The 576,716-nt window shown below is 44.4% G+C and overlaps 1 protein-coding gene across 1 annotated transcript; it reads left to right on the forward strand.

The window, feature by feature from the left end:
* The first annotated feature begins 4,715 nt into the window (after window positions 1-4,715).
* On the forward strand, window positions 4,716-429,910 carry QPCT (glutaminyl-peptide cyclotransferase). Its single transcript, XM_073627561.1, has 7 exons — window positions 4,716-4,946; window positions 86,387-86,533; window positions 145,274-145,555; window positions 193,422-193,601; window positions 306,021-306,120; window positions 309,214-309,330; window positions 429,541-429,910. The coding sequence occupies exons 1-7, from the start codon at window positions 4,854-4,856 to the stop codon at window positions 429,684-429,686; spliced, it is 1,065 nt and encodes a 354-aa protein (XP_073483662.1). The 5' UTR covers window positions 4,716-4,853; the 3' UTR covers window positions 429,687-429,910.
* The last annotated feature ends 146,806 nt before the right edge of the window (window positions 429,911-576,716 follow it).

Below are 576,716 nucleotides of genomic sequence, written 5' to 3' on the forward strand. Positions count from 1 at the left end.
TTGATGCAGTACCTGGTTAGGTGACAGGTCCTCCAGTAGCGAGGGGGTCAGTGTGCTGGCTTCCTCCCTAGCAGTCCATCTCCCTTCCCTGGGAGCAGACTAGTATTAGAAAGATTCAAGGCCTGATCATGAGGTACAGAAAGGAAAGAGTTAATGAGCAACGATGGAACCCACAATGTGCTCAGTTGGACTCCATTCTGTTACTGGGAGGTAAGAGAGGGCGCTGGACAGGTGGAGTGGTCGCAGGCTCTGCACTTCCCTCCTTATGCAAAACATACAGGTGCATTGGGGGTTATTTACTAAAGGAAAATACACTTTGCACTGAAAGTGCACTTAGAAGTAAAGTCGCTGTAGATCCGAGGGGGACATGCAAGGAAAATAAAAAACAGCATTTTAGCTTGCACATGATTGGATGGTAAAATCAGCAGAGCTTCCACTCATTTCAGATCTACCCCTTAGATTTAGAGCGACTGCACTTCCAAGTTCACTTTCAGTGCAAAGTGGATTTGCCTTTTGTAAATAACCCCCAGTGTGTAGCAATATCGGACAAAACACTTGTCAGGGGAATTGACAGAGGAACTAAAATGGGCAGACTAGGTGGACTACTCTATCTTTTTCTGTCGTCACTTTTCTATGTTTCTATGAACTCTGCACTGCAACACTACAAACAGTAACGCTCATATCTAAGTTGGGGAACTGCCTTAACCACTTCAATACAGGGCACTTATATACCTTCCTGCCCAGACCAATTTTCAGCTTTCAGTGCTGTCGCAGTTTGAATGACAATTGCGCGGTCAAACAACACTGTACCCAAACTAGTGGTTAATATGCGATTTTTCACATGGTCATAGTCCCTGCCTGGTTCCGGGCATTGATGAGCACGCTTTTACGCAAAGTATACTCCATGTGCACAGGCGTAGTAGACCCTGCCCACAACTTGGCGTAGTCGGCAGGATACTCCCACCACATGCAGATGAAGATTATCACTAAAGAGGCCATGGCTGTAGTTAGTTTGTTTTCTAGAACTTGTCCAGGTTTGACCAGCAATAGGTCATGTGACCCAAGCATGTGTGCTAACTGATTGGCTCGTGCATGGGGTACCCTCACAAGATTGGCAGGGATGTTGATAAGGGGTGTATATAGCCACTGATCCCTGAATGACGCTCGGGTCCTGCACGTGCATGCTACAAGCCATTATACCCAGATAGTAACTACCATGGAAGAAGGTGCCGGTCACTATTGATACCGGAGCTCATTACATGTCTGATGTAGGGTTCACCCTGTTTCGCATGGGTACCCGTGAAGAACTCCGGGTCATTTGTCCGTCCTGTCGGAGACGCCAAGCTCGCTGTCCCCATTGTGAGGTCTCTTCCAGAAGATGCTCGAGGTTGAGGCACCCATAGACCTGCCTGTGTCTCCCAAGGGCACTGGAGTCACCAACTTGCAAGAACCCCCAGCCAATATCCTTCGGCTGACTCTGCGCGACCCTCCTGGGATGGCCTCCCCCACTGGACCAGGAGTCGAGTTGCCGCCCCGCCTTCCCTCATCAGGATCTCCACCTGCTCAGCCTTTGGATATCATCCTGGACAAGGCGCTGTCACCTCCAGCTCTGAACTTGTCCACTGTGGTCCTCTATCCTAGACTCCCTGGTGCCTCTTACAACGGTATTCTTCAGGGTGGATATAAATCAATTCTTTAAAAAAAAAATGGGATCTTGTTAATTTAAATACATTTTTTAAAAACTTTCAAATGTATTTTAATAAGATGCTTTTGGAGTAAAAATTTATTGAAAGATAGTTTTTTATTTAAGATACATTAATAATTTTGTTTATTCAGCATGAAATGGAGCTTAGTTATGTAGCATAAGGCTGTATATTCTGCAATATTTACATTTTTGGTAACCTCATTTAATGAATCCAAGCTCTGCAAGCTGAGATAACATGCACTGCATTGCACAGTAACCATGAGATAAACCAAAGTTCAGGAATATTCTTTCATCCCGTTGTTTTGCAAATCTATGTACACTACAAACTGTATGATTGAATCGGTTCTGATAGCGCTGTTTTACTAACCTGACAGCTTATTATTCAAAATAGGAAACCTTCATTTTGTTTGCAAATATTAAAGATTCTAGCTACCAGCAAGAATAAGTCCTTACAAAGCCCATTAAAGTGAATGGGACTGTCTGTGAGTCAACAGCAGGTCAAAAGAGGAGCCGCTGTGGGACAAAGATGACAGTTGCTCTTTAAAAAATTATGATTTAGATCAAGTTGATTTAAATCAAGACTTTTTACTAGTGATTTAAATCATGATTTAAATCGTGATTTCAATCGACTAGATTTAAATCAAATCCACCCTGGTCCTCTTACAACAGTCCTTTCTGTTCATCCTCCTGTTTTTTGTGCATCCCCATTCAGGCAATCCCATTCATGTCTATTGGGACACAGCAGCTGTGTGTGTCCCATTATGATGGTGCAAGTGTATGAGGGGCGAGTGTGTGTGGGCACGGGTCCCCAAACACAGTGTGAGTTCGGGGACCTGCATGCACTCGCACCCACACGGATGTCATATTGGGACACAGCGGCTGTGTCTACACATCCGCTGTATCCCAATAAACATGAATGGTGCTGCCTGCATAGGAATGCACAAAGTATTGTATGCATACCTCCCCAGCTTTTTGAGATGGGAAGGAGGGACACCTATTATCAAAAGTATGTAGGCATAGGACACACCCGTCACACCCCCTTAACCACTTAAGGACCGCTCACCGCATATATACTACGGCAGGGTGGCCCTATTGCGCAAAACGACATACTCTTACGTCATTTCGTGCACGAGTCACTATGGGTGCACACCCGCTGCACAGCAGGGCAAGCCCATGCGCGGGTCTGGCGGCCACGATGTCTGCCGGCCACCCACGATCACTCCTCAGAGAGGCAGAACGGGGATCTGCCAGTGTAAACAAAGCAGATCCTTGTTCTGACAGGAGAGTTCAGTGAGATTGCCTGTTCCTAGTGATCAGGAACAGCGATCTTTCTGTACTCCCAGTCAGTCCACTCCCCACAGTTAGAAACACCTCCCTAGGACACACTTAACCCCTTTATCGCCCTCTAGTGTTAACCCCTTCCCTGCCAGTGTCATTTATACAGTGATCAGTGGCTATTTTTAGCTCTGATCACTGTAATAATGTCACTGGTCCTAAAAAAGTGTCAAAAGTGTCCGATCTGTCTGCTGCAATGCCACAGTCCCACTAAAAATCGCTGATCACCGCCATTACTAGTAATAAAAATAATATTAAGAAGAATGCCATAAATCTATCCCCTATTTTGTAGGCGCTATAACTTTTGCACAAACCAGTTAATATAAACGTATTGCAATTAGCAAAAATGTGTAAAATAATACATATTGGCCTAAACTGATGAAGAAATGTGTTTTTTTACATTTGTTGGGGGGATATTTATTATAGCAAAAAAGTAAAAAATAGTGTTTTCATTTTTTTTTTTGGTTATAGCGCAAATAAAAACCGCAGAGGTCATCAAATACCACCAAAAGAAAGCTCTATTTGTGGGAAAAAAACATCAATGGGACATCAATTTTGTTTGGGTACAACGTCGCACGACCGCGCAATTATCAGTTAAACTGACGCAGTGCCGTATCGCAAACAATAGCCTGGTCATTAAGTGGGTAAATCCTTCCAGTACCTTAAAGGAGAAGTCCAGCCTGAGCTCGTTTGGCTGGGCTTCTCCTATGGGTCACAGGAGTGCAATTCGTTTTGCACTCCTGTGACCTGTTTTCAGCAGAGATCTCTCTGCTGACGTCACAGGAATCAGCCCAGGCACTGTGTCACCACAACAATAAAGTCTGGATCCGAGGTGCCTGCCCTGGACTAATAAACGTCTCAGCCTCTCAGCGAGCTGATGAGAGCATGAGACGGCCGCTCCTCCTCGCTCCAGTGAGCACGGGGGAGCAGAGTGGAGAGCTGCTCATTGACATTCAGCAGCATTCTGCTCGGGGAGCTGTGAGAATCGAGCCCTCGGCGATGTTCGATCACTCGGTTCTCAGTGCAGAGGCGCCGTGGGGACAGACGTGTTATATGCAGCGTCCACCTAGATAAGTATGAATCTGGAAAAAAAACCCAAAAAACATAATTCTCTTTTAAGTGGTTAAGGGAGAACTATACAAAAAAATGATGAGTAAACCCACAAGTGTTTTTTGTTTACCACTAATATTCTGTTATATTGGCTTTTGAAATTTACAAATGCAGCGATTTACAAATTGGATGAAAGGTTTAGCACTGGGAAACGCTTTTTGAAAGATAAAATTGCATTTTATATACAACTATATAGATCAGACCAAAATGAGGGACAAATGAGGAGGACAGAGGGACTTTGTTCCAAATCAGGCCATAGAAGTATTTATCTTACCTGTGTGTGATTGTGAATAATGTACTACTGTGCCTGCAGCTCTACTCCTAGGATTTCTAATAAGTAAACACCAGAGCAGGTTAGTAACACATGATCAGCATTCACTCCTAAGTGGATTCAAAATTGATACTAAAGCATCTTTTTAATAAAACTCCGATTTTTGTTTTGTAAACAAGGAAGCCTGTAATGTGCCAATAACAAACCAGATAACAATAAATCCTGAAACTTCCTGGTCTCAGCTCCCACCCGAACTGCACAGGATGACGTAGCAGATGTTTTATATGTGTTATATACCTCCCCCCCTATGTTGTCTCTCCGCCTACCTGTGACTTCTCCTCTGCTCTGCAGTGTGACCGTTAGAACCAGCAGGGGTTGCTGGATAAAGAAGCTGGCTCTCATCTGATAGGAGACTTTGATAAAGAAGGAACCATGGCTGTCTGCCTGCTGGCGATGATCTACCTGTGTCTTCACATCTGTGTGATCACCGGCCATATCGGGAACACTCTATGGACAGCGGAGAAAGTGAGTGGGCACAGTGTACAGTGTAAGCTGCAACATGTGACTTTTCCAGATTTTTCTTTTCCACACAATCCACATCCTGGTGGGTTTCTTTCTCCTTTTCTCCATGAAGGGAGGTCTCTTCCAGTGTACTTATAATACCTGGCAGAACTTGGCAACATTGTATACATTTACATGTATGGATAAGCAGTTTAAATTGGGTTTTGTGGTTCACCATAAGTGCCAGCTGTTTTGTTTTTTCCAGGCTCTCTTTGGATAGGATGTTCCATTATTATTATATTTAGGCATAACATCCTCCAAGTCTGCTTCAGTGGAAATTCACTTCCTGTAGGACGCCTTACTGGCGGAACAAGTTATTGCATCCAATAATGTTTGCCTGTTTTCATGTCAAATAATGATCAAGTTTATTGTAGAAATGGCTGTTTTCTTAATCCATGGACCCTGATTGGATGTTCCATGGTATTAAATCCAAAAGCAAACATTTATTATATTGCAGTTTACCAATTCTTAGATGTGGTGGCTGTATTCGTTTTCCTTTTTAGGATACTTGCACACTTTACTGATGTATAGCACGCATGTATTTTTGCATATTGGTGTGTACACAAGCGTAGAAATTGTTCTAGATTTATTTTAACAACTTTAATACTGGGCACTTTCCCCCCTTCCTGCACAGCCCAATTTTCAGCTTTCAGCACTGTCACCCTTTGAATGACAATTGCGCAGTCATGCAACACTATACCTAAACAATATTATTCTACTTTTCTTCCCACAAATAGAGCTTTCTTTTGGTGGTATTTGATGACCACTGGGTTTTTAATTTTTTGCTAAACAAACTAAAAAAGACCAACATTTTTGAAAAAAAAAAGTTTTGCTTGGTTTCTGTTATAACATTTTGTTTTCTCCTTCACTGATGGCCACTGATAAGGCTGCACTGATGGGCACTGATGAAGCTGCAATAACGGGCACTGATGAGGTGGCACTGATGAGCACTGATGAGTCGGCACTAACGGGCACTGATGAGGTGACACTGATAAGGTGGCACTGATGGGCACTGATGAGGAGGCACTTATATGCAGCACTGATAAGCGGCACTGATATGCAGCACTGATAGGCGGCACTGATCGGCACCGATAGGCAGCACTGATATGTGGCACTGATAGGCACTGCTAGGTGGCACTGATGGGCACTAATAGGCATTGATAGGTGGCACTGATGGGGACTAATAGATGGCACTGATAGGCAGCACTGATGGGGAGACACTGACAGTCATTACTGATGGGCACTGATTGACATCTTTGAAGGTCACTGACATGCGTTACTGATGGGCACATATTGGCACTTTGATGGGCACTGATTGCCATTTTGGTGGGCACTGATAGCCATTTTGGTGGGCACCTCTGATAGGGGCTGCACTGATAATCAATGTGCTGATTATAAGCACAGACTGCCCCCCCCCCCCGTCAGGAGAGCCGCCGATCAGCTCTCCCTGTCAGCGCAAACGAGCAGCTTATCCTGCTGGACGTTATATGATGCCCAGTCAGGATAATGGAGCCATATTGCAGACGTTGATCTGCAATAGGGAGGGCGGCAATTGGTTAATAAAGGAAGTGTAGCATATGCACATATTTCTGCACATTTGCGCCTACACAAACAAAAATACTGACCGGCAATGTAGATTTTTTTTTTCTGATTTAAATGAAGCGCATGTAAACACACCTGTGTGTACAGACACAATGAAAACAATAATCTGCATTTATAACAGTAAAAAATGCCAGTATACTTAAGGCCTCTTGTACACAGGAGTAAAGCCGGCCATACATGGAATTTGGCCTGTTCAGCAGGGACCAGTCGAGTTTCATACCATGTATGGGATAGCTGGTTGTACACAATTCGATCTATTGGACTGCTGTCCAAAGGTGTCTCTCCTGCTCCTTTATCCAGGCTGTAGGCACCCTAAGGCTAGCTGATTTAGCTGCACCCTACCTGATGGTTATGCGTCCCCTAATGATTTGTTCTTTGTAACGCCTGTGATATTTCTCCTTTTGCGAGTATAATGGTTTTATTTTTTATTTATTAAAAGAGTTATATAGTAATGCACTAGGCTGGTGCACCTTCTTCTTATGTTTGTTTCTTACCCTAAGGCTAGGTTCACAGCTATATATTCCCTGCATGCCATATTTTCGCCTGCACAGCAGCCCATTCATTTAACCACATGCTGACCGTGCTATAGCCAAATGGCGGCTGCACCGTGGGACGCCGTCATATGAAGGGTTCCCATGATCGCGCCCGTTGCTGATTGTGGGTGGCGCACTCTGTGAACATAGTGTCCTCCAGACACGGCTGATCACAAATTGAGATAAAGAGCCAATCAGTGCGGCCTACCAGTGCCCATTAGTGCCGCATATCAGTGCCACCTATCAGTGCCCATCATTGCAGCCTGTCAGTGCACATCAATGTCCATCTGTGCCTCCTCATGAGTGCTCATCAGTGCAGCCCCATCAGCGCACATCAGTGAAAGAGAAAATTATCTGTTTGCAAAATGTTATAACAAACTATGAAAATGGTTTGTTTGTTTTTTCAAAATTTTCTGTCTTTTTTTGTTTATTTAGAAAAAAATAAAAAAACCCATGGTGATTAAATACCACTAAAAGAAAGCTCTATTTGTGTGAAAATAAATTATAAAAATGTTGTTTGGGTACAGTGTTGCATGACCGCGCAATTGTCATTAAAAGTGCAACAGCGCTGAAAACTGAAAATTGGCCTGGGCAGGAAGGGAGTAAGAGTGCCCAGTATTAGGGTTATTACTAGTATCGGTATCGGCACCGATAACGAGCATTTGCCCAAGTACTTGTACTCGGGCAAATGCTCCCGATGCTTCGCCCGATGCCTGGACAGTCAGCAGTGATCGGCGCGTGGGGGAGTTACAAGCTTCTCCCCCAGCGGCTTTCAGCTGCTTTAGTGACATACAGAGGTGATCGGTGCTTGTAACTCCCCCACACGCGATCACTGCTGACTGTCACCGTATACTCCATGCCCCCTCCGTTCCCCTGTCCCCCTCCGTTCCGCTGTCCCCCTCTGCTGTCCCTCTCCGTTCCTCTGTCCCTCTCCGTTCTGCTGTCCCCCTCTGTTCCGCCGTTCCGCTGTCCCCCTCTCCTTCTCTGTCCCCCTCTGTTCCGCCGTTGCGCTGTCCCTCTCTCTTCCTCTGTTCCCCTCCGTTCTGCCACTTTCTCCGCTGTCCCCCTCCGTTGTGCTGTCCCTCTCCGCTGTCCCCCTCCTTCCTTTGTGAATGGACAGAGTCAGCTGACTCTGTCCATTCACATAACTGAAACATTGTAATCTCCTGTGATTACGATGTCTCAGTTTATGAATGGAGAGGAGCCGCTGTCTTCTCTCCATTCATTCTCAGTGCAGCTGAGGCTGCAGAGAAAGTGACTGGGGAATCTCTATCCTCTGTCTCTTTCTCTGTCTCAAGGGGGAGATATCAGGGGTCTGTTAAGAACCCTGATATCTCACCAAAGCCCCCAAACAGGGCTGATTTAAAAAAAAAAAAAAAAAAAACATATTGCAATAAATAATAAAAAAAAATATTATTGTAAAAAATAATAAAAATGTAAATTAAAAAAAAACACACAGACACCGTTCACCCACCCCCCTAAAAAAAAGAAAAAAAAGAAAGCCTTGTTAAAAAATAAATAAATAAATAAAAACACTGTCACGTGACATTAAAAAAAAAGTATCGGTAATCGGTATCTGCGAGTACTTGAAAAAAAGTATCGGTACTTGTACTCAGTCCTAAAAAAGTGGTATTGGGACAACCCTACCCAGTATGCAAATGGTTAAATTGGCTGCTGAAAGATCCCTGCACCTTTTCAAAACCTCAGCCACAGGGAAACCGCATGGTGCTTTTGCACTGCATTTTTAGATGAGTGGGGGTGCCATTAGGAATTAAAGTGATTGTAAAGTCTCTTTTTTTGTTTTGTTAAAATAACAAACATGTTATACTTACCTGCCCTGTGCAGTGGATTTGCACAGAGCAACCTGAATCCTCCTCTTCTTGGGTCCCTAGCTGGAGCTCCTGGCCCCTCCCTCTGGTTGAGTGCCCCACAGCAAGCAGCTTGCTGTGGGGGCACATGAGCCGAGCTGCAGCTCCATGTGTTCATTTGGACACAGAGCTGTGGCCCAGCCCCACCCCCTTCTCTCCTCATTGGCTGACCGATTTTGATTGACAGCAGCGGGAGCCAATAGAGCCACGCTGCTGTCTCAGCTAATGAGGAGGGGAGTTCCGGGCAGCCGAGACAATCCTACAACATCGCTGGATCTAGATGGGCTCAGGTAAGTATTAGGGGGGCTGCTGCACACAGAAGGCTTTTTATCTTAATGCATAGAATACATTAAGATAAAAAACTTTCTGCCTTTACAATCACTTTAACCACTTGCCTACAGGGCACTTACACCCCCTTTCTGCCCAGGCCATTTTTCAGCTTTCAGGGCTGTTGCATTTTGAATGACAATTGTGCGGTCATGCTACACTATACCCAGATGAAATTTTTATCATTTTCTTCACACAAATAGAGCTTTCTTTTGGTGGTATTTAATCACTGCTGGGATTTTTATTTTTTACTAAAAAAAAAAAAAAAAAAAAAAAGACCCAAAATTTTGAAAAAAAAGTTTTTTACTTAGTTTCTGTCAGTAAATTTTGTAACGAAGTAATTTTTCTCCTTCACTGATGTGCGCTGATGAGGCGGTACTGATGGGCACTGATAGGCTGAACTGGTGGGCATTAATGAGGTGGCATTTATGAGCACTGATGAGGCGGCACTTATGGCACTGATGAGGAGGCACTATTATGCCACACTTATGGGCACTGATAGGTGGCACTGATATGTGGCACTGATGAGCACTGATAGGTGGCACTGATGGGCAGTGTTAGGTGGCACTGGTGGGCACTGATAGGCGGCACTGATAGGTGGTACTAATGGGCACTGATGGGCATTGATGGGTGGCACTGATGGGTGACACTGATGGGCATTAATGGACAGCAGTGATGGGCATTGATGGGCAACACTGATAGGCGGCACTGATATCCAGCACTGACTGGCATCGCTAATGGGCACTGATTGGTGGCACTTGTGGCCAGTGGTGGGCACTGATTGCTGGCACTGGTAGGCACTGATTTCTGGCACTGGTGAGCAATGGTGGGCCCTGATTGGTGACACTATTGATGCTATATTGTAATCAGGGCACTGATGATCACATTACATGTGTAGATGTCCCCCTGCGTGGAGATGCCGCTGATTGGCTCTCCTCGCCACACACTCTGTCAATGTGAGGCGAGGAGCGCCGATTACTGGCATCTCCGGGTTTACATGTGACCAGCTGTGATTGGACACAGCCGATTAAAACTTGGACGCGGCTCTTTACAAGAGATTGGGGTCACGCTGTGTCCTAGCAATGCAGTGTCCTAGTGTGATATGATGGCATCCCAGAATGAGAGCCGCACCACCCTGCCGTCATTTGACGGTGGGCATGCGGCAACTGGTTAATGGCACCCCTGCATGTCTGCTAAAGAGAAGCATGTTTTGCCTGCAGGTGCTTGTGGGTGCAGGAATGTGTGTGATTTACACACATTCTCACACCCACATACAGTAAGTGTGAACCTAGTGTGCAGTTAGTAAGCTGCAATGTATTATATTTTTGGTTTTGGGCTCTATCAAGAAGGACCCTCTGATCCCTCCTCTATTAAATTGTATTGTAACTCTACTGTCTGCCCTCATGTCGTAAAGCGATGCACAAACTGTTGGCGCTGTATAAATCCTGTATAATAATAATAAATAAAAATTAATGCATCTAGGGAAAAAGAATCCCTTGAGATAGAGTACATCATTAGGGTACAGTGTTAGCCAGCACTACAGAAGAAAAATATTTGGGGGTTCTTACTTAAGATGATTGCAAAATGAGTAAACATTGTGACCAGGCAGTGGGAAAAGTTCTAGGATGCATCACTAGAGGGATCACCAGCAGGAGGAAGGAGGTTCTTATTCCCCTCTATCAGTGATGGCGAACCTTGGCACCTCAGATGTTTTGGAACTACATTTCCCATGATGCTCATGCGCTCTGCAGTGTAGTGGAGCATCATGGGAAACAAAGTTCTAAAACATCTGGGGTGCCAAGGTTCACCATTACTGCCCTATACAGATCTTTAATGAGACCTCATTTAGAATACTGTGACCAGTCCTATAGACCTCACTTACAAAAATATATTAATAAGATAGAACAAGTCCAGAGACGAGTATCAAAAATGGTGAAATGTCTGGGGGATAACACATATTGAGAGCGACTTCAGGAACTTAAAGCGAAGTTCCACCCAAAAGTGGAACTTCCGCTTATCTGCTCCCTTCCCCCCTCCGATCCCACATTTGGCACCGTTTGGGGGGAAGGGGGGAAGGGGTACCTGTTTTTTACAAGTACCCTTTCCCACTTCCAGGAGACAGCGTCGCAGCGCCGTCTCTTGGAAGTTCGGCCCCCCTCCTCCTTCCTCCACCACCTGGCCAATTAAAAAAGCGCAGCGAGCTTTGCGCATGAACAGTAGCAAAAAGCTTCACTGCCAGTTTCCCTTACGAAGAATGGCGGCAGCAGCGCCATCAGCCGATCTTAAAATCAGCTGGGGTGCTGACAACGCAGGCTCCCTGGACAGGTAAGTGTCCACATATTAAAATTCAGCAGCTACAGTATTTGTAGCTGCTGAATTTTATTTTTTTTTCCCCAGGCGGAACACTGCTTTAATATGTACAGTCTGGAGGAAAGAAGGGAAAAGGGAGATATGATTGAAACCTTTAAATACATCAAGGAGGCGAATAAGTTTAAGAAGAGCAGTTTTTTTCAATATGGAACCAAAATCAAGAGACCTCAAACTATCTGAAGGAAAGTTCAAAACTAATTTTAGCAAGTATTATTTTACTGAAAGGGTAGTTGATTCTTGGAATAAACTTCCAGCAGAGAGTAGTGCGACAGTCAACAGTAAGTGACTTCAAACATGCTTAGGAAAATCATAGATCTATACTCCAACAAAAAAGTTAACAAAAAAAACCCAAAAACAAACAAAAGCAAAAAAAATATATATAGAATAAAAATGGGCAGACTCAATGGGCTACTCGGTCTTTTTCTGCCATCACTTTTCTATGTTTATATAATATTAATAATGCTTTCAGTAGTTTATATATTTAGATATGCTTCCTAATCTGTGTCCAGGATGTCTTGAGCAGTGTAAAATATAAACAAACTATTGCCCACACACACACACACACTTGGTGGTGATTCCCAGCTCTTGAAATGAAGCTGGGAGTTGCTGTGTACATACAGCAGCTCTGGCAGCTGCTGCTGTCACTGCTCCTGCTGTGATTAGACACAGTGGGATTTTTTCAACAGGTCCTGGCCAATGATTTATGCCCAGGATCTGCTGATCGGCTGTGTCCAATCACAGCTCAGAGCCCTGTGTTGAAAACAGAAGACTCTGTATAGAGGGAATGATCTCTTTGTTTATTCTCCCTGCAAAGCAAGGAGAAGGAACAAACAGATCTTTAGTAAAAAGCAGCACATTATACACACAATAACACTTATGAGACACACACTTAACCCCTTGACTACTCTGAGATGTACCCCTTCCCAACCAGTGTCATTAGTAGGGATGCACCGAAATTTCGGTCGCCGAAACATATCGTCCGAAAATGGCCCTTTCGGCAAAAAGCCGAAAGAGAATTTTTGCCAATACCTAATGGGGCTGGGCCTGGGTGGGGGCGGGGCCCCTGGTGCCGACTATCAGGGGGGCTTCCTATATCATAGAAGAGAGGAGAGCCGCTGCCTGTTTGGGACGGGTGATCTGTCTATCAAAGTACCCGGACAAGGGGGAGGGGCTGTATGTGACCACGCACAGCGGGGAACACACAGCTATTGAAATGAAAGCTGTGATGTTCCCAGAGCTGTAATCAAACAGGCAGCGGCTCTCCTCTCTTCTACGATATAGGAAGCCCCCCTGATAGTCGGCCCCCGCCCAGGCCCCTCCCCATTGGGTATCGGCAAAAATTCTCTTTCGGCTTTTTGATATGTTTCAGCGGCCGAAATTTCGGTGCATCCCTACTATCATTAAAGGAGTAGTTTTTGCCTGTTTCATGTCAAATACAACTAAATCAAGTTTATCAGAAATATCTGTTTTCTAAATTCCTGACTCCTGATTTGGGTATCTGAGCAGAGGCTGCAATGGGGACACTGGCTGCAATGGGGACACTGGCTGCACTACTGGGGACATTGGCTGAAATGGGGACACAGGCTGCAATGGGGACACAGGCTGCACTACTGGGGACACAGTCTGCACTACTGGGGACACAGTCTGCACTACTGGGGAGACAGGCTGCACTACTGGGGACACAGGCTGCAATGGGGACACAGGCTGCACTACTGGGGACATTGGCTGCAATGGGGACACAGGCTGCACTACTGGGGACACAGGCTGCACTACTGGGGACACAGGCTGCAATACTGGGGACACAGGCTGCACTACTGGGGACACAGGCTGCAATGGGGACGCAGGCTGCAATGGGGACACAGGCTGCACCACTGGGGACACAGGTTGCACTACTGGGGACATTGGCTGCAATTGGGACACTGGCTGCACTACTGGGGACACTGGCTGCAGCACTGGGGACACTGGCTGCACCACTGAGGACACAGGCTGCACTACTGGGGACACAGGCTGCACTACTGGGGACATTGGCTGCAATGGGGACACTGGCTGCACTACCGGGGACACTGACTGCACTACCGGGGACACTGGCTGCACTACCGGGGACACTGGCTGCACTACCGGGGACACTGGCTGCACTACCAAGGACACTGGCTGGCTGCATCTGACGGGCACTGGTGAGGCTGCATCAATCTCTTGTATCATGTCCACAGTCTCTGACTCTCTGACCATGTCCCCAGTCTCTTACCATCTCCTGTACCATGTCCCCAGTCTCTGACCATCTCCTGTACCATGTCCTCAGTCTCTGACCATATCCTGTACCATGTCTGCAGTCTGACCATCTCCTGTACCATGTCCCCAGTCTCTTACCATCTCCTGTGCCATGTCTGCACTCTCTGACCATCTCCTGTACCATGTCTGCAGTCTCTGACCATCTCCTGTACCATGTCTGCAGTCTCTGACCATCTCCTGTACCATGTCTGCAGTCTCTGACCATCTCCTGTACCATGTCCCCAGTCTCTGAACATCTCCTGTACCATGTCCCCAGTCTCTGACCATCTCCTGTACCATGTCTGCAGTCTCTGACCATCTCCTGTACCATGTCTGCAGTCTCTGACCATCTCCTGTACCATGTCTGCAGTCTCTGACCATCTCCTGTACCATGTCTGCAGTATCTGACCATCTCCTGTACCATGTCTGCAGTCTTTGACCATCTCTTGTACCATGTCCTCAGTCTCTGACCATCTCCTGTACCATCTCTGCAGTCTCTGATCATCTTCTGTACCATCTCTGCAGTCTCTGATCATCTCCTGTATCATCTCTGCAGTCTCTGATCATCTCCTGTACCATCTCTGCAGTCTCTGACCATCTCCTGTACCATGTCCCCAGTCTCTGACTATCTCCTGTATAAAAATATTTTTAAAAACAGTCACTTTCGGTATCGTGTTGTTTCGGTATCGGTTTTGGTTTTCAGGATCAAGGAAGATTTATTTTCGGTATCAGTTTTGGCACCAAAAAACCCATTCGGTGCATCCCTAGTCATTAGTACAGTGACAGTGTAAAGCGGTGGTCGGTAGCCAGTCGATCGCAAGCTACCGTCAACCGCTGGCAGGTGACAGGTAGCTCCTGAACACATCCCTGCCTTGCCGACCCTTTCTACAGAGCGGCGCAGGCATACGTCCAGCCAATCCTAGCCTGCAAAGACAGCCCCCGCCCCTTGCACTCTGTACACTGCCCTACCTACTACTAACCTCTGTACACTGCCCTACACACTAGTGACCTCCGTACACTGCCCTACTAACTAGTGACCTCTGTAGTACCTACTACCAACCTCTGTACACTGCCCTACCTACTACTGACCTCTGTACACTGCCCTACATACCTGCTGACCTCTGTGCACTGCCCTACCTACTGCTGACATCTGTACACTGCCCTACTTACTAGTGACCTCTGTACACTGCCCTACTTACTAGTGACCTCTGTACACTGCCCTACCTACTACCAACCTCTGTATATTACCTTACCTACTATTGACCTCTGTACACTGCCCTACATATCTGCTGACCTCTTTACACTGCCCTACATACTACTGACCTCTGTACACTGCCCTACATACTACTAACACCTGGACACTGCCCTACATGCTGCTTACACTGACCAGAAATCAGAGAAGATAGCTAGGCCTTGAAACTAGTTAAGCAAATCAGCCTGCAGTACCAGTTGTTCTGCTTATATGATGAACTCCAGCATTAACCTTGTGGGGGTGACCAATTACTCTTCAGATATGAAAAAAATTATGAATTAAAGTGAATGCAGAGTTTCTCATTGAAGCAAAATTTTAAGGTAGGATAAGTTTATATTTTTACAGTGACATTAGTTTTATTGGATTTTCCTACGTTTTCTTCATGCAGTCTTTACTTTTTATAGGGATCTTGCTAGTTAATTTCTTTTAGAAAAAAGAAATTCCTCCATGTTGTCCAGGTAGATCTCTACCTCTCAAAGATTGCCTAATCCTAATGTATAGTATTATCACTGATCACTGTATTAGTGTTACTGGTGATGTCAGTGTTAGTCGATCCCACTAATGCCCTGTACACACGATAGGATTTTCCGACGGATGTTGGCTCAAATTTGTCTTGCATACACACGGTCACACAAACTTGGTCAGAAATTCCGAACGTCAAGAACGCGGTGATGTACAACATGTACGATGAGCCGAGAAATATGAAGTTCAATAGCCAGTGCTGCTCTTCTGCTTGATTCCGAGCATGCGTGAAACTTTGTGCGTTGGAATTGTGTACACACGATCAGAATTTCCGACAATGGATTTTGTTGTCAGAAAATTTGAGAACCAGCTCTCAAATTTTGTGTGACGGAAATTCCGATGGAAAATGTCCGATGAAGCCTACACACAGTCGGAAGTTCCGACTACCAAACATTTTCCGTCGGAAAATCCTATCGTGTGTACGGGGCATTAGTGTCAGTTAGCGTCAGATTGTTTGCTACACTATCACAGCCCCACTATAACTTGCTGGTCACCGCTATTACTAGTATAAAAAAAATTACAGTATATGTACCACAGTTTTTTAGACACTATAGCTTTCACACAAACCAATTAATATACACCTATTGGTATTTTTTTTGCCAAAGACATGTAGCAGAATACATTTTATTTATGAAGAAATTAGATTTTTTTGACATTTTATTGGATATGTTTTATAGCAGAAAGTAAAAATATTGGGGTTTCTTTTAAAATTTTTCGTTTATATAATAAAAAATAAAAAAAAAAAACAGTGTTGATCAAATGCCAGCAAATGAAAGTTCTATTTGTGCGAAAATTACCGTATATAAATTTTGTTTGGTTACAGCATTGCATGAACACGCAATTACCAGTTGAAATAGTACAGTGCTAAATAGCATGAAGGTCGTGAAGGGGGTAAAAACTTCTGCAGCTGGTGGTTAAAACAACCTGACAAGTGAAAAAAAAAAGTATCTATTTGAACCCTCATTAACCCTTAGTTTACCCTAATCAGCCCTAATTACCTCCATCCTCCCCTTTTCCCTACAACTATAATTTTCCTGCTGATTTTTTTTATTTTTTATTTCTATGTTATTAATTATTTAAATGTTTTATTTGTTTTGTTCATTCATTTTTTTAGTGTCATGTTAAAAACGTGTGAAATTAAAAAGAAATCCTTTATTTCATTCTCAAATAACTTTGCAGTGCTTTTGTATAGAATCATAATTCCAGTGTCATTTTAAACAGAATAAATTAGAGAATATCTACCATAACACATTTTTTTAAAACCAACTAGTCAATAAAAAGTTTTAGTTGTTTAGTTTTGTTTATCATGATTTTACATACATTTGTGCTTGTGGCAGGGGACATCTAATAGACCCCTCATTTTCCAAAAAGAGGACCTGTGACTAATATGTGACTAATATCACAAGGAGCTTATAAGCCTCTTTGTGATAGTAGTACAAAGTACAAAAAATACATGAAAGTCCAAAAATCCATTGAGTTGGGTTTTGTGGTTTACCATAGGTGGTAGCACATTTGCTTTTATTTTTTGCAGGGTTCTTTTTGGATAGAATATTCAGTTTTTAAGTAGTTTGAAGGGACAACAAAGTGCACATCATTTTTGCATAGAAATATATATATATATATATATATATATATATATATATATATATATATATATATATATATATATATATATATATATATATATATATTTTTTTTTTTTTTTGACCTACATAGTCTTATATTTTTTATTTAACCCAGACACAGTGGCACTGTGGTAGATTAACTTCCCCCAGGGCAGTCAATGAATTAGAGTTGTTGTACTGGAAAATGCCTAATACCTAGAAATCTAAACATACAGTATATACACTTGTTTATCAGCCATACAGCACTTGTACAGCGTATACATATATAGTGTTCCTGTGATTTGAAGAAATAGGAAAAAATAATTAGGATAAAATATTTGGAATAGTATTATTTATACAAAAATTGACTGGGGGTAGTCAGTAGTCAAGACATTTCTGGGTGTTCTGGTAGATTATAAACCTAAGGCCCCTTTCACACGGGGTGGATCCCCGCCAGCTCAACGGGAGATGGCAGGTCCGTCTCTGCTCACTGAGCAGGGAGGGACCTGGTGGTGACTTGAAAAGTGAAGAGGTGAATCCAGTACAGTGCTCCAGAATTATCCACCGCACCCCTGTGAAATGGACACTCACTGGAAAAGCACGCACTCAGTGTAGATCTGTTGTGGGGAAGGCTGTTCAGCAACTCGCACGATCCAGATGTAGCTGTAGTAAATAAAGCTCACCGGGAGCCAGATGAAGTCTCCATAGTGTAGTATTTATTGGAATTGTATGTTAAAAGCCAAAATAAAATGAATCATAAAAACATATGACAATGGGTGCCACTGCCGACCCGGTATCGACTAGTGTCTGCTCCCCTGCTAGCAGTGCTGACCTGCCCTCCCCTGCTACCACTAGTGTTGACGTCAGGCCACTGTCCAATACTGGGTCGGCAATGGCACCCATTGTCATATGCTTTTCCGGTGAGTGTCCATTTCACAGGGGTGCGGTGGATGATTCTGGAGCACTGTACTGGATTCAACCTTTTCAATTTTCAAGTCACCACCAAATTTTTGTGCACATCTTTGAACTGAACTATTGTGTTTTCACCAATAAGTTTATATTGCTGATCCTATCATGGGACTGTGCATTTAAATCTATATTTTTCACCAAATTGTTTTTTTTATTGTTGATTTCCATCCAAAAGATTGGACTTATATATATATTTTTTTTTCACTTTAGCATCTTTTTGCTTTAACACTTTTTTTGGACTTTATTTCAATGCGCTGTCCATTTATAACACAGTATTCTCATCTCATCACTGTTCATTTACTTTTGGCACTACACACTTTTTCTTAAGATTATTTATAAGTTTGGTATATTACTTATCTGTGTCAGCTGCCGCCCCACCACAGTGCAGAGATACATCTTTTTTATTTCTCAAATATCTATCAGCTGTAGAACCCGATGATAGGTGATTATAAACTGACTGATAGGTGACTATAAACAATCACTTATAGAAAGATAAAAAAAGCGGGGAGGGGGACAGAAGAGGAGAACACAAGGTGAAGAAAAACAAGCTAATAAAAAAAGGGGGGTGGGTGAGAGGAAGGAAAACATGCAGCTGGGGCCCCAGTAGCCAGGTTTCCACAAAGCTGCCCATGTTGTTTTTTCAGACCCACAAGAGGCCCACAAAATATTATTGAAAATGAGTATTGAAAATTGTACTAGTGGTACCAAGTTTTGGATAATCTCTCCATTTTAATGCTGTGTAGGCTTGATTTCACCAAATTTTACCCAGCACCTGTGTTTGCTTCTCTGGAACATTCATGCCATGAGAGGAAGTTCACCACGGGCATGGTATCAGGATCTCAGACCTGGGCGTCCCTGCTGCAGAAAAAAAAAACAATGAAGGGGGGGGTGGGGAGTGTGGAGAGGAAAGAAAAAAGGAATGAGAAGAATGAAAACGTATGAAAAAAGTATATAAAACTCCCTGGTAGGGTGCAGCCCCAACAGAGAGTAGTAGAACGGGACACGTAGACTCCCTAGTGAGCTGAGAGCAACTGTAGTTAAACAATAGTAACCCTCCCACGGAGTCATCTCAGGGCATCCCTATTTGAACTCAGCATCAGACTATTAGAGCAGAAAGCCGTCACTTACCTAAGCCAATCCTAATAGGGATGCGTACATGTCAAATCCTAAGTCAATGCTGTTCACCAGACCATGCCCCCTGATGCGTTACGTCCTGCCCATCGGGGCTTAATTGTAGAGATCAGGTTTTCACACTGGTAGGTGGAGCAAAATGCATCAGTGGGCATAATCTGAGGTGCGGCAATGACTGAGGCCTTCACATGTACACATCCCTATTAGGATCGGCTTAGGTGAGCGGCAGCTTCCTGCTCTAATTCTCACTTCTCATTTGATAAGTTACTCTTCATGCTAGCATCCTTACAATCCTGGAGTACCAACAGGACTTTACACCTAAGCTTGAAGCGGCACCACTAAGTACAAACGGACCAACATCAGACTATGGGCGATCACACATAGTAAAAGAAAAAAAATCTAACTAAAATCCAAACCAGATTGAAGCGGCTACAGGCTCCTGTGCTGCTTCCCAACAGAATATACAAAACTGCAATGGAACAGAGTAATTTAAGGGAGCACCCATAGTTCAACCCCTCCCGGCACCATAAGTATCCGAGAGCGATGCTAAGTTTACTTTAGGGAACTGTACGAAATTGTCAGGTACGGTCTTAAGCAGGATAACAGAGGTGCCCCATCCCACTGCACTCAACCGGAAAATCAGAGTGCCAGTTTCTATATATGAAGCGTCAGAGGGTTACCTTGTAAGGGCCTACCATTTACAAACTACCCAGTAAATTATGTGTCCCATTCCTGAGACTCCGTAAACAAACTATCCCATTGGGTGATAGGTAGAGGCCTACTTGGTAGCATCTGTCGTCTCTGTGGCCCTAGTGACATGGTCCCTTGGAATGTGGCATTTCTGGCATAGGCCCATGGGTGGACCAGGAGCATCAATTTAAGGTGCTGTTCAGTGAAACCCATTTGTAAAGGAGAGAGGTCGCAACACAACAAGGACCCATCCTGGGGTGAACAGAAAATAGGAACACATCTTCACTGGGGATTTATCTTCTGATGTAACACCCAGAGGTCTCCCCAACAAGTAGAGATCCAGCAGAGGAACTGAAATGTTTCAAGCCTGTACTATTTACAACTCATGGTCTGATGGTCTGGAACAAGAGGCTGATACAGTTAAGCTCCTAGAGCAGGATCGTCTTCTCCTTTGTGGCAGCGGGAGAGTCGAGGAGGGCCCATTCTGTTCCAAAGTCACCTCTAATCAGTTTGAGACCTCCATGGGCTTGGTCCCCAAAAAGGTAAAAAGTGCCAGGGCCTGATCCGGAGAGAACAAGGTAAATTGCTGATTCTCCTTCTATATGAGAATTTGCAATGGGAAGCCCTGTTAGTATGTGGCTTTTGCATCTCAAATTGTGGCAACAACAAACTCTGTGGGGCCCATGTGCCAGGCATTTTGTACGATAGGTTCCTTCTCTCTGTAATAATGCACTCTGCAAAGCATGTCTCTGAGCGGGAGCATGGAAATGAAGCACTGTGTGAACTCTTTTAAGCTGTACAGCTGTGGTAGGGACCCGGTCCAGATATTTTTGGAAGATTGCCAGGACAGCAGCATGTAGATCTGGAGCAGTGGTGGCCTCAGGGATGCCCCAAATTCTACTACTGTTTGCAATGTCCTCAGCCCAGAGATGCAAATGAATAAGCTGGGATCGATTGTGAGCCACTGTAGACTCCACCGTTGTGATCCTGGAGTCCAAGGCCGTCTGTCCAGAGTCAAGGAAGGTGACCCGGGTGTCAGTAGTGGTAATTTGTGCCCTCCACCTCCCTTTTTAGAAAGGATTCTATCCTCTGTGCACCAGTGCTCCAGTGATCACAGAGGGAGGATCCCATGGCGTAAAACCATATATACTTTATTTTAAAATAAATTACAAATTGTCACTCACATAGTACAGTGCTGCTCTCTCTAGGCACTATGATACTTGCTATATTACTCTAAGAACGCCACCGCTCTTTTCAGATGGTCCCCAGAGCTGACATGTGTTCCACAACACTGGAAGTGAAATGCATTAACCATGTCCCTACACATTTAATCCAATCCTAGACATCCTCAGGCGCCTCCTGAGAGCCCAGAGAGAGTGCCACCATACTTTTCCATGTGGAACACTAAATGACACGTGAAAATATATTAAAAGATAAGTTCACCTTTGTACAAAAATAATAAATGCACATCTTTTTGCAGTTAAAAAAATTAGCATTTATTATTTTTTGGATTAGGAGCCTGTTAAGCATTGCACCAGCACCAGCATTACAGTTAATCTACCACCTAGGGAGGGGGGTGCAGTGAGCGGCGGCTGCAGCACTGGGAACATGTTACATGGGTGCAGATCAGCAAGGGAGTAAAGCTGGCCAAAAAGTTAGAGGGGTTTTTAAACTAGGCGAGGTAGAGATTGTCAGCGCAGAACATATTCCAGAGGGTAGTATTGGGGGCATTAGTGGTAGGTTGACTAAAGCACATAAACCCAAGGTAATTATAGTAACAAGTCCTAGTTGCAATCTCAGAACACCCAATAAGAGAATAGTATGCGACCGGTCTAAACTACGGGGCATGTTCACCAATGCCAGGTGCCTGGCGGACAAGATGGGTGAACTAGAGATACTGTTGTATAAGGAGGATTTGGATTTTGTGAGTATTTCAGAGACCTGGTTCAACAGCTCTCATGATTGGCTGGCAACCATTCAAGGGTATACCCTTTATCATAGGGATAGAGAGGGTAAAAAAAGGGGAGGGGTATGCCTATATATCAAGAATAATGTACAAGTGAATATGAGAGATGACATCACTAAGGGAGCTAGGGAGTAGGTGGAATCATAATAGGTAGAGCTCCAAAGGGATGAAGCTAAGGGGAAAATATTACTGGGAGTATGCTATAGGCCCCCTAACCTTAAGGGAGGAGGGGGAGGTGGATCTCCTATTACAAGTTGGATTAGCAGCAAGGATGGGAAGTATTATGATAGTGGGGGATTTTAATTATCCAGACATAGACTGGGCGGAGGGAACCACACATTCGTCTAAGGCTCGCCAGTTCCTAAATGTCTTGCAGGACAATTTCATGGCTCAGAGGGTAGACGCACCAACTAGAAATAAAGCGTTACTTGATCTACTGATTACCAACAATACAGACCTGATCGCGGATGTGGAAATACGTTGCAATTTAGGAAACCGCGTCCATAGGTCAATTGGCTTCAGTATAAATCACACAAATAGGAAACATACAGTAAGGGGAATACAAAGACACTGAATTTCAAAAGAGCCAACTACCCTAAACTACAAACGTTAGAAGGCATAAGTTGGGATAAAATCTTAGGAACAAAGAACATGTAGGAGAGATGGGTTTGCTTTAAGAGCATATTAAATAAGGGCATTAACCAATGCATCCCATTGGGTAATAAATTTAAAAGAGCTAACAAAAGTCCTGGATGGCTTAAATCCAATGTAAAAATGCATATAAAAGCAAAGGAGAAGGCCTTCAAAAAATACAAGGTTGAGGGATCATCATCAGCATTCAGACTTTATAAAGAATGCAACAAGAAATGTAAGGGTGCAATTAGGGCGGCTAAGCTAGAACACGAAACACACATAGCGGAGGAGAGAAAACAAAATCCCAAGAAATTCTTTAAGTATGTAAACAGTAAAAAAGGAAGAACAGACCATATTGGCCCCATAAAGAATGAGGACGGTCATCTGGTTATAAAGGATGGGGATATGGCGAAGGTATTGAATTTATTTTTCTCCTCAGTCTTCACAAGGGGATCGGGGTCTTCGGTAACCAAAACTGCAGTGTTTATCCTTATGAAAAAAAAATGAGACTTTAGTATCACTTCAAGTTTTGTTCTTTTATTTGTTGCTCATTGGAATGCACTAATAGTTACATAGTTACATAGTAGGTGAGGTTGAAAAAAGACACAAGTCCATCAAGTCCAACCTACGTGTTTAATTATACAGTATGTCAGTGTTACATTGTATATACCTGTATGTTGTATATCCCTGTATCCCTATTGTTTGGTCACCACTACGGTATTTATTAATTGAAATCATATCCCCTCTCAAGCATCTCTTCTCCAGAGAGAATAAGTTCAGCGCTGGCAACCTTTCCTCATAACTAATGTCCTCCAGACCCTTTATTAGCTTAGTTGCCCTTCTTTGTACTTGCTCCATTTGCAGTACATCCTTCCTGAGGACTGGTGCCCAGAACTGGACAGCATGCTCTAGGTGCGGCTGGACCAGAGTCTTGTAGAGCGGGAGAATTATCGTTTTATCTCTGGAGTTGATCCCCTTTTTAATGCATGCCAATATTTTGTTTGCTTTGTTAGCAGCAGCTTGGCATTGCTGAGCCTATCATCTACTAGGACCCCCAGGTCCTTTTCCATTTATGAGGAACTGTGTCAAATGCTTTTGCAAAATCCAGATACACCACGTCTATGGGCCTTCCTTTATCTAGATGGCAACTCACCTCCTCATAGAAGGTTAACAGATTGGTTTGACAAGAACGATTCTTCATGAATACTGCTAATGATGCCGTTCTCGTTACTAAAATCTTGTATATAGTCCCTAATCATCCCCTTCAAGAGCTTGCATACTATTGATGTTAGGCTAACTGGTCTGTAATTCCCAGGCATGTATTTTGGGCCTATTTTAAATATTGGTGCTACATTGGCTTTTTTCCAATCACCTGGTACCATTCCAGTCATTAGACAGTCAGTAAAAATTAGGAACAATGGTCTGGCAATTACTTGACTAAGTTCCATAAGTACCCTCGGATGCAAGCCACCTGGTCCCGGTGATTTATTAATGTTAAGTTTCCCAAGTCTAATTTTAATTCTGTCCTCTGTTAACCATGGAGGCGCTTCCTGTGTTGTGTCATAAGGATAAACACTTTTGGTTACCGAAGACCCCGATCCCCTTGTGAAGACTGAGGAGAAAAATAAATTCAATACCTTCACCATATCCCCATCCCTTGTAACCAGATGACCATCCTCATTCTTTATGGGGCCAATATGGTCTGTTCTCCCTTTTTTACTGTTTACATACTTAAAGAATTTCTTGGGATTCTGTTTGCTCTCCTCCACTATGTATGTTTCGTGTTCTATCTTAGCCGCCCTAATTGCACCCTTACATTTCTTGTTGCATTCTTTATAAAGTCTGAATACTGATCCCTCAACCTTGTATTTTTGTTTTTATATGCATTTTTACATTGGATTTAAGCCATCCAGCTCTTTTAAATTTATTACCCAATGGGATGCATTGGTTAATGCCCTTATTTAATATGCTCTTTTTTTTTTAAATCAGAAAGGTTTTTATTTTGCATAAGAAACAAAATTATACAGCATACAGGTTAGAATACTGAATGTATACACATCTTGGAGTTCTAACATATCCTGTTATGGATACAGTTATCAACATTTTAAGATTGCCAGAAGGAGGCTCTATTTGCATTCTATCAAGTGTAAAGACTAGTGCACTATTATCCTTTAACAATAAATCCAGCGTGTAATATGACTCCTAAAGAGTACGTATCTAGATGTCAAATAATATAATCAGATTCCAACTGCAATAGTGTCACCGTTATACAGTAAGAACTCCAATGTTTTACTATAACCTTAAACTATAAAAAGGGGAGACATAGTGATCTCCTAGCAGGATCAGTGGGATCAAACCCAGTGCACTATAACTCTATTATCCTTGCTTAGATTCATTATATTTAGTTCAATATAATATTCTCTGGTAAAGGAGAAGAAAAGAAAACATTAATAGAGAAAGAGAAGAAGGAAGAAAGAAGAGAGAAAAAGAGAAAAACAGTAGCAAAACAAAGCAAAATCATGCCATACATTGCAACATAACACACTCTGCCTTATACCTCACAGGGAACGTATTGCCCTGTATATCCCTTTCCTTTACATATGTTCAATTTCCATATAATGGTCATGTCTACATCAACCCAGAAGTAACCTATCTTTAATTAATTGGTGTGGGGCTAGACCAGGAACCTCCAACCACGCCTGCCATATCGATAGGAACTTTTGTGGGACCTTTCTATGTTGGTAAGCAATCTTTTCTCTTATTAGAAGCCTATTAACACTGTCTATCCATTGCTTCTTGGTGAGTACTCGCGGAGTAATCCACCACTGAGCAATTAGTTTCCTTGCCATGTATAATAGACGAATGAGCGCTATACGAGTGGGTGGGGGTATCGACTCATCATCTATTCCTCCCAGTATACATGTTACTGGGGTTCTCTCAAGAGGTATCATATATATTTCCGATATCGTGTCTAGTACATCCTTCCAGTACCTGAATAATTTGGGGCATTACCAGATCATATGGAGCAAGTCCCCATGATCGCATTCACATTTTGGGCACAGGGGAGAGTCTCTAATTCCCCATTTATAAAGTTGAAGGGGAGTTCTGTATGCCCTATGTAGTAAATAAAGGTGTGAGATTTTCTGGGATGCAGATAATGAAACCAGGGGGGCATTCACCAGGCATATATCCCAACTATCTCCATCTATTGCCCCTATGTCCTCCTCCCAACGCTATCTACATGGTAGTCTAGAGGAATCTTGTATTCGCGTAAGGAGATTGCTATAGCAGCGAGATATCATCCCCTTTTTAGCTTCCTCCATAAAAACTTCCTGAATAATCGGATGTTCTGTATGGTGGATCCTGGCAGTTCTACTTTGGGTTTGTATGGCATGTCGCAATTGAAGATACTTATAGAAATTATTGTGCGGGATCTCAAACTCTATTTGAATCTGCTGGAATGATTTAAGGCTATTATCTTGGTATAGTTGTGAAATATATTTGATGCCTGCGTCCTCCCAGTTCTTAAAACCTTTTAATTTTTGTATTTCTTTAAGTTGTCTGTTTTGCCAAAGAGGTGTGCAGGACAAAAAACCTGTAACGCCCAGTAATTTCTTAACGAAGGACCAGAGCATAATCAACAATTTAATCGTAGGGGCTTCCGGGTCCAAGTGTAAGAACCCCGCCTCCAAGCTTGCCAGGGCTGAATAATTATTTTCATCTAATGTTATAAGCATACGAATCGGGTCTTTGGGATCCAATAAGCCCCATCCTCTTAGCTGTTGTAATTGGGATGCTAAATAGTACATTCTGGGATGAGGGACAGCAAGTCCCCCCTCCTCCTTGCCATATTGTAATGTCGATAATTTTATCCTTGTTATTTTTTTCCCTCCAAATAAGCTCCCTAAATTGGGTTTCTATCCCATCGAACCATCTTTTAGGTATCCATACTGGGGAGTTATTAAAAATATATAACAGTTGCGGCGCCCAAACCATTTTAATAAGGTTAACTCTACCAGCTACAGACAAGGGTAGTTTACACCAAGCTCTACACTTTTCTCGGAATTTAGTTAAGAGGGGTGCCAGATTCTGATCAATATAAGTGGCCGTGTTCGATGTCACCTGAATCCCCAGGTAGCGAAACGAGCTCACCTGTTGTATCATTTCTGCACCCAGGGGCAGTGGAGTATTCAGGGGGTCAAGTGGCATCAACACCGACTTGTCCCAATTGATGGAAAAGCCTGATAATTCTCCAAAATCCTTAATGAGGGACATAACCGTTTGTAATGTATCTTTTGTGTCTCCTAAATACAGCAAGGTATCATCTGCATACATGGATACCACATCTTTATTCCTGCCTCTCTGAAAACCTACTATTCTTGTGTCCCCTCTAATTTTTGCCCCCAGGGGCTCTAAGGCCAGGGCAAACAGCAGGGGCGACAGTGGGCACCCCTGTCTGGTGCCCCCAAACAAAGGAAAAGGTTCCAAAAGTTCCCCATTAATCCGTATCCTGGCAGTGGGTGCAGCATACAGGAGCTTTATCCAGCGGATAAAGGTGTCCCCTAGTCCCATGTTCTGTAGTGTCTTCCACAGATAAGGCCATTCGACACTGTCGAAGGCCCTAGCCGCATCCAGCGAGAAAATTGCCCTGTTGCCTGTATTGTCCACTGGGAGTTGTAGGTTCGGGAATAATCGTCTTATATTTTGGGCCGTGGATCTCGTGGGGATGAACCCGGATTGGTCTCTATGTACTATTTTATGAATTACTTTGGCTAACCTGTTTGCTAGCATCCGAGCCAGGAACTTAACATCAGATGTGAGCAATGATATGGGCCTATAAGAGCCAGGGGAGTTCGCATCTTTACCCGGTTTTAATAGGACAACAATGATCGCCTCGTTCATCGAGTTTGGTAGGGAGCCCTCTTCTAGTGCCTCATTGTAAACTTTCAGTAGCGTGGGGAGCATAGAGTCAGCGTAGCGTTTATATATCTCTGACGGGAGACCATCTAAGCCTGGTGATTTGTTATTTTTAGTTTGGGATAAGGCAATGTCTAGTTCCTCTGCTGTTAAAGGGGCATTAAGCATGGTCCTATCTTCTATTGGGAGATTGGGGAGCTCGCAACTTCCTAAAAAGTCTTCTATTGCACTGTCAGTGGGTGCCACTTTGGAGGTATAAAGATCAGCATAAAAATCGCTAAAGACTTTTAGGATATCAGAAGTAGAGCATTTCAGAGTCCCCTGCTCATCGCATATGGTGGGGATAAGAGAGGATGATTGCTGAGACCTTGCCATTACTGCGAGCATATGTCCAGTTGTCTCCCCCTCCTCAAAGTGTGATTGCCACAAAAAAAAGCGTCTACTTTCCGCCAACTGCAATGCTAGTTGGCCAGACATTGTCTGCGCGCTTAACCATGCTCTTCTAGTATCTTCTGTGGGGTCATTAGTATAAGTGTTTTCAGTCTTGGTGAACATATTCCGCACCAATAATTCCTAGGCCTTAGTGTCAGTCTTAATCTGTGAGATTGTTTTAATAAGCTGTCCTCTCAAAAAGGCCTTCGCTGCATCCCAGACCACTCTTAATTTAGCAGTGCCAGCCTAAGTGCTGTTCGTATAGGGTCTGGTTCAGTAAACAGCAAAAGCCAGAAGGGATTAAGCTTCCAGACTGGGTGCCTGATTCTATTTGGCAATGAAATGGTCACCCAGAAGGCAGAGTGATCAGATACATTCCTATCTGCATATCCTGATCCCAAAACTAGCTGTAGCATCTTATCATTCCCCAAGCCCATATCTATTCTAGATAATCCGGCATGAGAGGCCGAGTAACAGGAGTATTTTTTGTCACCAGGATGTTTACACCTCCACACATCTATCAGTCCTATTTCTTCAAGCATTTTAGCGAAAGAAGTGTTACCCCGTATCTGACATGTACTAGCAACGGGTACAGGTAACTTATCCTTAAGGGTGTTTAAAAAGTTGTTATAGTCTCCCACTGCCAGCAAGGGTACTTCTGGGTATTGGGCCATGAAACTTGCCAGGTGCCTGACAATCTCAGAGGTGTACGGTGGGGGAATGTAAATACTAGCAAGAATACATCTTAGGTTTGAGATTATGCATAAAAGAAATACATATCTGCCATCCGAGTCTATGCGTTTTTGGATACAGTTGAATTGAACATCCCTCCTGATCAATATACTTGCTCCCCAAGAATAGGTAGAGTGGGTTGCATGAAACTGGGTCACATATAATCGTGGGCTAAAGCTGGGAGCAGGATCCGCAGAGAAATGGGTCTCCTGCAGGCAGACTACCCCCGCATTCAACGACTTGAGATGCCTGAGGACCGCCATCCGTTTTACTGGACTACCCAGTCCTCTGACATTCCAAGTCACAATGGTCAATTTAGCCATCCCCATCTTATTTTAGAAACATTAGTCAGTCTAGCATATCCCTTATTAGCCCCCCCAAGTTGTATATCAGCATGACACCAATAAAATAAAAGAAAAACCATATTATTCTTAATTTCCTCTTTCTGGAAACATTTAGGTATCTGTAGACATGGAATCAGAATGCAAAGCAAAGAAAGATACTCTAGCAAGTTAGGGTACAAGCACAGAAGAGAACAAATTTTAAGCTTAATGTATATTGCTCTGTATGGCATAACTCTAAAAGTCGGTAGTTCACACAACCGCAGCAGCTGCAGTGTTAACTTTTCCCCACACAACAGGTGTGGGGGGGTAAGAGCCTTGAAAACTCCCGGTTAACCAACAGGTTAGTTCTTGCAGGGGTTTTACAACAACGGCAGGCACGTAATCCTTCTTTACTTATAGTCAAAAAGGAAAAAAAAGGGGGGAAAAAAGAAAAAGAAGGGGGGGGGTTGAAATAAACAGAACTCCTCATCCGCCTAAGCAACGGATATGGGTGCGGGAACTGTCCACATCAATCAGCAAACTCAGGTCTTGAGGCCTACGCCCGACTCAGGTGCCTGCCCCAAAAAGAAGAAGCCGGATCCCATCAGGCCAACGCCAATGTAAGACACATCACTTAAGCGGGGACATCTCTTTGCGGTCTGGCAGCTTTAAGGGCTCTGTCTTCTCGATCTAGCCACTGAGCCGCCATGTCCGGCCGATCAAAAAAACGTGTTTCCCCGAGTGCGACCACCCGTAGGCGGGCAGGATACAACATTGCATAGGGTAAATTAAGATCTCTCAATCTTCGTTTAACATCCATGAACTTTGCTCGCTGTTTCTGGAATTCAGCCGAGAAATCAGGGAATAGGGATATCTTGGAGTTATCCACAACTAGTTTACCTCCCATGGTTCTGGCCTTGGCAAGGATGGCATCTCTATCTTTGTAGTTGAGGAGTTTAAAGAGAAAGGCGCGAGGATGATTGCCAGGAGGTAGTGGGCGGGATGGCACTCTGTGCGCTCTTTCAACCGCAAATAGCGGAGAGAAAGCTTCCTTTCCAAATGTGTTGAGAAGCCATTGCTCAATGAAGGTGACCGGGTCTTTACCCTCTATCCTTTCCGGGAATCCCAGAGCGCGTACATTGTTGCGACGCATGCGATTTTCTAAATCATCCAAGCAAGCTGCGTGCTGGTCTGTGAGATGACAGTTATACTTTAAGTCTCTCTGCATGGGTACAAGATCATCTTCAATCACACTAACCCTGCTCTCTATTGCTGCTGTGCGCTCTCTCAGCTTTTGCATGTCTTGTCTCACATAGGATATCTCAGCTTTAACTCCTTTAACTTCATCTGTCAAATTTGATATGGATCTGTTACATATAGTCACTGCTGAGAGTATGTCTCTGAGAGTGGGTTCAGTATTATCCAAGGGCAGGATTGGTGTCTGGGTGCCCTGATATGAGTGTGATGCTGTACTTACTGCGGCCCAGTCAGCAGGAGATCCAGTGCCATCCTCCAGCGGAATAGTGTTATCCATCTCCAGCTGGCCTCCTTCCTCTTCACTAAGGTCGGATGTGGGTGAGGGTGGCTCCTTGGAGGTTTTATTACCAAACAGGAGTCTCTGAGCAGCCTCCTTGTATTTCTCCTTCTGTGATCTCTGTGGCAAAGCGCCATCTTGGGCCTGAGTCACGGGCAGGCCGGCGCCTTCCTTGCCCCGTTTTGGCATGTTAATCAGCCGCAGATCGAACGGCGAGATAGACCGGGCGAGTCATCCACAGTGTGCGGTTCCGATCGGGGGTGTTATCGGGTCGGATGGGTAATCCGCAGGATTAGTTACAGGATTCTCGGCAGAGCAGAGGAGAAGTGCGTCCTGCTACATGCGCTGCCTGGCCACGCCCACCCCATTTAATATGCTCTTAAAGCACACCCATCTCTCCTCCGTGTTCTTTGTTCCTAAGATTTTATTCCAACTTATGCCTTCTAACAAGGTTCGTAGTTTAGGGAAGTTGGCTCTTTTGAAATTCAGTGTCTTTGTATTCCCCTTTACAGTGGGGCAAAAAAGTATTTAGTCAGCCACCAATTGTGCAAGTTCTCCCACTTAAAAAGATGAGAGGGACCTGTAATTGTCATCATAGGTATACCTCAACTATGAGAGACAAAATGTGGAAACAAATCCAGACAATCACATTGTCTGATTTTTGAAAGAATTTATTTGCAATTTATGGTGGAAAATAAGTATTTGTTCAATATCAAAAGTTCACCTCAATACTTTGTTATATATCCTTTGTTGGCAATGACAGAGGTCAAACGTTTTCTGTAAGTCCTCACAAGGTTGTCACACACTGTTGCTGGTATGTTGGCCCATTCCTCCGTGCAGATCTCCTCTAGAGCAGTGATGTTTTGGGGCTGTCGCTGAGCAACACAGACTTTCAACTCCCTCCAAAGGTTTTCTATGGGGTTGAGATCTGGAGACTGGCTAGGCCACTCCAGGACCTTGAAATGCTTCTTACGAAGCCACTCCTTCATTGCCCGGGCAGTGTGTTTGGGATCATTGTCATGCTGAAAGACCCAGCCACGTTTCATCTACAATGCCCTTGCTGATGGGAGGAGGTTTGCACTCAAATTCTCACGATACATGGCCCCATTCATTCTTTCATGTACACAGATCAGTCGTCCTGTTCCCTTTACAGAGAAACAGCCCCAAAGCATGATGTTGCCACCCCCATGCTTCACAGTAGGTATGGTGTTCTTTGGTTGCAACTCACCATTCTCTCTCCTCCAAACATGACGAGTTGTGTTTCTACCAAACAGTTCTACTTTGGTTTCATCTGACAATATGACATTCTCCCAATCCTCTTCTGGATCATCAAATGCTCTCTGGCAAACCTCAGAGGGGCCCGGACATGTACTGGCTTAAGCAGGGGGACACGTCTGGCACTGCAGGATCTGAGTCCCTGGCGGCGTAGTGTGTTACTGATGGTAGTCTTTGTTACATTGGTCCCAGCTCTCTGCAGGTCATTCACTAGGTCCCCCTGTGTGGTTCTGAGATTTTTACTCACCGTTTTTGTGATCATTTTGACCCCACGGGGTGAGATCTTGCGTGGAGCCCCAGATCGAGGGAGATTATCAGTGGTCTTGTATGTCTTCCATTTTCTAATTATTGCTCCCACAGTTAATTTCTTCACACCAAGCTGCTTGCCTATTGCAGATTCAGTCTTCCCAGCCTGGTGCAGGTCTACATTTTTGTTTCTGGTGTCCTTCGACAGCTCTTTGGTCTTCACCATAGTGGAGTTTGGAGTGTGACTGAGGTTGTGGACAGATGTCTTTTATACTGATAACAAGTTCAAACAGGTGCCATTAATACAGGCAATGAGTGGAGGACAGAGGAGCCTCTTAAAGAAGAAGATACAGGTCTGTGAGAGCCAAAAATCTTGCTTGTTTGTAGATGACCAAATACTTATTTTCCACCATAATTTGCAAATAAATTATTTCAAAAATCAGACAATGTGATTGTCTGGATTTGTTTCCACATTTTGTCTCTCATAGTTGAGGTATACCTATGATGACAATTGCAGGCCTCTCTCATCTTTTTAAGTGGGAGAACTTGCACAATTGGCTGACTAAATACTTTTTTGCCCCACCGTACATAAGTATTCACAGCCTTTGCTTAAAGTGTTTGCTAACCTAAAAAAATAGAGATCCTGTTCCCTTAAAGCAGATTAAACAGCACAGCACAGTAATATGTAAAAAAACCTGGCCGATCCTGACACTTTCCGTATCCCCCTCTCTGTGCTGACCACGATGACTACCATGGTCAGCGTACGTCCCTCCGTCATCTGCAGCTCTCTGTGCTCTTCTCCCTCACCCCCTCCATGCTGCCTTTCAGCTCAGTGTTCTGTGTCTCTGTCTCCACCCCCCTGCTGCTATTATTAGAAATCTCATTTTCCAAATGGTCACCGCCAGTCCCTCTATTGTAGTTAGGCATACCACACTGCATAAGTATATTAATAAAACGAGGCATGTAAATACCTTTTTAAAGCGATCTTCAGGTTGGTCACATGACTCTCGGCCAGTCTCCAGGACTACTGCGGGAGGGGCTGAGCGGCCATGTGACCTCTCCGGCTGACATCAGAGGGAGATCTCGGCCCCTCCTAAAGTAGCCATTTATTGGAGGTGTAAAGTGGCCGTTAGACCCGTGACCGGCCTGAAGATAGCTCTAAAAGGGTATTTGCATGCCTCCTTTGATAAAAGACTTATACAGTGTGGTATACCTAACTATAATAGAGGGGCTGACAGTGATTTATACTTTTGGGCTCACAAACACTTTATTACTTTGTTGAAGCACCTTTGGCACCAATTACAGCCTCAAGTTTTTTGAGTATGATGCTACAAGCTTGGCACACCTATTTTTGGGGAGTTTCTCCCATTCTGCTTTGCAGGATCTCTCAAGCTCCATCAGGTTGGATGGGGATTATCGGTGCACAGCCATTTTCAGATCTCTCCAGAGATGTTCAATCAGGTTCAAGTCTGGGGTTTGGCTAGGCCACTCAAGGACATTCACAGAGTTGTCCCATAGCCACACCTTTCTCATCTTGGCTGTGTGCTTAGGGTCATTGTCCGGTTGGAAGATGAACCTTCCTCCCAGTCTGAGGTCCAGAGCACTCTGGAACAGGTTTTCATCAAGGATGTCTCTGTGCGTTGCTGCATTCATCTTTTCCTCGATCCTGACTAGTCTCCCAATTTCTGCCACTGAAAAACATCCCCACAGCACCATGCTTCACTGTAGGGATAAAATTGGCAAGGTGATGAGCGGTGCCTGGTTTCCTCCAGACATGACACTTGCCATTCAGGCCAAAGAGTTTAATCTTTGTTTTATCAGACCAGAGAATTTTGTTTCTCATGGTCTAAGAGTCCTTCATGTGCTTTTTGGCAAACTCCAGGCAGGCTGTCATGTGCCTTTTACTGAGGAGTGGCTTCCATCTGGCCACTCTACCATGATTGGGGAAGTGCTGCATAGATGGTTTTTCGTCTTGAAGGTTCTCTTCTCTTCACGGAGAAAATCTGGAGTTCTGTCAGAGTGACCATTGGGTTCTTCTAGGTCACCTCCCCGATCGATCAGTTTGGCTGGTGGTTCCAAACTTCTTCCATTTATGGATAATGGAGGCCACTGTGCTCATTCGGACCCTCAATGCTGCAGAATTTTTTCTGTACCCTTCCCCAGATCTGTGCCTCGATACAATCCTGTTTCGTAGGTCTACAGACAATTCTCTGGAGTTCACGGCATGGTTTGTACTCTGACATGCACTGTTAACTGTGGGACTTTATATAGACAGGTGTGTTCCTTTCCAAATCATGTCCAATCAACTGAATTTACCACAGGTGGACTCCAGTCAAGTTGTAGAAACATCTCAAACATAATCAGTGGAAAAAGGATGAACCTGAGCTCAATTTTGAGTGTCATGGCAATGTAATTTTTTCATTTTTTATTTTTAATAAATATGCAAAGATTTAAAACAAACTTCTTTCACGTTGTCATTATGGGGTATTATTTGTTAAATTGTGAGGAAAATAATTAATTTAATCCTTTTTGGAATAGGGCTGTAACATAACAAAATGTAGAAAGTGAATACAGTACTTTCCGGATGCACTGTACCTGCTCTGTGCAGTGGTTTTGCACAGAGCAGCCCAGATCCTCCTCTTCTCAGGTCCCTCTTCTGCACTCCTGGCCCCTCCCTCCTGTTGAGTTGCCCCACAGCAAGCAGCTTGCTATAGGGACACCGAGCTGCAGCTCTGTGTGCCCATTCAGACACGGAGCCACAGTTCGGCCCCACCCCCTCTCACTCCTGATTTGCTAACTGACTTTAATTGACCGCAGTTGGAGCCAATGGCGCTGCTGCTGTGTCTCAGCCAATCAGGAGGGAGAGTCCCGGGCGGCCGAGGCACTAGTACACATCCATGACAGAGATGGGGCTAAGGTATAAAACCTTATAACTTTACAACCACTTTAAACCTGGGTGGCTAAATGTTAAGGTATTGAGAAAAGACTGTCCTCATGCAAGAGCGTGATTAGGGCAGCTAAAATAGATAACCATAGACACACTGCTGAGGAGAGTAAAATAAAAAAATATATATATTTTTCAAATATATTAATAGTAAGAAGGCTAGGTTAGAACATATTAGCCCCATAAAGATGATCATCCATCCATCCTCAGCAATACTCATACATCCATCCATGCTCAGCGATACTCAGCCATTCATACTCAGCAATACTCATCCATCCATCCATGCTCAGCCACCCATACACATCCATACTCAGCAATACTTATCCATCCATCCATGCTCAGCAATACTCATCTATCCATCCATGCTCAGCAATACTCATCCATCCATAAATGCTTAGCAATACTGATCCATACGCCTGATGGTGCTCCCTGCATGTTGGACCTCTGTATGTGGCCAGGCTGTGTAAAAGTCTCACACTTGTGGTATCGCCATACTCAGGAGGAGTAGCAGACAATGTTTTGGGGTGTAATTTTTGCCATGTACATGCTATGTGTTAGAAATATTGTATAAATGGACAACTTTGTGTAAAAAAAAATGCGTTTTAATTTTCTTTCCACATTTTCCAAAAACTTGTAGAAAAAAGTGACATGTTCAAAAAACTCATTATGCCTCATAGTATATACGTTGGGGTGTTTTCTTTCCAAAATGGGGTCATTTTTTGGGCGTTTTTATTGTCCTGGTGCTCCAGGGCCTTCAAAAGTGTAAGAGGTAGTCAAGAAATTGGATGTGTAATTTACGTATGGTTCTAGAACACCTGATGGTGCTCTCTGCATGTTGGGCCTCTGCATGTGGCCACGGTGTGTAAAAGTCTCACACATGTGGTATCACCATACTGAGGAGGAGTAGTAGAATGTATTTTGGGGTGTATTTTGTGGTATGCATATGCCGTGTGTGAGAAATAACCTGCTAATATAACAATTTTGTTAAAAAAAAGAAAAAAAAATTTAGATTTTTTGATTTTCCAAAGAATTGTGGGAAAAAATGACAACTTAAAAAAACTCGCCATGCCTCTTTCTAAACACCTTTGAATGTCTACTTTCCAAAAAAGGGGTAATTTGCGGGGTATTTGTACTGTCCTGGCTTGTTAGGGTCTCAAGAAATGAGCTGGGCGTCAGTACTTTAGGTGTGATCGATTTTCAGTGATTGGCACCAAAGCTTGTAGACTCTATAACTTTCACACAGACCAAATAATATACACCGATTTGGATAATTTTTTTACCAAAGATATGTAGCAGTATAAAATTTGGCCAAAATTTATGAAGAAAAATTACTACGGTAATTTGCAAAATTTTATAACAGAAACAAAGAAAAATGTATTTTTTTTACAGAGTTTATGGTCTTTTTTCATTTATAGCGCAAAAAATAAAAAACCCAGCGTTGATTAAATACCACCAAAAGAAGGCTCTATTTGTGTGAAAAAAAGGACAAAAATCTCATATGGATACAGTGTTGCATGACTGCGTAATTGTCATTCAAAGTGTGAGAGCACCGAAAGCTGAAAATTGGTCTGGTTAGGAAGGGGGTTTAAGTGCCCAGTGGTCAAGTGGTTAAAAGATATATATATATCTATCTTGGGCACAAGTCTCCTGGACTTGTGCCCAAGTGGAACAAAGACCACGGAGATGCTCCTCTAATGCAGGAATACTCTGCGGAACAAATGAGTCAGGCAACATGGAAGGTTGGAAACCATAGTTCGCCATAAATGGGGACAATCGGGAAGCAAAATTCAAGGCACTATTGTGAGCAAACTCCGCCCATGGTAAGAGGTCTGACAAATTGTTATGATGCTCAGAAATATAGCAACATAGGAATTGCTCCAAGGATTGATTGGCTCGTTCTGCGGCCCCATTAGACTGCGGGTGATACGCAGAGGAGAAAGCAAGCTGAATTCCCAACTATGCACAAAAGAACCGGGACACAAACTGACTACCCCTGTCCGAGACAATCTGTCCCAGACAATCACCTTGGGTAGCCCATGTAAGCAAAAGATCTACCGAGCAAAAATGGAAGCCAGTTCCTTAGAAGTGGGCAACTTCTTAAGTGAAATACAATGACACATTTTTGAGAACTGGTCAACCACCATAAGGATAACTGTGTTGCCTTGGGAGTTGGTTAACTCCACAATGAAATCCATAGACAGGTGGGTCCAGGGCCTCTCTCTATTAGGTATGGGTTGTAGGAAGCCCACTGGAAGGTGTCGTGGAGTCTTACTCTGAGCATACACGGAGCAGGCAGCTATGAAGGTGGTTACATCAGCACATAGACTAGGCCACCAGAATTGTTGGGAAATGGCCCAAAAGAGTTAATTCTTCCCAGGGTGGCCAGCAGCCTTGGGAGAATGGTAAGTCTGGAGCATGGCAGTACGGAGACTCTCTAGGACAAAGCAGCAGTCACAAGGTTTTTCAGGAGGAGCATAGACCTTAGCAGCAAGAATTTTGTCACCCAAAGGAGAACTGGTGCACACTGTAGCCAGAATACGATCAGGAGGGATCACAGGAACCGGAACCGACTCCGTCTTGGAAGTGGAGGAAAATAGTCGTGACAAAGCATCAGCCCTTACATTCTTAGTACCGGGTAAGAATGAGACAATGTAATTGAAACTTGACAAAAAAAAGAGCCCATCGCGCCCTTCTGGGAGAGAGGCGTTTAGCCTCAGACAAGAATGTGAGATTCTTATGGTCAGTAAAAATGAGAACCGGCACAGTGGTACCTTCGAGGAGACGTCTCCATTCTTTCAGGGCTAAAATTATCGCTAACAGCTCTCTGTCACCAATCTCGTAATTGCACTCCGCAGGTGACAATTTCTTGGAAAAGTAGCCACAAGGATGCAAGGCACTCTCAGAGGTAGGACGTTGAGACAGAAGGGCGCCAACTCCAGTCTCGGAAGCATCAACCTCAAGGATAAAAAGTAACGTAGGATCAGCATGTGCTAACACAGGAGCAGAAACAAAGGCAGCCTTGAGACTCTCAAAGGCCTTAATGGACTCTAGAGACCAACTCTGTAGGTTACTGTCCTTTCTGGTCATATCAGTCAGGGGCTTAACCAGAGACGAGAAGTTACGAATAAACTTCCGATAATAGTTGGCAAAGCCAAGAAAACGCTGCAGAGGGCGTAAACCCACAAGTTGGGGCCACTGTAGGACTGCTGAAAGTTTCTCTGGGTTCATCGAAAAACCAGCAGTGGAAATGACATAACCCAGGAATTTAACCTGTTCACGACGCAATTTGCACTTCTCCAATTTACACTAGAGATTGTTCTCTCTTAGTTTCTGAAGGACACGACAGACATCTGTGTGGTGGCTCTCCAGGGACTTGGAAAATATGAGGATATCGTCGAGATAAACCACCACACATAACTGCAACAAATCTCAGAGGTCATCCTTAACAAATTCCTGGAAAACTGCCAAAAGGCATTACGAGGTACTCATAATAGCCTGTTCTGGTATTAAACACAGTTTTCCACTCGTCGCCCTCCTTAATCCTCACAAGATTGTATGCCCCTCTCAAATCAAGCTTCGTGAAAACCGTTGCTCCCTTGAGGCGGTCAAATAACTCCGTAATTAATGGAATTGGATAGACATCCTTAATCGTGAAATGATTGAGACCCCTACAGTCAATACAAGGTCTCAATTCACCACTTTTCTTCTTCACAAAAAAGAAACCAGCGCCAACAGGAGACGAGGATTTGCAGATAAAACCTTGAGAAAGTGCATCTGCAACATACTCCTCTATGGCCTTATCTTCCAAGACCAACAAAGGGTAAACCCGGCCACGAGGGGGTATGGAACCAGGTTGAAGTTCAATTGCACAATCATATGACCAGTGTGGAGGCAAACTACCATCTTGACCTTTGTCAAAGACATCACTAAAATCGCGGTACTCCTCCAGCAGGGAGGAGAGTGAAGAGGTGCACAGGACCTTGGGTACCTTCTGGAAGCATATCTTACTGCATTGTGGTGACCAGGAGAGAACCTCAGCATGGAGCCAATCAAAAGAGGAGTTGTGCCTCTGTAACCAAGGATAACCAATAACCAGCGAAAACTTAGGTGAAGAAATAACTTTGGATTATCTCATGGTGAAGACCCCCTAGGCCCATGGACAACGGAACAGTCTCATGAGTCACATGGGCAGGCTGTAGAGGTCTCCTGTCAAGAGCCTCAATGGCAAGTGTCACACAGCTGCAGCGGAATCGAGTGCTTCGATACAAAGGCAGCATCAATGAACAGGCCTGCAGCCCCAGAGTCTATTAGAGCCTGTATCTCGACGGACAACTCAGCCCAAGAAAGGGTAACCGAAACCAGGGACTTATCCTTCTGGATAACTGGGGACAAAACAATGCCACCTAAGGTCTGTCCATGACAGGACCTCAGGGTTTGGGCGTTCCCTGAACGGGTAGGACAAGACTTCAAGAAGTGATCTGCCTGGCCCCAATAAAGGCACAATCTCTCCCTCCTCCTAAAGGCTTTCTCATCTGCAAGCGCTCCTTCAAAAGGAAGTCTTTCTCTGAGTCTGGAGTCCAAGAGGATGGCAAACGTGATCAACTTCTCCAGCTCAGTGGGTATATCTCAGGCTGCTATCTCATCCTTGATGGTATCCGAGAGACCATGAGAAAAAGCAGCGACGAGGGCCTCATTGTTCCACACAACCTCTGCTGCCAGAGTATAGAATTCAATGGTGTAGTCGGCAACAGTTCCCGTACTCTGTTCGACGGTGATGAGGCACATGGCAGCAGAAGCGGAGCGTGCGGGACCATCAAATATCCTTTTAAACAAAGCCACAAATTCAGGGTAGCTCAAGACAACGGGTTTTTGAGTCTCCCATAGAGGGTTTGCCCAGGCCATGGCTCTCTCAGAAAGCAAAGATACCTACTTTGCTTCTGTCCACGGGAAACGCCTGGGGCAGCATCTCAAAGTATATCTCAACCTGGTTGAGAAACCCTCTGCATTAGATTGGATCGCCCCCATATCACTGGGGAAGCGGAGCGGAACCAGACATACCTCTTATAGAGGTAATACTCGAGGCAGGTGCCTGCACAGAGACTGAAGCAGCAGCAGGGATGGCCTGCAACACAGGTTGTACCGGAGCAGCCACAGTGGGAGATTCAAGGAGAGCAGTGCGACTAAGAAGCACTTGTAATGCCATGGCAAACTGATCCATGCAGTGATTCTGCTCATCCAATCTGGAATTTTTTTTTTTCCAACAAGTGGATTGATTGCATCTTCTGAATTCATGGCCTTCTCCTACCGTCAGAAACCATTAATCAGACCGAGACAGAAGTACAGTTAAATCACACTTGTTTAATAATAAAAGTAAATAGAACAAACGTAGTCAAAACATAGCCAAAGTTCAGTAACCGGAATGGATAGTCAGACAAGCCAGAAAGTCAGGAAGCCAGGGATCAGCGTAGTGGAACAACAAGCAGGATCTGGAGCCAGAAGGAATGTCTGCAAAGCAAGTCTTTTTCACAGCTAAACAGGAAGGGATGCAGCATGTGCATAAATCACCTGGTACTTTCCACCTCTCTTCCACCTTATCAGGTAGGAATTTGATGCACAGTTAGGGAGTAGACATGGGCTAAACAGCTGAACATTTTCTAACCCGAACAATGAACCCCATTAAAGTCTATAAGAGCCGAACAGGAAAAAAAAGTGCCCATTTTAAAGGCTTATATGCAAGTAATTTGCAATAAAAGAGGTGTGAAGGTCTGGGTACTGCCCTGGGGGACAATGCAATAAAAAAACAAAAAAAAAAACAATAGTTTTTCTAGGAGCAGTGATTTTAATTATGCTTAAAGTGAAACAATTAAAATGAAAAATGAATGTACATATAGTGCCTGAGGGGTCCCTTAATGTGTCTGTAAAGTGACGCATCTGTAGCATGCATAAAACATGCTGCAGCAAAAATGACATTTCTAAAGAAATTTTCTACAATTGCCGACACCCGGCTATTGAGAAAATAAAGAAAAAAACGGCGTAGGGTCCCCCCCAGTCAATAGTAGGCCCTTCAGGTCTGGTATGGATTTGGAGGGGAACCCCACGCCAAAATAAAAGAAAAGGCATGGGATCCCCCCAAAATCAGGCAGGTAAGGAAAGAAAGACGAGCGAGCGCCCCCTCCTCAACCATACCAGGCCACATGCCCTCAACATGGGGGATAGGTGCTTTGTCCTCATGTTAATGGGGACAAGGGCCTCATCCCCAAAACTGTGGCCGTTGGCTTTTGGGGTCTGTGGACGGGGGACTTTTCGAAAGCTGAAAGCCCCCTTCAACAATGGGGCCCCGCCTATGTAAATGAGTATTGTGTACATAGTACCCCTACCCATTCACCAAAAAAGTGTACAAAAAGTAATTAAAAAAATAGACAAGTTTTTGAAAAATTCTTTATTAAAAAATAAAAAAATAGTGTCCCTCGATGTAAATCCATCGTCAATCATGCTGCCCACCGACCCTAAAAATGAAAAAAACAAAAACTTTTCGCCTCCTTGGATGACTCGCCGAATGCCTCCTCTGCGCTTTAACATGTCTTATATAAGTAAGACGCAGGGCCACCTGGCTACCTCAACCGGTGGCCCTACCTCCTTCCGATGTCACGGACTGGTGCATGTAGGGCATGTGATGTCACAAGGGGCGGGGCCACCAGGTGACCAGGTGACATTGCCAGGTGGCTTGTCCCTTACCTATAGAAGAAATGTCAAAGCTCAGAGGAGGCATTTAGCGGGAGGCGGGTATTTTAAGTCAGTGGGTCAACGGGCACCGTGATTGATGATGGATTTACATCGAAGGACACTATTTTTTCATTTTTTAATAAAGGATCTGTCAAAAACTTGTCTCTTGTTTTTATTACTTTTGTTCACTTTTTTGGTGACTGGGTAGGGGTACAATGTACCCAATACTCATTCACATGGGGGCGGTGGGATCTGGGGCCCCCCCTGGTAAATCTGGCTTCCAGATTCTTATAAGCCCGTAGATCCCCACAACCACCTTTGTGGGGATGAGGCCCTTGCCCCCATTAACATGGGGACAAGGTGCTTTGGGGTGAGAGCGGCAGAGCCCCCCACCCCATAGCACTAACCCCGCTTGTTGAAGGCATGTGGCCTGTTATGGTTCAGGAGGAGGGGGCGCTTGCTCGTTCCCTCCCCTTTCTGGACCTGCTGGGCTGCATGCCCTGGTAAGCATCTGGTATGGATTTTGGGGGGGGGGCTTGATGTTTTTTTTGTGTGGGGTTCCCCTCCAAATCCATACCAGACCCAAAGGGCCTGGTTTGGATGGGGGGGCACTTTTCTTATTATTATTCAGCTGTCAGTGGGGAAACCCATTGACAGCTGACGACTCATCAGTTGTTAAGAACGCTGCAGCCAGCTTCCCAGTCCTGCTCCTTAACTACCAGCTTACACTGCACCCTGATTGGGCGAAGCTTTGCCCAATCAGGGTGCAGAATGCACTGTGCAGCGCTCAGTGCATTGCAGGGTGTTCGTTGGGGTGGACAACCGGTGAACACCCTGCAAATTTGGGCCGAACTCATGCTTGGGCCAAACTGTTTTCCCGTCCCTATTAGGGAGTTTAAAACAAAAATAGAACCAGCAGAGCGTATATCTGATTTATTTAAAACAAAGCAAAAACTATTACAAATGAAAGATCTAGCATGCCTGACATGTTTCGTCTACTGACTTCATCCACCCAATACATCTGATGAAGTCAGTGCACAAAACTCTTCAGGCATGTAAAAGCTAGAATTTGTAATAGCATTTTCTTTGTTTTAGGCTACCTTTCAAGTAGAATGGGGTGATTTTGGACCTGATTGAATTCAATAAGAGCATTGGGAGCATTCAAAAAAAAATTGCAAAAACAAGTTATTTGGATTTTTCAAGTGCTCACATAATAAAAGTCTATGGGGCCAAAAACACATGATCCTGTTCCCAAAGAAACTCTTGTTTGGCACTTCTCACTTAAGAACAAGGAAAAACAAGTTTCAAAATCACTAAATCAATCACTATCATTTAGCGATGCACCGAATGGGTTTTTTGGTGCCGAAACCGATACCGAAAATAAATCTTCTTTGATCCCGAAAACCGATATTGAAACAACACCGATACCGAAAGTGACTGTTTTTAAAAATATTTTTATACAGGAGATGGTCAGAGACTGGGGACATGGTACAGGAGATGGTCAGAGACTGCAGAGATGGTACAGGAGATGATCAGAGACTGCAGAGATGATACAGGAGATGATCAGAGACTGCAGAGATGGTACAGGAGATGATCAGAGACTGCAGAGATGTACAGGAGATGATCAGAGACTGCAGAGGTGGTACAGGAGATGGTCAGAGACTGAGGACATGGTACAAGAGATGGTCAGAGACTGCAGACATGGTACAGGAGATGGTCAGAGACTGCAGACATGGTACAGGAGATGGTCAGAGACTGCAGACATGGTACAGGAGATGGTCAGAGAGTGCAGACATGGTACAGGAGATGGCCAGAGACTGGGGACATGGTACAGGAGATGGTCAGAGACTGCAGACATGGTACAGGAGATGGTCAGAGACTGCAGACATGGTACAGGAGATGGTCAGAGAGTGCAGACATGGTACAGGAGATGGCCAGAGACTGGGGACATGGTACAGGAGATGGTCAGAGACTGAGGACATGGTACAGGAGATGTTCAGAGTTTGGGGACATGGTACAGGATATGGTCAGAGACTGCAGACATGGTACAAGAGATGGTCAGAGACTGCAGACATGGTACAGGAGATGGTCAGAGACTGCAGACATGGTACAGGAGATGGTCAAAGAGTGCAGACATAGTACAGGAGATGGTCAGAGACTGGGGACATGGTACAGGAGATGGTCAGACTGCAGACATGGTACAGGTTATGGTCAGAGACTGAGGACATGGTACAGGAGATGGTCAGAGACTGGGGACATGGTACAGGAGATGGTCAGAGACTGGGGACATGGTCAGAGAGTCAGAGACTGTGGACATGATACAAGAGATCAATGCAGCCTCACCAGTGCCCGTCAGATGCAGCCAGCCAGTGTCCCCGGTAGTGCAGCCAGTGTCCCTGGTAGTGCAGCCAGTGTCCCTGGTAGTGCAGCCCGTGTCCCCATTGCAGCCCGTGTCCCCATTGCAGCCTGTGTCCCCAGTAGTGCAGCCAGTGTCCCCATTGCAGCCTGTGTCCCCATTGCAGCCTGTGTCCCCAGTAGTGCAGCCAGTGTCCCCATTGCAGCCTGTGTCCCCATTGCAGCCAATGTCCCCAGTAGTGCAGCCTGTGTCCCCAGAAGTGCAGCCTGTGTCCCCAGTAGTACAGCCAGTGTCCCCATTGTAGCCAGTGTCCCCACTGCAGCCAGTGTCCCCAGTAGTGCAGCCAGTGAAGGGAGAGGATAGCCGCCGCCTGTTTGATTACAGCGCCAGGAACATCGCAGCTTTCATTTCCATTGGACGGGTGATCTGTCTATCAAAGTACCCGGACAAGGGGGAGGGGCTGTATGTGACAGCACGCAGCGGGGAACACATAGCTATTGAAATGAAAGCTGTGATGTTCCCGGCGCTGTAATCAAACAGGCAGCGGCTCTCCTCTCTTCTACGATATAGGAAGCCCCCCTGATAGTCGGCCCCCGCCCAGGCCCCTTCCCATTCGGTATCGGCAAAAATTCTCTTTCGGCTTTTTGATATGTTTCAGCGGCCGAAATTTCGGTGCATCCCTACTATCATTAAAGGAGTCGTTTTTGCCTGTTTCATGTCAAATACAACTAAATCAAGTTTATCATAAATATCTGTTTTCTAAATTCCTAACTCCTGATTTGGGTATCTGAGCAGAGGCTGGGATAAAAATCAGTTTTGGCAAATCATCTCTGTATTTTTGAAGTTTTAAAAATCTGGTAATGCGAACATGATGAATACTGTTGAAATTGTATATGTACATGTAGAACAGGGGTATTGAATTAAAATTCACGGAGGTCTGGTCAGCAAAAGTTTCTTCCACTAGAGGTCCAAATCTCATGTTTGTGTTATTACACAGTCCTGCTTCCCATCACAGTCCCCCTTCAAATCATAGTCCACCAATTTACATCACAATATTTATATCACACTGCAATCTTTTACATCACAGTCCCCTCATTTACCTCACAGCGCAATTTTTTTTTTTTCAAATATACATTTTTATTAAAGCTCAAGAGGGCAAAGCCCAGAAATAACACCGATACCATACAGTCATGGACAATTCCAGATCTACAATCAGTAAGACATCTAACAATCAAAGCTACATACAAAGGTGTTGTAAATTCACACAGTTGAAAATGAATGGTATGTCTAATATGATCATCTTTCTGCCAACACATTAAACTTTTAACAATACATAATATCCGACTGATACAGTAGGCAGCCCAATCCCGCGGCTATTTTTTCATAACTAAAAATAGAAGAAGAGAAGAAAAATAGATGGAAAAGGGGAGATAAAAAAAAAGAAAAGGGGGGTGGGAGAAAAGAGAAAGAAAAGGGTGGAGGGGATGGGGAAGAGGGGGAGGGGATGGGGTGGTCTTGGCAGGTGGGACTCCACTCGGAAGGATGGGCGAACACAGCGGACAGTATAAAAAGTTTCGATTAAGGTCAACCCCTCGTCGGATACTCTAAACATATTCCAGAGTCTCCACTGCTTGGAGTGTTTTTCCTGTCTATTCTGCGCTGTAGAGGTCAGGTCTTCCATCTTGTTTAATCTTCCACTTTGCGCAAACCAGCTCGCGACAGTTGGCGGCATTTGTTGCTTCCATGGTGGAGGGATGCAGGATTTAGCAGCATTCAGTATTTGATGCATAATCGATTTTTGGTAGTGTTTCGCAGAAATGGTAGACACATGGAGTAAGAAAAAGAAAAAAGCTGGATCGTCGGGGATCTTATGTTCCGTGAATTTTTGCGTGACTACTGTCCAGAAGTTAGTAAACTTGGGGCAAGACCAAAATATGTGGAGAAGTGTTCCTCTGTCCGTCTGGCATCTCCAACAGCGATCTGTAGTGTTTCGATAGAACTTATGCAAAAGATCTGGCGTATAATACCACCTCGTTAGAATTTTATAGTTGGTTTCCTGGATTTTTGTACAAATAGACAACTTCAATGAAAATCTAAGAATAAGTTGTTTTTGGGTGTCTGAGAACGATCGGTGTAAGTCTGTCTCCCATTTCTGCAAAAACGGTAGACTCGGTTGCTCCTGAGGGCTAACTAGTAGAGAGTAAGTCTTAGACAGTACTTGCGGTAGTGTCCCTTCGTCTAAACAGTAGTTTTCAAAAGTCGTTAAGCTGTGGTTGAATCTCTGAGGGTGTGGAAGTGAGTGTAAGAAGTGGTGCAACTGTAGCGCATTCCAGAAGGGAAGTTGAAACTGTCCTGAGCTACTCGTCAATGCTGTGATAGTGGGCCAGCAGTCTGTGTTCGCAAAATGTGAGGCTTGGAGGAGGGTCTGAAAGTTGCACATTCCCAGGCCTGGGCCAAATTCCGGGTTTCCAAGGATTGAAAACAATGGGGAGTCTCGGGTTGAGAGGGAAGTTGAGAAGAGGGCCCTAGAACATATACAAAGCATGTTACCAATCAGCGGATGGGCTTTGAGAATCAGAGGGAGTTAGTCAAAGCACCACAGGGCACCTTTCAGAGGGATGTCTGTTTGCGACTGTTCCAGTTGCGCCCAAAGTTGAACTTTTTAGTGCCGTCTCCAGTCAATAAACCTACTAAGGTGTGTCGCTTGAAAGTATTTCCTAACATGTGGGAGAGCCAGGCCCCCAAGTTTGGATAAAGTGAAATGGCAGGGGTTGCACAGGCAGGGATTGCATTGGCAACGATCATTTTGGATAAAGTATTCATATGGCGGCACAGTGGTGTAGTGGTAGCACTCTCACCTAGCAGTAAGAAAGGTCACTGGTTCGAATCCCAACCACGACACTACCTGCTTGGAGTTTGCATGTTCTCCCTGTGCCTGCGTGGGTTTCCTCCGGGTACTCCGGTTTCCTCCCACACTCCAAAGACATGCTGGTAGGTTAATTGGATCCTGTCTAAATTGTCCCTAGTATGTATGAATGTGAGTTAGGGACCTTAGATTGTAAGCTCCTTGAGGGTAGGGACTGATGTGAATGTACAATGTATATGTAAAGCGCTGCATAAATTGACGGCACTATATAAGTACCTGAAATAAATAAATATGGGATTAAGTATTACACTTCGGCTCAGCACTATCTAAAAAACTCTTCTCTTTCCCTTCACTGGTAATTTATGCTGTCTTCAAATTCCACCTTTATCTGCAACTGCTTCGTTGTTTTAAATATGCTTTAATTGTAATCCATGCTGCCTTCAAATTCCACCTTTAACTGCAACTGCTTCATTGTTTTAAACATGCTTAAATGGTAATCTATGCAGCCTTCAAATTCCACCTTTAACTGCAACTGCTTCGTTGTTTTAAACATGCTTAAATGGTAATCTGTGCTGCCTTCAAATTCCACCTTTAACTGCAACTGCTTCATTGTTTTAAACATGCTTAAATGGTAATCTATGCAGCCTTCAAATCCCACCTTTAACTGCATCTGCTTCATTGTTTTAAACATGCTTAAATGGTAATCTATGTTGCCTTCAAATTCTTTACCTCTGTCCATATAACTGTGATGGTTGTTTTTGTTTTGTTTATTCATATTGGATTAGGTATTACACTTCGGCTCAACACTTCAGCGAATGCACAAAACGAAAATCTACAACATACTATTGCAACACACTAAACAGACTACAGGTGCCCTGATTCCCCATAGAGCATCCCTCATCCAGTCTGCTTCTCAATCTCACCACTCTGTATCATGCACTCCCTACTTTTCCTTCTCACAGTTGCATCTTCTCTCCTTAAACTTCTCATCCTCTGCATCCTCTCTCCTTAAACTTTCTCTCCTTCACCCCTCTTCTCCACCCCACAGCTTATATATATCATCCTCACTCCTGTCTTCACCGTATTACTGCTTTCATCAGCTCCTGCTAATTTTGAACCCACATACCAATAAAACCTCCAGGACACTGAGAAGTGTCCCCTCACATAAGTCACACTCCCATATCACCTCTCTCACCCTTCTGCTTCTCCTAATGTCTGCAGACATTTCCCCAAATCCTGGACCGCCATCATTTACCTTTGGCCAACATACCCAGCACCCCCTATCCTCTGCCAGAAGCTGCAATCTACACAATCTAGTTTCTATTCCTCTTCTGCCTAGAACCAGCCTTCTCTTTTCCTGTGCCCTTTGGAATGCCCGCTCGGTTTGTAACAAACTTACCACCGTCTGTGACCTACGTATTTCTCACAAACTTCTTCAACCTACTTGCAATTACGGAGACATGGCTTCAAGAATCTGACTTTCCTTCTCCTTCTGCCCTCTCCCATGGTGGCCTCCTGTGGACTCACTCTCCCAGGCCTAGTGGGGATGGAAAGGAGGTGGTGTTGGAATCCTCCTATCCCCTCAAAGCACTTTTCAGGTTCTTCATCCACCCCCCCCCCCCTTTGTCCCTCTCCTCATTTGAAGCTCACTGTATTTGTCTATTTTCTTTAGTTTCGTTGAGAATTGCTGTGATCTATCGGCCTCCTGGACCAGTATCTAACTTCTTTGACGACTTCTCTGCCAGATTACCATACTTTCTCTCTTCTGAAATCCCAACAATCATTCTTGGTGACTTCAACATCCCTGTTAATCTTAGCGCTCCCGCTATTTCTAAATTTCTGAACCTAACCTCCTCTTTTGACCTTAAACAATGGGCAAACGCTTCTACTCACTCCATTGGCAACTGCCTTGACCTCATATTCTCCTACCTATGCACTCCACACAACCTCTCCAACATTCCTTTTCCTCTCTCTGATCATCACCTTATTAGTTTCACTCTCTCCTTGTCTTCCTCCTCTTTGCCTTCCAACTACCAAACAATTACCTGTAGAAACCTTCGCCATCTTAACCCTTTTCTTCTTTTTTCTGCTACAGATTGTCTCTATGCCGAAATCTCATTCTTGTCCTGCCCCAACCTGGGCACTTCTGTCTACAACAGTTCACTGTCATCCACCCTGGATACCTTGGCCCCCCTCACTATGCACAGAATCAGGCCCCGACCACTACAACCCTGGCAGACAGACATTACCAAAAGCCCCAAAAAACAGAGCCGTGCTCTTGAGCATCTGTGGCATAAGACAAAGTCACAGCAAAATTTCAGCCAATATAAATCTGCCCTCCAAAAATACCATTCCTGTCTCCACGCTGCCAAACAGACTTACTTTATCACTATCATTAACACCCTCTCACGCAGTCCCCATCAACTCTTTTCTACCTTTAATGCTGTACTTCGTCCGCCATTACCTCCACCCAATAACTCACTCAATGCCCATGATATTGCTAATCACTTCAAAAATAAGATTGAGACAATTCGTCTCGAGATCTCCTCCACTTTACAGAGATCTCCCTCACTTTACACTCTTTGTCTTCCTGTACAATCAAAACTCTTGTTTAACCCAACTACTACAGAGAAAGTCAATAAACTTTTTTCTAACGCCCACCTAACCTCCTGCCCGCTGGACCCCGTTCCTACTCAAATACTACGGTCACCCTCTGACTCTATCCTACACTCATTAACTCATATTTTCAACCTCTCCCCCTCTACTGGCATCTTGCCCAACCGTCTGAAACATGCACTAGTTACTCCCATACCAAAAAAGGCCTCACTGGACCCCACCAATCTTAACAACCTAAGACCCATCTCCTTACTCCCTTTTGCCTCCAATCTCCTTGAACTTTTAGTCTACAACCGATTGAGCGACTATCTCATTGAGAGTAACCTCCTTGATCCCCTCAGTCTGGATTTCGACCACAGCACTCCACAGAACCTGCTCTCCTAAAACTCACAAATGACTTACTAACAGCTAAAACCAACGATCATTATTCCATACTGTGGACCTCTCCGCTGCCTTTGATACAGTTGATCACCCCCTCCTCCTCAAAAAACTCAATTTGCTTGGTATCCATGGCTGTGCTCTCCAGTTGGTTCGAATCTTACCTATCTCACCGCACCTTCAGTGTCACAACTCTACTTCCTCCTCTCCAGCACCTCTTACCGTTGGGGTCCTTGGACCTCTACTATTCTCGATATACACATCCTCCCTGGGTCAGGGATTTATATTTATATATATATTTATATGCCGATGACACCAAAATCTATCTCTCTACCCCTCAGCTCACCCCATCAGTCACCTCACACATCACTGATTTACTAACAGACATATCAGCCTGGATGTCACACCATTTCCTCAAACTGAATCTACCTAAAACCAAGCTCATAATATTTCCTCCCCCACGTGCCCCTTCCCCTGACTTCTCTGTCAAGATCAATGGCACAACTATCAGTTCGTCCCCACATGCCAGGGTGTTAGGGGTAACCCTAGACTCTGAACTGTCCTTTCAGGCTCACATCCAATCCCTGTCCAAATCATGCCGCCTTACCCTCTGCAACATCTCTAGAATACACCCCTTTTTAACCAATGACACCACCAAGCTTCTAATTCACTCCCTGGTCATCTCTCACCTCGACTACTGCAACTCACTCCTCATTGGACTAACTTTACATACACTATCCCCCCTTCAGTCCATAATGAATGCTGCTGCAAGACTCATCTACCTTACCAATCGCTCAGTGTCCTCCACCCCTCTTTGCCAATTCCTGCACTGGCTTCCACTCACCCAACAAATAAAATTCAAATTACTAACAATAATTTACAAAGCCGTCCACAACTCTGCCCCCAGTTACATCACTAACCTAGTCTCAAAATACCAACCAAGCCACTATCTTCGGTCCTTCCAGGACCTCCTGCTCTCTAGCTCCCTTGTCACCTCCTCCTATGCTCGTCAACAGGATTTCTCCAGAGCTTCTCCCATCCTTTGGAACTCCCTACCCCAATCTGTCCGACTATCCCCTAATCTGTCCATCTTTAGACGATCCCTGAAAACCCTTCTCTTTAAAGAAGCTTATCCTGCTTCTAACTAATACACTGTTTTACTTTCTCCATCAGCTCATCCCCCACAACTATTACCTTTTGTATCAGTTGACCCTCTCTCCTAGATTGTAAGCTCTAGCGAGCAGGGCCCTCTTGTACCAAATTGTAATGTAACTGTAATGTCTGCCTTTGTTTTGTTAAGCACTGCGCAAACTGTTGGCGCTATATAAATCCTGTATAATATAATAATAGTGTCAGGGAAGCTGAGGTTTTTTATGTGCTCATATGAATTTAATGAAAAGTGACATTTTCTTCTGGTTATTGGTTATCCTTGGTTACAGAGGCACAACCCCTCTTTTGATTGGCTCCGTGCTGAGGTTCTCTCCTGGTCGCCACAATGCGGTAAGACATGCTTCCAGAAGGTAGCCAAGGTCCTGTGCACTTCTTCTCTCTCCTCCCTGCCGGAGGAGTACTGCAATTTTAGCAATGTCTTTGACAAAGGTCAAGCCGGTAGTTTGCCTCCACACCAGTCATATGATTGCGCAATTGACCTTCAACCTGGTGCCATACCCCCTCGTGGCCGGGTTTACCCTTTGGCGGTCTTGAAGGATAAGGCCATGGAGGAGTATGTTGCAGACGCACTTTCTCAAGGTTTCATCTGCAAATCCTCGTCTCCTGCTGGTGCTGGTTTCTTCTTTGTGAAGAAGAAAAGTGGTGAATTGAGAGCTTGTATTGATTATAGGGGTCTCAATCGTTTCATGATTAAGAATGCCTATCCGATTCCGTTGATTACGGAGTTATTTGACAGCCTCAAGGGAGTAACGGTTTTCAAACTTGATTTGAGAGGGGCATACAATCTTGTGAGGATTAAGGAGGGTGACGAGTGGAAAACTGCGTTTAATACCAGAACTGGCCATTATGAGTACCTCGTAATACCTTTTGGCCTTTGTAACGCCCCGGCTGTTTTCCAGGAATTTATTAACGATGTCCACCGAGATTTGTTGCAGTTATGTGTGGTGGTTTATCGCGACGATATCCTCATATTTTCCAAGTGCCTGGAGAGCCACACACAGATGTCTGTTGTGTGCTTCAGAAACTAAGATCTCCATTGTAAATTGGAGAGGTGCGAATTCCATCATGAACAGGTTAAGTTCCTGGGTCATGTCATTTCCACTGCTGGTTTTTCGATGGACCCAGAGAAACTTTCAGCAGTCCTAGAGTGGCCCCGACCCGTGGGTTTACGTCCTCTGCAGTGTTTTCTTGGCTTTGCCAACTATTATTGGAAGTTTATTCATAACGTCTCGTCTCTGGTCAAGCCCCTGACTGATATGACCAGAGAGGACGGTAACCCACAGTGTTGGTCTCCGGAGTCCATTAAGGCCTTTGAGAGTCTAAAGGCTCCTGTGTTGGCACATCCTGATCCTATGTTACCTTTTATCCTTGAGGTTGATGCTTCTGAGACTGGAGTTGGCGCTCTTCTGTCTCAACGTCCTACCTCTGGGAGCGCTATGCATCCTTGTAGCTACTTTTCCAAATCATTGTCCCCTGCGGAGTGCAATTTTGAGATTGGTGACAGAGAGCTGTTAGCGATTATTTTAGCCTTAAAAGAATGGAGACATCTCCTCGAAGGTACCACTGTTTCAGTTCTCATTCTTATTGATCATAAGAATCTCACATTCTTGTCTGATGCTAAACACCTCTTTTCCAGAAGGGCGTGATGGGCTCTTTTCCTGTTTAGTTTCAATTACATTGTCTCATTCTTATCTGGTACTAAGAATGTAAGGGTTGGCGCTTTGTCACGACAATTTTCCTCCACTTCCAAGTTGGAGTCGGTTCCGGTTCCTGTGATTCCTCCTGATCGTATTCTGGCTACGGCTCGCACCAGTCTCACATCTCCTTTGGGTGACAAAATTCTTGCTGCTCAGGTTCATGTTCCTCCTAAGTAACTTTGTGACTGCTGCTTTGTCCCAGAGAGTCTCCGTACTGCTGTGCTCCAGACTTACCATTCTCCCAAGGCTGCTGGCCACCCTGGGAAGAGTCAACTCTTTTGGGCCATTTCCAACAATTCTGGTGGCCTAGTCTACGTGCTGATGTAACTGCCTTCGTAGCTACCTGTTCCGTGTGTGCTCAGAGTAAGACTCTACGACACCTTCCAGTGGGTCTCCTACAACCCATACCCAATGGAGAGAGGCCCTGGACCCACCTGTCTATGGATTTCATTGTGGAGTTACACAACTCCCAAGGCAACACAGTTATCCTTATGGTGGTTGACGCGGTTCTGGAAAATGTCTCATTGAATTCCACTTAAGAAGTTGCCCACTTCTAAGTAACTGGTTTCCATTTTTGCTCTGGAGATCTTTCGCTTAGATGGGCTACCCAAGGTGATTGTCTCGGACAGGGGTGGTCAATTTGTGTCCCGATTCTGGTGAGCCTTTTGTGCACAGTTGGGAATTCAGATTGCTTTCTCCTCTGCGTATCACCTGCAGTCTAATGGCGCAGCAGAACAAGCCAATCAGTCTTTGGAGCAATTCCTACATTGCTATATTTCTGACCATCATAACAACTGGTCAGACCCATCAACATTGGCGGGGTTTGCTCACAATAATGCCTTGAATTCTGCTTCCCGATTGTCACCATTTATGGCGAACTATGGTTTCCAACCTTCCATGTTGTCTGACTCATTTGTTCCGCAGAATATTCCTGCGTTAGAGGAGCATCTCTGTGGTCTTCGTTCCACTTGGGCACAAGTTCCACTGGTCTTCGTTCCACTTGACCATGCTGACCGCAGATGTCTGCTTGCGCCTTCCTACCAGGTTGGGGACAGGGTCTGGCTGTCATCTCGCAACCTCCGACTTCGTGTTCCCTGTCTGATGTTCGCACCTCAGTGTATTGGGCCTTTCCATATTCTTCTCAGGATTAACCCAGTGGCTTATGCATTAGACCTTCCTTCTAACATGCGTATCTCAAATGTATTTCATGTCTCCTTATTAAAAACTTTGGTCTGCAACCGCTTTACGACCTCGGTGCCTCATCCTCACCCTGTACAGGTTGAGGACCATGAGGAGTATGAAATACAGTCCATTGTTGACTCCCATAGGTTCCGTGGGTGCATACAGTACCTGGTGCATTGGAAAGGGTATGGTCCAGAGGAATGCTCTTGGGTCTTATCCTCGGCCTTTCAATCCCCCTGTCCTCTTCCATGATTTCCATAGAGGTTTTCCCCTCAAGCCTGGTTGTCCTCCGAGGGGGAGGGGTCATTGAGGAGGGAGTACTGTCAGGGCTGGGCTCAGCCCTTCCTTCTCTGAGCTGGCCGTTCAGCTGTCGGCTAATTGCTAGCTCCTATCTCTCCACAGTGACTCACTGTGATATTGATGATATCCTGCTCGTCAGTCCTGCCTACTTAAGCCGTCAAGCCCAGATGATCTCTGTCTTGGTCACATCTCTAGAGACACTCTCCTGTGTTCCAGTTAGAGACTTGCTTGGCTGACATTCCTTCTGGCTTCAGATCCTGCTTGCTGTTCTACTACACTCAGCTCTGGCTCCCTGACGTTTTGGCTTGTCTGACTATTCGTTCCGGTTCCTGAACTCTGGTTATGGTTTGACTATGGTTACTCTGTTTACCTTTTTTTATTACTATTAAACAAGTGAGATTTAACTTTACTTCTGTCTCGGTCTGATTCATGGTTCCTGACACCTTTCTGAAACAAATGGAGGACAGGGCTGGGTTTCAGGAGCTTAAAGATGATACCTTGCAGATAGGCACCTATGTTGAGACCCTTGATACACACCAGAAACCATGAGGGCACTTCTTTCTCTGCAATGTAGAATGGAACAACAGGATCAAGGGCCTGCTTTCTCAGCTTGATGACTATGAGAACAGAAGCCGCAGGAAAAATGTGCAGATCCGTGGGTTACCCAAATCTGTAAAAACTGGCTCCTTGATTCCGTTACTCTCTGATTTTACATAGATCCTGGGTAAACTGCCCCCGCTTCCTATTGAAATAGAATGCGCACATAGAGCCCTGGGGCCAATGAGTACTGAAGTCAATAAGCCATGAGATGTAATATGTAAACTGTTGCGCTACCAGGACAAAGAAGCCATCAAGCGGGGAATGCGCAGGAGGCCTTATTTGGAATTTGAAGTAGCAAAGCTATACTTTTTTCCTCACCTGTATCGTCACACACTTAAGCTCCATAAAGCCCTACGGCCCTTGCTGGATGCCCTCCAGAACGCAGGAACTACCTCCCACTGGGGTTTGCAATTCTGACTAAAAGCTACTAAGGATGGAGTTTCCGCCACCCTTCGTGACAAAGATGACCTACCAAAGTTTCTAGAGACGCTCACTCTGTCTGATGTGGACATTTCCGACTGGAGAAGTATTGGCTGGTGGTACTTGGGCTGCTGGGTACGCAAACTGTTTTTATGATGTGTTCGATATAACTGTTCTTTATTTTGTCATTTGTTTTAGTTCCACTTGCGATGGGCGGCTCCAGATGGAGTTGCCTGCTTGGGTATGACTTATATGCTTAGTGTTACCCAGTCTTGTTTTTTCCAGGGTACCTACCCTATGGGGCCGTGGATTTGGTGAGGCCGATCTTCTTTGCTGTTCATTTACTCTGATGTTTTTTCTTGGTTAGCTATTTTTTTTTGCCTCTAGTAAGATTTACTTTTCCCTTGAATGTCTGATTTTAAAGTGCTTTCATACAATTTTAGAGGTCTTAGTCCCCCATTTAAGTGGAGTAGAGTTTGGTGTGAGGTCCGTGCTCTCAAGCCACAGGTACTGATGCTGCAAGAAACTCATTTTAGGTCTGGATCAGTCCCTAAGCTTCCACTATACATTTTTGACCGCTGGTTTCAGAACATGTCTCCCATCAAACGGGCCAAGGGCATAGCTATAGCCTTCCACAAAAGCCGTTCCTTTTTCCCTGAGTCGACCCGGCAGACCCAAAGGGCAGATATGTTATCTTCAAAGGTACCATATATGGTAACATGGTAACCCTCTTACACTGGTAAATCTCTATGCTCCGAATTCTGGTCAGGTTGCTTTTCTGAAAAAGTCCTTAATATCCTGCACGATTTCTCTTCCGGCTTGGTGATAATGGGATGTGATTTTAATGTTTGTCTTGACCCCTGGTTAGACTCCTCCTCGGGCAAGTCAGCTCTCTCCTCGTCTGCTAGGAGGCAGTATTCTCCAGTTAATGGATGTTATGTAGGGATAAAAGGAATCTCCATTTTGTAGTATTTAAAATAAATTTCATTTATTAAAAGTAGTAACTTACACTTTAAAAAACGCAGATCAGCAGTGTGTAAAACAAAGTGACTTCCAGTCTCGGCCGTGACCAGAAGTGACGTCAACCGGCTCCTCCCGACGTGTTGCATCACTATCACATGACTTTTTCAAGGGACTCTGGGGTCACGCCCCCTTATGACGCCAGAGTCCCGTGACGTCACAAGGGGGCGGGGTCACCGCCTATATAAATGGCTCCGCAGCGCGCACACAGCATTCCAGCCAGAGAGAGAGTCGTGTCAACATCGGAAGAAGAGAAGAAGCGCAGAGACAGCGGCGAGACAGCGACTAGACAGCGGCGGCAAGACACCGGCAGCAGACCGGGCCCCCTGCTGGCAAAAGAGCTGGAAGAAGATAGCTGAGGGGCCCGGGAGAAGAGGCCGAACACCGGGAGAAGAGGCCGAACACCTGGAGAAGTCGGAAGGAGATCCCCCGAAGTCGGAAGAAGACCCCGGAGCTGCCTAATAAATTACTCTTAATACATGTATACTGTGTTTTTTTTTTTTATTGACACTTTTCCCTAGGTGAATGGGTAGGGGTACCATGTACCCCATACTCATTCACATAGTTTGGGGGGCAGGGATCTGGGGGCCCCCTTATTAAAGGGGGCTCCCAGGTTCCGATAAGCCCCCCGCCCGCAGACCCTGACAACCAACGGCCAGGGTTGTCGGGAAGAGGCCCTTGTCCTCATCAACATGGGACAAGGTGCTTTGGGATGGGGGGCCGCAGGGCGCCCCCTCCCCCAAGGCACCCCCCCATGTTGAGGGCATGCGGCCTGGTACGGCTCAGGAGGGGGGGCACTCGCTCGTCCCCACCCCCTTTCCTGGCCAGCTGGGCTGCGTGCCCGGATAAGGGTCTGGTATGGATTTTGGGGGGACCCCCACGCCGATTTTTCGGCGTAGGGGGTTCCCCTTACAATCCATACCAGACCTAAGGGCCTGGTATGCCCCTGGGGGGGAACCCATGCCGGTTTTTTATTTAAAATTTGGCGCGGTGTTCCCCCTCAGGATTCATACCAGACAGCTGTCAGCACTGCCTGTCGCTCATCGCGAAAGGAAAAAAAAGTTTTCCTTTCCCGATGAGTGAGCCATCTCGGCGCTGGCTCCCGCGACGGGGCTCGCAGGTGTCAAATCTCGCCGAGAAATGTGGCGAGATTGACGCAATATCGCGGTCACCTACTGTAGCTCTTAAAGCAACATTTTGTTTAATTGCATTTTAGTGTAAATATGAGATCTGATGTCTTTTTGACCCCAGATCTCATATTTAAGAGGTTCTGTCATGCTTTTTTATATCACAAGGGATGTTTACATTCCTTGTAACAGGAAAAAAATTGACACAATTATTTTTTTGAAAAGAACAGTGTAAAAATAGAAAATAAAAGGTAAAATAAATAAGAAAATTTTTTTTTTAAACGTACCCCATGCCACTGAGCTCGCGTGCAGAAGCGAACGCATACGTGAGCAACGCCCACATATGAAAACGGTGTTCAAACCACACGTGAGGTATCACCGCGATCGTTAGAGCGAGAGCAATAATTCTAGCCCTAGACCTCCTCTGTAACTCAAAACATGCAACCTGTAGAATGTCGCCTGTGGAGATTTTTAAGGGTAAAAGTTTGTCGCTATTCCACGAGTGGGCGCAATTTTGAAGCGTGACATGTTGGGTATCAATTTACTCGATGTGACATTATCGTTCACAATATAAAAAAAATTGAGCTAACTTTACTGTTGTTTTTTTTTAATCAACCACTTCAATACAGGAAATTTATACACCCTTCCTGCCCAGACCAATGTTTAGCTTTCAGTTTTCTCACACTTGGAATGACAATTACTCAGTCATGCAACACTGTACCCAAACAAAATTTTTTATCTTTTTTTTTCACACAAATGCAACGACCTATTACATTTGTGAAGGCCCTGGAGCACCAGGACAGTAGAATTATCCACAAAATGGCCCCATTTTGGAAAGCAGACATCCCAGCGTCTATTGTATGAGGCATATTGAGTCTTTTGAACGGTTTATTTTCTTCCACAAGTCTTTGGAAAACGTGGAAAGAACATTAAAACATTTTTTTTTACACAAAGTGGTCAGTTTATAAGATATTTCTTACACATAGCATGTATATAGCAAAAATTACAACCCAAAACACATTCTGCTACTCATCCCGAGTATGGCGATACCACATGTGTGAGGCTTTTACACAGCCTGGCCACATACAGAGGCCCAACATTGAAGTAGTACCTTCAGGCGTGCTAGGAGCATAAATTACACATCTCATTTTATTCTCACCTATCACACTTTTGAAGGTCCTTGATCACCAGGACAGTGGAATTACCCACAAAATGACCCAATTTTGGAAAGCAAACACCCCAACGTATATTCTATGAGGCATGGGCTGCAGTTAGGTACTCGGGTACTCTGTTGGGCTGGAGACAGGTACTCAGTTACTCTGATGGCCTGGTGACAGGTACTCAGGTACTCTGATAGCCTGGTGACAGGTACTCAGGCACTCTGATGGGCTACAGATAGGTACTCGGGTACTCTGATGGGCTGGTGACTGGTACTCTGGTACTCTGATGGGTGCTGACATATACTTAGATGGGCTGTGACAGGTACTCAGGTACTCAGATGGGCTCTGACAGGTACTCAGGTACTTGTGTACTCAGATGAACTGTGACAGGTACTCAGGTACTCGGACTGTGACAGGTACTCAGATGGACTGTGACAGGTACTCAGTTACTCGGGTACTCAGATGAACTGTGACAGGTACTCGGGTACTCAGATGGGCTGTGACAGGTACTCGGGTACTCAGTTGGACTGGGACAGGTACTCGGGTACTCAGATGAACTGTGAAAGGTACTTGGGTACTCAGATTTACTGTGACAGGTACTCAGGTACTCAGATGGGCTGTGACAGGTACTCGGGTACTCAGATTAACTGTGACAGGTACTCGGGTACTCAGATATACTGTGACAGATACTCAGATGGACTTGACAGGTACTCGGGTACTCAGATGGGCTGTGACAGGTACTTGGGTACTCAGATGGACTGTGACAGGTACTGTGACAGGTACTCAGGTACTCAGATATACTGTGACAGGTACTCAGATGGACTGTGACAGGTACTCAGGTACTTGTGTACTCAGATGAACAGTGAAAAGTACTTAGGTACTTGGGTACTCAGATATACTGTGACAGGTACTCAGGTACTCAGATGGGCTATGACAGGTACTCGTGTACTCAGATGAACTGTGACAGGTACTCAGGTACTCAGATGGACTGTGACAGGTACTTGGGTATTCAGATGAACTGTGACAGGTACTCAGATGGACTGTGACAGGTACTCGGGTACTCAGATGAACTGTGACAGGTACTCAGGTACTCGGGTACTCAGATGGGCTGTGACAGGTACTCGGGTACTCAGATGGACTGTAACAGGTACTCGGGTACTCAGATGGACTGTGACAGGTACTCGGGTACTCAGATGAACTGTGACAGGTACTCAGGTACTCAGGTATACAGATGAACTGTGACAGGTACTCAGGTACTCAGATACACTGTGACAGATACTCGGGTACTCAGATGCGCTGTGACAAGTACTCGGGTACTAAGATGGGCTGTGACAGGTACTCGGGTACTCAGATAGACTGTGACAGATACTAAGATGGACTGTGACAGGTACTCGGGTACTCAGATGAACTTTGACAGGTGCTCAGGTACTCGGGTACTCAGATATACTGTGACAGGTACTCAGATGGACTGTGACAGGTACTCAGGTACTCGGTTACTCAGATAAACTGTGACAGGTACTCAGATACTAGGGCACTCAGATATACTGTGACAGGTACTCAGGTACTCAGATGGACTGTGACAGGTACTCAGATGGACTGTGACAGGTACTCAGGTACTCAGATGGGCTGTGACAGGTACTCAGGTACTTGTGTACTCAGATGAACTGTGACAGGTACTCAGGTACTCGGACTGTGACAGGTACTCAGATGGACTGTGACAGGTACTCAGGTACTAGGGCACTCAGATATACTGTGACAGGTACTCAGGTACTCAGATGGACAGTGACAGGTACTCAGATGGACTGTGACAGGTACTCGGGTACTCAGATGGGCTGTGACAGGTACTCGGGTACTCAGATGGACTGTGACAGGTACTTGGGTACTCAGATGAACTGTGACAGGTACTCAGGTACTCAGATATACTGTGACAGGTACTCAGATGGACTGTGACAGGTACTCGGGTACTCAGATGAACTGTGACAGGTACTCGGTTACTCAGATATACTGTGACAGGTACTCAGATGGACTGTGACGGGTACTCAGGTACTTATGTACTCAGATGAACTGTGACAGGTACTCGGGTACTCAGATGGGCTGTGACAGGTACTCGGGTACTCAGATGGACTATGACAGGTACTCAGATGGACTGTGACAGGTACTCGGGTACTCAAATGAGCTGTGACAGGTACTGTGACAGGTACTCGGGTACTCAGATGGGCTGTGACAGGTACTCGGGTACTCAGATGGACTGTGACAGGTACTTGGGTACTCAGATGAACTGTGACAGGTACTCAGGTACTCAGATATACTGTGACAGGTACTCAGATGGACTGTGACAGGTACTCGGGTACTCAGATGAACTGTGACAGGTACTCGGTTACTCAGATATACTGTGACAGGTACTCAGATGGACTGTGACGGGTACTCAGGTACTTATGTACTCAGATGAACTGTGACAGGTACTCGGGTACTCAGATGGGCTGTGACAGGTACTCGGGTACTCAGATGGACTGTGACAGGTACTCAGATGGACTGTGACAGGTACTCGGGTACTCAGATGAGCTGTGACAGGTACGGTGACAGGTACTCAGGTACTCAGATATATGGACTGTGACAAGTACTCGGGTACTCAAATAAACTGTGACAGGTACTCGGGTACTCAGATGGGCTGTGACAGGTACTCGGGTACTCAGATGGACTGTGACAGGTACTCAGGTACTGGGGTACTCAGATGAGCTGTGACAGTTATGGTGACAGGTACTCAGGTACTCAGATATACTGTGACAAGTACTCAGATGGACTGTGACATGTACTCAGGTACTTGGGTATTCAGATGAACTGTGACAGGTACTCAGATGGACTGTGACAGGTACTCGGGTACTCAAATGGACTGTGATAGGTACTCAGTTACTCGGTACTCAGATAAACTGTGACAGGTACTCAGGTACTCAGATGAACTGTGACAGATACTCAGATATACTGTGACACGTACTCAGGTACTCAGATGGGCTGTGACAGGTACTCATGTACTCAGATGAACTGTGACAGGTACTCAGATGGACTGTGACAAGTACTCGGGTACTCAGATGAACTGTGACAGGTACTCGGGTACTCAGATGAGCTGTGACAGGTACTCAGGTATGTATCCTTAGATGCAGACAAGCAAAGAAAATATTTCCACCGCTCAGGCTGACACTGACCCAGGTGTAAGTAGAAGTTTCAGAGCAGAAGAGCTCCAGGTGCTGGCTGAATGCTAGGCAAAGCAGACTTGAATGGAGGAGAAGATTCGGATGCCGCACACCGGATGTAGTCAAAAAATTTTCACTTTATTGAAAAAACGGGATCATCAAAATAACAAGACTGTCATGCAGAAAGTACAGATAAGCTGACGTGTTTCGCACTCAGGACTGAGTGCTTACTCAGTCCTGAGTGCGAAACGCGTCAGCTTATCTGTACTTTCTGCATGACAGTCTTGTTATTTTGATGATCCCATTTTTTCAATAAAGTGAAAATTTTTTGACTACATCCGGTGTGCGGCATCCAAATCTTCTCCTCCATTCAAGTCTGCCAGGTACTCAGGTACTCAGATGGACTGTGACAGGTACTCGGGTACTCAGATGAACTGTGACAGGTACTTAGGTACTTGGGTACTCAGATATACTGTGACAGGTACTCAGGTGCTCAGATGGACTGTGACGGGTTCTCAGATGAACTGTAACAGGTATTTAAATGGACTGTGATAGGTACTCAGTTACTCGGGTACTCAGATGAACTGTGACAGGTACTCAGGTACTCGGGTACTCAGATGGGCTGTGACAGGTACTCGGGTACTCAAATATACTGTGACAGGTACTCAGATGGACTGTGACAGGTACTCAGATGAACTGTGACAGGTACTCGGGTACTCAGATATACTGTGACAGGTACTCAGATGGACTGTGACAGGTACTCAGGTACTTGGGTACTCAGATGAACTGTAACAGGTACTCAGATGGACTGTGACAGGTACTCGGGTACTCAGATGAACTGTGACAGGTACTCAGGTATTAGGGTACTCAGATGGGCTGTGACAGGTACTCAGATGAACTGTGACAGGTACTCAGGTACTCGGGTACTCAGATCGAATGTAACAGGTACTGAGGTACTCATGTACTCAGACATACTGTGACAGGTACTCAGGTACTCAGATATACTCTGACAGGTACTCGGGTACTCAGATAGGCTGTGACAGGTACTCGGGTACTCAGATATACTGTGACAGGTACTCAGATGGGCTGTGACAGGTACTCAGGTACTCGGTTACTCAGATATACTGTGACAGACACTCGGGTACTCAGATAGGCTGTGACAGGTACTCGGGTACTCAGATATACTGTGACAGGTACTCAGATGGGCTGTGACAGGTACTCAGGTACTCGGTTACTCAGATATACTGTGACAGATACTCGGGTACTCAGTTGGACTGTGACAGGTACTCAGGTACTCAGATGGGCTTTGACAGGTACTCAGGTACTTGGGTACTCAGATATACTGTCACAGGTACTCAGGTACTTAGATATACTGTGACAGGTACTCAGGTACTCAGATGGGCTGTGACAGGTACTCAGGTACTCAGTTGGGCTGTGACATGTACTCAGGTACTCAAATATACTGTGACAGGTACTCAGATATACTGTGACAGGTACTCAGTTGGCTACTCAGATGGACTGTGACAGGTACTCAGGTACTCAGATGGGCTGTGACAGGTACTCAGGTACTTGGGTACTCAGATATACTGTGACAGATATTCAGGTACTCGGGTACTCAGATGGACTGTAACAGGTACTCGGGTACTCAGATGGGCTGTGACAGGTACTCGGGTACTCAGATGGGCTGTGACAGGTGCTTTGATGGGTGATGACAGGTACTCTGATAGCTGGTGACAGGTCCTCTTTATTAGGGGGGGGCAAACCAGTGTGTGTTGGTATGTACTGTAAGCGGTAACGAGACGATCAGTGTGTGTGAGGAGGAGAACCCGGGAACATCTCGTTACCGCGGTTTGTTGACATTCTGTGACAGGCTGTGATTGGACACAGCCGGTCACATGGTAAAGAACCAATATCATTGGCTCTTTACTGCGATCGGGGTTGGGCTGTGTCAGGGTGACAAGCCTCGTCCCCGATCGCCGCTCTGTGCGCGCCCCCTAGGGACGTGCACGAGCGCCGTACACGTGGGCAATACATGTGACCGGCTGTGATTGGACACAGCCGGTCACGTGGTAAAGAGCCATTTTTTGTTGGCTCTTTACATGGATCTGGGATAAGCTGTGTCCGAGGGACACTCCTCATCCCCGATCGCTTGGGGGCCCGCAGGAGCGGTGAGAAACTGAGGACGTCATATGACGCCCACCCAGGACGGGAGATCCCATCTGTGGACGTCATATGACTATAGCCCGGTATTGAAGTGGTTAAAAAAAAGTGTATTCTTTCCAAAAAAAGTGTGCTTGTAAGACTGCTGCGCAAATACGGTGTGACAGAAAATATTGCAACGACCGCCATTTTATTCTCTAGGATGTTAGAAAAAATATATATAATGTTTGGGGGTTCAAAGTAATTTTCTAGCAAAAAAAACCTGTTTTTAATTTGTAAACAACAAATCTCAGAAAGAAACTCGGTCCTTAAGTGGTTAAAAAAATGTATGGTTGTACCAAAAATAATTGTGGCTTAGACTGTATTCTAAACATTCCAAAAGGAACCTTCTTTGTTTGCACTTCAAACCTCTAAATTTTCTAAGAACCCATCTTGTAGCTTGTAGAGCATCCTGATGACTGATGTTAGTGTAGAGAGATGCTATGTCTGCTGTTGCCAAATATATAGATTCTGTGTCTACGTTGACGTTCAATAATTGGATAAGATGTTTCGTATCTTTCAAATACGACTCTGTTTTTTGTACCACTGGTTGTAAAAAAAAGTCTATGTATTCCCCCAGCCTGGCTGCCACTGAATTTATGCCATTAACAATCGGTCTTCCTGGAGGATTTTCTTTATCTTTATGAATTTTCTGAAGAGCTGTGTATCAGGATTTTCTGAAGTAAATAAATTATAGGAATACGACATGTTTTAGGTATAAGGTATTTTGCTTCTTTTTCAGTCAAGAAACCTTTATCTTTTCCCTTCTGTATAGGTTTATTTAGATCTTTCTTGAAATGAAAGGTTGGATTACTTAGTAATTTCTGATATGTAAGGATATCTTCTAATTGTTTCTTCATTTCTTTTTCATATGATAATAGCTCACTTCTGTCAGCGAGTCTTACAACTATATTCTTTTTCTCTTCTAGTTGCTTTATTCCTTTTCTTATTTCCATCGGTTCCCACACTTTTTTAACTTTTTGTTTAAGCATTTTGTTTAAATCCCGTGTCACCATTCTTTTAAAGACATCAATATGTCCTTAATTTTCCTGAGGGGGATTAAACAAAGATCTATTTCTCAGAGAGCTATGTAAATAGCCATCAGTGTTGACGGATCTCTTTGCTCCTTCTTTTGGTTTAGATAACATATAGTTTTTATTATTTAGTTTTCGTTGTGAATTTCTGTATGTCCACATAAGCATCAACTTATTAAAATTATTTTTTGGAACAAACTGCAGACCTTTATCTAAAGTTTTCAATTCTCGTTGTGTTAGGTCAATTGCACTGAGATGTATGATGCCATTTCCTATTATTCTCATTTTCTTTTGTTTTTTGAACCCTGCTCTGCATCCTCTCGTCTTTCTGGATTTCCTCTTCTTGTTGTCTCAGGTCTTGGAGAGTTCTTGTCTCCGTTTCCTCCATCTGCTCTTCTTGGGGGTCCCTGATGTCTCTCCTCTAAAAAACAGTATGATGTATGTTCAGAATTTTCATGATGTCTTCCATCTTAATGATGATAGGGAGCAAAAGAGAAAAAAGAGAGGAAAAGGGAAAGAGGAAAGGAAGAACACCAGATCACAAATATAATTGGGAAAGAAGAAGTCCAGCACCTTATGGACCAGACCAATGTCAATATTCCCAACATGGAGATGGGAAGAATGCCCATAAGGGCCAGTCCTACCATTATGATGACAGAGGGGGCCGTTTCAACATCTAACAGATATGATGTATTAAGGAGAGATGAGGAACACTCTAGAACTCCCTATCATCATAAAAAATGAATCAATTATTGATGTCTTTAAAAGAATGGTGACACAGGATTTAAACAAAATGCAAATTAAAAAAGTGTGGGACCCGATGCAAATAAGAAAAGGAATAAAGCAACTAGAAGAGAAAAAGAATATAGTTGTAAGACCTGCTGACAAGGGGGGAGCTATTATCATATTGTCAAAGGAAACATATGAAAAAGAAATGGAGAAACAATTAGAAGATATCCTTACATATAAGAAATTACTAAATAATCCAACCATTCATTTCAAGAAAGATCTAAGTAAACTTATACAAAATACCTTATACCTAACACATGTCGGATTCCTATAATTTATTTACTTCAGAAAATTCATAAAGATAAAGAAAATCCTCCAGGAAGACCGATCGTTAATGGCATAAATTCAGTGGGAGCCAGGCTGTCAAAGTAGATGCAGAATCTATATATTTGGCAACAGCAGAAGTAGCATCTCTTTACACTAACATGAATCATCAGGATGCTCTACACGCTACAAGATGGGCACTTAGAAAATTTAGTGGTTTGAAGTGTAAACAAAGAAGGTTCCTTTTGGAATGTTTAGAATACAGTCTAAGCCATAATTATTTTTGGTACAACCATACATTTTTTAAACAAACAAAAGTAGTGGCGATGGGGGCCAAATATGCCCCAAGTGTTGCTAATCTCCAAATGGCACAATGGGAAGAAGAATCAATATATTTGAACAGACTGGATCAGCTAATTATGTATAAAAGATATATTGATGATATTTTTATCATTTGGAAGGGAGACCAAGATAGTCTTTTAAAATTTGGCCAGGATCTTAATCCTAGTGAGAAAAACATCAAGTTATCATGGAAAATTGATAAACATAGAATCAATTTCTTAGATTTAGAAATCTGGCATGAAGAAGAGAAGATAAAAACTAAAACACATTTCAAAATAGTAGAAAGAAATTGTTACCCATGTATGGATAGCTGTCATCATTCATCATGGCTGATGAATATCCCAAAAGGCCAACTGATCAGGCTTAGAAGAAATTGTACCGAAAAAGCTCACTTCAAAGAACAAGCCAAACTAATAGACCGCTTTATTATGGAAGACTACAAAAGATCCTTCTTACCAGAGAAAATAGAAGAAGTTGCAAATATGGAAAGAGGAATCCTACTAAGAAACAAAGAAAAAAGAGAACCCAATTATTCTGAAATAGCACTGATTCTTGACTAATATTCAATTTAAAAAACTAGAAACTATTATTTGAAAACATTGGGACATCTTGACAGCGGATTGCTATCTAGTCCAGGTGTTACCCACACTTCCCAGATTTGTGTATAGAAGAGCTCCCACACTCAGGTAGCAAAGAATGTACTAGACCAACCCTCAAAATTTGTTTTCACCTGCTCACATTTGGCGAGTACAAAGTGATTGTGAGTAGCAGCAGCCAGGATCCTTCTGGAGAGGAGAAGAGGCGCCCAATCAAGTGGAACTACTGGCTTTCCCTGTTGTCTCAAGTTCCGCCTGTCAAAACAATTGGTTGCTAGAATCCTAACAACCTTGTTGGGTGCTTTGAGGACCTGGCATTCAGAGGAGGAAGATGTAACTTCCTCCTTCCACCTGTGCTGTACTTCCAGGCTTCATGCTGAAAATGGAAGAGGACAGGAGAGGACTTGCTGTCTGCACTACTGAAATGACTGGCCAGGACTATGAGGGGACCTGTGTGCTGTCTGAATCTGGACACTGCTCATGATGTGAGTGAGGGTCCTGGGGAGAAAGTGAGCAGAGGAGTCCGGCACTCAGAGCAGGGGGAGGGGACAAGGATCACACTGAACAAATGTAGAAGGAGGACATGCTCTCCCAGGTCCTAGAGCTGTGTACACTAATCTGCAACATCTCCCCCTCTACAGAGATGTCGAGGGAGGGGGGAGCCATCCATCACCACACCATCCACAGTACATGTACCATGTCTGCAGTCTCTCTGGTCCTCTCCTTACCATGTCTGCAGTCTCTTTGGTCCTCTCCTTACCATGTCTGCATTCTCTCTGACCCTCTCCTTACCATGTCTGCAGTCTCTCTGATGCTCTCCTTAACATGTCTGCAGTCTCTCTGATCCTCTCCTTACCACGTGTGCAGTCTCTCTGACCCTCTCCTTACCATGTCTGCAGTCTCTCTGGTCCTCTCCTTACCATATCTGCAGTCTCTCTGCCCCTCACCTTACCATGTCTGCAGTCTCTCTTACCCTCTCCTTACCATGTCTGCAGTCTCTCTTACCCTCTCCTTTCCATGTCTGCAGTCTCTCTGACCCTCTCCTTACCATTTCTGCAGTCTCTCTTACCCTCTCCTTACCATGTCTGCAGTCTCTCTTGTCCTCTCCTTACCATGTCTGCAGTTTCTCAGGTCCTCTCCTTACCTTGTCTTCAGTCTCTCTGGTCCTCTCCTTACCTTGTCTGCAGTCTCTCTAGTCCTCTCCTGTAGTAGGTCTGCAGTATTTGATCATCTCCTGTAGTGTTTCTGCAGGGGGCACGAAAATGTTTGCCCAGGGTCCAATTAACATTAAAGACGACCCTGCATACCATGTATGATCTGAATAAAATATGATCATTTACAAGGGGCTTGTTTAGGGGCGGGTTGGGTGGGGCAAATGGTGGTGTGTAACTCTTTAGGCCTGGCTAGTAGCTCAGGACTTGACATTTTGAGCCCTGTACTAGACCCTCCTTCCAAGAAAACCTTTACTTTTTTTAAAGGTAAAGGTTTTTATCCTTGTTATGCCGTGTACACACGGGCGGACTTTTCGACCGGACTGGTCCGACGGAACGAATCCGTCAGACAATGCAACCGTGTGTGGGCTCCATCGGACTTACAGCGGACTTTTTCTGTTGAAAATCTGAAGGACTTTAGATTTGGAACATGCTTCAAATCTTTCCGACGCAGACGGAGTCCGGGCGAAAAATCCGCTCGTCTGTATGCTAGTCCGACGGACAAAAAACGCCGCTAGGGCAGCTATTGGCTACTGGCTATCAACTTCCTTATTTTAGTCCGTTTGTACGTCATCACGTACGAATCCGTCGGACTTTGATGTGATCGTGTGTAGGCAAGTCCATTCGTTAGAAAGTCCGTCGGAAAGACCGTCGGACCTTTGTTGCCGAAAAGTCCGCCCGTGTGTACACGGCATAAGAATTGTTATGCTTGCCGACATACAAAATTTAGAAAAAAGAAGAATTCAGTGCAACTACTACAGGAAATATAGTATTAGAGAGTTCATTTCATGCAAAACAGAAAGAGCAGTTTATGTCTTGGAATGTCCATGTCACCTTCAATATATAGGGAGAACAAAAAGACCACTTTGGAAACTTTGAGAGAACATGTTCGAAATATAAAAATAGGTTACCCCAAGCACAGCGTTTCCAAACATGATGCTGAATGTCATGGAAAAGATCCTTCCTCTCAATGTGTTTGGGGTATAGAGAAATACAAACCCCACTGGAGAGGAAGCAACAAAGTTATCACACTCAGCAAATCAGAATCTTGCTGGATTTATGAGATGCAGACTTTTGATCCTTTAGGCCATAATATAGAATTCGGTCTGAACCGTTTCATTTCTAATTATTAACATTGTTTGGGCCCTCACACATCTACAAGCTCCCCTTGAGAGGAATATTTCCCCTTTTTTATTTATTAGAATTTTAGATTTCTGAAGAAACTATCACTACCCACATCTATACTCATCTTGCAACATCTTTATATTTTCAATATGTATTTTTTTCTTTTTCTTTTTTCTTTTATTTATTTTTCTTTTTGTTTATTTATATTTATTTTTATTTCCATTTTTATTATTTTTATTTTTATTTTATTTTTATTTTTATTTCTATTTTTATATTATTTTTATTATTTTAATGTTCATCTTTATTTTATTTAAATGTATTATTGTTTATTTATTTATTTTATATTTTATTTATTTTTATTTATTTTCATTTAAATTTTATTTGTATTTATTTTTGTGTCATTATTGATATAATTGATGTGTCAACATATAATAGGGATTATATCCACTTAGCCATATATACAGTGGGGCAAAAAAGTATTTAGTCAGCCACCAATTGTGCAAGTTCTCCCACTTAAAAAAATGAGAGAGGCCTGTAATTGTCATCATAGGTATACCTCAACTATGAGAGACAAAATGTGGAAACAAATCCAGACAATCACATTGTCTGATTTTTGAAAGAATTTATTTGCAAATTATGGTGGAAAATAAGTATTTGGTCATCTACAAACAAGCAAGATTTCTGTCTCTCACAGACCTGTATCTTCTTCTTTAAGAGGTTCCTCTGTCCTCCACTCATTTCCTGTATTAATGGCACCTGTTTGAACTTGTTATCAGTATAAAAGACACCTGTCCACAACCTCAAACAGTCACACTCCAAACTCCACTATGGTGAAGACCAAAGAGCTGTCGAAGGACACCAGAAACAAAATTGTAGACCTGCACCAGGCTGGGAAGACTGAATCTGCAATAGGCAAGCAGCTTGGTGTGAAGAAATCAACTGTGGGAGCAATAATTAGAAAATGGAAGACATACAAGACCACTGATAATCTCCCTCGATCTGGGGCTCCACGCAAGATCTCACCCCGTGGGGTCAAAATGATCACAAAAACGGTGAGTAAAAATCTCAGAACCACACAGGGGGACCTAGTGAATGACCTGCAGAGAGCTGGGACCAATGTAACAAAGACTACCATCAGTAACACACTACGCCACCAGGGACTCAGATCCTGCAGTGCCGGACGTGTCCCCCTGCTTAAGCCAGTACATGTCCGGGCCCCTCTGAGGTTTGCCAGAGAGCATTTGAATGATCCAGAAGAGGATTGGGAGAATGTCATATGGTCAGATGAAACCAAAGTAGAACTGTTTGGTAGAAACACAACTCCTCGTGTTTGGAGGAGAGAGAATGCTGAGTTGCTACCAAAGAACACCATACCTACTGTGAAGCATGGGGGTGGCAACATCATGCTTTGGGGCTGTTTCTCTGCAAAGGGAACAGGACGATTGATCCGTGTACATGAAAGAATGAATGGGGCCATGTATCGTGAGATTTTGAGTGCAAACCTCCTCTCATCAGCAAGGGCATTGAAGATGAAACGTGGCTGGGTCTTTCAGCATGACAATGATCCCAAACACACTGCCCGGGCAACGAAGAAGTGGCTTCGTAAGAAGCATTACAAGGTCCTGGAGTGGCCTGGCCAGTCTCCAGATCTCAACCCCATAGAAAACCTTTGGAGGGAGTTGAAAGTCTGTGTTGCCCAGCGACAGCCCCAAAACATCACTGCTCTAGAGGAAATCTGCATGGAGGAATGGGCCAACATACCAGCAATAGTGTGTGACAACCTTGTGAAGACTTAAAGAAAACGTTTGACCTCTGTCATTGCCAACAAAGGATATAACAAAGTATTGAGATGAACTTTTGATATTGACCAAATACTTATTTTCCACCATAATTTGCAAATAAATTCTTTCAAAAATCAGACAATGTGGTTGTCTGGATTTGTTTCCACATTTTGTCTCTCATAATTGAGGTATACCTATGATGACAATTACAGGCCTCTCTCATCTTTTTAAGTGGGAGAACTTGCACAATTGGTGGCTGACTAAATACTTTTTTGCCCCACTGTATGATCAGCCATTGAACCTTACTCAGTTCATTCATTTATTATCAAGTATTTTAGTATGACGTTCATAATGAGTCTGTGCGGTTTCCATAGTCACTGTTTGTTTACATATGTCTGCTCGTCATCAATTATTATAATGTTCTGAAGGTTTTTAGCAATTGTGTGTGGTTCCTATAGTTACCGCTGTTGTATATAGTCAGCCAGTCTCCAAACCCTTGAAAAAGTCACGTGATAGTGACACAACGCGTTGAGAGGAGCTGGGTGATGTCACTTTCGGTCACAGCCGAGACCGGAAGTCCCTTTGTTTTACACGCTGCTGATCTGAATTTTTTAAAGTTTAAGTTACTACTTTTAATAAAATTTGTTTTAAATACTACACAATGGAGTTTACTTTTATCCCTACATAACATCCATTAACTGGAGGATACTTGGAGAGTGGTCTGTAAAGACGTAGAATATACAGGATAAGAGCCTTCTCCATCTGCAGATACTGCTATTTCCCTGTTCCATCGTGATATCCCCAAGCAGGAAGGAGAGGAGCAGAGATTGTTTTCAAAGAGTACTCAGATGTGTGACAAGACCCACTGGGGTCGATATTGGAGGTGAGAGGCTAGAACATTGCTAAATGGGTCTGCAAGTTTTTTGGTCACGTTTAAATTTACCTGCACTTGGACACTTTTTTCCTCTTTCCTTTTCCTCTATTTGCATCCTTTTGCACATCTTGAAGAGACTTATTTTTCAATTTATATATTTTTTTTTCAGTTTGTTTTGGATTTTTACATTTTTCTTGCACTGACTGGACTTTTGTCATTTATGAATTTTGCGCCTTTTTATGAAGTTTGATTATGAATTTTGAATATTATTACAATTTGCAATTCATTGAATATTTTGCACTTTAAGGAATTATCTTTTCTGATATTGTGTCACTTAAGTGTTTCGATATAGCACTGCTCCATTTGATTGTATGAATATTTCTATTAGGTGCTGGTGACACTTTAGGATTTCAGCAGCTGTATATCCACACATTGCACTTTATTCCTTTTTTTACACTTTGAGTAGCGCACAAGTACTTTTTTCCTATTTTCATACACATACAAAATACACTTTAGGATGGGCTCCCCAGGACAACCAATGATTTAAAAGGATCACAGACCCCAGAATTAGCAATCACATGCCATGCTGCAGGTAACAAGGTTAGCAAAATACTCTCATGCATTAAAAATCAGTGATGGAAAAAGATCTAGGGTTTCTTGTAGACCACAAACTTAGCCAATAGCATGCAATGCCAAGCAGCAGCTTACAAATTTAGCAAAATACTCTCAATAAAAGGGAAATATTTGAAAGTTACATCAATTATTTTACTTTTTTATAAAACATTGTTTTAGTCTCATCTTGAAAATGCAGTTCAGTTTTGGTCACCGATCCTCAGGAAACAAAATTAGAAAGAAAAGTTTAGCGAAGGGCAACAGTACAAGGATCGATTACATAGATTAGAGTTAGAATTGGAGGTTAGAAGAAAGAGCTTTAATGCTATATTGCGAAGAAGGTTCTTACCGTTAGAACCATAAAAATGTGGTACTCCCTCCCCCAGGAAGCTGAGAGTCAACAAGTTAAAAAAAACTTTTAGATGTCTTCCTTAGGAAGTAGAATACTTCCTCTGGGATTTTTTTAGAAAATATAAATCACACACATATACAGTGGGGAAAATAATTCTTTGATCCACTGCAGATTTTGTAAATTTGCCCACTTACAAAGAAATGAAGGGTCTATAATTTTTATCATAGGCATTTTTAAATGATAGAGACAGAATAACAACCAAAAATCCAGAAAAAAATACACAATACAAATGTTATAAATTGATTTGCAGATCAGTGAGTAAAATAAGTATTTGATCCCCAAGCAAAACATGACTTGGTACTTGGTGGAGAAACCCTTGTTGGCAAGCACATTTCTTGTAGTTGGTGACCAGGTTTGCACACATCTCAGGAGGGATTTTGGTCCACTCTTCTTTACAGAACTTCTCTAAATCCTTAAGGTTTCTTGGCTTTCTTTTGGCAACTCAAAGTTTCAGTTCCCTCCATTCATTTTCTATAATATTAAGGTCTGGAGACTGACTAGGCCACTCCATGACCTTAATGTGCTTCTCCTTGAGCCATTCCCTAGATGCCTTGGCAGTATGTTTTGGGTCATTGTCATGCTGGAAGACCCATCCACGACCCATCTTCAGTGTTTTGGCTGTGGGAAGAAGGTTGTCATGCAAGATTTTACAATGCATATGCCGTCCATTGGCCCCTCGATGTGGCAAAGTCAGTCTGTACATTTAGCAGAGAAACAGTCCTAAAGCATCATGTTTCCACCTCCATGCTTGACTGTATGGATGGTGTTGTTAGGGTCATAGACAGATTTTTCTTCCTCCAAACACAGAGAGTCGGGTTAATGCTAAAGAGCCTAATTTTGGTCTCATCCTACCACAGCACTTTCTCCTAATCCTTCTCTGAATCATTTAGATGTTCATTGGCATGACTGTACCTGTGCCTTCTTGAGGAGGGGGACTTGTCATGTTTAGAGGAAGAAAAATGCTAAGCCTAAGAACACCATCCCTACAGTCAAGCACGTAGGTGGAAATATTATGCTTTGGGGCTGTTTCTCTGCTAAAGGTACAGACTGACTTTGCCGCAATGAGGGGCCCATAGATGGGGCCATGTATTGTAAAATCTTGGATGAGAACCTTTTTCCCTCAACCAGAACACTGAAGATGGGTCATGGATGGGTCTTTCAGCATGACAATGACTCAAAACATACGACCAAGGCAACAAAGGATTGGCTCAAGAAGAAGCACATTAAAGTGGAGTTCCACCCAAAAGTGGAACTTCTGCTTATCTGATTCCTCCCTCCCTCCAGTGCCACATTTGGCACCTTTCGGGTTGAGTGGGTACCTGTTTTTTACAGGTACTCTGTCCCCACTTCCGGGAGACCGGGCCCCGGTGAAGTACATCAGCAGCTTGGCCCTCCTCCTCCTCCCTCCCCTTCTGCTATGCCAGTGAGTGAGCGCAGCGTGCTTCATCCATGCGCAGTAGGGACCCGGCTGTAAATCCTAAAGGCTACGCTGCTGGATTTCCTTACAAGCAATGGCAGTGGCAGCACCTGACCAACCTATGTAAATATTGGCTGCAGTGCCGACATCGCTGGACACCAGGAGAGGTGAGCGTCCTAATGTTAAAAGTGACAGTTAGCAGCTATAGTATGTGTAGCTGCTGACTGTTAATTTATAAAGGGGCGGGCAGAACTCCTCTTTAACCACTTCACGCAAACCGACGTACCCGTACATCGGTACTTTGATGGTAAATACTGGGGTTATGGCAGCAGCTAGCTGTCATAACTCCAGTATTTTTGAGAGCGATGTGCATTTTTTTCAAGATAAAAGTGGTCTCCGCGGCGGATTTTCTGCAAGATCACTTTTATCCGTGGCAGGAGAGGTAACCATCCCCTCCGCGCTCCGGTTGTCTCCGCCGCTTACCGGAGCCACCGGTAGCAGCGGAGACGATTGCGTCCTCTCCCATGGATGCCTGACTGTTGCCTTATTTTTTAATTCAAAAAAGCTTAATTATTCCCAAAAAAGTGCACTTGTAAGACCGTTGCGCAAATACGTTGTGGCAGAAAGTATTGCAACGACCACAATTTTGTTCTCTAGGGTGTTAGAACCCCCAAACATTACATATAATATTTTTTCTAAGTATTTCTCTAGCAAAAAAAAAATATTTTAACATGTAAACAAGTGGTTAAGGTCATGGAGTGGCCTAGCCAGTCTCCAGACCTTAATCCTATAGAAAATTTATGGAGGTAGCCGAAACCTTAAGTTGCCAAGCGACAGCCAAGAAGCCTTAAGGAGTTAGGCTATGTTTCCACTAGTGCGTCCCCAAAGTCGCGCGATTTTGCCGCGATTTTTTACCGCGATTTTACCGCGACTTTTTACCGCGATTTGAAGCAATGCCTGTATCTATGGACCTCAAGTCGCATCAAAGTGGGACCAAAGTAGTGCAGGGACTACTTTGAAGTCGCTGCGACTTGAAGTCGCACAGATATGAACGGTACTCATTGGAAATCATGGAATACAATTTGTCATGCGACTTTTCAGTCCCAAGTCGCATGAAAAGTCGCACTAGTGGAAACAGAGCCTTAGGCTCTGTTTCCACTAGTGCGTCCCCAAAGTCGCGTGATTTTGCCGCGATTTTTTACCGCGATTTTACCGCGATTTTACCGCGACTTTTTACCGCGATTTGAAGCAATGCCTGTATCTATGGACCTCAAGTCGCATCAAAGTGGGACCAAAGTAGTGCAGGGACTACTTTGAAGTCGCTGCGACTTGAAGTCGCACAGATATGAACGGTACTCATTGGAAATCATGGAATACAATTTGTCATGCGACTTTTCAGTCCCAAGTCGCATGAAAAGTCGCACTAGTGGAAACAGAGCCTTAGAGAAGATCTGTAAAAAAGAGTGGACCAAAATCCCTCCTGAGATGTGTGCAAACCTGGTCACTAACTACAGGAAACATTAGAGGTAAGATGCCTGACAACAAGGGTTTCTCCACCAAGTACTAAGTCATGTTTTACTTGGGGATTAAATGCTTATTTTACTCACTGATCTGCAACTCAATTTATAACATTTGTGTTATGTATTTTTTTTCTGGATTTGTGGTTGATATTCTGTCTCTATCATTTAAAATGCACCTATGATAAGAATTATAGACCCTTCTTTTCTATGTAAGTGGGCAAACTTACAAAATCTGCAGGGGATCAAATAACAGAAAAATGTATCCTACCTACTGTCATTTTCTTTTCCTGGTGCCTATCCATGGCAGCATACGTATGATAGTAGCCCCACCTACTTCCACCCACGAGACCAGTGCATAGCTATAAAAAGTTAACACCCACACAACAGCCCATTCCCTGTACATCGCTAGGAACAAACTGGGTGGGTTCGGTATGCTGCTATGGATAGGCACCAGGAAAAGAAAATTACAGTAAGTAGGATACAATTTTCTGTTTTCCTGGTGCCTCCATGGCATTATACGTATGATAGATCAATAACTAGCAAATCAGGGTGGGAAGCTTCAGCGAATTAGATCATAAGAAAGTGACTAAGCTACTGGCTGCCTGCCAAAGACAGGTGTAGTGAGGACTACTAAGCCCATCAGTAGTGCTGAACGATTGCACCATAATTGAACCGAATTGGCTCCCTTGCCTGCCATGTTGGCTGACATCTCACTATGGGATAGGCAAGTAAATGCCCACAGGCTCTTGATGCCATGACAACAGCAAGGCTGTGAACTTCCTCAAGCTCAAAGAGCTTCCCCAATAATTCTTATACAAGAAGCTGGCTTCAGATAAGGGTGAAGGTCTGCCTGGTAGAAAACAAATTGAGCACCATCTGTGATACCCTCCCCATCTGCACCAACATGCAAATCCCCAGGACAGTCCCCCGGAGCGCACTTCCTTCTTAAGGGGACATGCCCCCAAAGCCTTGCCAATCTGTTAAACCGTAGTCTGAGTCGACTTGACATGATGAAGCTAGAAATCAAAGCATCAGTACAGGCTCCATCTTGAAATACAAAAGAGGAAAGTAAAGGCTGAGAGATAAAACTTTCCAATCCCACCCACATCCAACCAAGAGATGGAAAGGTCCTTTGGGTGAACTGGATGCAGATCAAGGAACTGAATAAGGATATCAGACAGATAAAAACTTAAAGGCCTCATGTACACTGCTGCTGCTAAATGGACATTTAGGAGCAGTTGGGCATTTTTTTCAACTGCTCCTGAACTATCCTCTATGTTATCTTATCAGTACATGTACAGGGTCATTTACAGTTGTTTCTAGGCAGTTGAGTTTAGAGGCTTTTTTTTGGAATGCAAAAAAAATGGGTTCTGAAGCTGAGTTTAGAGGCATTTCAAGCGCCAAACGCTTCTAAACGCGTTTAGACGCATTTCATTTACAGGCGTTTTTTATTTTTGGCTATTTTGAAAAAAAAAAAAAAATAAAATATATATATATTTCTTTAAATGCTTCTAAACGCAAATGCAGCAAAATGGACGTTTTCAAGTTACATCGTTCAGGAGAGGTTGTAAAAACGTCTTCATGTGTACATGAAGCCTAACCGTAGCAAAATGGAAAACTGATTTCTAATAACCTTGTCTTATGTTAAACCTGTGAAAGGTTCCATGCCAGACAAGGTCACCAACCTTAAAACAGTCACCTCCCCAAGTGAAGGCTATGAGTTAACTACTTAAGATCCCACAAAGTCACATGGGCAGCAATATTAAGAGCCACATGCTAACCTAGGCCCAGCTGCAGGAGAGGACTTGTTCAGCAAATAAACTTTTTGGGACAAAGTCCTGAGGCTTACACCAAGATAAGCAATCACCACGTGTCTAGCAATAGATTTAACATGAAGTAGTAGACCCCCTTGCTTAGAATTAAGCAATTCCTAGACTCCATGATGCCCGGGCTCAGAATTTGAGCTTCAATTGTCAAGCTGTCAAAGGCAGTTTAAAGCTGGATGGCAAAACACATTCCTTGGAAACAGATGATCATCATCCAGTAGATGCCTCAGAGCAACTGTCCACTGCCCCTTTTAGTTTGGAGTACCACATCTGCCTGGAACACTTTCCATTCCGAACATGCAAGGCAAACAGGGGAAGGTACTGAAAATCACAGGAGCATCCTACCAGAGGACCACTGCATCTGAGCCAAAACTGACTAGCCTCTAGTTTGACCTCAGGGGTCCCATAGTCAACCTCTGAAGTTGCCTACCTGGGACACTTCAGGGGTAGAATTCAATCTCACAGGTTTAGGCACTGCCGTCAGATGCAGTCTACCTGCCAAGATGTATACCCATGCCTGACAAGGCTGGAGCCTGACTTTTTGCCAAGGATGCCAATCTAGCCTTTTGCTACTGTAAAACTCTGAATCCACCTGAAAATTGTACGCCACCTTTAAGGTCATTGTCTGCTTGGATCAAGATTATATAAAACAGCCCAGAACTTCTGGATGTTACCTTGGAAAACAAGACGCCAAAGACAACCAAGCCCCTTAATATCAAGGATGTCTAGGTCTCTTCCCCAGAATATTCCACGGTCTGAGGTGTCTTTCCATTGTGATTCCTTAAAACAGAAATAATAAAATGCAGCGCTAGGTTAAATATAACAGGTTTTTTGTGTCTGAGGGGGTGAGTGACCACCCTACATATATTTGTAATATGTGTATTCATCAAACATGTGTATGGTGGTATTTAAAAATCACAATAAATCACATGAAACATAAATTCCAGTTGTTATAAACAGTGTCCATAGTGTGATGCAAACTCATTGCCAGCAGCACTGTGATGTACATAACGAGAGGAAACCATATGTGAATTCTTAGATCAAGTGGGTAATCCTCATACATTCGGACTCCATACGGAAATGAAGGGGCAAATGCGCTTACCAGAAGGGATGGACACTCTCACTGTACGGCGGGGTGTCATACAGTCTTACGGATCTATAGATCCTAGGGATGTTTACTAGAAGCTTGCTGGAGGGTGCTGGTAATGGATACCAGTAAACACATCCGAGGCGGCCTTGGAAGCAGGATGGTCTGTAAATGCTTAGGTGGATGGATGGATGGGTTCCCCTCCTGCAGTACACAGGTGGCTGAAAGATGCAGATAGACACTAGTCCGAAACATGTCGGGTTGATGAAGCCGTTACCCTGTTACCATGCAAACTATTTCTCTACTTGATTTGTGATCACTATTTTATCCATTTTATCTGAAGTTTGTGAAACATCCGTTTTGTTTCTGATAGTTTCGAATAAACCTTTTTTTACTGGTTCATGCACCATGTGGAGATTCCCTTTCTTTCCTTACATGGATTCCATCTGACGTGGTGAGAGCTGCATCTTTCAGTCACCTGTGTACTGCAAGAGGTGAACCCATCCATCCATCCACCTAAGGATTTACAGACCATCCTGCTTCCAAGGCCGCCTCGGATGTGTTTACTGGTATCCATTACCAGCACCCTCCAGCAAGCTTCCATTAAACATCCCTAGGATCTATAGATCCGTAAGCCTGTATGACAACCCGCCGTACGATGAGAGTGTCCATCCCTTCTGGTAAGCGCATTTACCCCTTCATTTCCGTATGGAGTCCGAATGCATGAGGATTACCCACTTGATTTAAGAATTCACATATGGTTTCCTCTCGTTATGTACATCACAGTGCTGCTGGCAATGAGTTTGCATCACACTATGGACACTGTTTATAACAACTGGAATTTATGTTTTATGTGATTTATTGCGATTTTTAAATACCACCATACACATGATGAATACACATATTACAAATACATGTAAGGTGGTCACTCACCCCTTCAGACACAAAAAACCTGTTATATTTCACCTAGCGCTGCATTTTATTATTTTTGTTTATATTTCTACACTGTTACTACACTGGTGATGCTGGCTGCTATTACACCTTAAAAATTTTTTTTAGTAGCGCAACAATATTCCCCTTTTTTGTTTTTTTATTCCTTAAAACAGGAAGAGAATACTTCCTTGCTCAAGAGCCAGACCCCTGAGTCTCAGTAATAGGGAAATCACCTGACCAAAGACTGAGTCAACTTGTCCCTTGAAGAACAGAGGCCTGTAAAAACCTGGGGTGAAACCAGGCCAAAGGAATTGCCTCACATGAGGCTACTCTCAGTTCTAGGCTTCTCCTACAAAAGTGGAGATCCAGATCGCTCCTTGTACAGACAGTTTGAATCTGAGACTAGTTATCAATGAGAAAAAGCACTCTGTCCTAAGCAGTGAGTAGGGCCATCCAAACATTCCCAAGGTGAGTCGGTTCCAGATTTTCGAACCTATCCAAATTACTGTAATATCTGGAGGACCATGTCAGGTTGCTTATTAGAGCCTACACCAATAATTCTCCATCTAAAGATCTCTCTATGAAAATATTTCAAGAAGGCATTGAGGCTAGCACTAGGTCCAGCATCCTAATACATGAGGTGCTAACCAATAGACAAGGAGCAGGATCCCAGAATGGTAGTGCATAGGTCCAAAAGCAAGGCACAGAAATTACTTAAGGGATGGCAACATTAATTATCTTTGATGCCTGCTAAGCCAGAAAGTGTCCAGGCGAAGGTAGGCAATGCAAAGTATATAATTTTCTGTGGAAAACTTGCATCTGAACCCTGCCCATTAAGGTAACGTTTCCACTATTGCGACCCCAAATGTCTTTCAATTCAGAGTGCAGCCCCGATCCAACTTTACAGTCTCTGGATCAAAGTTGCATCAAAGTAGCGCAGGGACCTTTTCAAAGTCGCTGCAACCCTAAATCACATAGATTGGAACAGGTGGCATTGAAATCAATGGGCTGTGACTTGTCATGAGGCTTTGTGTCCAAAGGCGCATGACAAGTCCCACTAGTGGAAATGAAGCCTAAAGCTTTAAGATGCATACCAGATATTGCCACCATGGGCTTTTGGATAGTAAACTGTTTGCCACCACAATTAGGGCAGAAACACCTTGACCCAGAAAACCTTCAAAGGATATGCAGAGACCACAAGTGGAGAAAAGACGCTCATTAACAATTAGAAGGAGAAAAAGACCTTGCAATCTGTACAATCTGCTCAACTTCAGCCACATCTCTAATGCTGTAGACCTGGACTGTCTCAAAGAGTACCTGTTCCTGGAAGGCCATGCAGGCTACTTCTTCCGACTGAGAAAATGCTTGAGCCTGCTCTAGTTTCTTACCTTGAGCCTGCTCTGGTTTCTTACCTTGAGCCTGCTCTGGTTTCCTACCTTGAGCCTGCTCTGGTTCTTCTCCACTCATGGTAAACTTACCTACCTTAAAGAAAATGGCCAATAGAGGCAACGCATAAAGTACCAGCTTATCCTCTCTGTTCTTTCTTGCCAGCAGTTGGCCTACTCTCTGCTAAGGGAGGCTTTATGCAGTTGGTAGCACTAGTATTGGACTGCAGCTTGAGGCAATCTCAATAACTTGGATATGGTAACTTAACCCAGGCCCACAGATATCCTATGCAGCTATGATCAGTGGGCATGAGAGCTTCTGTCTTCCCCTTTAGGGCAATCTTGACACACTATCTTGAAAAGGCAACTTCGTCCAAGCCCACAGCAATCCTTTGCGGCTACTAATAGTGGGATGGAAGAGCTTCTGTCATCCTCTTTAAAGCAAGTTTGACACATTATTTATGCTGTAAATGCAGCTTCACCCAGAATTCACAGCAATTCCTTGCAGCTAAGCATAATGGGCTGGAGAGCTTCTGTCTGCCTTTTTAAGGCGGTCCTGACATACTCTTCAGGCCATAGAGTTGGCATTTGCAGTATGGAAGAGAATATTCTCTACCTTGGGCTGGATGTCTGGTGCTTCTTTCACGCATATTCCTGTCAGTGGGACAGGCTGGGCTCCTTAGCCAAGGGAGAGGTCAGTTAGCACCTGAATGCACTCTTTTAGCAGCAAATACCTACCTGGTCTGATGACCCTTACCTATAGGAACCATGTGGATCTTTGTTATGCAGAGAACCTATGCAGGGCAGCTTGAACACTGATATGTAGTCATGTATAATAATAATGCCACACTGAGACATGAGTAAGGACATATCTATTCTCTAGGCAGCAGGAAATGGCCCTTGATGCAGGGTTTGCGGCTATGGGTATGCTGGCATGCAGTCCTAGCGTGTAAACTCCCTATCTGTAAGCTGTTGGGTCTTTAACCCTATGTTCCCCAACTCTTCTACCTGCCTCCCACTCCTGGCAAACTTCTCACCTTGCCAACTTCCAAGATGGCTTTCAGGTAGTCTTGCCCCACTCCAAGATGGCCACTGGGAGAGTTTTTGCCCAAACCAAAGATGGCCTCCATGTGAGCTCTATCCACTTCACCTGTTCAGCATAATGCATTATTCTGTTGAATGTTGACATTTAGCTTTCTCGTCCACAATTGCCACTAGAATGCATACTGGAACACAGTGCAGCTGCAGCCCATCCGAGAGGAGATGTAACACACAACTTATGAGGCCATTTACAGATAAATTCCAAAAAATGAAAAACCATACTCATCCTGAAAATGCAGTGTCACAGTTTAATGGATTCACTCACTTCTGGGAGGCAGGCTCCAGACACGGACAGCTCTTCTGAGGAACAAATCCCTGGATGCACTGCTATATGCGGTGCTAGTTAGCACCCAATTTTTTACCCCACAAGATCCACAGAAGGGGCTCCCTACCTTAGAGCATTTAGTGTCCCAAGGTCAGGGACTGCGCTTACAGGAGAGGTCGAACCTGAGTGGAAAACCACGAAAGGTGGCAAGTAAGGGTTTCTTCTCTTTACACTGGCTGTGAGTTCCATGAGGACAAAAAAAGGGAATAGGCTGTTGTGTGGATGTTAAATTTTTATAGCTATGCACTGGTCCTGTGGGCGGGAGTAGGCGGGGCTACTATCATACGTATGCTGCTATGGAGGCACCAGTAAAATTTTTTTCCCCACTGTACACACACACATGGGTTGAACTGGATAGACCTGTCTTTTTTTTTTTTTCCAAGTATGTAATCCCCCACGCACTGCTGTCTTACTCAAACTTCACCAAACCACACACAAACACACATACCCTCTGCCTTTTTGTCCCTCTGCCTGTCAACATACCCTTTGTCCTCCTCTCTCACATATACTGCCCACTGTCATATCCTCCAACACTCATATAGTTACATAGTTGTTAAAGTTGAATAAAGACAATAGTCCACCCAGTTCAACCTGTGTTGGTGTATGTGTGTGTGCGTGCGTGTATAAAATCATTTCACATATCCCGTGTATTGTTTTCGCTAAGATGCACATCCAAGAGTCTTTTAAAACTATCCATACTTCCTGCTGACACCACCGATTGTGAAAGAGTTCCACATCCTTACCGCCCTGACAGTGAAAAACCCCATAAGCAGCTTAGGGTTAAACCGCTTCTCTTCCAATCTCATCGTGTGATCCTGTGTCCTCTTACAATCCCTGGAACTGAAAAGTTTCATACTTACGATGGGATCACCGTTGAGATGTTTGTATATTGCTATCATATCTACTCTCAAATGTCCTAGTGAGAATACATTTAACGCTTGTTGTCATTCTTCATAATTGAGGTCCTCCAGTCTGCTTAAAGTCTGTTCCAAGAATCAACTACTGTTTCAGTAAAAATACTTTCTAAGGTTAGTTTTGAACCTCTGCTAATTTGAAATTTGCCACTGTTCTTGAACTTAGGCTTACAGTGCCTTGCAAAAGTATTCACCCCCCTTGGCTTTTTACCTATTTTGTTACATTACAGCCTTTAGTTCAATGTTTTTTTTTAATCTGAATTATATGTGATGGATCAGAACACAATAGTCTAAGTTGGTGAAGTAAAATGAGAAAAATATATACATAAAACTATTTTCAGAAATAAAAAACTGATAATTGGCATGTGCGTATGTATTCACCCCCTTTGTTATGAAGCCCACAAAAAGCTCTGTTGCAACCAATTACCTTCAGAAGTCACACAATTAGTGAAATGATGCCCACCTGTGTGCAATCTAAGTGTTACATGATCTGTCATATACACATCTTTTTGAAAGGCCCCACAGGCTGCAACATCTAAGCAAGAGGCACCACTAACCAAACACTGCCATGAAGACCAAGGAACTCTCCAAACAACTAAGGGACAATGTTGTTGAGAAGTACAAGTCAGGGTTAGATTATAAAAAAAAATATTAAAATCTTTGATGATCCCTAGGAGCACCATCAAATTTATCATAACCAAATGGAAAGAACATGGCACAACAGCAAACCTGCCAAGAGACGGCTGCACAACAAAACTCACGGACCGGGCAAGAAGGGCATTAATCAGAGAGGCAGCACAGAGACCTAAGGTAACCCTGAAGGAGCTGCAAATTTCCACAGCAGAGACTGGAGTATCTGTACATAGGACGACAATAAGTCGTACGCTCCATAGAGTTGAGCTTTATGGCAGAGTGGCCAGAAGAAATCCATTACTTTCAGCAAAAAACAAAATGGCACGTTTTGAGTTTGCGAAAAGGCATGTGGGAGACTCCCAAAATGTATGGAGGAAGGTGCTCTGGTCTGATGAGACTAAAATTTAACTTTTTGTCCATCAAAGAAAACGCTATGTCTGTTGTAAACCCAACACATCACATCACCCAAAGAACACCATCCCCACAGTGAAACATGGTTTTGGCCGCATCATGCTGTGGGGATGTTTTTCAGTAGTTGGGACTGGCAAACTGGTCAGAATTGAGGGAAAGATGGATGGTGCTAAATACAGGGATATTCTTGAGCAAAACCGGTACCACTCTGTGTGTGATTTGAGGCTAGGACGGAGGTTCCAGCAGGACAATGACCCCAAACACACTGCTAAAGCAACACTTGAGTGGTTTAAGGAAAAACATGTAAATGTGTTGGAATGGCCTAGTCAAAGCCCAGACCTCAATCCAATAGAAAATCTGTGGTGAGACTTAAAGATTGCTGTTCACAAGCGCAAACCATCCAACTTGAAGGAGCTGGAGCAGTTTTACAAGGAGGAATGGGCAAAAATCCCAGTGGTAAGTTGTGGCAAGCTCATAGAGACTTATCCAAAGCGACTTGGAGCTGTGATAGCTGCAAAAGGTGGCTCTACAAAGTATTGACTTTAGGGGGGTGAATAGTATACACACTTTTTTCTGTTATTTTGTCCTATTTGTTGTTTGCTTCACAATAAAAAAAAAAAATCTTCAAAGTTGTGGGCTTGTTCTGTAAATTAAATGATGCAAATCCTCAATTAATCCATGTAAATTCCAGGTTGTGAGGCAACAAAGCACAAAAAATGCCAAGGGGGATGAATACTTTTTCAAGCCGCTGCATATTAAAAAAATGCTGCCTTCCTGAACCATATTTACATCCTAATGTATTTAAAGTTTTCACTGAGGTCCACCTTTCCCTTCTTTCCTTAAGACTGTACATATTAGGTTTCTGCAGTCTCTCCTGACATGGTTTATCCCTCAGACCTTATGGAACTGTATAAAAGTGAAGAGACTGCTTGCATAGTAGAGTTGTCTCCTTGTGAGGTACAAGGACTGCTCAAAATCTGTGCTGCAGAATCTGCATGTAAAGACCAGCAAAAGGTATAACCTGATCAGAAGTTCTCTATTTTTCTCTGGGAGACTGGGTGAATACAGCATGTGAACAGACGCTCTGACTAACTACAGCCTTTGCAAAATTGCGAGGATTGTAGGTGTTTAATTTTCAGCATGGTCCTATGCAAAAAAATGTAGCGCCAACTTCGAAAGCAGGAAGAGTAGTGTGCCTGAAAGTCTAATTGGTAGAACCTGAAGTCGGAATGTTGCTGGTGCAGGCAGATGACAGCAAGATTACACAGACTGAGACAGAGCACAGAGAAATGGCAAGATTTACACCTGGTACAGATAATCACAGAAATGATAATGGACTTATGCCAATAGAGGAGAATTCATATACACTTGAAAGTTTAGACTATGGGAGTTATTTACTAAAGGAAAAGCCACTTTGTACTGCAACTGCACTTGAAAGTGCACTTGGAAGTAAAGTCTCTGTAGATCCGAGGGGGACATGCAAAGAAAATAAAAAACAGCATTTTAGCTTGCAAATGATTGGATGATAAAATCAGTAGAGCTTCCACTCATTTCAGATCTACCTTTCGTAAATTTCGTAAAGACCTTTGCCTTTCGTAAATAACCACCTATGTGTCATTTATATTTTGTGTTATACACATAGGTAACATTTCTTTTATTATTTTATGTGCAGAATTCTCATCGCCCTCTGGTTTTGCGTACAGCTGATGTTCGGCGTGTTCTGACTCAGACAGACATATTGGAAATGTGGAAGATGGATCTGAAACCCATTCTAATTGAAAGGTTTGCTGGATCTCCAGGGAATTATGCAGTGCGGCAGGTGAGTTGTATTTTTTAAATCTCGTAACTGTATTTTTTCTTATGGGATCTTTGTAATAATTTTTTTATTTACTATAAGAGTATCTTAATGGTACAGTAAAGGACACAGGCTTGATATTCATAGACGCTGGGTTATAGGCTGGTGATTGGATACTAGCAAAGCTTTTGTTAACATGCCCATGGGCATCCTCCTATAGCCCTAACTCACTCTGTGAGTCCTCACTTTTTTTGCTAGTGTCCGAAGGTAGAGGACCTCTTCTACCTTATGAAGAAATCACTCTCGGTTTAACTAATTTATTATTTTACTGTGAAATCTTCAATCAACTCATCACTGCCTTTGAATACAACAATAGAATCAATACATCTGGGTTGGTAAAACCTTGGGGGCTGTAACACAAACCCCATGCTGTGGGGATGGCCTGTAATGTTGCTTTGGGCACTAGATCCTGCTTGGGCACTTACTGTGGCACTTTGTGCAATGTGTCGTGGAAATTCCACTATACACTATGGGTAATCCATGCCTCCTGCGCTAATAAGCGCCTTTTCAGCCTTTTGGTATAATGCATCTTAGTAAACCCGTTTCCCGTATAAGTAAACAGACATGACCACCATGCTTACGTCCTTTTAGCTCCGCAGCTCGACTAACTGACCCTGGAGCTCTGTGCTCTGTTTATTTAGAGTACTTAACAATAGAGCTTGATGGTTTCACAATTGACCAATCAAGCACAGGCATTCCTTCAAACAGGAGGAGTTATACAAATCTCAACCAATGAACAATGACTAGGGGAGTTTATGCGCGTGTCTGGGCAGAGGCAGTGTGTACGATTTCCCGCCCCCCTCTACCTAGAAGCCATGCTGTCCAGTAAGCCGCATGGCTGGCTGAAATCATGAACACTGCCCCCGACCATAACAGTTCAAAGACTCACGTTTTTACCGTTGGCGTGAAACCTTATTCTGCGTTGTTCAGAGAACAAGGCATACCCAGATTATACTATTATTTCTATGGATGGGAGATTATCTGCAGGGGCACGCCACAGCCCCCCAAATGTGTTGATCCGACACACAGGGGTGACACATCCGCTCATAACCGATAATGTCTTTGCAGAGTGAACACATCCCCCTCAGACGATCGTCTGTGCATTGCACAGGGGCCCTTCGCTGGCGGACATATCCCCACTCTGCAAACACTTCTCTGCATCCTCAAGAAGCTTTTCACTACCAGACGGATCTCAACCAGTCTGCCCCAGTCCGCTCTTTAGAGCGGGCTGCGGGAGAACTAACACTAGGAGACTCTATGACAATACATATTAAATACATCTTCATAAAATTTCCACAACAGACCCTCCTCTTTTGTCATATGCTCCCATGTGTCCCCTCGATGAATCTTGATCTTCTTCTTACACCTGGAAATAAATCAGTCCTTACAGTCCATATGAGTTCATAACACGGCTTGACTTGTAGACTCTGTTCTTCAGGAGAGATGACTTAGAGGAGGACATGAAAGCTGGTCGGTCTGGGATCCTCTGTGTCTTGTACGTGGGTTGGGCTTTGGGGTGTCTCATCTCAGAGAGGAATATGTGGTCATCTGCTCGGGCTCCGTTCACTTGTCCAATCAGGCAACAGTAGCACCTCATCATGGCATATAGAAGGAATAGAAATAAGCACAACATGAGTATATATAACCCTACTTCCTTCAACCATGATCCGCTGAAAAATAAAAAAATCCCTAAAGATTCCCAGACCCTTAAAAGGATTCCAACTTTCACTAGCTATAGCTCTGGCTTTGCCTTGAAGGGATCTAACCTTATCCATATGGGTGTGAACTTTTTCTCTAGTATCCCCGATCCAGGTACAACAATCTTTACCTATGAATTCACAGAAACCCCCCTTGGATGGCAAGAGATAATCATGGGCCATCTTTTAATAGAAGGGTCTTGATCTGCTGTTGTTCCTGTGGGATCTTCCTTGCAGCTTCAACAGTTACATTGAACATTCCATTCACACTGGATGAGAAATTGTTCAATCGTTTCATAAGCTCAAGCCCCCACCCTGTACAAGCAGGAAACCATGCCCAGACCTGGTTGGGGTTGGTGAACAATTCCCTCCTAGCTGTCCCTGCCATTCTTACTTTCTCTTGCGCATCAGATCCTCACTATCAGCCGCGGCATAAGATGCTGGGATGAGTTTCACCAGCAAGCACGAACCTCTTGCATTAGGGGGTTACCTTATAAGCCGTAGACCCACATAAGTACCAAACTAAAGTTGAAGCACACGTGTAAGCTACCTAATTGTCCCGATACCCATATTGGCAAGAACCAAAGATATTGTTAAAACTATAATTCATTTTACCCTCTAGAAATGTATCGTTACGTTCTATTGGGAAGCTTCTGTTTGGAGTTTTTACTAGTTTGTCAAAACTTCTAATACCAATATGAACATCATATATAGCATGTACCGCTGTTATCACTGGTGTACTAAAGCTCAGTGGAGATTCAGAGTAGACCCAGCAATTGGTCCTGTTCACTTTCTTAGCTAGTTGGAGAATGCACTTTAAACAATAAGTTGGGATGCTTTTCATCGTTACCCTTGCTAAAATATACTAAACTAAAAAATATAAATAAACAAAGATACTCCTCATTTTTTGGTGTGGTTGAGCAGCTTCTTGCAGTGGCTGGTGTGGATCCAGTTGTCTCGTCCATCAAGCTTCTTTACAACGACCCAGTCACCTGGGTGGAAAGAATGTAAACTGGTTATTGTTTCAGAGTCCAGGAGGTACTCATGAACCCTGTGGTGGACCTTTTGAAGTTCATGTTACAGTGACTGCACCTACCCCATCAGCTGAGAATGTCAACAGCTGCTGAGGAGAGTACAACCCTGTTTTTGGTTGACCTCCAAACAAACCTAACTCAATGACTGTGGTCACTGCATAACCTGTGCGTGGCTTACCATCTGGGGTGTAATACCTGGAACCATGGACAAAAAGGTTCTTAGCATCTGGGATGGGAGCCACCTTCACCAGACTGCTGCTTGCTGATTCAAATTCCATCAAAGAAAGACAGTCGTGGAACGTGTCATCCTGCTAGGTCACAAACTTGGCTAGAATTAGAGCGGTTAGTATTATTGGTTTGAAAATTGTCATTCTTACCTTATCCCACCATTTTCTTCCTCATTTCAAACTGGAGGAAGAGACGCAGGTTTTAGAATGGTGCAGAAAAAAACAATGAAACAGCTCATGGTACTTTTACCTTCTTTTAGGCATGTGTAGCCAGGAAGCTAGTTGTTAGGTAATTTGGACAGGGTAAAATCCCCAAATCCTCACTAAATTTAATAGGTACGATGCCCGGCGGGTGTGGAGAGGCGACTCTTTGTACATCTTGCCGCATGTATGCGTTCCTTGATCATCCGATCGAGGGCGAATACTGCTGTGCAAAATGTAAGCACATTGTTTCCCTGGAAGCCCAGGTTCTGAATCTGGGGAAGCAACTGTCAGCACTGAGAAGTCCCTCCATACTAAAGGTGAGCCAGGAACGTACACGGCAGGTGCCGGCAAGGGCCAGCACAGAGGCGGGTGGAGACAAAGAGGTGCAGGCACTAGCAAAGAGTAGATGGGTTACAGTCAGGAGGGGTAGAGGGGGAAGTGCCAGGGAGGCCGATCCAGGACTGGAGCATCCCAATAAGTACGCTCCATTGAGTGACATTGGTGTAACCAGTCAGGGACCAGCACTGCTGGAGATGAGGGACTCTCCTAGCTGCCAGGGGAAGAACTCCTCCAGTGAGAGTGGGGGGGCAGCAAAGGGAAAGGAAAGACAGATTCTGGTGGTAGGGGACTCAATTCTTAGAAGGACAGAGAGGGCAATCTGTAACCAAGACCTGAAGCGCCGAACAGTATGTTGTCTACCGGGCGCTCGGGTTCGGCACATCACGGATCTTGTGGACAGATTACTGGGAGGGGCTAGGGAAGACCCGGCTGTCATGGTGCACGTTGGCACCAATGACAAAGTCAGAGGCAGATGGAATGTCCTAAAGAACGATTTTAGGGACTTAGGAGCTAAATTGAGGAAAAGGACCTCCAAGGTAGTGTTCTCAGGAATACTACCGGTACATCGAGCCACACCAGAGAGGCAGAGGGAGATTAGGGAAGTAAACAAGTGGCTGAAGAGCTGGTGTAGTAAGGAGGGGTTTGGGTTCCTGGAGGACTGGGCCGACTTCTCAGTTGGTAACCGGTACTATAGAAGGGACAGACTGCACCTAAATGAGGAGGGTGCAGATCTGCTGGGAATGAAGATGGCCAAAAAGTTAGAGGAGTTTTTAAACTAGGCGATGGGGGGGAGGGTCCAGAGACAGTGATAGCCAGCGCGGAAGATATTCCAGAGGGTAGTATTGGGGGCATTAGTGGTAGGTTAACCAAAGCACAAAAACACAAGGTGAGTATAGTAGCAAGTCCAAGTTGCAATCTTGAAACACCCAATACGAGGACAATATGCGACCGGTCTAAACTATGTGGCATGTTCACCAATGCCAGGAGCCTGGCGGACAAGATGGGTGAACTAGAGATACTGTTGTACAAGGAGGATTTGGATTTTGTGGGAATTTCAGAGACCTGGTTCAACAGCTCTCATGATTGGCTGGCAAACATTCAAGGGTATACCCTATACCGCAAGGATAGAGAGGGTAAGAAAGGGGGAGGGGTATGCCTATATATCAAGAATAATGTACAAGTGAATGTGAGAGATGACATCACTGAGGGGGCTAGGGAGGAGGTGGAATCTTTATGGGTAGAGCTCCAAAGGGATGAAGCTAAGGGGAAAATAATACTGGGAGTATGCTATAGGCCCCCTAACCTAAGGGAGGAAGTGGAGACGGATCTCCTATCACAAATTGGATTAGCAGCAAGGATGGGAAGTGTTATCATAATGGGGGATTTTAATTATCCAGACATAGACTGGGCGGAGGGAACCGCGCATTCATTTAAGGCTCGCCAGTTCCTTAGTGTCTTGCAGGACAATTTTATGGGTCAGATGGTAGACGCACCAACTAGAAATAAAACATTACTAGATCTACTGATTACCAACAATACAGACCTGATAACAGATGTGGAAATACGGGGCAATTTAGGTAACAGCGATCACAGGTCAATTAGTTTCAGTATAAATCACACAAATAGGAGACATGAAGGGAACACAAAGACACTGAATTTTAAAAGAGCCAACTTCCCTAAACTACAAACCTTGCTAAAAGGCATAAATTGGGATAAAATATTAGGAACAAAGAATACGGAGGAGAGATGGGTTTGCTTTAAGAGCATATTAAATAAGGGCATTAGCCAATGTATCCCATTGGGTAATAAATTTAAAAGAGCGAACAAACATCCTGGATGGCTTAACTCCAATGTAAAAATGCATATAAAAGCAAAGGAGAAGGGGGCGTGGCCTGCTACAGCATGGAGTAGGACGTGGAAGACCCGAGCTCCGTCCAATACTCCTGCATCCCCATTAATCCTGCCCGTCAGCAATCTCCGGAAGCAACCTGGCATACCTCCTGAGGTCTCTAGCCATATACAGACCTGTTTCAGCGGTCCTCCGGCCGTACGGGAGTCCCGAGCGGCACGGCGCTCCTCCGCGGCCGCAGCCACAACTACAGGCCGCGGCTTCGGCCTAGTCGATGCCGGCGGCCGTCTTGCTCCACTCGGCCGCCTCTTCTATACTCCTCCCCGGCCTCCCTGGTGTCTGGAGCCCCTGCCGAACGCGGTCCCTGCTCAGCGGGCCTCCGATTGGGGCATCGGGTGGAACGGTGCCCTTTTGTGCGGGGGCGCTCTTAAATTTAGGCCGCGGCTTCGGCCTGGTCCGGAGCTCCGGCGGCCATCTTGCTCCTCCCTGCCTCTTTGGAGGTGCTGTGTCCTGGCCCCTCTGATGCCTGGCTCCTCCACCAGAGGCTGACCCAACTGCATCTGATCCTGACTGGGAGCCTGAACTGAACAGGGCCCCCCCACACAGTGACAACCCCAAATCCGGGCCGTGGTCTGGGCCTAGTCTCGGCGGCCATCTTGGTGCTCCCTGCCTCTTTACCAGCAATCCTCCCTTCCTGGACTCTGCATCTAACACAGTGGATCATCTAACCCACCTACTGCCCCCTGCAACTCCTCCAGGGACATCACAGTACTCAGACCTACAGAGGACCTCCGCATCCTCCAGGTGAGCGGCATCCACTTTACTACTCTATATTGGACACTCCTGACCTTCCCATCTTTCCTCTACCTGATCTGAGCCCCAGCTGATAATCCCAGCGCCCTTGCCCGCCAAAGCATTGTCCCTACCCAAACCTGCTGGGGGTACTCGGGCTCATTGGGGGTGAACGGGGATTCAAGACCTATCCTAGACGAATTGTGTGAGGACTATCCTGTTGATCTTGACCTCCAAACTCCCACAGCTTACCCTCAATACCAACTCCGCAACCGCTCAGTCAGCTGCGTCTGCCCCCTCTAATTAACAGTCATGGCTCCGACGAAACCCAAGACCGACGCAGCTGCCAAACTTGATAAGTACCGCCGACAGGATAAAGACAGCCTGGGAGAAGATGGCGGCACCGCATCGGGGGGGAGGGAGGTGGCGGGCGCAGACACAGATAGAGTGCTGGAAGCCATTTCTGCGCTCCAGGCCGCCCTCACGACCAAAATTGAGGAGGTGAAGGTAGATGTCTCCCTGGTCCGACAAGACCTGCATAAGCTTAAGGAGAGAGTTAAGACATCTGAGACCAGACTAGGAGAGGTGGAGGATGCGATCCCGCCATTACAGACTACCTCTGAACGCATGCAATACCAGATTAATCAACTCCTGGCAAAGCAGGATGACATGGAGAACAGGCTTCGTAGGTGCAACCTCCGCTTCATTGGCCTACCAGAGGGGACGGAGGGGAAAGACCCCACCACATTCCTGGAACAATTACTAATTACAGTGTATGGCAGGGAGGCCTTTTCGCCCACGTTTGCTGTCGAAAGAGCACATCGCATGCCCACTAGGCCGCCACCACAGGGTGCCCCACCCCGAACATTTATCGCTAAATTGCTAAATTACAAAGACCGCAACGCTGCGCATGGCAAGGTTGAAAGGTAATATACCCATTGACAATGTCAAGGTAGCCATCTTCCCTGATTTTTCCACTGAAGTACAGAAGCGCAGACAAAACTTCACCGAAGCCAAGAGGCGCTTACGCATTAAAAATCTTAAATACTCAATGTTATTTCCCGCACGTCTTCGTGTGGAGGATGATGGCCGAGCCGTTTTTTTTGAAACCCCTGAAGATACCATCGCCTGGCTGGAGCGCCGAGATAACAGGAAAGAGAATGAATAACCCAATACACACAGCACATGGCCGTGGATTGCGGCAGGGGACCGCAGCCCTCTTTTCTTACAACATGAAAGACTTTGCTCTTAATACCTCAGGAGAAACTATATACTATCATTTATTATTTTGATGACCGGAGCCTCGGGTCAGCAATAGTCCTACAGAACATATGTATGGTGCAGCGTGACTTTGCCCCACGCACCTTTAGGGAAATCAGTCACCAAACCTGGAATGAAGCAGTTCAACTACAATTACACGCATTTAACTATCCCAGAGAACACATGGCACCATTTTCTTTACATATGATTTTGTGGGATATGTTTACCCCGGGTTCTAAAACCCAACGGCTACCCTGGTTTTTTCTTTTTTTTCTGATGAAGCTGACTGTTCTTTCCCGGATTTCAATCTCAGTTTTGTTTGGGAAGTATGCCCGCACAGGTTGGGGTCAGTGCAGGGCTGGGAGGGAGAGGGGAGGGAAAATGTTTAAGTTACTTCTTAAAATGCAAGAAGTACTATGTTTACACTTTTCGAGTCAATATAGTTTTTTGAATAATATTGAAAATTTGCCTCTGTTGTTATATTTTGTAGTACTGTACATATACATACATAATTCTTGTATAAAGGCACCGGTGAGACTCAGGATACACATCTTAATACTGAAAATGATCTGTGAGAACTCCATATGGCGTCTATAAAATTCCTTACTTGGAATGTGAGGGGCTTGCGTGAACCGCTTAAGAGGTCGGCAACCTTCACATTCCTTAAGAAACAGAGGGCCGATGTAATAGCATTGGTGGAGACCCATATAGATGGCAAGCTACAGATGGCCCTACGTCGCCCCTGGGTAGGATGGGCATATCATTCCACGTTTACATCCCATTCAAGAGGTGTATCTATTTTAATTGCAAAATCCATACACTTTGAGCCAGGAGAGATATGCACAGATCCTCAGGGCAGATATGTTTTTATATCTGCTAAACTATACGGAGAACCCTTCCTAATCTTAGCTTTCTATGTCCCCCCTCCGTTTGCTATTACTATAATACTAGAGGGTGTCTCCTTCATGGCAAGATACCCCACAGTGCAAGCAGTATGGATGGGGGATTTTAATTCCACAATGAATGATGCCCTAGACAGACTTCGCCCACCGACAGTAGCTGCAATGAGGACAAATGACACTAAACTACATAAAATAACCTCATCCATTCATCTAATTGATACATGGAGACATAAATTTCCACATACCAAGGCCTATTCATGTTTCTCCTCCACACATAACTCGATGTCCCGAATAGATTTCATTCTGACATCTAAACAACTTTTACCTAGATTATTGACAGTGTCCTTTGGACCTAGGCTGTTGTCTGATCATAGCCTTTACTCAGTTACTCTCAGCGTGCCCCTAGCCAAGCAGAAGCGGACCTGGCGCTTGAACCCATTTTGGTTGTCCCTGCTGCCAGAAGATGATATGCTTGAGGTGGAATGGACTTGTTTTTTTACGGACAATGAACATTCTGCTCCCGCGCCAGTAGTGTGGGATACGTTTAAGCTGCATGTCCGAGCTGTCCTGACCTCATGCATCAATCAGATTAAAACAAACTCCGCGGAAGCCTTAGATAAAGCAATCACAGAACTATCCTCTTCAGAACAAGCATATATAGCTGACCCATCCACAACAAATGCCAATACTCTTAAACTACAGACAAGAGTGGTGTCTCAGATGCAATATGTAAAAGCCAAGCAGAAATTATTCTTCAATAGACAGCGGTGGTTTGAACATGGAGAAAAAGCAGGTAAATTGCTTGCATATCTTGTTCATAGTGAAGACAAACCCCCAATTGTAATCACGCTTAATGATAAGGATAGACAGCCAATCACGGATCCTCTTGTCGTGTCCTCCAAGTTTAGAGACTTTTTTACAGAACTTTACACATCAACGGTCTCGGAGGATACGGCAATAATGGATCAGTTTTTGAGCAACATCATACTTCCACAACTCTCAGAGAGTCAAGTCGAACTTCTTGAGGCACCCCTCACGGTGGAGGAAATAAAGATTGCTATTGCAGATTTTACTAGGTCCAAATCCCCGGGGTCTGATGGTTTGCCCATTGAATTTTATGCACACTTTTCTGAGATACTTACACCCAAACTGCTGACTCTGTACAACACCATGTTCGAAACTTTAACACTACCTGCATCCATGAGAGAGGCCATGATAGTACTTATACCCAAACCAGGGAAAGATTTAGGATACCCTGAGTCATACCGCCCCATATCTTTACTCCAAGTAGATGTCAAAATACTAGCCAAAGTACTCTCCAAACGTCTAAACCAAGTAATACTATCCCTTATACATGTAGATCAGTCAGGGTTTATGCCTGGCCGTAACACTTCCTTTAATTTAAGGAAGTTATTTATCAATCTCCAGGCCAAGCATGATAATGTGGGCACAAGAGTGATAGTAACATTAGATACAGCCAAGGCATTTGATACGGTTGAATGGAGATATCTCTGGAGATGCATGGAGAGATACGGATTTGGGCCCAAGTTTATTAGATGGGTGCAACTGTTATATCAGCAACCAACTGCCCGAGTGGTGGCTAACGGATGCCCCTCTCGGGAATTTGGCCTAAGCAGAGGTACGAGACAGGGATGCCCGCTCTCGCCTTTGCTGTATGCTCTGGCATCGGAACCCCTCGCCGTGTCCATCCGTACTAACCAGGAGATAATAGGTTTGACATTCGGATCCCTTACCGAGAAAATTAGCCTATATGCAGATGACACCCTCCTCTACCTGGCAGACCCTGGCCTCTCTCTACACACAGCCCTTAACGTAATTGAGCAATTTGGGACATTTTCGGGCTTGAGGATTAATTGGGGTAAATCACAGATATTACCAATTGATAGTTTTCCACCTACAGAATCACAGGCTAATTTACCCCTTCAACGGGTGGATATAATAAAATACCTTGGCGTTAAAATATCCAAGAATCCAGTAGACTATATTTCCTTGAACGTCGAACCATTATTCTCCCTAATTAAATCTAAGATCCAGGTCTGGTCCCGCCTCCCTTTAGGAGTATGGGGCCGAGTCAATTTAATAAAGATGGTACTACTGCCTAAGGTACTGTACGTCCTATGGCACACTCCAGTATATCTACCCCTTAAGTATTTTAAACTACTAGAAACACTACTTAAACCGTTTGTATGGGGGAAATCTAGACACAAACTCGCATGGCAAACACTTAAAAGCTCAACGGACATGGGTGGAACAGCACTTCCTGATTTTAACCATTACTATATAGCGTCACAGCTATCCCAACTATTTCACATTGACAAAACTGACAAGGAACGCTTTCTCATTCTGCTGAGCCCCCGTTGGGTTCAGCATACTGGGGACCCAATAAACGGGATAGCGGTGGGTGTAGGGAACACACAGTCAAAAGATTATAGACATTCCTTGCTATATCATTATAGACGCATATGGGAATTAGCCTCCTCTAAACTAGAGATACCATCATTTAATGACTATACACCACTTTGGCATAATAACAAGCTGCAGGAACTTAATGGAGTCCAGAACTCAGACTTATGGGCAGCCAAGGGCATATACTATTTACACCATTTGTTCACAAATGGAACTTTTAAAACGTTTGAGGCACTTAAGATGGAGTTCCAGATTCCGAATCAAATGTTTTTTTGTTATCTCCAGATCCGCCATGCGATCCAAACGCAGTTTTCACGGGACCTTCCTCAGCCCACTCCTAACTCTATTATAGCCATAGTCAAGGATACAGACTCAAAAAAACTAATTTCCTGTTTTTACAACATGCTATCCACCCCTGCCTCTGCAAAATCAGCTTACGCATTGAAACCAAGATGGGAGAGGGAGGTTGGGAGGATGGAGGATGAGGAGTGGGAGGAGGCCCTGGAAACATGCAAGTTGGTTTCACCCAAACTTTCAGACAGACTGTCCCAACTCTTTATACTTCATCGTGCATACCTCACTCCTCTTAGGGTAGCTAGATATAAAAGAAGTCAATCCATCACATGTCCAATGTGTGGAACTGAAACAGGCACATTCTTTCACCTTATATGGTCTTGTCAGAAGATACAAGATTACTGGAAACAAATAGTTGCCTTCTTGCATGACGACATGGGGTCCCCATTAACTCTTGACCCAAAACAATGCCTACTGGGAATTTTTCCAGATGTACTAGACAAATTCACACTAATATTCCTACATGAAACTTTATTTTCAGCTAGGAAAATTATTGCCAGACAATGGATGAGATCCGAACCCCCTCAATTGGTGGACTGGAAAAGAGACATTAACACAACCCTTCCATATAAAAAATTCCTCTATATTAACAGAGGTTGTCCAAACAAGTATAACAGAATATGGGATAGATGGTTACAAGAGTCTATGACATGCATATAAACGGTGCTTATCCTGATACTTACTAAATATGAGTGTGGAAGTGTACGGATTATATATGAACCTACAGAACTAACTACATGATAGTAATATATGTGTATCATGTTCTTTGAATGCGGAATATCTTCTGTAAGATGTTAAACATGTATACCAATGCTTTTCATGTATTATGTACAATCTTGCAAATAAAAAGTTTGTTATAAGTTAAAAAAAAAAAGCAAAGGAGAAGGCCTTCAAAAAATACAAGGTTGAGGGATCATCCACAGCATTCAGAATTTATAAAGAATGCAATAAGAAATGTAAGGGTGCAATTAGGATGGCTAAGATAGAACATGAAAGACACATAGCGGAGGAGAGCAAAAAAAATCCCAAGAAATTCTTTAAGTATGTAAACAGTAAAAAAGGGAGGACAGACCATATTGGCCCCATAAAGAATGAGGAAGGACATCTGGTTACAAAGGATGGGGAGATGGCAAAGGTATTGAATTTATTCTTCTCCTCAGTCTTCACGAGTGAATCGGGGGGCTTCAGTAACCAAAACTGCAGTGTTTATCCTCATGACACAACACAGGAAGCACCTACATGGTTAACAGAGGACAGAATTAAAATTAGACTTGAGAAACTTAACATTAATAAATCACCGGGACCAGATGGCTTGCATCCGAGGGTACTTAGGGAACTCAGTCAGGTGATTGCCAGACCGTTGTTCCTAATTTTTACAGACAGTTTATTGACTGGAATGGTACCAGCTGATTGGAGAAAAGCCAATGTAGCACCAATATTTAAAAAGGGCCCAAAAAACATCCCTGGGAATTACAGACCAGTTAGCCTAACATCAATAGTATGTAAACTCTTGGAGGGGATGATAAGGGACTATATACAAGATTTTAGTAATAAGAATGATATCATTAGCAGTAATCAGCATGGATTCATGAAGAATCGTTCTTGCCAAACCAATCTATTAACCTTCTATGAGGAGGTGAGTTGCCATCTAGATAAAGGAAGGCCCGTAGACATGGTGTATCTGGATTTTGCAAAAGCATTTGACACAGTTCCCCATAAACGTTTACTGTACAAAATAAGGTGCGTTGGCATGGACCATAGGGTGAGTACATGGATTGAAAACTGGCTACAAGGGCGTGTTCAGAGGGTGGTGATAAATGGGGAGTACTCAGAATGGTCAGGGGTGGGTAGTGGGGTTCCCCAGGGTTCTGTGCTGGGACCAATCCTATTTAATTTGTTCATAAACGACCTGGAGGATGGGATAAACAGTTCAATCTCTGTATTTGCAGACGATACTAAGCTAAGCAGGGCAATAACTTCTCCGCAGGATGTGGAAATCTTGCAAAAAGACCTGAACAAATTAATGGGGTGGGCGACTACATGGCAAATGAGGTTCAATGTAGAAAAATGTAAAATAATGCATTTGGGTGCCAAAAATATGAATGCAATCTATACACTGGGGGGAGAACCTCTGGGGGAATCTAGGATGGAAAAGGACTTGGGGGTCCTAGTGGATGATAGGCTCAGCAATGGCATGCAATGCCAAGCTGCTGCTAATAAAGCAAACAGAATATTGGCATGCATTAAAAGGGGATCAACTGCAGAGATAAAACGATAATTCTCCCGCTCTACAAGACTCTGGTCCGCCCGCACCTGGAGTATGCTGTCCAGTTCTGGGCACCAGTCCTCAGGAGGGACGTACTGGAAATGGAGCGAGTACAAAGAAGGGCAACAAAGCTAATAAAGGGTCTGGAGGATCTTAGTTATGAGGAAAGGTTGCGAGCACTGAACTTATTCTCTCTGGAGAAGAGACGCTTGAGAGGGGATATGATTTCAATTTACAAATACTGTACTGGTGACCCCACAATAGGGATAAAACTTTTTCGCAGAAGAGAGTTTAATAAGACTCGTGGCCACTCATTACAATTAGAAGAAAAGAGGTTTAACCTTAAACTACGTAGAGGGTTCTTTACTGTAAGAGCGGCAAGGATGTGGAATTCCCTTCCACAGGCGGTGGTCTCAGCGGGGAGCATTGATAGCTTCAAGAAACTATTAGATAATCACCTGAATGACCGCAATATACAGGGATATGTAATGTAATACTGACACATAATCACACACATAGGTTGGACTTGATGGACTTGTGTCTTTTTTCAACCTCACCTACTATGTAACTATGTGTATTTATGCATGTGTACAGCTATCTACATACACCTGCTTTCTATGTACATACACTTTCAGAAACTCCTTGGACCTGAAAAGATACTTATAAACAAAAGTTATTACTCTATCCTTCATCTTTAACCTGCAAAGAATGGTAAATAATACAACATTCATGTACATTGGTAAATTGTCACTGGCATTCCCCAAAACCGACAACAACGAAACCCTCTGTAACTCTTATGCCTTGTACACACGATCGGACTTTCCGACAACAAAACCGTGGATTTTTGTTCGAAGGGTGTTGGCTCCAACTTGTCTTGCATGCACATGGTCACACAAATGTTGGCCAACAATTACGAATGTAGTGACGTACGACGGCCGATAAAAAGGAAGTTCAATAGCCTTCTACTAATCTCCTGTTTATAGTAGAAGTTTGGTGAGAGACGATTCGCGCTTTTCAGCCTCAAGCTTTTCAGGTTATGCTTGTCGGTTCGTATCTGATTTTCAGTGCATGCTTGTCAGGTCATTTCTGATTTTCAGCTCATTCTTGTCAGGTCCTTTCTGATTTTCTGTGCGTTCTGTCAGTTTGTTCTGAGCAGCCGTTTGGTTATTGGCCATGTTGCGGTTACGTACTCGTCGTAGAGTTTGTGCTGTTGTTGGGCTTGGTGTTGGAGTTATTGCTTTGAGTCCAGTCCATGAACAGGGGGAGGAGGAGTTCTTGGACCAAGAATTGGTTGCTTAATCGTAACTAATTCTGTCATATGCCTTTGTTGCAGGAGCTCCAGGAGAATAATCCTGATGATTTAAGGAAATATCTCCGGATGACGGACCCCGTCTTTCACCGTCTTTCACCGTCTCTTGGCTTTGCTGACCCCTTATATTACGAAGCAGGACACCTGCATGCGGCAAGCCATCTCTCCCGAGCAAAGGCTCGTCGCCACATTGCGGTACTTGGCAACAGGGTGAAGTCTCCAGGACCTGAAGTTCAGGACTGGGATCTCCCCCCCCCCCCCAGGCTCTGGAATCATTATTCCAGAGACCTATTCTGCCATCATTCAGGCCCTGCAGAAGGATTATATTAAGGTAAGTTTTATCCTTTAACATCACATTCTATGTATTTAATGTTTGCATATGTATTTATTTCATTATTCCATAATTACCATGAATGTAATATGCTGTGAATGTCCTCTTTGTCCTCATGCATGCTGTAAGCTTTTACTGCTCCTTTTTTGTCCTTCATGCATATTTGACTTCACTAACCTCCCCAGCATGCTATCCTGGGCCCATACACACCTAGCCTAGTCACTTAACAATGTATTTTATCAGCTCCATTGTAGTGCTTACCCTAAACACCCCCAAAAATGTGTCCAAATGTTCTTGTTGTCCTTAAATTCAGGCAGAGTACAAGTTACTCTTTTTGGGGCTAGATTGTCCACCATTCCCAAAAGGCACACCTCTATCGTGAGCTGTATAGGAATGGCGGTTACTTCTGTTATGCATTCTGTGACCCCCTTCCAAAATGTTTTAATGTTCGAGCAATTCCAAAAGATATGCATGAAATCGGCAGTAAGGGAACTGCACCACCAGCAACCAGGCGACTGGGTAGGGAACATCTTAGCCAATCTTGCTGGAGTAAGATATATATGGTGCAAGAATTTAAATTGAATGAGTTGGTCCCTAGCAGAGACCAATCTAGTAAAATGAATGTCTCATATATCATCCCAGTCATCCCGGTCCATCTGGGGGAACACCTCGCCCCACACTGCCCTACACTTTGCAAGGAGATCTCCTCCCTCACCAAACAATTGTTTATATATTGTAGACAGGGCCTTTTCCAAAGTTTCCTCCCTCAGTAAAGATTCTAAATCGCTCATTTTCAGGGTAATTACTAATACCCATATCTCCAAATTGGGCATTGTATGCATGTCTGAGCTGAAGAAAACGGAACAAGTGAGTGTTGGGCAGATTAAACTTAGTTTTCAGGGCGTAGAAGTAGTCTGTAGAAGTTTCCCACCACCCACTATATCTTCCAGCGTCTTAATACCAAATTTAGTCCAGATGATTGGATCAGGGTACTCACAGAAGTGCGTTAGTTTGGGGTTCTTCCAAAGTGGTGTGCGAGGAGCAATCTCAGAAGCGCTACTCATCTTGGTCCCTGCTACCCATGCCCTGCAGGTTGCACGCAAGGATATTGTGAGCCTATATGGAGCTCTGATACCCTGATGCGGGAGATGTGTCAGCGCCTCATAAGAACCAACAATAGCCGCCTCTAATGTATTGGCAGTGTCATCCTCAGGTAGAGTGAACCACCTGTGCACGAATACTAGCTGACCCACTAATGTCCGCTACACACGATCCGATTATCGGACGAATGATCGTCTGTTTTTTTTTTTTTTTGCATGCTAATCTCACGTCGAATCTGATGAGTTTACTAAAATCACGAAAATTCCCGTACGACAAAATAAAAATTCGGAAGTGATGTCATGTGTTGTAATGCATTTGTATCCCATTTTCGAACGATAGCTGTACTGATTAAACAAAAATCGTAGGATCTGGCATCGTACAAAAAAAATTTCCGTGCATGTCCGATAGAATAATATCGGATGAACTATCCTGATTGGCTCTCGAAAGCTCTGTATTAATGATCTGATTATTGTACAATCGATCTGAATGCGGCATTTTCCGTACGATTTTCGGATTGTGTGTATGGGGCTTAAGTAATACCAGTGGGGACCTCCAGTCCCCTTGTTTCCACGGCAGTTGTAATACCCGGAGTTTAATTCGGGGGTGTCGCCCCTGCCACAGGAAAGTTGTTATGAGTTGATCTATTTTTTTTTAATATATATCTCGGTATCCAAATAGGGGAATTCCGAAATATATATAAAAACAAAGGTAAAAATTTCATTTTCACTAAATTCACCCTACCTATGAGTGTCAAAGGTAGATTCTGCCATGCCTGCAGTCTGGATTTTAGTTTAGTCAAAAGTGGATCGACATTCAAGGTAATAAAGTCTGATACAGAGTTGGAGATATGTAACCCCAGATATTTGATTACATCCACCCTCTGTAAAGGACAATCTGTGGGAATCTCACATCTGGGGGATGGCATCCTAAGTGAGAGAATCTGGGATTTTCCCCAGTTAACTTTTAAATCTGAAAAAAGGAATTAAGGAATCTAAAGCCGCCAATAGGGAATTCTTAGAGTCTCGCAAAAAAAAAGAACCATATCATCTGCATATAGTGCAGTTTTTTCAGTCAAATTACCCACCTGAATCCCCTGTGCCTCCTCAGAGGCTCGCAAGGCCGCCGCCAAGGGTTCAATCATAATAGAGAAAAGACCCAGGAATAAAGGGCATCCCTGGCGAGTGCCCCTATGTACTGGAAAAAATTCGGATAACATTATTTAGCTTTATGGCTGCTGTGGGGCAATGATATAGAATGTCAATCCACTTCCTGAACTGGGGACCAAAACCGAATACCTCTAGTACCACCCTCATGTAATTCCAGTCCACGGAATCAAAGGCCTTTTCCAGATCTAGAAAGACCAGTATCCCACCACTGGAACTATCTGGCCCTAATTGTGTGTGAGTGAAAACCCTGCGCAGATTAATATCTGTGGCCTTTTTGGGCATAAAACCTGTTTGGTTGGGGGAAATAACATGCTGCAGCACCGACATAAGTCTAGTAGCTAACAGTTTGGTCAGTATTTTAAAGTCCATATTTAATAAGGAGATGGGCCTATATGACGAACACTGCAGTGGGTCTTTATCCGGCTTAGCCAATAATACAATATGAGCTTCATAAAAGGAGAGGGGTTGGCCTCCCTTTTGAAAACAGTCTCTATATAATTGTAGCAGTCTGTGTGCCAAGGTCTCTGAGTATTGGTGGTACCACTCAATTGGCAGACCGTCTGATCCAGGAGCCTTACCACTAGGAAATGACCATATTGCGGAAACTACCTCCTCCTCCCTGAACACGGCATCCAGAAAATTTCTAGATTCCTCCGGTAGCTCGGGCAACTGAAAGGTCCCCAATGTGTCCCTGAGGTCACCAGTGTCATAGGGATCTATAGGGGAGTACAGAGACCTATAGAAGGATACAAACTCCCGTACTATATCTTCCCTGTCCCTCAACAGTTGTCCTGAAGGGGACAATATGCAGGGAACTACTGTCTGGGACATGTCCCCTGCCGTCAGAAGAGCCAAGAGCTTGCCATTTTTATCTCCTTTTTCAAAAATACGTGCCGCACTCCTTCGCAGTTGACAAGTAGTCATGTCCTGATAATGGAGAGATACTTTCCTCCTTGCGAACTGCAGCTGAGCCAACATGTCAGGAGAAGGTGAATCCGCATGTGCCTTAGCGCATTCCTGTTCCTTGTCCTGGAGTTGTTTTTCTATACTATTTTGCTCCGTTCTCAGGGCTTTTATGGCTGATATGTATACCCCCCTAGTAGTGGCCTTGAAGGCCTCCCATTCAGTGTTCACTGATGCTGATCCTTCATTAATCTGCCAAAATGTATCAATGTGTGGTTTCAACAGCTCCTCCACAGTGGGTTCCCCCACCCATTTAGGAGACAAACGCCAAACCCGCCTTGAACTCTGGGAGCCTAATTGCAAAGTATTCTGAAGTGGTGTGTGATCTGATACACCTCCCAGAAGGTAGGACGCCTCAGCTACCAGAGGCAATAATGTCCCATTGGCGAACGCCAGGTCTATTCTGGAGGACGAAGCATGTACTGAGGACAGATATGAATAGCACCTGTCCGTAGGATGCTTCCACCGCCAGATCTCAGTAAGACCCGCAGCTTCCGCCCAGTGTGAAAAATCGTGGTTTGGAGCCCTGCATGGGTTAGACGCGTCTAATGTATAATTGAGAACATTATTGAAATCTCCAGCCACCAATAATTGGAGTGGAGCATGAGGTGCCAATTTCTCCAACACCTCATACAGGATATTCCCTGTAAAGGAGGGGGAATATATACATTCACCAGGGCCAACTTGCGTGAATAAACTTCAATTATTAACACCAAGTATCTTCCACCGGGATCTGTGATCACCATTTCTATGGAACAAGGTAAGGACTTGTGCAGCAGGATAGACACACCCCTAGCATAAGATGAAAAAGTGGCATGTATGGCTCTGTGCATCCAGGGACGTTTCATGGCCAGGATTTTATTACCTAATAAATGAGTTTCATGCAATAACATTATGTGGGGATTGGTTGGTTTGTTAATATGGATCCCATAATGAGCATGTGTGAGGAAATGCTCCTGATGTTGCTTTTGCTGAGGCTCCAAAGATGTAGAAAGTTGCGTGAGAAGACCAGAGTTCATTGGTACTGGACACATCCATTGATGGCTCAATGCATGTCCACAGGATACTTTCTTTTTATGTTCAGCTGCGTAATTACCCAGAGATTTTTTTAAAATTTTACATGCTTGTCAATTGGCACCTTTGACGTTCTCTTGGAAAAGGTTAGATCCCATCTAGTTCGCATGGACACCAACATGAAGAAAAGCGTGGCACCAGAGGAACGTCTGTTGGTGACTCTCAACTTCAGCGTCAAGTATTCCAAGTCGTGTGTTGTACAGCATAATTGGCTGATGAGGGGAAATATCACATGGTATATCAAGCTTGCAGGCAGTGATAATTGAGTTTTTTGTGTGTTTTTAGCATTTTCCAGGCTCAAAAGTAATAAATAAAATGTTTCCCTTTAAAAACGCTTCTAGACGAAAACACGCCTAAACGCAGCTACCCACGTTTAGCGCTTGAAATGCCTCTAAACACAGCTTCTGAACGCATTTTTTTGGGTTCCAAAAAAAGCCTCTAAACTCAACTGCCTAGAAACGACTATAAACGAACCTGTGTACATGTACTGATAAGATAACTTAGAGGAGAGTTCAGGAGCAGTTGAAAAAAATGCCCAACTGCTCCTAAACATCCGTTTCCCAGCAGCAGTGTACATGAGGCCTAACTGGTTTATTTACATATCAATGGACAGGAAGAAGGAGGGGGAGGGGAAGCCTAGATTCATTTTCCCTGAACTTCATATTATGGCTGTCATTAAAAAAATCTATGGCTAACATCATATAGGAGAGTTCAACAATTTTAAAAACCTTTTGTCCAGGAAGGGGTGGAATAAACCCCCCATATTGCAAATGGGAGGGAATCCCCCTCGTCTCCCATATCCCCTGGGCACTCAGACAACTGAAACTCCTGACTCAACCTCACTAAACGCTGGAACCTGGCCCAAAAGCAGAGCAATTCCACCAGAACAAAAACAGCAGACACGAAATGGCAGTTCCAACAAACAAAAACCGGGCCACGGCCACATGGTGACTACAACAAAATGGCCGCCCACAATCGGACCACATGGTAATGAAATCCAAACTACAACGAAATGGCCGACGAAAGCCGGGCCACATGGTGACTACAACAAAATAGCCAACGACAATCGGACCACATGGTGACTACAACAAAATAGCCAATGACAATCGGACCACATGGTGACATTAACACATGAAATGCAGTTGCTGATCCCGCCAAAACCAGCACAAACCGAAATCTCTTCACTAGAAAGCCAAAATATCTCCCCACAAAAACTGACTACACAATTGAGACACCAAATGAACACTTAACCGTAGACACACACTTTAGGCTACATTGACTAGGGCCCATAGGAGGCTTAAAACACAGGCTCTCAAATCAAACAACACATTCCTAACCGCCAACGTTACATAAAACACAAAATAACATGGCTCAAACATACACCCTTGTTCCCAAATAAAGTTCATATACTTACTGTGAAAGTTGGAAGGTCAGCAGATACACAAGACCAGGGCAACGCTGCTTGCATGCTTGATCTTTTCATCTCAAAACATTAGAGCTCCCTCATGCTGTTGTCCAAAAAAAACTGAGACCATCCACAGGACGTAGCCCTTTCAACAAACAGCTTCTATTGTAAGTGGTGTTCCCAGCAATGCATGCCCTTCCTCCCCCCCTCAGCCACATGGCTACTTGAATATGCGGCAGCCATTTTCAAAAGTAACTTCAAACAACAAAGTTCACAAATCATTTGTAGGTAAAAAATATTATTACATTTTTGGAGACATGTGTCTTGCATCAGTTAAACAATATACACAACTGGCTTATTGGTCCCATAAATAGGTAATAATCACAATTCATACATTTCTATGTCTCATTTCAAACTTATTACACAACATAGTTACTTAGCCTGCTCAGTCATACACAGCATACAGTTGCTTACACAAACATTTTAGGTTGTATTAAATGGGTCCTTTAGAGGGGGTAAATATCCCAACCAATAGACCTACAAAGCAAAGCAGAACTCACCCAACACATCAGACAGAGAAAACGTACCCCTTTTCCTCAGGACAACAAAGTATTTCAAACAGTTTGATGTCTTGGACTGGGATCCGCTCTCCCATCCTCGTGATCCAATGCTTAGGAAGTTCTGTTTGCTCCTTAACTGGCCCGCCATTGTTACTGTCGTGGAAATTCCACTATACGCTATGCGAAATTCATGTCTCCTGTACTAATAAGCATCCTTTTGGCCTTTTGGTATAATGCATCTTAGTAAACCCGTTTCCCATATAAGTAAACAGACACGACCACCATGCTTACGTCCTATTAGCTTGACCAACTGACCCTGGAGCTCTGTGTTCTGTTTATTTTGAGTACTTAACAATAGAGCTTCATGGTCTCACAATCAACCAATCAAGCACAGGCATTCCTTCAAACAGGAGGAGTTATACAAATCTCAACCAATGAACAATGACTATGGGAGTTTATGGGCGTGTCTGGGCAGAGGCAGTGTGTACGATTTCCCGCCCCCTCTACCTGGAAACCATGCTCTCCAGTAAGCCTCATGGCTGGCTGAAATAATGAACACTGCCCCCGACCATAACAATTCAAAGACTCCCTTTTTTACCGTTGGTGTGATTCCTTATTCTGCGTTGTTCAGAGAACAACACATACCCAGATTATACTACCGTTCCTATGGATGGGAGATTATCTGCAGGGGCACGCCACGGCCTCTCTCAAATGTGTTGATCAGACACACAGGGGTGACACGAGCGTACATCCTCTCGTAACCGATATTGTCTTTGCAGAGTGAACACATCCCCATCAGAAGATCGTCTGTGCATTGAACAGGGGCCCTTCGCTGGCGGACATATCCCCACTCTGCAAACACTTCTCTGCATCCTCAAGAAGCTTTTCACTACCAGACGAATCTCAACCAGTGTCAGCCTGCCCCAGTCCGCTCTTTAGAGAGGGCTGCAGGAGAACTAATACTGGGAGACACTATGACAATACATATTAAATACATCTTCATAAAATTTCCACAACTAATGCATATATTTAGCCAAAGGGTGCTATATATGTCCGGGCCGTGGTCCATCCAGGGCCGTGGTCCATCCCTTTGAAACCCAGACCTTGAAGACCCCTTCAGGGGTATACCCACTGTGATCAGCGAAGCTTGGTCCCTAAATTGGGATGATCGACATGGACACATAAGACAAGGTCACTCTGACTGTTACTGTAGCCCCATAGTATTACTTACTTTACACTGATCATGTTTATCCTAAATAGTATTTCATTACATGTTAAAATTATCAAGAAACTGGAAATGTATTCACTTATACAGTGTTAAACTTTTCAAACTTGGCACTAAATGCCACCATTCAGAGCTTAGTCTCAGGTGGATTAACAGGTGTTACATCACAGCAGAGGTAACGCAGTTTAACCGTCTCTCCTGCCTAGGGACTATTATAAGGTAATCAGGCTTTTCCTCCCACACTTTCACCATTAGGACTTCGTTAGAGGATGATCGACATCTGGGTTGCTGTGTACTCCTTCATGGGCACACTTACTCCATTTCCGTACTGGTAGCATTGGTGGAAACCAGGCACATATAAACCAAGGCAAAAAACTCAGGCAAACATTTTACCTGTCAAAGGCCTGCAAAACGCTCAAACTCAGAGTGAGGATGCTTCCCTTGCACTAGAGCAGGAACTCAATTTAACACTGGTTTCTGCATCCAATTCTACCTCTATCTTAGGCATGCAACAAGTGGCCTACTTGGCTAAGTCAAAATTTTTTCTGAAACCGTGTTCCAATTTCTCGGACAACTAATGGCTTTAATACAGCTATCATTGTCCAGGGATCAAAAGCAATGGGCTCCTTTTCCACCCCCACTATCTCTACCGGAGGCTCCTGTAAACCTGGTGTTGCAGCTTTACAAAATATGCTTGCTAGTGTTTACAGTGGGGAAAATAATTCTTTGATCCCCTGCAGATTTTGTAGGGTTTACTTACAAAGAAATGAAGGATCTATATTTTTTTTTATCATAAGTATATTTTAAATGATAGAGACAGAATATCAACCAAAATCCAGAAAAAACACATGATACAAATGTTATGAATTGAGTTCAATGAGTAAAATAAGTATTTGATCCTTAAGCAAAACATAACTTAGTACTTGGTGGAGAAACCCTTGTTGGCAAACATAGAGGTAAGACGTTGCTTGTAGTTAGTGACCAGGTTTGCACACATCTCAGGAGGGATTTTGGTCCACTGTTCTTTACAGATCTTCTCTAAATCCTTAAAGTTTTTTGGCTGTTGCTTGGCAACTTGAAGTTTCAGCTCCCTCCAAACATTTTCTATAAGATCTGGAGACTGGCTAGGCCACTCCATGACCTTAATGTGCTTCTTCTTGAGCCACTCTTTTGTTGCCTTGGCGGTATGTTATGGGTCAATGTCATGCTGAAAGACCAATCCATAACCCATCTTCAGTATTCGGGCCGAGGGAATAAGGTTCTCATCTAAGATTTTACCATACATGGCCCCATCCATTAGCACCTCAATGCGACAAAGTTGGTCTGTACCTTTAGTAGAGAAACAGTCCCAAAGCATAATGTTTCCACCTCCGTGCTTGCCTGCAGTAATGGTGTTCTTGGGGTCATGGTCGGCATTTTTCTTCCTCCAAATACGGCAAGTCCCCCTCCTCAAGAAGGTACATGTACAGTCATGCAAATGAACATCTAAATCATTCAGAGAAGGATTGGGAGAAAGTGCTGTGGTCAGATGAGACCAAAATAGAGCTGTTTGGCATTAACTCGACTCGCCGTGTTTGGAGGAAGAAATTGTTAACTGTGACCCTATGAACACCATCACTACAGTCAAGCACGGAGGTGCAAACATTAAGCTTTGGGGCTGTTTCTCTGCTAAACAAACAGGCCGACATTGCTGCATTGAGGGGCCAATGGGCGGGGCCATGTATTGTAAAATCTTGGATGATAACCTTCTTCCCTCAGCCAGAACACTGAAGATGAGTTGTGGATGAGTCTTCCAACATGACAATGACCCAAAACATACCGCCAAGACAACAATGGACAGGCTCAAGAAGAAGCACATTAAATTAGGGTCATGGAGTGGCCTAATTAGTCTCCAGACCTTAATCCTATAGAAAATTTATGGAGGGAACTGAAACTTTGACTTGCCAAGCGACAGCCAAGAAAGTGGACCAAAATCCCTCCTGACAGTGGCTGCTGGTGAAGTTTTAGGATGGGGGGTGTCAGACCCCGCCCTTCCTTTTTGGCCCATCCCACTTCTCATAAGCCCCACCCCTTATAGAATCCACCCCCTCGTCCCCTGTATTCCACTGCTTCCACCCATAGTGTCAGGAGTATACAGCCCCAGAATCACAGGGCAGAGTATACAGTCCTAGCATCACAAAACAGAGTATATAGCTCAGCCTCACAGATCAGGGTATACAGCTCAGCATTATAGATTAGGGTATACAGCTCAGGCTAACAGATCAGGGTATATAGCTTAGCATTACAGATCAGAGTATATAGCTCAGCCTCACAGATCAGGGTATATAGCTCAACATTACAGATCAGGGTATAGCTCAGTCTCACAGATCAGGGTATGTACAGCTAGCTATATACACCCACCTTCCTTCTTTTATATAGAGACCTTCCTCCATCATCACTGACTGCAGATACACATCATCTATCCTGTATACAGCTATATATACAGTAACAGGACAGATAATGTATATCTGCATGGAGGAAGGTCTCTATATACAGGAAGGAAGAAGGTGGGTGTATATAGCTGTATACACTACACAGGACAGATGTACTCACAATTTGTGACTGTTGCTTGATACCTCGTATTTAAACTGCTTGTAACTTAATAATCAATAACGCAATAATGGTGGAACCCTCTAATATATGGAAATCTCAATAAACTTTAATATCAATACAATACCAGTCTCTGTGATATGTAACGTCACATATAATACACATCACACTGAAAATAAGACATAAAAATGACTACAAACTTTGCAGTGGTGGTAGAAACCCCTCCTACAGATATTTGACTGTGGACTGTGTCACTAAAGCAGTGACCGTTCATTTTTTTGTAAGTGGGCAAACTTACAAAACCTACAGGGTCAAATAATTACTTTCCCCGCTGTATATGTTTACTTCTGGTACTTGGTAATGTTGCACTTTATTATCTTCTGTCTCGCCATGACCCTTTAGGTACTAAGAGACCTTCTAAGTCCAAAAAGACATTCTCCATTCATAAAAAAATAGAATGGGAAATGTATGACATCTGGGTCATTCCTGAAAAGATTTCCACCACACTATTGCATGGAATAAACACTGCCAAGGTTCATGCCTGATTTCAACCTTGCTAATCTTCTTAACTACCATAAGTGTGTGGCGCTCTGGAGATGCTCTTAAAGTTTCTCTTTTATTCTCACTGGACCAGCTTTGCAACCAGCATTTTCTATTTGTCAGACTGCAACTAATTCCAGGACTGTGCTCTGGCAAAATGATTACAAACATTACCCTCAGCTTTGCTGTTTTGTTTTTCTTTTTTATTAGCATAAATAACCTGTGCATTACCTTTTCTGGTACAATGTTTTTATTGAAAAAAATAGGAAAAAACATAACAGAGTGCCTTGAAAAATTATTCCTACGCCTTGAAATTTTCCACATTTGGGGGGCAGGAGGCGGAGCCTAGCGGAGCAGACATGCATTGTTAGAGCTCCACACCGCTGAGGAGAGAAGAGAAGGACAAAGCGGAGCCTGCAGACTCAAAAGGTATCCATTTGAACCTTTTTGCCCCTGGGAACAAACTGTGAAAGTTTGGGCAGGAAATATGGTACTGGGAGGAAACCGTGGCAGAAATAAAAATCACCTCACAAAGAGCTCACAGGCACTCACTGCAGCTGAAGCAGCTCCAGTCACCTCACAAGATACAGCATCAGGGCGCTCTCACAGACAGAAAATGTCACAGCAAGACTCTCCATTTGAGTCAGATACAGAACAAATCCTCTCACAAACTTCTCCACAAGCCTCCTCAGTATCCCCAGTAATATTATTACAATTTGAAAAGATGCTTCATAAGGCTTTAAAACAAACCTCAGACCAAATAACAAAAAGCCTAACCAAAGAAATAAGAGAGCTGGGAAACCGCACCGCAGCCTTAGAAATAAAAATGGATGAAATTGAAATTACAACCCAAGAAAATATAACAGAATTGGAACAATTAAAAAAAGAGAATTTAATACTTCAAACTAAGCTTGAAGATTACGAAAATAGAGCCAGACGTTCAAACTTGCGCATAAGGGGAATACCTGAAACTGTGACAGACCTGCAATCTACTATTACTGCTCTATTACAAGAACTAAAGCCAGATATCCCTATTGAACGTTTAGAACTGGACAGAGTACACAGAGCCCTCACAGCCAAAAAGAAAGATGGACCCCCACGTGATATAATCACAAAATTTCATTATTACAGAACGAAAGAACAAATACTAATTGCTGCAAGAGAAAAAAAGGAACTTAATTTTCAAGGACACAATTATCAAATTTTTGCTGACCTATCCCAACTTACTATTACTAAAAGACGATCCATGAAACCCCAACTAATGGACCTGCAACGCCACAACATTATGTATCAATGGGGCTTCCCCTTTTCAGTCAGATTTAACTACCAAGGTACAATTTACAGAAGCAGATCAGCAGATGAACTACAACAAACCCTTTTAAAATTAAATCTGACAGAACCCACAAGCAGCAACACTTCCACACGCAGAAGAATGGCATCATCTTCACCTTCAGGCAGCACCCACAAAATTTCAGAACAAAATGGGAATCATCATTCTCACAAAAGAGGCCGTTATGCCACATCATCCATGGACCAAGAAGATTCAATGGACTGACATCCTAATTCCTGATATCTCTTCATTTATTATACTAAGAGATGGTTCTCTATAAAAAAACTTGTATTTATAACTGAATGTAACTGCATTCTGATAGTCACACACTGTGTGGGATCATGTTACATTCCAGTTATATTTCTTATTACTTCTGATTCATATAGCCTTAGAATATATAAGTGAAATAAGGAAATTCTTGTTCAGTTATATATTATCAGGTAATAATAATAGATTTATTACTTTTTAGGACAAATATGTTCAATAATCCAGAAGTAATGGAAGCTTTTTCTTTCATTTCTTAAAACAAATATATTATTACCTAACTAGTTCCTAGAATTATGTTTTTGTTTATTCTAATCTGAAGCAATACAACTTCAATTTTATGAGTTAACATATCTAAACAGTTACATATGAATAAAATATGTAATTGTTTACTCTAAAAGGGTTAAAATCCCAAAATAATTCAAACTATCTTCATCAATACCAAAGTTATTAACAGTACCTTTCTAACTGAATTATTTAGCCTAGGGCAAGACTAACCATATACAACCACCCTGGAATAAATAATTTCAACAAAAACTATATTCTGCACTCCAATTAATGAAACATCATTTTGATGTCTTTTGACATAGCACTTCTCTCCTGTAAGCGGAAGATCCGTGTACCCCCATTAGCCCTCCTCATTCTCCCAACCATATTATGTGGGAGTGTGACGAAGGCACTTATTCCCCTGAGAGAGATATTTATTCTCTTTCACGGGTAAATTGTGATTACTTGCAAAAAATAATTTATACAATGTATCATCTAATCTCATATGTTTTTTGTTTACTCTTTACTCCAGAATTCACTGGTTTCTTTTCTATCTATTCATCTCTTCAGTCCACACAGGTTGATCTGCGCAGTCAGCTCTGCATAACAAAAAGTAAGTCAAAACTATTTGATCTATTGCCATGGCACCACTGAATATACTTTCCCTGAATGTTCAGGGAATAAATGTCCCTCAAAAAAGGACCAAAGCCTTCCGTACTTTCCATAACAAGAAGGCTCACATAGTATGCCTCCAAGAAACACACTTCACCAAAGATTCTACTCCAAAATATATTTCTCCTTTTTATCAACAAATTTACACGGCTTCTGCCTGTACCAAGCAAAGGGGAACTCTAATTGCATTTCACCGAACCACACCATTCACTTTATCATCAGAAATTAAAGACCCAGAAGGTAGATACCTGATACTCATGGGTTATATAATGGATACAGCAATCACGGTGATTTCCTACTACGCTCCTAACAAACAACCTACACCATTCCTCTCACATATATTACAAGTGATTAATACACACAAAATAGGAACAGTGATAATGTGTCGGGATTCGAACCAGGTCCTCCTCCCATTTCTAGATAAATCACCTTTTTACACCATCCAAAATAACCTCTAGATTACCTTTTTCTCAACTTCTTTCCAAATACAATCTGGTAGATTCATGGAGAGAAAGTAACCCAATGAAAAAGAAATTCACTTATTTCTCGCACCCTCATCAAACCTTCACCAGAATAGATCATATTTTTCTAACAATAGGAATGATACCAGAAATTATTGCATCAGATATAATTCCGATTCCGTGGTCTGACCATAATGCAGTATACACTACTATAGCCTCAGCCATACCAAAAGCGCATCACCCAACGTGGTACTTACCGGACATAATGCTCAAACACCCACTACATCAGATGGCCATTGAACAAGCTTTAAAGGAATACATATCAATTAATAATACAACAGACATCTCCCCAATAACACTGTGGGAAGCTCATAAGCCTGTCTTGCGTGGTACAATACAAAGACAAATGGCACTATTTAAACGGGAACGCAAAAATCTAGCAAAAAAACTAGAACTCAATTTTAATGCAGCCTACATATCATTTCAAGATAATCCATCTCAGAGTACAAAATCTCATCCGGAAAAATCTAGATTGGAATACGATCTATTTCTCACTGAGTCAGTTGATAAATCCCTCAAACGCTCCAAACACAATTTCTACATGAATACAAACAAACCAGGTACATATTTGGCTCGGGCATTAAATTCAACTAACAAATCTTTCAAACCAATACGTTTGAAATTATCAAAAAATGTTTACACTTGTAATCCAGTTAAAATAGTCCATAAATTTCACTCACATCTCGCAACTTTATACAAGACAAACAATGAATTTAATCCTACAGAGGCTGAATCCTTCTTCTCAAAAATAACCTTACCTGAGTTATCTCAGAATCAAAAAAACAGTTTGGATGAGCCTATAACTATAGATGAAGTTGCTAACACCATAAAAGACCTAAAACTTAACAAAAGACCAGGCCCAGACAGCTACTCGGCTTTATACTATAAAATATTCTCAGAAATACTCTCTCCCATTCTCACTAAAACTTTTAACAAACTTCTAGATGGACATTCTTTTCGGCAAGAAACACTAATGGCAATTGTTTGTATGATCCCAAAACCCCTTTCTGATGATACTTCCTGTGTGAATTATCGGCCTATCTCTCTGTTAAACCTCGATATTAAATTATTAGCAAAAATAATAGCAAAACGCCTCAATAGCATTATAGGAAAATTAATACATAGAGATCAAGTAGGCTTCATGCCAAATAGACAGGCAGGCGATAATATACGCAGGACAGTGTTATTGGCACATATTGCTAAAAAACGGAAAATCCCTTTATGTTTTCTATTTCTCGATATTAAGAGGGCATTTGACACAGTATCCTGGCAATATATGCAATATTCATTACAAAAATGGGGTTTTGGACCCCACTTTTTAACATGGATCAAAGCATTATATAATAAACCCAAAGCCTATATAAAATATGCTGGATACAAATCTGAAACCTTTAATATCGAAAGAGGTACCCGACAGGGTTGCCCATTATCTCCCTTATTATTTGCCCTTATACTCGAACCCATGGCCCAATACATCAGAACAAACCAAACTATAACTGGCATTGAAGTAGAAGGTATTACACACAAATTATGTATATTTGCAGACGATATATTACTTTTTCTATCATCACCACAGGTCTCTGGTCCTAACTTAATACCAGCTCTTGATGGATTTGCAGCCCTATCCGGCCTTATGATTAATCCTAAGAAATGCCTAGTGCTTAATATTTCACTCACAAACATGGAATTGATCCCGGCTAGGGCTGCACTCCCATTCACATGGGCAGAAAAATCAATCCCATATCTTGGAATTCATTTAACAGCATCTCATTCTGACTTATTCTCAACCAATTATCCTCCTGTATTAAGACAGATCACAAATCTAATAAAACAATGGTCGCAACTTCCTTTATCCTGGATGGGGAAGATTAATGCAATCAAAATGACTATTCTACCCAAATTGCTTTATCTATTCAGAGTCCTCCCTATTCCAATTCCTTCCTATTTTTTGAGAATAGTACAAAAAAGAGCAACTTCGTTTATATGGGGCTCTTCTAAACCACGTATACCTATACACACACTACATCTTCCCAAAAATAAAGGAGGCCTGGGATACCCTAATTTTACTAACTACTACAGAGCAGCACATTTGGCCAGTCTGTCCAAATACCATGCAAAACAGGAAATCCCATTATGGGTATTTATAGAGGCTTCAGAAAATGACCCTCTATTAATATCAAATTTATTATGGCTTGATCCTAAAGACCGCTTTAAAATTCATAATCCCATAACTAAACACTTCTTATCTCTCTGGGATAAACTAAAAACCAAATATCAGTTACAATCTCCACACAATCCTCTCCTTTCTTTTATCAGAAATCCGGCCTTTTATCCGGCATGGATCTACCCAAATTCTTTTAAAGCTTGGACAACATCAGGCATTCAGACACTAAATGACTTCATAGCATCTAAATCATTCCTTTCATTCCCATCGCTTAGAGAAAAATATGATCTACCAAACTCTGAGATATTTAGATATCTCCAAATCAAAAATTTCTATACACCATTCCTAAAGGGGGATACACCATTATCCCAATTATCTATTTTTGAATCAATCTGTACAAAAGATCCATTTGCTAAAGGTACAATTTCATCACTTTATAATCAATTATATGGAGTAGCAAATCTTAATAGACCCTCTTACGTTCAGAGGTGGGAGGAGGACCTGGGACGAACTTTAGAAGACACGGACTGGTCTAACATATGGCTCACATCTAAGTCATCTTCACCCAACATCTTAGCACTGGAGACAAATTATAAAGTCCTAACTCGCTGGTACCTTGTACCCGCTAGAGTGGCAAAATATTCACCTAATACCTCAGCTCTTTGTTTTCGAGGATGCCCAGAAACAGGCACATATTTACACATATGGTGGATGTGCCCAGTAATCCAAACCTTCTGGAAGGAAGTCTTCGTGATTGCATCTAAAATATTTAAAAAAATAATACAACCAGATCCATATTTAACTTTACTTAATCTAAAACCGGAATGGTTAACACTCTCTCAATTCAAACTAATGATCCAACTAATAACGGCTGCAAAACAAACAGTGGCCAAGGCATGGAAATCTCCTACATTGGTACTAGCAGAAACAATTCACAGAATGAATAATACAATGTCCCATGCTAAGATGGTAGCCATCGATCAAAATCAAATTCCAAAATTTGAAAAACTTTGGCATCCTTGGATAAAACAACAGTTCCTGTCAAACTTCAATGACTCTGTCCTGTTGCCATGGTAACAGATTAAATGACTTACAGAGACACCCATTCTAAGGCTTCAAAGAGAACTAAAAAGAATAATAAACTGACGAGCGGGACAACCTTGTGGACCATACCTCTACCTTTCAACCCTTTTTCTTCTTTCTCTTTCCTTTTCTCCACCTTACGATTAAAGCTCATTATCAGAATTTATTTGACCTATATACACTCTACTTGTAAACAATATGTATAGTAGGTATAAATCATTTAAATACCTACAAAAGTAACTAAGGAAATTATATATATCTTTAATTTAGGTTTACGTGAACCCAATGTTTAATATTTGAAATTTCATGATATTTACCTATATAAACCCTACTGTAAAACAATGAGCTTACTTTATAGATCCTTGTAAACTTACTTTATGTATCTTTATAACATTGTATACTCAATAAACTTCTTTTGACAAGGAAATTTTCCACATTTTGTCATGTTACAACCAAAAACATAAATGTATTTTTTTGGGATTTTATGTGAGAGACCAACACAAAGAGGCACATAAGGCTCGGTTCACACTGGGGCGACTTGTCAGGCGACCTAGTCGCCTGACAAGTCGCCTCCCGTTCTGTGCTATGGAACCGTTCTAATTGGAGCGACGCAAGTCGCTCCGACTTAGAAAAAGGTTCCTGTATTACTTTGGGGGCGACTTGGGGCGACTTGCATAGACTTCTATGCAGAAGTCGTCTCGCAAGTCGCCCCGCAGTCGTTTGCAGGTCGCCTCGCTGAGGCGACCTGCAAGTCGTGCCGCCCATGTGTGAACCGAGCCTAATTGTGAAGTGAAGGAAAATGATAAATGTTTTTCCAAATTTGTGACAAATAAATATGTGAAAAGTGTGGCGTGCATTTTTATTCAGCCCCCTTTACTCGGATACCCCTAACTAAAATCTAGTGGAAGCAATTGCCTTCAGAAGTCCCCTAATTAGTAAATAGAGTCTACCTGTGTGTAATTTAATCTCTGTATAAATACAGCTGTTCTGTGAAGCCCTCCGAGGTTTGTTAGAAAACCTTAGTGTACAAACAGCATCATGAATGCCGGGGAACACACCAGACAGGTCAGGGATAAAGTTGTAAAGAAGCTTAAAGCAGGGTTAAATTTAAAGGTCAGGGATAAAGTTGTAAAGAAGCTTAAAGCAGGGTTAAATTTAAACAATGAGAAAGGTCTGGTTTCACCAGTGACACACCTCCATCCCTATTATAACATATATACAGAAAGGATCGCCATGAGACTTTATATGAAGGGAGCACAGTTAGCCACTGAGTAACAAAAGTAGATACAGTGCAATAATTTATTGAAAAATTAATATACATACATGAATCATAAGAGTATTAGCTCAGCCAATAAATTGTACATGATGAAATGGTACACATGTCATACAATATAGTATATATACATATACAAGCATCAAAGAGACCCGATGCGTTTCGCAAGACCAATTGCTCGCTCTTCAGGGGTCGATGCAGATAGTATGTATCTAGAATAAACAAAAAAATGTATCACAGTGGTGAATGTCAAGGCAATGGTAGAAGGGGCCGAAATGTAAAGCGACCCCACACTTACCAGTGGACAAAGCCAAAGTACCCATAGCTGAGTTCCCAAGGAGCGGCAGCAGCAGAAATGCGGTGCGGGAGCTGAGGGGGAGAAGACGAACAGTGACACCACCAGGGAGCAGCTGGGTGGCAGACATGGCATGGATAAAAATGTATGGCCCTGGATGTCTCAATATGTAAATTGGTGGATATCAGCTGAAACACAAATGTATATCTCTCAGTAGGTAGCCAAAGTATATAGTATATTATAAGTATATATATATATATATATATATATATATATATATATATATATATATATATTGCCGAATGAGCAAAAGTAGACAAAAATAGTACAATTGCTTGTATGGGAACATATGTGAACTGACCTGATCCAATAATGGAGCAGACATATAGACCGTGGGTGACCTAAAGTATATGTGGGAGGGCAATCCCTGAAATGGAAGAAACAAAATGTATGAGAGGCAATGCACGGGTAGATGGGTGTAAATGAGTGAAGTGAAACCATCAAATGAGTGATATGGTAAAGCAAGTGTATTTACCCTTACGTTGTAGACCACCTGGCAGCGGCAGAAACCTCTGTGATGTATCAAGTGTGAATAGGTGAAGAAAGTAATCACAGCCATGTCATACCGCCCAGCCTTTATCCCCGGAGGGGTCAGGTAAGCTCCGCCCCAACGCCATAGGAGGATGACGAGACACGCTGACGCAGGAGTGTCAGCCGTCAACAGGAGCACACATGCGCAGTGGTCTCCCGTCCATCCATGATGATGCACCACACCCTACCAGGTGACGCTGCAGCCGCGGATGCCACGCGATGGGTGTGAACATATGGCGCCGATATGCAGGCGGCCCCTCCTGTCAAAGGATGGGGAAGGGACAACAGGAGACAGGAAACTCCCTTGTTGCATATTGCAGCTCCCACACCAAACATGACACCGCTGACCGCCATGGGAGGCAGCAGGGGAAGCCATAGAGAATCACCACTGATCCAAACAATATATAAGGTTGAAACATGTATGTAAACTAGAAATGTATGCTTGTATATGTATATATACTATATTGTATAACATGTGTACCATTTTATCATGTACAATTTATTGGCCGAGCTAATACTCTTATGATTCATGTACCGTATATACTCGAGTATAAGTCAAATTTTTCAGCCCTTTTTTTTTGGGCTGAATGTGCCCCCCTCAACTTATACTCAAGTCACCGCCATCTGTCTGAATGATCAGCGTGTCATGCAGGCAGACGGCGGCCGGCGTGTGATAATACCATTCAGAGGCTATTCCAGCTTTCAAAAGCCGCGCCTCTGCTCGTCTGTGATAGGCTGAACACTCCATTTCCCAGCTGTCCGTGGTATGAGAATGAGAGAATATCCGTGATAGACTGACCGCTGACTGCTGAGTGTTCTGCCTATCACAGACGAGGAGGAGGCGCGGCTTTTGAACAGTGAAATGGCTGCCAAAGTGGATTATCACACGCTGATCGGAGGATGGAGATCGCCACAGGGAGGATGGAGATCACCACAGGGAGGTTGCAAAGGACACAGGTAGGCTGCACAGGGACACAGGACACATGCACACAGGACACATACACATGTACAGGACACAGGACACAGGGACACATACACATGTACAGGACACATGTACAGGACACAGGGACACATACACATGTACAGGACACATGTACAGGACACATGCACAGGACACATACACATGTACAGGACACAGGACACATGCACATGTACAGGACACATGCACAGGATACAGGTAGGCTGCACAGGACACAGGGAGGCATGCAGCTGCAGATGGGCATTGTTGACCCTCTTTTTCCACTTACAGTAGCTGCTGCATTTCTCACCCTTGTCTAATACTCGGGTCAATAAGTTTTTCCCAGTTTTTTGTGGTAAATTAGGGACCTCGACTTATACACGGATCGACTTATACTCGAGTATAAACGGTATGTATATTAATTTTTCAATAAATTATTTCACTGCATCTACTTTTGTTACTCAGTGGCTAACTGTGCTCACTTCATATAAAGTCCCAGGGCGATCCTTTCTGTACATATGTTATAATAGGGATGAAGGAGTATCACTGATGACACCAGACCTTTCTCATTGTTTAAATTTAACCCGGGTGGAAGACACCCATACAGCCCCAAAAACTGGTCTGCTGCCACCCCCAGCCACTGTGTTCTACATTTCTAGTTTACATACATGTTTCAGTCTTATATGTTGTTTGGATCAGTGGGGATTCTCTATGGCACTGTATTCCCCTGGCGGTCAGCAGTGTCATGTTTGGTGTAGGAGCTGTGATATGCAACAAGGGAGTTTCCTGTCTCCTGCTGTCCCTTCCCTATCCTTTGACGAGAGGGGCCACTTGCATATCGGCGCCATATGTTCACACCCATCGGGTGAAGTCTGCGGCTGCAGCGTCACCTGGTAGGGTATGGTGCGTCATCATGGATGGACGGGAGACCACTGCGCTTGTGTGCTCCTGTTGACAGCTGACGCTTCTGCGTCGGCGTGTCTCGCCATCCTCCTATGGTAAAGGAAATAGGGACTTTCAGGAAGCCATGGCCTGGTGAGGTCATGTATTTCCATCCCTAGGGACTTTGTATGATATCATGATTAACGGGGGGAAAGGGATGGGGGAGAGAGGGGGAGGGAATGGGAAGAGGAGAGAGGAAAAGAAGAAGAAAGAGGGAAGGGGGGAGAAAGAGGGGAGGGGGGAAGGAGAAGGGGGGGTTTGGAGAGGGAAAGAAAGGGGAATGGAGATGGAGAAAGGGAAGAGGGAGAAAAGGGAAGGCAAAAAAGGAGAGGGAAGGATAGGGGAAGGCAGAGAGGGAAGGGAAAGGCAGGGAAGGGTGAGGTGGGGGAATGGGATAAGGGGTGATAAGGGGTGACTGTGGATGTGAAGGAAAGAGAGGTGTAGGGAAAGGAAGGGACATTAAGTGTGGAAGCGATAAAACTGAAACGGTGGTAGTGAGTGTGACGAATTTACCTAGTGAGGAAGAGGAGCCCAATAGCAGGGAACCAGGAGGATCTTGCCTCAGCCGAAAATTGTGACAGTGCCGTGTGTGGGGAGTCTCGTGTGTCAGGACCACCCAGGGAGGCCCATAAATAGCCCAGCCGCGGGAAGGGCCACCAATGCCACGCCATGTAGCAGGAGGAGGGGCGCCAGGCATCGGATAGCGGATCTCCGGCCATCGGACACACAGCCAGCTCCCCCATTGCACACGAGCATGGTAACAGAAAAGCTGCGCGTAGCGGCGTCGGAGGGACGCCGCACGCACAGCGTCTGGTGCGTGACATCGATGTGCATAGACGGCGCATCCAGCCCCCCGGGCCAACAGAAGGGGAGGAGGCCCGCAAGGCACATCGCAGCTCCTGGAGTAGGAGGGAACCAGACAGCACTACAGCCCAGAAGTGGCCCACCGATAACAGTAACAAGATCTAATAGTAAACTAATAAAATTAATAATAATTGAAAATAAAAGGATATATATATTTATTGGTGGAATAACAGGTGAATATTTATGTAATTAATCAGTTGAGAATTAAATATAATAAAAAATTATTATAAAAACAGGGGAGACTAAACATAGGTCATCAAGTGCAGAGAGGGTAATATAACAAAACTGATGGAGCTAAACCACGTGCTTCCATTCCTAATTGTAATCAATAAATTGGAGGAAGTTAGGAAAAGGAAATAGGGACTTTCAGGAAGCCATGGCCTGGTGAGGTCATGTATTTCCATCCCTAGGGACTTTGTATGATATCACGACCTGGTAAGGTCGTGAATATCCATCCCATTTACATAGAAGGAGAAGGGGGGTTGGTTAAAAGGGAAGGTGGGACTTTGTATGAAGCATGTGACAGCAAGGAAGTAATTGGATGAATGTAAAGGAATTTATTAGACAAATAAGTTTGTAGACGTACAATGGTCAATAACATTGATACAAGGTAACATACATATAATATTTAGACCATAAACATTGTCCGTATAACATGTGATAATATCAATGGTATGCAATACACAAGGTAATGAACAATAAAATTGAAGGTAATCACTTATAGTAAAACACTGTAATTCCCTCATTCACCTCAAGGAGAATTGACATAAAACAAAAGTTCAAACGGTAATGCCTGCAGAACCTATGGCCTCACTAGACCTGAGAGGGAATAAAATGGGTAATAATTGATAAACTTAGTGAGATAGATGAGGACACGGCAACCGGTAGCTCTACACGCTTCGTGGCTTGAATACCACTCGTCAGGAGCAAGCACGTGTAGGATCTATAGAAACATGATAAAAATTTAGGAAAGAAAATGGAGATGAAAAAACAATGTTTGGGGCAAAGTAAACAACCTCGAGAGTCGAGGCTAAACTCACTGTGGTTATCTGGGTTATTGGTATAGTAGTGGGACCCTGGAGGCGGTCCGGATTACATCTCCAACCGGGAGCTGAGGTGGAGAGCCCCGCAGGCTCGGAAGGGGCAACACCCAGGTTAGGCATGAGACACAGAGACATGCTGGGGGGGGGAATGTATTGTAAGCAGCTGAAAAATGGGGGGGAAAAAGAAGGGGGGGAAGGGAAGGGGAGTGGGGAAAAGGATGGGGGAGAGAGGGTGAGGGAATGGGAAGAGGAGAGAAGAAAAGAAGAAGAAAGAGGGAAGGGGGGAAGAAAGAGGGGAGGGGGGAAGGAGAATGGGGGGGGGGTTTGGAGAGGGGAAGAAAGGGGAATGGAGATGGAGAAAGGGAAGAGGGAGAAAGGGAAGGCAAAAAAGGAGAGGGAAGGATAGGGGAAGGCAGAGAGGGAAGAGAAAGGCAGGGGAGGGTGAGGTGGGGGAATGGGATGAGGGGTGTCACGTGCTTCACGTGCTTCATACAAAGTCCCACCTTCCCTTTTAACCAACCCCCCTTCTCCATCCTCCTATGTTGTTGGGGGCGGAGCTTACCGGGCCTCTCCGGGGATAAGGGCTGGGCGGTATGACATGGCTGTGATTACTTTCTTCACCTATTCACACTTGATACATCACAGAGGTTTCTGCTGCTGCCAGGTGGTCTACAACGTAAGGGTAAATGCACTTGCTTTACCATATCACTCATTTGATGTTTTACCTCGTTCACTTCACTCAGGGATTGCCCTCCCACATATATTTTAGGTCATCTAATTCACCCACGGTCTCTATGTCTGTTCCATTATTGGATCAGGTCAGTTCACATATATGTTCCCATACAAACAGTTGTACTATTTTTGTCTTCTTTTGCTTATTCGGCAATGGTTGACACATATTTGTTTGTATACTGAAGAATACATACTCATATATATATATATATATATATATATATATATATATTGCTATAATATACTATATACTTTTTGTTTACTCTCTTGGCTACCTACTGAGAGATATACATTTGTGTTTCAGCTGATATCCACCAATTTACATATTGAGACATCCAGAGCCATACATTTTTATCCATGCCATGTCTGCCGCCCAGCTGCTCCCTGGTGGTGTCAGTGTTCATCTTCTCCCCCTCAGCTCCCGCACCGCATTTCTGCTGCTGCCGCTCCTTGGGAACTCAGCTATGGGTACTTTGGCTTTGCCCACTGGTAAGTATGGGGTCACTTTACATTTCGGCCCCTTCTACCATTGCCTTGACATTCACCACTGTGATACATTTTTTTGTTTATTCTAGATACATACTATCCGCATCAACCCCTGAAAAGCGAGCAATTGGTCTCGCGAAACGCGTCAGTTCTCTTTGATGCTTGTATATGTATATATACTATATTGTATAACATATATACCATTTTATCATATACAATTTATTGGCTGAGCTAATACTCTTATGATTCATGTACAGTATCTCACAAAAGTGAGTACACCCCTCACATTTTTGTAAATATTTTATTATACCTTTTCATGTGACAACACTGAAGAAATGACACTTTGCTACAATGTAAAGTAGTGAGTGTATAGCTTGTATAACAGTGTAAATTTGCTGTCCCCTCTAAATAACTCAACACACAGCCATTAATGTCTAAACCGGCAACAAAAGTGAATACACCCCTAAGTGAAAATGTCCAAATTGGGCCCAATTAGCCATTTTCCCTCCCCGGTTTCATGTGACTTGTTAGTGTTACAAGGTCTCAGGTGTCAATGGGGAGCGGGTGTGTTAAATTTGGTGTTATTGCTCTCACTCTCTCATACTGGTCACTGGAAGTTCAACATGGCACCTCATGGCAAAGAACTCTCTGAGGATCTGAAAAAAAGAATCGTTGCTCTACATAAAGATGGCCTAGGCTATAAGAAGATTGCCAAGACCCTGAAACTGAGCTGCAGCACGGTGGCCAAGACCATACAGCAGTTTAACAGGACAGGTTCCACTCAGAACAAGCCTCATCATGGTCCACCAAAGAGGTTGAGTGCACGTGCTCAGCCTCAAATCCAGAGGTTGTTTTTGGCGTATGAGTGCTGCCAGCATTGCTGCAGATGTTGAATGACCCCTCGCTGACGAAGTCCAGCTAGGACGTAAGGCTGCGTACGGGGGGAGGAGTTTACATACGGACGTCACGCGCTGCCACACTGTGTTCACTATGCACCAGATCAGTGATTGTGCTGCTGCCAATTCATTTTAAAGTGCTCTAGAGCGCTCGTTTTTTGCTTTTATTTTTTGCAAGTGACTTTTTATCAATAATCTACGGAGTGCACTTAGATTGTGTCCTCATTTTTTTATATGCATTGGAGCGGTCACCAGGCACCAGGAATTACCATCATCCCTGTGGGGATACATGTGACTTTGACCTCTGCTTGCAGAGGTCCACAGAATCTGGTAAGCGCATTTTTGTTTATCTGGGTGAAGTTGAATATGACCAATTACACCATTGGAGTATACACATCATATATTTGTCATAAGTACATTTGACAGTAAATACATTCCGGATGTGCTTTGGACTTTTTATTGTTTTTCAGTTTCCATTCATTGCGCTGCACTTACCCCCATTTTTTACTATACGTTTTTAGGCATATGTGATTACCTAAAGTGTTCAGCTTGCATACTTTTGCGATTTAATATCTGTTTGCGCTGATTGTCCCCTATTTTAATGTCTCCAGACCTAAACCCTACTATTGAGCATCTGTGGGGCATCCTCAAACGGAAGGTGGAGGAGCGCAAGGTCTCTAACATAAACCAGCTCCGTGATGTCGTCATGGAGCAGTGGAAGAGGACTCCAGTGGCAGCCTGTGAAGTTCTGGTGAACTCCATGCCCAAGAGGGTTAAGGCAGTGCTGGAAAATAATGGTGGCCACACAAACTATTGACACTTTGGGCCCAATTTGGACATTTTCACTTAGGGGTGTACTCACTTTTGTTGCCAGCGGTTTAGACATTAATGGCTGTTTGTTGAGTTATTTTGAAGGGACAGCAAATTTACACTGTTATACAAGCTGTACACTCACTATTTTACATTGTAGAAAAGTGTCATTTCTTCGGTGTTGTCACATGACAAGATAGAATAAAATATTTACAAAAATGTGAGGGGTGTACTCACTTTTGTGAGATACTGTATGTATATTTATTTTTCAATAAATTATTTCACTGTATCTACTTTTGTTACTCGGTGACTAACTGTGCTCACTTCATATAAAGTTCCAGGGCGATCCTTTCTGTATATTAAAGCAGGGTTAGGTTATAAAAAATATCCCAAGCTTTGAACATCTCATAAAGCACTGTTCAATCCATCAACCTGAAAATGGAAAGAGTATGGCACAACTGCAATCCTAGCATTAATCAGAGAAGCAGCCAAGAGGCCCATGGTAACTCTGGAGGAGCTGCAGAGATTCACAGCTCAGGTGGGAGAATCTGTCCACAGGACAACCATTAGTTGTGTACTCCACAAATCTGGCATGGAAGAGTGACAAGAAGAAAGCCATTTTTAAAAGAAAGCCATAAAAAGTCCCGTGTACGGTTTGCAAGAAGTCATGTGGGGACACAGCAAACATGTGGAAGAAGGTGCTTTGGTCAGATGAGACCAAAATGGAACTTTTTGGCCTAAAAATAAAACGCTATGTGTGGTGGAAAATTAACACCGCACATCACCCTGAGCATGAAACATGGTGGTGGCAGCATCATGTTGTGGGGATGCTTTTCTTCAGCAGGGACAGGAAAGCTGGTCAGAGTTGATGAATTGAGCTAAATACAGGGCAAACTTAGAAGAAAACCTATGAGTCAGCAAAAGACTTGAGAGAGGAGGTTCACCTTCCAGCAGGACAACGACCCTAAACATACAGCCAGAGCTACAATGGAATGATTTATATCCAAGCATTTTCATGTGTTATGCCCCGTACACATGGTCGGATTTTCCGGTGGAAAATGTCCGATCGGAGCGTGTTGTCGGAAATTCCGATCGTGTGTGGGCTCCATCGGACATTTTCCATCGGATTTTCCGACACACAAAGTTGGAGAGCAGGAGATAAAATTTTCCGACAACAAAATTCGATCGCGTCAATTCCGACCGTGTGTGGCCTGTTCCGACGCACAAAGTGCCACGCATGCTCAGAAGAAATTCCAAGACGGAACAGCTCGTTCTGGTAAACTTAGCGTTTGCAATGGATACAGCACTTTCGTCACGCTGCAATGTTAAAAATGGTTTAATACAGCGCACTCTCTTCTTCTTTATAATGTGACAAGAATATAGTAGTTTTGCTGCTCATATTCACACACACTTCTCACAAACTTATTTCGTTACTATTTATCTGGATTCTCTCAATATATTTTGATTTCTCACATCTGACAACATATTTTTGTTTATTTTTTATATATTTTTTGGCTTTAATGTAGATTCTTTTTTTGTGTTTGTATTTTTTTGAAGGGTTTTTTTTGGGGGGGGATTTTGATTTGTACTCCCGAAAACGTTTGTGCGTGTTTTTTGTGACAAGTTCCCACAACACCATTGATATGTTGTTCTATTTAATCTGTAGGAGATTGTTTGGTGTTGTTGTCCCTTGTTAATTTCACATTTTATGTTAGAAATGTACCTGAATCGTCACCAACAAACTGTCCTTTTTGGATGAAAACACACACAGGAGAGTATAATTTCCCTAAAAATTTTTTATTAAGGGCTCACAACTAAACAAAGAGGGAGGCAATGCTGGAGAAACAGCAGAAGTGGGTGAAGCCTTGGACCCCCAGGGCACACATCAACTATTTTGAAGCAAAATTGGTGGCCTGAGGAGTCCTTATCTAAGGGAATGCAGTCTGGTCCAGAAGTCCCAGAGATCCGGAAAGCAGCAGATGACATCTGTGTCCCCAGGCTGTGGTCATACGAGAGACTGCAGCTTTTGTCAGACCAGACTGAACCCAGGGCAATCACTCTCTGGTCTTCCTTCCACGCTTCCTTATACGCGGTGGCTCTGGTGGTGGAGTTGTGACAGCAGGAGGAGGAGGAGGAGGATGGTCTAACTCAACCACGTCGGTCTTGGGTGTTAGTTCCCCACTCACCCCCTTACGTAGCACTTTATAAAGCAGGTCCTCACAGAGCCTGCGTTGACCCTCCTGCATGCCCTGCAGTTTTGTGGCAGCCATGCAGGCAAAGGCCTCTTCAGGAGTGGGTAAGGCTCGTAGGGACGCAGAAGCCTCCTGGATCAGCCTGAATGCTGAATCCTGCACGGGACTCGGAGTCGTCTTCCTGGCTCTTTTATATGGAAGGCGGAGGGGAGGAACCTGAGACTCAGTCAGGCTGCGACTGGTCCCTGGCTTCTCCTGGCTGACACTTAGCCCCGCCTCCTCCTGGCTGCCAGTAACCCCCGCCTCCTCCTGACTGCCACATTCCACAACCTCCTCCTGGCTGAGGTCTTCCTGTGTATGAAAAAGGGACATAGTTTGAGTTTTTTATTCATCAATCACACACAATTTTCACCTCCTGACTGTTGCAAATTGAATGTTAACAAATATAACAGACTATCCTTCTGAGCCCAGCATTTTTCATTCTTGTCCCAATTTTGGGTGCCCACTACTGTCTATTGATATGTAAAACACTTTCAAGCAGCAATTAGTGATCAATAATAACATCTAGTAAACATCATTTATTTATTGACCAGAAATCTGTAGAAGAATGCTATACCTGACTCCAGCTGGGCTCCTCCACTTCTTCCTGGCTGGAAGGCCCAGGTTGGACATCGGAAGCCTCAGCTGGGGTGGAAGGAAGCGTGGAAGGAAGAGTAGAGAGGGATTCCCTGACTTCAGTGTGGTCTGACAGAAATCGCAGTCTCTCATAGTACCACAGCCTGGGGACATAAACGTCATCTGCTGCAGCTTCGGACCTCTGGGAATCTGTGACCTTCTTGCGCTCCCTAAGATATGTGCTCTTCAGGCCACCAATTTTGGCTTTTAAATAGGGGATGGTTGCTGTGGGGACCACCGGCTTCACCAACTCCAGCAGTTTCTTCAGCGCTGCCTGCCTCTTCTGTTTGTGATTATAGCGGGGGTGTCTCACCTGCCACAGACAAGGCAGCTCCCTGTATTTGTCAATGAACAGGGGGAGGAAATTGTGGTCGTTGAACCCATCCATTTTCTCTGCAAGACACAACACAAGACAAACCCTAATGTCAGGCCAAACTCCCCTAATCTTGTTACAATATAGGCTTCCATTTCGAAGCAGTATAGGCCCAAGTTTAGATCCTACCTTCGTTATCACGATCGGCACCTCCGATGTTCCTTCCTCCGCTCACAGATCGTACGTAAGACGCACGCGTGTTACGCTTTATACACACTGCGCATGCGTGTAACTCCGCCCGCCCATGACGTTCTTTCTAGTCTATTCCCCGCCCCTTTTCGTTCGGCGCAGTGGGGGAAGAGCACATGGCGGATACACAGCAGGTGCGTGCTAATTGTAGCAACGACGAGGAGGAGGAGGAAAGGCCGGATCCGGACACGTCCCGATCCAGAAGGAGATTTAAGGACTCAAATATGTCCTTTGGGGAGATGTTGGAGATGGTCGACATCCTGAAGAAGGCCGACTATGATGGAAAGTATGGGCCTTACCCCAACCCCAATGTCAGAAAGGCCAAGATCATGGCGAAAGTGGTCAGGAGTCTGCACCGGAATTTCGGGGTACGACGATCAAAAGATCAGCTCAGGAACCGGTGGTCGGACCTCAAATTAGGAGAACATGAGCAGTACAGAAAGATCCGGAGAGTGTTGCAAAAAAGTAAGTAGTTGTCCTGTGTTCCTATTCTTTATGTTTATTACGTTCGTGCTGCTCCATGTGCTTTTAGGAACTGTTGTACAGTTTAAAATGGCAACTTTCATGTTCATGGGCACATTATTCGTTCGGATCAAACATTTTGCTTTCGGACTCTAAAATACCATTGTTTAGGCCATATGCATTTGGCCACCATTTTGACGCCCTATACTTGTCTTAAAAAAATTGGGTTGTGTAGATGGCTTTGTTACTAGAATGAAATGCAAACTAGATTCTGTGTAAGGAGAGGACACTCAGCAGCTGTTTTCACATCTGGACACTGGGGCACTAGTGTGGGACACAAGAACACCCTTTTTATTAGGGGGCCACACAGGTGCTCCAGTGTATACTATGGGGGGGGGGGGGCTACATCTGTGAATCTTGTACCAAACAGGTAAAGTATTGCAGCTTGACAAAGGGCAAAAAAAAAAAAGACATCTTGGAACTCTGCTAAAATTGACAATTGTACCCCACTTCCAAGCAATGTTTCCTATTTCTAGTTCTGCCATCAAATATCTGTGTGCTAATTATACCATTTTTGTTTTACATAGGGGATAAAAGACTCGGAGGACACCCCTCATCTGAGGAGACCAGAGCCCCACCCCCTCTGGAAGAAGGGGAAATCCCCCCAACACAAGCTGAGCAGGAGGAAGAAGATGTGGTGGAACTAGTCACCACAACAGGTGAGTGTCTGCGACCACAGGCTCAGATAAGAGATGGATGGCGGCATTATTTTTAGACCTAATTTATTTTGGGGTTCCTCTCTTTTTAGGTGATCGTGAGGTTATGGATCCAGATCCTTTCACATCCGAAAGTGCCCAGATCCTGATTGGGGAGATCATGGGGAGTAATTTACAATTGGAAATCATCAAGAAAAACATCAATGATGTTATTCCAAAAAATAAAAACATCATTGATGTTTTGGGGCGAGTTTAAAGCCCCTCCAAATCACTTTCTTCTTTTGTGTGCTACAATGTGCTAAATGTTTTTGTGATTTTTCCCAAAGCCAAATTTGGAGGATGCACACAGTGTGCCAACATGTGCTATCTGCCATCACAGGAGATCAATGGACACGTTTTGGGGGTGCAACCCCTTCCTCAATAATAAAGTAGCGGTGAGGAAGGGCTTGCTCCCCCAAAACACGTCCCTTGATCCCCCGTGATGGCAGCTAGCATATGTTGACATTGTTAAATTGGTGTGCATCTTCCAAATTTGGCTTTTCCTGGGGTGACTTCACCCCATCTGAACGCAATATCAAACACAGTTCCTAAATACTCATGTCTGATATTGCCTTCAAATTCTACCAAATGTGAAGTTTGTAAGTTCAAGATTTGTGTCTTTCTTGTTGGTTTTACACAGGCCTGTTTTATCTAAAATGGAAATTTTGAGTTTTGATAATGCCACCCCAAAAATGGTTATACAACAAACAGGTTGGTTTGTTTGAAAAACCTTTGGTAAATGCACATGTGATTGTGCAGGTATTAAAAAGATTGTTAATCAAGAATGTGTGGATTATTGTGTCAACGCTACAACACTTTTGGGGTGATGTCATTGTTGTTTTGTGAGAAAATGGGGGTTATTTTCTAAGGGCAAATCCTCTTGGCACTACAAGTGCAGTTTCAGTGCAATTGCAACTGCACTTGTAGTGAAATGTGTTTTTGCATTTTAGTAAATAAAAGCCAACAGTGCTTTGTATAATAAGGTTACACAATCACAACATTTTCAGGACTCAACACATTTCTGTCAGGGTCAGCTAAAACAAACACAAGCAGTAAATGTCCACAAAGAATTTCTTTTTTTGTTTTATTATAAAAAGGCTTCACAGATTTGCTGGCATATTGATAGCCCCCCTACCCGCAAAGAACTCCAGGTAGCGTAACCGTACATCACGGGCACTCAGGGAGGGCAAGCCAGGACGGCCGCTTTCAAGCGCCGTCAGTGTGGTTTGATGTATCATTCCGGCCTCAGGCCCAACTGAGCCAGCATAGTTGGCCGAATGTTTTCGTAAAAAGTTATGGAGAACACAGCACGCAAGTATAATATGGTTCAGTTTATACTCCGCCATATGGATGGGTGTCATAAATAGGCGGAACCGGCTGGCCAGGATTCCAAATGTGTTCTCCACCACTCTTCGGGCTCTGGCCAGCCGGTAATTAAAAACCCTCTGTTCCAGGGTGAGGGTCCTCATTGGGAATGGCCGCATCAGGTGGTCCCCCAGCGCAAACGTTTCATCAGCAACGAACACAAATGGGAGTCCTTCAACATTGTCCTCTGGAGCTGGCAAGTCCAAGCTGCCATTCTGGAGACGCCTGTAAAACTCAGTCTGGGCGATGACTCCACCATCGGACATCCGGCCGTTCTTCCCCACGTCCACATACAGGAAGTCGTAATTAGCCGACACCACCGCCAACATCACAATACTATTGAACACCTTATAATTATAATAGTACGACCCCGAGTTGGGTGGTGGGACGATGTGGACGTGTTTCCCATCAATTGCCCCTCCGCAGTTAGGAAAGTCCCACCGCTGGGCAAAGTGGGAGGCCACAGTCTGCCATTCCTGTGGCGTGGAAGGAAACTGTTGAGGCAAAAACAATAAACATTACTATTTTTTCTCAGAAACATGGCAAGCAGATTAGACACAAACATTATGGGGCAACCTCCAGATAGCATTTATTAAGGGGAATTTAACAACGCCAAAATATAAGGTACACCTATCATATCCCCCCCCCCCCTCATGGGCCATTTCTAACATTATAGGGGGTGTGTGGAAATCTTGGACAGGTAACCCTCTTCACTTCATTGAGAGATGAATGCCTAAATAATGGGTATTACTTGGAACAGCCCCTCCTTAGTTACACTATTGGCAGCCCACTGGACAGGTAAGAAGTGTCATAATACAAAGATATAAATACACACTGTACACATTTGAGGACATTTGGACATTCTGCTATTACCTATCAAGATAATAATAGGATCCAAAAACTTTAAACAGTACCATTTGAAAGTATACAGGCAGACCCTTGCACTACATGCTTTGGGGAATTCATCCATACATCTGACCACAAAAGAGATGGGTATAGTGTGTATGGGTTTGTCAAAGTCAGCAGATAGATGATTGAGGATAGAGAATTGGGATCAGCTGACTTAGCAGTTGGGGGGAGGGAGGGTTACTAAAAATTATTTGGGGACACTACAAAAAAAAAGCCTCTGGCACTCTGCCTGAATTTAAAGCAAAAATAACATTTTCAAACATTTTAGGGGGTGTTTGGGGTAAAGCACTACTATGGAGCTGAAAAAATACATTGTTAAGTGACTACATGAGGTGAATATAAGCCAGGAGACACCATGCTGGGGAGGTTATTGAAGGGCAATCTGTATGAAGGACCTAAAATAATAATTACATAAAAATCCAGCATGCATGAGGACAAAGGGGGCATTCACAGCATATTACAATCATGGTAATTAGGGAATGAGGAAAGAAATACAACATATTATCAAACATTAAATACAATAAAATGTGATATTAAAGTATAAAAATCTTACCTTCATATACTCCTTCTGCAGGACCTGTATGATGGCAGAACAGGTCTCTGGGATAATGATACCCAGAGCCTGGGGGGAGATGCCTGTCGAGAACTTCACGTCCTGCAGACTTCTCCCTGTCGCCAAGTACCGCAGGGTAGCGACCAACCTCTGCTCCGGAGTGATGGCTTGCCTCATGCAGGTATCCTGCCTGCTAATATAAGGGGTCAGCGAAGCCAACAAACGGTGAAACACGGGGTCCGTCATCCTGAGAAAGTTCCTGAAATCATCAGGATTATTCTCACGGATCTCACGGAGCAAAGGCATGTGAGAGAACTGGTCACGCTGAAGCAACCAATTCTTGGTCCATGAACTCCTCCCCACCCTGTTCATGGACTGGACTTGTGTCAATGTCAGGACCCCAACACCAAGCCCCCGCACAGCACGAACTCTACGAGGAGTACGCATACGCAACATGGCTAGAAAACAGTCGGCTGCTCAGAACGAAGTAACAGAACGCACTGAAGAACAGCAAGGCCTGTGAAGAGCGACCTGAAAAACAGTAACGAACAAACAAGAATACAATGACTAATTAAAGTCACGCAGAACTTGCTGCACGCACTGAAGAGCAGATACAAACCCACAAGCACAAACTGAACGGCAGAAAACGATTGGAAAGCCACGAGTCTGAAAAAGCGCGAATCGTCTCTCACCAAACTTTTACTAACACGAGATTAGCAAAAGGAGCCCAAAGGGTGCCGCGCTTGGTTCTGAACTTGCCTTTTCTAGTCTCGTCGTACGTGGTGTACGTGACCGCGTGGTTGGCGATCGGAAATTCCGACAACTTTGTGCGACCGTGTGTAGACAAAACAAGTTTGAGCCAACATCCGTCGGAAAAAATCCTAGGATTTTGTTGTCGGAATGTCCGAACAAAGTCCGACCGTGTGTACGCCCTATTAGAATGGCACAGTCAAAGTCCAGACCTAGATCCAATTGAGAATTTGTGGCATGACTTGAAATTTGCTGTTCACAGATGCTCCCCATACAATCTGAGAGAGCTTGAGCTATTTTGCAAGGAAGAATGGGCAAAAATGTCACTCTCTAGATGTGAAAAGCTGGTAGAGACATACCCAAAAAGACTTGCAGGTGTGAAAGGTGGTTCTACAAAGTATTGACTCAGGGGGGCTGAATACAAATGCACGCCACACTTTTCACATATTTATTTGTAAACATTTTTGAAAACATTAATCATTTTCCACTTCATATATATGTGCCACTTTGTGTTGGTCTATCACATAAAATTCCAATAAAATAAATTTACATTTTTGGTTGTAACATGACAAAATGTGGAAAATTTCAAGGGGTATGAATGCCTTTTCAAGGCACTGTATGTGCAAAACAAATAATTCCCATGCAGGGGACATAAACAGTTAAGTAGTAAAGTGAACACAAAATAGTCACATAAATTTGAATGTACAAGGCTATAGACCAACAACATCCAAGTAACAGTGAAAATCTGGGGTAGGGGACCCAGGGCTAAGTATGAGGAGAGGGAACCCCATCCACTGGAGGTAGGAGGATTGTAATCTAAGAGTGGGTGGGTGGGTGGTCGGAGGGGGGGGAGGAGGAGGTAAAGTAAAATGCCCATGTCGGTCGGGTGCAGAGTCAGAGTGTTTATGCTGTAGAAAAAGTCAAGCCACATATCTCTAGAATAGCTCTCATTTATGTCCATATGTGTAAAATCTTGTGGCTAAATACCTGGACAGCTGAAGCTGCCTGTGAAAGACTTCTCACACGTGCCCTTTGAAGGTGGGTGTCACTTTGGTGCAGCACTTGACAGATTCATCAAAGTTGATACAGATTCTATCTTCCACAACAAAATGTTCCAAAATCCCCTTCCTTTGGGTCTTCTACCTCCTCAGAATGAAGACCACCTCAATGCGCTTCTTTTGATGCAAAACTTGGTACACAAAATCCACCATCTCTTCCCCAAAGCCCTCTTCTCAATGAAGGGGCACACTCACTCCTAAGAGTGGGGGGAACATCTGTTACAATTTATCTTTCTCTGGATCACCTTGCGTGCCCCTCCACCTTCCAAACTATGTGCTCGCCTCAGTTATAGACCTTCCTCAGGTCACTATGAGATAACTGAGGTGAGCTCATAGTTTGGAAGGTGGGAGGGCACACAAGGTGATTTATGCTAATGAACACTTGATTCACAGAAGGTTAAATTCACAATAAGAACTTTGTTTACTGCTTCATATTTGAACTTTATTGCATGGAATAATACCACTGAGCGGTGTGACACCGTTGGTTTTATTTATTTACTTTGGCACTTTCTTCGCTGAGAAATTTATATGGTTCACATTATCTTAAATTATTTATTGTATTAATACTATTTGTTTATCTATTTGCGGTTATTGCCTTATTTGATATGTACAAATTTGTATGTAGGGGCACTGTATATGTTTATATTACAATTTAGGGGTAGCTCTGCTGGACCTAATAATCTCAAACTATGCAGAGCTTATTACTAATATAATGTAATATGTGGAGCAGAGGTGTGTGGTCCGTCAGCTGCAGGGTCAAAAGAGTTTCTTTTGACCCTGCAGCTGACGGACCACACACCTCTGCTCCATCCATTAAGGTGCTAACAATTGCCACTCTACAAGCAATTGTCCTTAAGGATTTGGACTTCAGGATCTCATTGTATATAGTTGCAGGTTGTTTATCTCTCCACTGCTTGATATGAGAATCATTTCTGGATGTGACACACCTTCCATGAAATATACATATATGAACTAAGCTCTTAATATTAAGTTGGACATTATCCTGACACTGTTTAAACACAACTCCCCCAAAAGCGACTCATAGCAACCTCTTGGAGTATGGGTGAATTCAGGATGTCCTGTGGATGGCGCTTCTTGGTCTGGCACGGATGAATGTTCCATTCTCATTATTTGAGTGTGTCTCTTCAGCTGCTGGTGAAATAACTGTGTATTTGGGAACTACAGCATTGGGAGTGGTGCAAACTGTTAAACTCCCTGAGGAAGATCTGCACTTGAGAGTGCAGAGTGCATTTGAAACGCAACAGACTATTCCTTTGCGAGCTCCCCCCTCTTTTTAAGCTGTTTTTTTTCCCCTTATATAGATGTTTTTTTTATCATCAGTCATCTGTTTACATTCATATTTACATTGTATTACATTTGTTGATTTATTTATTGTTTGTCCAATAAATTTTGTTCTTTCTTAATATTATTGCCTTGTGTCCATTTAAAGTCCCATGCTCTGAAGCAAGTACGAGACGGAAGCTATTGGCTACTGGCAATTGAAATTCCTTTTTTTTGGTCCGGTCATAAGTCTTGTACGTCACCGCGTTCTGGACGGTAGGACTTTGGTCGGACTTTGGGTTGACCGTGTGTAGGCAAGACCGCTTGAATGGAATTCCGTTGTAGTTCCATTGGAGAAACCGTCAGAGTTTATTCCGATGGCTAAACCGGTCGTGTGTACGCGGCATTAGAATAAAACCTGTTTGAGTCTGCAAAAGACTTGGGGCTGGGGTTAACTCTCCTGCGTTCCTGTTTAAAGGCTGGCTTTGCTGACATCCCTTCTGGCTCCAGATCCTGCTTGCTGTTCCACTACTTTGATCCCTAACTTCTGGCTTGGCTGACTATCCTTTCGGTTACTGAACTTTGGCTATGTTTTGACTATGTTTGTTCTTTTTACTTTTATTATTAAACAAGTGTGATTTAACTGTACTTCAGTCTCGGTCTGATTTCATGGTTTCTGACAATTATTTAGTCTCACACTTATCCCAAATTGCTCAATGGCATGGTTCTAATCCAAGGATTCCCTGGGTCAAATTTGAATGCAACTCCATTCATCCCTACTCACTTTCCTGGAATATTATGGAGACTATATAAAAATAAATACAATCTGATCTCAAAAACACCACCCCAAGCTACATACTTAGGTGATCCAAAATTTCTTCCAGGAATACATAGAATGGATAATTTTTCCTGATGGATCAACAATGACCTAACATTCCTACATAAATTCATCGAAAATTTTCATCCCTAAAAACAAGATATCACATTTCAATTAATGAACATTGTAGATTTCTACAAATTAGACAATTTTACACTACTTATTACCAAACAACAAATATGGATCGACCTAATTTTATGAAAAGATATGTTTAAAAAAATCCAGGGGGAAATATACTACAATTTGGTGATTATTGACCCACAAGAAAAAACTTCTTTACATGCAAAAATGGGAATTAGAATGCAACCTATCTTACCTGACAGACTCCATGGCAGCATACCCGTGGGTTAATCCCCCCTCCACTCCTCCCCTAAAGGGCCCCTCTCCCATAAATATTTGCTCCAAGCCAGCGGCTGTGTTCCTTTTTTGTCCTCCTCCTAAGGACTGGTTTGGTATTTCGTCTACCTGAAGTTTTTTCTCTCCGTGATCAAGACCGGCCAACAGCAAGCACTGGGAAGACAGGTTGCGATACTCCGATACGCCCTGGCTATTAGCAGGGTATGGAGCGAGCTAAATGGAAGATACTTCAATAAGCCTTGGCTGTTAGCAGGGTGTGGAGTGGGCAAATGAAGGAGGCGCTAGAAAAGCTAAAGCCTGGCCATTGGCAGGCAAGCGGCGCAATGGCCAGATAACCCAGCTGTTAGCGGGTGGTCCTATCTGCCCCAAGCCCGGTATGATCAACCTACCTGGTCGTGGAACCAGAATTGAAGTTGCCATGTGCGGTAATGTATACTTTTATATTACATATTCCATGGCAGTAGTTTGTGTGTTTCTGTTTGTCTGTTTCTTCTCTGACTCTAATGTCTTCCAGTCTATAGCAGCTGGAGCACATTTGCATTCCAAGCCGCTGCTTTCTCTTCCAGCCAGGCGTCCCTGGGTTACTCCTGCACAGGCGCTCAGCGCATGGGTGCTGGGGACGGCGTAATTTCAGTGGAGAAATTTAATCAGCGATCAGTACTGTTGATATTGGGATTTCTCTGTGGGCAGCTTGCAGCAGTTTCCCTAAATGCTGTGTGCAATCATCACAGGTATATGCTCTGCATTAACACCCTGGTATGCTGCCTCTGTGTGTTTCTGCTATGATTTGATCACCTGTGCAGGTTGTCTGTCTGTGCAGTTCACACTGTGGATGTATCACTGGCGCCCCCCCCCCCGTGTGACCAGCCCTTGTGCAGGTATGAGAGGGTGGGTTTAACTCTTTCCTTTCCTTGCTGACCTGGGTACACTTTTTGTGTTCTATAACCATTTCCTTTCTATCCTACTTTGCTTTTGTGAGTCCTTCTAGGTCAGATTGACAATACACGGCATAAGATTATAAAGACCTCATTAGGTCACAACATTCCTCTTTCAAATGTATTTGGCATAGGTCACGGTCAAGGTCCAGCCTTCATAGCAGAAGCTATGAATCCCCCTGTACGCACCCAGCGCTATGTCAGCCGCTCCAAGGAGGGAGCCTGCTGGGGATGCGGGACTCTTGTCCCAGAGGGCAAGTCTCTGTCTGTGCCATGCTAAGCCCAGGTGGTGGTGTTTTCCAGCAAATGTAATCACTAGTGAGGCACGTGGTGCAAGATTCCCTTAAAGAGTGGGATACAAGCCACACACAAAGTCCAACAGCCATTGTGGCGTGTTCTCCCAGTAGGATGACCAGGAAGAACTAGTACTGTCCCAACCAAGCAGGAGTCTCCTGCAGAGCAAGAGGAAGTTCTGTAAGCACTTTTGGGCTCCGTTTCCACTAGTGTGACTTGTAATGCGACTTTGGACACATGGGGTCGCATGGCGGGTCACAGCCCATTAAATTCAATGGCACCAATCTATGCAACTTAGAGTTGCAACAACTTTAAGGGGTTCCTGCGCTACTTTAATGCGACTTTTGATGCAGCTTTGATCCAGAGACTGTAAAGTTGGATCAGGGTTGCACTCGGAATCAGATCGGGGTCACCCTCTGAATGGCACGACTTGGAGACATAGCTGTAGAGAGAGTGTTCTAAACTCTCATTCTTAACAGAATTAGGGGACATCATTTTGGATAAGTAGAGCAAGGTCACGAGCCATCCCTACCTTCTGAGCAAGATGGCCAAGCACTATCGGTTCAAACATAAGGATGTGAAGCATCTAAAGGCTGCCTCTCTAAATGGCTGAGGCCTTGATGAGGCAAGCAAGCAAGCAGTGAATAGCCCAAAAGTCGGCCTGGGCTCTTGTGGCCATATTGAAAAGGATGGAAATGTGGATGGAGAATGTGGACGTAGTATTCAAGAGCGTTTTCAGAAACTCTGTAGTTCAGGAGTTGGAGCTGGTGTCGGTTTCCATGATAAGGCACCAAATAACATTGCATAGTGTCACGGGTTATGCTCTCGTTAGTTATGGCAAAGTGAGTGTTATGGATGGGGCCTGGGCTCTTTATTCCCGCCTCTAATAGGCGTAGTGTAGCATTTTGTAAATAATAAGTCACACTGTGAATGAAAAATGTAGGTACTAAAACCTATTTAAATCAAACGAATAAATTATGAAGATAATAAGTGGTCACATATGGTGTATTATACAGTCCATAGTAGTTGATAATCAACTACTATGGACTGTATAATACACCATATGTGACCACTTATTATCTTCATAATTAGAGCTCAGTGGTGTATGTTTCCAAAATCCACAATGAATGGTCTCTACATGTAGAGGTTTTCAGGTTCAGATGGCCTGATGGATCATTGGAAATGCAGTAGGGTCTATGCATTTCTTCCAGTCCTGGTCAACCTCGGGTTTTCTATGAAGACTCTGAACAGAGGTTGTGGTGTTAGTGGCAGTGATTCCTTATTGGCCAATTGGGTCATGGTTCCCGTTGCTAGCACAGTTCAGCTTCTGGAACCCAGTTCATCTTCTCCTCAGGCCAGGCCTTCTGTCACTGAGTACAATTCTACATTCATGTCTGGCACGTTTGCGTTTGACGGTCTGGTTCTCGAGATTGTAGGTCCTTGGCTGCTCTTCCAGAGTCATCTCCGCTCTCTTGAATACTAGAAGAATTAACGCAGACAAAGTTGATGGGAGAATCTGGTCAAAGTTGTTCAATACATGTCTGCTGCTGACAGATCATGTGGTGATCTAGCAGTTTTAGATATTGTAGGCTTCCTCCAGTTGGATTTATTTCTGGCTCTATAGGTAAGCTCCCTCGGAGTTCAAGTGTCAGCTTTATCGGCCTTCACAGGTGTTTTCCAATCTAGGCTTCTTTCCTGTCCAACAATTCTTCAAGTAAGCAGCTAGGCTCAGACCTCGGAATAAGCTGAGGTTTTCCAATTGAGTCTCCCTCTTGTTCTCAACTCCCCCTTGGGAATTGGAACGGAGTGTTCTAGGGCTGTCTCCATTAGAGGCCTCTCTGTCAAGTTTGCCTTTTCCCGGTCATCGCGTTGGCATAAAATGCCTTAGAGATTGGTTCACTGGTCATGGAGAACTTTCTTACGTTCTTTCCAGTCGAGCGGTGCTGTTACCTATGCTTGACTCAATTCCCAAGGGTGCATCAGTCTTCATGGGAGCCAAGAAATTGTTCTGCCAACCTTAGATTTCTAACTTGCGTGGGAGAAAGTGCGCTGTGGCTTAGTTGGTTAAAGCGCATGTCTAGTAAACAGGGAATCCTCATTTGACTTCCAGCAGTGCCTTCCTTCAATTTTAGACATCCCTCAGATATTGCAAAGTCATATCTACAAGCTACAGCTTCCTTCATGAATGCCTGTTCATTCTTTTGCCAGAAAGGACAGAGAAACGTGCCTCATCTAGGGCGATTGTAGCACGGATTGTCATGGATGTTGTGTTTCTTTAATGCAACTCTATGGTGCATCTCTGTTGTGCTTACTTCCTGTGTGGTGTTTCCTGTTCCTGCTGGTTATTATTCAATGAACATGGCTTCTGTACAGTAATGGCTTGTGCTGAACATGGCCTCTGTACAGTAATGGCTTGTGCTGTCTTTACTTACATCACATCAAATACGGATTGCCTAGGTCATCCAACAGGCTCACAGAGCCAAGGGCTTGGCTCCTTTTGGAGGTAGTGTCTGCTCACCTGACCAGGAGTGGGTCTACATCTTGGGCAGCTTTGCATCATGTAGCTCCCAAAGTAATTTGCAGGGCGGCTTCCTGCTCGTCTATGAACACGTTTGTGTCCTATTACTGTGTTGAACCAGCTGCCCTATCCTCAGTTAATTTTGGTTTACAAGTACTGTCAGTTGACGGTGTTAAACTTTCTTTGCTCAACATCTTGCCCACCCGGGTGTATACGGCGAGTTATTTCCCACTTGTATGCTGCCATGGAGTCTGTCAGGAAAACGTAAAATTTCCTATCAAATACCGTAATTTTCCTTTCACGATAGGCTCCATGGCAGCAGGAGTTCCCTCTCAAATGTCTGGAGTAGGCTAGTAACGGAACAAGCCACTGACTTGGAGCAAAGAATTATGAAAGAGGGATCCTATAGGGGAGGAGTGGAGGCGGGGTTAACCCACACGTATGCTGCCATGGAGGCTATCAGGAAAGGAAAATTACAGTAAGTATTTGATAGGAAATTTTCAGTTTTCTCTATTAAAAAATGGAGTGAATGCATCATAAACCTTCATAAGTGCAGTAAGAGAAACTACTACCAAACTGTTCACAGGGGGGTATTTAACATGCACCAAATTGCACGTCATTTTCCCATCAGTTCCCTCAATTTGTTTTAGAGAATGTCTGTCCTCAGGCTCCTTCTCCAACATTTTCTGGGACTGTGAAAAAAATTCACATATTTGGCACCAATTAGAAATGTTTTTCCAATTAAAAACTACTTCTGGCAATCATATTAATCTTTCTTTAACTAATTGTCTATTATTCACACCCATCCCAGGCATCTCCACCCCAGATATAAGACTTAGCCATACGATAAGTGTAGCCATTCACTAATTTGCTCTCCATTGGAAGTCCCTTTTATTCCCTATTACCCAATTGAAGACAAGAGTGAATAGAATCAGTCTTATGAAAAAAAAATCCATACATTATATAATTCTACACACTTCTCTGACAAAAAATGGGATCCCTGGTTTAAACACGCTGAAATTCTCTTTCAACCCTTGGATAACTAATCTCACATATCAGAAAACCCTGTCCAGAACACAAGATATTCCTCCATTAAAACTATATTTTATCACTTATGGTTTTAAAAATATACCTTTTTCAATCGTATCACAGTTTATGCAGCTTTGTACCAAAAGATTTCTTATTCTTACATGTTCTCTTTGTATTTTTGTTAACAGAATGTAACTCAACCTTTTGATTATCTGTTTTTTTGATGTGTAATATTTTCTTGTACCACCATATTTTCCTAAATAAAAAAGTTTATAAACAAAACAAAACAAATAAGTACAGCCAAAGCTTGTTTGGTTGTACTTTTCCTGTGGATCACAGGAGTGCAGTTCATTCTGCACTCCTGTGACCCCTTTTCCATTGAAGCCCGCTGTCGGCTGATGTCACAGACCCGGTCCAGATTATGGATCCTTCCACATGCCTGGAATGACACCAGCGAGCTACTGAGAGCCCGAGGCGGCTGCTCCCGCCCCCTCCACAGCCCAGCGCTCCAGTGAGCCGGGGGGGGGGGGTCGGGTGGGCAGAGCAGAGAGCTACTACATCCACCTAGGAATGTATTATTCTACAAAAAAAAAATAGATCTCTTCAATACGTGTTTATTTTTCTAGTGCCATGACAAAATTAGATGCTTTACACCAGAAATATAATTGTAGTGCTTTTGTGAAAGTGAGGAATGGCAGAATAAAATTTGCACTTTGGACGAGTTATAAGCTACCTTTCTTGCAGATAGATGAACAAATTTATGGCTAAATCACAGTAGTTAAACCACGTTGCAACACCTCCCTTCCACGTTTATTTTCTAGTAACCCCTTGGAATCTGTCATTTCTGCACCCTGTGCTGGCCAGCTTTTCTTAGCCCTGCCCACACATAGAGCATGTGCCCAGAGGAACAGCCCACTCCCAAGTGGTGAGGTATAGAGGTATACAACAAAATATCTTAAATTATGAAAGTTGACAAATGATTGTAAAGTTCACTGTTAAGGAAGCACTAATATTTAAGTCAGAAGATAGTAAGTCAAAGGGACACATCAAGGAGTACTGTATGCTCCTATAAAATGTAACTACTAGTAAGTCCCTATGTTTCCTTATGTTAAAAATTACATAATGATAATAATAAATGTATAATAATAATGTGTACTAGATATTCTAGATATATCACTTGGCTGAATGATTTGTGATTTCCTACTTAAATAAGGGTAATAATATCCCAATACACATTGGTATTCCACAATGCATGTGTCAATGAAGAGGTTTTCTTCTTTAGGGAATATATATAATCTTTTACCATATTGTTTTTCTGTATTAACAGCACATAAAGCAAAGACTGCAAAGACTCCAGGCTGGTTGGCATATAGAAGAAGATTCCTTCCAAAGTCAGACCCCTTTTGGATATGTAATGTTCTCCAATGTTGTTGCAACCCTGAATCCTACTGCCAAGCGTCATTTAGTCCTTGCTTGCCACCATGATTCGAAATACTTCAGTCCAGAGTGGGATGGCAGAGTATTTGTTGGAGCTACTGATTCAGCTGTTCCATGTGCAATGCTGTTAGAGCTAGCTCGATCGCTAGATTCTCGTCTTCAAAAATTAAAGGTATGTGTTAACCCAGTGCATCCACTATGTATGTTTAACACCTATATTGTTCGTTCCATTGTAAACATGCTATTGACCCTGTCACCAATGTAAAAAGTGTTTAAATGCTAACTTACAATAAACATTTTTTTTTTTACTTACCATGTGCCTTTGAACTTGTTAGCTCAATTGACTTCTTCAGGAAGAGTCAATTTCGTATCACACTCCACTCCCTCTTGCAATGTCAAAGCCCTTTTCTCTTTAGGAGCGTTCTATTTACTGTATTACTCTAGCCCTGGTTAAGAGGGGGCTCCGGTTAAGAGGACGACTCTGTAATGGGAATCAAAGAGGGGTAGTGCATCAGTTCAAATATTACTGGTTTTGCGTTTGTATATGATGACAAAATTGAAATGAGAAAAGAAAGGGACCACTGGCTTGCCTAGGATTAACCACTTCAGCCCCGGAAGGATTTACCCCCTTAATGACCGGGCTATTTTTAGTGATACGGCACTATGTTGCTTTAACTGACAATTGCGCGGTCGTGCGATGTTGTACCCAAACAAAATTGATGTCCTTTTTTTTCCCCCACAAATAGAGCTTTCTTTTTGTGGTTTTTGATCACCTCTGCGGTTTTAATTTTTTGCGCTATAAACAAAAACAGACTGACAATTTTACTTATTCCACAGTACCTTGGCTTTATCAATGTGATTGCAAAGTAAAGTGTGTATGTTCAGTGGGTTAAATTAGACTCACGGAGGATCTGAAGAGTAGCGGCTTATCAGCTCAGCTTTACTATCATCATTGAATACCTATATGCATATAAGCACACTCAATAACAGCCTAACTTGTCTGTTTGGAACTGTGACTTGTACCCTGAGAAATTGTTTGTCTACTTATGTTTAGACTACACTAATAGTAATGGAATAACTAAAGAGGACTTCTTTCAATAAATAGTTGCGGGACACATACAGATCCAGACACTGCAGCCTTTGTCTACCATCTTATTTTACCGCTCCATCTATTACCTCCCTTACCACAATAAGATTCCCACTACCCAGCCGATATATCCAGCTAATTTACTTTACTTATTCCACAGTACCCTGGCTTTATCAATGTGATTGTAAAGCAAATTTCAGTGGGTTAGGTTATGCTCATGGAGGATTTGAGGAGTAGCGGTCTATCAGCTCAGCTTTACCATCATTACAGTATACCAATATGCATATAAGCACATTCAATAACAGTCTAATCTTTTTGTTTGGAACCGTGACGTGTACCCTGAGCAATCGTTTGGATATCCTTATTCAGACTGTATCGATAGTAATGGAATAACTAAAGAGGATTTTTTTAAACAAACATTTGCGGGATACATACAGATCCAGACATTGCAATTTTTTCTTAACCTTATTTTTACCGCCCCATTTACCGCCCCCCACATCATAATCAAATTCCCACTACTTAACCTATTTTCTACAACAAATATCCCCGGGGACCACCTCTGCACAGCACCCCCGACTTAAGTATTTAACTAATTGGTTTTTTCTTGAACTTGATGAATTGGTATTTTTCCATCGGGACTGCTGTGCAGAAGTGGATCACTGCAGGCGCCGGCATTTCGTGTTATGTGTTAATTGTTATGTGTGTGTATTGTTAGTCTATGGATCCTTCATTTGTGATGTTGATACATTATTTGTAACAGACATCCGATGTATCTTTTTTAATGTTGTGTCACCTAAGACTTAGAGTTACTAACAGACATGGAAAGTAACGTTATATCTTTTATTTATGATTTTGGTATTTAAACCACAATAAAATTTTGATACTTTATCTTTTACATCTATCTCGTTCAATACCCTTTCTGACCAAAAGTAGCTGTCTTTTTCTATCCAAGGGATGTCCAAACCTATGGACCTCCCAAAAGGATAGTTTCTCTTTTTTTCACATATGTTATAGGCTACGGCCAGAACCCCCTATTCTGGAGGAGTGGTAGAGAGCAAATACTTTGTTCTATCTAAAACATTATGTAGAGAGTGAATAAGAACATGGTCTTTTTTGCAGGTTTTTGCAGTTTCTAGCTACATCTTAGATGTGGCCAGGGCAGAAAGGGAGGCTTACAGGCAGTCTAGATGATCCATATCTTATAGGTAGTGAAGGTACAGTAGTTGTGCTTTCGTTTTACTGGACTTTCAGAGAATCAGTGGTAGGCTAAACTAGATGGTGGGCAGGAAGTATCAGAAGAAGCTATAGCCAGCAGTAAACGAAGGTTAGAGGGTGAAACTAAACCCAAGGTACGTAGGTTGGCATTACCTAATTGCAGCTTTAGAACAAACAAGGAGAAAATAATATTCACTCATACAAAACTAAAAGGCATGTTTATCAATGCTAGAAGTCTAGCTAACAGATTGGAAGAACTGGAGCTGCTGATACACAAGGAGGAGTTTGACTTTGTGGGAATATCAGAAATTTGGTTTCACAGCTCACATGATTTATAATCAAAAACCAAAGTGTAAATAATATACTTATGAAAAAAATAACCAACAAGAATGTGCATAAAAAGTCCCACAAACATGTGACTCTTCTTTGTGGTACATAATAACTCCAACAGTTGTCCGTGTGTAGTATTCTGTATTCTCCAACAGTCCAAATATATCACCACTTGTTGCTCCAAACCACCACATTTGCACAATCACCAGTAACTACTCACTCATTTAAGGCTCGCCATTTCTTAAATATCTTGTTGGGCAACCTCATGTGTCAGTTCGTGGATGTATCAATTAGAAATAATGTTCTGCTAGGTCTACTAATTACAAACAACATAGATCTCATTGCAGATGTGGCAATAAGGGATAACTTAAGAAATAGCGATCACAGACTAAGTACATTCAGTGTAAATCATAGGAAAAGGAGGTATGAGAGTAGTGCAAGAAACTTTTCTAAACTGCTCTTCATACTACAAGATATTAGGGCCTATGCACACTAGGTAGCAGAAAAAGTGCCAGAACTGCTGGCAGAAAAAAAGCATCATTTAGGTGCGTTTGCATTTTTTAAGCATTTCTCCCCCAAAACACTAGAAAAAAATGTACGCTTAAAAATGCTTGTTGTGTCTAATGCAGCGTACACATGGTCGGACTTTTCGACCGGACTGGTCCGACGGACCGAGTGCGGTGGACAATTCGATCGTGTGTGGGCTTCATCGGACCTTCAGCGGACTTTTCCAGTCAAAAATCTGACGGACTTTAGATTTGGAACATGCTTCAAATCTTTACATCGTAACTCTGCCGGACCCAGAAATCTGCTCGTCTGTATGCTAGTCCGACGGACAAAAACCGACGCTAGAGCAGCTATTGGCTACTGGCTATCAACTTCCTTATTTTAGTCCGGTGTACGTCATCACGTACAAATCCATCGGACTTTGGTGTGATCGTGTGTAGGCAAGTCAGTTTGTTAAAAAGTCTGTCTGAAGTCCGTCAAAAGTCCGTTGAAAGTCCGTCGAAAAGTCTGCCCGTGTGTACGCGGCTTAAATGCCACGTTTATGTGTGTTTAAGCGCATCAAGCATTTTTTCTGCCAGGAAGCTCCTTACAAAAATGCACTTCTGATGTGTTTTTTTTTTTATAGCCTGTAAACGCCCAAATGTTCATTACCACATAGGCTAACATAGAGTTGCTTCTACAGGGTGAATTTAAAAAAATGCAAAACACCTGTATAGGCAGCATTTTTTTATGTGTGTATTGAGGAAAAATGGGAGAGCTTTAAGAACATATTCATTAATGGCCTTAGCCAGTGCATTCCAATGGTCAACAAATATAAAAGAGCCAAGGTTAAACCTGGGTGGCTAAACATTAGCAAAAACAGGCATATAAAAGAGAAAAAGAAATGGCTTTAACCACTTAAGGACCGAGCCTCTTTCTGAGATTTGTTGCTTACAAGTTAAAGACAGTTTTTTTTTTGCTAGAAAATTACTTAGAACCCCAAACATTATACATTTTGTTTCTAACACCCTAGAGAATAAAATGGCAGTTGTTGCAATACTTTCTGTCACACCGTATTTGTGCAGCGGTCTTACAAGCTCACTTTTTTGGAAAAAATACACTTTTTGAAATTAAAAAATAAAACAGTAAAGTTAGCCCAATTTTTTTTATATTGTGAAAGATAATGTTACACTGAGTAAATTGATACCCAACATGTCACGCTTCAAAATTGCGCCCGCTCGTGGAATGGCGTCAAACTTTTACCCTTAAAAATCTCCATAGGTGATGTTTAAAAAATTGTACAGGTTGCATGTTTTAAGTTACAGAGGAGGTCTAGGGTTAGAATTATTGCTCCCGCTCTACTGATCACAGCTATACCTCACATGTGTGGTGTGAACATCGTTATGTATGCTACTCATGTATGTATCTCCATGCGAGCTCGGCGGGACGGGGCGCGTTTAAATATTTTTTTTTTCTTATTTATTTTACCTTTTATTTTTACATTGTTCTTTTTTTAAAAAATATGTCACTTTTATTCCTATTACAAGGAATGTAAACATCCCTTAAAAAAATTAAAAAAAGCATGACAGGATCTTTTAAATATGAGATCTGGAGTCAAAAAGACCTCAGATCTCATATTTACACTAAAATGCAATAAAAAAAGTCAGTTAAAAAAATACAAAAAAAAGGCCCTTTAAGAGCTGTGGGCGGAAGTGACGTTTTGACCTCACTGTTGCCCTGAAATGATATGGAGACAGGTAAGGGCCATCTTCCCCTCATTCGTCTCCATATCAGGCTAGGGAAAGGATCCGATCACCTCTGCCGCTACCGACAGCTCCAGTAAGCAGCAGAGGGAGGGGGGGCGGCCCTCTCCGGCCACTGATAAAAGTGATCTCGCAGTGAATCCGCCGCAGAGACCACTTTTATCTTGAAGCAGACCGCCCGCTGAAGAGGAGGATACCGGGGTTAACAATGATATTCCCCTTCAAAGTACCGACGTTTAACGACGGTGGGCGGTCCAGAAGTGGTAAAAAAGGCAGAGGTATCATCATCCGCATTCCAGCAAAACAAGGAATGCAGTAAGAAATGTAGGAGCGCAATCAGGGCAGCTAAAATAGACCATGAGAGACAGATAGCAGAGGAGAGTAAAAAAATCCCCAAAAATGTTTTAAATATATTACCTCTTCCCATCCAGATCATGTACGTAAACGGCTGGTTGGGATGCATGCCAATGCAGGTGGAGGTTCCAGAGCGGCTTACAGATCACACACGTGGGAGCCCGGTGATCGATGTGTCTTGTACCATGTGATTGCTGTGTCCATTTACAGCAATCACATGGTAAACATGGGAAATCAGATGTGCTGTGAGAGCAGATGGAACCTTTGCTGCAGCCTGTGAGTGTACAGCAGCATGTCACACTGCATGTACACTCACAGACTGCAGAGCCAGCCTGGCCCAGTGTTCCCGTTTACTGCCCTCAGTATCATACAAATAAAGAGTGCAGCCACCCCACATTTACCTGTCCCAGTGTCACCAGTGCTCACAGTAACACGCCATACACCATACCAACATCCTGATCACCACTATACCCCATACCAGCACCATAATCACGCCATTCATCATACCAGCAAAAATAAATAAAGAGCCGCTTAGATTACTTTTACAGGTGGTGAAAGGCCCCCCCCCCCCACCTCTGCCTTTAACAGGCTCTTCCAAGTGATTGGGGAGCCTGGTAAGGATGCAACCAGCGGAAACAGTGATGTCAAGGTGTTGGCTAAAATCCTTGCCCAAAGATTACAGAAAGTTATTTTATCGCTTGTGCAGTCTGACCAATCTGGCTTTATGCCTGTTAAGAGCACTTTCAACAACATTCTCCGACTATATCTGTTGTACATAGCCATAAAGCAACACCTATGAAACGTAGTGGGTTGGTAGTCTCTTTAGATGAGCTAAAAGCATTTGACACTGTTTGTTTTTTTTTTTTTTTTTTTTGGGAGACCATGTCGCAAATGGATTTTGGTCCAATGGGTTCTTGTACTATATACCAACCCAAGGGCCAGAGTGAGTACTAATAAAGATGTATCTCTAGCCTTTTTCCTGCAGAGAGGTACTAGACAAGGGTGTCCCCTCACTCCACTTCTGTCTGCATTTGCAATTGAGCCACTAGCTCTGGCGGTGCATCAGACGTCTGCGGTGGGGGGGGGCATCTGTTACGGTCCACTAGAGGAAAAAAGTTCTCTCTATGCGGACGATGCACTGCTGTGTTTGGATGGTACAGAAGCTTCATTTAACAATTTGATGCAGGTGGTGGAGTTGTTCAGGGAGGTGTTGGGACTGTGGGTTGGCTGGGACAAGTCTCAAGCCTTCCCCATTGGCCCCCTTTTGCCCTATGATTACTTGAACCGATCTAAATTATGAATAGATCAGTCCTTTAGATATATGGGCATTTAAATTTACAATGATATTTCCAAAAAATGAGGCTTTAAATGTCATTCCCATAATTACACAGATGGTTGCTAAGCTACATACTTGGTCATCCTTGCCATTAAATTTAAATTGGCCATTTCAATATCTTTAACCACTTCAGCCCCGGAAGGATTTACCCCCTTCCTGACCAGAGCACTTTTTACAATTTGGCACTGCGTCGCTTTAACTGCTAATTGCGCGGTCATGCAATGCTGTACCCAAACGAAATTTGTGTCCTTTTTTTCCCACAGAGCTTTCTTTTGATGGTATTTGATCACTTCTGCTGTTTTTATTTTTTGCGCTATAAACGGAAAAAGACCGAAATGTTTTTAAAAAAATGATATTTTCTACTTTTTGTTATAAAAAAAATCCAATAAACTCAAGTGATTGAATAATGAAAAAAAAAAAAAATTACTAAAAATTGTCAATAAATGATATATTGCTCACACATGCCATGGTTATATGTGAAATTGCATCCCAAAATACATTTAGCTGCTTCTCCTGAGTATGGGGATACCACATGTGTGGGACTTTTTTGGAGCCTAGCCGCGTACGGGGCCCCGAAACCCAAGCACCGCCTTCAGGATTTCTAAGGGCGTAAATTTTTTATTTCACTCCTCACTACCTATCACAGTTTTGAAGGCCATAAAATGCCAAGATGGCACAACCCCCCCCCCAATGACCCCATTTTGGAAAATAGACACCCCAAGCTATTTGCTGAGAGGCATGTTGAGTCCATGGAATATTTTATATTTTGACACAAGTTGCAGGAAAATGACAAACTTTTTTTTTTTTTTTGCACAAAGTTGTCACTAAATGATATATTGCTCAAACATGCCATGGGCATATGTGGAATTACACCCCAAAATACATTTAGCTGCTTCTCCTGAGTATGGGGATACCACATGTGTGGGACTTTTTTGGAGCCTAGCCGCGTAAGGGGCCCCGAAACCCAAGCACCGCCTTCAGGATTTCTAAGGGCGTAAATTTTTTATTTCACTCCTCACTACCTATCACAGTTTTGAAGGCCATAAAATGCCAAGATGGCACAACCCCCCCCCCCCCCCAAATGACCCCATTTTGGAATGTAGACACCCCAAGCTATTTGCTGAGAGGCATGTTGAGTCCATGGAATATTTTATATTTTGACACAAGTTGCAGGAAAATGACAAACTTTTTTTTTTTTTTTGCACAAAGTTGTCACTAAATGATATATTGCTCAAACATGCCATGGGCATATGTGGAATTACACCCCAAAATACATTCTGCTGCTTCTCCTAAGTACAGGGATACCACATGTGTGGGACTTTTTGGGAGCCTAGCCGTGTACGGGGCCCCGAAACCAAGCACCGCCTCCAGCATTTCTAAGGGCGTAAATTTTTGATTTCACTCCTCACTACCTATCACAGTTTTGAAGGCCATAAAATGCCAAGATGGCACAAAACCCCCCAAAATGACCCCATTTTGGAAAGTAGACGCCCCAAGCTATTTGCTGAGAGGCATTTTGAGTCCATGGAATATTTAATATTTTGCCACAAGTTGCAGGAAAATGAAAAACTTTTTTTTTTACACAAAGTTGTCACTAAATGATATATTGCTCACACAGGCCATGGGCATATGTGGAATTGCACCCCAAATACATTCTGCTGATTCTCCTGAGTATGGGGATACCATATGTGTGGGACTTTTTGGGAGCTTAGCTGTGTACGGGGCCCCGAAAACCAAGCACCGCCTTCAGGATTTCTAAGGGCGTAAAGTTTTGATTTCACTTCTCACTACCTATCACAGTTTTGAAGGCCATAAAATGCCCAGATGGCACAAACCCCCCCCCCAAATGACCCCATTTTGGAAAGTATACACCCCAAGCTATTTGCGGAGAGGCATGTTGAGTCCATGGAATATTTTATATTTTGACACAAGTTGCGGAAAGTGACAATTTTTTTTTTTTTTGCACAAAGTTGTCACTAAATGATATATTGCTCAAACATGCCATGGGCATATGTGGAATTACACCCCAAAATACATTCTGCTGCTTCTCCTGAGAACGGGGATACCACATGTGTGGGACTTTTTGGGAGCCTAGCTGCATATGGGGCCCCGAAAACCAATCACCGCCTTCAGGATTTTTAAGGGCGTACATTTTTTATTCACTCCTCACCACCTATCACAGTTTCGAAGGCCATAAAATGCCAAGATAGCACAACCCCCCCCAAATTACCCCATTTTGGAAAGTAGACACCCCAAGCTATTTGCTGAGAGGCATGGTGAGTATTTTGCAGCTCTCATTTGTTTTTGAAAATGAAGAAAGGCAAGAAAACATTTTTTTTTCTTTTTTCAAAATTTTCAATTTTCAAAACTTTGTGACAAAGTGAGGTGTGCAAAATACTCACTATACATCTCAGTAAATAGATTGGGGTGTCTACTTTCCAAAATGGGGTCATTTGGGGAGGGTTTGTGCCACCTGGAAATTCCATGGCCTCCGAAACTGTGATAGGCAGTGAAGAGTGAAATCAAAAATTTACGCCCTTAGAAACCTGAAGGCGGTGCTTGGTTTTCGGGATCCCGTACGCGGCTAGGCTCCCAAAAAGTCTCACACATGTGGCATCCCTGTACTCAGGAAAAGCAACAAAATGTATTTTGGGGTATAATTTCACATATTCCCATGGCATGTTTGAGCAATATATCATTTAGTGACAACTTTGTGCAAAAAAAAAAAAAAAAATGTGTCTTTTTCCCGCAACTTGTGTCACAATATAAAATATTCCATGGACTCGACATGCCTCTCAGCAAATAGCTTGGGGTGTCTGCTTTCCAAAATGGGTCATTTGGGGTGGTTTTGAACTGTCCTGGCATTTTATGCACAACATTTAGAAGCTTATGTCACACATCACCCACTCTTCTAACCACTTGAAGACAAAACCCTTTCTGACACTTTTTGTTTACATGAAAAAATTATTTTTTTTGCAAGAAAATTACTTTGAACCCCCAAACATTATATACTTTTTTAAAGCAAATGCCCTACAGATTTAAATGGTGGGTGTTTCATTTTTTTTTCACACAGTATTTGCGCAGCGATTTTTCAAAAGCATTCTTTGGGGAAAAAACACATTTTTTTCAATTTTAAGGCACTAAAACACACTATATTGCCCAAATGTTTGATGAAATAAAAAAGATGATCTTAGGCCAAGTACATGGATACCAAACACGACATGCTTTAAAATTGCGCACAAACGTGCAGTGGCGACAAACTAAATACATTTTTAAAAGCCTTTACAGGTTACCACTTTAGATTTACAGAGGAGGTCTACTGCTAAAATTACTGCCCTCGATCTGACCTTCACGGTGATACCTCACATGCACGGTGCAATTGCTGTTTACATTTTACGCCAGACCGACGCTTGCGTTCGCCTTTGCGCGAGAGCAGGGGGGGACAGGGGTGCTTTTTTTTATATATCTTATTTTTAAACTATTCCTTTCTTTTTTTTTTTTTTTCTTTAATCATTTTTATTGTTATCTCAGGGAATGTAAATATCCCCTATGATAGCAATAGGTAGTGACAGGTACTCTTTTTTGAAAAAATTGGGGTCTATTAGACCCTAGATCTCTCCTCTGCCCTCAAAGCATCTGACCACACCAAGATTGGTGTGATAAAATGCTTTCCCAATTTCACAATGGCGCTGTTTACATCCGGCGAAATCTAAGTCATGAAATGCTCATAGCTTCCGGTTTCTTAGGCCATAGAGATGTTTGGAGCCATTCTGGTCTCTGATCAGCTCTATGGTCAGCTGGCTGAATCACCGGCTGCATTCTCAGGTTCCCTGTTGGGACAGGAGAGCCAGAGAAAAACATGGAATACGGTGGGGGGCATTCCCTCCCACTGCTTGTAAAAGCAGTCTAGAGGCTAATTAGCGGCTAGGATTGCTTTTACATGAAAGCCGACCGCTGGCTGAAAAGAATGATACCAAGATGATACCTAAACCTGCAGTCATCATTCTGGTATAAGCACTCACAGTCCAGCAACATACCAGTACGTTGCTGGTCCTTGTTGGGCATATATTGTAAACTTTTTTTCCTGACAGGCTCCATGGCAGCATACGTGTGGGTTGACCCCGCCTCCATAACTACCCAATAGGACCCCTCCCTATAAATTTCAGCTGTGGGCTCTCAGCCGTGTTCCTTTTTTGTCCTCCTCCGTAGGACCTTATGTTTGGTTCTCCTACCTGAAGACGATGTCCTGCGATCGTATCGGCCGACTGATGTGATGTCTCATCCCTCCAATAAGCCTTGACGTTTAGCAGGGTATGGAGTGTATTGCAGAGTAAGCGCTGAAGAGCTGGAGTCATTCTTGAATGAAAAGCGCGCACAGGCCGATTGCCTAGCAGTATGCAGGTGGCCATTATCTGCCAAAAGCCCGGTGTGTGTATGGATGTTCCGGCCGAGTCGATCGTAGGTGGTGGTGAGCATATATCGCCTTCATGGCAGCAGTGTATATATTTGTTGTTGTTGTTTTTTCTCTGTCTGCCCTTTTGTCAAATTGCCTATGCAGCGGCTGGTTCCCTGTGCGTTCCAGCCGCCGCTCCCTCTACTTCCGGGTTCTGTCTGTGTTCTGCGCAGGCGCAGTCCCGGAACGAAAGCGAGGCCTGGTTTCGCGCATGCGCACGACGACCGTGGGCCTGGCGCGGCCGTGACGTCACGCGGCGCCAATTTTAAAAGCCTGGGGAAGCTTGCAGAGCTCGGGAATGATCGTGGGCATAGCGGCGACTTCCCTGAGCATCTGCAGAGCCTTCCCCAGGTAAGTGCAGTACAGATGGATCTGTGCTTGCTGTTTTGCTTTCTGGTGTATCTGATTACTCTGTGTTCACCTGCAGTGATTCCCAGCATCAGCCATGGACTCTTCACTGCCTCCTGGTGGCCAGTCCTCTTGCAGCAGGTAGGATTTGAAAGTATTTTTCTTTACTTACCTGCTGGGGGGAAGAGAGCGGAGTGTAGGGCATCATTCTGACTTTGTGCCTTTCTCTTTTCCTGTCTTCCTTCTTTCCTTAGCCCTTCTAGGTCTGATCAGAGACAAAGTAGTTCCCGCAGAAGGAGCGGGTCATCTAAATCACACCACCGGCATTCCTCCTCTGGCTCTAGACACCATGGTTCATCCTCTAAGTCTAAAGACCACAGTAGAGGCTCTCCTCACCCCCCCTCATCTCATAGGGGACCGGAGAAGATATGTTGGGGATGCAGGGTCCCAGTTCCTGCCAGCAAGTCTCTCTGTGACCGCTGTTTTTCTAAAGCAGCTAATGAGAGGGAAGGTGCAGACCAACACCTGGAAACTCTAATAAAGCGAGTCGTGAAAGAATCGCTGCAGGAGAGAGACGCTGCAAAGCCTCGTGATTCTCCTCAAGATCCACTGATTCCCCTGTCAGAAGAGGGTCCAGTCCCTGAGACGTGGGAGTCTTCTCAACCTAGTCACCAGTCAGCTCCCCCTTCAGATAGTGGGTCAGAAGCAGATGATCCTGGGATGGGCTTTGAATACGCCCTGGTTCCTTCTCTGGTGAAAGCTGTTAAAAACGCTCTGGTTTGGGAAGAACCAGTTATTTCTCCTGCTAAACAGAGAAAGTTTTTCAAACAACTCAGCAAGGAGCGTCATTATTTTCCTTTCCTCACGGAAGTAGGTGCTATAATTTTTGAAGAATGGGGCAAGATGGATAAAAAAAGCTCTATGCAATCAAAAATCGCAAAACTATACCCTTTCAAGGAAGAAGAGGTTAAACACCTTGAGTCAGCTCCCTTGGTAGATGCTGCATTAATGAGGCTTGTGAGATATGTGACTCTGCCTCTTGAAGATACAGTCTCATTTAAAGATCCGCTGGAGAGACGGATTGATGCCGACCTAAAAAGGATTTACCTGACAGCAGGCACAGTGTGCAAACCCGCTCTGGCCTTAGCAGCAGTCTCTAAAGCTTTAGAGGCATGGTCAGACAATGTGAATGATTCTCTTAGAGGTATCTCTGAAGAAGCGGCTAAGAGCTCCCCTATTCAGGAAATCAGGCTTGCCTCTGCCTTTCTGGGGGAGGTCTCTATTGACATTGTTCGCCTAGTGGCTCGGGTGATGTTGTCATCGGTCACCGCCCGTCGGGCCTTGTGGCTGCGACCTTGGTTGGCGGATCCAGCCTCTAAGCAGGCTTGGTGCCGTATTCCATTTGAGGGTTCATCCCTCTTCGGCAACAAGCTTGATAGCGCCATTACCCGGGCTACGGGTGGTAAATCGGGGTTCCTCCCTCAAGACAGGCGTTTACAGAACCAAAAACGCACCTTTTCAAGATCGCAGAACACCGACCGTGCAAGGGAAGCACGTAGCTATAGGCCTGGTCGGGAATTTTCTAGATCCTGGAAATCCAGGCAGTCCTCTTTTAAAAAGCCCACAAAAGGGGCTTCTACCAGTAACCAGGACTCCACTAAGTCCTTTTGAAATTGGGCCTGCTCAAACATGTCAGGTAGGGGCTCGTCTGCTCCACTTCCGGCATGTTTGGGCGGCCTCAATTCGGGATTTCTGGACTGTCAAGACAGTGTCCTCAGGCCACACCTGGGTTTTCAACAGCACTCCCAGACTAAGATTTATACCAACAAATCTTCCAAGTTCAGAGGAGAAGAAACAAGTTCTTTTAGCTTACATAAGCTCTTTATTGGCTCAAAACTCAGCCATTCCTGTTCCAGATGGCGAACGAGGAGAAGGCATGTATTCCCCTCTGTTTCTGGTACAGAAGAAGAACGGCACATGGAGGCCTGTTATAGACCTGACTCATCTCAACCGGTTTATCCGAAAGGAAAAATTCAAGATGGAGTCACTATTAACGATTCAACAATCAGTTCATCTAGGAGATTGGCTGGTGTCAATAGACTTGAAAGACGCCTACTTTCATGTCCCAGTGGCGGCAGACTTCCAAAAGTTCCTTCGCTTTGCTGTAGGCGATCAACACTTACAGTTTACCTGCCTTCCATTTGGTCTCACAACATCACCTCGGGTGTTTTCCAAGGTTCTGCTGGCTGTTGTTGCTCTGCTCTGAGTCAAAGGAGTTCGCCTTCACCACTATCTAGACGACCTCCTCCTTCTAGCCCAGGACAAGGGTCAGCTTCTAGAGCACAGGAGTCTAGTAATTGCCACTCTCCAAGAGTTTGGGTGGCTCCTGAATTTGGAGAAAAGTCACCTGATTCCGTCTCAGTCTCTCATATTTCTAGGTGCCCATTTCAACACACTAGAAGGCACCATCTCGCTACCCGAGGAGAAGATTGTGGTGATCCGGGACAGGATCCGTTCAACCCTTGCTTCATCTCACCTATCCGCTCTTCAATGTCTGAAGGTGATTGGCACAATGGCAGCCACCATTCCCATGGTGAAGTGGGCTCAATGGCACACTCGCCCATTCCAGAAAGGGTTTCTCCAACAGTGGGATTCTCCCAGCAAGAATCAGCGCATCCTCCTCACTCCATCCATGAGAGAGTCTCTCCTTTGGTGGCTCCAAGGGAAAAATCTCCGCAATTGCCATTCGATTCTTCCCATCACATGGGTCACAGTGACCTCAGATGCCAGCAATCAGGGCTGGGGTGCTCATTGCCTGTCAGAAGTGGCTCAGGGCAGATGGATCTCGCCTTCTCAGAAGACTGTATCCAACATTCTGGAACTTCGAGCGGCCTTTCAGGCGCTCAGATCCTTCCACCATCTGATAAAGAACTCCTCAGTGATGCTCCGGTTGGACAATACAACCGCGGTGGCCTATATAAGGAAACAAGGTGGGACTCGCAGCTGGTCCCTCCTAAGGGAAGTGGAGCCAATCATGAACTGGGCTCAGAGGAATCTGTCCAACATTTCGGCAGTCTACATTCCGGGGGTCCAGAATGTTCAGGCGGACTTTCTGTCCCGTGTTCAAATGGACAACAACGAGTGGTCCCTGCACAAAGAGGTGTTCAAATGGCTCCTGACACTGGGAGTGTCTCCAGAAGTGGATCTGTTTGCATCCCCATGCAACTACAAACTCACCAAGTATTACTCGAGGTTCCGGGATCCCCAAGCATATGGGATAGATGCCCTCACGGATCGGTGGAGGTTCAACAAGGCGTATGCCTTCCCTCCGGTACCTGTGATACTCCAGTTTCTCCGCAGGCTCAGAACAGAGGAAGTGGAAGTCATGGCAGTGATACCGTTTTGGCCCAACAGGCCATGGTTTCCCCTCTTAACTCTCCTCAGTTATCGGGAGTCAATCCCTCTGCCTCTCAGGGCGGATCTTCTGTCCCAAGGTTCTATCCTGCATCCATGCCCTGCTCATCTACATCTCAGGGTTTGGTTTTTGAGAGGGGAAGGCTTGAAGCCTTAGGTTGTCCAGAAGAAGCCATCCCGACGCTTCTGAATGCCAGACGGAAGAGCACTAATAGAGTGTATGAACGTATCTGGTCCAAGTTCACAGAGCACATGGTCTCTAGACCTAATCCTTGTGGTTCTCCAAAAGTCCAGGATATCCTCAGCTTTCTGCAAACAGGGTTGGATTTGCCTCTAGCAGTAAGTTCCCTTCGTGTGCAAATATCAGCCATCTCGGCATTCACTGGAATTTCATGGGCTAACCACGCCCTGGTTCGCCAATTCTTCAAGGGTGCTATCAGGCTAAGACCTCAAAGGAAACCGAGATTCCCTAAATGGGATCTTCCCCTTGTCCTAGATTTCCTTTCCACGCTTGGAACAGATCCTGAGAATCCTCTATCGGTTAAAGACCTCACACTCAAGACCGTCTTCCTGGTGGCAGTAACTTCAGCCAAGAGAGTGTCTGAAATCAGGAACTTAGGTTCCAAAGAGCCTTTCCTGACCTTTTTCCCAGATAGAGCAGTATTAATTCCCATGTTGGGCTCAAACCCTAAAGTGACTTCTATTTTTCACGAAAATCAGGAAATTGTATTGCCTACCTTTAACACAACAGAAGGTCAAGAAGTTCATCCCCTTGATGTGGGACATACTTTGAGTCAATACCTGGAAGCTACGGAATCATTTAGACAGACGGATTTCCTTTTCATTCTTCTACAAGGAAAAAATAGAGGAAAACGGGCCTCAATCAGATCCATCTCTGCTTGGATAGTACAGACCATTCAAAGGGCTTATAAAGCGAAGGGCTTGGCTCCTCCAGAGGCAGTGACTGCACACTCAACTCGGAGTATTTCAACCTCGTGGGCGGCTTCTCTTCATGTCGCACCCGAAGTTATATGTAGAGCGGCTTCCTGGTCATCTATCAATACGTTTGTTTCCCACTATTGTGTTGAACCTGCCGCTTTGTCATCCATTAATTTTGGTTTGAAAGTGCTGTCAGTGGACAGTGTTAAATAAATTTATTTTCTCGCTCAGCATTGTGCCCACCCGGGTGTGTTTGGCGAGTTATTTCCCACACGTATGCTGCCATGGAGCCTGTCAGGAAAACGGAAAATTGATATCAAATACTTACCGTAATTTTCCTTTCCTGATAGGCTCCATGGCAGCAGGAGTCCCTCCCAATGCTTGGAGTAGGCTAGTTACGAAACACGGCTGAGAGCCCACAGCTGAAATTTATAGGGAGGGGTCCTATTGGGTAGTTATGGAGGCGGGGTCAACCCACACGTATGCTGCCATGGAGCCTATCAGGAAAGGAAAATTACGGTAAGTATTTGATATAAATTTTCCGTTTTTCATGCAGCCTGTGGGTTGAATGAAAAAAAGAGATTGATCGGTGGGTATGCCCACCATTAGAATACCTCCCTTCATCCACCCACTTCTAATAATGGGCATACATGTACCTTTTATGCCGAAGCATGGGGGCATCCACCCGCAAAAGGTAGGAGCAAATCGCTCCTCCGCCCCTGCTGCCCCCATGCTTCGGCATATATGCTGAAGTATGTAACTGTGGTGGTGAAATCACCTCCTACAGCGCTGGAGTCACGGCTTTATGTATCGTGGGAGCAAATGCTGTTGCTGTGAAGATACATAAATCTGCGCTGCAACTGAATGGCGTACCTGCTAAGCAAATTATGGTTAACAATAAAACAAAGTAACATTACAGTATAATGCCCCGTACACACGGTCGGATTTTCTGATGGAAAATGTCCGATCGGAGCGTGTTGTCGGAAATTCCGACCGTGTGTGGGCTCCATCGGACATTTTCCATCGGATTTTCCGACACACAAAGTTGGAGAGCAGGAGATAAAATTTTCCGACAACAAAATCCGTTGTCGGAAATTCCGATCGTGTGTACACAAATCCGACGGACAAAGTGCCACGCATGCTCAGAATAAATAAAGAGATGAAAGCTATTGGCCACTGCCCCATTTATAGTCCCGACGTACGTGTTTTACGTCACTTTACGGATTTTCCGACAACTTTGTGTGACTGTGTGTATGCAAGACAAGTTTGAGCCAACATCCGTCGGAAAAAATCCTAGGATTTTGTTGTCGGAATGTCCAAACAAAGTCCGACCGTGTGTACGCCCTATCACAGTAAGACTTACCATACCTGCAAAGCAAATACAAAAAAAAAAGTAAAAAATAAAACATTTTTTAATGCAACCTGTGCCTAAAATATACATATGCCGAAGCATGGGGGCATCCACCCGCAAAAGGTAGGAGCAAATCGCTCCTCCGCCCCTGCTGCCCCCATGCTTCGGCATATATGCTGAAGTATGTAACTGTGGTGGTGAAATCACCTCCGACAGCACTGAAGTCACGGCTTTATGTATCGTGGGAGCAAACGCTGTTGCTGTCAAGATAAATAAATCCGCTCTGCAGCTGAATGGCGTACCTGAAAACAAAAAACTGGTTAACAATAAAACACAGTAAACAGTAAAGTATAAAAAAATTGCATACCTATAAAGCAAACATAATAAAACATAATAACAATAAAACATTGCAGAATAGAATACAGTAAAAAAGAGCAGAACAATAGAGAATAGAGAGAGAACAATAAAACGACAACTATTTTTGTTTTTTTTATTTTATATATTTTTTTGTTTTTTTTTTTACTTTTTTTTTTTTTTTTTACACTTTTTTTGTAACTGTAATTTTTTTAACTGTAATGCCCCGTACACACGGTCGGAGTGCGATCGGAGCGCGTTGTCGGAAAATCAGAGCGTGTGTGGGCTCCATCTGACTTTTTCCATCGGATTTTCCGACACACAAAGTTTGAGAGCAGGCTATAAAATTTTCTGACAACAAAATCCGATCGCGTCAATTCCAACCGTGTGTGGACAATTCCGACGCACAAAGTGCCACACATGCTCAGAAGAAATTCGAGACGGAACAGCTCGGTCTGGTAAAATTAGCGTTCGGAATGGATAGAGCACTTTCGTCAGGCTGCAATGTTAAAAATTGTTTAATGCAGCGCACTCTCTTCTTCTTTATAATGCTAGAAGAATGAAGTCGTTTTGCTGCTCATATTCACACAGAGTTCTTTCAAACTTATTTCTTTATTATTTATTGTGATCCCCTCAATATATTTTGATTTGTCACATGTGAAAAAATAATTTTTGGTTATTTTTTTTTGGTTTTGTATTTTTTTTTCAAGGTTTTTTTCAGACTGAACCCAGGGTCATCACTCTCTGGTCTTCCTTCCACGCTTCCTTCCCGGCTGTGGCTCTGGTGTTGGAGATGTGGCAGGAGGAGGAGTAGGACCTGGAGGAGGAGGAGTAGGACCTGGAGGAGGAGGAGGAGGACCATGGGTGAGGTGACAAATGTGGGTTGCACATGTGAGTTGGCCCCTCAACCCCTTATTTAGAGCTTCCAAAATTAAAAACTCACATAGGAGTCATTGGCCCTCCTCCATCTTCATCATTTTGCATGCAGTTAGGCCAGCAAAGTCCTCCTCCACACTGTGGGGTGTTCTGAGGGCCTCAGTAGCCTTCCAAAAGAGGCCTATGGCAGCCTCCTCCAGGTTACTTCTCTTCCTGCCACTTTTTCTTTGAAGGTGTAGGGTAGGGACCTGGGTATCGGGCAGCCTGCTTGGCCCGGCCACGTCCTGGCTTAGACTTCCCTGTGTATGAAAAAGGGACATGGTTTTAGTTTTTGCATCATCAATTACAATCATAAATTAGTACTCCTAACTAACATCTATTTAACATCATTGATTGGACAACCAGAAATATTTTGAAGAATGCTATACCTGGCTCAATCTGGGCTCCTCCACATGTTGCTGCCTGGAAAGCCCAGGTTGGGCATCAGAAGTCTCAGCTGGGGGGGAAGGAAGCGTGGAAGGAAGAGTGGAGAGTGCTGGCCTGGGTTCAGTCTGACCTGCCAGAAAATGCAGTCTGTCATAGTACCACAGCCTGGGGACATAAATGGCATCTGCAGCTCCTGATCTCTGGGAATCCTGGACCTTCTTGTGCTCCCTTAGATAAGTGCTCCTCAGGCCACCAATTAGGATCTTCAAATAGATGATGTCTGCCGTGGGGATCACTGACTTCACAAATTGCAGCAAATTATCCAGCGCTGACTTCCTCTTTGTTTGGTTCTTATATTCAGGGTGGTTTATCTGCCACAGACAGGGCAGCTCCCTGAACATATCAATGAAGATTGGCATAAAGTCCTGATCCTTCAAGATATCAATTTTCACTGCAAGACACAACACAAGACAAACCCTAACGTCAGCCTAAAGTCTTCTAAACTTGTGCAAATACAGGCCTCAATCTAGAAGCAGTATAGGCCCAATGTTAAATCTTACCTTTGCTATCACGATCGGCGCCTCTGTTACTCCTTCCTCCGCTCACAGATCGTACGTACTACGCACGCGTGTTGCGCTTTATAGACACTGCGCATGCGTGAAACTCCGCCCGCCCCTGACGTTCTTTCTAGTCTATTCCCCGCCCCTTCTCGTTCGGCGCAGTGGGGGAAGAGCACATGGCGGAGACACAGCAGGTGTCAGATAATTACAGCAACGAGGAGGAGGAGGAGGAAAGCCTGGAGCCTGAAACATCCCGATCTAGAAGGAGACGATTTAAGGCATCGAATATGTCCTTTGGGGAGATGTTGGAGATGGTCGACATCCTGAAGAAGGCTGACTATGACGGGAAGTATAGACCTTACCCCAACCCCAATGTCAGAAAGGCTAAGATCATGGTGAAAGTGGTCAAAAGTCTGCACCTGAATTTCGGGGTACGACGATAGAAAGATCAGCTCAGGAAGCGGTGGTCGGACCTCAAATTAAGGGAGCACGAGCAGTACAGAAGGATCCGGAGAGTGCTGCAAAAAAGTAAGTAGTTGTGTTGTGTTCCTATTCTTTATGTTTATTACGTTCATGCTGCTCCATGTGCTTTTCTTTACTGTTGTACAGTTTAAAATGGCAACTTTCATGTTCATGGGCACATTATTCGTTCGTATGAAACATTGTTCGTTCAGCCTAGAACACACCATTGTTTTGGCCATATGCATTTTAAAACATTTTTTATGGCCTACTTGTCTGAAAATAATTTGATTGTGTAGATGGGTTTGTAACTAGAATGAAATGCAAACTAGATTCTGTGTAAGGAGAGGACACTCAGCAGCAGTTTTCACATCTGGACTCTGGAGCACTAGTGTGGGACACAAGAACACCCTTTTTATTAGGGGGCCCCACACAGGTGCTCCAGTGTATATAGGGGTGACTCCATCTGTGAAGCTTGCACAAAACAGGTAAGTATTCAAGCTTGACAAAGGACAATAACATTTCAACATCTTGGAACTCAGAAGCAGTATAGGCCCAATGTTAAATCTTACCTTTGCTATCACGATCGGCGCCTCTGTTACTCCTTCCTCCGCTCACAGATCGTACGTACTACGCACGCGTGTTGCGCTTTATAGACACTGCGCATGCGTGAAACTCCGCCCGCCCCTGACGTTCTTTCTAGTCTATTCCCCGCCCCTTCTCGTTCGGCGCAGTGGGGGAAGAGCACATGGCGGAGACACAGCAGGTGTCAGATAATTACAGCAACGAGGAGGAGGAGGAGGAAAGCCTGGAGCCTGAAACATCCCGATCTAGAAGGAGACGATTTAAGGCATCGAATATGTCCTTTGGGGAGATGTTGGAGATGGTCGACATCCTGAAGAAGGCTGACTATGACGGGAAGCATAGACCTTACCCCAACCCCAATGTCAGAAAGGCTAAGATCATGGTGAAAGTGGTCAAAAGTCTGCACCTGAATTTCGGGGTACGACGATAGAAAGATCAGCTCAGGAAGCGGTGGTCGGACCTCAAATTAAGGGAGCACGAGCAGTACAGAAGGATCCGGAGAGTGCTGCAAAAAAGTAAGTAGTTGTGTTGTGTTCCTATTCTTTATGTTTATTACGTTCATGCTGCTCCATGTGCTTTTCTTTACTGTTGTACAGTTTAAAATGGCAACTTTCATGTTCATGGGCACATTATTCGTTCGTATGAAACATTGTTCGTTCAGCCTAGAACACACCATTGTTTTGGCCATATGCATTTTAAAACATTTTTTATGGCCTACTTGTCTGAAAATAATTTGATTGTGTAGATGGGTTTGTAACTAGAATGAAATGCAAACTAGATTCTGTGTAAGGAGAGGACACTCAGCAGCAGTTTTCACATCTGGACTCTGGAGCACTAGTGTGGGACACAAGAACACCCTTTTTATTAGGGGGCCCCACACAGGTGCTCCAGTGTATATAGGGGTGACTCCATCTGTGAAGCTTGCACAAAACAGGTAAGTATTCAAGCTTGACAAAGGACAATAACATTTCAACATCTTGGAACTCAGAAGCAGTATAGGCCCAATGTTAAATCTTACCTTTGCTATCACGATCGGCGCCTCTGTTACTCCTTCCTCCGCTCACAGATCGTACGTACTACGCACGCGTGTTGCGCTTTATAGACACTGCGCATGCGTGAAACTCCGCCCGCCCCTGACGTTCTTTCTAGTCTATTCCCCGCCCCTTCTCGTTCGGCGCAGTGGGGGAAGAGCACATGGCGGAGACACAGCAGGTGTCAGATAATTACAGCAACGAGGAGGAGGAGGAGGAAAGCCTGGAGCCTGAAACATCCCGATCTAGAAGGAGACGATTTAAGGCATCGAATATGTCCTTTGGGGAGATGTTGGAGATGGTCGACATCCTGAAGAAGGCTGACTATGACGGGAAGTATAGACCTTACCCCAACCCCAATGTCAGAAAGGCTAAGATCATGGTGAAAGTGGTCAAAAGTCTGCACCTGAATTTCGGGGTACGACGATAGAAAGATCAGCTCAGGAAGCGGTGGTCGGACCTCAAATTAAGGGAGCACGAGCAGTACAGAAGGATCCGGAGAGTGCTGCAAAAAAGTAAGTAGTTGTGTTGTGTTCCTATTCTTTATGTTTATTACGTTCATGCTGCTCCATGTGCTTTTCTTTACTGTTGTACAGTTTAAAATGGCAACTTTCATGTTCATGGGCACATTATTCGTTCGTATGAAACATTGTTCGTTCAGCCTAGAACACACCATTGTTTTGGCCATATGCATTTTAAAACATTTTTTATGGCCTACTTGTCTGAAAATAATTTGATTGTGTAGATGGGTTTGTAACTAGAATGAAATGCAAACTAGATTCTGTGTAAGGAGAGGACACTCAGCAGCAGTTTTCACATCTGGACTCTGGAGCACTAGTGTGGGACACAAGAACACCCTTTTTATTAGGGGGCCCCACACAGGTGCTCCAGTGTATATAGGGGTGACTCCATCTGTGAAGCTTGCACAAAACAGGTAAGTATTCAAGCTTGACAAAGGACAATAACATTTCAACATCTTGGAACTCAGCCAAAATAGACAATTGTACCCCGCTTCCAAGCAATGTTTCATATTTATAGTTCTGCCATCAAATATCTGTGTGCCAAGTATACCTATTTGTTTTTACATAGGGGATAAAAGACTCAGAGGACACCCCTCATCCGAAGAGACCACAGACCTCCCAACTCTGGAAGATGGGGAAATCCACCCAAGCCAAGCAGAGCAGAAGGAGGAAGACGTGGTGGAAATTGTCACCACAACAGGTGAGTGTCTGCGACCACAGGCTCAGGTAAGAGATGGATGCCGGCATATTTATAATACATGGTGTGTTTTTGTTTCTATCTTTTTAGGTGATCGTGATGTTGTGGATCCAGGGCATTTCACCTCTGAAAGTGCACAGATCCTGATCGGGGAGATCATGGGGTCTAATAGGCACTTGGAAAACATCCATAAAAACATCAATGATGGAAAACATAAATGATGTTCAAAAAAAAAAAAATGAAGAACATCATTGATGTTTTAGGGAGAGTTTAAAACAAATCCAATCCCTTTGTTTTTTTGTGAGCTAAAAATTTATACCATTTTTTGACATATTTGCAAAAAGCCAAATTTTGAAGATGCACACAGTGTGTCAACATGTGCTATCTGCCATCACGGGAGATCAGTGGACGCGTTTTGGGGGTGCAACCCCTTCCTCAATAATAAAGTAGCTGTGAGGAAGGGGTTGCACCCCAAAAACACGTCCCTTGATCCCCCGTGATGGCAGGTAGCACATGTTGACATTCGGCAAATTGTGTGCATCTTCAAAATTTGGCTTTTCCTGGGGTGACTTCACCCCATCTGAACGCAATATCAAACACAGTTTGTAAATACTCATGTCTGATATTGCCTTCAAGTTCTACCAAATGTGAACTTTGTAAGTTCAAGATTTGTGTCTTTCTTGTTGGTTTTAAACATGCCTGTTTTATCTTAAATGGACATTGCTACTTTTTCTAATGTGACCCCAAAAATTTTTATACAACAAACATGTTGGTTTGTTTTAAAAACCTTTTCTAAATGCACATGTGATTGTGCTGGTATTAAAAAGATTGTTAATCAAGAATGTGTGGATTATTGTTTCAACGCTCCAAAACTTTTGTTGTGCTCTAATTGGTGTTTTCAGTGACAATGGGGGTTATTTCCTAAGGGCAAATCCACTTTGCACTACAAGTGCAGTTTCAAGTGCACTTGTAGTGCAAAGTGTCTTTGCCTTTAGTAGATAACACCCAACAGTGCTTTGTAATATTACATAATCACGCCATTTTCAGGACTCACCACATTTCTGTCAGGGTCAGCTAAAAGAAACACAAGCAGTAAATTTCAACAAAGATTTTAGTAGTTATTTTTTTTTTTATTATTGGAAAAAGGTTTCAGACATTGTCTGGCATATTGATAGCCCCCCTACCCGCAAAGTAATCAAGGAATCTTAGCCGGACATCAGGGGCACTCGGGGGGGGGCAAGCCAGAACGGCCACTTTCAAGCGCCGTCAGGGCTGTTTCATCCAGAATTCCGGCCTCAGGCCCAACTGAGGCAGCATAGTTGGCAGAATGTTGCCGTAAAAAGTTGTGTAGAACACAGCACGCCAGGATGATATGATTCAGTTTGTACTCCGCCATGTGTATGGGTGTCAGAAATAAGCGGAACCGGCTGGCCATGATTCCAAACATGTTCTCCACCACTCTTCTGGCTCTGGCGAGCCGGTAATTAAAACCCCTCTGGTCCGGGGTGAGGGTCCTCATCAGGAATGGCCGCATATGATGGTCCCCCAGAGCAAACGCTTCATCCACAACGAAGACGAATGGGAGTCCTTCCACATTATCTCCTGTAGGTGGCAAGTCCAAGCTGCCATTCTGGAGACGCCTGTAGAACTCCGTCTGGGCAATGACTCCACCATCGGACATCCGGCCATTCTTCCCCACATCCACATACAGGAACTCATAATTAGCCGACACCACTGCCAACATCACAATACTATTGAACTCCTTATAGTTGAAATAGTATGACCCCGAGTTGGGTGGTGGGACGATGTGGACGTGTTTCCCAATTGCCCCTCCGCAGTTAGGAAAGTCCCACCGCTGGGCAAAGTGGGAGGCCACAGTCTGCCATTCCTGTGGGTTGGAAGGAAACTGTGGAGTCAAACAACAACAAAAAATGAGTCATTTTGCACATAAACAGGGAAAACAGATTAGACACAAACATTCTTGGCCAACATCAAGATAACATTTATTTGAGGGAGTTTTTAAAGACCAAAGTATAATGTACACCTATCAGATTCCCCCTCCCCCCTCTCATGGGCCATTTCTAACATTTTGGGGGGGGGGGCTCTTGGACCGGTAACCCTCTCCACTTCATTGAGAGATGAATGCCTAAATAATGTGTAATACTTTGGCCAGACCCTCCTTAGTTACACTATTGACAGCCCACTGGACAGGTAAGAAGTGTCATAATACAAAGATATAAATACACATTGTACACATTTGAGCACATTTGGAAATTCTGCTATTACCTATCAAGATAATAATAGTATACACAAACTTTAAACAGTACCATTTGAAAGTATACAGGCAGGTCATTGCACTACATGCTTTGGGGAATTCATCCATACATCTGACCACAAAAGAGATGGGTATAGTGTGTATGGGTTTGGCAAAGTCAGCAGATAGATGATTGAGGATAGATAGAGAATTTGTATCAGCTGACTTAGCAGTGGGGGGGAGGGAGGGTTCCAAATGATTTGGGGACCCCCCAAAAAAAGCCTCTGGCACTCTGCCAGAATTTAAAGCACAAATCACATTTTCAAACATTTTAGGTAGTGTTTGAGGTAAAGCACTACTATGGAGCTGATAAAATAAATTATTAAGTGACTACATGAGGTGAATATAGGGCCAGGAGACCATGCTGGGGAGGTAAGTGAAGGCAAATATGTATGAAGGACAAAAAAAAATTAAAGAAAAATCCAGCATGCAACAAAGGGGACATTCACAGCATATTACAATCATGGTAATTAGGGAATGAGGAAAGAAATACAATATATTATCAAACATTAAATACAATAAAATGTGATGTTAAAGGATAAAAATCTTACCTTAATATATTCCTTCTGCAGGACCTGGATGATGGCAAAACAGGTCTCTGGGATAATGATACCCAGAGCCTGGGGGAGATGCCTGTAGAAAACTTCAAGTCCTGCAGACTTCTCCCCATTGCCAAGTACCGCAGGGTGGCGACTAGCCTCTGCTCCGGAGTGATGGCTTGCCTCATGCAGGTATCCTGCCTGCTAATATAAGGGGTCAGCAAAGCCAACAAACGGTGAAACACGGGGTCCGTCATACGGAGAAAGTTCCTGAAATCATCAGGATTATTCTCACGGATCTCATGGAGCAAAGGCATATGACAGAACTGGTCACGCTGAAGCAACCAATTCTTGGTCCATGAACTCCTCCCCACCCTGTTCATGGACTGGGCTTGTGTCAAGGTAAGGACACCATCACCAAGCCCCCACACAGCACGAACTCTACGAGGAGTACGTATACGCAACATGGCTAGAAAACGGTCGGCTGCTCAGAACGAAGTAACAGAACACACTGAAGAACAGCAAGGCCTGTGAAAAGCGACCTGAAAATCAGTAACGAACGAACAAGAACACAATGATAAATCAATGCGAACTCACTGCATGCACTGAAGACCCGATACAAACCCACAAGCACAAACTGAACAGCAGAAAACGATCTGAAAGCCACGAGTCTGAAAAAGTGCAAATCGTCTCTCACCAAACTTTTACTAACACGAGATTAACAAAAGCCCAAAGGGTGCCGCGCTTGGTTCAGACCTGCCCTTTTCTAGTCTCGTCGTACGTGGTGTACGTCACTGCGTTCTTGGCGATCGAAAATTCCGACAACTTTGTGCGACCGTGTGTATGCAAAACAAGTTTGAGCCAACACCCGTCGGAAAAAATCCATGGATTTTGTTGTCGGAATGTCCGATCAATGTCCGATCGTGTGTACGGGGCATAACAGGTTCCAGGTTCGGGTCTCTCAAAATGCGATGGCATCTTGGAAGACCCTGTGAAAGTGTGCCTAGTCTGTGCAGTGCTGTACCCTACGCTAATACTCAACTAGTGTATGGTAGCGTTCAAAACATTCACCAATGCAAAGACCAGGATTATGAGGACAGGAGGGACAATAATAGCGGGTGTCACGCCTATATCCGCGCTTGCTGCAGACACAACATTTTTTGGGGGGGCTGGTTGGGTAGGGGTACTCGGGAGGACATAAAATGCCTCTCATGCAGCCTGCTTACTGCATTTGGTTGGGGAAGGTGAGGTGGAGCACCGTCTGGAAACAGAAGGGCTCTGACGATCTCTTCCTGGAATTTAAGGAAGGATCCAGTCCATCCTGAAGCTCTGTATAGCACATAAGCGTTCAGCAAAGCCAATTGAAATAAATTGAAATAAATAAACAGACAATTTCTTGTACCAGCGTCTGGCCTTACGGGCACCTAGGTACGGCACCAACAACTGGACGTTGAGGTCCACCCCTCCCATATTTTAGTTATATTCGTGGACACAGAGGGGTTTCTCCACAACACCAGTCGCCGTAGTAATTTGGACCGTCGTGTCTGAATGAAGGGAGGTAAGAATGAAAACATTCTTATTATCCCCATAACTTCATAGCGAGCAAATTATTACACTGCAAGCAGGCTCTCTCCCCCAGCCTAAGACGGGAATCTACAAGCCGCTGGGGAAAGCCCCGGCGATTAGGTCGCACGGTGCCACATGCTCCAATCTGCTGATCAAACAAGTGACTAAAAAGTGGCACGCTCGTGTAAAAATTGTCCAAGTGGTACCCCTTTCCGAATAAGGGTGACACCAAGTCCCACACAATCTTGCCATGCTTCCTATGTAGTCAGGGCAGTTTGTCGGTTCTACGTGACTATCTTTTCCCTCGTAAACCATAAAACTACATATATAGCCTGTGGCCCTGTCACAGAGCTTATACATCTTGACCCCATATCTGGCACACTTGCTGGGAAGGTACTGTTTGAATGACAAGTGGGCAGAAAACTTAATCAGGGACTCATCAAAGCAGACAACTTGATGGGGGGTAAAGAAGTCTGCAAAACATTGGTTGAAGTGGTTTACGAGGGGCTGAATTTTGTAGAGCCGATCATATCCAGGGTCTCCACGAGGACGACAGAGTTAATTGTCATTGAAGTGCATGAATCGCAAGATCTGCTCGTAACGTGCCCTGGTCATGGAGGCAGAGAACAAGGGCATATGGTGAATTGGGTCAGTGGACCATTATGACCGCAACTCACTCTTTTTAGTTATGCCCATGTTGAGGGAAAGGCCCAGAAAGAGCTTAAATTCGGAGACCATAATTGGTCTCCAATCTCTGGCAAGGGAGGACTGGGGAATAGTGGCGATGTGTTGACCAGCATACAAATTGCTTTGGTCCACAATAGATCTATAGAGATCTTTCGGTGAAAAACAGAAAATAAAAATCAAGTTATGTAAAATCAGCTGTTTCCACCTGAATGCCGGGTTGGCCAGTGAATGGGGGAAGTGCGGGTGCTGCAGAAGTGGTGGGTTCCCAATTAGGATTGGCGAATGCAGCAGGAAGGGCACTATGGGCACGACGGGCCTGAGTTCGTCTCCTTGGTGGCAGCGGGACACTACTTGTGCTTGCCACCTCACCGTCTTGAACTGCACTTATGGGACTCGCCATGCCACCACGTGATACTGCAGTGCTGGATGCACGACCAGGGTGTACTAGGCTGCTGGTGCTTGTCAGTTCACCAGAAGGAATAGCGGCGCTAGTACTGCTCTGCTCCATATGAGGGACCTGCGGTTCTTGCACATCAACGACAGAAGAAGTTTGGGGTCTGGTACGCCTGACCTTGGCAGAGACCACAACTCCGTCGTCAGAGCTATCTGTCATGGAGCCGCTGTCGTCTACAGGATCGTATTCTGAGCCTGAATCTGACAGATGAGTGACTTCCTCTTCACTATCTTTCATGCTCAGAAACGTGTAGGCCTCTTCACTAGTGTACCTTCGATTTGCCATTTTGGGCTCTAAATTTAGTGGTACACTAGTGAGACTCACTGGTAAGAAAGCTCCTGACTGTTAGCGACTGTATCAAAACGCTACCAAAAAAACACAGGTGCTAGCAGGTATCTGGGCTGATCCCGCTAACACTGCATTTTTGGGAACCTTAAACTGGTGGGGACGCTAGTATAGATCTGATCGGATCAGATATTGATCCGTTCAGATACTATACCACTAAGGGAGGTGTATACTGCGTGCGTGGGTGCCTGGGGCGACGCAGACCCTATCTGACCCTAAAACTTAACTTATATCACTGCCGGGCGATTAGGGGGTTAAACCTTTATTAGGTAATAAACGGCGGCTGCCCTGAAACTATAAAAAACAAACTAACTAACCAGCGTCACCTGTAACAGTTATACGGTGATCACTGGTGAAAGGGTTAACTAGGGGGCAATCAGGGGGTTAAAACCTTTATTAGGTAGTATATGAGGGTCCCTGACGCTATAAAACACTGACGGCGAACCTAAATACTTACCTCCCTAACTAGCATCACCTGTGACACTAATACAGCGATCAGAAAAACGATTGCTTAGTGACACTGGCGACGGGGGGTGATCAAGGGGTTAAAACTTTATTAGGTGGGGTTAGGGGGGTATCCTAGACCTAAAGGGGGCTAACACTAACTGCCCTACTACTTATAACTGCCACAAACTGACACCAATGCAATAATCAGTAAAAAAAAAAAAATGCTGTTGGTATCACTGTGACAGGTGGTACAGGGGGGTGATGGGGGGTGAAAAGTGTGCCTAGAGTGTTCTACTATAAGTGTAGTGTTGGTGCACTTACTTGGATGTCTTCTCTCCTCGGCGCCGGAATGAAAAAGTCCGTCACGAGGAGAGATGACATCACTTCCTCTGCCGCTGTTTACATTACAGAGGCAGAGGAAGATTGTCATTCGTTGGGAGCGATCGCGAGGGGGTGGCTACGAATGAGTGGCCTCCCCCTCACCTCGGATCTCTCCCCTAACGATGCTGACCGCCTCGGGCGGTCGGCAAGTGGTCAATATGATTTTTTTTGCCCAACCCGTCCTTTGGAATGGGGCTCAACCACGTATTGCCAGGTCCCCCTTACAGGCCCCTAAGGCCCTGCCGCCCTAACCTATGAAAATATTTTATTGTATCTCAGCTTACTTGAATGACTGGTTATATTCTGTCCATCCAAACCCCTCCACTGCTCTCCTGTCTGCTTTGTTTGGCCTTTCTGTTTCTTTAAAAGATGAGTTGCATAGGTCTGTGGGATCTCAATGTTCTCACTAGTCCTCTGTTGATTTGTGCTTTAGGTCTGGCGAGAAGGCGAGAAAATACTCACCTCATCAACTCCGGGGGTGTCCCCTTAGGTTCCACTATGGAATAACTCTAATCGCCCTGAGCTCTACAGCCATCCCGACTTGAATTGGTGGGGTCGCCATGGCATCACCCATGTTTCTCAGGTTTTTAAGAACACCGTTTTTCTTTCTTTTGAGAACCAAAAGGGTAGTCATGGCGTGGACAATAAATTATTTTTTAAATATCTTTTGTTTCGTCACGCCATTCAGAAACAGTTTGGGACTTTGCCCCTAGAACTCCCGGAATCCCCACTGGAAGATCTGTTATCATACCCAGAACTCACTAAGTTGGTAACTACATTTTATAGTCGCCTTCAGCTTGCGGGAGCCATACTCTTTCAGAATTCCCATTGCAAGTGGCTTACGCTAATGCCTGGGCTCTCTGAAAAGGGTTGGGAAGAGGCCACTGAAGTATGTTTTCAGGATGTAATTAGCACAGCAGACAAACTTATTCAATTTAAGTTTATTCATCATCTCCACTATACCCCGGCCAAATTGGCTTGCATGGGGTTTGGATCTGCCGCCACTTATTCCTGTTGTGGACTCGCCGGGGCGGACCTGCTCCACATGTTTTGGACTTGCCCAGTATTAACAGTTTTGTGGTGCAATTTATTTATTTTCTTTGAGAACACTCTTATTCTTCCAATACCTCAGACCCCTGTAGTTGGATTACAAGGTATTTCATATTACTTTGTTTGCGGGACTCGCACCCTGCTGTGTATGCTTTTATTCTATGCACGTAAAGTGATCTTGGTACACTGGAAAGATGCTGCTCAGACTACAGCTCAACAGTTCTATTGTTTAGTAAATATGGATCTGCCTAAGTTTAAATTGATATATAAGGGTGGGGCTTGTCCTAAGAAATTCACTAAGATATGGCAACCATGGTTGGATGTCTCTGAGTTATTTTGGGGGGAGAACTCTTCATCCCAACCAATTTCAACGTTAATGTACCATTTCAGGATGCAGTTACTTTTATGGTCTGTAACTCTGCCCGAGTTAATTATTCCAATCCTTTATTGTTGCATATACATGGGAATGAGGCGCAAGTATTTAGGTGTTGTATGTGGATGTGTGTGTATGTGTGGATGTGTTTAGGGTTTTTTTTAGCACTCACAACTTTTAAAACTTAGTACGTCACCCCCCTTATTGTGGGCTATACGAAGTCCTTGGGTGTGTAAATGCTCAGGTTTACTCTTGGTGCTGTACTCTTGGCTGCAGGTGCACCAATAAATGGATTTCACACTTTGATAGGTAAGTGTAAATTTTGGCTACATACCAGAAAAAACATGGTGGGACAGTAGTATGCAACAATTTTCTTTTTTTTTCCTGAAATATAAAAATTACCAAAACTGATTTCTCCTTCGAGCTTTTTTTTTGTTTTGTTTTGTTTTTTTGTTTTTTTTTGGGGGGGGGGGGTTGCCTACAAGTGTCTTGGGCCCAAATAAATAGTTTTAATGACAAATGTCTAACATGCCATTTTCATTTTCAGCTTCCAATGCTGATCCAGGCACATTGCTGCTCTTTTCCAATAAGGAAGGCTCTCGATTCCAACATGAATCATCAGACAATGAAGTAGTTGCACCATTTCCTCCTACAACCCTGATTGAGGATGAAAACGCAGTGCAAGGTGATGTTTTCATGACACAAAGAACAAGTACAGAGGCCATCGCTGTTACAGCAATACCAAGAAGACCCCAAAGGGAGCAGGCAGCAGAGAGAAGGAGAAGCCGTGCCATTCGCAGAACAAGAAATCTAGACAGGGAACAGTTACTATTTGATCAGGAGGAACAAAGTCAATGTTTCCACCAAGCTCTGGAGAAACATAGGGAAATGCTTAAAAATAATTTGGTCTGTATAACAGATCAGCTTAAGGGTATAATTTTTTTTTAGAAAGACTTTCAAAACACCACTTCTGAGTATTATAAGGAAAAAGTGGCTTTTTTCAAGCAGTCTAAGATGGCTTGTGTCTACTGTTAGAAGCATTATTCCAGTGACAGCAGCAATAAGAAGGATTTAAGTGTTGAATTTCTATCCTTACAGTAGAGCCTGTTTTTTTCTGTTTACATTCTTTTTTTTATTACAGTAATCTTTCATCTTTGAAAGTTGTTTTGAGATTTATTATAACATTTTACGTCATAGCAAATTTATATGTTTATATGTTGTCCTGAGATTCTTTATTTCAGCTGTCACAAAGAATATTTATTTTAATTTGTCATGTTTTAAAGTAATCTGTACATGGATACATTGAAATTTGAACTACATTTTCAAATTTATGTCTCCTTAAATTGATGCTTGGGAATCCAGAGACTGAAAAATGCAGGAATACTGGAAGACGCTGTCCGCTCCTTTGCGAAATTTCTTTTCTCTTAATCCACCAATACATTCATAATCATAAAAATTTAGCAGAGATGGACACAAATTTTTTTCTAAATGCATGGCCTACTAGTGCAGTTTTATCTGCTCTGTACTGTATTCTTTTCTGGTTTTTGCCGAATTCTGTCCTGCTGTCTGGGTAAATATTGTCAAAGCTGAGGAGCCTGTCTCTGTTTTTGTGTTTTTCAAATTTATTATTTTTTTTATATTTCTTGGCCAATTTAGTAACTTTTTATTTACATGCTCTCTATAATCTAAAATATTAAAGTCGCCAGTTCTAGAGTAAAAATCAAGCTGGAGCAAATGATTTGTTTAACATACTCCATTTTTGCACTTTTGTAAACAACCTTTACATTAAATTTTTTATTTTATTTTTTTATGCAAAAGATGTTAATGTTCAATTTCAGCCGATGTTTTGAATATATTTGCACTGCATATCACGCCTTTTGGTTTCATTTTAAGGAACAATACTAGTGTCATTTAGAGGAATAATGCGCCATTTCTGTGGGTCTTCTGTGGGTAGAATTGTGCCCCTTTCTGTGGGTCTTCTGTGGGTGGAATTGTGCCCCTTTTTGTGGGTGGAATTGTGCCCCTTTCTGTGTTATCTGTCGGTGTTCTGGGGTGGAACAGTGCCCCATTATGGTGGGTTGGCTTGGCAGGAGTAATGCCCCTTTCTGTGGGTGGAATTGTGCCCCTTTCTGTGGGTAGAATTGTGCCCCTTGCTGTGGGTGGAATTTGTCCCTTTCTGTGGGTCTTCTGTGGGTGGAATTGTGAACCCTTCTGTGGGTGTTCTGGGGTGGAACAGTGCCCCATTTTGGTGGGTTGGTTTGGCAGGAGTAATGCCCCTTTCTGTGTGTAGAATTGTGCCCCTTTCTGTGGGTAGAGTTGGGGCCCTTTTTGTGGGTCTTCTGTGGGTGGAATTGTGCCCCTTTCTGTGGGTGAATTAGTGCCCTTTTCTGTGGGTGGAATAGTGCCCCTTTCTGTAGGTGGGTTAGTGCCCCTTTCTGTGGGTGGAATAGTGGCCCTTTCTGGGGTGGATTAGTGCCCCTTTCTATGGGTGAAATAGTGCCCCTTTCTGTGGGTCTTCTGTGGGTGGAATAGTGCCCCATTTTTGCTGGGTCTCCTTCTTGTGCATTTTTGTGGGTCTATTTGGGAGGAACAGTACCCAATTTATGTCTCCTTTTCTGGTATAGTGCACCATTTGTGTGGTTGTCCTTGGGAGGAATGGCGCCCATTCATCTTGGTGTCCAGGGGTGGAATAGTGCCTATTTGTGTGGGTGTTCAGGGTGAAAGAGTGCCACTTTTTGAGTAGGTTGGAGTCTAAAATGGTGCCACAAAGTTCCTTTGAACTAAATACAAATAACTGCTGTTTGAAGACCTCTGTTTTATGGTTGGAGATGTGTCAAATGTCATATTCTGTTGCATTTATTAAAATGGCTGATAACAAATACAGAAAAATCTAAATTGACCTTTGTTTTTTCTTCTATTAATTTTTTTAGTAAGTGTACTTTGCTATTATTTAAATGTGTTTTGTGTAATAACTGTTGTTAGCATCAGAAAATCATACAGAAAAGTTGAAGCAGTGTGCTATTATTACTCATTTTCATAACCAAAAAGCACCCCCAAACCCCAAACCATACATGAACTCATTTGATCCGTGTGCCCATGTGCATCCTATGAACGGAAAGTTTGAAGGTTAGAAAAGTTTCACTTTACCAGATATGTAAAAATATATTTTATAGTCATATCTAAAATGTTACTCACCTGGTAAAGTACTTGTCAGTCAGCTACTGCCGAAATGAATTACTGTGAGGGGTTTGAGAAACTTCTGGTGTGAATATGTGCTCTTCGTCCTCCTGCAGCAGACCAGCATGCCGGGTAATGCTGTGGAGGATGCAGCAGGCAAGGAACATATCCCCAACTTTATCCAGAGCATATCTAAAGAAACCTCTAGATCAGGGATATGCAATTAGCAGACACGTCCCATGAGGCATAGCAAGACTCTGACAGCCACAAGCATGACACCCAGAGCTAGAGGCATGATGGGACTTGAAGTTTTGCAACAGCTGGAGGTCCGCTAATTGCATATCCCTGCTCTAGATAGTCATACGCAGCAGAATCTGCTCTTCAGCACACCAAATGTCTGCTTAATGACTATTCTGGTTCTCGAGTGGTCTGTGTTGTACCTCGATTGGGCACGAGAGGTGCAATATGAGATGGGAGGGGAACGGCAAGGGTAAACCACGATATCCAAAATCATCTAAGGGAAAAAAAGGTTGAAGTTGCATTACAATTGTAAAATCATGTTTGGCAAAACACAGCATATAGAAAAAAAAGGAAAGTTTGGCAGATTACAGAATTTGGAAAGATGTGCACATTAATGAAGAGTCACAGATTGCAGAGGTGAGACATGAAATGATCTTACAGGTATGTAAACAATAAACATGCATGCATGAAAACATATACGATGACTTTACACTACTTACCGAGTAGCCAGCCACCATCAAATGTTCCCTTGTCGAAATTATCAAATAGTTGAGACTGCCGAAGGCTATGTATTGAGCTGGGCAATCCAGTCACCACAACCCGGATCAACATCTGGGCATCACACACCACCTGATGGCATTAAATGTAGGTTGAAGCTATTGTACGAAATCCCTGCAGCGCTTGTTCAAGGTTTCTGGAAAACGATATGCCTGATGAAGGAGCACGCATGCTCCGAGCGCGAGCTCGACCATGCCTCCTGTCTATCACCGCTGACATGCTTGTTGTGTGACCATCTTCAGCCACGGAGCCTCGGGAACCCTGGAACCCGCCGGGAACTGCTGACCACCACCACTGCCCAGCTGGACTACAGTAGCCCAAGCAAACATTGAGGTTTAACTGACACACTGCACTTAGAGTGGGGCCGCTCCTCTCTCTTTGGGAAAAAGACGCCTGGGACATCCCAACAGCATTATCAGCAACCATCTGGTAGGAAGCCTTGCCGAGGAAATGTAGCACGGCGAGCAACTTCGTCAAGCCAGGTATAGCATGACTTCGTTGGGTGGTGGTCCCAAGTACTAGGCGCTGCCTCACGTACAGAAGAATCAGCTCTTTGGTCAGGCAGCTTCAGCCTCTGTAAAATCATCTAGAAGGGTCCTCTCTGGGAAATGTGGTGGAGCCATCACAACGACTCTTCTTCTCCTTCTCATACGCCTGCTGAGGAGGTTAAACTGCAACAAATTGCACCCAAAAACCTTCATTGGTGATATTGCTCCAACTCCGCATGTGGTACCGCCAGCAAAACCCTGTTGTTAAATATTGTGATTTTTTACTTCCTATTCCATTTGTGATTTGGACTTAACAGCTTACTGCACGATTTTTGACAATGTTTACCGCCCAAAGCATTTTTTTGCGTTATTTAACGCAAAATCATTATTTGATTTTTTAGTGAATTCAACTTTTTTTATTGCATGCGATAATTTATGCAAATGAGTCACGTGACCATGTTATGGCATGCGGTAAATGTTAGTGAATTGACCCCCATATGTCTTTCAGAAAATACCTTGGAATGTTTGCTTTCCAAAATGGGGTCATTTTGTTGGTGTTTCCACTGTCCTGGTGCTCCAGGGCCTCCAAAAATGTGATAGGTAGTCAGAAAATTAGATGTGTAGTTGATGCATAATTTATGCCTCTGGAATTCCTGAAGGGGCTCCTTGGATTTTGGACTCTTCTATGCATCTAGGCTGTGAAGTAGCCCCAGACATGTGGTATCCCCATACTCAGGAGGCATAGCAAAATGTGGGGCTGTAATGGGGGTGTGGAGGTTTGGGGTGTAATTGCAAGTATTGAAAAAAATATATACCAGTGTATGGCGCCCTAATATATATTTTGTGAAAACTGCGGCTGCCCCTTTAGGAAAGTGATAGGTGCACCTCAAATCATAAATCACAAACATAAAGTATAGTGCTCACATATTGCATGTTATTATTATTATATGGGATTTATATCACCATAACGTTAGAATTGTCCATCAACAATCGTGAAAATGGTGAACATAAATCCAATTGCTAAATGAATATTGAATAAATATATAATAATCAATATAAAATAAGATGTGAACTCACATGTTTGACCCTTTTTAGAGGAAGGTCAAAATGCGCTAAGATATTAAAAACTGGAAAGTTCCTCTGCTGTAGCCACTCCACTCTTACTTCCTCCAATTTGGGATAAGGATGAGGGAAGTAACTCCTCATGAGACATATTTAAAATATTCCATTGTGTAGTATATTTATTAAATGTTGTTGGACAGATAAAAAAGAAAAGTAGGGGCGTGGCGGATTATGAATGGCTGAAGATGCGTGCTGCTGAGCTCCATGATTACCCGGCCCTGACAAGCTATCTATCAGACATCACACACCCGCGATAATTATGTTCACACACAGCTCTCACCCTGCTGAGCCTGTTCAGCTGCAGCAGGGCACGATGCAGCTGTACCTGCTCTGTAAATCCCAGTCAGAGCCCCACACACCCAAGGACAAGATGGCGCCTGCTCGGACCACCAGGATAAGCAAGCCTCCTCCCCCCACTCAGGCGGCGGTGGATAGCAGTGAGGACTCTGACAACTATCCAGCTACACAATCAGTCCCATCGGCTTCAGCATCCAGGTCAGTGGTCTCTGTTGCCCCCTTCCCTGACACAGATCCAGCTGACATGACTCCACAGGCCACCGGAGGATCCTCCAGATCCGAGGCATCGGCCCTCCTGCCGGCCTTCCGGGCAGAATTTGAGTCCTGGGTGGTCAAAATGGAAGCCTCGCTCCATAGGGACCTACGGGCCCTCCAACAGCAGGTTTCTACCACAGGGACTGCAGTGTCTGCCACGACTGACACCCAAAACGACCATGCGGCCCGTACTACATCCCTTAAAATGGCATCCAGGGATTATTTGCACCATGTATGGCAACTTCAGCTTCGCATAAAAGACAGCAAAAATAGGAATTGCAGGAACAATATCAGGCTGCAAGGCATGCCAGAGGCAACAGCTGGCTTGGATTTAAAACCCACTGTCACCACTACCCTCAATCTAGTACTCAGTCTCACTCTAGTCCCCTATAGAATTGGACCGAGTACACAGAGTAGGAGGGCCGAGGATTGATCATAGTGACCGTCCTCGCAATGTCCTTTTACACTATTACACCCTTAAAGAAGGACTAATGCGCAAGGCATGGTGCTTGGGCCCAGTGGACTTTGGCGATTCTTCGATCTATCTCTACTAGAACCTCTCTCGCAACACTCTATACATGTGTCGAGTGGTCCGCCTGCTGCTGGACCTGATACGCCAAGCCGGAGCAACCTGTACCTGGGGGTCATCCCTTCAGCATTAAGGTGACCATTAAGCATTAAGATGACCAGAGATGACAGTAAATTTGTTCTATCAGATCCGGACCAACTCCCTGCCTTCTTCCTCTTTTTGCAGAAAGACCCAGTAGACACCAGGCCCTCGTGTTCGGCACATCAAGGATATGGTGGACAGATTACTGGGAGTGACCGGGAAAGAACCGGCTGTCATGGTGCACGTTGACACCAATGAAAAGTCAGAGGAAGATGGAGTGTCCTAAAAAACAATTTTAGGGTTTAGGAGCTAAATTGAGGAAAATGACCTCCATGGTAGTATTTTCAGAAATACTACCGGTACCTCGAGCCACACCAGAAAGGCAGATTGCGATTAGGGAAGTAATCCAGTGGCTGAGGAGCTAGTGTAGAAAGGAGGGGTTTGGGTTCCTGGAGAACTGGGACGACTTTTCAGTCAGTTACCAGCTCTATAGGAGGGACAGACTGCACCTAAATGAGGAAGGTGCAGATCTGCTGGGAGTGAAGATGGCCGAAAAACTAGAGGGGCTTTTAAACTAGGCAACGGGGGGGAGGGTCCAGACATAGAGATAGCCAGTGTGGAACGTATTTCAGTGGGTAGTATTGGGCGCATTGGTGATAGGTTGACTAAAACAACTAAACCCATGGTAAGTATGGTAACAAGTCCTATTTGCAACCTCAGAACACCCAATAAGGAGATATTATGCGTCCGGACAAAACTACGAGCCATGTTTATTAGTGCCGGGAGTCTGTCGGACAAGATGGGAGAACTAGAGCTGAGGAGGAATACGATTTTGTGGGAATTTTAGAAACCTGGTTCAATAGCACTCATGATTGGCTGGCAAAAATTCAGGGGGTTTTCCCTATATCACAGGGACAGGGAGGGTAAAAAAAGGGTGAGGGGTATGCCTGTATATCAAAAATTATATACAGGTGAATGTGAGGGATGACATCACTAATGGAGCAAGGAAAGAGGTGGAATCCTTATGGGTAGGTTTACAAAGGGAGGAAATAAAGGAGAAAATAATACTAGGAGTATGCTATAGGCCCCCTAACCTGAGGGAGGAGGGGGAGACGGACCTCCTATCACAGTTTAGAATGGCGGCAAGGATGGGAAATGTCATTATAATGGGGGATTTTAATTATCCAGACAGACTGGAAGGAACTGTGCATTCATCTAAGGCTCGCCATTTCCTAGATGTCTTACAGGACAATTTCAGGGGTCCGATGGTAAAGGCACCAACAAGAAAGTATGCGTTACTAGACCTATTGATTACTAACAATACAGATTTGATCGTGGATGTAGAAATACGGTGCAACTTAGGAAAAAGTGATCACAGGTCAATTAGTATCAGCATAAACCATACAGATAGGAAGAATAAGAGGAATACAAAGACACTGAATTTCAAAAGAGCCAACCTTCAGAAACCATGCTCCTTGCTAGAAGATACATAATGGGATGAAATCTTAGGAACAAAGAGCACGGAGGAAAAATGGGTGTGGTTTAGGAGCATATTAAATAAGGGTATTAGCCAGTGCATCCCAAAGGATAATACATTTAAAGAGCTAATATGCTCTTTGAATGAAAGCTCTTTGAAGGCATGATAAGGGACTATATACAAGATTTCAATAATGAAAACGATATCATTAGCAGTAATCAGCATGGATTCATAAAAAATTGTTCTTGCCAAACAAATCTACTAACCTTCTACAAAGAGGTGAGCTGCCATCTAGATGAAGGAAGGCCTGTAGACGTAGTGTATCTGGATTTTGCAAAGGCATTTGATACAGTTCCCCACAAATGTTTACTATACAAGTTAAGGTCTGTGAGCATGGATAAAAGGGTGAGTACCTGGGCTGAAAACTGACTACAAGGGCGAGTTCAGAGGATAATGATAAATGAGGAGTACTTGGAATGGTCCAATGTGGAAAGCTGGGTCCCTCAGGGTTCCGTCCTGGGACCAATCCTTTTTAATTCATTCATAAATGACCTGGAGGATGGGATAAACAGCTTAAACTCGGTATTTGCGGACGATACTAAGCTAAGCAGGGCAATAGCTTCTTCGCAGGATGTGGAAACCTTGCAAGAAGATATGAAGGAATTAATGGGGTGGGCCACTACATGGTTTAATGTGGAAAAATGTGCATTTAGGTGGCAAAAATATGAATTCAATCTACTCACTGGGGGAGAACCTCTGGGGGAATCTAGGATGGAAAAGGACCTGGGGGTCCTAGTAGATGAGGCTCAGCAACGGCATGCAATAGCCAAGCTGCTGCAAGCAAAGCCAATAGAATATTGGCATGCATTGAAAAGGAAATAAACTCCAGAGATTAAACGATAATTCTCCCACTCTACAAGACTCTGGTCCGGCCGCACATGGAGTCTGCCATCCAGTTCTTGGCTCAGGAAGGATATGAGAGTAAAGAGAAAGGCAACAAAGCTAGTAAAGGGACTGGATAATCTTAGTTATGAGGAAAGATTACAAGCACTGAACTTATTCTCTCTGGAGAAGAGACGCTTGAGAGGGAATATGATTTCAATGTACAAATACCGTACTAGTGACCCCAAAATAGGGATAAAACTTTTCCGCGAAAGGACATTTAAAAAGACTTGTGGCTATTCACTAAAATTAGAGGAAAAGCGATTTAACCGGAAACAGCGTAAGAGCGGTTAGAATGTGGAATTCTCTTCCACAAGCTGTGGTTTCAGCAGGAAGCAAAGATAATTTAAAAATTTTTTAAAAACTATTAGATAGGCACCTAAACGACCACAACATACAGGGATATTCAATGTAATATTGACATAAAAGTGCACACACAGGTTGGACTTGATGGACTTGTGTAATTTTTCAACCTTACTATGTAACCTTGATCCTCACTGAATATGCACATACCCACAATATCCCTCTATGCCTCCTGACAATTGACGCAGAAAAGGTATTTAATCGGGTCGACTGGCAATTCCTTCAGATGTATTTAATGCAAATAGGTCTGGGCCCCCACATGTTGTCCCGTATTATGTCTCTTTATCCCTCCCTGTCTGCCAGAATTCGGGTAAATGGCTCGTTGTCTCCCATGTTCTCTATGCATAATGGGACACGTCAGGGTTGTCCTCTGTCTCCCCTTCTCTATGTTCTTGTTATGAAACATTTAGCAATTGCTTTGCGTAATTACGCTAATATTTCAGGTATCTGGGTGGGCCCTATTCACTGTAAACTGGCTCTTTTTGCCGATGATCTATTAATGTTTGTGACCCAACCACATCTATCCCTACCACACATTACTCAGGAATTCAAGAGGTTTGGGGAGATGAGCAATTTCAAAGTGAATCATAATTAATCTAAAATCCTAAATATTTCACTGTCACAGGAGATCTTCAACAAATTTTGACCACATTTCCTTTTAAAACGGGTTCCGCTTCCATCCGTTATCTCGGAATCCAAGTACCCACAGACTTCACCCAGTTGTTCTCCAAGGACTTCACTCCTCTTCTTTTTAGAACCAAGATGGATCTCTCAAACTATACGAAGAAACACCTGTCTTGGCTAGGTAGGGTGAATGCTTTAAAAATTGACGTTCTTCCTCTGTTTTTATATTTGTTCCAGCCAATTCCTATCCACATACCTTCCTCATTCTTTAAGAAGCTCCACCAGTTGTTTTCCACCTTTATCTGGAGGGGGCCGCCGACCAAGGATACGCTATGAAACACTCTCACTCCCAAAAGATTTGGGGAGGAGCTGGAGCTTCGAATGCCTCTATTTATTACAGAGCAGTAGTACTCACGCGTATACTTGATTGGTTCCACTATTCCTCAACCAAGTTATGGGTTCAAATAGAGAGCCATCTGAATCTTATAGATCTCTGCACTTTACCGTGGACACCTGCTGAATTCCTGAAGGGTGAGTTACTCCCTGGCGACCTCACCCGACAAACAATACAAATTTGGAACCGACTGGATTCCTCTAAGGCCATATCTCAGCCAATGGGACCCATGACCCTCTTGTTGGGGACCCCGGCTTTTCCACCAGTCCTGCAAGGGACAATGTTTGGATCTTGGTGTAAAGAGGATCATTGAGGACTTGCTCAAGTCCTTAGAGCAGGCTCTTCTTTAATTATGGACATTCCCCCTGGACCGTCCTCATTGGCTTCACAGGCAAGTGATATTCTATACTCGTACCTTTCCGTCTTTGCCCGATATTCTTACCGATTTAAGTGACTTTGAGAACATGCTGCTTCAGGCCGATCCCCCAACACATGTGATTTCCCAACTCTATTCTCTCATACATATGGCCTCTAATCCCGACCTCCCCCGTATACACAGGCCTGGGCGTTAGAGTTGGGTCACTCCATTTCACCTACAGACTGGCAAAAGTGCTTCATTCTGTTCTGGCTTGGGGTGCTGACATTGCGGGCTCCCTTGACAGGTAAGTGTCCTTATATTAAAAGTCAGCAACTATAGTATTTTTAGCAGCTGACTTTAATTTTTTTTCCCAGGCTGGAACTCCTCTTTAGGAGGGGATATGATAGCGATATACAAATATCTTGGTGATTCTAGCATAGGGAGGAAATGATTCAGTCTCAGGTCGCTTAACAGGACAAATGGCTACTTAATGGAGTAGGATGAGAACCGTTTTAACCACTTCCCGACTGCCGCACGACAATATACGTCCTTACTTTGAAGGGGGATATCGTTGTTATGGCAGCAACTAGCTGCCATAACTCCGGTATCCTCTTCTTCAGCCGGCGATCTGGTTTCAGATAAGAGTGGTCTCTGCAGCGGATTCGCCGTGAGATCAGTTTTATCGGCGGCGGAAGAGGGGCCCCCCTCCCGTCGGCAGCGGTGGAGGCGATCAGATCTTCACCCTTGCTGGGTATGGAGATGAGTGAGGGGAAGATGGCCCCCTCCCGTCTCCATAACAGTGCAGGGCGGAAGCAATGTCATAACATCACTTCTACCCATAGCTCTTAAAGGGTCATTTTTTTTTTTATTTTTTTTTTCTAATGACAATTTTTTTATTTTTTTTTTTATTACATTTAAGTGTAAACATGAGATCTGAGGTCTTTTTGACCCCAGATCTCATATCTAAGAGGTCCTGTCATGCTTTATTTTCTATTACAAGGGATGTTTACATTCCTTGTAATAGAAATAAAAGTAACACAATTTAAAAAAAAAAAAAGTGTAAAAATAAAAAATAAAAGGTAAAAAAAATAAGAAAAATAAAAATTTTTTAAACACGCCTCGTCCCGCCGAGTTGTGTGCAGAAGCGAACGTATACGTGAGTATGAAAACGTCAAACCACACATGTGAGGTATCGCCGTGATTGGTAGAGCAAGAGCAATAGTTCTAGCCCTAGTCCTCCTCTGTAACTTAAAACATGCAATCTGTAGAATTTTTTAAATGTCGCCTTTGGAGATTTTTAAGGGTAAAAGTTTGTCGCCATTCCACGAGCTGGCACAATTTTGAAGCATGACATGTTGGGTATCAATTTACTCGGCGTAACATTATCTTTCACAAAAAATGGGCTAACTTTACTGTTGTCTTATTTTTTAATTCAAAAAAGTGTATTTTTTCCACAAAAAGTGTGCTTGTAAGACCGCTGCGCAAATACGGTGTGACAGAAAGTATTTCAATGACTGCCATTTTATTCTCTAGAGTGTTAGAAAAAAATGTATAATGTTTGGGGTTCTAAGTAAATTTCTAGCAAAAAAAACAGTTTTTAACTTGTAAACAACACATCTCAGAAAAAGGCTCGGTCCTTAAGTGGTTAACCTTAACCCCATACGCAAATATGTGGCCTCTCAGTGCCTGGTCCCTGATGCTGAGGGACCACATATTTGCCTGAATTGCTGCAAATACACTTGGGCCAAGAGCACGCACTATGCGATCCCGGCACTGTCACCTACCCGAAAGCTTTTGGATCATGTTACCATTGTAACAGCCAATCACAATGGTGACATCTTAAGCCCCGCCTCCCGGCGTCACAAACCTCCTAAAGGGCTGGGATGCGCTGGCGCTAAGAGGTTAAGTTGTGTAAGGGGTTCCTTACTGTCAGAGTGGTAGGAATGTGGAACTCCCTCCAACAGTCGGTGTTGTCTGTAGGGAGTATCGAAAATGTCAAAAAACTTACAGTATATGGGCATCTTTGCAAACGTAATATACAGGGATGTGGGCAATGATATTAACATAGACACACACACCCCACGTAGGTTGAACTGGATGGGCTGGTGTCTTTATTCAACTTTACCAACTATGTAACTATGTCCGCGGTTGCAGTAGTGGCTGTGCCACAGGTCCAGCAAGGACTAGGTTGAGGTGCAGCAAAGACTTGGCTTCATTCACAACTTTAAATATGTTGCAGATGAAGCATAGACCTTGTTAGTTCGCAGCACTGACTCTGCCGCTAGAGCAACAGAGACAAGGCAGAGGTGCAGCAGAAATTTGGCTGTAGCTGAGACAGAGACTGGACTACGAGTGCAGTGGAGACGATGCTGGAGTATGAAATATGAGTGGTGTATCCGCGCAACGGAACAGAAAATTAAAAAAGTGGAGAAAATGGAAAAAAATGGAAATAATGGAAGAAATCGCATAAAGGACTGCTGCCTCCACAGATGTGATTTCCACCTAGGTGGAAAAAACAGAAGGTAAGTGAAGGGTTAGTGTGTGGGTGTGGCGCTGTCCTAATTTATAGAAATACTTGGTAAATTGTGTGTAGCCAAATCCCATATATAAAGTCGCATAAACCAAGATTGCAAATAAAAGAAAATTCAACGAAAATAAAAACAAAACATAAAACAGCAAAGTGACTCCCTTTGGAGTGTGTAGGTGTAACGTTGTCCTAGTGGAGAAAAAAGTGGAGAAAATGGAAAAAAAATGGAAAAAAATGGAAGAAATCGCATAAAGGACTGCTGCCTCCACAAATGTGATTTCCACCAAGGTGGAAAAAACAGAAGGTAGGTGAAGGGTTAATGTGTGGGTGTGGCGCAGTCCTAATTCATAGAAATACTTGGTAAATCGTGTGTAGCCAAATCCCATATGTAAAGTCGCATATAAAGTATAAACCAAAATTGCAAATAAAAAATTCAACGAGAATAAAACCAAACATAAAACAGCAAAGTGACCCCCTTTGGAGTGTGTAGGTGTAACGTGGTCCTAGTTTAAAAAATACTTTGTAAATCGTGTGTAGCCAAATCCCACATGTAAAATCGCATGTAAATTATAAACAAAATATAAACAAAATCGCATATAGCAAATTTAAAGGCTAGGTTGGCCCCCTTTGAATTGGGGGAGGGGGAAGGGGAACAGGGGATGAAATCAAAAAATGACTTTAGCCAAAGCTATTCCATCCGCATAAAAACCCCATATAGAGATTGACAAACATAACATTGCTGAATAATTACATAGGTTAAATTGTGACTAGTGCTCAGTGCAATTTAAGTGAAAAACTTGACATCTTTGTAAAACAAGGCAGGTATTTGTATAAATCTTGGTGACCAGGTGCTCGTGTCTTGTGATCATGCGGACACTCACCAGCTTCTTTAACCCCTGCGGGGGTAATGCGCAGTCACAGTGTATGCCACTGTGCGGCAATCCACAGGCAGTTTCTGGGTCACTGTGACATTTTAGGCAGCTTCTTTAACCCCTGCGGGGGTAATGCGCAGTCACAGTGTATGCCACTGTGCGGCAATCCACAGGCTGTTTCTGGGTCACGGTGACGTTTTAGGCATAAGAGAAGAAAGAGGAGATTCCATAGCGTAAAACCATAAAACACTCTTTATTGAACGCAGATGACAGAATGGTACTCACATTTAAGCAGTTTATAATAGGCAACCAAATGTCATCAAAACAGGAGAGCGTCAGATTTAGGTTGGTAATCCTCTGGGAGATGATGCAAAAGCGTCAGAATAGGCCACGCCCTACGCGTTTCGTCATAGGGACGTCAACTGGAGCGTCAGTTGAAGTCCCTATGACGAAACGCGTAGGGCGTGGCCTATTCTGACGCTTTTGCATCATCTCCCAGAGGATTACCAACCTAAATCTGACGCTCTCCTGTTTTGATGACATTTGGTTGCCTATTATAAACTGCTTAAATGTGAGTACCATTCTGTCATCTGCGTTCAATAAAGAGTGTTTTATGGTTTTACGCTATGGAATCTCCTCTTTCTTCTCTTATGCCTAAAACGTCACCGTGACCCAGAAACAGCCTGTGGATTGCCGCACAGTGGCATACACTGTGACTGCGCATTACCCCCGCAGGGGTTAAAGAAGCTGCCTAAAATGTCACAGTGACCCAGAAACTGCCTGTGGATTGCCGCACAGTGGCATACACTGTGACTGCGCATTACCCCCGCAGGGGTTAAAGAAGCTGGTGAGTGTCCGCATGATCACAAGACACGAGCACCTGGTCACCAAGATTTATACAAATACCTGCCTTGTTTTACAAAGATGTCAAGTTTTTCACTTAAATTGCACTGAGCACTAGTCACAATTTAACCTATGTAATTATTCAGCAATGTTATGTTTGTCAATCACTATATGGGGTTTTTATGCGGATGGAATATCTTTGGCTAAAGTCATTTTTTGATTTCATCCCCTGTTCCCCTTCCCCCTCCCCAATTCAAAGGGGGCCAACCTAGCCGTTAAATTTGCTATATGCGATTTTGTTTATATTTTGTTTATAATTTACATGCGATTTTACATGTGGGATTTGGCTACACACGATTTACAAAGTATTTTTTAAACTAGGACCACGTTACACCTACACACTCCAAAGGGGGTCACTTTGCTGTTTTATGTTTGGTTTTATTCTCGTTGAATTTTTTATTTGCAATTTTGGTTTATACTTTATATGCGACTTTACATATGGGATTTGGCTACACACGATTTACCAAGTATTTCTATGAATTAGGACTGTGCCACACCCACACATTAACCCTTCACCTACCTTCTGTTTTTTCCACCTTGGTGGAAATCACATTTGTGGAGGCAGCAGTCCTTTATGCGATTTCTTCCATTTTTTCAATTTTTTTCCATTTTTTTTCCATTTTCTCCACTTTTTTCTCCACTTGGACAACGTTACACCTACACACTCCAAAGGGAGTCACTTTGCTGTTTTATGTTTTGTTTTTATTTTCGTTGAATTTTCTTTTATTTGCAATCTTGGTTTATGCGACTTTATATATGGGATTTGGCTACATACAATTTACCAAGTATTTCTATAAATTAGGACAGCGCCACACCCACACACTAACCCTTCACGATGCTGGAGTATACTAGAAACTAGGCTGGGGTTCAGCAGAGACTAGGCTGGGGTTCAGAGACTAGGCTGACGGTGCATTGCATGGCAGAAACAACTTCAGTAGCTGAGGGAGTGTATAGACGCTATGCTTGAGCTGTGACAGTGTGTAACGCTCTACTGAATTGTGACATGTTACGTGATACAAATGTGTCACAATAAGACCCGAAAGTCCCTACAGCCACTGTGAACCTAAGGCGCTACAGCAGGAAAGGTAAGTAACTATGACAGCATCTTTCCCAGCTCTTCTTTGTGCTACAACACAACACTTTCTGTACAATCTACATAGTGTAAAGCCTCGAACACATGATCAGATTTTCGGCAGGGAATTGTGTGATGATAGACTGCCTAAAGTCTGACTGTTAGTACGCTCCATCAGACAATTGTTGTCCAACTTTCCGCCATACAAATGTTGGATGGCAGGCTAGTAAATTTTCAGCAGACAATGGTCTGTTGTCAGATTTTCATATTGTTTGTACACAAGTCCGTCACACAAAAGTCCAAAGTACAAAAACACATGCTCGGAATCAATGCTCACCTAACACGACATTAGCAGAAGGTGCAGAAACACACTATATTCCATTTAACATGGTTTCCTATGAATGTAGTTCACATCTGTGCATTTTATTGAAAGGACCAGGGACTTTTTTTCTGTTTTTTAGTTCCATAGACTTCAATGGATGAAAAGCATGTAATGAAAAACGCAAACTGCACCCTGCATAGGTGGGATTTAGGCCTAAATGATGAGAGGGAGCTGAATCTACTGTGTATGCAAATTTTTAATTTGTCTGTAAACTTCAAGTTATTCCCTGCTCCTTCTGCCACCTGGGTCTCTTTATTTGTACTTTAGTCTGATAGTGTGCCTCTCTGATTTGCAGAAATGCTCAGGCTAGATGAAGTACAACTTTTAAAGGAAACAAACTGCATTTCCTTATAGAATCAGGTGCCCTTATCGCTGGATTGTGTTGTGCTTTTTTACCAAAGGTAGCATTTTCTTATGCATTTTTTAGCACAGTTTTCACTGTCCATTATTGTAACAGGTTTACTTTAAAGCAGTTTTGGACACTATTTTTTTTGTCTTGTTTTTTTGTTTTTGTTTTTTGAGCTCAGGGCTTTATGGTGCTTTTTCTTTTTTTTTAAGTTAAAAATGGAAAGGCATAGCTCTGTTTTACATATATTACTTTGTATGTTAAAAGTCAATCAATTTTTGTATTCACAGCAAAGAAATTCAAGTAAAAAGCCAGACCTTTCTCTTCAACTAATATTCTTTGATGGTGAAGAAGCATTTCGTCAATGGTCTCCATTTGATTCCCTCTATGGGTCCCGGCATTTAGCACAGAAGATGGAGAACACTCCTCACCCATTTAATTCTGAAAACACAAATCAGCTCCATGGTATCGTAAGTATTACATAGTATTTTATATTTTTTCTACTATATGATAATTTTATTTATTACAAAGAAGAGACAAAATGCCTTGACAAATGTTATTGGGTACCTTATCTCAAAAGTATTCAATATCAGGTTCATTATGTCTAAAGAACATAGGGCTCCATTCACAGAACCAGATTGCATGCGATATTTAGGTGTTTTCCCAAATACCACATGCGATCCTGAAAAATCTCAATTCACTACTGATTTATGCGGTATTTACTGCATAAAGCAAAAACCCTCAGTAAATACTGCATAAAACAGAAGAGAAAGTCAATTACCAAATAAAAAAAAAATTGAATGCAATAAATAAGTAGTGGTTCCAGCATGCAATATTTAAGGAACCGGCAGCTGCCGGCATCCTTAACAACCAGTAAACAACCTGCGTCATTTTGAAACCTGCAATCCGCTGCGTCCTTAACAACCGATGAGTCATCAGCTGTCACTGGGGAACCCTAAATGTAAAAAAAAATGCCCACAACTAAAAACATTGGGGTAAAAACGGCTTGTGGTCCCCCCAATTCCACACCAGACCCTTTGGGTCTGGTATATGGACTTTGTAGTGAACCCCCACAGCAAAAAAAAAAATAAATAAATTGTATGTATCCCCCCCCTGAAAAATCCATACCAGACCCTTATCCTTCATAGGGCCTGGCAGGTCAGAAAAATGGAGGGCACGAGCGAGGCCCTCCTGAACCATACCAATTGGTCCCATAAAGAATGAGGAAGGACATCTGGTTACAAAGGATGGGGAGATGGCGAAGGTATTGAATTTATTCTTCTTCTCACAAGGGAATCGGGGGGCTTCAGTAACCAAAACTGCAGTGTTTATCCTTATGACACATCACAGGAAGCACCTCCATGATTAACAGAGGACAGAATTAAAATTAGATTTGGGAAACATAACATTAATATATCACCGGAACCAGATGGCTTGCACCTGAGAGTACTTAGGGAACTCAGTCAAGTAATTACCAGACCATTGTTCCTAATTTTTACTGACAGTCTACTGACTGGAATGTTACTAGCTGATTGGAGAAAAGCCAATGTAGCACCAATATTTAAAAAGGGCCCAAAATACATCCCTGGGAATTACAGACCAGTTAGCCTAACATCAATAGTATGTAAACTCTTGGAGGGGATGATAAGGGACTATATACAAGATTTTAGTAATGAGAACGGTATCATTTGCAGTAATCCGCATGGATTCATGAATAATCTTTCTTGCAAAACCAATCTATTAACCTTCTATGAGGAGGTGAGTTGCCATCTAGATAAAGGAAGGCCCGTAGACCTGGTGTATCTGGATTTTGCAAAAGCATTTGACACAGTTCCCCATAAACGTTTACTGTACAAAATAAGGTCCGTTGGCATGGACCATAGGGTGAGTACATGGATTGAAAACTGGCTACAAGGGCGTGTTCAGAGGGTGGTGATAAATTAGGAGTACTCCGAATGGTCAGGGGTGGGTAGTGGGATCCCCCAGGGTTCTGTGCTGGGACCAATCCTGTTTAATTTGTTCATAAACAACCTGGAGGATGAGGTAAACAGTTCAATCTCTGTATTTGCGGACGATACTAAGCTAAGCAGGGCAATAACTTCTAGGCAGGATGTGGAAACCTTGCAAAAAGATCTGAACAAATTAATGGGGTGGGCAACTACATGGCAAATGAGGTTCAATGTAGAAAAATGTAAAATAATGCATTTGGGTTGCACAAATATGAATGCAATCTATACACTGGGGGATTCTAGGATGGAAAAGGACCTGGGGGTCCTAGTAAATGATAGGCTCAGCAATGGCATGCAATGCCAAGCTGCTGCTAACAAAGCAAACAGAATATTGGCATTCATTAAAAAGGGGATTAATTCCAGAGATAAAACTATAATTCTCCCGCTGTACAAGACTCTGGTCCAGCTGCACCTAGAGTATGCTCTCCAGTTCTGGGCACCAGTCCTCAGGAAGGATGTATTGAAAATGGAGCGAGTGCAAAGAAGGGCAACAAAGCTAATAAAGGGTCTGGAGGATATTAGTCATGAGGAAAGGTTGCGAGCACTGAACTTATTCTCTCTGGAGAAGAGATGCTTGAGAGAGGATATAATTTCAATTTACAAATACCGTACTGGTGACCCCACAATAGGGATAAAACTTTTTTGCGGAAGGGAGTTTAACAAGACTGGTGGCCACTCATTCAAATTAGAAGAAAAGAGGTTTAACCTTAAACTACGTAGGGGGTTCTTTACTGTAAGAGCATGGAATTCCCTTCCACAGGCAGTGGTCTCAGTGGGGAGCATCAATAGTTTCAAGAAACTATTAGATAAGCACCTGAACAACCACAACACACAGGGCTATACAAGGTAATACTGACATATAATCACACACATAGGTTGGACTTGATGGACTTGTGTCTTTTTTTCGACCTAACCTACTATGTAACTATGTATGTAACCAGGCCACATGCCCTAAACAGGGAGTGTTTTGGAGTGCCCCCCCCCCCCCCAAGGCATCATGTTGATGGGAGCCCCAGATCCCACCCCCCCCCCCCCCCCCCTCCTATGTGACTGAGTATGGGGTACATAATTCCCCTGCTCATTTACCAAAAAAAATGTGTAGTGTAAAAAAAGACATTAGACAGTTTTTGACAAGTCCTTTAATTCAAAAATAAAAATAAATGTCCGCTCGCTCATCTCCCTTTTCTGACCTTTTCTGACCTGCCAGGCTGCATGCTTGGTATGGATTTTGGGGGGGACCCCATTCTGTTTTTTTTGCCTGTTTTTTTAAATTGCCAGCAATAGTTTATTTTTAGTGTCAGCTGTCAGTGGGGAACCCCACTGACAGCTGATGACTCATCGGTTGTTAAGGACGCGGTGGCCATCCACTCCTTAACAACTGTGACAGGTACTGGTTGTTAGGGTCCTTTCACACTGGGGCGGTTTGCAGGCGCTATTGCGCTAATAATAGCACCTGCAAACTGACCCGAAAGTGCCGCTGCTTTCATTTCAGTGTGAAAGCCCCGAGGGCTTTCACACTGGGGCGGTGCGCTGGTAGGACGGTAAAAAAAGTCCTGCTAGCAGCATCTTCGGAGCGGTGAAGGAGCGGAGTGTATACCGCTCCTTCACCGCTCCTGCCCATTGAAATCAATGGGACGGCGCGGCTATACTGCCGGCAAAGCGCCTCTGCAGAGGCACTTTGCGGTGGTTTTTAACCATTTCTCTGCCGCTAGCGGGGGGTAAAACCGCCCCGCTAGCGGCTGCATATTGACGGTAAAGCGCCGCTTACAATAGCGGCGCTTTACCGCCGACGCCCGCCCCAGTGTGAAAGGGCCCTTAAGGATGCTGGATATGGGAAATTATTTTTCTATACACACACACCTACACAGGTTGAACTGGATGGACTGTTGTCTTTATTCAGCCTTACCATATATGTAACTAAGTAATATGATTTACTAAAACTGGAGAGTGCAAAATCTGGTGCAGCTTTGCATAAAAACCTTACAGCTTACACGTATTTCTGTCAAAACTTAATTGAACAAGCTGAAGTTAGAAGCTGATAGGCTACCATTCACAGCCTCACCAGATTTTGCATTGAAAACAGTGTACCGTAAAGCCAGCCTCTGTACAAATTGTTAGAAAATGTAACTTAAGCCAGATGGTTAGAGTTTCGGCCGGTTCAACAGGGGCCGGCCGAAAATTTGAACCATGTACAGGCAGGCTGATTGTACCCAAATTGATCGACCAATCAACTTTGGTACAACTAGCATGTCAGATTTTTCATGTGATTCATGTCAGCGGCTATAGCTGCTAGCAATAATTACTGTGTGTTCTCCCCCCCGCCAGAAGAACACATTGGCTACGCTAGAGGCATTCCCCTATCAATACTGACTGTGGTTGCAGGAAAAAAAAAAGCACCATCTATGGCCAGCTTTAGTGTAGTGTCACCTATAGTAGTCCAAGCAAGCCTAGCCTTCTGGTACATGGCTGCCTCAGGAATGCTCTGTTCACTGGTCAGCAGTGGCGGCTGGTGCTCAAAATTTTTGGGGGGTGCGCAAACAAACTGAAAACTACTGAACCTCCCCCCATCAATTGCAGCCTTACTATGTCCATCAAAGGCAGCCATTGTGCCCATCAAATGCAGTCACTGTGCCCATCATACGCAGCCACTTGTGCCCATCATATGCAGCCACTTGTGCCCATCAAATGCAGCCACTTGTGCCAATCAAATGCAGCCACTTGTGCCCATCATATGCAGCCACTTGTGCCCATCATATGCAGCCAATTGTGCCTGTCAAATGCAGCCACTTGTGCCCAGTATATGCATCCACTTGTGCCCATCAAATGCAGCAACTTTTGCCCATCATGTGCAGTCACTTGTGCCCATAATATGCAGCCACTTGTGCCCATCAAATGCAGCCACTTGTGGCCATCATATGCAGCCACTTGTGCCCATCAAATGCAGCTACCTGTGCCCATCTAATGCAGCCACCTGTGCTCATCTAATGCAGCCACTTGTGCCTATCAAATGCAGCCACTTGTCACTTCAAATGCAGCCACCTGTGCCCATTTAATGCAGCCACCTGTGCCCATCTAATACAGCCACTTGTGCCCATCAAATGCAGCCACTTGTGCCCATCAAATGCAGCCACTTGTGCCCCATCAAATGCAGCCACCTGTACTCATCAAATGCAGCCACTTGTCACTTCAAATGCAGCCACCAGAGCCCATGAAATGCAGCCACTTGTCACTTCAAATGCAGCAACCTGTGCTCATCTAATACAGCCACTTGTGCCCCATAAAATGTAGCCACTTGTGCCTGTCTAATGCAACCACTTGTGCCCCATCAAATGCAGCCACCTGTGCCCAGCTAATGCAGCCACTTGTGCCCCATCAAATGCAGCCACTTGTCACTTCAAATGCAGCCACCTGTGCCCATCTAATGCAGCCACTTGTGCCCCATCAAATGCAGCCACTTGTGCCCCATCAAATGCAGCCACCTGCGCCCATCAAATGCAGCCACTTTAACTTCAAATGCAGCCACTTGTCACTTCACTCTGTGCTCTGTGCCCCGAGCCCACCCTATTTTGAAGTCTATTAGAGCCTCTGGCTCTAAACATGTGCTTCAAAATACACACCCCCCGCCTATCCCTGCCGTAGTAATTAATGTGTCCAGCGCAGTGGCGGAACTATAGGGGTCGCTACAGTCACACTTGCGACTGGGCCCTGCCATTCTGCCGCTGTGGGGGGGCCCAAGACCTGCAGGGTCTTGGGCCCCCCGCACTGCATTCTAAATGGCAAGCCAGAGGTGCAGGGCATCTTCCCCTGCACCTCTGGCTTGCCGTTTAGAATGCAGTTGGGGGGGAGGTGGGAGACAGCGATCAGCAGCTCTATTGTGCCTGTGGGCGGTGGGATCTCCCTGGAGCTTGTTGTTCTCTCTTCCCGAGTGTCAGTGTATACAGTGGAGAGAAGAGGGGAGGGGCCCCTGACCCGGGCAGGTATCAGTTTCACTTTCAGTGAGTCGCTCTGCTTGTACACTGCTGCTGATACATGCCCGGGTCAGAGGCCCCTCCCCTCTCCACTGTATACACTCGGGAGAAGAACTACAAGCCTCATGGAGATTCCCTGCCTGTGGACACCATAGAGCTGCCGATCGCCGCCTCCCACCTCCACCAGCCAGGTACATGGGGAACCTCTTGAAGGAGGGGGGGTCAGCTGTCTGGGGACCCTGATTGAGGGGGGGGGCTTTCTGGGGACATTAATGTAAGGAAGGGGCCCTCTAAGGACCCTGATGTAAGGGGGGGCTCTCTAGGAACCCTAATGTAGGGGGGGGCTCTCTGGAGACCCTGATGTAAGGGGGGTTCTCTGGGGACCCCGATGTAAGGGGAGGCTCTCTGGGGACCCTGATGTAAGGGGGGGAGCTCTCTGGGGACCCTGATGTAAGGATATATACACATACACATATATATTGTGTACATGTGTATGCCCGCCAAAGTGTATGACTTTCCTTACTTAGCTGCTATGGGCTCTAGCCCGAGATCTTTTGTAGGCCTAGCAACGCCCCTGATGGGGGCCCTTCATGGTTTCTTGCACCGGGGATCTCTGGGGACCCTAATGTAGGGGGAGGCTCTCTGGGGACCCTTATGTAAGGGTAAGCTTTCTAGGGACCCTAATGTAGGGGGTGGCTCTTTAAGGGGAGCTCTCTGGGGACCCTAATAAAAGTAGGGAGGCTCTCTTGGGACCCTGAGGTAAGGGGAGGCTCTCTAGGGACCCTAACGTGGGGGGGCTCTCTGGGGACCCTGATGTAAGGGGGTTCTCTGGGACCCTGATGTAGGGGGGCTTTCTGGGGACATTAATGTAAGGAAGGGGCCCTCTGAGGACACTAATGTAAGGGGGCTCTCTGGGGACACTGATGTAAGGGAGGCTCTCTGGGGACCCTAATGTAAGGGGAGGCTCTCTGGGGACCCTGATGTAAGGGGAGGCTCTCTGGGGACCCTGATGTAAGGGGAGGATCTCTGGGGACCCTGATGTAAGGAGGGGCTCTCTGGGGACCCTGATGTTAGGGGGGCTTTCTGGGGACCCTGATGTAAGGAGGGGCTCTCTGGGGACCCTGATGTAAAGGGGGCTCTCTGGGGACCCTGATGTAAGGAGGGGCTCTCTGGGGACCCTGATGTTAGGAAAGGGGTCTCTGGGGACCCTGATGTAAGGAAAGGGGTCTCTGGGGACCCTGATGTAAGGAGGGAGGCTCTCTGGGGACCCTAATATAGGGAGAGGCTCTCTAAGGACCCTGATGTAAGTGGAGGCTCTCTGGGGACTCTGATGTAGGGGGAGGCTCTCTAGGACCCTAATGTAGGGGGGGCTCTCTGGGGACCCTGATGTAAGGAGGGCTCCCTGGGGACCCTGATGTAAGGGGGTTCTCTGGGGACCCTGATGTAAGGGGAGGCTCTCTGGGGACCCTGATGTAAGGGGAGGATCTCTGGGGACCCTTATGTAAGAGTAAGCTTTCTAGGGACCCTAATGTAGGGGGAGGCTCTCTGAGGACCCTGATGTAAGGAGGGGCTCTCTGGGGACCTTGATGTTAAGGGGAACTCTCTGGGGACCCTGATGTAATGAGGGCTCCCTGAGGACCCTGATGTAAGGGGGGTTCTCTGGGGATCCTGATGTAAGGGGAGGCTCTCTGGGGACCCTGATGTAAGGGGAGGATCTCTGGGGACCCTTATGTAAGAGTAAGCTTTCTAGGGACCCTAATGTAGGGGGAGGCTCTCTGAGGACCCTGATGTAAGGAGGGGCTCTCTGGGGACCTTGATGTTAAGGGGAACTCTCTGGGGACCCTGATGTAATGAGGGCTCCCTGGGGACCCTGATGTAAGGGGGGTTCTCTGGGGACCCTGATGTAAGGGGAAGATCTCTGGGGACCATAATATAGGGGGAGGCTCTCTAAGTACCCTGATGTAAGGGGAGGCTCTCTGGGGGACCCTGATGTAAGGGGGGGGCTCTCTGGGGACCCTGATGTAAGGATATATACACATACACATATATATTGTGTACATGTGTATGCCCGCCAAAGTGTATGACTTTCCTTACTTAGCTGCTATGGGCTCTAGCCCGAGATCTTTTGTAGGCCTAGCAACGCCCCTGATGGGGGCCCTTCATGGTTTCTTGCACCGGGCCCTGAAGATTCTAGTTACGCCTCTGGTCCAGCGTCCTGAAAGGGGCCGGTCATATGAATAGGGAGGGTGGCGGAGGTGTCAGGGGGGGCGGTGCCTGTGCGCCCACAATGCACAGGCCGCTACTGCTGGTCAGGAAGTACAGGAGGCTGAAGAAAGGGTGGGCAAAAGAGTTCCTGTGGTTTCAGGAGTGCAGTTGTCCGCAGGGGATGGCAGGGACTGGTGTCTCGCAGAAATCTAGTCATTGGGACGTGCAGATAGGTCAGTTCAGGAGGTAGGCAGAGACATGGCCAATAAACAGACAAAGGATCAATCCAGATAGCAGTGATCAATAAACAGGTAGGGTCAGTAGAGGTGGCAGGCAGGCAGAGGCAACCCTGCACTGATGTATCAGTGATAGCTGCATTGGCGACACTCTGATGAATGAAAATAAACATGTAGGTGTGGCGCTGCTCTGCTGTAATGCGATTTTTTGTGGTTAACTTGCGTGATGACTTAATTAAAAGTTACTGGCTGCTTATGTTGCAATATACAAAAATAAAATATTTCATAAATGAAATGACTTCTTTGCAGGAAGCATAACTTAAACCCAATAACACTACCGAAAAGCAAACATTTTTTTAGTGATACGTGATGTGGCCTAAAAAGGCAGATTAATGCTTGTTTTCCATTTAGTGCTTGTTATTCAATTGTGTTACACCCTCTGGTGTATATATTGTTAGGTTAGAAAATTAATGTAAATTACTCCTCTAAATGTTATTTGTGGTTTAAAATGGGTGAGAATGTGGGTGAGAATAGTTAAATATGTAAAGATATACAGAAATATGCAAAAATATGCAGAAAATAAAGATACAATTAAACCACAAATGGGTGTCACATAAACCAAAATTAGAATTAAAAATAAAATAAAAACTACTTGGTGGTTACGCATATGTGAATACTTATGTCACATATCATTTGATTTAAGTGCAAAAAACATGCAAAAAACGTGCTATTTATACTAGATCATAAAGTGACTGGTGCTTATACTGTAAACCGAGTGATTTTTGCTTCATAAGCCCTGTACTTGTTGTAAAGGTATGTGATTATGACAAAAAAGTCTTTTGAATGGTTCAGAAAGTTTTTGTTTGAATTATGGCTTGGAGAGGGTTAAATTCTCATTAGAAGATGGTGTTTGTAAAAACCATTCCTTGTTCAAGTGCTGGTCTTGTGATGAGGCTCCTTAGCCGAGGTCTTATTGTGCTTGCACTCATCGAATAGGGACACCCCTGCAGGGGTATGAGCAGTCACAGTGTTTGCGACTGTGTAGCAGCCCTGGATGTCTCTGGTCCGCACAGTGAGTGTTGCTATGCCAGCTTAGGATATGTTCACCATAGAAAAGAGAGAATGTCCATAGCGTGAACCCGTTTAAAAACTTTTATTATGCCATATATTAAGATTGTACTCACATTTTTAAAGATACTGGTAAGCATATAAAAAAACACAGTCCGCGGTGATTGATTAGTACTCGTCTCTCTGGAGGTGACGCAAGATGTAGATAAGACGTGGATAAGTCCTGCCCTACGCGTTTCATCATAGGACGTCTGCTGGGGCAGACGTCACAGAAATCAGATACACTATTGATAGCTGCACTTGCTTTGGTGGCACTGGCACTAGTGTGGTTAGAGATCAAGAACACTGTTTCTGACTTACACTGGTCTGGTGACATTATGACTGGTGTGGTAGCAATTAGGAACATTGTGGCTGCACTGGTCTGGCAACACTGGCACTGGTTTGGTGGTGATCGGGAACACTGTTGCTGGTATACACTAGTCTGGTGACATTGGAACTGATTCGGCTAGTGATCAAGAACACTGCTGCTATCTTGCACTGGTCTGCAAACACTGCGACTGGTGTGGTGGCAATCAGAAACTTTGTTGCTGACTGCAATGGTCTGTTGACTCTGGGAGTGGTGTGGCAGCCATCAGGAACACTGTTGCTGGCTTACATTAGTCTGGTGACACTAAAACAGGTGTGGCGACAATCAGGAACACTGTTGATAGCTTACACTGGTCTGGTGACATTGGGACTGGAGTGGCCAGTGATCAAGAATAGATTTTGTGGGGTATTTTATCAAATGATTTAGCAAAATCTAGGTATACATTATCCATAGGCCTTCCTTTATCCAAATTACTGCTCACTTCCTCATAGAATGTTAAAAGGTTGCTGTGGCGAGTACGGTCCTTCACAAATCCATGTTGATTACTAATAATGATGCCATTGTCACTGGCAAATTCCTGTATATGGTCCCTTACATTTCCTTCTGGTGCTTTACATATTACTGATGGTAGACTGATCAGCCCTTTTTTCAATACTTGCTTTTTGCCAATCTGTTGGTACCATTAAGGTAAGTAAGGCTGGTATGGTGTCCTTAAAAATTGAGAATAGTTGTCTGGCTATAATATGGTTCTTTGAGTTCTTTGAGAATTCTTCGGTGTAATCCACATAACCAATCCATTCACATTGAGTTTTTCTAGTCTCTTTGAACACAGATTTCAAGCCACAAATGTACATTCAGTACAGTTTTATTAACACTGCTGTTTGTTTTGTTTAACATAACCCTCCTTTTTAGTCACATGTACCAGTTCCAATCCTGGGGTGCTAGATGGATCTTCAGTGCAACAAAGAGTGGCTTGAGTCATTCCTTACTGAGTCACTCAGTCAGCTGCCAGTGTGCCTTGAGTAGTAGGTTAGGTAGAGTAATAGGTTGTTGTGTTGCGCATTTGTATAAGTAACTGATTATCAAAGTATTGCTTTTAAAATCAATATAACGCAACATCTGACATAATCATTATTCTTGTATATTGTTTCAATAATAAATCCATAAATGTATATTGTTTAATCACAAAATATAATCGATATTTTGCTGCTAGAAACCTTACTACGATTTAAATTTTTTAAAAAGAATCATATACAACCTGTAATATATACAGTATCTCACAAAAGTGAGTACACCTCTCACATTTTTGTAAATTGTTTATTATATCTTTTCATGTGACAACACTGAAAAAATGACACTTTGCTACAATGTAAAATAGTGAGTGTATAACAGTGTAAATTTGCTGTCCCCTCAAAATTACTGAACACACAGCCATTAATGTCTAAACCGCTGGCAACAAAAGTGAGTACACCCCTAAGTGAAAATGTCCGAATTGGGCCCAAAGTTTCAATATTTTGAGTTGTTACCATTATTTCCCAGCACTGCCTTAACCCTCTTGGGCATGGAGTTCACCAGAGCTTCACAGGTTGCCACTGGAGTCTTCTTCCACTCCTCCATGATGACATCACGGGGGTGGTGGATGTTAGAGCTTGCGTTAGAGCTTGCCTTCCGTTTGAGGATGCCCCATAGATGCTCAGTAGGGTTTAGGTCTGGAGAAATGATTGGCCAGTCCATCACCTTTACCCTCAGTGTCTTTAGAAAAGCAGTGGTCGTCTTCGAGGTGTGTTTGTTTTGTTATCATTTTGGAATACTGCCCTGTGGCCCAGTCTCCGAAGGGAGGGGATCATGCTCTGCTTCAGTATGTCACAGAACATTTTGGCATTCATGGTTACCTCAATGAACTGTAGCTCCCCAGTGCCAGCAGCACTCATGCAGCCCCAGAACATGACACTCCCACCACCATGCTTGACTGTAGGCAAGAGACACTTGTCTTTGTACTCCTCACCTGGTTGCTGCTTCACACGCTTGATACCATCTAAACCAAATAAGTTTATCTTGGTCTCATCAGGCCACAGGACATGGCCCCATGTCCTTAGCCTGCTTTTCTTCAGCAAACTGTTTGAGGGCTTTTTTGTGCATCATCTTTAGAAGAGGCTTTCTTCTGGTATGATAGCCATACAGACCAATTTGATGCAGTGTGCGGCATATGGTCTGAGCACTGACAGGCTGACCCCCCCACCCCTTCAACCTCTGCAGCAATGCTGGCAGCACTCATACGTCTATTTCCCAAAGACAACCTCTGGATATGACGCTGAGCATGTGCACTCAACTTTTTTACCACAGAGGTAACTGATAAAACAGTTTCCTTCAAATTAAATAATCCTGTTGGAGCCCCTCAACCTGCATATTTGAGAATCCTGGGCGACAATCACTAGGACAGGGTTCCGTACTGTCACAATATATATATATATATATATATATATATATATATATATATATATATACATACATATATAGCTATATGCAGGACTTTTTTCTCAAAGAATAGGTACAGGAACTCACCCCGCCCCCAGACTACGCACATCTCCGCCCACCTCCTAGCACCGCCCCTTGTCTGCACCTCTTACCACCTCCTAGCACAGACACAGCCGTGTGTCAAAACTTGACAGCTGTGCAGGCAGGGTAGTGGGTGTTCAGAGCCATGCAGTTGCTCCTGCACAACTGTCAAATTTTGGCATGCAGCTGTATCTGTTCAGCGCTACATCCTGCAGTATTAGTACTTGCGATTAATCAGCCTCTATGCTTAAAGTGGAATTCCTGCCTAACCATAACTATTCTTAAAAATGTCCCCTCCCCCCCATTACCTACCCTATGTAAAAAAGATCTGTATATTTACCTTTTCTCAAAATCCAGTATGCTTTTGTCACGTGATCCCACAGCTGTAGCTCCCCTCTGTCATGGAGCACTTGACAACTGCTGGAAAATTCCATAGGCTCCCATAGCCAAGTTGTTGTTGGCACTGGTTTGCTTGCGTCTATCTAGCAAGGTTACTTTGCGGTATAAGCAAGGAAACTCAGACCTCTGCAGTGTACAAATGTGCTTTTACTATACAAAAATGTTGTACATACAAAACTATTTCAATATTAGGAATACAAATCAAGACTGACAGATCAAGCAAGATGCTTAGCAAATAAGCAAAAACTATGGTCTGTAACAGTAGAAATACACTTAAAAGTTACTTAAAGTGGATGTAAACCCAATGTCATCCTTTCTAAACTACTGCCATGGGGGTTATCTATAAGGATATACATGCCTCCTGCATGTATCTTTACCTGTCAAATGTCTCCCCTCTGTCTGTTATGAGAGCCGAAAAACTGCATATTCTGTGGGTGGGTCTGTTGTCTGGAGCTCGGTGGGTGGAGTCGTGATGTCAGTAGACTCCCCGCCCACCTCTACACTCCCCTTGTCAATATGCATTTTCTCCTGTGTATTTCTTACACTGAACTTCTGCTGAACTTCTATGATCTCTAACATCCAGTGAAAAGACAGGAAAGTAACCACATGACTTCAGCATGCTAAATCATGCTGAGGTGTGGAACAGCCAATCCTTGCAGAGCTGCTGAAGAAAGGAGTGGGGGAGGGAATTAAAAAAATAATGCCTGTGTCTTAGGCTGTCACTCACAGGAAGGGGGAGTATTTGACAAAGTTTTTATCAGTTTGTCAAGATTTTTCTCACTGAACAATAAAAGAGGATTGCTCAGAAATGGATTAACTCTGTGTGGCAAGACTGGGCTCAAATGATAGGAAATCTTATACTCTACATTATGATAAAAAAAAAAAAAAATTCGGGTTTACATCCACTTTAACTCCGGTTACTGTGTGTTCATGATCTCCATTGAAAACAAGTTGGCAATTGCTTTGGAAATCAGGTATCTTTCTTCTGGTTACAGATTTTTTCTGGTCTTTTTCCTGATTCTAATGCATGATGAAGTCATATTTGGTCTTAAGGCATGATGCAAGTTCTGTCTAGCTTATGCCTGGCAACCTTTATATATATCACAGGTTGTTTACCATAACAACCGACTAACAGAAAGACATCTGTGTAACTTTCAATTAGAGAGGCACTCTCAAATTCTACCTCAAGATGGCACTCTGCCATCATACATGCCATAGGTTATATATTACTTGCTTACTGTAGCTATAGAAACAATAGACTGCTGAAACTGTCAACTGAATACAACACTGGTATCTGTGTTCCCATTGTATCCAACAGCATTTGTTTGAGGAGTATCTCTGTTCCTGTGAAAACTAGTCTGATGGAGAAAATAATTTAATATAAATAAATAAAAAAAAAAAAAAATTATATATATATATATATATATATATATATATATATATATATATATATATATACAGTCAGGTCCATAAATATTGGGACATTGACACAATTCTAATCTTTTTGGCTCTATACACCACCACAATGGATTTGAAATGAAACGAACAAGATCTGCTTTAACTGCAGACTTTCAGCTTTAATTTGAGGGTATTTACATCCAAATCAGGTGAACGGTGTAGGAATTACAACAATTTGTATATGTGCCTCCCACTTTTTAAGGGACCAAAAGTAATGGGGCAATTGGTTGCTCAGCTGTTCCATGGCCAGGTGTATGTTATTCCCTCATTATCCCATTTACAAGGAGCAGATAAAAGGTCCAGAGTTCATTTCAAGTGTGCTATTTGCATTTGGAATCATTTGCTGTCAACTCTCAATATGAGATCCAAAGAGCTGTCACTATCAGTGAAGCAAGCCATCATTAGGCTGAAAAAACAAAACAAACCCATCAGAGAGATAGCAAAAACATTAGGTGTGGCCAAATCAACTGTTTGGAACATCCTTAAAAAGAAAGAATGCACCAGTGGTGAGCTCAGCAACACCAAAAGACCCGGAAGACCACAGAAAACAACTGTGGTGGATGACTGTAGAATTCTTTCCCTGGTGAAGAAAACACCCTTCACAACAGTTGGCCAGATCAAGAACACTCTCCAGGAGGTAGGTATATGTGTGTCAAAGTCAACAATCAAGAGAAGACTTCACCAGAGTGAATATAGAGGGTTCACCACAAGATGTAAACCATTTGTGAGCCTCAAAAACAGGAAGGCCAGATTAAAGTTTGCCAAACATCTAAAAAAGCCTTCACAGTTCTGGAACAACATCCTATGGACAGATGAGACCAAGATCAACTTGTACCAGAGTGATGGGAAGAGAAGAGTATGGAGAAGGAAAGGAACTGCTCATGATCCAAAGCATACCACCTCATCAGTGAAGCATGGTGGTGGTAGTGTCATGGCGTGGGCATGTATGGCTGCCAATGGAACTGGTTCTCTTGTATTTATTGATGATGTGACTGCTGACAAAAGCAGCAGGATGAATTCTGAAGTGTTTTGGGCAATATTATCTGCTCATATTTAACAAAATGCTTCAGAACTCATTGGACGGCGCTTCACAGTGCAGATGGACTATGACCCGAAGCATACTGTGAAAGCAACCAAAGAGCTTTTTAAGGGAAAGAAATGGAATGTTATGCAATGGCCAAGTCAATCACCTGACCTGAATCCGATTGAGCATGCACTTCACTTGTTGAAGACAAAACTGAAGGGAAAATGCCCCAAGAACAAGCAGGAACTGAAGACAGTTGCAGTAGAGGCCTGGCAGAGCATCACCGGGGATGAAACCCAGCGTCTGGTAATGTCTATGCGTTCCAGACTTCAGGCTGTAATTGACTGCAAAAGATTTGCAACCAAGTATTAAAAAGTGAAAGTTTGATGGATGATTGTTAATCTGTCCCATTACTTTTGGTCCCTTAAAAAGTGGGAGGCACATATACAAACTGTAATTTTGTATACTACTACTGTGATTGTAATTCCTACACTGTTCACCTGATTTGGATGTAAATACCCTCAAATTAAAGCTGAAAGTCTGTAGTTAAAGCACATCTTGTTTGTTTCATTTCAAATCCATTGTGGTGGAGCCACAAAGATTAGAATTGTGTTGATGTCCCAATATTTATGGACCTGACTGTATATATATATATATATATATATATATATATATATATATACAGTGGGGCAAAAAAGTATTTAGTCAGCCACCAATTGTGCAAGTTCTCCCACTTAATTGTCATCATACCACCAACATAACAAAGGCTACCATCAGTAACACACTACGCTGCCAGGGACTCAGATCCTGCAGTGCCAGACGTGTCCCCCTGCTTAAGCCAGTACATGTCCGGGCCTGTCTGAGGTTTGCTAGAGAGCATTTGGATGATCCAGAAGAGGATTGGGAGAATGTCATATGGTCAGATGAAACCAAAGTAGAACTGTTTGGTAGAAACACAACTCGTCGTGTTTGGAGGAGAAAGAATGCTGGGCTGGGGAAAACTCGGCTGTCATGGTGCACATTGGCACCAATGACAAAGTCAGAGGAAAATGGAGTGTCCTAAAAAACGATTTTAGGGACTTAGAAGCAAAATTGAGGAATAGGACCGCCAAGGTAGTATTCTCAGAAATACTACTGATACCTCGAGCCACACCAGAAAGGCAGAGGGAGTTTAGGGAAGTAAACAAGTGGCTGATGAGCTGGTGTAGAAAGGAAGGGTTTGGGTTCCTGGACATCTGGGGCGACTTCTCAGTCGGTAACCAGCTCTATAGAAGGGAGGGACTGCATCTAATTGAGGAAGGTGCAGATCTGCTGGGAGTGAAGATGGCGGAAAAGTTAGAGGGGCTTTAAAACTAGGTGATGGGGGGGGGGTTCCAGATGTAGGGATAGTCAGCAAGGAACATATTCCAGAGGGTAGTTGTCAGGAAAGTCTCCTGGTAACCTTAGATCAATTAAGACTCCCGGTCTGTGGCAAGGAAGAAGCTTTATTCATAGGTATCGATACATATGGGTGAAATCCTTACATGCATAGATTCAAGCGAGGAGTCACACCCAGTGACCACAGAGTTAGCCTTTAATAGTAGTAAAAAGAGAAAGTTACAGAAGTCATAAGTCTCTGGGCGTATGCCGGCAGCTCATTGGACTTAACTTTATTGTTGTCAGGCTAGGAGCAGATAACTGGTAACACTTCAGGTGTGCTGATTATGCAAAGAGTTCAAAGAACAAGAGCACATACCATGAACAGGTCTAAGCAGAGCAGGTCAGCTGGGACTTGTAGTTCACCACTGCTGATAATAGTAGATGTTTGCTGGACCTTGTAGTTCACAGCTGCAGATGAGGATAGATGTTAGGTGGTGCTTGTAGTTCACCGCTGCAGTTGAGAATAGATGTTAGCTGGTGCTTATAGTTCACTGCTGCAGATGAAGGTTCTACAGTAGAATTGGGCAAAACGTAGTCTAGGCAAGCTCCAAAACGTAGTCTAGGCAGACCCCTTGTGGGTGGGGACCGGTGTGGGTGTGTGTGGAGCGCTGTGTAGATTGATGGCGCTACATGGGTACCTTAAAATATATATTAAAAAAAAAAATAATATAGTGGATGGGCATCTTGATGGGACGCAATGTGCGGGGATGGGGACAATTGTGGGTGCTCACTCAGGTTGAACTGGATGGACTTGTGTCTTTATTCAACCTTACTAACTATGTAACTATGTAACTATGTAAGCTGGGTCATATACAGGTAGATCAGAGTCCAAACGGTACCGAATCAGAAGCAAGCAAGCAGGGTCAGACGAGCCCGGTCATACAAGAAATACACAGAGCCGATATCAGGTGGATCAAGCACAAAGGTAAACTCTAACACGAGCACTGATTGAATCCTGATACAGGCGATTTAAAGGTGAGCTGGCCAATCACTGTTGTTTCCCAGGCAAAGGCTGTGTCAGGTGAGTTGTGCTGGGTCCTAAAGGGATCCTAGTACTGACCGTACCCCCCCTTTCTCGAGGGGTTGCTCCTGCACCCCAAGGCTTACCTGGATAACGAAGATGGAACTTCTTCTTAAGTCGGTCAACAAGAAGATCACGAGATGGGACCCAAGATCGATCCTCTGGGCCGAAACCTTTCCAATAAACGAGATATTGTAAGGAATTGTGCACTCGTCTGGAATCAAGAATAAATGCCACTTCATCTTCCTGACTGTCCAACACATCCACAGGTTCTGGTTCATTTACTAGGAGGCTGGAATGAACAGGTTTCAACAATGAAACATGAAAGACATTTGGAATGCGCATGGATGGGGGAAGTTTTAATCTATAGGACACAGGATTAACAATCTCCGAAATGTGCAGGGACAGATTCCTAGATGATATCCACACTTTGTCACCAACTTTATATCCTGGTGCCTTTGAGCGCCTCTTGTCAGCCATTTTCTTAAAAGCCTGCACAGAGCGAGAAATAGCACGATTAACATCGGACCAGATTTTGGAGAAATTTTCAATTGTGGTGTTGGCAACTGGAACATCAGAGGGTGGAAGATCAAAGGAGCACACACGAGGATGCAACCCATAAACACAGAAGAAAGGAGAGGTCACGGTAGATGTGCTGGCACAATTATTAAAGGCAAACTCTGCCCATGGTAGGAGGTTGACCCACTCCACCTCATCATTGGCCATCAGACAATGTACCATCTTCTCTAGAGTCTGATTAGTCCTTTCTGTTTGGCCATTTGTCTCAGGATGATATGCTGAAGAATACGATAACTTAATCCCCAGCTGAGAGCAAAGGGCCTTCCAAAACTGGGCTATAAACTATGAGCCACGATCTGAGACAATGTTAATTGGTGCCCCATTGAGCCTGAAAACATGTTTAATGAACAAAGATGCCAGTTCTTTAGCAGATGGAAGTTTCAGAAGTGCAACAAAGTGGGCCATCTTACTGAACCTGTCTACCACCACCCAGATCATGGAACATCCCTGGGACGGAGGCAAGTCAGTGATAAAGTCCATAGATAAATGGGTCCAGGGACAGGTAGGTATTGGTAGAGGACGTAAGAGACCGGGGGGCTTAGAGGTACTGCTCTTGCTTCCAGGACAAACTTCACAGGCCTGGACAAAGGCTAACAAATCCTGCCTAATCGATGGCCACCAGAGGTTGCAAGAGATAATCTCAAAAGTTTGTCTAAACCCCGGATGTGCTGCAGGTTTTGATGCATGTACCTGCTGCAATACCTGCAAACAATGAGCCTGGGTCACAAAAAGCATACCAGAGGGAGTGGAGGGAGGGGCTTCAGTCTGTGCAGGTAACAAGGCCTCAGACATGTCAGTCTGGATGAAAGCCAAAATCTTATCCTCAGAGATAATTGGTTGTGGAGGGAGCGGAGGAGGAGACTCTGATAAAAAGCAGCGAGACAAGGCATCAGCCTTAATGTTTTTTGGCCCTGGTAAATAAGAAATCAAAGTCAAATCTGGAAAAGAACGATGACCATCTGGCTTGACGTGAGTCCAGTCTTTTAGCAGAACGGATGTATTCAAGGTTTTTTTGGTCAGTCAGAACTATGAATGGATAGCGAGCTCCCTCCAGCCAATGTCTCCATTCCTCCAAAGCAAGCTTTATGGCTAGAAGTTCTCTGTTGCCTATATCATAATTATGCTCTGCTGGGGAATATTTATGGGACAAGAAGGCACAGGGGTGGATGGCAGCATTTACAGGATTCTTTTGTGACAAAAGCACTCCCACCCCTACTTCAGATGCATCTACCTCTACAATAAAAGGTAGCTCAGGAACAGGATGGCGTAGAATTGGTGCAGAGGTAAAGGCTTTCTTTAACTGAGTGAAGGCTGCCTGGGCTTCAGTAGTCCATTTAAACATAGTCAGAGTCTTCCTGGTGAGAGAGGTGATGGGATGTGCAATGGTGGCAAAGTTCTTAATGAATTTTCGATAGAAATTTGCAAAGCCCAGGAAGCGCTGAACTGCCTTCAGGTCTGAAGGTGGTGCCCAGTCTAAAATGGCTTGAATCTTGGCTGGATCCATGGAGAGGCCTGTGTCAGAAATTAGGTAGCCCAGGAAAGGTACTTGTTTTACATGGAATAAACATTTTTCAGGCTTTACAAAAAGGGAGTGAGTCTTTAATCGGGCCAATACCAAGCAGACATGCTTCTGATGTGTTTGAAGATTGGGAGAGTATATCAAAATATCGTATAAATATACAAGCATGAAGTGACCCAACATGTCATGGAAAATGTCATTCATAAAGTTCTGAAAGACAGCTGGTGCATTCCTGAGATCGAAAGGCATGACAAGACATTTGTAATGACCATCCTTGGTGTTAAAGGCCGTCTTACATTCGTCACCTGCACGGAGCACAGATGCGCACCAGATTATAGGCTCCCTTTAAGTCCAGTTTGGAGAAGATTTTGGCTCCCTGGATTTGAGAGAACAACTCTGTGATGAGAGGAAGAGGATACCAATTGGGAACAGTTATTTTATTTAGACCTCTGTAATTAACACAAAGTCTCAGTCCCCCATCCTTCTTCGGGACAAAGAAGCATCCTGCTCCTGCGGGAGAAGTGGAGGGATGGATGAAACCCTTAGCTAGGTTTTTCTGGATGTATTCTTGCAAAGCAAGATTCTCTGGCTCAGACAGTGGAAAGACTCTCCCTCGAGGAGGTGTAGTGTCAGGCAAGAGGTCAATGGGACAATCATAACTGTGATGAGGAGGTAAAGTGTCAGCAATCCCTTTAGAAAACACATCCCGAAAGTCCTTATAACAAAGCGGAATCTGTTCCATTCCCACTTGACAGGTAGCAAGTCGAACAGGGTGCTGGATGCAGTTCTTTTTACACTGATTGGACCAAGCCAGAATATTTCCTGATCGCCAGTCAATTACGGGATTGTGCTTCTGAAGCCAAGGAAGGCCTAGGATCAAAGGAGTGGATGGCGAGTCAATGACAAGACATGAAATCTTCTCCCAATTGGGGGAAAAGCCATGCACCAAAGGGTTGGTGCATTGAAGCACTAGATCTTGTAAGAGAGGCCGATTATCCACGGAAATCAGGCGGACTGGGAAATCTAGAGCATGAGTTTCCAGGGACAAAGAGGTAATCAGAGTCTTATTAATAAAATTCTCAGTGGCTCCAGAATCTACCAAGGCCAGCAGTTCATGAGCCCCTGTACCAAAGTGAATGACAGCAGGTAAAAGTATACAATTGTCCCCCTGGGGAGATGAGAGCAGACCTAAGGTGACCTCCCTGCAATCACCCAGGTCCTGGAGTTTCCCGGACGTGTAGGGCACAAACGGAGCATATGACCCTTGAGGCCACAATATAAGCAGAGTCCCATGTTACACCGGCGTGCGTGTTCCTGGGCAGATAACCGGGTGGAGCCTAAATGCATAGGTTCTTCCTCAGATTTGGCACTGGAGGTGGAATAGTCAGGTGGCAATGGAGGTATATAGTTTGCCACAGCCGTAGTTTGTTCTCGCCTCCTCTCTCGCTGGCGGCGGTCAATTCTAATGGCTAGACACATAGCCTCCTCCAGTGAGGCTGGTTAGGAGAGGTTGACCAGAGCATCCTTAATTGCATCTGAAAAGCATATTCTAAACTGGCTGCAGAGAGCTGCATCATTCCAGCCAGATTCCGGGGCCCACCTGCAAAAATCTGAGCAATACATTTCAGCTGTGGTAGTTCCTTGCTTTAAGTTACATAGGGTTGATTCTGCAGTAGCAGCATGATCTGGATCATCATATAGCAACCCTAGGGCTTCAAAGCAGGCATCTACTGTTAGCAAGGCTGGATGGTTTGGTTCCAGGTTAAAGGCCCAAGCCTAGGGGTCACCCTGTAGTAGAGAGATAATGATTTGAACCCTCTGAGTTTCAGGGCCAGACGAGGGTGGCCTTAACTTGAAATATAATTTGCAGCTGTTTTTAAAGTTGCAAAACCCTTTACGGTCACCAGAACACCGGTCAGGCAAAGGAATTTTTGGTTCAGATGGAGATTTTGTAGCTGTGGTAGTAGAAGGAGATTGTACCTTGGTGAGCTCTGTGGCCATTTCCTGAACTTGATGGGATAAACGGCAAAGTTCCTGTGCAAACAACTGAGCCTGCTCAGGATCCATGATAGGTTTCCCTGTTTATGTGTGGCTCGTGTTAATTTCAGGCTAGGAGCAGATAACAGATAAAAGTTCAGGTGTGCTGATTATGAAAAGAGTTCAAAGAACAAGAGCACATACCATGAGCAGGTCTAAGCAGAGCAGGTCAGCTGGGACACCGCTGCAGATGATAGTAGATGTTTGCTGGACCTTGTAGTTCACCGCTGCAGATGAGGATAGATGTTAACTAGTGCTTATAGTTCACTGCTGCAGATGAAGTTACTACAATAGAATCGGGCAAAACGTAGTCTAGGCAAGCTGGGTCATACACAGGTAGATCAGGGTCCAAACGGTACCGAATCAGAAGCAAGCAAGCAGGGTCCGACAAGCCGGGTCATACACAAAATACACAGAGCAGATATCAGGTGGATCAAACACAAAGGTAAACTCTAACACAGCACTGATTGAATGCTGATACAGGTGATTTAAAGGTGAGCTGGCCAATCACTGTTGTTTCCCAGGCAAAGGCTGTGTTAGGTGAGTTGTGCTGGGTCCTAAAGGGATCCTAGTACTGACAATTGTCTGCATCAGCAAACCTTACAATCTTAGAATATTAAACGTGAAGTACTAATGCGCCGCTAAACGTGTAAACGATATATAAGGTAAAGTGCTAAAGTGCAAAAAGATAAATATAAAGCAGCTAACTTCTGAAGTGTTGCCAGCACCAAAAATATGAGTGATATGTGATGAAGCAGCGCTAAATATTTCTTCAGAAATACTAAATAGGAATAGCTGATAATAAAGTGCTAATATTGTTCCCAGGTAACTCTGAACCAATCTTACAGATTATAAAGTGCTAATAATATTGCAATATAAAGTGCTAATAATAAAGTGCTTGTAATAATACAAATTCTCAATGTGTAAAATTATGCAATGATAATGACATAAAAAAAATAGTTCATAGAGATGACTGATGTAACTTCGGATGCTAAGCAAATAGTCTCTAAAAGGGTAAGTGCATCAAAGAAAGGAAAAAGTTCTAATGCAGGTAATATAATGACTAGTAGGAATCCTTCTCCAATCCACACCCTGTGTGTACTAGCCTCTCACCTCAAGGGAAAACCCCAAATGGGTCTAGTCGTGCATCAACAGATCAACAGATGTTCTTTTCCTCCTCCTTGGGTGTATCTCAAACGAGTGTAGTAGTAAAAAACGTGCATTTTACTTAAAAAAATATATGGCATAACAGTTTAAAAGTGGCCAAAACGCATCAGCAAAAAAACGTGCCAAACAGAGAGACTTCTAGGAACGGCCGTAACCGGAAGTGACGTCACCAAGCTCCTCCCTATGCGTTACGTCACACCATACGTGACCTTGACATTCTGTTTTGCCAAGCTATAAGTGATGTTGGAGATAGTTGTTCAGCTAGACCTTTAACTGCATCTCTAGTATATGTAGCACTAACTCACGGTGGAGCTGCTGATTTTTAGCGGGCTGTTACCGTCACCTTTTTTCCTGTAATTTCACCAGTACTGGGTCTAGGGTCCCATTGAGCTTATTATCAGACAATGTAGACACCAGTCACTTGAGTACTTTTCCAATGCTTTAATGGGAGATAACTGGAAGAAGTAGCAGGAAAGAGGTAGAAGAAGAGTTGCAGGGAAGTTCAAATACCTTTTCTTGGCATAGCACTAAGGAATTGAAATCTTTGGGATGAATATATCCTCAGCTCAGGATTAAATCTTTGCCCGCCCGGATAGGTCTCTCTCACTAACCTAGCAGCCGGAACGCAGCACGAACAAAAAGTCTCTGCCACAGACTTGGATGAAACAAAACTGTACGATCCTCTGCCACAGGATGTAGTAGTTTTTGATGAACTGCAAACACAGTACCAGAACCTTTAAGCCAAACTGGCAGTACTTGTGCGGTAGGGTAGTTTAGGATGCCTCCTCCAATCGAGTCACCAGGCCCTTCTTAAGACCAGCCTTGCATGGTCTCTTCCAAGATGGGTCCTCCCCTGGATCCTCCCGATTGTATGGCTTCTTCCCGCAGGACAGACAGCACAAGACCATCCCAGCAATAGCAGGCCCCAGACAGACTTCTGGGTCTAACCCCTCGGCTGCCACAATGCAAACCTCCAGGCCGAAGGGCCGCGAGCTAGAACTCACTAACACATGCCTCTAGGCCAGGAGGGCCACAAGGTAAAGCTCTGAGAAACATGGCGTCTGCCCCATAAATACCCTCTCCCAGAATGCAACCCAGAGGACCACCTCCGCCGAGTTTTCACCGGGACAGAAGAGCACTCATATGTTTCAGCCTGTTGCTTTCCAACACCGACCCAGAGTGACGACACCCACAGGCAGAATGTGGAACTGCACACAACACAGCCAAACTGGAACAGAGGCTAATCTAACTGTAAATTAGATTTTAACTATGTACAGCACAGATAATCCACTAAATTTACCTAGAAGCGGTATATTTGAATTTATCCAGTCAACATTCTTATTTATTATACTCCACCAGAGGAACAGAGACTCAAACCCTGCTACCAATTGGTTCCTGGCCTTAAACTCATTCGGCACTCCCCGCGGGACCCCTATCTCATCAATATAGACCTGGGAATCAAAACCCTTTTGGAGAGGCATCTCTCCGCTCTCGTGGGTGGCTTTCCTTCCATGGGAATTCTGAAAGGAGGCGTATGGGCATAGCTAGCTGGACCAAAGCGCAATCCCCTCGGGCATTGGCTGGTATCCTGGCTCTCAGCTTCCTGTCACCACACAACCACCAAACATCAGCCCTCTGGGTATCATGTTCAACCCAATCACCTTCTTTTGTGACCACTCTATTCCTACAGTAGTCATCGGGTAATTGTCCCAAGTCTGTTCCGCTGTCATTCCCTGGGAGTGCAAAACAAGAATAGTCACCCGGATACGCTGTGACCGCTGGGGGTATTAGAGGTCTCTGAACCTGGGGAAACAACAAACTCAAAGCATGACAGGATGTATTAATATTAGGTGTGTAACCCCTGTTATACAGTTTCAACATGCATTGTAGTCCTGCAGGATCAGTTTGATCATCTAATGGAAAAGGTACTGTAACCGAGTCCTGGCTCCAGCGCATACCAGGTAATTTTCCCTTTTTAGTGTCCTAGCTGTATACCTCAGCCATTCCAGCCACTCATTCTTATCTTGGTATCCTGTCTCCAGAGCAAATCTATCTTCCAAAGTCAGATTAGTGAACCTAACCACAGGGCCCATTTGCTCTACTACTGTTTTTGGTGGCCCTTCTTTTTCCTCTTCAATCTGGGGCCCTATCTCATTTTCCCTTTTAAGGAAGAAACCTGCCAGTGGGATCAGTTCCAGTGACATATTTGCCAATGACAACCCCTAGTTGGGGTTCTGTCAGTGAGATCAGCAACTGATTACAGTTACTCTGGTGATTGCAAGGGGAGTTTGCAGCTCTTGTTACTGATAGTCTGATCTTTAATCTCCTGCACAGGGCTCCCATGGATTTCCAGGAGGTACAATCAGCTACCCATAACGAATAACATATTTATTTATATATATATATATATATATATATATATATATATATATATATATATATATATATATATATATAAATATGATCCCACTAGGTTCTGTTCTTGTTGATAACTCCCACAGTCCACCAATTGACACACATCAACCAGTATCGTACTCGTCACCCCTTCCTCAGAAGTTAGATTTAAAAACGTTTTTTTTTCCACAGTGTAGGATCTCCCTTCAGGACCAGGGTGTTTGAGACCCACATTAAACTCACCAGAGTCCCTGCAATAAGCACTCTCCCTTTTATCCTGACTGTGGCTTCCCAAGGGGTAGGGTAGTGGAGACTTCACCGGTTTGAGACAGGTTGTACCTATCTTTCAACCCCCCTTTGTAGCCAAACTTACTGGTTTTCCACAGTAACCTTTTCCTACTCTGCCTGAAAAATCTTTTTACAGTGGGACTGGTGAATCCAAGTGGATCTTTCTGCTATCTTTACTGCGGTAGGGGTGGTCAGAAGGACCTGGAAAGGCCAATTAGTACTCAATCACCTACTTGAACTTTCTCATCTGTCTGTACTGGTCCTTCTGGAAATGAACAAACACCATTAATTTGTTTCTGTTTCAACAATTTAGTCATATATTCTGCCAAACTGTGTTCTGTTTCTTCCCCTGATGATATATCTGGAAATAAGGGTATTTTATATGGCCTATCATGCATAATTTCAAAAGGACTCAATCCTTCCTTATTAGGTGTTACGTGCATGCTGAGAACAGTTAATGGTAAGCAATACATCCAATTCTTTCCTGTTTCTTGTATAGTTTTTCTTTGTTTGCTTTTTAGTATACCATTGTGTCTCTCAACCAGCCTTGCTGACTGTGGGTGGTAGGCACAGTGATATTTTACCTGTATTCCCATAGCCTCAATTAAGTGTGTAAGTGTGTTTTGTTCACAAAGTGTGGGCCATTGTCACTGTATATTTTCTCAGGGATCCCAAACCTTGGGATAATATCTCTTAACAGTGATTTTGCTACTGTATGTGCATCCACATTCCCTGTGGGGAATACTTCTACTAACTTTGTTAATGTATCTATGATTACTAGGCAATATATTTTTCCTCTCACATTTTTTTAGCTCTATAAAATACATACATATGTGCTGGAAAGGATATTGTGGTGTTGGAAATTTACCTTTCTGGGGTCTTATCCCTCCATGTGGGTTGTTCTTGGCACATATCATACATTGTAAACAAAATTTTTTTAGTAGTTTGTGAATCCATATGTTGTACAAACTTTATTTAACATAGCAACCATACCTCCGCTTGACACATGGGTTACATGTGTCAATACTGCAGCATACCTGTATAGTGACTTAGGTAGCACTGGTTTATTGTCAGTTGACATATAAATTCCATTAATGAGTGTACAATGTTTGTTTTTCTGTTAGTGGGGCAACTTGTTGCATTTCCTTCAGTACAGCATAATCTAGTATAACTTGATTAGGTTCTATAATCTCTATCATTGTAAGTTGTGTGATGGCAGCTTGTTTGGCTGCCTCATCTGCTCTCCTATTCCCTTTTGAGACTGTGTCTGTTTTATTTGTATGTGCTTGACATTTGCATATGGCTAGCTGTTTTGGTAATTGAATTGATTCTAGTACAGTGGAACCATTCCAGGAGTATGCTCATAATCCAAAGTACTCGCATTTTAAAGCGAGTTTTCCCATTGAAGTCAATGGAAACGAAAATAATTTGTTCCGTATTGACTTCAATGGGATGCAATACCACATGCGGCCAGAGGCGGGGGGTCGACGGAGAGCCTCGGAAACGGCCAAAAAGGCCCAAGGACACTTTGGCTGACCTCGGCAAACCTCGGAAAGACTTCCTACCCGAGATTTGCCGAGGTCAGTCGTGCTGTACTTGGGCCTTTCCGTGCATTTCCGAATGTTACGTTCGGCTATGCTTGGCTCCGGCGCCCCCCCCCCACCTCAGGCCAAAAGCGGTACTGCACATCACTTTGTCCTGAATCATGCTCGTTTTGCGAGACAACACTCGAAAACCAAGTTACAATTTTTAAAAATACAGTGCTCGTATTGCGAAACGCTCGTTAACCGCGTTGCTCTCAATCCGAGGTTCCACTGTAGTTGGAGAATGAAGTCCCTATTTGTGATGGCTATTTGTGATGGGCTTTCCACTAGAAGTTATCATTCCCCTGTTTTTCCATTGTTGTGCAAATACATGTACTGTGGAAAAGGCATACTGGCTGTCTGTATAGATCAGGGATATGCAATTAGTGGACCTCCAGCTGTTGCAGAACTACAAGTCCCATGAGGCATAGCAAGACTCTGACAGCCACAAGCATGACACCCAGAGGCAGAGGCATGATGGGACTTGTAGTTTTGCAACAGCTGGAGGTCTGCTAATTGCATATCCCAGGTATAGATGGTTACTGCCTTACCTTTGGAAAGAATGCATGCTCATGTCAGAGCAACAAGTTCTGCCGCTTGTGCTGAATAGTGTTTTGGTAAGGATTTAGCCTCAAATATGATTGAGTCTAAAACTACAGCATATCCCGTTGCACATGTGCCATTAGGATTCTTTTTGCTAGAACCATCTACATACAGTACCATATCAGGGTTGGCTAATGGTGTGTCACTCAGATCCTTCCTAGCACCTTTTCTGCTATTGCTGCAGTGAAATCATGTGGTTCACCATCAGTTGGTATTGGTAACAATGTGGCGGGGTTAAGAACAGTGCACCTTTCAATTGTTAGATGTGGCTGTGTCAATAGTACAGTCATGCAAGATAAATGTCTAGCTTGAATAAGGTGGAAGATCTTTTGCTGTAATAGAATTACAGACACTGCATGAGGTACTTTGAGAGTCAGAGGGTGAAATAATAAACACATATATACCGCGCTGTCTATAAAAGAAATCAAACAAAAATTGAAAAAACTAAAGCAGCCAACACAGCAGTGGATAAAGTTTCAAAAATGACAAATTGGGTGAAATGTGCAGCGCTTATGTGATCATATAAACCATAACAAATGATATGAGTACAAAAAACGTGAATAATAAATGTGCTCAAAAATACTCCAAGCAGTCCTCTATTATGACATGTAATGTCTATATAGAGGAGCTTGGACGTGTGATGTCCAAACAAAGTCAGTGACGAACTTCAATCATGTGTGATGATAATCCTCAACCACATGTGGATATGATATAGTGACAGTCTTTAACTTCAATTATGTATGATGTATTAACAGTTGATAGTAGATCCACCACCAAAGACACCAGAAGCTGCTTACCAGAGGGATTGAAGCTGCTTACCAGAGGGATTGAACCCAAATAGGTGTACACCTTGTGAGTCAATCAAGCTTTGTGGTATAATATACCAAGGGGATCAGATGCTCTATCCAGATATGACCTCTAGATGGACCTCCGAACAGGTGCAAGGTATGGATGGACTCAGTAGATATAGGCAGTCAACCCCACTATTAAAAGAAAGAGGAAAGCATATAGCGTAGCTCCGTATGGAAATTTTAATACCTGAAAAACAAAGGAAATTGTCAGGTCTGTAGTGTGAGGCCAGGTTGCTGAGAGGGCGTCCCTTGCGGCTGAGTGCAGCGCTCCCCTGGGATTGATACAGGGGATGCGATGCCCAAAGGTGCACAGGTTTCCGGGGCAGCTGCAGGCAAGCTGGTTGTCAGTAGGTAGCTGGAGTGCGTTGTGGCAGCCGTGCGGAAAGAAGTCTTGAGTAAGGAACAGCAGGATAAACTGGGAACAGGGTTTATAAAGGGTGGCTTCAGCGGTGGCGGTACGCTGGGGATCCTCATAGAGTTGTACCATAGCCGCCAGGAATGCATCCGCCGTGCTAATGACTGGACTCTTTTGTTCCCATAAACTGTGGCCCCAGGCCTGAGGTTCATCGGACAGTAAAGAAATGTGAAACCCGACTTTAACGGTTTCTAAAGCAAAAGTCCGGAGCTGCAGGGCTAGGTGCAGTCCTGAAGGATCTGAACTTTTTCTGGTCTCCGGAGAATCACTCAGGAACGGGAACTCGGGGTTCTGGAGGAGGGAACATCATCATAGGAGCCGCAGAGGATTGTTCGTGAACAGATGCTGTGGAGTTGAAAGAAGCTGGGATCGGGTCCACAAGAGCAGATGACTCTGACAGGTGTTGCAGCTTATCCTTCAATTGAAGATAGCCTTCTTGTAACTTCTGAATTGCTTGGGTCAGAATAGTGGTTTGTTGACACAAAGTCTCTATTGGGGACGCACCTCTGCCAGCCTCAGTCATGGCTGGATTATACTTTCAGGTCTGTAGTTTGGGGCCGGGTTGCTGAGAGGGCGTCCCTTGCGGCTAAATGCAGCGCTCCCCTGGGATTGATACAGAGGATGCGATGCCCAAAGGTGCACAGGTCGCCGGGGCAGCTGCAGGCAAGCTGGTTGGCAGTAGGTAGCTGGAGTGCGTTGTGGCAGCCGTCCGGAGAGAAGTCTTGAGTAAGGAACAGCAGGATAAACCGGGAACAGGGTCCGCAGCAAGGCCAGGAATCAGGTACCAGAAGACAGTCCAAGAGAAGTACAGGAACAAACTGGGTCATACACAGAGGGCAGAGGATCTGAGAGTAGTCAGCCAAGCCGGGGTCAGAACGAGGAGATAAGCAGAATCACGGGGTAAGCCAGGCAGAGGTCAACCAGGAGTCTTCAGAGTAAACAAGGCACAGGAACACAGGAAGCTGTTTGATAATCCAGCAAACTGCAAGTGTCAGTGGTGGGTTTAAATAGGCCAGGGGGTGTGCCTACAAGGTCAGCGCGTGTGTGCGCACACAAGCGCAAGCAGACTTCTGTGGTCTAGCTGTCGCGCATCTGCGTGTGCGCAGGCACACGAAAACACGTCTGGCGCAACCATGACAGTTACTGGCGACATTGCCCATAACACGGCCATTTCCCTGACAGTGCATCCTCCCCACCCAAGGGGCAGCCTCCAGATGCCCAACCGGGCCCATATTTCGGGGTACCGGACACGAAATCTCTGCAGAAGTCTAGGAGCATGTATATTGGCTGCAGGTTCCCAAGAACTTTCTTCTGCTGGGTAACCTTTCCACTTTATAAAAAATTGAATGATCCTACCTCTCCAGCGTTAGTCCAGGATGGCTTCAACCTCGAACTCTGTCTCATCTCCCACAGAAACTGGAGGTGGAGGATCTTCCTCTCTTCCTGAAAAAGGACTAGAGATAACAGTTTTAAGCAAGGAAACATGAAACACAGGATGCACTTTGTAAGAGCTCGGAAGTGACAGTTCGAAAGCTACTGGGTTAATCTTCCGTCTAATCTTAAATGGCCCGATAAATCTTGGTCCCAATTTCCGGGAGGGGCAAGGAAGCTTAAGATTTGCCGAGGAGAGCCAAACCTCATCTACAACCTTAAAGCTAGGACTCTCTCCCCTTTTCTTGTCATATTGTTCCTTGTAATCCTCTTGAGCCTTTTGCATGATTAACCAGAGGGTTTGATAATTAGCCTAAATGGATTTTATCCTGTCCTGAACTGCTAGGACTGAGGTCTCTGGAATGACGTTAGGTAGGAATGATGGATGGAAACCATAATTGGCCCAAAATGGTGATTGATTGGTGGTTGAGTGAACTGAATTATTGTATGCGAACTCCGCACAGGGGAGTAGCGAGGACCAGTCATCCTGGGAAATGGAGCAGAAACAGCGTAGGTATTGTTCTAAGGTCTGATTAGTCCTTTCAGTCTGACCATTGCTTTGGGGGTGATAGGCAGAGGATAGGCATACTTCAATAGACAGGACCCGGTGCAGAGTTCTCTCCAAAATCGGGAAGTAAATTGGACCCCTCTATCAGATAAAATACTGTCAGGAAGGCTGTGAAGTCTGACTATCTCCTTTATGAAAATTTGCAATTTGTCTGCAGCAGAAGGAGTACCTGTCATAGGCAAAAAGTGTGACATCTTGGACAGACGGTCCACAACTACTAGGATTGTTGTAAATCTTTCGGAGGGAGGTAGCTCTACTATGAAATCCATAGATATATTTTTCCATAGTTGTTCTGGTACAGGTAAAGGACGTAGCAGACCCCAAGACATAATGTTGGACCCCTTGTTTCGCTGGCAGGTGGTGCGGGAGCTAACATACTTTTTGCAATCAGATTTCAAGGTAGGCCACCAAAAGGATCGCTGAATAAGGTCCATGGTTTTCTGTACTCTGAAGTGGCCAGCAAGTTGGGTCATGTGAAGCTTGTAAGACCTGGATTCTGGCTTGTTGTGGGACAAAGATCTTGTCCCGGTACCAGAGATACTCCCCGGTTTCTTAAAGAGGAAGTCTCTGATTCCTGGCATTGGAGGGAAGCCTGTTCAAGAGAAGACCTTAGATTGGGTTGAATCAGAAGAAAATTCTGTGGAGACAGGATTGTGCTGGATGTTCTTTCTTCTGGAGCATCAGGGAACATTCGGGATAAAGCATCGGCCTATCCATTCTTGGAGCCAGGGTGGTAGGTGATGTGAAAATTAAATCGTGAAAAGAACAGAGCCCAGCGAGCCTGACGGGTCTCAGGCGTTTGGCAGTGCGGAGGTACTCGAGGTTTCTGTGATCAGTGAATATCATTATAGGGTGCATGGCCCCCTCAAGAAGGTATCTCCACTCCAAGGCTGTCTTAATGGCCAGAAGCTCACGATCACCTACAGTCCCTGACAAAAGTCTTGTCGCTTCTATATTTTGTAGAAACTCCTGCTATTAACCTGACTTTTAATTAATCAATTGTTAGAAATAGCTCATATGAAAAGCTAAAGCCCTCCCAAATTATGTTTAATGCACTGAAATAAATTAGTTTCACTGAAAAAAGATTTATCATTTAATCAAGACAGACAGGTCAAATTTTGGCAAGACAAAAGTTTTGTCGCCTATACAGAAATTGAACAACTTTACTGAAAATCCAAAAATATGTCAGCAAATTAAGTAGTGATACTGTGAGATCCAAATTTAATATCTTGTATGACTACCATGAGCTTGAAGGACAGCATCCATGCGGTTTGGCAAGGATTCATACAATTTATTGATGAAGTCATCAGGTATAGCAAAGAAAACAGTCTTGCATGCCTCCCAGAGTTCATCAACATTCTTTGGTTTCGTCTTCCATGCTTCATCTTTCATCCTACACCACATATGCTCAATGATGTTCATGTCTGGTGACTGGGCTGGCCAATCCTGGAGCATCTTGATCTTCTTTGCCTTAAGGAACTTTGATGTGGAGATGGAAATATGCGACGGAGCACCATCCTGCTGCAAAATTTGGCCTTTTTTATGGTTGGGAATATAAGAGGTAGCTAAGATTTCTTGGTATTTTAGACTATTGATGTTGCCTTCCACCCTGCAGATCCCTTGCACACCCCCATACTGGATGTAACCCCAGACCATGATTTTGCCTCCACCAAACTTCACTGTTTTCTGGGTAAATCTCGGCTCCATGTTCCAGTAGGTCTCCTGCAATATTTGAGGTGACTGTGGTGTAATTCAACAGAAGATTCATCTGAAAAATCCACCTTCTGCCACTTTTCCAGAGTCCATCCTTTTAGCAGGCTGTGGCCATTGGCAAATGCCACACGGTTTTTCAATTGTCTTTTGTTTAGTGCTGGCTTATGGGCACTGACTCGACCATGGAGGCCATTTCGAGACAGAAGCCGACAAACTGTTCTGGTTGACACAGGGACTTCAGGTGACCAGGTCTCGTGGAGCTCCGCTGCAGTGGTAAATGGGCTGGCCTTGGATTTTCGAGCCAACAAACGGTCCTCTCGATCAGTTGTCTTGCGGGGTCGGCCTGACCTGGCCTTGTCCAAAACGTCTCCAGTCTCTTCAGATCTTTTTTTTATCCTCTGAACTTGACGCTGAGACACATTGAAGGTGTCTGCCCCATCAGCAGTGGATCTGGTCTTCAGCCTCTTGATAATCAACACTTTAGTCTCCGTGTGAATCTTAGGCATGTTTGCAGAGGTCTAGTTGCAGTTGAGAAGGTCTAGTGTACTGGTGTTCTTTTTATACACACCTGAGACCTAATTGATCCATTATTAGTCACAGGTGAAGCCCATATAACAAGGCGACAACACTTATGTCTTGGCAAAAATTGACTCAATGGGCTTTACCAAGCTGTGAATATTAGAATACTTTTTGTCAGTTTCGTTTTGCACTGAAACATTATTACAAAAGCTGTTGGGATTAAAATGACCCATTTCTTGTAACAAAATCTTGATTAGAAATATATTTTAGCGGCACCTCAGGTCAATTTGTACACAAGCGACAAGACTTTTGTCAGGGACTGTACATCATAATTCCTCTCGGACTGGCTCATCTTCCGAGAGGAGAAGGCCACAGGATGGAGCAGAAACCTGGGTCCCAGGCGCTGTGAAAGAACTGCTCCTGTAGCTACCTCCGAGGCATCAACCTCCAAGATGTAAGGCAGGGCAGGATCAGGATGTTGAAGAATGGGTGCAGAGGTAAACAAAGACTTCAGTTTCTCAAAAGCAGATTGTGCTTCGGAGGACAACAGAAAATGAACATGTAGGTGGGTTACTTGGGTTATGGGCGAAATGATGGAAGAAAAGTTCCGTATAAATCTTCTATAGAAGTTTGCAAAGCCTACAAACTTTTGTACCCCCTTCTTATCTGATGGAGTTGGCCAATCTAGGATTGCCTGCACTTTCTGTGGATCCATAGCTACACCGCCAGTAGAGATGATTAGCCCTAGGAATTGTATTGATTCCTTTTCAAAGTCACACTTCTCTGCTTTTGCGTAAAGTCCATGTTTCCTTAGTGTGAGTAATACTGTTTTTACATGAGTCCGATGGAGCTCCAAGGTGGCTGAGAAAATAAGTATGTCATCCAGGTAGATGATGACAAAGTAGTCAAGGTATTCCCGGAAGATGTTATTTACAAAGTGCTGGAATGTAGCCGGAGCATTACAGAGCCCAAATGGCATCACCAAATACTCAAAGTGTCCGAACCTGAATGCCGTTTTCCATTCATCGCCCTCACGGATGAGAACGAAGTTGTAGGCACCCCGGAGGTCGAGCTTGGTGAATACTTGGGCTGACTGAAATCTCTGAAGGAGTTCGGGGACCAGTATCATTTTTTTATGGTGATCTTATACAGTTCCCTATAGTCCTCACATGGTCTTAAAGTCTTGTCTTTCTTTTCGACAAAGAAAATGTCGGCACCAGCAGGAGGACGGATGAAACCTTTTGCCAGGTTTTCGTCTATGTATTGTCGTAGTGTTACTAATTCCACTTCAGAGAGGAGGAATATATGTCCAAATGGGATCTCGGCCCCTGGAAGCAATTCGATAGGACAATCGTATGGCCGATGTGGTGGTAGGACATCGGCTTTTTTCTTATCAAAGACAACGTCCAGGAATTTGAGGTACGCCTGGGGTACATCCTGGTTGGTGGAGGATACCGACTGGACTGTCAGACAACTGGTGGTATCTCTGGATTCAGGGATGAGACAGTGTTGCCGGCAATAGGGGGAAGTGAACAGGACTTCCTTCTTGATCCAATCGATCTGGGAGTTATGGGCTTGGAGCCAAGGAATACCCGAGATAATTGGAGACATAGGTGAGCTCAGAGCATCAAAACGTATAAACTCCCGATTGCCATCGGGAGAATTAATTAGTAGAGGGGTAGTTTCTTGAGTAACCAGGCCAGAATTGGGTAATGTACCATCTGCTAAACAGACTTCCAGACCCCGTTTCTTGTGGAGAAGGGGCAACCTAAGGTTTCTTGCCAGGTTCAAGTCTACAAAGCAACTACATGATCCAGAATCGATTATGGCCTGGAGCCAGATCTCCTCTTCTCCTAACTGCAGCGTGATGGGGAGAACAAGTTGTGAGGGAGAAGTTCCCGGAGACCTGGATATATACTGGAGAGTAGGTGGGTGGCTTCTTGGGCCTTCTGGGGCAGTCACATAGGTAATGTCCATTTTCTCCACAATAGAGGCAGAGATTGGCTAGGATACGACAATGTCTTTCATCAGGGGTTAGTGCAGAACGTAACAGGCCAATTTGCTTAGGAACTGGGTGTACTGGAGGGCCTGCAGGTCCGTGACCATTCAGACTGTCTCTCCCGCAAACGATGGTCCAGTTGGATGGATAATTGGATGAGACCTTCAAGTGTAGTGGGGATCCAGATTCTTGCCAACTCGTCTTTGAGAGATTCAGAGGAACTGGTGTAGTAAACCTGCCTCATTCCAGGCTGTGTCTGCAGACCACTGATGGAAGTCCACGGTATAGTCCTCTACTGGTTGCCTGCCCTGCTGCAGAGAATGCAGGGCGGCTTCAGCGATGGTGGTACGCTGGGGATCCTCATAGAGTTGTGCCATAGCCTCCAGGAATGCGTCCGCCGTGATAATGACTGGACTCTTTTGTTCCCATAAACTGTGGGCCCAGGCCTGAGGTTCATCGGACAGTAAAGAAATGAGAAACCCGACTTTAACGGTTTCTAAAGCAAAAGTCCGGGGCTGCAGGGCTAGGTACAATAGACAGGCAGTTCTGAAGGATCTGAACTTTTTTCGGTCTCCGGAGAATCACTCAGGAACGGGAACTCGGGCTTCTGGAGGAGGGAACATCATCATAGGAGTGGATTGTTTGTGAACAGATGCTGTGGAGTTGAAAGAAGCTGGGATCGGGTCCACAAGAGCAGATGACTCTGACAGGTGTTGCAGCTTATCCTTCAATTGAAGATAGCCTTCTTGTAACTTCTGAATTGCTTGGGTCAGAATAGTGGTTTGTTGACACAAAGTCTCTAATGGGGATGCACCTCTGCCGGCCTCAGTCATGGCTGGATTATACTGTCAGGTCTGTAGTGTGAGGCTGGGTTGCTGAGAGGGCGTCCCTTGCGGCTGAGTGCAGCGCTCCCCTGGGATTGATACAGAGGATGTGATGCCCAAAGGTGCACGGGTCGCCGGGGCAGCTGCAGGCAAGCTGGTTGGCAGTAGGTAGCTGGAGTGCATTGTGGCAGCCGTGCGGAGAGAAGTCTTGAGTAGGGAACAGCAGGATAGTACTGAACAAAACAGGGTCCGCAGCCAGGTCAGGGATCAGGTACCAGAAGACAGTCCGAGAGAAGTACAGGAACAAACCGGGTCATACACAGAGCGCAGAGGATCTGAGAGTAGTCAGCCAAGCCAGGGTCAGAGCAAGGAGATAAGCAGAGTCACAGGGTAAGTCAGGCAGAGGTCAACCAGGAGTCTTCAGAGTAAACAAGGCACAGGAACACAGGAAGCTGTTTAATAATCCAGCAAACTGCAAGTGTCAGTGGCGGGTTTAAATAGGCTGGGGGGTGTGCCTACAAGGTCAGGGTGTGCGTGCGTGTATGTGCGCGCATGTGCGTGCACTGACGCGAGCGGACTGCTGTGGTCTGGCTGTCACGCACCTGCGTGCGCGCAGGTGCACAGAAACACGTCTGGTGCAACCATGACGGTTACTGGCGACATTGCCCATAACACGGCCATTTCCCTGACAGAAATACACTCACGTGTTTAGCAGTAAAATCAAGCGCTTGTATAAAAGAAGACAGTGGTCTCAGCATATCCTCCCAACGCACTTAGAAGTAATCATCTAGGGTGCTGGACCACTGTACTGGCTGAGTATTTATAGACACTGGTTACCCCCATAACAAGTGGCAGCTCTGTCTGATTGAAAGTGCAAATTATGCAGATTACTTCCTGGTTCCTCCAAAATGGCACCTGGGCTTGCATTCCAAGCCTCGTTTTCATATGCAGAGGAGGATTACTTCCTGATTCTGCCAAAATGGCGCCCAGACAAGAGTTCCAAGCCTCATTTTAACATGTGAAATAGGATGTGACATCATGTGGAACAATGACTGGTTTAAACAGCCAAAAACATTGCTATTCTGGGGGACATATAGGAGCGGATGTCACAACACTACCTGCCTGGAGTTTGCATGTTCTCCCTGTGCCCGCGTGGGTTTCCTCTGGGTACTCCGGTTTCCTCCCATGCTCCAAAGACATGCTAGTTGGCTTCTGTCCAAAAAGCGGCCCTAGTATATGAATGTGAGTTGGGGACCCTGGATTGTGGGCTCCCTGAGGGTAGGGACCGATGTGAGTGTGTGCTGCATGTGTGGAGCGCTGTGTAAATTGACGGTGCTATAATGGTAACTTAAATAAATAATATATACTAGAGGAGTATCTTAATGAGACTGTGTCTCTTAATGAGACACAATGTACTGGGATAGGGACAATTGTAGACTCTCACTCAGGTTGAACGGGATGGACTGGTGTCTTTATTCAACCTTACTAACTATGAAACTATATGTGGCTTAAAACGGCGCAATGTCAGGTGTTTATAACCTACAACATGGCGCCGTTTGTCATAAGGACAAGTATATTAATACACTAAGTCACAAGGTATCGCCCTTAAATGGAAAACAATACAATACATCCAAACATTACTCTAGCCTAAACATGGGCAGCACAGTGGTGTAGTGGCCAGCACTCTCACCCAGCAGCACAAGGGTCGCCGTTTCGAATCCCGAGATTCCATGTGGGGGTAAAAGAAAAAACAATATAAAAATGATGTAATATATATAAAAAATATATGAAAATTAGGTGTGATAAATGACGGCACCCCTCAAAAAGGACATGTTGTTGGTTGGATCGAGCTGATATTCGTGATAGGGACCAAACCAGTATATATTGAAATGAAAAATATAAGAAATCCAAAATACATTCTAAAATATATGTTATCAGAAAAATTGATAAAAATACCCTCATAAAAACATTTTAAAATACTTTTAAAAAACCTTTCATAAAAGGTATTCTAATGGGTACCAACTAGACCCTAAAGTACCAGAAATAGAGAAAAGGCATCATGCTTGGTTGATAAAAGCATTGATGTCCCATTCTATGTTCAACCCAAAAGGGGAGTAGGTCTGCAATTGGTAGATCCAATAAGTCTCCAAGCGAGAGACTCCCCTTGTCTTAGCTCCTCCCCTCCAAGGAGGTGTATAGCTGTCTATGACAAGAAATTGAGAACCAGTAGGGTCTCATCTGTGATGCTTTCTATAATGTCGAGGCACATTATGTTTGACATCACCACTTTTTATTTTAGCGATATGCTCTAACAGAGAAAGCTTGTTTTGTACGGCGCACATACTGCTTCCCTCAGGGGCAGGTAATTAGATAAACGACATGTGTGGTAGAACAAGTGCAGAATGTTTTAATGGGATATGTACAGTTTGTAGTGTTCGATTTAAACTCAAGGCTTTTACGTCTACCACAGGAATTGTATTGATATGCAGTGCATTTTTTCAGGGAAAATAACCCACTAAGTTATGAAAAAAAGAAGGACGTATGGGGGGATTTATGATATTGGGTGCAACTTTTCCCTGCAAAGAAGGCATACCTCTAAAGATGACCTTAGGTTGTTCTTGGAGTATTTCCTTTAAAACACGGTCATGCCTAAGTATATCCCAATGTCGGTAAATGATGTTTTTGATTTCTCTGTGTTGGAATGAAAAAGTGGTGAGCATAGAGCATTTAAAGGAGCTATGTTGTTCAAGAGGGGGTTTTGGTGTCAGCAAAGAATTTCTGTAAATTGCAGCCACTCTATTTATTTCTGAGGTTACGAATGTTGGGTCGTAACCCCTTTTCTATAAATCTGTCCCTCAGTGCTTGAGTGCTTGAATCTGTCCCTTGATGCTTGAGTAAGATAGTTGTTTACATCTGTGCAATTCCTGCGCAATCTCAGGAACTGACTACGAGGCAAAGACTGTAACCAGGATTGGTAATGACAGCTGTCAACTGGTATAAAGCTATTGCGGTCAGTATTTTTGAAGTCAGTTTGAAACTTAAATTGGCGTGAGACCATCTCGATGTCAAGATCCAAAAAGTGAATTTTAGATGAGCTAAATTTGTATGTCAATGAAATCCCCCGATTATTGTCATTTAAAAACACAAATAAATCACTGAGGGATTTCAGGGGTGCCATCCCATAGGAGGAGGATGTCATCTATATATCTGGCCCACAGTACCAATGAGGGCCTGTGTTCAGAATAGATGACATCCTCCTCCCATTTTGCCATGAAAAGGTTGGCAAGGCTGGGGGCAAATTTAGCCCCCATAGCCACACCCTTCTGTTGCAAGAAAAACTTTTGGTCAAACCAGAAGTAGTTGTGTTTGGTGGCGAATTGTAATAGCTCAATAATATGTTCACTTTGTTTATTGGTAATGGAATGGTCCCTGTTCAGAAAATGTGTGACTGCTTCTATACCTCAGGTGTACAATGATACAATGATGCCACGTCTGCAGTGGCCATCAGCAGGTCCCCCCCAATCTCCACACACTTTCAAGTAGCCTAATGGTATCAGTCGTATCCTTAAGATACGATGGAGTACCTTTGACTGATGGTTGAAGGTAGAAATCAATATATTTACCGATATGTGATGTTACAGAGTCGATTCCACTTATAATTGGTCGACCCGGAGGGTGAACAGGATCCTTGTGGTACATGATTGGGATTCTAGGTGCAGTAGGTACTAGGTAAGCCCTTTCTTTTTTGTTTAGAATCTGCTCATTAAAACCTTTTAAAACTAGTTGGTCCAGCTCTTTTTTATATTGGGCAGTAGGGTTACTGGTAAGTTCCCTATATATGTCCTGGTCGCTTAATATCCTATACATTTCTTGAATGTATTCCGGTCTGTCCTGCATGACTCTGCCTTTGTCGGCAGGACGGACTACAATGTCTTTCATCTCTCACAGTGATTTGAACCCAAGTGTTGGAAAGGACTTGTTATATGTCTTTTTGGGAGGAAGCTTGGCTAAATCTTGCAAAACTAGGTCCCTAAAAATGTTGATGGCAGGAGCTCCAGGTACAGGCTGAATAAAGATGGATTGGACAGCCCTGTATGTACCATGCCTGAAGAAGCAGCTCTTTGAGATTGAGAAGATGTATTGGAAGCTAGATAACGTTGGATATTAATCTTCCTGATAAATTTATGGATGTCTAGAAAGGTGTGGAATTTGTCTAATTTCTTTTGGGGGGCAAATTTTAAACCCTGGTCTAGTATCATCATTTCCTGAGTGGTCAATTCCTTAGTGCTTTAATTAAATACTCCATTGCCTATCGTGTCCTTTTCTTTTTTCTTCTCTGGATTCTCCGCCCCCCTCTAGAACCTCTTTTGGGTCCGAAGACCTTTTTCTTCCCTGTGTGTCCTGACGACATTCCTGGTTTCCGATTTAAATCATATCGATTTTGACTTAATGAAGAACGATTATATTCGTTCCTGTTATATGATTGATCCTCTCTATTACGGAGGGTGATATAACACAAAGGGAAGCAGAGGCCTTTATTGCCTCTGCTGCTGCAACCACAGCTTGTACACAAGGTGGCAATGCTCTGGCAACACTGTTTAATTTGGTAGAATAGTAGGCTATTGGTATCTATTGCCCACCTTGTTCTTGGGTCAGGACTGAAGTAATGTGTCCTTCTCTTGAGTCTACTGTCTGTACACATGGTTTGTCATAGTTGGGTAGGCCTAGTACTGAGGATCCAGCAAGGACCCTTTTTAACTCTGAGAACATGGCTACAGTCTGATCAGTCCATGTTATGTTATCCTGAGGTGCCATGGGGGCTCCATGGATCCTCCATGGATCAACTCTACCAAAGGTGCTGTCAGTGTGGAATAGTTAGGGACACAGGCCCTGCAGAAATTGACCATCCCTAGAAAGGACATCATTTGTTCCTTTGTCAGGGGTTTGGGAACCTGTAATATGGCTTGGATTAGGGCTTCATCCAAGCTCCTGCCTTCATGAGATACATTGTATCCCAAGTATTTTACTGTTTCTGACCATAATTGAAGTTTTCCTCTGTTTACTTTATGTCCTTGGTCATAGAGGAATGTGAGTAGAGCCAGGGTATCTATTCTGCATTTTTTCTAATTTTCTGATGCCAAAAGTATGTCGTTGATATACAGCAGCAGCTGGCTCCCTTCCGGAGGTTGGAATTTGGCTAGGTTTGAGGCCATCTCTTGTGAGAAAATGGTAGGTGACTCACACTATACCTGGGGCAATCTTGTAAAGGTGTACCTTTTTCCTTTATAGATGAAGGCAAACCAAAACTGGTGGTCCTGATGTATAGGAATGCTAAAGAAAGCGTTGCTTATGTCAGGTACTGCGAAAAACTTAATTTTTGGGTCTAACTCATTTAGGAGGGTATGTGGGTCAGGTACCACTGGTGCTCGTGGAACCATAGCCTGGTTTATCTTTTGTAGGTCTTGTACTAGTCTCCAGCCTACTGAGGGAATGGCCTTTTTTTACGGGGAACAGAGGAGTATTGCAAGGGCTGTCAGGGCAAGGCCTAATAATACCTGCAGCTGACAGGGAGGATATTCCAGGTTCTATACCTTCATCTGCTTCCTTTTTTAAGGGGTACTGTGCTTGGTGAGGATGGTGGAATTTAGGAGTGATTGTGACTGGCTGTACTCCTTTCATTAACCACTTGCCGCCCGCCATACAGCAGAATGACGGCGGAAAAGTGGTTTCAAAATCCTGACTGGACGTCATATGATGTCCGCAGGATATTGAGCCGCTGCGTGCCCCCGGGGGCGCGCATCGCGGCGAACGTTGTTGCGGTGTGTCAGTCTGACACCCCGCAGCACCGATCTAGGTAAAGAGTCTCTGACGGAGACTCTTTACCACGTGATCAGCCGTGTCCAATCATGGCTGATCACGGCTGTCATTAGGAAGAGCCGGTTATCGGCTTTTCCTCACTCGCGTCTGACAGACGCGAGTAGAGGAGAGCCGATCGGCTGCTCTCCTGACAGGGGGGGTCTGTGCTGATTGTTTATCAGCACAGCCCCCCCTCGGATCCTACCCAGGACCACCAGGGAAGCCACCCAGGACCACCAGGGAAGCGATCCACACTGGACCACCAGGTATGCCCCTAGACCACCAGGGAAATGCCACTGTGTGCCCAGGCAGCTGCCAATCTGTGCCCAGGCAGCTGCCAGTCAGTGCCCACTTCAATGCCTGCCACTGCCAGTGCCACCAGGGATGCCCATCAGTGCCTCATATCAGTGCCGCGTATCAGTGCCCATCAGTGCCACATATCAGTGCCCATCAGTGCCGCCTATCAGTGCCCATCAGTGCCCAGCAGTGCTGCCTATCAGTGCCCAGCAGTGCCGCCCATCAGTGCCACCTATCAGCGCCACCCTATCAGTGCCCAGCAGTGCCGCCTTTCATTGCCCATTAGTGTCGCCTATCAGTGCCCATCAGTGCCAACCAGTGCCACCCAGTGCCACCCATCAGTGCCCATCAGTGCCGCCTATCAGTGCCCATCAGTGCTGCATATGAGTGCCACCCATCAGTGCCACCTACCAGTGCCCATCAGTGCCGCATATCAGTGCCCATCGTCAGTGCCCGTCAGTGCCCGCTCATTGGTGCCACCTCATCGGTGCCGCTTTATCAGTGCCTGTCAGTGCCGCCTTATCAGTGCCCATCAGTGAAAGAGAAAACTTACTTATTTACAATTTTTTTAACAGAAACAAAAGCAAAACTTTTATTTTTTTCAAAATTTTCGGTCTTTATTTATTTGTTTAGCAAAAAATAAAAACCACAGAGGCGATCAAATACCACCAAAAGAAAGCTCTATTTGTGGGAACAAAATGATAAAATTTTAGTTTGGGTGCAGTGTTGTATGACCGCGCAATTGTCATTCAAACTGCGACAGCACTGAAAGCTGAAAATTGGTCTGGGCAGGAAGGTGTCTAAGTGTCCTGTATTAAAGTGGTTAAACCCACATCTGCTGGTCCTGTTGACCACAGAGTATTTGGCAAGGAATCAAGTTCAGGGTATGGACTTGGTTCCATAGTCATGAATAGGGATCAGGGCGTAGCTGACTCCCATGTGTGGGCACTGGGCACAGTGACTATTGAATTACCATTTGACCTTTTACAGAAAGCTTTAGCTCTGGGGCTCCAGAAAACATCATGGTATGGACTATAGGGTTTCCCAATCCTTCACCTCTTGGCACCTTTTAGCAAAGTGGGCTGGATCTTTCCATTGGGCTGCCCTAGGCTTCACTACGGATAGATGTGGAGTTACTTCTCTGAATTGTGGTTTTCTTTCAAGAGGTAGGCTACAAGCCATAGCACAGTAACCCTGTTCGTATCAATACAAATTGGTGAGCTGTAAACTTGACTCTTTTTGTGCGAAGAAGGATCTAGCATAGGGCTTGTCTGGTCCCTTTTCTATTCTAAAGTACATAGTGCAATGGACTGCCTCTTCTGCCTGAAACTGAACTCCTGAGGCATCCTCTAGCATTTCTTTAGTCTCATCACACATTAGGGAAACACAGAGTTTGCTAGATTTACATCAAGTGAATAATAGTAATGAGCATCTTTCCTTTTGAATGTCTCATTACCTATTTTCACCTGGAACTTTCTTTTGCACAGATGGATATATGCATGGCTGACATTAGGTCTCTTCCCAGTAGATTAACTGGACATACTGTTGACATTATGACACGTGTAGTCACATTGACTCCTGTGCCAGGGTCCTCAATGGTGACATAGTTTGACAGTGGCTCTAGTCCAATTATGCCATTGATGCCCTGGACTGCAATAGATTTCTCAGATTTAGTGGCATGGGGTATATTGGCTGGGTGTATCAGGGTTCTGGACGCTCCAGAATCTACCAAAAACTGTACTAATCTTCCTTCCACCAACAGATCTACCTGGGGCAATGAGCTGACATAATTCATATCAGACAAATGACCCGACATAATTCATATCAGACAAATGACCCAGGCACACATTCTCTAGTCAATCTTGTTTCCATGCTGATCCTGGGTTTTCAGGGCAATCTCTAGCAAAATGTCCCTGTCTACCACATACCCAGCATGTCAATGGCTTAAAGCTATCCTGTCTACCTCCTCTTCCTTCTCCCCCATGCCCTCTACTTCTGAACCTTCCTCTCCCCCTACCTCTTCTTGGGCCTGGGGGTCTACCCTTTAGGGTATATTCTTCCTCTTCTCCCATCTCATCTTCGCCTTGCAAAAACACTTTAACCTTAACATTCTTTTTTGCTCTCCCTAAGATACTTCTCTGAATGTTTAGCCCACTGTAGTACATCTAGTACTCCAGCTGTCCTATACATCACCAGGTACTTAGTAATATAACCACCCAGTTCCTTCTTTAGTCCATTAACAAAAGCGATCTTAAGTTGCTGTTGATACGCACTTATGCTTGCATTATCATTTTCCGGCAATCCTGAAAACACTTTAAAAATTATCCTAAGTCTATTTAGGTATTGTTCCACAGTCTCATTTGATTTCTGTGTAGCCATGTTAATTTTTTGCCAGTCTGTCCTCTGTACCCATCTAGCTGTGCATCTTTGAATTAGGGTATCTAACCGGAGAGTCAAATCTGCATGGTCTGGCCCAAGTGGCTCCCTCTGCTGGCCGACTGCAGGGGCAGCCTGGTGAGGGTCCCAATCTCCCTTCACAGTAGCCCAATCTGATCCCAAAATTCTTCACAATGCTCGCTCTACTTCTATTCCGTTTAATCTATAACTGTCTCTCAAATTTCTGATATTTTCTGCAAATTCTCCTGGCCCAAGTTTTGGGTGTTTTATATGTTCTGTGGCCTTTTGTATATCACTTTCAGTCCACGGCCGATAAACCGTCATAGTGGCGGGGTAGTTGTCAACTCCACCTGGTATGGGCTGTCCAGCCCTAGGGTTGGGGTCTTCTATCATTGGTTCCATAAAACTACCATCTCCGTCTCCATATCTGCAGGGTGGATGTCTATCCCTATCTTCTCGGTCCAGAAATCTTTCCCCTAGCATTTTGAGTCCTTCAGCTAGGGTATCCTGTAAAGATCTACTCATCTTAGATCTAAGGATGGGCTCCTAGTAAGACCATAAGTGCTCGGCTGCGGACTCTGGACCGACAGGTCAGTGAGAGATCCCCAGAAGGGGAGCTCGGTTTTGTTCAGGGGGAGTGTCCCGTCTAAGGGGGGTGGATGTATTTGGAGTAGGAGGGACCACTTCTGGGGCTACATATGGGGAGGCTGCAGTGGGGCTTGAGGGGGGGCCTTTGGACAAATGCGGTGTTCTCATCTTCCTTGTCTAAGAGGGGGAGACACTCTTGCAACTTCCTCTTAGACACTCCCTGAGCATGAATTCTAGCCTGTTCTAACCAGTTCTGAGCCGCACCCAAACCATACTTTTTTTGTTCTTTAGGTCCCAACTTGCTAATTTTTTCAACTAGTTCCTTACACCCTTTAACATTAAGCTTGTTATTAAACCCAAACTTCTTTTACCACTTAGTACAGTATTTAACAGTTGCTGGGTCCTTTTTATGCATAAACGTTTTGTCTCCCTCTAAGGGAGTTGCGAGTACGGAGCAGCAGCAGTGACAGGCACATCCCACTTTACAGATGTTGTTCCCGATGTCTCTGTTTCTTTTGCTTCAGTTTTGGGTTTAAAATACAAGACTGGTAATTCTACTCTTGGACCCTACCAACATCTATATAACAACAAACAGAAATTCAAAACTCCCCAAACAACAGGAAATATAAAAAAAATTATATCTGATCAGAAATCACTCACATACACACATTGCGCACACACACAAAAGAGGAAGTGCACTTAGATGTCCGGACAATTCCAATACAGCGCTGACTCACAATATCTCCTCTCTTGTGACAGAACTGTCTCTTTTTTTTCTACCTAGGCAGAGGACGCAGTTCTAGTTACCTTGGCCCCGGTCCAGATGGCCTTGTCTTCAGCACCCCAGAGATTCCCTCTACAGCATCATACTGGGGTCACCGGTACTCTTATTCTCTCTTAATTAATGTTATTAAACCAAAAAAGAACACAAAGAAAAACAAGCTTAACTATCACTATCAATATCATACATAGGAAAATCACTGCAATACAAAGACCACAAGATAACACTTTTTCCCCTAAAATCATAAACCAAAGAAAAGGTTCTTACCTTACTCGGAGTGGGAGAACAAGATCTACGGGTAACGGATCTGGACCTCGGACCAAATATCCGGTCTCCGATTGGCCCCTGTTTATAGTCAATCCGACCGGGGGTCTTTCATTGGTGAATATTTTCAGATTACTCACCAACCAACCGGAGGTCCACGGACAATGGCACCCGATGGTCAGATTCCAGACGAGCCCCCACGATGTCATAAAAATCTCCTGGTCACCTTAGATCAATCAAGATTCCCGGTCCGTGGCAAGGAAGAAGCTTTATTCATAGGTATCGATACATATGGGTGAAATTCTTACATGCATAGATTCAAGCGAGGAGTCACACCCAGTGACCACAGACTTAGCCTTTAATAGTAGTAAAAAGAGGAAGTTACAGAAGTCATAAGTCTCTGAGCATATGCTGGCAGCTCATTGGACTTAACTTTATTGTCTGCATCAGCAAACCTTACAATCTTAAAATTATAAGTTATAAGGAAGAAAAACAACGCTTATGTTTGTGAAGGATATAATTGCCATCTTGCAAAACGTCTTAAGTGTGCTTAATTAAGCCTATAAGATATGAAGAACAGGCACAAACAGTTCTTTGATTATTCCAACAGTAGTATTGGGGGCATTAGTGGCAGGTTGACTAAAGCACCTAAACCCGAGGTAAGTATAGTAACAAGTCCTATTTGCAACCCCAGAGCACACAATAAGGAGATATTATGCCACCGGTCTAAACTATGTGGCATGTTCACCAATGTAAGGAGTCTGGCGGACAAGATGGGAGAACTAGAGCTACTGTTGTACAAGGAGGATTTTGATTTTGTAGGAATTACAGAAACTTGGTTCGACGGCTCTCATGATTGGCTGGCAACCATTCAAAGGTATTCCCTATATTGCAGAGATAGAGAGGGTAAAAAAGGGGGAAGGGTATGCCTGTATATCAAAAATGATGTACAAGTGAATGTGAGAGATGACATCACTAAGGGAGCAAGGGAGGAGGTGGAATCCTTATGGGTAGAGCTACACAGGGAGGAAACTAAGGGGAGTATGCTATAGGCCCCCTAACCAGAGGGAGGAGGCAGACCTCCTATCACAATCTGGTTTAGCGGCATGAATGGAAAGTGTCAATTATAATGCACGATTTTAATTATCCAGACATAGACTGTTTGGAAGGAACTGTGCATTCATTTAAAGCTTGTCAGTTCCTAAATGTCTTGCAGGACAATTTCATGGGTCAGTTGGTAAATGCACCAACTAGAAACAAAGTGTTACTAGACCTACTGATTACCAACAATACAGACCTGATCACGAATGTGGAAATACGGGGCAATTTAGGAAACAGCGATCACAGGTCAATTCGTTATAGTATAAATCACACAAATAGGAAACATAAGGGGAACACAAAGACAATGAATTTCAAAAGAGCCAACTTCCCAAGAGCCAACTATGAACCTTGCTAGAAGATAATAATTGGGATAAAATCTTAGAAACAAAGAACACAGAGGAAAAATTATGCTTCAAGGGCATATTAAATAAGGGCATTAGCCAGTGCATCCCAATGGAAAATACATTTAAAAGAGCTAATAAAAGTCCTGGGTGGCTTAACTCCAATGTAAAAATGCATATAAAAGCAAAGGAGAAGGCCTTCAAAAAATACAAGGCTGAGGGGATAATCATCAGCATTCCAACTTTACAAAGAATGCAACAAGAAATGTAAGGGTGCAATCAGGGTGGCTAAGAAGGCACATAGTGGAGAAGAGTAAAAAAAAAAAAAAAATCTTTAAGTACATAAATAGTTAGAAAGGGAGGTCAGATCATATCGGTCCCATAAAGAATGAAGGAAATCTGGTTACTAATGATGGAGAGATGGTGAAGGTATTGAATTTATTCTTCTCCTCAGTCTTCAAGAGGGAAACAGGGGGCTTCAGTAACCAAAGCTACAATGTTTATCCTCATGACACGTCACAGGAAGCACCCTCATGGCTAACAGAGGACAGAATTAGAAATAGACTTGAAAAACGTAACGTTGATAAGTCACCGGGACCAGATGGCTTGCACTAGAGGGTCCTTAACCGCTAGCCAACTAGCCGCCACAGTCATACTGCGGCAGGTTGGCACGGTTGCACAAATCGCTTCTTTATGACGTCACAGCAGGCATGTGCGCCTGCCGTGTGTCCCCGAAACCGATGCTTGGCAGGGCACACAAATCCCATTTCTCTCAGGGGAGAGGAGAGAGATCGTGTGTTCATACTAAGTATGAACACCGATCTCTCTCCTCCCCTAGTCAGTCCCAGCCCCCCCTACAGTTAGAACACACCTAAGGAACACATTTAACCCCTTCCCTGCCAATGACATTTATACAGTAATCAATGGCTATTTTTAGCTCTATAAATGTCAATGGTCCCAAAATAGTGTCAAAAGTATCCAATCTGTCTGCCGCAATGTTGCAGTCCTGATAAAAAAAATAATAATAATAAAAATTACATAAATCGATCCCCTATTTTGTAGAAGCTATAACTTTTGGGCAAACCAATCAATATGTGCTTATTGCGATTTTTTTTTACCAAAAACATGTAGAAGAATACATAGCGGCCTAAACGGAGGAAAAAATTTGTTTTTGTTTTTTTTGAAAAATGGGATATTTATTATAGCAAAAACTACAAAATATTGTTTTTTTTTAATTGTCACTCCTTTTTGTATATAGCGCAAAAAATAAAAACCGCAGAGGTGATCAAACACCACCAAAAGAAATCTCTATTTTTGGGGAAAAAAGGACATAAATTTTGTTTCGGTACAACATCGCACGACCGTGCAATTGTCAGTTAAAGCGACGCAGTGCCGTATCGCAAAAAATGACCTGGTCGGGAAGGGGGAAAATCCTTCCGGGGCTGAAGTGGTTAAGGAACTCAGTCAAGTAATTGCCAGACCATTGGTCCTAATTTTTACGAACAGTCTACTGACTGGAATGATACCAGCTGATTGGAGAAAAGCCAATGTAGCACCAATATTTAAAAAAGGGCCAAGATACATTCCTGGGAATTACAGACCAGTTAACCTAACATCAATTGTATGCAAGCTCTTGGAGGGGATGATAAGGAACTATATACAAGATTTTAGTAATGACAATGGTATCAGCATGGATTCATGAGGAATCGTTCTTTCCAAACCAATCTATTAACCTTCTATGAGGAGGTGAGCTGCCATCTAGATAAAGGAAGGCCCGTGTATCTGGATTTTGCAAAAGCATTTGACACAGTTCCCCATAAACATTTACTGTACAAAGTAAGGTCAATTGGAATGGACCATATCGTGAGTAAATGGATTGAAAAGTGGCTACAGGGGAAAGTTTAGAGGGTAGTGATAAATGTGTAGTGATAAATGGGGAGTACTCGGAATGGTGGAAAGTGGTGTCCCCCAGGGACCAATCCTATTTAATTTATCCATAAACGACCTGGAGGATGGGATAAACAGCTCAAGCGCTGTATCTGCGGATGATACTAAGCTAAGCAGGCAAGTAATTTCTCCGCAAGATGTGGAAACCTTGCAAGAAGATTTGAACAAATTAATGGGATGAGCAACTACATGGCAAATGAGATTTAATGTAGAAAAATTTAAAATAATGCATTTCGGTGGCAAAAATATGAATGCAATCTACTCACTAGGGGGGAGAACTTCTGGGGGAATCTAGGATGGAAAAGGAACTGGGGGTCCTAGTAGATGTTTTTTCAGGAACCTTATGTAAATACTGAACTCTGCACTCCAGCTGTGGAATCTGCACCTCAGCCCCAACCATCCTCTCATATAGTGTGCTCTTTGCTATTGGTCTAGAATTTAACAACATGACTATCTGTGTGAGGACCCAATCCCATCCCCTTAGTGTATGTGTGGGTGTAAGTTTGCGTATTTGTTCCTTCCCATTGTATCTTTCAAATAAACCAGCTGCCCGTAGATGGTATGGGATGTGGCACAACCAGTACACTCCAGGATCTTTGGCCCATTGCTGTACTGTTAATCTGGTGAAGTGTGAGCTGTTATCACTTTGGACTTGTCTGAGACAACCATAAGCAACGACAAGTTTCTGGAGCAGTTGAAGCGTTGCGACTTGATCAACACATTTGCAAGGATGAACAAGCAAAAGTCCTGAATAGGTGTCCACTGTGGTACAACAATATCTCAGTCCATTGTTTCCCCGGGGCAGGGGACCGATGAAGTCAATCTACCAGATCTCTGCAGGCCTCTCACCTCTCTTAATCGACCCGGTGGAGTACTTTTGCAATGGCCATTGTCACACTTCTCCACACACTGTACAGTTCCCTATTACAGTCTTTATCATGTCCATGGATATAGGCAATCCTCTTCATTGCCCATTCATATGTTGCTTTCTGCCCCAAATGTGAAATAGCCAATTTCACCTGTGTCCTAACTGCTTGTGTGGTTTGCCCTCTCAAACCTTCTACATAAATCAATTCTCCTTTGTGATGGGAAGGATTTCCTTGAAAAAGTTTAACTTCTGCTCCAGTATCAACTAAAGTCATCACATGTGTAGGGGAAAATGACTTCCCCCACCATACAGTGACAGGTGCATATGGGCGTCTGTCTCCTGCTGTCACTGTCCTCACTGCTATTACAGGAGACCCACCTTCCCTTCATAAAGGATAAGGAACCTCCCAATCCTCTTTTCTGAGTCTCTATAACTACTTGTCAGGGCTGGGCTCAGCCCTTCCTTCTCTGAGCTGGCCGCTCAGCTGTTGGCTAATTGCCAGCTCCTATCTCTCCACAGGTACTCAGCTGTTTATGATATCCTGCTCGTCCGTCCTGCCTACTTAAGCCATCCAGCCAAGAGGATCTCTGCCTTCACCTTAGTCAACATCACAGAGATGCTCTCCTACATTCCTGTTAAAACACTTTCTTGGCTGACATCCCTTCTGGCTCCAGATCCTGCTGCTGTTACTACGCTCATCTCTGGCTCCCTGATGTTTGGCTTGTCTGACTATCCATTCCGGTTCCTGAACTCTGGCTATGTTTTGACTACGTTTGTTCTATTTATTTTATTATTAAACCAGTGTGATTTAACTGTACTTCTGTCTCGGTCTAATTTCATGGTACCTGACAGTAGGTGAAGGCCATGAATTCAGAAAATACAGTCATTCCACTTGTTGGTAATATTTTTTCCAGATTGGATGAGCAAGATCACCGCATGGATCAGTTTGCCATGGCATTTCAAACTCTCCTGAGTTGCATGGCTCACCTGGAATCTCCCACTGTGGCTGCTCCGGTACAGGCCGTCCCTGCTACTGCACCAGTCTCTGTGCAGGCACCTGCCTCGAGTATTACCGCTATAAGAGGTATGTCTGGTTCTGCTCTGCTTCCCAGCAATTTGGGGGCGATCTAGTCCAATGCAGAGGGTTTCTCAACCAGGATGAGATATACTTTAAGATGCTGCCCCAGGCGTTTCCCACGGACAGAAGCAATGTAGGTTGCTTGGAACAATGAGGCCCTCGTGGCTGCTTTTTCCCATGGTCTCTCGGATTCCATCAAGGATGAGATAGCAGCCTGAGATATACCCACTAAGCTGGAGAAGTTGATCACGTTTGCCATCCTCATTGACTCCAGACTCAGAGAAAGACTCTCTTTTAAGGAGCGCTTGCGGAAGCCTCCTGTAAGTTTGCCTCCAAGCTTTGGATTCCCACCCGTGCCTCCCTCACCTCCCATGCCTCCTGGTACCGAGTCAGTCAGTGAAGATGAACCCATGCACTTGGGCTTCATACGTCTCTCTGTGGATGAGAGAACCTTTAGGAGGGAGAGATTGTGCCTTTATTGTGGCCAGGCAGGTCACTTTTTGAAGTCTTTCTCTACCCGTCCAGTGAACGCCCGAACCTTGAGGTCCTGTCACGGCGTTGTTTCCCCCCAGTTATCCAGAAGGATAAGCCCCTGGTTTCTGTCACCCTTACTTGGGCTGAGTCGTCAGTCGAGATACAGGCTCTAATCGACTGTGGGGCTGCAGGCCTGTTCATTGATGCTGCCTTTTTATCGAACCACTCGTTTCTGCTGCAGCTGCGTGACACTCCACTTGCCATTGAGACTCTTGATGGGAGACCCCTACAGCCTGCCCAAATGACTCATGAGACGGTTCCGTTGTCTATGGCCATAGGGGCTCTTCACCATGAGATAATCCAATTCCAAGTTTTTTCCTTGAATAAGTTTCAGCTGGTTATTGGTTATCCTTGGTTACAGAGGCACAACCCCTCTTTTGATTGGCTCCCTGTTGAGGTTCTCTCCTGGTCACCACAATGCAGTGAGACATGCTTCCAGAAGGTAGCCAAGGTCCTGTGTACCTCTTCACTCTCCTCCCTGCCGGAGGATTACCGTGATTTTAGTGATGTCTTTGACAAAGGTCAAGCTGGTAGTTTGCCTCCACACCGGCCGTATCATTGCGCAATTGACCTTCAACCTGGTGTTATACCCCCTCGTGGCCGGGTTTACCCTTTGTCGGTTTTGGAGGATAAGGCCATGGAGGAGTATGTTGCAGACACACTTTATAGAGGTTTCATCCGCAAATCCTTGTCCCCTCCTGGTGCTGGTTTCTTCTTCGTGAAGAAGAAGAGTGGAGAACTGAGACCTTGTATTGATTATAGGGGTCTCAATCATTTCATGATTAAGAATGCCTATCTGAATCCGTTGATTACAGAGTTATTTGACCGCCCCAAAGGAGCAACGGTTTTCACAAAGCTTGATTTGAGAGGGGCCTACAATCTCTTGTGGATTAAGGAGGGCAATGAGTAGAAAACTGCATTTAATACTAGATCAGGCCATTATGAGTACCTCCTCATGCCTTTTGGCCTTTGTAACGCCCCGGCAGTTTTCCAGGAATTCATTAACGATGTCCTCTGAGATTTTTTGCAGTTATGTGTGGTGGTTTATCTCGATGATATCCTCATACTTTTCAAGTCCCTGGAGAGTCACCACACAGATGTTTCTCGTGTGCTTCAGAAACTAAGAGAGAACAATCTCTATTGTAAATTGGAGAAGTGCGAGTTCAATCATTAACAGGTTAAATTCCTGGGTTATGTCATTTCCACTGCTGGTTTTTCGATGGCCCCAATGAAACTTTCAGCAGTCCTACAGTGGCCCCGACCTGTGAGCTTACGTCCTATGCAGGGTTTCCTTGGCTTTGCCAACTATTATCAGATGTTTATTCGTAACTTCTCATCTCTGGTCAAGCCCCTGACTGATATAACCAGAAAGGACTGGTTCTCATTCTTACTGACCATAAGAATTTCACATTCTTGTCTGAGGCTAAATGCCTTTCTCCCAAAAGGGCCTGATGAGCTCTTTTTTTGTCAAGTTTCAATTACATTGTCTCATTCTTACCCGGTACTAAGAATGTAAGGGCTAACCCCTCGTCACAACAAAATTATATAAAAAATCCTGTGAGCCTCCACTAACAATAATAAGCCAATAAATCCTCTTTGAATCAGCTGCAAGCGGTAAACATGTCTCATAAACCATGTAAAAGTACTAAAATCGCATTGAAAACGATGCACTATCAAAGTTATAAGCAAAAAGCATTGTCACAACAGTTTTCCTCCATTTCCAAGTTGGAGTCGGTACCAGTTCCTGTGATTCCTCCTGATCGTATTCTGACTACGGTTCGCACCAGTCTCCTTTGGGTGACAAAATTCTTGCTGCTCAGGTCCATGCTCCTCCTGAGAAACCTTGTGACCGCTGCTTTGTCCCAGAGAGTCTCCGTACCCCTGTGCTCCAGACTTACCATTCTCCCAAGGCTGCTGTCCACCCTGGGAAGAACCAACTCTTTTGGGCCATTTCCCAACAATTCTGGTGGCCTATTCTACGTGCTGATGTAACCGCCTTCATAGCTACCTGTTCCGTGTGTGCTCAGAGTAAGACTCCATGACATCTTCCAGTGGGCCTCCTACAACCCATACCCAATGGAGAGAGGCCCTGGACCCACCTGTCTATGGATTTCATTGTGGAGTTACCCAACTCCCAAGGCAACACAGTTATCCTTATGGTAGTTGACTGGTTCTCAAAAATGCCTCATTGTATTCCACTTAAGTAGTTGCCCATTTCTAAGGAACTGGGTTACATTTTTGCTCGGGAAATCTTTCGTTACATGGGCTACCCAAGGTGATACCCAAAGCTTCATGGGATGAGCAGTCTTTCAGGCACAGATACCAAATCCAGTGAGGTAGTGACAAACAGTGCGGTGTTTATTGGTGATATATACAAGTCTATATATATACACAGGTGCTGTAGACAGTGTTCCAAAAACAAATAGGAACAAAAATAGCCAAACAAAAACCTAGCCGTGTCTCGGCACTAACTATGCAATATTTACAGATCCTAACTACCAGGCTGAGCAAGCCTACAGCTTGTCAGCTTCCACATACACAGCTTAATAGCTTTTACTAACCTTTTGCTCTCCTAGACAGAAGTTGTTTGAGGTTCCCAGGCCAAGAGCACTGCCTGTATGTTTCAGGTGAGTTTAAATTAGCCTGGGGAGAGAACCAAGAGCCAAACTGGACCCTGGATCAGAGATCCCTGAACGCGTATGAGAGGAGCCTGGGAGACGTATAAACCCCAAATAGGACTTTTCCCGACTCTCTTTGGGACGCTCTGCTACAGAGCCTAAGGACTTCCCCCATTGAGCTCAAAAGAATAATGCATCCACCCTGCCCAAATATCACAAAATTGCTCCTGTTTATTCTTGGCTGTAAAGATCCACCTCTGAGCCTCCAACTTCAAGCTCCGTTCGCCAATGTGCAATAGCTGGACAAGTATCTTTCTTAGAAAACCTAGGTATCAAGCTTTTGGCCACATTTAAAAGAAGTGGAGATAAAATATTTTTATAAAATTGATTAGAAGAGGGTATATAATGAAATAGGTATTGGAGCAGAGTAGGTCCTAAGGGAAGTTTTATGGATCCGTGTCAAAATTGATTCCCAGAACTGTTTAATTTTGGGGCAAGTCCACCATATATGGGGTAATGTTCCCTCTTGCGCACAGCTCCTCCAACATCTCGGATTCACTTTCTGATGTACTGCTGAATGCCACGAAGCACCTGCCAAATTATGCCCCGCCATGTTTTCTTTTCAGTTGAACCCATAGTTTATCATTTCCTTGAACAACAATTCACTATATGGACCCAGGGCAATGCTTTATAATACGAAGCTACATGAGGTAAACACAGACCTCCTGACTTCTTTCTACATAATATAGAGTAGGCTAATCATCTATTTTTTGTTATACCAAACAAACATGGTAATCAAGTTTCAAACCTGTTTGAAAAGCAGCTGAAGGAGTTCTGTTGGGATTGTATGCAATAAATAATGCACGGCAGAATATTCATTTTGATTACATTTATCCTCTCCAACCACAATAGGGGGAAGCCTTGCCATCCTTTGAGGTCTCATCCCACCAAATCAAGCAACACATTGTACTTCCTTTATCTGGGCAAATATGTCTGCCCAGGTAGCAGAGAGTGATTCCACAGGTGAACTAGTGTCAAAATATCACAGCGTTAAAAAACATATAAAACAAATTAACTTGTGACTAAAATTGTATTTATGTTTTTACTTTTAAAACCAGCATTTATTAATAACATAAAATGCACTTACACTTACTAAGAATCTAATCAGCGAGACACAAAACAATTGCAGGGCTCCTCACCAGCGGACACGTGTGGATGACATCACAGAGATCGCTCCACTCGATGCGTTTCCCCGTAATAGTCGTCAACTGGGAACGGAGGATCATCTAAGAAGTCACTTACTAACATTTAAATACAGGCAGACTGAGGTAGACACTGGAACCTTCATTATCTTACATGTCCTATGCTGTGTCACCCCGACCTCCAGTTCGAGTGCACAGCAATTAAGAATATATTGTCAGGTTATTTATACTGAAATATTAAACATTGTTAAATTTATCGACATATGTAAGAATCTATGATTTAGAAGCTTTCCACTTATTTCCACAAATCAACCAAATAACTCAAATTAGTTTATCCGCGCTAACTTAAAGACAGAAAGGAATACGATATTGTGCAAAAATATATATATTTATTTATTTAAAATCAGTGAAAAATAATATTACAATATAACTGGTGATAAACACAGAATATAAATCCAAATATTAACAATATGGGTAATATAGATGATGAGACAATAGCCACAAGCTCTAGTTTTAAAATACCAATGTGTTAAAACTTAGTAACTGCTTTGTAAATAGTGAACAGTTTTTCTGTGGCTCCTCAGATTAAGAAATGTATATTTCTCTTTATTTGGAACAGAATTATCTCATACTGCAGTTAGAAATAAACAATTCCAATATTAATGCTACAAAAATGTAATGGTTTAGCTATGTATATGCTCACATAATTAAATTACCAATAGGCAGAAGAAAATTATACTTTACCAGTAATATAAGAGTCTTTTGTCTGAGAGATCTCAAGCTGTATATCCCAAGGGATCTTTCTACCCTTGATTTTTCCGTTCTCCCCTCGTCCTCCTTTCCTTCTAATCTTAGCTCTCCCTTCTCTCCGCTCTCCCTCTCTGCTATGTGTCTACCACCTTTATCCCACCCAAAAAGTGAGTGTGTATTTGCTTTTCACATAATCAATGAGATCAAATGATGTTTTGTTTACTATGTAACTATGGCATCATTGTCTGGGGTGCCATATTGGACTTTTGACATAGGTATTCACAGGGGGCAATGTTGTATTAAAAATGATTTTGGAAATCTACTTAAAAATGTCAAAATATATTCCAAATAACCCTTGACTTAAGCTTTAAAGAACACAATAAAGTATGATAAGAGTTCTATCTCATGACATATATCTCAGACTTTTGTCTCTTCTTAAAATATATGGCTTTCAGAAAGTTTGGAAAGGCCATTAGCCATAAGCATAGAATCTCTCCAATATAATGTAATATTAATATAATATAAAATATTGCTAATACAATTACTTGTAATTAATAATGTTTTTTTATAAGATAGTTTTTGAATAAGCCCCATTTTCTCAGTCATGAAAAGAAAAAAAAATATAAGTTTCTGTTCATTGTTTACTTGAAACATGAGTCATTAGTCTCCCTATAATACACCCACTGACCATGGTTTTCGTCTTATCTCATCTGGCTGTCAGGAATTCAGGAATTTATGTTCTGGGAGAAGCTGAGATAAGACTCTTAAAGTCTCCTTGTAAGAAACCTTGTTTAAAATCACGAACTCCTATTCACCTTAAAAAAAAAAATAGCACAAGATGGCTGCCAATATGCTCATGTACAGTTGTGCTCATAAGTTTACATACCCTGGCAGAATTAATGATTTCTTGGTCATTTTTCAGAGAATATGAATGATAACACAAAAACATTTCTTTCACTCATGGTTAGTGTTTGGCTGAAGCCATTTATTATCAATCAACTGTGTTTACTCTTCTTAAATCATAATGACAGCAGAAACTAGCCAAATGACCCTGATCAAAAGTTTACATACCCTGGAATGTTTGGCCTTGGTACAGACACAGAAGGTGGCACACGCAAGTTAAAATGGCAATTAAAGGTTAATTTCTCACATTTGTGGCTTTTTAAATCACAGTTAGTGTCTGTGTATAGTCAATGAATTTGTTAGCTCTCACGTGGATGCACTAAGCAGGCAAGACACTGAGCCATGAGGAGGTAGAAATGAAAAGTCAAAAACCCTGCGTAACAAGGTAATAAAAGTTTACAAAGATGGAAAAGGATATAAAAAGATATCCAAAGCCTTGAATATGCCAGTCAGTACGGTTCAATCACCTAATAAGAAATGGAAAATTTGGGGATCTCTTCATACCAAGCCAAGGTCAGGTAGATCAAGAAAGATTTCAGCCACAACTGCCACAGGAATTGTTCAGGATACAAAGCAAAAACCCACATTAACCTCAGGAGAAATACAGGCTCTTCTGGAAAAAGATGGTGTGGTTGTTTTTAAGGAGCACAATATGATGATACCTGAACAAAAAAGAGCTGCATGGTCAAGTTGCCAGAAAGAAGCCTTTACTGTACAAGTTCCACAAAAAAGCCTGGTTACAATATGCTCAACAACACTGTCATAAACCAGATGTGACCAGAACTGTGTGACTGCGACAGAGTGAACCAGACATAAATAGGTGAAAGTAAGTTTATTAAGGTAAATGCATATACATGTGAACACACCACCAATACAGAGTGAACAAACCAAACAGTGATAATAAACCAACCAGCATATGTAGCAAAAGGGAGTTCCAGAATTGTAGTCAAGCCAGGCCAGGGTCATAAACAGGAGATCAGTAGCTGGGAAGGGAAACAAACAGGACAAGAGAGGATGGATGGATCACAGGAGGGACGGGTCAGATACAAGGCTCAGGGTCCAGGGTTCAGGTAACAGACAGGAAACAGGATCAACAGGTTCCAGGAATCAGGTTTCTGGTTCAGGAATCAGGTTTCAGGATCAGAGTAACAGGATGCAGGCTGCAGGTCAGGGCTCAAGGACAATACCAGGGCAAGATGAGTGTGCACTTGCCGGGTATTTATACTGCAGCTGCTAATTAAGGTCAGGTGACACCTGTCTGCAGAGGGGAATACCTGCTCCATACTGCCAGGATTCCTCCGCTGGTGGACGCCAGTACTGCGGCCCAAAGGTGACAGAATACCAGCAGGAAAAAGCTCTTCTGACAGCTCCAAACTGCCAGGAGGCACCTGTTGGTGGACCTCAGTACTGCACACCAAATGATCGATATTACCAGCGGAGGGGACCTTTCCTGACAAACACCTTGACATGCCTCATTGGCTTTTTTGTGGCATTGGCACAGTAAAGGCTTCCTTCTGGCAGCTCAACCATGCAGCTCTTTTTTGTTTAAGTATTGTTGAATTGTGCTCCTTAAAAACAACCACACCGTTTTTTTGGAGAGCAGCCCGTATTTCTCCTGTTACCTGTGGATTTTTCTTTGTATGCTGAGCAATTCTTCCACCAGTTGTGGCTGCAATCTTTTTTGGTCTACCTGACCTTGGCTTGGTATCAAAAAGCCCCTAATTTCCACTTCTTAATAAGGGATTAAACAGTACTGACTGGCATATTCAAGGCTTTGGATATCTTTTTATATCCTTTTCCATCTTTGTAAAGTTTCATTACCTTGTTACGCAGGTTTTTTGACAGTTCTTTTCTACCTCCTCATGTCTCAGTGTCTAGCCTGCTTAGTGTATTCATGTGAGAGCTAACAAACTCATTGACTATTTATTCACAGACACTAATTGTGATTTAAAAAGCCATAAATGTGGGAATTTTTTTTTTTACTTCCTTCTTTTTATTGAAAAAAACTTCATTAATAAATTGCCATCATCTGTCCAGTCATTATATTTACACCAATTATACACAAGGCCAAAACATCAGTAAGCAATAATATACTAATTTTTATTTATCCCCCCTTTTCTTCCCTTTCCCCCCCCAGTTCTCACCTCACTACACACCCCCCCCAACTCCCCACGCCCCTCCTCCTCCCATACACCCACCATCCATCCCTCCTACTACCACCAACATCCTACCCAACTTCCATTCTGGCCTCATCCAAATTCATCCATAACATTTCCGTGCAATAAGTTTTTTACCTTGAAACAAACACCTAATTATTGCAGTCTGTGTATCCCTTAATATCCCTTTTTCCTCCATCAAGCCCATTAGGCAAGTCCTGACCTCCATGCCCAGCAATGTCCCAAACACAGAGTTTATTTTGTCCACAATACCCCTCCAGTACCTATACAGCTTGGGGCATCGCCAGAACATATGTACCAAGTCCCCTCTCCCTTCCCCGCATCTTTGGCACTTCGCATCAGGCTTCTTTCCAAACCTAAACAACTTCAGTGGTGTATAATATGTCCTGTATATCAAATACAGATGAGAGACAGTCTGTGAAGGAGAAAGGGAGATCCTGGGCCCTAGTGCCAGAACGTACTCCCATTGGCTATCTGACAATGGCCCAACATCTCCCTCCCATTTAATCCTATTTTATTTTCCACCGTTCCCTCCTGACCTGTCACATTCACACTTCCATACAAATCAGAGATTAGTCCTTTTGTAGAGTTGGCATTAACCAGCTTCCTCAAGGAGGTAATTTCACACCACACTGGTTCCTTCCCGCTGAATTGTGCTTCTAGGGCATGCCTAATTTGCAGGTACCTGTAGAATGATCGGTTAGGAATCGCATACTCTTCCACTAACTCCGGGAATGACTTTAATCTCCCAGCCTTATATAGCTGGGCCAAACAATTAATACCCTGACGATCCCATTCTTCTATTATCCCCATTTTTTTAAGTTCGTTTAGATTATTATTATCCCATAATGGGGAAAACTCCAAATTAACTCTCTGAACACACTGTCCATTTTTTTAAACCAGTGCGTAGGAATCCACACTGGAGAGTTATGTATTACGTATAAGATTTGTGGCAACCAAACCATCTTAATTAAGTTGCAGCGCCCGGCGACCGAGAGAGGCAAACGGCCCCACACCCGGCATTTCTGTCTTAATTTTTTCATAAGTGGAACCAGGTTTCCAGTTATGTACTGCCCTGGATCTCTTGTTATAATAATACCCAGATATTTCATTTGACTTACTACTTTAATTTGGGATATTTGTTGTGGAAGTGGCTCTATGAGAGGGTCTATTGGCAAAATTACAGATTTTCCCCAGTTAATTGTTAGCCCAGAAAAATAACCAAATTCCTTAACTATACCCATAGCTATCTTCAAGGAAGCCTGTGTATCCCCCAAGAACAACAAGATATCATCCGCATACATAGCGACTTTCTCCTCCCCCCTCCTTCTTTTAAAACCCTGTATCCCTTGGGCAGACCTCAAAGCAATAACCAATGGCTCCATTGCCAGGGCAAAGAGCAGGGGTGACAAAGGACACCCCTGTGTCGTTCTCCTTCTTAATTGAAACCACTCCGAACACTCACCATTAACTCTAACCTTGGCCCTTGGACTATCATATTGTAGGCTAAGCCAGTGGACAAAGTTAGGGCCAAATTGGAATTCGGCTAGTATCTTCCACATATAATGCCACTCCAGACAATCAAATGCTTTAGCTGCATCTAATGAGAGGACGGCTCTCTTACCACTGTTCTCTATTGGTAATTGCATATTTAAATACACTCGCCTTATGTTTGTACTTGTAGATCTGTCCGGGATGAACCCGGTTTGGTCTGAATATATTACTTTAGAAATTATTTTATTGAGCCTTGTTGCCAGAGCTTTTGCCAAGATCTTCACATCCGAACATAACAGTGATATAGGCCTGTATGAAGTCACATCAAGCGGATTTTTCCCCTCTTTCAGCAAGACAATTATAATAGCTTCTGTCATAGATGTAGGTAATTTCCTGTCCTCCATAGTTCCGTTAAACATCTCCAAAAGTTTAGGAAGTAAAACTTCCCCATACTTTTTAAATATTTCTATAGGTAGACCATCAGGACCCGGTGCTTTCTGATTTGCCATGTCTGCTACTACCCTTTGCAACTCTTCGAGTGTCAATGGGGCATCCAACATTTCCCTGTCTTCTTTTGATAAGGGGGTTATTTTCAGTTTCCCAAAAAAATCCCACATTTCTCCTTCTACATTTGTTTGCGACGTACTATATACATTTTTTAAATAATTTCTAAATTCTTCTAATATTTCCGGGGTGGATTTTTTAATGATTCCTTCCTTGCCTTCGATTGCTTGTATGGTGGCCGAGGAGCCATTTGCCTTAATAATCAGAGACAAAGTTTTCCCAACTTGCTCACCTTCTCCAAAAAAACTTTGTCTCTGAAGTGATTTTTTTCCTTTCCATCTTCTCTAAGACCACTCTTCTATAATCGTCTTGCCTCTCCACCCAGGTTTCATAATTAGTTAGGGTTGGTGTCTCCACATACTGCACTTCTGCACTTCTTACCCTCTCTTTTGCCTTTAACTTGTGATTGCTTTTTGGCATGGGAGATTTTTTGAATTAGGACTCCCCACAGAAAAGCCTTCAGGGAATCCCATATTATCCCTAGTGGGGCCGTTCCTAGATTTAAATTTATAAATTCCGCCAAACTATCCATAATGGTCCCTGTATCCTCGACAATCTCAAGCCAAAAAAGGATTTACTTTCTAGTCACATCTACTATAACACTTCCCCGCCTTTATAACAATTACCACTGGTGAGTGGTCCGAAATCCCTCTCGGCTCATAGACCTCCACTACATTCCACTAGATCTCCGCCACTACATTCAATGCTTCCCCATTACCCAGCACAAGGTCGATTCTAGATAAGGTGGCATATGTCCTGGAGTGGCACGAATACTGTCTCACCCCAGGATGCCTCCTCCTCCAGATATCCACCAACCCTATCTCGTCACAATATTGTAAGAGTGGACTCTTGGGAGCCCCATTGCTGATAATTTTCGGTGGGAACCTATCTATACCATTGTTCATAGTCATATTAAAATCTCCAACCACTTCAAACGGTACCCCTGGGAAATCCGCCATAAATCTAGTTAAGTCATCCAATATTTCCATAATAAATGGAGGAGGTATGTAAACATTAGCTAGTACACATATTCTGTTTTCAATTGTACAAAAGAGAAAAATATACCGTCCATTTTTGTCCACCTTACTCTGGCTGCAGGAGAAAACCAAACCCGAGCTTATCAATATACTCACACCTCTTGAATAAGAAGAATAGGTGGAGTGATACTGCACCTGATAATTCTTATGTTCCAGGACCCTGATTGTATCCTTCACCAGGTGTGTCTCCTGCAGACAGGGTATTTTGACTCTCCCTTTATTAGCCACAGAAAAATTTTTTTGGAGCTATCTTTTACCCCCCGCACATTCCATGAGCATATTTTAACTTGTTTTATTAAGTCTGGGGATTTGTTACAACCACCTTTGGTACACATCATTCTTCAGTCCCTGTACCCTTACACCTCTCAGGATATCCTCTAATCTAACCCACCTTCTCTTGTGACAATAATATACTGAGCTTCCGCCTTCAAATCGAATTATTACTCCTACCTGAACAAACACAAAATCTCCCATATCAAACCTTTCCACTTCTTTTCCCTCCTTGTGTACCCACACACCCACACATTCACTCCAACCACCTCCCCACACCCTTAGCCCCCCCCCCCGCCCCCCAACTCTCCCCCCCACCCATCCATTTATTCATTACCCCTTTGCCCAATTATGGGCCCAACCTAATGGCTTCTATTGTGACCATCATAACCCCCTAAAGTGAAGATTCCGTGCTACCTGAACCTAGTAGGAGGGGAACTATCCCCAACGTAATTAATGTGAATATAAATATATAAATATAAATTCCCCCCGCCCCCCTATTTGCATATATATATATATATCCCGTCATAAGTCCTGGAGAGGAATAGAGACACAAAAAAAAAAAAAGTCCCGGGCCTTAGAATGAAAGAGTCACTTGTAGACTACTGATCTCCTCAAGTTTTTACCCCCCCCCCGCTGTAATCTTCCTTCGTTCTTCTCTAACCAGGCTGATAAGTCTGTAGGGGTGTTAAAAAACCTGACTTCCCCCAGAGCTGATATACGTAGACGTGCGGGATAAAGTAGCACATAATTAATTCTAAACTGTTAAAGCTTCCGTTTACACTCTGCAAATTTAGCTCTTTGTCTCTGTAGCTCGGGGGAAAAGTCTGGATATATTGAAATCCTTACACCATTATGCTGCATATTCTTCATCTCTCTTGCTTTCTGAAGGGTAGTAACTTTATCTCTGAAACACAGGAGTTTAAAAATAAGGGGTCTTGGATGTCCCCCTGGAGACGGGGTCCTGGAGGCGACTCTGTGTGCATACTCAATCGAAAAAAGCTTGAAAACGAATCTTTACCAAATTATTTCCTTTGCAACCCTTGGGGAGACCCAGCACTCCTAAATTCTCTCTACGCAACCTATTTTCCATACTGTCCATTTTCTGCATACATGAATTTAGTTGGTCCCTCATAAGTGATACTTCTTGTCTTAATGGGTACACATTGTCCTCCAACTGGCTGAGTCTTCCCTGAAGGGCTGTTGTCCGGGTATAAACCGCTTGTACTTCATTTTTTAAAGCAAGTCATTCATCTCTAATGCCTTTGAGTTGTTCAGATAAATCAGTTATTGATGACTTACAATTGTTGACTGCCAGGAGAATATCTTTCAAAGATGGCTCCTTCTCAGCTGCTGGTACTGGCGCACCACTTCTTACCTCTGACTCCATGTTTGAGCCAGGTTCCCCCTCCAGGACCCCACTTGCTACTATATCTGACGATGTGGCTATCACAGCCCCCCCGTTACAGAGACTTGACTTCTACTTCCAGGGTGGCCCATCTGGTGCTGTGCTCCCCCTGCATGACCGCTCTTCTTGGGTGTCTGATTTGGTGTATGTGCAAAGCGCTCCAATTTAGTAGCCACTTGATTTAATTTCTCCTTAGGGCCGCACTGTGCAGGGACACCTGTTCCATCCTGCACTGCTGTCTCCTCCATCCCCTTTTTCCTAGTCATATTGGCACAATCCCCACTGCCCTGATGGATCACACAAGTGTCACTAGCAGCCGTTCTATCCTGGGTCTATGCACCTTCCTCTCTCACTGGGATAGGTGCTGCTGTTACCCTACCCGAGAGAGCTTCAAAAGAATGCAAAGTTCTTCAGGTGAGTATGCAGACTACTCACCGCTCTGGCGCTGGGACCGACACTTCTTACAGCAGCACTGTGTTCCCTGCAGATGTCTCTAGCGGCCGCTCAATCCCAGGTGTGCGCGACTCCCTCTCTCACTGGGATAGACGCTGCTGGTGCCTTACCCGGGAGAGCTTCAGAAATGTGTGCGGGCTGTTCATCGCTCAAGCACTGGGACCAGCTCTCTCCACACAGCGGCACCAAGTTCCAGGCGCTCCGGGTGTTTCAGTGTTTCCCTCTCCACGCTACACGGCCGCGTCAGGCATAGGAGCGGGGGCTAGGTCCGACTGCGCCGCAAACCTCTCACCTCAGCATCCGGTCACGCCCCCCGCATTCCGGGAAATTAAACTTTAATTGCCATTTTAACCTCTGTGTGTCACATTCTGTGTCTGTACCAAGGCCAAACATTCCGGGGTATGTAAACTTTTGATCAGGGGCATTTGGGTAGTTTCTATTGTCATTATGATTTAAAATGAGTAAACACAGTTGATTGATAATAATTGGCTTCCGCCAAACACTAACCATGAGTGAAATATTTTTGAGTTATCATTCATATTCTCTGAAAAATGGCCAAGAAATCATAAATTCTGGCAGGGTATGTAAACTTATGAGCACAACTGTATAAATATGAAAAATGTATGATATACAGAGGCCTTAGAAATTAATTCATTTTAACCCCAATAGTTCTGACAGTATATATCCAATTTAAAAAGTGGACCTTAAATAACCTCTGATCTTTGAAACCATCTATTTCTTATCTTTTATAAATTATTATTTCGTACTGGCATACTAATATAAGTAAATATCATTAAAGTTAGATTGATTATATAATAACTTAAATAGCTTTCACTGGGATACCTATTACCTAACGTAAATCTTTACCAACTTACTAATAAGAATACATAACAATCAAAATAATTATAATTATAGGTATACAGTAAATAAATTATTGGTACACAGTGAAAATAATGCCCGTACACACGATCAGATCAGACAACAAATGTTGAATGTGAGCTTGTTGGTTGAAAGTCGGACCGTGTGTATGCTTCATCAAACATTTGTTGTTGGACTTTCCACCAACAAATGTTGGCTAGCAGGTTCTCACATTTTCCGCCAACAAAACTTTGTTGGAATTTCCGATCATGTGTACACAAGTCTGACGCACAAAAGTTCACGCTTGCTCAGAATCAAGCAGAAGGAGCCGCACTGGCTATTGAACTTCCTTTTTCTTGGCTCGTCGTACGTCTTGTACATCACCACGTTCCCACGTTTATAATTGTTGGTCAACATTTGTGTGGTCGTGTGTATGTAAGACAAGTTGGAGCCAACATCCTTCGAACAAAAATCCACGGTTTTGTTGTCGGAAAGTCCGATCATGTGTACGGGGCATAAATCTTTTTTTCCTCTAGACCTAAAGAGTGCCCCCTTGTCCTCTGTGATGACATTAAAGTAAAAAGTTCATTCTGCACCCTGATTGGGCAAAACCTTGCCCAATCAGGGCGCAGTGTAAGCTGGTTAAGAAGTGGGGCCAGGAAGCTCGCCGCGGTGTCCTTAAACAAGTGATTAGTCATCAGCTGTCAATGGGTTTCCCCGCTGACAGCTGAATAAAAAAAGTACCAGCAAAACAAATTGACAAAAATGGCTTGGGGTCTCCCCCAGTCCTTACCAGGCCCTTTGGCATGGATTTTAAGGGGAACCTCTCAAAATCAATACCAGACTCTTATCCGAGTATGCAGCCCGGCAGGTCAGAAAAGGGGAGGGGACTAGCAAGCCCCCCCCTCCTGAACCATACCAGGCCACATGCCCACAACATGAGGGGGTGGGTTTTTTGGGGCGGGGGGCGGGAATTGTTACTTTGTCAATTTAAATGGGATTTGACTCTTTTTTTTCTTCTTTAGAAATGTAATTTCATTTTTAATATTGGCCAGATGTTTTCCTACTCCCATGTTAAGTGCCGTGTGTTTCTGCCCACATACTGAAACCCATCTGGGCACGTCAAGAGATAAATGACCCCTTTTGTTCCACATGTGATAAAATCTTTCACTGGATAGATTTGTGAGGTCAAGCAAAGGAAGGTGAAGAAAAGGAAGCAGTCCTCTGTGTTTGGGAGTTCCTGCAAACATTACAACGTCTGCAGGGAAAAAACCCTGGGTGCTACCAAACACGTTGACCTTTGATGGTACCTCCCTTGCACTTGGTGCTAAAACATCCCTAAGAGTGCTGGCCCTCCTAAAAATGACACTAGGTTTATCAGGAAGGAATGGGCCCTGCACTTTATCTCCCTTCAGCACCTGCCGGTGTTTTTTAAAAATCTGATTGATCCATCGATGTTGGGATGAAAAGGTGGTAACAAATGCCCACTCATGTTTATTTGAAAGCACACAATTTCTTTCCCTAGGAACAAGAAGTTGATTTCTGTCCATCATGGAAACATTATAAAGCTCAAATTCAAGAATTTTTTCCTCCAAATCAGTCTTTCAAGAGCGACGCCTGTAAAACAAAATTCTCTTTTCTCAAGCAGTTTCTTCTAATGCACTGAAATTGGCTTTTTGGTACAGTCTTTAGCCAACTGAGGTGATGACAGCTTTCAATTGGAATGAAACCATTCCTATTGGTTGGTTTGAAGTATGTTTTAGTTAATGACCTATTATGGTCCCTGAAAATAACAAAATCCCCAAAATTTACCGCGGTAGTACTAAATTAATATGAGAATCTAACCCCACCAATCATTTGTGTTGAGAGAACTCATGAAAAGATGTAGAGACTCTTCATCTCCTTGCCATAAAACAAAAGTATCGTCTATATAGTAATGTCAAAAAATCAAATTAGGATTCATATCCAAATAAATGGCTTAATTTTCCCAAAGGGCTAGAAATAGATTGCTGGGGTTGTAGAAAAAAAATCTACATATTCCCAAATGCGTGATATTACTGTGTTGATACAACCCACAATTGGTCTCCCTGGTGGCCTATTCAAAATGTTATGCACCTTAGGCAAATAGTAAATAATAGAAACTCTTGGTGTTAGTGGAACCAAGAATTCCCTTTCCTTCTTGTTAATCAGCTTTGATTTGTAACCAGCCTGTGTTGAGAGAACTCATAAAAAGATGTAGAGACTCTTCATCTCCTTTCCATAAAACAAAAGCATCATCTATATAGTGATGCCAAAAAATCTAATTAGGGTTCATATCCAAATAAATGGCTTCATTTTCCCAAAGGGCTATAAACAGATTGGCAAGGCTGGGGTTGTAGAAAAAAATCTACATAAACACGGTCGGATTTCCCAATGGGAAATGTTCGATGGGAGCTTGTTGTCGGAAATTCCGACCGTGTGTAGGCTCCATCGGACATTTTCCGTCAGAATTTCCGACAAACCATATTTGAGATCTGGATCAGTATTAGAGAGGGTGTCTTCCCAGGGCTGCATTTTGCCCTTGGCAAAACATGTATGGCTCTAGTTGGGTTGTCACATGCCTCTCATCCCACTATGAAGCCTGTGTAAACAGAGTGCCTTATGGAAGGTACATGATCCTACACCCTAGAGGCCAAATGCTTAGAACAGATTTTAGGGTCGATATTTAAAGCAGAGTTCCACCCAAAAGTGCTTTAAGGCCTCCTCCCCATCTCCTGTTTGTGAAACTGAGCTTTTGGGGAGGAGGGTGGAGGCAGGTACCCGAATTTGACAGGTACCTGCTCCCACTTCCATTCCGGTCGCCTAGGTGACTGGAAGCAGAAGGTCTCCCTCCCGAAGTCTTCTTGGACATATGACAGGTCCTAGAAGACTTTGGGGCCAGTCACAGACCGCAGCACCATTTGCGCATGTCGCAGCTGGGTGCCCATAGAAGAGATGCTGGCGCAGCCGAGGGAGGACATGAGGAGAACACGGCTGTGGTGAGTACACCGCTGGACCGTGGAACAGGTGAGTGGCTGTTTATTAAAAGTCAGCAGCCACACTTTTTGTAGCTGCTGACTTTTAGGCTGGGTTCACACTACAGCATGCTTTGGCTCACAGCAGGACTCTAGTGCGTCACTATTCACCTTGTTAGGTCCGATTTCAGACAGAATTTTTGGCTAATATCAGACATGAAATGGACCAAAAGATGCACAGGACTCCTGTGCAATTCACACCGGAGCCGCTGTGGAGATGTGTGAACCGGCTCCATAGAGAGCCAGTCAGAGTCTCCTGCTTTGCAAATTGGATGCGGGGGAGGGCGAAGTGATCTCGCGTCGAATCCGCCACAGAGATGACTTTTATCTTGAAGCAGACCTCAGGCCGAACAAGAGGATACCGGGGTTATGGCAGCTAGCTGCTGCCATAACAATGATATCCCCCTTTAAAGTAAGGACGTATATCGACGTGCGGCGGTCCGTTTAAAAACGTTTCTTGAAGTGTGTCAAGGCTCGGTAGGAAAAGGGAGTCTTTCCTGAGGAGATATCTATTTTAGGATTGGGGGTTGGATTAAAATCACTGCCCAAAAGTAGCAAGCCTTCCCTAAAGTCAGCCATTTTTTTAAAAGTAAGAGAATGAAATTGTGCTGCACAGGTGTTGGGGGCATAAAAACTAGCCAATGTGTACTGTTGTCTTTGAATTGTGCCTTTAAACAAATAAGCCACTAACCATTTGGCTGGCCAAAGACCAGAGCACTTTTTGCGATTCGGCACTGCGTCACTTTAACTGACAATTGCGCGGTCATGCAACATGGCTCCCAAATGAAGTTGACATCCTTTTTTCCCCATAAATAGAGCTTTCTTTTGGTGGTATTTGATCACCTCTGCGTTTTTATTTTTTGCGCTATAAACAAAAAAATAGCGACAATTTTGAAAAAAACGCATTATTTTTTACTTCTTGCTATAATACATATCCCCAAAAAATATATAATTTTTTTTTTCCTCAGTTTAGGCCGATGCGTATTCTACTACATATTTTTGGTTAAAAAATCGCAATAAGCGTTCATTAATTGGTTTGTGCAAAAGGTATAGCATCTACAAAATAGGGGATAGTTTTATGGCATTTTTATTAATAATTTTTTCTTTACTAGTAATGGAGGCGATCAGCGATTTTTATCGTGACTGCGACATTATGGAGGACAGATCAGACACTTTTGGCGCTATTTTGGGACCATTCACATTTATACAGCGATCAGTGTATAATGCATTGATTACTGTGTAAATGTGACTGGCAGCGAAGGGGTTAACACTAGGCGCTGTAGGGGTTAAGTGTGTCCTAGGGAGTGATTCTAACTGTGGGGGGAGGAGCTATGTGTGACACGACACTGATCACCGCTGCCGATTACAGGGAGCTGTGATCAGTGTCCTGTCACTAGGAATGGGCAAATGCTTGTTTACATCAGCATTTCCCCATTCTTCCTCTCCGTAAGACAATCACGGGTATCCCTGCGGACTTTGAGTCTGCGGGACCCGCGATCACACACACGGAGCTCGCGGCGGGCGCTTGAGCGCTCCCCCTACAGCTCGCACGCGGTGACAGGGCAGCAAATTTAAAGGGACGTACCTGTACGCCCATTTGCCTGTCTGTGCCATTGTGTTGACGTATATGTACATGCGGCGGTCAGCAAGTGGTTAAAGTGGTTGTAAAGTTAAATCTATTAAATACATTGATCCTCTCTGTTTTAGGTCTATGTTTAGTGCAGTGTGTGTGTTTTCTTAAAATTATAATGTTAAATACCTTCTTTGCACAGCTTTCCTTCCGGATTTAAGAGAGCAAAGTGGGAGGAGCTGAGATTCCCTTCTGATGTATGCAAGATAGTTACATAGTTGGTGAGGTTAAAAAAAGACTCCAGTTCAACCTATGATGTGTGTGTGTATATGTTTGTATGTCAATAGTACATCGTATAACCCTGTATTTTGGGATTGTTAAGGTGCCCATCTAATAGTTTTTTAAAAATGCTGCTGCTGATACCACTGCTTGTGGAAGAGAATTCCACATCCTTACCGCTCTGACAGTAAAGAACCCTCTACGCAGTTTAAGGTTAAACCACTTTTCTGCCAATTTTAGTGAATGGCCGTGTGTCTTTTTTAAAGTCCCTTTCACTAAATTTTATTTCCTTATGCTAGGGTCACCAGTAGGGTATTTATACATTGATATCATATCCCTTCTCAAGCGTCAGAGAGAATAAGTTCAATACTTGTAGTCTTTCCCCATAGCTGAGGTCCTCCAGTCCCTTTATTAGCTTTGTTGCCCTTTTCTGAACTCTCTCCATTTCCAGCACATCTTTCCTGAGGACTGGTGCCCAGAACTGGATGACATACTCCAGATGCGGCCGGACCAGAGTTTTGTAGAGTGGGAGAATTATCATCTTATCTCTTGAGTGAATCCTTTTTTAATGCATGCCAATATTTTGTTGTCGTTTGCTTGCAGCAGCTTGGCATTGCGTGCCATTGCTGAGCCTGTCATCTACTAGGACCCCCAGGTCCTTTTCCAACCTAGATTCCCCCAGAGGTTCTCCCCCTTGCGAGTAACTTGCGTTCATATTTTTGGCACCCAAATTCATTAGCTTACTTTTTTTTTTTAACATTAAAACTCACATGCCATGTAGTTGCCCACCCCATTATTTTACTTTGGTCTTCTTGTAAGGTTTTCAAATCCTGCATAGAAGTTATTGCCCTGCTTAGCTTTGTATTGTCTGCAAATACTGAGGTTGAGCTGTTTATCCCATCCTCTAGAGTGTTTATGAATAAATTAAACAGAAATGGTCCCAGGACATATCCCCAAGGGACCCCACTTTCCACACCAGACCATTCCGAGTACTCGCTATTTATCACATCCCTTTGGACTCACCCATGTAGCCAGTTTTTAATCCAGGTCCTCAGCCCATGGTCCATCCCAACATACCTTAGTTTGTACAGTAAACGTAATGATACCGTTATCATTACTAAAGTCTTGTATATAGTCCCTTATTATCCCCTCCAATAGATTGCAGACTATTGCTGTTAGGCTAACTGGCCTGTAGTTCACAGGTATATATCTCGGCCCTTTTAAATTTTGGTGCCACGTTGGCTTTTCTTCAATCAGCTGGTACCATTCCAGTCAGTAAACTGTTCATAAAAATTAGGAACAATCACCTGACTGAGTTCCTTAAGGACCCTCAGGTGTAAGCCATCTGGTCCCGGTGACTTATTTATGTTAAGTTTTTCACATTTATTTCTGATTCTGTCTTCTCTTGAGGGTGCTGTTTGTGATGTGTTATTAACATTACAGTCTTGGTTACTGTATCCCCCCGTTTCCTTTGTGAAGACTGAAGAGAAGAATACATTCAAAACCTTTGCCTTCTAATAATTGAGTCCCCTACCACCAGAATCTGTCTTTCCTTACCCTTAGCCTCGTTCCCGTCTTCAGGAGTTTTTCTACTAGCAGCTAGGGGCATCACTCTGCTCCAGCAATGCCTCTCCTTGACTGGTTTCTCCAACATCACGCAACAGGGTGTACTTATTGGGATGTTCTAGCCTCCCTCTTTCCCCTCTACCCTTCCTAACTGTCACCCAACTACTGCTCTGGTTCCTGCACCACAGTATCTCCACCCACCCCTCTGTGCTGGCCCCTGCCATCACCTGTCGGGTATGTTTCCAACTCTTTTAGTATGGAGATTCTTCTCAATGTTGCCAGCTGCTTCCCTAAATTCAGGACCTGAGCATTTCATGCAGCATTCATGCAGCATTTCATTCACCCTCGGTTGGATGTTTGAGGAATTCATACATGTCACAAGATGTGCACCGAGTCGCATCTCCACACCCATTTGACAACATACCCACCAATTTAATGGGGATACTCCTAGGGGATTAGGAACTTTACCCTGTTCGATAAGCTGTTCCACTTGCTTCCTGACTCCTACTCACAGTTGTTTAGCAGGAGGGCAGAGGGCAGAGGGAGGACATGTGACTGCACAGCAGCACTGTGCATAGAAGGTGTGTAGCATTATAGTTTTAAGTAAACACACACTGCACTAAACTTGGGCCTAAAACAGAGAGGATAAAATAAATTATTGAATGTTTCTTTACAGCCACTGGAGCAGCTGCAGAAAATAGTATTACTCAAGGCAGGGGGGAAGGTAGGGGAGGAGATCGGCTCATAGACTATGGAAATTACAGGAAGAGGGAGGGGGAGTGAGAGAGATGCACAGATGCTGAACACACAGCAGGATGGCTGAGGAACGTAAACTGACCATGCTATCATGGATCAGTAGCCATGATTAGCTTGGTCAGTACATATAGGGGAACACAGGAACAGGCAGGATCAACCAGGTATTGTACAACATGGAATAGGAAAAATGACACTGCAAAAGCACTGTGCTATATATCATGCCTTAAAAGGACATGAGCTCTTTTTAGGGTTACAACCACTTTAATTAAAATAAACCTGCCTTTGGGATCTATTAGTTGAGATGTTAGTGAAAATGGACAGTTGTTATAAATGGCGATTGCTATACCTCTAGCTTTAGGTGTAGCTTTCTCTAGGTCCTGGAGATTTACATAAAAACATTTATCATATGTCGAGTTAGATAAAGGAGGAATGGGCGTAGCTATGAAATTAGTCTCTTGAATCATAACTATGTCTGGAGTTACTGCCATAGCCTGCATAAGTTACAGTAGACAATGAACAGCGACAGAGCACATTGTACAATGTAATTTTATATTTTGAAGCCATGATAATGTGAATAGCAATAGGTAAACAGTAGAAACAAGGGGCTCATGCAAATGGTCACATCCAGGAGTACAAAGAAAGCTAGTATCTGATAGCAACACATGAAACACTATAGCAATAAAACCACAAACAAAACTATATTTATTACAATTTCCTGACAATTTCTGAAAAAATCCAAGAGGAGGGTAGCACTGGTCTGTAGGGTGCGGGCTCCCGCCCAAGTCACCCCTCCCTGCTGCAAGAAGCAGAGCATTCCCAAACCAGTGGGAACCATCCTATCAGGGGGAGTTGGCTGAGGAGGTCAGAGTGTACTTCTCCAGTCTTCCCCAGGCTAATTTCAGCAATAATTACAATATAAATGTGAAAGAATACAAAATAGACAGGTATATGGTGAACAGTCGATCCCTTTGACAACTACAATATTAATTACCAACCTCACTGAGTAACTGTAAATGCTAAACATCACTTAAAGGGAACATAAGTAAGTAATCATTCAAATGTAGACTGCATATGAGGGCACATACTGGCAGATCTGTGGCCAAAGGGTCTGCAGTGTCCATTGTTCTATGGAATCCTTTCCTTACCTTAGTACCACACTGTACATCAAACCTTAGTAACACACTGTAAATCAGATTCATTCAATTTATATTTTTGGATGCAGGTTGCATCATTATAACATCATAGGCAAAGCTATACTGTAGCTGTTATCTCAGACATTCATTGTAATAAATGATGTTATCCTGTCCACTTCTAAGGATTACAAATTACACATTACCACTTGTGCACCCATGGGAGATTTTCGTTCACTTTAGGCTGTTCTGTTGAATAGTTTGATTGCAAACAGGGAATATTATCACTTAAAGTGGTTCAGGAGTCTCACTGTAGTGCAGTATAGAAAAAGTGCATTCTTTCTGTATACAGTAATTAATAGATATCCACCCCAGTTGGAGACTGTGTAAATGTTCTAATTAGCAAAAAAATGTGATGTTGAATTCAACAACTGAAGTACTACATGGATACAAGTTCTAACACAGGTAATTTTTAGTGAAAAAGGACCCAAAAATGTTTTTATATAAAAATATTTGAGGGAAAAATTGCATTTGTACATATTAATACATACAGAGTAAATAAAGCGACAAGGGTGGCTGTGCAAATGTTTGTCCTATTTGTTAATTGAAGTTTTTTGTTTGGTTAGAATTGCTGAAAGTATCACCCTCCAACGCTGTGATTAGGATTGATCAATGTTGGGATATGTTAACATATCTATTTTAAGTTTTACACTTTGCAGTAACAAATGTATATTGATTTTGTAGTCAGAGTCTTCACTTGGAAATGCTATAATCCTAACTACCAAGACCTGAGGTGTGCCTTGGCCTGGCTGGTCAGTATGCCTAAAAGAGGGCATACCCTATGTGAATGAAATAATAAAAGTATGGGGAACGGGTGGGTGGGAAATTATCCGACGAAGGAGGAGGAGGAGGAGGAGGAGGGATATATAGCCCTCAGACTCCTCCTACAAATCCAGGCTAGCCTGCGTCCAGCCTTCAAACTTGTAGTCAGTCTTCAATTGGAAATGCGATAATCCTCACTACCAAGACCTGAGGTGTGCCTTGGCCTGGTTGGTCAGTATGCCTAAAAGAGGGCAAAAAGAGACCCAAGTAGGTGTGATGTGAAAGCTTCAATGAAGAGCCAGCAACAGCCATCCGTCCAGAAAATAGCGAAAGCCTGGATGCCTGCAAAAGGGGAATTACGTATGAAACAGCTAAAAAAGGAGGAACTCCAGTGCCCCATGTACCTGATGATGAAAGAAGGAACCCCCCTGTTTGGGACCCACAAATTTGCCTCCGATCCTGACGAAAATCCAGCAAAAGGGTTTAGGATATGAGCCTAATAAGGAAGGTAAACCTGGACATGAGAACGAACTGTTCGAGATGAGAGGATGCATGGGGAAGGGAGAAAGAGCTGACCAGAGGAATATTGCAGATGGACGTATACTTAAATCCGATACTGTGCCTGTGGTATGGTAATGACCATGAACCCCTAGCTTGTCCCTCTATTCTAAGCATGGAGAAGTTGTGAGCCTAGCAAAAGGGAATTGTCTAGAGCACCAACTGGTAACTGAGCCAAGGGCAGGAGACAGGAAGTCTGAAACACCACGAAACCTGGCCGGTAACTGGTAGCCATGCCAAGAGAACATACCTGACTACCCTTATAATGGCTTAGAGAGAGAGAGAGAGGGTGAGTTGCAAAAATTGGACAGACTAACAGGAGTTTGTAGGGGCCTGAAATGCTGGTCACCTGATAGATACTTGATGGTGTTGGTAGATGAGACCAAATTGATGAGGCAATATGTAGTGTAAGCCTGAGAAATGAACCTATGAAACCTTCCCACCCTTGGGAGAAGCTCTGGATAAAGAATCATTGGCCAGATCGATCACCTATAACCAAGCTTGCCCCCAGTTCTACATGCCACTGTAAAGAAATACCAACATCACCTGCAGGCATACTAAGAAGAGCAGGAGCCGCAGCTGACACCTCTGCACAAGCCGAGTGGGCTATGATCCCCTCCATCCTGTCTAACAATTGTAACAGACGTAAGAGCGCATTGAGTACCGCATGAAACTGGGTTGAAGAATCATGCATAGAAACATGTGCTGCGCTGGTGGATAGAAGAGGCTTGGATGGAGTAGGAACTAACCACCTGAAATACTGCCCCCCCCAGCTGAGGCCGGGAAAGGGGTACAACAGCGATAACTCAGCTATGAGTTTGGAATGGTCGCACCCCTTAATGACGGGGTGCTACCATGTACTGAACCCCCATGCGGCAGTGGAGAGATGAATGTGCATTGGCCACTTCCGAAACGCACGACATGCCCTGATCTAAGGAAACACAACTAGAGAAATGAGAACAGACAACCAACCCACAAAACAATACCCCTGCGTACCTGACAAGTATGAAGATGTAGGCGCAGAAATGACAAGACCAACAGCGCGTGAATGTGAACCTAATGCTGACACAACCCTAGTGTACGTAGTGAGCGAGACCGAGCAACCTGCAAAACCAGGACAGCTAATTAAAAATGAACACTCAGGGCTGAGGTGCCCACAGACCGTAGTGGGTAGTAGTAAAGGTGTAATGGTGATCGTGCACGTATGACGTATAGTATACGGGTGAGAAGATTGTGGGACAACAATCAATTAAAAACGAAACCTCAGCCCGTATGGGTCCGTAGACTTGACAGACCCTGGATGTGAGCCCTAGCTAACAGACGTACAACGAACGAAATGCTATGACAGAACAACAGAGACAGATAACAAACAAACCCTCAGGGCTAGTGTACCCACAGACCGTGGTGGGTAGACGTACAAGTGTAATGAATTAAGCGTGCATTGTATGACGTATGGTATACGGGTGAGAAGATTGTGGGACGACAATCAATGAAAACGAAATCTCAGCCCGTATGGGTCCGAAGGCGTGACAGACCCTGGATGTGAGCGCTGGCTAACAGAAATGCTACGAACGAAATGCTAGGACAGGAATGCTACGAACGAAATGCAACGACAGAAAACAGACAGGTAGCAAAACAAACCCTCAGGGCTAGTGTACCCACAGACCGTGGTGGGTAGATGTACGAGTGTAATGAAATGAGCGTGCATCGAATGACGTATGTCATACGGGTGAGAAAATGAAAGGAAACCTCAGCTCGTATGGATCCGTGGACGTGACAGATCCTAATTGTGAGCACTAGCTAACAGAAATGCTACGATCGGAAAAGCTTCAAATGAAATGCTCTGAATGAAAATTTGCTATGACAGGAAACTTACGACAGAATACTACGAACGAAAAAACTACGATGACAGGAAAATGCTGCAAATGAATTGCTATGACAGGAAACTTACGACAGAATACTACAAATGAAAAAACTACGACAGGAAACTGCTGCGACAGGGAAACTGCTGCAACAGGGAAACTGCTGCGACAGGGAAAAATGCTGCGAATGAATTGCTATGACAGGAAACTTACGACAGAATACTATGAAAGAAAAAACTACGACGACAGGAAAATACTGTGACAGGGAAACTGCTGCGACAGGGAAAAATGCTGCGAATGAATTGCTATGACAGGAAACTTACGACAGAATACTACGAAAGAAAAAACTACGATGACAGGGAAACTGCTGCGACAGGGAAACTGCTGCGACAGGGAAAAATGCCTCGACAGGGAAAAATGCTGCAAATGAATTGCTATGACAGGAAACTTACGACAGAATACTATGAAAGAAAAAACTACGACGACAGGAAAATGCTGCGACAGGGAAACTGCTGCAACAGGGAAACTGCTGCGACAGGGAAAAATGCTGCGAATGAACTGCTATGACAGGAAACTTACGACAGAATACTACGAAAGAAAAAACTACGACGACAGGGAAACTGCTGCGACAGGGAAACTGCTGCAACAAGGAAACTGCTGCGACAGGGAAAATGATGCGACAGGGAAAATGATGAGACAGGAAAGTGCTGTGAATGAAATGCTCTGACAGGAAAATTATGCAGCAGTAAAACTACGACAGAATGCTATGAATGAAAAATTATGATAGAACACACTAGTGACAGACCCGCTATGACATACACATGCTAACACCAGACCTGTATATGACAGAAAACGCTGCTGACAGAACCGCTACGACAGACCACGCTGCTTGACCGAGCTGTAGACAGAACATGCTAAAGACAGAACTACTATGACAAAACTGCTACGACAGAAACACGCTGCTTGACCAAGCAGTCGTGACAGAACCTGCCATGACAGAAACAATACAAAGTTGTCGATTTATAAGATATTTTTAACACATAGCATGTACATAGCAAAAATGACACCCCAAAATACGTTCTGCGACTCCTCCTGAGTTTAACGATACCACATGTGTGACACTTTTGTGTGGCACCTCCAGTCGTTCTAGGAGCATAAATTACACATATCATTTCATGACTACCGATCATATTTTTGAAGGCCCTTCATATTTCTAATACATAACATGTACATACCAAATAACAAAAGATTACCTGTGGTTTTAATAGTGTAGTGCATCGGTCCAGGCAGCAGGCAGGGATGTGGTCAGCGACAGCAAAAGCAATCGTCCAGACAGCAATACTGTCAATAGTTAGTTCAGGCATTGGTCCAGGTAGCAGGCAGAGATGTCCAGGCAAAATACTTTCTATAGTCAGTAGAGGCAGCAGGCCGAGATATGGTCAACACAGCCAAAGTATTGGTCCAGGCAGCAGAAATAAACAGTCCATAAAGTCCTGGGTCATTACAGGCAGCGATATGGTCAATACAGCCAAAGTATTGGTCCAGGCAGCAGAAATAAACAGTCCATAAAGTCCTGGGTCATTACAGGCAGCGATATGGTCAGCACAGCCAAAGTATTGGTCCAGGCAGCAGGAAGGACCATCAAGCTGAGGGCCAGGGGGACAGGGGTAGAGGCTTCTCCCACCCAAATCTCTTTGAAGCCTCCGGCAACCAGACCCTGTTCTGGGAACACAGAAAACCAAAAACTGATTTTCTCTACTCAGAACGTTATTCTGAAGCCCCTCACATATGTGAGACCCCTGTGTACTGAAGTAGAAGGGCAAAAGATCAGTCCAAGTGGCAGGCAAAAACATGGTCGATTTAACAGGCCGAGGTCGGTGCACGTGGAAGTCAGAAATGTGGTTAAAACGGCAGGCAAAGGCATCGTCGGTAAACAGGCTGAGGTTGGTGCACGTGGAAGTCAGAAACATGGTTAAAACGACAGGCAAAGGCATCGTCGGTAAACAGGCTGAGGTCGATGCACGTGGAAGTCAGAAACGTGGATAAAACGGCAGGCAAAGACATTGTTGGTTAACAGGCTAGGGTCAGTTAACATGGAAGGTAGAAACATGGTGGCAGGCGAATGATGCACACAGGTAATTGAAATGGGGAAATGGCAGGCTGTTACTAATAAGGGGAACTAATATCTGATGGAAGTGTGATAATTTCTGAAGCAATCAGCGATACACAGGCCAGGTTGGGAGGGACATTGGGGACAATAATAACTTGTATCTCTTCTAGCTCCTCCACTTGAGCATACACGACATCTCTTTTGGCGTCTTCTTCCGGATTCTGCGCGGGGGGGGAATGTTATAGGGAAAATGTTGCTCATGAAGTCGACTCACGCTATCAGAGCGAATGCTTCCTGGGGCGGGTCCTTGCTGGTAAATAAGGGCAGTGACAATGTTTTCAATATATTTGAGGTAGGTGATGGGTTGGTTTTCGGGTGATTTTTGATAGCAGACAAATGAATTGAACATGGCCATATGAAACAGATGAAATGCAAATTTTTTATACCAATATTTGGACTTGCGGGTTGACAAATATGGTTGCAGCATCTGATCATTTAAATCCACCCCTCCCCATATACAGATTGTAGTCATAGACACATTCAGGCTTTACTACGGGGCCACGTCTTCTCTGAACCTCCACCAAGGTGTCATTGTGAATGGTAGTCATCATGTGAACATCCTTCTTGTCCCGCCACTTCATGGCCAACACCTCCTCATTCCTCATGAATGCGGCTTCCCCCTTTTGTAGCCGTTTTGCTAGTAAATTCTGTGGGAAGCCCTTCCTATTTTTTCGGAAGGTACGGCAGGCCAGGGTTTTTTCACAATACAGGTGATGGAAAAGGGGCAAGCTGCTGTAGTAATTATCTACATATAAGTGGTAAGCTTTTTTGAACAGGGGGTATGCAAGGTCCCACACAATTTTACCACTGGTTCCTATGTATATGGGGCTGGAGCTGGGAGTCTTTTCCCTCATAAATACGAAATGAGTACACGTAACCAGTGGCTCGGTCACATAATTTGTTCAATTTCACCCCATACCTGGCTCTCTTACTTGGGATATACTGCTTGATATTCAGCCGGCCAGTAAAGTGTATAAGAGATTCGTCTACACATATATTTTGGTCAGGGATAAAGACTTCAGAAAATCATTTGGTAAAAGAATTTATTAGGGGGCAAAGCTTATATAATTTGTCGTGGTTGGAATGATCTTGGGGAGGGCACTGCGAATTGTCATTGAAATGTAGGAAACGCATTATCATATCGTACCGTGTCCTGGACATAACAGAAGAATATAGGGGCATGTGGTGGATGGGGTGGGTGGACCAGTAGGCATGCAGTTCATTTTTCTTTGTAAGCCCCATATTAAAAGTAAGGCCCAAGAACAATTTGAATTCGTCTAGTGTGAGACGTCGCCAATGGAACATACGGGCGTAGGACGAACTGGGGTTGGCAGTAATAAATTGCTCTGCATAGAGATTTGTTTGGTCCACCATGTACTGCAACAAATCTTCCGGGAAAAACAAATGGATATAGTCCAAATATGAAAAATTCGAAGTGTTGGGCTGCACACCTGGCTGTGCAGTGAAAGGGGGGATTGTATCCTGAGTTGGCAGGCAACCATAAGGGGTTTGCCAGGGCATCGGGAAGGTAGGACTGGGCCTAGATTCTTTGGGCTGGATGTGCAATTCCAGTACTTGTACTGGGCTCCTCTTCCTGGGGTCTGGCGCTGGTGGTAGGCAGGTTTTCTGATCTAGGTCCTGATCTCCTTACTCTTTTAGGAGGGTCGGTTACCTCCGCTGACTCGGACTCCGATCCGCTAGCCTCCACTGGCTCGTATTCCGAACCAGAATCGGATAATGAGAGCTCCCCGCTGCTCTCATCATCTGACATGGTAAGGATGTTATATGCCTCCTCAGCTGTGTAAACTCTTTGGGACATGATGGTGGTACTTTTGGCGGGCCTGTGTGACGGAACTGGTGGTGCTACTGACAGCTCACTGATGTTGGGCTTGTGTGATGGTACTGACAGATTACTGATGGCCTGTGTGACAGTACTTATGGCGGGCCTGTGTGACAGTTGGGCTATGACAGATGGGCTGTCAGATCCAGATGTTACCGATGGTGGTACTAATAGTGGTACCGTTAGTGGTACTGATGGCGGCCTGTGTGACAGATGGGCTGTCAGATCCAGATGGTACCGATGGCGGTGCTAATGGCGGTGGTGCTGATGGCGGTGGCGGTGCTGATGGCGGTGGTGGTGCTGATGGCGGTGGCAGTGCTGATGGCGGTGGCTGTGCTGATGGCGGTACCAGTGCTGATGGCGGTACCGGTGCTGATGGCGATATCGATGATGGGCTGACAGGTTCTGATGGGCTGTTATAGTGTTAAACGCGTCTACCATTTGAACTGTCTGTAACACTTGGGATGTTCGTTCATTAAATACGAATTTTGATGGATCTTGGAGTGCAGCCATTTCTTCAGTGTTGATCGTATGCGGAGGCGAGCCGAAACAGGCACCCGTGATATCATTAGGCTTCCTGTCTCATCTGGAGCAGCGAGTTCTTTTGTTTGGATAAAAAGTTGTTGCACTTGAAGTTAATTTGTATTGCAATTATCTGTAGAGGGGTTTACACCATACCTGCTAAGTTTTAAAAAAATGTATGTCTTATTCTCATTTTGATGTATTACATGTGAAATCACATCTTACGAATTATTACACTTGAAGTTAATCTGCATGGCAAATATCTATAGGAGGGGTTTCCACCACCCCTGCTAAGTTTTTTATGTCTTTTTCAGTTTGATGTGTATTATATGTGAAATTACATATCACAGAGACCAGTATTGTGGTAATATTAAATTTTATTGAGATTTTCATACATTAGAGGGTTCCACCATTAATGTTCAGTTATTGATTAGTAAGCAAGTGCTACGCTTTTTTTTTTGTATGGTGTGGGAACATTTATGCCCCATACACACGATCGGACATTGATCGGACATTCTGACAACAAAATCCATGGATTTTTTCCGATGGATGTTGGCTCAAACTTGTTTTGCGTACACACGGTCGCACAAAGTTCTCGGAATTTCCAATCGCCAAGAATGCGGTGACGTACACCACGTACGACGAGACTAGAAAAGGCCAGTTCAGAACCAAGCTCCTTTTGCTAATCTTGTGTTAGTAAAAGTTTGGTGAGAGACGATTCGCGTTTTTTTAGACTCGTGGTTTTCAGATCGTTTTCTGCTGTTCAGTTTGTGCTTGTGGGTTTGTATCTGCTCTTCAGTGCGTGCAGCGAGTTACGCGTGACTCTTGTCATTGTGTTCTTGTTCGTTCGTTACTGTTTTTCAGGTCGCTCTTCACAGGCCTTGCTGTTCTTCAGTGCGTTCTGTTACTTCGTTCTGAGCAGCCGACAGTTTTCTAGCCATGTTGCGTATATGTACTCCTCGTAGAGTTTGTGCTGTACGGGGGCTTGGTGTTGGGGTCCTGACCTTAAAAGTCCAGTCCATGAACAGGGTAGGGAGGAGTTCATGGACCAAGAATTGGTTGCTTCAGCGTGACCAGTTCTGTCATATGCCTTTGCTTCGTGAGATCCGTGAGAATAATCCTGATGATTTCAGGAATTTTCTCCGGATGACGGACCCCGTATTTCACCGTTTGTTGGCTTTGCTGACCCCCTATATCAGCAGGCAGGATACCTGCATGAGGCAGGCCATCACTCCGGAGCAGAGGCTCGTCGCCACCCTGCGGTACTTGGCGACGGGGAGAAGCCTGCAGGACTTGAAGTTCTCAACAGGCATCTCCCCCCAGGCACTGGGGATCATTATCCCGGAGACCTGTTCTGCCATCATCCAGGTCCTGCAGAAGGAGTATATTAAGGTAAGATTTATCCTTTAACATCACATTTGATTGTATTTAATGTTTGATAATATATTGTATTTCTTTCCTCATTCCCAAATTACCATGATTGTAATATGCTGTGAATGTCCCCTGTGTCCTCATGCATGCTGGATTTTTATGTAATTATTTTTTTTCTCCTTCATACATATTTGCCTTCACTTACCTCCCCAGCATGGTCTCCTGGCCCTATATTCACCTCGTGTATTCACTTAACAATGTATTTTATCAGCTCCATAGTAGTGCTTTACCCCAAACACCCCCTAAAATGTTTTAAAATGTGATTTGTGCTTTAAATCCAGGCAGAGTGCCAGAGGCTTTTTTTTGGGGGTACCCAAATCATTTGGAACCCTCCCTCCCCCCAACTGCTAAGTCAGCTGATACCAATTCTCTATCTATCCTCAATCATCTATCTGCTGACTTTGCCAAACCCATACACACTATACCCATCTCTTTTGTGGTCAAATGTATGGATGAATTCCCCAAAGCATGTAGTGCAAGGGCCTGCCTGTATACTTTCAAATGGTACTGTTTAAATTTTTTGTATACTATTATTATCTTGATAGGTAATAGTAGAATTTCCAAATGTGCTCAAATGTGTACAATGTGTATTTATATCTTTGTATTATGACACTTCTTACCTGTCCTGTGGGCTGCCAATAGTGTAACTAAGGAGGGGCTGGCCAAAGTAATACCCATTATTTAGGCATTCATCTCTCAATGAAGTGGAGAGGGTTACCTGTCCAAGAGCCCCCCCCAAAATGTTAAAAATGGACCATGAGAGGGGGGGGGGGGTGGGAATCTGATAGGTGTACCTTATACTTTGGTCTTTAAAAACTCCCTCAAATAAATGTTATCTTGATGTTGGCCAAGAATGTTTGTGTCTAATCTGCTTTCCCTGTTTATGTGCAAAATGACAAATTTTTTGTTGTTGTTTGACAACACAGTTTCCTTCCACGCCACAGGAATGGCAGACTGTGGCCTCCCACTTTGCCCAGCGGTGGGACTTTCCTAACTGCGGAGGGGCAATTGATGGGAAACATGTCCACATTGTCCCACCACCCAACTCGGAGTCATACTATTATAATTACAAGGGGTTCAATAGTATTGTGATGTTGGCGGTGGTGTCGGCTACTTACGAGTTCCTGTATGTGGATGTGGGGAAGAATGCCCGGATGTCCGATGGTGAGTCATCACCCAGACGGAGTTCTACAGGCATCTCCAGAATGGCAGCTTGGACTTGCCACCTCCAGAAGACAATGTGGAAGGACTCCCATTTGTCTTTGTTGCAGATGAAGCATTTGCGCTGGGGGACCATCTTATGCAGCCATTCCCCAAGATTAACAATCTTTTTAATACCAGCACAATCACATGTGCATTTAGAAAAGGTTTTTAAAACAAACCAACATGTTTGTTGTATAATTTTTGGGGTCTGTCACGTACCTGACGGTAGAGCCTGATATGCAGGGAACGGCCTCTCTTGCTCCTCTGATTCTGGCCCCCTGATAGAGTAGACAGGAGGAGCAGAAGTGCAGAGTCGCACAAGTGCCAAACAGTTCGTCTTCACTGTAATGTAGAACAGCGGCAGGTGGCACGGTGCTGGAGCAGGGTTCTCCAATGAGCGGAAGATGCAGGTCGGGCAAGCTGGGTCAAACACTGGCGGGAACGTCAGGAGCAGAAGCGGAGGCAGGTGCGTAGTCTGGATGCAGGCAGGGTCGGCAACGGGCTGGCAGAGTGGTAGTAGAAGGAGCAGGCAGATGAGGAGTCAGAACAAGCCTGGTCAGATGCAGGCAGCAGGTAGCAGAGTCAGAGGCAAGCTGGGTCGGTAAACAGGTGCAGGTATCACGGGTAAAGCAGGCAGGAACACATGGGAATGCTGTAGAACGGACAGCACTGGATGCAAGCACAGACCAAGTTTAAATAGCCTCTTGGTAATGTGCACACGGGTGCACCGAAGGTGTTCTGGCAGAGGCTGAGGTCACAGGTCGACTTCTCCGTGGGCCATCTTGAGTACTGGCTGGTCTTCCCTGACAGGCTGAGGTCACAGGTCGAATTCTCCTTCGGCCATCTTGAGTACTGGCTGGTCTTCCCTGACAGGCTGAGGTCACAGGTCGACTTCTCCTCCTCTTGTAGCAGCTTGTTGTTGGAGCTAAAGAAATCCAAAGTTTCAAGTACAGCGGGTACCGGGCATTCCGGAATGTTATTAAACAGAAAGGACGGGTGAAAACCGTAGTTTGCGAAGATGGGAGATTGTTTCGTGGCTGAATGAGAAGAATTATTGTAGGCAAACTCGGCTAAGGGAAGTAAGGACACCCAATCATCTTGTGAAAAGGAGGAGAAGCAGCGCTGATATTGTTCCAGTGTCTGGTTGGTCCTTTCTGTCTGACCATTAGTCTGTGGATGATAAGCTGAAGAGAATGAAAGTTCAATACCCAAGGATTCACACAAGGATCTCCAGAATCTGGAGGTGAACTGGACCCCTCTGTCTGAGACGATGTTAGCCGGAACCCCATGGAGTCTTATAACCTCTCTGATGAAGATCCGTGCCGTCTCTTGTACAGAAGGGGTGCCCTTCATAGGAATGAAGTGGGCCATCTTGGACAATCGATCAACGATTACAAAGGTAGTACTGTATCCCTCGGATGGGGGCAGTTCCACAATGAAGTCAATTGAAATCATTCTCTATGGTCTGTTCGGGACAGGTAATGGCTTCAACAGACCCCAGGCCCTGGATTTGCTGTTCTTATTACGGATGCAGGTGGTGCACAATTCCACATATCTCCTACAGTCTCTTGCCACCCCCGGCCACCAGAAAGTTCGCTGCACCAATCAGCAGTCTTGCTGACCCCAAAGTGTCCTGCCAGCGCGTGGTCGTGGCACATGCTCAACGTGGCAGTTCGTAGATCCTGCAGCACGAAGACCTTATCCTCATACCAGAGTAGCCCTTCCTGTGTCCGTAAAGTGATCCCAGATGGTGTAGAACTCCTCACAGAGGCTTGTTTAATCTGCGTCATTGAGTCCCCTTGTAGGAGAAGGAAATTTCCCGAGGACAGGATCGTATCCGGGGGAGAGATGTCTTGGGATTTGCTAAACATGCGTGATAGCACATCCGGCTTTATGTTCTTGGATCCAGGTCTGTATGTCAGATGGAAGGTAAATCTCGAAAAGAAAAGTGCCCACCTGGCCTGGCGAGGTCTCAATCTCTTTGCTGTTCTTAGATATTCAAGATTCTTGTGATCTGTGTAGATTAAGATTGGATGTGCTGCTCCCTCGAGAAGGTATCTCCATTCTTCTAATGCTGCCTTAATTGATAAAAGTTTACGCGAGAAGAACGCGACTGGGTGCAACAGGGCCTTGGGGCCCTGTCTTTGGGACAAGATAGCTCCCACCGCAGTTTCCGAGGCGTCCACTTCTAAGACATACGGTAAGGCCGAGTCTGGGTGCTTCAAGACGGGTGTGGATGTGAAAAACCTCTTCAGTGTTTCAAAGGCCGACTGAGCCTCTGGAGACCAGCGGAGTCGGGACCCCTGTTTGGTAAGCTGTGTAATGGGGGCAATGATTGCTGAGAACCCCCGAATAAATGTTCGATAAAAGTTTGCAAAGCCTATGAAACGTTGAATACCTTTCTTGTCACATGGAGTAGGCCAGTCCAGGATAGCCGTTACCTTCTGGGGATCCATCCGGATACCTTCGGTGGAAATGATCAGCCCCAGAAATTGGATACTCTGGCGTTCAAACTCGCACTTCTCGGGTTTGGCATATAATCCGTGTTGTCGAAGGTGGGTTAATACACTTCTCACGTGTCTGCGGTGGTGTTCTAGGGAGGAAGAAAAAATTAGCATATCATCAAGGTATACAATGACAAATAAGTCCAGGAAGTCTCTGAGAACATCATTAATGAAATGCTGGAAGGTAGCCGAAGTGTTGCAGAGCCTGAAGGGCATCACAAGATACTTGTAATGCCCAAATCGTGTGCGGAAAGCAGTCTTCCATTCGTCTCCCTCCCGAATGCGCACCAAATTATAGGCGCCCCGAAGATCCAATTTTGTAAATATGGTAGCGGAACCAGGTCTTTGAAAAAGTTCGGGAACTAATGGAAGTGGGTAACGGTTCTTCACTGTCACCTTGTTAAGTTCACGGTAGTCCACACAGGGCCTTAACGACTGATCCTTCTTCTGGACGAAGAAAATCCCCGCCCCAGCTGGAGACGTGGAAGGGCGGATGAAGCCTTTCCTGAGATTGTCATTGATATAGTCCTTCAGTGCCACCAGCTCGCTTTCAGACAGAGGGAAAATCCTCCCAAAGGGAACTTCAGCTCCGGGGAGTAGCTCTATAGGGCAGTCATAGGGCCGATGAGGTGGGAGGATCTCTGCCCCCTTCTTACTAAACATGTCTAGGAAGCTGTGGTAGGCTGTAGGCACAAGCTGACTGGTTTCAGAGTCCGTATCTAGACACAGCAGAGCGGAAACATCACAGGAGGTCTGTAGGCAGTGCTGGGTGCAGTAAAAGGAGACAAAGTTAACCGAGAGTTTCTGTGCTTTAGGCTGCAGGGGGATATGATGTTTGGCAGCAAAGGACAAGTCCACAAAGCAGCTGCAGGCTCTGGAATCAATTATGGCGGTAGTCTGAAGAGTCCTTCCTGGCAGCTGTAGAGAAATGGGAATAGTAAAGTGAGCGGAGTTGTTAAGCGAGCTTGGGGTTAGCGAGGCAGAAGTAGTGAAGAGAGACTTACGAGGTTTCACTGGGCAGGACCTCACGTAATGTCCGGATCCCCCGCAGTATAGGCATAAGTTCTGTTGGCAGCGGCGTTGTCGTTCTTCAACAGTAAGAGAGGGCCGCAGCAGGCCGAGTTGCATAGGTTCCGGGGCGTCAGGAGCCGGAGGGGCTGGAGCAGGTGGAGCGGGATAGGACGAGCTGGGTACCCGAGGTAACATCCACACTGGACGGGATGGAGTGGACGCTCTCTCTAGTCTTCGTTCTCTCAGCCGGCAATCGATCTGGATGGATAGATCAATCAGAGTTTCCAAGGTAGGGGGTACCCCTACCCGCGCTAACTCATCTTTGAGTGGTTCAGAGAGGCCCATACGAAATTGGTATCGTAGGGCGGCGTTGTTCCAGTTCGTGTCAAATGCCCATCGTCGAAATTCAGAGACGTAGTCTTCCACCACCCTATGACCCTGTTGAAGTGCATGAAGGTCCGCTTCTGCTGAAGCTGTCTGCTGAGGATCTTCGTACAGCTGAGCCATGGCACTGAAGAAAGAGGTTAAGTCGGATAAGCATTCGGCCTTCTGTTCCAGAAGGCGGTGGGCCCAGGACTGTGGCTCCCCTTGTAGCAGGGAGATTACAAAGCCGACCTTGGTAGCTTCTAAGGAGAATGTGCGGGGTTGAAGGGCAAAATACAGTTCACATGCGTTCCGAAACGCTCTAAACTTGCTGCGTTCACCCAGGAGCCGGTCTGGGGTAGGTACCCTGGGCTCAGGTGGGAGCATGACCACGGCAGGAGCAGGAGAAGATCCCTGAGAGGAGGCTGATGCTAAAGGTGGACCCTGCGGAGTTGCAGCGCCCCTCAGGGTCTGTAGGCGTCCCTCTAGCTGAGTGTAGCCCTGCTGTAGGTCTTTGACAGCTTGTGCCAAGCCGGCCAGGTGCTGGCAAAGTTCATCCATAGGAGAGGGTCCCTGCGCAGGCTCAGACATGGATGTCCGTTACTGTCACGTACCTGATGGTAGAGCCTGATATGCAGGGAATGGCCTCTCTTGCTCCTCTGATTCTGGCCCCCTGATAGAGTAGACAGGAGGAGAAGTGCAGAGTCGCACAAGTGCCAAACAGTTCGTCTTCACTGTAATGTAGAACAGCGGCAGGTGGCACGGTGCTGGAGCAGGGTTCTCCAATGAGCGGAAGATGCAGGTCGGGCAAGCCGGGTCAAACACTGGCGGGAACGTCAGGAGCAGAAGCGGAGGCAGGTGCGTAGTCTGGATGCAGGCAGGGTCGGCAACGGGCTGGCAGCATGGTAGTAGAAGGAGCAGGCAGATGCGGAGTCAGAACAAACCGGGTCAGATGCAGGCAGCAGGTAGCAGAGTCAGAGGCAAGCCGGGTCGGTAAACAGGTGCAGGTATCACGGGTAAAGCAGGCAGGAACACACGGGAACGCTGTAGAATGGACAGCGCTGGATGCAAGCACAGACCAAGTTTAAATAGCCTCTTGGTAATATGCACACAGGTGCACTGAAGGTGTTCTGGCAGAGGCTGAGGTCACAGGTCGACTTCTCCGTGGGCCATCTTGAGTACTGGCTGGTCTTCCCTGACAGGCTGAGGTCACAGGTCAACCTCTCCTTCGGCCATCTTGAGTACTGGCTGGTCTTCCCTGACAGGCTGAGGTCACAGATCGACTTCTCCTTCGGCCATCTTGAGTACTGGCTGGTCTTCCCTGACAGGGTCACATTAGAAAAAGTAGAAATGTCCATTTAAGATAAAATAGGCATGTTTAAAACCAACAAGAAAGACACAAATCTTGAACTTACAAAGTTCACATTTGGTAGAACTTTAAGGCAATATCAGACATGAGTATTTACAAACTGTGTTTGATATTGCGTTCAGATGGGGTGAAGTCACCCCAGGAAAAGCCATATTTTGAAGATGCACACAAATTGCCGAATGTCAACATGTGCTAGCTGCCATCATGGGGGATCAAGGGACGTGTTTTTGGGGTGCAACCCCTTCCTCACAGCTACTTTATTATTGAGGAAGGGGTTGCACCCCCAAAACGCGTCCATTGATCTCCCGTGATGTCAGATAGCACATGTTGACACACTGTGTGCATCTTCAAAACTTGGCTTTTCGCAAATATGTCAATAAATGGTAAAAATTTTTAGCACACAAAAAACCCAAGGGATTTGGAGGGGTTTTAAACTCTCCCTAAAACATCAATGATGTTCTTCATTTTTGGTTGAACATCATTGATGTTTTTCAGGATGTTTTCCAAGTCCCTATTACACCCCATAGATCTCCCCGATCAGGATCTGTGCACTTTCCGAGGTGAAAAGCCCTGGATCCACAACATCATGATCACATAAAAAGATAGAAACAAAAACACACCATGTATTATAAATATGCCGGCATCCATCTCTTACCTGAGCCTGTGGTCGCAGACACTCAACTGTTGTGGTGCCAATTTCCACCACGTCTTCCTCCACATGCTCTGCTTGGCTTGGGTGGATTTCCCCTTCTTCCAGAGGTGGGGGGTCTGTGGTCTCCTCGGATGAGGGGTGTCCTCCGAGTCTTTTCTCCCCTATGTAAAAAAAAATAGGTATACTTAGCACACAGATATTTGATGTCAGAAATAGGAATATGAAACATTGCTTGGAAGTGGGGTACAATTGTCTATTTTGGCAGAGTTCCAATATGTAGAATTTTTATTGTCCTTTGTCAAGCTTCAATACTTTACCTGTTTTGTACAAGCTTCACAGATGGAGACACCCCTATAGTATACACTGGAGCACCTGTGTGGGCCCCCTAATAAAAAGGGTGTTCTTGTGTCCCACACTAGTGCTACAGCGTCCAGATGTGTAAACAGCTACTGAGTGTCCTCTCCTTACACAGAATCTAGTTTGCATTTCATTTTAGTTACAAACCCATCTACACAACCAAATTATTTTCAGACAAGTAGGCCATAAAAAATGTGGGCAAATGCATATGGCCAAAACTATGGTGTTTTCTAGGCCGAACGAACAATGTTTTATACGAACGAATAATGTGCCCATGAACATGAAAGTTGCCATTTTAAACTGGATAACAGTTAAGAAAAGCACATGGAGCAGCACGAATGTAATAAACATAAAGAATAGGCACACAGGACAACTACTTACTTTTTTGCAGCACTCTCCGGATCTTTCTGTACTGCTCGTGCTCTCTTAATTTGAGGTCCGACCACCGTTTCCTGAGCTGATCTTTCGATCGTCGTACCCCGAAATTCCGGTGCAGACTCTTGACCACTTTCGCCATGATCTTGGCCTTTCTGACATTGGGGTTGGGGTAAGGTCCATACTTCCCGTCATAGTCGGCCCTCTTCAGGATGTCCACCATCTTCAACATCTCCCCAAAGGACATATTTGAGGCCTTAAATCGTCTCTTTCTGGATCGGGACGTTTCTGCCTCCAGGCTTTCCTCCTCCTCCTCCTCATTGGTGTAATTATCTGACACCTCCATGTGCTCTTCCCCCACTGCGACGAACGAGAAGGGGCAGGACATAGACTAGAAAGAACGTCAGGGGCGGGCGGAGTTTCACGCATGAGCAGTGTCTATAAAGCATAACACGCGTGCATAGTACGTACGATCTGTGAGCGGAGGAAGGAGTAATGGAGGCGCCGATCGTGATTGCGAAAGGTAAGATTTAACATTGGGCCTATACTGCTTCTAGATTGAGGCCTGTATTTGCACAAGTTTAGAAGACTTTAGGCTGACATTAGGGTTTGTCTTGTGTTGTGTCTTGCAGTGAAAATGAATATCTTGAAAGATAAGGACTTTATGCCAATCTTCATTGATATGTTCAGGGATCTGCCCTGTCTGTGGCAGATAAACCACCCTGAATATAAGAACTAAACAAAGAAGAAGGCAGCGCTGGATAATTTGTTGGAATTTGTGAAGACGGTGATCCCCACGGCAGACATCACCTATTTGAAGATCCTAATTGGTGGCCTGAGGAGAACTTATCTAAGGGAGCACAAGAAGGTCCAGGATTCCCAGAGATCAGGAGCAGCAGATGACATTTATGTCCCCAGGCTGTGGTACTATGACAGGCTGCATTTTCTGGCAGGTCAGACTGAACCCAGGCCAGCACTCTCCAGTCTTTCTTCCATGCTTCCTCCCCCCCAGCTGAGGCTTCTGACGCCCAACCTGGGCCTTCCAGGCAGCAACATGTGGAGGAGCCCAGCTTGAGCCAGGTATAGCATTCTTCTAAATATTTCTATTTGTTCAATCAATGGTGTTAAATAGATGTTAGTTTGGATTGCTAATTTATTATTGTGATTGATGAAGCAAAAACTAAAACCATGTCCCTTTTTCACACACAGGGAAGTCTCAGCCAGGAGGTGGCCGGGCCAAGCAGGCTGCCTGATATCCAGGTCCCTCCCCTCCACCTTCAAAGAAAAAGTGGCAGGAAGAGGAGTAACCTGGAGGAGGCTGCCATAGGCCTCTTTTGGAAGGCTACTGAGGCCCTCAGAACACCCCACAGTGTGGAGGAGGACTTTGCTGGCATAACTGCATGCAAAATGATGCAGATGGAGGAGGGCCAACGACTCCTGTGTGAGTTTTTAATTTTGGAAGCTCTCAATAAGGGATTGAGGGGCCAAATAACATGTACTACCCACATTTGTGACCTCACACATAGTCCTCCTCCTCCAGGTCCTACTCCTCCTCCTCCTCCTCCTCCAGGTCCTACTCCTCCTCCTGCCACATCTCCAACACCAAAGCCACAGCCGGGAACGAAGCGTGGAAGGAAGACCAGAGAGTGATGACCCTGGGTTCAGTCTGGTCTGGCAAAATATGCAGCCTCTTATATGACCACAGCCTGGGGACACAGATCTCATCTGCTGCTTTCCGGCTCTCTGGGACTTCTGGACCAGACTGCACTCCCTTAGATAAGGACTCCTCAGGCCACCAATTTTGCTGGAAAATAATTGATGTCTGCCCTGGGGGTCAAAGGCTTTGCCAATTTATGATGTTTATCCAGCGTTGCCTCCCTTTTTGTTTGGTTCTGAGCCCTTAATAAAGAAATTTTTGGTTCAATTATACTCGCCTATGTGTGTTTTCCTTCAAAAAGGACAGTTTGTTTGTGAGAAGGCAGCTACATTTCAAAAATACAATGTGAAATTAACAAGGGACACCAACACCAAGCAATCTCCTTGAGATTAAATAATACAAGATACCAATGGTGTTGTGGTAACTTGACATACAAAACACACACAAAAATATTATGGAGTCAAACCAATAAAAAATAAAAAAAACATCAGCCTTGAAACAAATACAACCCCCCCCCCAAAAAAAAAAAAAAAACAGCCTTGAAAAAAATACAAAACAAAAATAAAACAACAAAAAACAAATTTGGTCAGATGTGACAAATCAAAATATATTGAGTGTCACAGAACGTCCCACACTCCGCTTGAGTGCTTCCGTCATATACCACTTCCTCCAGTCTGTATACAGATAACAGATATTCCAAGCTCTCTGAGCATCAAGACAAGGCGACACTTGCTTCACTGCTACCATGAACTCACTTTATTCAGAACCAGAATACAGTCTTATATACACAGGCGAAGATTACTCTAACAATACAAACGTAACCTAATTAACATGAGCTAATTATCTCATCCTTTATACAGCCTAAGTGGCTGAGACATGACCTTTTGCCCAGACTTGTGGTCACCGAGCTTCACACAGGATTATAAACACAATAGCTGGAGCTAATTACAATTAACAATACAAACATAACCTAATTAACCTAATTAACATGAGCTCCAATAGGAGTCATCCCGTCTCCTACATTGTATAGAGGACAATGTGATCAGCTCATTCAACTAACACACATTACCATAAACATCAACACAGGGTTAATTAGAACAAACAACAATGAGTTGAATACCTTTAGAACCTAGACTAAACTTATTTACATTAAACCCATTATAGCTGACATCAGACAGGTGAATGGAGATGATGACATTAGCATCTCCTCACAGGATGTGTCCCAACAGTATAATTCAGTCTTATCATTCTAATATGGCATATAACGGGTTCCAGAGTCTGTGTGTTTTGGGGGGACATGGAGCTGAATCCAAAGTAACACCAACCCCAGGGTCCCCAGGCATACAGCTCACAGAGAGCACCATTCCCCCAAATGCTGGGGCCCATAATCGGTGGGCAACAGGCTTGCATACAGTCCTCTCCAACAGCCTCCGCTCTGGCCTTGCCCGTGACATTTCTCCCCTTTCGGCAGGAGACTAACACAGGAGGAGACCCCAGACGGGTTGACTCCGAAGTTAGTCCATAGTTCCAGTCCTCTAATGCCGGTACCCACACAGTACCCCAAACAAATTGTTCCAAACAGAGTATTACTCACCCAGCCAACCTCTGCCTCTCTCAGAGAACATATCTGCCGCTGGGGAGAGGCCTGGACTGGCCTTTCTCCCTGGAATCCTTTCTGCCGCTGGAGAGAGGACAGGGTGTCTGGGCTCACTCTGTCATGCTGTTGGGGATCTAGGCCCACTGCCCAGCATCCCTGGAGTATACAGGTGGAGACTGAAGTCCCATCCACCTTCACAGGAAATCCATCCTCTGTTAGTTGAGGGCAGAGTCCAGCAGTCCTTGGCCCTGTTGCCAGCCCTTCTGCTGGAAACCCCACACCATCTCTTCCGGCTAACTGTTGGAGAGGGAGGCCGACTGCCCCGCCTCCCTGGAACTCTGTAGTTGTTGCCGGTGCTGGGCAGAGGTTGGTAGCACTCTGCCCTGTTGCCAGCACTTCTGCTGGGGACTCCGCATCCTCTGCTCCGGCTAACTGTTGGGGCAGGAGGCTGGCTTCCTCCACTCCCAAACTGTGTAGCTGCCATTGGGGAGGTGAGCCGGCTGCTTCCTTTTCCATTCCCTCATCTGGCTGCTGGGACGACATGTCGATGGTACTGTCTCCCAGGTACACGGATCTTTGCTGGGGAGGAAAGCCCACTTCCTCCGCCCTGGCCAACTGTTGGGGAGGGACAACACACACCTCCTCTCCCTTCTCCCCCTGTATCTGCTGCTGGGAAGTGATTGCCATCTTCTCAGCCTGAGCCTCCACAATTGCTGCAGGTGTGGGGCAGAGGTCTTGGACCCTCTGTCCGGTTGCCAGCACTTCTGCTGGGGATTTGCCAGGTGGTTCCTCCTCTACAGAAACGTCTATTAAATCCCCAGTCTCTGGAATTGGTAAAAGTGTGGGACAGAGGTCTTGGACCCTCTGTTCAGTTACCAGATCTTCAGCTGGTATTTCCTGATAGTCCCAGGCAAAGGGAGCCCAGCCCTGGCACTGAGCAATGTCTAGCAGCCGTCTGTAGGCGATCTCTAGCTCCCATTCCTGAACGGCCAGAAACTCCAAATCTTCCTGTGCCCAGTGCACTTCCAAAATGTTCAGTAGCCCTTCTCTGAAATCCATGATTTCGTCCACCCGCCGCTCCAAATCACTCCCAAAGTTAGGGTCCCCTGTCAGCTTCACAAACAACAGTCCCAAGCTGCCGTAGCTTAAGCCTTCCGTTGGGCTGTCATCCGCTATCCAGGGACATGCTTGGGATACATGCCACCGGAGGGCTCTGTAGCTCTCATCCAGCTTTATCTCTGCCCAGACCAGCCTGCTTAATTCAGCTGTCTGCTTCTTGTGTGGTTTTTCTCCCAAAAACCGCACCCGCAGTCCGTACTGCGACCAGTACCTTTCCTCGATGGAGGGGAGAACTTTTCCCTGGTGTCGCTGCTCACGGGCTAGCGCTTCCTTCCAGAGTTTGCAGCGAATAGAATCACACCATCCCAGCAGGACCTGCTCCGATACTGGTCCTCTGTGCTGTATCTGCATCTCTCGCAACCTCCTTCTGAATTCCTCATCCATGGCGGCTGGAATCTGTACCTCTCCTCTCCTGCTATCTGGACCTTGGATCCAGATGGAAGTTTGGATGCCCCAGACTGTAGGAAGCTTTCCCGCTGCTTGCCACCAATGTCACGGAACGTCCCACACTCCGCTTGAGTGCTTCCGTCATATACCACTTCCTCCAGTCTGTATACAGATAACAGATATTCCAAGCTCTCTGAGCATCAAGACAAGGCGACACTTGCTTCACTGCTACCATGAACTCACTTTATTCAGAACCAGAATACAGTCTTATATACACAGGCGAAGATTACTCTAACAATACAAACGTAACCTAATTAACATGAGCTAATTATCTCATCCTTTATACAGCCTAAGTGGCTGAGACATGACCTTTTGCCCAGACTTGTGGTCACCGAGCTTCACACAGGATTATAAACACAATAGCTGGAGCTAATTACAATTAACAATACAAACATAACCTAATTAACCTAATTAACATGAGCTCCAATAGGAGTCATCCCGTCTCCTACATTGTATAGAGGACAATGTGATCAGCTCATTCAACTAACACACATTACCATAAACATCAACACAGGGTTAATTAGAACAAACAACAATGAGTTGAATACCTTTAGAACCTAGACTAAACTTATTTACATTAAACCCATTATAGCTGACATCAGACAGGTGAATGGAGATGATGACATTAGCATCTCCTCACAGGATGTGTCCCAACAGTATAATTCAGTCTTATCATTCTAATATGGCATATAACGGGTTCCAGAGTCTGTGTGTTTTGGGGGGACATGGAGCTGAATCCAAAGTAACACCAACCCCAGGGTCCCCAGGCATACAGCTCACAGAGAGCACCATTCCCCCAAATGCTGGGGCCCATAATCGGTGGGCAACAGGCTTGCATACAGTCCTCTCCAACAGCCTCCGCTCTGGCCTTGCCCGTGACATTGAGGGAATCATGATAAAAAATAAAGAAAGAAGTTTGTGAGAAGTCTGTGTGAATATGAGCAGCAAAACTACTTCATTCTTCTCACATTATAAAGAAGAAGAGAGTGCGCTGTATTAAACAATTTTAAACATTGCAGTGTGAAGTGCTCTATCCATTCCGAACCCTAATTTTACCAGACCGAGCTGTTCCGTCTTGGAATTTCTTCTGAGCATGCATGGCACTTTGTGCGTCGGAATTGTCCACACACGGTTGGAATTGACGTGATCGGATTTTGTTGTCGGAAAATTTTATAGCCTGCTCTCAAACTTTGTGTGTCGGAAAATCCAATGTAAAAAGTTCGATGGAGCCCACACACGGTCGGAATTTCCGACAACACGCTCCGATCGCACATTTTCCGTCGGAAAATTAGACAGTGTGTACGGGGCATAACAGTCCTTAGCAGCAAGCCTTTTACTGATACTTATTTTACCTCCAGTAGTTTATTGTAATTAGTAGTATGGTGATTACCTATACTAAAGATTGGCATGTGGCATTAATAAACATCGACAGATTTCAGTTGTGCCCCACCAGGCCAATAGCCCCCCCCATGGACAATGTGCCTGTCTGCTGAGTTCATCTTCCCATCCCTGCACTCAGTGCACTGATGGAAACTGATAAGCAGCACTGAAAAGCAGCACTCATGGGCACTGATAGGCAACACTTATTGGCACTGATAGGTACAACTGATTGGCCGTGATAAGTGCCACTGATTGGCAGCACTGATGGCCACTGATAGATCGCACTGGTTGGCAGCACTCATGGGCACTGATAGGTGGCAATGATTGACACTAATTGGCAGCACTGATTGGCAGTGATATTGAGATTTTCATACATTAGGGGGTTCCATCATTATTGTTCAGTTATTGATTAGTAAGCAAGTGCTACACTTTTTTTTTGTATGGTGTGGGAACACTAACAGTGTTTAGCAGCAAGCCTTTTACTGATACTTATTTTACCTCCAGTAGTTTATTGTAATTAGTAGTATGGTGATTACCTATACTAAAGATTGGCATGTGGCATTATTAAACATCGACAGATTTCAGTTGTGCCCCACCAGGCCCCCCCCCCCCATGGACAATATGCCTGTCTGCTAAGTTCATCTTCCAGTCCCTGAACTCAGTGCACTGATGGGAACTGATTGGCAGCACTGATAAGCAGCACTCATGGGCATGATAGGCAGCACTTATTGGCACTGATAGGTACAACTGATTGGCCATGGTAGGTGCCACTGATTGGCAGCACTGATGGCCACTGATAGACAGCACTGGTTGGCAGCACTCATGGGCACTGACAGGTGGCACTGATTGACACTAATTGGCAGCACTGATTGGCACCAATAGGCAGCACTGATGGGGCCTGATTGGCACTGATAGGTGGCACTGATTGGCAGCACTAATGGTACTGATAGGCTGCACTGATTGGCACTGATACGCAGCATTGATTGGCAGCATTTAGTGGCACTCATTGGCAGCACTGATGGGCACTAATTGGCAGCACTGATTGGCACCAATGAGCATTTATAGGCAGCACTGATTGGCAGCACAGATGGGCACTGATTGTCACTGATAGATGGCACTGATAGGCAACACTTATTGGCAGCACTGATAAGCAACACTGATTGGAAGCACTGATAGGCAGCATTGATTGGCACTGAAAGGTGGCACTGATTGGAAGCACTAATTGGCACTGATAGGTGGCACTAGTTGGCATTGATAGGTGGCACTGATTGGCAGCGCAGATGGGCACTGATAGGCGGTACTGATAGGCAGCACTGATGGGCACTGATAGGTGGAATTGGTTGGAACTGATTGGCAGCAGTGTTTGGCACTGACTGGCACTGACAGGTGGCACTGATTAGCTCTGATAGGTGGCATTGGTTGGAACTGATAGGTGGCACTGATAGGCGGTACCGATTGCCACTGATAAAGGAGAGGGGGAGTTTCACATTGAGCAGTCAGCGAGGCTTGTTATGACCCGTACACGCGATTGGATTTTCCGACAACAAAACCGTGGATTTTTTTCCGAAGGATGTTGGCTCAAACTTATCATGCATACACACGGTCACACAAATGTTGGCTCAAAATTCTGAACGTGAGAATGCGGTGACGTACAAGACATACGACGAGCCCAGAAAAAGGAAGTTCAATAGCCAATGGGGCTCCTTTTGCTCAATTCCGAGCATGCGTGAACTTTTGTGTGATGGACTTGTGCACACACGATCAGAAATTCCGACAACAAGTTTTGTTGGCGGAAAATTTGAGAACCTGCTCTCAAACATTTGTGGGCAGAAATTCCGACAGCAAATGTTCAATGGAGCATACACATGATCGGACTTTCCGACAACTAGCTCTCATCCAACATTTGTTGTCAGAAAATCCGATCGTGTGTACGGGGCATAAGAGCTGCTCAGTGCGTGAAACTGTCATGTAATGTAACTGCTTGCAGAGACCAGCTGTCAACACTGTGGTGATGTTGGGTGGGCGGGAGCGAGCAGCTATCAAACACCAGCCAATGATTGGGTGGCTTAAGAAAGGGGCGGAGCCACATACACAGAACGGCCCACCCAGCCCCTAACCTGTTGGCTGGTGTTTGATAGCTGTTCGCTCCTGCCCACCCCGACATCACTGCCGAATTTGACAGCTGGTCTCTCTCCCTGCATGCAGTACATTACATGACAGTTTCACACACAATGAGCGGCTCTTACAAGCCTCACTGACTGCTCAAAATGTGAAACTGTTCCACAGGCAGTGCGCTATACACTCTCTTGCAGCATTTCACAGCAGATCTCGGGAGAGACCCGCAATGCAGCTACACTAACATGCAGGGGGTGATTAGGGTGTGCCCAGGCTCACCCCGTGCACACGCCTATAGATATGGGTGTATGCACGCTGTCACCCAAAAGGGTCTCTGAAGCTGCGGTGAGGGACCCAGAGCAAGCTGCTGTCAATAGGGATGGTTTGAGTGTTTTACACACATACAATGCATGTTAAATAGATGTTTACCACACTGCTTAGCATGCATAGATAAAAAAAATAACGGTACCACTATGTATTCTTTTGGTAAACAGTGATAGAAAATTGCTTACATTTCCTTGTCTACATAAAGTAGTCACATTTTTAAATCAAGTTATATACCATTATGTGGTTCCTTTTAATGTCTTTTACCAAGGACAGAAAGTTAGCCACCGAAGTGTTGGAAACTGTAACCAGTGTGAAGATTCAACAAGCAGTAATTATAGCATAACACATCTAGTAATACTGATAGCTTATTTAGCTTCAGTGATTCATGCTGTAACTGACCTACATTTTCAAAGAACACTGTTACCATAGTGATTAATAAAAGTAAGTCTGTAGACTTTTGGCTAACAGGAATAATTGCTTTGAAGTAAAAATACAATATACTTCAGAACAAGACATAAATGTCAGTTTTATGCAATTAAAATTAAGTAACAGCATATTTTATTTTAGATGAAATAAATTATATTCAACATGTATTTTATATTGTTAAATCTTATACAAATCATTAAACATAAAAATGTGTTTTCCAATATTTTTTAGCCTGAAACTTTGTTTTCAGTATGAAACCCCCACATTCCCCCAGTGTGTAGCAACTTAGTTATATAGTTACATAGTCTGGTTGAAAAAAGATACAAGTCCATCCAGTTCAACCTACAGAGAAAAAAAAAAAGCAACTACTGAGCAGGCTAGAATCAGCTCTTGAGGGAGTATTTTGCACATTTTCACTGTGAAGAAGCCTTTGCATATCTTTTCCTCCAGATGTAAAAACTACCCCCTTGTTCTCTGTGATGACCTTAAAGTCATCATTCATTGAATCATGGCATCATTCATTGCAATTGGCCAAAGCAGTAGAAACAGCAATTCAATGTTGCTAGATGTCAAATAATGCACCTAGGGAAAAAGGATTCCTTGATAGAGTACAATACTTGGGGGTACAGCGTTGGCCAGCACTACAAAGGAAAAAGATTTGGGGGTACTTATTTCAGATGATTGCAAAATAAGCAATGTGTGGCCAGACAGTTGGGAAAGCAAATAGAATTCTGGGATTTATCACTAGAGGGGTCACCAACATAAGAAAGGAGAATCTGATTCCTTTATACATATTTTTATCTCGTTTACAAAAAGATATTAATAAAATAGAACAAGTCCAGAGACGAGCAACAAAACTGGTGAAAGGTCTGAGGGATAAAAGGTCTGAGGGATAAAAACTCTGCTCTCTCCCTCCTCGCAGGGCCAATTGACAACAGCTTGAGCCATTGGCTCCTCCTGCTGTCAATCAAATTCTGTGATGAGGGATCGGGCGGGACAGAGCTTAGTGTCTGTATCTTTAGATGCAGGCAGTGCAGCTCAGTATCGAAACCGCACAAGTGCTGACTCCTGCAAGCTGTCTGGGCAAGCAGAGATCTGCAGATTCCTGTGGCATCTGGCACGGGACTGAGGTGAGTGAGGAGACTGGTGTAGTGCCTTGGGAATGCCTGTGGAATGTTAGTATTGCTAGCGGAGACTCCTGAATTATGTGCCATTATGTAGGTACTGTTTTTGATTTTTCTTTTTTTTTATCACTTTGAACTTAAACAAGATTTGAATAATACTCTGGAAACCAGGTGCATAGAAATTTCCAAAGTGGATATGTAAGGGGGGAACCACACTGGCCGCTGCTCCCTAACTCATGCAACCAATGAGATAGAGCTAGAAAACATTTACAGGGGGTACTGTTCCTGAAAGTATGGTAAATTAGCGGAATCACTGAGCTAGGGATAAATTGACAGTTTATTGAATAAAAGGTGTCCACGGATAAAAAGCAGTATACAAGGTAATACCAGATGGTCAGGGTGCACAGACTGATGGATATGCAGATGGAACAATGAGCCAAACTCATGTGGGTGGATGGAAAGTGTGACACCTGTATGCGGGGCCAGATGGGTGGCTCAAACCCCGGGAATTCCTGTGGGGTTAATGGAGGGCCAGATGACAATTGGAAAAATCAAAGGAGCAGGCAGTGGCCGAGAGATCCAGACGTAACACTCCCAAGGGCCACAAATGACTCGTTCAGGGCCCAGGAGAAACGTCAGGTGCTGGCAGAAGGTACTCCACAGGAGAAATGCTCTGTAAGGGCACCAGGGGGCACGGGAACCTGACACTGGAGACAAAGCCATGAAAAATGTAAGGAACCAGGAAAAGAGGATGCCGGTGGCTCGAACAAAGGACTACATGTTTCGGGGATTAACCCTTTCCTGAGGTCACATGGTGCAAACCGGTAAAAAGGGAAGGTTTACGCAGGAGGGCCCAGATTACCCAGCTACTCCTTGATGCTTGGTACAGTGAAGGCTTTATTCAGCTTTGATAAGGTATGTATTTATTCCTGCGCTACCGAGTGGAAAATAAATATGGAACTGCTGCAAGCACTGAATAAGAGTCAATCCATACCCATACAAAGATTAAAGCAAGTGGGGGTTGGTGCTGCACTGTTCAGACGAAAACCAGATAAAAGAACAATGTGCTGCTAAAGGTAGCAGTACACATGCAAATGAGTGAATAAATAAACAAAAACAAATCAATAATGCAAACACTATCCACGGTGGATAATAAAGTGACAGTTTTCAAAGCGCAAGGTGCAAAGTACTATTGATATATATTTAAACACTACAATAATTCTTCTATATATAAAAATAAGTGCAAAAATGGACCGTGCAAATATGCAAAATAAACTGTGCAAAACCAGCAAAAGTCTTGTGCAAAGTGCAAGTAAACTGTGCAACAACAGCAATACAGTCCTTTCTTCTTTGTGCAAAGAACGTCAAAGTGCAAACAAAGGTGCCGAGGAAAAATAATAATCTCCTCTTCGTTCACAGACACACACTAGTAAGAATGGCCTTTTACCTTGCGGTAATGAGGTAACCGCATGTATATATAAATCTGTGATATTTGCTTCTTCCTTAGAATATAATCCTGGACCAGTAGGATCTAAAGATGTCTTTGTCTTTCAGTGGATGCAAGGAGAATGTTAGGAAAGAAAGGGGTTTCCGGATTGTGTAGTATTTTTAACCACTTCAGCCCCGGACCATTTGGCTGGCCAAAGACCAGAGGACTTTTTACAATTTGGCACTGCGCTGCTTTAACTGGTAATTGCGCGGTCATGCAATGTTGTATCCAAACAAAATTTGCGTCCTTTTCTTCCCACAAATAGAGCTTTCTTTTGATGGTATTTGATTGCCTCTGCGATTTTTATTTTTTGCAATATAAACGGAAAAAGACTGAAAATTTTGAAAAAAAATGATATTTTCTACTTTTTGTTATAAGAAAAATCCAATAAACTCAATTTTAGTCATACATTTAGGCCAAAATGTATTCGGCCACATGTCTTTGGTAAAAAAAATGTCAATAAGCATATATTTATTAGTTTGCGCAAAAATGATAGCGTCTACATTTTCTGGAATTTACGCAGCTTTTAGTTTATGACTGCCTATCTCATTTCTTGAGGTGCTAAAATGGCAGGGCAGTATAACCCCCCCCCCCCCCAAATGACCCCATTTTGGAAAGTAGACACCCTAAGGAAATTGCTAAGAGGCATGTTGAACCCATTGAATATTTTATTTTTTGTCCCAAGTGATTGAATAATGACAAAAAAAAAAAAAAATTACAAAAAGTTGTCACTAAATTATATATTGCTCACACATGCCATGGTTATATGTGGAATTGCACCCCAAAATACATTTCGCTGCTTCTCCTGAGTACGGGAATACCACGTGTGTGGGACTTTTTGGGAGCCTAACCACATACGGGGCCCCGAAAACCAATCACCATCTTCAAGATTTCAAAGGGCAGATAGATTTTTGATCTCACTCCTCACTACCTATCACAGTTTTGAAGGCCATAAAATGCCAAGATGGCACAACACCCCACCCCATGACCCCATTTTGGAAAGTAGACACCCCAAGCTATTTGCTGAGAGGCATGTTGAGTCCATGGAATATTCTATATTTTGCCACAAGTTGCAGGAAAATGGCAAACTTTTTTTTTTTTTTGCACAAAGTTGTCACTAAATGATATATTGCTTGAACATGCCATGGGCATATGCAGAATTACACCCCAAAATACATTCTGCTGCTTCTCCTGAGTACGGGGATACCACATGTGTGGGACTTTTTGGGAGCCTAGCTGTGTACGGGGCCCCGAAAACCAAGCACCACCTAAGGGCGTAAATTTTTTATTTCACTCCTCACTACCTGTCACAGTTTCGAAGGCCATAAAATGCCAAGATAGCACAACCCCCCCCCCCCCCAAATGACCCCATTTTGGAAAGTAGACACCCCAAGCTATTTGCTGAGAGGCATGGTGAGTATTTTGCAGCTCTCATTTGTTTTTGAAAATGAAGAAAGAAAAGAAAAATTTTTTTTTTTTCTTTTTTCAAATTTCAAAACTGTGACAAAAAGCGAAATCTGCAAAATACTCACCATACCTCTCAGCAAATAGCTTGGGGTGTCTACTTTCCAAAATGGGGTCATTGGGGGGGGGGTTAAATTGTCCTGGTATTTTATGCACAACATTTAGAAATTTATGTCACATATCACCCACTCTTCTAACCAAAGCCCTTTCTGACACTTTTTGTTTACATGAAAAAATATTTTTTTTTGCAAGAAAATTACTTTGAACCCCCAAACATTATATATTTTTTTAAAGTAAAGGACCTACAGATTAAAATGGTGGGTGTTTAATTTTTTTTCACACAGTATTTACGCAGCAATTTTTCAAACACATTTTTTGGGGAAAAAACACACTTTTTTTAATTCAAATGCACTAAAACACACTATATTGCCCAAATGTTTGATGTAATAAAAAAGATGATCTTAGGCCGAGTACATGGATGCCAAACACGACATGCTTTAAAATTGCGCACAAACGTGCAGCAGCGATAAACTACATACATTTTTAAAAGCCTTTAAATGCCTTTACAGGTTACCACTTTAGATTTATGGAGGAGGTCTACTGCTAAAATTACTGCCCTCGATCTGACCTTCGCGGTGATACCTCACATGCATGGTGCAATTGCTGTTTACATATGACGCCAGACCGACGCTTGCGTTCGCATTTGCGCGACAGCAGGGGGGGGGGCGGGTGGTTTTTTTTTGGTTTTTTTTTAATTATTTATTTTGCTTTTTTATTTTATTTTGTAAACTGTTCCTTTCATTTATATTTTTTTAATCGTTTTTATTGTTATCTCAGGGAATGTAAATATCCCCTATGATAGCAATAGGTAGTGACAGGTACTCTTTTTTGAAAAAATTGGGGTCTATTAGACCCTAGATCTCTCCTCTGCCCTCAAAGCATTTGACCACACCAAGATCGGTGTGATAAAATGCTTTCCCAATATCCCAATGGCGCTGTTTATATCCGGCGAAATCTAAGTCCTGAAATGCTCGTAGCTTCCGATTTCTTAGGCCATAGAGATGACTGGAGCCGTTTTGGTCTCTGATGAGCTCTGATCAGCTCTATGGTCAGCTGGCAGAACCACCGGCTGCAATCTCAGGTTCCCTGTTGGGACAGGAGAGCCAGAGAAAACCATGGAAGACGGTGGGGGGGAACATTCCCTCTCACGGCTTGTAAAAGCAGTCTAGAGGCTAATTAGCCACAAGGATTGCTTTTACATGAAAGCCGACCGCTGGCTGAAAAGAATGATACCAAGATGATACCTAAACCCACAGGCATCATTCTGGTATAACCACTCAAAGTCCAGCAACATACCAGTACGTTGCTGGTCCTTGTTGGGCATATATTGTAATCTTTTTTTTCATGCAGCCTGTGGGCTGAACGAAAAAAAGAGATTGATCAGTGGGTATGCCCACCATTAGAATACCTCCCTTCATCCACCCACTTCTAATGATGGGCATACATGCACCGTTTATATATGCCAAAGCATGGGGGCATCCGCCCCAAAAGGTAGGAGCAAATCGCTCCTCTGCCCCTGCTGCCCCCATGCTTCGGCATATATGCTCTTTTTTTTAACTGTGGTGGTGAAATCACCTCCTACAGTGCTGGAGTCACGGCTTTATGTATCGTGGGAGCAAACGCTGTTGCTGTCAAGATAAATAAATCTGCGCTGCAGCTGAATGGCGTACCTGAAAACAAAAAAATGGTTAACAATGCAGCACAGTAAACAGTAAAGTATAAAAAAATGCATATCTGAAAAGCAAACATGGTAAAACATAATAAAAATAAAACATTGCAGAATAGAATACAGTAAAAAAGAGCAGAACAATAGAGAGAGAATAGAGAGAGAGAGAACAATAAAACGACAACTATTTTTGGTTTTTATTTTTATATATTTTTTTGTGTTTTTATTTTTTTTTACTTTTATTTTACACTTTTTCAATGCCGGGTTGGCCAGTGAATGGGGGAAGTACAGGTGCTGCAGAAGTGGTGGGCTCCCAATTTGGATTGGCGAATTCTGCAGGAAGGACACTATGGGCACGACGGGCCTGTCTTTGTCTTCTTGGTGGCAGCTGGACACTACTTGTGCTTGCCACCTCACCAGCTTGAACTGCTCTTATGGGACTCGCCACGTCACCACGTGATACTGCAGTGCTGGATGTACGACCAGAGTGTACTAGGCCGCTGGTGCTTGCCAGTGCACCAGAAGGAATAGCGGCGCTAGTACTTCTCTGCTCCATACGAGAGCCCTGCGGTTCTTGCACCTCAACAGCAGAAAAAGAAGATTGGGGTCTGGTACGCCTGACCTTGGCAGTGACCACAACTCTGTCGTCAGAGCTATCTGTCATGGAGCCGCTGCTGTCTACAGGTTCATATTCTGAGCCTGAATCTGACAGATGAGTGACTTCCTCTTCACTATCTGCCATGCTCAGAAACGTGTAGGCCTCTTCACTAGTGTACCGTCGATTTGCCATTTTGAGCTCTAAATTTAGTGGTACACTAGTGAGACTCACAGGTAAAAAAGCTCCTAGACTGTTAGCGACTGTATCAAAACGCTACCAAAAATCTGTTAGCGATCGCAGGGATCAGGCCTGACTCTGCGAACGCTGCAGTTATGTGTTTAGTGTTTTGTAAGTGACAGTGATCGATCGATACTGCACTTGGGTGGGTTGGGCTGGGCTGGGCGGAGGGGCAAAATGCAGGTACTAGCAGGTATCTGGGCGGATCACGCTAACACTGGGGACCCTAAACTGCTGGGGACGCTAGTATAGATCTGATCAGATCAGATATTGATCCATTCAGATACTATACCACTAACTGAGGTGTATGCTGCGTGCGTGGGTGTTAGCAGTACTGGCACTAACCTGACGCTGCCTGGGGCAACGCAGACCCTATCTGACCCTAAAACTTAACTTATGTCACCGCTGGGCGATCAGGGGGTTAAACCTTTATTAGGTATTAAACGGCGGGTGCCCTGAAACTATAAAGAATAAATGAACTAACCAGCGTTACCCGTAACAGTTATACGGTGATCACTGGTGAAAGGGTTAACTAGGGGGCAATCAGGGGGTTAAAACCTCTATTAGGTACTATATGGGGGTCCCTGACGCTATAAAACGCTGACGGCGAACCTAAATACTTACCTCCCTAACTAGCGTCACCTGTGACACTAATACAGCGATCAGAAAAAATCGCTTAGTGACACTGGCGATGGGGGGCGATGGGGGGTGATCACGGGGTTAAACCTTTATTAGGGGGGGTTAGGGGGGTACCCTAGACCTAAAGGGGCCTACCACTAACTGCCCTACCACTTAAAACTGTCACAAAATGACACCAATGCAGTAATCAGTTAAAAAAAAAAAAATGCTATTGGTGTCACTGTGACAGGGGGTGCAGGGGGGTGATCGGGGGGTGAAATGTGTGCCTAGAGTGTTCTACTGTAAGTGTTGTATTTGGTGCACTTACTTGGATGTCTTCTCTCCTTGGAAGCCGGAACGAAAAGGCTTCACGAGGAGAGATGACTTCACTTCCTCTGCCACTGTTTACATTACAGAGGCAGAGGAAGCATTTCATTCGTCAGGAGCAATCGCAAGGGGGTGGCCACGAATAGATGGCCTCCCCCTCAGCACGGATCACTCCTGTAACGAAGCCAACCACCACAGGCACCGGGGGGGTCTGATCGGACCCCCGCCCGCGAGCAGGCAGGGACGTACAGGTAAGCCCTTATGCCTACCCATGCCATGCCATATATCGTCGTGCGGCGGTCGGCAAGTGGTTAAAACAGGTTGCTTTTATTAGTAGTAAACAATGAGGGTACTCACATTCAGTAAAAAACAATATACAGTGCTCCATGAGCGACGAGCTCATCTGACAGCGTCAGTCTAGGTGCCTTTCCGTCCCTATGCATGGCATCACGGTCACGTGACTTCATCAGGGCATGCCCCTGATGAAGTCGTGCTTATGGAGCATTGTCTATTGCTCGCCGCTCGTGGAGCATTGTCTATTGTTTTTTATTGAATATGAGTACCCTCACTGTTTACCACTAATAAAAGTAACCTGTTTTCAAAATACTACACAATCCGAAACCCCCTTTCTTTCCTAACATTCTCCTTGCATCCACTGAGAGCCAAAGACATCTTGAGATCCTACTGGCCCAGGATTATATTCTAAGGAAAAAGCAAATATCACAGATTTATATACATGCAGTTACCTCATTACTGCAAGGTAAGAGGCTATTCTTACTAGTGTGTGCCTATGCACGAAGAGGAGATTATTATTTTTCCTCGACACCTTTGTTTGCACATTGATGTTCTTTGCACAAAGAAGAAAGGACTGTATTGCTGTTGTTGCACAGTTTACTTGTACTTTGCACAAGACTTTTGCTGGTTTTGCACAGTTTATTTTGCATATTTGCACAGTCCATTTTTGCACATATTTTTATATATAGAAGAATTATTGCAGTGTTTAAATATATATCAATAGTACTTTGCACCTTGTACTTTGAAAACTGTCACTTTATTATCCACCGTGGATAGTGTTTGCATTATTGATTTGTTTTTGTTTATTTATTCACTCATTTGTATGTATACTGCTACCTTTAGCAGCACGTTGTTCTTTTATCTGGTTTTTGTCTGAACAGCGCAGCACCAACCCCCACTTGCTTTATTCAGCTTTGGCTGTGCTTTACTAATGGAGAACACTGACAGAAGTGCGCAGATTTATTGATTGTGACAGCTGAGGAGTAAATAACAGAAATGTATAGGATCAGTACAATCAGAATGGATTGTGTACGAGAGTTTACACAAGTTTATGGGAATTACAAGCTATTGATGCACTTTCTAAATGTGAGTGGCTTTCTTTCTGATGTTTTGCCCTATTATAATGTTACATATCTTATGGGAGCTTTCTTTTTTATTTTCCCAGTGCACAGTTCCATGCTTTGAGAGGTGATATTCTAATTGCAGCTTTTAAAGAGACATTATTGGCAACATACAGTATATGATTGGTTTAGGATAGGATAATGTATGGGAGTCTTCACAAGTTTGACAAACAATATACACTTATTTTGACCTTTCTTTGATCTGGACGGCCATATTTGGTGAGTGTTTTTCCATGAGGTGATGACACAGTAGTAATTGTTATTTCAAGAAGCAAATTTCTATATTTTATCACATTTGGTCACTCATTGTTTATAGAAGAACTATTCTTTAGTAATGTGTCCAGAGTACACATGCATGTTAACCACTTAAATTGCTGGCAATTTGCCTATCAATGTTCATATCATATTATGCTCATATTAAAGCATCATACTATAGGATACCGATTTTCATTTTATGATCAATTACTGCACTCACAGCTCTTTGCGGGGACCTTCAGTCCTTCTTCTCACAGCTTCAACATGAGATGGGAAACGTCTTTTAGCTGCACAGTGCTGTAGTGAGTAGCACTATCGCCTAGCAATAAGAAGGGTCTCTGGTTCAAATCCCAACCACGATACTACCTGCCTGGAGTTTGCATGTTCTCCCTGTGCCTGCGTGGGTTTCCTTAGGGTACTCCGGTTTCTTCCCACACTCCAAAGACATGCTGGTAGGTTAATTGGCTTCTGTCCAAAATTGGCCCTAGTATATGAATGTTAGGGACCTTGGATTGTGTCTCCTTGAGGTTTGGGATCGATGTGAGTGTGCGATATATGTGTGGAGCACTGCGTAAAAAATTGACACAGCTCTATATGGGTACCTTAAATAAAAAAAAAATAGGGATAGTTGTAGACACGCACCCACACTTGCTCAGGTTGAACTTGATGGACTGGTGTCTTTATTCAACCTTACTAACTATGTAACTATGTAACCAAGCTGGATTTATAGATAGCTACAGTCCTGTCATCTTGTAGAAGTAAGTGGAGGAAAAAAGGCAGTCCCCTTTTCAGAATGACAGCTTGTACCATTTGCTGCTGCAGAGTTTGTTAGGTTTATTCTCTCAAGCCCTAAAGTGGAACTATACACCCCCCCCCCCCCCCCATCAAACATTTTTATTGGCCATGGCAGGAAGACAGACAGACACTGAAATTAAACATAAGCTGTGCACATTGTCAAGAAGGTTGGGAACAGACAGATAAGAATTACTTTATTACATTTATTTAAGGCAGTGGAATTGGAAACAAGTTATATCCATAGAATTGAAAGTGGAAAAAGGGCTGTCTCAATCTTAAACAAACATCTCAATATACTGTACACTATTCTTTAAAAGATTCTGCTGACAGAAAGTTAGATATGCTTTTAAAGGCAATTTCTGTTTCTCAAACTTCAGCTAACTGGACTAGGGCAATGAACAACCAACAAGATCCTGTATTCTAGGACCATGGTTTGGCAGAACCCTACAGCAACTACCATCTGCTTTTCTCTTTTGTGTTCATGCCATAGAACAAGTCATGACACAAATCTCCACAATGGCTCTGATTTCTGTCCATATAAGCAGAATCTTTTGGCTAAAAGCCTGGACAGTTGAAGCTGCCTATAAAACATGTCTTGCATGTATGCCTTTTGAAGGAGAACATTTGTTGCAATTTGCTTCTCTCTGGGTCACAAACGTCCTAGACCTCTGGGTTCGATGGGTGGTGTCAAAGCGGTAAAGAATAGAGTTCCGTTCTTTACCCCCAAACTGCTTTCTTCTCTCAAACCAACCAACATCTGGTCAAAGGCAGCCAGATTTGTAGATCCTGTTTGTACTGATCATCCTTGAAATGTTTCTTGATTGGAGTCCACCTGTAGTAAATTCAGTTGATTGAACATGATCTGAAAAGGTACACACCTGTCTATATAAGGTCTTACCGTTAACAGTGCATGTTAGAGCATAAACCAAGCCATGAAGTCCAAGGAATTGTCTATAGACCTCAGAGACAGGATTTTATGGAGGCACAGATCTGGGGAAGGGTACAGAAAAAATTCTGCAGCATTGAAGGTCCCAATGAGCACAGTGGCCTCTATTATCTCTTAATGGAAGAAGTTTGGAACCACCAGGACTCTTTCTAGAGCGGGCTGCCAGGCCAAACTGAGCGATTGGGTGGAGAAGGGCCTTAGTCAGGGAGGTGACCAAGAACCCGATGGTGACTCTGACAGAGCTCCAGCGTTTCTCTGTGAAGAGAGGAGAACCTTCCAGAAGAACAACCATATCTGCAGCACTCCACCAATCAGGCCTGTATAGTAGAGTGGCCAGGCGGAAGCCACTCCTCAGTAAAAGGCACATGACAGTCCACCTGGAGTTTGCAAAAAGGCACCTGAAAGGCATGAGAAACAAAATTCTCTGGTATGATGAAACAAAGATTGAACTCTTTGGCCTGAATGGCAAGTGTCATGTCTGGAGGAAACCAGGCACTTCTCATCACCTGGCCAATACCATCCCTACAGTGAAGCATGGTGGTGGCAGCTTCATGCTGTGGGGATGTTTTTCAGAAGCAGCAACTGGGAGACTAGTCAGGATCGAAGGAAAGATGAATGTAGCAAAGTGCAGAGACATCCTTGATGAAAATCTGCTCCAGAGCGCTCTGGACCTCAGACTGGAGTGAAGGTTCATCTTCCAACAGGACAACAACCCTAAGCACACAGCCAAAATAACAAAGGAGTGGCTATGGGATAACTCTGTGAATGTCCTTGAGTGGCCCAGCCAGAGCCCAGACTTGAACCTGATTGGACATCTCTGGAGAGATCTGAAAATGGCTGTGCACCGACGCTCCCCATCCAACCTCATGGAGCTTGAGAGGCCCTGCAAAGAGGAATGCGAGAAACTGCCCAAAAATAGGTGTGCCAAGCTTGTAGCATCATACTCAGAAAGACTAGAGTCTGTAATTGGTGCCAAAGATGCTTCAATGAAGTATTGAGCAAAGGCTGTGAATAGTTAGTGTATGTACATGGGATGATTTTTTTTGTTCTTTTATTTTTAATAAATTTGAAAAGATTTCAAACAAACTTCTTTCACGCTGTCATTATGGGGTATTGTTTGTATAATTTTGAGGAAAATAATGAATTTAATCCATTTTGGAATAAGGCTGAAACATAACAAAATGTGGAAAAAGTGAAGCGCTGTAAATACTTTCCAGATGCACTGTAGTTACCAAGTCATATCAAATACAAAGAGAAAGAAAGAAGGATAGGCTAGAGTTCCCAAACACCTCAGCTTCTTACCAAAACTGAAGTTGACCACAACCATGTGGCTCATAACAGGTGCAGTCCAGAGTCAATAAAGAGTTGTTGGGGGAGGGGGGGGTTCTAGGAGTACATTTTGATTTTTTTTTATTTATTTTTTTTCAGGACTTGTTAGTTTTGCTTGATCTAATTGGAGCTCCAACACCTGTCTTCCCAAACTACTTTCAAAATACTATTCGCTGGTATAACAAACTTCAGTCTATTGGTAAGTGTTTTTTTATGAAATAACAGCTGAACTAAAAATGATAGAAAATGATACATATTTGTGATAACTAATATGATATATACAAAACATACTTTGCAAGTCAGCTTTGTACTTCCTAAGGTTTCTGTCTTTCTGTTAACATTCTATTCTTTGTACCCTAACCAACCAAAATCTGAGAGTTGTAATTAAAATTATTTTTATTGTTAATAGATACCTTCTTGTTCTTGGTCATCTTGCTATCATGATAACAGTCAAGCATACCTCCCAACCGTCCCTGATTCGGCAGGACATTCCCGCAATTGGCAGCTCTGTCCCGGGTCCCGGGCACCCTCATTCTGGGACAATACATAGTTACATAGTAGGTGAGGTTGAAAAAAGACACAAGTCCATCAAGTCCAACCTACAGTGTCCCGGAATTACCCCCTGGCCCTGGGCAGATCTGATGCCCCCTAAAATATCACTCACATCGCTGCTATCACTCACTGACAGCCTTTGGTGGACCACTGGCTGGTGAGACCCCTTTTACATGAGCCGCTGGCTCAGTGCCCAAATGTTTGCTAGGCGCTGCCTACCTGTTGTCTAGCAACCAGTGGCGTCACGAGGAGGAGAGAGGCAGAGACCCAGCATTCCCAGCGGGGAGGATTTAACTTCCTGCTTCTGATTAGCTCCACCCACCTTCTCCCTGCATCGTCCAGCCAGTAGCATGCAGAAGTGCACAAAGGAGAGATGAGTTTTGTAGAAAAGCAAGTATATGCAATGCACTCACCATAACAGATCAGGGTTAAAATCCTCAGTCAGCTCTCCCCCAGCAGCCAGCGTTCTGTGCTGAGCTGTCAGCACTTCCCAGGAGCTCAGAGTGTGTGTCAGCCTGGAGCTAGCACTGATAAGAGGACAGTCGGCAGATAAGAGTGAAGGACTACAGGTCCCAGCATGAACCCCTCACAGCTGAAGATGTGACACCCTCCGGCCCCAGCATGGGAGGAGTCACATACGCAGCCAGTTCCGGTATGTCAGACTGGTGGCAGGCTATAGGTGACAAGTGGCACACTGCATCTGGTGGCAGGCTATAGGAGAAAAGTGGCACATTGCATCTGGTGGCAGGCTATAGGTGACAAGTGGCACACTGCATCTGGTGGCAGGCTATGGGTGGAAGTGGCACACTGCATCTGGTGGCAGGCTAAGGGTGTAAAGTGGTACACTGCAGCTGGTGGCAGGCTACGGGTGAAAAGTGGCACACTGCATCTGGTGGCAGGCTATGGGTGGAAAGTGGCACACTGCATCCAATGGCAGGCTACGGGTGAAAAGTGGCACACTGCATCTGGTGGCAGGCTATGGGTGGAAAGTGGCACACTGCATCCAATGGCAGGCTACGGGTGAAAAGTGGCACACTGCATCTGGTGGCAGGCTGCAGGAGAAAAGTGGCACACTGCATCTGGTGTGCAGTGTGCCACAGGGGGAAAGTGGCACACTGCATCTGGTGGCAGGCTACAGGTGAAAATGTCACACTGCATCTGGCGTCATGCAACAGTGGCAAGTGACACGCTGCATCTGGCATCAGGCAACGGTGGCAAGTGACATGCTGCATCTGGCCTCAGGCAACGGTGGCAAGTGAAATGCTGCATCTGGTAGCAAGCAATGGGTGGCAAGTGGCACACTGCATCTGGTGGCAAGTGACAGACTGCATCTGGCAGCAGGCAACGGTGGCAAGTGGCAAGCTATCTCAAGGCATTTCTAGTATTAATACCTCCTTGCAGCACCCTGTGCTTCTCTAGGACCAGGACCCTATCAATTTGATTCTCTCTGCCCTGCAGAAACCACCTTTTTAACCCATTAGGGATATTCCCTTACAGATTCTTGCAAGTATGTAGCCTTTTTGGTAGCCATCATATCTGTCAGACATATCTGTGAACTGGCAGTCCTTTTTGTAAACAGCCTTTCCTCATACTTTTCCAACGATAAGGTTGTATTACGCCCATGACCATTTTTACTTTAAAAGCTGGTTTCAGTGTTCCATGTTAATGATGTTCTGCCATTGTGCCCTGCTCCCCAGCATCCAAAGGTCCAAAGTCTCTCTACATTACCTGGGCATAGGCAGACCCATTAGAGTGTACCTAAAAGCTGCTGTTTCCATTAGACAAACAGATTCCTTGTTTGTTCTTTCCTCTGGACCCCACCCTGCTTCAAAAGGGGCACCCTGCTTCAAAATTCACCATTGCACAGTGGATCAGGAACTTGATTACAAGAGTTTATGCTCTTAGGATGGCTTCATACTGCCCCGCTGCTCTTTTGCTACAGTGCAGCTAACCCAGTTTTTGTGTAGGTTAACTGTGCTTTCTGATCCGTGACCCAGTTTTCCCCTAAAAACACCTCTATATCTCGGCTGTAGCTTCGCCCCCTTTTGAAGCCCAAATATGCGTACGCATATGGGGGGGGGGGGGGGGGGGGTATAGCCAGCAGTGAGTCCTGTCCCTCTTTGGCTGTGTGTAAAGTATCTGCCCTCTGTGGACAAGGAGTTGCATATACATTACATATAACCACAGTTTAGAATAATCTTTTACTATTATAAGTTAACAAGAAATGCTTCTTGTTTGGGAGTGTTTTTCAACATTAATGAGACCATTAATGCTATGGAAAAAACATTTTTTTTCTCACTGTGAAACATTTTTTTTCTTTAGTTTAATGGAGGACACAATAGAGCATTTGCATGTGCCTTGCCACTAGGAGCTGAGGTTCAGTTTTCCAGCAACAAAAGAATGCTGTCTCGGGTTGATATTAATGGAGGAAAACTTATACACGTATTTACTTTGCCTTAGTATGTCAAATCCGATCATTCAGATAGATATTCAATAGGATCTGTTTATCATTTCACGGGAACAGAGCCATCTTATCTGCCTGAATTATTTTTGAAAGTGGCTGCATGTCAGTTTCATGGTGTAGTTTAAACCTCTTGCTAAAGGGCATACAGGTTGCTGATATTGACTGTCACACCACCACGCAAAAATGCAAATGTTACCCAAGAGAAAATACATTTTTAAATTAGTAATTAGAGTAAATATTAAATTATGTTTTTCTTCTTTTTTTTTTCTTTCGAAGAACGAAGACTCCATAACCTAGGCTTGCTGAAGGATCATCCATCTGAAACAATGTATTTTCGAAATGGTTTGCGGGCAGGACAAGTTATTGATGACCATGTTCCATTTTTAGAAAGGGGTAAGAAATAAACATAGAACCATAGAAAATTCCTTTGAAATGCAACTACATCTTAATATGTTCTGTTTAGCTTTAGCTGTAAATTTATCCAATCGGTCTTAAAGTACTGTTATGCCCTGTACACACGGTCGGATTTTCCGCCGGAAAATGTGTGATAGGACCTTGTTGTCGGAAATTCCGACCGTGTGTAGGCTCCATCACACATTTTCCATCTGAATTTCTGACACACAAAGTTTGAGAGCTTGCTATAAAATTTTCCGACAACAAAATCCGTTGTCGGAAATTCCGATCGTGTATACACAAATCTGACGCACAAAGTGCCACGCATACTCAGAATAAATTAAGAGATGAAAGCTATTGGCTACTGCCCCGTTTATTGTCCCAACGTACGTGTTTTACGTCACCGCGTTTGGAACGATCGGATTTTCTGGCAACTTTGTGTGACCGTGTGTATGCAAGACAAGTTTGAGCCAATATCCGTCGGAAAAAATCCATGGATTTTGTTGTCAGAATGTCCGATCAATGTCCAACCGTGTGTACAGGGCATTGCGTTACTTACTAAAAGATGGGGAGTGAGTCAAATTTGTCATATACCCTGAGGATTCCCTTCTGGTGGCTGAATATATCCCCAGAAAGTTGGGTATGTGTGTCTAGGGAGGGTGGCAGTTAATCTGATGATTCACCATACATGGCAAAGGTACATAGTTACATAGTTAAATAGTCGGTGAGGTTGAAAAAAGACACAAGTTCATCAAGTCCAACCTATGTGTGTGATTATATGTCAGTATTACATTGTATATCTCTGTATGTTGCGGTCTTTCAGGTGCTTATCTAATCTAGTTTTTTTTAAACTATTGATGCTCCCCGCTGAGACCACCGCCTGTGGAAGGGAATTCCACATCCTTGCCGCTCTTACAGTAAGGAACCCTCTATGTAGTTTAAGATTAAACCTCTTTTCTTCTAATTTTAATGAGTGGTCACGTGTCTTGTTAAACTCCCTTCTGCAAAAAAGTTTTATCCCTATTGTGGGGTCACCAGTAGGGATGAGCTTTGTGTTCGAATTGAACCCATGTTCGACTCGAACATCGCCGTTCGGTCGTTTGCCGAATTCCGAACGATATGGGCCGTTCGCGCCAAATTCGAGTGGCGCGTCACGGCCTATAATTCACTGCGGCATCGCAGTGCATTGCTGGCTGATGATTGGCCAAGCATGCACTATGACCCGCATGCTTGGCCAATCACAGCGCTGTCTGTACAGATAGAGATATACATTCTAGGTGTTGTGTATATACACTGGGGCAAAAAAGTATTTAGTCAGCCACCAATTGTGCAAGTTCTCCCACTTAAAAAGATGAGAGAGGCCTGTAATTGTCATCATAGGTATACCTCAACTATGAGAGACAAAATGTGGAAACAAATCCAGACAATCACATTGTCTGATTTTTGAAAGAATTTATTTGCAAATTATGATGGAAAATAAGTATTTGGTCAATATCAAAAGTTCATCTCAATACTTTGTTATATATCCTTTGTTGGCAATGACAGAGGTCAAACGTTTTCTTTAAGTATTCACAAGGTTGTCACACACTGTTGCTGGTATGTTGGCCCATTCCTCCATGCAGATCTCCTCTAGAGCAGTGATGTTTTGGGGCTGTCGCTGGGCACCACAGACTTTCAACTCCCTCCAAAGGTTTTCTATGGGGTTGAGATCTGGAGAGTGGCTAGGCCACTCCAGGACCTTGAAATGCTTCTTACGAAGCCACTCCTTCGTTGCCCGGGTGGTGTGTTTGGGATCATTGTCATGCTGAGAGACCCAGCCACATTTCATCTTCAATGCCCTTGCTGATGGGAGGAGGTTTGCACTCAAAACCTCACGATACATGGCCCCATTCATTCTTTCATGTACACGGATCAGTCATTCTGTTCCCTTTGCAGAGAAACAGCCCCAAAGCATGATGTTGCCACCCCCATGCTTCACAGTAGGTATGGTGTTCTTTGGTTGCAGCTCAGCATTCTCTCTCCTCCAAACACGAGTTGTGTTTCTACAAACAGTTCTACTTTGGTTTCAACTGACAATATGACATTCTCACTATCCTCTTCTGGATCATCCAAATGCTCTCTAGCAAACCTCAGACGGGCCCAGACATGTACTGGCTTAAGCAGGGGGACACGTCGGGCACTGCAGGATCTGAGTCCCTGGCAGCGTAGTGTGTTACTGATGGTAGCATTTGTTACGTTGGTCCCAGCTCTCTGCAGGTCATTCACTAGGTCCCCCCGTGTGGTTCTGGGACTTTTGCTCACTGTTCTTGTGATCATTTTGACCCCACGGGGTAAGATCTTGCGTGGAGCCCCAGATCGAGGGAGATTATCAGTGGTCTTGTATGTCTTCCATTTTCTAATTATTGCTCCCACAGTTGATTTCTTCACACCAAGCTGCTTGCCTATTCACACCAGCCTGGTGCAGGTCTACAATTTTATTTCTGGTGTCCTTCGACAGCTCTTGGTCTTCACCATAGTGGAGTTTGGAGTGTGACTGTTTGAGGTTGTGGACAGGTGTCTTTTATACTGATAACAAGTTCAAACAGGTGCCAATAATACAGGTAATGAGTGGAGGACAGAGAAGCCTCTTAAAGAAGAAGATACAGGTCTGTGAGAGCCAGAAATCTTGCTTGTTTGTAGGTGACCAAATACTTATTTTCCACCATAATTTGCAAATAAATTCTTTCAAAAACAGACAATGTGATTGTCTGGATTTGTTTCCACATTTTGTCTCTCATAGTTGAGGTATACCTATGATGACAATTACAGGCCTCTCTCATCTTTTTAAGTGGGAGAACTTGCACAATTGGTGGCTGACTAAATACTTTTTTGCCCCACTGTATATATATACACTGTATTCAGGTTAGCTAGATCCGTTCCTGTTATTCTCTTCCTACTACTGACAGGCAGGCATGTGTTTTTACAGTATTTACAGCTACCTGAAGAAAATTGCTGGTGTTCTTCTGATCCTATTAGTCCTATTAGCTACAATATTTACAGTTAGTGTAGTGCGTCCTCTGCACAGTGTGCACCTAAAGCTACCTGAAGAAAATTAGTGTTCTTCTGATCCTATTAGTACAGTACCGCAGGCAGCTGCAGTATTTACAAGTTAGTGTAGTGCGTCCTCTGCACGATGTGCACCTAAAGCTACCTGAAGAAAATTAGTGGTGTTCTTCTGATCCTATTAGTACAGTACCACAGGCAGCTGTAGTATTTACAAGTTAGTGTAGTGCATCCTCTGCACAGTGTGCACCTAAAGCTACCTGAAGAAAATTACTGGTGTTCTTCTGATCCTATTAGTACAGTACCGCAGGCAGCTGCAGTATTTACAAGTTAGTGTAGTGCGTCCTCTGCACAGTGTGCACCTAAAGCTACCTGAAGAAAATTGGTGGTGTTCTTCTGATCCTATTAGTACAGTACTGCAGGCAGCTGCAGTATTTACAAGTTAGTTTAGTGCGTCCTCTGCACAGTGTGCACCTAAAGCTACCTAAACAAAATTAGTGGTGTTCTTCTGATCCTATTAGTACAATACCACAGGCAGCTGCAGTATTTACAAGTTAGTGTAGTGCGTCCTCTGCACAGTGTGCACCTAAAGCTACCTGAAGAAAATTAGTGGTGTTCTTCTGATCCTATTAGTACAGTACCACAGGCAGCTGCAGTATTTACAATTTGGTGTAGTGCGTCCCCTGCACAGTGTGCACCTAAAGCTACCTGGAGACAATTGCAGTTGTTCTGCTCCTATTAATACCACAAGCAGGCAGCTACAGTATTTACAGTTAGTGCACTGTGTCCTCTGCACAGTGTGCACCTGAAGCTACCTGAAGAAAATTAGTGGTGTTCTTCTGATCCTATTAATACCACAGGCAGGCAGCTACAGTATTTACAGTTAGTGTAGTGCGTCCTCTGCACAGTGTGCACATAAAGCTACCTGGAGACAATTGCTGTTGTTCTGCTTCTATTAATACCACAGGCAGGCAGCTACAGTATTTACAGTTAGTGCACTGTGTCCTCTGCACAGTGTGCATCTAAAGCTACCTGAATACAATTGGTGGTGTTCTTCTGATCATATTAATACCACAGGCAGGCAGTTACAGTATTTACAGTTAGTGTACTGCGTCCTCTGCATAGTGTGCACCTAAAGCTACCTGAAGACAATTGCTGTTGTTCTGCTCCTATTAATACCACAGGCAGGCAGTTACAGTATTTACAGTTAGTGCACTGTGTCCTCTGCACAGTGTGCATCTAAAGCTACCTGAATACAATTGGTGGTGTTCTTCTGATCATATTAATACCACAGGCAGGCAGTTACAGTATTTACAGTTAGTGTACTGCGTCCTCTGCACAGTGTGCACCTAAAGCTACCTGAAGACAATTGCTGGTGTTCTGATACTAATAATACTACAGGCAGGCAGTTGATTCTGCTAGCTGCAGTATCAGTATACATATACATCCCAGCTTTGTGCAGCTACATTTCACTGCAGGCCATTAGTATGTCTGGAAGGCCAACAAGGAGAGGCAGACAGTCACAAGCCAATAAAAGAGGGCAAGCAGGCTCTGTGTCTAGAGGCAACAGTGCTGGTCATGGAGACGGTGCATCCTCATCAGCACGTGGCCGTGGGACACGCTTGTCCTTTTTTCGACAGCTGGCCGCGTTGAGCCGCAACATGCGGAAGACTTGGTAGAATGGATAACCAAGCCGTCCTCATCCTCCTCATCCTCTCTCACCCAGGCTCAGGGTACTTTGGCAAAGCAGCTGCCAATGCGGTCTCTTCCCTTGGCTCAGTGGCATCGGTCACCCCTTCCCTAGCCCCACCATGTCCTCCTGAGGAGTCCCCCGAACTGTTTGACCACAGTGTTGAGTACATGCTCCAGGAGAATGCCCAGCGTTTTGAAGGCTCCGATGATGGTACCCAGCTAGAGGAAGGCAGTAACGTGAGCCCAGAGAGAGGGGGTGCCCAAGAAGGACAGCAATCTGGCAGTCATGTTCCCCCAGCTGCAGCATACTGCCAGCTTTGCTCCAATGATGAGGAGGGAGGGGATGATGAGGTCGCTGTCTCCACGTGGGTGCCTGATAGGAGAGAGAAGGAGGAGGAGGCACATCACCAACGAGGCAGGATGTCCTTCAGGGGCCAGCTTAAGGGCAGCACACCGACTGCATCACACCGCAGAGCTCCACATGTGCAGGGCGCTGCTGTCTCTGCGCGTTATTCCAAAAGTTCTTTGGTGTGGGCTTTTTTTGAGATGAGTGCATCAGATCCCACCGCTGCTATTTGCAACATATGTCTCAAGCGTATCTCTCATGGCCAAAACATCTCCCGCTTGGGCACCACATGCTTGATCAGACATATGTTGACCTGCCATGCAGTTTGTTGGCAAGCGTACCTAAAAGACCCACACCAAAGAACAAAGAGGACCTCTCCTTGCTCCTCATCAGCTGGAATCTCCAACCCCACTATACCTTCAGTCCTCTCTGAGACCTGCACTGAGAGCAATGAAGGTGTAGAATTAGGTGTGTCACATCCAAGTACTTGGGGGCAATCTGCTATTGGTACACCGATGTCAGATTGTACCAGGCAAATTTCCCTGCCCCAGCTGCTGCACCGCCGAAAGAAGTTCGCTCCCAGCCATCCACTTGCCCAGCGGTTGAATGCTAGTTTGGCTAAATTGCTAGCACTTCAACTGCTGCCTTTTCAGTTGGTAGACTCTGCCCCCTTCCATGAGTTTGTGGAATGTGCGGTTCCTCAGTGGCAGGTTCCCAAACACCACTTTTTCTCACGGAAGGCGATTCCTGCTCTCTACCGGCATGTGGAAGGCAATGTCTTGGCCTCGCTGGACAGGGCGGTCAGCGGTAAGGTGCATATTACCAATGACTCATGGTCCAGCTGGCATGGACAGGGACGTTACCTATCTTTCACCGCGCACTGGGTGACTCTTCTGGCAGCTGGGAAGGATGCAGGACAAGGTGCAGTAGTGTTGGAGGATGTTCTGCCATCACGCCTCCAAAATATTACTAGTGGTGATTCTGCCACACCTCTCTCCTCCACCCCCTCCTCTTCTTCTTGTTCCATGGCCTCCTCCTGTGCTGATGTGACTTCGGAACCAGCGGTGCTCTGTAGGCGTTCAAGGGGCTACGCAAGCATGCAGGCCAAAAGATGCCATGCGGTGCTTGAGCTGGTGTGCTTGGAGGACAGGAGCCACACTGGGGCAGAGATTCTGTCAGCTCTGCAGGGGCAGGTTCAGAGGTGGTTGAAGCCACGCCAGCTTAAGGCAGGTATGGTGGTTTGCGACAATGGCACCAACCTCCTCTCCGCCCTCCGACAGGGACAACTGACTCATGTGCCCTGTTTGGCTCACGTCCTTAACTTGGTGGTGCAGTGGTTCTTGGGCAGGTACCTGGGCTTACAGGATGCCCTGAGGCAGGCCAGGAAAGTCTGTGTGCATTTCCGCAGGTCATATAATGCCAGTGCTCGGATGGCTGACCTCCACAAGGAATTTAACCTGCCCAAGAACCGCCTAACCTGTGACATGCCCACCAGGTGGAACTCAACGTTGGCCATGCTGCAGTGGCTGCACACGCAGCAGAGGGCCATCAATGAGTACCTGTGCGACTATGGCACCAGGACAGGGTCAGGGGAGCAGTGGGCCATGATCAGGGATGCATTCACTGTCCTGTCACCATTTGAGGAGGCCACGAGGATGGTGAGCAGTGACAGTGCATGCATCAGTGACACTGTCCCCCCTTATCCACCTGTTGGAGGACACGCTGCGTGGAATAATGGACAGGGCACTTGAGGCAGAACAGAGGCAGGAAGAGGAGGACTTCCTTAGCTCTCAAGGCCCCTTTTATCCAGATAGTGTTCCCGCGTGCCTGCCGATCACACAGGAAGATGCTGATGTAACCAAATGATTTTTTTTTAAATGTCAGATCCCTTCAAGACTGTCTGTGCTGATGCTGAGTTACTATCCTGTTATGCTGAGTGACTATCCTCTTCCTCCTCAATGATCATGCTGTAAGCTTGTAAGAATATTTTTTATTTGGTTCTGGGCGCCGCCACCAGTGGCTAAGGCCCAATTTTTCAGCCCCTGTTTAACAGGGGCGTGTAATTACAATTTTTGATGCAATATTTTGCAAGGAGGGTTCGTTGCTGCACTCAACTAGAGTATTTATGAAGGGTTGCAGTGTTGTGGCACCAGCACCAGTGCCTAAGGCCCAATTTTTCAGCCTCTGTTTATCAGGGGCGTGTAATTACAATTTTTGATGCAATACTTTGCAGCAGGGCTTGTTCCTGTGCTCCAACTAGAGTATCTGTGAGGGGTTGCAGTGTTGTGGCACCAGCACCAGTGCCTAAGGCCCAATTTTTCAGCCCCTGTTTAACAGGGGTGTGTAATTACAATTTTTGATGCAATGTTTTACATGAGGGCTCATTCCTGTGCTCCAACTAGAGTATCTGTGAGGGGTTGCAGTGTTGTGGCACTAGTGCCTAAGGCCCAATTTTTCTGCCCCTGTTCAACAGGGGCATGTAATTACAATACTTGATCTAATATTTCACAGCAGGGCCCGTTTCTGCGCTCACCAAGAGTAACTGTGAGGAATTACAGTGTTGTGGCACCAGCACCACCACCACCACCAAAGGCCCAATTTTTCTGCCCCTGTTCAACAGGTGCATGTAATTCTTGATCTAATATTTCACAGCAGGGCCCATTCCAGCTCCCACCAATAGTAACTGTGAGGACTTACAGTGTTGTGGCAACACCACCACCACCAAAGGCACAATTTTTCTGCCCCTGTTCAACAGGTGCATGTAATTACAATTTTTGATCTAATATTTCACAGCAGGGCCCGTTTTTGCGCCCACCAAGAGTAACTGTGAGGACTTACAGTGTTGTGGCACCAGCCCCACCATCACAGCAGGGCCCTTTCCTGCGCCCACCGAGATTAACTGTGAGGGCTTACAACACCAACACCTAATGCCCCAATTTCTGCAGAGTATATAGGGCAGGCCCCTACTTTCAAACATCCAACTTACAAACGACTCCTACTTGCAAACGGAAGGAGACAACAGGAAGTGAGATGAACTCTACCCCTAGGAAGGGAAATTCTCTCCTGTAAGCATTAATATAGGAAAAACGTGTCTCCTTTCCACTGATGCTTTATCACCAATCCTTGTTTCACTAAAAACCCCAATAGTCAAAAAACATTTGTCATTGGGACAGAAAGTGAGGTAAAATCTTCTGAAGAGGTGCACAGACAGCAAAACAAATGTCACAGGGGTGATAACCCTTTCCTATGTTTTCCAAAAAGCTTAAAAATAGATTTTTTGGCTGGAGCTACACTTTAAAAATGTACCAGTTCAAAATTATAAACAGATTATACTTAACAACAGTGGGCGGCACAGTGGTGTGGTGGTAGCACTCTCACCTAGCAGTAACAAGTGTCACTGGTTCAAATCCCAACCACGACACTACCTGCTTGGAGTTTGCATGTTCTCCCTGTGCCTGCGTGGGTTTCCTCCGGGTACTCCGGTTTCCTCCCACACTCCAAAGACATGCTGGTAGGTTAATTGGATCCTGTCTAAATTGTCCCTAGTATGTATGAATGTGAGTTAGGGACCTTAGATTGTAAGCTCCTTGAGGGTAGGGACTGATGTGAATGTACAATGTATATGTAAAGCGCTGCGTAAATTGATGGCGCTATATAAGTACCTGAAATAATAATAATAATAATAATAACAACAAACCTACCGTCCCTGTCTTGTTTGCACCGCCTGTATACTGCTGTTCAGAGGGCCTGGGGCCCCATGCCTTTTCTTTTTTTAATTTGGGTGCGAGGTTCCTTTTAATATCCATACAAGACCCAAAGGGCCTGGTAATGGACTGGGGGGGGGTACCCATGCCGTTTATCTCCCTGATTTTCATCCATATTACCAGAACCGGACATTACATTAAAGCCTTGGGCAGTTTTAAATGACTTTTATTACTTTAAAAATGTAATTTTGTGCAGGGACTGTTCTAAGCACGGGAGACACGCGCCACTTTACAGGCATACTATAGACACCCCCCAGGTACGATATTTAAAGGAATATTTCACTTTTTTTTCACTTTAAGCATCATTAAAATCACTGCTCCCGAAAAAACGTCCGTTTTTAAAACTTTTTTTGCATTGATACATGTCCTCTGGGGCAGGATCTGGGCCCCCAAACCCTTTTTAGGACAATACCATGCAAATTAGCCTTTAAAATTAGCACTTTTGATTTCGAACGTTCGAGTCCCATAGACTTCAATGGGATTCTAACGTCCGTGCGAATTCTCGGTCCGTTCGCAGGTTCTGGTGCAAACCGAACCGGGGGGTATTCGGCTCATCCCTAGTCACCAGTACGGTATTTATAAATTTAAATCATATCCCCTCTCAAACGTCTCTTCTCCAGAGAGAATAAGTTCAGGGCTCGCAACCTTTCCTCATAACTAATATATTCCAGACCCTTTATTAGCTTAGTTGCCCTTCTTTGTACTCGCTCCATTTCCAGTACATCCTTCCTGAGGACTGGTGCCCAGAACTGGACAGCATATTCTAGGTGCGGCCGGACCAGAGTCTTGTAGAGTGGGAGAATTATCATTTTATCCCTGGAGTTGATCCCCTTTTTAATGCATGCCTATATTCTGTTTGCTTTGTTAGCAGCAGCTTGGCATTGCATGCCATTGCTGAGCCTATCATCTACTAGGACCCCCAGGTCCTTTTCCATCCTTGATTCCCTCCAGTGTATAGATTGCATTCATATTTTTGCCACCCAAATGCATTATTTTACATTTTTGTACATTAAACCTAATTTGCCATGTAGTTACCCATCCCATTAATTTGTTCAGATCTTTTTGCAAGGTTTCCACATCCGGCGGAGAAGTTATTGCCCTGCTTAGCTTAGTATTGTCCACAAATACAGAGATTGAACTGTTTACCCCATACTCCAGGTCATTTATGAACAAAATAAATAGGATTGGTCCCAGCACAGAACCCTGGAGGACCCCACTACCCACTTCTGACCATTCCGAGTACTTCCCATTTATCACCACCCTCTGAACTCACCCTTGTAGCCAGTTTTCAATCCATGTACTCACTCTATGGTCCATGCCAAACATTTATGGGGAACTGTGTCAAATGCTTTTGCAAAATCCAGATACACCACGTCTAATGTTACATTTCCCAAGTCTAATTCTAATTCTGTCCTCTGTTAACCATGGAGTTGCTTCCCATGATGTGTCATAGGGATAAACACTGCAGTTTTGGTTACTGAAGCCCCCAATTCCCTCGTGAAGACTGAGGAGAAGAATACATTTAATACCTTCACCATCTCCCCATCCTTTGTAACCAGATGTCCTTCCATTCTTTATGGGGCCAATATGGTGTGTCCTCCCTTTTTTACTGTTTACATACTTAAAGAATTTCTTGGGATTTTTTTTGCTCTCCTCCACTGTGTGTCTTTCGTGTTCTATCTTAGCCACCCGAATTACACCCTTACATTTCTTGTTGCATTCTTTATAAAGTCTGAATGCTGATGATGATCCCTCAACCTTGTATTTTTTGAAGGCCTTCTCCTGTGCTTTTATATGCATTTTTACATTGGAGTTAAGCCATCCAGGACTTTTGTTTGCTCTTTTAAATTTATGGGATGCATTGGCTAATGCCCTTATTTAATATGCTCTTAAAGCAAACCCATCTCTCCTCTGTGTTCTTTTTTCCTAAGATTTTATCCCAATTCATGCCTTCTAACAAGGTTCATAGTTTAGGGAAGTTGGCTCTTTTGAAATTCAGTGTCTTTGTATTCCCCTTATGTTTCCTATTTGTGTGATTTATACTGAAGCCAATTGACCTGTGAGCGCTGTTTCCTAAATTGCCCTGTATTTCCACATCTGTGATCAGGTCTGTATTGTTGGTAATCAGTAGATCTAGTAACGCTTTATTTCTAGTTGGTGCGTCTACCATCTGAACCCTTGCTGCTAATCCAATTTGTGATAGGAGATCCATCTCCTCCTCCTCCCTCAGGTTAGGGGGCCTATAGAAAACTCCCAGTAATATTTTCCCCTTATATTCATCCCTTTGGAGCTCTACCCATAAGGATTCCACCTCCTCCCTAGCTCCCTTAGTGATGTCATCTCTTACATTCACTTCTACATTATTCTTGATATATAGGCATACCCATGAAGTACAAATGCACTTTAACTGCTTCAATATCAAACACGTTCACCCCCTTCCTGCCATGGCCAATTTTCAGCTCTCAGCGCTGTCACCATTTGAATGCCAAATAGGTACTCAGTGTGGTGGTGATTAGGGACACTGGGTGGTGACAGTATGTATAAAAATTATATATATATAAAAGAAGGCAAGTATGGTGGCCTGCATTTATAAGAGGAGCCCGGAGGGTATTTAAAAGCCCACTGCTCTTTGTCAGTTCAATGCGCTATATTACACGTCATTGGGCCGACTCTTCCCAGCTCACCTCATGTTCGTGAGTCTCTGAATTCGATTGCAAGTGCATTGCGGCTTCTCCGTTTGTGGTCTTCGTCGGCTGTTCCCGCTCACTGTCGCAGGTAGTATTCAAACCTTTTCTTAACATGTGCAATCTTGCGATTCATTATGCTTCCTATCCTGCATCCCTTTCGTAAAAAAAATATGCCTCCGAGTTGTTGTCGCGAATGTCCCGACATCATTCGGTACAGGCTTAGTACATTTGTAAGTTCCTTCTGCCATACATACGATTCATTTGTAAATCCAAGCCTTCAAGCCACTGTCGGTCATTGTCCGATATCACTCGCCATAGGCTTCACTGGTTATAAGATTCACTGTCCATGGGGTTGCCGTCTCATCCATTGAAGATGAGCATGTATTGTTTGTACGGGTTCTGTGGCTGATTGAAGTGGTAATTAGACCCACCTGGTTCCTTGTCTGCAGTTGATTAGCCTGGGGGGCTGGGTGGTTGGTATGTGTTTGGTTTCAGAGCAAGGGGTGGCATACACTCTACAACCAATTGGTATTAGATTCATTTAATACTCCTTACTACCAATTTGTATCGGATCCATTTCATACATTTCACAACCGATTTGTAGCAGAGTAATTTCTCTTTACAACCGATTTGTATCAGATAAATTGCATACTTTCTACCATTCCCATTCATTGTATCCCCCATGCTGTGTGTTTTAGTTCCCACAGCAAAACTTACAAATTGTTTGTATGCGGTTCTCCTCTCATTTATTTACCAAACCAAAGTTATTTCTGTGCGTCATGCACGGCGCCACACCACACTCTTCGGATGTTTTGCACACCCGCTCCAGTCCAATGCGAACCAGTCGCACGGTCACTGGGAGGATTCATTACCGTGTTTTGGTATGTCAAAATTCCTGGCCACTCGCGTTGTCGCCCACACCACGTGTTTGGTTCCCACAGTGGAACTTATGAATAATTCGTATGCACTTCTCGCGTTCTATTTTCTACACCAAACCTTGTTGTTTTGCCTTGTGCATGGCATCACACCACACCTTCCCGATATGTTGCACTCCCGCCACAGTCTGCTCGCGAACTCACTTGCATAGCCCACTGTCGCAAGTAAGATTCGTTACAATATTCTTTATGTCCTATCAATTCTTTACTATTCGTTGTGTCCCATATCGTTCGTTAGTTCCCCCTACAGAACCTATGAATTAAACGGATGTTGTCCATATCTCTTATACTGCTCACTTAAGCTGCCAAACAAACCAGGTGTTTCTATCCTTTTCTGATTTGTTGAGACCCTTGCAGCCATGCAAAACCTTCTCAGCTGCCAGTCACTCTTGTTGAGACCCTTGCAATATCGTCTCAGCAACCTCTCACTCATTAAAAGAAAAAAAAAAACCCTTTGCCACCACGCAATTTCGGCCCAGCAACCTGACACCTGTTGAGACGTTTGCAACCATGCAAATCGTCTCAGCAGCCTGACACCCTTGTTACATAATTACATAGTTAGGTTGAAAAAAGTCCATCCAGTTTAACCATAAAAAAATAAATAAATAAAATAAAAAATATCGTACAATCCAATATACCCAAATTCTATACCCACAGTTGATCCAGAGGAAGGCAAAAAACCCCAGCAGAGCATGATCCAATTTGCTACAGCAAGGAAAAAAATTCCTTCCTGATCCCCCAAGAGGCAATTGGATTTTCCCTGGATCAACTTTACCTATAAATGCTAGTACCCAGTTATATTATGTACATTTAGGAAATTATCCAGGCCTTTCTTAAAGCAATCTACTGAGCTGGCCAGAATCACCTCTGGCGGGAGTCTATTCCACATTTTCACAGCTCTTTTCCTCTAGATGTAAAGAGTGCCCCTGTGTCCTCTGTGTTGACCGTAAAGAGAATAACTCAACACCAAGTTCACTATATGGACCCCTTATATATTTAAACGTTGATCATATCCCCCCTTATTCTCCTCTTCTCAAAAGTGAATAAATTCAGTCTTCTAATCTTTCCTCATAGCTGAGCTCGTCCATGCCTCTTATCAGTTTGGTTGCCTTTCCCTGCACTTTCTCCAGTTCCCCGATATCCTTTTTGAGAACTGGTGCCCAAATCTGAACTGCATATTCCAGATGAGATCTTACTAATGATTTGAACAGGGGCAAAATCATATCTCTCTCTCTGGAGTCCATACCTCTCTTAATACAAGAAAGGACTTTGCTCGCTTTTGGAAACTGCAGCTTGGCATTGCATGCTATTATTGAGCTTATGATCTACCAAAACCCCCAGATCCTTCTCCACTACGGATTCCCCCAGTTGTACTCCCCCTAGCATGTATAATGCATGCATATTCTTAGTCCCCAAATGCAAAACTTTAAATTTCTCAACATTAAACCTCATCTGCCACATAGTCGCCCAATTAGACAGTGCATTGAGGTTGGCTTGTAAATTGGAGACATCTTGTAAGGACGTTATTCCACTGCATAGCTTGGTGTCATCTGCAAAGACAGAAATTTTACTTTTGATCCCAGACCCAATATCATTTATAAGGATATTAAAAAGTAAGGGACCCATCACTGAACCTTGGGGTACACCACTGATAACGTTAGACCATTCAGAGTAAGAATCATTAGCCACTACTCTCTGAATTCTGTCTTTTAGCCAGTTTTCTATCCATTTACAAACTGATATTTCCAAGCCTGTAGACTTTACCTTACACATGAGCCATGTGTGAGTAACTGTATCGAACTGTGTTTTATCCACCTTTATTCTGTCTAAATATTTCTGGACCATATCACTTTTGAGCCATTGTGGATCATTCGGGGCTGTGTCAATACCACCCCTATTATGGACATGAGCTCCCCCATGCTCTTTTGCATACACAGAGCTGAAGAAAGTATTTAATAAATTAGCGTTCTCTTTGTCCCCAGTCACCCACTCTAGATTATTTTGTAAAGGGCCTACATGCTCAGACCTGACCTTTTTACTATTAATATATTTGAAGAATTTTTTGGGGTTTGTCCTACTATCTTTTGAGACCCTTGCAAAGATGCAACATCGTCTCAGCAAACCTCTCACTCATTAAAAAAAAAAAACCTTTGCCACCACGCAATCTCGGCCTAGCAACTGGACACATGTTGAGACCCTTGCAACCATGCAAATCGTCTCAGCAGCCTGACACCCTTGTTAAGACCCTTGCAAAATGCAACATCGTCCCAGCAAACCTCTCACTTGTCAAAATAAATAAATAAACTAACAAAAAAAATAAATAAATAAATAAATAAAAATAAGTAAATAAATACCCCCTTTGTCACCACGCAATCTCGGCCCAGCAACCTGACACCTGTTGAGACCCTTGCAACCATGCAAAATCGTCTCAGCAGCCTGACACCCTTGTTTAGACCCTTGCAAATACAATACCGTCTCAGCATCCCCACACTCATTGAGATCCTTGCAACCACGCAATACCGTCTCAAGCAACCTCCCACTCATCAAGACCTTTGTGACCACGCAGTCTCGCCCCAACAACCTGACATTCATTGAGACCCTTACAGCCAGACAAATCGTTTTGGCAGCCTGACACTCTTGTTGAGACCCTGGCAAACGCAATATCGTCTCAGCAGCCTCACACATAATGAGACTCTTGCAAACGCAATATCGTCTCTGCAAACCCGACACCCATTAAGACCCTTGCAGTCATGCAATATTGCCTCAGCAGCTTGACACTCATTTGAGACGCTTGCAATACGCAATATCATCTCAGCAACCTCACACTCGTCTAGAGCTTTTTGACCACGTAATCTTGTCTCAGCAACCTGACACCCGTTCAGACCGGTGCAGCCATACAAAATCGTCTCAACAGCCTGACACTCATTTGAGACCCTTGCAAAATGCAATATCGTCTCAGCAACCCCTCACTCGTTGAGACCCTTGCAACCACACAATATAATCATAAAAAAATAAATAAATACATTTTTTTTAAAAAACCTCATACTCATCGAGACCCTTGCGATCACGCAACATCATCTCAGCAGTCTGACACTCACTGGGACCCTTGCAACCACGCAATATCGTCTCAAAACAACCTCATACTCATCGAGACCCTTGCAACCACGCAATATCGTCTCAAACAACCTCATACTCATCGAGACCCTTGCAACCACGCAATATCGTCTCAAACAACTTCATACTCATCGAGGCCCCTGCAACCACGCAATATCATCTCAGAAAACCAGACTGTGACCCTTGCGACCGCGCAATATCATCTCAGCAAACCCGACTGAGACCCTTGCAACCAAGCAATGTCGTCTCAAAAAACAAACCTTCTTACTCATCGAAACCCCTGCAACCACGCAATGTTGTCCCAGCAACCTGACACTCACTGACACTCTTGCAACCACGTAATATCGTCTCCAGTAGTATAAAACACTTTGCGGCACACACCTACGTGCAAACCCACATACGAACTAACTTGCAAACACACCTCAGTGACAAACAATCAGCCACACAAACACACAGCGGCACCAAGTTGGCCCTTCATCTCCAGTGGCACGCGGGCCGCTCATCTTTTTCTTTCTCCCTGAGGTGAGTTCAGGTTTCCATCCGGCACCAGGTTTTGGACTTTATCTCCCCAGAAAAAAATAAAAAATAAAAAATAGGAGGGGAAGATAGTACAGTTCGCATCTTCACCAGGGTCAGTCGCATGACAGGGGTGAGCCAGTTCATTTCAGGTAAAGTCACACCAGGCCCACCGTCAGACAGTTATCCACCACCTCGATGACTCCCGGCTCACCAAACAACCAGGCACACCACAGGCAGATCTAGACAGGTTGAGGATAGTGTTCAGCAATCTCAATGTGCCCATAGCCCAGCATAAAGTGGAAGGCCCGGCACACCCTATCACCTTCCTAGGTGTCACTCTGGACATGCATGCTATAGCCTGTCCCCCGATAAACTAGCCTGTACCAGGACAGTTATCCACGACTTCACCCAGTCACAGGGGTGCATCAATCATTACTAGGGATGCTGAACTTCATGATGAGGATTATTCCTCAAGGACGCTCCTTTATATCACAGCTTTTAGTTTTTCTCACACCAGTGCAAGATCCAGACCAAGTTCTCAAACTAGACTAAGCAGCAGTAGCAAACTTAGCTATGTGGGACAAGTTCCTCAATGTTCATCTCGGCAGAGTCAGCCAAGCCACCGTGGGTGGTCACCGATGCCGCAGCCTCCACGGGATTTTCGCCCCCCCCTCCCCCCCGGTTCACCGAACCATGGCCCCCAGAAATTCTCTTAAGTTTCTGCTTTCGCCCAGTCTTCATCACTTTTCGAGCTGTATTACATTGTGGCAGCTGCCCAGGTCTGGGGCCACACTTGAACAGGACAGACAGTGCTCTTCACCACTGACAATCAAGCCACAGCTGACATCATCAATAAAGGTAGATCCAAGTCATTCCCCATCATGTCCTTCCTGCGCAGGCTCGCGCTGCTGTCACTCCATCACCAGTTTAATATGTTCTGTAGACATATTCCAGGCACATGCAAAATTGCAACTGATGCGCTGTCCTGTTTCAGCCTTACTTTGTTTTTCCAGCAGAAGCCTGGAGCCGACCGAAAAACTACTGCTTTTGAACCATTTATCATTTATCATTTTCCTTCCACTTTACACTTATGTGTCACTTTGTGTTGGCCTATCACATAAAATCCCAATAAAATACATTTACGTTTTTGATTGTAACATGACAAAATGTGTAAACTTTCAAGGAGTATGAATATTTTTTATACAGTGGGGAAAGTATTCAGACCCCCTTAAATTTTTCACTCTCTGTTATATTGCAGCCATTTGCTAAAATCGTTTAAGTTCATTTTTTTTCCTCATTAATGTACACACAGCACCCCATATTGACAGAAAAACACAGAATTGTTGACATTTTTGCAGATTTATTCAAAAAGAAAAACTGAAATATCACAGGGTCCTAAGTATTCAGACCCTTTGCTCAGTATTTAATAGAAGCACCCTTTTGATCTAATACAGCCATGAGTCTTTTTGGGAAAGATGCAACAAGTTCTTCACACCTGGATTTGGGGATCCTCTGCGATTCCTCCTTGCAGATCCTCTCCAGTTCTGTCAGGTTGGATGGTAAACATTGGTGGACAGCCATTTGTAGGTCTCTCCAGAGATGCTCAATTGGGTTTAGGTCAGGGCCCTGGCTGGGCCATTCAAGAACAGTCACGGAGTTGTTGTGAAGCCACTCTTTCGTTATTTTAGCTGTATGCTTAGGGTCATTGTCTTGTTGGAAGGTAAACCTTCGGCCCAGTCTGAGGTCCTGAGCACTCTGGAGAAGGTTTTCGTCCAGGATATCCCTGTCGTCCTGTCCCTGCAGCTGAAAAACACCCCCACAGCATGATGCTGCCACCACCATGCTTCACTGTTGGGACTGTATTGGACAGGTGATGAGCAGTGCCTGGTTTTCTCCACACATATCGCTTAGAATTAATGCCAAAAAGTTCATCAGACCAAAGAATCTTATTTCTCACCATCCTGGAGTCCTTCAGGTGTTTTTTAGCAAACTTCATGTGGGCTTTCATGTGTCTTGCACAGAGGAGAGGCTTCCGTCGGGCCACTCTGCCATAGAGCCCCAACTGATGGAGGACTACAGTGATGGTTGACTTTCTACAACTTTCTCCCATCTCCCGACTGTATCTCTGGAGCTCAGCCACAGTGATCTTTGGGTTCTTCTTTACCTCTCTCACCAAGGCTCTTCTCCCCTGATAGCTCAGTTTGGCCGGACGGCCAGCTCTAGGAAGGGTTCTGGTCATCCCAAACGTCTTCCATTTAAGGATTATGGAGGCCACTGTGCTCTTAGGAACCTTAAGTGCAGCAGAAATTTTTTTGTAACCTTGTCCAGATCTGTGCCTTGCCACAATTCTGTCTCTGAGCTCTTCAAGCAGTTCCTTTGACCTCATGATTCTCATTTGCTCTGACATGCACTGTGAGCTGTAAGGTCTTATATAGACAGGTGTGTGGCTTTCCTAATCAAGTCCAGTCAGTATAATCAAACACAGCTGGACTCAAATAAGGGTGTAGAACCATCTCAAGAATGATCAGAAGAAATGGACAGCACCCGAGTTAAATATATGAGTGTCACACCAAAGGGTCTGATATACTTAGGATACTTTTTAATAAATCTGCAAAAATGTCAACAATTCTGTGTTTTTCTGTCAATATGGGGTGCTGTGTGTACATTAATGAGGAAAAAAATGAACTTAAATGATTTTAGCAAATGGCTGCAATATAACAAAGAGTGAAAAATTTAAGGGGGTCTGAATACTTTCCGTCCCCACTGCATATATACATATGTATATAAATATATATATACATATTTATATATATATATATATATATATATGTATATATATATATATATATATATATATATATATATATATATATATATATATATATGTATATATATATATATATATATATATATATATATAAATATATATATATATATATATATATATATATATATATATATATATATATATATATATATATATATATATACATATATATATATATATATACACACACATTTTCCACAAAGGTGAATACAGCCCCTCACATTTTTGTAAATATTTTATTATATCTTTTCATGTGACAACACTGAAGAAATGAAACTTTGCTACAATGTAAAGTAGTGAGTGTACAGCTTGTATAACAGTGTAAATTTGCTGTCCCCTCAAAATAACTCAGCGCACAGCCATTAATGTCTAAACCGCTTGCAAGAAAAGTGGGTGCACCCCTAAGTGAAAATGTCGAAATTGGGCACAAAGTGTCAATACTTTGTGTGGCCACCATTATTTTCCAGCACTGCCTTAACCCTCTTGGGCATAGAGTTCACCAGAGCTTCACAGGTTGCCACTGGAGTCCTCTTCCACTCCTCCATGACGACATCACAGAGCTTGTGGATGTTAGAGACCTTGCATTCCTCCACCTTCTGTTTGAGGATGCCCCACAGATGCTTAATAGGGTTTAGGTCTGGAGACATGCTTGGCCAGTCCATCACTTTTACCCTCAGCTTCTTTAGCAAGGCAGTGGTCGTCTTGGAGGTGTGTTCGGGGTCGTTATCATGTTGAAATACTGCCTTGCGGCCCAGTTTCCGAAGGGAGGGGATCATGCTCTGCTTCAGTATGTCACAGTACATGTTGGCATTCATGGTTCTCTGAATGAACTGTAGCTCCCCAGTGCTGGCAGCACTCATGCAGTCCCAGACCATGACACTCCCGTCACCATGCTTGACTAGGCAAGACACACTTGTCTTTGTAATCCTCACCTGGTTGCCGCCACACACGCTTGACACCATCTGAACCAAATAAGTTTATCTTGGTCTCATCAGACCACGGAACATGGTTCCAGTAATCCATGTCCTTCGTCTGCTTGTCTTCAGCAAATTGTTTGCGGTCTTTCTTGTGCATCATCTTTAGAAGAGGCTTCCTTCAGGGACAACAGCCATGCAGACCAATTTGATACAGTGTGCGGCGTATAGTCTGAGCACCGACAAGCTTACCCCCCACCCCTTCAAACTCTGCAGCAATGCTGGCTACACTCATACATCTACTTCCCAAAGACAACCTCTGGATATGACGCTGAACACGTGCACTCAACCTCTTTGGTCGACCTGTTCTGAGTGGAACCAGTCCTGTTAAACCGCTGTATGGTCTTGGCCACCATGCTGAAGCTCAGTTTCAGGGTATTGGCAACCTTCTTATAGCCTAAGCCATCTTTATGTAGAGCAACAATTCTTTTTTCAGATCCTAAGAGAGTTCTTTGCCATCAGTTGCCATGTTGAATTTCCAGTGACCAGTATGAGAGAGTAAAAGTGATAACGCCATACTTACCACACCTGCGCCCTATTCACACCTGAGACCTTGTAACACTAATGAGTCACATGACATCGGGGAGTAAAAATAGCTAATTGGGCCCAATTTGAACATTTTCACTTAGGGGTGTACTCACTTTTGTTTCCAGCAGTTTAGACATTAACCGCTTCAGCCCCAGAAGATTTTACCCCCTTCACCCCCTTCCTGACCAGAGCACTTTTTGCGATTTGGCACTGCGTCGCTTTAACTGACAATTGCGCGGTCATGCGACATTGCACCCAAACAAAATTGACGTCCTTCTTTTCCCACAAATAGAGCTTTGTTTTGGTGGTATTTGATCACCTCTGTGGTTTTCATTTTTTGCACTATAAACAAAAAAGGAGCGACAATTTTGAAAATAACGCAATATATTTTACTTTTTGCTATAATAATCGCCCAAAAATATATAAAAAAACAATTTTTTTCCTCAGTTTAGGCCGATATGTACTCTTCTACATATTTTTGGTAAAAAAAAAACCACAATAAGTGTATATTGATTGGTTTGCACAAAAGTTAGAGCATCTACAAAATAGGGTATAGTTTTATGGCATTTTTCTTATTATTTTTTTTTTATTAGTAATGGTGGCGATCTGCAATTTTTATCGGGACTGCAACATTATGGCAGACACATCAGGCACTTTTGACAATTTTGGGACCATTATCATTTATACAGCGATCAGGTGAGGGAGAGGAATGTGCAGGGTATAACAGTGGACACTATGTACAGGAGAGGAGTGTGGAGGATATGACAGTGGGCACTGTGTACAGGAGAGGAGTGTGGAGGGTATGCCAGTGGGCAGTATGTACAGGAGAGGAGTGTGGAGGATATGATGAGGCAGTATGTAATGGAGAGGAGTGTGGAGGGTATGATGGGGGCAGTATGTACAGGAGAGGAGTGTGGAGAGAAAGATAATGGGCAGTAGGGATGAGCTTCGTGTTCGAGTCGACCGCATGTTCGACTCGAACATTGTGTGTTCGGTCGTTGGCCAAATTACGAACGATATGGGCCGTTCGCGCCAAATTCATCAAGGCCCATAATTCACTGCGGCATCGCAGTGCATTGCTGGCTGATGATTGGCCAAGCATGCACTATGACCCGCATGCTTGGCCAATCACAGCGCTGTGTGTACAGAGAGCCATAATTGGTCAAAGCCAAGAAGGCTTTGGCCAATTATGGCTCAGGGGGTTTAGTACACGCCCCACACTATATAAGGCCGCCTCCGTGGCGGCCTTGTGTAGTGTGTTGCGGTGGAGACTGGAGAGAGATAGATAGACAGAGAAACAGTGTAATTTGATTTAAGTTAGATAGAGTAGGCAGGTTGAGTCAGTTAGCAGCACTTACAGTGTATTGTGTATATATGCATCCCAGGTGTTGTATGTATATATATATATATATATATATATATATATATATATATATATATACACACCGTATTCAGTTTAGCTAGATCCTGTTCTTCTCTTCCTAATATACTGACAGGCAGGCAGGTGTTTTTACAGTATTTCCAGTTACTGTACTGTGTACCCTGCACAGTTGCACCTACAGAATAACTACCTGAAGCCAGGTGCTTGTGTAGGCTCTTGACGTATTTCCAGTTACTGTACTGTGTACCCTGCACAGTTGCACCTACAGTATAGCTACCTGAAGCCAGGTGCTTGTGTGGGCTCTTGATGTATTTCCAGTTACTGTACTGTGTACCCTGCACAGTTGCACCTACAGTATAGCTACTTGTAGCCAGGTGCTTGTGTGGGCTCTTGACGTATTTACAGTTACTGTACTGTGGGCCCTGCACAGTTGCACCTACAGTATAACTACCTGAAGCCAGGTGCTTGTGTAGGCACTTGATGTATTTCCAGTTACTGTACTGTTTACCCTGCACAGTTGCACCTACAGTATAGCTACCTGAAGCCAGGTGCTTGTGTGGGCTCCTGACGTATTTCCAGTTACTGTACTGTGTACCCTGCACAGTTGCACCTACGGTATAGCTACCTGAAGCCAGGTGCTTGTGTGGGCTCTTGACATATTTCCAGTTACTGTACTGTGTACCCTGCACAGTTGCACCTACAGTACAGCTACCTGAAGCCAGGTGCTTGTGTGGGCTCTTGACGTATTTCCAGTTACTGTACTGTGTACCCTGCCCAGTTGCACCTACAGTATAACTACCTGAAGCCAGGTGCTTGTGTAGGCTCTTGACATATTTCCAGTTACTGTACTGTGTACCCTGCACAGTTGCACCTACAGTATAGCTACCTGAAGCCAGGTGCTTGTGTGGGCTCTTGATGTATTTCCAGTTACTGTACTGTGTACCCTGCACAGTTGCACCTACAGTATAGCTACTTGAAGCCAGGTGCTTGTGTGGGCTCTTGACGTATTTACAGTTACTGTACTGTGGGCCCTGCACAGTTGCACCTACAGTATAACTACCTGAAGCCAGGTGCTTGTGTAGGCACTTGATGTATTTCCAGTTACTGTACTGTTTACCCTGCACAGTTGCACCTACAGTATAGCTACCTGAAGCCAGGTGCTTGTGTGGGCTCCTGACGTATTTCCAGTTACTGTACTGTGTACCCTGCACAGTTGCACCTACGGTATAGCTACCTGAAGCCAGGTGCTTGTGTGGGCTCTTGACGTATTTCCAGTTACTGTACTGTGTACCCTGCACAGTTGCACCTACAGTACAGCTACCTGAAGCCAGGTGCTTGTGTGGGCTCTTGACGTATTTCCAGTTACTGTACTGTGTACCCTGCCCAGTTGCACCTACAGTATAACTACCTGAAGCCAGGTGCTTGTGTAGGCTCTTGACGTATTTCCAGTTACTGTACTGTGTACCCTGCACAGTTGAACCTACAGTATAGCTACCTGAAGCCAGGTGCTTGTGTGGGCTCTTGACGTATTTTCCAGTTACTGTACTGTGTACCCTGCACAGTTGCACCTACAGTATAGCTACCTGAAGCCAGGTGCTTGTGTGGGCTCTTGACGTATTTCCAGTTACTGTACTGTGTACCCTGCACAGTTGCACCTACAGTATAACTACCTGAAGCCAAGTGCTTGTGTAGGCTCTTGACATATTTCCAGTACTGTACTGTGTACCCTGCACAGTTGCACCTACAGTATAGCTACCTGAAGCCAGGTGCTTGTGTATGCTCTTGACGTATTTCCAGTTACTGTACTGTGTACGCTGCACAGTTGCACCTGCAGTATAACTACCTGAAGCCAGGTGCTTGTGTAGGCTCTTGACGTATTTCCAGCTACTGTACTGTGTGCCAGTCACCTACAGTATAGCTACCTGAAGCCAGGTGCTTGTGTAGGCTCTTGACACATTTCCAGTTACTGCACTGTGTACCCTGCCCAGTTGCACCTACAGTATAGCTACCTGAAGCCAGGTGCTTGTGTAGGCTCTTGACGTATTTCCAGTTACTGTACTGTGTACCCTGCACAGTTGAACCTACAGTATAGCTACCTGAAGCCAGGTGCTTGTGTAGGCTCTTGACGTATTTCCATTTACTGTACTGTGTACCCTGCACAGTTGTACCTACAGTATAACTATCTGAAGCCAGGTGCTTGTGTGGGCTCTTGACGTATTTCCAGTTACTGTACTGTGTACCCTGCACAGTTGCACCTACAGTATAGCTACCTGAAGCCAGGTGCTTGTGTGGGCTCTTGACGTATTTCCAGTTACTGTACTGTGTACCCTATACAATTGCACCTACAGTATAGCTACCTGAAGCCAGGTGCTTGTGTAGGCTCTTGACGTATTTTCCAGTTACTGTACTGTGTACCCTGCACAGTTGCACCTACAGTATAGCTACCTGAAGCCAGGTGCTTGTGTGGGCTCTTGACGTAGTTCCAGTTACTGTACTGTTTACCCTGCACAGTTGCACCTACAGTATAGCTACCTGAAGCCAGGTGCTTGTGTGGGCTCTTGACGTATTTCCAGTTACTGTACTGTGTACCCTGCACAGTTGCACCTACAGTATAGCTACCTGAAGCCATGTGCTTGTGTGGGCTCTTGACGTATTTCCAGTTACTGTACTGTGTACCCTGCACAGTTGCACCTAGAGTACAGCTACCTGAAGCCAGGTGCTTGTGTGGGCTCTTGACGTATTTCCAGTTACTGTACTGTGTACCCTGCCCAGTTGCACCTACAGTATAACTACCTGAAGCCAGGTGCTTGTGTAGGCTCTTGACGTATTTCCAGTTACTGTACTGTGTACCCTGCACAGTTGAACCTACAGTATAGCTACCTGAAGCCAGGTGCTTGTGTGGGCTCTTGTCGTATTTTCCAGTTACTGTACTGTGTACCCTGCACAGTTGCACCTACAGTATAGCTACCTGAAGCCAGGTGCTTGTGTGGGCTCTTGACGTATTTCCTGTTACTGTACTATGTACCCTGCACAGTTGCACCTACAGTATAACTACCTGAAGCCAAGTGCTTGTGTAGGCTCTTGACATATTTCCAGTACTGTACTGTGTACCCTGCACAGTTGCACCTACAGTATAAACTACTTGAAGCCAAGTGCTTGTGTAGGCTCTTGACGTATTTCCAGTACTGTACTGTGTACCCTGAACAGTTGCACCTACAGTATAGCTACCTGAAGCCAGGTGTTTGTGTATGCTCTTGACGTATTTCCAGTTACTCTACTGTGTACGCTGCACAGTTGCACCTGCAGTATAACTACCTGAAGCCAGGTGCTTGTATAGGCTCTTGACGTATTTCCAGCTACTGTACTGTGTGCCAGTCACCTACAGTATAGCTACCTGAAGCCAGGTGCTTGTGTAGGCTCTTGACGCATTTCCAGTTACTGCACTGTGTACCCTGCCCAGTTGCACCTACAGTATAGCTACCTGAAGCCAGGTGCTTGTGTAGGCTCTTGACGTATTTCCAGTTACTGTACTGTGTACCCTGCACAGTTGAACCTACAGTATAGCTACCTGAAGCCAGGTGCTTGTGTGGGCTCTTGACGTATTTCCAGTTACTGTACTGTGTACCCTATACAATTGCACCTACAGTATAGCTACCTGAAGCCAGTTGCTTGTGTGGGCTCTTGACGTATTTCCAGTTACTGTACTGTGTACCCTGCACAGTTGCACCTACAGTATAACTACCTGAAGCCAGGTGCTTGTGTAGGCTCTTGACGTATTTTCCAGTTACTGTACTGTGTACCCTGCACAGTTGAACCTACAGTATAGCTACCTGAAGCCAGGTGTTTGTGTGGGCTCTTGACGTATTTCCAGTTACTGTACTGTGTACCCTACACAGTTGCACCTACAGTATAGCTACCTGTAGCCAGGTGCTTGTGTGGGCTCTTGACGTATTTCCAGTTACTGTACTGTGTACCCTGCACAGTTGCACCTACAGTATAACTACCTGAAGCCAGGTGCTTGTGTAGGCTCTTGACGTATTCCATTTACTGTACTGTGTACCCTGCACAGTTGTACCTACAGTATAACTACCTGAAGCCAGGTGCTTGTGTAGGCTCTTGACGTATTTCCAGTTACTGTACTGTGTACCCTGCACAGTTGCACCTACAGTATAGCTACCTGAAGCCAGGTGCTTGTGTGGGCTCTTGACGTATTTCCAGTTACTGTACTGTGTACCCTGCACAGTTGCACCTACAGTATAACTACCTGAAGCCAGGTGCTTGTGTAGGCTCTTGACGTATTCCATTTACTGTACTGTGTACCCTGCACAGTTGTACCTACAGTATAACAACCTGAAGCCAGGTGCTTGTGTAGGCTCTTGACGTATTTCCAGTTACTGTACTGTGTACCCTGCACAGTTGCACCTACAGTATAGCTACCTGAAGCCAGGTGCTTGTGTGGGCTCTTGACGTATTTCCAGTTACTGTACTGTGTACCCTGCACAGTTGCACCTACAGTATAGCTACCTGAAGCCAGGTGTTGTGTGGGCTCTTGACGTATTTCCAGTTACTGTACTGTGTACCCTGCACAGTTGCACCTACAGTATAACTACCTGAAGTCAGGTGCTTGTGTAGGCTCTTGAGGTATTTCCAGTACTGTACTGTGTACCCTGCACAGTTGCACCTACAGTATAGCTACCTGAAGCCAGGAGCTTGTGTACGCTCTTGTCGTATTTCCAGTTACTGTACTGTCTATCCTGCACAGTTGCACCTGCAGTATAACTACCTGAAGCCAGGTGCTTATGTAGGCTTTTGACGTATTTCCAGTTACTGTACTGTGTGCCAGTCACCTCCAGTATAGCTACCTGAAGCCAGGTGCTTGTGTGGGCTCTTGACCTATTTCCAGTTACTGTACTGTGTACCCTGCACAGTTGCACCTACAGTGTAACTACCTGAAGCCAGGTGCTTGTGTAGGCTCTTGATGTATTTCCAGTTACTGTACTGTGTACCCTGCACAGTTGTACCTACAGTATAACTACCTGAAGCCAGGTGATTGTGTAGGCTCTTGACATATTTCCAGTTACTGTACTGTGTACCCTGCACAGTTGCACCTACAGTATAACTACCTGAAGCCTGGTGCGTGTGTAGGCTCTTGATGTATTTCCAGTTACTGTGCTGTGTACCCTGCACAGTTGCACCTACAGTATAGCTACCTGAAGCCAGGTGCTTGTGTAGGCTCTTGACATATTTCCAGTTACTGTACTGTGTACCCTGCACAGTTGCACCTACAGTATAGCTACCTGAAGCCAGGTGCTTGTGTGGGCTCTTGATGTATTTCCAGTTACTGTACTGTGTACCCTGCACAGTTGCATCTACAGTATATCAACCTGAAGCCAGGTGCTTGTGTGGGCTCTTGACGTATTTCCAGTTACTGTACTGTGTACCCTGCACAGTTGCACCTACAGTATAGCTACCTGAAGTCAGGTGCTTGTGTGGGCTCTTGATGTATTTCCAGTTACTCTACTGTGTACCCTGCACAGTTGCACCTACAGTATAACTACCTGAAGCCAGGTGCTTGTGTAGGCTCCTGACGTAGTTCCAGTTACTGTACTGTGTACCCTGCACAGTTGCACCTACAGTATAACTACCTGAAGCCAGGTGCTTGTGTAGGCTCTTGACGTAGTTCCAGTTACTGTACTGTGTACCCTGCACAGTTGCACCTACAGTATAACTACCTGAAGCTAGGTGCTTGTGTGGCTCTTGACGTATTTACAGTTACTGTACTGTGTACCCTGCACAGTTGCACCTACAGTATAGCTACCTGAAGCCAGGTGCTTGTGTGAGCTCTTGATGTATTTCCAGTTACTGTACTGTGTACCCTGCACAGTTGCACCTACAGTATAACTACCTGAAGCCAGGTGCTTGTGTAGGCTCTTGACGTATTTCCAGTTACTGTACTGTTTACCCTGCACAGTTGCACCTACAATATAGCTACCTGAAGCCAGGTGCTTGTGTGGGCTCTTGTCGTATTTCCAGTTACTGTACTGTGTACCCTGCACAGTTGCACCTACAGTATAGCTACCTAAAGCCAGGTGCTTGTGTGGGCTCTTGACGTATTTCCAGTTACTGTACTGTGTACCCTGCACAGTTGCACCTACAGTATAACTACCTGAAGCCAGGTGCTTGTGTAGGCTCTTGACATATTTCCAGTTACTGTACTGTTTACCCTGTACAGTTGCACCTACAGTATAGCTACCTGAAGACAAGTGCAGGTGCTCTCATACTAATAATACTACAGGCAGGCAGTTGATCCTTCTAGCTGCAATATAATCGGTATATATATATATACATCCCAGTTTTGTGCAGCTACCTCTCACTGCAGGCCAATAGTATGTCTGGAAGGCCAACAAGGAGAGGCAGACAGTCACAAGCCAATAAAAGAGGGCAAGCAGGCTCTGTGTCTAGAGGCAACAGTGCTGGTCGTGGACACGGTGCATCCTCATCAGCACGTGGCCGTGGGACACGCTTGGCCTTTTTTTCGGCAGCTGGCCATGTTGAGCCGCAACATGCAGAAGACTTGGTCGAGTGGATGACCAAGCCATCCTCATCCTACTCATCCTCTCTCACCCAGGCTCAGGGTACTTAGTCTAGCAAAGCAGCTGCCAACGTGGCCTCTTCCCTCGGCTCAATGGCATCAGTGACTCCTTCCCTAGCCCCACCATGTCCTCCTGAGGAGTCCCCCGAACTGTTTGACCACAGTGTTGGATACATGCTCCAGGAGGATGCCCAGCGTTTTGAAGGCTTCGATGATGGTACTCAGCTAGAGGAAGGCAGTAACGTGAGCCCAGACAGAGTGGGTGCCCAAGAAGGACAGCAATCTGGCATTCATGTTCCCCCAGCTGCAGCATACTGCCAGGTTTGCTCCAGTGATGAGGACGGAGGGGATGATGAGGTCACTGACTCCACGTGGGTGCCTTATAGGAGAGAGGAGGAGGAGGAGGCACATCACCAATGAGGCAGGATGCCTTCCAGGGGCCAGCCTAAGGGCAGCACACTGTCTGCATCACACCGCAGAGCTCCGCATGTGCAGGGCACTGCTGTCTCTGTGCTTTATTCCAAAAGTTCTTTGGTGTGGGCCTTTTTTGAGACGAGTGCATCAGATCCCACCGCTGCTATTTGCAACATATGTCTCAAGCGTATCTCGCGTGGCCAAAACATCTCCCGCTTGGGCACCACATGCTTGACCAGACATATGTTGACCTGCCATGCAGTTCGTTGGCAAGCGTACCTAAAAGACCCACAGGTCACAGGACCTCTCCTTGCTCCTCATCAGCTGGGATCTCCAACCCAACTATACCTTCAGTCCTCTCTAAGACCTGCACTGAGAGGAATGAAGGTGTAGAATTAGGTGTGTCACAGCCAAGTACTTGCGAGCAGTCTGCTATCGGAACACCGACGTCAGATTGTAGCAGGCAAATTTCCCTGCCCCAGCTGCTGCACCACAGAAAGAAGTTCGCTCCCAGCCATGCACATGCCCAGCGGTTGAATGCTAGCTTGGCAAAATTTCTAGCACTTCAACTGCTACCTTTTCAGTTGGTAGACTCTGCCCCCTTCCGTGAGTTTGTGGAATGTGCGGTTCCTCAGTGGCAGGTTCCCAAACGCCACTTTTTCTCATGGAAGGCGATTCCGGCTCTCTACTGGCATGTGGAAGGCAATGTCTTGGCTTCGCTGGACAGGGCGTTCAGCTCATGGTCCCTGTCCATGGTCCAGCAGGCATGGACAGGGATGTTACCTAAGTTTTACGGCGCACTGGGTGACTCTGCTGGCAGCTGGGAAGGATGCAGGACAAGGTGCAGTAGTGTTGGAGGTTGTTCTGCCACCACACTGTCAGGGACTAACCCGCAGGAGAACTAACATCTATGGCCAGCAGAATCCTGTATCAATGAACACAAATTCTCCAGCGCTAATGCGCATGCGCGCGCGCACGAGCGCTGGCGAGAGCTGTTAGGACAGTGTACTCGTCAGTGTGCATGCGCGCGCCAACGCGTGCGCTAATGCGAGCACGTGCGCGCCAAAGCACACGCACCACGTGAGAGACTCCAGGCGCTAAGCATACTATTTAAAGCATGTTGCAGCAGTCACCAACTGCTGCATGATCTTCAGCTTCCTGTGTATTCCTGAGTTCCTGTTCCTGTTGTCTTGGATTACCTGCTAACGACCCGGCTTGTCTTGACCTATCTGATCTGTACTTACCCCGGCTTGACCCTTGGCTCGTTCCTGTTACTCCGCTCTGATCTGCTGCACCGTGTTTGACCCCTGGCTTGTTTTATGGACTTTGCTACTGTTTGATCTGCTGCACCGTGTATGACCCCTGGCTTGTTTTATGTACTTTGCTACTGTTGCTGTCCTGTGTATGAACCCCGGCCTGGCTCCTAACACTGCTTCTGGTACTTCCTGCTGAACGACCTCATCTGGTACATCCGAGGTACCCCTGCCTAGCAGTCTACCCTGCTCAGCTGGCACCAAGTGGACTTCTCTGCTTCATCTCAGCTTGCCGCAGCCAGCAACCCCTGCCGCTTTGGGTATAGCTCCCCCTGTACCATCTCCAGGGGGCGCTCTGCACTTAGTCACAAGGGAAGCCCTCCCAGCACTTCATACTCCGATCAGGTACGTGATAGTATCATGCAGCCAGTAACATCAGAGGCTGAAGGAGGTGCTTCCCTGCTCAAGACTCTGTGCCAGCAAGTCACTACGCTAACCCAAGCAGTGACGAATCTACAAGGACATTATTCCCAGTTGGAGATTCACCTTCAGAACCAAGCAATGTCTCCTATGATGGTTCCACCCCCTGAAGCAAGGGTACCTACTCCTGAACACTTCTCTGGTGACCTAGGGAAGTCCCGAGCATTCAAGGACACCTGTTTACTTTACCTGGCCCTCCAACCAAGAACCTTTTCCATAGAAACTGTTAAAGTGGGATTTGTTATTTCCCTGCTGTCCAATGAACCCCAGTCCTGGGCTCATCAGTTACTAGAGCAGAAGGATCCCGCTATTAATTCAGTGAACTTGTTCTTTGAAGCTATGTCCAGATTATATGATGATCCACAATGCATGGCTACTGCTGAGGCCGCCCTTCATGTCTTGCGGCAAGGGCAGCGCCCTGTAGAGGATTATATCGTGGACTTTCGCACCTGGGCTGCCGACACGGGATGGATGAGGCCGCTCTCAGATTCAAATTCCGGCTCGGCTTATCTGAACTTGTCAAAGACGAACTTGGACGAGTAGAGTCCCCAACCACTTTAGAAGGACTCACCCAGCTAGTCGTCCAAATTGATAGGCGCCTGCGGGAGCGACAGTCTGAACGACGTGCACGATCCTTCCGGCCTTCTTGGATGACGCCTACAGTTCCGGCCGTTCCTGCACCCGTGACTCCGGTCACGTCCAACAAAGGGCCTATGCAAATTGGCGCAGTTCGCTCTGCTCTGACCCCTAACGAGAAACTTCATCGCCGGCAAGCTAACCTATGTTTCTATTGCGGAGAACCCGGACATATCCGTCTCAGCTGCCCAATAAGGCCCAGTAGATATCCTTTTCGCAACTCTACCAGCCTCCAAGTCCCGAAACCTTCTCCAACTCATCTTGTTCTCCATATCGCATTACAGTTGGCAAGAGGAGAGGTCAGACTTCCAGCAATAATCGACACCGGGGCTTGCAGTTGCTTTTTGGACATTTCCCTGGCTAAAGACTTTCAGATTCCACTTCGGAGGAAGGAACATAAACTTAAAATTCACTTGGCCGACAGTTCAACACCGCAGTTTGGGCCTGTTTCTCAAGACACTTTGCCTATTCTCACCATGATTGACCCAGGCCATCAAGAATTTCTTTGCTTTGATGTTCTTTGTTCTCCTATGTTCCCTGTAATTTTGGGGCTCCCTTGGCTACGGGCACACAACCCTCAGATTGACTGGAACACAGGGAATATCGCTTTCAAGTCAACTTATTGCCACCAGCATTGTATCATACCTGAACCTGTAGTACCTTCCAGTTGCCTTACCGTCCAGCCAGTTTCCAATTCTAGCCAAGACGTCCCTCCAGTTTATCATGACTTTTTAGATGTCTTCGATAAGAAAAAAGCCTACACTTTGCCACCTCATCGTTCGTACGATTGTCCAATCGAGTTGCTGCCTGGTGCAGAGATCCCCTTTGGTCGAATATTTCCACTTTCAGAGACTGAGCTTGAGACTTTACGTCAATATATTGACGAGAACTTAGAAAAAGGATTCATCCGCCCGTCATCATCCCCAGCTGGTGCCGGAATATTCTTCGTGGAGAAGAAAGACCATTCAGGCCTTGTGTGGACTACAGGGAACTTAACAAAATCACGGTCAAAAATCGTTATCCTCTCCCCCCGGTTCCCAAGCTTTTTCAGAGATTCCGTTCTGCCCAAGTCTTTACTAAGTTGGACTTACGAGGCGCCTACAACCTTGTGCGCATCAGAAAGGGGGATGAGTGGAAGACCACTTTCAGAACTCGTTTTGGGCATTTTGAATACCGTGTTATGCCTTTTGGACTATGTAATGCCCCAGCGACCTTTCAACATTTTGAAAATAACATCTTTAAAGAATTCCTGGATCATTTCCTGATCGTATATTTGGATGACATCCTCATCTTCTCGGACACTCTGGAGTTACATAGAACCCACGTCCGGAAGGTACTATATACATTGAGAGAACACAAGCTCTATGCAAAAGCAGAATAGTGTCAATTTGAACAGGCATCCATACAGTTCCTGGGCTTAATTATTTCTACATCTGGAATATCTATGGACCCTCAGAAAGTATCCGCTATCCTGGAGTGGTCAGCCCCTACCAACAAGAAAGGTATCCAAAGATTTGTGGGATTTGCTAACTTTTATCGGAGATTTGTTAAAGGCTTTTCTGGTATTATTGCCCCCATTACCCAGCTTACGTGCCAGCATACCTGTTTCCAGTGGTCCCAGGAAGCCCAAGAAGCTTTTGATAAACTAAAGTCTCTATTCACCTCGGCCCCCATTCTGCAACATCCAGATCCAGCCCAGCCCTATGTTTTGGAGGTCGATGCATCGGAAGTTGCCATAGGGGCTATCCTGTCACAGCGCCAAGGCCCTAAAGCTCTACTACATCCTGTAGCCTTTTTCTCCCGAAAACTATGCCAACCGGAAAAGAATTATGATGTGGGGGATTGGGAATTACTGGCAATAAAAGCTGCTCTCGAAGAATGGCGATACCTACTGGAAGGCACAGCTCATCCCATCAAGATATTCACCGACCATAAAAACCTTGAATATCTCAGATCCGCCAAACGACTAATACCACGGCAGGCCAGATGGGCCTTGTTCTTTTCGAGGTTTAACTCTCACCTTACTTACCGTCCGGGGTCCAAGAATGGGAAAGCAGATGCCCTCTCATGCATGTTTCCAGAAACTCCAGAGACTGTGGCCCCTAGTACCATCTTGTCTCCTCAGAATTTCCTTTTAGTTCAACCTGATCTAAGATCAACCCTTGAACAAACCTCTGCTCAATGCCTCGAATCTGAAGGATCCACATTCAGAAGGCAGGAAGGACTCCTGTGGCACGGGGACAAGATCTTCGTTCCTATGGGAGCTAGGCTTCAGGTCCTCAAGACCTTTCACGAACACCAGCTTGCCAGCCATTTCGGGATTCATAAGACTACTGAGCTGATTCAGCGATCATACTGGTGCCCTAACCTGATGCAAGATTGTAAGGATTTCATAGGCTCCTGCACAACCTGTGCCAGAAGTAAGGGAAGCTGCACCTAAGCCTGGGGTTTGCTAAGGCCACTACCTATCCCGGACCGCCCCTGGAAAATGTTGTCCATGGATTTTATTGTGGAGCTGCCCCCATCTGAAGGCTTTACCACTATCCTGGTGGTGGTCGATTGTTTATCAAAGATGGCCCACTTCTTGCCTCTGCTAGGCACACCTTCTGCCATTGATACAGCACATGTCTTTATTAAAGAGATCGTAAGACTGCGCGGTTTGCCAGACAGTATTGTATCCGACAGAGGAGTACAATTTACTTCAAGGTTCTGGAGGGCTCTCTGTAAAGCTTTGAACATTGAAATCTGTTTGTCTTCTGCCTATCACCCACAGAGTAATGGCCAGACGGAGAGGACGAGTCAGACGCTAGAGCAGTACCTCCGCTGTTTTTCTACCTTCTCTCAAGATAGCTGGGTAACCTTGCTGCCATGTGCCGAATTCGCCTATAATAATTCGATACACGCCTCCACCAATCAGTCTCCATTCTGGGCGAACTATGGATTCCACCCATCCTTCTTGCCTTATGTCATTCCAGAAACAGCGGTACCTGCTGTACAGGACAGATTAACTTTCATTCAAGAAAATTTACAGGTTCTTCAAGAAAACATGAAAAAAGCACAGGAGGACTATAAAAAGCATTATAACAGGAAGAGGAAAGGTAATCCAGTTCTGAAAGTAGGGGACAAGGTTTGGCTCTCCACATTGAATCTCAGATTGTCTTGCCCCTCCCGGAAGCTAGGCCCAAGATTCATCGGTCCCTTTGCGATTAAGAGAGAGATTAATCCTGTGGCTTTTGAATTGTCTTTGCCAAGCTCTTACAAGATTCACCCAGTCTTCCACGTCTCACTACTCAAGCCAATCAGTACTGGCCCCTTCTCTGGAAGAGAAGATCCTCCTCCAGCTCCAATCACAGTGGGTGAAGAAACAGAGTTCGAGGTGGAAATCATCCTGGATTGTCGAAAGAGAGGTAAACAAATTCAATATTTAGTAAAGTGGAAGGGTTACCCATTAGAGGAGAGCTCTTGGGAACCCGCAAATAATGTTCATGCCCCTAGACTGCTACGTGAATTTTTCAGAAGATATCCGGAGAAGCAAGCCCGCCTGGGCATCCGGAGGCTGCCCCTTGGGGAGGGGCACTGTCAGGGACTAACCCGCAGGAGAACTAACATCTATGGCCAGCAGAATTCTGTATCAATGAACACAAATTCTCCAGCGCTAATGTGCACGCGCGCAAGAGCGCGGGCGAGAGCTGTTAGGACAGTGTACTTGTCAGTGTGCACGCGCGCGCTAATGCGAGCACATGCGCGCCAAAGCACATGCACCACGTGAGAAACTCCAGGCGCCAAGCATACTATTTAAAGCATGTTGCAGCAGTCACCAACTGCTGCATGATCTTCAGCTTCCTGTGTATTCCTGAGTTCCTGTTCCTGTTGTCTTGGATTACCTGCTAACGACCCGGCTTGTCTTGACCTATCTGATCTGTACTTACCCCGGCTTGACCCTTGGCTCCTTCCTGTTACTCCGCTCTGATCTGCTGCACCGTGTATGACCCCTGGCTTGTTTTATGGACTTTGCTACTGTTTGATCTGCTGCACCGTGTATGACCCCTGGCTTGTTTTATGGACTTTGCTACTGTTGCTGTCCTGTGTATGAACCCCGGCCTGGCTCCTGACACTGCTTCTGGTACTTCCTGCTGAACGACCTCATCTGGTACATCCGAGGTACCCCTGCCTAGCAGTCTACCCTGCTCGTCAGCTGCCCACCAAGTGAACTTCTCTGCTTCATCTCAGCTTGCTGCAGCCAGCAACCCCTGCCGCTTTGGGTATAGCTCCCCCTGTACCATCTCCAGGGGGCGCTCTGCACTTAGTCGCAAGGGAAGCCCTCCCAGCACTTCAGCCTCCGATCAGGTACGTGATACACGCCTCCAAAATGCCACTACTGGTGATTCTGACACACCTCTCTCCTCCACCCCCTCCTCTTCTTCTTCCTCCATGGCCACTTCCTGTGCTTTGTCCCCGGAATCAGCGGTGCTCCGTAGGCGTTCAAGGGGCTATGCAAGTACGCTGGCCAAAAAATTCCATACGGTGCTTGAGCTGGTGTGCTTGGGGGACTGGAGCCACACTGGGGCAGAGATTCTGTCAGCTCTGCAGGGGCAGGTTCAGAGGTGGTTGACACCACGCCAACTTCTCCGCCCTCTGACAGGGACAACTGACCCATGTGCCCTGTTTGGCTTACGTCCTTAACTTGGTGGTACAGCAGTTCTTGGGCAGGCACCCGGGCTTACAGGATGTCCTGAGGCAGGCCAGGAAAGTCTGTGTGCATTTCTGCAGGTCATATAATGCCAGTGCTCGACTGGCAGACCTCCTCTAGGAATTTAACCTGCCCAAGAACCGCCTAATCTGTGACATGCCCACCAGGTGGAACTCAACGTTGGCCATGCTGCAGCGGCTGCACACGCAGCAGAGGGCCATCAATGAGTACCTGTGCGACTATGGCACCAGGACAGGGTCAGGGGAGCTTGTTTTTGTTTTCCCCACGCCAGTGGGCCATGATCAGGGATGCATTCACTGTCCTGTCACCATTTGAGGAGGCCACGAGGATGGTGAGCAGTGACAGTGCATGCATCAGTGACACTGTCCCCCTTGTCCACCTGCTGGAGCACACGCTGCGTGGAATAATAGAGAATTTGAGGCAGAACAGAAGCAGGAAGAGGACTTCCTTAGCTCTCAAGGCCCCCTTTATCCAGACAGTGTTCCTGCGTGCCCGCCGATCACACAGGAAGAGGAGGAGGAGGATTGTGTCAGCATGGAGGTGGAGCCTGGCACTCAGCATCAGCAGCAGTCTTTAAGGGATCATTTACAGTCCCAAGAAACCCATGGACTTGTACGTGGCTGGGAGGAGGTGGCTGCGGATCATGTCGTCCTTAGTGACCCAGAGGACTCCGGACCAAATGCCTCAGCAAACCTATGCTACATGGCCTCCCTGATCCTGCAAAGCCTGCGGAAGGATCCTCGTATTTGTGGTATCAAGGAGAGGGATCGTTACTGGCTGGCAACCCTCCTTGATCCACGTTACAAAAGTAAGGTTGCAGATCTTATCTTGCTGTCGCAGAGGGAGCAGAGGATGAAACATCTTCGGGAGGCCTTGCAGAAAGGTCTCTGCAATGCATTCCCAGAGACTGGGAGGTTACAAACTCCTGTTTCTGGACAACGTGTTGCTGAGGCTTCGGTCAGTCAAAGAAGGAGTGGTGGAGAAGGTGGCCTCTGACCGATGTGTTCAGACAATTTTTTAGTCCACAGCCCCAAGGTATGATCGGTTCCAGCAACCATCACCAGCGTCTGTTTTACATGGTGCAGGAATACCTAGGGGCAAGATCTGACTTGGACACCTTTCTTACCGAAAATCCTCTGTGTTACCGGGTCTTGAGGATGGATCACTGGCCAGAGCTTGCACAGTATGCAATTGAGCTACTGGCCTGTCCTGCATCCAGCGTTCTTTCGGAACGCACATTCAGTGCTGCTGGAGGCTTTTTAACTGATCATAGGGTGCGCCTGTCCACCAACTCGGTCGATCGACTGACCTTCATAAAAATGAATCAGTCTTGGATCACCACCAGATACCAAGCACCTGATGCTGATGTAACCGAATACATTTTTTTTAAATGTCAGATCCCTTCAAGACTGCCTATGCTGATGCTGAGTGACTATCCTGTTATGCTGAGTGACTATCCTCTTTCTCCTTAATGATCATTCTGATAGCTTGTAAGAATATTTTTGTTTCTGGGCGCCGCCACCAGTGGCTAAGGCCCAATTTTTTAGCCCCTGTTTAACAGGGGCGTGTAATTACAATTTTTGATGCAATTCTTTGCAGCAGGGCTCATTCCTGCGCTCCAACTAGAGTATCTGTGAGGGGTTGCAGTGTTGTGGCACCAGCACCAGTGCCTAAGGCCTAATTTTTCAGCCCCTGTTTAACAGGGGCATGTAATTACAATTTTTGATGCAATTCTTTGCAGCAGGGCTCGTTCCTGCGCTCCAACTAGAGTATCTGTGAGGGGTTGCAGTGTTGTGGCACCAGTGCCTAAGGCCCAATTTTTCAGCCCCTGTTTAACAAGGGCGGGTAATTACAATTTTTGATGCAATTCTTTGCAGCAGGGCTCATTCCTGTGCTCCAACTAGAGTATCTGTGTGGGGTTGCAGTGTTGTGGCACCAGCACCAGTGCCTAAGGCCCAATTTTTCTGTCTCTGTTCAACAGGGACATGTAATTACAATTCTTGATCTAATATTTCACAGCAGGGCCCGTTCCAGCGCCCACCAAGAGTACTGTGAGGACTTACAGTGTTGTGGCACCACCACCAACACCAAAGGCCCAATTTTTCTGCCCCTGTTCAACAGGTGCATGTAATTACAATTCTTGATCTAATATTTCACAGCAGAGCCCGTTCCTGCGCCCACCAAGAGTAACTGTGAGGACTTACAGTGTTGTGGCATCAGCACCACCACCACCACCAAAGGCCCAATTTTTCTGCCCCTGTTCAACAGGTGCATGTAATTACAATTCTTGATCTAATATTTCACAGCAGGGCCCGTTCCAGCGCCCACCGAGAGTAACTGTGAGGACTTACAGGGTTGTGGCACCAGTACCACAACCACCACCAAAGGCCCAATTTTTCTGCCCCTGTTCAACAGGTGCATGTAATTACAATTCTTGATCTAATATTTCACAGCAGGGCCCGTTCCAGCACCCACCAAGAGTAACTGTGAGGACTTACAGTGTTGTGGCACCAGCACCACCACCACCAAAGGCCCAATTTTTCTGCCCCTGTTCAACGGGTGCATGTAATTACAATTCTTGATTTAATATTTCACAGCAGGGCCCGTTCCAGCACCCACCAAGAGTAACTGTGAGGACATACAGTGTTGTGGCACCAGCACCACCACCACCAAAGGCCCAATTTTTCTGCCCCTGTTCAACAGGTGCATGTAATTACAATTCTTGATCTAATATTTCACAGCAGGGCCCTGTGAGGGCTTACAGTGTTGTGCCAACACCAACACCTAAGGCCACAATTTCTGCAGAGTATATAGGGCAGGCCCCTACTTTCAAACATCCAACTTACAAACGACTCCTACTTGCAAACAGAAAGAGACAACAGGAAGTGAGATGAAATCTCTCCTGTAAGAGTTAATATGGGAAAAACATTTCTCCTTTCCACTGATGCTTTATCACCAATCCTTGTTTCACTAAAAACTCCAAATTTTCTAAAAACATTTGTCATTGTGACAGAAAGTGAGGTGAAATCTTCTGAAGAGGAGCACAGACAGCAAAACAAATGTCACAGGGGTTCAAAATTACAAACAGGTTCTACTTAAAAATAATAGAAAATTAAAAGAAAAAACTGCACTACGAAGTGAAATTGCACAAAAATCAATAATGCAATAAATCAATGTGAACACTGAAAACCCACATAAACATCCAATGAAATCAGGTCATTAGTGTAATAATAGTAAAAAGCTTATTATATGACAAAGTCCATAGGCATGAAAAGATCTGGAGGAATCCTTCAATAGTTCTCCGTGAATAGCAAGTGGGAAAGTGAAAATTAGGTACACCTAGCAAAGTGATCCTTCACCGTCACACATATGCGCTTACCGAATGGGAAGCATTATAAGGCACATCACAAGGCTGTATCCCGGTCAGGAAACTTGACGTAACCACTACTCCAGATACCGCTAGGGATGATGGGCACGTAGAATAAGCCACAATATCTTATCAGCAGTAGCCCTCCGTACAACATGGATCCAATCAGACAACAATAAATTTGGAGTATAAAAAAGAGCATTCGCAAGCCAGCAAGCGAGCGCCCGTTCGTAGTTGCGTGCGATGACGTCAGAGCGTCAATCTCCCGACGTACGTTTCGTCTAATCACTGACGTCGTCTGCGGAACTAAACAAATGTCACAGGGGTGATCACCCTTCCCTATGTTTTCCAAAAAGCTTAAAAATAGATTTTTTGGCTGGAGCTACACTTTAAAAATGTACCAGTTCAAAATTACAAACAGATTCTACTTAACAACAAACCTTCAGTCTCTGTCTTGTTTGCACAGCCTGTATACTGCTGTTCAGAGTATATAGGGAGGTGAAATAATACTGCGCAAAAACATATACCAAATATGACAGCTGCTACACTAAATGTGACAAACATCAATATAAGGGGTGTGAAAAAATGTAGCACTTAACAAAATATGTGTACAAATAATAAGTGCAATACAGTGAAAGCAATACGTATGAAGTCCAACATATATAGAGATGTGACTGTGAGTCTCTAGCCCCAAATCCTAACCAGGAAATGGGAAAACAAACAAATAAAAGTCTTCAGACAATGAAGAGAGAATCTTCTTTGACGTGCAGGGAATAATGTGAAACATCCACACTGGTGAATCCAGAAAAATTAAACAAATGGGTACTCTTACCAGAGCAGGTGGACCCAGATGTCAGCGACACCGAATCGTAAAAGCTTAAGGATCGAATCCGTGGCACTCTCAGATGGAAGTAGAGGTCTGGGGTCTTCTACGGATGGCTCCAAAGGATCTCAGCAAACTCGACCCAACCAGGAAACAAACATCTCGGAAGGAACCTCAACAGCAACTCTCATCAAAAAAACGGTGTATAAAAAAGAAAAGAGGAAGGGGCTCCAATAGTGCGGATCAAAAAAGTAGGTTTATTAAAACCACAATAACAAATAGATAAAATGTGATCACAATGAATAAAAAGCAATGTGGGGAGCAGAAGACATCTACAGGGACATCTACAGGGGCTTCGGAACCATAGATGATAGGAGCCCCAAATTCTGACCAGTTATTGAGTAGGTCTTCAGCTACCTATCACCCATGGTGCCACGACCCTCAAAGTCGATTGTTTTATTTTTTTTTTGTGATTTTTTTTTTTAATGGGCCTATCTTAAGGTAAGGGGCCTGGAGCTGCAGCTCCAATAGCCCCTATGTAAATCCGGCCCTTGGCTTTGTGACACGATAGCTGTGCGCACGTGCTATCCCCACCTCTTAAAGGGGGCATACAGGTACGCCCATTTGCCCACCACTGCCATTGTGCCGACGTATATCGGCGTGCAGCGGTCAGCAAGTGGTTAATGGCTGTGTGTTGAGTTATTTTAAGGGGACAAGAAATTTACACTGTTATACTTTACATTGTAGCAAAGTGTCATTTCTTCAGTGTTGTCACATGAAAAGATATAATAAAATATTTACAAAAATGTGAGGGTGTACTCACTTTTGTGAGATACTGTGTACTATTTGTTTTACATACTGTCACCAGAGCAGTACAGTGTCACCATAGTAACACAGTACTCTTCTGGGGAGGTGATCAGGTTTTTTAAAAAAAATTTGCACTATGATTGTTTATTACCGTGATGATCACTGTAAAGGCAATCATTTTTACTTTGTAAATGGCATCCATTCATGTACCATTGTGTACTATTATAATATCTGTGATTGGTCACAACTATCACATGGTACAGGTCCGCTGTGATTGTGACCAATCTCAGAGATCATCACAATAGTACACAATGGCACTTTCAGGCGTTCTAGAAGCATAAATTATGCATCTCATTTCTCAACAACCTATTACACTTTTGAAGGGCCTGGAGCACCAGGACAATGGAATTGCCCACAGATTGTAGTCGTGGACACATTCAGGCTTTACAACGGGGCCGCGTCTTCTCTGGATCTCCACCAAGGTGTTATTGTGGATGGTAGAGAGGATGTGGACATCTTTCTTGTCCCTCCACTTCATGGCCAACACTTTCTCATGAATGGCGATTCTCCGTTTTGTAATTTTTTTGACAATAGATTTTGTGGGAAGCCCTTCCATTTTTTTTGAAGGTACCGCAGGCCATGGTGTGTTTATGGTAAAGGTGGCGAAAAAGGGGCAGGCTGGTATAATAATTGTCCACATATAAACGGTATCCTTTTTTGAACAGGGGGTATGCCAGCTTCCAGACAATTTTCCCACTGGTTCCAATATATGTGGGGCACTCACAGGGCTGGAGCTGGGAGTCTTTGCCTTCATAAATCTGGAAGGTATACACATATCCAGTGGCTCAAGCACACAATTTATTAAATTTTAACCCGTACCTGGCTCTCTTACTTGGGATATACTGCTTGAAGTGCAGTCGGGCAGTAAAATGTATAAGGGATTCGCCCACACTAATGTTTTGGTCTGGGATAAACACTTAAGAAAATCTCTGGGAAAATGAATTTATTAGGGGGCGTATCTTGTACAATTTGTTGTGGTTGGGATGATCTCAGGGAGAGCACTGCAAATTATTGTTAAAGTGTAGAAAACGCATAATCATTTAGTAGCGTGTCCTGGACATGACAGCAGAATATATCAGCATGTGGTGGATGGGGTTGGTGGACCAGTAGGCATGGAGTTCGTTCTTCTTTGTAAGCCCCATATTAAACGTAATTAAAAGAACAAAAACAATTGAAATTTGTCCAGTGTGAGACGTTGCCACTGGAACATGCAGGTGTAGGATGAATTGGGGTTGTCAGCAATAAATTGCTCTGCATACAGATTGTTTTGGTCCACCATATTCTGCAACCAATCTTGTGCATAAAATTTTAAAAATAATCCAGTTGTGAAAAATTTGTGGTGTTGAGCTGCACACCTGGCTGTGCAGTGAAAGGGGGGATTATAGTGGATCCTGAGTTGACAGGCTACCATAAGGGGTTTGCCAAGGCATCGGGAAGGTAGGACTGGGCCTGGATTCTTTGGGGTGGGGCATGTAATTCCAGTACTGGTACTGGGCTCATCTTCCTGGGGTCTGGCGCTGCTGGTGGTAGGCAGGTCTTCAGATCTTGGTCCTGATCTCCTTATTCTTTTAGGAGGGACGGTTTCCTCTTCTAACTTAGTCTCCAATCCACTACCCTCTACTGGCTTGTCTTCCGAACCAGAAATGGATGATGGGAGCTCCCCGCTGCTCTCATCATCCGACATGGTAAGGATAGCATACGCCTCCTCAGGTGTGTAAACCCTTTGAGACATGATGGCGGTACTTATTGGCGGGCCTGTGTGATGGTACTGATGGCAGGCCTGTGTGACGGTACTGACAGGTTACTGATGGCGGGCCTGTGTGACGGTGCTTCATGGCGGGACTGTGTGATGGTACTGATGGCTGTAATCTTCATCTTTAGTTCTTGGACATCAAACCATACAGAGATGTATGTTTTTTTTTTTTTTTTTTTTTACCTAAAGCATAAACAGGCATTTGGAAATACGTTGGTGTAAAGGAACAAATACCCATAACAGTTTTCCCCCCACCCAGTCCACTGCCACCCCAAATCGGCATGGACATAGTACCCCATAACCAGGTATCAACTGGGGACATCCAATGGGTAGGACCCAATGGTGGCAAGGGACTTAGTTGCAAGGAAGCATAGATACCCATAATGAAAAGAAAAAAAAGGGGAAAAAAAAACAGTCCGGTAAACGGGGGGTGAGAAAGTTCATGAACATCCTATGGGGGCGACTTCTTCTCTGAGAAGTGCATGGGGTGTAGGAGCCACAAGGGTACAACGCCATTGTAGCTATGTAGGAGGGGGGCCCCTCTTGCCATCAGGACAGTTAGTAAAGTAAAGGAGGAAGTCTCAGCAACGGTCAGTGTACTATCTTCCACTGGTCCTTCTCAAGCGTGGGGAGAGTGGGGACCACAAGTCCCTGAGATCACCCGGAGGCAGCAGGCCTACTGTGAGGACCAGGGTAGTACGTGGAAGGATTTCCAGTCTCGTCCCCATGCTCCACCAGGGGTTATACGCAAACAATACACCCACTGAGGGGCGAAACATTAGGATGAAAATGTACAGCATTGTGGGTATAGGGGGGAGCAGATGGGGGGAGAGAAAAGTACTCACACCTTATGGACAGCATGGCATGGTCAGGCTGAATGGTCCCTCTGATCGATCCAAGTGGATGCCAGTTCGGGGTCTTCAAAGAAATGGGTCCGGCCATCACACTCCACGCGAAGCTTTGCAGGGTACAGCATAGCGTATTTGAGGTGTAAAACGCGGAGGCGTCGCTTGACATCTTGGAACCTGGATCGTTGTCGCTGCACCTCATTGGAAAAGTCCGGGAAGACGGCCACATGCGTGTTGGTATGTGGGATATTTCCCTTTTCTCTAGTTAGACGGAGGATCTTGTCTCAGTCTCTGAAATTTAGGCATTTCGCTATAAGGGTACGCGGTGGGGCTCCTTGGGGAGGAGGACGGGCAGGGATTCGATGGTCTCTCCACCGCGAACATCACCGAGAATGCGTCTCTGCCCGAAGTTGGATATCAGGAAGTTTTCGAGAAAGCTCGCCGGGTCGTTGCCTTCAGCAGTCTCGGGAAGGCCAATAAAGCGGAGATTACATCTTCGGAGGCGATTTTCCATATCGTCCTGCTTCGCACTAAGCTGTTGTAGCTGACGGCATACCTCGTCAGTAGTGTGTTGTAAGGGGTGCAGGATATCCTCCGCTCTACCAATACGGGTCTCCGTCTCAGCAACGCGGTCTCTCAGAGTAGAGAGGTCCTGCCGGATAAGGGATACATCAATTTTGACCTCCTCAATTTTGGTGGTGAGCGTGCTCTGGCACAGGGCGATGGCATCAAGCACCTTGTTAGTGGCCGCCTTGGAATGTTCCATGTCCGGGGAGGTGCTAGCACCATCTTTGGCCTGTTGGTCTTCTCCAAGCCTGCGGTATTTAGCAAGCTTATCAGCCGCCTCTGAGGTTTTTTTTGGTGGAGACATATTGCAAAGGTGGACAGAAGAGTCCCCGGGTATACCAAGATGGCCGCTGTCTACTAGGCCAGATCCTCAGTGTCTTCCTCCCGCCGTGATTTAGGAGCAACACAGTGTGTTCTGCAGGCAGTGGTCAGCCAGCTACAAGGTCCAGCAGCTGCAGATGGAGAAAACTGGACTCAGAATAGTCAGGAACACCTGTGAATACTTGCAAGGGCTGTTGCAGGGTGTACCAAGATGGCCGCCGGTCCGGGAGCTAGGCCAAATCCACAGACTGTCCCTCAGGCATCCACAGGGGAAAGAGGCACTTCTATAGGGGCTCCAGGCAGTCCAGTGGCTGTGTGAAGCAAAGGCCAGGCTCTGAGCATCCAGGGAGGGCAGGCAGACCTGTGAGAGCTAGGAGGTAGGCCGAATCCCCAGTCTTTCCTGGCAGCTGATGCAGGATGGTGAAGAGGGCCTGCGATGGTGGCCCAGAGCGGTGCTCTAACAAGCTGGTAGGCTCTATGGATGGCGCTGGACAGAGGGGGGGTCCGCAGGTGTGCAGATGCTGAAAGGTAAGCAGGATTGATGCAGGATGGTAAGTACAGCAATGTGGGCAAGTGGAGCTCTCACTACATGTGTCCTACTCCATTGCTCTCCAGGCCACACCCCCAGAGATGTATGTTTAGAGGTAAATATATCTTTATTGTTTTACATAAAGGTAAAATTGAACAGCATTAGGGGTGTATCCAAATTTCAAAGTTTTGACACAAATATGATGGCCTAAAATAGGCTAAAACAATAACATCTGAGATAACAATGAAAGGTATATATTCCAACAGTCCATAATATATCAGAGTCTATATGTGTCAAATAGAAGGGTTAAAAGTGGAAATCATGAAAGTAGAATGAAAAGGAGGAGAAAGAAAAGAGAGAAAAGGAGCAGACCCGAGAGGAAAAAGAGAAGAAGAGAAAAAAATGTGAGCAATCTATGGGGGTTATTTACTAAAGGCAAATCCACTTTGCACTACAAGTGCAAACTACAAGTGCAAAGTGCACTTGAAATTGCACTAAAAGTGCAGTTGGAAGTGCAGTCGCTGTAGATTCAAGGGAGACATGCAAGGAAAATAAAAAACAGCATTTTAGCTTGCACATGACTGGATAATAAAATCAGCAGAGCTTCCCCTCATTTCAGATCTACCCCTCAGATTTACAGCGACTGCACTTCCAAGTGCACTTTCAGTGCAATTTCAAGTGCACTTTGCACTTGTAGTTTGCACTTGTAGTGCAAAGTGGATTTGCTCTTCTTAAATAACCCCCTATGTGTCCATGTAGATACATATTCACAAATAGGGCACTGAACTAAAAGTATAAGTTATAGCATATCTTTAAGGGTAGCAGAAGTGGAGAAATCAATCCAAACATACCATAAGATTTGAAACTTCTTGAAAGAGTCGTTGTCCATCGCCAGCATTTCCTCCATCCGCATAATATCATTGACCATAGAAACCAACAAGGCTAAAGAAGGAGGCACATCTGATTTCCAAAACAGGAATTGTCTAGCCGCAGAAACAAAGAAGCGTAGCAAACTTCTTTTTTGAGAAGCTATCGAGACTGGAAGTACAGACAGAAGTGCTACTTCAGGCGAGGGCTGTAGAGATTCATTATATATTGAGTTGTAGGCTGTAAAATTTGTGACCAAAAGGGTTGAATCCTGCTGCACTCCCACCAGATGTGTGTGTAATTCCCCTCTGCTAACCCACATCTCTAGCAGGTGGCAGGCTTAGATGGGAATATGCTGAGTAATGAGAGGGGATCCCTGTACCACCTAGAAAGGAGCTTATAGTTCTTTTCTTGTGCATAACATGAAATTGTGGATTTGTGGGTGAAGTGGAAGGAGGTCTGCCAATCGACATTCGTGAGCTTCTTACCCAGATCCATGGACCACATCTTTGTGTAGGGGGGAGCTCATCATTCTTTAAGGCGTAAAGTAATTTGTAAAGTGAAGATAGTAGATGTCTGGGTGTTTCAGAGAGGGAACACAGTCGTTCATATTCAGTCGAAGAGCAGTGGACCTGACTAGAGTTGAAAAAGTCCAGTACAAAAGGTAGATAAAGGGAGGGCAGTAAGCCAGCTTCTATCACCACCTGGGACAACAAGTTCCCCATTATCCTGGTGCACGAACGTGTGTGCTACCAGCCAAGAGGTTCTTGTCAGTGTACCTAGTGCAGGGGAGCCAAACCCTAAGGGAATATGGGGTTGTCAAATAGTGCCGTAATAGGGGACGGATCAGAGGACAGAAGGTTGCATGGGTTAAAGGGGATGATGAGTGCAATCTGAGTAGGTCCTGGTTATACCCCCAAAGAAGAGCCCTGAGAACCAGGGGAGAGAGGTCCTGTTCGACCATGACAAAAGCCTTGGTAAAAGGATGTGGGAACCACTCCAGGACCCGTGCCAGAATAGCGGCTTTACGATAGAATTCATAATCTGGGAGTCCCACTCCACCCAGCAGCTTGGGGAAGGTAAGCAGTTTGTGCCGTATATGAGACAGGCCTCTATTCCAAATAAAATGTATAGACAGGGAGCATAAGGAGAGAAAGAACTGTTTAGGTAAAAGTATAGGGATGGTCTGAAAAGATAAAGCAGCTTTGGTAGCGTGTCCATTTTCAACGTGTTAATGCGCCCAAACCAAGGCATGGAAGAGGAGCCCCATGTATCTAAGTCTTTCCGCATACGAGCAAGTAATGGAGGATAATTCAGCTCATATAAGTTTGAAAGATTAGTTGGAATAGTGAGGCCTAAATAAGAGATACCTTTAGTGAACCATTGGAATGAGAAGTTAGAACACAACTGGGAAATAGTGGCAGTTAGTAATGATATGTTGAGGGCCTCTGTTTTGGATATATTCAGTTTAAAATTGCTAAATTCCCCAAACCGGTGAAATTCATGTAGTAGGGACGGTAGGGTGATGTGGGACTGTTGTACATAACTAGCAAGTCGTCAGCATATAGGGAGAGTTTGTGATGTAGGGACAGGGTCAGAATATTGACAATCAAATCGGCTGAATAGCATGAACTAGGTCTTCCATCACAATGACAAAAAGCAATAGGGATAGGGGACAACCTTGCCTTGTACCATCTGAAATATTGAAAGGTTCAGATGGTGAACCATTAACTAACACGGATGCTGGAGGCTGAGAATACAGGGACATAACCTTGGTTACAAAAGCAGTGCCAAGTCCGAGCTGTTCCAAGGACATGCGTAAGAATTGCCAATTCACTCGGTCAAATGCTTTTTCGGCATCAAAAGAAAGTAAGCATGCTTTCAGGTCATGTTTCTGTATGTATGAGATAAGGTGAATGGGTTTTGTGGTGTTGTCCCTGGCCTCACGTCCAGGGACAAAACCAACTTGATCTTTCTGTATAATTGATGGTAAAAGCGGGGAAAGGCGGTTAGCCAATACTTTTGCAAAAAGTTTTACATCTATATTAGGGAGGGATATGGGCCTATAGCAGCTACATTGGGAAGGATCTTTATGGAGTTTGGGGATAATAGATATATTAGCAGAGAGAGATCTCTGGAAGGTGGGTGGGAATCGTCAATGAAATGAAAGGCCTTAGCTAACGGGGGGGTGAGTAGTGGTGCAAAAAGCTTGTAAACCTGAGGAGAAAAGCCACCTGGTCCAGGGCATTTGCCCGCTTTCAAACCTTTGATGGAACTCAAAAATTCCATATCAGACAGGAATTTATCCAGATCCAGAGCCTCCTCAGGGTCAATAGTGGGCAATGCAGTTTCCATTATGTAAGATAGCATGTCTGAGGACTGAGATGTAGCAGCCCTAGGGTCATGTTGCGTAGGTAAGTTGTATAAGGGACAATAGTATTGGTTAAAGGCTGTCAAGATGCCCTGGGTATTCTTTTTGGTCGAGTCTTGTATGAGTTGGATAAGGCAGCAGGGAGGGTGTGGGTGAAGAACTCTTGCTAGATGTTGGCCACATTTATTGGAGAGGGAATAATGATAATAGCGACCTTTATCCTGTGCAATTGTCATGACCTTGCAGTAATACATTTATGACCTGTCTGTCTCTTACCTGGTCTGTGTATCAGCCTTGAGGCTTGTACTCTCACACCTGCATGCTTAAGTAATCTTCCCTCAGTGTGGCTCCACCCTAGCCTCAACAGGAACCACTATTTAACACCGTATTCTCCAAGCCTGCCTTGCCGTGCAATATTGTGTGTTTGGCTTCCTGTTTGCCGTGTGCTCTAAGTTTGTCTCTGTTACCGATCTTGGCACGTTCTCGACTATCCCTGTTTGCCTGTGACCCTGACCTTTGGCGTGTTCTCTGTTATCCTTGTCTGCTAGTCGCCCCGACATTTGGCTACCTCCTTACTATCCCTTGCTGTCCTGCTGTTTCCTCTCCAACCTCCTGTAGCCTACCATGAGCGTGAGCTGGGAGACCCTGGGGGCCGCGACCTGGAGCCAGTTGCTGCCCAGTCCATCCTCACCACTAGAGGCTCTGGTGAACAAAAGCTGGCTCTTAGACTCCGTGCCCTGGGGAATCTATGCTCTAACTCCCTGTGTGATCCGTGTTGGTGCTCTAGAGGACCTGCCTTCCTGAACCACGCTGAGTTCCATCCGCAGCAGTCAGCCTTAAGGTCCACTATCTTAGCAGTGCACTCCGACCCCAACGGGGTGCATCTGTCACCTGGATTCCTGACAGTTTGCACGGCCATGGACCCGGCTGATGTGCCGCTACCTGCCAATGATCAGCTGCAGGGCATAGTCCACAGACTCGAGACCCAGGAATCTAATCAGACCCAGGTGATGCGATTCCTTCAGGATTTGGCTTCCCGCTTTGTACAACTTCAAGCCTCCTTAGGCTTCCTGGTTCCACAACTGCAATCGGCTGCTGTATCAGCTCCGCTTACAGTCGCAGCCGCTATCCCTTTGCACTTACCAGCCATGTCCCGTTACTTTGGGGATTCCAAGGCTTGCAGAGGGTTCCTTAGCCAGTGTACCATTCATTTCAAACTCCAGCCCCAAAACTTCAGAGTCTAATCGGGCAAAGGTAGCCTATATTATTTCTCTTCTGTCTGGCGAGGCTTTAGCTTGGGCTGCCCCTATGTGGGAGAGGAAAGACCCAGTGGTTTCCAGCATCTCTAATTTTTTTAAACTCTTCCGGAATATCTTCGAGGAACCAGGTCGTGTCTCTTCAGCGGCCAGCGCCCATTTACGTCTCCGCCAAGTGTCTGCTTCTTTGGGACAGTATGCTCTTCGTTTCCGCATACTGACGGCTGAGCTGAGCTGGAACAATGAGGCCTTAGTCGCAACCTTTCTGCATGGCCTTTCTGATAGATTGAAGGACGAATTAGGAGGAAGAACCATCCCCACTGATCTGGACAAAGTTATCTCCCTGTGTAACCAGACTGATATTCGTTTTCAACTTCCTTGCGACTGTTAGTGGCAATACACTGGTGGTCACGGCAGACCCGGGATGCAGCATAGAAATATCACCCCTCCCCTCGTTGGATCCTCATCGCTACAAGGTGGTATCAGCCATCCAGTGCAGAGCGCAATGCGTCACACGTTACGAACAGATGCTGGGTTGCCGTACAGCCACACCTAGGAGGCGTGACCACCAGTGTATTGCCACTAACAGTCACAAGGAAGTTCTATTTTATGCTATTTTAACTTTTTTAGAATGTGAGTACAATGGTAGAAGACCTAATTTGTGCAATGCAATAAATGGTCTTAAACGTTATCACACTATTGGAGGTATTATTTCTTTTAATGGTGATATACATCTGCCTGATTGAGGAGTGCTGCTAATTAAAGAGCCCCATCTGCTCTGGGCACTACTCTATCCAATATGAGCAGCCCCCTGGGGGGTTTCAACATTGCTTATACGCCGAGCATGAGAGTGCAAGGCATTTGTTTTTGGTGAGTGCGGCTCCATAAGAGTGGATCACAATCACAACCGGTGTGATGGAGGAGATTTTTGAGACACAGGAAGATTGCTGTTTTAAATTCACCATTCTGACACACATTATTTTGCATGGACTTTGTTACATCAGTTTATCTTTAATATTGCACGAACTGTTAATTGACATTTGTTATATGCTTTATTATTGTCACTAAAGGAAAGTTCTCATTATTTGGAATATCACAGATGCATATTATATACTTTGGTTTGTATAGCTATAGCACCTTTGGTCACTGCACTTTATACCACCAACCATCATTATAATTTATTTTATCCACTTTTATTTAAATTATTCATGTTATTTATAGCGCCACTATTCATTCATTTAGAATACTATTTCACGTTATCTTTTTTAAGTTGGCAGCTACGGTAATTATTTAATTATTTGGTTTGCACCATAGCGCAGTGGTAGTTTATCAAGTTCTTTTTGCGCGACACTTGATCACTGCTTTTTTAATACATCTGGAAGGTGGAGTATTGGACCCAGAAAAGTCATCTTCTCGTCTCCTTCTTTCGGTGTTTCTTCATGTTGGCGTTTCCTCCCACTCAGCCTTGGCTTATCTGGATTCTGGAGCCGCTGGCAACTTTATGCATTGGAGAACTGCATCTTCCATGAACCTTACCCTTTTACCCCTCACCACTCCATTGGTGGTCTCAGCAATTGATGGCACTGTTCTTCCAGGGGGCCCTATCCGCTTCCAGACCCCTCCTGTTAAGATGTCGGTAGGGATACTCCACCAGGCGTGGATATCCTTTCTTATCCTTCCTAAGGTCTCAACCTCTATCGTATTGGAGCTTCCTTGGTTGCAGCTCCACTCTCCACACATTGACAGGACTTCTGGGCAGATCCTGGCTTGGGGTCCCTCCTGTTTCTCTTTCTGCCTACTCAAGGTTGCCCCTAAGGGGAGACTATCCTGGCTACCACCTCAGTATCCTCTGCCCTTTCCACTGCATATAACGATTTCTGGGATGTGTTCTGTAAAAAGTCAGCTGAGGTGCTTCCTACTCACAGGTCCTTTGACTGTGCCATTGACCTTGTTCCTGGAGCAGCCCTACCCAGGGGTCGTACCTACCCTCTGTCCATCACAGAGACTCAGGCCATGTCTGAGTATGTTGCGGAAAATCTAGAAAAAGGATTCATCCGGAAATCCTCATCGCCTGCAGGAGCAGGGTTCTTTTTTGTTGCCAAAACGGATGGTACCCTAAGACCCTGCATTGACTACCGAGGCCTAAACGCAGTAACGATCAAAAATCAATACCCCCTACCCCTAATATCAGAACTATTCGACAGGTTGAAAGGTGCCTCCATTTTTACCAAGTTGGATCTCAGGGGTGCATACAATTTGATCCGAATACGGGAAGGGGATGAATGGAAAACTGTGTTTAACATTAGAGATGGGCATTACGAGTACTTGGTCATGCCCTTTGGTTTGTGTAACGTCCCAGCAGTGTTCCAAAACTTTGTTAGCGAAATCTTCAGAGATCTGCTTTACCAATTTGTTGTCATCTACCTGGATGACACTCTCATCTTTTCGGATAGTCTGTCGGTTCACAGAGACCATGTACGGATTGTACTTCAGCGCCTTCGAGAAAATAATCTGTACGCCAAGCTGGAGAAATGTTCTTTTGAATGTTCTGAAGTCCTGTTTCTGGGATGCTTCGTCTCTAACTTCGGTCTTCGTATGGATCCTGGGAAGGTCTCGGCCATTACCAACTGGCCTCTTCCTACCGGCCTCAAGGCCACGCAGCGCTTTCTTGGGTTCACTAATTATTACAGGCAGTTCATTAGGAATTACTCCTCTATTGCTGCGCCAATTATCGCCTTGACCAAGAAGGGTGCTAATGCCAAGGAGTGGTCCCCCGAAGCTGTCTCCGCCTTTTATGATTTGAAACAGGCCTTCATTTCTGGACCTTTGTTGAGGTGACCTGACCCGGAGAATCCATTTTCTATTGAAGTGGATGCTTCCTCAACTGGGGTGGGAGCTGTGCTTCTTTAATCCTTTGGGAAAAAACATCTACCATGTGCGTTTTTCTCCAAAAAGTGTTCTCAGGCGGAGTAGAATTACGCTATTGGTGATCGGGAACTTCTTGTGATTAAATTGGCGTTGGAGGAGTGGCGTCATCTCTTGGAGGGTTCCCCACATTCCATAACAATTTTCACTGACCATAAAAATCTGCAGTACTTACAGAATGCCAAATGATTGAATCCCAGACAAGCCAGGTGGAGTCTCTTCTTTTCCCATTTTAACTTCACCATTACATTCAAACCTGATTCCTGCAACAGTCGGGCTGATGCACTCTCTAGATCTTTTGACATTCAGGATGAGGAGCCTATCATTGAACCTGAGCCGATTATCCCTACTTCATGCATCCTTGCCCATTCTACCACCCTGAAGTCAAAAATTCCTCCTGGCAAGACCTTCGTCCCCACTGAGCTAAGAGCTAAGATCCTTTGTTGGGGACATGACTCCAAGGTGGCAGGTCATGCTGGGTTTCTTCGATCCTTCCTCCTCATCAATCGCCACTACTGGTGGCCTACTCTCCGTTCGGATGTCAAAGACTATGTTAAGGCTTGTCATGTCTGTGCCCAGTCTAAGTCCTCCACGCAGGCTCCTGCCGGTCTTCTCATGCCCTTGCCCATTCCCAAGGAGCCCTGGTCTCACATAGCCATGGACTTCATGACCGATCTTCCACCTTCTGAGAAGAATACGGTCATTTGGGTGGTAGTTGATCGATTCTCCAAGATGGCCCATTTTGTTCCTCTTCCTGGTCTCCCTTCTGCTCCTGCCTTGGTTCCCATTTTCATACGAGAGATTTTCCATCTTCATGGTGTCCCTTTCCATGTCGTTTCAGACAGGGGTGTTCAGTTTACTTCTCGCTTTTGGAGAGCCTTTTGCAAATCCCTCAACATTACCTTGGATTTTACCTCTTCTTACCATCCCCAATCCAATGGCCAGACTGAAAGGGTTAATCAGGAGTTGGAGGTCTTTCTCCGTACCTTGGTCTCCGCTCATCACGATGATTGGGCATCATTACTCCCGTGGGCAGAGTTCTCCCACAACAATCATGTCATCGTCAGTTCTCAGAAGACACCCTTTGTCACACCTTTGTCACACCCTTTGTCACTGTTTATAGAAGACATCCTCAGCTCCCTCTTCCTATGACCTGTTCTTCTGACATCCCAGCTTTGGCTACCATTCAGGAATTATTCAATTCCATGTGGGTTGACGCTCATGATTCCCTCCAGAAAGCTGCCGACAAGTTCAAAAGTTTTGCTGACCGTCGCAGGCATAAGCCGCCTTCTCTACAGCCAGGAGACAAAGTCTGGCTTTCTACCAGGAACATCAGACTCCAGGTTCTCTCAAATTTGCCCCGAGATTCATTGGTCCTTACAATATAATTTCTAAGCTGAATCCTGTTTGTTTTAAACTCCAGATCCCTAAAAGCCTCAGGATCTCAAACTTTCAATAAGTTCTCTCGTCCTCTCCCTACCTTGGCTCCAGTCTGTGAAGATGATCAGGAGTACGAGGTTAGTCAACTTTTGGATTCTCGCTTCTGTAAAGGTGTCCTTCAATATCTCGTGGATTAGAAAGGTCCTGAGGAGAGATCTTGCATTTCTGCATCTGAAGTCTTCACACCTCGTCTTCTGAGGAAGTTCCATTTAAAGTTCCCCTCCAAGCCTGGTCCAAAGCGGGGGAGGGGGAGGCCTCGTGAGAGGGGGGGTACTGTCATGACCTTGCAGTAATACATTCATGACCTGTCTGTCTCTTACCTGGTTTGTGTATCAGCCTTGAGGCTTGTACTCTCACACCTGCATGCTTAAGTAATCTTCCCTCAGTGTGTGCCTTGCGGTGCAATATTGTGTGTTTGGCTTCCTGTTTGCTGTGTGCTCTAAGTTTGTCTCTGTTACTGATCTTGGCATGTTCCCGACTATCCCTGTCTGCTTGTGACCCTGACCTTTCGTCTGTTCTTGACTATCCCTGTTTGCCTGTGACCCTGACCTTTGGCGTGTCCTCTGTTATCCCTGTCTGCTAGTCGCCCCGACGTTTGGCTACCTCTTTACTATCCCTTGCTGTCCTGGGCTGCTGTTTCCTCTCCAACCTCCTGTAGCCTACCGTGAGCGTGATCTGGGAGACCCTGGGGGCCGCAACCTGGAGCCAGTTGCAGTCCAGTCCATCCTCACCACTAGAGGCTCTGGTGAACACCTGCTGGCTCTTAGACTTCGCGCCCTGGGGAATCTATTCTCTAACTCCCTGTGGGATCCGTGTTGGTGCTCTAGGGGGACCTGCCTTCCATCCGCAGCAGTCAGCCTTAGGGTCTACTATCTTAGCGATGCACTCCCGACCCCAACGGGGTGGATCTGTCACCTGGACTCGGGTGACCTGACAGCAATAAGGGAATGAGAGTCAAGGAGTTGTAGTAATTCCCATCTAGCACTCGAGCGATCCACATAAACGGAGGGGCCTAAATTCAGCTTATGAGTGTTCTTGAGTAAAGTGATTGTAGAGAGCAGCCGGGCATTTTCCATGGCATGGGCCCTATTTAACCTAGAACCATGTTGAATAAAGACACCACGTATAACACACTTCAAGGGGGGTAGTGGTGTCATCAGACCTAAACAAAGTTCTGAATAGCAAGCTTGATGTCAGCGCCAGGAAAAACCTCTACATGATTTGGGTATATGGTCTAGTGCAAGGTGCACAGGAGCATGGTCCTACCAAAGAAGTTTGCCAATGAATGATTGTAAGGGGACATCTAGGAGGGATTGGGACACGAAAAAGTAGTCAATACGACTGTAAGAGTGATGAACAACTGAATAATAACTGTGGTCCTCCTCCAAGGGATGTTGTGTGCGCCAGACATCTACTAGTTTTGCAGGTTGTAGAAGATACTTAATATGCGTCAAGGCTGAATGAGCAATAGAAGACTTACCCGATGATGTGTCCATGGATGGAGAGGGCCATGTTGAAGTCACCACCCAAGATGAAGTAGGGACCCCCAAAGGAGATCAATCTGTCAAGGACCGCAGCCAGGAAAGACCCCTTTCCTGGTTAGACTTATAAACATTTGCCACTGTGAAAGTAGAAGATCGTCCAGTGGGGTCTATGAAGGAGTCTAGAACTGCTGGATGAAAGGACTTATGGAAGGCTATAGATACCACCTTTGATTTAGCCTGTAGGTTGGTACTATGATGCCAGGTATTGTAAAAATGATTACTTATGGCTGGTATATTATCGGTTCAAAAATGTGTCTCCTGTAGGAGCAAAATTTTGGACTGAGCTTTGTGAAAATGGTACAAAATTTGGCTTCTCTTCTCAGGTGTGTTAAAGCCCCGACAAATAAAAGAGGAAAAGGTGATATGATTATGAACCGCCATAGTGATATAAAAAGAGGGTGAGTATATAGCAAAACACGATGTTGGGTCACAAGGAAGCTCAAGAAAATAAAAAATTCCATAAAGAGAAACAAAGAATAGCAGGAGTAAAGTAGGAAAGGAGAAAGAGAGAGGGCGAAAAAGCAGAGGGCAAAGAGGTGGGGTTCCCCTTCCACAGCATAAGGAGAGATGGACAGTGAGCATAAGGAGGGAATCCACTAAACGCTAAAATATGACAGGCCACTAAGGTGGCATTATAACACTTAAATGGGAAAAAAAACCCACCAAAAATCATGTAACTGTACAAACATGTACCAGTGCATTTTCCTGCACCGAAGGCCCTAAAGGGGGTGTCGAGAAAAGCACACAAACCAGCCCCCGGACCCAGCACTCCATGGAATAGCAAAATTAAAACCAAATATAAAGGATTACCTCAAAAGGGGAAAAAAACAGGTAGGGAGTTAGTGACAATAACCTGAGAAAAAAGGGATCAGTCATGACATAGGCATAGCAAACAACGGAATGTAGAGATGCATTTTGCGAGCGACCAGTCCGCAGATCAATCACAGCAGTGCCGCACATAGGGGCATAATAGGTATAATATGAGAGATAGTTATCTGAACCACAAAGCCCTGTGGGATGAGCAGGAGAAACAGTCAACAGAGGTCGCTTAGTAAAAAATATAAAACAAAGAAGAAAAACAATGATCAAGACCCAGCAGGGTCTCTCGCGGAGAGCCACAACTCAACTCCGGAGTAGGGGAAGTCCTGGATGCAGGGAGATCCCCAGAAGAAAAAGAGGCCACGGTATGTTGGAGTATCAATCATCTGGTGGCCTTTGCAAGGAAGATTTAGGGCACTTTTTCTTGCTTTGTCTTTGCCATTGGGTAGCAGTCCGGGGTCATCAGCAGAAAAGGCCAATCAGGCAGGGAAACTTGAGGCAATTCCAGAATTCCAAAGAAAGTAAGCAGGTCATCCAGTGTGCGGAACAAAGCCATCTTGCCCTCATGGTGTACCCTGAGTAGAAAGGGGAACCTTCATTGATATTTGATATGCCGTTCTGGGAGTAACTGTGTGAGTGGTTTCAGGGCTCACCGCATGGCCAAGGTCTGGCAAAATAAATCTGGCAAAAGCATGACAGGGGTGTCATTGAAAAGGATGGTGTCTTGTGAACTAGCAGCTCGCATAATGTCCTCCTTAATTTTATTAAAGTGCACTCTGCATAAGGTGTCACCTATGAAAGAGGGATCAGGATTTCTGTGTACTTTGTCCAGTTTCAAGGGTGCATCTTTCGGCTGCTGCAAAAGCTGGTTGAAAATGGCGGTGACCGCTGCAGCAAGGTCTTTATGTTCAATAGTTTCTGGAATGCCCCAGATCCATATATTATTACGTTAGTTCCTATTTTCTATGCCATCTTGCTGTTATATGAGCTGCTGAATTAGCACTGTATTAGAATTCAAAGTTTCCTCATGGCCTTTGCTATTGCAAAGGCCATCTGTGGTGTTCTCAATGTCCTTCATGTGGACCCCTAGGTCCTTTTTAAGCTCATTGATCTCTTGTCTATAGGTCTTTTCAATGCGGTCAACACAGTGTTCAAAATCAGTTTTAGTGGGTAGGGATCTGATGTATGTGTGCAGGGACCTCATTTGAGTCTCCATGTCCCAGCCATCCCCTGAGAAGAGGGAGGCTTGGGAGAGACTGTGTGAGTGTCTAGTGAGGTGATCGGAGCTCTCTGGGGACACAGAGCGGCCGTGGAAGCTTACCTGCATGTGGACTGCGGCATCAGTCAGAAGCTGGGAAGATGGCACTGGCGCCATCTTGGAGGTCTGCTTGTGTTGCAGCAGTAAGAACGGGTGAAGAACTGCCCTAAGTCACCATTCGGGCGGCCCTCTCTGGTCTTTTTAGGTTCCTTATGCTTGTCTCCACCCATCAGCGAGGTTTGGAGGTTATTTGTGTGGAAGAAATGTCCCGCTGGAGTCTCAGGGACTGGGAGCTGTGCAGAGACACGTCTCAACTCTCCATGCGCCAAGCCACACCCCCGGATTGATGCTGTTTAGTACTATCTAGAAACTAAACAAAATGAAACATCTTAGTCGGTTATCATTACATTTCCCACCTAGAAATAAACAAATGGTTAGCACAAAACACATAATTATAACACTTTCCAGACAAAACATATGGCCATGTTGCTCAATGAGAGTGCGCTCTTTTCTACCCATATTAAATGAGCTCATATTAATTAATTAATTATCCCCTCATGGGTTTTCATTAAAGGACGTCCATCAAAAGTTGTCAATAATTCACCATGTGTTCATCGCATTGTGCACAAAGATTACACATCACCAAATTCATATGGATTTTTCTTATTTCAACTTCTTCTTTAATCCCATACAGATCTTGGAACTTCTAGAAACAGATCTGGTCCCTTCTGTATTAACGAAAAAAAACGTATAAAACAATCATTGGTGTTGTATTCTACAGTATCACACTTCAATACAATCACCAATAAGGACAATACAAAGTAGATATAATTTATTATTGCCCTATCTTATACTGTTAAGTTGAAATATTCTAAGCCTGGTCTTCACTAGTCAACTATCTTATTCAAATGACTTTCATTAAAGGGTAGGACCAGGTTTTTATCGGTCGGTGGAGCCTTCTCCCTCTCCAGACCTAGTAGGCTGGAATGGAAGTGAAGTGGGGATAATTACTGCGCTAAACCCAAAAGTGGTTCGGATGTCAAGCAGCTGCATAAAAATGTGACAAACATATATAGAATCGGAAAGGTAAATATTGCAGCGCTAACCAAGCAAATACATAAATGAAAGGGGTGGTGGAGAAAAATAATGCAACAAATCAGATAAACAAACTGTGCAATAAATGTACATAAACTCAGTGAATGAGTAACCAAACACCAGGGGGCCCTGGAAAATGTAAAAAAATATATATACAGGTATGTGGGTTATAGTCCAATCAAGGCTGATTATTCTGTTCTCGCTACACGTTTGCCCCTGGCATGTATGTAGCTCAACATACAGTTTAAACCTTGAATCATACAATAAACAGACTGTGTGTAACTTTGGATCTTTATTACGATGAACAGGTGGTGGTCATATAAGGTAGGATGTACACATGCGGTACACACGCGGTGAAATTAGGAATAAACAGACAATGAACATATATAAGAACTACATGAACATAACAAATGCTTACTAGGTATACAAATAAACAGTCTTTAGCATACCAGTGATGCTGCCCTAGAAGGTTAGGGATTTCTAAGAACATGCAGTACAGGCTTAGCTGGCTCCATTGCATTCTGCCCTCCTCATGGTGAAAATGAAAGAGTTGCAATAGGAAGTGGGCTAGTTCTTAGTATTATGCTAGGAAATGTCTATTAACCATAGAACACTACCCATTAATAGTCCTTTGTTGAGAGTGGCATCTAGTGGGCAATGTTGATATTGCAAGTCCAGAAGATGTAATTTATTCTTTATAGGCCGAAGGCATGACACTGATTTTCTAGTGAAGAGTGGTGAAGACCTGAACACTGTTAGATATGGTGGAGATCAAAGATATTGCATCCTCAATAATAAGTGCGTGTGCCCTTACCGGAACGGGTGAACTCCTATGTCAGCGACATGAAGTCATACAGACGTGGTGCCACAAATGGCCAAAGTATGGAGCTCAGCAGGGTCCAGGACTTCCAGGGTGGGATCCAGAAAAGAGACCGAAAACCTCCAAATGGACCTCCAATCCTTGGTGCATCAAAGTGGATCTTGATGGTAGGATCAACAGGACTCCGGAGCCACTCTCAGCGAAGCATTATGTGGAAAAAGAAAATAAAAAGATGGTATTTTATTTCTAAAAACCAGCATACAAGTATAAAAGTTATCAAAAAAAATAAAAACTGGGCAATGTGGAGAGCGATAAGCCTAAAAAAACCTACGTGTTTCGACCAATAGGTCTTCAACAGGGGCATAGGGGGAATGGAGAACTAAACATTTAAATAATTATAATAATCATGGCTACCTTTTAGGAGTTTAAAAGTGTGTCAGCCGCAATCAGCCTTTTCTTTATTTGTTTCAAATAATCTTAGAGTTAAAGCAAAAACTAACCATTTCACCTAGGATTTTATTTCTCCAAAGGTATTTAACCACTTCCCACCCGGCCTATAGCAGAATGATGGCCAGGCAGTGGTTTCGTTATCCTAACTGGGAATCATATAAAGTCCAGCAGGATAACCCTGTAGTGCCCACCCGCGGCGATTGGGGATGGCACGTGTACCTCGGACATGGCCAATGAAATTGGCTGTTTACCACGTGATTGGCTGTGTCCAATCACAGACGGTCACAAGTATAAACAATACGGCAATTTCAATGGATCTCTCCTTCTCTCTCCTCACACACCGATCATGTTAGGAGAGAGAAGGAGAGACCCGAGATCTGTGAGCTACAGTTTTACTGTTTTTACTGTCTGCACAACACGCCCCCCCAATAAATAGAACCTGTCACACAGCCCATCTGGATCTATCACACAGCCCATCTTGATCTGTCACACAGCACATCTGTCACACAGGCCGCCACCAGTACCGCCATCGGTACCGCCATCAGTGCCATCTGGGTCTGTCACAGCCCATCTGTCACACAGTCCCGCCATCAGTACCCCAATCGGTACCGCCATCACTACTGCCACACAGGCCCGTCATTAGTACTGCCATCAGTACCGCCACACAGTCCCGCCATAAGTACCATCGCACAGGCCCACCATCAGTAACCTGTCAGTACCGTCACACAGGCCCGCCATCAGTACTGCCATCAGTACCATCACACAGTCCCACCAATAAGTACTGGCATCATGTCTCAAAGGGTTTACACACCTGAGGAGGCATATGCTATCCTTACCATGTCGGATAATGAGAGCAGTGGAGAGCTCCCATCATCCAATTCTGGTTTGGAATACGAGCCAGTAGAGGGTAGTGGATCGGAGTCCGAGTTAGAGGAGGAAACTGTCCATCCCAAAAGAATAAGGAGAGCGCCAGACCTCAGGAAGAGGAGCACAGTACCAGTACTGGAAGTACACGCCCAACCCAAAGAATCCAGGCCCAGTCCTACCTTCCCAATGCTCTGGCAAACCCCTTATGGTTGCCTGCCAGCTCAGGATCCATAATATAATATAATTTCCCCTTTCACATACAGCCAAGTGTGCAGCCCAACACTACAAATTTTTCACAATTGGATTATTTTTATTTATTTTCCCACAAGATTTGTTGCAGAATATGGTGGACTAAACCAATTTGTATGCAGAGCAATTTATTGCTGACAACCCCAATTCATCCTATGCCCGCATGTTCCAGTGGAGATGTCTCACACTGGATGAATTTAAATTGCTTTTGGGCCTTACGTTCAATATAGGGCTTACAAAGAAAAACAAACTCCATGCCTACTGGTCCACCAACCCCATCCACCACATGCCGATATATTCTCCTATCATGTCAAGGACACGCTATGACATGCTTATGTGTTTTATACACTTTAACGACAATTCACAATGCCCTCCCCGAGATCATCCGGACCACGAAAAAATTGTACAAGATACGCCCCCTAATAAATTCATTTTCCCAGCAATATGCTGAAGTGTTTATCCCAGACCAAAACATTTGTGTGGACAAATCCCTTATACCTTTTTCTGCCCGACTGCACTTCAAGCAGTATATCCCAAGTAAGAGAGCCAGGTACGGGTTAAAATAGAATAAACTGTGTGATCGAGCCACTGGATACGTGTATACCTTCCAGATATATGAAGGCAAAGACTCCCAGCTCCAGCCCTGTGAGTGCCCCACATATATTGGAACCAGTGGGATAATTGTCTGGGAGCTGGCATACCCCCTGTTGGAAAAAGGATACCATTTGGCCATGAAGGAGGGACAAGAAAGATGTCTACACGCTCTCTACCATTCACAATGACACCTTGGTGGAGATCCAGAGAAGACGCAGCCCCATTGTAAAGCCTGAATGTGTTCACCACTACAATCTGTACATGGGGGGGTGGATTTAAATGATCAGATACTACAACCATATTTGTCAACCTGAAAGTCCCATTACTGGTATAAGAGGGTTGCATTTCATCTATTTTAAATGGCAATGTTTAATTTGTCTGCTACCAAACATCAACTGAAAACCAACAATTCACCTACCTCAAGTATATTGAAGACATCGTCACTGCCCTGATTTACCAATAAGGACCCGCCCCAGGAAGCATTCCCTCTGATTGTGTGAGTCGACTTCATAAGCAATATTTTCCCTATAACATTCCCCCCCACAGAATCAGGAAGAAGACGCCAAAAGAAATGTCATGTATACAGCAGAGGAGGAGTTAGAGAAAATACAAGTTATTATTGCCCCCAATGTCCCTCTGAACCTGGCTTGTGCATTGGAGATTGCTTCAGAAGTCACCACACATCCATTAGTTATTAGTTCCCCTTATTTTTTAACAGACTGCCATTTCCCCATTTCAAATACCTGTGTGAATCATTTGCCTGCTACCATGTTTCTACCTTTCACGTTAACTGACCCTGGCCTGTTTACTGACGATGTCTTTGCCTGCCATTTTAAACCATGTTTTTGACTTTCACGTGCACCAACCTTGGCCTGTTCATCGACCGTGTTTTTGTCGCCACTTGGACTGATCTTTTGCTCTTCTACTTTAGTACACAGGGGGCTTCAGAATAGGGGCTTCAGAATAGCGTTCTGAGTAGAGAAAAACAGTTTTTGGTTTTCTGTGTTCCCAGAACAGGGTCTGGTTGTCTTGAGGCTTCAAAGAGATTTGGTTGGGAGAAGCATCTACCCCTGTCCCCCTGGCCCTAAGCTTGATGGTCCTTCCTGCTGTCTGGACCAATACTTTGGCTGTGCTGACCATAACACTGCCTCTACTGACTATAGACAGTATTTCTTCCTGGACATCTCTGCCTGCTACCTGGACCAATGCTTTGGCTGTGCTCCAAAACAAAAATCAGCTTGCATCTGATCACCTAAATGCATCTCAATCAAGCCAGCTAAGTATCTGATACATTGCCTACACTTTCTGAATGTGCTATGGCACACAAGAACACAACATTAAACCAAGCACAAACAATCTAGTATAATTCTGCATCATTTTTCTATCTCTTATTTACACAAATCAAATCCTGCCGACTACGCCAAATTGTTTTATCACGGTCATGTGATATTTTGAGTTTTTTTAGGGTTTTTATTCGATTTGTGCAAAGAGAGTTCACACAAATACTTAAAAGTATAACATTTATTAAACGTAATGACAGATACAGGTAAGGATGAAGAAAACATCAAGAATACTTAACTAAAGATGCTTGTTTCCCCACCATAAGTCCTGTTTGCTGTTACACGCAACATGGCACAGGTGACCACAGACATGTACCTCTGATGTGAGACAAACTTATTCCAGTTTGGGCTGTGGTATTAGACATGTGTATAAGGAATAAACCACCCCCAAGCCAACTCCCTATGCAATATAACTCCTCAAGGACTTGACCAGTTAACAATAACATTCCTTTGATATAAGATAAAGCCATGCTAATGTCCTTATATGGCCTCCTTAACCAAGATTTTGAGGCTTAAAATGCATTAGTGAGCCACTTTATTATTAAGGAAATATGTAGTATGCAATTTCCCCATCACAGATACAGCAGGTAAAATATGTATTGAACACGCCACCATTTTTCAATGGGTGCTATTGACATGAAATGTTTACCACATGTCAGTAACAACCCATGCAACCTATACATAAAAAGAAACCAAAACAAATACGAAATGAATTGAAGTTTCCGTGCGCCTCTTCTATGAACTCTGATCTTTAGATTTTCTATTGGATTCAAGTCAGGTGATTGGCTGGGCCATTCTTGCAGCTTTATTTTCTTTCTTTGAAACCAATTGAGAATTTCCTTGGCTTTGTGTTTGGGATCATTGTCTTGCTGAAATGTCCACTCTCATTTCATCTTCATTATTCTGGCAGATGGCAACAGATTTTTATCAATAATGTCTTGGTACATTTTTCTATTTATCCTTCCTTCAATGATTTGAAGTTTGCCAGTAAACGTTTGACGAGAACGTCGCTCATTCGCCCGTTTCGCGAACACCCAAATTTGCGGGGTGCTCGGAATGTTCACCCACTGAGCACAACACAATGCACTGCGCACTGCACAGTGCATTCTAAGCCCTGAATGGGCAAAGCTATGCCCAGTCAGGGCAGGTTGAATAGCTGGTTGTTGAGGGGAAGCTGGCCGCGGCATCCTTAGCCACTTCCCACCCGGCCTATAGCAGAATGACAGCCAGGCGGTGGCCCTGTTATCCTGACTGTGCATCATATGACGTCCAGCGGCACACGCGGTGATCAGTGGTGTGGCGTGTCAGTCTGACACACCACTACACCAATCTCGGTAAAGATCCCCTGACGAAGGCTCTTTACCACATGATCAGCCTTGTCCAATTACGGCTGATCACAATGTAAACAGGAAGAGCCGTTTAATGACTTTACCTCACTCATGTCTGACAGACGCAAGTAGAGGAGAGCCGATGTCCTGACGGATGCCCACATTGAACCACCAGGAATGCTGCCAGGACCACCAGGGATGGCAATAAAGGATGCCCACCAGGTATGCCACCCTAGACCACCAGGGATATGCCAATCAGTGCCAGGGCAGATGCCAATCAGTGCCCATTAACAATGCCTGCCAGTGCCATCAGTCATGCCTAACAGTGCAATCTATCAGTGCCAGCCATCAGTGCCCAGCACTGCCGCCTATCAGTGCCACCCATAAGTACACATCAGTGCAGCCTTTCAGTGCCCATCAGTGTCGCCTATCAGTGCCCACCAGTGCCACCTATGAGTACCCATCAGTTCCGCCTATCAATGCCCATCAGTGCTGCATATCAGTGGCACCTATAAGTTCTGCCTATCAGTGCCACCTATCAGTGCCCATCTTCAGTGCCCATCAGTGCCACCTTATCAGTGCCATCTCATTGGTGCCACCTCATCGGTGCCACCTTATCAGTGCCCATCAGTGTAGCTTATCAGTGCCCTTCAGTGAAGGAGAAAACTTACTTATTTATAAAATTTTATAACAGAAACAAAGAAAAACTTTTTTTTTTGCAAAATTTTCGGTCTTTTTCTATTAGTTTAGCAAAAAATAAAAACTACAGAGGTGATCAAATACCACCAAACGTAATCTCTTTTTGTGGGAACAAAATGATAAAAATTTAGTTTGGGTATAGTGTAGCATGACCGCCCAATTGTCATCTAAAAAGGGACAGCGCTGAAAGCTGAACATTGGCTTGGGCAGAAAGGGGCGAAAGTGCCTGGTATTGAAGTGATTATCAAAGGATGAGTCATCAGCTGTCAACGGGTTTCCCCGCTGACAGCTGAATTAAAAAAAAACATTGCCGGCAATAGAAAAATTTTAAAAACAGCGTGTGGGTCTCCCCCCCCAATGGATACCAGGCCCTTTGGGTCTGGTATCGATTCTATGTGGAACCCCACGCCAAAATTAAAAAAAAAAAAACAGCGTGGGGCCCCCCCCCCAAAATTCACACAAGACCCTTATCTGAACATGCAGCCTGGCAGGCCAGGAAAGGGGGGGCGAGCAAGCACCTCCCCCCTCCTGAACCATTCCAGGCCACATGCCCTTAACATGGGGGAGGTGCTGTGGGGTAGGGGAAGGGGAAAGCACCTTGTCCCCATGCTGATGGGGATAAGGGCCTCTTACCCACAACTCTGGGCTGTGGTTTTGGGGGTCTTGGTCTTGGGCAGGGGGCTCATCGGAATATGGAAGCCTCCTTTAACAAGGTCCCCCCATGTGAATGGGTATGGGGTACCCAAGCTCATTCACTAAAAAAAGTGTAACACAGTCATAAGAACTGTCAAATGGCAGAGCCTGCAGTCAGGGTTTAATCTGCATCGCAGGCAGAGCTTTTTTTTTTCAGGTCAAGCCCGGGCGGGATTGACGGTGAATCTACATCGGGGACATAGTTTTTTTTAATTTTAAATAAAGGAATTGTCAAAAACTGTGTGTGTGTGTTTTTATCTCTTTTTTGACACTTTTTTGGTGAATGGGTAGAGGTATATTCTCATTCACATGGTTCCCAGATTCTGGTAAGCCCCCTGCCCGCACACCTCCACAACCACAGCCCAGGGTTGTGGGGAAGAGGCCCTTGTCCCTATCAAAATGGGGACAAGGTGCTTTGGGGTGGGGGAGCAAAGCCCTCCCCACCCCAAAGCACTCCACCATGTTGAGGGCATGTGGTCTGGTATGGTTCAGGAGGCGGTAAGGGGTGCTCGCTTGCCCGCCCCAGACTGCATGCTCAGATAAGGGGCTGGTATGGATTTTTGGGGGGGACCCTACGCTATTTTTTTTTAAATTTTGGCATTGGGTTTCCCTTAACCACTTCAGCCCCGGAAGATTTGGCTGGTCAATGACCAGGCAATTTTTTGCGATACAGCACTGTGTCGCTTTAACTGACAATTGCGCGGTCATGCGACGTTGTATTAAAACAAATTTAACGTCCCTTTTTTCCCATAGATTGAGCTGTCTTTTGGTGGTATTTGATCATCTCTGCGTTTTTTATTTTTTGCGCTATAAACAAAAAAAGAGCGACAATTTTGAAAGAAACACAATATTTTGTACTTTTTGCTATAATAAATATCCCCAACTTTTTTTAAAAAAAGCAAATTTTTTCCCCAGTTTAGGCTGATATGTGTTCTTCTACATATTTTTGGTAATAAAAATCGCAATAAGCGTATATTGATTGGTTTGCGCAAAAGTTATAGTGTCTACAAAATAGGGGATAGATTTATGGCATTTTTATTTATTTATTTCTTTATTTTTACTAGTAATGACGGTGATCTGCGTTTTTTATTGGGACTGCGATATTGCGGCGGACAAATTGGACACTTTTGACACATTTTTGGGACCATTGAGAATTATACAGCGATCAGTGCTATAAAAATGCACTGATTACTGTATAAATGTCACTGGCAGGGAAGGGGTTAACACTAGGGGGCGATTAAGAGGTTAACTGTGTTCCCTAGGTGTGTTCCAACTGTGGAGGGGATGGGACTGTCTAGGAGGAGAGAGAGATCGGTGTTTATACTATAGTATGAACACACAATCTCTCTCTACTCCCCTGAAAGAACCAGGATTTGTGTGTTTACACACACAGATCCTGGTTCTCGCTCTGTCAAGAGCGATCACGGGTGCCTGGCGGTCATCGTGCCCGCCTGGCACTCGCATTGCCTCCGGGCACACGCTGCTCGTCCCTAGTGGCAAAAAGGCAAAGCGACGTAAGGTAACGTCGTTTTGCCCAGCCGTGCCATTCTACCGCAGTAAAACTGCAGCGGCTGGTCGGCAAGCAGTTAAAATCCTTTCCAGACCCAAGGGGCCTGGTATGGATTTGGGGGGAGACCCCCACACCGTTTTTTGTTTTACATTTTTCTATTGCTGGCAATGGTATTGTATTTCCGCAAATTTAAATGTAATTTTTTTTCTTTATAAATGTCAGTTTTGCTGCAGCAGGTTCTATACACGATGCGTCACTTTAAAGGAATTTTTATTTCTTCCCTTTAAGCATAATTAAAATCACTGCTCCTGTAAAAACTCTTTTTTTTTAAAAAAAAGTGCATTGATACATGTACCCCCCAGGAAGTACCCAGGCCCCCATACCCTTTTTATGGCCAATAACTTGCATATAAGCCTTCAAAAATAGCAATTTTGATTTTTCAGTTCAGGTCCCATAGAATTTAATAGGGTTCAGAGTTCGGGTCTGAACTTTTGCGATGTTCGAGAGTTCTGATACAAACTGGGGGGTGTTCAGCCAAACTTTATTTGCCTGTACTGTATGCTGAAAAACAGCCCAATACCATGATGTTTCCACCTCCAAACTTCACTGTTGGTTTGGTGTTTTTAGGGTGATGGCAGTGCCATTTGACCTCCAAACATGAAGTGTATTAAGGTATCCAAAGAGTTCAATTTTGGTGTCATCTGACCAGACTATATCCTCCCAGTATTTCACAGACTTGTCTAAATGTTGTGTAGCAAACTTTAAACAAGCTTCAACATGCTTTTTCTTCAGTTCTGAATCTTGCATGGTAAGCATGCATATAGGCCATGGCAGTTGAGTGCATTACTTATTGTTTTCTCTGAAACAATTGTACCTACTAATTCCAGGTCTTTCTGAAGCTCTCCACAAGTGGTCCCTGGCTCTTGGACAACTCTTCTGATAATTATTTTCACTCCTCTGTTAGAAATCTTGCGAGGAGCATCTAGTCGTGGCCGGTTTATGGTGAAATGATGTCATTTCCACTTTCAGATTATGGCCACAACAGTGCTCACTGGAACATTCAGAAGTTTAGAAATCCTTCTGTAACCAATACCATCAGTATATTTTACAACAATAAGGTTGCAAAGGTCTTGAGAGAGCTCTTTGCTTTTACCCATCATGAGATGTTTCTTGTGTAACACATTGGTAATGGGAGAACTTTTTATAGGCCATCATTTGAGACTGAACCAGCTGATACTAGCTTGCATGGGCAAAGGGCAGGATTGCTTTCTAATTACTGATACATTTCAGCTGGTGTTTTGGCTTTCCATGTCTTTTTGCACCTCCCTTTCTTCATGTGTTCAATACTCTTTCCCTGTTTCATTCCATTTTTTGTTTACACGAACAAATTTTTGAACTTGTTTGTTTTGTTTTTTTTTGTATGTATTTATTGTGTGGGTTGTTACTATACATGTACTGAAAATGTCATGTCAATAGCACCTTTAGAAATATATTTACCTAGAAAAATGGTGACGCGTTCAATACGTATTTTACATGCTGTACAGTGATGTATCTGATTGTCTGGATACCCCTTATTGAAGAAATATAGAGTTTAATACATTAAATAGGGATAAATTTGTGCGTGTGTGTTTTAGAATCACTAAATAAATATTTACCGTTTGGCTGTCTGTGCTATGGTGACTGACCTTTTATTCATATTTCTAGTTTCTTGAGTAGATACCATAGAAATCTTAATTGCATGCTTCTGTGAAACTGTGAAAAAATTACGATACTCAAAATTGTCAATAAGCGATGCTTTAAAGCTGGGGTCGGCAACCTGACGATCTCGATCGACCTGTGAACCGCGGGTAGGTGACAGGTAGATTGTACGGATTAGCTCAGACGGGTTCAGGCACTAATCTGAGCCTGCCTGAGCTGTGCTGTCGGGAAGCTGATAAAGCCGACAGCCAATCACAGGTGATAGAGGCAGGGAAGCCTCTGCAACCTGTGATTGGCTGACGGCTTTGTCAGCTTCCCGACAGCACAGTTCTTTGATTAGCTGTTGGTTTTGAAAGTCTGCCTTGTGTTCCTGCTGTGCTCCGGTGTTCTGCCGAGAAAGTTCCTCTTGACGGATAAGGACCTCCCTCTACTGCGCAGGCACAGCGCTTGCGCAGTAGGAGCCGGCGGAAATAGCCGAAGCCAAATAGAATAGAAATCAGCTGTACACAGCGCCTGTAAGAGGGCCCCTCGCGGGCTTGCTTCTCTTGCCACGCTTCGGGCACGGCCTCGCTGCGCTCGGCACTTTTTTATTCTCCCTCTAGGTCCACTTGGATGGTGAGGCTTCAACCTGGACCCAGGGCGCAGGTGCCGTGTACAGCTGATTGAAGTTTTTCAGCTTCGGCTATTTTCAGCGGCTCCTAGTCATTCGTACTGCGCAAGCGCAGCGCCTGCGCAGTACAGGGGTTCCTTATCCGCTGGGGGAACTTTCTCAGCAAGACACCGGCTGCTGGGCTCTGTTTTAGCCCAGCTGCTCATTGAATTTACCCGTGCTGTCTGCCTGACATTTCTCCACAGTTCTTCACAGCTGATTTTCACATTTCTTCCTTGTTGTGTAGAGCGTCCCTCAAGCACTGCTCTGTTGTCTCTGGCAGAACTGTTGTGGAGCTTTACAACAGTTCTGCCAGAGACAACAGAGCAGTGCTTGAGGGACCCTCTACACAACAAGGCAGAAATGTGAAAATCAGCTGTGAAGCACTGTAGAGAAATGTCAGGCAGTGTTTCTTTTCCTATGCAGCAGATTTTCCTTTCTGTTGACAGACACAGTGAGTAATACCAAACACAACTGTGAATATTGTGCTCCACCTGCAGTGACAGCGGTCACACAGCCATATTTTCCCAGCTGGCCCATGAGTATTCCTGGGCTAGTGATCATTTTATAGCTGCAGTTTTCCCTCTGGTGCTCATTCCTCCTCCTGCTTTTCAGCAACTGGTTGCGCCTTCTGATTGCAGAGGTGTAAAACATCCTTCACCACTTTTCCCAGGGGCATCTGACATAAAAATGCCCAATAGTTTTAATTCTGACAGAATTCCTATATGGTGGTGGTCATCAACCTGTTGCTATCCTGCCAGGAATCTATCAAAGCTGACAGTCAATCACAAGTGGGAGAGTTTTTCCCTGTCCAGGAATGGTTGTTGGCTTTGAAAACTTCCCGGTGGGAAAGCTGTGGCTGGTTCGGAGTCATGTCACGCATGATTAAGTCCCCATCTTGCTGACCCTCCATTGTTAAGACTGGGACATTGGTGTTCCTCCCCTACTTTCAGAGTGGTGCAAACAAGCCATGTTCCTGACATCATATGGGATGAGACAGGGAAGGAGGGCTAGCAGGGATTAGCACACCAGAGGAATATGTCACCACCATGTCCCTTCTCTGCATATGGGAAAAACCTCTGCCCTGTTGACCTCTGTATTTTACCTAATGACCTCTGTACATTGACATACCTGACTGCCACCCTGTAGACCCCTGTACACTGCCCCACTGACCTTCACCTTGCTGACCCCTGTACACTGCCCCACTGACCTTCACCTTGCTGACCCCTGTACACTGCCCGACTGAACTTCACCCTGCTGAACCCTGTACACTGCCCTGCTGATTTTCACCCTGCTGACTCCTGTGCATCGCCCTGCTGATCTTCACCCTGCTGACCCCTGTAAACTGTCCTGCTGATCTCTGTCCTCTGCCCTGCTGCTAACCCTTGTACACTGCCCTACATGCTAATTTTAATTGGGGCTTTGCTCATTTCTTTTTTTAAAGGGTGATGCACCCCGGTGATCTCTGATCTCTTCCTTGTTGTCCAGGTAGATCTCCACCATTTAAAGGCTGCCTACTTCTGCTTTAAAGTGTAAACATGGAAAACGCTTACTTTATATTAGTTACATGTTCCCATTAACATAGCATAATTTAAATGAAAAGAAAAATGCTGATTAACGTTTTTAGTGCTTTTGCTTGCTTACATAGGTGTGCGCAGCCAATTTTATTAGGGTGTGCATCCAAAACACATATGCGTGTGTTACAGGAGAGCATGGTACAGCAAATGGTGGGTGTGGCCAAATTGAGTGGGAGGATCTTAAAGGGACAATAAATACCAGACGTGTACTACATACAGAGTTCAGAAGTGCTCTACTTATAGCGTGCTGAGTTCTGGAGTCCACTATGTACAGCGTGCAAAGTTCAGGAGTGCGCTACATACAGAGTGCACAGTTCAGGAGTGCACTACATGCAGAGTTCAGAAGTGCGCTACGCACAGAGTGCCAGGTTCAGGAGTAAGCTATGTACAGTGTTAAGGAGTGCACTACTCACAGGGTGCAGGGTTCAAGAGTGCACTTTGTACAGAGTGCAGGGTTCAGGAGTGTGCTCTGTCCAGAATCTAGGGCTTCAGGAGTACACTATGTACAGAGTGCAGGGTTCAGGAATGCGCTACATACAGAATGCAGGGTTCAGGAGTGCATTTTGTACAGAGTGCATTATGTACAGGGTGCAGGGTTCAGAAGGGCTTTATGTACACAGTGCAGGGTTCAGAAGTGTGTTATGTTATGTAAGGAGTGCAGGGTTCAGAAGTGCGTTATGTTATGTAAGGAGTGCAGGGTTCAGGAGTGCGTTATGTACAGAGTGCAGGGTTCAAAAGTGCATTATGTACAGAGTGCAGGGTTCAGAAGTGCGTTATGTCCAGAGTACAGGGTTCAGGAGTGCATTATGTACAGAGTGCAGGGTTCAGGAGTGCACTACATGCAGAGTACAGAAGTGCGCTACGCACAGAGTGCCGGGTTCAGGAGTAAGCTATGTACAGTGTTAAGGAGTGCATTACTCACAGGGTGCAGGGTTCAAGAGTGCACTTTGTACAGAATGCAGGGTTCAGGAGTGTGCTCTGTCCAGAATCTAGGGCTTCAGGAGTACACTATGTACAGAGTGCAGGGTTCAGGAATGCGCTACATACAGAATGCAGGGTTCAGGAGTGCATTTTGTACAGAGTGCATTATGTACAGGGTGCAGGGTTCAGAAGGGCTTTATGTACACAGTGCAGGGTTCAGAAGTGTGTTATATTATGTAAGGAGTGCAGGGTTCAGAAGTGCGTTATGTTATGTAAGGAGTGCAGGGTTCAGGAGTGCGTTATGTACAGAGTGCAGGGTTCAAAAGTGCATTATGTACAGAGTGCAGGGTTTAGAAGTGCGTTATGGTATGTAAGGAGTGCAGGGTTCAGGAGTGCATTATGTACAGGATGAAGGGTTCAGAAGTGCGTTATGTACAGGGTGCAGGGTTCAGAAGTGCATTATGTACAGTGTGCAGGGTTCAGAAGTGCGTTATGTACAGAGTGCAGGGTTCAGAAGTGCGTTATGTACAGGGTGCAAGGTTCAGAAGTGCGTTATGTACAGAGTGCAAGGTTCAGGAATGCAATTACGTACAGAATGCAGGGTTCAGAAGTGCATTATGTACAGGGTGCAGGATTCAGAAGTGCGTTATGTTATGTAAGGAGTGCAGGGTTCAGGTGCGCGTTATGTACAGAATGCAGGGTTCAGAAGTGCGTTATGTACAGAATGCAGGGTTCAGAAGTGCGTTATGTACAGGGTGCAGGGTTCAGAAGTGCATTATGTACAGAGTGCAGGGTTCAGGAATACGTTACGTACAGAATGCAGGGTTCAGAAGTGCATTATGTACAGTGTGCAGGGTTCAGAAATGCGTTACGTACAAAGTGCAGGGTTCAGGAATGCGCTATGTACAGAATGCTGGGTTCAGAAGTGCATTATGTACATGGTGCAGGGTTCAGTAGTGCATTATGTACACAGTGCAGGGTTCAGAAGTGCGTTATGTACAGGGTGCAAGGTTCAGAAGTGTGTTATGTACAGAGTGCAGGGTTCAGGAATGCGCTATGTACAAAATGCAGGGTTCAGTAGTGTGTTAGGTACAGAATACAGAGTTCAGGAATGAGTTATATACACAGTGCAGGGTTCAGAAGTGCATTATGTACAAAGTGCAGGGTTCAGGAATGCGCTATGTACAGAATGCAGGGTTCAGAAGTGTATTATGTACAGGGTGCAGGATTCAGAAGTGCATTATGTTATGTAAGGAGTGGAGGGTTCAGAAGTGCATTATGTACAGGGTGTAGGGTTCAGAAGTGCGTTATGTACACGGTGCAGGGTTCAGAAGTGTGTTATGTACAGAGTGCAGGGTTCAGGAATGCACTATGTACAGAATGCAGGGTTCAGTAGTGTGTTATGTACAGAATACAGAGTTCAGGAATGAGTTATATACACAGTGCAGGGTTCAGAAGTGCATTATGTACAGAGTGCAGGGTTCAGACGTGTGTTATGTACAGAGTGCAGGGTTCAGAAGTGCATTATGTATAGAGTGCAGGGTTCAGGAATGTGCTACATACAGAATGCAGGGTTCAGAAGTGCATTATGTACAGGGTTCAGGATTCGGAAGTGCGTTATGTTATGTAAGGAGTGCAGGGTTCAGGAGTGTGTTATGTACAGAATGCAGAATTCAGAAGTGCGTTATGTACAGGGTGCAGGGTTCAGAAGTGCATTATGTACAGAGTGCAGGGTTCAGGAATACATTACGTACAGAATGCAGGGTTCAGAAGTGCATTATGTACAGTGTGCAGGGTTCAGAAGTGCATTACGTACAAAGTGCAGGGTTCAGGCATGCGCTATGTACAGAATGCAGGGTTTAGAAGTGCATTATGTACATGGTGCTGGGTTCAGTAGTGCGTTATGTACACAGTGCAGGGTTCAGAAGTGCGTTATGTACAGGGTGCAAGGTTCAGAAGTGTGTTATGTCCAGAGTGCGTGGTTCAGGAATGCGCTACATACAAAATGCAGGGTTCAGTAGTGTGTTATGTACAGAATACAGAGTTCAGGAATGAGTTATATACACAGTGCAGGGTTCAGAAGTGTGTTATGTACAGAGTGCAGGGTTCAGAAGTGCATTATGTACAGAGTGCAGGGTTCAGGAATGCGCTATGTACAGAATGCAGGGTTCAGAAGTGTATTATGTACAGGGTGCAGGATTCAGAAGTGCGTTATGTTATGTAAGGAGTGCAGGGTTCATGAATGCGTTATGTACAGAATGCAGGATTCAGAAGTGCATTATGTTATGTAAGGAGTGCAGTGTTCCGGAGTGTGTTATGTACAGAATGCAGGGTTCAGAAGTGCGCTATGTACAGGGTTCAGAAGTGCATTATGTACAGGGTGCAGGGTTCAGAAGTGCGTTATGTACACCGTGCAGGGTTCAGAAGTATGTTATGTACAGAGTGCAGGGTTCAGGAATGTGCTGCGTACAGAATGCAGGGTTCAGTAGTGCATTTTGTACAGAATGCAGGGTTCAGAAGTGTGTTATGTACAGAGTGCAGGGTTCAGGAATGTGCTACGTACAGAATGCAGGGTTCAGAAGTGCGTTATGTACAGAGTGCAGAATTCAGCAATGCGCTATATACAGAATGCAGGGTTCAGGAATGCACTACGTACAGAATGCAGGGTTCAGAAATGCATTATGTACAGGGTGCAGGATTCAGAAGTGTGTTGTATTATGTAAGGAGTGCAGGGTTCAGGAGTGCGTTATGTACAGAATGCAGGATTCAGAAGTGCGTTATCTTATGTAAGGAGTGCAGGGTCAGGAGTGCGTTAAGTACAGAATGCAGGCTTCAGAAGTGTGTTATGTACAGGGTGCAGGGTTCGGAAGTGCATTATGTACAGAGTGCAGGGTTCAGGAATGCGCTACGTACAGAATGCAGGGTTCAGAAGTGCATTATGTACAGGGTGCAGGGTTCAGAAGTGCGTTATGTACACAGTGCAGGGTTCAGAAGTGCATTATGTATAGAGTGCAGGGTTCAGGAATGCGCTGTGTACAAAATGCAAGGTTCAGTAGTGCATTACGTACAGAATGCAAGGTTCAGAAGTGTGTTATGTACAGAGTGCAGGGTTCAGGAATGTGCTATGTACAGAATGCAGGGTTCAGAAGTGCATTATGTACAGAGTGCAGAGTTCAAAAATGCGCTACATACAGAATGCAGGGTTCAGGAATGATCTACGTACAGAATGCAGGGTTCAGGAGTGCATGAGGTACAGAATGCATGGTTCGGGAATGCGCTATGAACAGAGTTCAGGAATGCATTATGGAAGGAGTGCAGGGTTCAGGAGTGCATTGTGTACAGAGTGCAGGGTTCAGGAATGCGCAGCATACAGAATGCAGGGTTCAGGCATGTGTTATGTACGGAATGAAGGGTTCAGAAGTGCGTTATTTATAGAATGCAGTGTTCAGGAGTGGGTTATGTAAGGAGTGCTGGGTTCAGGAGTGCATTATGTACAGAGTGCAGGCTTCAGGAGTGCGTTATGTACAGAGTGCAGGGTTTAGGAATGTGCTATATACAGAATGCAGGGTTCAGGAGTGCGTTATGTAAGGAGTGCTGGGTTCAGGAGTGCATTATGTACAGAGTGCAGGCTCCAGGAGTGTGTTATGTACAGAGTGCAGGGTTCAGGAGTGCGTTATGTACAGAGTGCAGGGTTTAGGAATGTGCTAAATACAGAATGCAGGGTTCAGGAGTGCGTTATGTACAGAATAAAGGGTTCAGGAGAATGCAGTGTATAGAATGCAGTGTTCAGGAGTGCGTTATGTAAGGAGTGCTGGGTTCAGGAGTGCATTATGTACAGAGTGCAGGCTTCAGGAGTGTGTTATGTACAGAGTGCAGGGTTCAGAAGTGCGTTATGTACAGAGTGCAGGGTTCAGGAATGCACTATGTACAGAATGCAGAGTTAAGGAGTGCAGGGTTCAGGGGTGCGTTATGTACAGAGTACAGGGTTCAGGAATGCGCTACATACAGAATGCAGGGTTTAAGAATGCACTACGTACAAAATGCAGGGTTCAGGAGTGCGCTATATACAGAGTGCAATGTTCAGAAGTATGCTATATACAGAGTGCAGGGTTCAGGAGTGCATTATGTCCAGAGTATGGGGTGCAGGAGTGTGTTAGGTACAGAATACAGACTTCAGGAATGAGTTATATACACAGTGCAGGGTTCAGAAGTGTGTTATGTACACAGTGCAGGGTTCAGAAGTGCGTTATGTACAGAGTGCAGAGTTCAGGAATGTGCTATATACAGAATGCAGGGTTCAGTAGTGCGTTATGTACAGAGTGCAGGGTTCAGGAGTGTGTTATGTACAGAGTGCAGGGTTCAGAAATGTGTCATGTACAGAGTGCAGTGTTCAGGAGTGCGTTATGTACAGAGTGCAGGGTTTAGGAATGCGCTACATACAGAATGCAGGGTTCAGGAATGCGCTACGTACAGAATGCAGGGTTCAGAAGTGCATTATGTACAGAGTGCAGAGTTCAGCAATGCGCTACATACATAATGCAGGGTTCAGGAATGCACTACGTACAGAGTGCAGGGTTCAGGAGTGCGCTATGTACAGAGTGCAGGGTTCAGGAGTACATTATGTCCAGAGTACAGGGTTCAGGAGTGCATTAGGTACAGAGTGCAGGGTTCAGGAATGCGCTATGTACAGAATGCAGAGTTCAGGAATGCATTATGGAAAGAGTGCAGGGTTCAGGAGTGCGTTATGTACAGAGTACAGGGTTCAGGAATGCGCTACTTACAGAATGCAGGGTTCCGGAGTGCATTATGTACAGAGTGCAGAGTTCAGGAATGCGCTACATACAGAATTCAGGGTTTAAGAATGCACTACGTACAAAATGCAGGGTTAAGGAGTGTGCTATATACAGATTGCAAGGTTTAGAAGTATGCTATATACAGAGTGCAGGGTTCAGGAGTGCATTATGTACAAAATACAGACTTCAGGAATGAGTTATATACACAGTGCAGGGTTCAGAAGTGTGTTATGTACACAGTGCAGGGTTCAGAAGTGTGTTATGTACAGAGTGCAGAGTTCAGGAATGCGCTACATACAGAATGCAGGGATCAGGAGTGCGTTATGTACAGAGTGCAGGGTTCAGGAGTGTGTTATGTACAGAGTGCAGGGTTCAGAAGCGTGTTATGTACAGAGTGCAGGGTTCAGAAGCGTGTTATGTACAGAGTGCAGGGTTCAGGAATGCGCTACGTACAGAATGCAGGGTTCAGGAATGCGCTACGTACAGAATGCAGGGTTCTGAAGTGCATTATGTACAGAGTGCAGAGTTCAGCAATGCACTACATACATAATGCAGGGTTCAGGAATGCACTAAGTACAGAGTGCAGGGTTCAGGAGTGCGCTATGTACAGAGTGCAGTGGTCAGGAGTGCTCTATATACAGAGTGCAGGGTTCAGGAGTGCATTATGCCCAGAGTACAGGGTTCAGGAGTGCGTTAGGTACAGAGTGCAGGGTTCAGGAATGCGCTATGTACAGAATGCAGAGTTCAGGAATGCGTTATGGATGGAGTGCAGGGTTCAGGAGTGCACTACATACAGAATGCAGGGTTTAGGAATGCACTACGTACAGAAAGCAGGGTTCAGGAGTGCGCTAATTACAGAGTGCAAGGTTCAGGAGTAAGCTATATACAGAGTGCAGGGTTCAGAAGTGCATTATGTCCAGAGTATGGGGTTCAGGGGTGTGTTAGGTACAAAGTGCAGGGTTCAGGAATGCACTATATACAGAATGCAGAGTTCAGGAATGTGCTGCGTACAGAATGCAGGGTTCAGTAATGCATTATGTACAGAGTGCAGGGTTCAGAAGTGCGTTCTTGCAGGGTTCAGGAATGTGGTATTTACAGAGTTCAGGAGTGTGCTATGTACAGAGTGCAGAGTTCAGAAGTGCGTTATGTACAAAGTGCAACGTTTGGGAATGTGCTACGTACAGAGTGCAGGATTCAGGAGTGTGTTATGTTCAGAGTGCAGGGTTCAGAAGTGGGTTATGTACAGAGTGCAGAGTTCAGGAATGCGCTACGTACAGAGTGCAGGGTTCAGGAGTGCATTATGTACAGAGTGTAGTGTTCACGATTATGCTACGTACAGAATGCAGGGTTCAGGAGTGTGTCATATACAGAGCGTGAAACACAGTGTAGTGCTAGAGAACAAAGTTGCAGCATACAATAAGTGCAATATATCATACAGTGCATATAGTCATACAATATGGATGAATATAACACTCTCATCTGGAGGGATATGGGGATCATAAAAAGAAAAATGCCTCCATATGGTGTAAAGCAAAATGGATGGATTTATTAAGGAAAAGATGTGTACAAAGATTTGTGATCACAAAGTTAAAAGCAATGTGGGGAGCTAAGCAAGCAAACCAGATGCGTTTCGTCCCAATAGACTTCAACTGGGGCATTATATACAAAGTGTAGGGTTCAGAAGTGCATTATGTACACTGTGCAGTGTTCAGGAATTTGCTACGTACAGAATGCAGGGTTCAGGAATGCACTATGTATAGAATGCAGAGTTCAGGAGTGCGTTATGTACAGAGTGCAGGGTTCAGGAATGCGTTACGTACAAAGTGAAGAGTTCAGGAGTGCGTTATGTACAGAGTGCAGGGTTCAGGATTACGCTACGTACATTGTGCAGGGTTCAGAAGTGCGCAGTGTACAGAGTTAAAGAGCATAGTATGTACAGAAGGCAGGGTTCAGTACTGCATACAGTATCTCACTTGCCTCTTGAATCCAGAAATTACTCCTCCCTCAGTACAGAGTTTTCCTCCAATCCATATCCCCATTCTTGACAGGATTGCCATAACAATACCTCCCTCCCCCACCCTCTAGATCAGTGTTTCTCAACCTTTCTAGTGCCATGCCCCCTTGAGAAAATTTCCCAAGTTGTGGGGACCCCTAACAGTAAAATTATTTTCGTAGCATGGGTTGTCAACACCCAAGGCAAAACAAGTCATTTGGGCCCCTAACCCACGGACATTTATCACTCCCTGAGTCCCTTCCACTCGTACAGTATTAAAACCCCTCATGGTACATTTTAGGATGTACCACTCTTTCTCTTTGTTCTCCTTTCTTTCCCTTGTATCTCTCTCTATCCTAATTTCTTGTCCCCCCCCATCCCTCTCTTTAGCCGTCTTTCTTGTTTTCACGTAGTCTTTCTCTCCCTTTTTCTTTGTTCTCCCCCCCTTTTCCTCTCCCTTACATGTATTCTCTATTTTTATTCTTTCTCTTACTCCTTGGTGGGAAAGTGAGGGGAATGGGATGAGTGGCAGTGGTGGCAGGGAGTTGGGATCAGTGGCAGTGCTTGGGGGAGTTCTGATCAGCCAACTTAGGTGGTCTTGAGCAAGGTCATCTAAGAACTGTAGTGGGGACTTTTAATGGCAACTATAATCACATGTAGTGTTACTCACTGTGTCTCCGACTTTGTGGTGTCTCGTAGCAGTGACACCTATGCCGAAATCAGGAGATAGGGTCTCCTCCAGCCTCTCCCACTTCACATTCCTCACCAGTCAGCTGACCTCTAGTCTCTGCCCCCCAGCCATGCAGTGAACTGATTGGGCGGCTGCGAAGAGGCTGAGTGGGCAGCCACAGGCTCCAGGAACAGCCCAACTGGGCAGTCACGGGCTCCTGGGACAGCCCTGCTGGGCAGCCCCAAAAAGGCTATGAGAGCAGTGCGGGCTTCAGGAACAGCCCAGGATTCAGTGACCCCTGGCAAATCATCATGTGATCCCCGAGGGGGTCCCGACCCCCAGGTTGAGAACCACTGCCCTAGATGGTAAAATGCCACTTTATATTTTGTTTTTTTTTCCCATCCCAATACAGACCTCAGATACAGCGCGGCTCTGTGCAGGGTGGGATATCTTCTTTCTCCCTACATGTGGCCTGTCATAAGAGACTAGGAGCCTTGTGGAAGCTTCCTCGGCTGTCGGCTCTGACAAAGGCGGCGGGGCGAGATGCTGCAGGTGTCGGCAATCACTGCACGGCAATGGATGCCCAGAACTAGTGATTGCATCGGCGTTCACTACTCTCCATCCCCCCGCCATTTTCGTATATCACAGTAGCTGCGCCGAGGGATGGTGGGGAGGGTTCAGTGCAGCCGCTCAGAGAGAAGCTGTCACTTCTAAATACAGACGGCAGGCTTCTGTGTTTGGAAGTGAACATAGTGAGCGGCAGGCACAGCGCCGAGTGATTAGGGTGTACCCGGGCACAACCGGCACACCCCATGCGCACGCCTATGCTTGCTTGAAAATCCTTTCATGCTCGATCTGCTTTGCAGTGTTAAGGTGGGGTCTGTGGAGTAATATTTAACATAATTAACACTCTCTGAACTGTGTTCTCGGTTCTTCTTCATCAGCTGTAAACTAGATTTGAATTCTGTCCCAAAACTAGGACTTTAGGTATCCTATGTGAATGGGTACACATAAACATATTATGGGGTTTTCTCAAATTTGATGCAAAAGTGGAGTTGACCGTAAATAACAGTCCTACAATTATTCCTCTTACTCCAGATTGCATGGTGATACCCAATATGTGTTACTTGCTGTCTACCTGCAATAATTGTACATGCATACATGGGGGCAGGGATGCACTGCTTGCAAACAAATGTAGTACTACAATTTGTTTACATTTCTGGCCCCCAGCAGCCAGAATTTGACAGTTGCAAATTCAGAAGTGCTCAGAGAACTTCCAGGTTGCTTTTGCTCTGTCATCCTTAAATCTGGGATCCTTAGTATTTATTTGCTCTAATTGAGCATTGCCACAGCTCAGGGTACTGTGTACAATCGGTTACCATGAGTAACGCTTGTGATTAATCATATTTTAGAATTCCGAGCCCAAGCAATGCTTGGGGGTTGAAGCTAAGGAGGTTACATAACTACATGTAACTTAGTTGCTCTTTTTTACCGGATCTATCCTAGCAAGGCTGGCTAACATAGCTTCAAATTAGTATTTAACCCAGGGGCGGACTGACAACTTATGGGGCCCCTGGGCAATAGGAGATTTTGGGGTCCCCCAGCAAGCTGCATGCTGTGGGGCCACTCCATAGGAGGACGGGGGCCAGGAGCAGCGAAGAGGGACCCGAGAAGAGGAGGATCTGGGCTGCTCTGTGCAATACCATTAGAGGGCAGGTAAGTATGACATGCTTGTTATTTAAAAATAAATAAAAAAACAAGCATTTACAATCCCTTTAATTAAAACCAGCAACTGTTGAGACAACACCTTGGTCAGGTCTACGTACAGTATAATATACAGAGTATGTGGGTCAGGAGTAAGTAACAAACAAAACAACATATAGAGTACACAAGTCGGGATGAGCGCCACGCTCACATCAGAGACCTCCCTTACATCAAAGTCCCAACATTCTCCCTATACATCACAGTCCACAGAGTCAGTCCCCTCTTACATCAGAATCTCACCTTACGACAGAGCCCCACAGTGGCATTCTATGGCAGAGCCCCCAGAGTAGTACCTTACGGCAGAGCCCCCAGAGTAGTACCTTACGACAGAGACCCACAGTGGCACCCTATGGCAGAGCCCCCAGAGTAGTACCTTACGGCAGAGCCCCCAGAGTAGTACCTTACGGCAGAGCCCCCAGAGTAGTACCTTACGGCAGAGCCCCCAGAGTAGTACCTTACGGCAGAGCCCCCAGAGTAGTACCTTACGGCACAGCCCCCAGAGTAGTACCTTACAGCAGAGCCCCCAGAGTAGTACCTTACGGCAGAGCCCCCAGAGTGTCACCTTTTATCGGTGTCCCTTTACACACACCTTTGCACCTTAGTGCTTGGTGTGGTAGGCAGCTAGTGGGAAAAAGCTTAAAAAAAAAAATCCACTCGTTGCAGGCTCTAAACTGCGCAAGCGAATCGTGGAGCCAGCTGAATAGTGAACTGCTGTGGTTGGCCACAGATTGGGCATTGAGGCGTGTGAATAAAAGCCATGCTTGATGTGTGCCATGATATCACTGCACAGGTGTGTACCCAGACCTGCTGCCGGATCCAAGGCCGAGCTCAGCAGTTCACCAATCAGATGGCTCCAAATGGCAACAAGTGCATTTTTCATGGGCACGGGACTGTTAGAGCGATTTCTGTTGAGCGGCAGTGGGCACACATGGATCATACAGTATACACACAAAAACACACACAGTATACAGACACAGTATACACACAGATACACACACAGTATACAGACACGGACACACACACGGTATACAGACACGGACACACACACAGTATACAGACACAGTAGACACACAGTATACAGATGCAGTATACAGACACACACACAGTATACACACAGACACAGTATACAGACACGGACACACACACAGTATACAGACACAATATACAAACACGGACACACACACAGTATACAGACACAGTATACAGAAATGGACATACACACAGTATACAGACACAATATACAAACACGGACACACACACACAGTATACAGACACAGTATACAGAAATGGACATACACACAGTATACAGACACAATATACAAACACGGACACACACACAGTATACAGACACAGTATACGGACACAGACACACAGTATACACACAGACACACACACACAGTATACAGACACAGTATACAGACACAGACACACAGTATACAGACACAGTACACTCAGACACACACACAGTATACAGACACAGACACACAGTATACAGACACAGTACACACAGACACACACACAGTATACAGACAAGGACATGTATACACACAGACACACACACAGTATACAGACACGGACACACACAGTATACAGACACAATATACACACAGACACAAACACAGTATACAGACACAGTATACACACAGACACACACACAGTATACAGACACAGTAAACACACAGACACACACACAGTATACAGTCACGGACACACACGTGGTATACAGGCACAGTATACACACAGACACACACACAGTATACAGACACAGTATACACACAGTATACAGACACAGTATACAGACACGCACACAGACACACACAGTATACACACAGACACACACACAGTATACAGACACAGTATACAGACACAGACACACACACAGTATACACACAGACGCAGTATACAGACACGGACGGACACACAGTATACAGACACGGACACACACAAACAGTATACACACAGACACACACAGTATACACACAGACACACACACAGTATACAGACACAGTATACACACAGTATACAGATGCAGTATACAGACACGCACACAGACACACACAGTATACACACAGACACACACACACACAGTATACAGACACAGTATACAGACACAGACACACACACAGTATACACACAGACGCAGTATACAGACACGGACGGACACACAGTATACAGACACGGACACACACAAACAGTATACACACAGACACACACACACACAGTATACAGACACAGTATACACACAGACACACACACAGTATACACACAGACACGCACAGTATACAGACACAGTATACACACAGACACGCACAGTATACACACAGACACATGCACAGTATACAGACACAGTATACACACAGACACACACACAGTATACACACAGACACACGCACAGTATACAGACACACACACAGTATACAGACACAGTATACACACACACACAGTATACACACAGACACACACACAGTATACACACAGACACACACACAGTATACAGACACAGTATACAGACAGACACACACACACAGTATATAGAGACACAGTATACACACACACAGTATACACACAGACACACACAGTATACAGACACAGTATACACACAGACACACACACACACAGTATACAGACACAGTATACACACAGACACACACACAGTATACACACAGACACACGCACAGTATACAGACACACACACAGTATACACACAGACACACGCACAGTATACAGACACACACACACAGTATACAGACACAGTATACACACAGACTACATACACACACACACACATTAAGCATATACATACACACACAGTATACACACACCAGCACTTTTCATCTAGAAATCAGCCTAACACACTGCTGCTGCCCCATCTTCTGACATGCTGGGACTTGTAGTGCCCCAGCAGCTCACAGACACATACAGGAGAGGATGATGATGTGTCTGTGTATTGGTGGGCGGGTAATCAGTAGGGAGGTGTAGCAGAGATTGGGGGAGAAGTTCAGAACATCCTTCCCCCAGGAGAAGTGCACTTCTCACACACAGAAAAACGATCTAACAGCTATAGAGGAAACACAGCCTCCCCCTTCTGCTCACCAGAGAAAGCACTGATAAAACAACATTTAACTCAGCCAAGTTAGTCAGCTTACCTTGCATCAGCCTGAAGTCCATCCCACACTACAGCTGTGTCCCTGCCTCCCTCTCCTCTCCTCCAGCTGTCGGCATATCCTGCTCTGTATTCAAAGAAGCCGTGCGGGGGAAGGGGGCATGTACACTGTGTTCCCGGTGGCTGAAGAGGTAGTAGAGGGACAGAGCAGCTATAGCCTCCGAAATTTTACATCAAAATTATGTCGGTGTCAGATATTTCAGGGACAGATGTAAAAATACACAGATTTTTACAATCTGTCCCTGGTTTTACTGAGGCTGGCAAGCCAGATGGGGCCCCCTAGTGGCATGGGGCCCTCGGTCAGTGCCAGAGTGCCCAAATGGTCAGTCCGCCCCTGATTTAACCTCTTCATGACGAAGGAAAAACTAATTCTAATGCTTGAACACAATTTTACAACTTTGACATGTGACAGCGAAATTTGGCTGTACGCAGAACACAGAGCCAAATCTCCTGTTTCTAATAATAATAACAATTTCGTCTAATGATATAAATGCATGTTACCTTTTGATCCTATGTCTCCCCTCTGGTTCCCCATCCCTTCCAGTGAACAGACATCAGCTCCTTCTTATATTCTCATCCCAGCATGACTGATCCCCACAGCCCTCAGTCTGCCTTTATTTACATATCAAAACTTTCACCAACAGGAAGTGATGGTTCCAACAGCCAATCACTTCTTACATTGCAAGTGACATCACAGGAAATGAACACAGGATGTGAATGACCATATAAGGACCATATAAGGATGTAACAGGATGTGAGAATACAGAAGCCCTTCCAACAGGGTTAAATACAGAACCAATCAAAGACATATATACGTTCAAAACAGAAATACAGTAGTGACGTGTGCAGACGTTGGTGTGCAAAACCATGCGGCAAGCACATGGCTTTGAACACGACAGTGTGCACACTCCCACTGTTACCAGTGATGCGAACCATACAAAATTATGGCTCAGTGGGATATAATTTTCATATAGTTATGCTACAGTGCCCATGTACGCAGACATGTATGCTCGGAGTCATTAATGCAGTCGCCATGAGGTGGCCAATCTCTTGATGAATGCAAGAGCAACAGATCTGCCATGTCCACAGGAAGGTTTCCGCATTCAATGGTCTTCCACCAACGTCTGTGTGTGCAAATACGCTCACATGAGCGTATTACAGCAAAACCGACACTTGGGGACATTTGACAAGATGCATTAATAAAATTTTCCACAACACATGTGTTAGTAAAACTACATATCACCACAACTATTTAGTGCATCCAGACTGTACCTTTTTTTTTTCAGGACAAATTGGACTTTCATTTGGTCGAAAATGGTAATATATATATATATATATATATATATATATATATATATATATATATATATATATATATATATATAGTATTATATTATCAAAGGAAAACTGCCCCAAAATAATAAAAAGAAAAATGTATATATTTTTAGTTGTATATTTCTTGCTATTTCCATAACCTACCACCAAAGAAAAATCCAAAATAAATTCTTCTGCCCCTGGCGATTGCATTAATACCACATAGGTGTGTGTTATTTGTAGTTTGTACCTGTAGTAGGGCCAAAAAACAATAGAGTGTATTTGTTTTTTCTATTCTATATAAAACACTCTGAGGCTGATACCAATTAAAAAAAAAGTTTCAACCTAAAATTCACTGACCCTTGACCCTGACCTTGACCCTAACCCTAACCCTACCACTGACCTAGATCAAACCCTGATCTACCAATTTTTTCTTGTTTTTATTTACATTTTTTCTTTTACCAGGATAAAAAGATACAATATACATTATCTCCATTCAAGAGGAGGAAAAAACACAGGGGTTGCTGCACAGTGATTGATCACTGTGGTAGCCAGTCAGAGGCTATCACAGCGATTAGGTTATCAAGTGATCCCTACACTGTGTGCATCAATAAAAACACAGAGGGGGTCGTTTACGAAAGGCAAATCCACTTTGCACTACAAGTGCACTTGGAAGTGCAGTTGCTCTAAATCTAAGGGGTAGATCTGAAGTGAGTGGAAGCTCTGCTGATTTTATTATCCAATCATGCGCAAGCTAAAAGGCTGTTTTTTATTTTCCTTGCATGCCCCCCTCGGATCTACAGCGACTTTACTTCCAAGTGCACTTTCAGTGCACAAGTGTATTTTCTTTTAGTAAATAACCCCCCAGAGTGTTATAGCCTAGGGTGGCAAGGCACTCTGATCCTCCAATCAGGGGGACAGATGCAGCATCAAATTGATGCTGCATCCACCTAAGTGAGTGTAAATGTCTATAGTTCTCTTTTAAGGCAGACCATTTCCCATTTTAATAAGTCACCAACATTGACGAAACACTCATACATATTGTTTTTGCTTGCTTTTTTCTGTAGTTACTATGGGGCCAAAACACATTTTCTTGTCCACCCTATGGTCAAAATCCTGCACAGCGTTTTAAACATATACGTCATCACTGGCTAACTTCTTCTTTTCTGATTTGCACCAGTAGTAGCATAATATTAGTCCTGTGAATGAAAATGATCACTACCAAAGATTTAAAAATTGATTTGGAGTGCAGGTGTCAGAATCTGTTATAACCTAAAATACCAATGCTGCCTGAATATAATGGAGCTGCCAAACAATGACTGAATTTGATGCTGTAGGCACTCCCCTTGGCACTTAGTGCAACATGTGGAGTTATCTGCAGGGTGCTTTTCAGGTCCAGGACCATGGTCTTCCAGGGGCAGAGCCCTTTCCTTGGAGATCCCTGTCACGGAACGTCCCACACTCCGCTTGAGTGCTTCCGTCATATACCGCTTCCTGAGTTCTGGAACACGAGTCCAATGGATCTGGCTATGGGAACCCCAAGAACTAGACAACACCAGTCTTGGAGTACATCAGAACTAACTTTTATTTTGAGATCTCACATACATTTATACAGCAGGGATGACTCAAAGCTAACCTAATTAACATGAGCTAATTTACTACAAAATGTACCCAGACCAGATGACAGACTTGTGGGCACCGAGCTTCACACATTAATATAAACACAATAGCTGGAGCTAATTACAAACAACAATCTACCCCCTCCTCAGCCTAGACCATTCGTCTCCTAGCCAGTGCTGGTGGCTAATGTGATCAGCTCTCTCAATTAACATAAACACAGGTTGATGACACCAGCATCTCCTCACAGGATGTGTCCCAACAGAATGAATCAGTCTTATCAGCAGGGGGCTGCTGGAGGAACCCCCCCCCCTCCCTCTTCAGGGACACAGATCCACAGCAAGGAGTCCCCAACAGAATCAAACAACAAACAATATATACATATATACACGACTGAGTCCGATTAGTACAGTTCAAACCGGACCTCCAATTCACCCCACAAAGAGCACCGTTCCATTGAAAATCCAGGGCCCATAATCAAAAGGCAACAGGCTAGCGTTCAGTCCCCTCCAATAGCCTCTGTCTCGGGTGAGTCTGTCACATTTCTCCCCCATCAAAGGTTGACTAACAAGGTCCCAGACCTCCACCTGGTCTGGACATACGTTAGTCAGGCAGAGTGAACTCACATAGTCTTCCCGCATTATCTCCATTCTTGGCTGCAAGGAATAGTTGACCTCAGTAGGTGTGGGGCAGAGGTCATTTACTCTCTGTCTGGCTGCCAGGGCTTCAGCTGGATTGTTTTTAACATTCCTGGGCTCGGTCTGCTGCTGGGCAGAGGGGCCAATCACCCCTGCTTCTTGAAGCTGTAGAGGGACACTAGGTGCTAGGCAGAGGCCAGCGGTGCTCTTCCCTGTTGCCAGCGATTCAGCTGGGAGTAGCAGCTCCACTACATCAGCTTGTCGTCAGAGAGAGGGGCCAACTGCCCCGGCTCCCTGGAACTCCACAGTTGTTGCCGGTGCTGGGCAGAGGTTGGTAGCACTCTGCTCTGTTGCCAGCACTTCTGCTGGGGACTCTGCATCCTCCGCTCCAGCTAACCGTTGGGGCAGGAGGCTGGCTTCCTCCACTCCCAAACTGTGTAGTTGCCATTGGAAAAGGGAGCCAGCTGCTTCCTTTTCTATTCCCTCATCTGGCTGCTGGGACGACATGTCGATGGTACTGTCTCCCAGGTACACGGATCTTTGCTGGGGAGGAAAGCCCGCTTCCTCCACCCTGGCCAACTGTTGGGGAGGGACATCACACACCTCCTCTCCCTTCTCCCCCTGTATCTGCTGCTGGGAAGTGATTGCCATCTTCTCACCCTGAGCCTCCACAATTGCTGCAGGTGCCGGGCAGAGGTCTTGGACCCTCTGTCCGGTTGCCAGCACTTCTGCTGGGGGTTTGCCAGGTGGTTCCTCCTCTACAGAAACGTCTATTAAATCCCCAGTCTCTGGAATTGGTAAAAGTGTGGGGCAGAGGTCTTGGACCCTCTGTTCAGTTACCAGATCTTCAGCGGGAGAAGTTTGTTTTAACTCCATAGATGCTGCTGGCAGAAAATCACATGTCCCTGTCAGTGTTGTGGGAGAAAGGCCGACTACCTCTTCTCTCAAGAAGGCCGAAGCCACTGTTGGTGCTGGGCAGAACACAGTGAACTTTGGCCCTGATAGCAGCTCTTCTGCTGGAGGCTCATCAGGTTGTTCTTCCTCAGCAGAAAAGTCTATCAAATCCCATGTCTCTGCAACTGATGTCTGGGGATAGAGGTTCACCATCTCCTGTCCATGGAACCCAGAAGATGCTATCATTTCTGGGCAGAGGTTAGCAGAGCTCTGCCCTGTTGTCAGCACTTCAGGTTTGGGGACGGCAATCTCCGGATTTTCCACTGCCGATTCTCTGGCATGCTGCTGAACTTGTTCTAGCAGTTTCCTGTATGCCCTTTCCAGATGCTGTTCCTTCCTTAGCAAATGGTCCAGATCAGGTTTGAGCTCTGAGACCCCTGCAAGACCGAGCATAGACTCTCTATAGTCTCTCAGGTCCTCAAGGTCAGGTTCCCCTTCATCGCCAAACATAAAAAGATCTGTAAGGTTCTCCCACAGCAATCCAGGGCCGCCAAAGTCATATCCCTCCGGAGAGCATTCTGTTGTCTCCCCTAAATATCCCTCCTCTGCGTGCCATTGTAGAGCCCGATAACGATTGTCCAGCTCTATCTCCTGCTGGACCAACCTGTCCAACTCAGTCACCCATTGCTCCTGGGGCTGCTCTCCCAGGAATGCCATCCGCAATGCCCGTTGGTCACTGGCCCGTTGCTCTTGGGTTGGAAAGCACTTGCCCTGTTTTATACCAGCGAGACGGAGGGCTGCAATCCAGAGCTCCACCCGAATTTGCTGCCTGAGCTCCAGGTATTCATCCTCAGACACAGTCCTGGTGTATGTTGAAAGGATGATCCGCAGCAGCCCCGGGAATTCTGATGCCAGGTCCATATCTCCGCTGGGGTGACTGAAGTCTGCTATCCTGATCTTGGATCCAGGTGGAGGTTTAGATTTCCCAGACTGCAGGAAGCTATCCCACTGCTGCCACCAATGTCACGGAACGTCCCACACTCCGCTTGAGTGCTTCCGTCATATACCGCTTCCTGAGTTCTGGAACACGAGTCCAATGGATCTGGCTATAGGAACCCCAAGAACTAGACAACACCAGTCTTGGAGTACATCAGAACTAACTTTTATTTTGAGATCTCACACACATTTATACAGCAGGGATGACTCAAAGCTAACCTAATTAACATGAGCTAATTTACTACAAAATGTACCCAGACCAGATGACAGACTTGTGGGCACCGAGGTTCACACATTAATATAAACACAATAGCTGGAGCTAATTACAAACAACAATCTACCCCCTCCTCAGCCTAGACCATTCGTCTCCTAGCCAGTGCTGGTGGCTAATGTGATCAGCTCTCTCAATTAACATAAACACAGGTTGATGACACCAGCATCTCCTCACAGGATGTGTCCCAACAGAATGAATCAGTCTTATCAGCAGGGGGCTGCTGGAGGAACCCCCCCCTTCCCTCTTCAGGGACACAGATCCACAGCAAGGAGTCCCCAACAGAATCAAACAACAAACAATATATACATATATACACGACTGAGTCAGATTAGTACAGTTCAAACCGGACCTCCAATTCACCCCACAAAGAGCACCGTTCCATTGAAAATCCAGGGCCCATAATCAAAAGGCAACAGGCTAGCGTTCAGTCCCCTCCAATAGCCTCTGTCTCGGGTGAGTCTGTCACAATCCCTATGGTGGTAAGCCCATTGTGAAGGGGGGATCCAGAATGGGGTTAATCACCTGTTAAACCTGTTTATTAGATTGTGGTGAGTACAGTGAGTAAGGCTTTTAACATATTCAGAACTGGGTTCCCTTCTTTTTTTAGAACCCCTGTGGTTTATACTGCACCTGCACACATCCCCAAGTGGTGTTGAGTCCTCCTGTATAAACTGGGCACCACTGTGCCTAGTCAACCCTAGCATTTACTGTGCTTGCACAGCCTCATTTTCAGGGAGATTACTGAGGCTCCTCACCCTGCCTCTACCTATTTGCAGGTGGGACATTAGACAGGCAACATCTCCTGGTTCCCTCTCTGCTGAAGGCACATCACAGTGATTATTACTGCAATACCTGTATTACTACAGCCCACCAGTGCTTGGCACTGAGTCATTCTCACTCCCTCTCTCCTTCTACATAGGGTGTGAGCAGGGGCGTTGCTAGGATTGTGAAACACCTTGGGCACTGCAACTGGAAGCAAGATGTGGCATGCTTAGTATACTGTGGTGAAATCAGGATGTGGCCATACCTGCTCTAACAGTGCAAAGGGTTTTCAGGGCTTAGTTAAAAAAAGATCTAAGCCTACAAGCTATACACAACACATCACCTGCCTACCTATCTCCTCTGCACTCCCTCGTTCACTGGTTGCCATCAAAATTTTCCCTTCTAAAGCAACCCACTCCAAAGCCATCATCTACCGCTCACCTCTGCACCTTTCTTCACTGCTGCTAACCTCTGCACTTCTCCTTCACCAGTTCTTACCCTTGCATCCCTCTTTCATTACTGCTAACCTCAGCCCCATTTCTCACACTAAGCCTACAAGCTATACACAACACATCACCTGCCTACCTATCTCCTCTGCACTCCCTCGTTCACTGGTTGCCATCAAAATTTTCCCTTCTAAAGCAACCCACTCCAAAGCCATCATCTACCGCTCACCTCTGCACCTTTCTTCACTGCTGCTAACCTCTGCACTTCTCCTTCACCAGTTCTTACCCTTGCATCCCTCTATCATTACTGCTAACCTCAGCCCCATTTCTCACACTTACATACAATGTAGCTGCCTGTCCCCCTCCTCAAATTCACACACAATGCAGTCCTCCTCACACTCACATACAATGAAAGCCCCTGCAACTAATTTTTAAACTCACATATCCTGCTGCCCCCATCTCCACACTCATATACAATTCAGCCCCCTGCCCCCCTCACAGATACATACAATGTAGCCCTCCTCCTCATACATATATACAATGCAGCCTCCTTTCTCACACATGCATACGATACAGCCGCCCTGTCCTTCACACATACAATACAGTTCTTCCCCCTCACAAATACATACAATACAGCCCCTTCTCACAAATCCATACAATGCAGACCCCATCCCCCTCACACATACAAATAAGGCAGCCCCTCTCAAATAATGTAGACTCCCACACACATAAAAACATTGCAACTCCTAAGGATCCCAACAGCTGCAGGTGGACATGGTCACATGCTGTGCAGCAACAGAAAGTATCCTTGTTCCTCCTGTTTCCTGGCAGCGAGGCTAGCATAGGGGAAGACATCATGCTTATATAACAAAAAGTGGGCAGTCAAATGTGGATCACCCAGCACACACCAAGCTGCCAGGCAGCATGGTGTGTGCTGGGTGATCACATTGCCAGAAGTTGAGGATCTCTCTCCATAATGTGGATGCCCGTCGCTGGGGATCCTAAACCGCTTTGGTGAGGTGGATTGCAGCTGTGCGAACCAGAGGGATACCTCGTTAAAGGGGGACACTGCCATTGGGATACAGCTATTACGCCTGTTACCCCTGCAGGGGTGAGGCGCTCTGGTGAGTGCAGGCACAAGAGGGTGATGCGGATGGAAGCGGAGAGCACTGGAGAGTAGGGATGAGCCGAACACCCCCCCGCTTCGGTTCGCACCAGAACCTGTGAACGGACCAAAAATTTGCACGAACGTTAGAGCCCCATTGACGTCTATGGGACTCGAACGTTTGAAAACAAAAGTGCTCATTTTAAAGGCTAATTTGCATGGTATTGTCCTAAAAAGGGTTTGGGGACCCGGGTCCTGCCCCAGGGGACATGTATCAATGCAAAAAAAACTTTTAAAAACGGTTGTTTTTTCGGGAGCAGTGATTTTAATGATGCTTAAAGTAAAAAAAAAAAAAAGTGAAATATTCCTTTAAATCTCGTACCTGGGGGGTGTCTATAGTATGCCTGTAAAGTGGCGCGTGTTTCCCGTGCTTAGAACAGTCCCTGCACAAAATGTAATTTTTAAAGGAAAAAAAGTCATTTAAAACTGCATGCGGCTTTAATGTAATGTCGGGTCCTGGCAATATGGATGAAAATCAGTGAGACGAACGGCATGGGTACCCCCCAGTCCATTACCAGGCCCTTTGGGTCTTGTATGGATATTAAGGGGAACCCCGCACCCAAATTAAAAAAAGAAACAGCAGTATACAGGCTCTGTACTCTGAACAGCAGTATACAGGCGGTGCAAACAAGACAGGGACTGTAGGTTTGTTGTTAAGTAGAATCTGTTTGTAATTTTGAACTGGTACATTTTTAACGTGTTTAGCTCCAGCCAAAAAATCTATTTTAAGCTTTTTGGAAAACATAGGGAAGGGTCATCACCCCTGTGACATTTGTTTTGCTGTCTGTGCTCCTCTTCAGAAGATTTCACCTCACTTTTTGCCCCAATGACAAATGTTTTTTGAAAATTTGGGTTTTTTGTGAAACAAGGATTGGTGATAAAGCATCAGTGGAAAGGAGAAATGTTTTTCCCATATTAACTCTTACAGGAGAGAATTTCCCTTCCTAGGGGTAGATTTCATCTCACTTCCTGTTGTCTCCTTCCGTTTGCAAGTAGGAGTCATTTGTAAGTTGGATGTTTGCAAGTAGGGGCCTGCCCTATATACTCAGCAAAAATTTGGGCCTTAGGTGTTGTTGTGGCCACAACGCTGTAACCCTCACAGGGCCCTGCTGTGAAATATTAGATCAAGAATTGTAATTACATGCCCCTGTTGAACAGGGGCTGAAAAATTGGGCCTTAGGCACTGGTGCTGGTGCCACAACACTGCAACCCCTCACAGATACTCTAGTTGGAACGCAGAAACGAGCCCTGCTGCAAAGTATTGCATCAAAAATTGTAATTACACGCCCCTGTTAAACAGGGGCTGAAAAATTGGGCCTTAGGCACTGGTGCTGGTGCCACAACACTGCAACCCCTCACAGATACTCTAGTTGGAACGCAGGAACGAGCCCTGCTGCAAAGTATTATGCATAAAAATTATTGCGGCGCTGAAAAGTTCAAAATGAAATTGAAGAGTGGGAGGAATCCAATCACCAAATATATTGTGCAGATGTAGAAAGAGTCACTCGTCACCACGTGGTAATGTAGTCTGCTTACCAGAAGGTGTTAAGGATTAGGCATAGATGATAAGTTCTCCAGCAAATCCAGCCCACTGGAACCCCTCATCAGACCACAACATCCGTGGGATTTCCTTCACATATAAACATCTCCCAATGGTCACTTCAGAATTAGGCATTCAGGCATGTAGTCATCATATATCCGAGAAAAGAAAATGAAGGACCCATAGTGAAGCCCGTAATGATAGATAAAAAAAACTTTTATTGTAGTAACTTACAGTTGAAGCTTAAAACAGCATGCATCAATGATAGGAACAAACGGCTGCAGCAATCAGCGTACGGATGTCAGCCTGCCTGACATGTTTCATCATAACAGATGTCTTCATGGCTCTGAAGACATCTGTTATGATGAAACATGTCAGGCAGGCTGACATCCGTACGCTGATTGCTGCAGCCGTTTGTTCCTATCATTGATGCATGCTGTTTTAAGCTTCAACTGTAAGTTACTACAATAAAAGTTTTTTTATCTATCATTACGGGCTTCACTATGGGTCCTTCATTTTCTTTTCTCGGATATATGATGACTACATGCCTGAATGCCTAATTCTGAAGTGACCATTGGGAGATGTTTATATGTGAAGGAAATCCCACGGATGTTGTGGTCTGATGAGGGGTTCCAGTGGGCTGGATTTGCTGGATGCTATTGAGAATTTATCATCTATGCCTAATCCTTAACACCTTCTGGTAAGCGGAATACATTACCACGTGGTAACGAGTGACTCTTTCTACATCTGCACAATATATTTGGTGATTGGATTCCTCCCACTCTTCAATTTCATTTTGAACTTTTCAGCGCCGCAATAATTTTTATGCATAAGACTATTTGTTTGTTATCTACGAACTTTGCTGGCCGCTTGCTTTTTTCAGTTCAGCGCGAATTTTTACTTGTTTTATGCCACTGCTGCAAAGTATTGCATCAAAAATTGTAATTACACGCCCCTGTTAAACAGGGGCTGAAAAATTGGGCCTTAGGCACTGGTGGTGGCGCCCAGAACCAAAAATGTTCTTACAAGCTATCAGCGTGATCATTGAGGAGGAAGAGGATAATTACTCAGGATAATCACTCAGCATCAGCATAGGCAGTCTTTGAAGGGATCTGAGATTTCAAAAAAAATTATTCGGTTACATTAGCATCAGGTGCTTGGTAGCTGGTGGTGATCCAAGACTGATTCATGTTTATGAAGGTCAGTCGATCGACCGAGTCGGTGGACAGACACACCCTGTGATCGGTTACAAAGCCTCCAGCAGCACTAAATGTGTGTTCCGAAAAAACGCTGGATGCAGGACAGGCCAGTAGCTCAATTGCATACTGTGCAAGCTCTGGCCAGTGATCTTTCCTCAAGACCCAGTAACCCAGAGGATTTTCGGTGGGAAAGGTGTCCAAGTCAGATCTTGCCCCTAGGTATTCCTGCACCATGTAAAACAGACGCTGGCGATGGTTGCTGGAACCGATCAGACCTTGGGGCTGCGGACCAAAAAATTGTCTGAACGCATCGGTCAGACAGCCACCTTCTCCACCGCTCCTTCTTTGACTGACCGAAGCCTCAGCAACACATTGTCCAGAAACAGGAGTTTTTAACCTCCCAGTCTCTGGGAACGCGTTGCACAGACCTTTCTGCAAGGCCTCCCGAAGATGTTTCATCCTCTGCTCCCTCTGCAATGGCAAGATAAGGTCCGCAACCTTACCCTTGTAACGTGGATCAAGGAGGGTTGCCAGCCAGTATTGGTCCTTCTCCTTGATACCACGAATACGAGGATCCTTACGCAGGCTTTGCAGGATCAGGGAGGCCATGCAGCGTAGGTTTGCTGAGGCATTCGGTCTGGAGTCCTCTGGGTCACTAAGGACGACATGGTCTGCAGCCATCTCCTCCCAGCCATGTACAAGTCCATGTGTTTCTTGGGACTGATCCCTTAAAGACTGCTGCTGATGCTGAGTGCCAGGCTCCACCTCCATATTGACACAATCCTCCTCCTCCTCGTCCTCGTCCTCTTCCTGTGTGATCGGCAGGCATGCAGGAATACTGTCTGGATAAAGGGGGCCTTGAGAGCTAAGGAAGTCCTCCTCTTCCTGCCTCTGTTCTGCCTCAAGTGCCCTGTCCATTATTCCACGCAGCGTGTGCTCCAACAGGTGGACAAGGGGGACAGTGTCACTGATGCATGCACTGTCACTGCTCACTATCCTTGTGGCCTCCTCAAATGGTGACAGGACAGTGCATGCATCCCTGATCATGGCCCACTGGCGTGGGGAAAAAAAACCAAGCTCCCCTGACCATGTCCTGGTGCCATAGTCGCACAGGTACTCATTGATGGCCCTCTGCTGCATGTGCAGCCGCTGCAGCATGGCCAACGTTGAATTCCACCTGGTGGGCATGTCACAGATTAGGCAGTTCTTGGGCAGGTTAAACTCCTTTTGGAGGTCTGCCAGCCGAGCACTGGCATTATATGACCGGCGGAAATGCACACAGACTTTCCTGGCCTGTCTCAGGACATCCTGTAAGCCCAGGTACCTGCCCAAGACCCGCTGCATCACCAAGTTAAGGACGTGAGCCAAACAGGGCACATGGGTCATTTGTCACTGTTGGAGGGCAGAGAGGAGGTTGGTGCCATTGTCGCAAACCACCATTCCTGCCTTAAGTTGGCGTGGCGTCAACCACCTCTGAACCTGCCCCTGCAGAGCTGACAGAACCTCTGCCCCAGTGTGGCTCCTGTCCCCCAAGCACACCAGCTCAAGCACCGCATGGCATCTTTTGACCTGTATACTTGCGTAGCCCCTTGAACGCCTACGGAGCACTGCTGATTCCAAGGACAAACCACAGGAAGAGGCCATGGAGGAAGAAGAAGAGGAGGGTGTGGAGGAGAGAGGTGTGTCACAATCATTATTAGTGGCATTTTGGAGGCGTGGTGGTGGAACAACCTCCAACACTACTGCACCTTGTCCTGCATCCTTCCCAGCTGCCAGCAGAGTCACCCAATGCGCAGTGAAACTTAGGTAACGTCCCTGTCCATGCCTGCTGGAGCATGAGTCAGCGGTAATATGCACCTTACCGCTGACCGCCCTGTCCAGCGAGGCCAAGACATTGCCTTCCACATGCCGGTAGTGAGCAGGAATCGTCTTCCGTGAGAAAAAGTGGTGTTTGGGTACCTGCCACTGAAGAACCGCACATTCCACAAACTCACGGAAGGGGGCAGAGTCTACCAACTGAAAAGGCAGCAGTTGAAGTGCTAGCAATTTTGCCAAGCTAGCATTCAACCGCTGGGCATGTGGATGGCTGGGAGCGAACTTCTTTCGGTGGTGCAGCAGCTGGGGCAGGGAAATTTCCCTGTTACAATCTGACGTCGGTGTACCAAAAGCAGGTTGCCCATAAGTACTTGGCTGTGACACACCTAATTCTACACCTTCATTCCTCTCAGTGCAGGTCTCAGAGAGGACTGAAGGTATAGTGGGGTTGGAGATCTCAGCTGATGAGGAGCAAGGAGAGGTCCTCTTTGTTCTTTGGTGTGGGTCTTTTAGATACGCTTGTCAACGAACTGCATGGCAGGTCAACATATGTCTGGTCAAGCATGTGGTGCCCAAGCGGGAGATGTTTTGACCACGCGAGATGTTGCAAATAGCAGCGGTGCGATCTGATGCACTCGTCTCAAAAAAGGCCCACACCAAAGAACTTTTGGAATAACACACAGAGACAGCAGCGCCCTGCACATGGGGAGCTTTGGGGTGTGATAAAGTCAGTGTGCTGCCCTTAGGCTGGCCCCTGGAGGGCATCCTGCCTCGTTGGTGATGTGCCTCCTCCTCCTCCTCTCTCCTATCAGGCACCCACATTGAGTCAGTGACCTCATCATCCCCTCCCTCCTCATCACTGGAGCAAACCTGGCAGTATGCTGCAGCAGGGGGAGCATGACTGCCAGATTGTTGTCCTTCTTGGGCACCCCCTCTGTCCGTGCTCACATTACTGCCTTCATCTAGCTCAGTATCATCATCAGAGCCTTCTAAACGCTGGGCATCCTCCTGGAGCATGTACCCAACACTGTGGTCAAACAGTTCGAGGGACTCCTCAGGAGAACCTGGTGGGGCTAGGGAAGGAGTCACTGATGCCATTGAGCCGAGGGAAGAGGACGCGTTGGCAGCTGCTTTGCCAGACAAAATACCCTGAGCATGGGTGAAAGAGGATGAGGAGGATGAGGATGGCTTGGTCATCCACTCGACCAAGTCTTCCTCATGTTGCGGCTCAACACGGCCAGCTGCCGAAAAAAAGGCCAAGCGTGTCCCACGGCCACGTGCTGATGAGGATGCACCGTCTCCACGACCAGCACTGTTGCCTCTAGACACAGAGCCTGCTTGCCCTCTTTTATTGGCTTGTGACTGTCTGCCTCTCCTTGTTGGCCTTCCAGCCATACTAATGGCCTGTAGCTGCACTAAGCTGGGATATATATATATATATATATATATATATATATATATATATATATACTGATACTGCAGCTAGAAAAATCAACTGCCTGCCTGTAGTATGAGAACACCACCAACCTTCTACAGGTAGCTTTAGCTGAACACTGTGCAGAGCTTGCAAAAATCTAACTTGTAGCTTATTTAGCTGCCTGCGGTAGTGATAGGATCAGGAAAACACCACCAACCTTCGACAGGTAGCTTTAGGTGAACACTGTGCAGAGCTCGCAAAAAACTAACTTGTAGCTTATTTAGCTGCCTGCGGTAGTGATAGGATCAGGAAAACACCACCAACCTTCTTCAGGTAGCTTTAGGTGAACACTGTGCAGAGCTCGCAAAAAACTAACTTGTAGCTTATTTAGCTGCCTGCGGTAGTGATAGGATCAGGAAAACACCACCAACCTTCTACAGGTAGCTTTAGGTGAACACTGTGCAGAGCTCGCAAAAAACTAACTTGTAGCTTATTTAGCTGCCTGCGGTAGTGATAGGATCAGGAAAACACCACCAACCTTCTACAGGTAGCTTTAGGTGAACACTGTGCAGAGCTCGCAAAAAACTAACTTGTAGCTTATTTAGCTGCCTGCGGTAGTGATAAAATCAGGAAAACACCACCAACCTTCGACAGGTAGCTTTAGGTGAACACTGTGCAGAGCTCGCAAAAAAACTAACTTGTAGCTTATTTAGCTGCCTGCGGTAGTGATAGGATCAGAAAAACACCACCAACCTTCTACAGGTAGCTTTAGCTGAACACTGTGCTGAGCTGGCAAAAAACTAACTTGTAGCTTATTTAGCTGCCTGCGGTAGTGATAGGATCAGGAAAACACCACCAACCTTCTACAGGTAGCTTTAGGTGAACACTGTGCAGAGCTCGCAAAAAACTAACTTGTAGCTTATTTAGCTGCCTGCGGCAGTGATAGGATCAGGAAAACACCACCAACCTTTGACAGGTAGCTTTAGCTGAACACTGTGCAGAGCTCGCACTACACTAACTTGTAGTTTTAGCTGAACACTGTGAGGAGGATGCACTACACTAACTTGTAGCTTTAGCTGAACACTGTTCAGAGGACGCACTACACTAACTTGTAGCTTTAGCTGAACACTGTGCAAAGGTCGCACTACACTAACTTGTAGTTTTAGCTTAACACTGTTCAGAGGACGCACTACACTAACTTGTAGCTTTAGCTGAACACTGTGCAGAGGTCGCACTACACTAACTTGTAGTTTTAGCTGAACACTGTGAGGAGGACGCACTACACTAACTTGTAGCTTTAGCTGAACACTGTGCAGAGGTCGCACTACACTAACTTGTAGTTTTAGCTGAACACTGTGAGGAGGACGCACTACACCAACTTGTAGCTTATTTAGCTGCCTGCGGTAGTGATAGGATCAGGAAAACACCACCAACCTTCTACAGGTAGCTTTAGGTGAACACTGTGCAGAGCTCGCAAAAAACTAACTTGTAGCTTATTTAGCTGCCTGCGGTAGTGATAGGATCAGGAAAACACCACCAACCTTCTACAGGTAGCTTTAGGTGAACACTGTGCAGAGCTCGGAAAAAACTAACTTGTAGCTTATTTAGCTGCCTGCGGTAGTGATAGGATCAGGAAAACACCACCAACCTTCGACAGGTAGCTTTAGCTGAACACTGTGCAGAGCTCGCACTACACTAACTTGTAGTTTTAGCTGAACACTGTGAGGAGGATGCACTACACTAAGTTGTAGCTTTAGCTGAACACTGTTCAGAGGACGCACTACACTAACTTGTAGCTTTAGCTGAACACTGTGCAGAGGTCGCACTATACTAACTTGTAGTTTTAGCTGAACACTGTTCAGAGGAGGCACTACATTAACTTGTAGCTTTAGCTGAACACTGTGCAGAGGTCGCACTACACTAACTTGTAGTTTTAGCTGAACACTGCTCAGAGGATGCACTACACTAACTTGTAGCTTTAGCTGAACACTGTGCAGAGGTCGCACTACACTAACTTGTAGTTTTAGCTGAACACTGAGAGGAGGACGCACTACACTAACTTGTAGCTTTAGCTGAACACTGTGCAGAGGTCGCACTATACTAACTTGTAGTTTTAGCTGAACACTGTTCAGAGGACGCACTACACTAACTTGTAGCTTTAGCTGAACACTGTGCAGAGGTCGCACTACACTAACTTGTAGTTTTAGTTGAACACTGTGAGGAGGACGCACTACACCAACTTGTAGCTTTAGCTGAACACTGTGCAGAGGTCACACTAAACTAACTTGTAGCTTTAGCTGAACACTGTGAGGAGGAGGCACTACCCTAACTTGTAGCTTTAGCTGAACACTGTGCAGAGGTCACACTAAACTAACTTGTAGCTTTACATCAAAAAGGGGGTTGTGACCTATCCACATAATTTGTTGCAGAGAGCACCAACATGCCTCCATCCCAATAGATACAAAGAAATAGGGGAATAGAAGCGGGACTTTGCATGAGGCATGTGGGTGAGTATATTGGACTGAATGGGGCGTGTAGTGATGTAAATAATGGAAAATATAAATAGATATAATCTCAACCAATAGTAGTGTAGAGTAATCATGGTATAAAAAGTTTTAATGGTATAAAAAGTTTTAATTACATAGGTACTTGAACCAGATACAATCATAAAAGTACATATTTGAGACCATAGTAAAACATGTTGACAATAGTATATAAACAGACAAGGTTCATGTATAGATTATACAGTTACAAGAAAACATATGCATTGTGCAGTATAAAGATGCATCAATAGATCTAAACTCAACGCGTTTCTTGGCTTAAAACCAATCGTCAGGAGTCTGATGCTATGTAACTGTGTGAAAACAATTGGATATCTGTTAGTGTATGAGCAGATGTTTGTGAGAAAGATATACTGAAAATGTGATTTTCTGTATACTCACAAGTTATGCAGTTATAAGCGATGATCTCAATATTACAGTACGGTATTGGTCTGGGTCCATAGAGTCTCCCCCTGGGTTGAGGCAGAGAGCACACCCCATAGAACCGTCAGCCACGGCAGCCCAAGTGACACAGGCACCCATGAATGTCGGCAGGCAGGGACATCTGGTGAGGCAGGTGGATGTGAGTGAGCTGGGGAGAAAAAATATATGTGTGGAAAATGTGTGAGCTGATCAATGAGGAGTGATAAGAATGGAATGGGTGGAAAAACATAACGTAGCCTGAGTGTGTAGAGAAAAACAAGGACAGGACAGGTATGAGAGTGATGAGTGGAACAGGGTATGTGTGCAGCAGTAGGGCCATAGCTGTGATGGATGAACCAGTGTGATGGAATGTGAGGAAATACCTGTATGGTGAGTGCCAAGCCGGACCAGATGTCACACGTGCATGACGGGATCACAGGTAGGCTGGTCACAGGCTGCCTTATATTGCCGCAAGTCAGAGGCGCGCTCCCGCCAACGTCGTGCGCGGGCGTGATGACGCGGTAAGGGGAGGGAGGGATAGCCAATCAATGCGGCCACCCGTCAGCCCGTACTACGCCTGAGCCCGGAGATGGAGAACCACTTAGCGTCCCGTATGCGGCGGCATGGATGCCGCGAACGGGACGTGGGAGGCATGACGCCGATGCGCCGAGGCCAGGGCCCACCCACATCATGGATCTGAGGGTGATGGATCCTGGGCTGGGCGCGTCGCAACCCCGGGGAGTAAACAGGACAGATCCCAGCGTCACAAGTGTATGGAAAGTAAATAAATGGCAATTGTAGAGATGAGAGAGAAAGGGAGAACCAAAACAGCTCAAGAATGAGTGCAGAGGCAAAGGCAACAGCAGGCCTTTATTTCCCTAGAATAGGGTCAATATAACAAGGAAAGCAATGAAGTAACATATACAATCATTGCACAGGATACAACTGCTGTGCAAGGAAGTATAAAATATAAATTATAAACAACTTTAGCCCTGAATTAAATCAGTGTTTGTCTGACTAAAGGGAAGCAACAAAATTATATAAATAATTACAAATAAAAAACTTTAGCCCTGAATTAAATCAGTTATTTGTCTGGCTAGAGAGAAAACAAAAAAACAAAAAACAAAATTAACAAAAACTTTAGCCCTGAATTGAATCAGTAGTTATCTGACTAAAGGAAATCAAAATAAATAAAAAAATATAAAAGAAATAAAATTGAAAAAATAAAAAAGAGAGCAGACGCTGGATTGGTCCTAGGTGTCAATAGGGGAAATAGCAGGACCGAATGGGGGGAAAAAAGGTTGCAAGTAGTAGACATATATGTAACGATTAAGGGAGTATAAATGTAACTAAGGGGACAAACAAAAAACAAAGTCATGTTGTACTGTATTGCAACAGTATATTGTAAGAAAAGAGGTGGGAAGATAAAGGACAATGAATAGGGCAGAGACTAATGCTAATGATAGGTACTTTATAAAATCGATATGCAGATGCAGTTATAGAGAATCAGGATATATATACAAAGGATTATATATTAATAAGACTCTTGCATTGAGATCAGTCAATGAACAAGAGGTTCTCCATCTCCGGGCTCAGGCGTAGTACGGGCTGACGGGTGGCCGCATTGATTGGCTATCCCTCCCTCCCCTTACCGCGTCATCACGCCCGCGCACGACGTTGGCGGGAGCGCGCCTCTGACCTGCGGCAATATAAGGCAGCCTGTGACCAGCCTACCTGTGATCCCGTCATGCACGTGTGACATCTGGTCCGGCTTGGCACTCACCATACAGGTATTTCCTCACATTCCATCACACTGGTTCATCCATCACAGCTATGGCCCTACTGCTGCACACATACCCTGTTGCACTCATCACTCTCATACCTGTCCTGTCCTTGTTTTTCTCTACACACTCAGGCTACGTTATGTTTTTCCACCCATTCCATTCTTATCACTCCTCATTGACCAGCTCACACATTTTCCACACATATATTTTTTCTCCCCAGCTCACTCACATCCACCTGCCTCACCAGATGTCCCTGCCTGCCGACATTCATGGGTGCCTGTGTCACTTGGGCTGCCGTGGCTGACGGTTCTATGGGGTGTGCTCTCTGCCTCAACCCCGGGGGAGACTCTATGGACGCAGACCAATACCGTACTGTAATATTGAGATCATCGCTTATAACTGCATAACTTGTGAGTATACAGAAAATCACATTTTCAGTATATCTTTCTCACAAACATCTGCTCATACACTAACAGATATCCAATTGTTTTCACACAGTTACATAGCATCAGACTCCTGACGATTGGTTTTAAGCCAAGAAACGCGTTGAGTTTAGATCTATTGATGCATCTTTATACTGCACAATGCATATATTTTCTTGTAACTGTATAATCTATACATGAACCTTGTCTGTTTATATACTATTGTCAACATGTTTTACTATGGTCTCAAATATGTACTTTTATGATTGTATCTGGTTCAAGTACCTATATAATTAAAACTTTTTATACCATTAAAACTTTTTATACCATGATTACTCTACACTACTATTGGTTGAGATTATATCTATTTATATTTTCCATTATTTACATCACTACACGCCCCATTCAGTCCAATATACTCACCCACATGCCTCATGCAAAGTCCCGCTTCTATTCCCCTATTTCTTTGTAACTTGTAGCTTTAGCTGAACACTGTGAGGAGGAGGCACTACCCTAACTTGTAGCTTTAGCTGAACACTGTGCAGAGGTCACACTAAACTAACTTGTAGCTTTAGCTGAACACTGTTCAGAGGATGCACTACACTAACTTGTAGCTTTATCTGAACACTGTGCAGAGGTCGCACTACACTAACTTGTAGTTTTAGCTGAACACTGTGAGGAGGACGCACTACACTAACTTGTAGCTTTAGCTGAACACTGTGCAGAGGTCGCACTACACTAACTTGTAGTTTTAGCTGAACACTGTGAGGAGGACGCACTACACTAACTTGTAGCTTTAGCTGAACACTGTGCAGAGGTCGCACTACACTAACTTGTAGTTTTAGCTGAACACTGTGAGGAGGACGCACTACACCAACTTGTAGCTTATTTAGCTGCCTGCGGTAGTGATAGGATCAGGAAAACACCACCAACCTTCTACAGGTAGCTTTAGGTGAACACTGTGCAGAGCTCGCAAAAAACTAACTTGTAGCTTATTTAGCTGCCTGCGGTAGTGATAGGATCAGGAAAACACCACCAACCTTCTACAGGTAGCTTTAGGTGAACACTGTGCAGAGCTCGCAAAAAACTAACTTGTAGCTTATTTAGCTGCCTGCGGTAGTGATAGGATCAGGAAAACACCACCAGCCTTCGACAGGTAGCTTTAGCTGAACACTGTGCAGAGCTCACACTACACTAACTTGTAGTTTTAGCTGAACACTGTGAGGAGGATGCACTACACTAACTTGTAGCTTTAGCTGAACACTGTTCAGAGGACGCACTACACTAACTTGTAGCTTTAGCTGAACACTGTGCAGAGGTCGCACTATACTAACTTGTAGTTTTAGCTGAACACTGTTCAGAGGAGGCCCTACATTAACTTGTAGCTTTAGCTGAACACTGTGCAGAGGTCGCACTACACTAACTTGTAGTTTTAGCTGAACACTGCTCAGAGGACGCACTACACTAACTTGTAGCTTTAGCTGAACACTGTGCAGAGGTCGCACTACACTAACTTGTAGTTTTAGCTGAACACTGTTCAGAGGACGCACTACACTAACTTGTAGCTTTAGCTGAACACTGTGCAGAGGTCGCACTATACTAACTTGTAGTTTTAGCTGAACACTGTTCAGAGGACGCACTACACTAACTTGTAGCTTTAGCTGAACACTGTGCAGAGGTCGCACTACACTAACTTGTAGTTTTAGTTGAACACTGTGAGGAGGACGCACTACACTAACTTGTAGCTTTAGCTGAACACTGTGCAGAGGTCGCACTATACTAACTTGTAGTTTTAGCTGAACACTGTTCAGAGGACGCACTACACTAACTTGTAGCTTTAGCTGAACACTGTGCAGAGGTCGCACTATACTAACTTGTAGTTTTAGCTGAACACTGTTCAGAGGACGCACTACACTAACTTGTAGCTTTAGCTGAACATTGTGCAGAGGTCGCACTACACTAACTTGTAGTTTTAGTTGAACACTGTGAGGAGGACGCACTACACTAACTTGTAGCTTTAGCTGAACACTGTGCAGAGGTCGCACTATACTAACTTGTAGTTTTAGCTGAACACTGTTCAGAGGACGCACTACACTAACTTGTAGCTTTAGCTGAACACTGTGCAGAGGTCGCACTATACTAACTTGTAGTTTTAGCTGAACACTGTTCAGAGGACGCACTACACTAACTTGTAGCTTTAGCTGAACACTGTGCAGAGGTCGCACTACACTAACTTGTAGTTTTAGTTGAACACTGTGAGGAGGACGCACTACACTAACTTGTAGCTTTAGCTGAACACTGTGCAGAGGTCGCACTATACTAACTTGTAGTTTTAGCTGAACACTGTGAGGAGGACGCACTACACTAACTTGTAGCTTTAGCTGAACACTGTGCAGAGGTCGCACTACACTAACTTGTAGTTTTAGTTGAACACTGTGAGGAGGACGCACTACACCAACTTGTAGCTTTAGCTGAACACTGTGCAGAGGTCACATTAAACTAACTTGTAGCTTTAGCTGAACACTGTGAGGAGGAGGCACTACTCTAACTTGTAGCTTTAGCTGAACACTGTGCAGAGGTCACACTAAACTAACTTGTAGCTTTAGCTGAACACTGTGAGGAGGATGCACTACCCTAACTTGTAGCTTTAGCTGAACACTGTGCAGCGGTCACACTAAACTAACTTGTAGCTTTAGCTGAACACTGTTCAGAGGATGCACTACACTAACTTGTAGCTTTATCTGAACACTGTGCAGAGGTCCCACTACACTAACTTGTAGTTTTAGCTGAACACTGTTCAGAGGACGCACTACACTAACTTGTAGCTTTAGCTGAACACTGTGCAGAGGTCGCACTACACTAACTTGTAGTTTTAGCTGAACACTGTGCAGAGGTCGCACTACACTAACTTGTAGTTTTATCTGAACACTGTGAGGAGGATGCACTACACCAACTTGTAGCTTTAGCTGAACACTGTGAGGAGGACGCACTACCCTAACTTGTAGCTTTAGCTGAACACTGTGCAGAGGTCACACTAAATTAACTTGTAGCTTTAACTGAACACTGTGAGGAGGACGCACTACACTAACTCTAAATAGTCTAGCTGCCTGACTGTGGTACTAATAGGATCAAAAGAACACCAGCTGTAAATACTGTAACAAGACTGGAACACACTACACAGGGCCGCCTTGCAGGCGGCCTTATATAGTGTGGGGCGTGTTCTAACCCCCTGAGCCATAATTGGCCAAAGCCACCCTGGCTTTGCCAATTACAGCTCTCTCTACTGACGGCGCTGTGATTGGCCAAGCATGCGGGTCATAGTGCATGCTTGGGCAATCATCAGCCAGCAATGCACTGCGATGCTGCAGTGAATTATGGGCCGTGACGTGCCACACGAATTTGGCGCGAACGGCCCATAACGTTCGCAATTCGGCGAACGATCGAACAGCCGATGTTCGAGTCGAACATGGGTTTGACTCGAACGCGAAGCTCATCCCTACTGGAGAGTCACCTTTATTTTATTTGTGCACGGATCACTGTTCACAGACTGCTATTTAATAGTGTATAATCATATACACATACAGATTATATATATATATTTTTTTTGGGACTCATCACTTTGTAATTCGCACATGTCACTTTATTTTGGTTGTGTGCAGAAGCAGCACACGGTAAATGTTTTTTGGATTTGTTGTTGTTTTTTCAACATGTTCATTTGAGTTCACATACATATATATACATTTTCAGGGATTGAGTCACGCAGCACTAAGCACTTGTCACTTTTTTATTTTTGATGTGCTGAAGTATTATTGTCATATATATATTTTTTACACTTTTATATTTATATATTTTTTATACTTTAGTTTATATTTGTGTTTTATACATATATTTATTTATTGAAGCACCATTCACTTTATATGGAGTGTTGGCAATATTCACAGTATTGAATTTAAACATAGTTTTTTTCTAATATAATAATATTTTGAACAGCGCCATTTTCCCTTTTGTAGAGCTTTAATTTTAATTATATGCATAGGGATAAGGGGGCATATGGATCTGCTAGCTCAGGCTCAGCTTTCAGCTCTATTAGGGGTGGTAGTTCATCCACTCGGGCCCAATTACCCTTTCCTCTGAAGGGTTGCCCCCACTCTGGTTCCCAGTTTTTCTCTGACCATTTGGCTGGCTCATCAGCCACACAGGTTCTTCTTTTCTATCTAGGGAAGTATTTTCTGTCACAATATCAGAGTGGGCAAGATTTTTGACCTTATTGAGGCCATTAATAAAAGGGGTCACAGTCCTTTCAACCATGCCTCCTAAATTAGTATTTGATTTTACCCTTGAATGCCCAAGGAGGAAATGACAGGCTCCTTTGCCTTCTGAGGCATTGGATCAGGATGAAACACCAGTTACAAAGACTTCTTCCCATCCAAATTATATCATACTGTAGATACCTGTATTAGCGATTTACACTCCTTCTTAGCATTCGTGCAGCCTGAATTATTCTAAGGTATATTCAGCATGTAGTCCGATAAAGTCTATAAACCATCCTAGAACTTCTCCATCCACTCTTTGGCAGATCCTGTCCATCATGGGACCTTGGGAACTCACACAGAGAACATTTTTACTCCTCCCCGTTCTGCCCAAGAGTATTCTATTTAAGAAAGTTTCCCTTCTAAGTTGTCACTTCCTACCTGAACCAGAACCTAGATGCAACACTGATCAGGATCTTCCTACCTCAGGACAAACTTCTGTCCTTTCATTCTCATGCTGGTGTCAGGCCAGGAGTTAGATAGCAGGTAAAACTGTTCAGATGTGCTGATTTGCAGAAAGGTCAGTAAACAAGAGCACATACCATGAGCAGGACGGTAATGAGAGCGGGTTGGCTGGTACTTGTGGTGCACCACTGCAGATGTAGGTGGAACAGCAAGAGACTGGTGTGCAGCAGGAAGCAGGTCAGGACAGTCATCTTGTAATGATGAATCTGGTAACACAGAAGGGTCAGGCAAAAGCATAGTCTAGACAAGTCAGGTAACACACATGTAGATAAGAGTTCAAATGGTACCAATCAGCAGCAGGGATGAGTAGGGTCAGAACAAGCCGGATCACAAACAAGTAGATCAGAGTTCAAACGGTACCAATTCAGCAGCGAGGAAGAGCAGGGTCAGAACAAGCTGGATCATACACAGTATACTTGGGGAAGATATCAAATGGGTTAAGCAGGAGCAAACAAATACTATCACAAGCACTGGTGGTGTGTTGACCCGGGTGTTTTAACCACTTCAATACCGGGCTATAGTCATATGACGTCCGCAGATGGAATCTCCCATCCTGGGCGGGTGTCATATGATGTCCTCGGCTTCTCGCCGCTCCTGCGGTGATCGAGGATGAGGTGTGTCCCTCGGACACAGCCCATCCCAGATCCGTGTAAAGAGCCAATAAAAAATGGCTCATTACCACGTGACCGGCTGTGTCCAATCACAGCCGGGCACATGTACTGCCCACGGGCGCTGGCAGAGCTGTGATCGGGGCTGAGGCTTGTCACCATGACATAGCCCAACCCCGATCGCAATAAAGAGCCAATAAAATTGTCTCTTTACCACGTGACCGGCTGTGTCCAATCACAGCCGGTCACAGAATGTCAACAAACCGCGGTAACAAGATGTTACCGGGTTCCCTCCTCACACACCGATCATGTGTGAGAAGGAGATTGCGGTAACAGCTCGTTACCGCTTACAGTGTACACCAACACACACTGATTGCCCCCCCAATAAAGAGGACCTGTCACCAGCCATCAAAGTACCTGTCACCAGCCATCAAAGTACCTGTCACCACCCATCAAAGTACCTGTCACAGCCCATCTGAGTACCCGAGTACCTGAGTACCTGTCACAGCCCATCTGAGTACCTGAGTACCTGTCACAGCCCATCTGAGTACCCTAGTACCTTTTCACAGCCCATCTGAGTACCTGTCACAGTCCATCTGAGCACCCGAGTACCTGTCACAGCCCATCTGAGTACCTTAGTACCTGTCACAGTTCATCTGAGTACCTGAGTACCTGTCACAGTCCATCTGAGTACCCGAGTACCTGAGTACCTGTCACAGTTCATCTGAGTACCCGAGTACCTGTGTACCTGTCACAGTTCATCTGAGTACCTGAGTACCCGAGTACCTGTCACAGTCCATCTGAGTACCTGTCACAGACCATCTGAGTACCTGTCAGTCCATCTGAGTACCCGAGTACCTGTCACAGTTCATCTGAGTACACGAGTACCTGAGCACCTGTCACAGCCCATCTGAGTATCTGTCACAGTTCATCTGAGTACCTGTCACAGTCCATCTGAGTACCTGTCACAGCTCATCTGAGTATCTGTCACTGCCCATCTGAGTACCCGAGTACCAGTCACCAGCCCATCAGAGTACCCGAGTAATTATCTGTAGCCCATCAGAGTACCCGAGTACTTGTCACCAAGCCATCAGAGTACCCGAGTATCTGTCTCCAGGCCATAAGAGTACCAGAGTACCTGTCACCAGGCCATCAGAGTACCCAAGTACCTGTCACCAGGCCATCAGAGTACCCGAGTACCTATCTCCAACCCATCAGAGTACCTGAGTACCTGTCACCAGCCCATCAGAGTAACCGAGTACCTGTCACCAGCCCATCAGTGTAACCGAGTACCTGTCTCCAGCCCATCAGAGTACCCGAGTACCTACCTGCAGCCCATTCCTCATAGAATATATGTTGGGGTGTTTGCTTTCTAAAATGGGGACATTTTGTGGGTAATTCCATGGTCCTGGTGCTCAAGGACCTTCAAAAGTGTGATAGGTAGGAATGAAATGAGATGTGTAATTTATGCTCCTAGAACGCCTGAAGGTACTACTTCAGTGTTGGGCCTCTGTATGTGGCCAGGCTGTGTAGAAGTCTCACACATGTGGTATAGCCATACTCAGGAGGAGTAGCAGAATGTGTTTTGGGCTGTGATTTTTGCTATATACATGCTATGTGTTAGAAATATCTTATAAATTGACAACTTTGTGTAAAAAAAAAAAAAGATTTTCATTTTCTTTCCACGTTTTCTGAAGACTTGTGTAAAAAAATTTACTTTTCAAAAGACTCATAATGCCTCATAGAATATACGTTGGGGTGTTTGTTTTTCAAAATGGGGTCATTTTGTGGGTAATTCCATTGTCCTGGTGCTCCAGGGCCTTCAAAATGTAATAGGTCGTTAGGAAATTAGAGGTGTAATTTATGCTCCAAGAACGCCTGACGGTGCTCTCTGCATGTTGGGCCTCTGTATGTGGCCAGGCTGTGTAAAAGTCTCACACATATGGTATCGCCATACTCAGGAGAAGTAGCAGAATGTGTTTTGGGGTGTCAATTTTGCTATATACATGCTTTGAGTTAGAAATACCTTATAAACTGACCACTTTGTGTAAAAAAAAAAGTTTTAATTTTCTTTCCAAGTTTTCCGAAAACTTGTGGAAAAAAATGAACCTTTCAAAAGACTCATTATGCCTCATAGAATAGATGTTGGGGTGTTTGCTTTCTAAAATGGGGTCATTTTGTGGGAAATTCCACTGTCTTAGTGCTCCAGGGCCTTCACAAATGTAATAGATCGTTAGGAAATTAAAGGTGTAATTTATGCTCCTAGAACCCCTGATGGTGCTCCCTGCATGTTGGACCTCTCTGTGTGGCCAGGCTGTGTAAAAGTCTCACACATATAGTATCGCCATACTCGAAAGGAGTAGCAGAATGTATTTTGGGGTGTAATTGGAAGTATGCATATGGTGTGTGTGAGAAATAACTTATTATGACAATTTTGTGAAAAAAAATTCTTAATTTTCCTAAGAATTGTGAGAAAAAAATTCACCATGCCTCTTACTAGATACCTTTTACTGTCTATTTTTCAAAAAGGGGACATTTTAGGGCCTCAAGAAATGAGATAGGCCGTCAGTGCATCAGGTGTGATCAATTTTCAGTGATTTGCACCATAGCCTGTAGACTCTGTAACTTCCACAGAGACTAAATAATATCCACTAATTTGGGTTATTTTTACCAAAGAATTGTAGCAGTATAAATTTTGGCCCAAATTTATGAACAAAAATGACTTATTTGCAAAATTTTATCATAGAAACTAAAAAAAAGGTGTTTTTTTTTCTAAATTTTCTTTTTTTAAACTTTATTTCTTTATTGAAGTTTTTTAAAAAATAGTAACACATAGTGTAAAAACAGACATTACCCCCAGGACCCAATCTCCCTCTCCAGTGCTTCCCACTCCTTAAATAGGCAATATGGATGATAAAATGGGCACGTTATGGGAAGTTCTTGAGTAGAGTGGGCATCCTGTAAAGGGGCCCGTCTAAGGTTCTATTTGTTTCTCGATTCCCAGCCCATTCACTTCACTCTCACAACTCCATCCATTCCTCTCATTCGCTCATCTTGCAATCTCTCAGGATCTATTTTCTTTTGGGTCACTGCCTGTTATTTGCGTGTCTCTCTACGCTAATAAAATTTATGGATAAATCCCTTTTGCTTCCCACCATGGTTTCCAAGTCATATTTCTTTAGTGCTCCTTGCTTTAGATATACCGATTTCTTCTTGAGAATTAAGCCGGGCGATCAGGTTCCTAGCTTGGAATAGGCATCTCATAACTGCTAGATGACTGTTTCCTGAGTATCTCGCTCCCTCCAGTAAACCTAGTAGGCAATGTTTTACCTCCACCAACTCAGTGGAGGTTCCATACGTCCAGTTGATAATACCAGTCACACCCATCCAGTAACTGAACAACTTCGGGCATCTCCAAAACATATGGTACACATCCGCCTCTAACTCCCCACACCTAGGGCATCTTGAGTCTGGCCGGCGGCTGAACTGGCAAAGTTTTCGAGGGGTATAATAGGTTCTATATAGCAAGAACAGATGTGACATCCTCTGAGAGGGGGACAGCGAGACCAGTAGGGCCAGTTCCAGAATTCTGTTCCTTTGCAATTCAGGGATGTTTCCCATGTCTTTTTCCCATTTTCTCCTATACAAAGGGGATTCCCTCCCTCCCATATTCCCCTTATTGATATGTGGATATATTTTTGAGATGAACCCTTTCCCTGACTCTGCATTAATTAGTTTTGAAGAACAGGAATTGTGTTCCATTCTAGGGAGCTCCCTCTGAACTGTTCGACCAGTGCATGCCTGACCTGTTAATATCTGAAGAAAGAGTTATTCGGCAGGGCGTATTGGTCTCTTAGTTCCTGGAAGGTTTTCAAAATGCCATCTAGGTATAGCTGAGTAATGTATTTTATACCACATCTCTCCCATTCCTTTTCTACCCCCATTTTTTGTAGTTCTCCCAGTTTGCTGTTCTCCCACGGGGGGTATACTCCGCGAGGCCTCTATATTTCAAAATTCTTTTTACTATACCCTATACTCATTAGATTCAGAGTAGGGAGTCCTGAGGGAAAGAATCCCTCCTCCAGAGCTGCCGATATTGAATCATGTGGGGTATTTTGTAGGGATATCTTTCTGCCTGCTTCTTGGCCTGCTAGAATGCACCCCGCTATATGCTGGTGGAGTTGAGACGCCAAGAAATAACTTTTCCTGGAAAAGGGGTGCGGAAGCGCTACTCCTCCTTCCGATTTCTGAGCTGCAGGGTAGTTAATCGAATTTTTGCTGAGCCACCCTTCCAGATCAATTCTCTGAACAAAATATCTATCCTTTGGAACCACTGTTTGTGAAGCCAGATTGGGGAGTTATGTAATACATAAAGAAGCTGTCGCATCGCCTAATCATTTTGATTAGGTTACAGCAGCCTGCCACAGATAGTGGAAGGCGTTCCCGCACTTTTATTTTGCTCCTAAATTTGGCCGATAATGGGTCAATGTTGTGTGAGGTATAAAGTTGAGGGTCTCTGGTGATATTTGTGCCCAGGTATTTAAATTTATTAACCACTTGGATCTGGGACACCTCCTCTTGAAGGGGGCCTTCCAAGGGATCTACAGGTAACAAGCTAGATTTTGCTCAGTTTGTCTTTAACCTGGAAATTTGACTGAATCTATCCTCCAAGGAATAACAGGAGGTCGTCTGCATATAATGCAAGTTTTTCCTCCAAATCACCTCTTTTAAAGCCCCTCACCTGGTCAGAGGCTCTGAGGGCAATGGCAAAGAGGAGGGGTGAAAGGGGACATCCCTGTCTCGTCCCCCTCCCCAAACTAAATTTATCACATTGTTCATTATTTACCCTTACTCTGGCCTCTGGTGCTCTATAAAGCATTTTGACCCAGTTGATGAAGCCCAGTCCAAGTTGGACTGCCTCCAATGCCCTCCATAGGTACTGCCATTCTAAGCTGTCAAAGGCCTTGGCAGGGTCCAGTGACAGAATGGCCCCCTCTCTGCCCCCAACCTTTGGAACCTGAAGATTCAAATATAGCCACCTTATATTTGTGCTAGTTGTTCTGCTGGGTATAATGCCCGTTTGGTCGGGGTGGATGAGTTTCGCTATGTCTTTGTTCAACCTAGCCGCCAAGACCTTTGCAAGGATTTTCATATCTGTGTTCAACAGAGCAATAGGCCTATATGAGGCAACATCAAGTGGGTCTTTACCCTCCTTATGTATGGTGATTATAGTGGAGTCCATCATTGATGGGGGCAGCGCTTCCGTTGCTAGCGAGCAATTCAATACCCTCAACAGCTCGGGGAGCAATACCTTACCATAATGGCGGTATACCTCAGCAGGGAGGCCATCTGGGCCCGGGGATTTCTGCCTTGCCATCTCATTAGTGATCCGCTGCATCTCCTCTAGGGTTATGGAGCGGTCCAGCTCTGCTCTATCCATCTCAGAAAGGAAGGGGAGACTCAGACCCTGAAAAAAACTATCCATTTCCTCCCCCGTCTCGTTCTGCCGAGAGCTATATAGATGCTCATAATAAACTTTGAACTTGCCCACTATTTCTGGAGTATACGAGGTCACTCTTCCATCCTCTATGGTAATCGTGAGTAATCGTGGGTACCACCGAGGTGGGGGAGTTTGCTCTAACCAGTTGCGCCAACATACGGCCCACAGTTTCCCCCTCTCCAAAGGCAGCTTGTTTCTGGAAAAGGTATTTGTTTTCAGACTTCCAGAGGGTTACTAAGCGGTAATTGGGTTGCTCCTCTATCCAGTTCTTAAGTGTATCGGCTGTCGGATTATTAATATATTGTTCTTCCGCTACTGCTACCCTCTCCCTAATTAATCTCTCCCAGTTTTTTTTTTTTTAATTTTTTTGAAATTTTCGCTCTTTTTTCACGTATGTCACAAAAACTAAAAAACCCAGTGGTGATTAAATACCACCAAAAGAAAGCTCTATTTGTATGAAAAAAAATTATAAAAATTTTGTTTGGGTACAGTGTTGCATGACTGAGTAATTGTCATTCAAAGTGTGAGAGCGCTGAAAGCTAAAAATTGGTCTGGGCAGGAAGGGTGTATAAATGCCCTGTATTGAAGCGGTTAAAGGTGAACAGTGGTCAGCTGGTCACTCACTGTTGCTTCCAAGGCAAGGGCGGTGGGTTTTTCTCAGTCTTAAAAGGTACAGCCTAAATCCTTGTACTGACCCCTGGGCCCAGAGGAAGCTCTCAATTCATGTTTACGTGTGAATCTTTCGTTTTATAGTTGCTTCCTTGGAGCCTGTGCCATTTTTACCCCAGACCATTCCAACTCAGAATCTTGGGACAAATGAACTCGGTCCTTGGACATTACCATGCTTCTGACCTTCAAAGCCAGTCTCTCCCTAGCGTGGTGAATTTCCAACCTAGCATTGGAGTTAGGGAAACCCATTCCTAAGTAGTCATAGAAAGGGGTTATCACAACAGATGTCCAGTCCTGTTCATTCTCTCTGTACAGGGGACTTGGTCATCAGAGGAAGCCCACCTTCAATATCCCTGAACTAAGATCATTTGGTTGTCTTTTCAATGCTGGACCCCTCTGTTGTACAGACACCCAGACAGATCCAGTCAGATAATGCCATGGCAGTGGCCTACATCAGTAATCAAGGATGCATCAGAGGTTGCTACATTCATAGGGAAGCAGACTTTATCTTCTCTTGGAAAGAATTTCATGTTTCGGCCTTATCTGCAGTTCACATGTCAGGTGTGGAAAATTACAATCTTACCAGTATCTGGATCCAGGAAAATGGGCTTTCCAGTGTTGAGTTTTTTTAAGGCCTTTGCCACAGATAGGGGATGTCCAATGTCAATCTACTGACACCCAAAACAAACTGAACAGGTTTGTTACACGATCCAGGTACCCCCTAGACAAGGGGTCTTCAAACTATGGCCCTCCAGCTGTTCAGGAACTGCACTTCCCATCATTTGAGAGAAGGCCTTTCTCCTTATCCATCCTAATTAACACCGGTGATTCAGAATCCAGATTTTACGCCTGGGCTAGACAATAAACAGCTCCGGGGGTTGGTAGAACTAGGCATAACAAGTTGCATGCATTTCGCTACCCCACAGGGCTGGATGTCTTTTCTAGATCTATCTGCCCTTTCATAGCCCCTCTGAGCTTTTGGTCAGCCTTCCAATTGTCACATTACTTAAGGTCTATACTGGATGCGGAAATATGTGTTAGGCCACTGACATTGTTTGAGCACCTATGTGAGGAAGGGAAACATGTACCATGTACCACACTTGCTGTCACTTTTGTATTAACAAATCATTGAGCCTCCAGAAGGTCATATCCCTTCGTACATACGTCGATGGGAGGCGGACCTACAAATTTCTCTTACAAGACAGCAAATTAATAGGATTAATTTACTGGCCCACAAATCTTCTATAGCAAGCTGCTTTCAAGAACAGGGATAGAAGTTATCAGTCAGGTGGTACAGGGTTCCCGTGTTACTTAATAAACTTTATCCGCAAACCTCCAAGTTATGCTGGCGTTGTAATAAAGAGCCAGGGACATTATTACACATTTTTTGGCTGTGCCCTTTACTTACACCGTTTTGGAAGGAAGTGAGGAACATGATTAAACCATTGACATTAGTTGACCTTGGTTCGGACCCTTTGGGATCTCTTGCACCTAAATGTGTTGCCCCTTCGTCAATGTAAAAAATCGCTGATAGCTCACAGGCTAAATGCTGTTCGGGCAATGTATGACTTGTGGAAGTGTGCTGTCACACCATCTTTGAAACATTGGTTTTCTAGAATAGATGAAATTAGGACAATGGAAAATATGACAGCATCTCTCTGTGGAAGAGAGGAGGAATTTCAAGATACTTGGAGCCATTGGACAACCTTTACTTGTACACCCAAGTATGTTGATTGCTTTCCTGTTTAGTTTAGGCATTATGATCTACAAGGGTAGGCCTGGTTTGATAGGGGGATCCTGGGGGGGGAGAGGGGGGAGGTGTTGGAAGCTATGAAGTTCCTTAGTTTTTCATACTATTATAATTTATTTATTTGGTTTATTTGATTTATTTGATAAGGGCTGTCGGCTAGACTTGTTCTCTATTCTAATACAGGTTTATTCCTTTTCTTATTATTGTTTATATGTTTTGTTACAAATGAAAAATTTTGGATAAAGAATCCTTTCTTCAGGGGCATTTTCATAGGAGAGATCATGTATTTGTAGCACTCTATAACAAAATATAGCAACCATTTAAGACCATACACGGGGATACAAAAATAAGGATGATGTTAAAAATTTATAAACAGTTGACATACCAACAAGATAGCCTACACTTCACTTGCCATAAATAAAATCAGCAGCAAGAGTTCTGTTGGCACCAGAGTCGCAGTGCTCCTACTTTGATGCTTCCCTGATTGAGGCATGCCGAGGCCTCAAATGCTCCTCACAAGGATCCCAGAGAAGAGAAACCCCAACTTGCAGCCAGCAGAGAAATAAACGCCAAGGTCTAAAGGCTCGTATTGCTGAAGAAAGCTGGCAATGGTCAGCGGGGACAAGAGGGTGATTTCTAAAGAAAGATAGAAAATACCCCAATGTGGAGATGTAAATATACCTCAGTATATTTGCCAAAGATCCCCATCACCCAGTATCATAGACATACATATGTTCTATATGACCAAGGGAGTATGTGAGAAAGTAGGAAATGTATACCTTATCCTTGGAGAAGACCAAAATCATGGCAAACTGTCGGCTCAGAGCAGCAGCATCTGCATCATGCAGATCCTGAGCTCTATATGCTAGTACAGACACCACGGAAGTGAGCGTGCGTGTCACCAATGATGCGTACGCGTCATTGATGACGAATCCGATGAGGAGTCCACATCATCAGAATGGGAGAGATTGCCATGTTAGAAGGAGGCATACAACACAGGAAAAAAGAGACTGCATAGCGAGGTTAAAATAGGATCCCTCAGACTCTAGGTGCACAGCGCCACCCCATGACCTATGGGCCCATGGCATATGGGCTGAATCGCAGCATATCACTGAATAAACATGGCCCACAGGAAGTGAAATCACAGGCAGAGCATACATATTAATAGATATCAGCAATATCAATATCTCAGCATTAGGAGGTATCATGACAGATTAGCATGTGTGACATTAGGAGAATGGTGGCCCATTGCATCAGAACAAGGATTTAACAATAGATGCAAAACAGACAGGGTGGCTATTTAGACATGTTTGTCCTATCCTGAAGACATCACATATACATTATAATTATCCTTAGGAACAGATCTCAGATCATTCTTTATCACAGCCCCCTAACGAAAATCCCTCTAAAAAGGGCTGGTAGCTAAGCTGGCTGTTAAGGCCTTGGGGGGAAGAGCGCCCCAAGCTCCGCAACCCAGCGTGTCTCACGCTGGAGTAGGAGCTTGTTCCAATCCCCCCCCGGGATTGGGATGGGTCCGGTCCAGAATGAGAAACTGGATCCGGGGAAAAGTACTCTGGTGATGATCCCTAACATGTCTTCCCAAAGGGAGTTCAGGATTAGCAGTGGTCATACAGACAATATCTCTATATGCCCTTTTTCAAAATTCTAATTTGTTTTACCCATGAAGCTTTTTCATTGACATGTTAGCAGATAAACAACATTGCAATATTGCACATATGCACTTTAATGTCTGGTATTGTTAGCGCTAAACACGCTTATTTATGTTGTATTTTTAATATATTGAATATTTGTGATTGATTCATGAGGAATATTTCTTAGGTTTTTGCATTGTTACAGCATTTACTTTATAGTGTATAGTTGGGTAATTATTCCTCTTTGAGATCAGCGCTTTATGCTTTCAGCTTATTGTGAAGTGTGTGTGCAAGGTAATTTGGGATATTTATACCACTGAAAAGGTTCTTGCATCTGATTGTGACCAAAATGCAGCAAGTTAACACAGTGATTTTATTTGGGAGGACTCTGTGAAGGTGAATTCCTCATCACTTATATTATGAATAAGATTAAATAACCTGTGTCTTCCATCCACTCACTCTGAAAATACAACAGTCAGAGAAAGTGAAGGGAGTGGGCCCATTTACAGCACGCAGCACAAGACACACACTGGAACCCAGTCACTCTGGAATCATAGAATTCTGAAAACAAATGAAGAGGATGGGTCCATTTACAGCTGACAGTATACACAGCACAAGGCACATACAACACAGCATACACAGCACAGAACATGTACAAACCTCACATAGCACAGAATATATTCAACAAAGCAAAGAATGCATGCTGCACATAAACTTCAGAGAACACCTATCCTAGTTTGGAAGACAAATGATAAGAAGATGGGCATGTATGCATAAGCATACTTCTATAGGGTGTTTGCTGATTTAGGACCATACAGTAAAAAAGTTTGCATTAAGTAAGTATACATAGCCCCCAACTAACCTTGATTTTGAGGGACTGTCCCTGATTTGGAACAAAGTCCCTCTGTCCTTCTTTTCTCCTCATTTGTCCCTCATTTTGGACTTTCTTGACTAGGTGATAATGACGCATCCATACTACTGGAAAATCCCCAATCACACATCCCAGGAGGCTGCAGGAGTAGGGACACACAGTGGCCATGGGCAGAGCTGGTGCACGTCATCACGGGCCAGCTGCCTAAATCTGGCTAAGGCAGCTGACTCATGATCACTGAGAAGGACCAAGACAGCAGGACGGGACCTAGGCTGTGACACCTGAACAATGGATCACAGTAGGGCAATGGTGTACCTTCTAGGCTTGTGAATATGTGAATTGAAGACAAGTGACCATGACATTTAATGGGGGTTACAAAGAAAACAAGCTGGGGGAAGTGAATTTCCTCTTAAATATCTTGTCTGTGTGCGTCAACCTTTAACAACAGGGTGACATTCATTAGGAACATGCAGAGGGCTACATGAATATGACATAGTGTTGTACACAAGTATATTGGGTTATGCCTGTGAGTTTTCAGAAATGGGAAGCAACTTTGAAGCACTGCATCTGTGCCCTTGCTTATTCAATCATCATTGATAAAGCATTCACAAGGACGGTCATTTTAATAAAGCTTATAGAGATGATGGTTTTCAGGATGGCCATTTTAAATAATCATTTGGTCATTCCCAGATGTTTCCATTCTTTCAAAACCCTTTTGGGGGCACAGCCTCTGGCTGTTTGATCTGCAAAGTTGCAGTGTTACCCACTTGCTTACTAATTATGAAAGATAAACTAACTTTTGTTTTTTTGTTACAGGTGTTTCAGTCCTGCACCTTATTCCGTCACCCTTTCCAGCTGTTTGGCACACATTTGAAGATAACGAAGAAAACCTAGATTCTTCAACTATTGACAACATCAATAAAATTCTTCAGGTGTTTGTTCTAGAATATCTTAATATATGATTGTACTGTTTAAATGATTTTTTTTTGTTTCATAAAGATTTTATTATGTATTTCAAGAAAAATACAACATAGTGTACCAATACAACAATGTAATAAATTGGGTAACAGTTTCCAATTGAAGTTTTCCAAGCAATAAATCACATGTTCGGAGTATAGCAATTATCCAGCAAAAACTCAAGTTCTATATGTATCTTGTTTGCGTAATAAAAAGAATTTGGTCAATGCTCTAGGGTTTATATGCTCCTCAGTTCAATATGACTCCTCTCAGGATAGTTTATTACTGTTTCAGAATCTTTCCAGAACCACCTGCGAAAGCCTAGATATATTAGTTTATCTTTACCCACTTGTCCTCATCTGTGGCTAGGGACATGTGGCTCAGTATCGGACATTACCACCCAAACCAAGCACCACGTCCATCCAGTTATAGGGCTCAGATTGTATCAAGAGAAGAAAAAGAAGACAGAATAGGGAGGGGGGGGGAATACATAAAGAAGAAGGGGGAGGGGGGGCATGTGGGGACTAGAGGGTGGGATCCCACCTGCTACCCTCCCCGTCTACTGGCCACCTGCTACATTCACTTGGTCTCCTGGATCCCTGGGGCGAACCATCCACTGTTTTAATTATTAAGTTTAGATATTCCGTTCAGAATACTTACTTTAATGTATTACAAATGTTTTATTGTAAAAATGACAAAGAGCAAGACCAAGCAAACACAGTAGTAAACACAGCAACTGTGTTAAATTAAAACGTTCACTCAATTTACCATAATTTGAGTTGTGTTATCCCCTGCAAATGATGCACACACAGCTGCATAGACAGCCTGTAAATGTTTATTTCTCTTCCATTCACTGAAGGACATAGCCCAGTAAGTAATCTTGACCATAACGGTTATAGCGCCACCTCCCACACTAGGCACAAAAAACAAGATGAGCATCCCTTGCTGGTGGCCAAATCCCCCATCGGCTACAGTTAGCTCAAGTTTTTGCCTAGTATTTAGGAATAAGTACCTAAGCTCCCTGCTGGGACAGATAGTTCATCTTCTTGCAGGGTTAATTATTTTCTTTGAGACCTTCAGTCAACAGTCATGGAATGCTGTGTAAGGTTGGCTGCAACAGACTGCAGCAGGGTAGCCCATGACTTGTCTTATGGGGGAGACTAATGACCAGCTGATCCTTGGTTGTTTCATCACAGTGGAAGACAGTCTGTCCTGGGAGAGGTCCCCATTCTTTGCCTGCAGAATTGTAATTTTACATCCCACCCTTTCCCCCCCAGCTGGGCGAGCATTGGCCTTTCAGGTACCAATTTAAATTCACACTGTTTGTGCTTCTTTGGGCTCTTCGGCTCCACCTCAGGATGCCTCCACTCCAGGGTAGTCTGTTTCTGATTGGCGAGCATTTAGCTGTACATCGGGATTTTGGTTCCGTAGTTGTGTCCAGGGGTCCTGCCTGCATACTGTGCACCTGCCAGGAGACGCTGCTGCAATAGCCATTTTGGTTTTAGGCTGGGTTCGGGCTGAATTCATCACTCCTAGGTCAATTCTGTGTGAGTGGTGTTGGGTTTGCATGCACTGCTCACCTCATGGCTGCCTGTGCTGCACAGAAGTGTATACATAGCTGGAGCTACTGCAGTTGGATAAAGACAGCACTTCAATCCTGCTTCCTGCCTATAAAGCCTGTTATGGTGAATTCTGCTGGGGGGGTTTGCCCTCTCATCTCCAACAGTGACATTTCTAGCTGTGAGGCGTGGCGTACATTCCTAAGGAACCTTCCCTTATATTCCTGTGCCTTGCATGGATTCACCTGCCCCTCAATCCCCATCTGGCTCTACCCTGGAGGCAGCTGGGTCATCTGACAAGTCCATTCCTATGGACCGGCATTCTGCAGTCCTGAAAGGTTTTGTGTCTTGCGTTGACTTGCCACTTATATGTAGGATGGTTAAAAAACGTCCTTCTCCTCCTTCTTTTATATTCTGGCCCTCTTTACAGTTTATATTCTGGGAGTTGAAAACTGGCAAGTGGACTAGCTATGTCATCAAAGTCAGATCAAGGAGAGCGGTCCCTACATCTGGAGGTCTTTTGTCAGATCTGCCAGAGGAGGGGCACTCCAGATGCATCTCACCTCAACTGGAAGGTGCCCAGGTTTGTGGTCAGGGCAAAGGATCTGTGGACAGAGGCAATGGATGCCCTGATGATGCCATAGGGCAGCTATGCATTTCCTCCAATAATGCAGTTTCCACAACCGCTGCAACCGAGTAGAGACTGAAGGAATTCTGGTCTTTCTCATGGCTTTGGATTGGCTTCATCATCCTTGGTGAGCTGACATTGTAAGCCTGGTCGCAGACTCTCCTTTGTGTCTTCTTTTGCAGCTACACCTGCTGTCTTCTACCCTGCTTTAGGTGTTGGAATTGGTGAAATTGGAATTTTTTTCAACATCCTCTGGCAATGCATTTGTTGGCTTTTACTTTCATCCAACATATCATGCATGTGGCTGCTCCAGCCAGACCTCCAATGTCGTTGTGGGACTTAAAGTGGAAGTAAACTTCCATCTCTTGCTTTTACTTATAGGCAAATCTATTATAAGACTTACCTATAGGTAGTGTAAATATCTCCTAAACGTGCACCATTTGGGAGATATTTACTGTACATGCAGCCAGTGACATCACTGGCACATGCGATCTGAAGGAACGGCCACCTGCGCTGTTTCTTTAGAGCCTTGTGCTGGAGTGCGTCATCTCTGGCTCTGGCCAGTCACAGATACGAAATAAATGTCCAGCGGTTTACAACCGCTTTAAACCCAGTGCTCTCCGTTATGCAGAAGCATCCATTTGAAAATGTTTGGGAAATCCCTCCAGTGACTCTTTTCTCAAAAGTTACCTTTCCAGTCACCATCACCTATCTGCATAGATTTTCGGAGCCGACGGCATTGTTTAGTAAGTCCCGCCTCCCTGGTCTGCCTTCCTTTTTACTTAAGGTGATGTCTGTTTTCACCCTAAAGTGTATATTGTCCTTCTCTTTGCCCATGACCAATGCAACCCAAGGAGATTACGCTTCACAGTCTGAATGTTGTTTGGGCTGTGCAGGTGTACCTGTCAACTACCGCTTTTTTTTTTTCACAAAATGGACTCTCTATTTTTGATTACTGAGGGCCCATGCAAGGGTTGACAGCCTCTTCAGCAACATTCTTGAGATGGATTAGGCAGACCATTGTTCAGGCCTACACAATTAGATCAGGTTCCTCCATTTTCTGTTACAGCCAATTCCACTAGGATTCTTAGCGCATCTTGGGATCTATGTCGTCAGGCATCTGTGTCTCAGGTCTGTAAGGCAGCTACATGGTTGCCTGTTCATACCGTTACAAAGTTGATGCTGCTGCATCCGCCGATGCTTGGTTTGGTCTCAAGGATTGACAGGCAGCAATTTAGTTTTTTCCTTTTTCTTTTGGGTTCTTTGGGGATCTTTGTTTTGTGTTTCTTGTACCCAGGTAGCCCTACTCCCCCTTGCAGAAAAACATTCGTGAAAAAAAATGTAGGGGGAAAATGTTACCTTTCCCCTGGCTTCCTAGGAACTTAAGCAGGGGTGACATCATCCTTCTTTCAGTGAGATTTGGAGAATGTAGAGTATTCTAAATCTCCACCTGCTCCCTACCCATTAGATGCAGTCTGTCCCTACAGTAGAGCCAGTAACCGACTGAAAAGTCCAGGAACCCAAAACCCTGTACACACTTCCACCTCCAAATATACACAAACTATGAGGGGGTAACAATGATATTCTGGCTGGATGGCACTGTAAGGCAGGGCAGCAGTCTTAAACCCTTGCTGTACCCCTGACAATGCTTGCCAGCCTAGGCATAAGGAGACTTACGTATTTCCTGGTTTAGCAATACATCTTTCAATGTCGACTTTCAGTTAGTAGCAGTTAATCACATTTAGCTGAGAAGATGTTTACTACTCATCCAATTAGCTTTTATATTTCTAATGTCAGAAATTTTTTTGTCAGCAGGTACAGTTACACAAGTAACTCAGTCACTCCAATCCAGTCCCCATCTTTGTTGTCTAAGAACATAATGCAAAGTGTTAAAGTTTGTGAAAATACCCTATTCAAATGACATAATCCAATCACCATGTCACATTACTATGTAATTAGAACAGGTTGGTTGCACAAGCTTTTGCAACATCATATTATTGGATATTTAAACATTTGACTAGACACATTCCATTTTGCTTGGGTTGAGGTTACTAAGTTAATTGAGTTTCTATAAATTATAGGTTATGTTCCTAACATGCATTAGAACTGAGAAAGCTACAGTACTTGGATGTGTAGCAAAATGTTTTAAAAATGTCAGCTGATTTTGACTAAATACTATTAGCTATATACTTTGGATAAATGAGAACCTCCAGGTATGTCACGTTTCTACCTCCAGCCAGCTTATTGGCTATGAGTCAGCATTACAGTCTTTATCCAGTCAGAAGTGAGATGGTCCAATAAGCTGGACTAGAGTCACCTTTCTGGTTGTTCATTGTAGTATTGGTGAGTAAATCTTTTGGCAGGTAAAACAGTAAACAAATAAGTATAACAAATTGTATTTCAGCTGTTTCCCTGGAGCCATAGGTATTGGCTTACTTATTTTAATATCTTATAACCAACAACAAATTAAGTATGGTATTTTGGCCAACCAGCAGGCACTCCTAGTCTGTTCCTTATACAGTATGTGTTTCATATAATAATAAGTGCTTCAAAATCTGCCTCATATTTGGTCATACTTGGTTTACACATGATAACTTAGCAAGCAGATCTGATTTAGAATAAAATACCCACTTGTCTCTTAGAATTCTTTCTACCTATTAAGTATTTATGTATTATACACACTGTATAACCCTGTATGTAATATGGTATATGACATTTTATTGTTTTGTAATTAAACTGTAAAATCAAAATAGTCAAAATATTTTGGGATAACATTTTCTTTGTAGGTTTTTACATTTCAGAGTACTGTATTTCCTATTTTATCACTTTACTTGTAACTGGGCTACCCCTAAATCCCACAATTAATAGCCACATTATAGCTAACTAATATCAGGGCAATAGTCCACACAGCTCCAGCTACAGTGTGATTCATTGGAGTTGTGTGTAGACTATTGCGCTGATATGCACAAATATACAGTATATTGCACTTAAATGAGAACTTTGGTTTTTGCATTGGACATTTTATTTGTGGGATATTTCTGTATTGATACAAATGATTTAATTGTAAACTACTTTAGCTAGATACTATAATACTAGAACTATAATATTTTGACAAATTGTGGGATTTAAACTAGCACTGTGTTTTGTGGGAGGTATCTTTTCCTCTTCCATTTACACCTTGTCATCTTGGCTACTAGGGGGAAACATATAACAGCCATTGCTTAGGCGAGTAGGCATGCAAAGTTGCTAGAACTTTGGGCATAGACATGCATAACTTCTAGAATGTGGAGTGGTGTGTAGACAGACAGGTACTGCATGATGACACATGATAACCACAATCCACAAATTGGATTTAAAGCCTTGTATTGTTCTTCTTTCTAAATTATCTTAAAGTGGTGTTCCACCCTAAAAAAAAAAAAATGCATGAATGTGCCTAAAAAAAATAAAGAAAAACATTTGGAAATTTTTTTTTTAAACTTTTTTAACTTAACCTCTAAATGCCTGTCGCTAGAGGGTCCCTCGTAGTCTGCCTCTTTCAGTGCCTGGGCTGGTGACATCACTTCCCCTCTGCACAGGAAGAGCTCAGCTTTGCTCCCTCGCTCTTGTCAATCATCTGGGACCCATTACAGGTCCCAGATGACTGAGCGGCCAGTCACATGCCGCTCGCGCATGCGCAGTGGGTGCCCGGCTGCGAAGCCACAGCCCGGCACCCACAGTTGCAATGCCGGCGCCGCTGAACGGAGGGGGAGACGAGCGGGGCTTCGATCCCCTGCATCGCTGGACCCTGGGACAGGTAAGTGTCCAATTAAAAGTCAACAGTTGCATTATTTGTAGCTGCTGACTTTTAATTTTTTTCTTTTTTAAATGGGAACTCCTCTTTAAATGGTTGCAAACTTCTGACATGAAATATGAACAAAGCATATCCCTCTATAGTGTGTACTTGTCTCAATACAGAGCATTAAGTGTTATTTCTGTCTGCTGCTTTGTTCCTTTGCTATCTGCATATGTCACGTCTGACAAGTTGAAAAAAGAAAAAAGAGCAAACATTTTGAAAAAAAAAGTTTCTGCTACAAAATTTTGTAAATACATTTTTTCCCCTTAACTGATGAGGCTACACTGAAGGGCACTGATAGGCTGCACTGATGGACACTGATGAGGAAGCACTAATATGCAACACTGATAGGCGGCACTGATAGTTGGCAGTGATAGGCGGCACTGATAAGCAGCATTGATGAGCACTGATAGATGGCATTGATAGGCATCACAAATGCTCACTGAAAGGCAGCACTGATGGGCACTGATTGGCACCACTGGTGGGCATCACTGATAGGGCTGCACTGATAATCAATGCACTCATTATCAGTGCAGACCCCCCCCCTGTCAGGAAAGCAGCTTATCGGCACTTAGATAACCAGATAACTGGCACTACCTGTCCAATCACTAACTGTGATTGGACACAGCTGATCACATGGTAAAAATCTCACATCATAGACTCTTTACCGTGATCGCAGATGTGGTGTGTCAGTGTGATTACACCACACCACTGACCAGCGCACATGAGCAGCATGTTGTGAAGCACGTCATATGATGCCCAGTCACAACAATGAAACCCCTGCCCAGCTGTTATTTTGCTATAGGCTGGGTGGGAAGGTGTTAAAATCGCATATTTATTTCCACATTGTATTTCAATTATTCATAGCCTACTCATATTAATCTAAAAGATCTTGATATTTGTATAATTACTTTGTGAAAATTTACTTCCTTGAATTCTGTGACATGTTTTCACTAAGCCATGTGGATAGGCATTGCTGTGTCACACATTTCACAGAGCCTGCCTTCTGAACTACAGGGGTGCAGAGAGGAGGAGTTCCAGGAGGCAGAGTCAGAAATCACTGCTTGCAAGGTACCATGAAATATGTAGTCTTTGGAAACTGTAAAGAAACAGCAGAGGGGAAGCTGCAAAGCATGCAGGGAATGCAGGAAGTTGTGGAAAGAGATGGCCAGCTGACAGGCAGAACTAACATGAAAGGAGATTTTTCAGGTATGCTTATATTGGATTGTAAAAAATAACTATTGTATTTCCATTACAATGCTGATGTTAAAAATAAAAGTTTATGCTGTGGTCATATATCTCCTTTGTAATGTTATCAAAATGACCTATCTTTTTCAATCACCAGCTGCTGTAATTTTCTGTAAAATCAACGCAATATGGCATGTGTTCCGTACACCATTTGTGTATGGAACGCCCCCAAAGGAATGTAAATGGGAGGGCGGTGGGCCCCATACACTGACGTTTTTGCTGCAGCGCCCTCATGGCAGGAGCGGTGATGTTTATGTTTTATTATTTGCATTTTTTTATGTGCATGTACATGTACCTTCTATTTTAAATGAAAGTATGTGTGTGATGAACTGCGCTCCCTGTGGCTTAATACCTTAAAATAAAGTGCATACAGTGCAAAATAAAGATTGTATAACCACCGGAATCACTCCAATTGAAAGTTAATCAAACAAAAATAATAAACATAAGTGTACATAAAATTGTGATCAATCATAAAATTCCATCAACTTGATAATAATCACAAAACGTTAATGTCCAAATAGCCAGAATAAAGAAAATGATTTAAGTCCAAAGAAGGTCATCAAATATTTTGGTGATTTCATTAATCCAATGAATGGGTGACTGTAGGAATCCTCCACCAACACCAAGCACTCAGCCTACTCACCAGATGAAGATGACCCCTATTACAGAGATCATAACAGCTTTGGAAAATAGGATATTTCTGAAGATCCTTCTCAGCAAGCCCTGTGATACCTCCGATCAATCGTTTAAAGGAGAGATGGCCACACGTATCTGGGTCAGACATGAAACAAGGAACAATCTCCCATGGTGAAGTATATCATAAAAAGGTTTATTCAATAAAAAGGCTCTTAAGGCCATCCAGCAAAAAACAGAAGTAAAAAGCATACAAATGGATGCAGGGACGCCATTCTGTGTTCCACCTGCGTTCCACTATGGGTGGAAGTGACGTATCACGCTCGACCACATGCAATGCGTTTCATCAGTACGTCTGATGTCATCAGGGGTGCACTGTATGCACTTTATATTGAGGTATTGAGCCACAGGGAACGCGGTTCATCACACACATACTTTCACTTACTAGTTTATCACAACTTTGGAAGGGGTAGCTCCATTAGATTACAATTTTATTACACAATTTTATACACTTTATTATCCAACTGCGCAGGTAGGGAATAATACCAATTGTTCCGGTACTAAACACCTTCTATTTTGCGGGTACTACAATATATACTATAGTAGTAAAAGAACATGTACATTTTGATCAATTCCCCCTAAAATCCCCTCTTCTCAAGAGAGAATAAATTCAGTTCCTCTAACCTATCCTCATAGCTGAGTTCCTCCATTCCTCTTTGTCAGAAACCATGACTCAGACTGAGACAGAAGTACAGTTAAATCACACCTGTTTAATAATAATAAAAAAAAGGTAAACAGAGTAAAGGTAGTCAAAACATAGCCAGGAACCGGAACGGATAGTCAGACAAGCCAAGACGTCAGGGAGCCAGAGATGAGCATAGAACAGCAAGCATGATCTGGAGCCAGAAGGAATGTCAGCCAAGCAAGTATTAAACAGGAACACAGGAGATCGTCTCTAGAGATGTGACCAAGGCGAAAGCAGAGATCATCTAGACTGGACGGCTTAAGTAGGCAGGACTGACAAGCAGGATATCATCAACAGGTGAGTCACTGTGGAGAGATAGAGCTGGCAATTAGCGGACAGCTGAGCGGCCAGCTTTGAAAAGGAAGGGCTGAGCCCAGCCCTGACAGTACCCCCTTCTCAATGACCCCTCCCCCTCGGAGGACCACCAGGCTTGAGGGGAAAACATCTGTGGAAATCACAGAAGAGGACAGGAGCATGTACGTCCGAGGATGAGACTCAAGAGCGTTCCTCCAGACCGTGCCCTTTCCAATGCACCAAGTACTGTATGCGCCCATGGAACCTACGGGAGTCAACAATGGACTGTACTTCATACTCCTCATGGTTCTCAACCTGTACAGGGTGAGGACGAGGCACCGAGGTGATAACGCGGTTGCAGACCAAAGGTTTTAATAAGGAGACATTTGAAATACGCATATTAGAAGGAAGGTCTAATGCGTAAGCCACTGGGTTATTCCTGCGAAGAATACGGAAAGACCCAATAAACTGAGGTGCAAACTTCAGAGAGGGAACATGAAGTCGGAGGTTACAAGATGACAGCCAGACCCTGTCCCCAACCTGGTAGGAAGGCACACTATCACGTACCTAATCGGAGGCTGAAGTGCTGGGAGGGCTTCCCTTGCGCAAAGTGCAGAGTGCCCCCTGGAGATGGTACAGGGGGAGCTATACCCAAAGCGTCAGGGGTTGCTGGGTGCGGCAAGCTGAGATGAAGCAGAGAAGTCCACTTGGTGGACAGCTGACGAGCAGGGTAGACTGCCTTGCAGGGGTACCTCGGATGTACCAGATGAGGTCGTTCAGCAGGAAGTACCAAAAGCAGTGTCAGGAGCCAGGCCGGGGTTCATACACAGGACAGCAACAGTAGCAAAGCCAGGGGTCATACACGGTGCAGCAGATCAAACAGTAGCAAAGTCCATAAAACAAGCCAGGGGTCATACACGGTGCAACAGATCAGAGGGGAGTAACAGGAACGAGCCAAGGGTCAAGCCGGGGTAAGTACAGATCAGATAGGTCAAGACAAGCCAGGTCGTTAGCAGGTAATCCAAGACAACAGGAACTCAGGAATACACAGGAAGCTGAAGATCATGCAGCAGTTGGTGACTGCTGCAACATGCTTTAAAAAGTATGCTTGGTGCCTGGAGTCTCTCACGTGGTGCGTGTGCTTTGGCGCGCACATGCTCGCATTGGCACGCACTTGCACACTGACGAGTACACTGTCCTAACAGCTCTCGCCCGCGCTCGTGCGCGCATGCGCATTAGCGCTGGAGAATTTGTGGTCATTGATACAGGATTCTGCTGGCCATAGATGTTAGTTCTCCTGCAGGTTAGTCTCTGACACACAGGCAGGCATCTGCAGTCAGCATGGAGTCTGTACCTATCATTAGCGTGTCGCAAAGCCTCCTGGACTTGTGCCCAAGTGGAACGAAGACCACGGAGATGCGCCTCCAATGCAGGAATACTCTGCAGAACAAATGAGTCAGGCAACATGGAAGATTGAAAACCATAGTTCGCCATAAACGGGGACAATCAGGAAGCAGAATTCAAGGCACTATTGTGAGCAAACTCCGCCCACGGTCTGACCAGTTGTTATGATGGTCAGAAATATAGTCCGAGACAATCACCTTGGGTAGCCCATGTAAGCAAAAGATCTCCCAAGCAAAAATGGAAGCCAGTTCCTTAGAAGTGGGCAACTTCTTAAGTGGAATACAATGGGACATTTTCGAGAACCGGTCAACCACCATAAGGATAACTGTGTTGCCCTGGGAGTTGGGTAACTCCACAATGAAATCAATAGACAGGTGGGTCCAGGGCCTCTCTCCATTGGGTATGGGTTGTAGGAGACCCACTGGAAGGTGGCGTGGAGTCTTACTCTGAGCACACACAAAACAGGCAGCTACGAAGGCGGTTACATCAGCACATAGACCAGGCCACCAGAATTGTTGGGAAATGGCCCAAAAGAGTTGATTCTTCCCAGTGTGTCCAGCAGTCTTGGGAGATTGGTAAGTCTGGAGCATGGCAGTATGGAGACTCTCTGGGACAAAGCAGAGGTCACAAGGTTTCTCAGGAGGAGCATGGACCTGAGCAGCAAGAATTTTGTCACCCAACGTGAGACTGGTGCGAACCATAGCCAGAATGCGATCAGGAGGAATCACAGGAACTGGAATCGACTCCATCTTGGAAGCGGAGGAAAATTGTCGTGACAAAGCGTCAGCCCTTACATTCTTAGTACCGGGTAAGATTGAGACAATGTAATTGAAACTAGACAAGAAAAGAGCCCATCGCGCCCTTTTGGGAGAGAGGCATTTAGCCTCAGTCACCAATCTCGTAATTGCACTTGTGACAATTTCTTGGAAAAGTAGCCACAAGGATGCATAGCGCTCTCAGAGGTAGGACGTTGAGACAGAAGGGCGCCAACTCCAGTCTTAGAAGCATCAATCTCAAGGATAAAAGGTAATGTAGGTTTAGGATGTGTCAACACAGGAGCAGAAACAGAAAGGCAGCCTTGAGACTCTCAAAGGCCTTAATGGACTCCGGAGACCAACTCTGTGGGTTACCATCCTTTCTGGTCATATCAGTCAGGGGCTTGAACAGAGACGAGAAGTTACGAATAAACTTCCGATAATAGTTAGCAAAGCCAAGTAAACGCTGCAGAGGATGTAAACCCATGGGTCGGGGCCACTGTAGGACTGCTGGAAGTTTCTCTGGGTTCATCGAAAAAGCAGCAGTGGAAATGACATAACCCAGGAATTTAACCTGTTCACGATGGAATTCGCACTTCTCCAATTTACAATAGAGATTGTTCTCTCCTAGTTTCTGAAGCACACGACAGACATCTGTGTGGTGGCTCTCCAGGGACTTGGAAAATATGAGGATATTGTCAAGATAAACCACCACACATAACTGCAACAAATCTCGGAAGACATCGTTAATAAATTCCTGGAAAACTGCCAGGGCGTTACAAAGGCCAAAAGGCATTACGAGGTGCTCATAATTGCCTGTTCTGGTATTAAACACAGATTTCCACTCGTCGCCCTCCTTAATCTTCACAAGATTGTATGCCCCTCTCAAATTAAGCTTTGTGAAAACCGTTGCTCCCTTGAGGCAGTCAAATAACTCCGTAATCAATGGAATCGGATAGGCATTCTTAATCGTGAAACGATTTAGACCCCTATAATCAATACAAGGTCTCAGTTCACCATTCTTCTTCTTCACGAAGAAGAAACCAGCACCAGCAGGGGATGAGGATTTGCGGATGAAACCTCGAGAAAGTGCGTCTGCAACATACTCCTCCATGGCCTTATCCTCCAAGACTGACAAAGGGTAAACCAGGCCACGAGGGGGTATGGCACCAGGGGGAAGGTTAATTGTGCAATCATACGACCGGTGTGGAGGCAAACTACCAGCTTGACCTTTGTCAAAAACATCGCTAAAATTGCGGTACTCCTCCGGCAGGGATGTGAGTGAAGAGGTGCACAGGACCTTGGCTACCTTCTGGAAGCATGTCTTATGGCATTGTGGCGACCAGGAGAGAACCTCAGCACAGAGCCAATCAATAGAGGGGTTGTGCCTCTGTAACCAATAACCAGTGGAAACTTAGGTGAGGAAATAACTTGGAATTGGATTATCTCATGGTGAAGAGCCCCTACGGCCATGGACAACAGAACAGTTCTCATGAGTCACATGGGCAGGCTGTAGAGGTCACTCGTCAAGAGCCTCAATGGCAAGTGGAGTGTCACGCAGCTGCAGCGGAATCGAGTGCTTCGCTACAAAGGCAGCATCAATGAACAGGCCTACAGCCCCAGAGTCGATTAGAGCCTTTAACTCGATGGACGACTCAGCCCAAGAAAGGGTAACCGAAACCAGGGGCTTAACCTTCTGGATAACTGGGGATGAAACAACGCCAAAACAGGGAAGGTGATTCACCGCTCAGGTAGACTTGCTCCCAGGTGTGTGTTGAGTAGATCCTTCAGAGGAGGGGAGTCCCAGGTGCTGGCTAAATGCAAATTGAAGCAAGGTTTGAAACAAGAGAATCTGGATGCCGCAAACTGGATAAAGTTGAAAATTCTTCTTTATTGTAAAAATAGGATCATCAAAAATACAGGACAATCAGGCAGATGGTACAGACACATCTGACGCGTTTCGCACTCTAGTTTGAGTGCTTACTCATAGCTGACAGATAATGGAAATGACTATCTTATATATCTTTATAAATGATGTAATGAAGCTGAAAGCTAATTATATAGGATCTCGGCATCTGCTGTCAAATCAGTGTGTTACCCAATAGAAAAGACTCTTATGAATATGACATTAAGACAACAACGAATGGCTTAAATGAGTGAATCAAACATATATATGTAAATAAATGTGTATGAGTGTGTGTGTGAAACAAAACAAAAAGACAAAAAACACAAGATGTGTATGTGCAAGGAAATGTGGTAAAATGATTGTATTAAAACAAAATGTGAAATAGGGGGCTGATGAGTGAATAAATTGTGTGTGTGTGGCAAAACGTGTGAAGACATATATAAATGTGAATTTATACATGCAGTGCATCGCCATAGTGATGTGTGTGCATTAATAATAAAATAAATGCATGCACAAATAAATGATACAATATAATAAAGTGCATTTAAAAGGTGAGATGGAATAAAGTTGAATAAAATAAATAATAAGATGGAACCAAAATCATATGTTAAGCCCTCATGCTTGGCAAATGAAATCATGTTATGGTCACTGCTACCCAGATGTTCCTTTATATGAATATTAGTAATAAGCTCTGCATGGTCTGAGATTACCATGTCCAACAGAGCATAATTCCTAGTTGGGGCCTCAATAAACTGGACCATAAAATTGTCCTAAGTAATAAGTTCATACATTTTTTCCTTTTAACTGTTCCAGCAGTGCCATTACTCCAGTCAATTTCCGGGTAGTTAAAATCCCCCATTATTATCACTGTCCCAGGGCTTGCAGCCCTTTCCATCTGTGCAGGGACCTAAGTCTCCACCTCCTCATTAACATTGGGTGGTCTATAACAAACTCCAATTATTAACTTTGAACTACGCATATCTGTATGCAGTTCCACCCAGCTCCCACCCAGCTTCAGCCACATCAAACTCTCCACCAATTAGGTCCTCATTCACACTCGCCTTGAGATCACTTCTCACCCTGTCTCTCCAAAAGAGTGCATAGCCAGGAATATTAGTGCTTTAATCACCCAGTGCGACCTCCACCAATGGCAGAAAAACGCACTCACCAGATATAGTTACTGTCTAATGAAAAGAACAGCGATATGATAAGATCCAGGTCATCAGAGGTATGTAGGCATCATTAGCTTGCACTTATCCCCTCTATCTGAATCACAGGACCCTCTTCAGAACGTATCCAAGTGCATGGATAATGACCAGGAAGTTTTATTTCTCATGGTAAAAACAGCTCAGCATATCCCATCCGGAGCAATAAGTCACCAATGACAAAAAAAAAAATCTCATGGTGCAGTATTTATTGGTGAACCAGCATAAAAACAAACATATAAACAATTGTGCCTATAGCACTTACATAAAAAAACGCCAATCCAACCAAGGATAATGGCGGCAGGACCTCAAATGCAAAACATCATGTGTGAAATAGCAAGCTTGCACTTACATGCTTAAAAAAATATTTTAAGCAGCAGACAGCATGGAGTCATAAAAGACAGAAGTGAAACAAATCCGATTTATTTTTATGAGGAGGTAAGTAAAACCTTAGACAGAGGGGTTGCTGTGGACGTGGTATACTTAGATTTTTCAATAATTTTTGACACAGTTCCCCACAGACGGCTAATGTGTAAGGTAAAGTCTACAGGTTTGGAAAGATCATTTTGTAAATGGCTAGAAAACTGGCTAAAAGACCAAATTCAAAGAGTAGTGGTTAATGATTCTTACTCTGAATGGTCTAATGGTCTCAGTGGTGCACCTCAAGGTTCAGTGTTGGGACCCTTACTTTTTAATATATTTATAAATGATATAGGGTCTGGGATTAAAGTACCATTGCAGCCTTTGCAGATGACATCAACTATGGAGTAGAATTACGTACTTACAGGATGTCTCTAACTTACAAGCTGACCTCAATGCACTGTTTAATTGGGCAACTATGTGGAATATGAGGTTTAAAGCGTTTGTTAACCTAAAAAAAAAAATGGATGCATTGATGAAGGCTTCATAGCCGAAACGCATCAGCGTATAACCTATACCTGTGCACCCATGTAACCAATAAAGTACTTTGATTCAAGAGCATCTGAGTTGCCAGCCTTCCTGACTTAAGAATTGTACCTGTGGGGCCTGAACGTCCTGCCTAGAACACCAGATCACAGTTTGTGGACTTTTATATTGGCAGTGGAGCTGGAGTAACAATTTGCTTCTCTTAAAAAAAAAAAAAAATGGATCCTGTTCCCTTAAAGCATGTTATACAGCACAGTGCTTGTTCTGTGTCATTTGGCCCCCTGTAACACCTAAAAAACATGACTGATCCTGCCTGGCTATGTCCTCCCTTTTGTAAACTGACCATGGTTTATCATGGCTGCTGAGCCCTCTCAGTTTACGTGCCTCCTTCATGGGCAGCTCTCCTGTCCTTCTCTGTCCTCTCTCCTTCCTCCCTGCCTGTCTGCTCCTGTGTCAGTGCCCCCTCTTATCTTGCTGCTGAAGTTTCATTTAAACTTAATACCATCCTATCTGTTTAATAATCCTTTGTGCCCCTGTGTCTGTGTTTTATAATAAATAAGCGTTTCTTTACCAGTTTTTAGAGCACTGCTCGCCGCTTATGTGACACACACCGCCTCTCTCCTCCTCCCCTCCTGACTGACGTCAGGGGGGTATCCTCTGCCCCACCTGTTGCAGCTGTTAGATGGGGAGAGAAGAGAGTCGGCGGGTCACGTGAGCGGCGATTGGCACTCTGAAAACTGGTAAAGAACGGTTAAATTTTTATATACACAGACACAGGGGCACATAGGATTATTAAACAGACAGGGTGGTATAAAGTGCATTAGGTGGCTTAAAGGAGAAGTATAGCCAAAGCTTGTTTGCCTGAACCTCTCCTGTGGATCACAGGCATGCAATTCATTTTGCACTCCTGTGACCCGTTTTCAGCAGCGTGGACTAAAGTCCGCTCTCTGCTGACATCACCAATGTCAGTCCAGGCACCGCGTCATCCTGACCACGTAGTCTGGATCTGCCAGGTGCCTGGACTGACACCCAGCTCAGCCTCTCAGCGAGCCGCTGAGAGCCTGAGATGGCCGCTCCACCCCATCCTCAGCCCAGCCCTCCAATGAGTGAGGTAGGAGAAGAGCAGAGAGCTGTGACTGACAGTCTGCAGCTCTCTGCTCACGGAGCTGTGAAAACCGAGCGATCAGCGATGTTCAATCGCTCGGTTCTCAGTGTAGAGGCACCGGGGGACAGATGCAGCATCAGACCAATACTGCATCCACCTAGGTAAGTAATAATCAGGTAAAAAAAATTTCCTTTAATTCTCTTTTAACAACCACTTTAATGTTGATAAATGTAAAACTATGCACTTGGAGTGTTAAGGATATGCATGTATCATACATACTGCGGGGAGTACAACTGGGGGAATCAATGGAGAAGGATCTGGGTGTTCTGGTAGATCCTAAGCTTATTAATAGCATGCAATACCAAGCTGCGGTTTAAAAAGCAAGCAAAATCGCTTCTTGTATTAAGAGAGGAGAGAGATATATCATTTTGCCCCTGTACAAATCATTAGTAAGACCTCATCTGGAATATGCAGTTCAGAAAGTGCAGAGAAAAGCAACCAAACTGATAAGAGGCATGGATGAGCTCTGCATTTTAGTATTATAGGAACTGATTTTCTCTTGAGAAGGGGGGATTGAGGGGGTATATTGATGTTGAGTTATTCCAGAGGCGTAACTAAACCTTCAGGGCAAAAAAAACCATGAAGGGCCCCCCTGACCCCATCCTGGGGCCTCCTCCTGCTGTGTTGAGACCCCCACATGGTGGTGGAAGGCCAGGGCCCAGCTGCAAGTGCGACCCACTGACCTTACTATTACTAGGGGGCATTTTGGAGGATGTCAGGGAGCACTCTGGAAGATGAAAGGGGGCACTCTGGAGGTACTAAAACAGTACCTGCAGAGTGTCAACTTACATCCTCCTGAGTGCCCTCTTGGGATCAGTGGTTGTGGGAGGATGGGATCAGAGGTGGTGTTGGTGGGAGGCGGAATGGGATCAGTGGCGGTGGTGGGGGCATGGGATCAGTGGTGGTGGGCGGGGTGGGATCAGCGGCAGAGGGATGGTGGTGGGGGATGTGATAAGTGTCAGAGGAATGGGATCAGTGGTGGTGGTGGGAGGGGGGATGGGATCGGTGGTGGTGGTGGGATCAATGGCGGTGGTAGGGGGGATGGGATCAGTGGTGGTGGGATCAGTGGCAGTGGTGGGGGATGTGATCAGTGTCAGAGTAATGGGATCAGTGGTGGTGGTGGGAGGGGGGATGGGATCGGTGGTGGTGGTGGGATCAATGGCAGTGATGGGGGGATAGGATCAGTGACAGAGGGGTAGTGGTGGGGGATGGGATCAGTGGCAGAGGGATGGTGGTGGGGGAATGGGATCAGTGGCAGAGGGATGGTGGTGGGGGGATGGGATCACTGGCAGAGGGATGGTGATGGGGGATGGGATCAGTGGCAGAGGGATAGTTTTGGTGGGATGGAATCAGTGACAGAGGAATGGGATCAGTGGCAGAGGGGTGGAGTGGGGAATGGGATCAGTGACAGAGGGATGGTGGTGGGGGATGGGATCAGTGGCAGAGGAATGGGATCAGTGGCAGAGGGATGGTGGTGGGGGATGGGATCAGTGGCAGAAGGATAGTTTTGGTGGGATGGAATCAGTGGCAGAGGAATGGGATCAGTGGCAGAGGAGTGGAGTGGGGGATGGGATCAGTGACAGAAGGATGGTGGTGGGGGATTGGATCAGTGGCAGAAGAATGGGATCAGTGGCAGAGGGATAGTGGTGGGGGATGGGATCAGTGGCAGAGGAATGGGATCCGTGGCAGAGGGATGGTGGTGGGGAATGGGATCAGTGTCAGAGAGATGGTGGTGGGGGGATGGGATGGTGACACTGGCACTCACCTGTTCTCAGTGTCAGTCGATCCCCCTCCATGCTCAGTGCTCTCAGTCTGGACTCAAAGTGCCTCCAGTAGTGGCTCTCCCAACATATTTGCAAATATATGTGGAAGTCACACTGCCTAGTCAGTGCCCTGTGGTCCTAACTTTTATATTTGAGAGTCTCCAAATTGGAACGTATACTGTATAAGCAATGGATAAATTAAAGGCAAGTATGCCTGGACTATACAGTAAGGGCCTATTTATAGGAGAGAGTACATTCTGCTATCCACTGTATGTTGGACACTGTAATATTACTCTACAGCGTGGCCTGCATTTTTACGTTTGAGTCATAAAATGGAGGGGGGGGGTGTGGTGTCTCTAATTTCTCATTGTTTAATGCAGCAGAGAGTACGCCAAGTCTGGAGGAAACACCAGTCACGTGGCTTTGACAGTTCAAATTTCCAATGAAAAAAGTTCCTAGCAGTGTTGGAAACTGACCGGTTTGCGACTTTGGATGTGACACACACTGTTTATTACTGATTTACAGGGAAGTGCAAAACTTTTTATATAAAACAGATGCTTTTACAATACTGTATTGTGGTGCCTTTATCTTGCATGTATATGACCCACTGATTGCGGGTGAGGACCCAGTGGATTGGCTATCTGGAGTCACCTAATTGGCTGTAACTGTGAACTGGCTGCCTGGAGTCACCCGAGTTGATGCTCAAGCTCCTGCCATGGATCTAATGATTGATAGAGGGTGTCAATGAGAGTAAGACCCCTTTCACACTGGGGCGGTTTGCAGGCGTTATTGCGCTAAAAATACCGCCTGCAAACCGCCCCTAAACAGCCTCCGCTGTTTGTTCAGTGTGAAAGCCCGCAGGACGGTCCTGCAAACCGCTTTTTTGGAGCAGTGAAGGAGCAGTGTATTCACCGCTCCTTCACCGCTCCTGCCCATTGAAATCAATGGGACAGCGCGGCTATACCGCGGCAATGCCGCGGCTATAGCCGCGCTGTACGAGGGATTTTAACCCTTTTTTGGCCGCTAGCGGGGGTTAAAACCGCACCGCTAGCGGCCGAATACCGCTGCAAGAACGACGGTACAGCAGCGCTAAAAATAGCGCTGTTGTACCGCCGACGCCCCCACCGCCCCAGTGTGAAAGGGGCCTAAGGGTGGTCACTGGCTTTCTCGTATGTCTTGTCTATATATATGCCCAGTATTAACGGTATAGTGTTCAGCAGCTGACTATTTGACTATTTGGTCCAAGATTTCTCCTTTTTTTTTATTTGTATATAAGTTCAAATGACCAGGCTGTCCTCCTGTTGTGTTTTATAAATGTATTTTTTTTTTTTTCTAAGCAGTGGTATGGCAGTGCTAAGACTGTGACACTGCGTTACCTATAGGGCCTTAAGTATATATATATATATATATATATATACTCCAAAAACTATGCATGCAGGCTGCTCAAAATACATCTCTTCAGACAAAAAATTACAGGTTTAAAACTCTTAGTTTGTACATACATGAGGCGACTGTAGGCTAAATTCGCAAAGCTAACAATTAGAGATGGGCTGAACACCCCCAGTTCAGTTTGCACCAGAACTCTTGAACATCGCAAAAGTTTGGACCCGAACCACATTGAAGTCTATGGGACTTGAACTTGAAAAATCAAAATTCCCCATTTTGAAGGGGTATATGCAAGTAATTGGCCATAAAAAGGGTATGCAGGCCGGCTACTGCCCTGGGGGACATGTACCAATGCAAAAAAAAAAGTACATAGAACCTGCTGCAGCAAAACTGACATTTATAAAGAAAAAAATTACATTGAAATAGATTTTTCCTGCAAGCTTTCTTTATTTGGACAAGCTGGAACTTAGACGCTGGGCATGTGGGTGGCAGGGAGTGTATTTTTCTTTTTTTGATGCAGCAGCTGGGGCAGAGAAATTTGCCTGCTATACTCTACAGCTGATGGTGTGCTGCTGGCAGATGTGTTGTAATGACCTGTGACACCCTTTGCTATACCATCATCCCTGTCAGTGGAGGCTGCTGATAGGTTATGAGATATAGCAGGAGTAGGCATGAAAGGTGAAGAGTGAAAAGGAAAAGAATTGTGTCCCTTGTGTGTGGCTTTCTGGTGCTCTTGCCAATGGGCTGAGTGGTGGGAGGTTTAAATGCCTTGTCAAGCATGTGGTACCCAAATGGCTGGTGATTTTGCCATGCTTAATCTGCTTGCGGCAAATATTGCAAATTGCAACAGTGCAATCAGCTGCACATGTGCCAAACAAAGACCCACACAGCTGAGCTGTGGGAAGTGGGCCAGGGGCTCCACAATCTGATGGAATAGGGTTGCTGCTCTCTACTTTTCCATGGCTGTCTCTGGAGGACATCCTGCCTCGTTGGGGTTGTTCCTCCCCCTCACTTTCCTCCTCTGCTCTATTCCGGCACCCAAGTCGTGTCAGTGACCTTATCATAATAATCATACCCTCCATGCTCACCATCCCTCTAGCCAACTTGGCAATATGCTGCGGCTGGGGAAACATAGCTGTCAATTGGTTGTTTATCAGTATTCTTTCCTGTCTGTAGGTTCATGTTACTCCCTTCCTCTCCCTTAGAACCAACATCAGAATCAAGTAATGTCTGTGCATCGTCAGGAAGCAAGTGAATACCCTGTGTTCAAATAATTCAGCTGACTCCTCCATGCATGATGCTGGGGCTATGGCAGGTGTAGCTGTGGACAAGGAGGCAAAATATGCCACTCTGACAGCTGCGCTGAACTGCGCACTAGTGTCAGCTAGAGTGATAGAGGATGAAAAGGATGGTTTAATAAGCCAGTCCACCACCTCCTCTGCATGCTGTGGCTGGATAGCAGGGAAACATCACTAAACAAGGACGAATGTGCCCTGCCTGAGGACGGACCACTGCCACCTTTCCCTGTGGACACAGACGCTGCTGGCCCCCTCGTGGTGGCATGGGAACATCTGCCTCTCCTTGTTGGCCTCCCAGACAGGATGGGGGGGCTTATTACCCAAATTTAATAGAAACTGGGAAATATGTGATTGGATGCACTTTTTTTAATTAAAAGTGGTGTTTGGTGTGTTTTAAATTGAAGACTAATGCTGACAGAAATGTAAAAACAATAAAAAAAGGGGTAACACCAGCATCATAATCAAAAAACTGTGGCTGACAATTTTTAAAAAAAGGGGGTAGGCAGGGGACAAAAAAAAAGGTATACAGCAACAAAATGTTATGTAATGCTGTGTTAAACACTGCACTACACTAGCGTACTACACTATACTCATACACTATACTAACACTACACTAACACTCTACACTCAGAGTCAAATGTTATGTAATGCTGTTTTAAACACTGCACTACACTAACATACAACACTGACACACTATACACACACACTATACTAACACTACATTAACACTCTAGACAGAGTCACAATAAGTGAACACACTAACTCGCTACTAAGCAAACAGAGCCCTGCTCTATCTATCTCCACTCCAACACAATGCAAAACCTTCCTATGGGTGGTTGTCTTTATAGTGCGGGGTGGGACTATGAGCACTGAGCTGTGATTGGAGTCATCATCATCAATCAGGGCTCTGACAGTGCTCTGGTGCCCTAAAAGGCTTCATCCAATTAGGGCCATAGAATGCACTGTGAAGTACGCAGTGCATTGTGGGGTGCTCAGTGGGTGCATATTCCGCAGAGCGACCCGCATATTCAGGTGTTCGCTGAATTGGAAAACAGGCCAAACTTTTGCTCTGCTGGAACCGTTCGCTTAACACTACTACCAATACAGAATAACTTTCAATCGTAAATCACAATAAAATCACATTAACCACTTTCCGCCCATGCTATAGCAGAAAGACAGCTACACCGCAGGCTTCCAGTGCCGGAAAGGCATTAATAGATGTCCGACCGTGATCGTGCTACTCACGGCCGGCGCGCTCTGTGATCGTTGAGTCCTTCAGACTCGGCTGATCATAGAACAGGGGGAAGGGGCAATCATAGCGGCCCTTTAACATGTAATCAGCTGTCAGCCAATGACAGCTGATCACAGAAGTAAACAGAAGCCGGTTATCGGCTTTTTTCTCCTCACGATCAGTGTGAGGAGAACATTGTGGGGTGCTCAGCGGTGCATATCCCTCAGAGCGACCCGCATATTCGGGTGTTCGTCGAATTGGAAAACAGGCTGAACTTTTGCTCTGCTGGAACCGTTCGCTTAACACTACTACCAATACAGAATAATTTTCAAACGTAAATCACATTAAAATCACATCAACCACTTTCTGCCCGTGCTATAGCAGAAAGACAGCTACAGCGCGGGCTTCCAGTGCCGGAAAGGCGTCAATAGATGTCCTCCCATGATCGCGCTACTCACAGCCGGCGCGCTCTGTGATCATCCTTCAGACTCGGCTGATCATAAAACAGGAGGAAGGGGCAATCATGGCGGCCCTTTAATACGTAATCAGCTGTCAGCCAATGACAGCTGATCACAGAAGTAAACAGAAGCCGGTTGTCGGCTTTTTTCTCCTCACGATCAGTGTGAGGAGAACAGAAGAAAGTCGGTAACTGGCTTCTGTTACCAGGACATCAGTCCCAATCTGTGCCAGCCAGTGCTGTTAATCAGTGCCACCTACCAGTGCCCACCAGTGCCCATCGGTGCCACCCATCAGTGCCGCCTAGAAGAGCCCATCGGTGCCACCTCATCAGTGCCCATCGGTTGAGCCTATCAGTGCCCATCAGTGCAGCCTCATCAGTGCACATCAGTGAAGGAGAATTACCTGCTTGCAAAATTTTATAACAAACAATGAAATATTTTTATTTATTTTTTTCTAAATTTTCTGTCTTTTTTTGTTTCTTTAGCAAAAAGAAAAAAAAAACCCAGTGGTGATTAAATACCACCAAAAGAAAGCTCTATTTGTGTGAAAAAAATTATAATAATGTAGTTTGGGTACAGTGTTACATGACCGCGCAATTGTCATTCAAAGTGCGATAGTGCTGAAAGCTGAAAATTGGACTGGGCAGAAAGGGGGTATACAGTAAGTGCCCAGTAAGCAAGTGGTTAAGCTCACTTTTTTCAAAGTTATATTTATCCCGGTGTGTTAGCTTAACAGACTGAACCTTATGACTCATTTATGTAGATCAGCCTTTTTCAGCCAGGGTGCCCAGGCTCCCTGGGGTGCCTTCAGGTCCCTTCAGGGGTGCCTTGGCAAAATACCTTAAACTAGCCCAAAAATTGTACACAAGCCATCAGATGGATCTAGCTTGTCTTTTGGTTATACAAAGCCACAAGTTTTCATTGTGCACCATTACAACATTCTGGCCACCCGTGTCCTAACAACTGATGACTTCATCTGTTAATAGGGACAATATCGGGTGCATGCACATCATCCTTGTTTGCCCCACCCCTGACCCTCTCCATTAGCACTGAGGTCACATTAGCTGAGTGAGGGAGGGAAACTGAGGGAGAAGAGAAACATTGGAATACTAGTCAGTACCAATGTGCAAATGTGTGTTTTCATTGTAATAATTAATTACCTTTAACGTTGGGTGTTCTGTGTGTGTGGATGTTGCTGCATTATGTAAAACTATTAGTTTAGTTTTTTTCAATTTTAGGTTGAGAAACACTGATGTAGATGACCTATTACGGTCTATGTTGATAGGCTTTTTAAAGGGTCAGATGGGTCTTGCATTTTGCATCCAAGTGTATATGAATGCTAAACCTGCTTGAAACAGGCCAGAAGGAGGTCAACTCTGCAGACACATTTTGTGAATGAATTATGAATTCTCAGAAGCATGTAAACTGATGTCAAGCTCCTAAAGGGCTTGAGCCAAATTACACTGGGAATATACAAGGCTCAGAATAAGAAAGCATATCCAATAAAAAAATTTAAAAAATCAAATTTCTTCCTCAAATTCTGCTACCCTTATTTGGTAACCCACAATTTCCACCTGCAGTAGACCGGTTACATTTTTTTACGTGGAATAAGGAGTCCCACTGAAGAGTAAATCAAATTCTTTGTCAGGATAAACTACCACCCATAATGAACTTAATATCATCGCAATCACCTTCATTTACGCAATGGATGGAATATCAGCAACTATTATCTTTTTTGTCCTCTATTCCTTTAAACAAATCCTTTAACAGAGATTTAAATCTCTTTGAGTCCATCTTGGTGCAATGTAATAGACCAAAACATGTTTTATCAGCAGTATATAAGATTCTTATTGGAAAAAAATCATCCCGAGCTCCCAGAATTTACAAATAAATGGGCACTGGATCTTAATGTTGAAATTGGAGCAGAAGAGTGGGAGAAGTCTTTTATCCTCACACATCGTTTGTCACTGGCAACTAAAGCCTAAGAGACAAGCTACAAGCTTTTTTCTCGTTGGCATCAATGCCCAACTTCATTACAGCGTATCTTTCCAGACACATCGGATAACTATTGGCGATGCCATTCTGCTAAGGACGCGTTGTTACACATATGGTGGGAATGCCCTCAAATTTGTAAATTCTGGGACAGTATCTTGCAGTTGTATACTATAGTTACAGGGGAGGTAATTTCCAATACTCCACAAATTACGCTGTTGTCCATTTTACCAGGCTCATATAAAAATATCAAAAAGAGTTTGCTCAGACATTGGGTGATAGCTGCAAGATTAGTTATTCTGCGCCATTGGCGATCAACACAATCCCCTTCAGTGAATGAATGGGTAGTGGAAATGGATCATACTGAGAAGATGGAGACCCTCCTGGCATATGAATTGGACATACTTGAAAAATGTCGGCAGATATGGGTCCCCTGGAGGGCCTTCAGGGAATCAACAGGAAACTAAAGGTTTAAGCAGCAACTAGAATAGAATAGAACCTCAATATGATCTAATAGGGCTTCAATACAGGATGTATATATGTCAAAGCAAGGGAAAGGGAAAGGAAAGGATTTTTTTTTTTGGGGGGGGTTTGTTTATGTTAGTTTGTATAATGTATTTGTAAGATGTTTTGGTGGTATGACAATACCATTAATGTATGTATATAGGTTATATGTCTAATAATTTTTCAATAAAACTAAGATTGAATATAAATTCTGCTACATATTTTTGGTTAAAAAAAATCCCAATGTACGTATATTGATTGCTTTGTGCAAAAGTTATAGTACCTACAAACTATGGGATATGTTTATGGAATTTTATTTTTTTTCTCACTAGTAATGGCGGTGATCAACGTTTTTTTGTTTGCAGAACTGAAACATTGCAGCGGACAAATCTGACACTAAGTGACACTTTTTGGGGACCAGTGACACCAATAAAGTGATCAGTGCTAAAAAAAATGCACTGTCACTGTACAAATCAGACTGGCAGGGAAGGGGTTAACCACAGGGGCGATCAAAGGGTTAAATGTGTTCACTCTGAGTGCTTTCTAACTTGGGGGGAAGGGCTTTGACTAGAGGAAAACAGAGATCTGTGTTTTAGCTTAGCAGAAACAAAAGATTTCCATTTTCCCTTTCCTTGTTTTCATAGGCAGACTGCCATTCTGTATCTCCTCAAAATGATCGCCGGGTCCCAGCGGACATCGCGTCCGCTAGATTTGCTGATTGGCTCCCACAGTGTTCAATCACAGCAGTGTTCAATCCACGCCCCAGACCCCCGTGCATGAAATCACGTACCTGTGCATGATATACTGCGGCAGGGCGGTCCAGAATCGGTTAAAGAGGAGCTCCAGGGTCCTGCAGAAAAAATTCTACTGTAGCTGCTAACTTTTAATATTAGGACCCTTACCTGTCCAGGAATCCAGTGGGGTCTTCACCCAAGCTGATATTTCAATTGGCTATTGGGTGCTGCTGCCACCGTCTCCACTAAGGGAAACTCACAGTGAAACCTTGCAGCTTCACAGCCGGTTCCCTACTGTGCATGCGTGAAGCGTTCTGCCCTCTGATTGGGCCAGCTGCAGGGGAAGAAGGAGGGTAACCCCTCTCCCCCAAAAGGTGCCAAATGTGGCAGCGGGGGGGGGGGGGGCAGAAAAGCATATCAAATTATATATTGCAGCTAACCAATCCTTCACCACCTCCAGTTCGTGCCAATTCTGACATCCCTCTCCTACATGTAAAAAACAAAAATGTATTTTTTGCTAAAAACTGCTTAGAGCCGTCAAATAATATATATATGTAGCGATGCCCCGTAGGGGCTACTTAAGTATTTTCAGCCTGTTACTCTGCCTCTCATCCCTAATAACAGCCTCAGCCTCCTCTGACACACCTGGCAACAGTGTAAGTGCAATGACCAATGAGAAACACACACGTTATGACAAAACACAGATATTTGTCTTTACTGCAATATTTCTGTGGAAGGATAGCAGACAGTAACAGTATATATTCAAATAATCAACTGGAGAGCAATAACTGAGATTTAAGAGCAATATAGCTCCCAATCCTATATTCAAGCTGCATTCAGGGGATTCCAAACCTGAGAATATCCCCAAGAGCAGAGGCACACTTAAATGGCAAATAAAGCACAATATGACACTTTAACCACTTCAGCCCTGGAAGGATTTACCCCCTTCCTGACCAGAGCACTTTTTACAATTTGGCACTGCGCTGCTTTAACTGGTAATTGTGCAGTCATACAATGCTGTAATGGAAAAGGAAATGATTAATGCGCTACCTGAAAGGGAAGAAACCAAAGCTGCTACAAACCATGTGACCAAAATGTGAACCAATACTGAATAAATTGTAATGCTAAAACACACATATATCCTATATCCAAGGGCATGCCCCTGTTGAATGTCTTTTGATCGAAACGCGTAGGGCGGTTTTTATACCCTGTACACTGCCTGTTTTATATTCGTGATCACTTTTATGTATTGCGGTTTTTTTAGTAATAAATTACCCTGATTTACACTATGTGGAGGCATCCCTCTTTTTTTCCATACACTTCCGGGATTTGAGAAACAGCTTCAACCTTGGAACCAGTTTTGGCTTCTTTCCCGTGCATCCAGAGGTGATATCCAGGCCTTGCAGAGGCTCCATCTGCCCTCGACCACTTCATACACCTGCCCTTGGTGGCACACAGCTTGATTGATTCTATGCTAATGGCAGTAGAATCCAACAGTTCCGGTAAGCGTACCCCATCTATTCATGAGTTTGATGACATCTGAGTTGAGATTTGGAAAGCAGAAGGAACTGTTATACTGTTTACACCCATTCACTGTGGATAATCACTTTTTTCTTTGACTATACGTCATCATTGGGACATTACTTTATGTTTACAGAGACATTCTGTTCATAGGATATATGTGTGTTTTAGCGCTACAATTTATTCAATACAATGCTGTACCCAAACAAAATTTGCGTCCTTTTTTCCCCACAAATGGAACTTTTTTTTTATGGTATTTGATCACCTCTGCAGTTTTTATTTTTACAGTATAAATGAAAAAAGACTGAAAATTTTGAAAAAAAACAATATTTTCTACTTTTTGCTATAAAAAAATACAATAAACAAAATTTTAGCCATACAGTTAGGCCAAAAAGCATTTAGCCACATGTCTCGGTTAAAAAAAAAAGGGTACATTTTCTGGAATTTACGCAGCTTTTAGTTTATGATTGCCCATCTCATTTCTTGAGGTGCTAAGATAGCAGGGCAGTACAATAACCCCCCCCCCCCCAAATGACCCCATTTTGGAAAGTAGAAGCCCCAGGGAATTTGCTGAGAGGCTTGTTGAACACATTGAATATTTTACTTTTTTGTCACAACTGATTGAAAAATGACAAACAAAATAAATAACTACATTTTTATACAAAGTTGTCACTGAAATTATATATTGCTCAAACATGCCGTGGGCATATGTGAACTTACACCCCAAAATACATTCTGATGCTTCTCCTGAGTAGGAGGATAGCACATGTGTGGTACTTTTTGGTAGTCTTTTCAGGGATTCGGGGTCCAGCTGCATACAGGACCCCTAAAACCAAGCACCGCCTTCAGGCTTTCTAAGGTCGTAAATTCTTAATTTCACTCCTCACTACTAGGGATAAGCCAAACACCCCCCGGTTCGGTTCGCACCAGAACCTGCAAACGAACCGAAAGTTCGCGTAAACTTTAGAACCCCATTAAAGTCTATGGGACTCGAACGTTCTAAATCAAAAGTGCTAATTTTAAAGGCTAATATGCAAGTTATTGTCCTAAAAAGGGCCCGGGTCCTGCCCCAGGGGACATGTATCAATGCAAGAAAAAGTTTTAAAAACGGCCGTTTTTTCGGGAGCAGTGATTTTAATGATGCTTAAAGTGAAAAAAAAGTGAAATATTCCTTTAAATAACATACCTGGCGGGTGTCTATAGTATACCTGTAAAGTGGCGCGTGTTTCCCGTGCTTAGAACAGTCCCTGCACAAAATGACATTTTTAAAGGAATAAAAGTCATTTATAACTGCTTGCAGCTTTAATGTAATGTCAGGTCCCGACAATATGGATGAAAATCAGTGAGACAAACGGCATGGGTACCCACCCAGTCTATTACCAGGCCCTTTGGGTCTTGTATGGATATTAAGGGGAACCCCGCACCCAAATTAAAAACAGGAAAAGCGTGGGGCCCCCAGGCCCTATATACTCTGAACAACAGTATAAAAGCGGTGCAAACAAGACAGGGACTGTAGGTTTGTTGTTAAGTAGAGTCTGTTTGTAATTTTGAACTGGTACATTTTTAATGTGTTTAGCTCCAGCCAAAAAATCTATTTTAAGCTTTTTGGAAAACATAGGGAAGGGTTATCACCCCTGTGACATTTGTTTTGCTGTCTGTGCTCCTCTTCAGAAGATTTCACCTCACTTTTTGCCCCAATGACAAATGTTTTTTGAAAATTTGGGTTTTTTTGTGAAACAATGATTGGTGATAAAGCATCAGTGGAAAGGAGAAATGTTTTTCCCATATTAACTCTTACAGGAGAGAATTTCCCTTCCTAGGGGTAGATTTCCTCTCACTTCCTGCTGTCTCCTTCCGTTTGCAAGTAGGAGTCATTTGTAAGTTGGATGTTTGAAAGTAGGGGCCTGCCCTATATACTCTGCAGACATTGGGGCCTTAGGTGTTGGTGTTGCCACAACTCTGTAAGCCCTCACAGTTACTATTGGTGGGTGCAGGAATGGGTCGTGCTGTGAAATATTAGATCAAGAATTGTAATTACATGTCATTGCTGAACAGTGGTAGAAAAATTAGGCCTTTGGTGGCGGTGGTGCTGGTGCTACAACACTGTAAGTCCTCACAGTTACTCTTGGTGGGCGCTGAAACGGGCCTTGCTGTGAAATATTATATCAAGAATTGTAATTACATGCACCTGTTGAACAGGGGCAGAAAAATTGGGCCTTAGGCACTGGTGCCACAACACTGCAACCCCTCACAGATGCTATAGCTGGAGAGCAGAAATGAGCCCTGCTACAAAGTATTGCATCAAAAATTGTAATTATACAACTCTGTTAAACAGGGGCTGAAAATTTGGGCCTTGGGCACTGGTGCTGGTGCCACAACACTGCAACCCTTCACAGATACTCTAGTTGGAGCGCAGGAATGAGCCCTGCTGCAAAGTATTGCATCAAAAATTGTAATTACAAGCCCTGTTAAACAGGGGCTGAAAAATAGGGCATTGGGCACTGGTGCTGGTGCCACAACACTGCAACCCCTCACAGATACTCTAGTTGGAGCGCAGGAATGAGCCCTGCTGCAAAGTATTGCATCAAAATTGTAATTACACGCCCCTGTTAAACAGGGGCTGAAAAATTGGGCCTTGGGCACTGGTGCTGGTGCCACAGCACTGCAACCCCTCACAGATACTATAGTTGGAGCGCAGGAATGAGCCCTGCTGCAAAGTATTGCATCAAAAATTGTAATTATACGTCCCTGTTAAACAGGGGCTGAAAAATTGGGCCTTGGGCACTGGTGGCGGTGCCCAGAACCAAAAATGTTCTTACAAGCTATCAGCATGAAAATTGAGGAGGAAGAGGATTGTGATTCAGCATAACAGGATAGTCACTCAGCATCAGTATAGTCAGTCTTGAAGGGATCTCACATTTTTAAAAAAATGAATCGGTTACATCAGCATCAGGTGCTTGGTAGCTGGTGATCCAAGACTGATTCATTTTTATGAAGGTCAGCCGATCGACCGATTCGGTGGACAGGCGCACCCTGTGATCGGTTACAAAGCCTCCAGCAGCACTGAATGTGTGTTCCGAAAGAACGCTGGATGCAGAACAGGCCAGTAGCTCAATTGCATACTGTGCAAGCTCTGGCTAGTGATCCATCCTCAAGACCCAGTAACCCAGAGGATTTTCACTTGGAAAGGTGTCCAAGTCTGATCCTGCCCCTAGGTAATTCTGCACCATGTGAATCAGACGCTGGCGATGGTTGCTGGAACCGATCAGACCTTGGGGCTGCGGACTAAAAAATTGTCTGAACGCATCGGTCAGACGGCCACCTTCTCCACCGCTCCTTCTGTGACTGACTGAAGTCTCAGCAACACGTTGTCCAGGAGGACCAGTAAATTGTAACCTCCCAGGCTCTGGAAACGCGTTGCACAAACCTTTCTGCAAGGCCTCCCGAAGATGTTTCATTATCTTCTCCCTCTGCGATGGCAAAATAAGGTCTGCAACCTTACCCTTGTAACGTGGATCAAGGAGGGTTGCCAGCCAGTAATCATTCCTCCCCTTGATACCACGAATACGAGGATCCTGATCCGGCTTTGCAGGATCAGGGAGGCCATGCAGCGTAGGTTTGCTGAGGCATTCGGTCCAGAGTCCTCTGGGTCACTAAGAACGACATGATCTGCAGCCACCTCCTCCCAGCCATGTACAAGTCCATGGGTTTCTTCGGACTGTAAATGATCCCTTGAAGACTAATGCTGATGCTGAGTGCCAGGCTCCACCTCCATGCTGACACAATCCTCCTCCTCATCCTCTTCCTGTGTGATCAGCGGGCACGTAGGAACAATGACTGGATAAAGGGGGCCTTGAGAGGTAAGGAAGTCCTCCTCTTCCTCCCTCTGAATAGTAGGTGTATGGGGTAAATCCGCGCAATGAATTGAATGTTTTAGTTATGGATATGGCTGCTGCCTCTACACATACAATACCACCTAAGTGGAAAGTATTAAAAAATGGTAAAAAAGCAGGAGTAGTATGGCGCTGTCACTGTCACTGCTCACCATCCTTATGGCCTCCTCAAATGGTGACAGGACAGTGCATGCATCCCTGATCATAGCCCACTGGCGTGGGGGAAAAAAACAAGGTCCCCTGACCCTGTCCTGGTGCCATAGTAGCATAGGAACTCATTGATGGCCCTCTGCTGCATGTGCAGCCGCTGCAGCATGGCCAACGTTGAGTTCCACCTGGTGGGCATGTCACAGATTAGGCGGTTCTTGGGCAGGTTAAATTCCTTTTGGAGGTCAGCCAGCCGAGCACTGGCATTATATGACCTGCGGAAATTCACACAGACTTTCCTGGCCTGCTTCAGGACATCCTGTAAGTCTGGGTACCTGCCCAAGAACCGCTGTACCACCAAGTTAAGGACGTGAGCCAAACAGGGCACATGGGTCAGTTGTCCCTGTCGGAGAGTGGAGAGGAGGTTGGTGCCATTGTCACAAACCATTATACCTGGCTTAAGCTGGCATGGCGTCAACCACCTCTGAACCTGCCCCTGCAGAGCTGACAGAATCTCTGCCCCAATGTGGCTCCTGTCCCCCAAGCACACAAGTTTAAGCACCGCATGGCATCTTTTTGTCTGCGTGCTTGCGTAGCCCCTTGAACGCCTACGGAGCACTGCTGGTTTCAAGGACAAATCAGCACAGGAAGAGGCCATGGGGAAAGAAGAAGAGGAGGGGGTGGAGGAGAGAGGTGTGGCAGAATCACCACTAGTAGAATTTTGGAGGCGTGGTGGCGGAACAACCTCCAACACTACAGCACCATGTCCTGCATCCTTCCCAGCTGCCAGAAGAGTCACCCAGTGCGCGGTGAAAGATAGATAACGTCCCTGTCTATGCCTGCTGGACCATGAGTCAGCGGTAATATGCACCTTACCTCTGACCACCCTGTCCAGCAAGGCCAAGACATTGCCTTCCACATGCCGGTAGAGAGCCGGAATCACCTTCTGTGAGAAAAATTGTCATTTGGGAACCTGCCACTCAGGAACCGCACATTCCACAAACTCACGGAAGAGGGCAGACTCTACCAACTGAAAAGGCAGCAGTTGAAGTGCTAGCAATTTAGCCAAGCTAGCATTCAACCGCTGGGCATGTGGATGGCTGGGAGTGAACTTCTTTCGGTGGTGCAGCAGCTGGGGCAGGGAAATTTGCCTGGTACAATCTGACGTCGGTGTACCGATAGCAGTTTGCCCGCAAGTACTTGGCTGTGACACGCCTAATTCTACACCTTCATTCCTCTCAGTGCAGGTTTCAGAGAGGACTCAAGGTATAGTGGGGTTGGAAATCCCAGCTGATGAGCAAGGAGACGTCCACTTTGTTCTTTGGTGTGGGTCTTTTAGGTACGCTTGACAACGAACTGCATGGCAGGTCAACATATGTCTGGTCAAGCATGTGGTTCCCAAGCGGGTGATGTTTTGGCCATGCGAGATACGCTTCAGACATATGTTGCAAATAGCAGTGGTGGGATCTGATGCACTTGTCTCAAAAAAGGCCCACATCAAAGAACTTTTGCAATAATGCGCAGAGACAGCAGCACCCTGCACATGCAGAGCTCTGCGATGTGATGCAGTCAGTGTGCTGCCCTTAAGCTAGCCCCTGGAGGGCATCCTGCCTCGTTGGAGATGTGCCTCCTCCTCCTCTCTCCTATCAGGCACCCACGTGGAGTCAGTGACCTCATCATCCCCTCCCTCCTCATCACTGGAGCAAAGCTGTCAGTATGCTGCAGCTGGGGGAACACGACTGCCAGATTGCTGTCCTTCTTGGGCACCCCCTCTCTCTAGGCTTACGTTACTGCTTTCCTCTAGCTGGGTACCATCATCAGAGCCTTCAAAACGCTGGGAATCCTCCTGGAGTATGTACCCAACACTGTGGTCAAACAGTTCGGGGGACTCCTCAGGAGGACATGGTGGGGCTAGTGAAGGAGTGACTGATGCCATTGAGCCGAGGGAAGAGGCCGCATTGGCAGCTGCTTTGCCAGACAAAGTACCCTGAGCCTGGGTGAGAGAGGAAGAGGAGGATGAGGACAGCTTGGTCATCCACTCTACCAAGTCTTCCACATGTTGCGGCTCAACAAGGCCAGCTGCTGAAAAAAAGGACAAGCGTGTCCCACGGCCACGTGCTGATGAGGATGCACTGTCTCCACGACCAGCACTGTTGCCTCTAGACACAGAGCCTGCTTGCCCTCTTTTATTGGCTTGTGACTGTCTGCCTCTCCTTGTTGGCCTTCCAGACATACTAATGGCTTGCAGTGAGATGTAGCTGCACAAAGCTGGGATGTATACATATACTGATACTACAGCTAGCAGAATCAACTGCCTGCCTGTAGTATGATTAGTATGAGAACACCAGCAATTGTCTTCAGGTAGCATTAGGTGCACACTGTGCAGAGGACACAGTACACTAACTGTAAATACTGCAGCTGCCTGCCTGTGGTATTAATAGGATCAGAACAACAGCAATTGTCTTCAGGTAGCTTTAGGTGCACACTGTGCAGAGGACGTAGTACACTAACTGTAAATACTGTAGCTGCCTGCCTGTGGTACTAATAGGATAAGAATAACACCACCAATTTTCTTCAGGTAGCTTTAGGTGCACACTGTGCAGAGGAAACAGTACACTAACTGTAAATACTGTAGCTGCCTGCCTGTGGTATTAATAGGATCAGAACAACAGCAATTGTCCTAGGTAGCTTTATGTGCACACTATGCAGAGGACACAGTAGACTAACTGTAAATACTGTAGCTGCCTGCCTGTGGTATTAATAGGATCAGAACAACAGCAATTGTCTTCAGGTAGCTTTAGGTGCACACTGTGCAGAGGACACAGTACACTAACTGTAAATATTGTAGCTGCCAGCCTGTGGTATTAATAGGATCAGAACAACAGTAATTGTCTTCAGGTAGCTTTAGGTGCACACTGTGCAGAGGACACAGTACACTAACTGTAAATATTGTAGCTGCCAGCCTGTGGTATTAATAGGATCAGAACAACAGCAATTGTCTTCAGGTAGCTTTAGGTGCACACTGTGCAGAGGACACAGTACACTAACTGTAAATATTGTAGCTGCCAGCCTGTGGTATTAATAGGATCAGAACAACAGCAATTGTCTTCAGGTAGCTTTAGGTGCACACTGTGCAGAGGATGCAGTATACTAACTGTAAATACTGAAGTTGCCTGCCTGTGGTACTAATAGGATCAGAAGAACACCACCAATTTTCTTCAGGTAGCTTTAGGTACACACTTTGCAGAGGACACAGTACACTAACTGTAAATACTGTAGCTGCTTGCCTGTGGTATTAATAGGATCAGAACAACAGCAATTGTCCTAGGTAGCTTTATGTGCACACTGTGCAGAGGACACAGTACACTAACTGTAAATACTGTAGCTTCCTGCCTGTGGTATTAATAGGATCAGAACAACAGCAAATGTCTTCAGGTAGCTTTAGGTGCACACTGTGCAGAGGACACAGTACACTAGCTGTAAATACTGTAGCTGCCTGCCTGTGGTATTAATAGGATCAGAACAACAGCAATTGTCCTAGGTAGCTTTAGGTGCACACTGTGCAGAGGACGCAGCACACGAACTGTAAATACTGCAGCTGCCTGCCTGTGGTACTAATAGGATCAGAAGAACACCACCAATTTTCTTTGGGTAGCTTTATGTGCACACTGTGCAGAAGGTGCAGTACACTAACTGTAAATACTGCAGCTGCCTGCCTGTGGTACTAATAGGATCAGAAGAACACCATCCAATTTTCTTCAGGTAGCTTTATGTGCACACTGTGCAGAGGACACAGTACACTAACTGTAAATACTGTAGCTGCCTGCCTGTGGTATTAATAGGATCAGAACAACAGCAATTGTCTTCAGGTAGCTTTAGGTGCACACTGTGCAGAGGACACAGTACACTAACTGTAAATATTGTAGCTGCCAGCCTGTAGTATTAATAGGATCAGAACAACAGTAATTGTCTTCAGGTAGCTTTAGGTGCACACTGTGCAGAAGACGCAGTACACTAACTGTAAATACTGCAGTTGCCTGCCTGTGGTACTAATAGGATCAGAAGAACACCACCAATTTTCTTCAGGTAGCTTTAGGTGCACACTGTGCAGAGGACACAGTACACTAACTGTAAATACTGTAGCTGCCTGCCTGTGGTATTAATAGGATCAGAACAACAGCAATTGTCTTCAGGTAGCTTTAGGTGCACACTGTGCAGAGGACACAGTACACTAACTGTAAATATTGTAGCTGCCAGCCTGTGGTATTAATAGGATCAGAACAACAGCAATTGTCTTCAGGTAGCTTTAGGTGCACACTGTGCAGAGGATGCAGTATACTAACTGTAAATACTGAAGTTGCCTGCCTGTAGTACTAATAGGATCAGAAGAACACCACCAATTTTCTTCAGGTAGCTTTAGGTACACACTTTGCAGAGGACACAGTACACTAACTGTAAATACTGTAGCTGCTTGCCTGTGGTATTAATAGGATCAGAACAACAGCAATTGTCCTAGGTAGCTTTATGTGCACACTGTGCAGAGGACACAGTACACTAACTGTAAATACTGTAGCTGCCTGCATGTGGTATTAATAGGATCAGAACAACAGCAAATGTCTTCAGGTAGCTTTAGGTGCGCACTGTGCAGAGGACACAGTACACTAACTGTAAATACTGTAGCTGCCTGCCTGTGGTATTAATAGGATCAGAACAACAGCAATTGTCCTAGGTAGCTTTAGGTGCACACTGTGCAGAGGACACAGTACACTAACTGTAAATATTGTAGCTGCCAGCCTGTGGTATTAATAGGATCAGAACAACAGCAATTGTCTTCAGGTAGCTTTAGGTGCACACTGTGCAGAGGACGCAGTATGCTAACTGTAAATACTGCAGTTGCCTGCCTGTGGTACTAATAGGATCAGAAGAACACCACCAATTTTCTTCAGGTAGCTTTAGGTACACACTGTGCAGAGGACACAGTACACTAACTGTAAATACTGTCGCTGCCTGCCTGTGGTATTAATAGGATCAGAACAACAGCAATTGTCTTCAGGTAGCTTTAGGTGCACACTGTGCCGAGGACACAGTACACTAACTGTAAATATTGTAGCTGCCAGCCTGTGGTATTAATAGGATCAGAACAACAGCAATTGTCTTCAGGTAGCTTTAGGTGCACACTGTGCAGAGGACGCAGTACACTAACTGTAAATACTGCAGTTGCCTGCCTGTGGTACTAATAGGATCAGAAGAACACCACCAATTTTCTTCAGGTAGCTTTAGGTGCACACTGTGCAGAGGACACAGTACACTAACTGTAAATACTGTAGCTGCCTGCCTGTGGTATTAATAGGATCAGGACAACAGCAGTTTTCTTCAGGTAGCTTTAGGTGCACACTGTGCTGAGGACACAGTACACTAACTGTGAATACTGTAGCTGTCTGCCTGTGATATTACTAGGATCAGAACAACAGAAATTGTCTTCAGGTAGCTTTAGGTGCACACTGTGCAGAGGATGCAGTACACTAACTATAAATACTTCAGCTGCCTGCCTGTGGTACTAATAGGATCAGAAGAACACCACCAATGTTCTTCAGGTAGCTTTACATGCAGACTGTGCAGAGGATGCAGTACACTAACTGTAAATACTGCAGCTGCCTGCCTGTGGTACTAATAGGATCAGAAAAACACGACCAATTTTCTTCAGGTAGCTTTAGGTGCACACTGTGCAGAGGACACAGTACACTAACTGTAAATACTGTAGCTGCCTGCCTGTGGTATTAATAGCAACAGAACAACAGCAATTGTCTTCAGGTAGCTTTAGGTGCACACTGTGCAGAGGACACAGTACACTTACTGTAAATATTGTAGCTTCCAGCCTGTAGTATTAATAGGATCAGAACAACAGTAATTGTCTTCAGGTAGCTTTAGGTGCATACTGTGCAGAAGACGCAGTACACTAACTGTAAATACTGCAGTTGCCTGCCTGTGGTACTAATAGGATCAGAAGAACACCACCAATTTTCTTCAGGTAGCTTTAGGTGCACACTGTGCAGAGGACACAGTACACTAACTGTAAATACTGTAGCTGCCTGCCTGTGGTATTAATAGGATCAGAACAACAGCAATTGTCTTCAGGTAGCTTTAGGTGCACACTGTGCAGAGGACACAGTACACTAACTGTAAATATTGTAGCTGCCAGCATGTGGTATTAATAGGATCAGAACAACAGTAATTGTCTTCAGGTAGCTTTAGGTGCACACTGTGCAGAAGACGCAGTACACTAACTGTAAATACTGCAGTTGCCTGCCTGTGGTACTAATAGGATCAGAAGAACACCACCAATTTTCTTCAGGTAGCTTTAGGTGCACACTGTGCAGAAGACACAGTACACTAACTGTAAATACTGTAGCTGCCTGCCTGTGGTATTAATAGGATCAGAACAACAGCAATTGTCTTCAGGTAGCTTTAGGTGCACACTGTGCAGAGGACACAGTACACTAACTGTAAATATTGTAGCTGCCAGCCTGTAGTATTAATAGGATCAGAACAACAGCAATTGTCTTCAGGTAGCTTTAGGTGCACACTGTGCAGAGGATGCAGTATACTAACTGTAAATACTGCAGTTGCCTGCCTGTGGTACTAATAGGATCAGAAGAACACCACCAATTTTCTTCAGGTAGCTTTAGGTACACACTGTGCAGAGGACACAGTACACTAACTGTAAATACTGTAGCTGCCTGCCTTTGGTATTAATAGGATCAGAACAACAGCAATTGTCTTCAGGTAGCTTTAGGTGCACACTGTGCAGAGGACACAGTACACTAACTGTAAATATTGTAGCTGCCAGCCTGTGGTATTAATAGGATCAGAATAACAGCAATTGTCTTCAGGTAGCTTTAGGTGCACACTGTGCAGAGGACGCAGTACACTAACTGTAAATACTGCAGTTGCCTGCCTGTGGTACTAATAGGATCAGAAGAACACCACCAATTTTCTTCAGGTAGCTTTAGGTGCATACTGTGCAGAGGACACAGTACACTAACTGTAAATACTGTAGCTGCCTGCCTGTGGTATTAATAGGATCAGGACAACAGCAGTTTTCTTCAGGTAGCTTTAGGTGCACACTGTGCAGAGGACACAGTACACTAACTGTGAATACTGTAGCTGTCTGCCTGTGATATTACTAGGATCAGAACAACAGCAATTGTCTTCAGGTAGCTTTAGGTGCACACTGTGCAGAGGATGCAGTACACTAACTATAAATACTTCAGCTGCCTGCCTGTGGTACTAATAGGATCAGAAGAACACCACCAATGTTCTTCAGATAGCTTTACATGCAGACTGTGCAGAGGATGCAGTACACTAACTAAATACTGCAGCTGCCTGCCTGTGGTACTAATAGGATCAGAAGAACACCACCAATTTTCTTCAGGTAGCTTTAGGTGCACACTGTGCAGAGGACACAGTACACTAACTGTAAATACTGTAGCTGCCTGCCTGTGGTATTAATAGGATCAGAACAACAGCAATTGTCTTCAGGTAGCTTTAGGTGCACACTGTGCAGAGGACACAGTACACTAACTGTAAATATTGTAGCTGCCAGCCTGTGGTATTAATAGGATCAGAACAACAGTAATTGTCTTCAGGTAGCTTTAGGTGCACACTGTGCAGAAGACGCAGTACACTAACTGTAAATACTGCAGTTGCCTGCCTGCGGTACTAATAGGATCAGAAGAACACCACCAATTTTCTTCAGGTAGCTTTAGGTGCACACTGTGCAGAGGACACAGTACACTAACTGTAAATACTGTAGCTGCCTGCCTGTGGTATTAATAGGATCAGAACAACAGCAATTGTCTTCAGGTAGCTTTAGGTGCACACTGTGCAGAAGACGCAGTACACTAACTGTAAATACTGCAGTTGCCTGCCTGTAGTACTAATAGGATCAGAAGAACACCACCAATTTTCTTCAGGTAGCTTTAGGTACACACTTTGCAGAGGACACAGTACACTAACTGTAAATACTGTAGCTGCTTGCCTGTGGTATTAATAGGATCAGAACAACAGCAATTGTCCTAGGTAGCTTTATGTGCACACTGTGCAGAGGACACAGTACACTAACTGTAAATACTGTAGCTGCCTGCCTGTGGTATTAATAGGATCAGAACAAGAGCAAATGTCTTCAGGTAGCTTTAGGTGCACACTGTGCAGAGGACACAGTACACTAACTGTAAATACTGTAGCTGCCTGCCTGTGGTATTAATAGGATCAGAACAACAGCAATTGTCCTAGGTAGCTTTAGGTGCACACTGTGCAGAGGACACAGTACACTAACTGTAAATATTGTAGCTGCCAGCCTGTGGTATTAATAGGATCAGAACAACAGCAATTGTCTTCAGGTAGCTTTAGGTGCACACTGTGCAGAGGACGCAGTACACTAACTGTAAATACTGCAGTTGCCTGCCTGTGGTACTAATAGGATCAGAAGAACACCACCAATTTTCTTCAGGTAGCTTTAGGTGCACACTGTGCAGAGGACACAGTACACTAACTGTAAATACTGTAGCTGCCTGCCTGTGGTATTAATAGGATCAGGACAACAACAGTTTTCTTCAGGTAGCTTTAGGTGCACACTGTGCAGAGGACACAGTACACTAACTGTAAATATTGTAGCTGCCAGCCTGTGGTATTAATAGGATCAGAACAACAGTAATTGTCTTCAGGTAGCTTTAGGTGCACACTGTGCAGAAGACGCAGTACACTAACTGTAAATACTGCAGTTGCCTGCCTGTGGTACTAATAGGATCAGAAGAACACCACCAATTTTCTTCAGGTAGCTTTAGGTGCACACTGTGCAGAGGACACAGTACACTAACTGTAAATACTGTAGCTGCCTGCTTGTGGTATTAATAGGATCAGAACAACAGCAATTGTCTTCAGGTAGCTTTAGGTGCACACTGTGCAGAGGACACAGTACACTAACTGTAAATATTGTAGCTGCCAGCCTGTGGTATTAATAGGATCAGAACAACAGCAATTGTCTTCAGGTAGCTTTAGGTGCACACTGTGCAGAGGATGCAGTATGCTAACTGTAAATACTGAAGTTGCCTGCCTGTAGTACTAATAGGATCAGAAGAACACCACCAATTTTCTTCAGGTAGCTTTAGGTACACACTTTGCAGAGGACACAGTACACTAACTGTAAATACTGTAGCTGCTTGCCTGTGGTATTAATAGGATCAGAACAACAGCAACTGTCCTAGGTAGCTTTATGTGCACACTGTGCAGAGGACACAGTACACTAACTGTAAATACTGTAGCTGCCTGCCTGTGGTATTAATAGGATCAGAACAACAGCAAATGTCTTCAGGTAGCTTTAGGTGCACACTGTGCAGAGGACACAGTACACTAACTGTAAATACTGTAGCTGCCTGCCTGTGGTATTAATAGGATCAGAACAACAGCAATTGTCCTAGGTAGCTTTAGGTGCACACTGTGCAGAGGATGCAGTATACTAACTGTAAATACTGAAGTTGCCTGCCTGTAGTACTAATAGGATCAGAAGAACACCACCAATTTTCTTCAGGTAGCTTTAGGTACACACTTTGCAGAGGACACAGTACACTAACTGTAAATACTGCAGCTGCCTGCCTGTTGTACTAATAGGATCAGAAGAACACCACCAATTTTCTTTGGGTAGCTTTATGTGCACACTGTGCAGAAGGTGCAGTACACTAACTGTAAATACTGCAGCTGCCTGCCTGTGGTACTAATAGGATCAGAAGAACACCACCAATTTTCTTCAGGTAGCTTTAGGTGCACACTGTGCAGAGGACACAGTACACTAACTGTAAATACTGTAGCTGCCTGCCTGTGGTATTAATAGGATCAGAACAACAGCAATTGTCTTCAGGTAGCTTTAGGTGCACACTGTGCAGAGGACACAGTACACTAACTGTAAATATTGTAGCTGCCAGCCTGTGGTATTAATAGGATGAGAACAACAGTAATTGTCTTCAGGTAGCTTTAGGTGCACACTGTGCAGAAAACGCAGTACACTAACTGTAAATACTGCAGTTGCCTGCCTGTGGTACTAATAGGATCAGAAGAACACCACCATTTTTCTTCAGGTAGCTTTAGGTGCACACTGTGCAGAGGACACAGTACACTAACTGTAAATACTGTAGTTGCCTGCCTGTGGTATTAATAGGATCAGAACAACAGCAATTTTCTTCAGGTAGCTTTAGGTGCACACTGTGCAGAGGACACAGTACACTAACTGTAAATATTGTAGCTGCCAGCCTGTGGTATTAATAGGATCAGAACAACAGCAATTGTCTTCAGGTAGCTTTAGGTGCACACTGTGCAGAGGATGCAGTATACTAACTGTAAATACTGCAGTTGCCTGCCTGTGGTACTAATAGGATCAGAAGAACACCACCAATTTTCTTCAGGTAGCTTTAGGTACACACTGTGCAGAGGACACAGTACACTAACTGTAAATACTGTAGCTGCCTGCCTTTGGTATTAATAGGATCAGAACAACAGCAATTGTCTTCAGGTAGCTTTAGGTGCACACTGTGCAGAGGACACAGTACACTAACTGTAAATATTGTAGCTGCCAGCCTGTGGTATTAATAGGATCAGAACAACAGCAATTGTCTTCAGGTAGCTTTAGGTGCACACTGTGCAGAGGACGCAGTACACTAACTGTAAATACTGCAGTTGCCTGCCTGTGGTACTAATAGGATCAGAAGAACACCACCAATTTTCTTCAGGTAGCTTTAGGTGCATACTGTGCAGAGGACACAGTACACTAACTGTAAATACTGTAGCTGCCTGCCTGTGGTATTAATAGGATCAGGACAACAGCAGTTTTCTTCAGGTAGCTTTAGGTGCACACTGTGCAGAGGACACAGTACACTAACTGTGAATACTGTAGCTGTCTGCCTGTGATATTACTAGGATCAGAACAACAGCAATTGTCTTCAGGTAGCTTTAGGTGCACACTGTGCAGAGGATGCAGTACACTAACTATAAATACTTCAGCTGCCTGCCTGTGGTACTAATAGGATCAGAAGAACACCACCAATGTTCTTCAGATAGCTTTACATGCAGACTGTGCAGAGGATGCAGTACACTAACTAAATACTGCAGCTGCCTGCCTGTGGTACTAATAGGATCAGAAGAACACCACCAATTTTCTTCAGGTAGCTTTAGGTGCACACTGTGCAGAGGACACAGTACACTAACTGTAAATACTGTAGCTGCCTGCCTGTGGTATTAATAGGATCAGAACAACAGCAATTGTCTTCAGGTAGCTTTAGGTGCACACTGTGCAGAGGACACAGTACACTAACTGTAAATATTGTAGCTGCCAGCCTGTGGTATTAATAGGATCAGAACAACAGTAATTGTCTTCAGGTAGCTTTAGGTGCACACTGTGCAGAAGACGCAGTACACTAACTGTAAATACTGCAGTTGCCTGCCTGCGGTACTAATAGGATCAGAAGAACACCACCAATTTTCTTCAGGTAGCTTTAGGTGCACACTGTGCAGAGGACACAGTACACTAACTGTAAATACTGTAGCTGCCTGCCTGTGGTATTAATAGGATCAGAACAACGGCAATTGTCTTCAGGTAGCTTTAGGTGCACACTGTGCAGAAGACGCAGTACACTAACTGTAAATACTGCAGTTGCCTGCCTGTAGTACTAATAGGATCAGAAGAACACCACCAATTTTCTTCAGGTAGCTTTAGGTACACACTTTGCAGAGGACACAGTACACTAACTGTAAATACTGTAGCTGCTTGCCTGTGGTATTAATAGGATCAGAACAACAGCAATTGTCCTAGGTAGCTTTATGTGCACACTGTGCAGAGGACACAGTACACTAACTGTAAATACTGTAGCTGCCTGCCTGTGGTTTTAATAGGATCAGAACAAGAGCAAATGTCTTCAGGTAGCTTTAGGTGCACACTGTGCAGAGGACACAGTACACTAACTGTAAATACTGTAGCTGCCTGCCTGTGGTATTAATAGTATCAGAACAACAGCAATTGTCCTAGGTAGCTTTAGGTGCACACTGTGCAGAGGACACAGTACACTAACTGTAAATATTGTAGCTGCCAGCCTGTGGTATTAATAGGATCAGAACAACAGCAATTGTCTTCAGGTAGCTTTAGGTGCACACTGTGCAGAGGACGCAGTACACTAACTGTAAATACTGCAGTTGCCTGCCTGTGGTACTAATAGGATCAGAAGAACACCACCAATTTTCTTCAGGTAGCTTTAGGTGCACACTGTGCAGAGGACACAGTACACTAACTGTAAATACTGTAGCTGCCTGCCTGTGGTATTAATAGGATCAGGACAACAACAGTTTTCTTCAGGTAGCTTTAGGTGCACACTGTACAGAGGACACAGTACACTAACTGTAAATATTGTAGCTGCCAGCCTGTGGTATTAATAGGATCAGAACAACAGTAATTGTCTTTAGGTAGCTTTAGGTGCACACTGTGCAGAAGACGCAGTACACTAACTGTAAATACTGCAGTTGCCTGCCTGTGGTACTAATAGGATCAGAAGAACACCACCATTTTTCTTCACTGTGCAGAGGACACAGTACACTAACTGTAAATACTGTAGTTGCCTGCCTGTGGTATTAATAGGATCAGAACAACAGCAATTTTCTTCAGGTAGCTTTAGGTGCACACTGTGCAGAGGACACAGTACACTAACTGTAAATATTGTAGCTGCCAGCCTGTGGTATTAATAGGATCAGAACAACAGCAATTGTCTTCAGGTAGCTTTAGGTGCACACTGTGCAGAGGACGCAGTATGCTAACTGTAAATACTGCAGTTGCCTGCCTGTAGTACTAATAGGATCAGAAGAACACCACCAATTTTCTTCAGGTACACACTTTGCAGAGGACACAGTACACTAACTGTAAATACTGTAGCTGCTTGCCTGTGGTATTAATAGGATCAGAACAACAGCAACTGTCCTAGGTAGCTTTATGTGCACACTGTGCAGAGGACACAGTACACTAACTGTAAATACTGTAGCTGCCTGCCTGTGGTATTAATAGGATCAGAACAACAGCAAATGTCTTCAGGTAGCTTTAGGTGCACACTGTGCAGAGGACACAGTACACTAACTGTAAATACTGTAGCTGCCTGCCTGTGGTATTAATAGGATCAGAACAACAGCAATTGTCCTAGGTAGCTTTAGGTGCACACTGTGCAGAGGATGCAGTATACTAACTGTAAATACTGAAGTTGCCTGCCTGTAGTACTAATAGGATCAGAAGAACACCACCAATTTTCTTCAGGTAGCTTTAGGTACACACTTTGCAGAGGACACAGTATACTAACTGTAAATACTGCAGCTGCCTGCCTGTTGTACTAATAGGATCAGAAGAACACCACCAATTTTCTTTGGGTAGCTTTATGTGCACACTGTGCAGAAGGTGCAGTACACTAACTGTAAATACTGCAGCTGCCTGCCTGTGGTACTAATAGGATCAGAAGAACACCACCAATTTTCTTCAGGTAGCTTTAGGTGCACACTGTGCAGAGGACACAGTACACTAACTGTAAATATTGTAGCTGCCAGCCTGTGGTATTAATAGGATGAGAACAACAGTAATTGTCTTCAGGTAGCTTTAGGTGCACACTGTGCAGAAAACGCAGTACACTAACTTTAAATACTGCAGTTGCCTGCCTGTGGTACTAATAGGATCAGAAGAACACCACCATTTTTCTTCAGGTAGCTTTAGGTGCACACTGTGCAGAGGACACAGTACACTAACTGTAAATACTGTAGTTGCCTGCCTGTGGTATTAATAGGATCAGAACAACAGCAATTTTCTTCAGGTAGCTTTAGGTGCACACTGTGCAGAGGACACAGTACACTAACTGTAAATATTGTAGCTGCCAGCCTGTGGTATTAATAGGATCAGAACAACAGCAATTGTCTTCAGGTAGCTTTAGGTGCACACTGTGCAGAGGACGCAGTATGCTAACTGTAAATACTGCAGTTGCCTGCCTGTGGTACTAATAGGATCAGAAGAACACCACCAATTTTCTTCAGGTAGCTTTAGGTACACACTGTGCAGAGGACACAGTACACTAACTGTAAATACTGTCGCTGCCTGCCTGTGGTATTAATAGGATCAGAACAACAGCAATTGTCTTCAGGTAGCTTTAGGTGCACACTGTGCAGAGGACACAGTACACTAACTGTAAATATTGTAGCTGCCAGCCTGTGGTATTAATAGGATCAGAACAACAGCAATTGTCTTCAGGTAGCTTTAGGTGCACACTGTGCAGAGGACGCAGTACACTTACTGTAAATATTGTAGCTTCCAGCCTGTGGTATTAATAGGATCAGAACAACAGTAATTGTCTTCAGGTAGCTTTAGGTGCATACTGTGCAGAAGACGCAGTACACTAACTGTAAATACTGCAGTTGCCTGCCTGTGGTACTAATAGGATCAGAAGAACACCACCAATTTTCTTCAGGTAGCTTTAGGTGCACACTGTGCAGAGGACACAGTACACTAACTGTAAATACTGTAGCTGCCTGCCTGTGGTATTAATAGGATCAGAACAACAGCAATTTTCTTCAGGTAGCTTTAGGTGCACACTGTGCAGAGGACACAGTACACTAACTGTAAATATTGTAGCTGCCAGCCTGTGGTATTAATAGGATCAGAACAACAGCAATTGTCTTCAGGTAGCTTTAGGTGCACACTGTGCAGAGGACGCAGTACACTAACTGTAAATACTGCAGTTGCCTGCCTGTGGTACTAATAGGATCAGAAGAACACCACCAATGTTCTTCAGGTAGCTTTACATGCAGACTGTGCAGAGGATGCAGTACACTAACTGTAAATACTGCAGCTGCCTGCCTGTGGTACTAATAGGATCAGAAAAACACGACCAATTTTCTTCAGGTAGCTTTAGGTGCACACTGTGCAGAGGACACAGTACACTAACTGTAAATACTGTAGCTGCCTGCCTGTGGTATTAATAGGAACAGAACAACAGCAATTGTCTTCAGGTAGCTTTAGGTGCACACTGTGCAGAGGACACAGTACACTTACTGTAAATATTGTAGCTTCCAGCCTGTGGTATTAATAGGATCAGAACAACAGTAATTGTCTTCAGGTAGCTTTAGGTGCATACTGTGCAGAAGACGCAGTACACTAACTGTAAATACTGCAGTTGCCTGCCTGTGGTACTAATAGGATCAGAAGAACACCACCAATTTTCTTCAGGTAGCTTTAGGTGCACACTGTGCAGAGGACACAGTACACTAACTGTAAATACTGTAGCTGCCTGCCTGTGGTATTAATAGGATCAGAACAACAGCAATTGTCTTCAGGTAGCTTTAGGTGCACACTGTGCAGAGGACACAGTACACTAACTGTAAATATTGTAGCTGCCAGCCTGTGGTATTAATAGGATCAGAACAACAGTAATTGTCTTCAGGTAGCTTTAGGTGCACACTGTGCAGAAGACGCAGTACACTAACTGTAAATACTGCAGTTGCCTGCCTGTGGTACTAATAGGATCAGAAGAACACCACCAATTTTCTTCAGGTAGCTTTAGGTGCACACTGTGCAGAGGACACAGTACACTAACTGTAAATACTGTAGCTGCCTGCCTGTGGTATTAATAGGATCAGAACAACAGCAATTGTCTTCAGGTAGCTTTAGGTGCACACTGTGCAGAGGACACAGTACACTAACTGTAAATATTGTAGCTGCCAGCCTGTGGTATTAATAGGATCAGAACAACAGCAATTGTCTTCAGGTAGCTTTAGGTGCACACTGTGCAGAGGACGCAGTACACTAACTGTAAATACTGCAGTTGCCTGCCTGTGGTACTAATAGGATCAGAAGAACACCACCAATTTTCTTCAGGTAGCTTTAGGTGCATACTGTGCAGAGGACACAGTACACTAACTGTAAATACTGTAGCTGCCTGCCTGTGGTATTAATAGGATCAGGACAACAGCAGTTTTCTTCAGGTAGCTTTAGGTGCACACTGTGCAGAGGACACAGTACACTAACTGTGAATACTGTAGCTGTCTGCCTGTGATATTACTAGGATCAGAACAACAGCAATTGTCTTCAGGTAGCTTTAGGTGCACACTGTGCATAGGATGCAGTACACTAACTATAAATACTTCAGCTGCCTGCCTGTGGTACTAATAGGATCAGAAGAACACCACCAATGTTCTTCAGATAGCTTTACATGCAGACTGTGCAGAGGATGCAGTACACTAACTAAATACTGCAGCTGCCTGCCTGTGGTACTAATAGGATCAGAAGAACACCACCAATTTTCTTCAGGTAGCTTTAGGTGCACACTGTGCAGAGGACACAGTAGACTAACTGTAAATACTGTAGCTGCCTGCCTGTGGTATTAATAGGATCAGAACAACAGCAATTGTCTTCAGGTAGCTTTAGGTGCACACTGTGCAGAGGACACAGTACACTAACTGTAAATATTGTAGCTGCCAGCCTGTGGTATTAATAGGATCAGAACAACAGTAATTGTCTTCAGGTAGCTTTAGGTGCACACTGTGCAGAAGACGCAGTACACTAACTGTAAATACTGCAGTTGCCTGCCTGTGGTACTAATAGGATCAGAAGAACACCACCAATTTTCTTCAGGTAGCTTAGGTGCACACTGTGCAGAGGACACAGTACACTAACTGTAAATACTGTAGCTGCCTGCCTGTGGTATTAATTGGATCAGAACAACAGCAATTGTCTTCAGGTAGCTTTAGGTGCACACTGTGCAGAGGACACAGTACACTAACTGTAAATATTGTAGCTGCCAGCCTGTGGTATTAATAGGATCAGAACAACAGCAATTGTCTTCAGGTAGCTTTAGGTGCACACTGTGCAGAGGACACAGTACACTAACTGTAAATATTGTAGCTGCCAGCCTGTGGTATTAATAGGATCAGAACAACAGCAATTGTCTTCAGGTAGCTTTACGTGCACACTGTGCAGAGGACGCAGTATACTAACTGTAAATATTGCAGTTGCCTGCCTGTGGTACTAATAGGATCAGAAGAACACCACCAATTTTCTTCAGGTAGCTTTAGGTACACACTGTGCAGAGGACACAGTACACTAACTGTAAATACTGTAGCTGCCTGCCTGTGGTATTAATAGGATCAGAACAACAGCAATTGTCTTCAGGTAGCTTTAGGTGCACACTGTGCAGAGGACACAGTACGCTAACTGTAAATATTGTAGCTGCCAGCCTGTGGTATTAATAGGATCAGAACAACAGCAATTGTCTTCAGGTAGCTTTAGGTGCACACTGTGCAGAGGACGCAGTACACTAACTGTAAATACTGCAGTTGCCTGCCTGTGGTACTAATAGGATCAGAAGAACACCACCAATTTTCTTCAGGTAGCTTTAGGTGCACACTGTGCAGAGGACACAGTACACTAACTGTAAATATTGTAGCTGCCTGCCTGTGGTATTAATAGGATCAGGACAACAGCAGTTTTCTTCAGGTAGCTTTAGGTGCACACTGTGCAGAGGACACAGTACACTAACTGTGAATACTGTAGCTGTATGCCTGTGATATTACCAGGATCAGAATAACAGCAATTGTCTTCAGGTAGCTTTAGGTGCACACTGTGCAGAGGATGCAGTACACTAACTATAAATACTTCAGCTGCCTGCCTGTGGTACTAATAGGATCAGAAGAACACCACCAATGTTCTTCAGGTAGCTTTACATGCAGACTGTGCAGAGGATGCAGTACACTAACTGTAAATACTGCAGCTGCCTGCCTGTGGTACTAATAGGATCAGAAAAACACGACCAATTTTCTTCAGGTAGCTTTAGGTGCACACTGTGCAGAGGACACAGTACACTAACTGTAAATACTGTAGCTGCCTGCCTGTGGTATTAATAGGAACAGAACAACAGCAATTGTCTTCAGGTAGCTTTAGGTGCACACTGTGCAGAGGACACAGTACACTTACTGTAAATATTGTAGCTTCCAGCCTGTAGTATTAATAGGATCAGAACAACAGTAATTGTCTTCAGGTAGCTTTAGGTGCATACTGTGCAGAAGACGCAGTACACTAACTGTAAATACTGCAGTTGCCTGCCTGTGGTATTAATAGGATCAGAACAACAGCAATTGTCTTCAGGTAGCTTTAGGTGCACACTGTGCAGAGGACACAGTACACTAACTGTAAATATTGTAGCTGCCAGCCTGTGGTATTAATAGGATCAGAACAACAGCAATTGTCTTCAGGTAGCTTTAGGTGCACACTGTGCAGAGGACACAGTACACTAACTGTAAATATTGTAGCTGCCAGCCTGTGGTATTAATAGGATCAGAACAACAGCAATTGTCTTCAGGTAGCTTTACGTGCACACTGTGCAGAGGACGCAGTATACTAACTGTAAATATTGCAGTTGCCTGCCTGTGGTACTAATAGGATCAGAAGAACACCACCAATTTTCTTCAGGTAGCTTTAGGTACACACTGTGCAGAGGACACAGTACACCAACTGTAAATACTGTAGCTGCCTGCCTGTGGTATTAATAGGATCAGAACAACAGCAATTTTCTTCAGGTAGCTTTAGGTGCACACTGTGCAGAGGACACAGTACACTAACTGTAAATATTGTAGCTGCCAGCCTGTGGTATTAATAGGATCAGAACAACAGCAATTGTCTTCAGGTAGCTTTAGGTGCACACTGTGCAGAGGACGCAGTACACTAACTGTAAATACTGCAGTTGCCTGCCTGTGGTACTAATAGGATCAGAAGAACACCACCAATTTTCTTCAGGTAGCTTTAGGTGCACACTGTGCAGAGGACACAGTACACTAACTGTAAATATTGTAGCTGCCTGCCTGTGGTATTAATAGGATCAGGACAACAGCAGTTTTCTTCAGGTAGCTTTAGGTGCACACTGTGCAGAGGACACAGTACACTGACCGTGAATACTGTAGCTGTCTGCCTGTGATATTACCAGGATCAGAATAACAGCAATTGTCTTCAGGTAGCTTTAGGTGCACACTGTGCAGAGGATGCAGTACACTAACTATAAATACTTCAGCTGCCTGCCTGTGGTACTAATAGGATCAGCAGAACACCACCAATGTTCTTCAGGTAGCTTTACATGCAGACTGTGCAGAGGATGCAGTACACTAACTGTAAATATTGTAGCTGCCAGCCTGTGGTATTAATAGGATCAGAACAACAGCAATTGTCTTCAGGTAGCTTTACGTGCACACTGTGCAGAGGACGCAGTATACTAACTGTAAATATTGCAGTTGCCTGCCTGAGGTACTAATAGGATCAGAAGAACACCACCAATTTTCTTCAGGTAGCTTTAGGTACACACTGTGCAGAGGACACAGTACACTAACTGTAAATACTGTAGCTGCCTGCCTGTGGTATTAATAGGATCAGAACAACAGCAATTGTCTTCAGGTAGCTTTAGGTGCACACTGTGCAGAGGACGCAGTACACTAACTGTAAAAACTGCAGTTGCCTGCCTGTGGTACTAATAGGATCAGAAGAACACCACCAATTTTCTTCAGGTAGCTTTAGGTGCACACTGTGCAGAGGACACAGTACACTAACTGTGAATACTGTAGCTGTCTGCCTGTGATATTACTAGGATCAGAATAACAGCAATTGTCTTCAGGTAACTTTAGGTGCACACTGTGCAGAGGATGCAGTACACTAACTATAAATACTTCAGCTGCCTGCCTGTGGTACTAATAGGATCAGAAGAACACCACCAATGTTTTTCAGGTAGCTTTACATGCAGACTGTGCAGAGGATGCAGTACACTAACTGTAAATACTGCAGCTGCCTGCCTGTGGTACTAATAGGATCAAAAGAACACCACCAATTTTCTTCAGGTAGCTTTAGGTGCACACTGTGCAGAGGACACAGTACACTAACTGTAAATACTGTAGCTGCCTGCCTGTGGTATTAATAGGATCAAAAGAACACCACCAATTTTCTTCAGGTAGCTTTAGGTGCACACTGTGCAGAGGATGCAGTACACTAACTATAAATACTTCAGCTGCCTGCCTGTGGTACTAATAGGATCAGAAGAACACCACCAATGTTCTTCAGGTAGCTTTACATGCAGACAGTGCAGAGGATGCAGTACACTAACTAAATACTGCAGCTGCCTGCCTGTGGTACTAATAGGATCAGAAGAACACCACCAATTTTCTTCAGGTAGCTTTAGGTGCACACTGTGCAGAGGACACAGTACACTAACTGTAAATACTGTAGCTGCCTGCCTGTGGTACTAATAGGATCAGAAGAACACCACCAATTTTCTTCAGGTAGCTTTAGGTGCACACTGTGCAGAGGATGCAGTACACTAACTATAAATACTTCAGCTGCCTGCCTGTGGTACTAATAGGATCAGAAGAACACCACCAATGTTCTTCAGGTAGCTTTACATGCAGACTGTGCAGAGGATGCAGTACACTAACTGTAAATACTGCAGCTGCCTGCCTGTGGTACTAATAGGATCAAAAGAACACCACCAATTTTCTTCAGGTAGCTTTAGGTGCACACTGTGCAGAGGACACAGTACACTAACTGTAAATACTGTAGCTGCCTGCCTGTGGTATTAATAGGATCAAAAGAACACCACCAATTTTCTTCAGGTAGCTTTAGGTGCACACTGTGCAGAGGATGCAGTACACTAACTATAAATACTTCAGCTGCCTGCCTGTGGTACTAATAGGATCAGAAGAACACCACCAATGTTCTTCAGGTAGCTTTACATGCAGACTGTGCAGAGGATGCAGTACACTAACTAAATACTGTAGCTGCCTGCCTGTGGTACTAATAGGATCAGAAGAACACCACCAATTTTCTTCAGGTAGCTTTAGGTGCACACTGTGCAGAGGACACAGTACACTAACTGTAAATACTGTAGCTGCCTGCCTGTGGTACTAATAGGATCAGAAGAACACCACCAATGTTCTTCAGATAGCTTTACATGCAGACTGTGCAGAGGATGCAGTACACTAACTAAATACTGCAGCTGCCTGCCTGTGGTGCTAATAGGATCAGAAGAACACCACCAATTTTCTTCAGGTAGCTTTAGGTGCACACTGTGCAGAGGACACAGTACACTAACTGTAAATACTGTAGCTGCCTGCCTGTGGTATTAATAGGATCAGAACAACAGCAATTGTCTTCAGGTAGCTTTAGGTGCACACTGTGCAGAGGACACAGTACACTAACTGTAAATATTGTAGCTGCCAGCCTGTGGTATTAATAGGATCAGAACAACAGTAATTGTCTTCAGGTAGCTTTAGGTGCACACTGTGCAGAAGACGCAGTACACTAACTGTAAATACTGCAGTTGCCTGCCTGTGGTACTAATAGGATCAGAAGAACACCACCAATTTTCTTCAGGTAGCTTTAGGTGCACACTGTGCAGAGGACACAGTACACTAACTGTAAATACTGTAGCTGCCTGCCTGTGGTATTAATAGGATCAGAACAACAGCAATTGTCTTCAGGTAGCTTTAGGTGCACACTGTGCAGAGGACACAGTACACTAACTGTAAATATTGTAGCTGTCAGCCTGTGGTATTAATAGGATCAGAACAACAGCAATTGTCTTCAGGTAGCTTTAGGTGCACACTGTGCAGAGGACACAGTACACTAACTGTAAATATTGTAGCTGCCAGCCTGTGGTATTAATAGGATCAGAACAACAGCAATTGTCTTCAGGTAGCTTTACGTGCACACTGTGCAGAGGACGCAGTATACTAACTGTAAATATTGCAGTTGCCTGCCTGTGGTACTAATAGGATCAGAAGAACACCACCAATTTTCTTCAGGTAGCTTTAGGTACACACTGTGCAGAGGACACAGTACACTAACTGTAAATACTGTAGCTGCCTGCCTGTGGTATTAATAGGATCAGAACAACAGCAATTGTCTTCAGGTAGCTTTAGGTGCACACTGTGCAGAGGACACAGTACACTAACTGTAAATATTGTAGCTGCCAGCCTGTGGTATTAATAGGATCAGAACAACAGCAATTGTCTTCAGGTAGCTTTAGGTGCACACTGTGCAGAGGGCGCAGTACACTAACTGTAAATACTGCAGTTGCCTGCCTGTGGTACTAATAGGATCAAAAGAACACCACCAATTTTCTTCAGGTAGCTTTAGGTGCACACTGTGCAGAGGACACAGTACACTAACTGTAAATATTGTAGCTGCCTGCCTGTGGTATTAATAGGATCAGGACAACAGCAGTTTTCTTCAGGTAGCTTTAGGTGCACACTGTGCAGAGGACACAGTACACTAACTGTGAATACTGTAGCTGTCTGCCTGTGATATTACCAGGATCAGAATAACAGCAATTGTCTTCAGGTAGCTTTAGGTGCACACTGTGCAGAGGATGCAGTACACTAACTATAAATACTTCAGCTGCCTGCCTGTGGTACTAATAGGATCAGAAGAACACCACCAATGTTCTTCAGGTAGCTTTACATGCAGACTGTGCAGAGGATGCAGTACACTAACTGTAAATACTGCAGCTGCCTGCCTGTGGTACTAATAGGATCAGAAAAACACGACCAATTTTCTTCAGGTAGCTTTAGGTGCACACTGTGCAGAGGACACAGTACACTAACTGTAAATACTGTAGCTGCCTGCCTGTGGTATTAATAGGAACAGAACAACAGCAATTGTCTTCAGGTAGCTTTAGGTGCACACTGTGCAGAGGACACAGTACACTTACTGTAAATATTGTAGCTTCCAGCCTGTAGTATTAATAGGATCAGAACAACAGTAATTGTCTTCAGGTAGCTTTAGGTGCATACTGTGCAGAAGACGCAGTACACTAACTGTAAATACTGCAGTTGCCTGCCTGTGGTATTAATAGGATCAGAACAACAGCAATTGTCTTCAGGTAGCTTTAGGTGCACACTGTGCAGAGGACACAGTACACTAACTGTAAATATTGTAGCTGCCAGCCTGTGGTATTAATAGGATCAGAACAACAGCAATTGTCTTCAGGTAGCTTTAGGTGCACACTGTGCAGAGGACACAGTACACTAACTGTAAATATTGTAGCTGCCAGCCTGTGGTATTAATAGGATCAGAACAACAGCAATTGTCTTCAGGTAGCTTTACGTGCACACTGTGCAGAGGAAGCAGTTTACTAACTGTAAATATTGCAGTTGCCTGCCTGTGGTACTAATAGGATCAGAAGAACACCACCAATTTTCTTCAGGTAGCTTTAGGTACACACTGTGCAGAGGACACAGTACACTAACTGTAAATACTGTAGCTGCCTGCCTGTGGTATTAATAGGATCAGAACAACAGCAATTTTCTTCAGGTAGCTTTAGGTGCACACTGTGCAGAGGACACAGTACACTAACTGTAAATATTGTAGCTGCCAGCCTGTGGTATTAATAGGATCAGAACAACAGCAATTGTCTTCAGGTAGCTTTAGGTGCACACTGTGCAGAGGACGCAGTACACTAACTGTAAATACTGCAGTTGCCTGCCTGTGGTACTAATAGGATCAGAAGAACACCACCAATTTTCTTCAGGTAGCTTTAGGTGCACACTGTGCAGAGGACACAGTACACTAACTGTAAATATTGTAGCTGCCTGCCTGTGGTATTAATAGGATCAGGACAACAGCAGTTTTCTTCAGGTAGCTTTAGGTGCACACTGTGCAGAGGACACAGTACACTAACTATGAATACTGTAGCTGTCTGCCTGTGATATTACCAGGATCAGAATAACAGCAATTGTCTTCAGGTAGCTTTAGGTGCACACTGTGCAGAGGATGCAGTACACTAACTATAAATACTTCAGCTGCCTGCCTGTGGTACTAATAGGATCAGCAGAACACCACCAATGTTCTTCAGGTAGCTTTACATGCAGACTGTGCAGAGGATGCAGTACACTAACTGTAAATATTGTAGCTGCCAGCCTGTGGTATTAATAGGATCAGAACAACAGCAATTGTCTTCAGGTAGCTTTACGTGCACACTGTGCAGAGGACGCAGTATACTAACTGTAAATATTGCAGTTGCCTGCCTGAGGTACTAATAGGATCAGAAGAACACCACCAATTTTCTTCAGGTAGCTTTAGGTACACACTGTGCAGAGGACACAGTACACTAACTGTAAATACTGTAGCTGCCTGCCTGTGGTATTAATAGGATCAGAACAACAGCAATTGTCTTCAGGTAGCTTTAGGTGCACACTGTGCAGAGGACACAGTACACTAACTGTAAATATTGTAGCTGCCAGCCTGTGGTATTAATAGGATCAGAACAACAGCAATTGTCTTCAGGTAGCTTTAGGTGCACACTGTGCAGAGGACGCAGTACACTAACTGTAAATACTGCAGTTGCCTGCCTGTGGTACTAATAGGATCAGAAGAACACGACCAATTTTCTTCAGGTAGCTTTAGGTGCACACTGTGCAGAGGACACAGTACACTAACTGTAAATACTGTAGCTGCCTGCCTGTGGTATTAATAGGATCAGGACAACAGCAGTTTTCTTCAGGTAGCTTTAGGTGCACACTGTGCAGAGGACACAGTACACTAACTGTGAATACTGTAGCTGTCTGCCTGTGATATTACTAGGATCAGAATAACAGCAATTGTCTTCAGGTAACTTTAGGTGCACACTGTGCAGAGGATGCAGTACACTAACTATAAATACTTCAGCTGCCTGCCTGTGGTACTAATAGGATCAGAAGAACACCACCAATGTTCTTCAGGTAGCTTTACATGCAGACTGTGCAGAGGATGCAGTACACTAACTAAATACTGCAGCTGCCTGCCTGTGGTACTAATAGGATCAGAAGAACACCACCAATTTTCTTCAGGTAGCTTTAGGTGCACACTGTGCAGAGGACACAGTACACTAACTGTAAATACTGTAGCTGCCTGCCTGTGGTACTAATAGGATCAGAAGAACACCACCAATTTTCTTCAGGTAGCTTTAGGTGCACACTGTGCAGAGGATGCAGTACACTAACTATAAATACTTCAGCTGCCTGCCTGTGGTACTAATAGGATCAGAAGAACACCACCAATGTTCTTCAGGTAGCTTTACATGCAGACTGTGCAGAGGATGCAGTACACTAACTGTAAATACTGCAGCTGCCTGCCTGTGGTACTAATAGGATCAGAAAAACACGACCAATTTTCTTCAGGTAGCTTTAGGTGCACACTGTGCAGAGGACACAGTACACTAACTGTAAATACTGTAGCTGCCTGCCTGTGGTATTAATAGGAACAGAACAACAGCAATTGTCTTCAGGTAGCTTTAGGTGCACACTGTGCAGAGGACACAGTACACTTACTGTAAATATTGTAGCTTCCAGCCTGTAGTATTAATAGGATCAGAACAACAGTAATTGTCTTCAGGTAGCTTTAGGTGCATACTGTGCAGAAGACGCAGTACACTAACTGTAAATACTGCAGTTGCCTGCCTGTGGTACTAATAGGATCAGAAGAACACCACCAATTTTCTTCAGGTAGCTTTAGGTGCACACTGTGCAGAGGACACAGTACACTAACTGTAAATACTGTAGCTGCCTGCCTGTGGTATTAATAGGATCAGAACAACAGCAATTGTCTTCAGGTAGCTTTAGGTGCACACTGTGCAGAGGACACAGTACACTAACTGTAAATATTGTAGCTGCCAGCCTGTGGTATTAATAGGATCAGAACAACAGCAATTGTCTTCAGGTAGCTTTAGGTGCACACTGTGCAGAGGATGCAGTATACTAACTGTAAATACTGCAGTTGCCTGCCTGTGGTACTAATAGGATCAGAAGAACACCACCAATTTTCTTCAGGTAGCTTTAGGTACACACTGTGCAGAGGACACAGTACACTAACTGTAAATACTGTAGCTGCCTGCCTTTGGTATTAATAGGATCAGAACAACAGCAATTGTCTTCAGGTAGCTTTAGGTGCACACTGTGCAGAGGACACAGTACACTAACTGTAAATATTGTAGCTGCCAGCCTGTGGTATTAATAGGATCAGAACAACAGCAATTGTCTTCAGGTAGCTTTAGGTGCACACTGTGCAGAGGACGCAGTACACTAACTGTAAATACTGCAGTTGCCTGCCTGTGGTACTAATAGGATCAGAAGAACACCACCAATTTTCTTCAGGTAGCTTTAGGTGCATACTGTGCAGAGGACACAGTACACTAACTGTAAATACTGTAGCTGCCTGCCTGTGGTATTAATAGGATCAGGACAACAGCAGTTTTCTTCAGGTAGCTTTAGGTGCACACTTTGCAGAGGACACAGTACACTAACTGTGAATACTGTAGCTGTCTGCCTGTGATATTACTAGGATCAGAACAACAGCAATTGTCTTCAGGTAGCTTTAGGTGCACACTGTGCAGAGGATGCAGTACACTAACTATAAATACTTCAGCTGCCTGCCTGTGGTACTAATAGGATCAGAAGAACACCACCAATGTTCTTCAGATAGCTTTACATGCAGACTGTGCAGAGGATGCAGTACACTAACTAAATACTGCAGCTGCCTGCCTGTGGTACTAATAGGATCAGAAGAACACCACCAATTTTCTTCAGGTAGCTTTAGGTGCACACTGTGCAGAGGACACAGTACACTAACTGTAAATACTGTAGCTGCCTGCCTGTGGTATTAATAGGATCAGAACAACAGCAATTGTCTTCAGGTAGCTTTAGGTGCACACTGTGCAGAAGACGCAGTACACTAACTGTAAATACTGCAGTTGCCTGCCTGTGGTACTAATAGGATCAGAAGAACACCACCAATTTTCTTCAGGTAGCTTTAGGTGCACACTGTGCAGAGGACACAGTACACTAACTGTAAATACTGTAGCTGCCTGCCTGTGGTATTAATAGGATCAGAACAACAGCAATTGTCTTCAGGTAGCTTTAGGTGCACACTGTGCAGAAGACGCAGTACACTAACTGTAAATACTGCAGTTGCCTGCCTGTAGTACTAATAGGATCAGAAGAACACCACCAATTTTCTTCAGGTAGCTTTAGGTACACACTTTGCAGAGGACACAGTACACTAACTGTAAATACTGTAGCTGCTTGCCTGTGGTATTAATAGGATCAGAACAACAGCAATTGTCCTAGGTAGCTTTATGTGCACACTGTGCAGAGGACACAGTACACTAACTGTAAATACTGTAGCTGCCTGCCTGTGGTATTAATAGGATCAGAACAAGAGCAAATGTCTTCAGGTAGCTTTAGGTGCACACTGTGCAGAGGACACAGTACACTAACTGTAAATACTGTAGCTGCCTGCCTGTGGTATTAATAGGATCAGAACAACAGCAATTGTCCTAGGTAGCTTTAGGTGCACACTGTGTAGAGGACACAGTACACTAACTGTAAATATTGTAGCTGCCAGCCTGTGGTATTAATAGGATCAGAACAACAGCAATTGTCTTCAGGTAGCTTTAGGTGCACACTGTGCAGAGGACGCAGTACACTAACTGTAAATACTGCAGTTGCCTGCCTGTGGTACTAATAGGATCAGAAGAACACCACCAATTTTCTTCAGGTAGCTTTAGGTGCACACTGTGCAGAGGACACAGTACACTAACTGTAAATACTGTAGCTGCCTGCCTGTGGTATTAATAGGATCAGGACAACAACAGTTTTCTTCAGGTAGCTTTAGGTGCACACTGTGCAGAGGACACAGTACACTAACTGTAAATATTGTAGCTGCCAGCCTGTGGTATTAATAGGATCAGAACAACAGTAATTGTCTTCAGGTAGCTTTAGGTGCACACTGTGCAGAAGACGCAGTACACTAACTGTAAATACTGCAGTTGCCTGCCTGTGGTACTAATAGGATCAGAAGAACACCACCAATTTTCTTCAGGTAGCTTTAGGTGCACACTGTGCAGAGGACACAGTACACTAACTGTAAATACTGTAGCTGCCTGCTTGTGGTATTAATAGGATCAGAACAACAGCAATTGTCTTCAGGTAGCTTTAGGTGCACACTGTGCAGAGGACACAGTACACTAACTGTAAATATTGTAGCTGCCAGCCTGTGGTATTAATAGGATCAGAACAACAGCAATTGTCTTCAGGTAGCTTTAGGTGCACACTGTGCAGAGGATGCAGTATACTAACTGTAAATACTGAAGTTGCCTGCCTGTAGTACTAATAGGATCAGAAGAACACCACCAATTTTCTTCAGGTAGCTTTAGGTACACACTTTGCAGAGGACACAGTACACTAACTGTAAATACTGTAGCTGCTTGCCTGTGGTATTAATAGGATCAGAACAACAGCAACTGTCCTAGGTAGCTTTATGTGCACACTGTGCAGAGGACACAGTACACTAACTGTAAATACTGTAGCTGCCTGCCTGTGGTATTAATAGGATCAGAACAACAGCAAATGTCTTCAGGTAGCTTTAGGTGCACACTGTGCAGAGGACACAGTACACTAACTGTAAATACTGTAGCTGCCTGCCTGTGGTATTAATAGGATCAGAACAACAGCAATTGTCCTAGGTAGCTTTAGGTGCACACTGTGCAGAGGATGCAGTATACTAACTGTAAATACTGAAGTTGCCTGCCTGTAGTACTAATAGGATCAGAAGAACACCACCAATTTTCTTCAGGTAGCTTTAGGTACACACTTTGCAGAGGACACAGTACACTAACTGTAAATACTGCAGCTGCCTGCCTGTTGTACTAATAGGATCAGAAGAACACCACCAATTTTCTTTGGGTAGCTTGATGTGCACACTGTGCAGAAGGTGCAGTACACTAACTGTAAATACTGCAGCTGCCTGCCTGTGGTACTAATAGGATCAGAAGAACACCACCAATTTTCTTCAGGTAGCTTTAGGTGCACACTGTGCAGAGGACACAGTACACTAACTGTAAATACTGTAGCTGTCTGCCTGTGGTATTAATAGGATCAGAACAACAGCAATTGTCTTCAGGTAGCTTTAGGTGCACACTGTGCAGAGGACACAGTACACTAACTGTAAATATTGTAGCTGCCAGCCTGTGGTATTAATAGGATGAGAACAACAGTAATTGTCTTCAGGTAGCTTTAGGTGCACACTGTGCAGAAAACGCAGTACACTAACTGTAAATACTGCAGTTGCCTGCCTGTGGTACTAATAGGATCAGAAGAACACCACCATTTTTCTTCAGGTAGCTTTAGGTGCACACTGTGCAGAGGACACAGTACACTAACTGTAAATACTGTAGTTGCCTGCCTGTGGTATTAATAGGATCAGAACAACATCAATTTTCTTCAGGTAGCTTTAGGTGCACACTGTGCAGAGGACACAGTACACTAACTGTAAATATTGTAGCTGCCAGCCTGTGGTATTAATAGGATCAGAACAACAGCAATTGTCTTCAGGTAGCTTTAGGTGCACACTGTGCAGAGGACGCAGTATGCTAACTGTAAATACTGCAGTTGCCTGCCTGTGGTACTAATAGGATCAGAAGAACACCACCAATTTTCTTCAGGTAGCTTTAGGTACACACTGTGCAGAGGACACAGTACACTAACTGTAAATACTGTCGCTGCCTGCCTGTGGTATTAATAGGATCAGAACAACAGCAATTGTCTTCAGGTAGCTTTAGGTGCACACTGTGCAGAGGACACAGTACACTAACTGTAAATATTGTAGCTGCCAGCCTGTGGTATTAATAGGATCAGAACAACAGCAATTGTCTTCAGGTAGCTTTAGGTGCACACTGTGCAGAGGACGCAGTACACTAACTGTAAATACTGCAGTTGCCTGCCTGTGGTACTAATAGGATCAGAAGAACACCACCAATTTTCTTCAGGTAGCTTTAGGTGCACACTGTGCAGAGGATGCAGTACACTAACTATAAATACTTCAGCTGCCTGCCTGTGGTACTAATAGGATCAGAAGAACACCACCAATGTTCTTCAGGTAGCTTTACATGCAGACTGTGCAGAGGATGCAGTACACTAACTAAATACTGTAGCTGCCTGCCTGTGGTACTAATAGGATCAGAAGAACACCACCAATTTTCTTCAGGTAGCTTTAGGTGCACACTGTGCAGAGGACACAGTACACTAACTGTAAATACTGTAGCTGCCTGCCTGTGGTACTAATAGGATCAGAAGAACACCACCAATGTTCTTCAGATAGCTTTACATGCAGACTGTGCAGAGGATGCAGTACACTAACTAAATACTGCAGCTGCCTGCCTGTGGTGCTAATAGGATCAGAAGAACACCACCAATTTTCTTCAGGTAGCTTTAGGTGCACACTGTGCAGAGGACACAGTACACTAACTGTAAATACTGTAGCTGCCTGCCTGTGGTATTAATAGGATCAGAACAACAGCAATTGTCTTCAGGTAGCTTTAGGTGCACACTGTGCAGAGGACACAGTACACTAACTGTAAATATTGTAGCTGCCAGCCTGTGGTATTAATAGGATCAGAACAACAGTAATTGTCTTCAGGTAGCTTTAGGTGCACACTGTGCAGAAGACGCAGTACACTAACTGTAAATACTGCAGTTGCCTGCCTGTGGTACTAATAGGATCAGAAGAACACCACCAATTTTCTTCAGGTAGCTTTAGGTGCACACTGTGCAGAGGACACAGTACACTAACTGTAAATACTGTAGCTGCCTGCCTGTGGTATTAATAGGATCAGAACAACAGCAATTGTCTTCAGGTAGCTTTAGGTGCACACTGTGCAGAGGACACAGTACACTAACTGTAAATATTGTAGCTGTCAGCCTGTGGTATTAATAGGATCAGAACAACAGCAATTGTCTTCAGGTAGCTTTAGGTGCACACTGTGCAGAGGACACAGTACACTAACTGTAAATATTGTAGCTGCCAGCCTGTGGTATTAATAGGATCAGAACAACAGCAATTGTCTTCAGGTAGCTTTACGTGCACACTGTGCAGAGGACGCAGTATACTAACTGTAAATATTGCAGTTGCCTGCCTGTGGTACTAATAGGATCAGAAGAACACCACCAATTTTCTTCAGGTAGCTTTAGGTACACACTGTGCAGAGGACACAGTACACTAACTGTAAATACTGTAGCTGCCTGCCTGTGGTATTAATAGGATCAGAACAACAGCAATTGTCTTCAGGTAGCTTTAGGTGCACACTGTGCAGAGGACACAGTACACTAACTGTAAATATTGTAGCTGCCAGCCTGTGGTATTAATAGGATCAGAACAACAGCAATTGTCTTCAGGTAGCTTTAGGTGCACACTGTGCAGAGGACGCAGTACACTAACTGTAAATACTGCAGTTGCCTGCCTGTGGTACTAATAGGATCAGAAGAATACCACCAATTTTCTTCAGGTAGCTTTAGGTGCACACTGTGCAGAGGACACAGTACACTAACTGTAAATATTGTAGCTGCCTGCCTGTGGTATTAATAGGATCAGGACAACAGCAGTTTTCTTCAGGTAGCTTTAGGTGCACACTGTGCAGAGGACACAGTACACTAACTGTGAATACTGTAGCTGTCTGCCTGTGATATTACCAGGATCAGAATAACAGCAATTGTCTTCAGGTAGCTTTAGGTGCACACTGTGCAGAGGATGCAGTACACTAACTATAAATACTTCAGCTGCCTGCCTGTGGTACTAATAGGATCAGAAGAACACCACCAATGTTCTTCAGGTAGCTTTACATGCAGACTGTGCAGAGGATGCAGTACACTAACTGTAAATACTGCAGCTGCCTGCCTGTGGTACTAATAGGATCAGAAAAACACGACCAATTTTCTTCAGGTAGCTTTAGGTGCACACTGTGCAGAGGACACAGTACACTAACTGTAAATACTGTAGCTGCCTGCCTGTGGTATTAATAGGAACAGAACAACAGCAATTGTCTTCAGGTAGCTTTAGGTGCACACTGTGCAGAGGACACAGTACACTTACTGTAAATATTGTAGCTTCCAGCCTGTAGTATTAATAGGATCAGAACAACAGTAATTGTCTTCAGGTAGCTTTAGGTGCATACTGTGCAGAAGACGCAGTACACTAACTGTAAATACTGCAGTTGCCTGCCTGTGGTATTAATAGGATCAGAACAACAGCAATTGTCTTCAGGTAGCTTTAGGTGCACACTGTGCAGAGGACACAGTACACTAACTGTAAATATTGTAGCTGCCAGCCTGTGGTATTAATAGGATCAGAACAACAGCAATTGTCTTCAGGTAGCTTTAGGTGCACACTGTGCAGAGGACACAGTACACTAACTGTAAATATTGTAGCTGCCAGCCTGTGGTATTAATAGGATCAGAACAACAGCAATTGTCTTCAGGTAGCTTTACGTGCACACTGTGCAGAGGAAGCAGTTTACTAACTGTAAATATTGCAGTTGCCTGCCTGTGGTACTAATAGGATCAGAAGAACACCACCAATTTTCTTCAGGTAGCTTTAGGTACACACTGTGCAGAGGACACAGTACACTAACTGTAAATACTGTAGCTGCCTGCCTGTGGTATTAATAGGATCAGAACAACAGCAATTTTCTTCAGGTAGCTTTAGGTGCACACTGTGCAGAGGACACAGTACACTAACTGTAAATATTGTAGCTGCCAGCCTGTGGTATTAATAGGATCAGAACAACAGCAATTGTCTTCAGGTAGCTTTAGGTGCACACTGTGCAGAGGACGCAGTACACTAACTGTAAATACTGCAGTTGCCTGCCTGTGGTACTAATAGGATCAGAAGAACACCACCAATTTTCTTCAGGTAGCTTTAGGTGCACACTGTGCAGAGGACACAGTACACTAACTGTAAATATTGTAGCTGCCTGCCTGTGGTATTAATGGGATCAGGACAACAGCAGTTTTCTTCAGGTAGCTTTAGGTGCACACTGTGCAGAGGACACAGTACACTAACTATGAATACTGTAGCTGTCTGCCTGTGATATTACCAGGATCAGAATAACAGCAATTGTCTTCAGGTAGCTTTAGGTGCACACTGTGCAGAGGATGCAGTACACTAACTATAAATACTTCAGCTGCCTGCCTGTGGTACTAATAGGATCAGCAGAACACCACCAATGTTCTTCAGGTAGCTTTACATGCAGACTGTGCAGAGGATGCAGTACACTAACTGTAAATATTGTAGCTGCCAGCCTGTGGTATTAATAGGATCAGAACAACAGCAATTGTCTTCAGGTAGCTTTACGTGCACACTGTGCAGAGGACGCAGTATACTAACTGTAAATATTGCAGTTGCCTGCCTGAGGTACTAATAGGATCAGAAGAACACCACCAATTTTCTTCAGGTAGCTTTAGGTACACACTGTGCAGAGGACACAGTACACTAACTGTAAATACTGTAGCTGCCTGCCTGTGGTATTAATAGGATCAGAACAACAGCAATTGTCTTCAGGTAGCTTTAGGTGCACACTGTGCAGAGGACACAGTACACTAACTGTAAATATTGTAGCTGCCAGCCTGTGGTATTAATAGGATCAGAACAACAGCAATTGTCTTCAGGTAGCTTTAGGTGCACACTGTGCAGAGGACGCAGTACACTAACTGTAAATACTGCAGTTGCCTGCCTGTGGTACTAATAGGATCAGAAGACACGACCAATTTTCTTCAGGTAGCTTTAGGTGCACACTGTGCAGAGGACACAGTACACTAACTGTAAATACTGTAGCTGCCTGCCTGTGGTATTAATAGGATCAGGACAACAGCAGTTTTCTTCAGGTAGCTTTAGGTGCACACTGTGCAGAGGACACAGTACACTAACTGTGAATACTGTAGCTGTCTGCCTGTGATATTACTAGGATCAGAATAACAGCAATTGTCTCAGGTAACTTTAGGTGCACACTGTGCAGAGGATGCAGTACACTAACTGTAAATACTGCAGCTGCCTGCCTGTGGTACTAATAGGATCAAAGAACACCACCAATTTTCTTCAGGTAGCTTAAGGTGCACACTGTGCAGAGGACACAGTACACTAACTGTAAATACTGTAGCTGCCCTGCCTGTGGTATTAATAGGATCAAAGAACACCACCAATTTTCTTCAGGTAGCTTTAGGTGCACACTGTGCAGAGGATGCAGTACACTAACTATAAATACTTCAGCTGCCTGCTGTGGTACTAATAGGATCAGAAGAACACCACCAATGTTCTTCAGGTAGCTTTACATGCAGACTGTGCAGAGGATGCAGTACACTAACTAAATACTGCAGCTGCCTGCCTGTGGTACTAATAGGATCAGAAGAACACCACCAATTTTCTTCAGGTAGCTTTAGGTGCACACTGTGCAGAGGACACAGTACACTAACTGTAAATACTGTAGCTGCCTGCCTGTGGTACTAATAGGATCAGAAGAACACCACCAATTTTCTTCAGGTAGCTTTAGGTGCACACTGTGCAGGAGGATGCAGTACACTAACTATAAATACTTCAGCTGCCTGCCTGTGGTACTAATAGGATCAGAAGAACACCACCAATGTTCTTCAGGTAGCTTTACATGCAGACTGTGCAGAGGATGCAGTACACTAACTGTAAATACTGCAGCTGCCTGCCTGTGGTACTAATAGGATCAGAAAAACACGACCAATTTTCTTCAGGTAGCTTTAGTGTGCACACTGTGGCAGAGGACACAGTACACTAACTGTAAATACTGTAGCTGCCTGCCTGTGGTATTAATAGGAACAGAACAACAGCAATTGTCTTCAGGTAGCTTTAGGTGCACACTGTGCAGAGGACACAGTACACTTACTGTAAATATTGCAGCTTCCAGCCTGTAGTTTAATAGGATCAGAACACAGTAATTGTCTTCAGGTAGCTTAGGTGCATACTGTGCAGAAGACGGCAGTACACTAACTGTAAATACTGCAGTTGCCTGCCTGTGGTACTAATAGGATCAGAAGAACACCACCAATTTTCTTCAGGTAGCTTTAGGTGCACACTGTGCAGAGGACACAGTACACTAACTGTAAATACTGTAGCTGCCTGCCTGTGGTATTAATAGGATCAGAACAACAGCAATTGTCTTCAGGTAGCTTTAGGTGCACACTGTGCAGAGGACACAGTACACTAACTGTAAATATTGTAGCTGCCAGCCTGTGGTATTAATAGGATCAGAACAACAGTAATTGTCTTCAGGTAGCTTTAGGTGCACACTGTGCAGAAGACGCAGTACACTAACTGTAAATACTGCAGTTGCCTGCCTGTGGTACTAATAGGATCAGAAGAACACCACCAATTTTCTTCAGGTAGCTTTTAGGTGCACACTGTGCAGAGGACACAGTACACTAACTGTAAATACTGTAGCTGCCTGCCTGTGGTATTAATAGGATCAGAACAACAGCAATTGTCTTCAGGTAGCTTTAGGTGCACACTGTGCAGAGGACACAGTACACTAACTGTAAATATTGTAGCTGCCAGCCTGTGGTATTAATAGGATCAGAACAACAGCAATTGTCTTCAGGTAGCTTTAGGTGCACACTGTGCAGAGGATGCAGTATACTAACTGTAAATACTGCAGTTGCCTGCCTGTGGTACTAATAGGATCAGAAGAACACCACCAATTTTCTTCAGGTAGCTTTAGGTACACACTGTGCAGAGGACACAGTACACTAACTGTAAATACTGTAGCTGCCTGCCTTTGGTATTAATAGGATCAGAACACAGCAATTGTCTTCAGGTAGCTTTAGGTGCACACTGTGCAGAGGACACAGTAGACTAACTGTAAATATTGTAGCTCTGCCAGCCTGTGGTATTAATAGGATCAGAACAACAGCAATTGTCTTCAGGTAGCTTTAGGTGCACACTGTGCAGAGGACGCAGTACACTAACTGTAAATACTGCAGTTGCCTGCCTGTGGTACTAATAGGATCAGAAGAACACCACCAATTTTCTTCAGGTAGCTTTAGGTGCATACTGTGCAGAGGACACAGTACACTAACTGTAAATACTGTAGCTGCCTGCCTGTGGTATTAATAGGATCAGGACAACAGCAGTTTTCTTCAGGTAGCTTTAGGTGCACACTTTGCAGAGGACACAGTACACTAACTGTGAATACTGTAGCTGTCTGCCTGTGATATTACTAGGATCAGAACAACAGCAATTGTCTTCAGGTAGCTTTAGGTGCACACTGTGCAGAGGATGCAGTACACTAACTATAAATACTTCAGCTGCCTGCCTGTGGTACTAATAGGATCAGAAGAACACCACCAATGTTCTTCAGATAGCTTTACATGCAGACTGTGCAGAGGATGCAGTACACTAACTAAATACTGCAGCTGCCTGCCTGTGGTACTAATAGGATCAGAAGAACACCACCAATTTTCTTCAGGTAGCTTTAGGTGCACACTGTGCAGAGGACACAGTACACTAACTGTAAATACTGTAGCTGCCTGCGTGTGGTATTAATAGGATCAGAACAACAGCAATTGTCTTCAGGTAGCTTTAGGTGCACACTGTGCAGAAGACGCAGTACACTAACTGTAAATACTGCAGTTGCCTGCCTGTGGTACTAATAGGATCAGAAGAACACCACCAATTTTCTTCAGGTAGCTTTAGGTGCACACTGTGCAGAGGACACAGTACACTAACTGTAAATACTGTAGCTGCCTGCCTGTGGTATTAATAGGATCAGAACAACAGCAATTGTCTTCAGGTAGCTTTAGGTGCACACTGTGCAGAAGACGCAGTACACTAACTGTAAATACTGCAGTTGCCTGCCTGTAGTACTAATAGGATCAGAAGAACACCACCAATTTTCTTCAGGTAGCTTTAGGTACACACTTTGCAGAGGACACAGTACACTAACTGTAAATACTGAAGCTGCTTGCCTGTGGTATTAATAGGATCAGAACAACAGCAATTGTCCTAGGTAGCTTTATGTGCACACTGTGCAGAGGACACAGTACACTAACTGTAAATACTGTAGCTGCCTGCCTGTGGTATTAATAGGATCAGAACAAGAGCAAATGTCTTCAGGTAGCTTTAGGTGCACACTGTGCAGAGGACACAGTACACTAACTGTAAATACTGTAGCTGCCTGCCTGTGGTATTAATAGGATCAGAACAACAGCAATTGTCCTAGGTAGCTTTAGGTGCACACTGTGTAGAGGACACAGTACACTAACTGTAAATATTGTAGCTGCCAGCCTGTGGTATTAATAGGATCAGAACAACAGCAATTGTCTTCAGGTAGCTTTAGGTGCACACTGTGCAGAGGACGCAGTACACTAACTGTAAATACTGCAGTTGCCTGCCTGTGGTACTAATAGGATCAGAAGAACACCACCAATTTTCTTCAGGTAGCTTTAGGTGCACACTGTGCAGAGGACACAGTACACTAACTGTAAATACTGTAGCTGCCTGCCTGTGGTATTAATAGGATCAGGACAACAACAGTTTTCTTCAGGTAGCTTTAGGTGCACACTGTGCAGAGGACACAGTACACTAACTGTAAATATTGTAGCTGCCAGCCTGTGGTATTAATAGGATCAGAACAACAGTAATTGTCTTCAGGTAGCTTTAGGTGCACACTGTGCAGAAGACGCAGTACACTAACTGTAAATACTGCAGTTGCCTGCCTGTGGTACTAATAGGATCAGAAGAACACCACCAATTTTCTTCAGGTAGCTTTAGGTGCACACTGTGCAGAGGACACAGTACACTAACTGTAAATACTGTAGCTGCCTGCTTGTGGTATTAATAGGATCAGAACAACAGCAATTGTCTTCAGGTAGCTTTAGGTGCACACTGTGCAGAGGACACAGTACACTAACTGTAAATATTGTAGCTGCCAGCCTGTGGTATTAATAGGATCAGAACAACAGCAATTGTCTTCAGGTAGCTTTAGGTGCACACTGTGCAGAGGATGCAGTATACTAACTGTAAATACTGAAGTTGCCTGCCTGTAGTACTAATAGGATCAGAAGAACACCACCAATTTTCTTCAGGTAGCTTTAGGTACACACTTTGCAGAGGACACAGTACACTAACTGTAAATACTGTAGCTGCTTGCCTGTGGTATTAATAGGATCAGAACAACAGCAACTGTCCTAGGTAGCTTTATGTGCACACTGTGCAGAGGACACAGTACACTAACTGTAAATACTGTAGCTGCCTGCCTGTGGTATTAATAGGATCAGAACAACAGCAAATGTCTTCAGGTAGCTTTAGGTGCACACTGTGCAGAGGACACAGTACACTAACTGTAAATACTGTAGCTGCCTGCCTGTGGTATTAATAGGATCAGAACAACAGCAATTGTCCTAGGTAGCTTTAGGTGCACACTGTGCAGAGGATGCAGTATACTAACTGTAAATACTGAAGTTGCCTGCCTGTAGTACTAATAGGATCAGAAGAACACCACCAATTTTCTTCAGGTAGCTTTAGGTACACACTTTGCAGAGGACACAGTACACTAACTGTAAATACTGCAGCTGCCTGCCTGTTGTACTAATAGGATCAGAAGAACACCACCAATTTTCTTTGGGTAGCTTTATGTGCACACTGTGCAGAAGGTGCAGTACACTAACTGTAAATACTGCAGCTGCCTGCCTGTGGTACTAATAGGATCAGAAGAACACCACCAATTTTCTTCAGGTAGCTTTAGGTGCACACTGTGCAGAGGACACAGTACACTAACTGTAAATACTGTAGCTGTCTGCCTGTGGTATTAATAGGATCAGAACAACAGCAATTGTCTTCAGGTAGCTTTAGGTGCACACTGTGCAGAGGACACAGTACACTAACTGTAAATATTGTAGCTGCCAGCCTGTGGTATTAATAGGATGAGAACAACAGTAATTGTCTTCAGGTAGCTTTAGGTGCACACTGTGCAGAAAACGCAGTACACTAACTGTAAATACTGCAGTTGCCTGCCTGTGGTACTAATAGGATCAGAAGAACACCACCATTTTTCTTCAGGTAGCTTTAGGTGCACACTGTGCAGAGGACACAGTACACTAACTGTAAATACTGTAGTTGCCTGCCTGTGGTATTAATAGGATCAGAACAACATCAATTTTCTTCAGGTAGCTTTAGGTGCACACTGTGCAGAGGACACAGTACACTAACTGTAAATATTGTAGCTGCCAGCCTGTGGTATTAATAGGATCAGAACAACAGCAATTGTCTTCAGGTAGCTTTAGGTGCACACTGTGCAGAGGACGCAGTATGCTAACTGTAAATACTGCAGTTGCCTGCCTGTGGTACTAATAGGATCAGAAGAACACCACCAATTTTCTTCAGGTAGCTTTAGGTACACACTGTGCAGAGGACACAGTACACTAACTGTAAATACTGTCGCTGCCTGCCTGTGGTATTAATAGGATCAGAACAACAGCAATTGTCTTCAGGTAGCTTTAGGTGCACACTGTGCAGAGGACACAGTACACTAACTGTAAATATTGTAGCTGCCAGCCTGTGGTATTAATAGGATCAGAACAACAGCAATTGTCTTCAGGTAGCTTTAGGTGCACACTGTGCAGAGGACGCAGTACACTAACTGTAAATACTGCAGTTGCCTGCCTGTGGTACTAATAGGATCAGAAGAACACCACCAATTTTCTTCAGGTAGCTTTAGGTGCACACTGTGCAGAGGACACAGTACACTAACTGTAAATACTGTAGCTGCCTGCCTGTGGTATTAATAGGATCAGGACAACAGCAGTTTTCTTCAGGTAGCTTTAGGTGCACACTGTGCAGAGGACACAGTACACTAACTGTGAATACTGTAGCTGTCTGCCTGTGATATTACTAGGATCAGAACAACAGCAATTGTCTTCAGGTAGCTTTAGGTGCACACTGTGCAGAGGATGCAGTACACTAACTATAAATACTTCAGCTGCCTGCCTGTGGTACTAATAGGATCAGAAGAACACCACCAATGTTCTTCAGATAGCTTTACATGCAGACTGTGCAGAGGATGCAGTACACTAACTAAATACTGCAGCTGCCTGCCTGTGGTACTAATAGGATCAGAAGAACACCACCAATTTTCTTCAGGTAGCTTTAGTTGCACACTGTGCAGAGGACACAGTACACTAACTGTAAATACTGTAGCTGCCTGCCTGTGGTATTAATAGGATCAGAACAACAGCAATTGTCTTCAGGTAGCTTTAGGTGCACACTGTGCAGAGGACACAGTACACTAACTGTAAATATTGTAGCTGCCAGCCTGTGGTATTAATAGGATCAGAACAACAGTAATTGTCTTCAGGTAGCTTTAGGTGCACACTGTGCAGAAGACGCAGTACACTAACTGTAAATACTGCAGTTGCCTGCCTGTGGTACTAATAGGATCAGAAGAACACCACCAATTTTCTTCAGGTAGCTTTAGGTGCACACTGTGCAGAGGACACAGTACACTAACTGTAAATACTGTAGCTGCCTGCCTGTGGTATTAATAGAATCAGAACAACAGCAATTGTCTTCAGGTAGCTTTAGGTGCACACTGTGCAGAGGACACAGTACACTAACTGTAAATATTGTAGCTGCCAGCCTGTGGTATTAATAGGATCAGAACAACAGCAATTGTCTTCAGGTAGCTTTAGGTGCACACTGTGCAGAGGACACAGTACACTAACTGTAAATATTGTAGCTGCCAGCCTGTGGTATTAATAGGATCAGAACAACAGCAATTGTCTTCAGGTAGCTTTACGTGCACACTGTGCAGAGGACGCAGTATACTAACTGTAAATATTGCAGTTGCCTGCCTGTGGTACTAATAGGATCAGAAGAACACCACCAATTTTCTTCAGGTAGCTTTAGGTACACACTGTGCAGAGGACACAGTACACTAACTGTAAATACTGTAGCTGCCTGCCTGTGGTATTAAAAGGATCAGAACAACAGCAATTGTCTTCAGGTAGCTTTAGGTGCACACTGTGCAGAGGACACAGTACACTAACTGTAAATATTGTAGCTGCCAGCCTGTGGTATTAATAGGATCAGAACAACAGCAATTGTCTTCAGGTAGCTTTAGGTGCACACTGTGCAGAGGACGCAGTACACTAACTGTAAATACTGCAGTTGCCTGCCTGTGGTACTAATAGGATCAGAAGAACACCACCAATTTTCTTCAGGTAGCTTTAGGTGCACACTGTGCAGAGGACACAGTACACTAACTGTAAATATTGTAGCTGCCTGCCTGTGGTATTAATAGGATCAGGACAACAGCAGTTTTCTTCAGGTAGCTTTAGGTGCACACTGTGCAGAGGACACAGTACACTAACTGTGAATACTGTAGCTGTCTGCCTGTGATATTACCAGGATCAGAATAACAGCAATTGTCTTCAGGTAGCTTTAGGTGCACACTGTGCAGAGGATGCAGTACACTAACTATAAATACTTCAGCTGCCTGCCTGTGGTACTAATAGGATCAGAAGAACACCACCAATGTTCTTCAGGTAGCTTTACATGCAGACTGTGCAGAGGATGCAGTACACTAACTGTAAATACTGCAGCTGCCTGCCTGTGGTACTAATAGGATCAGAAAAACACGACCAATTTTCTTCAGGTAGCTTTAGGTGCACACTGTGCAGAGGACACAGTACACTAACTGTAAATACTGTAGCTGCCTGCCTGTGGTATTAATAGGAACAGAACAACAGCAATTGTCTTCAGGTAGCTTTAGGTGCACACTGTGCAGAGGACACAGTACACTTACTGTAAATATTGTAGCTTCCAGCCTGTAGTATTAATAGGATCAGAACAACAGTAATTGTCTTCAGGTAGCTTTAGGTGCATACTGTGCAGAAGACGCAGTACACTAACTGTAAATACTGCATTTGCCTGCCTGTGGTATTAATAGGATCAGAACAACAGCAATTGTCTTCAGGTAGCTTTAGGTGCACACTGTGCAGAGGACACAGTACACTAACTGTAAATATTGTAGCTGCCAGCCTGTGGTATTAATAGGATCAGAACAACAGCAATTGTCTTCAGGTAGCTTTAGGTGCACACTGTGCAGAGGACACAGTACACTAACTGTAAATATTGTAGCTGCCAGCCTGTGGTATTAATAGGATCAGAACAACAGCAATTGTCTTCAGGTAGCTTTACGTGCACACTGTGCAGAAGACGCAGTATACTAACTGTAAATATTGCAGTTGCCTGCCTGTGGTACTAATAGGATCAGAAGAACACCACCAATTTTCTTCAGGTAGCTTTAGGTACACACTGTGCAGAGGACACAGTACACTAACTGTAAATACTGTAGCTGCCTGCCTGTGGTATTAATAGGATCAGAACAACAGCAATTTTCTTCAGGTAGCTTTAGGTGCACACTGTGCAGAGGACACAGTACACTAACTGTAAATATTGTAGCTGCCAGCCTGTGGTATTAATAGGATCAGAACAACAGCAATTGTCTTCAGGTAGCTTTAGGTGCACACTGTGCAGAGGACGCAGTACACTAACTGTAAATACTGCAGTTGCCTGCCTGTGGTACTAATAGGATCAGAAGAACACCACCAATTTTCTTCAGGTAGCTTTAGGTGCACACTGTGCAGAGGACACAGTACACTAACTGTAAATATTGTAGCTGCCTGCCTGTGGTATTAATAGGATCAGGACAACAGCAGTTTTCTTCAGGTAGCTTTAGGTGCACACTGTGCAGAGGACACAGTACACTAACTGTGAATACTGTAGCTGTCTGCCTGTGATATTACCAGGATCAGAATAACAGCAATTGTCTTCAGGTAGCTTTAGGTGCACACTGTGCAGAGGATGCAGTACACTAACTATAAATACTTCAGCTGCCTGCCTGTGGTACTAATAGGATCAGCAGAACACCACCAATGTTCTTCAGGTAGCTTTACATGCAGACTGTGCAGAGGATGCAGTACACTAACTGTAAATATTGTAGCTGCCAGCCTGTGGTATTAATAGGATCAGAACAACAGCAATTGTCTTCAGGTAGCTTTACGTGCACACTGTGCAGAGGACGCAGTATACTAACTGTAAATATTGCAGTTGCCTGCCTGAGGTACTAATAGGATCAGAAGAACACCACCAATTTTCTTCAGGTAGCTTTAGGTACACACTGTGCAGAGGACACAGTACACTAACTGTAAATATTGTAGCTGCCAGCCTGTGGTATTAATAGGATCAGAACAACAGCAATTGTCTTCAGGTAGCTTTAGGTGCACACTGTGCAGAGGACGCAGTACACTAACTGTAAATACTGCAGTTGCCTGCCTGTGGTACTAATAGGATCAGAAGAACACGACCAATTTTCTTCAGGTAGCTTTAGGTGCACACTGTGCAGAGGACACAGTACACTAACTGTAAATACTGTAGCTGCCTGCCTGTGGTATTAATAGGATCAGGACAACAGCAGTTTTCTTCAGGTAGCTTTAGGTGCACACTGTGCAGAGGACACAGTACACTAACTGTGAATACTGTAGCTGTCTGCCTGTGATATTACTAGGATCAGAATAACAGCAATTGTCTTCAGGTAACTTTAGGTGCACACTGTGCAGAGGATGCAGTACACTAACTATAAATACTTCAGCTGCCTGCCTGTGGTACTAATAGGATCAGAAGAACACCACCAATGTTCTTCAGGTAGCTTTACATGCAGACTGTGCAGAGGATGCAGTACACTAACTGTAAATACTGCAGCTGCCTGCCTGTGGTACTAATAGGATCAAAAGAACACCACCAATTTTCTTCAGGTAGCTTTAGGTGCACACTGTGCAGAGGACACAGTACACTAACTGTAAATACTGTAGCTGCCTGCCTGTGGTATTAATAGGATCAAAAGAACACCACCAATTTTCTTCAGGTAGCTTTAGGTGCACACTGTGCAGAGGATGCAGTACACTAACTATAAATACTTCAGCTGCCTGCCTGTGGTACTAATAGGATCAGAAGAACACCACCAATGTTCTTCAGGTAGCTTTACATGCAGACTGTGCAGAGGATGCAGTACACTAACTAAATACTGCAGCTGCCTGCCTGTGGTACTAATAGGATCAGAAGAACACCACCAATTTTCTTCAGGTAGCTTTAGGTGCACACTGTGCAGAGGACACAGTACACTAACTGTAAATACTGTAGCTGCCTGCCTGTGGTACTAATAGGATCAGAAGAACACCACCAATTTTCTTCAGGTAGCTTTAGGTGCACACTGTGCAGAGGATGCAGTACACTAACTATAAATACTTCAGCTGCCTGCCTGTGGTACTAATAGGATCAGAAGAACACCACCAATGTTCTTCAGGTAGCTTTACATGCAGACTGTGCAGAGGATGCAGTACACTAACTGTAAATACTGCAGCTGCCTGCCTGTGGTACTAATAGGATCAGAAAAACACGACCAATTTTCTTCAGGTAGCTTTAGGTGCACACTGTGCAGAGGACACAGTACACTAACTGTAAATACTGTAGCTGCCTGCCTGTGGTATTAATAGGAACAGAACAACAGCAATTGTCTTCAGGTAGCTTTAGGTGCACACTGTGCAGAGGACACAGTACACTTACTGTAAATATTGTAGCTTCCAGCCTGTAGTATTAATAGGATCAGAACAACAGTAATTGTCTTCAGGTAGCTTTAGGTGCATACTGTGCAGAAGACGCAGTACACTAACTGTAAATACTGCAGTTGCCTGCCTGTGGTACTAATAGGATCAGAAGAACACCACCAATTTTCTTCAGGTAGCTTTAGGTGCACACTGTGCAGAGGACACAGTACACTAACTGTAAATACTGTAGCTGCCTGCCTGTGGTATTAATAGGATCAGAACAACAGCAATTGTCTTCAGGTAGCTTTAGGTGCACACTGTGCAGAGGACACAGTACACTAACTGTAAATATTGTAGCTGCCAGCCTGTGGTATTAATAGGATCAGAACAACAGTAATTGTCTTCAGGTAGCTTTAGGTGCACACTGTGCAGAAGACGCAGTACACTAACTGTAAATACTGCAGTTGCCTGCCTGTGGTACTAATAGGATCAGAAGAACACCACCAATTTTCTTCAGGTAGCTTTAGGTGCACACTGTGCAGAGGACACAGTACACTAACTGTAAATACTGTAGCTGCCTGCCTGTGGTATTAATAGGATCAGAACAACAGCAATTGTCTTCAGGTAGCTTTAGGTGCACACTGTGCAGAGGACACAGTACACTAACTGTAAATATTGTAGCTGCCAGCCTGTGGTATTAATAGGATCAGAACAACAGCAATTGTCTTCAGGTAGCTTTAGGTGCACACTGTGCAGAGGATGCAGTATATTAACTGTAAATACTGCAGTTGCCTGCCTGTGGTACTAATAAGATCAGAAGAACACCACCAATTTTCTTCAGGTAGCTTTAGGTACACACTGTGCAGAGGACACAGTACACTAACTGTAAATACTGTAGCTGCCTGCCTGTGGTATTAATAGGATCAGAAGAACACCACCAATGTTCTTCAGATAGCTTTACATGCAGACTTTGCAGAGGATGCAGTACACTAACTAAATACTGCAGCTGCCTGCCTGTGGTACTAATAGGATCAGAAGAACACCACCAATTTTCTTCAGGTAGCTTTAGGTGCACACTGTGCAGAGGACACAGTACACTAACTGTAAATACTGTAGCTGCCTGCCTGTGGTATTAATAGGATCAGAACAACAGCAATTGTCTTCAGGTAGCTTTAGGTGCACACTGTGCAGAGGACACAGTACACTAACTGTAAATATTGTAGCTGCCAGCCTGTGGTATTAATAGGATCAGAACAACAGTAATTGTCTTCAGGTAGCTTTAGGTGCACACTGTGCAGAAGACGCAGTACACTAACTGTAAATACTGCAGTTGCCTGCCTGTGGTACTAATAGGATCAGAAGAACACCACCAATTTTCTTCAGGTAGCTTTAGGTGCACACTGTGCAGAGGACACAGTACACTAACTGTAAATACTGTAGCTGCCTGCCTTTGGTATTAATAGGATCAGAACAACAGCAATTGTCTTCAGGTAGCTTTAGGTGCACACTGTGCAGAAGACGCAGTACACTAACTGTAAATACTGCAGTTGCCTGCCTGTAGTACTAATAGGATCAGAAGAACACCACCAATATTCTTCAGGTAGCTTTAGGTACACACTTTGCAGAGGACACAGTACACTAACTGTAAATACTGTAGCTGCTTGCCTGTGGTATTAATAGGATCAGAACAACAGCAATTGTCCTAGGTAGCTTTATGTGCACACTGTGCAGAGGACACAGTACACTAACTGTAAATACTGTAGCTGCCTGCCTGTGGTATTAATAGGATCAGAACAACAGCAAATGTCTTCAGGTAGCTTTAGGTGCACACTGTGCAGAAGGTGCAGTACACTAACTGTAAATACTGCAGCTGCCTGCCTGTGGTACTAATAGGATCAGAAGAACACCACCAATTTTCTTCAGGTAGCTTTAGGTGCACACTGTGCAGAGGACACAGTACACTAACTGTAAATACTGTAGCTGCCTGCCTGTGGTATTAATAGGATCAGAACAACAGCAATTGTCTTCAGGTAGCTTTAGGTGCACACTGTGCAGAGGACACAGTACACTAACTGTAAATATTGTAGCTGCCAGCCTGTGGTATTAATAGGATGAGAACAACAGTAATTGTCTTCAGGTAGCTTTAGGTGCACACTGTGCAGAGGACACAGTACACTTACTGTAAATATTGTAGCTTCCAGCCTGTAGTATTAATAGGATCAGAACAACAGTAATTGTCTTCAGGTAGCTTTAGGTGCATACTGTGCAGAAGACGCAGTACACTAACTGTAAATACTGCAGTTGCCTGCCTGTGGTACTAATAGGATCAGAAGAACACCACCAATTTTCTTCAGGTAGCTTTAGGTGCACAATGTGCAGAGGACACAGTACACTAACTGTAAATACTGTAGCTGCCTGCCTGTGGTATTAATAGGATCAGAACAACAGCAATTGTCTTCAGGTAGCTTTAGGTGCACACTGTGCAGAGGACACAGTACACTAACTGTAAATATTGTAGCTGCCAGCCTGTGGTATTAATAGGATCAGAACAACAGTAATTGTCTTCAGGTAGCTTTAGGTGCACACTGTGCAGAAGACGCAGTACACTAACTGTAAATACTGCAGTTGCCTGCCTGTGGTACTAATAGGATCAGAAGAACACCACCAATTTTCTTCAGGTAGCTTTAGGTGCACACTGTGCAGAGGACACAGTACACTAACTGTAAATACTGTAGCTGCCTGCCTGTGGTATTAATAGGATCAGAACAACAGCAATTGTCTTCAGGTAGCTTTAGGTGCACACTGTGCAGAGGACACAGTACACTAACTGTAAATATTGTAGCTGCCAGCCTGTGGTATTAATAGGATCAGAACAACAGCAATTGTCTTCAGGTAGCTTTAGGTGCACACTGTGCAGAGGATGCAGTATACTAACTGTAAATACTGCAGTTGCCTGCCTGTGGTACTAATAGGATCAGAAGAACACCACCAATTTTCTTCAGGTAGCTTTAGGTACACACTGTGCAGAGGACACAGTACACTAACTGTAAATACTGTAGCTGCCTGCCTTTGGTATTAATAGGATCAGGACAACAGCAGTTTTCTTCAGGTAGCTTTAGGTGCACACTGTGCAGAGGACACAGTACACTAACTGTGAATACTGTAGCTGTCTGCCTGTGATATTACTAGGATCAGAACAACAGCAATTGTCTTCAGGTAGCTTTAGGTACACACTGTGCAGAGGATGCAGTACACTAACTATAAATACTTCAGCTGCCTGCCTGTGGTACTAATAGGATCAGAAGAACACCACCAATGTTCTTCAGATAGCTTTACATGCAGACTGTGCAGAGGATGCAGTACACTAACTAAATACTGCAGCTGCCTGCCTGTGGTACTAATAGGATCAGAAGAACACCACCAATTTTCTTCAGGTAGCTTTAGGTGCACACTGTGCAGAGGACACAGTACACTAACTGTAAATACTGTAGCTGCCTGCCTGTGGTATTAATAGGATCAGAACAACAGCAATTGTCTTCAGGTAGCTTTAGGTGCACACTGTGCAGAGGACACAGTACACTAACTGTAAATATTGTAGCTGCCAGCCTGTGGTATTAATAGGATCAGAACAACAGTAATTGTCTTCAGGTAGCTTTAGGTGCACACTGTGCAGAAGACGCAGTACACTAACTGTAAATACTGCAGTTGCCTGCCTGTGGTACTAATAGGATCAGAAGAACACCACCAATTTTCTTCAGGTAGCTTTAGGTGCACACTGTGCAGAGGACACAGTACACTAACTGTAAATACTGTAGCTGCCTGCCTGTGGTATTAATAGGATCAGAACAACAGCAATTGTCTTCAGGTAGCTTTAGGTGCACACTGTGCAGAAGACGCAGTACACTAACTGTAAATACTGCAGTTGCCTGCCTGTAGTACTAATAGGATCAGAAGAACACCACCAATTTTCTTCAGGTAGCTTTAGGTACACACTTTGCAGAGGACACAGTACACTAACTGTAAATACTGTAGCTGCTTGCCTGTGGTATTAATAGGATCAGAACAACAGCAATTGTCCTAGGTAGCTTTATGTGCACACTGTGCAGAGGACACAGTACACTAACTGTAAATACTGTAGCTGCCTGCCTGTGGTATTAATAGGATCAGAACAACAGTAAATGTCTTCAGGTAGCTTTAGGTGCACACTGTGCAGAGGACACAGTACACTAACTGTAAATACTGTAGCTGCCTGCCTGTGGTATTAATAGGATCAGAACAACAGCAATTGTCCTAGGTAGCTTTAGGTGCACACTGTGCAGAGGACACAGTACACTAACTGTAAATATTGTAGCTGCCAGCCTGTGGTATTAATAGGATCAGAACAACAGCAATTGTCTTCAGGTAGCTTTAGGTGCACACTGTGCAGAGGACGCAGTACACTAACTGTAAATACTGCAGTTGCCTGCCTGTGGTACTAATAGGATCAGAAGAACACCACCAATTTTCTTCAGGTAGCTTTAGGTGCACACTGTGCACAGGACACAGTACACTAACTGTAAATACTGTAGCTGCCTGCCTGTGGTATTAATAGGATCAGGACAACAACAGTTTTCTTCAGGTAGCTTTAGGTGCACACTGTGCAGAGGACACAGTACACTAACTGTGAATATTGTAGCTGCCAGCCTGTGGTATTAATAGGATCAGAACAACAGTAATTGTCTTCAGGTAGCTTTAGGTGCACACTGTGCAGAAGACGCAGTACACTAACTGTAAATACTGCAGTTGCCTGCCTGTGGTACTAATAGGATCAGAAGAACACCACCAATTTTCTTCAGGTAGCTTTAGGTGCACACTGTGCAGAGGACACAGTACACTAACTGTAAATACTGTAGCTGCCTGCCTGTGGTATTAATAGGATCAGAACAACAGCAATTGTCTTCAGGTAGCTTTAGGTGCACACTGTGCAGAGGACACAGTACACTAACTGTAAATATTGTAGCTGCCAGCCTGTGGTATTAATAGGATCAGAACAACAGCAATTGTCTTCAGGTAGCTTTAGGTGCACACTGTGCAGAGGATGCAGTATACTAACTGTAAATACTGAAGTTGCCTGCCTGTAGTACTAATAGGATCAGAAGAACACCACCAATTTTCTTCAGGTAGCTTTAGGTACACACTTTGCAGAGGACACAGTACACTAACTGTAAATACTGTAGCTGCTTGCCTGTGGTATTAATAGGATCAGAACAACAGCAATTGTCCTAGGTAGCTTTATGTGCACACTGTGCAGAGGACACAGTACACTAACTGTAAATACTGTAGCTGCCTGCCTGTGGTATTAATAGGATCAGAACAACAGCAAATGTCTTCAGGTAGCTTTAGGTGCACACTGTGCAGAGGACACAGTACACTAACTGTAAATACTGTAGCTGCCTGCCTGTGGTATTAATAGGATCAGAACAACAGCAATTGTCCTAGGTAGCTTTAGGTGCACACTGTGCAGAGGATGCAGTATACTAACTGTAAATACTGAAGTTGCCTGCCTGTAGTACTAATAGGATCAGAAGAACACCACCAATTTTCTTCAGGTAGCTTTAGGTACACACTTTGCAGAGGACACAGTACACTAACTGTAAATACTGCAGCTGCCTGCCTGTTGTACTAATAGGATCAGAAGAACACCACCAATTTTCTTTGGGTAGCTTTATGTGCACACTGTGCAGAAGGTGCAGTACACTAACTGTAAATACTGCAGCTGCCTGCCTGTGGTACTAATAGGATCAGAAGAACACCACCAATTTTCTTCAGGTAGCTTTAGGTGCACACTGTGCAGAGGACACAGTACACTAACTGTAAATACTGTAGCTGCCTGCCTGTGGTATTAATAGGATCAGAACAACAGCAATTGTCTTCAGGTAGCTTTAGGTGCACACTGTGCAGAGGACACAGTACACTAACTGTAAATATTGTAGCTGCCAGCCTGTGGTATTAATAGGATCAGAACAACAGCAATTGTCTTCAGGTAGCTTTAGGTGCACACTGTGCAGAGGACGCAGTATGCTAACTGTAAATACTGCAGTTGCCTGCCTGTGGTACTAATAGGATCAGAAGAACACCACCAATTTTCTTCAGGTAGCTTTAGGTACACACTGTGCAGAGGACACAGTACACTAACTGTAAATACTGTCGCTGCCTGCCTGTGGTATTAATAGGATCAGAACAACAGCAATTGTCTTTAGGTAGCTTTAGGTGCACACTGTGCAGAGGACACAGTACACTAACTGTAAATATTGTAGCTGCCAGCCTGTGGTATTAATAGGATCAGAACAACAGCAATTGTCTTCAGGTAGCTTTAGGTGCACACTGTGCAGAGGACGCAGTACACTAACTGTAAATACTGCAGTTGCCTGCCTGTGGTACTAATAGGATCAGAAGAACACCACCAATTTTCTTCAGGTAGCTTTAGGTGCACACTGTGCAGAGGACACAGTACACTAACTGTAAATACTGTAGCTGCCTGCCTGTGGTATTAATAGGATCAGGACAACAGCAGTTTTCTTCAGGTAGCTTTAGGTGCACACTGTGCAGAGGACACAGTACACTAACTGTGAATACTGTAGCTGTCTGCCTGTGATATTACTAGGATCAGAACAACAGCAATTGTCTTCAGGTAGCTTTAGGTGCACACTGTGCAGAGGATGCAGTACACTAACTATAAATACTTCAGCTGCCTGCCTGTGGTACTAATAGGATCAGAAGAACACCACCAATGTTCTTCAGGTAGCTTTACATGCAGACTGTGCAGAGGATGCAGTACACTAACTGTAAATACTGCAGCTGCCTGCCTGTGGTACTAATAGGATCAGAAAAACACGACCAATTTTCTTCAGGTAGCTTTAGGTGCACACTGTGCAGAGGACACAGTACACTAACTGTAAATACTGTAGCTGCCTGCCTGTGGTATTAATAGGAACAGAACAACAGCAATTGTCTTCAGGTAGCTTTAGGTGCACACTGTGCAGAGGACACAGTACACTTACTGTAAATATTGTAGCTTCCAGCCTGTGGTATTAATAGGATCAGAACAACAGTAATTGTCTTCAGGTAGCTTTAGGTGCATACTGTGCAGAAGACGCAGTACACTAACTGTAAATACTGCAGTTGCCTGCCTGTGGTACTAATAGGATCAGAAGAACACCACCAATTTTCTTCAGGTAGCTTTAGGTGCACACTGTGCAGAGGACACAGTACACTAACTGTAAATACTGTAGCTGCCTGCCTGTGGTATTAATAGGATCAGAACAACAGCAATTGTCTTCAGGTAGCTTTAGGTGCACACTGTGCAGAGGACACAGTACACTAACTGTAAATATTGTAGCTGCCAGCCTGTGGTATTAATAGGATCAGAACAACAGTAATTGTCTTCAGGTAGCTTTAGGTGCACACTGTGCAGAAGACGCAGTACACTAACTGTAAATACTGCAGTTGCCTGCCTGTGGTACTAATAGGATCAGAAGAACACCACCAATTTTCTTCAGGTAGCTTTAGGTGCACACTGTGCAGAGGACACAGTACACTAACTGTAAATACTGTAGCTGCCTGCCTGTGGTATTAATAGGATCAGAACAACAGCAATTGTCTTCAGGTAGCTTTAGGTGCACACTGTGCAGAGGACACAGTACACTAACTGTAAATATTGTAGCTGCCAGCCTGTGGTATTAATAGGATCAGAACAACAGCAATTGTCTTCAGGTAGCTTTAGGTGCACACTGTGCAGAGGATGCAGTATACTAACTGTAAATACTGCAGTTGCCTGCCTGTGGTACTAATAGGATCAGAAGAACACCACCAATTTTCTTCAGGTAGCTTTAGGTACACACTGTGCAGTGGACACAGTACACTAACTGTAAATACTGTAGCTGCCTGCCTTTGGTATTAATAGGATCAGAACAACAGCAATTGTCTTCAGGTAGCTTTAGGTGCACACTGTGCAGAGGACACAGTACACTAACTGTAAATATTGTAGCTGCCAGCCTGTGGTATTAATAGGATCAGAACAACAGCAATTGTCTTCAGGTAGCTTTAGGTGCACACTGTGCAGAGGACGCAGTACACTAACTGTAAATACTGCAGTTGCCTGCCTGTGGTACTAATAGGATCAGAAGAACACCACCAATTTTCTTCAGGTAGCTTTAGGTGCATACTGTGCAGAGGACACAGTACACTAACTGTAAATACTGTAGCTGCCTGCCTGTGGTATTAATAGGATCAGGACAACAGCAGTTTTCTTCAGGTAGCTTTAGGTGCACACTGTGCAGAGGACACAGTACACTAACTGTGAATACTGTAGCTGTCTGCCTGTGATATTACTAGGATCAGAACAACAGCAATTGTCTTCAGGTAGCTTTAGGTGCACACTGTGCAGAGGATGCAGTACACTAACTATAAATACTTCAGCTGCCTGCCTGTGGTACTAATAGGATCAGAAGAACACCACCAATGTTCTTCAGATAGCTTTACATGCAGACTGTGCAGAGGATGCAGTACACTAACTAAATACTGCAGCTGCCTGCCTGTGGTACTAATAGGATCAGAAGAACACCACCAATTTTCTTCAGGTAGCTTTAGGTGCACACTGTGCAGAGGACACAGTACACTAACTGTAAATACTGTAGCTGCCTGCCTGTGGTATTAATAGGATCAGAACAACAGCAATTGTCTTCAGGTAGCTTTAGGTGCACACTGTGCAGAGGACACAGTACACTAACTGTAAATATTGTAGCTGCCAGCCTGTGGTAATAATAGGATCAGAACAACAGTAATTGTCTTCAGGTAGCTTTAGGTGCACACTGTGCAGAAGACGCAGTACACTAACTGTAAATACTGCAGTTGCCTGCCTGTGGTACTAATAGGATCAGAAGAACACCACCAATTTTCTTCAGGTAGCTTTAGGTGCACACTGTGCAGAGGACACAGTACACTAACTGTAAATACTGTAGCTGCCTGCCTGTGGTATTAATAGGATCAGAACAACAGCAATTGTCTTCAGGTAGCTTTAGGTGCACACTGTGCAGAGGACACAGTACACTAACTGTAAATATTGTAGCTGCCAGCCTGTGGTATTAATAGGATCAGAACAACAGCAATTGTCTTCAGGTAGCTTTAGGTGCACACTGTGCAGAGGACACAGTACACTAACTGTAAATATTGTAGCTGCCAGCCTGTGGTATTAATAGGATCAGAACAACAGCAATTGTCCTAGGTAGCTTTAGGTGCACACTGTGCAGAGGATGCAGTATACTAACTGTAAATACTGAAGTTGCCTGCCTGTAGTACTAATAGGATCAGAAGAACACCACCAATTTTCTTCAGGTAGCTTTAGGTACACACTTTGCAGAGGACACAGTACACTAACTGTAAATACTGCAGCTGCCTGCCTGTTGTACTAATAGGATCAGAAGAACACCACCAATTTTCTTTGGGTAGCTTTATGTGCACACTGTGCAGAAGGTGCAGTACACTAACTGTAAATACTGCAGCTGCCTGCCTGTGGTACTAATAGGATCAGAAGAACACCACCAATTTTCTTCAGGTAGCTTTAGGTGCACACTGTGCAGAGGACACAGTACACTAACTGTAAATACTGTAGCTGCCTGCCTGTGGTATTAATAGGATCAGAACAACAGCAATTGTCTTCAGGTAGCTTTAGGTGCACACTGTGCAGAGGACACAGTACACTAACTGTAAATATTGTAGCTGCCAGCCTGTGGTAATAATAGGATCAGAACAACAGTAATTGTCTTCAGGTAGCTTTAGGTGCACACTGTGCAGAAGACGCAGTACACTAACTGTAAATACTGCAGTTGCCTGCCTGTGGTACTAATAGGATCAGAAGAACACCACCAATTTTCTTCAGGTAGCTTTAGGTGCACACTGTGCAGAGGACACAGTACACTAACTGTAAATACTGTAGCTGCCTGCCTGTGGTATTAATAGGATCAGAACAACAGCAATTGTCTTCAGGTAGCTTTAGGTGCACACTGTGCAGAGGACACAGTACACTAACTGTAAATATTGTAGCTGCCAGCCTGTGGTATTAATAGGATCAGAACAACAGCAATTGTCTTCAGGTAGCTTTAGGTGCACACTGTGCAGAGGACACAGTACACTAACTGTAAATATTGTAGCTGCCAGCCTGTGGTATTAATAGGATCAGAACAACAGCAATTGTCCTAGGTAGCTTTAGGTGCACACTGTGCAGAGGATGCAGTATACTAACTGTAAATACTGAAGTTGCCTGCCTGTAGTACTAATAGGATCAGAAGAACACCACCAATTTTCTTCAGGTAGCTTTAGGTACACACTTTGCAGAGGACACAGTACACTAACTGTAAATACTGCAGCTGCCTGCCTGTTGTACTAATAGGATCAGAAGAACACCACCAATTTTCTTTGGGTAGCTTTATGTGCACACTGTGCAGAAGGTGCAGTACACTAACTGTAAATACTGCAGCTGCCTGCCTGTGGTACTAATAGGATCAGAAGAACACCACCAATTTTCTTCAGGTAGCTTTAGGTGCACACTGTGCAGAGGACACAGTACACTAACTGTAAATACTGTAGCTGCCTGCCTGTGGTATTAATAGGATCAGAACAACAGCAATTGTCTTCAGGTAGCTTTAGGTGCACACTGTGCAGAGGACACAGTACACTAACTGTAAATATTGTAGCTGCCAGCCTGTGGTATTAATAGGATGAGAACAACAGTAATTGTCTTCAGGTAGCTTTAGGTGCACACTGTGCAGAGGATGCAGTACACTAACTATAAATACTTCAGCTGCCTGCCTGTGGTACTAATAGGATCAGAAGAACACCACCAATTTTCTTCAGGTAGCTTTAGGTACACACTGTGCAGAGGACACAGTACACTAACTGTAAATACTGTCGCTGCCTGCCTGTGGTATTAATAGGATCAGAACAACAGCAATTGTCTTCAGGTAGCTTTAGGTGCACACTGTGCAGAGGACACAGTACACTAACTGTAAATATTGTAGCTGCCAGCCTGTGGTATTACTAGGATCAGAACAACAGCAATTGTCTTCAGGTAGCTTTAGGTGCACACTGTGCAGAGGATGCAGTACACTAACTATAAATACTTCAGCTGCCTGCCTGTGGTACTAATAGGATCAGAAGAACACCACCAATGTTCTTCAGATAGCTTTACATGCAGACTGTGCAGAGGATGCAGTACACTAACTAAATACTGCAGCTGCCTGCCTGTGGTACTAATAGGATCAGAAGAACACCACCAATTTTCTTCAGGTAGCTTTAGGTGCACACTGTGCAGAGGACACAGTACACTAACTGTAAATACTGTAGCTGCCTGCCTGTGGTATTAATAGGATCAGAACAACAGCAATTGTCTTCTGGTAGCTTTAGGTGCACACTGTGCAGAGGACACAGTACACTAACTGTAAATATTGTAGCTGCCAGCCTGTGGTATTAATAGGATCAGAACAACAGTAATTGTCTTCAGGTAGCTTTAGGTGCACACTGTGCAGAAGACGCAGTACACTAACTGTAAATACTGCAGTTGCCTGCCTGTGGTACTAATAGGATCAGAAGAACACCACCAATTTTCTTCAGGTAGCTTTAGGTGCACACTGTGCAGAGGACACAGTACACTAACTGTAAATACTGTAGCTGCCTGCCTGTGGTATTAATAGGATCAGAACAACAGCAATTGTCTTCAGGTAGCTTTAGGTGCACACTGTGCAGAGGACACAGTACACTAACTGTAAATATTGTAGCTGCCAGCCTGTGGTATTAATAGGATCAGAACAACAGCAATTGTCTTCAGGTAGCTTTAGGTGCACACTGTGCAGAGGACACAGTACACTAACTGTAAATATTGTAGCTGCCAGCCTGTGGTATTAATAGGATCAGAACAACAGCAATTGTCTTCAGGTAGCTTTACGTGCACACTGTGCAGAGGACGCAGTATACTAACTGTAAATATTGCAGTTGCCTGCCTGTGGTACTAATAGGATCAGAAGAACACCACCAATTTTCTTCAGGTAGCTTTAGGTACACACTGTGCAGAGGACACAGTACACTAACTGTAAATACTGTAGCTGCCTGCCTGTGGTATTAATAGGATCAGAACAACAGCAATTGTCTTCAGGTAGCTTTAGGTGCAACTGTGCAGAGGACACAGTACACTAACTGTAAATATTGTAGCTGCCAGCCTGTGGTATTAATAGGATCAGAACAACAGCAATTGTCTTCAGGTAGCTTTAGGTGCACACTGTGCAGAGGACGCAGTACACTAACTGTAAATACTGCAGTTGCCTGCCTGTGGTACTAATAGGATCAGAAGAACACCACCAATTTTCTTCAGGTAGCTTTAGGTACACACTGTGCAGAGGACACAGTACACTAACTGTAAATACTGTCGCTGCCTGCCTGTGGTATTAATAGGATCAGAACAACAGCAATTGTCTTCAGGTAGCTTTAGGTGCACACTGTGCAGAGGACACAGTACACTAACTGTAAATATTGTAGCTGCCAGCCTGTGGTATTAATAGGATCAGAACAACAGCAATTGTCTTCAGGTAGCTTTAGGTGCACACTGTGCAGAGGACGCAGTACACTAACTGTAAATACTGCAGTTGCCTGCCTGTGGTACTAATAGGATCAGAAGAACACCACCAATTTTCTTCAGGTAGCTTTAGGTGCACACTGTGCAGAGGACACAGTACACTAACTGTAAATACTGTAGCTGCCTGCCTGTGGTATTAATAGGATCAGGACAACAGCAGTTTTCTTCAGGTAGCTTTAGGTGCACACTGTGCAGAGGACACAGTACACTAACTGTGAATACTGTAGCTGTCTGCCTGTGATATTACTAGGATCAGAACAACAGAAATTGTCTTCAGGTAGCTTTAGGTGCACACTGTGCAGAGGATGCAGTACACTAACTATAAATACTTCAGCTGCCTGCCTGTGGTACTAATAGGATCAGAAGAACACCACCAATGTTATTCAGGTAGCTTTACATGCAGACTGTGCAGAGGATGCAGTACACTAACTGTAAATACTGCAGCTGCCTGCCTGTGGTACTAATAGGATCAGAAAAACACGACCATTTTTCTTCAGGTAGCTTTAGGTGCACACTGTGCAGAGGACACAGTACACTAACTGTAAATACTGTAGCTGCCTGCCTGTGGTATTAATAGGAACAGAACAACAGCAATTGTCTTCAGGTAGCTTTAGGTGCACACTGTGCAGAGGACACAGTACACTTACTGTAAATATTGTAGCTTCCAGCCTGTGGTATTAATAGGATCAGAACAACAGTAATTGTCTTCAGGTAGCTTTAGGTGCATACTGTGCAGAAGACGCAGTACACTAACTGTAAATACTGCAGTTGCCTGCCTGTGGTACTAATAGGATCAGAAGAACACCACCAATTTTCTTCAGGTAGCTTTAGGTACACACTGTGCAGAGGACACAGTACACTAACTGTAAATACTGTAGCTGCCTGCCTGTGGTATTAATAGGATCAGAACAACAGCAATTGTCTTCAGGTAGCTTTAGGTGCACACTGTGCAGAGGACACAGTACACTAACTGTAAATATTGTAGCTGCCAGCCTGTGGTATTAATAGGATCAGAACAACAGCAATTGTCTTCAGGTAGCTTTAGGTGCACACTGTGCAGAGGATGCAGTATACTAACTGTAAATACTGCAGTTGCCTGCCTGTGGTACTAATAGGATCAGAAGAACACCACCAATTTTCTTCAGGTAGCTTTAGGTACACACTGTGCAGAGGACACAGTACACTAACTGTAAATACTGTAGCTGCCTGCCTGTGGTATTAATAGGATCAGGACAACAGCAGTTTTCTTCAGGTAGCTTTAGGTGCACACTGTGCAGAGGACACAGTACACTAACTGTGAATACTGTAGCTGTCTGCCTGTGATATTACTAGGATCAGAACAACAGCAATTGTCTTCAGGTAGCTTTAGGTGCACACTGTGCAGAGGATGCAGTACACTAACTATAAATACTTCAGCTGCCTGCCTGTGGTACTAATAGGATCAGAAGAACACCACCAATGGTCTTCAGATAGCTTTACATGCAGACTGTGCAGAGGATGCAGTACACTAACTAAATACTGCAGCTGCCTGCCTGTGGTACTAATAGGATCAGAAGAACACCATCAATTTTCTTCAGGTAGCTTTAGGTGCACACTGTGCAGAGGACACAGTAGACTAACTGTAAATACTGTAGCTGCCTGCCTGTGGTATTAATAGGATCAGAACAACAGCAATTGTCTTCAGGTAGCTTTAGGTGCACACTGTGCAGAGGACACAGTACACTAACTGTAAATATTGTAGCTGCCAGCCTGTGGTATTAATAGGATCAGAACAACAGTAATTGTCTTCAGGTAGCTTTAGGTGCACACTGTGCAGAAGACGCAGTACACTAACTGTAAATACTGCAGTTGCCTGCCTGTGGTACTAATAGGATCAGAAGAACACCACCAATTTTCTTCAGGTAGCTTAGGTGCACACTGTGCAGAGGACACAGTACACTAACTGTAAATACTGTAGCTGCCTGCCTGTGGTATTAATTGGATCAGAACAACAGCAATTGTCTTCAGGTAGCTTTAGGTGCACACTGTGCAGAGGACACAGTACACTAACTGTAAATATTGTAGCTGCCAGCCTGTGGTATTAATAGGATCAGAACAACAGCAATTGTCTTCAGGTAGCTTTAGGTGCACACTGTGCAGAGGACACAGTACACTAACTGTAAATATTGTAGCTGCCAGCCTGTGGTATTAATAGGATCAGAACAACAGTAATTGTCTTCAGGTAGCTTTAGGTGCATACTGTGCAGAAGACGCAGTACACTAACTGTAAATACTGCAGTTGCCTGCCTGTGGTACTAATAGGATCAGAAGAACACCACCAATTTTCTTCAGGTAGCTTTAGGTACACACTGTGCAGAGGACACAGTACACTAACTGTAAATACTGTAGCTGCCTGCCTGTGGTATTAATAGGATCAGAACAACAGCAATTGTCTTCAGGTAGCTTTAGGTGCACACTGTGCAGAGGACACAGTACACTAACTGTAAATATTGTAGCTGCCAGCCTGTGGTATTAATAGGATCAGAACAACAGCAATTGTCTTCAGGTAGCTTTAGGTGCACACTGTGCAGAGGATGCAGTATACTAACTGTAAATACTGCAGTTGCCTGCCTGTGGTACTAATAGGATCAGAAGAACACCACCAATTTTCTTCAGGTAGCTTTAGGTACACACTGTGCAGAGGACACAGTACACTAACTGTAAATACTGTAGCTGCCTGCCTGTGGTATTAATAGGATCAGGACAACAGCAGTTTTCTTCAGGTAGCTTTAGGTGCACACTGTGCAGAGGACACAGTACACTAACTGTGAATACTGTAGCTGTCTGCCTGTGATATTACTAGGATCAGAACAACAGCAATTGTCTTCAGGTAGCTTTAGGTGCACACTGTGCAGAGGATGCAGTACACTAACTATAAATACTTCAGCTGCCTGCCTGTGGTACTAATAGGATCAGAAGAACACCACCAATGGTCTTCAGATAGCTTTACATGCAGACTGTGCAGAGGATGCAGTACACTAACTAAATACTGCAGCTGCCTGCCTGTGGTACTAATAGGATCAGAAGAACACCATCAATTTTCTTCAGGTAGCTTTAGGTGCACACTGTGCAGAGGACACAGTACACTAACTGTAAATACTGTAGCTGCCTGCCTGTGGTATTAATAGGATCAGAACAACAGCAATTGTCTTCAGGTAGCTTTAGGTGCACACTGTGCAGAGGACACAGTACACTAACTGTAAATATTGTAGCTGCCAGCCTGTGGTATTAATAGGATCAGAACAACAGTAATTGTCTTCAGGTAGCTTTAGGTGCACACTGTGCAGAGGACACAGTACACTAACTGTAAATATTGTAGCTGCCAGCCTGTGGTATTAATAGGATCAGAACAACAGCAATTGTCTTCAGGTAGCTTTAGGTGCACACTGTGCAGAGGATGCAGTATACTAACTGTAAATACTGCAGTTGCCTGCCTGTGGTACTAATAGGATCAGAAGAACACCACCAATTTTCTTCAGGTAGCTTTAGGTACACACTGTGCAGAGGACACAGTACACTAACTGTAAATACTGTAGCTGCCTGCCTGTGGTATTAATAGGATCAGGACAACAGCAGTTTTCTTCAGGTAGCTTTAGGTGCACACTGTGCAGAGGACACAGTACACTAACTGTAAATATTGTAGCTGCCAGCCTGTGGTATTAATAGGATCAGAACAACAGCAATTGTCTTCAGGTAGCTTTAGGTGCACACTGTGCAGAGGATGCAGTATACTAACTGTAAATACTGCAGTTGCCTGCCTGTGGTACTAATAGGATCAGAAGAACACCACCAATTTTCTTCAGGTAGCTTTAGGTACACACTGTGCAGAGGACACAGTACACTAACTGTAAATACTGTAGCTGCCTGCCTGTGGTATTAATAGGATCAGGACAACAGCAGTTTTCTTCAGGTAGCTTTAGGTGCACACTGTGCAGAGGACACAGTACACTAACTGTGAATACTGTAGCTGTCTGCCTGTGATATTACTAGGATCAGAACAACAGCAATTGTCTTCAGGTAGCTTTAGGTGCACACTGTGCAGAGGATGCAGTACACTAACTATAAATACTTCAGCTGCCTGCCTGTGGTACTAATAGGATCAGAAGAACACCACCAATGGTCTTCAGATAGCTTTACATGCAGACTGTGCAGAGGATGCAGTACACTAACTAAATACTGCAGCTGCCTGCCTGTGGTACTAATAGGATCAGAAGAACACCATCAATTTTCTTCAGGTAGCTTTAGGTGCACACTGTGCAGAGGACACAGTACACTAACTGTAAATACTGTAGCTGCCTGCCTGTGGTATTAATAGGATCAGAACAACAGCAATTGTCTTCAGGTAGCTTTAGGTGCACACTGTGCAGAGGACACAGTACACTAACTGTAAATATTGTAGCTGCCAGCCTGTGGTATTAATAGGATCAGAACAACAGTAATTGTCTTCAGGTAGCTTTAGGTGCACACTGTGCAGAAGACGCAGTACACTAACTGTAAATACTGCAGTTGCCTGCCTGTGGTACTAATAGGATCAGAAGAACACCACCAATTTTCTTCAGGTAGCTTTAGGTGCACACTGTGCAGAGGACACAGTACACTAACTGTAAATACTGTAGCTGCCTGCCTGTGGTATTAATAGGATCAGAACAACAGCAATTGTCTTCAGGTAGCTTTAGGTGCACACTGTGCAGAGGACACAGTACACTAACTGTAAATATTGTAGCTGCCAGCCTGTGGTATTAATAGGATCAGAACAACAGCAATTGTCTTCAGGTAGCTTTAGGTGCACACTGTGCAGAGGACACAGTACACTAACTGTAAATATTGTAGCTGCCAGCCTGTGGTATTAATAGGATCAGAACAAAAGCAATTGTCTTCAGGTAGCTTTACGTGCACACTGTGCAGAGGACGCAGTATACTAACTGTAAATATTGCAGTTGCCTGCCTGTGGCACTAATAGGATCAGAAGAACACCACCAATTTTCTTCAGGTAGCTTTAGGTACACACTGTGCAGAGGACACAGTACACTAACTGTAAATACTGTAGCTGCCTGCCTGTGGTATTAATAGGATCAGAACAACAGCAATTGTCTTCAGGTAGCTTTAGGTGCACACTGTGCAGAGGACACAGTACACTAACTGTAAATATTGTAGCTGCCAGCCTGTGGTATTAATAGGATCAGAACAACAGCAATTGTCTTCAGGTAGCTTTAGGTGCACACTGTGCAGAGGACGCAGTACACTAACTGTAAATACTGCAGTTGCCTGCCTGTGGTACTAATAGGATCAGAAGAACACCACCAATTTTCTTCAGGTAGCTTTAGGTGCACACTGTGCAGAGGACACAGTACACTAACTGTAAATATTGTAGCTGCCTGCCTGTGGTATTAATAGGATCAGGACAACAGCAGTTTTCTTCAGGTAGCTTTAGGTGCACACTGTGCAGAGGACACAGTACACTAACTGTGAATACTGTAGCTGTCTGCCTGTGATATTACCAGGATCAGAATAACAGCAATTGTCTTCAGGTAGCTTTAGGTGCACACTGTGCAGAGGATGCAGTACACTAACTATAAATACTTCAGCTGCCTGCCTGTGGTACTAATAGGATCAGAAGAACACCACCAATGTTCTTCAGGTAGCTTTACATGCAGACTGTGCAGAGGATGCAGTACACTAACTGTAAATATTGTAGCTGCCAGCCTGTGGTATTAATAGGATCAGAACAACAGCAATTGTCTTCAGGTAGCTTTACGTGCACACTGTGCAGAGGACGCAGTATACTAACTGTAAATATTGCAGTTGCCTGCCTGTGGTACTAATAGGATCAGAAGAACACCACCAATTTTCTTCAGGTAGCTTTAGGTACACACTGTGCAGAGGACACAGTACACTAACTGTAAATACTGTAGCTGCCTGCCTGTGGTATTAATAGGATCAGAACAACAGCAATTGTCTTCAGGTAGCTTTAGGTGCACACTGTGCAGAGGACACAGTACACTAACTGTAAATATTGTAGCTGCCAGCCTGTGGTATTAATAGGATCAGAACAACAGCAATTGTCTTCAGGTAGCTTTAGGTGCACACTGTGCAGAGGACGCAGTACACTAACTGTAAATACTGCAGTTGCCTGCCTGTGGTACTAATAGGATCAGAAGAACACCACCAATTTTCTTCAGGTAGCTTTAGGTGCACACTGTGCAGAGGACACAGTACACTAACTGTAAATACTGTAGCTGCCTGCCTGTGGCATTAATAGGATCAGGACAACAGCAGTTTTCTTCAGGTAGCTTTAGGTGCACACTGTGCAGAGGACACAGTACACTAACTGTGAATACTGTAGCTGTCTGCCTGTGATATTACTAGGATCAGAATAACAGCAATTGTCTTCAGGTAACTTTAGGTGCACACTGTGCAGAGGATGCAGTACACTAACTATAAATACTTCAGCTGCCTGCCTGTGGTACTAATAATATCAGAAGAACACCACCAATGTTCTTCAGGTAGCTTTACATGCAGACTGTGCAGAGGATGCAGTACACTAACTGTAAATACTGCAGCTGCCTGCCTGTGGTACTAATAGGATCAAAAGAACACCACCAATTTTCTTCAGGTAGCTTTAGGTGCACACTGTGCAGAGGACACAGTACACTAACTGTAAATACTGTAGCTGCCTGCCTGTGGTATTAATAGGATCAAAAGAACACCACCAATTTTCTTCAGGTAGCTTTAGGTGCACACTGTGCAGAGGATGCAGTACACTAACTATAAATACTTCAGCTGCCTGCCTGTGGTACTAATAGGATCAGAAGAACACCACCAATGTTCTTCAGGTAGCTTTACATGCAGACTGTGCAGAGGATGCAGTACACTAACTAAATACTGCAGCTGCCTGCCTGTGGTACTAATAGGATCAGAAGAATACCACCAATTTTCTTCAGGTAGCTTTAGGTGCACACTGTGCAGAGGACACAGTACACTAACTGTAAATACTGTAGCTGCCTGCCTGTGGTACTAATAGGATCAGAAGAACACCACCAATTTTCTTCAGGTAGCTTTAGGTGCACACTGTGCAGAGGACATGGTACACTAACTGTAAATACTGTAGCTGCCTGCTTGTGGTGTTAATAGGATCAGAACAACAGCAATTGTCTTCAGGTAGCTTTAGGTGCAAACTGTGCAGAGGTTGCACTACACTATCTTGTAAATACTGCAGTTGCCTGCGGTACTAATAGGATCAGAAGAACACCACCAATTTTCTTCAGGTAGCTTTAGGTGCACACTGTGCAGAGGACGCACTACACTAACTGTAAATACTGCAGCTGCCTGCAGTACTAATAGGATCAGAAGAGCACCACCAATTTTCTTCAGGTAGCTTTAGGTGCACACTGTGCAGAGGATGCACTACACTAACTGTAAATACTGTAGCTAATAGGACTAATAGGATCAGAAGAATACCACCAATTTTCTTCAGGTAGCTGTAAATACTGTAAAAACACCTGCCTGCCAGTAGGAAGAGAATAACAGGAACGGATCTAGCTAAACTGAATACAGTATATATATATATATATATATATATATATATATATATATATATATACACAACACCTAGGATGCATATATATATATATATATATATATATATATATATATATATATATATACACAATACACTGTAAGTGCAGCTAACTGACTCACCTGCCTACTCTATCTAACTTAAATCAAATGACACTGTCTCTCTCTCTCTCTATCTCTCTCTCAACACCGGAACACACTACACAGGGCCAACGTGCAGGCGGTCTTATATAGTGTGGGGCGTGTGCTAAACCCCCTGAGCCATAATTGGCCATAGCCACCCTGGCTTTGGCCAATTACAGCTCTCTGTACAGACGGCGCTGTGATTGGCAAAGCAAGCGGATCATAGTGCATGCTTGGCTGATCATCAGCCAGCAATGCACTGCGATGCCGCAGTGAATTATGGGCCATAACGCACCACTCGAATTTGGCGCGAACGGCCCATATCGTTCGCAATTTGACAAACGGTTGAACATGCGATGTTCGAGTCGAACATGGGTTCGACTCCAACTCGAAGCTCATCCCTACTCACTACCTATCACAGTTTTGGAGGCCATGAAATACCCAGTTAGCACAACACCCCAAATGACCCCATTTTGGAAAGTAGACACCCCAAGCTATTTGCTGAGAGGCACGTTGAGTCCATGGAATATTTTATATTTTGCCACACGTTTTGGGAAAATTACAATATATATATATTTTTTTTTTTTCACAAAGTTGTCACTAAATGATATTATTGCTCAAACGTGCCATGGGAATATGTGAGATTACACCACAAAATACATTCTGCAGCTTCTCCTGAGTACAGGGATACCACATGTGTGGGACTTTTTGGCAGTCCAGCTGCGTACAGGACCCTGAAATCCAATCACCGCCTTCAGGTTTTCTAAGGGCGTAAATTCTTGATTTCACTCTTCACTACCTATCACAGTTTCGGAGGCCATGAAAAGCTCAGATAGCACAAACCCCCCTAAATTACCCCATTTTGGAAAGTAGACACACCAAGCTATTTGCTGAGAGGCATATTGAGTATTTTGCAGATCTCGCTTTTTGTCACAAAGTTTTGAAAATTAAAAAAATGAAAAAAAAATGTTTTTCTTTTCTTCCTTTATTTTTAAAAACAAATGAGAGCTGCAAAACACTCACCATGCCTCTTAGCAAATACCTTGGGTTGTCTACTTTCCAAAATGGGGTCATTTGGTGGGTTTTGTGCTATCTGGACATTTCAGGGCCTCCATAACTGTGATAGGTAGTGAGGAGTAAAATCACAATTTTACACCTTTAGAAAGCCTGAAGGCGGTGCTTGGTTTTCGGGGTCCTGTACACGGCTAGGCTCCCAAAAAGTCTCACACATGTGGTATCCCAGTACTCAGGAGTAGCAGCAGAATGTATTTTGGGGTGTAATTCCACATATGTCCATGGTATGTTTGAGCAATATATAATTTAGAGACAATTTTGTGCAAAAAAAAATAAATAAAGTTTGTAATTTTTCCGAAACTTGTGGCAAAAAATAAAATATTTCATTGACTCAACATGCCTATCAGCAAATAGCTTGGGGTGTCTACTTTCCAAAAAGGAATCATTTGGAGGGGATTTTGACCTGTTCTGGTGTTTTATGCACAACATTAGAAGCTTATGCCACACATCACCCACTCTTCTAACCACTTGAAGACAAAGCTCTTTCTGACACTTTTTGTTTATATGGAAAAATATTTTTTTTGCTAGAAAATGACTCTGAACCCCCAAACATTATATATATTTTTAAAGCAAAGGCCCTACAGATTAAAATGGTGGGTGTTGCAATTTTTTTTTTCACACAGTATTTGCGCAGCGATTTTTCAAACACAATTTTTTGGAAAAAAAAAACACTCTTTTGAATGTTAATGCACTAAAACACACTATATTGCCCAAATGTTTAATAAAATATAAAAGATGATCTTATGCCGAGTACATAGATACCAAACACGACATGCTTTAAAATTGTGTACAACCGTGTAGCGGAGACAAACTACATACATTTTTAAAAGCCTTTACAGGTTACCACTTTAAATTTATAGAGGAGGTCTACTGCTAAAATTACTGCCCTCGATCTGACGTTCGCAGTGATACCTCACATGCATGGTGCAATTGATGTTTACATATGACACGAGACTGATGCTTGCGTTCGCATTTGCGCGCGAGCAAGGGGGGGACAGGGGTGCTTTTTTTTTTCCTAATTATTTTGCTTTTTTACTTTACTTTTACACTGGTCCTTTCATATTTTTTTTATCATTTTTATTATCACAGAGAATGTAAATATCCCCTATGATAGGAATAGGTAGTGACAGGTACTCTTTTTTTTAAAAAAATGGGTCTATTAGACTCTAGATCTCTTCTCTGCCCTCAAAGCATCTGTCCACACCAAGATCAGTGTGATAAGATGCTTTCCCAATTTCCCAATGGCGCTGTTTATATTTGGCGAAACCAAAGTCATGAAATGCTCATAGCTTCCGGTTTCTTAGGCCATAGAGATGATTGGAGCCATTTTGATCTTCGATCAGCTCTATGGTCAGCTAGAGGAGCCACCGGCTGCATTATCAGGTTCCCCGGTGGGACAGGAGAGCCAGAGAAAACCAAGGAAGACGACGGGAGAGGGGGGATGTTCCCTCCCACTGCGTGTAAAAGCAGTCTAGCGGCTAATTAGCAGCTGGGATTGCTTTTACATGAAAGCCGACTGCTGGCTAAAAAGAACGATACCAAGATGATACCTAAACCTGCAGGCATCATTCTGGTATAACCACTCAAAGTCCAGCAACATACCAGTACATTGCTGGTCCTTGTTGGGCATATATTGTAATTTTCTTTTTTTTCATGCAGCCTGTGGGCTGAACAAAAAAAAGATATTGATAGGTGGGTATGCCCACCATTAGAATACCGCCTTGCATCCACCCACTTCTAATTATGGGCATACATGCACAAATTTTTTTTTTTAACTGTGGTGGTGAAATCACCTCCTACAGCTTTGGAGTCGCTATTGCTATCAAGATAAATAAATCAGTGCTGCAGCTGAATGATGTACCTGAAAAGCAAACAATGGTAACAATAAAACATTAACTCAATAAAACCACAACAATCTGTGCCAAAAAAAGGAGTAAAAAAATATATGCCGAAGCATGGGGGCAATCCGCCCCTAATGTTAGGGGCAAATCACCCCTCCAACCCTGCCCCCATGCTTCGGCATATATGCTCTTCTTTTTTTAACTGTGATGGTGAAATCACCCCCTACAGCGCTGGAGTTTCTGATTTACATATCGTGAGAGCAAACGCTGTTGCTTTCAAGATAGGTAAATCAGTGCTGCAGTTGAATGGCATACCTGAAAAGAAAATAATGGTTAACAATAAAACACAGGAAACGCTAAACTATAAAAGAATTACATACCTGAAAAGCAAACATGATAAAACATAGTAAACATAGTAAAAAGAGCAGAACAATAGAGAGAGAACAATAGAGAGAGAGAGCAATAAAACAACAACTATTTTTGGCTTTTTTATTTTATATATACAGTATCTCACAAAAGTCAGTACACCCCTCACATTTTTGTTAATATTGTATTATATCTTTTCATGTGACAACACTGAAGAAATGACACTTTACTACAATGTAAAGTAGTGAGTGTACAGCTTGTATAACAGTGTAAATTTGCTGTCCCCTCAAAATAACTCAACACACAGCCATTAATATCTAAATATTACACCCCTATGTCAAAATCTCCAAATTGGGCCCAAAGTGCCAATATTTTGTGTAGCCACCATTATTTTACAGCACTGCCTTAACCCTCTTGGGCATGGAGTTCACCAGCGCTTCACAGGTTGCCACTGGAGTCCTCTTCCACTCCTCCATGACAACATCACGGAGCTGGTGGATGTTAGAGACCTTGCGCTCCTCCACCTTGAGGATGCCCCACAGATGCTCAATAGGGTTTAGGTCTGGAGACATGCTTTGCCAGTCCATCACCTTTACCCCTTAGCTTCTTTAGCAAGGCAGTGGTCGTCTTGGAGGTGTGTTTGGAGTCATTATCATGTTGGAATACTGCCCTGCAGCCCAGTCTCCAAAGGGGGGATCATGCTCTGCTTCAGTATATCACAGTACATGTTGGCATTCATGGTCCCCTCAATGAGCTGTAGCTCCCCAGTGCCAGCAGCACTCATGCAGCCCCGGACCATGACACTCCCACCACCATGCTTGACTGTGAGCAAGACACACTTGTCTTTGTACTCCTCACCTGGTTGCTGCCACACATGCTTGACACCATCTGAACCAAATAAGTTTATCTTGGTCTCATCAGACCACAGGACATGGTTCCAATAATCGATGTCCTTAGTCTGCTTGTCTTCAGCAAACTGTTTGCGGGCTTTCTTGTGCATCATCTTTAGAAGAGGCTTCCTTCTGGGACGACAGCCATGCAGATCAATTTGATGCAGTGTGCGGCGTATGGTATGAGTGCTGACAGGCTGACCCCCCATCCCTCCAACCTCTGCAGCAATGTTGGCAGCACTCATACATCTATTTCCCAAAGACAACCTCTGGAATGCTGAGCACGTGCACTCAACTTCTTTGGTTGACTATGGCGAGGCCTGTTCTGAGTAGAACCTATCCTGTTAAACCGCTGTATGGTCTTGGTCACCATGCTGCAGCTCAGATTCAGGGTCTTGGCAATCTTCTTATAGCCTAGGCCATCTTTATGTAGAGCAACAATTCTTTTTTTCAGATCCTCAGAGAGTCCTTTGCCACGGGGTGCCACGTTGAACTTCCAGTGACCAGTATGAGGGAGTGAGAGCGATAACACCAAATTTAACACACCTTCTCCCCATTCACACCTGAGACTTTGTAACACTAACGAGTCACATGACACCGGGGAGGGAAAATAGCTAATTGGGCCCAATTTGGACATTTTCACTTAGGGGTGTACTCACTTTTGTTGCCCGCGGTTTAGACATTAATGGCTGTGTGTTGAGTTTTTTTGAGGGGACAGCAAATTTACACTGTTATACAAGCTGTACACTCACTACATTACATTGTAGCAAAGTATAATTTCTTCAGTGTTGTCACATGAAAAGCTATAACAAAATATTTACAAAAATGTGAGGGGTGTACTCACTTTTGTGAGATATTGTGTATATATATATATATATATATATATATATATATATATATATATATATTTTTGTTTTTTTTTTTTTTGTTACACTTTTATTTGTAAGTGTAACTGTAACGGTTCCAGGTTCGGGTCTCTCAAAATGCGATGGCATCTTTGGAGACCATGTGAAAGTGTGTCCTAGTCTGTGCAGTGCTGTACCCTACGCTAATACTCCACTAGTATGTGGTAGCGTTCAAAACATTCACCAATGCAAAGACCAGGATGGTCAGGACAGGAGGGACAATAATAGTGGGTGTCACGCCTAAATCCACATTTTTTGCAGACACTACATCTTCTTTGGGGTGTTCTTTGGGTAGGGGTACCAAGGAGGACATATGGAAAATGCCTCTCATGCAGCCGGCTTACTGCATTTGGATTGGTAAGTTGGGCCACAGCACTGTCTGGAAAGAGAAGGACTTTGGTGATCTCTTCCTGGAATTTAAGGAAGGATCCAGTACGTCCTGACGCTTTGTATAGCACATAAGCGTTCAGAAGAGCCAATTGGAATAAGTACACAGACACTTTTTTATACCAGCGTCTGGCCTTATGGGCAATTAAGTACTGCGCCATCAACTGGTTGTTGAGGTCCACTGCTCGCATACTAAGGTTGTATTTATGAACACAGAGGGGTTTCTCCACAACACCATTCGCTGTTTGAATTTGGACTGTCGTGTCTGTATGAAGAGAGAGGACAGAACGAAAACATTCTGATTATCCCTCCACTTCATAGCGAGCAAATTATTACACTTCAAGCAGGCTCTCCCCCTCAGCCTAAGACAGAAATCTACAAGCCGCTGGGGTAACCCCCGGCGATTAGATCGCACGGTGCCACATGCGCCAATTCCATGATCAAACAAGTGACTAAAAAGTGGCACGCTTGTGTAATAATTGTCCACATACAAGTGGTACCCCTTTCCGAATAAGGGTGACACCAAGTCTCACACAATCTTACCAGCACTCCCTATGTAGTTTGGGCAGTTCTCCGGCTCCATGTGACTATCTTTTCCCTCGTAAACCATAAAACTATATGTATAACCTGTTGCCCTGTCACAGAGCTTATACATCTTGACCCCATATCTGGCACGCTTGCTGGGAAGATACTGTTTGAATGACAAGCGGCCAGAAAACTTAATCAGGGACTCATCAGCACAGACAACTTGATCAGGAGTAAACAAGGCTGCAAACTGTTGGTTGAAGTGATTTACGAGGGGCCGAATTTTTTGGAGTCGATCTTATTCAGGGTCACCCCGAGGATGACAGAGTTCATTGTCATTGAAGTGCATAAATCGCAAGATCTGCTCGTATCTAGCCCTGTTCATGGAGGCAGAGAACACGAGCATATAGTGAACTGGGTCAGTGGACCATTATGACCGCAACTCACTTTTTTTAGTTATGCCCATGCGGAGGGATAGGCCCATAAAAATTTGGAGGCCGTGATAGGTCTCAAATCTCTGGCAAGGGCCAACTGGGGATTAGCGGCAATTAATTTACCAGCATACAAATTGCTTTGGTCCACAACAGATCTATAGAGATCTTCTGTGAAAAACAGCAAATAAAAATCAAGTGATGTAAAATCAACTGTTTCCACCTGAATTCCGGGTTGGCCAGTAAATGGGGGAAGTACGGGTGCTGCATAAGTGGTGGGCTCCCAATTCGGATTGCAAATGCAGCAGGAAGGGCACTATGGGCTCAACAGGCCTGTCTTTGTGTTCTTGGTGGCTGTGGCACTAGTTGTGCTAGCCACCTCACCAGCTTGAACTGCACTTATGGGACTCGCCACATCACCACGTGATACTGCAGTGCTGGTTTGTTTATGACCAGGGTGTACTAGGCCACTGGTGCTTGCCAGTTCACCAGAAGGATGAGCGGCACTAGTACTGGCTCTCTAATCCATACGAGAGCCCTGTGGTTCTTGCACCTCAACAGCAGAAGAACGGGATGGGGCACGCCTGACCTTGGCAGGGACCACTACTCTGTTGGCAGAGCTATCTGTCAGAGTGCCGCTGCTGTCTACTGGTTCGCATTCTGAGCCTAAATCTGGCAGGTGGGTGACTTCCTCTTCACTCTTATCTGTCATGCTCAGAAACGTGTAGGCCTCTTCACTAATGTACCTTCGATTGGACATTGTGGATTCTAAATTTACTGGTACAGCTAGTGAAACTCACAGGAAAAAAGAGCAGTGACAGTTTCAAACGCTACCAAGAAAAAACTTTAGCATTCACAGGGATCAGGCCTGTCTCTGCGAACGCTACAGTTATGTGTTTTGTGTTTTGAAAGTGACAGTAATCGATTGATACTGTACTTGGGTGGGCCGGAGGGGCTAAACGCAGGTGCTAGCAGGTATCTGGGCTGATCCTGCTAACGCTGCATTTTTGGGAACCCTAAACTACTGGGGACGCTAGTATAGATCTGATCAGATTAGATATTGATCCGTTCAGACACTATACTACTAAGGGAGGTGTATGGTGCATGCGTGGGTGTTAGCGCTACTGGCACTAATCTGATGCTGCCTGGGGCGACGCAGACCCTGACTGACACTAAAACCTAACTGATGTAACCCGCTGGGTGATCAGGGGGTTAAACCTTTATTAGGTAATATATGGCTGGTGCCCTGACCCTATAAAAAACTAACTAACCAATGTCACCCGTGACACTAATACGGTAATCACTGGTGACAGGGGGGTGAAAGGGTCAACTAGGGGGCAATCAGGGGGTTAAAACCTTTATTAGGTAATATATGGGGGTTCCTGACACTATAAAAACCTGATGGTGAAACTAATCAACTAACTGGCGTCACCTATGACACTAATACGGCGACCAAAAAAAAGATCTATTAGTGACACTAAGACAGGGGGTGAAAGGGCTAACTGGGGGGGTGATCAAGGGGTTAAACCTGTGTTAGGGGGGTTTGGGGGGTACCCTAGACCTAACGGGGCCTACTACTAATTGCCCTAATGCTGATTAGAGCCACAAGTGACACCAATGCAGCGATCAGTGAAAAATCTGAAAACTACAATTGGTGACACAGTGACGGAGTAAAGGGGTTAACTGGGGGGGGAGATCGGGGGGTGACAAGTACGTGTACTGGTTTTAGTGTAGTGTTGTGGAACTTATGTGGTAAGATGTTCTCTCTCCTCTCTCTGGAATGGAAAAGAGTTCCACGAGGGGAGATGACATCACTACCCCTGTGTTTACACTTACAGACAGGGGAAGCATTTTCATTTGCCAGAACCAATCAGCAGGTCCAGGCCAGAAATAATTGGCCTGGACCTGAAGACTGATCAGTTGTGCTATGAATCAGATTCCTGCGGGCACAGCGGGGGCGCAGGCACCCCCAAGCAAAGTACGGGTATCGCGCTTTACAAATCATTCATTCATTCATTCATTATGCGCACCCATGCCACTTTGCCGACGTACATCGGCGTGAGCCGGTCGGCGAGTGGTTAAATTGGATTGGTTACCTTTACTCAGGTTAGCTCTATAAATCCAGGCAGGAGGAGAGCAGAGGAATGACTCCCTTTGTGTCAGACCTCTCTCTACTGTCCCCTGACACCACAGGCCCAACTTTACACACTTATTCAAGTCAACAGGTAATGGCTTAACTTTATAGATAAACTGTCCCACACACCCAATGCATATGCAGAGCCCTGAATATGTGTGTGCGGATCCGTATGGCACTTGTAGCTTCAGTCCTTTCAAGGAAAAGATAAGATTTGGTGTCTTCAGCTAGCCACTTTCGTTGGTGCACTTAAACTTCTGTATAGCAGGGCCAAACACCACAACTGGCCCAGCTTATCAAGTGAAACAGGCAGGATCCTCCTCAGCAAGGTGAGAGGACATTGGTGTCTGTATACAGTGTCCCAGAAATGGATAGCCTTAAACTTATCACTGTGGCACTACAAGTGTCAGCAAGATGACTACCAGCAACGATGTCTGTATACAGTGTTCATACTCCACCAAAGGTGCATTGTCTCTGTTCCCTGCAGATGGGCAAAATGCCCTCTCACCAAATCCTGTGGTCAAGGCCAAACGAACGTTCTGGAACAGGCAGGCTTTCTTGGCAACCTGATCTGGTCACCCCACACTGGAACGCTTCACCGTCAGTGCAGGTGTGCCTCGATAAGCACCTGGAATCTCCCTCTCTCAGGCTGGATGTCCCGATTGGTGGGGAGGCCTGAATCGCACAGGAAGATCGTCTGAGACACAGCATCTCTTCTCCAGGTCTGATCTCTCCCACTGCCTCATGGTGTCTGAGTCTCCTTGGATAAGCAAGATGGAGTCTTTAGTTTCCTGCCAGCAGAGCATGCTGGGATTTGTGTTGCTGCCCCCATAGAAAGCTATGGGGCCATTTTAGATAGGGACTACACATTCCAGAAACCTTTGCAGCAGCTGCTTCCTGAAGCTTGTTAAAGTCCCCCTGATTGGTTGCTGTAACTGTGCATTTAATTGGCTTTCTTCTTCCTGTCAATAGGGGCACAAGGTGGAACAGAGTAGCCTGTGTGTGTCAGCTCACATTACATTCAACTCAGACAGTGAAACAGGAAGAAGGAGGGGGGGTGAAAAAACCCACGCAGATATGACAGGCAGCTTTGTCCCTCTTTCAGGCTGTGTGCGATTGCCAGCTTGGCAGGATCGCAGGTGACAGAGCAAGACACCCACTACACACTCCCCCCCACCAAAGAATCTTTGGTCCTCCAAAGGAAGTAACAGTCCTTAACCTAGTACATGCTTTGTATATACATGTGGAGGAAAACAGGTTAGTGTACACAGGAAAACAGACAGTTTGCATTTGCATAAGAAATCTGGCAGAGGAACCTCCCACCAATGAGCATAGGAAGGAAGGTTGTCCTGCCTACAGGCCACCTTAATTGAAATGGCCCAGCTAGATGTGCCAGGGGATGAGTTAAGGTTGTCCTCCACCAAATCTGTGGTGGAAGACCCAGGCTCTGCAAGAGTCCCTTGAGGGGTGAGGATAACTTCTTCGGTGCTCTCACCAACACATCATAAGTCAGTCTCTTGAGAGGATACTTAACTCTTCACTTTTTCTTTTCCACTGGCTCAAGCACGGTAGGCTCACTAGCCTCCTCTTTCAGTTTAACTACTTCTGCCTCCTGCAGATTGGTTTCTTCCACTTCTGCTATGGATCCTTATTGATCTCCTGTGGAAGAAGGAGACACTTCTGACCCTCCTTCTGGCAGTGAGGGTAAGGGATCACATCTGGGGACAGCAGGGGCTAACAGCCACTTCACCAGATCTGTGTTGGTCCCTACAATTAGCGAACTTCCTGTGGACCCTGGCAACCAAGGACACACAATCGTCAGTGTGTCAAAGTCCTGAAGCTTCCCAGCCCTCAATGGGTCACATGACAACTTGATCTGCAGAAATCCATCACAAGGGTTATCCTCCATTTGAATACCATGGATCTCTATATCTTCCAACTTTCGGAGGAATATGCATGACAAAAAATACTTCTTCTAAAAGTCTCTGGTCAACAAATTCACCTGAGCACCTGAATCAAGAACGGCTCTTGTGTAAATTCCTTCCACCAAAACAGGCACTACAGACAAAAGGCATACTAACTTGGCAGGAGGTTTGATGGAAGCACTTGAAATAGCAGGTTTGTGTGACTAGATTCGTGCTTCCTTCCTCTTCCAGCGTTGAGAATTCTGTTTCCGTTGACATCTTGGACACTGGTAGGCATTGCTCACTGAAACAGCATAAACTGCAGGTGTTCTCCATTGTTCCCTTGCAGATTCAGGGAAAGTTCTTCTTGAAGGCCTAGATCTTATCTCCATCCTTGGGTCGCTTCTCTGAAGTCCACGCCAGTCTTCTGTCCTCCACAGTGGACTAGGACATTCTCACTGGTAGTGACATACACCTCCGCAGTTTAAAACGGCCTCTCAATTCATTGGTCTCTGGCCAGGTGCAGCAGGTGAGACCGAGGGTACATTCTGTCCCGTAGCACCATCGGACAGGTCAATACGTTTTGCCGTCAGACGGTTCATCGCTTCCAACATTGGGGATACCTGCATCTTGAGTGCGGCTATCTCAGACTTGACATCCAATGACCCAGTCATCATCTCTATTAGCTGTGACATCTAAGTCTTCAGGCCCCCGATCTCTGGATCACTATCAGCTGTACTGCCCATTCTGACCCCGACAGCAGATTCCGACCCCTGGCTCTTTTCTTCGTTCTCCAGCATGGCTTCTTCCTCTCTCACTAATTTAATGAGCTTAGGATACTTCATGGACATGGCATCGGCTGAAGTCTGAGGCCAAATCCAAACTGGATCAGAGCCTGAAGCACCTCTCAGTATCTGCTGCATTCTAGCTTAAACTACGGCAGAAGGTAGCATTCCCTTCTTTAATACGATCTGATGCAACATCCTATTCAAGCGCTGAGGTATTCAGACAGGTGTTCAGCTTGGCGTTGGAGAGTATGCTCAAATCGGTAAACTAAATCTGCTGCTGTCTCTATTGGCCCAAACTCCTCCTGCAGAATATTCAGATAGTCTTGAGCACGCACTCTCTTACTGAACTTCAGATTGCTGATAGCTTCTGAGGCAGGGCCCCTTAGACTCTCAGTAATCCTCTGCTTCTTGAGGGTCTCAGGAATGTCCCATTCATCCAAGGCTTGTGTGGTCTGGTCCAGCTACTCTTCAAAGTCGTCCTTCCCTGGATGTCTTCCAGAAAAGGCCCGGTGCTTCTGGTACCCACTTCCAGAGCACAGTGGAGTATCCCTCTGGCACTTTGACATGAAATCTCCCATAACAGTGAAGAACTCCGGCCCAAACATGGCCGAGGGTGTCGTGAGTGGGACTTCTTCCTCCATGGCCTCAGCTTGGCTAGAACTTGCTGGAGACATGTCTGATGTGCTGTCAGAAACCATGAAATCAGACCGAGACCGATTTGCTTAGTATGAAGTACAGTCCATTGTTGACTCCCGTAGGTTCCGTGGGCGCATACAGTACCTGGTGCATTGGAAGGGGTACGGTCCGGAGGAACACTCTTGGGTTTCATCCTCGGACCTAAATGCCCCTGTCCTCCTCCGTGATCTCCATAGATGTTTTAATCACACTTGTTTAATAATAAAAGTAAAAAGAACAAATGTAGTCAAAACATAGCCAAAAGTTCAGTAACTAGAATGGATAGTCAGCCAAACCAGAAGTCAGGGATCAATGTAGTTAAACAGCAAGCAGGATCTGAAGCCAGAAGGGATGTCAGCAAAGCCAGTCTTTAAACAGGAACGCAGGAGATGTTTCTTGTGTTGTTGACCAAGGCGAAGGCAGAGAACCTCTGGACTGGATGGCTTAAGTAGGCAGGACTGACGAGCAGGATATCAACAACAGCTGAGTAACTGTGGTGAGAGATGGGAGCTGGCAATTAGCCGACAGCTGAGCGGCCAGCTCAGAGAAGGAAGGGCTGAGCCCAGCCCTGACAGTACCCCTCCTCAACGACCCCTCCCCCTTGGAGGACCACCAGGCTTGAGGTGAAAACATCTATGGAGATCACGGAGGAGGACAGGGGCATTTAGGTCCGAGGATGAAACCCAAGAGTGTTCCTCCGGACCGTACCCCTTCCAATGCACCAGGTACTGTATGCGCCCACGGAACCTACGGGAGTCAACAATGGACTGTACTTCATACTCCTCGTGGTTCTCAACCTGTACAGGGTGAGAACGTGGCACAGAGGTGGTAAAGCGGTTAAAGGTTTAAATAAGGAGTTACCATTAGACTGCGGGGGATACGCAGAGGAGAAAGCAAGCTGAATTCCCAACTGTGCACAAAAGGCAGGCCAGAACCGGGATACAAACTGACTACTCCTGTCCGAGACTATCACCTTGGGTAGCCCATGTAAGCGAAAGATCTCCCGAGCAAAAATAGAAGCCAGCTCCTTAGAAGTGGGCAACTTCTTAAGTGGAATACAATGACACATCTTTGGGAATCGGTCAACCACCATAAGGATAACTGTGTTGCCCTGGGAGTTGGGTAACTCCACATTGAAATCCATTGACAGGTGGGTCCAGGGCCTCTCACCATTGGGTATGGGTTGTAGGAGGCCCACTGGAAGATGTCGTGGAGTCTTACTCTAAGCACACATGGAACAGTCAGCTACGAAGGCAGTTACATCAGCATGTAGACTAGGCTACTAGAATTGTTGGGAAATGGCCCAAATTAGTTGATTCTTCCCAGGGTGGCCAGCAGCCTTGGGAGAATGGTAAGTCTGGAGCGTGGTAGTATGGAGACTCTCTGGGACAAAGCAGCGGTCACAAGGTTTCTCAGGTGGAGCATGGTCCTGAGCAGCAAGAATTTTGTCACCCAAAGGAGAAGTGAGACTAGTGCAAACCGTAGCCAGAATACGAACAGGAGGAATCACAGGAACCGGAACCGAGTCCAACTTGGAAGTGTAGTATAGATAGTGAACCACAGAGAGAATTATAATATTCTCAGTAAGACATTGCCAGCATCCCAGACATTTGTTAAGTAAGGACCCTAAAGAAAGGGCATAAGTACCCCCCCGGTACAAAGGGACTTTATGGGCAAACAGAAAGAAAATCATATATCATAAAAAATCATTTATTTATAAAATTTTTTTTTTTTTTTTTTTAAACGTGTACTGACAAACATGTCAGCAGTTTGTACAATACATTTATATGAAAAGACAAAACATTGTGCTCAAGATGACCTGTTACGAATTCCAGTGAACATAATTTTCCTCCTTTAGCCTGACATGTTTCAGGAAATGTATCCCTTCCTCAGAGGCATTGTAGGAGAGAATACAATAAAATTCAACACTGAATTGTAAAAGATTTTCGTAAGGCTACTTTAAAATCAAAATTTCATGAGAAAGCAAGTTTGCTGCTGCCTGTCCATCGAAAAGGCGATGAACCCCGTCTGGGCTCGGAACAGCCCTCACAAAGGTCCCCACAAAACAGCCCCCATGATTCAGCCACAGAAAGACCCTGATGGGTGGTCAAAAATCCTAAAATGGGTATATGTGCACGAGTGGCTGAAATGTTGTTAGTCCTGAGAGGCAAAGTCTGCAGACTCCGAGCCCAGATGGGGTTCATCGCCTTTTAGATGGACAGGCAGCGGCAAACTTGCTTTCTCATGAAATTTTGATTTTAAAGTATCCTTACGAAAATCTTTTACAATTCAGTGTCGAATTTATTCTTATTCTCTCCTACAATGCCTCTGAGGAAGGGATATATTTCCTGAAACATGTCAGGGTAAAGGAGGAAAATTACGTTCACTGGAATTTGTAACGGCTCATCATGAGCACAATGTTTTGTCTTTTCATATAAATGTATTGTAAAAACTGCTGACATATTTGTCATTACACGTTTTTAAAAAAAAAACTTTTCTAAATAAATGATATTTTATGATATATGATTTTCTTTCTGTTCGCCCATAAAGTCCCTTTGTACCAGGGGGGTACTTATGCCCTTTCTTTAGGGTCTTTACTTAACTTGGAAGTGGAGGAAAATTGTTGTGACAAGGCGTCAGCCCTTACATTCTTAGTACCGGGTAAGAATGAGACAATGTAATTGAAACTTGACAAGAAAAGAGCCCATCGCGCCCTTCTGGGAGAGGCATTTAGCCTCAGACAAGAATGTGAGATTCTTATGGTCAGTAAGAATTAGAACTGGTACAGTGGTACCTTCGAGGAGATGTCTCCATTCTTTCAGGGATAAAATGATCGCCAACAGCTCTCTGTCACCAATCTCGTAATTGCACTCCGCAGGTGACAATTTCTTGGAAAAGTAGCCACAAGGATGCATAGCGCTCTCAAAGGTAGGACGCTGAGACAGAAGGGCGCCAACACCAGTCTCAGAAGTATCAACCTCAAGGATAAAAGGTAACGTAGGATCAGGATGTGCCAAAAACAGGAGCAGAAACAAAGGCAGCCTTGAGATTCTCAAATACCGTCCTTTCTGGTCATATCAGTAAGAGGCTTGACCAGAGACGAGAAGTTATGAATAAACTTCCGATAATGATTGGCAAAGCCCAGGAAATGCTGCAGAGGATGTAAACCCACGGGTCGGGGCCACTGTAGGACTGCCGAAAGTTTCTCTGGGTCCATCGAAAAACCAGCAGTGGAAATGACAGCCCAGGAATTTAACCTGTTCACGATGGAACTCGCACTTCTCCAGTTTAAAATAGAGGTTGTTCTCTCTTAGTTTCTGAAGCACATGACAAGCATCTGCCTGGTGATGCTCCAGGGACTTGGAAAATATGAGGATATCATCGACATAAACCACCACACATAACTGCAACAAATCTCAGAGGACATTGTTAATAAATTCCTGGAAAAGTGCCGGAGCGGTACAAAGGCCAAAAGGCATTACGAGGTACTCATAATGGCCTGTTCTAGAATTAAATGCAGTTTTCCACTCGTCAACCTGCTTAATTCTCACAAGATTGTATGCCCCTCTCAAATCAAGCTTCGTGAAAACCGTTGCTCCCTTGAGGCGGTCAAATAACTTAGTAATCAATGGAATCGGATAGACATTCTTAATCGTGATTGATTGAGACCCATATAATCAATACAAGGTCTCAGTTCACCACTCTTCTTCTTCACAAAGAATAAACCAGCACCAGCAGGAGATGAGGATTTGCGAATGAAACCTTGAGAAAGTGCGTCTGCAACATACTCCTCCATGGCCTTATCCTCCAAGACCGACAAAGGGTAAACCTGGCCACGAGGGGGTATGGTCCCAGGTTGAAGGTCAATTGCGCAATCATATGGCCGGTGTGGAGGCAAACTACCGGCTTGACCTTTGTCAAAGACATTGCTAAAATCGCAGTACTCCTCTGGCAGGGAGGAGAGTGAAGAAGTGCACAGAACCTTGCTACCTTCTGGAAGCATCTCTCACTGCATTGTGGTGACCAGGAGAGAACCTCACCACAGAGCCAATCAAAAGAGGGGTTGTGCCTCTGTAACCAAGGATAACCAATTGTCAGGGCTGGGCTCAGCTCTTCCTTCTCTGAGCTGGCTGCTCAGCTGTCGGCTAATTGCCAGCTCCTTTCTCTTCACAGTGACTCAGCTGTTGATGATCTGCTCGTCAGTCCTAGCTACCTAAAGCTGTCCAGCTCACTTCATCTTTGCCTTCGCTTATGCTCACATCTCAGAGACTTCTCCTGCGGTCCTGTTGAAGACTTGCTAGGCTGACATCCCTTCTGGCTCCTGATCCCTGCTTGCTGTACTACTAGGTTGATCTCTGGCTCTCTCATTGACTACCAGATCTGGTTACTGAACTCTGGCTATGTATTGACTACGCTTACTCTGTTTACTTTTTTATTATTAATAAACAAGTGTGATAAACTGTACTTTTGTCTCGGTCTGATTCATGGTTTGTGACAGTAGGCGAAGGCCATGAATTCAGAAGATGCAGTCAGTCCACTTGTTGGTAATATTTTTTCCAGATTGGATGACCAGGATCACCGCATGGATCAGTTTGCCTTGGCGTTACAAACGCTCCTGAGTCACACGGCTCACCTGGAATCTTCCACTATGGCTGCTCCAGTACAACCTGTGTTGCAGGCTGTCCCTGCTGCTGCTCCAGTCTCTGTGCAGGCACCCGCCTCATGTATTACCTTTTTAAGAGGCATGTCTGGTTCCGCTCCGCTTCCCTAGCGATTTGGGGGCAATCCAGTTCAATGCAGAGGGTTTCTCAACCAGGTTGAGATATACTTTGAGATGCTGCCCCAGGCGTTTCCCACGGACAGAAGCAAAGTAGGCTTTGTGATATCTTTGCTTTCTGAGAGAGCCTTGGCCTGGGCAAACCCTCTATGGGAGATGCAAAAACCCATGGTCCTGAGTTACCCAGAATTTGTGGCTTCCTTCAAAAGGGTATTTGACATTCCCGCATGCTCCGCTTCTGCTGCCAAGAGCCTTATGTCTATCAAACAGAGTACGAGAACTGTTGCCGATTACGCCATTGAATTCCATACTCTGGCAGCAGAGGTTGCTTGGAACAATGAGGCCCTCGTGGCTGCCTTCTCTCATGGTCTCTCAGATAACATCAAGAATGAGATAGCAGCCCGAAATATACCCACTGAGCTGGAGAGGTTGATCACATCAATGATCAGTGCCATCCTCATTGACTCCAGAGGAAGACTCTCTTTTAAGGAGCACTGGCGCAAGCCTCCTGTACATTTGTCTCCAAGCTTTGCAGTCCCATCCTTGCCTCCCTCACCTCCCATGCCTCCTGGTACCGAGTCGGTCTGTGAAGAAGAACCCATGCACTTGGGCTTCACGTGTCTCTCTGCGAATGAGAGAGCCCTTAGGAGGAGGGAGAGATTGTGCCTTTATTGTGGCCAGGCAGGTCACTTTTTGAAGTCTTGTCCTACTCGTCCAGGGAACGCCCGAACCTTGAGGTCCTGTCACGGACAGACCTTAGGTGGCGTTGTTTCTTCTCCAGTTTCCCAGAAAGATAAGCCCCTAGTTTCGGTTACCCTGTCTTGGGCTGAGTCATCCGTCGAGATACAGGCACTCCACTTGCCATTGAGGCTCTTGACACGAGACCTCTACAGCCTGCCAATGTGACTCATGAGACTGTTCCATTGTCCATGGCCGTAGGGGCCCTTCACCATGAGATAATCCAATTCCAAGTTATTTCCTCACCTAAATTTCCACTGGTTATTGATTATCCTTGGTTACAGAGGCACAACCATTCTTTTGAGTGGCTCCGTGCTGAGGTTCTGTCCTGATCGTCACAATACAGTGAGAGATGCTTCCAGAAGGTAGCCAAGGTCCTGTGCACCTCTTCACTCTCCTTCCTGCCGGAGGAGTACCGCGATTTTAGCGATGTCTTTGACCAAGGTCAAGCCGGTACTTTGCCTCCACACCGGTCGTATGATTGCGCAAGTGACCTTCAACCTGGTACCATACCCCCTCGTGGCCGGGTTTACCCTTTGTCGGTCTTGGAGGATAAGGCCATGGAGGAGTATGTTGCAGACATACTTTCTCGAGGTTTCATCTGCAAATCCTTGTCTCCTGCTGGTGCTGGTTTCTTTTTTGTAAAGAAGAAGAGCGGTGAACTAAGACCTTGTATCGATTATAGGGGTCTAAATCGTTTCACGATTAAAAATGCCTATCCCATTCCATTGATTACGCAGTTATTTGACCGCCTCAAGGTAGCAATGGTTTTCACAAAGCTTGGGGCATACAATCTCGTCAGGATTAAGGAGGGCGACGAGTGGAAAACTGCGTTAAATGCCAGATCAGGTCATTATGAATATCCCGTAATGCCTTTTGGCCTTGGTAACACTTCGGCAGTTTTCCAGGAGTTCATTAACGATGTCCTCTGAGATTTGTTGCAGTTATGTGTGGTGGTTTATCTCAACGATATCCTCATTTTCCAAGTCCCTGGATAGCCACCACACAGATGCTGTTGTGTGCTTCAGAGACTAAGAGAGAACAATCTCCATTGTAAATTGGAAAAGTGCGAATTCTATTGTGAACAGGTTAAATTCCTGGGCTATGTCATTTCCACTGCTGGTTTTTCCATGGACCCAGAGAAACTTTCAGCGGTCCCACAGTGGCCTCAACCCATGGGTTTACATCCTCTGCAGAGTTTTCTTGGCTTTGCCAACTATTATCGGAAGTTTATTCCTAACTTCTCGTCTCTGTTCAAGCCCCTGACTGATATGAGCAGGAAAGACGGCAACCCACAGAGTTGGTCTTCAGAGTCCATTAAAGTGGGATTCCTGCCTGAAAAAAAATATGTAAAAGTCAGAAGCTACAAACACTGTAGCTGCTGACTTTAAATAAGTACTTACCTGTCCTGGGTGCCCGTCCCTTGACTCTCGGGTCCTGGCACCGCCATCCTAGGTAAGGGAAACAGGCAGTGGAGCCTTGCGGCTTCACTGCCAGTTTCCTACTGCGCATGCGTGAGCTGTGAATGGCCCCGTGGTGTTCTGGGAATACACACAGTTCCCAGAAGACAAAGGGGCCGCTCACGGAGGAGAAGAACACGCCGCGGAATAGGAAGAGGCAGATTAGGAAGACTGCCTAGCAACAAGGGTTTAGGTAAGTTTAAAAAATAATTTTTTTCAAATGTTTTTTTTTATTTTTTTTAGGATTTTTGGTGATTTTTTTTTTCAGGGTGGCCCTCCACTTTAAGGCCTTTGAGAGTCTCAAGGCTGCCTTTGTTTCTGCTGCTGTGTTGGCACACCCTGATCCTACGTTGCCTTTTATCCTAGAAATTGATGCTTCTGAGACTGGAGTTGGCGTCCCTTCTGTCTCAACGTCTTAACCCTGAGTGCGCTATGCATCCGTGTGGCCACTTTTCCAAGAAATTGTCACCAGCAGAGTGCAATTACAAGATTGGTGACAGAGGGCTGTTAGCTATTTTAGCTGCTTTGTTCCCGAGAGTCTCCGTACTGCTGTGCTCCAGACTTACCATTCTCCCAAGGCTGCTGGACACCCTGGGAAGAATCAACTCTTTTGGGCCATTTCCCAACAATTCTAGTGGCCTAGTCTACGTGCTGATGTAACTGCCTTCATAGCTGCCTGTTCCATGTGTGCTCAGAGTAAGACTCCACGATACCTTCCAGTGGGCCTCCTACAACCCATACCCAATGGAGAGAGGTCCTGGACCCACCTGTCTATGTGGAGTTACCCAACTCCCAGGGCAACACAGTTATCCTTATGGTGGTTGAGGAGGAGCATCTCCATGGCCTTTGTTCCACTTGGGCACAAGTTCAGGAGGCTTTGCGACATGCTAACTGTCAGGTCACCTGAGACCAGGTGACAGATGCACTCCGTAGGAGTCGGAAGTGCACCGATAAGATAGTGAAGCCTAGGATTGACTGCTGCAGATAGTACCCAGGGAGGTTCTGGAAACAGGTCTACTGGATCACTAACACAGATCCCAGTGGGAGCTAGAGCATAGATTCCCCAGGGCGCAGAGTCTAAGAGCCAGCAGGTGTTCACCAGAGCCTCTAGTGGTGAGGATGGACTGCGCTGCAGTCTGGCTCCAGGTCACGGCCCCTAGGGCCCCTAGGGTCTCACAGCTCACGGTAGACTACAGGAGAAGGAAGCAGCAGGCTGGAACAACAAGGATAGTAAAGGGATAAGGCAGAGGTCAGGGCGACTAGCAGACAGGAACAACAGAGTACACACCAAAGGTTCAGGGTCACAGGCAAACAGGGATAGTCGGGGACATGCCAAAAGGTCAGGGTCACGAGCAGACAGGAATAGTCGGGAACACGCCAAGGTCAGTAACAGAGACAAACGAAGCACACACGGCAAGCAGGAAACAGGAAGCCAAACACACAATGAATACACAATGGTTGATCAGCAAGGTTGGCTTGCAATGTACAGGTTAATATAGTGTTCCTAATTAGAGGCTGAGGTGGAGCAATGCTGAGGGAAGATTATATAAGCAGTCAGGTGAGAGTGGCTGGCCTCTAAAGGTGAACACATGGAGGAGGTAAGCTGACAGACAAAGATTACTGCATAACCATGACAGTACCCCCCCCTTACGAAGCCTCCCCCTCCCCCGCCTGGGCTCAGGCTTAAAGAGAAACTCCAGATGAAACCTCCTTAACAGACGAGGCACAAAGATCTCAGATACAGTGATCCAACACCTCCCCTCAGGACCAAACCCTTTCCAATGTACAAGGTACTGAAGAATGTCTCTTCGGCGCCGGGAATCCGGAACTTGACTAACCTCGTACTTTAGATTATCCTCAGAGACCGAAACCGAGGTAGGGAGAGGACGAGAGGACTTATTGAGGACTAAAGGCTTTTTAGGAATGGGTAAGGGCATGAGAAGACCATCAGGAGTCTGAACAGGGCCCCCCAGACCCTTAAAGATGAGCTGGACATCCAGCACAGGACCATCAGACTGGGCAGAGGTCAGTGGATCCCTGAGACCAGGTTGGTTAGAAGGTGACGTGTCACAAGTGTCAAGCTGGATAGCTGAAACACAAGAAGAATGCAGAGTGTCCAGAAAGAAAGGTTGAAAACCCCACCTGGCTGAATGAGGCAGTCTATCTAAAGGATGGATTGAGCCTCTTAGATAAGTTTGAATGGACGTAGTAGTAGTAGGGTGAGGCCAGGTTACAGAAGGTCCTGAATAGGAAAAAGCAGGAAGCTCACCGGGCATGAGTTGGACTGGCATAACTGGTGCAGAGGCCAACTGAATAGTATCACCAGGTGTAGCGACTATCTCAATCGTATCACAGGGCGTAGCGACTGTGGAACTTGCGGACAAGTTAGCCTGGCTGTGTGTCGAAGGGAGTTTAGGGACAGGCAAAGGTAAATGGTTATGCAAACTGGAGTGAACGATCGGCTCAGGTTCATAGGTGGGCTCCTCATCCAGAGTGCCACATGATCTAGAGAGTGCATCAGTCCGACTATTGCAGGACACATCCCAGAAATCGCTATATACAGCGGGAAGAGCAGAAGATACTGGGATGGTGGCAACAAGAAGTTTCTCCTTAGGGGTAACCTTGAGTAGGCAGGAACAGGAGGAACCCCAAGCCAGGATCTGTAGAGCAGTCCAGTCAACGTGTGGATAATGGAGCCGTAACCAAGGAAGACCTAATATGATAGGAGATGAAGCCTTAGGTAAGACAAGGAAGGATATCCACTCCTGGTGGAGTGTCCCTACCGACATCTTAACAGGAAGGGTCTGGAAGCGGATAGGGCCCCCTGGGAGAACAGTGCAATCAATCACCAAGACCACCAATGGCGTTGTAAGGGGCAAAAGGGTAACTCTCATGGAAGATGCAGTTTTCCAATCCATGAAATTGCCAGCTGCTCCGGAATCCAGATGTGCCGAGACTGAACGAGAGGAAGCGCCGACATGAAGGAATACAGAAAGGAGAACACAAGAAGGTAAAGGTGATATCTCAGGGTCTAATACTCCACCTTCCAGATGTATCAGCCCCGAGTGTTTTTTCATACGAAGAGAATAAATGTCACGAAAATTACCTTTGACCCCACAGTAGAGGCACAGGCCCATAGTTCTGCGCTTAGCGCGTTCTTCTGGAGATAACTTGGTCCGGCCCAGCTGCATAGCTGCATAGGTTCCTCAGCAGGCAGGGGGTGCTCCTCAGATCGAAGAGAAGGGACAGGGAGCTCAGGCTGCCTAAAGAACGTGGACTGCTGGTGTCTTTTTCCCAGGGCCCTCTCCGGAAAGCGAATATCGATCTGGTTACACAAGGTGATGACACCATCCAGATCAGCAGGGAGGGATCTTCCTGCTAATTCATCCTTCACGCTATCATAGAGGCCATGTAAAAAGGTTGCCACTAGGGCCTCATTATTCCAGCTCAATTCAGCTGTGAGGATACGGAACTGAAGAGCATACTGTCCCACAGAAGCGGACTCTTGAAAGAGATGTAAAAGAGTGCTGGCCGCTGAAGAGACATGACCCGGTTCCTCGAAGATATTCCGAAAAAGTTTCAAGAAATCAGACAGGCTAGAAACCACTGGATCATTCAGTTCCCACAGAGGAGCAGCCCAGGCTAACGCCTCGCCGAACAGGTGGGATATAATATAGGCTACCTTTGCCCGATCAGACAGGAGATTTTGGAGCTGGAGTTCAAAATGAATTGTGCACTGGCTAAGGAACCCCCTGCAGGCCTTGGCGTCCCCAGAGAAGCAGCCCGGAGCTGGCAGTTGTAATGAATGTGTAGCTGCAACTGGTGCGATAGGTGCAGCAGCAGATAGCGGTTGAGATTGTTGAACTGGGGATGCTAATGAGGCCTGAACCTGTTCAAAATGGGAGGCTAAATCCTGGAGGAATCGCATCACCTGGGTCTGATGCGACTCCTGTGTTTCAAGTCTGTGGACTAAGCCCTATAATAGATCATCTGCAGGAAGCAGCATGTCAGCCGGGTCCATGGCTGTTCAAACTGTCAGGTCACCTGAGACCAGGTGACAGATGCACTCTGTAGGAGTCGGAAGTGCACCACTAAGATAGTGGACCCTAGGACTGACTGCTGCGGATAGTACCCAGGGAGGTTCAGGAAGCAACCGATACAGAAAAAGAAAATTACTCCTGCGCACAAGTGGTCAACCAGACAGATGGTAAAACGACACAGGCCTTGCTGCCCTCAAGGATGGGGAATCCTAGCAGACAAAAAAATAAAAAGAGAGAGGGGCGCACTGGCCATGTGCATTATCTTTTGTAAAATTTATTGAATAAAAATAATAAAAGAAATTACTCACAAGCAGTTGTAAAATTAGGTGCCGTGAAACTCGAACAGCAACTAGTAACAAGCGGTTACAATGATGAGCGAAGCCTTCCAAAGATCTTAGAGGAACATACAGGCATCACTACCAGCTAACGCGTTTCGAAGGGCACATCCCTTCTTCATCAGAGCTCAGCAGTGAACCCTCCTTCAGTGGTCTCTGTATATAAAGTGTGCCAAAGGCACAGTCAATGAATTAGGGAGGGCACATGAGGCCCCTCCCCCTCAGTGGATCCCTCCCTCCTAGGCTCCTCACTTGTACAAGTGGATAAATAAAACTTAGTAGTAAGTAATTAATTAAATAAATGAATGAATGAATTAATAAATATAAAAGAATATAGAATACATATGGTTTCAATGTGGTTGAATACTACCAAATACAAGGACTAACCATGGGTGAACATAACATACAGTGATATGTAAAAAAATGTTGAGCACAGAAAGGTGCAGAGTGGCACGGGCTATGTACACCTGTTGAAAGGGAAAACAACCAAATAGTGAGTGGGCTAACGTATGTAAATGGACACTGTACCTTCAGTGTCCGATCCGATCTGTGTATGCGAGCGGCTCGCCGATTATTTCCGGGTATCGTATCTGTGCTGGAACGCACGCCAGTGCGTTTGCGTTCCAGGCAGGAGGAAGAGGCGCGGTACGCGTCACTTCCTCTGTGCCTGTTGTCGCCTACCAGTGACGTAGGCAGCAGGGAATAGCACGGCGCCATAATGCTGGAGGCAGACTCTCGAGGAGACATGGCTAGTACTGCATACAATCCACCCGACGCCAGCCTGACAATGGATCTATCTTTGCAGATAGTAACTGCGCCAGTCAAAGGACCCCAAAGTCACAACGCTAAGAGTGTAAAATGTAAAAAATAAAAATATAAAATATAAAATGTATAGAGTCAAAGGGGCCACTGTACAATAATAAATATTATATGTAGTATGTATAGTGCTGAATATGCACCTGAGGAGGAGTTAGAAAAAGTGAATGACTAATAGATGACATATACATTATATTATAATATAACAATGAGACCATTATCAATAATATATATACATATATATATATGCATATACATATATATATATATATGCATATACATATATATATATATATAGCATTAATCTAAGGTGCACACCCCGTATGCCAATCTGCACGTGACGTGAAAGCCCACATCACTGACATATCATGAACCAACCCAGGTCATACGAGGAGATTGTGTAGATAAAAGGGTAGCCCAGGCAAGAACAAAATGTATAAGAATATATAGGAAAATAAAAAATTAAAAATTCAATACATAGGGATGGTACTGAAGGAGTGGACACATGTGGCACAAACAGTAACTTGAATAATGACTGCTTTATGATGCTATGCATATGATAGTCATCGTGTACCCCACTACGGGGGGGGGGGGGGGTTTCACCTTGAAAGGCAAAGAACCAGGTGATCCCTCCCTCGTTACTGTGTGCAACATATGTGACAGACTTATCACTAACAAAACGCTACCTATATCATAAAGATGCTAGACATGTCACTGATGGTAGCACAATAATAATATTAAAATAAAAATTAGTAAAGTTAAAAATAATTAATAAATTAATTATAATAAATCACTAGAGGATGTGAAATAGACATAATACACTGATAAAGCTAAAAACCTAATAAAATGCAACAAACAAAGCCGACCTGGTTCCAGAGGCAAGAAAAGGCAAGAGAAAGGTGTGTGTGTGTGGGGGGGGGGGTAGAAAGAAAGTGACAATAGCACATGAGAGCACCATAAGCGGGCACTGCAGAGTCACGTGATTTTGTGGACCTCAGGGTCCTCATTCAGGCCCCCGGGGGTCATACTCCCGAGGGTGAAGATCCAATAGGCTTCGCGTTTGCAAAGCCTTTGGTGTCTTCTGCCCCTATCGAGGCCGCCTCCAATAGACTCGATCCCAAACACTTTCATGCCTGATGGGTCACCATGATGGACTTCCTGAAAGTGCCGAGGGACCAGATGTTTGACCCGTGTGTTCGTGATGTCGCATTTGTGTTCGCCAGTGCGCACTCTCATGGGACGGGAGGTGCGGCCAACATAAAGGCGTCCTCATTTTAATATTATTACTGTGCCAGTGACATGTCTAGCATCATTATGATACAGGTATCGTTTTGTTAGTGATAAGTCTGTCACATATGTTGCACACAGTACCGAGGGAGGGATCACCTGGTTCTTTGCCTTTCAAGGTGAAACCCCCCCCCCCCCGTAGTGGGGTACACGATGACTATCATATGCATAGCATCATAAAGCAGTCATTATTCAAGTTACTGTTTGTGCCACATGTGTCCACTCCTTCAATACCATCCCTGTGTGTTGAATTTTTTATTTTTTATTTTCCTATATATTCTTATACATTTTGTTCTGGCCTGGGCTACCCTTTTATCTACACAATCTGCTCGTATGCCCTGGGTTGGTTCATGATATGTCAGTGATATGGGCTTTCACGTCACGTGCAGATTGGCATACGGGGTGTGCACCTTAGATTAATGCTAGATATATATATATATATATATATATATATATATGTATATGCATATATATATATATTATTGATAATGGTCTCATTGTTATATTATAATATAATGTATATGTCATCTATTAGTCATTCACTTTTTCTAACTCCTCCTCAGGTGCATATTCAGCACTATACATACTACATATAATATTTATTATTGTACAGTGGCCCCTTTGACTCTATACATTTTATATTTTTATTTTTTACATTTTACACTCTTAGCGTTGTGACTTTGGGGCCCTTTGACTGGCGCAGTTACTATCTGCAAAGATAGATCCATTGTCAGGCTGGCGTCGGGTGGATTGTATGCAGTACTAGCCATGTCTCCTCGAGCGTCTGCCTCCAGCATTATGGCGCCGTGCTATTCCCTGCCGCCTACGTCACTGGTAGGCGACAACAGGCACAGAGGAAGTGACGCGTACCGCGCCTCTTCCTCCTGCCTGGAACGCAAACGCACTGGCGTGCGATCCAGCACGGATACGATACCCGGAAATGATCGGCGAGCCGCTCGCATACACAGATCGGATCGGACACTGAAGGTACAGTGTCCATTTACATACGTTAGCCAGCTTACTATTTGGTTCTTTTCCCTTTCAACAGGTGTACATAGCCCGTGCCACTCTGCACCTTTCTGTGCTCAACATTTTTTTTACATATCACTGTATGTTATGTTCACCCATGGTTAGTCCTTGTATTTGGTAGTATTCAACCACATTGAAACCCATATGTATTCTATATTCATTTATATTTATTAATTCATTAATTCATTTATTTAATTAATTACTTTCTACTAATTTTTATTTATCCACTTGTACAAGTGAGGAGCCTAGGAGGGAGGGATCCACTGAGGGGGAGGGGCCTCATGTGCCTTCCCTAATTCATCGACTGTGCCTTTGGCACACTTTATATACAGAGACCACTGAAGGAGGGTTCACTGCTGAGCTCTGATGAAGAAGGGACGTGCCCTTCGAAACGCGTTAGCTGGTAGTGATGCCTGTATGTTCCTCTAAGATCTTTGGAAGGCTTCGCTCATCATTGTAACCGCTTGTTACTAGTTGCTGTTCGAGTTTCACGGCACCTAATTTTACAACTGCTTGTGAGTAATTTCTTTTATCATTTTTATTCAATAAATTTTACAAAAGATAATGTACATGGCCAGTGCGCCCCTCTCTCTTTTTATTTCTTTGTCTGCTAGGATTCCCCATCCTTGAGGGCAGCAAGGCCTGTGTCGTTTTACCATCTGTCTGGTTGACCACTTGTGCGCAGGAGTCATTTTCTTTTTCTGTATCGGTTGCTTCCTGAACCTCCCTGGGTACTATCCACAGCAGTCAGTCCTAGGGTCCACTATCTTAGTGGTGCACTTCCGACTCCTACAGAGTGCATCTGTCACCTGGTCTCAGGTGACCTGACAGTTTGATCAGCCATGGACCTGGCTGACATGCTGCTTCCTGCAGATGATCTATTACAGGGCTTAGTCCACAGACTTGAAACCCAGGAGTCGCATCAGACCCAGGTGATGCGATTCCTTCAGGATTTAGCCTCCCATTTTGAACAGGTTCGGGCCTCATTAGCATCCCCGGTTCAACAATCATTTTTATTCAATAAATTTTACAAAAGATAATGCACATGGCCGGTGCGCCCCTCTCTCTTTTTATTCCAGGTTCAGGAAGTAGGTCTACTGGATCACTAACACAGATCCCAGTGGGAGCTAGAGCATAGATTCCCCAGGGCGTGGAGTCTAAGAGCCAGCAGGTGTTCACTAGAGCCTCTAGCGGTGAGGATGGACTGCGCTGCAGTCTGGCTCCAGGTCACGGCCCCTAGGGTCTCACAGCTCACGCACATGGTAGACTACAGGAGAAGGAAGAAGGAGGCTGGAACAACAAGGATAGTAAAGGGATAAGGCAGAGGTCAGGGCGACTAGCAAACAGGAACAACAGAGTACACACCAAAGGTTCAGGGTCACAGGTAAACAGGGATAGTTGGGGACATGCCAAAAGGTCAGGGTCACGAGCAGACAGGAATAGTCGGGAACACACCAAGGTCGGTAACAGAGACAAATGAAGAACACACGGCAAGCAGGAAACAGGAAGCCAAACACACAATGAATACACAATGGTTGATCAGCAAGGTTGGCTTGCAATGCACAGGTTAATATAGTGTTCCTAATTAGAGGCTGAGGTGGAGCAATGCTGAGGGAAGATTATATAAGCAGTCAGGTGAGAGTGGCTGGCCTCTAAAGGTGAACACATGGAGGAGGTAAGCTGACAGACAAAGATTACTGCATAACCATGACACTAACGATAGGTACAGACTCCATGCTGACCGCAGACGCCTGCCTGTGCCTTCCTACCAGGTTGGAGACAGAGTCTGGCTGTCATCTCGCAACCTCCGACTTCGTGTTCCTTCTTTGAAGTGCGCACCTCGGTTTATTGGGCCTTTCCGTATCCTTCGCAGGATTAACCCAGTGGCTTACGCGTTGGACCTTCCTCCTAGTATGCGCATCTCTAATGTGTTTCATATCTCCTTATTGAAACCTTTGGTCTGCAACCGCTTTACCACCTCGGTGCCATGTCCTCACCCTATACAGGTTGAGAACCATGAGGAGTATAAAGTACAATCCATTATTGACTCCCTTAGGTTCCGTGGGCGCATACAGTACCTGGTGCATTGGAAGGGGTACAGTCCGGAGGAATGCTCTTGGGTCTTATGCTCGGACGTACATGCCCCTGTCCTCCTCTGCGATTTCCATAGACATTTTCCCCTCAAACCCGGTGGTCCACCGAGGGGGAGGGGTCGTTGAGGAGGGGGTACTGTCAGGGCTGGGCTCAGCCCTTCCTTCTCTGAGCTGGCTGCTCAGCTGTCGACTTATTGCCAGCTCCTTTCTCTCCACAGTGACTCAGCTGTTGATGATCTGATCATCAGTCCTGGTTACTTAAAGCCGTCCAGCTCACTTCATCTCTGCTTTCGCCTTTGGTCACATCTCAGAGACTTCTCCTGCGTTCCTGTTGAAGACTTGCTTGGCTGACGTCCCTTCTGGCTCCTGATCCCTGCTTGCTGTACTACTGGGCTGATCTCTGACATTGGCATTGGCTGACTACCCGATCTGGTTACTGAACTCTGGCTATGTATTGAGTACGCTTACTCTGTTTACCTTTTTATTATTATTATTAAACAAGTGTGATAAACTGTACTTCTGTCTCGGTCTGATTCATGGTTTCTGACACCAATAACCAGTGGAAACTTGGGTGAGGAATTGGATTATCTCATGGTGAAGAGCCCCTACGGCCATGGACAATGGAACCGTGAGTCACATGGGCAGGCTGTAGAGGTCTCCCGTCAAGAGCCTCAATGGCAAGTGGAGAGTCACGCAGCTGCAGTGGAATCGAGTGCTTCAATACAAAGGCAGCATCAATGAACAGGCCTGCAGCCCCAGAGTCGATTAGAGCCTGTATCTCGATGACTCAAGCCCAAGAAAGGGTAACCAAAACCAGGGGCTTATCCTTCTGGATAACTGGGGATGAAACAAAGCCACCTAAGGTATGTCCGTGACAGAACCTCAAGGTTCGGGCGTTCCCTGGACGGGTAGGACAAGACTTCAAAAAGTGACCTGCCTGGCCACAATAAAGGCACAATCTCTCCCTCCTCCTAAAGGTTCTCTCAGAGCAATATAGCTCCCAATCCTATATTCAAGCTGTTTTCAGGGGATTCCAAACCTGAGAATATCCCCAAGAACAGAGGCCTACTTAAATGGCAAATAAAGCACAATATGACACTTTAAATTGGAATGGTTACCTTTGCTCAGGCTAGCTCTAAGAGTCCAGGCAGGAGGAAAGCAGAGGAATGACTCCCTTTGTGTCAGGCCTCTCTCTACTGTGCCCTGATACCACAGGCCCAACTTTACACACTTATTCAAGTCAACAAGTAATGGCTTAACTTTATAGACAAACTGTCCCACACACCTAATGCATATGCAGAGCCCTGAATAAGTGTGTGCGGATCCGTATGGCACTAGTAGCTTCAGTCCTTTTGAAGAAGAGATAAGATTTGGTGTCTTCAGCTGGCCATTTTTGTTGGTGCACTTAAACTCCTGTATAGCAGGGCCAAACACCACAACTGGTCCAGCTTATCAAGTGAAACAGGCAAGATCCTCCTCAGCAAGGTGAGATGACAATGACTCTATACAGTATCCCAGAAATGGCTAGCCTTATCCCTTATCCCTGTGGCACTACAAATCAGCAAGATGACTATCAGCAACGATGTCTGTATACAGTGTTCATACTCCTCCTATGGTGCAGTGTCTCAGTTCCCTGCAGATGGGCAAAATTCCCTCTCACCAAATCCTGTGGTCAAGGCCCAAACAAACGTCCTGGAACATGCAGGCTTTCTTGGCAACCTGATCTGGTCACCACACACTTGAACGCTTCACCGTTGGTGCAGGTGTGCCTCAATAAGCACCTGGAATCTCCCTCTCTCTAGCTGGATGTCCTGACTGGCGGTGGAGGCTTGAATCACGTAGGAAGGTCAGCATCTCTCCTCCAGGTCTGATCTCTCTCACTGCCTCATGATGCCTGAGTCTCCTTGGCCAAGAAAGATGGAGTCTTTAGTTTCCTGCCAGCAGAGCATTCTGGGATTTGTGTTTCTGTCCCCATAGAAAGCTATGGTGCCATTTTAGATAGGGACTACACATTCCAGAATCCTTTGAGCAGCTTCTTCCTGCAGCTTGTTAAAGTCCCCCTGACTGGCTGCTGTAACTGTGCCTTTAATTGGCTTTCTTCGGGGAGGAACAGAGTAGCCTGTGTGAGTCAGCTCACATTACATTAAACTCAATCAGTGAAACAGGAAGGAGGAGGGTGGAGATATGCAGACACAACAGGCAGCTCTGTCCCTCTTTGAGGCTGGAAAGCCTGTGTACACATTGCGACGGCCAGCTTGACAGGATCGCGGGTGACATGAGACACCCACTACATATATTAATATATTATATATATATATATATATATATATATATATATATATACTTGCAAGAACAGTCAGATACACTGTAAATGGTAAAATAATAATAAATATTGCAGCGCTGATGAATTAATAAATTAAGTCCATAGTGAATGATGTGTCTTAACCAAAAAAAAAAAATCAAACATCCAAAAAGATATAGTTCATAAGATTCGTCCAAAATCAGGTGTTCGGAGATAATATATGAGCAAAAATCCACCACTTGATCCTCCACCCAATGTAAAATGGACTCTTACCGGAGTTGCAGGACTCTATTATGGAGCAAAATGCGCTCAGAGTGATAAATCAGCATGAATCCAGAATCATATATCCTTTCTGGAACATAAGGTGTATAATGCTTCCACACCTTCATGAAGTCTGTTTCTGATTGTTTAGTCAGAGACATTTACACCAATGGCACGCTGGAGGTCATTGTGTAGGGCTCTGGCAGTGCTCATCCTGTTCCTCCTTGCACAAAGGAGCAGATACCTGTCCGGCTGATGGGACATTTTACGGCCCTGTTCAGCTCTCCTAGAGTAGCTGCCTGTCTCCTGGAATCTCCCCCATGCTCTTGAGACTCTCCTGGGAGACACAGCAAACCTTCTGGCAATGGCACGTATTGATGTGGCATCCTGGAGGAGTTGGACTGCCTATGCAACATCTATAGGTTCAAGATATCGCCTCATGCTACGAGTAGTGACACTGACCCTAGCTAAGTGCAAAACTAGTGAAAAACTGTCTGAAAAGATGAGTAGGGAAAAAAATGTTAGTGGCCTCCTGTCAGGGATGGGCTCAGCCCTTCCTTCTCTGAGTTGGCCGATCAGCTGTTGGCTAATTGCCAGCTCCTATCTCTCCACAGTTCTTCAGCTGTTGCTGATATCCTGCTCGTCAGTCCTGCTTACTTAGGCCGTCCAGTCCAGAGGAGCTCTGCCTTCGCCTTAGTCAACATCACAGAGACACTCTCCTGCATTCCTGTTAAAAGACTTGTTTGGCTGACATCCCTTCTTGCTCCAGATTCTGCTTGCTGTTTTACTACGCTCCCTGACGTTTGGCTTGTCTGACTATCCGTTACGGTTCCTGAACTCTGGCTATGTTTTGACTACGTTTGTTCTATTTACTTTTATTATGAAACAAGTGTGATTTAACTGTACTTCTGTATCGGTCTGATTTCATGGTTTCTGACACCAATAACCAGTGGAAACTTGGGTGAGGAAAAAACTTGGAATTGGATTATCTCATGGTGAAGAGCCCCTACGGCCATGGACAATGGAACCGTGAGTCACATGGGCAGGCTGTAGAGGTGCCTCTGGGTGCAGTCATTTTTTAAAAATCAATTTAATAGACAACGTACGATCAACTCACATGTGGTATAAAAATGAAAAGCATGGTATCAGAAAGTCGAGATGACGTTCCCACATCCTGTGACAAGATCCGTGCTGTGTACGATGACCGGAGATCTTCCGAATGATGTAAACGCCGGCTCCGGAAGAGCGGCCTCAGAACGAGGCTGGGAACACAGTGGACGGCTGGCAGCAGGGGGACGACGTCATCAAAAATGGACACGTTTCATGAGCGCGCGCACTTGGATGCTCTGCAGATCGCGCTCCTTCCTCAGCAGACAAAGTCTGAATACCATAGAGAGGGATTAAATAAAGAAAAAAGACACAAGGGCAGAGCTGGATGAGGCAATGAGGGGGAGGTTGGAAGTGATAATGAAATTAGTAGACTAACCAAATTAAGATGTAAATACATATTTTTGCAAATAAAAAATATGGATATAGTATGCTGGTCCGGACTGAGGATATATAATACTGGTAGGGGAGAAAAATATATATATAGTCTAAATGAACTAATGGACATATATAAAGTAGTAAAGTAAAAACTGTTATTATATATGCTGGATATGAAAAATGGAAAGAGGAGGACAAGCTAAACCCACAGAGCACCAATGCGCACGTATGGGAAGTATCCATAAATACAATGAAAATTATATAACATATGTAGGGATATATAAATAAAGCGATAACATTATTAAACATAGACGTACATGAATTGGCAGGCGGTACGCATGCTGAAAATGATAAATATATAAAACAGAATGGGTCTACATACAAAACATATATGATATAAATAATTAAGTGGGATAATATAATAGCTCGCAATATGCTGGGATAAAATGTGGTGATAAAACGCATATGTATATATATATATATATATATAGGCCAGAAAGTTCCTCCTCTCTATATCCATCCTGACCCACCCTTGTGTCCACCTCCCAATACCAATCCCCCACGTCCTCTTATGAGCATTCCTGTGAGTCCTCCGACTCAACCCTATCACCGGAAGCCCACTAGAGCTCCTCGTAGTTCTGACTCTCCACTGCATAAACGCTCTCGCAGTAATAATCACACTAAGAACCACGGCCCAAAAAATCCGTACAGTAATTCCAGTCTTCTCCTTGCCTTAAACCAATTCTATAATAGACCACCCACCACCAAACCTTCTGACAGTTTTACCATACCCATTACCTCTTCTGCTATTCCTTCTGGCCATGGACCGCCAGTATTACCTCCCATTTCCAGCCAGACCACTTCTGGTAACATAGTTTCCAAGAGTTCTACTATCTCTGATTTGGATACTACAGTAACCCCTTCTGTGGGTGCATCTACATCTGACAATAATCCTCTTCACACTAACAAATACACCCATTCTACCTCTCCTTTTTTAGTATCCAGTCCTCCTCAAACAGCCTCCAGAAAAAGAAAGTTCACCAGAGAGGCTGTAGAGGAGGACAAAATAAAAAATCATCTCAATGTATCCAAAATAAGGAAACAGTGAAGATTGTCAACTTATCTTCACACCACTTGTCAAATGCAGATATTTCACTCTTGAGTAGAGGTCTTAATTTTGCACCTGTCAATAAACCCAACCCATTTCTTCTTTTTAAGGATCTGAATAGATATGTGCGGAACCTTACCTTGAAGCGTTATTATTATATCAAAGAAAAGAAGAACATTCAGGTCAATGCCACTTCTCCCTTATCATCTCCTGCCCTTACATCAGACACCTTTTCCTTTGACATCAGTTCTCAGCTCACTGTTTGATGCTGAGTTTGCCTATCTTCTTACTCAACACACTGCTACCCCCCCCCCCCCAGTCATACACACCCCCTTTAAGCCTAAGTTGTTTTTTTATACGCCACAAGCTAAAGGCCCATATATAGAGAGCTTTTATAGAGTCGTGTCAATTTGTCACTGCTAGAGACCAGAGCCCTTAATTCCTTGATGGAAGCCGGCGATTTAGTCACGAAATCAGCAGACAAGGGTGGGGGAATTGTCCTACAAGATAAGAGTAACTATATGGAAGAGGCAAGAAGATTGCTGTCTGATGCTACTACATACCAGCCAATCAAGAAAGACCCAACTTCTGAATTTGCCAAAGAGGTACATACCTTAGTGTCCACGGCCTTCCATAACAATATTCTCAATAAATTAGAGAAGTCTTTTCTCCTTCGACACTTCTACCAAATCCCCTACTTCTACCATCTCCCCAAAGTTCATAAAAGTTTAGACCACCCTCCCAGTAGACCAATTGTAGCGGCTATGGACAGTGTCACCACAGGCTTGAGTTTATACATCGATCATTTTCTACAGCCCATTGTCCAACAGCTACAGTCTTATGTTAGGGATGGGACACATCTCCTTGAACTTCTGTCTGCCTACAAGTGCAAGCAGACTTATGTCTGGCTCTCACTTGATGTCAATTCATTGTACACATCCATCCCCCATTCTTTTGGCCTACTAGCATTAGATTTTTTTCTAGCCAAAGATCCCCTTATCAACCCACACCAGGCAGCGTTCATTCTGTCTAACACACACAACTATTTTCAGTTTGATGGGGATTTTTTTGTACAAATACAGGGTACAGCTATGGGGGCAAATTTGCCAACCTTGCTATGGGCTACTGGGAGAACCTTCATATCCTCCACAATAACCCATATGCACGCAATATTGTTTTCTTTGGTCGTTACATCGATGACATCATCATCATCTGGGACGTTCCTACTGATGTGATAGACAATTTTGTCGATCACTGCAATGACAACCAATATGGTTTATCCTTTACCTATGTTACTAACCCTGATACGTTATCTTTTCTTGATCTTGAGTTGGGCTTTGATCCAGCTACCCTCACCACCATCTCTAAGAATTATGTCAAACCCACTGCGGGAAACTCTTTTTTGCATTACAACAGTTGCCATCTCCCGCAATAGATCAACAATATCCCTAAGGGTCAGTTCTGTCGACTCAGACAGAACTGCACAAGAGAATGTGATTATGTCGATCAAAGTACTCTACTCACTAAAAAATTTAGGGATAAGGACTATCCCCCAGCTCTCATCGACCAAGCATTTCAATATTATTTAAAAGGGAAACCTCCAAAACAATTGCGTGAACCACCCAACCACACTGTTCGGTTCACTACCACCTTTCATCATCAGTTCAGGAAAATGGAGAAAATCTTGGCTGACCATTGGACCATACTATTACAGGACCCATTCCTAAAATCTTTCATTCCAGATAGACCACGGGTAACATATCGGAGAGCGCCTAATTTAAAAACGAAAATAGCTCCCAGCAAAATCCGATCCAGACACACTGTCTTGGACAAGCCCATACTCATTCTACTAATTGGGATGTTCCAGTGCCGCAAACCCTTATGCAAAACGTGCCAATAAGTACAACATGGTAAAAAGTCATTCACCACAAAGGGGGTCACCCATACACTGAAGAACTTTTACAACTGCCCCTCAGACTTTGTAGTTTATGGACTTACCTGCCCTTGTGGCTTACTATATGTAGGCCGCACTATACGAGCTCTCAGGACCAGGTTTGGGGAGCATAGGAGGTCAATCGAAAGTGGCATTGACCCATTAAAGGTGGCCCACAGTGTGCCTAAACATTTTACCCAAGCCCACCAACAATCCACGAAAGGGCTTCAAGTTTGGGTAATTGAACAAATCCCCAATTCTCTTCCAGCTGCAGAGCGATTCAAAAAACTCTGCCCTAGAGAAACTTACTGGATTTATCATTTAGATGTCCTTTCACCTGGTGGAATGAATGAAGGTATAGAAATTTCCACCATCATATAAACACACCTTTCATCTTTGTTAGTATACTTCCGCCTATCTTTGTTTCATTTTTTTAATGATATCTCTTATATATACATGATTTTATGGTACTAATTTCCATATTAATACATTTGGTATGTGTGTGTGTTTGTATGCATTTTATATGCGTGTAAACGCATATACATATGCGTTTTATTACCACATTTTATCCCAGCATATTGCGAGCTATTATATTATCCCACTTAATTATTTATATCATATATGTGTTGTATGTAGACCCATTCTGTTTTATATATTTATCATTTTCAGCATGCGTACCGCCTGCCAATTCATGTACGTCTATGTTTAATAATGTTATCGCTTTATTTATATATCCCTACATATGTTATATAATTTTTATTGTATTTATGGATACTTCCCATGCATGCGCATTGGTGCTCTGTGGGTTTAGCTTGTCCTCCTCTTTCCATTTTCTCATATCCAGCATATATAATAACAGTTTTTACTTTACTACTTTATATATGTCCATTAGTTCATTTAGACTATATATACATATTTTTATCCCCTACCAGTAGTATATATACTCAGTCCAGACCAGCATACTATATCCATATTTTTTATTTATATATTATAGTATTATAGTATTTACATCTTAATTTGGTTAGTCTACTAATTTCATTATCACTTCCAACCTCCCCCTCATTGTCTCATCCAGCTCCGCCCTTGTGTCTTTTTTCTTTATTTAATCCCTCTCTATGGTATTCAGACTTTGTCTGCTGAGGAAGGAGCGCGACTTGCAGAGCATCCAAGTGCGCGCCCTCATGAAAGGTGTCCATTTTTGATGACGTCGTCCCAATGTTCCCAGCCTTCCACTGTGTTCCCAGCCTTGTTCTGAGGCCGCTCTTCCGGAGCCGGCGTTTACATCATTCGGAAGATCCCCGGTCATCGTACACAGCACGGGTCTTGTCACAGGATGTGGGAACGTCAGCTCGACTTTCTGATACCATGTTTTTCATTTTTATACTACATGTGAGTTGATCTTAGTTGTCTATTAAATTGATTTTTAAAAAACGACTGCACCCAGAGGCGCCTCTCCACTTGTGCTTTTTTCAGCTCTTTGGAATATGGTTTCTTCCCTAAATTGATGGCAGCCTTGTGTGCTTCCTGTGGATGTTTTTTCCCTCTCCCAATACCACTACATAGCTGATTTGCCTGTGTATGCCAGATGGACTATATTGTCAATTACTAGCAGATTTGTATTGGGTCTTTTATGATCTCTGTGTTGATGCACCTATACTTGTGTTCATTTCTGACAGTAGGTGAAGGCCTTGAATTCAGAAGATAGAGTCAATCCACTTGTTGGTAATATTTTTTCCAGATTGGATGAGCAAGACCACCGCATGGATCAGTTTGCCATAGCGTTACAAACGTTCCTGAGTCGCACGGCTCACCTGGAATCTCCCACTGTGGCTGCTCCGGTACAACCTGGGTTGCAGGCCGTCCCTGCTGCTGCACCAGTCTCTGTGCAGGCACCCGCCTCAAATATTACCTCTATAAGAGGTATCTCTGGTTTTGCTCTGCTTCCCCAGCGATTTGGGGGCAATCCAGTTCAATGCAGAGGGTTTCTCAACCAGGTTGAGATATACTTTGAGATGCTGCCCCAGGTGTTTCCCACGGATAGAAGCAAATTAGGTTTTGTGATATGTTTGCTTTCTGAGAGCCTTGGCCTGGGCAAACCCTTTTTGGGAGATGCAAAAACCTGTTGTCTTGAGTTACCCTGAGTTTGTGGCCCCCTTTAAAAGGGTATTGGACGTTCCCGCACGCTCCGCTTTTGCTGCCAAGTGCCTCATGTCCATCAAACAAAGTACAAGAACTGTTGCCGACTATGCCATTGAATTACACACTCTGACAGCAGAGGTTGCTTGGAATAATGAGGCCCTCCTGGCTGCTTTTTCTCATGGTCTCTTGGATTCCATTAAGGATGAGATAGCAGCCGAGATATACCCACTGAGCTGGAGACGTTGATCATGTTTGCCATCCTCATTGACTCCAGACTGAGAGAAAGACTCTCTTTTAAGGAGCGCTTGCAGAAGCCTCCTGTACGTTTGCAGTCCCACCCGTGCGTCCCTCACCTCCCGTGCCTCCTGGTACCAAGTCGGTCAGTGAAGATGAACCCATGCACTTGGGCTTCATGTGTCTCTCTGCGGATGAGCGAACCTTTAGGAGGAGGGAGAGATTGTGCCTTTATTGTGGCCAGGCTGGTCACTTTTTGAAGTCTTGTCCTACCCGTCCAGAGTATGCCCAAACCTTGAGGTCCTGTCATGGACAGACCTTAGGTGGTGTTGTTTTGTCCCTGGTTATCCAGAAGGATAAGCCCCTGGTTTCGGTCACCCTTTCTTGGGCTGAGTCGTCCGTTGAGATACAGGCTACAATCGACTCTGGGGCTGCAGGGCTGTTCATTGATGCTGCCTTTGTATCAAAGCACTTGATTCCGCTGCAGCTGCGTGACTTTGCACTTGCCATTGAGGCTCTTGACCGGAGACCTCACAGCCTGCCCATGTGACTCATGAGACGGTTCCAATGTCCATGGCCGCAGGGGCTCTTCACCATTAGATAATCCAATTCCAAATTATTTCTTCACCTAAGTTTCTGCTGGTTATTGGTTATCCTTGGTTACAGAAGCACGACCCCTCTTTTGATTGGCTCCATGCTGAGGTTCTTTCCTGGTCGCCACAATGCAGTAAGACATGCTTCCAGAAGGTAGCCAAGGTCCTGTGCACCTCTTCATTCTCCTCCCTGCTGGAGGAGTACTACAATTTTAGCAATGTCTTTGACAAAGATCAAGTCAGTAGTTTGCCTCCACACCGGCCGTATGATTGTGCAATTGACCTTCAACCTGGTGCCATACCCCCTCGTGGCCGGGTTTACCCTTTGTCGGTCTCGGAAGATAAGGCCATGGAGGAGTATGTTGCAGACGCACTTTCTTGAGGTTTCATCCGTAAATCCTCATCCTCGTGAGTACCTTGTAATGCCTTTTGGCCTTTGAAACTCCCCGGCAGTTTCCAGGAATTCATTAACGATGTCCTCCGAGATTTGTTGCAGTTATGTGTGGTGGTTTATCTCGATGATATTCTCATATTTTCCAAGTCCCTGGAGAGTCACCACACATATGTCTGTCGTGTGCTTCAGAAACTAAGAGAGAACAATCTCTATGGTAAATTGGAGAAGTGCGAGTTCCATCATCAACAGGTTAAATTCCTGGGTTATGTAATTTCCACTGCTGGTTTTTCGATGGACCCAGAGAAACTTTCAGCAGTCCTACAGTGGCCCCGACCCGTGGATTTACGTCCTCTGCAGCGTTTCCTTGGCTTTGCCAACTATTATCGGAAGTTTATTCGTAACTTCTCATCTCTGGTCAAGCCCCTGACTAATATCACCAGAAAGGACGGTAACCCACAGAGTTGGTCTCCGCAGTCCATAAAAGCCTTTGAGAGTCTCAAGGTTGCCATTGTTTCTGCTCCTGTGTTGGCATATCCTGATTCTATTTTACCTTTTATCTTTGAGGTTGATGCTTCTGAGACTGGAGTTGGCGCCCTCCTGTCTCAACGTCCTATCTCTGAGAGCGATTTGCATCCTTGTGGCTACTTTTCCAAGGAATTGTAACCTGCAGAGTGCAATTACGAGATTGGTGACAAAGAGCTGTTGGCGATCATTTTAGCCCTGAAAGAATGGAGACATCTGCTCGAAGGTACCACTGTGCTGGTTCTCATTCTTACTGACCATAAGAATCTCACATTCTTGTCTGAGGCTAAACGCCTCTCTTCCAGAAGGGCACGATGGGCTCTTTTCTTGAACAAGTTTCATTTACATTGTCTCATTCTTACCCGGTACTAAGAATGTAAGGGCTGACGCCTTGTCACGACAATTTTCCTCTTCCAATTTCCGACTGCCAAGTTGGAGTTGGTTCCGGTTCCTGTGATTCCTCCTGATCGTATTCTGGCTATGGTTCGCACCAGTCTCACTTCTCCTTTGGGTGACAAAATTCTTGCTGCTCAGGTCCATGCTCCTCCTGAGAAAAAGTGTTCTTTTATTTTTTTGAGCATATATCTATGGGCAGATAAAAATGGTGTTTTTTATGTCACACAATATTTGTACAGCAGTTTATCAAACGCAATTTGTTTTTAAAAAAATACAGTTTAATGGATTTTAATGCACAAAAACACAATATATAATCCTTTGGTAATATATAAAAGATGATGTTACGCCGAGTAAATAGATACCAAACATTCACGCTTTAAAATCGCCTACAATTGTGAAATGGCGCCAAACTACTGTACCTGAAAATCTCCATAAGTGACATTTTAAAAGCCTTTACAGGTTACAAGTTAAGAGCTACACAGGAGGTCTGGTACTAGAATTATTGCTCTCACTCTGCCATTTGCCGTGATACCTCACATGTATAATAAAATGTTAAACGTTATTACGTCCAATTTCCTATGTTTAACCTTTCAGATATGTGGATGTAGTACAATAATTTCAGACAACTTAGAAGTATCATAATATAAGGAATTTTGTTTTGTTTTTGTTTCATTGATTCGGTTCGAAATTTGTTTCGTTTAGTTTATTAATTTTATAACTAATTCCAAATTTTCAGAAGGATTCGAATTCTGATCGGTTGAAAAATGATCGACCGATACAAATTCTGTGTGAAGAATAGCTGGTTGTTAGGAGCAGGCCAGGAAGCCTGTCACCGCATCCTTAACAACCGGCTACACATCAGCTGTCAGTGGGCTTTCCCCACTGAGAGCTGAAATGTAAACAAAAGAATGCCGGTGATATAAAATAAAGAAAAAAAACAGTGTGGGGTCCCCCCAAACCATACCGAGTTCTTAAGGGGAACCCCATGACAAAATGAAAAAAAAATGGAGTGGGGTCCCCCAAAAATCCATACTAGACTCTTATCCGAGCATGCAGCCCGCATGCCAGAAAAGAGGGGTGGAGACGAGTGAGCAGCCCCCCTCTCCTGAACCATACCAAGCCACATACCCTCAGCACAGGGGGTGCTTTGGGTACAAGGGCCTATTTTCCACAACTCTGGGTGGTGGTTGTGGGGGTCTGTGGCTTATCGGAATCTGGAAGCCCCTTTTTATGAGGGGCCCCCAAGATCCCGCCCCCCAATGTGAATGAGTATGGGGTACATAGTACCCCTACCCATTCACCAAAAGTGTAAAAAGTGAGTAAAGACACAACACAAGTTTTTGACAAGTACTTTATTAAAAATTCAAAAACAATGGGGTTGATTTACTAAAGGTAAATAGTCTGCAAGCGCACCCACTTGAAATTGCAATTGCAGTTGTTCTAGATCTAAGCGGAACATGCAAGGAAAATAAAAAAAACTGCATTTTTGCTAGCACATGATTGGATGATAGAAATCAGTAGAGCTTCCCCTCAGATCTAGATCATCTGCACTTGCAGTGCACCTGAAGTACACTTCGGCTGCTTTCACACTGAGGTGGTTTTCAGGCGTTTTAGTGCTAGAAGTAGCCTCTAACTAATGCCTGAAAACCGCTTCCCCATTCATTTTAGTGTGACTGGGGCGGTGCGCTTGCGGGACATTCTGAAAAGTCCTGCAAGCAGCATCTTTTTGGGCGGTTTGGGAGTGGTGTATACACCATTCCCAAAATGCCCTGCCCATTGAAATGAATTGGCAGCACTGCCGAAGTGCCTACAAAGCACCTCGGCAGCACTGCAGCACTGCAACACTGCGCTTTTAACCCTTTCTTCTTTAAGCTCTAGCGGGGGTTAAAAGCACCCCGCTAGCAGCTGAAAAGCGCCACTAAAACGACGGCAAAGCGCAGCTAAAACTAGCAGTGCTTTACTGCTAACGCGGAGTGGCTACAGTGTGAAAGTAGCCTTTTAGTGCACAGTATATTTGCCTTTAGTAAATCAACCTCAACGTCCCTTGGTTTAGATCCAATGTCAATCATGACCCCCGCTGCACTGACAGACCTAAAAAAAAGTAAGAAAAAACCCTTTGGTCTCTCTCGTCAAAGGCTTTCGCCATCTGCCTGCTCCTCCGTCTGACATTTCTTAAATAGCCAACATCACCGAATGAAAAAGTCTCACACATGTGGTATCGCCATACTCAGGAGAAGGAGCAGAATGTATTTTGGAGTGTAATTGGAAGTATGCATATGCTGTGTGTGAAAAATAACTTTTTATTATGGCAATTTTGTGTAAAAAAAAAAATTATTTCTTAATTTTCCAAGAATTGTGGGAAAAAATTACAATTTCAAAAAACTCACCATGCCTCTTAAGCCCCATACACACTATCAGATTTTCTGCTGATTTTTGTCTTCAGATTTACCAAAACCATGTAGTGCAAGGGCCTGCCTGATTGCATACAAATTGAAACTCTTATGCCCTGTACACACGGTCGGACATTGATCGGACATTCTGACAACAAAATCCATGGATTTTTTCCTACGGATGTTGGTTCAATCTTGTCTTGCATACACACGGTCACACAAAGTTGTTGGAATTTCCGAATGCCAAGAATGCGGTGACGTACACCATGTACGACGAGACTAGAAAAGACCAGTTCAATACCAAGCGCGGAACCCTTTGGGCTCCTTTTGCTAATCTCGCGTTAGTAAAAGTTTGGTGAGAGACGATTCGCGCTTTTTCAGACTCATGGTTTTCAGATCGTATTTCTGCTGTTCAGGGGGGGGGGGGGGGGAGGAATCTGATAGGTGGACCTTATACCTTTGTCTTTAAATATTCCCTAAAATAAATGTTATACTGATGTTGGCCAAGAATGTTTGTGTCTAATCTGCTTTCAATGTTTATGTGCAAAATTATTAATTTATTTTTCTTGTTTGACTCCACAGTTTCCTTCCAACCCACAGGAATGGCAGACTGTGGCATCCCACTTTACTCAGTGGGACTTTCCTAACTGCATCAGGCCAATTGATGGGAAACACATCCACATCATTCCACCACCCAACTCAGGGTCATACTATTACAACTACAAGGGGTTCAATAGTATAGTGATGTTGGCGGTGGTGTCGGCTACTTACGAGTTCCTGTATGTGGACGTGGGGAAAAATGGCCGGATGTCAGATGGTGGAGTCATCGCTCACACGGAGTTCTACAGGCGTCTCCAGAATGGCAGCTTGGGCTTGTCACCTCCAGAAGACAATGCGGAAGGACTCCCATTCGTCTTCGTTGCAGATGATGCATTTGCGCTGGGGGACCATCTTATGTGGCCATTCCCTATGAGGACCCTCACCCTGGACTAGAGGGTTTTTAATTACCGGCTGGCCAGAGCCAGAAGAGTGGTGAAAAACACGTTTGGAATAATGGCCAGCCGGTTCCGCCTATTTCTGCCTATATAAGGAGAAATTTTTTGAACTATGCTGGCTCAGTTGGGCCAGAGGCCAGAATTCATATTAATGAACCAACCCTGACGGCGCTTGAAGCTGGCCGTCCTGGCGTGCCCGTGAGGTCCGTATAAGATACATGGAATACTTTGCGGGTAGGAGGGCCATCAATATGCCAGACAATGTCTGAGACATTTTTTAAATAGAAATATATTTTAAACTGAACAAATATTTGCTTTGATTTACTGCTTGGCTTTCTTTTAGCTGACCATGACTGAAATTTGGGGAGTCCTGAAAATGGCGTGATTGTGTAAAATTAGAAAGCACTGTGGGTGTTATTTACTAAAGGAAAATACACTTTGCACTACAAGTGCACTTAAAACTGCACTGAAACTGCACTTGTAGTGCAAAGTAGATTTGCCTTTAGTAAATAACCCCCATTGTCACTGAAAACACCAACTTTACTACAAAAAATGCTTTTGAGCATTGAAAGATGAAGCCACACATTGTTGATTCTCTTTTTTCTTTTTAATCAAAGCACAATCACATGTGCATTTATAAAAGGTTTTTAGAACAAACCAACATGTTTGTTGTATAACAATTTTTTAGGTCAAAAATCGCCTTTTAAGGTAAAACAGGCATGTTTAAAACCATAAAAAATACACAACTCTGGAACTTACAAAGTTCAACTTTTATAGAAAGTGAAGGCAATATCAGACATGAGTATTTATAAACTGTGTTTGATATTGCGTTCAGCAGATGGGGTGAAGTCACCCCTGGAAAAGCCAAATTTTGAAGATGCACACAAATTGCCTAATGTCAACATGTTCTAGCTGCCATCATGGGGGATCAATGGACGTGTTTTGTGGGTGCCACCCCTTCCTCTCAGCTACTTTATTATTGAGGAAGGGGTTGCACCCCCAAAACGCGTACATTGATCTCCCGTGATGGCAGATAGCACATGTTGACACACTCTGTGCATCTTCAATATTTGGCTATCTAGAATATGTTAAAAAATTGTCAGAAAAAAACTAGAATAAAGCAGAAATAAGTTAGGGATTTCTAGGGGTTTTAAATTCTCCCTAAAACATCAATGATGTTCTTCATTTTGTTTTGAACATCATTGATGTTTTGCTTGATGTTTTCCAAGTCCCTATTACACCCCATTATCTCCCCGATCAGGATCTGGGCACTTTCACTGGTGAAATTACCTTCTTCCACAACATCACAATCACCTAAATATAAAAAAAAACACACCATGTATTATAAATATATCGGCATCCATCTCTTATCTGAGTCTGTGGTCGCAGACACTCACCTGTTGTGGTGACTATTTCCACAACGTCTCCCTCCTCCTCCTCTGGTTGGGTTTGGGGGATTTCCACTTCTTCATGAGGTGGGGGGTCTGTTGTCTCCTCTGATGAGTGGTGTCCTCCAAGTTTTTTCTCTCCTATGTGAAAAAAAATAGGTATACTTAGCACACAGATGTTTGATGGCAGAAATATGAAACATTGCTTGGAAGAAGAGGGGTACAATTGTCTCTTTTGGCAGAGTTGCAAGATGAAGAAATATTTTTTTCCATTGTCAAGCTTGAATACTTACCTGTTTTGTACAAGCTTCACAGATGGAGTCAACCCTATAGTATACACTGGAGCACCTGTGTGAGCCCCCTAATAAAAAGGGTGTTCTGGTGTCCCACACTAGTGCTCCAGCGTCCAGATGTGTAAACAGTTGCTGAGTGTCCTCTCCTTATGCAGAATATAGTTAGTATTTAATTCTAGTTACTAACCTATCTGGACAACAAAATTATTTTAAGAGAAGTAGGCCATAAAATATGTATTGAACTGCATCTGGACAAAACATGGTGTTTTATTGGCCGAACGAACAATGTTTCCTACGAACGAATAATGTGTCCATGAACATGAAAGTTGCCATTTTAAACTGTACAACAGTGACACACAGGAGGATGCTGTGGAATGTGGCAGCCAGGAGGAGGCGGGGGTTAGTGGCAGTCAGGAGGAGGCAGGGGTAAGTGGCAGCCAGGAGGAGGCCAGGCCCAGTAGGAGCCTCACAGAATCCCACGTTCCTCCCCTCCGCCTTCCAAACAAAAGACCTAGACCCAGGAAGAGGAGTAACGTGGAGGATTCAGCACTCAGGCCATGCAGGAGGGCCAACGCCTTATGTGTGAGGACATCCTTTATAAAACATTAACTAAGGGGGTGAGGGGCGAAATCACACCCAATACCCACCTGTGTGAGTTGCATCATCCTCCTCCTCCTCTCCTCCTGCCACAACTCCACCACCACAGACAGCGTGGAAGGAAGAGTGGAAGGAAGACAAGAAAGTGATGGCCCTGGGTTCAGTCTGGTCTGACAAAAGATGCAGGCTCTTGTATGACCATAGCCTGGGGACATACATGTCATCTGCTGCTGTTCATGATCTCTTGGACTTCTGGACCAGATTTTATTCCCTTAGATAAGGACTCCTCAAGCCACCAATTTTGCCTGGAAATAATTGATGTGTGCCCTGGGGGCCAAAGGCTTTGCCAATTTCTGCTGTTTCTCCAGCGTTTCCTCCCTCTTTCTTTGGTTAGGACCCCTTAATACATTTTTGGTTTGATTTATTTTACTCGCCTATGTGTGTTTTCCTTCAAAAAGGACAGTTTGTTTGTGAGGAGGCAGGTACATTTAAAAAAATACAATGTGAAATTAACAAGAGACACCAACACCAAGCAACCTCCTTGAGATTAAATAATACAAGATAATAATGGTGTTGTGGTAACTTGACACACAAAACATACCCAAAACTATTCTGGAGTAAAAAAAATATATATATATACAAAAAATAACAGGAGATCAGGATTTCAAAAAATAAAAACAAAAACAAAAATCTAAAAACATCCAAATTTTTTTTTTTTTCGGGAGATGTGACAAATAAAAATATTATATTCATGAAATCACGATAAATAATAAAGAAAGAAGTTTGTGAGAAGTCTGTGTGAATATGAGCAACAAAACAACTTCATTCTTCTAGCATTATAAAGAAGAAGAGAGTGTGCGCTGCATTAAACAATTTAAAACATTGCAGCGTGATGAAAGTGCTATATCCATTGCGAACACTAATTTTACCAGACCAAGCAGTTCCGTCTTGGAATTTATTCTGAGCATGCGTGCACTTTGTGCGTCGGATTTGTCCACACATGGTCGGAATTGACGCAAACGGATTTTGTTGTCGGAAAATTTTATAGTCTGCTCTCAAACTTTGTGTATCGGAAATTCCGATGGAAAAAGTCCCATGGAGCCCACACACGGTCGGAATTTCCGACAACAAGCTCCGATCGCACATTTTCCGTCGGAAAATCCAACCGTGTGTACAGGGCATTAAGGTTTGACCTCATATTATATGGTTTTGGTAAATCTGAAGGAAAAAATCAGCAGAAAATCTGATAGTGTGTATAGGGCTTTACTAAGTACCTTGGACTGTCTACTTTCCAAAAAGGAATCATTGGGGTATTTGTAATGTCCTGACATTTCAGGGCCTCAAGAAATGATATAGACAGTCAGTATATTAGGTGTGATAAATTTTTTATGATTTGCACCATAGCTTGTAGACGTTATAACTTTCACACAGACTAAATAATATATACTAATTTGGGTTATTTTTACCAAAGATATGTAGCAGTATAAATTTTGGCCCAAATTTATGAACAGAAATTACTTATTTGCTAAATTTTATAATAGAAACTAAAAAAAAAGTGTTTTTCTTTTTTTTTCAAAATGTTTGCTCTTGTTTTACTTATATCGCAAAAAATAAAAAACCCAGTGGGGATAAAATACCACCAAAAGAAAGCTCTATTTGTGTGAAAAAAATGATAAAAATTTTGTTTGGGTACAGTGTTGCATGAGTAATTGTCATTCAAAGTGTGAGAGCACTGAAAGCTGAAAATTGGTCTGGGCAGGAAGGGGGTGAAAGTGTCCCGTATTGAACTGGTTAAGGGGAACCCTATGACAGAGTTAAGAAAAAAAATGGCATGGCGCCCCCCCCCCCCCCAATCCATATCAGGCCCTTTGGGTCTGGTATAGATTTTAAGTGGAACTCCGCGCCAAAATTAAAAACAAAAATGGCATGGGGTCCACCCCAGAATCCATACCAGATCTTTATCCAAGCATGCAGCCTGGTAGGCCAGGAAGGTAGGGGGGGGGACTCTCAACCTGCCCCAAGCTCTCAAGCTGCCCCAAGATGCTGCTTGCAGGACTTCCAATTGTCCTGCAAGCGCACCATCCGGGCGTGAAAGTACCTATTGCACAGAATGGGAGGCAGTTTTCAGGCACTTTACAGGTGCTATTTCTAATGCTAAAATGCCTGAAAACTTCCTCAGTGTGAAAGGAGTCTTACTTTTTGACACTTTTTTGGTGATGTACCCAATACCCATTCACATGGGGGGGTACATAGTTATATAGTTAGTCAGGTTGAAGAAAGACGCAAGTCCATCTAGTTCAACCAATAAAAGGGAGGGAAAAAAAATCATACAATCCCATCAACATGGGGACAAGGTGCTTTGGGTGGGGGGTGGGGGGGTGTCTGCTGGGCTGAATGCTTTTTTTTACATTTTGGCACGGGATTCCCCTTACAAGCAATACTAGACCCGAAGGGTTGTCGGGAAGAGGCCCTTGTCCTCATCAACATGGGGACAAGGTGCTTTGGGGGGGCGCAGAGCGCCCCCCACTCCAAAGCTCCCACCCCCCCATGTTGAGGGCATGTGGCCTGGTATGGTTCAGGGGGGGCTCACTCACCCCCCCCCCCTTTTCCTAACCTGCCAGGCTGCATGCTGGGATAAGGGTCTGGTATGGATTTTGGGAGGGACCCCACGCCATTTAAAAAAAAAAAAGGAAGCAAGTTTAAATTACATTTTTTCCTTTAGAAATATCTATACTGCTGCAGCATGTTCTATACGTTCTACAGATGTGCCACTTTACGGGCAGACTAAGGGGACTCTCCAGGAATGATGTTTAAAGGAATATTTCATTTGTATTGTTTCACTTTAAGCATCATTAAAATCACTACTCCTTTAAAACGATTGTTTTAAAAACTTTTTTTTCATTGATACTAGTCCCCTAGGATAGTACCCGGGTACCCATACACTTTTTATGGCAATAACTTGCATATAAGCCTTTAAAATTAGGACTTTTGATTTTTCATGTTCGTGTCCGATAGACTTTAATGGAGTTTGCATGTTAGCTAGAACTTTTTCCCTGTTTGAGATGTTCTGGTGCGAACCGAACAGTGGGGTGTTCATCCCATCCCTAATCATCAATACAAAGAAAGTAATAGATCAGTTGCTTTTTAAACAGCTTCAACACTGGTGGTAATCTTGTCCAGAAAGGTCTCAAAGCTAAGTCAACTAGGCTGCAATGCTGCAAAACAAGTCATGTGAATGTTGAAATGAACTATTCAGGTGACAGGGGCAGGGAACTTCTGTAACAAAAAGACTGTTTGCAAAAAGAGGAATAAACTGGGCAAGAAAAAATGGAATGTGTTATGGCAGCACAGGCACATAAAGGACTATGGCTGAAGAAGCTATTAGCACACCTGGGTTAACAACAGATCCCGCATGAATGTTGAAGGTAAACTAAACTACTAGTTTAAGCCTTTGAGAAAAAAATGGAATGTACAGTAGCAGCAGCTGTATCTTATCCAGTAGATGCTCTACTAAATGGACAGAAGGTGGCACTATAATCATTATCATCAAGTTAGCATGCAGTTCACTTTACTGTTGTATAGCTGTATTCCAATAGTTACTGTTCTCTCTCTCTGTACTTGTTTCTATGCAGTATGCCCTATCACGCTGAGTAAGTTAAGGCCTAACTTTTTTTCCTTTTTTTGGTTAGACATTTATTATCCCTGTAGTTGGGGTAATATTGTCAATGTGATGCTCATACAAGAAATTAGGGTGTGGTTAGGGCAGGAAAGCACAGACAGCAAGTAATTAATGTCAGAAATGTAGCCCCTTCCTCAATTTTCTAAAAATGTGTTTTTGTCTATGTTCTCAATGGAGAGAGTTCCCATTTCTTCCTGTCCTGTCAGGTAGAAAGAGAAATGAAGCTAATTTGTATTGCAATTAGCGAGAAATAGGGAAATAGAGGGCAAAAAAACAAACAAACAGTGCTACAGTATGTCCTCCCTATCTTCTAAATGGAGTTCTTGAGTTGGGCATGAATTCATCTGTGTTCACTAAATGTTATTGAAATTTTTCATTTAAATGACAAACAATTTCAAACATTTTTGTTGTTTGTTATTTGTATCTTGTGGTTACTGGGTGAAAGAATAAATTAGGCAGTTTATTGCTTCAAGTACACCACCCATTCTTTAACCACTTCAATACCAGGCACTTACCCCCCTTCCTGCAAATGCCAATCTTCAGCTTTCTGCGCTGTCACTGTTTAAATGACAATTGCGCGGTCATGCTACACTGTAACCAAACAGAATTTTTATCATTTTGTTCCCACAAATAGAGCTTTCTTTTGGTGTTATTTGATCACTTCTGCGGTTTTTATTTTTTGCTAAACAAATATAAAAAGACCGAAAATTTTGAAAAAAATAAAAGTTTTGCTTTTGTTTCTGTTATAAAATTTTGTAAATAAGTAAGTTTTCTCCTTCACTGATGGGCACTGATAAGGCGGCACTGACGGGTACTGATAAGGTGGCACCGATAAGGTGGCACCAATGAGCGGGCACTGATGATGGGCACTGGTAGGCGGCACTGATGGGTGGCACTGATATGCAGCACTGATGGGCATTGATAGGCGGCACTGATGGGCACTCATGGGTGGCACTGGTGGGCACTGATGGGCACTGATAGGCGACACTGATGGGCCTGAAAGGCTGCAAAGATGGGTACTTATGGGTGGCACTGATAGGCGGCACTGCTGGGCACTAATGAGCACTGATATGTGGCACTGATATGCGGCACTGATAGGCATCCCTGGTGGCACTGGCAGTGGTAGGCATGGTGAGTGGGCACTGATTGGCAGCTGCCTGGGCATTGATTGGCAGCTCCCTTGGCACAGATTTGCATTTCCCTGGTGGTCTGGGGGGGGCATACCTGGTGGTCCAGTGTGGATGGCCATCCTGGTGGTCCTGGGCGGCATGATGGTGGTCCTGGGCGGGATCAGAGGGAGGGCTGCGCTGATAAAGAATCAGCGCAGACCCCCCTGTCAGGAGAGCAGCCGATCGGCTCTCCTCTACTCGCTTCTGTCAAACGGCTCTTCCTGTTTACATCGTGATCAGCCGTGATTGGACACGGCTGATCACGTGGTAAAGAGCCTCTGTCTGAGACTCTTTACTAAGAACGGTGTAGCGGTGTGTCAGACTGACACACTGCACAACCGATAGCCGCAAAGCGCGCCCCCACGGGCAAGCGGCGGCTGTTATCCTGTTGGACGTCATATGGCGCCCAGTCAGGATAACGAAACCACCGCCCAGCCGTCACTTTGCTTTAGGCCGGGCGGGAAGTGGTTAATGATCATTAGATTCTGTTGTGTGCTAAGATGGATTGGTTCAATGTGGAGTTACAATATATTATAAAGTTAC

Source organism: Aquarana catesbeiana, linkage group LG04, assembly GCF_042186555.1.
Source record: "Aquarana catesbeiana isolate 2022-GZ linkage group LG04, ASM4218655v1, whole genome shotgun sequence".
Taxonomy (NCBI): domain Eukaryota; kingdom Metazoa; phylum Chordata; class Amphibia; order Anura; family Ranidae; genus Aquarana; species Aquarana catesbeiana.

Bases quoted from the DNA above. Each gene is read 5' to 3' on its own strand.
- QPCT (XM_073627561.1), top strand. From the start codon at position 4,854: ATGGCTGTCTGCCTGCTGGCGATGATCTACCTGTGTCTTCACATCTGT. The intron at 4,947-86,386 runs GTGAGTGGGCAC...TTTTATGTGCAG, and splicing joins CTCTATGGACAGCGGAGAAA to AATTCTCATCGCCCTCTGGT. The intron at 306,121-309,213 runs GTAAGTGTTTTT...TTTCTTTCGAAG, and splicing joins TAACAAACTTCAGTCTATTG to AACGAAGACTCCATAACCTA.